The sequence below is a fragment of the Vulpes vulpes genome, chromosome 13 (assembly GCF_048418805.1).
Source record: "Vulpes vulpes isolate BD-2025 chromosome 13, VulVul3, whole genome shotgun sequence".
In the NCBI taxonomy this organism is placed as follows: domain Eukaryota; kingdom Metazoa; phylum Chordata; class Mammalia; order Carnivora; family Canidae; genus Vulpes; species Vulpes vulpes.
Window position 1 is genome coordinate 141,883,591 of NC_132792.1, and position 576,716 is coordinate 142,460,306.

The following is a 576,716-nucleotide window of genomic DNA, read 5'->3' on the forward strand; positions in this document are numbered from 1 at the left end:
TGGCTCTCTCTCTCTTTCAAATAAATAAATAAAATTGAAAGGAAGGAAGGAAGGAAGGAAGGAAGGAAGGAAGGAAGGAAGAAAAAGAAAGGAAGAAGAAAGAAAAAAAGAAAGAAGAAAGAAAGAAAGAAAGAAAGAAAGAAAGAAAGAAAGAAAGAAAGAAAATCATGCTGAAAGTTTTATAAGGGTATAAACATTATTTTGTTAGCTATAACTTGAAAATTCAGTATATGTATTTTAGTTTTCTTCATTTTTGTTTTAAGATGCAAATATTTTGTCTGAAATGTTAAACATATTCTTCAAAACTTAGGTAATTTTTTAATCCTTGAATTATTCCTTTTTATACACTAATTTCACATCTCATGAATCAATCTGTGTTCTTTAAAAAGAATTAGTAAATATCTGATACAGCTTCCATCTCATATTTTATATTTTTCACACAAGGAACTATAAACAATTAAGTTGGTAGCCAACTTAATTGTTAAAATCAGTTAACTCAACACTCCTAATGGACAGAATTATTTGCCTCTTATTTGCATGGCATTTTACACATCAGCCAAGCAGAAACCACTGGTTGCTAAGCAACAGCTTTCCTCTCAATGACCAGAAATAGAATACATAGAAGGGCAATTTCTAAAATACAATATACATATATATATATGAAGTTAAAGAGAAACTCAGCCCTAGTTTGGCTGTTCACCCAGAATGCTTGTCATGAATATTGAATTCATACTGACAGTGTGTGAATTCCAAATATATTTGATCATGAATTCTTCAGTAACTACATAATCTTGTATTTTTCCCCATATCTTTCTCACTACTGAGAAACCATGAAGTAATACAGAAACCAGGTTTTGAAGCAAATTTCCTTAGAAAAACTATTTGTAAACTGTACACTTAGGTTTTGTTGAACCAAGTCATTGCTAACATAGCATTAACATTTCTGTTGCAATACTTCTTTTTTTGGTTAAAACTACACATTCAGGAGAGCCTGGGTGGCTCATTCAGTTAACTGTCTAACTTTTGCTTTTGACTCCTGTCATGATCTTACCATTGTGAGACTGAGACCCACATATGGCTTGGTTCAGTGGGGAAACTGCTGGAGGTTCTCTCTTCCTCGCTCTCCTTCTGCCCCACCCCCATTCATTCTTTCTCTCTCAATAAATAAATAAATCTTTTTTTTAAAAAAACTACATATTTAATGCTCTGGGAGGATATACTCTAATCAATTAATAGTGATTACCAGAGGGAATGACCATTTGCTTTGTCCTCAATGTATTCTTTACAATGAAAATAATAATTGCTAGTAGTTGCTGGGTGTTTGTGAAATGCTGGGCCCTGTTTAAGTTTATTCTGTGTATTGTTACATTGGTATCCCCTTTTGGCAGATAAGGAAAGGAGGTCCAAAGAAGCTGTGTGACCTTCTCAAGGCCATGTATCTAGAAAGCAGTAGAATTCTAATTCTAAGGCAGAATTCTAATTCAGGCAGAGACACTCCAGGTCTTCACTTCACTATTCTTCCTTTTCTAAGGCAGTTCATAAAATACCTTTTATTCTTCATTATATTATCTCAGGACACACAGAATTATATCTGGGTCCAATTCATTAACAGCTTTTCACCTATGGTTTAAATCAGTTTCACATCATTAGGAGTTAAGAACATAACAAACCTAACAAGTGTATAAGGATCAACATGTGGGCTGATTTCAGTCAACAGAGAATTGAAATGGTGCCAATTCAACTGAACCTGGGGCTTCACACAGTGTTTACCCAAGTAGACCATGCAGTTACAGAACTTTCTAAAGAATTGCTTTAAATAAATAAGACTTCTGGGAATTGGTTTTCTTCTCAAATGTATACTTAGTAACTTTTAAAAAGATTGATTTAGTAGACAAAAAAAAAAGTAAAAATTAAAGACAAATTCTTCTCAGTTAGAGTACTTGATAATAACTATCTGTTCAAGATGTAGGAAAAGTATTTGACAAAGTACAACATCCATTCATGATAAAAAAAAAAACCCTCAACAGGGATCCCTGGGTGGCTCAGCGGTTTGGCGCCTGCCTTAGGCCCAGGGCCTGATCCTGGAGTCCCAGGATCGAGTCCCACATCAGGCTCCCTGCATGGAGCCTGCTTTTCCCTCTATCTGTGTCTCTGCCTCTCTCTCTCTCTCTCTCTCTCTCTCTCTCTGTCTCTCATGAATAAATAAATAAATAAATAATCTTTAAAAAAAAAACTACTGATTGGGAGAGGATATTTGCAAATAACACGTCCAGTAAAATGTTAGTATCCAAATACATAAAAACACCTTATGCCAAAAAAATAAATAACCCAATTAAAAGATGGGCAGAAAATGTAAACAGACATTTCTCCAAAGTCATACAGATGGCCAACAGATACATGAAAAATTCTCAACACCACTCATCATCGGGGAGGTGGAAATCAAAACTATGTTGAAATCACCTCATGCTTGTCAGAATGACTAAAATAAAAAATAAAAGAAACAAAAAGTGTTGGTGAGGATGTGGAGAAAAATGCTCTTTTACTTTTGGTGGGAATGCTAACTGGTGCAGCCACTGTGGAAAACAGTATAGAGTTGCCTCAAAAATTTAAACATAGAATTATCATATGATCCAGTAATTCCAGTACTGGGTATTTACCCAAAGAATACAAAACACTAATCTGAAAGGATATATGCACCCCCTATGTTTATTGCAGCATTATTTACAGTAACCAAATTATATTGTATCTATGCAAGCAGCCCAATGTCCATTGATACATGTATGGATAAAGAAAATAGGGTGTATTTATATATATATATATATATATATATATATATATATATATACACACACATATAATATATACATATATAATACATATATGTATTGTAACATACACACATATAATACATATATATGGTGTGTATATATACATATATCGTTAAATAAGTCAAAGAAAGACAAATACCGTATGATTTCACTAATGTGGAATTTAAGAAACAAAACAAATGAACAAATTTTAAAAAAGAGACAAGCCCCAAAATAGACTCTTAACTATAGAGAAGAAAGAGATGGTTATGGATGCGGGGGAGCAGAATGGGTGAAAAGGTGAAGGGGATTAAGAGTATACGTACCTTGATGAACACTGAATAATGTGTAGAATTGTCGAATTATGGTATTTTACACCTGAAACTAATACTGCTGTATATTGGCTGGAATTAAAAGTTTTAAAAATACAAAAATATAAATAAAATGCTAGTGGTTTGGAAAATAAATATCCTTTCAAAGTAATTTTACCTTCTCTTTGTTCTGTCATTTGAATTTCTAAAATACTATAAATTGATAGAAAGCCATGTTTTAGTGTATGTTTCTCTTTTTCTTCCTCACTTTTGAGCTCAGTGCTGCAAAGGTGAGTATTTACCAGCCATCAGCAGAAATCATTTTCTCCTTCAATTACTCCCATCCTAAGGAGGTAAATAAGGTATTCAAAGTAAAGAAAAACATAAAAAAGACCAGGAAGGAACCACTGAAAGTTTTGCTGTCTAAAATCTGATTTAGGAAAGAAAGAAAATCCCAAATGCAGTGTTTGGGATTAGAACTTTTTTAAGACTTATTCTCATCCATTTATTCATTCATTCATCTAATATGAGGACATGACACTGAATGAAATGTCCAATTTAATGCTTACCTACAAAGAGAGGACATGGATGCATAAACCTGAAATCATAGTTTAATAGGCAAATGTTATAATGGAGGTAGGAAGAAAACCAAAGAAGTCCATGGAGTTGACCACCCAAGAAACTGGGAGTCCAGAAGACTTCCATAAAAGGGTAACATGGGAGCTGGGTCTTGAAGCATGAGCAGGAATTTGCCATGGAGTTGAAAGGAGTTGATTTCCAGAGTTAGAGTTAATAAATGTGCAAGGTCCCGGCAAGATAAAGGAGTTATGGTGTAATAAAAACAGTGAGATTAGGCTAGGGAGATAGGATGGGCCAGGTGGTTAAGGATTTTATTTATGGTAGAGAATTTGGACTTTATTCTGTGGGCAACCAGGACCTGATAGAGTTGCTAGAAGACAAGGAAGCATGTTATAAATATGAATGTTATAAACTATGGCAATATAAAAATAAAAGTAGAACTAAGGAAAATTGGGAGGAATAGAGTAGAACAGAGGATACCTATGCAAATTTCCTCAACTTTCATAGCTAGGAGTCAACAGATACATCTTAAAATCAGTTAGAGAATAGGGGCGATTTATATTGTCCAGTCATTGAAGGCAACCTCTAGAACTGAATAAATTATTGAAGGTAACAAATATCAGAATATTACAAAAGATAGTAATTTAGATAGAACTTTCCATGAGAATCCTTCCCATTCTTTATGGCAAGTAATCAGTACATATAGCTCAGAATTGATACATCAAAAATAGAAATTAGCAGCAGAGCTTAAAATAGTTGCCTTTGCAGAAGGAGACTTGGGTGGAAAATACTTTCTGGGGACACCTGGGTGGCTCAGCGGTTGAGCATCTGCCTTTGGCTCAGGTCATGATCCCCAGGGTCCCAGGATTGAGTCCTGCATAGGGCTTCCTGCATGGAGCCTGCTTCTCCCTCTGCCTATGTCTCTGCCTCTCTCTCTCTCTCTCTCTCTCTCTCTCATGACTAAGTAAATAAAATCTTAAAAAAAAAAAAAAAAGAAAATACTCTCTGTTGGTTTTGATACCTAGAATTCCCTGTATTTGACACAAAAGACAAAAGGAGCATAGATGCTCTTTCTTCCTCTTTCATCACTTTCTCCAACGGGGTATTTATTACTGCATTACCTTTATGATACAACCTCTTACCTCCTCTCTTAGGAGAAAGTCTCCAAAGGGATGTTTATTGCTTTTCTAGGTACAGTCCTCACTCATATAATGAGAAAAACAGTCTTTAGCCCAAGCACTAATGATAAAATACAGACTCCTAAAGACTTCAATGAGCTTAAAATAGTCACTACCAATACCTCTTCTCTAGGTACAGAAAACATAAGGAACAAGAAATGCAAAATTTTCATCATAAGTTAATTGAGAAAAAACTGTTAATCATACCATAGGTGCTAAATTAACATTTTTTTTCTATTTCTTCACGGTTTTTCATGCATATTAGGGAAGCTTCAAACCTTATTAAAACCATCTTAATTACTTAAACGGAAAAATGTCACAAGGGTTTTAACACTCCTTTGGAAATAACATCTTTGTGACAAAATTCAAACTAATTTTTTAAAAACCAAATTTGAAAAACTCAACAACCTGCCAGAAGATTATGCTAAAAAGGAAAAAGCCAGTATCCCTTAAAAAGAAAATGTCTGTGTTACCGTTCTTCAGACAAAAAGAATGGCATCCACTAGATAATATGCAAATACAATTTTTAAAATATTTCTCATGGTAGGGTTATCTACACAAACGTTGAGGCATAATCAATAAGTCTCTCCTTTTCTTGTGCAAAAAAAGTATATATTTATGAGGTCATACTTTATAATACTCAGAAGTACAGGGACTGACTCTGCAAGACTTGGATTAGAAACTCAACCTGAAACTCAATTGTAACCATGGACAAGCCATTTGATCTAAGTCTTAGTTTTCTAATTCTACTTACTCCAAGAGTTGTGATGAGGGATTACCCAGAAGAATGTATGTAAAGTGCTTAGAGGCTAAAAAGGACCTTTTTAAAATAATAATAATAGTAGTAGTTTTTTTTTAAATTTTTATTTATTTATGATAGTCACACACAGAGAGAAAGAGAGAGGCAGAGACACAGGCAGAGGGAGAAGCAGGCTCCATGCACCGGGAGCCTGACGTGGGATTCGATCCCAGATCTCCAGGATCGCGCCCTGGGCCAAAGGCAGGCGCCAAACCGCTGCGCCACCCAGGGATCCCTAGTAGTAGTAGTAGTAATAATCATCATCATCATCATCATCATCATCATCCAGGCTGGAGTTAACATATAATAAGCAAAACATTAGAATTTTGTTTAGTTAGATGATATGGATCCAATAAGGGACACCCAAACAGTTCCTAGGAAAAAATACCTAAAACTCACAAGGCAGATTATGACATCAGCCAGTCCCTCAATGGCAGCACAATCTATTCAGGCCACCTCCTGCTGGAGGTGAATCTCTTCCAAGAAATGACTTTTCATTGAGAACTATTTTCTCATGAGCCAGAAAAGATTTGGTTACCATCTACTGGAGTGAGAAGCGTAGTTATGTGATCAAGGGTAACTCCTACAAAACACTTCATAAATCCAAATGCTGAATGCCAACAGGATTTTCTTCTGACAGTTTTATTCAAACATGTTGACGGTTCCAAGGTCAGGCAGTCTTCTCTGGGCAGGGAATGAGGTGGTGAAGCAGAGGAGGTATTGAAAATATGCACATGGACAGAGAAGATATGTAACCTGAAAAGTCAAAAATAGTACTATCTGTCCCTTTATGGAAAAAGTTTGCTGATCCCTGCTATGGAGTCTAAACACTGACCTTTGAGAACCTCTGCCTTAAGGATTTCAAACTCCAGAGGCAATAAGATCAAAACCTTGACTCTTGCATAACTAATGATATAACCGCATTCCTCTAGTCTTGGTTCTAGGATATTGAATAGAAAAGGACATTTTCCTTCCTCTGTCTTTTTGCTTGAATTTTTATATATGAAATCATCCACTATTAGACAATCAGTTTATTGGATGACATTGAATTGTCATTCAATCAGAAACTGTCATTTGTTCTATCACTGGCATTGAAACTGAGAATAAGAACAGGAACTTCCCTGAGGCCAATAACCCTCTGGTCATGCAGCATGCAGTGTTACCACCCAGCAACAACAAATAATACCCAAAGCTAGAAGAACAACTTGAGAATTCCGAAAACCATTTTTTTTTCCATGCATTTTTTTGGCATTACAAGGACTGTGCAGGTGCCACTACTTTGAAGCCAGCAAACTTCTCTTACTACCATGTTCCTACATAAAATGCTCCTCCAGTATTTCAGTGTTTGCAAACAGTATAAAGCTAACATTTGTTCCAGCAAAAAAAAAAGTGAATACATTGTACTAATAGTTTTCTCTTTTATGGATTGTGTATAAAGCAGTAATGTCTGGGTTACAAACATTATGAATACAAATGTAACTATTCTTAGAGTGGTACTCCCTATTCTCTCTCCACTGTTATCACGCCCACCTGGTTTGAATAGTGAATTTAATACAGGAAATTATTTTTTGAGACTCCACCATGTGCCAGACAATAAGTTGGGTACACTGTTGAACAGAACATAATCTTCTTCTATAAGAAAATAATAATTTGAAAGTGGATATACAAAGGGTGCCTGGGTGGCTCAGTCAATTGGGAATCTGCCTTCGGCTCAGGTCATGATCTCAGAGTCCTGGGATTGAGCCCCCTGTTGGGCTGCCTGCTCATTCCTGCAATGAGGAATCTGCTTCTCCCCCTCCCTCTGACTCTCTCCTTGTTCATTCTCTCTCTCACTCTTTCTCAAATAAATAAAATATTTTTTTAAAAAGTGGATATACAAAAGTTATCTATTGACTCATTCATTTATCCAACAAATAAATTTATTGAGCTAAATGCTATACAAGGGGCTGGGATTTTAGCAGTGAAAAAAATCCTTTTCATCTTAAAATTTACATTTTAGTGGAGGGAGATATATATTAAGCAACATAAGTAAGTAAAATAAATTAATATAAAACAGAGAATAAAGAATGACAGAATAGGAGATGAAATTTTAAACAAAGGGGACCATAGAAGGCCTCATTGACAATGTATCATTTGAGAAAACTGGTAGAAATGAGAGTGTCAAGTATACATTACAAGATGGGAAGTGTTCTAAGTAGAGGGAATGGTAAATGCAAAGGTCCTGAGGTAGGAGGGTACCTGGGCAACCTGAGGAATAACAATGAAGCCAGTATGTCTGGAGCAGAGTAAATAAGGAGAAAGGGTAATAGGAGACAAGGGAAGTGGGAAGAGAGATCATGTTGGATAGTGTCGGCCACTGTGAAGACTTTGGGTTTTAGTCTAAATGAAATAAAGAGCCTCTGAAGGATTTTTTTTTTTAAGATTTTATTTATTTATTCATGAGACACATGGAGAGAGAGGCAAAGACATGGGCAGAGGGAGAAGCAGGCTCCTTGTGGGGAGCCCGATGTGGGACTTGCTCCCAGGACCCCGGAATCATGACCTGAGCCAAAGGCAGATGCTCAACCACTGAGCCACCTAGGGCCCCAGCCTCTGAAGGATTTTGAGCAGTTGAGGAACTGACAGATATTTTAAAGGTTGGTTCTGCTATGAAAGTATTAAGTATGGAAGACTGTATAGTAAAAGGATTCACCTAGGCTAAAAGGTCAGTGAAGGCCTCCTGAACAATGGCATTTGAGCCTGAAGAATTTGTTTACTGTGGGGAGTTAGTGCTAGGGAAAAGGGAGGCGCTCTCTTCAGACAAGATGGCCAGGTGATGAGAGAAAAGAGCAAGTTGGAGGCTTTTAATGCCACAGTGAGCATCTTCTACTTTCTCTTAAGTCTAATGTGGGGAAGGGAGTGACACAATTTATTCAAAATTTTCTAACAACTATCAGATTGTTATTTGTAAAATGGAATCAGTAGTGGTTTTTCAAACCACAGGTCGTGAGTCATCAATTCAGGAGATCACCAGATGGCGATTTTTAAAAAATGAAATAGAATAGAAAATATCAGAATGCCCCTCAGGTTTTAAGGGTAAGGATAATTGCAGGAAACTTTTGATTCTGTATTTATATATACGTGTGTGTGTCTGTGTGTGTGTGTATGCGCTTGCATGTGCGTGTCATCGCCCAAAGTTTGAAAGTCACTTGATTAACAGGAAAGAGATTTAAAAAAATAAAAGGGAAAGCAGTGGAGAGAATATGCTGGAATCTTTTTAAAGGTATCTCTGATCACTGAGACAAGAGAGAAATAAAGCAGCCTATAAAGCTCTTGCGGACCCACCTAATGGATCCTAGGGGCAAATGAATGGTCCAGGGCAATTCAGCAATTGGATGGATGGTTGAAATTGAGATTATGGGTAGGTAAAATAAGTTTAGATTTCAACATAATACCTGCAAGTCATCACAATGGAGATACTCAGTTTAGAGCACATGATAAGACTGGACACTGAGATTTGGAACTGGTCAGCACTGATAGATCTAAAAAAAAATGTTAAAGATTTTATGACCAGTAATCCCATTTTACCTTACAGTGATTCCACGCAATATTTGGGGGCAAAATATACTAAATCTTTTGGGACACAACATTTACCCCCCAAAAAATTATTTTGCTTCTCTGGAATTCACATTTAACCAGGCCTTCTGTATTTTATCTGGTGATTCTAATCAATGTTCAAGTACTCTGAGAACAGAACTAATATACCAGTTAGGACACAATGATTACAACCCAGCAAGAGATAAGGAAGCCCTAAATTTAGTGTTTCATGAGGGATTCTTTGCTTGACTTATATAAATGCAAATTTGAAATGTAAAACTGAATTCTTAACCTTGGAATTAATTACAAGCACAGTGATGTCTTGCAGAGGTTCTCCTCCCTTGGGTTCAGGACTCCGTAGCTCAGATTCCTGTTGTGATCCACTGTCTGCTCTGGCTCAGCTGGGGCTACAGTATCTCATAGAGCACATACCCCTAAAGAGGAATCTAAGAGCTAATACCTAGTTGGTGGAGGAAAGTTCTGTCTGCATTTTCACTTGCATAGATCTTGTTTATAGTGTTGAAGTTGACATAAAAACAAAAACTGGAAAGCTCTATTATGGATATAGCTTTCCTTCAGGAAAAAAAATTTTTTTAACTACACACACTTTCAATATATTGAAATGACTTCAGTGATACAGCTTTTTAAAATAAAGCCAATGAAAAATGACATCAATACAAATCCAACATCTCAAAATTATTTCAAAATATATATTTTCTTCTTTCAGGGCAGCTGTGCCCCTACCATCCTGAAGTTTCACACACTATACACTATAAACTGAATTCCTTGGCCTTGATCTATCAGCAAACACTGAAGAATTCATTGTCCCCTGAGCTCAGACTCCAAAGGGCTCCATGGAAGGGAAGGAGCAAGCAATTATATACACACATACATGTTCTCAAAGTACATTGGCAGATCCCACCCTGATAGCTGCTTGGTTTTCTTCAGGCATGCATTCCACGATCATATATATCTATAAAGGAATTCTTTAAAACCTGTAAGGAGATGTGTAATAGAAATAGACTAGAGAAACATGAGTGACATCTGCCATGTAACCATATTACATTTTAGCATCAAGATTCTTTTTTTAAAAAATATTATTTATTTATTTGTTTGTTTGAGAGAGAGAAGAAAAGAGAGCAGGGGGAGGAGCTGAGGGAGAGGGAAAGAGAGAATCCAAAGTAGACTCCCCACTGAGCATAGAGCCTGACTCTGGGCTCAATCTCTCCACCCTGAGATCATGTCCTGAGCCAAAATCAAGAGTTAGATGCTTAACCAACTCAGCCACTCAGGTGCCACTCAACACTCAGACTCTAATGTAACTTCAGTAAGGGCAGGAATCCTACCCTGTGCTCTGTTTGCCAATGTGGTTTGCAAAAAAAAAGGGACAAGATCAAGACTCTACAGAGCCCATCATTATGCTCAGAGGGATGCAGAAACTATTCAAAGTTTTCATTTTTAAATTTCTCAAAGGCAACTTAGCAACCAAAGGTAGACACTTTGTTTCTTTCACTCAATACGTGTCCACTGAGAACCAATAAGTTGGGGATGCTGGGTGGCTCAGTGGTTGAGCACTGCCTTTGGCTCAGGTCATGATCTTGGGGTCCTGGGATCAAGTCCGATGTCAGGCTCCTTGAAGGGAGCCTGCTTCTCCCTCTGCCTATGTCTTTGCTTCTCTCTCTGTGTCTCTCATGAATAAATAAATAAAATCTTAAAAAAAAAAAAAGAACCAATAAGTTGCCAGGCATTCAAGAATATAAAATGGAAAAAGACAGTCTTTTCAACAAATGGTGTTGGGAAAACTGGACAGCAATGCAAAAGAATGAAACTGAATCACTTTCTTATACCATACACAAAAATAAACTCAAAATGAATTAAAGACCTAAATATGAGACCTGAACCATAAAAATCCTAGAAGAGAGCACAGGCAGTAATTTCTTTGACACTGGCTGTAGCAACGTTTTTCCAGATATGTCTCCTGAGGCAAGGGAAACAAAATCAAAAATAAACAATCAGGACAACATCAAAATAAAAAGCTTCTGAACAGGAAAGGAAACAATCAACAAAACAAAACAAAAAATCCAACCTACTGAATGGGAGAAGATATTTGCAAATGACACATCCAGTAAGGAATTAATATCCAAAATATGTAAAGAACTTATGCAACTCAACAACAAAATAATCCAATTAAAAATGAGCAGAAGATGTGAATAGACATTTCTCCAAAGAAGACGTGCAGATAGCCAACAGACACGTGAAAAGATTCTCAACATCACTCATCATCGGGGAAGTGCAAATCAAAACTATGTTGAAATATCACCTCACGCTTGTCAGAATGGTTAAAATCAAAAATACAAGAACCAACAAATGTTGGTGAGGATGTGGAGAAAAATAATTTGCTCTCTTGCTTTATATACAATGTCTGATCTGAATAAGGGGACTCAGCAAATCCAAGATTTTGAGGAAAAGACTGTAAAGCATGAAGATAGTATAAAATAGATTCTTGGTATGTGTTCAGATGTTAACTTGAAAATGTGCAGAGAGTTTCACAGAATTTTGAAGACCATGGTTTAAAGAATTTAACCCAATTCTAGCTCTTACACACAATACAGCAATAAGCACAGGCCTTCTATGGGGAAAAGGTGATTTTGGATGCATTTGGATGATTCTCAGCCCAATCCTCAGGAATTTCTGCCCATTCCCAGGGAAAAGACACCTACAATAGTGCTGGTAAATAATAACATGGGGCCACATTACCCAGATATATTTGGGAAACCGCTCAAGGCAGTACTGTTGGAATACAGGCTACAACATAAGTGAGGAGTGAGGTACTATCTTCATAATCATGTACGTCTCAAGAGCCACAGGGCCTGGGAAATATCTGAAACCACAAGGTAGCCAGAGAGACCACAGGCCAAACGACTTGTGTGACAAACCTTCAAGATTTCCTGTGGCAGGAGGGAGGGGTCAGGAGGGCTCCTTCTATTTCCTCCAATCTGTACAATCAGCATCTCGTTGCTTGTTCTCAGGAGTCCATGGGTGTGGTCTGGGGAAAGTAGGGAACTCTTTAAATAAAATGTCTAGGACTCATTAAATATGAAATCCCCTTCTTCACTGTCTCTATGTCTAGCTTCCTGCTCTTACCAATTAAAAATAAAAGAAAACTGAGACCCAGGGCGCTGAATTGTCAAAGATTCTGAGCTCTCCTAATTTCAAGTCTAGAATGTTAGCTACAGATCAGACACTACTGGAAACTGACTGTCTCGGAAGGACATAACTTTATATTTTCCTCAAGTTGTTTTTTATGTCATTTGGCTAAGAAACAAAATAGGCCCAGGTTTGGACAGGAAGCTGGGTATGAAGTTGTAACTGTCCTGACTCACCAGGTGCGTCAACCTCCGTGGGTGGCAGGCAGCTCTTCCACCAACAGGACAGGCCCCACTGAGAGATGCGGACTGGGACATGCCTGGATGCGGCGTGACCAATAAGGACACATCACTATTTTTCTTTCTCCGTTTTCAGTGAAGTATCCCTCAATTTGACAGCGCCACCCACCCATTGGAGGGACTTTGGGATCGCTGTGAATAGCAGAGGCCCCATTTGCTAAAGGAAAGAAACCTCTTCCCTCTTTTATGTTTAGAATCCCATTAAAGATTTACAGCACCAAGGGGCAAAATAGATAATGAACATGAATTTGATGTACTCACAGGAAAGATCAGCTATGTAGTCTCTCAACAGAAATTCTCACACTTTACTAAATTTGAAGACTTACACTTTGCATGTTAAAAGAGATTTGTAGACTTCTTTGTCAAGGACCTCTTTCTATGGGTCTAGTGCTATACCACGTTTCTGAAAAGTTCAGATTTCTTTTTTTTTTTTAAACCACTAATTCTTTTTTTTTAAAGATTTTATTTATTTATTCATGAAAACAGAGGGAGAGAGAGAGAGAGAGAGAGAGAGAGAGAGAGGCAGAGACACAGGCAGCAGGAGAAACAGGCTCCATGCAGGGAGCCTGATGTAGAACTTGATCCTGGGACTCCAGGATCACGCCCTGGGCCAAAGGCAGGCGCTAAACCCCTGAGCCACCCAGGAATCCCCAAAATTCACCTTTCTAATCCAAATTGGTGTAATATGGTTCCCTTTCAGACTTCTATGGCTATATACACTGGGTGACTTGACAAGATCTTCTGAATCATTTTTTAATGACCTATATTTCCCAAATAGTTGTTTCTGACCCAATCCAATTCAACAGCTCCCTTTGTGACCTAACATACCTCCAAGGATAACTTAAAAGAGGGATGGATGGGATCCCTGGGTGGCGCAGCAGTTTAGCGCCTGTCTTTGGCCCAGGGCGCAATCCTGGAGACCCGGGATCGAATCCCACGTCGGGCTCCCGGTGCATGGAGCCTGCTTCTCCCTCTGCCTGTGTCTCTGCCTCTCTCTCTCTCTCTCTCTCTCTCTCTGTGACTATCATAAAAAAAAAAAAAATTAAAAAAAAAAAGCTTTAAAAGAGGGATGGCAAGCACAAGTTTGGGGAGCTTCAGTCTCTCTCTCCCCACACAAGGCAGATATTGCTCATCAATTTCCATGCTTGTTGCACTGTAGAGACTTAGTCTTGATTCTTCACAGCCCAATACTGCAAACAACACTGTCAACAATTGGAATTGACATATAAATTGAAATTTATTAAATCACTAGAAAATCTATTCTTGAGAAGTTTCTTTGAACACCCTAAATCTTATGTTTGGCAACCTAATGTCACATTCCTAGTGGTAATGTTCTTAAGACGACTCAAAAGTTCCATCTCTTTGTTTGAAAACATTAGAATTCTAACTCCCATTCTGAGTTTCGAGTTGTATCAGAGAATAACTTCAGGTGGAGAGATAAGGAACAGATTATCTATACTCTATTTTAATTCTTTAAAATGAGTAGACCTCTTTGATTTCCCAGATTGTCCCTGGAAAAAGTCCATCTTGAGAACTATGCCAGGGACAGACATAGCAGCTCTGATGACAATGCACAGGCAAGGATTTAAGCTGATAAATGCTGTAACAGCCAGCACTGTTGGGCTGCAAGTGATGAAAAGCCAAATCACTTGGCTTATGGGGGGAAAAAAGGAAGTTAATTGACTCATATAAAAAAGTCTAGGCATTGACTTCAGGCATGGCTGGATCCAGTGCAATGTCATTGCACTTTGGTCTCTTTACATTTCTCACATCTATTTTCCTTTTTATTGCCTTCACTCTGAAGCAAGTTCTCTCCCTGTGATGGCCCCAGCAGCACTAGCATATATCTTCCAGGTTCATGGCTAGCCAATGTCCAAGTATTTGTTCTAATTGGACCAAATTTGGTCATACATCCATCCATGAACTTTCATGGCAGCCAAAGGGTGCTAGTCCAAGAAGAAAGAAGAGTGAATGCTACACTGCCAGAACCAGTAGCTTTCCACCATAGCAATGTGTTACCAATTCTATATTGCTTTTGAGCTTTGTAAATGTCTAGGTACTTGTTTTCTAAAATTTGGACATCTTGAATTCTTAGAACTATCTGCTCATATCATGATGATTACCTTAAATTCAAATGCTCTTTTTGTTATGTAACACACTAGTTTGTGAGAAGGTTCTTAACTACTCAGTATGTTGCCTCTGTATTTTCGCTGAAGTTCCAAAGCTTAAAAAAATAAGAGACAATTCCACCACCACTCCCTGCCTCTTTCTAAAGAGAGTGCCTGAAACATTGAGGCCAGACTTAATAAAAGAAAACAAATCCGGGGACATCTGGGTGGCTCAGTGAGTTGAGCAACTCTTGATTTTGACTCAGATCATGATCTCATGGTCTGGGATCAAGCCTTGAATGGGCTCCCTGCTCAGCGGGGAGTCTGTTTGGGATTCTCTCTCCCTCTTCTTCTGCCCCTCCCCCCACTTGCTCACTCTCTCTCTATAAAATAAATAAATCTTTTTTTAAAAAAAGGAGGAAAAGAAAACAAATCAGTCTAGTATCTATAAAACCCTCACTTACAACTTTTATAGGACGTGGTCTAATTGTGAAAGATCAAGGAGGGCAAGAACTCAAAGGAGTTGAGAGTGTTTGGCCCTTTTTCTTCCTCTCCTCACACAGATAGAAAGGTATGCCACCTCCCAACCTCTCCCATAAAGATGGAAGGAGTCTGCAGAAGGGGAAACAGGCACCTTGCTTCTCAGCAGAAGTATAACTTATCAGATGGTGAGATGAGAAAAATAAAGCAGAGTAAGTGATGGGTGTGGCTGTGTCTCACTTGAGATGGAGTGATCAGGGAAAACCTCACTGATAAGAACACACTGGGGCCAAGGCCTAAAAGTAAGGACATGAGCCATGCAGATAGCTGGGGGAAGAGTGTTTTAAGCAGAGAGCATAGAAAACCCAAATGCCCTTAGCAAGAATGTGTTTAGTATTTTCTGGGGTGGAAAGGAGCCAACAGGATCGGAGAGAAGTGAGCAAGAGGGAATGTCGTAGGAATAAAGGGTGGAGATTAGAATAGAGTTGCATTTACTACAACAGGTGGAGGGTAATGGAAGAGCGAGAGACAACACAGCACACCCTTCGTGCTGTGCATGCCTGAACTGTGGTTCAGACCTAGGCTGGGGGCTGGAGGAGGCCAGGGAAACTCTGAATTATATATGATATTAGATGTAATTGGATTAGAAAATTAGATATTAGGTTTGGATTTAGACTGAAGTGTACTTGTCTCTTAATACCTGAAAGTAAGCTTTACTTTTCAGATATTAAAGTGGCTAAAAAGCCATGAGATCTTTGGGAAGCATTATCTACAGGGCAGGAATGAGAAGGTAAGTGCATGCTTAAAGATTAGAGAAAAATAAAGCCATTCCTTATGTGTACCTCACAGAGTTTACCTTATTCAATAAACTGATTACTTTCTAAAAGAATCAAAACCCTTGTGATTTATCTGTGAATTCACTGTATACAACATAATGTTTTACACGTTATTGTGTAAACTCAGTAAACATTTGCTAACTATCAAGTAGTATAATATGCTATATGAGGGAAAAACGATGTGGCACTAGATAATAGTCAGATCAGGGAAAGCTGGGGTGGGACCTAACTTTTTAAATTGTATAATTCAAAACTTGAGATTTTTTTGTAGGGTTCACATGTGGCCTCCTGAACTTTAATTCCTTTGTCAGCTACAAAGGACTCACTGTGAACTTGTTAGAGAGGATCAATACCCAAATAGCCTATGACACAGAAAAGATATTTGCTGCTTGCTACTCTTAATGTTCAATGTAGGGTCCAGGAAGTAGAAACAGCTGCAGGATTGTAAGATGAAATCAATTGAACAGAAACAGAATTACACACAGAAGCAACACTTTTTTAAATGATGGAAATCACTAAATTGGCTATTTCCACTTCTATTTTGGGCTTAAACAAGATGATAGTTTCTTATTCTTTCACATAGAAGAAGTCCAGAATTTGCCAGTCCTGAGTAGAAATGGCAGCTCAAAGGTCAGCATGAGCTAGACTCTTCTTATGGCTCTGCTTTGGTCAGTACTGGACCTGTTACCTCATGATCCACAGTGGCTACTTGATTTCAACCCATCACATCTGCACCCCAGCCAGGCAGAAAAAAGAAGGCAGAAGAGTAATCCTCTTTTCTTTGAAGGATACTTCTATGAAGTCCTCACACAATTCAGTTTGCCAAAACTAACTGCAAGGGAGGTTAGGACCTGTGCCCTTCAGTATTGTGTTTCTAAGGAAGAAAAGGAGAATGGATGGAAAACATAGTCAACTAGCCATTTCTGCCTCATCTTGTTTCTCTTAAAAACCTGTGGATGAACTTAGATTGGATGCTTTTTATCAAGAAGAGTTACTCCCTTATGTCTGCATGTCAGGTTATTGTGTGCATAGCTCTATTTATGCTCTATTTATGGTTATATATCACCCCGATTAGCCTTAATAGTTAAGTCCACTAGTTCCAAAGACAATAGTTCAGTTATATAATCTATCAGCATCCTCCCTGTCCAACCCTCCACCAATGAATTAGCTGTGCCTGATGACTCACTTGTCATCTATGGAAAATTATTAATAAATTGATTCAGTAAGCATGTAACGAAAGGCAGAGTATGGTGGTGGAACAGGGGTGGGCTTCAGATCAGACGCTCCTGGACTGAACTCCTGTCTCCAACATTCAAGTAACATGACTTTGGGTAAGCTTCCAGCCTCTTTACATTCCCCATTTCCTTCTCCATAAGATAAAGATGATAATAAATACCTCTTGAAGCTACTATGAGGAATGACTTAAATAACATGAAAAGTGACCATATGCCTCTATATCACTCAAAATTATTATTCTGTAATTCATTCGCTGTTCCTGGAGCATCTGCAGTATGCTAAGTACCATGATGGCTACTGTTTTTGTTAAAGCATAGAGAAGCATGCAGGAAGCTTGTGGTGTAATGCAGGAGCTTAAGACATCCAGAAACAGGCTCTGCAGAGTAGGAGAGGTTTTACATACATGCCACATTAGAATGATACCTCTCTTGATTGATATCAAAATGGTAGATACATTATCTTCCAGAAAATGGGATGATTCAACCTGTTAAAAATCCATGTGCTTGATTTGCTGTTTGGTAACTAATGCTGACTTGTGGGTCACCCGATGTATGTAAGTAAGGTCACATGAAAGACTTGCAATGGCCCCATTGCTACATTTTTCTGAAAAGTGACAGAGAAGTTCCTACCATGGTACTCTCTTGACTACTTTGTGAACATCACATAGTATGTCAGGTTAGAATCTGAAAGCTAAAACAAATTGATCACACTACCAAAATTCAGGCAAAAGTCACTTTCTTTACATCTGTATGTCTTTAAAGCTCAAGGCAATAGTAACAATGCACTATCCAGTCCCCCCTTCCTTTGCAGAGATGTGTCAAAGATCTCTATGCGCCTGGCACTGGGGTTGCAAGGATAAATAGGATGGTGTCTGCCCTCCCAGGATGTAGCATACAGAAGGGGCACAAACAAGTGGAATTTTCATTAGTATATGATTAATGGCTGGAAGAGGAGTGCTCTCCTGGAGTGCTATGTAAGTTCCATTGGAGGGGACAGCCCACCCAGCCTTGGCCAGGCAGGAAATGGTGCCTGGAGGAAGTGAGCTCTACACTGAGGCCTAGAGGATGAGTAGAAATTAACCAATTGAAGGGTGCTTCAGTCAGTGCAAAGGCCAGATCAAAAGGGCATGGTATATTCAGGAAGGGAGGGATTCAATGTGGCTGAAGAGGTACATGAGAGATGAGATTTGCTAGGTCCAGATATTGCATCCTGGTATAGATACCTACTGTGAAAAACTTTGATCCCCACTGTGATGATTCAGTTCATAGGCTTCTCCTAATTTTCTAGGAAATGAAGAGAAAAAACAAACAGGATTCGTAATTTTTATTTTTTATTTTATTTATTTATTCATTAGGACAGAGAGAGAGAGGGAGAGAGAGAGAGAGAGACACAGAGACACAGGCAGAGGGAGAAGCAGGCTCCATGCAGGGAGCCCAATACGCACTTGATCCCGGGTCTCCAGGATCATGCCCCCCGGCCAAAGGCGGCGCTAAACCTCTGAGCCACTGGGGCTGCCTCGTAATTTTTACATAAAAATAGTTTCATGTAAAAATCTGAGAAACAGCTACATAATGTCACTTTTCCACTGAGAAGAAACACAGGAAGCAGTATATCATTTGTGTATATATATTCTAAACAGCTTTCCAATTCATTACAAGTGCTCAACCTTTTAGTACCTTGGGTTTCATTCTTTATACCACTTCAAAAACAACACAGTAGGGGGCTGCCTGGGTGGCTCAGTGGTTGAGTGTCTGCCTTCCACTTAGGTCATGATCCCCAGGTCCTGGGATCCAGTCCCACATCAGGCTCCCATGGGGGGTCTGCTTCTGCCTCTGCCTCTGCCTGTGCCTCTGCCTCTCTCTGTGTCTCTCATGAATAAATAAAATCTTAAAAAAGAAATAATACAATGAGGGGGTGCCTAGTTGGCTTAGTTGGTTAAATATCTGCCTTCGGCTAGGGTCATGATCTCAGGGATCTGGGATGGAGCCCCAAGTTGGGTTCCCTGCTCAGTGGGGAGTCTGCTTCCCCTTTGCCCTCTGCCCCTTCCCCCGCCCCCCCTCATGAGCTCCACACAAAGGCAAGTGCGCACACGCACACGCACACACACACACACACACACTTTCTCTCTAACACACAAATAAATAAAATCTTTAAAAAAAAATAACACAATATAGAAATGACCATGATTCTGCTGTGTTTTTTAAAAAATTTTTAATTCATATTTAACTTGTTTCCTTGACGTAGACCCTCAAAGAAGTTCAGGCTACTTATAAGGTGATAGTAATATAGACATATTACTATCCCTCTGGGTGAAAGAGCCCATCACATTTCATAAACTTAATGGGATGAATAAGAATTGATGCAACACTAAGAGATTACCCAGAAATTTCTACATAGTGACAAGCTGGCCAATTAATGAAGCTAATTTCTCAGTAGGCAATCTGGTACCTTTAAAAAATGCATATAACTAAAGGATTTTTCTCTTTCATTCATGGTTAATATGTAAATTGGATATCCATAAATTCATTCCTGATAGAGGAAGAGCAATAAAATTTTCATGATTTGGCAGACTTTAAATCATTTACAACACTAATAAGTTATTAAAGAAAGAATCTTAAAAACTGACAGAATTATTTTAATAGCAAAGAAAATGTTAGTACTTTGCAGCGAGAAGATTCTCAAATTTCCTATTCAACTGACAAAATAATTTCCAAAAGTTCAACTAATAGATATTTTCAGAAGACAAAAATCATTCACGAAAATACTAGGCGAGGTGTTACAATCAGACAAAAAAAGGAACCATGGTCCTTATCCCCACAGAGCGAAGCACAAAGTGGAATAGATTACCTTCTCCCCATAACAGTATGGATTTTCAGGCTTCCACCACTAATGGAATAGAACATTCCTTGAACGTGAACCACAAAAAGTGGAGGTGACAATCCTACCTCCCCTTCAGCGTATTTGAGACCTCTTTGAGAAAGAGAAGGAATGTTAGGTAAGGAGATCCAATGTCCTTGTTCTAAGTCATCTGAAGTATCTTTACTCCCTCTGTTATGTGCTATGCCTCAATAACCACTCCCTTTCTCATTTTCCTAGTCCTCTATCACACCCTTGTCCTCCACTGCCCACCTTCATTATTTAGAAACATCCATTTGACAGAAAGAGCCATGAAAAGTACATGTGACTTTGACGTTCATTCTTCCAACACTTCTAAGATGCCTGAGGGCAGAGGAACAACATACTTAAGAACCTGAGTGACTGTTATATATTCAAAAGTTCAGTTCACTCATCTCTTAAGTCTGCAAGTATAAAAGTGTCATGTGGTGGATTCAGTAAGTGTTACAAGTGATGTGCCTGGGCTCAGGAAGAGAGAAGAGAAATTATGTATGCCAGAGTAACTGGGGGAGGCATTTAAATAAATACATATATACATATTTACTTGTCACCCACCACGTGCCAAGTATATAACTCTGTGAAGCAAGTATTATCATTCCCACTTTAAGGATTAAAAAACACAATCATTAAGAAGACAAGAGATTTCCCTTAAATAGTCAAGGAACAGAGACAAGATACAGGCCTAGAACTTCCAGTCCGGTATTCCTTCCATAACACTTGCCCACTTCTTGGAAGTGGCAAGGTACAAAGTCTGTCTTGAAAGATAGTTAAGAGCAAGGTATTGAGAAGAGAGGAGTGTGGAAGGAAGAGAAGTCTCATGCCTGGTTACCCTTAAGGATAGTGGTAGAACACACTGCCACTGCAGATTTTCCTTCACATTTTTCTCTCTAGTACGACATTAGAGACAAGACGATTGGGAAAGAAAACCTTACTTGACAATTCTGTCCCTGAGGGTACCAATTTAGGAGGACCATAGCCACGAGGGATCATTTGCAGGGGTGGGAACCCTTAGATAACAAGTTCATGATGTTCCATCTTCAGTAGTTTTGAAAGCCCAATTCACGAGAATCTTGTAAAATTTCATCATGACCTCATTGCCCTTCATTCTGGTCTCTTCCAGACAACAGGACAATTACACAAAAAGGGGAACTGATGTTATAACCCCACTACTCTGTCTTTTCTGTTTCTTTCTCTAAAGAAGTCTCTTGGCTTCATTTGTTAAGTGATCAGTTTACACTAGCAACAGTTGGCTGCTAGTCCAATTGAACTACAGCGTATAACTTTCATCTATTCTGGTATCAAGTTTTGGATGTGAACACAACAAAAGATCTCTCCTGGACTGATTGTGCTTTATGTTACCACACTTTTGTTTATACATTTGATTGCAATGTTTACATTAAAAACTCAGCTTAGTATAGAGGCTGCTTATTCCATGCCTTGCTTAATTTCAACAATTAATTTTTTTAAGGTGTTTTGGTTGAAGAAAACCTTAGGTTACACATTAGAATTCAAGAGCTGAATATACAGTTGTTGGCCACATAGTCCAAAAAGGTAGTAGGCTTGAAGGTCATATAATGTCACTGAAGAACGTCTGAATGACATGAGAAGTTTGAATTCCTAAGCAATTGTTGAAAGAGAAAGAAACAATTAGGGGGTTTTGGTTACTGGAAGGGGAGGCTATAATTGTTCTCAAAATTTTACCAGTGATGACTTTAGAAAACAGCAAAAGGTCATTAGTAAAACAAGTTGGCTTGGATAATGTAATAATGTAATAGTCAATGAGACTAATGAAGGATCAAAATATTCCAATTATATAATCTGTTCTGATGCAAACTCTCTATGGAAGTCTTACTAGAAATACGGAAGATTCTCTCTAAAAGGGAATACTTTTTTTTTTTTTTTTTTTAAGACTTATTTATTTAGGGCAGCCTGGGTGGCTCAGTGGTTTAGCGCTGCCTTCAGCCCAGGGTGTGGTCCTAGAGATCCGGGATCAAGTCCCACATTGGGGTCCCTGCATGGAACCTGCTTCTCCCTCTGCCTGTATCTCTGCCTCTGTGTGTGTGTGTGTGTGTGTGTCTCATGAATAAAATTCTTTAAAAAGATTTATTTATTCATGAGAGACAGAGAGAGAGAGGCAGAGACATAAATCTCTTGAGGGGTTTCTCAATCTGGGCATTATTGATATTTAAGAAATGATTGAGACGGTTTTCTTGGTGTGGGGACTGCCCTATGCCATGCAGGTGGTTGAGCAGCATTCCAGGTCCACTAGATACCACAGCATCCTTCCCCTGGGCCTGTTTCCAGATATTGCTCAATGTCTCCTCAGGGCAAAAATCACTCTCCTTCTTGGGGAATCACTTGTTAGGGTGAAGCCTAGAGACTGCATTTCTAATAAGAACATCCAGGTAGTTTTGACAAATATGGTCAGTGGACCAAACGTGAGAAACACTGAACTAATGTGTTGAATTATGTTCCCCCTCTAAATTGATATGTTAAAGTCTTAACCCTCAATACCTCAAAATGTGATCCTATTTGGAAATTGTCATTGCAGGTTTCATCTGATGAGATCATACTGGGTTAGAATGGGCCGCTGATCCAATATGACTGGCATCCTTATATAAAGGGAAAATTTGGATCCAAGAGATAAGGACACAGGGAAAATGACATGCAAGCCAAAGAACTACCAGAAGCCACGAGAAAAGGCTGGAACAGACTCTTCCCTAACTCCTACAGGGAGAGAGCATGGCTCTGCAAACACCTTGATTTCATACTTCCAGCCTCCAAAACTGTGAGACAATAAATTTCTGTTGTATAAGCCACCCAGTTGGTGTTACTTTGTTACAGAAGCCCTAGCAAACTAATATATAAAGAAAAAAATAGGAGCCAGAGTTTTAGCACTAGGATGCTTGAAGCAGGATCAGAGAGAAAAATGGAAAGATTACGGACTGGTACCAATTCCTAATTTATCTTTCTCACTGCCTGACATAAAATAGAAGTCGATAGCTTTTATTTTTATTAAGCACTCTCCAAATATATCTTGTCTAAGTTAAATATTAAGAATAACATAATTTGTTACTTTTTAAGGTTGAAATTGCCAGCGTTCCACTTTCAAGTTTTCATCTAGATTATAGGGTACTTGGATAGATAGGCTTGAGTCTGGAGTTGCCTAGAAGATGAATGGAATTTATAAAGTATGCCATTATCTTTCTTTTTTTTTTTAAACCTTATTTGAGAGAGACAGAAACGGAGAGAAAGCACAAGCAGGTGGAGGGGCCGTGGGAGAAGCCGACTCCTTGATGAACAGGGAGCCCAATGTGGGTCTCCATCCCAGGATCCTGAGATCATGACTTGTCCCAGAGACAAGCGCTTAACCGACTGAGCCACCCAGGTGCCCCTAATTATGCCTCCATAGAAAAGATAGTATGTAAACGTGAAATTCCATCTAAGGCAAAAATGCAGTGACTGATCACACTGTAGCTTTAAGAAAAGTGTTGACGGTTTCAGGTCACAAAGGCACTATTTAGAGTACAGCAAGAGGGACCATGTGTCCAGCAGGCCAGGCAGTCATGTGCCTCCCCGAAGTAGGCAATTCGTCCTCTCTCACTGCAAGAATGAAGCCCATGATATTAAAAGACCTTAAGAGGCATGTGCTCTAACAGTTCCATTTGCAACAAAAGTGAACACTGCTGTCACTTAGTAATTATCAGAAGACAAAACAAGAGCCCCGTCTGTGGCAGATGCTAGTCTTTTTCTCCTCAAGATATAGGAAGCCTAATAGATATCTCAGTTCCCGTTCCCTCCCACAATTGAATGGGGGTGGTGGGAGACAAGGCCTCCTTGCCTTAAGATTTCAGAAAGAAAAGTCAGTGACGTTTCCATTGCAGGTGAAGGGCCCCGACATTTATTTTTCCTGCTCCCATAAGCATGAATGGTTCACGATAAAGCACGGCAGGTTCCTGGGGACGCCTGGGTGGCCCAGGGGCTGAGCGGCTGCCTTCGGCTCAGGTTGTGATCCCGGGGTCCTGGAATCGAGTCCTGTGTCACGTTCCCCTGCACGGAGCCTGCTTCTCCCTCTGCTTGTGTCTCTGCCTCTCTCTCTCTCTCTCTGTGGCTCTCATGAAGAAATAAAAATCTTAAAAAAAAAAAAAAAAAAAAAAGAGGGGTCAAACACAAACAAGGTCTGGCCTAGACCGCTCCAGCGTCCTCCCCAAATCAGGATAAACTAACAGGACATTAGCCTGGAAGCCTCTGCCAAACGCTAGGCTTTACCTCAGTAAATCCCCTCACCTTTAATCTAGGAAACTTTCCAGCATGCTCTTCAGAGTCACATGAAGGTGCTGTCAGAGCCCAGTATGACCTCCGGTGTCCCCTCTTGGGGGCCAAGCTGCCCCGTGGATACCTAAGTTTGCCGTGTGGTCTCAAAGGCCCCCACGAGGTTAGGATAGTTCTCCAGGCTTCCTTTTTTTTTTCCAAAAGAAGGCAAGGCCGGCAAAGGAGCGCCACGCTCGGGCACACAGAAATCCGGGGGACCAAAAGCAGAAGTAAACAGCTTTTTTAGAGCAACACTAATACCATCGAAGGCCTTCTCCGACCTCTCCAGTGGTGGGTCTTTTTTCCTTTTTTTCCGGATACCGAATCCTTTCACGCCTTCCCCCAGCCTGCCCCTCCCCCCGGCCCCCCAACAAGGGTTAAGGGCCCGCGGCCAGCTGCAGACTCTAAGGTCCACCGCGGCCCGCTCCGGCCGGGGCAGTGGCCTGGATGTACATTTGACGTCGGGAAACCTAATCTCCCACGTCTCATCTCCGGCTATTGTGCCTATAGGGGGAGGCAGAACAGGTGAAGGCGGCCGGAGGAACCCAGTTCCGGCACAGTCCGAGAGGGCGAGGAGAGGGTGCGAGGCGCGGGAAGGCGACGACAGCGCGACAAGTCGGGCGAGTCGCGCCCCAGCACCGCGCCTCTCTCCCCGGGATCACCTTGCCCTGACCTAGTTGAGCCGCGCAGGAAGGAAGCCAGGAGGGCGAAGGAGGGGGGCGGGGCCGGCAGCGGGGGGCGGGGCCGCGAGCGGGCGCTTTCTCGTGCTCGCGTGTGATTGGCCGACGGGTTCGGGCCGGAAGCTGCCGGGAGGCTTCGGCGGCGGCGGCGGCGGCGGCGACGGCGGCGGCGCACGTGGTGACGTGCGAGGGGGTGCGGCGGGAGCGGGCGGCGGCGGCGGCGGCAGTGTCTCCGGGACGCGCGTGGAGGTCGGTCGCCCAGAGCTGCTCGGCACAGTCTCTCCGCCTGCTGCCTCGGCGCGGCAGTGCCAGCGAGCGAGCGAGCGAGTCCCCGCGAGCCCTCGGCGGCGCGGCCCCCTCCTCGCAGCCTCCGCGGACTGACCGCTCGTCTTCCCGCGCGCCCGCTCCCCCCCTCCGCGGCCTCCAGGCGCTTTCCGAGGGGCCGATTCCCGCCCGCTTCCTCCTGCTCCCCATCGAAGCTCCAGACATGAGTTTTTCCATCTCTTCAGAGATGAACCAGGTAATGTGCGCAGGCCTTGGACGGTGGAGGGGGAGGAGGGCGCGACCGGAGTCCGCGCCGAGGGATGGTGCGGCCGGCCGGGGAGCCGGTGCGAGGCGCGGAGCGGCGTCCTGGTCCCGGGGGAGGACGCTCCCCGCCGCCGCCGCCGCCGCCTTCTGGGGGCGAGGAGCTGCTGCCGCGCGGGGCCCGCGCTCCCGGCGCTGCCATGGTTGCCGCGTCGCGTCGGCGGCCGAGGCCGGTGCGGGCCGCCCCGCGGAGAGCTGGGGCGGAGGAAGGGGGGCGGGAGTTTCTGCCCGGGGGGTCCTGGGGGGGGCTGGGTCGCGGCGCCGCGGGGCAGGGATGCCTGCCAGGAGGGGGACGCGGGAATCTCTTTTCCCGCTGTCAGGATCCAACCGAGAGTCTGGACTCCCCTCCCTGGGACCGTGGGGGCGGGGAGCCGGCCGCGGGCCGCATGGGCGCCTCGGGCCTGGGGCGGGGTGGCACCGCGTCCCGGATCGCCGTGGGCCGCGGGGTCCTTTGTTCCCGCTCCACGTTGCCCGCTTTTCTTGCCAAGCGCGGGGAGAAGGGGGCGGGAGGAGGGAGGGAGCGGCTGCCCTGACGTGTCGGCGCTGAATGACTGCGTGGCCGGCCAATCCCCGCCGGGGGTGTGCGGGCGCCGGGCGCGGAGCCTTCCAGCCTGGGGAGTGGGCGCCCTCCCGGCCGCGCGCGGAGGAAGGCCCGGGGCTACCACCCGGCGGGCGCTTCAGTCCGCTCGGAGGCCGTCGCTACTTTGTTTTTGTTTTTTTGTTTTTACAAAAGAACTCGGCGGAGAGGTTTGCTCGTTTTCCATTCTCACACGCATCTTGCAAACCGATGGTTCCTTATAACACATTCTCGAAGGTAGGAAAGTATCAGGGAGCATGTAGGAGATGGAGAGCTGAATGTAAGAACGCTCGGACCACAAGTATTTCAGAAACAGATTTGCTTTTTCCTCCGTACCTACCAGCCAGATCTATTGTCTGAAGCCGCTGACGTTTCAAGACCTATAGCAAGTAGAAATCCGATGCCTAAAGGGCGCGTATTTGTTTGCTGATGGCTGTTGCCCGCGATGGAGGATTAGAATACCCTGGTATCAGGCTGTTCTTTCAGGACTTTGTGATGATCTTCTGTCTAATAATAAGTACCCACTCTGGAAGCCTAGTCCTCTTAACAGTTCAACAAGTCCAGCGTGGACCAGACTACCAGAATCCGCATTTTCTTTTAATAATGCCCGCGCTGGAGGTTGATTTAAGGATAACAACATACTGATGAATAGTTTTAGCCATAATCGTGATGAAACTTAGTGTCTTAAAGATGCTGGGGGGGTGGGGGGGGGAGGGCAGTTGTGTATCTGGAGAGGCGGCAAACACTAAGAATTGGATTAACAATTGTATCATTAAATGCTAGCTGGCAGCATTTACCAACTGTCTGTAATTTGGTAGTTGGAGGTAAAACTGTACTAGAACAACAGACCCAGAATGATTTTCCTCTGAATTTTTCTAATACATGAAATCCCTATAGTTCATAGATATTAATTTCTTGATTTATCTTAATTTGCATTTTTGTTTTTCTAACACCCCCCCTCCCCCCAACACCGCCAAAAAAAGCCCGAGAGGATCTCAGGTTTTCATTTTAGTTTTAAATTGCTGTCTTTGGGGCTACTTAACTTGGGAGTGGGATTTTTTTTTGCTTAAGGCATATTTTAGATGGCAATTGAATAGTTTTGCAAATGTGGTTTTTTGATGTAAGATGTTTTCTTACTAGGGAAATGTCTTAACCACTGATACTAAGATGAAGTACTGCTGAAAATCATTCATTGACTTTTCAACAATATGATTTTATAGGGCAGTCCGGGTGGCTCAGCGGTTTAATGCCACCTTCAGCTGAGGGTGTGATCCTGGTAGCCCCAAGATCGAGTCCCATGCCAGGCTCCCTGCATGGAGCCTGCTTCTCCCTCTGCCTCTCTCTCTATGTCTCTTATGAATAAATAAATAAAATCTTGAAAAAAATATGATTTTATAATCAAATCTCCATGAAGGAGTTCTAAAAGGTTGGAGATCCTTTCACCTTATTATGCTAGAGAGTGTAAATGGAGGAATTAAGAACAAGGGGAGTGATCTCTGGGTTTTTGTTAACACATAAAATATATGCTTATCTGCACTTGTAAACTTGAATTACTACCTTGTAAATGATTTCTAAACTTATCAGTATTTTCCCACCTAGCTGGTCAGTATTCTTACACTTTTGGTATCAACCTGGATACCCAGCAGATACCTGAGCATTATCATGCCCCAAAGCAAATTCCTTTTTTTCCCTTTTTTCCTAACATTGAGCATGCAGCAAACTAAAAATAAAGGTTAAATCTTTTTGGAATTCTAATTTTGATACTGATTTTGATGGTGCCACGTAAACCAAGCTAGTAAGCAAGGGGATATATCTTAACGTCCATACTTCTCATATTTTATCTGTTCCTCTAGACACCCCCTCATCCCCCCAGTTCTAAAAGTGTTCTTGCTATAATCTCTCTCTGCTCCGGCATTGTTTAAACCTTAGCATTGATCCTTATTTCTTCTCCCACTATTTACCATATGCATCCTGCAGACCATAATCCATTGAAACAGAAACAGCTTCAGTTTCTGGAATATGTATGCTGTCATACCACTTTCCTCTTTTGTTTGAACTATTTTCACTGCTTGATTTGTCTGTCTTTCTGGTTGGTCTGTGAAGTATTCAGGGCTGGGGAATGGAGTTAACTCTATTGGTATTATGAGCATCCCATTCCAAATTGTGCCTGCCATATGTTTGGTGCCATAAATTTGAATGTAAGAATTTCAGAACAATGAGGATGGAGCAAGCAAGTTAGTGAGTTCGGTGAATTTTTTGATATAGATGGATAGTCGTGGTAGTTTGAGAGGGGACATGGGGATTGTTTATTTTTTTTAATTTGTATTTATTTATTTGGGAATGTTTAACTTCTAGTTTTCCAAAGATTAATTTACTTTGTATAAAGTTCATTGCTATTTTGTGAGTTGGCTGCCCTCAAAAGAGTGCCTTGAAACTTAATATTTGTAATTTGCCTTGAAGTTTTAAGGATGCTTTGAGAGTTTGAAGATAACGTTTTATCTTGCACTCACTGAAGGCCCAAGAAGAATTTGGAGGGGAGGCCATATTGTGCCTACCTTTTTTTGCAACTCTTGGATTAAGACCTGTTGAATTGTGTTTCGGTTAAGCTAATCTTTTTGGGGCCTGTGGTAACATAACGTGAACTTCTGAGTGTTACTAAAGCAGTTTAATTACTCATTTATGAGGCTTGTGTCTCCATTTTCTTGCACTGGCCATACTAAGGAACTTAAGTGTATTTACGAGACTATATTGTATTTGACCCCAGTTTTAATTTTTAAGGTGGATTAGCTGAGTGTGTATTTTAAATACCAAAGAAAATTTTGTAAGGCTTTAATTCCAGTGTAGTTAACATACTGTGTTATATTAGTTTCAAGTGTACAATATCATGATTTGACAGTTCCATATATGACTCAGTGCTTATTAAGACAAGTGTACTCTTAATCCCCTTTACCTAGTTCCCTCATTCCCTACCTACCTCTTCTCTAGTAACCATCTCTTTGTTCTCTATAGTTAAGTTTTATTTGTCTCCTTTTTTTTCCCATTTGTTTCTTAAATTCCACATGAGTGAAATCATGTGATATTTGTCTTTCTCTACTATATTTTGCTTAGCATTTTACCATGTTGTTGCAAATGGCAAGATTGCATTCTTTTTTTATGGCTGAGTAATATCTCATTGTGTGTATATATATGTTATATAATGCCACATCTTTATCCTTTTATCTATAGATAGATACTAGGGCTGCTTCCATAGTTTGACTCTTGTTAGTAATGGTGCTATAAACATAGGAGTGCATATATCCCTTTGGAGTAGTGTTTTCATATTCTTTAAATTCCAAAGAAAACTTTTTAAGTTTTATATACTTTTATGGAACGCTAGGGTGTTGGGGCTTTTGGCTTGGTTTGCCTTTTCAAAGAAAAAAATTCTGCCCATATTTTTATTCTACCAGTTATTGAGTTTGAGTTTCATAGAGCAAACTAAGACTCATGAATTTTTAGAATTGGTTGAAAGTCAATTTGCCCATTGCTTACTTGAGTGAAAGTGACTGTGAACTTTCAAAGACATGATTTTGCAGGGAGGAGTTAATATGACCTCCTCCAATTTGGGGGTGAGGGGGAGGTGAGAGTAGGGACCTACCTATAGCATATAAAGACAGTAAAGGAATAAACTAAATTTGCTGCATTAATTTAAATGTCAGGTGGATCCGGGCTTATTCTTAAAATCAAGTAGAGCTGAACTGATCATTAAAGAACATTGAAGAGATGAAATTCATACTAAGACCTTGATGTACTAGAAAGTCCTCAAGTTCTAAATGTAGAAGAACTCATTATATTGCAAAACTAATATTGTACACATTTGTATGCGTAGAGTTGCTCCAGAAATTCTCCAGTGTTTTCTTCCAGTGGACTGAAGTGGCCAAAAACAATTTAAGTTAGAAGTTCCAATTTATGGGCAGCCTGGGTGGCTCAGTGGTTTAGTGCCTGCCTTCATCCCGGGTGTGACCCTGGAGACCCTGGATCTAGTCCCACGTCGGGCCCCCTGCATGGAGCCTGCTTCTCCCTCCGCCTGTGCCTCTGCCACTCTCTGTCTCCTCTCTGTGTATTCTCATGAATAAATAATAAAATGTTAAAAAAAAAAAGTTCAATTTATCAAATATAAATAGATGTCATTTTTATTTTTGGTTAGATGAAGACTAGTTTACAGATCAACACTGAATAAATAAAACTGGTCAGTGTTTAAGATGTTCATAAATCTCCATATCATAAATTTATGATTTTTCAAAAAGCATATTTTAATTATAGCAATATAATTGGTGTGGAGGGACCCCCCCCCCCAACCCTTCTTTTAAGAACAGCTTATGAAACTGAAGTGAGGAGTTACCAACTATGTCTGTGGATTGGCGACCCAAGTAAATACCATATATACAAAGATTTTCTTAATTTGAGTTGGGTCTTGGCTAAAAATGTCTGAAGGCTTCCTTAGGATGGAATGTACTGTGTACATAGAGTTGTGTGGTACTTGGAAATCATTTGTTAGAACTGATTTCTTAAAAGCAGAACTAATCTAGATGTAGCTGTAGAGCAGAAGAAATCATTATTACATAATGATACGATACAGTTTCGTTGCAGGGGTAAGCATTGACTGCAGTTCCAACCTGAGTCAGAATTACTCAGGCAGGGTATCCTTGAAATAGAACTTAAGTTATGGAGAAACCAGTTAGGGTATGTGGTATCCAGCTACATTACAGATTGTGCATGTTGAATTTAACAGTTTGTTCAATTAGAGTTGGACCAGCCTTCAGTGGGTTCTTGATTAAGTGATTCTTCATTCACCTGAACCTAACTGTTAGAATTCTGGGTTTGATTGATGTATAAGGAAAATCCAGGAAATTTTAAGATGTCCATTTTAAAAACTATGCACATCTTTCAAATTATTTAGTTCTAGTTTCCTGAATTTGACACTTGTAGTTGATGACACATGAAAACGGGGGGAAATGGAGGTAGGGAGAAATGGAGGTAGGGAGACTGAATATGATTACTTTGAAGATGTGGTTTGAACCAGAATTGATTCTATTAGTAGTTTATTACTACAGATGAGAAAAAGGACCCTATAAAGAACACGTATCAGTACTTTCCCTTTTGTTTATTTGGTTCACTTCAACAAAGTACTCATCTTTATATTTAAGTTTCTAGGCTAGTTGTTTTGGTAGTAGGGAGATGGGGTGGATACAAAGATGAACATGACAGGCTCTGCCTTCCAAGGCCTTGAATCAAGGAAGATAAGTAGTTCCACAGAGGCCCAATCCAGAACAGGCCAGCTGGAAGATTACACATGCCTTGCAGAGAGGGTTCAGTATGTGGAAAATACGGAGAAACTTCTCACACCTGGAGGAATTTGGCAGGGGTTCTGTGGAGGGAAGAGTTCATCTGGCAGAGGTTGTGTTTAGGTTATTCCAAAAAGAAGAACAACTTGAACCAAAGGTACAGAGGCTGGGAAGAACAGACCACATTTTGCAGAACAGTGTATCTGGTTTGACTTTAACAGTGTATACATGTCTAAGAATGATGCCCAAAGGTTGCTGGCTGGTGAAAATGGAGAGATCCTGTTTGTGTGTTGTAATCTAATAATAAAGAATATTAGAGTTAACCAATATATATATTTGTTCTCTAATCTTGTGCTTGTATATCTCACTTAAATGACACACATTTTTAGCTCCTGTCTTCCAGAGAAGTTTTTTTTTTTTGTTCTGTTTTGTTTTTGGATCACCTGAATAATTGCAGATTAAATGAAAAATGTTTATGTATAATTGTATTTGTGTCATTTACATCAACATTTCTTTAAGGACTTTGTATGATCCTCTTAGATCAATGACAGTCTTTGACCATTGTCATTATTACAGATTATGATGCATGATTATCACAGAAGAAATTCGTGTCTATAGCTTTTAAGGACTTGATTACATCATTTCAAGCCTGATAGTTTTGGAATCACCATTAGAGCTTAAGACACCTCTGCCTTCACTTCAACCACCTGTCTTCATACCTTGAGGAAGTGCTGAGTTTTAACACTCCTTTGTCCTTGGAATATCTAAGAAGTCCCAGAAATCCGTTTCTTGCCAGTTCAGTAGGTAAGTGAATATTCAGTGCCCAGTGCAACATTAAGACACATTGTTTTTTTGAAGACTGTGCCCAGTACACTAACAGCCTTTCTTAACTTTCTTGAAGGGGAAGTCAATAATCATTTGTAGAAAAAAACATTTTTCTATTTTTTTCTTTCTGCAGATCGTTTTAAATTAAGTCAGCTCAAACTGAAATCTATTACTGCTTTTTAACGATAGATCTTGTATAGCCATTTGTCAGTTCACAAGTAAAGGTGAAATGGGCATTTTTAAAAAGAACATTGTTTCTAATATCTATTCTTTGGAGATAAGTGATTTCTAATATCTGAACCTTGCAAAGGGAACAGAAGTTAAGTTTGTCTTATATATCATTTTTGTTATTTGGGAGTAAAGCAGCCCAAATGTGATTACCACTTTACGTCCTTCCAGGCTTCTTAGGTTGCTTGTTCTATGGGTTTGGGCAGGGCTGGGTTGACCTTTCTTTTCCCTCTGCAGTGAATGTGTATGGAAACCTAGAAAAAGGTGTTGAGATACTCACCGCTGTATGAATCCTTTAAAAGACTTAGGACCAAAGTTTAGGGGGCACAAACACTTGGACATTCAGTGCCAGTGTTTATGCAGTGTTTTTGTGTAATAACATTTTTGTGTTGATAGGATGGAATTTGAAAATAAACCATATTATTCTTCAAGATATAATTATAAAAATCATCATTCACAAGTAACACAGCTTTCCTTCTGCTCTATAGCCAAATTTATAAGCAAAAATGATTCCCAATGGATATTTAATGTTTGAAGATGAAAATTTTATTGAGTCTTCTGTTGCCAAATTAAATGCTCTGAGGAAAAGTGGCCAGTTCTGTGATGTTCGACTTCAGGTATTTAAAACTTAATTGGAAATCTACAAAAATGATATTTTATTACCAAAAGCAGTAAGTTCTTAGATTTGCTTATTTTATTTTTCATGGTAGACATTTCATGAAATAACTTTAAAAAACAGTGATTTACCTATAAACATTAGGTAAAGAATCTAATGTGGTAATTAGCTAGAGAAATACATAGTCCACAATACTTCTAATTTTAATTCCTTATAATTTCAGGTCTGTGGCCATGAGATGTTAGCACACAGGGCAGTCCTGGCTTGCTGCAGCCCCTATTTATTTGAAATCTTTAATAGTGATAGTGATCCTCACGGAATTTCTCATGTTAAATTTGATGATCTCAATCCAGAAGCTGTTGAAGTTTTACTGAATTATGCCTACACTGCTCAGTAAGTGCTTTATAATTGTATAATTAGGAGATGCCATCAGGAAATTCCAAGTCTCTCTAAATTTATTTCAATTAACTATCTATTTTAAGGCTTTAGTATCCTAAGTGATAACTTTTTTTTTAATAGGTTGAAAGCTGATAAAGAATTGGTAAAAGATGTTTATTCTGCAGCAAAAAAGCTGAAAATGGACCGAGTAAAGCAGGTAGAGTACCACAAGTAACATATAAGAGGGACTGTTAGTAACAAGTCTGCTTTTTCATGGTTAGGATGCATAATTAATCATAAGCAATTTGTCAGGGATGCCTGGGTGTTTCAGCCGTTGAGTGTCTGCCTTCAGCTCAGGGTATAATCCTGGAGTCTCGGAATCGAGTCCCACATCAGGCTCCCTGCGTGGAGCCTGCCTCTCTCTCTCTGTCTGTCATGAATAAATAAATCTTCTTTTAAAAAAATAAGCAATTTGTCAGTTTCAAGAGCTTGAAAATGGCCCCTTTTTCCTATAGAGGAGTCAATGTTATTTTATTTTTTTGTAAATTTATTTTTTATTGGTGTTCAATTTGCCAACATATAGAATAACACCCAGTGCTCATCCCATCAAGTGCCCCCCTCAGTGCCCGTCACCCAGTCACCCCCACCCGTGAATGTTATTTTAACCATTTGTGAACCATTTAGCTACAATAATATAGCAAGGTCATACTTCTCTTCTCTCGGATAATTTAAGCTAAACCTTTGGTCTTCTAGTAGTCTTCTTGGCCAGGTAGCTATAGCAGTCATTGATAGCAGGGTGTAAAATACTCTTTTGTCTCAAGAGTTAATTAACTTATATTCCCAGATCATTTGTTCGTCGACCCTTTGGAGTGTCTCTTTAAAAGGACTCTTTCTAGAATTTAACGTCATTGAGAACTGCTTCATAATTCATAAGATAAAAAGCATTTAATTCTCTAATTTGGAGGTCAGTATACTGCAAGCATCAAGCCAGCTGCCTGTTATAAAGTTTTATTGGAACACAGATTTCATTTACATATGGTCCCTGGCTGCTTTCCACCTAGTGACAAGAGTTGAGCAGTTGCAACAAAGACAGTATGTCCCAAAAGCTTTAAAATACTGTTTAGCCCTTTAAGGGGAAGTTTCCTGATCTCTCCTGTAATGGCATTTCTCTGCTTAAAAATCCTATACTAGAGTAGCCCCTGGGTGGCTCAGTTGGTGAAGCACTTGCCTTCACCTCAGGTCGTGATCCCAGGGTCCTGGGATTGAGCCCCACATCAGACTCCTGCTCAGTGGGAAGCCTGCTTCTCCCTCTCCCTCACTTGTGCTCTCTCTTGCTATCTCTGTCACTATCTGTCTCTCTTAAATAAAAAAATCCTTGTATGATTTATAGCACATATTCCTCAAGTTAGCATCACCGGTATTCCCTAATATTGTTGTTGTCTTTCCAAAATTGTTTCCTATTTATCTTTTGCTTCAGCCAAACTAAATTGTTCACAGTATCTCTCTTCCCTACTTCCTCTATTCTGCATTCAACATCATCTTTCTTGTAGATCCCAGCTCAGATATTGCCTTCATGATAGGTCTTATCTAATTACTCTATTTGGAAATACTTATTTAAATATTTCATATGCATTATCACAGCATTTCAATGTGTTGCATCTTTCCTTAAATAGCTGAGACATTTGTATAGCATTCTTTAATGTTTATTGTTCGTATGCATATGTTCTTCCCAATGATAAAGTTGTTCAGTTAAGGCAGTGGTTTATGATTCATCTTTATATCTACACATAATGCTTATACATTGAATATTAAATATTTGTTAAATAAAACCTATGTAAGTATTGGTATTGTGTGTTTCTTTTCCAAGGTTTGTGGTGATTATTTACTATCTAGAATGGATGTTACCAGCTGCATCTCTTACCGAAATTTTGCAAGTTGTATGGGAGACTCCCGTTTGTTGAATAAGGTTGATGCTTATATTCAGGAGCATTTGTTACAAATTTCAGAAGAGGAAGAGTTTCTTAAACTTCCACGGCTAAAGGTAAGGAGTAAAAATCTATAAAGAGGTACTTAGTTCCAGGCACAGAATCTTTGTCCATGTTTCTAGCATGTAAGTAACAGTTGCAAAAAGAAAACAGTACATAGGAATAATACTATTACTTTTAGCAGTGTAACAGTTTTCTGCCCACCTGTTCGGCTACTGATTTTCTTGTAAATTAGACTAAATGTATGGAATGCAGTTGGGCATCTGTGACCGTTTTATTATGAAATTGAGTACTAAGCTGAGAATTAGAGACTCAACACTGATCTATGTGTCGCTGTTTTTTCCTAACTCTAGTTGGAGGTAATGCTTGAAGATAATGTTTGCTTACCCAGCAATGGCAAATTGTATACAAAGGTAATCAACTGGGTGCAGCGTAGCATCTGGGAGAATGGAGACAGTCTGGAAGAGCTGATGGAAGAGGTTAGTTTTAAAGTAAATGGGATTCAACAATTCTTAAAAATTATTTTGCTATAACATGAAGGATTCCCTTTCACTTTTATTTTATAACCATGACCCTAAAGAATTTAAATTTTGCTATAGGTACCCCTAAGCTGAGAAACAGGGGGGGTGTCCAGGTGAGCTGAATGAACTGTTCAGTTTGGTCTTCTGCTTTTCTTTTATTTCTTTGCTTATTATGTGCTGTTAACTTCCTTTAAGTAGCATGTAATTTGCTTTAGAAATGGGAGGTGGTACTGAAATTTTCTGTAGATTCTTAATTTTTCTTCACAGGTTTTTGCTTTAAATTTAAAAGTAGGTAAAAGCTTCTAATGGTTGTTCCTCCCCATTGATTTATCTCCCCATAGGTTTATTAACAAAACTAGGATACCCAAGACTGAAGAAACAAGAAGAAACCTCAAGTGTATTGACACGTAAAGAAGCAGCAGTCCTGCCCCAGTTCTCCTAAGAAAAATCCGCTGTGGGCAGAGAACGATGATGATTTAATGGTGTTTACTCCTTTACAGGATTCTATCTTTAAAGCTTTGTGTTTTTCAATGGTGTTGTTCATACATATAGTGACTCACTTAACTTGGGCTACTTTTTAAAAATACACAAGAAAAATTTGATGGCGAAATGGTGGGAATTAAACATATGCAGATGGAGCAGTGGAGTGACCTTGCATCTGTCATTTCACTTAAGCCTTTCAGATTCACTAAAGGCTTATCAAATCTGTTAGACCTTTAAACATACTGTTATTATGTTCTAAGAAGGCTAACAGGTGATCTTTAAGTTTTGTATCATTTCCCACTTGAAAATCAGGTGCATTAACCATGTGTTTGCATCTGCTAAGGGAAGTATCTACAGCTTGTTTGCGTTTTGCATTTGCTTTTTATCTGTTTTTCTTGACGTTGCCTACAGGACAGAAATATGTTAATGCAAATCAGACCAAAGGTGTAAACCATATTCCATATTTAATTGTAAATATGTATATTCTTTTAAGAGCCTATATATATTGTACTAGTGCTTTTTTCTTAATGCTATATAATAGAAGCTATGAGAAAATGAAGATTTCTTTCAAGCCAATCAAGCCAAGGACTCTTCAGCCAGTATTAGAAGATTCTGTATTTGATTTTTGTTTTTTAAATTTTTACAACCATGACCTGTATTTTCTTTACTTCGGGATCCTGCCAGAGCAAGATGTCAAGAAGTTCAAGAAGCACACTGGAGGTTACCTTGAGGCGTTTGTGTGATCTTCATACTAGTGGAGTAGCCATGGAGACGGTAGCCACATGGGTGTTCTGTTGCTGTTTTGCAGGTTCAAACCTTGTACTACTCAGCTGATCACAAGCTGCTTGATGGGAACCTACTAGATGGACAGGCTGAGGTGTTTGGCAGTGATGATGACCACATTCAGTTTGTGCAGGTACACATTGCACATCTGAGGTAACCTCAGGTTAAAATGTGATTAGAGCATTTTATAGTGTACTGAAATTTTCCTTTAATAAAGGAAAGTGGAAGAATTTCATTGGTATAACTGAACAGAAACATTTTCGGGACAAAACAAGCCTATCATTCTGACAGTTACTACTGTTTTTTTTTGCCACATAAAAAGAAGTGAATTCAACACATTTAGATTTTTTTTCCTCAATGAATAGGATTTATAGGTAGTAAGAGAAAAGGCCAGTAAGATGAAGCAATGTAGAAATTGATTTTTTGAGTTAGATTACAAAACATAGTTGTTTGCAACAAATGAGTGTTGTTAGACCCAGATTTTTTTCAAAAATCTCAGGTATAAACTTTTTTTAGTCTGTGGACAAATAATTAGCAGGAAAGTACACAAATCATAAGTGTCAAATAGTGAACCCACTAGTTTAAACACTGCTTGGTTCAAGAAGAGATTTCTACCATTCTAGAAGCCTTCCCTTGCCCATTCCCAGTCACCTCCCTATACAACCTAGAAGGAAACCATTATTCTAACTTCTGAAACAATAGATGGGTTTGCGTATGTTTGAAATGTACATAAATGGTCATATAGTATGCATTCTTTTGTTTGACCTTTAGTTCAATATTGTATTTATGAAGGATAAACTGGAGTAGGCTGAGTTAACCCAGTTTTAAGGAGTGGTTTTATTTAATAGTTACCAAGTACATGATAGAATTAACATTAGGTACTCAGGTATTCTGTGTCAGTAGTGGCCAAATATCTTTATTTTCACAAAAAGTGTCAGGGTTTGAGTTAGTTGAGAACTTTGTTCGTAGTTGTGCATTTTGAGCATTTAGGATATTTTTTCCTCGTAACTCTAAAGATGTTACCATTTTTTAAAAAAATTACTCTTTCAATAAGGAAAGTTGGAGTGCTGATAAGTTAGGCCATGATGTTAGGTACTGGAGACAGAAATGTATGTGAGAGACAGTTTCTGGTTGCGGGACCTGACAGCAATAGATTGAAATGGTATAGTCTTACAAGAGATATTACAAAAGGCATAGAGTGGCGAGGGAATAGTGGAGCAGAAGAGAAACTAGGGAGATTTTACCCAAGGGGCAGCATTTGAGCAGTCCTAGGATTTAGAATAGTTTGCATAGCAGATAGAAGTGTGTCAGATAGCAAATAATACTATGCAAGGATGATAGGCTTTAGAATGGCAGGTCACAAGATTGGAAAAGTAAGTAAATGCCACCTGATGGCTTACACTTCATTCTATAGTAGCGAGGAACTTTCAAAGATTTTTAGGCCAGGTACGAGGGTGATACGAAGAGAGATTTTTGTAACTTCAATAAGCGTGAAACGGCAATAATCCAACAATAGGGGGATTGATTAAATTACTATATTTCTATATAGCAAAAGTCTATGCATTGGTCGTATTTTAGACACATGGTTAACTATCAGGTAGGCAGTCTCTAGGTCATGGGACTCTAGGTGATCTGTGGTTTGTTTCCTTTTGTTTTTCTTACTTTACTAAATGATTGCATTAAACCCTTCAATTATTTACGACCAAGTACAGAGGTAGACTAAAGCTTGTGAGAACAGTTTACAGACTATTTAGCCAGTGGCTAAAATGATGAGTGCTTGATCCAAGGGCCTGAAGGAGGAAGAGTAGACTGTAGACATTTATAGTTTCAAAAGTTAGTGATCATTTAGAATAAGAAAATTAAGGAAAGGGAAGAATTTGAGAAGGTGGGATTCTGACATGTGACTCATTAGAAGAAGATGGTTCCTTGGGTAAAGATCATGAAGTAAAACAGGATGAGGGGACACATTAGGCTTGAGAAATAGGAAAAGGGTTTGAGAAGAAGCCAATAGGAAAGGAAATAAGAATCAAAATGTTAAAAAGCTAGCGAGCATAGGAGAATGATAGTTAACTGTGTCAAATCATTCTTTGAGAGGTCATGTAGAAGAGGGTTATAGATACCTTCTCTTCCGCATTAGTTTTGGGAGGCCACTTGGTAACCTTTGGGTATAGGTTCCAAAGAGGATCCCTTGGCTTAAGAAGTAATAGTGTCTGAAAAAGAAACAGTCACCAGAGATTACCCCCTGGGAGCTAGAGGCAAAGAAAGTGGGACCAGTGGGTGGCTGAGTGAGAGAAGTTGATGGAGGAAAGTTTGAAGATAAAGAAGAAAGGATGGTGTTTGAAAATGTTTCAGAAGGAATATAAAGGAATTAACCAGCATTTCTGTATGACTTGTTTAAAAAACAAACAAAAGAACCCTAGTGGTTTTCATTGTTACCATGCTTTTCTCTTTCACGTTTTTTTCTCAATTATAGTCCATATGTTAGAATAGTTTTCTTACTGTGATAAATGCTCTTAATATAAGCATCGTCAATATATAATACTGTGGATCCCTTCTTCCCACAGGTTAGGATGGGGTTTTATGTACCTTGTAATTTCTAGTAGCAGAGGACACAAGTCTGTCATAAAAAGGCTTTATACTCAGAATTTCTAATCTTTTAGTTGTGTTGCATTAGGCAATGCATGTCTTCTCTGAGTATTGTTACCTATAACAAGATTGACAGTACTACCCTTACTGGATTAAAAGAGATGATGTGAATAAAGCGCCTATATACCTAGGTATATAATGTCTAAGTAGAATTTTTTTTTTCTAAGTAGAATTTAATGCTAACATGGAACATTCTCTGCCTTTTCTCAAAATAGCCTGCATATTCTGTAAAAATGGCCCAGACCGAACTTTTCACAGTTTCAAGTAGCTGCCAAAATCTTTTCCTCTAAAGAGTGTTTACGTGGCTTTTTATTTCCCCCCAAATAGGAATTTCTGCTATAAATCTTACCTACCCATGTGGCTCTGGCCCTGGGGACCAAAATAAGTGGATAAACAGATTTGGTCAGGTACTGGAAGGTGGTACCTGTTCATTTGGTAGTTCTTCTTAGGATGTCTTTGACTCCTCTAGTTCTGTATGATCGTATCCTTTAAAGTGTCAAGGGCTAAAGTAATTGGGAAAAAACCATCAAAGGGAACTCATACACAAGAACAAAATATAATTCTCTTACAGTCATTTGAAAATTTATAGCTTTGCCCATTTCTCCTCCTCTTAGTGTTCCTGTGTTTTCTGCTTTTGTGAATGTTTGGTTCTTTTAGTATTGTTCCACTTCTGGTTACTATTTTTTATTTTTGTGTTTTGATGTAGTTTGATTTGTCAAAAGCACGCTATAATACCTGTAAGGTGGTCCTGAAGAAAAATACCATTCAGTGTTTTTTGTAACTGCCACTTTTGTCCTGAAAAATAACTTCTCAGAGGAACTGGATTGGATAAATGTCTGGTCACTTTTGCTGGCATTGAATGAAAGATCTCCATACATAGGATTTAATTAGGTTTGACAGTTGCTTAGAGACAATGGGCTAAATGTATTATTTCAGATAATTCATACCCTTTTAAATTAATAACTTCTTTTGGGAGATGATTCTGTACTTAATATAAAGAGTATGTGAGCTTATGTAGATAATGGGGGGGGGGGTCCTTTTTTTCCTCCTCCATTGAGGTATTGTGATACTTGATATGCAGCTTTTTTTTTTTTTTTTTTTTTGGCTTAAGTTGAGCTTTTCCTGACCAGGCTCCTTGTCTAGGTGTAGTTGTTTCATTACAAGTGGAGATGGAAGTATGCCAATAATTTGTGACAGTTGGAAAGTGTTGATTTGTCTTAAATTTAGGTATGCTATATAGGTCATACATAGGTGAAAGATACTCATGTGTTTTCAGTGTTGTGGAATAGCAAAGGAACAGAGGTACACCAGGTATAGTCTTTGGCTAGGTTTCTGTAGCTGCCTTTTGATTTTGCAGAAAAAGCCACCACGTGAGAATGGCCATAAGCCGCTAAGTAGCAGTTCCACTGGATGTCTCTCTTCTCCAAATGCTACAGTACAAAGCCCTAAGCATGAGTGGAAAATCGTTGCTTCGGAAAAGACTTCAAGTAAGTGTATTACACTTGTCAGATTATCTTTGAGTTATTTGTTTTTAAAGAAAAAGTATTGAGGAGAACCATTTAATAACTTTGAAAGTGACTATTTGTGGAGGAAAAACTCCGAAGCAACTAAACTTGGAAAACAGCAGATCGTTCAGTCTGGAATCTGGAGTCCCAATTCAGGGTCACACAGCAACCAAAAGTAATAATAATTACATCCTAAACATAAACTTTTGTGCTTACAGATAATACTTACTTGTGCCTGGCTGTGCTGGATGGTATATTCTGTGTCATTTTCCTTCACGGGCGAAACAGCCCACAGAGCTCACCAACGAGTACTCCCAAACTAATTAAAAGTTTAAGCTTTGAGATGCAGCCAGATGAGCTAATAGAAAAGCCCATGTCTCCCATGCAGTATGCACGATCTGGTCTGGGGACAGCAGAGATGAATGGCAAGCTAATAGCAGCAGGTAAGAACAGAAGGATGAGGGTTTTCTTAGAAACTTTCAACTGGCTAAGCCTCTCAAATGGACATTTGTGCTTGCTTGTGACGTGAACCTTGGAAGAGGGGGTTTAATATGCCTTCTTTCTTGGCATTCCACTTTAAAGACCAAGAAATTAAAAAAAAAATAAGTGTTACTGTATTGCCTAACCTTTAAGTAAATGTCTATTTCTAATTCTTAAACTCTAATGTAGTTGAATTGTTCTGTCCTTATTTTCAAGCCAAAACTAAGCAGTTTACTCATACTGTCATGTTGTTTGGCCATTATAAGCCCTTAGTTAAAACGTCAGCTAATGGGGCCTTAGTAAGTTCATGGATAAAAATTCTTTTTCTCATTGTGCAGATTACTTAAATCATTTTGGACCAGAAACTGGTCCAGTTTAGTATCTTAAACTTAAATCTTGATGGTTCTTTTTACCAGGTGGCTATAACAGAGAGGAGTGTCTTCGAACAGTTGAATGCTATGATCCACATACAGATCACTGGTCCTTTCTTGCTCCTATGAGAACACCAAGGGCTCGATTTCAAATGGCTGTACTCATGGTTAGTGTATTATGTTGAAGGAAGAAACATATTCAGCTGTTTCTTGTAACTGCAGAATGGCAGAAAGTCTAATCTCTCTCTCTTGATACAGGGCCAACTCTATGTGGTAGGTGGATCGAATGGCCACTCGGATGACCTGAGCTGTGGAGAGATGTATGATCCAAGCATCGATGACTGGACTCCTGTTCCAGAATTGAGAACTAACCGTTGTAATGCAGGTAAAATTACTTTTCTTCTGGGATAATCCACATTTAAATACAATTAAATTGTCAATCTATAACCTTATTTTATATTCATATAGGAGTATGTGCTCTGAATGGGAAATTATACATTGTTGGTGGCTCTGATCCATATGGTCAAAAAGGACTGAAAAACTGTGATGTGTTTGATCCTGTAACAAAGTCGTGGACAAGCTGTGCTCCTCTTAACATTCGTGAGTTGCCTTTTTTTCTTTTTTGGTCCTTAAAGTTTTTTGTTTTGTTTTTTTTTTTTAAGACTTCTGAATCAACAATATGTATCATATACAACTTCTGGTTTGGGGAGATAAAGTAATAATTTTGGTTAAACTTGATTTTATAGGTAGACACCAGGCTGCAGTCTGTGAGCTTGGTGGTTATTTGTACATAATTGGAGGTGCAGAGTCTTGGAATTGCCTGAATACAGTAGAACGTTATAATCCTGAAAACAACACCTGGACTTTAATCGCACCCATGAATGTGGCTAGGCGAGGAGCTGGCGTAGCTGTTCTTGATGGTGAGTGTTGGGATTTGGAAAGGTGAATATGGACTGGCAAGGATTTGTTCTAAAATTCCAAGAGAACATCAGTGATAACTATATAGTTGTATAATTAGAACTCAGAAGCAGCCATCTTTTCTGATGCAGTAGGGATTGACGGTTTGTCTTTAAGAAGTCTTTTCTAATCAGAGACTACTTGAAATAATAATAATATAAATATATCAAAACACTAGTCTTTTGATGGGTTCACTGAAGTTCTAAGTCCTTTCCTTCCATAAACTATATGCAAAATGTATCATCTGGAGTCTGTTCCTTTAGAGCAGGAATTCAAAGACTTTGATTGGCAAAGCAAATCTGGATCATCTAATTATCTACTCCATACCTAATTGGAAGCAGAACTTAAGACTAATTTAACAAGTCTTTCCAAAGCATTCAACTTATTTTTATATAGGTGCAGCTTTTCATGTTATTGATTTACATGTTTAATTATGTAATTATAATAATGAGTTTAGTTAGCATTGTCTTGGGAATAAAGCAGAATCTTAGTTAAACTTGTGGCTCAACCACTAAAGGCATAGATGTGTAGACATGCCAGCAAGTAGCCTACTGGCCTGTAACCTGCAGCCCACCCTGAAGCTTGTCAGTTCTTCTATAATATATGGATGCAGACAGATTGACAGTTAGATGAGAAAATAATGAATTTTTATTATTGCATATATATTTGAAAACAGTGGTAACTCTTATCTGTTTCCAGGAAGTTTCTGTGCCAAAATAACTTTATATAGTTGAAAGCTCAAAATGTTTAGTTAACTGAAATCTGCTTTACTATAACTTCTTTTGAATCTTAGTTCTTAGGCACTGGACTGATACAAAATTTCCAGTGCTCACAAGTACTTTGGCTTGCTGCTAGTTAGCTGCATTTTTAGGTGAATTGCCACCTCTCTTTGCCTCTTTTCATCTGTGAGATGGTAATCATAGTAGCCCACACAAAGAATTGTGGGAATTACACTTCAGTTAGATGCTACTCCTCTCCTTTTAAATTGCCTGAGTTTCATGTATGAATGAGTTTTTATCAATTTTATTCTGTTTGTATCCACAGCTCCTAGAGAGAGAGCACTTAAACATTAGTGAGGCATTTAATGAGTACTTTCTGATAGAATGAGCAGGTATTTTACTAACAACCACTGATTTTAGCAAAAAACAGATTTAGTTCTTACTCTAAATTTACCTTGGTTCATTTCTCTTTTAGGAAAATTGTTTGTAGGTGGTGGCTTTGATGGTTCTCATGCCATCAGTTGTGTGGAGATGTATGACCCAACTAGAAATGAATGGAAGATGATGAGAAACATGACTTCACCAAGGAGTAACGCTGGGATTGCGACTGTAGGGAACACCATTTATGCAGTGGGAGGATTTGATGGCAATGAATTTCTGAATACGGTGGAAGTCTATAACCTTGAGTCTAATGAGTGGAGCCCCTATACAAAGATTTTCCAGTTTTAACAAATTAAGACCCTTTCAAACTAACAGGCTTAGTGATGTAATTGTGTTTAGTAGAGGTACACTTGTGAATAAGGAGGGTGGGTGGGTATAGATGTTGCTAACAGCAACACAAAGCTTTTGCATATTGCATATTATTAAACATGCTGTACATACTTTTTGTGTTTATTGGGAAAGGAATGCAAAGATGAAGGTCTGTTTTGTGTATTTTTAGGACTACTTTGGTTATTTTACTTTTTGGAAGTTGATATTGTAAAAGAATAAACCAAGACTTGATCGGGCATGTCATTTCAAGAAGTCCCCTCCTCCACATTTGTTTTTGCCAATTTGCACATTAAATGACTTCCCTCAAACATGTATTATGGGGCAAGAGGGGGTAGGGTTTAAGATTTAGGCAGTTGGGTTTTTTAAGGGCCCTTTTTCAATAACTGGAACACTCTATACAAGAGACTTATTTAACTAGATGACAATGACTATTTTTGTTTTTATTAAAAGGAAGCTGACATGCCTACCAAGATTTAATCTTTTATGATTGCCTTTTTATAACTTTTTATATTCTTAGCACAGTGCTCTACCTGTTAAAGATGTGGCAGGTTCAAATTACTGAAGCAGAGTGGCAGTCTTAAAGGATGCAGAGTGAGGTGTTTCTTTTATACGCCCAGAATGCAAACTTCTAAGCTTTTGCCTCAGCTACATTTTTTTTTTTTTTTTGAGATGCAGTACCATGTTTATTTGAATGGAGTTGCTGAACAGTAACATAGCTATGATTTTTATTTGAAACACTGATTTCAAATATTTTGACTTCTTGAGGGTATATTTTATATAGCAAGACACTTAATATATAACAGTAAAGATTGGTGAAGTACTTTATTTTCTAAATAATTCCTGTCTTTATTTATCATTAACAAAGCAATCCTATATAGCGCCCTCGATTGTGAAAAAAATTAAACTGTATTGGGTTTATGAATGCAGCCTTTATCAGAACTATGTTTTTGTTCAGTTTTTCTATTCATATGGATAAATACTGGTTGGGGTGACTATCGAATGTGTCGTGCTACACATATTAACTTATGGTGCCAAAATTAGCACATCCTAATGCTTGCTGCCAATGCAAACATATTAAAGGTACTTTGCAGGAAATCCTTGCACCATGGAATTAATATCCAGATGTTGTTGTGTACTCATTCATGACTAAAAGTTTTGGGAACAATTTTTTTTTCCCCTAGTAATGATGAGCTTAAGGTATTGTGGGAAAATAGTCACCTGACATGTTTGAAATAAGAATTGATGATAAGATTTTTTTTCTCAGAGAAGACAACCACACAGGAATCTAATGAGCCAACTAGGACAAGATGACTACCAGTGGCTAGCTTGGGTTAGGAAGAAAATTGTTCCATTGGTACTTAGACACCTTATTTCTCTCATTTATTCCACAAAGAACCATCAAGAAAGCTCACCTGGTGACTATGTAATTACTGACTATCACTGGTTTGGTTCTGGACTAAAACTAGGTTAGCAGGTTGAATTTGCCTAACAGGATGACTATTTTTTTAAATGGATCTGTATATGTTCTATTTAGCTCAAGGAAATAAAATTTTAGTTGGGGATTCAGCAGTGAAATTTTTTTTTTAAGATTTTATTTATTCATGAGAGATACAGAGAGAGAGGCAGAGACACAGTTAGAGGGTGAAGCAGGCTCCCCATGGGGAGCCTAATGCAGGACTCACTCCAGGGACTCCAGGATCACGCCCTGAGCCAAAGGCAGATGCTTAACACTGAGCCACCCAGGTGTCTCCAGCGGTGAAATTCTTGAAATTACTTTTCAGTTCCTAAATAACCTGCTAATTCCTCAGTAGCATTAAGCAACTAATACGTGTGAATACTCTGGGTCAGTTCTCCTATATTCTATTATTGATCAGCCAAACAGGTAGTTTGGTAGTTAAAAGTATGTTTTTTAAGTATGTTTTGAATATAAGAAGCTCCATCAAGGAAAAAAAAAACAAACCAGTGCTCAGTGACCAGTTTATATTTATCTGCATCTAAAAGATATGTTTTCTTAAGGAAAGGAGAAAATGTGGCATGTCCTCAACAGTTTAAAAAACGTTTTTGCCACCAGGATGGCTTTTGAGTAGTTTAGAAATAACATTGGTAATAACCACCCTTGTGATAATTGTAATGATGCATAAAACATACTAGATGCCTAAAACAGCAAAACTATAAAATACCTGCTTGAATTAACAATAATTAAAAAAAAATTGGTTATATTCACCCATGAATTTTCTTTCATCATGATATTCAAGGTAGGGTTTTGATTTTTGGTTTCTAGTATCATATATGCTTTCCCATTCAACATGTTTTAGAATTCCTTATATTTAAGGGGAAAAAACTGGATCTGGGAGTGTGACCCAGTTCTAGAATCCTTGCTTTAATACTTTAGGTGTGTAACCTGTGATTTCTCCGGATCTTAGAATTTTTAAAATTGAAGCAGGTAACAAAGAGTTCCTGGAGGATATTTCTGCAACTCCAGAGTTGCTTTTGGAAGAATGAGATCATAGATTTGTCTCTATAATATTAGCCATTTATTTGTATCCTACTAGGTTCCAGAAAGGATTTGAAGAGTCTTTCACTGAATGAAAGAATTAACGGGGTGAAAAGAAAAAAACAAGGAAACACCAATATATGAATCTAAATACTAAGATCAAGCCACACATTTCATCCTGTAAACAGGAGACCTATTAAATAAGTTAAATTGTCCATGAGAAAGGAAGATACCTTTGCATCTGCAACAACATGGATGGATCTTGAGCCCATTAAGCTAAGCAACATAAAGACAAGTACTGTATGAACACTACTTATATTCAAGCTAAAGTTAAAGATGTAAAAAAAACAAACAGTAAAATGATCGTACCAAGGGGTTGGGGTGGGAGTGGGTGAGTAAGAGTGGTGGTGTTTAAGGGTACAGACTTGTAATGAGTAATAAACCTGAGATCTAATGTGCAGTATGATGAATATAGATAATGTTATGCTGGTTATGTAATGTACATGCCACTCCATGGTAGTCCTGTTGCAATACAGAATGCATCAAAGTAAGCTACACACCTTAAGATTACAGTGTTACATGTAACACTCATTTTTTTTTTTTTTTTAAAGATTATTTATCCATGAGAGATACAGAGAGAGGCAGAGACACAGGCAGAGGGAGAAGCAGGCTCCATGCAGGGAGCCCAATGTGGGACTCGATCCCAGGTCTCCAGGATCACACCCTGGGCTGAAGGTGGCACTAAACTGCTGAGCCACCTGGGCTGCCCCTCATTTTTTTTTAAAAGCTAGGAAATAGTGGAATCTGTAGGTTGAAAGGAATTATTTGAAGCACCATTTTCTTTTATAATAAAACCAGACGGTTCTCAGTTGTGAAATGATGCACTGAGCAACAAGTACTAGCCCAATGGCCAACAGAATACTTAAACTTCACTGTAAATAGGCCCATGCCTTCCTGAATGTTGAATGAGTGAGAAGTAAAAGCTCAGTTAAGAATGTATAGGGTTAATACCTTGTGGAATTTTAGGAATCTAAAAAAGGCATATGTCTGAATAAGATGGCGACACATTTGCTCAAAGTGAGCAAAGTGAGGGATTTTAGCCTGGGAAAAAGACACACACAGTACCAAACTTGGATGAAGAAAGAAAGACCTGAGGGAATGACAAGATGAACTGAAATAGCAAGAATGAAAAGTAGCTGTTTGAAAAGTTGAAAGGCACCTGCCAAATATAACTAGTCCAATAACAGTAGGGCCAGCTATCCATTAAGGCTCTTCCCAGTTCAACAGATCGAGACCTTAAAATTCTTAAAAATTGAAGGAGGAACCTCCTGCATTAAGCAAGTGTTTTCTCTATCCTAAAGGTGGTATCAGATCTTTAAGGTATAGGCTTGAAGAAAAATGCCCAATAAGTGATTGGTACCTGGAATGCAACTAAAAAAAAAAAATTAAATGGGCAAAAGATCTGAAAAGATCTATTTCTCTTACCAAAGAAAATAAATGGATTCCTAAAAGCATGTAAGAAGATGCTTACTATCATAAATCATTAGGAAAATATAAAGAGTAAGATAACCTATTAAAACTATAAAATTCTGGTTAGGGTGCAGATCAACAAACTCAGATTGCTGGAGAAGTCACAAAATTGTAAGGTCACTTTAGAAAACTGGTAATTTCTGACAAATCCCCTGTGACACAGTTATCACTCTCCTGGGTATTGATCCAGGTTAAATGAAAACCTGTTCACACTGAAACCTGTATGTGAAGAGAGCAGCTTTTATTCAGTCACCAAAAATAAGTCAACTCAGCCTTCAACTGGTAAATGGATACATCCATCATTGGTGCAGCCATACAATGGAGTACTACTTAGGAATAAAAAGGATGAAGTGCTGATTAAGAACAACATGTATGGATCTCAGAAGTAGTGTTAAGTGAAAAGCCAGCCTCAGGGCTCCATTTAAATTGCATTCTGGGGGGAAAAAAAAAAAACGGATAGCAGACACATCAGTGGCTTACTGAGATGGAGATGGGAGTTGACTACTAAGAGGCATGAGAATTGTGGAGCACTGGAATTCAGATCTTGGTCATGCAGGTGATTATGGAATTGTACTTTGACAAAACTCAAAACTGTACACTTAAAAAGTTTTAAGATTTTGAGAAGCTCGAGGAGGAGCAGAGGGAGGGGCAGACTCCTTGCTGAGCATGGAGCCCAACTCAGGGCTCAATCCCAGGACCCTGAGATCATGACCAGAGCCAAAACCAAGAGTCCAGCTATTAACTGAAAACCCACCCAGGTGCCCCAAAAGGTACCCAAACCTTTAAAGGAAAAGGCTCTAAAAGGGGGACTAGGACATACTTTATCGCTGCTGGAAATCCCAGCAAGGAACCATTGATTCCCACTGGCCTTGCAAGGATTATAGAGCTAATGTGTAGCCTATAACCATGAGTCTACGGTAGACTTGGCAAGGTTTAGCCATCCTAAAGAACAGGATGTCGACATCAGTTTGTAGTTGGGGGCACTGAGCCAAACTACTAGCGGAGATTCCAGTGTGCTCGTAACTGTTCAAGTTCACGAGGCTATTTTCACTGGAGTGGGTTTTATTGGTAAAATAGCCAAAGAGCATCAACCGAGAGGCCGATTGGCCTGTTCGTCCAGTCTAAATCAAAAGGGCTTTGGGTGGCATCATTTCCTGAGAGTGGAAGATGTGTTTGACTCCGTGAGAGATCCTCCCTCTTAAGAGGTAAGTTCATCCTGATTCATGGGATGAAAAAGGATGCTTGAAAAGGGCTGTTAGGACGCCTGGGTGGCTCAGCGGTTGAGTGTGTGCTTTTGGCTCAGGGCGAAATCGGCGTGATCCCAAGCCTCAGGATCGAGTCCCATATGAGGTCGTTGCGTGGAGTCTCCTCCCTCTGCCTATGTCTCTGCCTCTCTCCGTGTCTCATGAATAAATAATCTTTAAAAAAAAAAAAAAAAGGCTGCTACAGATGGGTGGGCTAGGGGGAGTTGTCAAAAAGTGTGAGCAAAGTGACCTAAGCTCTGAAGGTAGATCAAGACACCACCTAAATAAATAAAAAATTTAAAAAAAAAAAAAAAAAAAAAAGGGATCCCTGGGTGGCGCAGCGGTTTAGCGCCTGTCTTTGGCCCAGGGCGCGATCCTGGAGACCCGGGATCGAATCCCACATCGGGCTCCCGGTGCATGGAGCCTGCTTCTCCCTCTGCCTGTGTCTCTGCCCCTCTCTCTCTCTCTCTCTCTGTGACTATCATAAATAAATAAATAAAAAAATTTAAAAAAAAAAAAAAAAAAAAAAAAAAAAAAGACACCACCTAAGGAAATCTGGGTCAACCATGGAAAGGTGAATAGATTTCTGTTCTCCCTCAAAGTGATGGTCAAAAGATAAAGAACTCAAGCTTCAGGTTTCTCTCAGGTGACAACACAACAGGAAGGTGAAAGTGACCATCTGTGAAGTATGATCTGCAGTCCCACTGCCTGCTACAGGGCCTAACAAGATTCCAGTGGGCACAACACCCCAATTGTTAAGCCAGTGTTCCTTTGGCCCAGAATGCTGGAATTGCTGGGGTGGCTACACCCAAAGGATCCTACCTAATGCTCTCAGCAAGGAAGTAGATTATCTTTTTTAAAAGTAAATTGGAAAAGGCTAGTATAAAACGGCACCAGAGATTTTGCTGGAATAATCCTTATGGATGCCCCTCATGAAGTTATCACCGACTCCTCACCAAGGCAAGGCCAAGGGCATTATGTGTTGAGAGCCCTTGCCCTGTGTGACTGCTCATCTGTCCCTATTGGCACGCTTATGATGGCTTCTACCCAAAATGCAAAGCCATACATTCTGAAGAATGAAGATTTTAGAACTGTAAGTTCCTCTCCTAAGGATCTAATAATTCTATCAAAACAAATGTTTGTTTTGTAAGGTGTAGCGTATGATCCTTATGTCAGCTGAGTTCTCTCAATCCAGAGGGGGAATCCAGAAAAGAAGGGGGAGGGAATCCTCAACTCCTGAATTATACTATTAGAAAAGTATAAGATTCACTGGTAGTGTTATGCTATATGTTGGCAAATTGAACTCCAATTAAAAAAAAAATAAATAAATAAGATTAAATTAAAACTTAAAAAAAGCAACAAAAAGAAACCTGACACTTCAAAGAAACGAATACTAAACATGTTTAAAGGAATGTTTCTAAATCAAAACAAAAAATAAGACTAGGAAACCAAAAGAAAAACATCTTCACATTATCAGTAAAATGAAAAAAAAAGATTGAAATAACTGACAAGTTAATGTACAAAGTAAAAGATACACAAACTAAGGTAAAATCTGTGTAAGAGTAAAATACATGAAAGTGTGCCAGTGACTGAGTGAAATTTCCTAAAATCACAACCTACATTGAAAAGACATAAGTAGGGGGATCCCTGGGTGGCGCAGCGGTTTGGCGCCTGCCTTTGGCCCAGGGCGCGATCCTGGAGACCCGGGATCGAATCCCACATCAGGCTCCCGGTGCATGGAGCCTGCTTCTCCCTCCGCCTGTGTCTCTGCCTCTCTCTCTCTCTGTGACTATCATAAATAAATAAAAAATTAAAAAAAAAAAAAAAGAAAAAGAAAAGACAAGTAGGAAGAGGAGAGGGAGGTAACAGCAGAACCAAAACCTAGTAACAACAACCAGAAGCAGCTGAGGGATAAAGATCTGAAAAAACTATTGGGGTGGGGTGGGGTGGGGGTGGGGGGACAGACTTTTTGCAGAGAGCAGAGATCCTCTGGAAGCTTCTCCCTTGGGGCTCACACCCCTGATGTCACTTGAATCCCAGGTAGAGATGCGGCTTCCTATGCAAAACCTAAAGCTCAGCGGGCCCTGCACAGATTGACACTGAGAATCCTGAATAGATTTTCTTTTATTGCAGAGGGTTGCTTTTATCATCATACCTTGTACACAGTTCAGAAACACATTTGGAAGTAAAATGAAAAGCACAATCTTAGTAAAAATAAAATTTATTGTTTTGTAAAAAATAAATTAACATCATAGATTAGCAAATTAGATTTAATCTAATGTATTAACAAAAGCATAATATAGTAAACAAGGATTTCCAACTTACTGTATAACTACATAAGAAGTCAAACATTTGGTTTAGCTAGGGGCAAACATGAGTCACTGCCACCTAATCCCATAAATCCATGCTGTTTCACATTTCAGGGAAAAATCAGTATAGAGGTCTCCCCTACTCTTCCCTTTAGAAATGCATTGAAAAGTGACAAGCCCAGGGAAGAAGAGAAGAAACTATATAGCTAGTAGGAGCTGAGGTCAAAATTCTACTTACATTACCTTAGGAGAAGTGGAGGGGTTATGTGTTACATTCACCAGGTCTACATGGAAGACAGTTTGATCACGAAACAGCCTAGGGTAAGATTTCATTTGTGGGGCACAGTGAGCATGGCCACGTCTTAATCCTTTCTTGAGGTTTGGAAGTGTCCCTGATCTTGTACCCATGTTGAGAGTTCAGAGAATGCTGCTGCCCCCAGGCCTTCCACAGATGCCAAAGTGGCTCCTACCCTAAGATGATTAAAAAGATGGCTCTTCTTTCCTTGGACTGGCTCAGTGTCAGGAGTAGAGGTAGGGAGATATCATCAACTCCATGAGTTGATTCCACAGTTTATCCCACAATGGATGCATTAGGCTCTTTAGAACCTTAATGTGATTTTCAGCAATAGGCAATCACCTTCTTGCACCTATGAGGCATTTTTTTTTTCCCCAAGTGTCTTGGGTTTGACTTAAAAGGTTGAAAGCTACTCTGTTGTTCTTGAAGATAAATGCAATTCCTTTTAAGTTATAATTCAGCATTTAGGTCCTATAGTTGAGCATGTCTTCACACCATCCCCTGTTTTTGGCTTCCATATAAACAGATGCATTACACTGCTGCATAGAATATTCCATCTCAACCAGTTGGCGGCATCCAATGGTTAACTTTTCCCTAGGGGATAAAGAAATTTTAAATCACTGTAAGACAGCTAGTCAAATAAATGAAAAAAATCTCAACAGGATAATACTGGGACTGGGATTTGAAATACATTCTTTGATAGTTGACAGTTATAGTTTCTTAGACAAAACAATATGGGGAGATAAGCACTTAGGAGCACAGATTCTCAGTCAACGTGGAGATCTTGGTGCAATTCCAAGAATCCAGGAATGAGGGTTCCCATGGCAGACCTGCTGCAAAGAAGCAAAGCTGTATGCTTATAAAAGTTTGTATGGTTGGGACGCCTGGTTGGCTCAGTGGTTGAGCGCCTGCCTTTGATCCAGGGTGTGATCCTGGAGACCCGGGATTGAGTCCTGCATCGGGCTCCCTGCCTGGAGCCTGCTTCTCCCTCTGCCTGTGTCTCTGCCTCTCTCTCTTTCTGTGTGTCTCTCATAAATAAATAAAATCTTAAAAAAAAAAGTCTGTATGGTCTCCAAGGGCTTCTCCCAGCAGGAGATGGGCCGATGGTATAGTGCTCTAATCCAAAGGGCAAGCAATGCTGTAGCCTACATCACATATTTATGTTTTAACTGAAGAACAGGTAGCCTGGAGCATACTAAGAGAATGCACCTCTTGACAGAAGCAGATAAACGGAGAGGAGATGAGAAGTTGACAGCTCCAACTCTTAAAACTGCTAAATTAACAAATGAAAACTACTAGCTAAGTACTCTTGAGCCAGAAGTAGGGGCAGGGAGTGATGCTTATTACATGCTAGGCCTACTCAGAGTTTTACCTAAGACTAAGCCCAGCCTGTCTCTCGAAAGCTGACTTGGGTCTACAAACTGGGGGATCTGTGAGTCATCAAAGCACCAACCCATCATATCTGGTGTCTAGAGTCCATACTTCATGGAAACCTATTTAAATCTACTGGGAGATGGTTTATATAAACTCACGAAGAACAGCCAGCAACTAGGGAAGCATCTGGCACATTAGGTGTTTGAGAAATGGCAGGTTTTTAAATATAAATTACACTGTTATGACTTTCTTGGCTTCTAAGAAGCTCTGGGCCATCTCCACAGTTTTGGGGGTGGACTACTAGCCACATCTCTTCACTGCCTCCCCTGCCACCCTTTGGAACACAGGGATTAGGATGAGAGTAGTAGTGACAGCAAAAGGAAATACACCATATTTTCAGTGGCCTCACTTCCTCAAGTGTGTGGTTTCTCAAATCTGACTTTTGGTTTTGTGTTACTCTAGTCCAGTCTCCCATATTTACAGGGCTTAAAATTAGTGTTATGTTGCCATCAATTCTTCATAACTACTCAGAAAATTATCTGGAAGATCCTAAGAGATCCCAAAATAGGAGAGACACTGTAAAAATAATCATCCACTGTCGATTTTCTTCTTGTAACCTAGAAAAAATTTTAGAAAAACTGCATCAAATTTTCTCTTAACTTATCTGACACAACATAAATACATTTTCTCATAAGTTTACAAAGGAAACAAAAAGGGTTGATCCATTCCTGCTCTGCCTAATTTATTCCACATGTGAAAGGAAAAAAAAAAAAAAAAAAAAACTTCGGTAACTAGACTTTGAATCTATTTCTGGGTCTGGTCGTCTTCTTTCTCCCCCTCCTCTCAGGAGGTGAGCTCTATCTCAGCTTTTCATCCTACTGGCATCTGGTTTCTTCATCCGTGTGAGTCAGCATTCTCACAGTGGATTATCACCTACAGACGCTCTCTCCAGCAAGTTCTTATTGCTGACTGGGGAAAGTATCGCATGTCTCCATCGTGTATGTTTGGTCTCTACTCCATCATGACAGGAATTCTTAACTTCCTTTTCCCCAGGGCTTATCTGTAGTGTGACAGAAGGGTAGATGTGGGGGCACCTTAACGCCTTTGCATGCCATTCTGCAGCATCCCTGGTGAGCCATATCATGTTGGTTTTCACCAGGTTGTGAGAACACCCACAACTGTGAGACGTAGCCCATTTCCTATCAATTTCTAGAAAGTTCTTCCTTTACATTGGGCCTTTTAAAAAAACTCCATTTGCTGACATGAGCCTAAATCAAAAAAAGAAAAAAAAAAAGAAAAAGTCATCATCTAATAGTACAAATATTTTGTGTCTCTTACAGCAATCCTATTTCTCTTTTGCAAACTAAACAATCCCAACTTCTGATCTGTTCTGGAACAGAGCTCAAGACTGGAGGTTGCTTCTAGTTCTGTAATTCTATGTTGCTTGTGAGAAACTGCCAGTTTCTCTATATTGTCCTATCATGGGGCACCAGGGTGGCTCAGTAAGTTAAGTGTCTGACACTGGCTCAGGTCATGATCCTGGAGTCCTGGGAAGCCCTAAATTGGGCTTTCTGCTCAGCAGGGAGTCTGGTTCTCCCTCTCCCTCTGCCCCTCCCCCTGCTCGTGCACTCTCTCTCTCAAATAAACATCTTTTTATTTGTATTATTTTTTAAGATTTTATTTATTTATTCATGACAGACACAGAGAGGGAGAGGCAGAGACATAGGCAGAGAGAGAAGCAAGCTCCATACGGGAAGCCCGATGTGGGACTTGATCCCAGGACTCCAGGATCACACCCTGAGCCGAAAGCAGACCCTCAACCACTGAGCCACCCAGGCATCCCAAGGAAAATCTTTTAAAAATAAAAAATAAATAAATAAATTGTCCTATCATGGGTATCAAACTCACTTTGACCAAATCTCAGGTCAAAATAAACTGGAAATTTGATCAAATCAATTAAAAAATAATTTTGGTGGTTATGTGATTCATTTCCATGGCTAATTTTGTCAAAATGACACAGCAGTAGTGAAATTAAGTGATCTAATTGCAATATTTTTTTAAAGATTTATTTATTTATTTATTAATGATAGACAGAGAGAGAGAGAGAGAGGCAGAGACACAAGCAGAGGGAGAAGCAAGCCAAACTCCATGTCGGGAGCCTGACATGGGACTCGATCCCGGGACTCCAGGATCGCGCCCTAGGCCAAAGGCAGGCGCCAAACCACTGAGCCACCCAGGGATCCCCTAATTACAATATTTGATGCAGTTTTTCCAAAATTCTTTCTAGGTACAAGAAGAAAGTCTACAATAGATATTTGTTTTACAATTCTCTGAACTTTTCTATTTGCAGTATCTTAGATGAAAGAAAAATGGAATACAATGCTAATATAAAAACAGTATATAATAGCTAACATAATATTCAATGGCAAAAGACTAAAAGCTTTCCCCCTAAAATCAGGAACAAGACAAAGATGCCCATATTCAACCACCTCTAGTCAACACTGTACTGGAAATTCTAGTCAGAGCAACTAAGCATAAAAAACAAATAAGCATACAAATTATAAACAAAGAAGTAAAATTATCTCTATTTATAGATCCTAAAGAATCCACAAAATACCTGTTAGGATAAACTAATTCAATAAAGTTGCAAAATAAAAGATTAACACACAAAAAATCAATTGCCATTTTTTAAAAAGATTTATTTATTTATTTTATTGAGAGAGCAAGTGGGAGGTGGAGAGAGAGAATCTCAAGCAGATTGTGTTGAATTCAGAGCCCCATGCAGGGCTCAGTCTCATGACCCTGAGATCATGACCTGAGCCAAAACCAAGAGTCAGATGCCTAACCGACTGAGCTACCCTAGGCACCCCAATTCCATTTCTACATGCTAGAAATGAACAGTTAGAAAAGGAAATGAAGAAAACAATTCTCTTGTAAATGGAATTGAAATGAAAAAGATTAAAATACTTAAAAATAAGTCTAACTGAAGAGGCACAAGACTTGTACACTAAAAACCACAAAACATTGCGAAAAGAAATTAAAGACCTAAATTAGTGGCATACCATAATACTCCCCGAAGCAATCTACACAGTCAATGCAATCCCTATCAATGTTCCAACAATCTGTTTTTACAAAAACTGATCCTAATATTCACATCGAATTGCAAGGGACCCCAAATAGTCAAATCTTGAAAAATGTTTAGAAGACTCGCACTTCCCAATTTTGAAAACTCAAAATACAAAGCAACTTTAATCAAAACAGTGGTAATGGCATACAGACATACAGACCAATGGAACAAAGTTAAAGTCCAGAAATATATCTCACATACCTGGGTGACTGATTTTCAACAAGGGTGCCAAGACCATTTAAAGGGAAAAAAAATAGTCTCTTCAACATTTGATGCTAGGACAACTTGATACCCACATGCAAATGAATGAAGTCAGACCCCTACCTCACATCATATACAAAAATTAACTAAAAAATGCATCAATGGGGCAGCTCAGGTGGCTCAGCGGTTTAGTGCTGCCTTCAGTCCAGGGCACGATCCTGGGGACCCGGGATCGAGTCCCACGTTGGGCTCCCTGCATGGAGCCTGCTTCTCCCTCTCCCTGTGTCTCTGCCTTTCTCTCTGTGTGTCTCTCATGGATAAATAAAATCTTTTTTTAAAAAATGCTAACCATAAGAGCTAAAACTATGAAATTCTAAGAAAAAAAACAGTGGGTAAATCTTCATGACCTTAGTTTTGGCAATGCACACAGATATGATGCCAAAAGCCCAAGCAATACAAGAAAAACACATAAATTGGACTTCATCAAAATTAAAAACTTGTGGCAAAGGATGCTATCAAAAAAAGTGAAAAGACAAAGTACAGAGAGAAAATATTTGCTATATCTGATAGGGTCTAATACCCAGAACATGTAACATGTCAAGCTGCCAGGTGCCAAGGTGGTTAATAAGGATAACAAGCCAAACTGAAAGTAAAATCAACTGTTTCATTTGCTGCAACACTGAAAACAAGAGACAAAATTAAAGGTGTCAATTCCCCAGTGGTCCATTTTCCCTTATAGAATGGCACTGAGTTAGGGCCACATGATACATAGTGTAGACAGGGAACATCATCTCATTGCTGAGGATCCCTTTTCATGGACCCAGGGGAGGAAGGGGTGCGGGTCTTGGTGCATTCGGACTGCTGTAACAAAATACCACAGGCTGGGTGTCTTATAAACAACAGAAATTTATTTCTCACAGTTCTGGAGGCTGGAAGTCCAAGAGCAAGGCACTATCATAGTCACATTCTGGTGAGAGCCCTCTTTCATAAAAGCATTAATCCCATTCATGAGTGCTCTACCTTCATGACCTAATCACCTCCCAAAGGCCCCACCTTCTAAGACTGTTGAATTGGGCAACAGGATTTCAGTATATGAATTTGGGAGGGACACAAACATTCAGAACATAGCAAAGGGAAAGAGCTAGGAGTAGAAAAGCATTGGTTCAGAGTGGAGAAAAATACCTTGGCCAAGTCCTCCAAGGAATTCTCAGCAGAAGTGCCTGAGAGGTGCCCTCAGCCAAAGTCCCCAATAAGGAGGCCACCAAATGGAGTTGCCTAGGCTAGGAATGCAGATATGCACGTAAGCTCAGGGCCAAGGGACCTAAGCATTGTCTGCAACTCCCTCCAGAAGAGTGCAACACACTGGCTGTGTACCAAATCTGGCATGCGGAAGGCAGCTTTCCCCGGTGGAGTGCCAGATAAAGCCGTATAACTGCCTACGGTCAGGCCTGAAAGATCACACATAGGATTTTGGCCTCAAGCCACATTCCTCATAAAGACTTATTATAACTCAACAACAGTAAGAAACTAACCCACTAAAAGTGGGCAAAGGATTTGAGGACACATTTCTCCAAAGAAGACAAAGAGCCAATAACCACATGGAAAGACGCTCAACATCATTAGTACTTAGGGGAATACAAATCAAAATCACAATGAGATTACCCTTCACACTTTTGGACAGCTATCATCCAAAAAAAAGGTAACAAATTTTGTCAAGGATGCAGAAAAACTGGAACTCTCATCTCTTGTTGGTGGGAAGGTAAAATAGTGCAGCTGCTGTGGAAAAAGTCAGTAACTCCTGAAAAGTTAAACACAGAATTCCACTCTTAAGTATATACCCCACCCCCAAATTTGAAAGAATTGGAAGAATTCAAATACTTGCACACAAATAGCAACACTATTCACAATAGCCAAAAAGTGAAAACAATCCAAATGTCCATCAACAGATGAGTGGATAAACAGAATGTGGGCTATCCGCACAATGGAGTATCATTCGGCCATAAAAGGAGTGAAGTATCAGGGAAGCTGGGTGGCTCAGTGGTTGAGCATCTGCCTTCAGCTCAGGGGTGATCCTGGGGTCCTGGCATCGAGTCCCACATCAGGCTCCCTGCATGGAGCCTGCTTCTCCCTCTGCCTAGGTCTCTGCCTCTCTCTCTGTGTCTCTCACGAATAAATAAATAAAATCTTAGAAAAAAAAAAAAAAGTGAAGTACTCACACATGCTCCGAGGTAGGTGAACCTCAAAAATATCATGCTAAGTGAAAGAAACCAGATACAAAAGGTCATGTGTTGTAGGATTCTATTTATAAGACACATTCAAAATAGATAAATCCATAGAGAGAAAGCAGGTGAGCGGTTGCCAGGGTCTGGGGGAAGGGAAGAACCCAGACTGCTTACGGAGCCTCGAACTTCCCTCTGGGGTGATGGAAATGTCTTAGGCCTGGAGAGAGGTGTGATTGCACAGGGGAGTGAATGCACTAGATGCCCCTGAACTGAACACTTTAAAATGGTTAATTCTGTTATGTGAATTTTACCTCAATTAGAAAAAACAGTGTATATGTTTATTTCATACTATCTTCTGTTAGTAAATTCAGACCATGTAAGTAATCATCCTCCTCAGCCTTCCCCAAAGTGGTCAGCTGTATGCAAGTTAAATCCTTCTTCTCTTTTCACCTCCGTGCTCTGCCACCTTTCATTTGGTGCATCTGGCCCTGTGTCTAGGAGGAGCCACTGAAACCAAAAGAACCTCTCTCTTTTGGCAGCTTATCTGAAAACCATAAGCTGTGGAGCACACCTGCGGTGAATATGAGCACTACTGATCACTGTGGAGACAGCAAATAATTTCAAAACAAACCACAGAGTAACAAAAATAAAAGCTCCGACCAGATGCCTGCTAAGCAGCAATCACTATTTTTCTATGCATTCAAGGTATTAGATACATGTCATTCATCTTCAAAATCATCCTTTTGGGTATAAGAGAGAGCTTATTAATTAATATCATAGTTCAAACCTGCAAAATAAGTGGCAAGACAAAGAAAAAAAAAACAGGTATGACTGCCTTAACTCTGACTATTCAACTTTGACCCCAGTACCACCTCCACAAAAAAACTCCTCCCAACTAGTGCAATAGTAAAGTCAAAATAATTTTAGACATTTGATTGGAACCATCCTGCAAGAGACTCTGCCCGCCAAGTTATCCAGTGAGTTTCCAATACCTTCAAAGATATGGCCAAGTTTTGGGTGCCCGGGTGGCTCCATTGGTAAGGGTCCAACTCAAAATACTGGCCAAGGATGACAGACATTATATATTTTACTTTTAATTCCAGCTAGTTAATATACAATGTAATAATAGTTTCAAGGGCACAATACAGTGATTCAGCACCTCCATACAATACCTGGTACTCATCACAAGTGCACTCCTTCATCCCCATCACATATTTAACCCATCCTCCCAGCCACCTCCCCTCTGGTAATCATCAGTTTGTTCTCTAGAGTTAAAAGTCTGTTTCTTGATTTGTCTTTTTCCCTTTGCTCATTTGTTTTGTTTCTTAATTTCCACATATGAGTGAAAGCATATGGTATTTGTCTTGGACTTACTTCACTCGACATTATACTGTCTAGTTCCATCACTGCAAACGACAAGATTTCATTCTTTTTGATGGCTGAGTAATATTCCATTGCATATATATGCCACAATTTCTTTCTTTTTTTAAAGATTTTATTTATTTGTTCATGAGATACAGAGAGAGAGGCAGAGACATAGGCAGAAGGAAAAGCTTGCTCCCTGCAGGGAGCCTGATGCAGGACTCGATCCCTGGACCCAGGATGCACTGTGCCGAAGGCAGACTCTCAACCGCTGAGCCACCCAGGCGTCCCATAATTTCTTTATCCATTCATCCATCAATGGACACTGAGGCTGCTTCCCTATCTTGGCTATTGTAATAATGCTGCAATAAACATAGGGATGCATGTATCCCTCCTCTGAATTAGTGTTCTTGTATTCTTTGGATAAATACTCAATAGTGAGATTACTGGATCATAGGGTAGTTCTACTTTTAACATTTTGAGGAAACTTCATACCGTTTTCCATAGTGGCTGAACCAGTTTCCATTCCCACTAACAGTGCACAAGTGTTGCTTTTTCTCTACATCCTTGCCAACATCTGATTTGTTTCTTGTATTTTTGATTTTAGACATTCTGACAAGTGTGAAATGGTATCTCATAGTTTTGATTTGCACTTCCTTGAGTGATATTGAGCATCTTTTCATGTGTCTGATGGCCATCTGAATGTCTTCATTGGAGAAAGGTCTGTTCATGTCTCCTGCCCATTTTTTACTTGCATTATTTGGGGGATGCCTGGGTGGCTCAGCGGTTTAGCATGTGCCTTCAGCCCAGGGCATGGTCCTGAAGTCCTTCAAGTACCACATCGGGCTTCTTGCATGGAGCCTGCTTTTCTCCCTGTGACTGTGTTTCTGCCTGTGTGTGTGTGTGTGTGTGTGTGTGTGTGTGTGTGTGTGATGAATCAATAAATAAAAATCTTTTTAAAAATTTGGATTATTTGGTTTTGGGGTATTAAGTTTTATAAGTTCTTTATATATTTTGGATACTAATACTTTATCAATATGTCATTTGCAAATATCTTCTCCTATTCAGTACACTGTCCTTCAGCTTTGTTGATTGTTTCTTTTGCTGTCAGAATCTTTTTATTTTGAAGTAGTCCCAATACTTTATTTTTGCTTTTGTTTCCCTTGCCTCAGGACACATATCTAGAGAAAAACATTGCTAAGGTCAGTGTCAGAGAAATTGCTGCCTGTGCTCTCTTCTAGAATTTTTATGGCTCCCTGTCTCACATTTAGGTCTTTAATCCATTTTGAATTTATTTTTATTTATGATGTAAGAAAGTGGTCCAGTTTTTCCAACACCATTTATTGGTAAGACTTTTCCCTACTGGACATTCTTTCCTGCTTTGTCGAAGAATAATTGACCATACAGTTGTGGATTCATTTCTGGGTTTTCTATTCTGTTCCATTGATCTATGTGTCTGTTTCTGTGCAGTACCATACTGTTTTGATCACTAGAGCCTTGTAATAAAACTTGAAGTCTGAAATTGTGATTCCTTCAGCTATGCTTTTCTTTTTAAAGATTACTTTGGTTATTTGGGGTCTTTTGCAGTTCTATACAAATTTTGTTTGTTCCAATTCTGTGAAAAATGCTGCTGGTATTTTGATAGGGATTGTATTAAATGTGTAGATTGTTTTGGGTAATGTAGACATTTTAACAATATTTGTTCTTCTAATCCATGAGCATGGAATGTCTTTCCATTTCTTTGTGTCATCTTCAATTTCTTTCATGAATGTTTTACAGTTTTCAGCGTATAGGTCTTTCACCTCTTTGGTTAGGTTTATTCCTAGGTAACTTACAGTTTTTGGTGCAACTATAAATGGGATTTTTTTAAGGATTATTTTCTTAATTTCGCTTTCTGCTGCTTCATTAGTGTATAGAAATGCAACAGACTGCTGTATATTGATTTTGTATCCTGTATTGAAATAATCATACAGTTCTTATCCTTTCTTCTCTTATTGATGTGATGTATTAGGTTGACTTGCAAATACTGAACCACCCTCACAAGCCAGGAATAAATCTCACGTGATTGTGGTGAATGATTTTCTTAATGTATTACTGAATTTGACAGATGTTAATTAATTAATTAATTAATTAATGGAGGGGACGGAGGGAGGGGGAGGGGGAGAGAGAGAGAGAGAGAGTCAGCAAGCAGGGATGAGGGAGGAGCAGAGGGAGAGGGGGAGAGAGAATCTCAAGCAGGCTCTACATCCAGCACAGAGCCCAAGGTGGGCTTAATCTCAGGACCCTGAGATTGTGACTTGAGCAGAAATCAAGAGTTGGACACTTAACCAACTGAGCCACCCAGGCGCCCCAACCTCCAACAAATGTATTTTTGACACAAATCTCATGTACACAAACTTTTAAATGTGGCATATCAGTAAAGATCTATAATAAGAGTATAAGTGATGGACAGTCTGAAGATTCAGGTAAAAAAAATAATTTTTACCCCTAGCTACAACAGTCTATGTATGTCCAATGGTTTTAGATTTTTTGGAAAACTTATTTTAACCTAATGAGTAATAGTAACATTTGTGTACAATTATCAATCCTTGTGTCTTGATATCAAATAAATTTATCAATCTAGAGTTTAACAGTAGAAGTACCTTGACAGTTAACACTCACTGCATCTGTTCATAAAATTTTATAGCAATACAGAGATATGTGTAATTTAAAAATGGCAAATAAGCTGTGGTTTAGTGATAGAAGTGGCATATTACAAAGCAGTGAAACTACAGACATTTCTGCTATAGCACTTGTTTTGAACACATGAATCTGTTCCAACATCGCTGATATATTAAATAACTTGAGCATGATGCAAATTTCACATTTTCCTATATAAAATTTCAGCAGTAAGAACCACTAGATGAACAGAGAAAACTACCCAGCAGAACCAAGCTACTTAGGAATACACAAAACACACACATGCACACACTTTAAATATGTGTACCATTCACAATTGGTGTTGCAACTTTACATTCAATTTCAGATAACTGTCCTTCCACATCATCACACTAATCCACAACCTGCAACCCTTCCAAGTACCACCTCCACAAGTAAATTTCACCTTTTTCAATAAAAAGTGTCAGATTTATTGACACATTTACATATTTCTTAACCATTTAACATGTGTAAAACTGATGCCATTTTAATTTGGTTCCTACCTTCTTTTTAAATGTATGTCTTATTAAGTTTTTGAGTGATATGCCTCAGACCCATTTTTCCCAAGAGCCTTTTTCTTGCATGATTTTGCATAGCACAGGACTGACTGCAAACCAACTGCTGCTCTATGCCTCAAAATGGATGAATCTTGACGTGGAGTCAAAAAAGAATGGTGACAAGGGGGAGTATGAGACTGGAGGGCAACACTGACAACATTAAGTGGGTTTTGTTCCTCATGAATTTGTTTGCCTGGGCTCAGGATTGGCAGGCTTCACACACACCCTGTATATTAAAGAATCATATTTATACTGCTTCTTCTTTCTTGTTACATATGAATACTATAAACTATTTTTTAAAAGAAAATATATGATGCTATTAAGTACAGGTGAAACTAGTCAACATTTTTATGGATACATATATTCATAAAGATGAGAATTATAAACACAAAATCTCTAAGGAGAGGATGGAAGGGAGGATATACATAGAGATGAGTAAAGGTCTATTTTGTCAACTGAATGGTAGGCATGAGTATTCTTTATACTAGTTTGTCTTCAAATTATGGTGTGGGGAAAATAAGAGGCTTTCAAGGGGTCTGTGAGGTCAAAAAGGTCAAAACTATTTTCATAATAAGACTAAGACACGATCTGTCTTTTGCATTCTCATTCTTGCAAGAACATACGATAGTTTTCCAGTGATACATGACACGTGATTACTAAAACAAACTAAATTCAAAAGCAACTATCAGAACCCATTTGTCTACCATTATGCCAGGCTTTAAGAGATCTGCAAAAATGTAGGATCTCTTTTTGTTTGGGAAAAATTATTTTCATAATTATATGTTCCTTATCTTAACATGTAATTAGTTATTATTTTGAAATGAACATACATTTAATTCTAATTTCTAATGGCAACTGTAGATAGATACAACCTACATAAACAAAAGGTCTTTGGGGTCTTCAACAATTTTGTAAAATATAAAGGAGTCTTGAGGCCAAAAATTTAAGAATCACTTTAAACTTTATACCTGTCTTTATATGTGTGTGTACACACACACACAACCACAGAGCTCTTTTGGTATGTATGAACTATTCCATATTAATAAAGGTGAAAAAATCATAGTGTAGTGAAAACATAAAAAGAATCCTTCACCAGCACACCAACTGGTGCTGTATATGGTAAAAACTTACAACAGCATTATCTATAATACAGATGGGACTTACCGATACTCGGACTGTGAAACACAATCATAAAGTTCCTGGGGAGTGAACTGGATATTTTTATTTACCTGAAAAGAATCAAGATGTAGTTGTTAAGAATACATATGAAGTTAAATGCACACAAGTAGAATGACCCATACTCTGAAGGTGCAAAATGTCAAGTTTCTCATATTTGCATAAAAAGAACAATCACAAGTTCAGTGATCACAATGCTAGACTAACACTAAATTGCATGTATAATTACTAGTCCTATTGTTACAACTTAATCTGTTCATAGAACCAGAAGAACTGATTAGGGTCCTAGGGTGAGTGGGAATCTCAACAAAAAAGAATTACTTTGTAGATCAAGTGGAAAGAAAAAAAATGTGTACTCCAGGAAACACTAAATTTTACTCCACTGGCTCTTATCAATAGATTCAGGCTTCAATTAGCCTAGAGTCTTAGAAGATTTCTAACATACATATTCAGTATTTCTTTTCTTAAAAAAAAGAAAAAAGAAAGCAAATGTTAAAAAGTTAAAATGACTATATTTAAAGGACTGGAGTAGATTTGGGGTCATAGAGGTAGACTATTTTAAAAGCAGAAGCAGCCACATCTTGTTTTTATCCTGAACATTATAAATAATTCAAGCTGAAAACAACATCTGAATACTATGGCTGACCCTTCCAGAAATTATTACTGATGAACTTTCATTTTCATTTAAATACTAAGTTTATAAAGTCTTCAAGAAGGTCTATCTGTTTAGGAAAAAGTTTAGTTTACAGACATTTTCTGAAGAAATGTCTTTTTCAGACTATCAAGGTCTAAATATTTTAATATGTTTAAGGCCATAAATATCATAATTCAGAGATATAACTTACAATATTTAAAATAAATCCTCAATCACACAAAGACTAATCATGGCACACATTTGGAGGACATGGTGATGGAATCCTGTATTTCTTGAGGTTTACTATTGATTTAGCTATATTCTACTTATGTGCAGGGAAGAATCTGGATATTAATAAATTCTTTTTATCAGATAACTCAACAAATAGCAACAAATATGTCCAGAATTTCTGAGTTAGTGATGGAAAACTAAATAAAACTATCTTCTGTTCAATCTACTTTAAAAAATATTTAGATAGCTGGTATACATTTTTTGGTGAAGAAATTACCATATTGTGTAGAAAATGTTTCCATTCACTAAAGATTAAAAATACATAGTTTTAATTTTTTTAAAGATTTATTTATTTTTTGAGAGAGCAAGAGTGAGAGAGAAAGAGAGTGAGTGCATGCATGTGCCTGTGCAAGCAGGAAAAGAAGAGAATCTCAAGCAGACTCCATGCTAAGCACAGAACCCAACATGTGGCTTGAGCTCCTGACCCTGAGGATCATGACCTGAGCCAAAACCAAGAGTCAGAGAGACACTCAACCAACTGAACCACATAGGCACCCTTATAATTTTTGAATACAGTATTTTAAATATATAATCCTAAATTTTTGTTTAAAATTAGGATTATAGGACAGCCCGGGTGGCTCAGTGGTTTACTGCTGCCTTCAGCCCAGGGCCTGATCCTGGGGACCCAGAATCGAGTCCCACATCAGGCTCCCCGCATGGAGCCTGCTTCTCCCTCTGTCTGTGTCTCTGCCTCTCTCTCTGTCAATCATGAATAAATAAATAAATAAAATTTAAAAATTAAAATCAGGATTATATATTTATATATGTTTAATGTTATTTAACTATATAAAATATTTAATATTATATTTGATGACATACAAATTAGTATATAATTACAATTAATTTTTAGGTACTTTATAATTTTTATTAAAAGATCTAAAAATGTTTAAGATATATATTTAGACGGTCAACCAGTCCAATTCCTATTTCTTTATATGTTCTACTTTCATGTCAACAAGACTGATAATTTTCGCTATTGCCCCAATATGCCAGGACCTATGATATATCCAAACTTAAGGTCAGTAAATGCCAACAACCTTGCAAATGTTTGATCAAAGGATGAAGAAATAATTTGTTCTCTGTCAACCGTTAAGAAAAATTGGCTAAAGAAGTGGTCTTGAACCTGATGTGAATAAAAAATATGTAATATAAAATAGTTCCTTAAGCCTTTAGATTTTAAGAAGAAAAAAGTATCTAGATATAGCTTTACTTTTCCAAGCAATCATCCTCATACATTTGGACACTTAACCCAGATCACAGTCGAGGTATAAGGGAGCTGTGGCTGCAGATCACAGGAGATGACCAAAAAGTAGGCAGCTAATTTACTACTAATAAAGGAACTGCTAAACTGAGGCACAAATTCATGACACACATCACAGGGTCTAGCCTGAAATAGCTCTTTTCATCATACTCATCAGTTTTGATACATTTTTAATTACTCATATTGGGACATTTTAAACTACACTGTTAAATATCACTTCTGTGCTCAAGCATACAATTTTAACTCCCAGGGAACAAATACTACAAGATGCCTCTGTCAGTAAACAGCAGTGTGACTACAGAATTGATTGTGGAATTGGTGTTCTCAATTTTTGTTGTGTTCCTTATAATGGATGCCAGGTACTAGAAATGGCTATATTATTTTTAATTCTTAAAAATTCAAGAACGAAAGGCAAAGGTTAAGCGTTAAAATAGCTAAACATCTAAAAGATTTGGATGGTCTCAAATGTGATGTTTATGATGTAAGAAATACCTCCTCCAATGTACTAACTGGTCTGAGAGGGGAAAGTGCTGCTCAGAGAAAGGATTTTAAAAATCTGGGAATCAGATCCACAGAATCTTATACGTAATAAGTTAGACATTTTCTCCCAATACTCTCAGCAATAGAAAGCACTAAACTCAAAAAAGATCCGTGTCCCAGATTTTTCCAGGCTATGTGATTTTAAAGTTGTCCTACTGTTTCCACAAATATATTTTAATTGTTAGGATGATTCCATTTAAAATTCAAAAATATGATGAAATAATTATACAAATCATCCCCAAAGAAGAAATCCTTTTAATAAGCACATCATGTGGTTAGTACAGTGTTAAGGCTGATTTTCTAAAAAAGCACACATAAACACTATTCTTTACATAAAATAGGTTAACACTACTGAACACTTAACTGTGTCTGGTACTTCATATACATTAAGCTATTTTGTCTTTAAATAAAGGATTAGATCTATAATTTATCTACTAATGTTCTTCCCATTTTACAGACAAAGAAACTGAGACAAAGAGAATTAAATTAACTCTTCTACGAGCACACAGTTAATATGGGGTAGAACCAACATTTTTGAAAGGTAGTTTGACCCCAGTCTGTGTTCTTAATGTAAGGTGTTACATACAAAGAGTTAAAAGAAGAGCAAACCATAAATAAAAGTGAATATATTTTTAAAAGCTTCACTCCATAAGAAATGTGGGACCTGAATATATGCCACATTCCTTCATTTGGAGTATTTAGAAACTTACACACACACACACACACACACACACACACACACACACACTTGAAAAGAAAGAACATACAGGAACATGGGTGGAGAAACTGAAGATCAACAGAATACTCTCCCTGGATCAGCACTCATGAGGAAAGCTTGCAAGTTAAAGTCACAAAACACCAGACCCTCACCACAGCTCAGCTGTCACACCAGAGTCTGTGCTGTTGCTATGGAGGAAACGGAATTAGAACTTTCCTTTTCACTAATCGCTGGTTCTCAAACAGAGGTGGCTCTTTCTCCCTAGGAACCATATGGGTCTGTGAGCTGAGTGGGGCAGCAGAATATTTTTGGTTGTCACAGTGACTCAGATATTGGGATTTAGTATGTGAGCAGCAGCGATGCCGAACACTCTGCAGCCTTCCACACACTGGAGAAACAGCACGTCTGGAAGGCCAACCACACCCCTAATGAGAAACAATTCTGTGCTGGAGAAAGTGTCTTAGTTTAGGACTCTAAGTTTTCATTTTATGAATGAAAGAAAAAGTTTAATATGTCTTTGACAAACTACTGTGGGACTTACAGATTTAAAGCAAATGCCATTCTGATGGTTTTAGACCTCTATCATGTTTATTTATAGTAAAATTTGTTTATGGTGGAAATATGATAAACATTTAAAAATATTTCTCCTACCTCATACTTGATTAGGAAGTTATAGAGGGTCTCAACATCTTGATAATTACTGTTAGGGGCCAAAATCCTAAAAATAAAATAAAAACAAAAGAATGGGAATGAATGATTTAAAAAAATAATAATACCTTGAACATATTCATACTGTGAGATCACTTATTGTATGATCAGTATAGTTCAACAGAGATCAATTTATTAAAATACTTTTGCTTATTTATACTGATACTTACATCACCATTTAGCCAACCGTAAGCATTCTTACAGGAAATTTACCTTTTGAGTTATAATAAAACAGATTTCTCAAAAGGCAGATAGAAATGTGAGGTGTATTTACACTTCATACCTTTTAAAAGCAGCAGGTAATGCTTGAAGAGTTCCCACAGAATGTTCAACCAATCCCAGTGGACAAATGATTAAACTATCAGACACAAAAGAAATCCTAATAAAAGATTTCTAAATTCAAATAATATTGTTTGAACTATCAGCCTAGCATAGTATGAAAAAGCATGAGTAATCAGAGCATGTCAATCATTGAGAGTAACACAGAAAAAAGTAAAAAAAAGTAGCAATGGAAAGGAACACAAAGGACATAAAAATATAAATATATAAATAACAAACATAAAAATACAAGTGGAAACAAGGAAAATATAAAAATAAAGAAGGAAATGGAAAAACATATTTCTCCATCTAGCAGTATATTCATTTTTATTTTCTTATACCAAGAATTTTTGAGTCCTTTGAGGATGAAGTTTTTTTTGTTTTCTTTTTTTTTTGTTTTTTTTTTAAGCTTTTGAAAAAAAGAAAAGGAAAGGTATTTTTACTTTGGTGTAGTGATGATAGCCATGCCTACCTGTCTGGGTTTTCTAGCTGTGTGACCCAGGGTGAGTTCTGTGCCACTTATTTTCCTTTATCTGCTAAATGAGGATGGTAGTAGTCCTTACTTCACAAGATTCTTATCAGAATCAAAGGAATTCCTTAAGTCTTTAGAACAGAGTCTGACCTACAGCCAGCACTATATTCTCAATTATAAAAGTCACAATAACAACTATTATCATCTAATGGTTTCAAGTCACAGAATAACTGTACAATGATCTGAGAAATCAAGCCACCTCAATTCTTAAAATACAAGTGCTTTTTAATTCCAATGTCTCTAGGTCCTCACGTCCTTGCCAATGCTTGACAGCTTCGGACTTTAGTTAACTGATCTCAATAACCTTAATTAGATCTTAAGCTATTTGGCTTTTATTAGACTTGTGGGAAAGCTTTTATAAATAATTTTTCAGGACACTGTCACATTTTTTAAGGGGTTTTACTCCTTGCAAGGAGACCCTTACAGAATACAAAAATCTGCACAAGAATACTAGTTTTATGGAAACATTTTTTTCTCCCAACAAGTAATTTTAGAACACAAATAATTTCCTAACAACAACAAAAAAAAGGTGGGGGGAGAGGGGAAGATTATACATTAGAATCCATAAATAATTCACTTAAAATGAAAATGAAGCAATTTAGGTAAGTTAAACTAATCTTTCTGAAAGGCAATGGAAAAAAAATTGGGTGTCCTAATTGTGTAACCAAATGTAAACAGATTATCTGCAATGTGGAATAATATACATCTATTCATTTTTCTAGCTTTGGATTACTTCCATAAAAAAGGGTAAGGAAATTAGATGTAACAAGATGCTTTATATTAAAGAGCCTTAATAAATTCCAAGCTAGTATTACAAAAGAAAGTACTTTTCCAGAGAATAAAATTCACATTTCTGGCCTGAAATAATTCACAGAAAAATTGGCTTTAGGTAAGTTAGTCATTTATCTACAGCAAAAAGTCATATCTAAAGTAAGAAATAAAAGAATTACATCATTCTAGTTTTCCAATTTTTCCAAAAATTTTAAACTCCCAACCTGGTTTTATTTATTTTTTAAACAATTTTACTGAGGTACATTTTACATACCATAAATTCACTCATTGTAACAACTCAATGATTTTTAGCAAGTTTACAGAGCGGTACAATGATCAACACAATCCAAAAGCATTTCCCTCAACTGAAACAGATTCCTACTGCCCATTTGCAGTCACTTTCTGTTCTCACCTCCAATCCCAGCTCCAGGCAACCACTAATCTACTTTCTGTCTCTATAGAGGACTACATTGTCAGCCTGTAAGTTCTTTCCCTCTTATCATCACAAAGCACACTTGTCACTATAAATAATATCACACCATATAATACAGAATCCAGTGGATGACTCAAAATCTAGTGGATAATAAGGGTTAAACCTCAGAATGTATCTGGTAAGTAAAAAAGCAAGATGCTAAGAGCATCCAAAAATGCCCAAGAGCAGAAACAAGAGACCCTTTATTCTCTCATTCAACAAATATTTGGGACCTACTATGAGGCAAGCACTGTTCCAGGCCCTTGGATACAGCAGTGAACAAAAGACAAAGATGCATGGTAGACCAAAGCATCATAATTCTAAACAACTTGTGAAAGAAAAAAAAAAAAAAAACTGACCAAGCACAGGAAGATAAGGGAGGAAAAAAATATCTCATTGTTACCCATTTGACAATCCCTTCCCACTTGTTAACTGCTACTTGTAAACAAACAAGTTTACAAGTTACTCCAGTGATGAAATACATGAATTTTAGGTTTCTAAGAAGAAGTCATTTGCTCCACATGTAAATATCTGGTTATCTGACAAAATATCACCAAATTATATTCTAATGAAGAAAGACATATTGGTATACCAGCATCACTCACAGATATGTTACTGTTGCAATCAGACAAAAACTATACAAGCTATTTTTTAACCCTAGGATATACATTATAGGATTTGTGATAAAATTTACTATTCTTAAAGACTATTCTGAGGTAAACTGAGTCCCAAATAGACTAGACCATCTTTATTAAAATACACTCAATTTAGGGTTGAATTTAGATTTCATTATGAGTCCCAAGTAGACTAGACCATCTTTATTAAAATATACTCAATTTAGGGTCGAATTTAGATTTCATTTTGTCCTACGAACTCTGAGTTGATGAGAATGGAATTTGGCCTGGTACCAAATAAAAAAAACATTGCCAACTTTCACTAACTAGAAGTACAGCTTGTTGCAAATATACAAAAAAATAAATGGAGAAATGGTTTATGGACTTCCATGCCTTCGTAATTCCCCACACAGAAATTCTTGAGAGGTCAGCCTTCTCTATAGCTTTCTCATTTTTTTTCTTACACCAATGTGAAAACAAAAGACTTTTATAATGAAAGTCCTAAAATTACCCTCCAATGGCAATTTTTAAAATAATAAAGAATTAGCCCTTAAAGGAAATGAAGTACTTTTCAGAAAACGGCTGTTTTTAATTTATAAATACATCCACATTTGACCTTTCAAGAGAAATTCATAATCATTAATAAGTACTTATTAAATGCATACTATCTTTTCAAATGTATATTATATAAAAGCTATGGGATATAAGTGAAAATTAAAAGACATGGGTGCCTCTCTTCAAGTTGTTTATAATTTAGAAAGTTCACTTTAGAGTTCTGGAATCAGAACTGGGAACAGACATCTGAAATAGTGTTTGATCCTCAGCTTATAGATTATTTATAAACTAAGTCTGATCTGAATTCACTTTGGTTTCTTTTAGAAGAGCATCAACAATAACATATAATGTCTTGCTGAAGACTTACTCAGAGTCTGACACTGCTTGACATACATATTACATACCTCATCTCTAATTCTTTTAACACCACAAATTTAGTTATGTGACCTTGATCAAATTACCTGCTTTTCTGCACCTCCGCTCCTCACCTGTGAAATGAGGAGAGAGTAGTATTTACCGTATAAGGTTATTATATGAACTACATAAAATAATATATCTAAGATGTTTAGCACAATGCCCAGCACATGTCAATAAACCTTAGCTGTTATGAAACCAGTTTTCAGATGCAGAAACCAAGGGCCAGAGTTATAAAACACTTGCCTAAGATTACACAGAGTGGTGGTAGGTATCTAAATCTCTATTGGTTTAACTCTGGAGCCCATGCTTTTTCCACTAATAAAACGGATAACCACTATCATTTGTGCCTCTAAATGATTTTACAAAATCAAATGGAGTAAAGTTCTTTTAAAATAATTGAAGATTTTCAGGAGCGCCTGAGTGGCTCAGTTGGTTAAGCATCTGCCTTCAGCTCAGGTCATGATCTCAGCATCCTGGGATGGAGCCCAGTATCAGGCTCTCTGTTCAGTAGGGAATCTGCTTCTCCCTCTGCCCACCCCCATGAGTGCGTACTCTCTCTGTCTCTCAAATAAATGGATAAAACTTTTAAAAAAGTAAATAAAATAGCTAAAGAATGTTAAAGGTAACCAAAGAAACTCTTTAATTTGCTTTTACCAAATGCTTCTGGTAAACTGTTTTTTGTCTGTTCAAACACTCAATCTTTGTAGTTGTTATAGCTTTCTCAAAGCCACAGAGGAAGTCAGTAGCAGAGCCAACACTCACTAGACCTCCTGATACTTAACCACAGAAGTACTTTTGAGTTTTCTTTTTTATCTGAGCAATTAGCATTAAGTAAAAAACATGTTAATCTGAATTACACAATTTCCATCTTGCCCAATATCTATAGTTCTCTTTAAGAAAAAAGAAAGAGTATCCACTCAATTTTTTTGAAGGGGATAGGGAGGGGCAGAGGGAGAGAGAGAGAGAGAGAGTCAATCCTAAGCAGGCTCCATGCCCAGCAAGGAGCCTGACTCGGGGCTCAATCTCACAACCCTGATATCATGACCTGATCTGAAATCAAAAGTGGGATGCTTAACCAACTAAGCTACCCAGGTACCCCAACCACTCAAATTTTTTAAAAAGATAAAAGTTAATAGAATAATCTGACTAAAATTAAAAATCTAACAATGCACTAAAAATGAACTAATTTTTAAATTAGAATTTTAAAAATTCAAAGATTTTCTATTTAGGAAAAATAAAGCAATAGACTAAGGATCAGGAAAAGATGTCTAGAATACTCAAGTTTAATATTTAATTCTAGAAATTCAAAAGAAGAGAGTATATTCTTGGATATTTATAAATCATAACTTATATCCCACAGAACTGAATATATTATGTTTCCTGCTGGCAAGACAGTTTTAAATTAATATAATATTTAAAATAGTTTTTGAGAGTGTGAAAAAAAATCAATAAATTTAAAAAGTAATTACATGGCTCATTTTACTTAGTATAATGTCCTCAAGGTTCATCCATGCTGTAGCATATGTCAGAATTTCCTTCCTTTGTAAGGCTGAATAATATTCCACTGTATGTATTACACTATAATGCCTATCTCTTCAACTGTTGATGAACACTTGGGTTGTTTTCATGTTTTACATATTATGAATAGTGCTGCTATAAACATGGGTATAGAAATATGTCTTTGAGATCCTGTTTTCAACTCTTTTGTGTATAAACTTAGAGTAGTCAAAATCATAGACATTAAAATGGTGGCTGTCAGAGACTGGGGGGATTGGGAAATGAGTTAATGGGAATACCCTTTCAATTATAGAGATGGATGAAAGTTATAGAGTTGAAAGTTATGGAGATGATGGTGTAATGGCTGTATATTTAATACCACATTAATTCACTTTTTAAGTACACTTAGAAGTGGTAAAGATGGTAAATTTTATGGTGTGCTTTACCACAATAAAATATTAGATTAAAAACAGTAATTACATGAATGAAAATGTTTACAGAATTATTTGAGAAACTCATTTTATATTCTCTAAAACTAAGAACTGACTCAAAGGTTAATTATTATTATGAGCTGCTTGTTACATCATTATTGGAGAGAATATAATTTATTCAGCATCTGACCAGTGCCATGGACTGAACAAATGCTATCTCTAATCTCTGCAATCTAATAAAGCAACTGTTACAAACTCCATTTTCTAGATCAAGAAACAGATATAAAAAGGTTAGCCTATCTTGGTGACAGAGTTAGTAAATGGATGAAACTAGTATTCACCTTTCTGTCATTCTGATTCCTGAAGCTCTGCTCTTATTTTAATACAGTGATGCACCTGGACAGTACTACCAAACTGGATTTTGCTGATGATAATTTAAATTATATCATTGATAAACTGGGTGCAAATGTATCAAATCAACAATGAGGAAACACTCTCCAGGAAAAAAGTCTTAGATCTTAGAGTATCCTCTTAAATTTTTTTGGTCACTTACTACAAGTAAAATTAAAATCAGGGCAGCCTGGGTGGCTCAGCGGTTTAGTGCTGCCTTCACCCCGGGGCGTGATCCTAGAGACCCAGGATCGAGTCCCACATCGGGCTCCTGGCATGGAGCCTGCTTTTCCCTCTGCCTGTGTCTCTGCCTCTCTCTCTGTGTCTCTCATGAGTAAATAAATAAAATCTTTAAAAAAAAAATGTTTTCTATAGGTAATTTGGTGAAATCAGCTATGCAAATGGAAGATATTCATCAGCTCTAAATTTTGAAAGAACACCATATATAATTAAAACTGGATGGGCAGCCCGGGTGGCTCAGCAGTTTAGCACTGCCTTCAGCGCAGGGTATGATCCTGGAGACCCGGGATCAAGTCCCACATCTGGTTCCCTGCATGGAGCCTGCTTCTCCCTCTGCCTTTCTCTCTCTTTCTGTGTCTCTCATGAATAAATAAATAAAATATTAAAAAAATAAATAAAACTGGTATTTAAACAATTTAAATAAATTAGACAAATTTTATGTTCCCGTTTTCCTTTCAGGGACAAAAAACTTTGCAAGCTGACTATACAAATTAGATAGAAGTATTAAATACAGGAACTTTTGAGTTGTTTGGCCAAAATAAATACTTAAAATTGATCTACTCAGAATACTGGAAATCTTTTTTTTCTAGAGCTGGTGATAGGACAAGGAGAGTTTATAGGTAGTTTTAATGACTACATTTGTAATTATAAAAATAATTCTATAGAAGGAAAATATAATTCCAATAGTTAAAGGAACAGATTATATGATTTACAGATGTGTTAGAGATATACATACATACAATGAAAATATTCTGGCAAATATTACAGCTTTCTGTTAATTTTGTAAGAAAGTTACAATACTATATACTCTACTTTTCACTCAGCCTTTTATCTGGGTCATTAGCCTTCAGTGTATTTTCTACATTGGCATGTAAGCATCATAATATAATGGTTATAATCTCAGTCTCTTTGGAGTCAGCCTGGGAAGTAAAAGAGCAATGATTTAAACTCAGAAAAGATGGTTCCAGTGTCCATGTTTCTACCCAAGATGCCTCTAGGAGGTATATGCAACACATAAGATGAATACTCATCCTAAGATACGGTTTGCAAATATACAGCAGATAAAACCTTAGTGAGCATCCAGTGCTAATCAAAGTCATCAAGATATCTCCTTAGGAAAACAGAAATGTAATGAAAGCAATGTAAACAACACTGATGTCTGTCCAGTTGTGTTTCAAAATTTTGAGATAACTATCAGAATTGACATAGTCAACAAAAAGTAGAGTAGTCTGTATAGAACTTTGGAAAAGGGATTAAAGGAAAAGAATTTTACTACACAGGGGCACAGCTGACCGTGGCAGATGAAACTGTAGAAAAGAAAAGAGATTACTTTAGCTTGAAGCCTGCACCCCCCCTACCCCGAGTCAGCAAGAAAACTTGGTGATAATTTAGTTTTCAATGTAAACTTTCCACTAAGAGTCATCCAGTTTATAAATATTTCAGTTCAGTTACTGATTTCAATGTAAATAAATAAATGGGTATTCTGATATATCAGCTCACTTTGTTCTCAATTTGATTACTTTGAGTCAGAGAACGTTTCAGTAAACTGATAAAATTCCTAACCTTGCACATTTGGGGCTCAAACTCTGTACCCCTGTAACTATGTAATCATGCATTAGGATCCAGGTAGCCAGGTTCTTTCCAATCGTTTATTTCTGCACTTATTATCACATGTTAACTCTTGTGTGGGGTGGGGATATATTAAAAATTGAAAGGGCTGCTACCCTTAAATAGCTTACTATCTAGTCTCTTTAAATTGAGCAGTACAAAGTATAAACTAGAGAGAATCTACAGTGGTTAATGTTGGTTATCCTTGAAGAGGAGAATAAAACAGCTGAGGTAAAACAGATGAGAAAAAGAATTTTCACTCACTGTATATCCTTTTTTTGCCTTTTGAGTTATTTTTAAGCAATGTGAAGGTATTCTGTATTTTTAAATGATTAATTACAATTGGGGAAAGAATGAATTGGTGAAAATAAAATCTGAGGGAATTATTCAGAATATGGCACAGAGGGATGAAAGAGATGAAAAAAAAAAAAAACACAAAAAAGGAGCTAAGAGATATGGCTGAGAGAATGAGGACAGGCAGGAATAGAAATTCCAAAGAGAAGAAGGAGAATGAGGAACAGGCAATCATGGAAGAGAATGAATGAGAATTTGTAGAATGGAAGACTTGAGTCTTCAGACTGAAGAAAGTATACCGTATCTCAAGAAAGACCAAAACAAAATCCTAGACGTATTGTGATAAAAATTACCAAACATAAGTTATAGAGGAATATCCTGAAAGCATTCAGAGAAAAAAGAAAACAGATGACCTACGAAGAAAAAGCAATATGCTGACAGCTGACTTCCATCTCCAAGAGGATAGAAGATAATAAAATTACACCTTTCAAAGTGCTCAGGGAAAATAGCTGTCAGCCTAGAATCTGCACTTAGCTTACTTAGCTAAGTATCAATTAAGAATTAAAGCCAAACAACACTGTGAGTCAGAAGGTGAGCATTTACCACTATTAGATCTTTGTGAAAGAATGACTCAAAAATTTGCTTCATTAAATAGGAAACTGAATCCTAAAAGAAAGAGTAGGATCTAGGAAGAAATGAAAGTTCCAAACACCTAATAAATAATGATGGGGATGAAAACATGGGCTATTTCGTGTAATAATAAATAGTCTGGGGAATGGTTTAAAACAATGTGAAGCTAATATGCTAAAGAATAAGGACAAGGAAGACGAGAGGAGGGAGATCAGAATTTAAGTGTTCTTAAGATCCTTTTACTCAGGATCTGAATAATCCTGATTGTTTTAGAGGGCGGGGAGGGACAGAGGGAGTGGGAGAGAGAGAATCCCAAGGGGGATCCATGCTCAGCATGAGCCCAATGCAGGGCTCAATCTTATTACCCTGAGATCATGACCTGAGCCAAAAATCAGGAGTCAGATGCTTAATGACTGAGTGAGCCACCCAGGTGCCCCAATCCTGATATTTTAGACTTTATAAATCAAATAGGCATTTATTAAAGGTAATATAAAATAGAAATAAAACGTGCAACTTCCCAACGAGTAGTGGGATAAAAGGAGGATTAGAAAAAACTAATATTACACCTTGTTCAATCCAATAAAAGGCAAGCAAGGACAAACAAAGGTATGACAAATACAAAAGGTAAGTGACAGTGTGCAGCCCCACATAGGTGCACTTCAGGAGGCCCTTACTATGGAACCGCCAAAAGATCTTTAAAGGAATTTTAGTAGCTGAATTTGTAAATATTTGGGGAACATAGTTTTTGTTTAATAAGATGAACATAAGCCAAGATTTTAGTTCAATGATGAGCAAGAAGTTTCCCTTCATCCAAAATATCCATTTGTGTAGTACTTTCAGAAAGGCTTTTTGTTGTCGTCTTCTTCCTGGTAGTCATTGTTTTAGGTCCTTCTGCGGGTTTCTGTCTGCAACCTCAATGAGTAAGCACATCTGTGCCTTCTTACAGTTTCTGTAAGAATTTTTTATCCTTAAGGACCTCAAGATTTGCAAATGTAGGGTGGTATTTTTGGATTAATAAAACTATCTTAAACTTAAAAAATAAATAAGTCTAGGGTGCCTGGGTGGCTCAGTTGTTAATCATCTGGCTCAGGCACAGGTTAGGATCTCAAGGTCCTGGGATCTAGCCCCCCACCCCATCAGACTCCTTGTGGGGGGGCCTTCTCCCTCTCCCTCTGCCTGCTGCTCCCCCTGTTTGTGCTGTCAAATATATATATATTTTAAAAAGAAGTCCAAATATACCAGTAATACTTATGGAAAGAGATTTTATTTATCAATCCAAACAAGTCTAGCTTTAAATCATGTAAAAAAATTAAAGAGGGTGTGGGGCGGGGTAACTGGGTGATGGCACTTGAAGTAATGAGCATTGGGTGTTATATGCAACTAATGAATCACTGAACTCTTCCCCTAAAACTAATAAAATACAATATATGTTAACTAACTCGAATATAAATAAATAATTTAAAAATTAAAGAAATAATGACCTAGAATGGTTGGAGATAGAAGGAAAATACTAGCAAAAAAAAAAAAAAAAAAAAAAAAGCTGGTCTGGCAGTATTAACAAATGACAAAAATAAACTTGAAAGGAAAAATAATTAGCAGTAAAGAACACCAATACGCCAGGAAGATACACCATAATCTCACAATATAGAAAGCAAAAGCTGACAGCATTACAGTAAGAAATTGAAAAGCTCACAGTTACAGTTGGAAATTTTAACAAAAATCACAGAACTGCTCAAAAACCAGTAACCATATACCAATATGAACATACAATGAACAAATTTGAGCTAATGGACACAGAGAATCCTGGTACCTTAAGAAACTGAGGATGAAAACAGGAGTCAGGGGCACTAGTTTAAATAATGAGCTCAGTTTTAGACATTTAGAGTAGGAGTGGAAAGCTCATGATTGAACCAAGGACAGAGTAAGACTAAAGAATGTTCATAAAGGGGTTGGGAGTAGATGTGATCACCAAAGCAGAGCATATACAGAGGGGAGAGGAGGTGGTGACAGAATCAATGGTGAGTCCAGGAAATGTTACAAAAACAGAGGGTGTATCTAAAGTTCCTAAAGCAATAACCAAATTTATCAGGAGGTTAGAACTGTAAGTATTATTCAATATTTACCTTTAATAGGTCTAGCAGGAAAATGTGGTTTAAAGATGAAAACAATAATTACTGTAAAACCTTTTGCTCAGAAAGACCCAAGGTGACTTGGAGAATTTTTCAGACAGACAAAAGGCCTTTTAAGCGTCCTAAGTGTGTGCCTCACAAATTGTTAAACAGCAGGACTTCCAAAAATATTAAGGGCATTGCCCTCAAGTAGCTTCACGGAGAACCCAAGGTAGAGTTTGGGTTAAATGCAAGGGTTTATTTAAAAAAAAAAAAAATTGGGGATCCCTGGGTGGCGCAGCGGTTTGGCGCCTGCCTTTGGCCCAGGGTGCGATCCTGGAGACCCGGGATCGAATCCCACGTCGGGCTCCCGGTGCATGGAGCCTGCTTCTCCCTCTGCCTATGTCTCTGCCTCTCTCTCTCTCTGTGTGACTATCATAAAAAAAAAAAAAAAAAAAAAAAAATTAAAAAAAAATTGTGGTTGTCATTTTTGCCTAATGAAGTGAATCCCAGTAAAATTCTCAGAAAACGGTTTTTCAGAGGATTGTTCTAGTAGAAGTATCACTACGACTAAATGGGCTAGAGATATTACAAAATGAAAAGACGTTTTGGACTCCCCTACCTTTTATGAACAGGAGACAGGTTGAAAAGGCTCATTTGCAGCTTACTTATGTTAAAAGTTCAGAGGCCAAAACCAAGAGTCCAGAGAACAAAGTCAAGAGCAGCTGTAAATAATTTGCAGGCAGCAGGACTGAGCCCTAATGAAGAAAGTGGCAACATGTGCATAGCTGGATTTTAAAATTGCTAGGAATTCTGCGTGCCTCTTGTTCTCCCCCCATTTTGAATGTGAAGGTTTATAGCACTTATCCTATGCCTGTCTTGATAGTGTATGTTGGGAGATAAGGGCAACTAACTTGTCTCTTTAATTCAGTCAAGATAGAGAGGAATGGTACTTAAGGTGTCACATGAAAGAAGCCTTGCCTCAACCACCCCAGACCTGATTTAAATGATGAGATCCTAGATTTTAAGCTAATGTCATAATGGGAGAAGATGGATGAGTATATTTTGCTACTAGGAGGGATGTAAACTGTTGTGGCCAGAGGGCCGACTGTGTCCCAAGATGGCCACACAACAGGATCTCTCATCCATGTATTCTTCTAACAATGTAATATTGACATTTCTCCTTCTATCAACAGATAAGGTCTATGTTCCCTTCCCCTGGGCCTAGGTAGGTCTGTGACTACATGGAAAATGATACTATAGGATTTCTGCAGCAGTGTCATTAAAGGCAATATAGCTTTTACCTGACATTTTTAGACACTCTTGGAAACCAGCCTTCAGCCTGTGAAGAAGCCAAGCTACATGGAGATGCTACACGTTGATGTTCTAGTCAACACCCTGTATCAGCCGTCCTTTGAGATGGCCACAGACACCATCTGACTGCAACTGCACAGATCCCAAGTGAGAACTGCCCAGCTGAATCCAGTCAACCCCCGAACCATTGGAGAAAGTAACTGATTGTCAATGTTTTAAGCCAATAAGTTTTGAGATGATTTGTCATGTAGTAGAACATGAGGGGTGAGATAGGGGAAATTAACCATGAACTAAATAAACTGTATACAAGTTCTTTTGCAGCTAATCTTTTGATTGGTTCAGCCAAAGAATTGTTGAACTGCTCATCTTTTTTTTTCTGTTTAGTCATATATCAATTAGCTTTTTAGTGAAGTTTCTCTTGATAAAGTCCTATTTATCTTAGTTGAACTAGGAATATTCTTCGTATCTCAGCATGTAGAGAAGAGAGATCAGTGGTTCTGTTGGTGATCGACAGGATAGATGGCAGCAGGAACCAATTACCCTAAAGCCCAGGTAAGACACAGACCTGAGACAGAGTGTAGAAATCCATAAGGAAAGGTGTATACACAATGGTGCCTTTCCATGAGTCATTACATAACAGAAGTATCTAAGTTGAAGAATTGGCTTACCTGACTGGGTGGCTCAGTCAGTTGAGCCTCCAACTCTTGATTTTGATCTCAGGGTGGTGAGATTGAGACTTGTGTCAGGCTCTGTGCTCAGCGTGGAGTCTGCTTAAGATTCCCTCTCTTCCTTTCCCCCGCCCCTGCTCACAACCCCCCCCCCTAAAATAAAATACATAAAATCTATTTAAAAAATGACTTTCAATAGAAAGTTGAAAATGCATGGATATGAAAAGTATGTTGGCTCAAGTTACAATGCAATTATATCTCTGCAACTTCTCTAGAAATCTATACATTTATGAAAACAACTAATTCCTGGTTAATTGTACTGAAAAGAAGTTGTATTTTCTTTGCTTTGAGGACAGATGGCTGCCCTAAGGTTAAATATGTAAAGCAAAAATAACAATCAAAGCTTTACTGAGGGGGCGCCTGGGTGGCTCAGTGGGTTAAGTGCCTGCATTTGGCTCAGGTCATGATCCTGGGATCCTGGTTGGGATTGAGCCCCACATCAGGCTCCCTGCTCAGCTTTTCCCTCTCTCTCTGCCCCTCCTCTGCTGTGCTCTCTGTCAAATAAATAAAATCTTAGAAAAAAAAAGTTTCATTGAATGGAACACACTGAACTGAATGAAGAATGCCTCTTTTACTGCACAGGAAACTACATAGGATCATATCCACTTCTCTAATTGTCTAAAACTATTTCCAAGCAATCTGAAGGACTGTTGACTTTTAAGAAAACAATCAGGGATGCCTAGGTGGCTCAGCGGTTGAGCATCTGCCTTCAGCTCAGGGTCTGATCCCGGGATCCAGGATCGAGTCCCACATGGGGCTCCTTGCAGGGAGCCTGGTTCTCCCTCTGCCTGTGTTTCTGCCTCTCTCTCATGAATAAATAAATAAAATCTTAAACAAAACAATCATAGTAATCATCAATTGTGTTCCTACAATACAGAGGCAGCGGGATACAAGATATTTCCAAAGTGCATTAAAAACCCTCTTCTTTTTCGCACCTCCAGAAATGCCTACACTCTTCCTTTTACTCTTCCAGTCCTTCCAACAGAATTAGGTATGTATATTAAAATTTCTGTTTGAAATACCTAGAGTCATTTCTGTTTTCCTGACTAAGCAATGAGGGAAACAGTACTTGTTACCAGAGGAGTTATTTAGTATCATAATAGAAAAACCATTACCAGAACTTGCTCCCCTTGATTTCTGAATCTTTCATATTCCGACTCTGGGGAAAACAGTATCCGAACCTCACCACTGCTATGATAAATAACATTTTTATAGTCACTCCAGTGTTTTGCAAAGTCACTTCAGTAATGCATGATACAATGAATTCCATGTGGCCATGGCATCACTTTTGCTATTAAATTAGTTTTGTAGTTGTATGGCATATCAAGACAGTGGCCAAGATATCCCTTAAATAAATAGATGAAGTTGCTGGCAGAATCACGACAGTGGACCCAAAAGAAGTATTTATTCCAGGTGAAGACAAATCACTGCCCCTATGTGGCTTATTCGTCTCCCAAGTGAATGGTGCCTTACTGAGTGCTTATTAGCATTTGCCCCTGCTATCAACAGTTTGGGCTCTCAGCACTGGCAGTAGCCAAAGCAGCCTTCAGGAGGGGAAGTCCCACTTTGGAGTTCATCTTACCAAACTGCCACTGTCCCTTTGTCTACCGGCTCACTAAGCAAACACTGTGGTGGCTAGGGAGAGACTGACCTCTACAGGACTGCTGATCTCATCCATCTCATTACTAAGTCTCCTCTGCTTTGGGTAACCCTTCACAAATACCTCATACTGTGTCCCTGTTACAAGATGCCCATCCACCCACTCTTCTCCAGATGTCCCTGTCATCAAACTCCCAATCTTGTTTTTCCCACGTTTTCAAACAAACAAGGAGTTACTGTTTATCAATCAAGGTGGATTGGTCTAACCATTTCTCCACTACAGTGGAATTTTAGGTCGCTGGAATTAGTATTAAACACAGAGCCAGTATCTAGCAATCCCCTATTTCTCCTATTATTTCACTTTTTCTACAACAGTCACCCTAGTAAATGAATACAAATCCCTTTGAAGAAGGCTGATGGGTACATTCTTTATATTATTTTACCCTCCAGTAGTGTACCAAAGTACTCACACTTGTTAATCTATTATCAAAAGGGTTTAAAATAAAGTCTGCACAAATTACCATCTCTAAATAGAGAAAATATAATTTTGATGATTTTCATAATTTGTCTTAGCTCAACAATTAAGTTGGGGAAAATACATAGCTACATGCTGTCAAAAAGTAAATTAACTTAATGTTGGCAAAAAGAAAGATTAATTGGAAAATTTACAACTTACAGTTAAATTACATTATAATTAAGGGTAAGTATATGTTGATTCTAGAAGGTCTACTATGCCTTATTAATAGGAACTGGCACATCAAAATGTTAGATAATTCCAGGGGTTTCTGATATGCGATAAATATTTATTGTCTTCTATGTAGAAAACACTGTCCTGAGTTGGACTCAACCTTTTATATTATTGAGAAGTAGTCCTGAGGGTATTGATTGCATCACTTCTTAAAACAGGCAGATGGTTGGCCTACTATTGTATTAAAAGATCTTTAGAGGCACAAGAGGGTATTTCTCAAAATCCTTAGAGATGGGAGTCTCTAAACCTTCTGTACAACTACTGTGTAAGAAAGACTCAGAACTGATCTATCTGGCTTTATCCCATATTTTTACTCTTTAAGCTAAAAGTACTATAATAGCCCTTATCAGCACTGTTAATTTCCACTCTTTCATTTATTTTACTAATGTTCAAACCCCATTGACTTAGTTAATTTACCCCATTTGCTTCATTGAAAAATGTAGTTTTAAGTGGTTTTAGCATTTCTTACCTTAAGACTTAAAAAGCAGGGAAATGTAATCAAATATCAGATCAATAAATCATCAGATGGAGGGAAATACAAATCAAAACCACAATGAGATACCACCTCACACAAGTGAGAATGGCGAAAATTAACAAGACAGGAAACAACAAATGTTGGAGAGGATGTGGAGAAAGGGGAACCCTCTTGCACTGTTGGTGGGAATGCAAACTGGTACAGCCACTCTGGAAAACAGTGTGGAAGTTCCTCAAGAACTTAAAAATAGAGCTACCCTATGACCCAGAATTGTACTACTGGGTATTTACCCCAAAGATACTGATGTAGTGAAACGCTGGGACACCTGCACCCTAATGTTTATAGGAGCAATGTCCATAATAGCCAAACTGTGGAAGGAGCCTCAATGTCTTTCAACAGATGAATGGATAAAGAAGATGTGGCATATATATATATATATATATATATATATATATAATAGAATATTACTCAGCCATCAGAAAGGACGAATACCCACCAATTGCTTGATGTGGATGGAACTGGAGGGTACGATGCTGAGTGAAGTAAGTCAATTGGAGGACAATCATCATATGGTTTCACTCATACGGGGAATATAAGAAATACTGAAAGGGATTATAAGGGAAAGGAGGGAAAATGAGTGGGAAAAATTAGAGGGAGACAAACCATGAGAGCTCCTAACTCTGGGAAAAGAACAAAGGGTTGTGGAAGGGGAGGTGGGCGGGGGGATGGGCTAACTGGGTGATGGGCACTGAGGAGGGCACTTGATGGGATGCGCACTGGGTGTTATACTATATGCTAGCAAATCGAACTTCAGTAAAAAAAATAAAAATTAAAAACAAAAAATAAATTATCAGATGGAAATAACCAGCTACAAACAAAAGGCAAATTTAAAAGACCGTTGATTTTAAAGATTCTATTTATTTATTCATGAGAGACACACAGAGAGAGAGAGAGAGGCAGAGACACAGGCAGAGGAAGAAGCAGGCTCTATGCAGGGAGCCCGATGTGGGACTTGATCCCAGGATTCCAGAATCATGCCCTGAGTCAAAGGCAAACACTTAAGCTGAGCCATCCAGGCATCCCAAGAATGTTGATTTTAAATAAAATATTTGTTATCTTCAAGAAGTAATCTTTATATTTCATTGCTTAATTCTGCTGTGATCAAGGAGTTTATGATGGAAAATATTTAACTCTCTTACCCAAACCTGGATTTTATTTACTAAAACAAGGTTACACTGACACCTAGAAATGATTTAGGGATGGAAGAAGTAATTGTAGCATCAACCTACTGATAGTTAGAATAAATATAAAGGTTCCTATGTCCTATTCTTAAATTACAAATCATGGGAAGCATAGATAAGAGCTTCAGATATGTAAAATAAAATCTAGTTATTCTAAAATTTAAGTCCTGAGCAATCTGTTATCTTCAGTAGCATTAAAATGCCAGATTTAAAAAATTCAGCTAGTGTTGGATAATTCAGTCAGATTAATATGTGGATGCAACGTATTTTCTCAGCAAATGTAGATTATATATTATGTATAACATTTGATATAAATGTTGAGATCAGTGTTTATCAAACTATAATACAGATACCATAAAAAGCTTTTACTTATAACTATCTGTGTTTTAATGTTAAGACATTACAAATGCCTTATATAACAAATGTCTGCTTCTATTCCCTGAATCTCACTCAATCCCTCCCATTAGATCCCATCTTTCCTTCTACTAACCCTAATTTATAAAGTGATATAAAGAGACCAGGATAAAGCAATCAAGGATAATATGTGACCCCCCCCAAGCCATTTGGGCAAATTACTAGGCACTCTATCATCAGTTCTAGACATAAATCTCTTCCTTCCAGTCATTCTCCTTCCTCCTGATTTTCTTATTCTTTACCCTTTCCTAGCTCGCACTCCTCTCTTCTGTATCACTTTTAAAATTTTTACATTACCTATTCATCTAATGTCATAATGTTGTACTAGTAGTAGTATTCAGCCCTAAAGAAGTTACCCTCCAGGGGCACCTGGGTGCTGGTTAAGCGATGAAGCATCTGCCTTCAACTCAGGTCATGATCCCAGGACCCTGGGTCAAGCCCCACATCAGGTTCCCTAAGCCTGTCTCCCTCTCCCTCTGCCTGTCACTCACCCTGCTTGTGTGCACATGTACTCTCTCTCAAACAAACAAAATCTTAAAAAAAAAAAAAAAAAAAAAAAAAAAAAAAAGCTACCCTCCATCAGAAAAGACTATAAGAAACTCATTCAGTACTTTCCCCATCTACTATGTATAGTTGTGATGTGAGTATAGATCTAGATATACAAAAGTACAACAAAGAAAAGTAGGTAAAGTTTCTGCCCCAAAGGTGTTCAAAATCCCAGAGAGCTGATTACCAAATAAAGAAAGTTACGTACAAAATGATGACATGGAGGGTAAAGCAAATAAATTCTTTCATTTTTTAATTAATAGGTTGTATTATTTTCTCTTATTCAACATAGCAACTATACACTCGGCGATGGACAGGACAAGGGGCATGCAAAGAGTCTGATAAAGAGGTGCAGTGATATCTGGAGTTGTGCAAACTCCAGTGGGGAAGAGGAGGTAAAATCCTATCTAAGGGTAGAAAGGACTCAAAGAAAGTAGGTCAGACCTAAGCATGAACAAACCTCTTCACTCTCGATAAGGACAATTTTATCAATGGCTGAACTACTTGCATACTGCAATGAGTTAAGATGTTGAAATGTCACTATTTAATTTTTTTTTTTTTTTTTGTAATCTACACATCTCTAACAGGAACTTTTCTTTCAGCAGTTAGCTTGATCTATAAAACAGCCTAAACAGTGTTGTCTTTGTATCAACTGAAGGATGACCTTTTCTAAACAACCTTTCTAAACAACCTCAAGAGGTTGGCTACCAAAACATACACTATAAAGTTAAATATTTTTGCAAATGCAAGCTCCACCTTCTGTGAAGTGGCTAATCATTAGAAGATCTGAAAAACTGCTGTGACAGGATTCCTTTTCACAGGAATCATGTATGGTTATACCAGTACATGTTTTGCTCTTATGTTAAAATGCCATAAAAAAGTAATAGGAAAATTCATTTTTAGAGGCTTAATAAGATAAAAAATACAGGAAAGTGACACATCAAAAAAAAATCCCAAACTTCATGACTATTACCGTGCTTTAGAAAAACAGCTCTACAAAGTATTTCAAACCAAAGACACAGGATTGTAACAGAGGTTACTAAAGTTTTGAAGATTATTAAAGCATTTGAAGACAATAAAAATCAATCATCTTCCTTTCCTAAATCCAAGCACGAGTCATTTTCATTTTCCAAAATCATATTCTATGATGATGCATGGAGTCCATCCAGAATATGGCCAAGTCCAATGCATCTGTTAGCCCTCAACTAACCTCCATTTAAAGACAACCAAACCAAATGAGACAGAAAGAAAATGTTATCTAACAAGACATACTCTTTCATATAAAAACATCCCCCCCTCTAAAATGTGACAAGTTACTTATAAAGAATAGTAACTCCCTCTCCCATCCCTGCATATGGTTCAAAATATGAAACTAAGAAAACATTCTACATTTCAAACACTTCATCTAAAGCTACCTGAGGTAGAAATCTACAGTTCATTATATTAACACAGAAATATAGTTTTACATGTTAAATCAAGTGTTAAAATGAATATGCACATTTAGGCATGATCTACTTATATTTTTGAATTCAAAACACTACTATTTTTTTGTTTTTTAAAAAATAATCTCAACTTTATTTTATAAAGCTGAAACACATAACCATGATTATAAAATCTAGGCAGAGTGCAATTTCCTACATTGCCTCTCCACTTTCCTCCCTGCTTCCAAGCCAGGCAGACACAAAAACATACTTAAAACATTTTCATTGTTTTGAGTATTAGCTTCGAAGTCAATGCTGCACACATTTACAGTATGCTTCAGCGCTCAATTAAATGACCTGTTTATTTAACTTTGCAGAGATGCCAGGTGAAGCCCACAGATATTTAACAATGTTTTTTGATTACTATACAAATAGAACTTCTCTTTAAAATTTGCTATAGGACTCCTCAATTTTTCACTTCAAGTGAAACTTTTATAATCTCTATGTACTAAGCAAAAGGTTTTCATGATCTTGAGAGTAACTTGATCATGTTTACTAAAGTATAAAATGAGACTAAATAGTATAAACTTTAAAAAAACCTTAATGGGTTTTTGTCTACATGGAAAGAGTACTGACTCTGGTTCTCTGGTGTTTAGCTAAAGAGGCCATTAACAAAAGTGCTCAGATTACTCCTATATACACAAAAAAAAGAAGAGATGGCAAAGAGAAAAGCAATTTATAAACCAACAGCAAATAAATTAAGGTCACTCTCCCACCCAGAAAGTGTGTAGAAAGTATAAGAATCAGCAATATTTCCATCTCTTTTTCAACTTTTGCAAACTTAGGTATTCTGCTCCCAATTGTGTAACTGTGTGGACAACTGCTCCACCAACATTTTCTACCTTAATTTATCACAATCATGTTTAGAGCATTATTAAAATTGATATACACATTTTTTAACATTTTAAATTTACTATATCAGCTTTAAGGGGAACACAGAGACTAATACTTGCAAATTTGTTGCAGATTAAAAAGTATTTTCACTTACATCATCTCTTTTATTCTGCTTGAAAAAGGCATCAGGATTCTCATTTCATAAGGAAAGAGACTGGCTTAGAGAGGGTAGGTAACAAGCCTAAAGTCAACCACAAAGGGATAAAATCTGGAACTAGAAGCCCAAACTCTTAGTTTAATAAATACATTTTCAGTCACTTCTTTAATAGAAAGGACTAGGTTAATAGGTCATCTTGTTACTGATTCCCCCATGTAATATCATACATGCATGATCTGCTATGATAAAATAGATGAGCAATATTCACTGAATATGTATCTCAAAATCAAATGAAACTACTCCACTTTAACAAGCCTTAGACAGGACACCTGGGTGGCTCAGCGGTTAAGTGGCTGCCTTCAGCCCAGGGGGTGATCCTGGAGACCCAGAATCGAGTCCCACATTAGGCTCCGTGCATGGAGCCTGCTTCTCTCTCTGCCTCTCTCTCTCTCTCATTAATAAATAAAATCTTTTAAGAAAAAATTTTAAAACAAGGCTTAGAAAATATTAATGATATGCAGTCACTACAAAGTTTAGTGTATTTTTCAACATTTTAAAAATGTAAAAATCTACCCACAGTTAGCCAACACAAAAAATTAACTGAATTTAATATGACTGTTTCTTAAAACATTTTAAGACTACATATATATTTGAAAACATAATTATTAACTTCTATTACATTTCGACTTAAATGCCTATTGTCTGAAGGGCTAAAATAAAAAAAGGAAAACTTTGCAATTTTAGTAATTTCCTGTAGATTAATGAATGTTGAAATGACCCAACTTTTTTTTATTCACAATGCCCCCTACTGGTAGCAAAAGTGGTTCTAATATATTTATTGCAGGAAATTGGATTCATTTCTTTACTGTGGTCTCCCACCACCTGCATATAAATTCTCTGGAATGCTTGTTAAAAATATAACTTCCCTCCCTCTATGAAATATCTACAGATATTGTGATTTCACTATGGCTAGAACCCTGCATTTTTAACAAGACCCCCAAAAAGTAAGTGGAGAATCACTGGCTTGGCTAGTTATATCAACACTTGAATTTCATAGCACTGCAACTTTGTGAAAAGCTCCGGAAAGTATTATGCTGGTTTTACAGATGAATACTGAGGCTCAAGACAATTTATTACCAGGTAACATGCAAAAAAGTAGCAGAGCCACCAATATTTTTATTCCCAGTACTGTGCCCTTAAAGGAAAGAATAGCAATTTATTTCTTTAAATACAACTTATGTAAGCAGTACATAACTATAACTTCTCAACTTTGGCTTGACCTGATAATCACCTGTGGAGTTTTTAAAAATGCTTACACCCAGGGCCCACACTCAGAAATACAGATTTAATAGGTTTAGCATGGGCCTGGGCATTGTTCGTTCCTTAAACCTTCCAGGTGATTATAATCAGCCGCCAGGGCTGAGCATTGCTCAAACCAGTATTGCAGAGAATCACCTGGAAGACACAGACTACTGGGCCACACCGCCAGAGATTCTGATTCAGTATGGTCTGGAAGGGTTTGAATTTGCATTTGTAACAAGTTCCAGGTTGAGACGAGGATGCTGAATCTGTGACTACACTTTTGAGAACCACTGATTAAGAATGTTAGCTAGTGGTTTTCAAACTTGGCTACATATTAGAATCACCTGGAGAAAGTTTTAAAATACTGAAATACTAGCCTATGGGATAAAGTTAGAAACTGCTTTGAGTGGCCTACCCGACATCCCCCTCCAACCTCATCTATTGCCAAACCCTTTCTCCCTCCTGCATAAGTTCCTATTAAAAATATTAACAACTCTATTGCAATTTTCTGTTGTAATGTGACTGTTTACACTCTTTCTCCAAGTTCTTTGGAGTCAGATATTGCACCTAATTTATCTTTGATTCCCCAGGGTCTACTATGATGCCAAGCATAACTGGTGCTCAATGAACATTTGTTGAGTAACTGAATCCAGATTGCTACCCCTACACTTCCTGTAGAAAAGGTAGTGTCAAGAATGGCTTTTATGCAAACTAGAATGTAAAAATAGATTTTGCATAACTAAAATAAAAATTTGAATATTTCTCCCTCATAAAGCTACTCTTATTTAGTATTGCTTTAAGTAGAAAAGGAATTATTTGCACTTAGAGATGATAATTTCATCTCCCTTGGGATCGGCCACATCTTCATTTCATTAGTAACTTAAGATTACCAAAAAGCTATTGGAAGAATCATTTAGTCAACTGTGATCCAAAAGGGGTACAAAGGCTTCATGTGTTAACAATGAGATGAAGTTTCCAAAAACCCTTAAGAGACACTGAGAAAGAAGCTCAAAAACTACTGTTGTGAAAATCCAAGTTTTTAAAATTTGGACATATTAAAATCAAATCAATTTTGATTCTCTGGTTTTGTTTCTTAATTTCTAGAGAACAATAGTCTTCTGTTAGCAAGCCGCATATTTAACTCAGGTCAAGAGATTTCGGTATGTATCCCCAAACTTGCAAGATTGTTTAGTATTCTCCTTTATTGCCACAAAAGAAAACATATCTGACTTTATCCTATAAAGGTGCTTGCTGTTATGTCCATTCTACAGTTTTCTGGTTCTATGTTTTCTATATGCTCTACAAATATTTAAGATAATCACATATGCAGAAGTCTCAAAGCATCATAAGACTATGCTGGTTCTTACACTTTTTCAGTTTGTGGTACTATGAGGCTATATTTGAGGAAATCAATCATGTTAAGAAATATTAACATATATTTGTTTTTAAAGAGCAGTGATAACTACCTAAACATATGTTTAGGCAACAAGTAGTTACTGAAGTGCCCATTATATGCTAGGCACTGTTTTGGGAGCTTAGTTGCATAATAATGAAAATAAAGTTCCTTATGAAGCTTACAACCTGGCATATTTTTTTTTTTAGAAAGGAAAAAAAAATAGAAATGTGCTAGTGGTCCAAACTACAAATAGTGACTCTTTGCAAGGGAGAGGGAAAAGTTAAGTCTAAAAGTTATTAGTTTATAAAACTTGTTGGAAGACTCCCAGCACCTCCCTGAAAAGGCTAATAAAACCTAGAAGAAAGAGAAAATAAATGAAACTTTAAAATTAGAATTTACCTCTGAATTCCTTCAAGAATATCCTTCACCACCACCATTAACTTTTGAAGAGATACAAATGCTTCTTCAAAAGATGCTATTTTTGAAGAAGTCAAAGCTGCATTTGAACCCAATCTTTGAAATACATCCATGCTAAAACAGAGAAAAAGAAAAGATATTCATAAGTATACATGCATGTTTACTGTAATTCAAGCATTTCTAATACATAAAATGAGGTAATATGTATAACTCCTCTCTCATAATCCTGATTTATTTAAATCAGAAATAAGACACAGTGACTTGTGAATGTCCAGGCTACCGTTCATGCAAAGGATCTAGAGCAACAACTACGTGTGTCTAAGCTAAAGTAATACGGTACAAGCTGTGGGAATGATGTTTCTTATCAAGAGACTGGAAGGCACAGAAGTAAGACTATTAATCTAAATTCAAGTCAGTACATAAGTATTAACAGTACTCCAGTACATAAAGATGAAGAAGAAAAAAAAAGACATCAGATTTATGTTATTTGCTGAAACTAGAAGTTTTAAATGTTCATACACCTTACTCTGGTAATTTTAGAAATCTAGCACATATTAACAATAATTCGCAATTGGTCAACAATTAGTAATCACCTACATGTTCAACAATATAAAAAGTGTTAAGTAAATGGTGAATTAGCCACCTGGTGAAATACCAAAGACTATTAAAATAATGCTTATGCCATCTATAAGCTAGAAAAATAAAGGTATATAAAAGTTATTTATATAACATAACAATCACCATATAAATAAATCAAAACATGTGCTGTACTGGGTAGAATAATATGCCCCTGAAATTTATGTTCACCCAGAACCTCAGAATGTGACTTTATCTGAAATAAGATCTTTGCAGAACTTCCCAAAAGAACCAACTCTGCAGACACCAGGATTTCAGACTTTAGAGCCTCCAGAACTGTGAGTGAATAAATTTGTTATTTTAAACTATCTAGTTTTTTTTTTTTTTAAAGATTTTATTTATTTATTCATGAAAGAGAGAGAGAGAGAGAGGGGCAGAGACACAGAGGCAGAGGGAGAAGCAGGCTCCATGCAGGGATCCTGACATGGGACTCGATCCCAGGTCTTCAGGATCACACCCTGGGCTGAGGGCAGCGCTAAACCGCTGAGCCACCTGGGCTGCCCTTAAACCATCTAGGTTTTGTCAATTTGTTATGGCAATCTTAGGAAACTATGCCTTAAAACACAGCTGAGTGTACATAATAATAACCATGTCTACTGGTTACCTTTGGTAGCAGTCTTCAAGGGAAGTTTCTCACTTCATAGTACTTTCCAAGGCATTTTAAAAATGATTGTGGTACAATAAACATAAAATTACCACTGTAACATTTTAAAGTGTACAATTCAGTGGCATTTGGCACATTCACAATGGCTACAACTATCACCACTATCTAGTCATAGAACATTTTCATCACTGCAAAAAGGAAACCCTATATTCATTAAGGAATCACTCACCATTCCTCCCTCCCCAAAGTTCCTGGTAACTACTAATCTGTTTTCTATCTGTATAGATTGACCTACCGGGGATGTTTCATCTAAAGGGAATCATATACCATGTGACCTTTGTGTCTGGCTTCCTTCACTTAGCATGTTTTCAATATTTGTTCATGCCATAGTGTATATCGATACTTCATTATGACTAACATTCCATTTTATGGATATATACATTTTATGATATACCACATTTCGTTTATCCACTCATCTGTTAATGGACATTGGATTATTTCCACTTTGGCTACTGTAAATTGTTGTGAGCATTCATGTACATGTTTTTGTTTGAACACCTGTGGTCAGTTCTTTTAGGTATATATCTAAGAGTGGAACTACTGGGTCATATGGTAATTACATGTTTAATGTATTGTTTTCCACATTCCTACAAGTGATGTATAAAAGAGGTAAAGAATTTTCACAAGACCACGAAAGGGGAAACTGAGGAAATCTGAAGAAATACAATGGTTAATAAGTATAGTTTCACCTTTCTAAAAGAAAAAGTATTTTGCAACACAGGGCCTACCTTTCCTTCAATTGAGCATCTCTACATAAGGGCTCAAGCAAGAGTATATTGAAAAGTTATATAGTGACTCTGGTACACAATGCTTCTGAGGCATGAGAAGCAATGCATTAGCAATATCAGCATTTTTCATGTACTGAAATGCTACAAAGGAAAGTCTATTTGTCATACAGAAATTAGCTGGAACTTTAACATCCAATGCAAATGTATGTATATTATAGATCAATTCTAAGATTAAAGTATTCAAATATTTTCTAAATGAAAAGAAGATTAAAATATTTTAGAAATGGCTTTTTAAAAAAGATTTTATATATTCATGATCAAATATTTTCTAAATGAAAAGAAGATTAAAATAGCTTAGAAATGGCTTTTTTTTTAAAAAGATTTTATTTATTCATGAGAGACAGAGAGAGACAGGCAGAGACACACGCAGAGGGAGAAGCAGGCTCCATGCAGGGAGCCCGATGTGGAACTCGATCCCAGGACTCCAGGATCAGGCCCTGGGCTGAAGATGGCACTAAACCACTGAGCCACCTGGGCTGCCCAGAAATGGCTTTAATCTATTTTATTTTGAAAATGATAATCTCAAAAAAAAAAAAAAAAAAAAAAAAAAAAAAGAAAATGATAATCTCTGCCTAGTATATATAGTAACTTTCTGATAACAAGACTATCTGATTAGCCAAAACATTGCCAATACATTAAGAATAGACTAAAAAAACAATAAAACCTTTGCTTTACATGAAAATACAAATTTTTAAGTATTGTTTTCCTTAGCTTACATGTTAGGTATCGGTATTTCCTTAGTATGACAAACTACGCATTTGTGGGAAAGAAATTATAAATGTAGCCAAGGACTAAAAATGGGCCCTAAATCTACAGTGTTGAAATATAAAATAAAATTAAAAAAAAAAAAGAAAATAGATGTCTAAGAAGTGTTCATACTCTTTTGCTGCTAGGACAGATGATCTTAATCCAAAATAACAGTGATGCTGGGCTCTTGAACCTAAATCATATATATTATAGATTTGCAGATCATAAAAAGCATACAGTATAATCTGCAAGTCTATAATATATATGATTTTTTTTTTTTTTAACAGCACATCTGGGCCCTCCCGCAGCACCAGCGTCATCCGCCATTTGGTGTTCTCTCGGAGAAGAATATATATAAAATTATATAAAGATTATGAGCCTGGGAAAAAGTATGGAAGGGAGTGTTGGCTTACTTTAAAATCCCTTAAATTATTTTTTAAGTTGCTCCAGCAGCATTTAAGTAACTACTCACAAATGGTCTGTATCTTTTCATTTTACCAGGAACACAGTACTTTCATGTATATCAAAGGAATAAAAGTATTTCTTCCTTTTAAACAAAAGTATTTATCTTCCTTTTTACAAAGTCTTACATGAATTTTCCCTAATCCAAAATGACCTTTTCTTAGATTATTTTAGATCTTATTAAGGCTTTGTATCCTGCTAATTTGTTTACCAATCGAGGTGGCTTTCATTGGTTTTGACATACATAGGAAATACTTCTCATGAAGGTTTCACATTTAAATCACCTGGAGATATATATATATATATTTTTTTTAATGCACTATCTTCTCAGTGTCACCACAGTCCTACTGAGTCAGAATTTCTGGGATAGAGCCTAGGCATATGTATTTTTAAAACTTTCCAGGTAAGTCTGATAGTATGCCTATTTAAGCATCACTGTTTCTAAAGCACCAATTTGATAAAAGACAATAAGATAATCTAATACATTAAAATCACAACCCAAATACTAACTGTTCATTGAATAACAGTAATGATGGAAAAGCCTAGAATTTAAAAAAAATCTTGGGAATTTAGTACCTGTTTTGATATAATGTAATCCAAACATTCTCTAGGGTAGACCAGATTTCTTGGTGCCTGTTGGGTTGGGGAAGATGAGAACCTGAGAAAATGGTGATTTCTTGGTTATTAGACTTCATCAAAGAAGTATCTTCTTGCTTTTTACCCACTGTTGTTTCTGAAAGATTTTGTTTAAGTTTTGCCTTGACCTGGGGAAATAAGAATCACACAAATTTCAGCTAGTCCTTCAATAGTAAGTGAGAGAAACTGAATGCCAATTGTGCTTATGATGTTTTATCTTTCCAAGAAGTGCTATTGTCTTTAATTATGTACAAAATATTCCCAGAAAAGCATCAGAACTAAAAAAAAAAAAAAAATTTCTTTCCATTTATATCAAACAATATTTCCAATGCATTTATTATAGTCACCTAATATCAATTTAAGAACACTATTTGAACCCTTCTACACATATGGTATTGAATAAGAGAACACTAGGATACAATGATAAATATGTGTAAGTCAAGCCTCTAAGTACCTTACAATCCATTAACAAGCATGAGATTGAAAAGGGTCATTAAACAACAACAGGATAGAATGTAATCCTTTAACAATGAAGAAACCACTGAAGGTTTTTAACTTCGGAAGTGATAGATTTAGAACTGTACTCTAAGACAAACTGGAACATAAGAGAGTAGAGACAAGAAAACTATTTAGAAGGCTACTGAAATAATCCAGGAGAGGAATCCGGAGAACTTGAATCAGGTAGGAAAAGACAGCAGAATAAAAAGAATAATGTACGCAGTAAATTTTTTTTAAGATTTTATTTATTTATTCATAGAGACAGAGAGAGAGAGGAAGAGACACAGGCAGAGGGAGAAGCAGGCTCCATGCAGGGAGCCCGATGCAGGACTTGATCCCAGGTCTCCAGGATCAGACCCCAGGCTGCAGGCGGCGCTAAACCGCTGCATCACCGGGGCTGCCCTGCAATAAATATTTTTAAGCCAAAGTCTAGATTCAGGGAATGAGACAGACCCTACAATTTTTTTAATCTGGATGCCTAGAAAAAATAATGGCACAAAGAATAGAAATATAAAGTGTTGATAAAGTAGAAATAGATCAAACTCCCTTAATTACTTCTACAAAGGAAAGTAAAAGCATAGTTTATTTGGTAAAAGTCAAATACATAAATATTTAAAAGCATCCCATCTCAGATACACGTGCAGAAAGTGATGAAGATGCTATTTTATTTTTAAAGATTATATTTATTTACTCATGAGACACACACACGCAGAGAGGCAGAGACATAGACAGAGGGAGAAGCAGGCTCCCTGCGGGAAGCCTGATACAGGACTTGATCCCAGGACCCCAGGATCATGTTCTGAGCCAAAGGCAAATGCTCAACCACTGAGCTACCCAGCCATCCCAAAGATGCTATTTTAAAATGTGTCACATTCATTGCAATTTTAAACAGCACATTATCCTATGCCTTGCTGATGAAGGCAAAGCAGTGAACGTATCATCTACTATACAGTCATAACAGTAAGGTATTTGATGTATATTGATCTACATTTCTGTAATTTACGGTCACTTCTAGAAAAGCCAAGAAGAAAGACTGGTTACCGAAAAGAGGAGAAACAGACTACAAGTTTGTGTTTAGAATGTCAACTGCGAAGAATCTAAAGATATCTAGGTAAAGATACCAAGCAGGTAGTGGGATATGCAGATCTGCCACTCAAAGGATATAGCTGGGAATCCCTCTCACACAGACAAACCTCAGAAGTAGAAGGGACCGTTAGGGGAGAAAATAGCAAAAAAGAAGGTAGACAAACTGAAGGAGGGAGGGAGGGAGGAAGGGAGGGACCAGCAAAAAGAAAAAGACCTGCAAGATAGGGGATGAGTCAGAAGTATTTGAAAGCAAAAGAAGCCAAAAGAGGTAAGTTTCAGGAAACAAAGAGTGGACAATATCAAGTGCTGAGAAAGGCTGAGAAACTTGAGAAAGGGAGAAAGAGAGAGAAAATGGGGGATTTGATCAATGATAACCTAATTCACTTAACAGAGCATGGAGACAGAATTCCACTTGTAAAGGATAAAGGAAGAGTGAGTGAAGAAATGGAAACAACAGTTATAGATTGCCCTTTAAGAAGTCTAGTAGTTGATGGAAGGCGCTAGTGCATAAAGAGCACAGCCAAGGACAAGTATTTAAGAACACAGACCTGAGCATATTTTAAATATTGATAAAGACACTGAACAGAGTATGAGCCATACTACTGATACAAATAATTTTTTAAGAAATCTCCTTGGGGGAAAGTATTAGGAGGGAAAAAATCTGATAGAATGAAACAAAACTATGACTTTAAAAACAGACGGGGTGGTTGTCTTGGCTCTGCTGTAACTTCTTTGTGAACTTATATAAAATAACTTCATTTCTCTAGGCTTTCTTATTGATAATAGTATGATTTTTTTTTAAGATTTTATTTATTTATTCATGAGAGACACTCCCTGCATGGAGCCTGATGTGGGACTCGATCCTGGGACTTCAGGATCACACCCTGGGCCGAAGCCAGGTGCTAAACCACTGAGCCACCCAGGGATCCCCTAATAGTATGATTTCAAAGGTTAGCTCATAGGTTGCTAGTTTCGTGTTTATCAAATAAAAAATTTCCAATACTACTAGTACTAACAGCTAATATTTATTGAGCATTTCTTATGTATAGAAACCTTCCAAGAAATTTATATCTATTAGCTTATTTAAGCCTCACAATGACCTCATGAAACACAGATTATCATTCTCCATATTTTATAACTGAGACATAGAAAGGGTAAGTAATTCATGCAAGGTCAAACAACTGGTAAGACTCATAAACAGGACTTGACCTTCAGCAATCTGACCTTGGAGTTATGATCTCTCTCCAACAATAAAAGTAAATGTTACCCTTTTCTATCTTTGTGGGCAGGAAGAAAAAAAGAAAGTTATTCCTCATGTTTTTGCCTATTTCATTAATTATGCACTTAATAAATATACATGAATGGAAAGACATATGTTGTTCTGAGACATGTTTTTAAATCATCACATACTGTCTCTTTGCTTGAGCTCTCAAATAGTAGTGTATGCAACTGTGCAGATGGATTTCTTTAAACACCTACATAGCACTTACTAGTGCCAGGCACTAAGTGCTTTCCAAATATTAATCTATTTGATTCTCATGATAGTTTTGAGACACAGATTATTATACTCATTTTTCAAAAGAAGAAAGTAAGGCTCAGAGAAGTGAAATAACCAGAGGTGAAAAACACAACTAGTCAGGAGCACCTGGGTAGCTCAGTCAGTTGAGTGTCTGACTCTTGATTTCGGCTCTGGTCATGATCGCAGGGTTATGAGATGAAGCCCTGTGTTGGGCTCCTCACTGAGCATGGAGTCTGCTTAAGATTCTCCCTCTACCCCCCACGCCCCTGCTCTCTTTCTCTCTCTCTCTAAAAACAAAACACAACTAGTCAGGATGGGGATTCTCAGATCCTCAGACATACAGGTCTAAAGTCTATTTAAACAAGACTGACTTTATTCTATCATCTTGGCAGAGCAACTCTTTTTTGGTGGTTGGAAGCCTTACAAAAGAAAAATGTATATATCCTTTTTCTGTTCCCACCTCATTTATATAAAAATCTGGAATATGACCATTTCAGTTAATTTCCCTTTTTTTTTTCCTCACAAGCCTTTTCAGAAGAAAATGAATGAATATTCCTCTTTTCCTGATTTTCTACACTTGATGAATTAAGTTTGAGGGCTTTTTTTTGTTTTTGTTTTTAACAGTTACTATATTTAGATATTCTATCCCTGAAGATCATCCATTTATTGTTCAAGTTACTAAGACAGGACTAAGTATTTAGGACATATGCCAAATCTAATGCATTCTACAAAACAACTCCTTTAAAGGCGTATTTTAAAAGTCCAAGCTAAATCACAAAGTTCCTTAAACAATCAATTGTTTCTAATATGAAAATAAAGGAGCAATATTCCAGAGCTCCAATCATGGAAACAACATAGGTTGTTTCCAGCAACAGCACTAATGTCAGGTGTTGAGGGATAAGCACTAATGAGGACATAGGTTCTTTACCAATGGCCTTTATGAATCTCTTGCTAATGTAAAACTGGAAAATCACGATCCAAGTATAAATAACAATTCAATATTTTTAAATACTCAGTGGACAACATGTAGTAGGCATAGCATTACCTAATAACCCTAAACTCTCACGCCACATTTTCACGGCAACTCCCATCTCTTGGTTTCCAATTGATGAAAGGACCTTAGAACTGGATATTCGTTATTATCATAATCCTAATTTTTAAAATTTTCAATAATCTTAATTCAAAGACTGATATGCCTTGAATGACCTGAATTTTTTTTTAATTTTTTTATTTGTTTATGATAGTTCATCTTGTTTACTATGTTTGTTTCACTAAAGGTGGAGTTTACGGTTCAGTTCTGTGATGTGAAAGGATAATATATTGCTCCCTACGCAATTCAAGTGCAGACTCAAGTTGCAATGCCCTAAACTTCCAGCCCCATTAATTCCTATGAATAGTTCTCAAAGTCACATTTGCTGTGGAAAAATAAAACTGCCAGGGTTTTTAGCAGGAATTATTACATATTTCTTATTAGGTTTTATATATATATATATAAATAAAAGATGCTTCTTGTACTTCATGAGATACTCTCTTAAGGAAGTTCTTTCCTTACCAGCTATGGTTAAATTTAGTATCATATAATCCTCTCATTATTTTCTAGGTAGTGAGACCTATCTGACCATAAAACAACACAGAGGAAAAACCTGGTCAACTCAATAACTCAAAAAGAAAAAAAAGAATATTATATATATATATATTAGATGAAAGTACATTAATGTCTTACCTACCAATTGTGATACTGAGTTTTTTTGAGCTGTTTCTGACACATAAAACTCACAGTATTTTCTGAATTTGAAATTAGAAGACTGCAGGAATATTTTTAAAACTTATTTTATTTTTAGAAATAGACTATTACCAGAGACATAACTTACATAATTAATTTAAAAGAAGTAAAAAGGCATCAGTCCTAGGCAGACTGCATAAAGAAGACTTGTTAAAAAATTGGTAGGTCAATTGCCAAAGTCTAAATAAGGTCTATAAATGAGATAATTGTATTATGCCAATACTAATTTCCTGATTAATTAGTTACATAAGATATCCTTGTTCTTTAGGAAATATATATGGAAGTACTTAGGGGTGAAGGGGCATTGTATCTGCAACATACTCCTAAAGTTGGAAAAAAATGTGGACAGATAGGTAGGTAGGTAGGTAGGTAGGTATATAGGTAAGGAAAACAATGAAGCAAATGTAAAAAAACAGTAACACTGGGGAATCTCCATAAAGGATATATATCAGAATTCTTTGAACTCTTCTTGCAACTTTTCTGTAAGATTGAAATTATTTCAAAATAAAAAGTAAAAAAAAAAAAAAAAGACCAATTTACTGGGCACCACTGCCAGAAGTTTGATTCAGTAAGTTGGAGAGAGGCTTGGCAACTATGTCTTAAAAAAAAAAAAAAAAAAGATTTATTCATGAGACACACACAAAGAGAGGCAGAGACATAGGCAGAGGGACAAGCAGGTTCCCTGTGGAGAGCCTCATGTGGGACTCTATCCCAGGACTCCAGGATCACGACCTGAGCCAATGACAGATGCTCAACCACTTAGCCACCTAGGTGTCCCAGCATCTATGACATTAAAAAACCTTCCCAAGTATGTTGATGTATGTTGAGATCCACTGGTCTGGGGCAATGGAAAATGAATAGTCAAATAAGGCATAGCTTGCTTCCCTCCATAAATGAAATAATATAAAATTCCAACAGTGGCTGTGACACTGCTTTCATAAGAGGATGTGTTTTATAATTTGCAATAAGAATTGCTTACTTTTCCTTCAATTCACTTAATATTTACTTAATGCCTGTAATGTGTTAAAATAAATCAGAATTAAAATATACTTTGCCTCTGTTGTCTACATTTTTAGAACATATGTGATTAGCTATTCTAAATGGCATTCCAAAGGTATCTTACCTCTGCAAATGTTTGGAGTAGTTTGTTGACTTGAGCAAAGGCCTGGGGAAGAATACCATCATAATTTGACCTTGTACTGAAAGCATGTAACAAACTTTTAGAATCCTGAAGCAGAAATTTCACTGTTGCAAAATCCACTGCACTGTTAGCTGGTAACAGAAATTAAGAAGGAAAAATTATGTAAGAATGAGTATTCAACACAAAAATGTCTTTGGTAAACCAATCGAAGGTTAATTATGAAACTTAGGAAAAATACATATTTACATCTACATACCACTCTTAATTTCTCTCTCTGGTGTAAAAAGCACTACAATTAAACTTAGCTAAAGACAATGTTCTTGGATTTGATTCAGGTATTCTGTATTCTTCAGAAAAGAGAGATAATAATTACAAAACAAGTTACAGATTTTCAAAACTGATTTTGTTTCATATAAAGATTACTCTGGAGGCATCAGAAGAGTCACATTTGATGATAAGCATGTAAGTTACATGCAGTACCTCTCATAACCAACTCAGTAAGTACGTAGTGATTTGCCTTCAAATTCCACTTTATTAAATGTAATACTAGATTGGTTGAAAATAATGTTTCCTCTCTCTACACAACACAACTTTAGCAAAAATATAAATAATCTGGGTAACAGTGAGCTGTGGGCAAGAGAAGCTAACAGAATTTTTTTTCTTTATAAATTAGCAAAGTGAGTTAATTTACAAAAAATATAGGTATAACAATTTTCTCTCAACTAAAATTCCTTATGTGAAATTCTCAAACCAATTAGGAGAGGTAGTGACCATGATTTCAAAGATTTTAAAAGTCATGAACGATGAAATTAAGCAAATTTCTAATGTCACCAAAGCTCAGAACAGAAAAAATCTTTCCATTATTAGGGTAAAGTGCTATATAACACTTTTCAAAGGCGTATAAAATAGCCATGTTATGCGGCACCTGGGTGGCTCAGTCAGTTTAGCAGCTGCCTTCCACTCAGATCATCATCTTGGAGTCCTGGGACCAAGCCCCACATTGGGCTTCCTGCTCAGGAGGCATCTTCTTCTCCCTCTGCCCCTCCCCCTGCTCATGTGCTCTCTCTCTCTCAATTAAAAAATTTTAAAAAATATAACCATGCTATAATGTGTTTGTTTTATCTTCTTTTAATGTTCACAGTTTCAGAGACTCTGTTATATTCTGAAACACCAGCATGGTTCTTTGCTGGTATGTGAGTTAAAAAAAACTCCGTATCACTTATACAAGTATTTGCTTAGAAATACCAAAAGGCCAAATGAAAATAAAAAGTATATTTTAATAACTAATTATACAATATTCGGTAATCTAATGTGATGGCTATAGCCAGGCTTCTGGCTTCCCCTTTATCAAACAGAGAAAACTGTATGTCCTTATGAAGCATGTGTTTTTAAATTCAATGACTAGTTTAAATTCCTGCGGAAAAAGATTAAGAGAAGCTACACATAGGATAGAATACAAATTTGATGAACGCAGTAAATCTCCTAAAGAAGGAGAAATTGCACACAACTTTTAAGGTGCTTCTCCAATGCAGTAAATGTTCAGCAGGGCTTATATCCTTGAATTAATCATTTGATTTCTGTCTTACAAGAAATCTTTACTAAAATTATGTGTGAAAGGGAAATAGCAATGATAAATTCAGTTCTTAGACACAACATGAAAAGAAATCTACATGGTTGGAATACTTCAATGCTTATATAAGGTCAATAATGATTTAAAGTTAATATGAATAACAACATACAAAAAAAGCTTTTCCACATAATTTTCTATGAATTGACCTGAAGGATTCATTATTTGGGATACTAAATTTAAACACATATGTGTAATTCAACATCTGAAGATACCGTTGAAAGAGTAAACAAAATCATAAACCGTGATTTTTCTAATTCAAGATTATTTTAGAAACAAAAAAATTATTTTAGGGCAGAAGGCACCTTCATAATTCTAATATGGATTCTTTACAAGTTAAACATTATAGGCATCAGATTCTTCTAGACCAAAGATCAATAAATTATGCACAGTATGATTCCAAACATGATTTTTTTAGCAAAATGAAGAGTCATCTCTTCACTTTCCTCCTATTCCCAGTTAGACCTGCTGCTGCCCACAACCTCTGAGCTATGTGCAAAAGACAAACACTGCCCACCCCTGGAAAAAGAGAAAAATCAAAGATGGCAACTGGATGCCATTTTTAAAAGTAAATCTTGTTCAAAATCATACATGATTTGTGGATTTTCTCTTTCGATAGAACCAACTAAATTATGCTTCCATTTGAGATATGGAAAATGTTTCCATACACCTTGCAAAAATGCTCTGAAGATGTGTCCAATAGATTGTCCCATGTCTCATATAATAATACTGCTTATAAATAACTTCTATAGTGAAAGATAATGCCTGAAAAATGTCTTTATTTTAAAAATTGGTAACTTTTTAAAATTGGTAATTTTTAAAAGTCATAAGGCACTGAAGCAGATGCTTTAAATCCCCCGAGGTAATTTTCAAAGATACAAAACATTTTCCAAAAGTTAACATTTCAAGGGAAAGAGAGCAAGCTGTGGTATACCTCCCACAGAATATGTTTCTGTTTTTGTTTTGTTTTAGCTTCCAGGATGCTTAATGTTAAAAATCTGTGTTCAGGTTTTACAATAATTGTTTGCACATGTTTCTTATTCTTCTTATTCTTCATTACCTGGTTCTTGTGACTTTAAACTTGGCTTAAACCATCTTGTGCTCAGGTTGTTACTTAATGGCCCTCTTATACTCACAGTTATTTTTCAAAAGTAGACAGGATACACTAATACATAAAATAATAAACAGAATAGATCATTGCATATTAAGAGTTCAAAAAAGTCAAGGACTAACTGAACATCATAATAATTGTTACATATACTTTGCTTTTTAAAGCTATAGTAAGAAAAATCTAGTTGTCTGACTTTAGACAAATCACCCTCTCAGGGCTGGTTAGTCTACTTATAAAACATGAGCTTTCATAACATTTGATCAGTGCTTTTCCCATCTTTTTCTTTTTAGCAGAAACTTTTTTTTTTTTCAAAGCCTACATGGAACCTCCATATATAAATTGATAAAAGAAAACTTCACAGCTCAAGTCCCACCAACTTCCCAGGTTTCCCATCAATCTTTCCACTTCCATTCTGTGGCAGCTACAGAAGCACTTCAGGAAGGTTCTGTGCAACATGGCTTTATTAAAAACTACCAAGTAAGTGGCTGACTATAGTTTCTTCTGGTTTGAGAATTCACTATGCACCAAAGACAAACATTTCCTATTCCTTAACCAAATATTTTAGATAGATACTTTAATATACTCTTTCTAAAATTATTACATGGAATGTGGTCAAACTTGTGTGTTAAACACAGTAAGAAATGAAAAAAAGTCTAAATTTCACTTACATACCTGATAAACTGTGAAGTATGGTTTTAAAAGTCTCAAACACTATAAAAAATGATAAATTCACTATACCAAGGAATATCAACAGTGATACCATTAATAGTCATAAGCTCTGTGAACTGCATCCATTCATGCAGCTGCCACAAGTTCCTTTTAGAAATTAGAAGTATAAATGATTAAAAAATAATTGACCAATTTCTTATTAATTCATCTTCACATTTCATGGAATGTATCAGCTAGCCTGACTTTAACACACATTGCTAAAGATAAAATAAAAAATCCATACCTTTACAGAGATTTTCATATAGGCTCTCAATGGTTAAGAGCAAATTCTTCTCCATAACTAATCCAAATACAGCCAACCAGTGTTTTCTAAAGCACTGTAATAAATGAATTAAAGTCCATGGTGGTTTCAAATACAGCATCTAAAAAGTATTTAGAAAAAATTATCACCTAATTTATTATTCCTATTATTAAAGAGTACCTATTTAGGAGTTTTCCACATATATTTCTGAGCAAAATATATTAGTTGAATTCTTTTTTTTTTAAGATTTTATTTATTTATTCATGAGAAACACGGAGAGAGGCAGAGAGAGAAGCAGGCTCCCTGTGGGGAGCCTAATGCAGGACTCGATCCCAAGACCCCAGGATCATGACCTGAACCAAAGGCAGACGCTCAACCACTAAGCCACCCAGGTGTCCCTAGTTGAATTCTTTTAAAATTAAAAGATGTTTTATTAAGAGCCAATCATAATCTCAAAGTGCTAATTCCATTGCAATTTATATTTTTGTAATATTTATTAGTATTGATTCTTATAGTTTCAGAAACTATATGTGCAAAATGAAAGCACTGTTTTAATCAGAAATATAGTTTTGTTTTGTTTTTAGAAGCACAGTTTCAATCAAAAGAGATGGTCAATTTACTTCCCAACATAGTCAATTCTAGGAAGAAATCAATCTATTTCATATAGCTACAGGAAAATCTATATAGAAAAAAGATGTCAATTATCACTAACACTGGCTACACTCTTGCAAAGACCTGTTTATAAAGGAGATTATGTTCATTTAGTACTACAAGATGTCAGCACATCTTGTTTTGAATCATTCACATGCAATGTCTTTCCCAGGCTCTATTATAAAACATCCAAGTCAACCCTCTTAGAATCTTCTGATCATTCTTCATCATCTTGGTTCAATACTTGATAATATAATCAAGCAGCAAACTTGTCAATCATATTGACAAGTATTAGAATCTCACTGAATATCTAGGATAGATACAACCTACAATTGAGAAGACAGGATGTTTCTACTGTCTATAGATGTGAACAGCAAACTAAAAAGACCACTATTGCCAAATGTAGTATTTTACTGATTATAGGAAAAATATGGATGTAGAAGATATAAAATATCTTGCTAATGATAATTTATATACTTTCTCATATTTATATGACATAAGCCAAAATACACACTTCTGTTTCTGAATACATACTCCTATGGAAACTCCCTATAGCAGATATTCTAATTTAAATAAACTACAAAGAGAAGTTTTCCTGAATTCAAATTAAGATCCATGGGGGCAATGTGTCTAACACACAGTAAATACCTAATAAATACTCATTCACTGAAAAAATATAAATGATAAAACATGATTTCTAATTTTTAGGAAATGTCCACCATTTAATTTTTAAGAAGTTATTTCAAAAACTATTAAAAAATGGGATATAGATGATCACAATGAAGCTTACACAATTTATACAATTCATATTTCCTAAGATAAGGTCATAAATCTTTAGCAATGAAAAAGTAATTTTCAACTAATAGAGTTGAAATAACCACCTCCATCCAAAGGTTTCCAAAAGCAATTTTCATTTCTGTTTCTAATATTGAAGATAAAGCTGTTCCAAGAGATTTTTCAAGATCAGATACAATGCTTTCAAGTAGAATGGGTAGTCCAGAATGTGCAGATTCTTCCTCATAGCTCTCTTCTAACCGTGTTGTTTCTTTAAAACAAATAGTTATAAAGCTTTATATTTAATAGTAAATATTTTACATATATAATTGGTATTTGGCTACAAATACTTCATGTATGTAATTAGTATTTAAATTACACAGAAACCAAACCAATACTTTACTTCTTAAACAGTATTTAGAAACATGTATCTATTGAATAATTGTTTTAGATGCAACATAAATATATCACATAAAAAATGCTTTCTTTTGACAAAAGCCAACAAAATATTTTTACTAAAACAGAAATTTAGGAAATGTGTAATATTTTAACCATAATTTTAGTTTTATTATTTTTTAAAAGAAAAAATTAAAAGAATGCTTTGCGTCTATTTATAATAGAAACTGAAAAATTATGGATCAAAGTGTGTTTTCTTCCAAAAATAATATATTCTTCCAATTGCAACTTATATCAGTAAACTGTTTTTGAAAGGACCAAAATCTCTGGTTTAACTACTTTTATGCCCTTCCCTTTTAAAGTGAGTTTTTATTATATCAATTGACACCATTTCATTAACATTACTATTTTGATACCTGAAGGCAACTGCAATGTCTTTATGGCAAAATGCAAAATATTAAGTGGCTTACATCTACAAATACTAAGAATTTAAAGTGATAGTAACAGAATGAACAAACTGAAAGCATGTTACCCTGAAAAACCATAAACATCTTCCTCTGTCTACTAAATATCATTTTGAATATTATGACAAAAGAAATTTTATTACCAAAAAGGCCAAATAAGTAGCATGTATATATATGACTTTTTATACAATTACACATAAAAAGGACATACAATATTAAAGATTTCAGCATTTATTTTTCCAACACAGGAAAAAGGTGGAGTGTATTTTAAAATTATGTCAGGTTTAATATAACATTCTATCAAATATCAAGCTATAGAACAGATCATTCTGATAAAAAAAAAGATAATTGTACTGCCTTTAATTTTCTTAAGTACTAGTTTAAAATTAAAAATAAAACTATTACTAGAATCTTTCAAACTCTTATTACTGAGTTTTTATTGCATTAATAGAGGATTATGAATAGGAAGCTAATATTAAAAAGAAACTGAAAAATCCTATTCGTTAACCATATATTTTAGATAGATACTTTGATTTCTCTCCACTTTGAATATTTCCTACATTTCCTGTAGCTACTATTAATTTAAAGGTATAAAATAGCATGTATATGGTGATTATAAACTAAAAATGTATGCAAGTATATGAACAAAAATTCACATTAATTTGTAAAAGCATATGTAGAAGGCAGTACCATTAACTGTGTTTTCTCTTGGATTACCATTATAATTTTCATTTCTTTCTTTTTAAAAAAATTTTCAATTATTTCTACCAGTTGAATACCAGCAAATATTTCAATGTTATTTTAAATGTACAAGATGAAAATTTACTATTAATTCCAATTGTTATCAATGTCAGTGCATAAAAGACGACATATTTCTAATTATTTGTAGTAAGAATACTACCTGCTTTCAATTGTTGTTTAGATACACAAGGCTGATGACATACATCTGTGTTCAGAGATAAGTTTAGTAACTCTGCACTCAATTCTTCTTTACTGAGTGACTTCACACCACTTATTAGGCCTTTGTTTCTTAAATTTCTATCATCCCTAAGGTTGGGGTTAGGAGGAAAAAAATATTTTATTTTTTATAAGATAAATCACATGGCAACTCAAAACATGGGATCTAATCAGAGGTGGGTGATTCTCAGCACATATATTCACAAGGGTAACAATTTTTTTAAACAGAAGATAAAGGAATTAACACACAGTAGAGTCACAGCATATGAGCTTTTGAAAATAATAATTATATATTGAGTGTTCTCCTGGTACCAGGCACTATTCTAAGTATTCTATACTGTGTGTGTGTGTGTGTGAGTGTATATATATATATATATATATATATATATATATATATATATATATAAAACAAACCATTTAGTTCTCACAGCAAATCTTGTATGTGTGGTATTTTTATTCCCCTTTCACAAATAAAAAGTTGGGGTATAAAGAAGTAATTTGCCCAAAATTATACCTGGTAAGTGGGAGCTCAATTTGAACATAGGAATATGATCATCTGAAGAGAAATAAACAGCCATAGTAGGAAAAGTAATGTCCACATTGTAGGCACCTACAAATTTACTCACAGTGAGCCTGAGACAAAAATGGTGAGAATTTGCTATTTGCTGAAAGAAGAAAGTATGATGAGAGCACGGTGCACAAGACCAGCGTATGTGGCTTTAGAAGAAGCCAAGGTCATTAATAAATGGAAAGACATCTAAGGGCTTTAGTGGGAAAGTGACATGATCAGATCCGTGTTTATTAAATTGCTGTTCTGGAATCCAACAGGCTTCCAGCTTTTGTTAATGGCAGAGTAGCCTGATCAGACTAAACTCCCCAGAGATGAGGACTAGAAAATAAAAAGCTATCTGAAGGCACTAGGGAATAATGAACAGAAGGCAGGAGCTGGAGGGGAGTCTATCCTCAACACAAAGGTACTGTGCTCGTAATATGGTCCATCTTTTTTATTTTTTAAGATTTTATTTATTTATTCATGAGAGTCAGAGAGAGAGAGAGAGAGAGAGAGAAAGAGAGAGAGAGAGAGAGGAGAGACACAGGCAGAAAGAGAAGCAGGCTCGGTGCAGGGAGCCCAAATGTGGGACTTGATCCTGGGACTCCAGGATCACACCCTGGGGCCAAAGGCAGGCGCTAAACCTCTGAGCCACCTAGGGATCCCCAAGGGTCCATCTTTTTGCCTGAGGGCATTCTCTACTTCATCAATAGCTTACAGCAGAAATCATAGTCACAATAACTTTGAAATCAGAAGAGTTAGGGCTGGACGGAGCAGACAAAAAGTTAAAGGAGGAACTGAAGAAGGGAGGAAACCACACAGTAGAAGAACTCCCAAATCTGCATATAAATTCTGCCCAGAAAAAAACCAACATGCTGCCAAGAGACAAAGCAATCAACAGAAGTAGACTTGGATATGATGCAGATGTTGAAGCTAATAGGAAATTTTAAATAATTTTGACTAATCTGTTAAAGGGTCTAGTGGAAAAGGTGACTAGCATGCAACATCACATGGGCAATTGCAGCACAGATGAAAATCATGAAGATTAAACCTAAGTACGAGCAATTTAAAAAAAAAGCCACAGTAACAGAAATGAAGAATGTCTTCAACTGGTCCCTCAGCCAACTTGACAAAGGAAAGGAAAGAAATTACAAACTTGGAGACAGGCCAAATGAAATTACCCAAAATGAAATAAAAAGAGAATGAAAGTTTTGTTTTGTTTTGTTTTTTAAATCCAATAGCTGTGGAACAGTATCAAACAGTCCAACATATGTACCTGTATTAGTTATCTATTGCTGAGATAACAAGTTATCCCAAAACTAAGCAACTTAAAACAACACTTATTATCTCACATGGTTCCTAAAGGCCAGAAATCTCAGAGCAGCTTGACTGGTTGGTTCTAGTGCAGGCTCTCCAACAAAGTTGGAACATGCTATTTGTTGCCAAGGGTTGCAGCCATCTCAAGGTTTAATTAGCCCTCATTCATGTGGCTGTTGGAAGGCCCTCCTCCATCAATGGCTCTTGACTGGAGGCTTCAGCTTCTCACCATGTGAGTCTATTCCTTAGGGCTGTTCATGACATGGCAGCTTGCTTCCACAAAACAAGTGATTTGAGAGAGGAGAAAGCAAAAGAGTGCCCAAGAAGGAAGTCTCAGTCTTTAGTATCTTAAGTTTTATAACCTAATCTGATAGTGATAGTATATCATTTCTGATGCATGCTGTCATACAGACAACCAACCCTGGTACAATGCAGGAGGGGACTACACAAGAGCATTAATACTAAGAGACAGGGATCATTGGGGTCATCTTGGAAACTGGCTACTACAGTATAATTCTGTAATATCAGAAGAAAAGAGGGAATGGGCAGAACTATTTGAATAAACAGTGGCTCAGAATTATCTAAAACTGAAGACAGGGCAGCCTGGGTGGCTCAGCGGTTTAGCGCCATCTTCAGCCCAGGGCGTGATCCTGGAGACCCAGGATCAAGTCCCACGTCGGGCTCCCTGCGTGGAGCCTGCTTCTCCCTCTGCCTGTGTCTCTGCCTCTCTGTTTCTCATGAATAAATAAATAAAATCTTTAAAAAAAATAAAAATAAAAAAATAAAACTGAAAACAGATCGGAAACCGAGATCCAAGAAGCTCAGACAACACCAAGCAGGATAAATTCTTCTTCTCTACACCTCTCCCAAGGTGTGCCCCCACCCCCCAAAACACCTAGGCATATCCGCTAAAAACTGCTAAAGTAAACTCCTAAAAAAGCAAAAGACAAAGAAAAACCCTTGAAAGCATAAAGTAGGAAAACACTCATTACATATAGAGGAACAAAGATAACATTTACATCAGAGTTCTTATAAAAACCATACAAACTAGAAGAAAATGGAATGACTTCTTTAAAATACTAAAAGGAGAGATGCCTGAGTGACTCAGCGGGTGAGCATCTGCCGGGGTCCAGGATCGAGTCCCACATCAGGCTCCTTGCGGGGAGCCTACTTCTCCCTCTGCCTCTCTGTGTCTCTCATGAAGAAATAAACAAAAAAAAATGCTAAAAGGAAAAAAAAGTTAACCCGGAACTGTATATCCAGCAAAAACATCTTTCAAAAATAAATTAAGAAATAAAGACATTATCAGACAAACAAAACCAAAAATTTCACTTCCAATAGACTTGCACCTGTCAAAGAAATTTGTTTAGACAGAAGGAATATGACACCAGACAGAAACTGATTCGAGTTTCATTAAAAATAAAGAAGAGTACAAAAAATTGGAACATGGGATTAAAATATTCACCTTTCCCATATTTTTAATTGCTTTAAGTGGTAAATGATGGAAACAAAATACGACAAAATATGTGCTTATCATTTTGTTAAGGTAAAATATATGACAATGATAGCACAAAGGATGGGAGAAAGAAACTGTTATAAGATCCTTACACTGTACAGGAAGTGATACATTATTTTAAGGTCGACTGATCAAGTAAGATATATAGCATAAATGCTAGGGCAACCATTAAAATGTTTTTTCAAAAACGTATAAATATTCAATAATGGAGATAAAATGGCACCATAAAAATCCACACTTATGAAGGAAAAAAGAACAGATGAAACAAAATAATTAGCAAAAAAAGGTAGATTTGATCCAAGCAACTAAATGTATGTGATATAAACTCATCAGTTAAAAGACAGAAGTTACTGGGTGCCTCAGTTGGTTAAGCACCCATCTCTTGATTTCGGCTCAGGCCATGATCTCAGAGTGGTGAGATTGAGCCCTGTGTCGGGCTCAGCACTGAGTGTGGAACCTGATTGAGATTCTCTCTCTCTATCTCTCTCTACCCCTCTCCTGTTGCCCTTTCCCTCTTGTGCTCTCGTTAAAAAAAAAAAAAAAAGACAAGTTGTCAGACTGGACAAAAAATAAAGTACCAATTACATGCTACCCACAAAATACTTACCTTAGTATACAGGTTAAAAGTACATGGATGGGAAAAGATGTACCATATAAATACTAACAAAACAAAATTGGAATGGTAGTATTAATACTTAAAAAAAGCAGACTTTCAGAAACAGAGACATTATATAATGAGAACGTCAATTCTCCAAGAAGACAATCCTAAACCATCCTAAATATGTGTGCATCCTACTACAGAGTTGCATGATACATGAAGTAAAACAAACAGAACTGAAAAGAGAATTAAACAAACCCATAATTATAGCTAAAGATTTAAATACTCCTCTCTCAATAATCTCAGAATAAGCAATCAGTAAGGTAACAGAAAACCTAAACAATACTATCAACCAACTTGAGCTAACTGAAATTTACAGAATACTCCACCCACAGGAGAATAAAAATTCTTTTAAGTGCACACAAAACACTCACCACAGTAGACCATACTCTTGGCAATAAAACTAATAAATTTAAAAGAAATCATATAAATTAAACCAAAGTGTAACTAAAGTACAAATCGATAACAAGAAGAAAACTGGGAAATGTGCAAATATTTGGAATTAAACAACAAACATCTAAATGTCAAAGGGAAGTTATATTGAATTGAATGAAAATAAAAACAGAACACCAAAATTTGGGGATCCCTGGGGGCCTCAGTAGTTTGGTGCCTGCCTTCAGCCCAGGGCATGATCCTGGAGTCCTGGGCCAAAGGCAGGCGCTAAACCACTGAGCCATGTCGGGCTGCCTGCATGGAGCCTGCTTCTCCCTCTGCCTGTGTCTCTGCCTCTCTCTGTGTGTGTCTCTCATTAATAAATAAATAAAATCTTTAAAAAAAAAAAAGAACACCAAAATTTGTGAGATGCAACTGAAGCAGTGCTACGGGTAAATTTATAGCAGTCTCAAACAAACGATCTTAGCTTTTACCTCAAGAAACTAGAAAAAGGGCCCAAAAGGGCATAGGAGTATTTTCTGGGGTCCATGGAAGTGGTCTATACACCAAGAGGGATGTGGGCTACATCAGCATATCTGCTGTCAACATCAGATAGTTAAGATTTGTGCTTTTCAATATTGTACATTGTCCCTCCAAACACAAAAAATCTTATAAAAATAATCATGTAGGGGAAACATGGAGTGTATGGATATAAACAGAAAAATGGGAGAATTTTGGTAATTATAGCTGAATACTTAAGATTTTATTAACTCTTCCTCACTTTGAATATTGTTGAAATTCTCCATAATGAAACTTTAATTAAAAATGAAAAATTATCGGGATCCCTGGGTGTCGCAGCGGTTTGGCGCATGCCTTTGGCCCAGGGCGCGATCCTGGAGACCCGGGATCGAATCCCACATCAGGCTCCCGGTGCATGGAGCCTGCTTCTCCCTCCGCCTGTGTCTCTCCCTCTCTCTCTCTGTGACTATCATAAATAAATAAAAAATTAAAAAAAAATTTTAAAAAAAAATGAAAAATTATCATTATTATATTTTGAAGAATAAATGGAGGAGAGCAAGTGTGGAGGTAGAGAGCATAAATTAGTCTTAGAGTAAAAAGGAAGTGGAAAACAGCATGGTGGACAAAGGATGATAGCAGGAGAAGTGAAGAAAAGATCTCACAGGACCCATTAAATTGACCAGATACAGATTATAAGGGAGGAGCAGTTATCAAAAATGACTCCTAGGTTTCTGGCTCTAGCAAATGGGTGCAAAGTGGCACTTTTTATTCAGATGGAGAAAAGTTTGGAAAGAAAAATCAAGAGTTCATTTTTAGAGACCGGTATGTCTCAGATTCTATGACGCATCTAAGTAGAGAAAGCAAACAAGTAGATGAATATACTAGTCTAGAATTCAGAAGAGAGATAGAGATATGAATTCAAGGTTGCTGGCCCACATTGAGCATAGCAAATTTAAAGTAATGCACTTAGAATTAGGCATGATACATAGGACTGGAAAAGGGTTCTCCTAGCACTATCATTATCAATATTATCATCTTCATTAGCATTCACTGAAGTAAAGTAAACGTATCCTCACAATAAGTAGGTGGGACTTACCCATTAGGCATGATTCTGGCCTTTTAAAAGGAAAAAATAAAAAACAGGCTCCCCTTGAACATGATGATGCTAGAATTAATATCTGACTACAAATTTTCATTTCACTAAAAATGTTACATGTATTAATCCCTAAACAGTGACTGCAGAAATAATGGAGAATTGATAAAGTCCCACCAATTTAATTTTCATTCTAAGTTGAGCTAAAAAGCAGTAATTACATAACAATTCTCTCAAATTTAGCTTATCTCAAATTCAAAATTATTAACAGATTAATTATTCTATTTCAGCCTTCCACAAAGTCCAAGATGATATATTTTTGTAAATTTTAAATAACTGAGACAGAAATCTTTACTCCTTTAATCCCGAATACCATCTTTGAAGACAGTTAAAATGAGAATTTCGTTTTCATTTTTTAAAGTTTCATTTTAATTCCACACTAGTTAACATATAGCATTATTATAGTAGTTTTCAGGTATATAATATGATGATTCAACACTTTATTTATTTATTTATTTATTTATTTATTTATTTATTTATTAGCACTTCATATATTTAAAATGATAACTCAGCCCCCTTATAAGAAAAACCTTAGGGCTATTCATTTCATTTTTCTTTCCTTTCTTTCTCTCCTTTCTTTCTTTATGTTTTTTTTCTTTCCTCCCTCCCTCCCTCCCTCCCTAGATGTTATTTACTTATTTGAGAGAGAGAGAGCAGGAGCAGAGGGAGAGACAGAGAGAAGCAGACTCTCTGCTGAGGAGGGAACCCCACTCTGGGCTCAATCCTGGGACTCCAGGATCATAACCTGAGCAAAGGCTGGCAGACACTTAACTAACTAAGCCACCCAGGCACCCTGGGCTTTTCACTTCTATAATTACTAAACTTCATCCAGAATTTAGGCATGATTGTGAAACTGTAAAACAAAAATAAAAACAAAACCAAAAACCTCCACTTTTCAATGAATACAACTCAGACTCAACCAACAGTTTAAAATTGCTCTTCTTGGGATCCCTGGGTGGCGCAGCAGTTTGGCGCCTGCCTTTGGCCCAGGGCGGGATCCTGGAGATCCGGGATCGAATCCCACGTCAGGCTCCCGGTGCATGGAGCCTGCTTCTCCCTCTGCCTGTGTCTCTGCCTCTCTCTCTCACTGTGTTCCTATCATAAATAAATAAAAATTAAAAAAAAAAAAGAAGTAAAATATCAAAATAAACCAAATGCATAAAAATAAAATAAAATAAAATTGCTCTTCTCATACATGATGGGTACAATGTTGCTTAACATTAGGTGAGTTTTCTGCCTGTGTCTCTGCCTCTCTCTCTCTCTCTGTGTGTGTGTGTCTCTATGAATAAATAAATAAAATATTTTTTAAAAATAAAGTCTTTAAAAAAAATTAGGTGAATTTTACTTCAGAACTATGTTATGAAAATACTAGTTGGGAATGGAGGGGAAGGAGGAGAAAGGTGTGTTGGGTGCTACCTTAAGTCCTTCACGTATATATTATCTGAGAACGCACAATAACTCTAAGTACTTGCAGTAACTCTTACCCTCCCTATATTTTACACGTGAGGAAACAAAGTTAAGCAACTTCCACAGGTCATGAGGCTGGTTAGCAGGAAATCCTGGATTGCAGCCCTCACTCAGTGACCCAGCACCAGAGGTGTACCTCCAACACAAACTGCCTCTTCCCCACAAACTAATTAGTTAATTAATCAACCCTCTTGCCTCCTGACCAAAAATTTGTCAAGACTTTCATTTCTGAATGATTTTATTGGCAGATTAAATTGAATGTCCCCAGCTTTTACCAAAGGTTTCTGAATGTCACATAAATAAAACTGACATAAGACTTCATAAGTTTCAAATCTCATTCTTCTATAGCTTACGGGTTATAAGAATGTTATACAGAACTGGATATGCCTACTGGCAGATTTTGAAAATCATGTATGCGTTTTATCCTTAGTCTGGTAGGTACACTGTAACTTTTTTTTTTTAAGATTTTATTTATTTATTCATGAGAGACACACAGAGAGAGGTAGAGACATAGAGACATTGGCAAAGGGAGAAGTAGGCATCCCACGGGGAGCCCAATGTGGGATTTGATCCCAGGACTCTGGGATCACGACCTCAGCCAAAGGCAGATACTCAACCACTAAGCCACCCAGGCGCCCCACAATATGATTTAAAAATTCTTTGGTATAGTTGCTATTACAAAAAAAAAAAAAAAAGAGTAAAAGGACTATGAGACTCACGTGCACAGAATAACAACAGAACAAGGGAATAATTCCTGGTACTGAAGACAGCATTTTAATACTCGATCATCATTGTTCTCGTCACTCAGTCCATCTGCAAATTTAGCACAAACAATGATCAATAAAACCATACTAAAAATATGGACAGTCTAGGCTGTATCTACAAGTCAGATGTATTTACAAGCCAGAAACATCCAAAAGAAAGGACACTTCTTAAATATAAGACACAGCAAAAAATGCCTTAAAAATTCTGGATCTAGAATTCAGGTAGCATTTTAACAAAGTAGCTAGTTTACTACTAAAATGGAAGAGGATATGACTACTAATAAACACAAAAGAAAGAAAGTGATCAGTAAATGCCGTATTAGAAACCTAAAGCTATGAAGTCTCATTTCAGTCACTTAGAGACTATATAAGTTATAGGATTATACAATGCTTAAAATTATCTCTACTTAAAAGAGGTCTGTAAAATAAAGAGCTATGGTTCTACCAGCAACAGAACCATGTTTTCATGTCTGCTTTTCCTTAATCTCTAGGCAATTAACATTTAGAGATGTATAGGAAAAGGCAATATGGGACCTAAGCAGAAAACACAAAAAAATTCCTACCAAGTGTTAATCAGTGGTTGACAGAGTGTCCTCTGGCATTCTACAAGCCCTGAAGCATGATGTAAAAGTTTGATTTTTGTGAAAATAGTGTAATGTGTAGAAACAAGCCAAAGACAATGTTTTTCCTAAGTCCTTATACCCCCTGCCTCAAAACTCCCTATGTACTTATGATTTCAAGGCCACACCCTATACCCACTTCTGGATAAGAATCTTCGGAACCTGGACCCAAAGAGGCCCTTGGTGAGTCTCTTATACACTAAAATTCAAGACATACTAGACAAGAAGTCTGAACTTTGTTCCCAGACTGTAATTTTTTTCCTTTTAACTTTTAACCTATATTACTTAGTCCCCCTAAATATTCGAATTAGAAAACTTATTCATTCAAGTAATAAATTTGTATATAGGGCTGAATTTGTACCCAAGCCCCTGTACTAAGTAACTGGATATACGAAGATAAACTCTTGAGCTCACACTTTCTAGTGAAATCAAGACAGAACTGATCTCAGAGCATAAGCCCGAGGGAGATGTGATTCATTTATCAGATGACCAGTAAGCCAGCAGACATATATTACAGCAACTGATTTTCCTTCTTTTAGCCCAAAGAGTAAATACCTCAATAAGGCAAAATGGCAGCAAAAAATCATTAGTTAGCTTTAAACAATTCAGTGGACAAAAGATTAAAGGTTATAGTATACCGCTCTAAAGTTATCAAAGTTCAAGATTATCTGTTTTCTCACATTCTCTAGAATATATGAGGCTTGAAAACCTAAAACTGCAAGAATATTCACAAAATATTTATTCAACAAGTGTTTTTGAGCACCTGCTCTAGTACTGTTGAAAGTGAACAAAACAAAAACTCTGGAAACAGATTGATCTAGGTTTGAATCCCTGCTTTCCCACTTACTAGATATGTAATTTTGGGTGACTGCTTAACCAGGAAAATGAAATAGGAAAATTTATAGGAAACAGTTGGCCCAATAAAAGGTACTTGCTGTTGCCTTTTAAGTAACAACATATTACTTAAAACTCAGTTTAAATGGCACACTTCTACTCACAACACCAAAAACTCCCACAAAATTCTGTATATAGTTAATATGATGTTTAATATTTAATAGAATTTAAGCTTCTCAACAGCAGGCTTTGTTTATATCACCCAATGATGCAGCCTCAGAACAGTATCTGGCATAGATATTTGGCAAATACAGGAATTAACAAAAATATAATAAAAGAAAATATAAAAATGATGGAAAAAATGTCAGGTACAGGAGTAGAAGATATCTTTATTTTGCCCTTATTATAAAAACAAAATAATTTAGAAAATCTAGAAAATGTAAAGAAAATTAAAATAACTCATAATTCCATCAGCTAAATATACCAAACATTCACCATCTGTAAGTATATAATGCATAATCTAACAAATTTGGTATGATACTTTTTATTCTTTTAAATCCTATTTTATCATTAACATTTTTTGAAATGTAGTAGTATTCCCTCAAATAGCTATAGTATTGTATGTAAGTTCAACTGTTAGGTTGTTTCAAATTTTTTGCTGTATTAATAACGCTGTTATGAACATTATTTATAAAAACCACTGTAAGCATCTCTAATTATGTCTTCAGAATACAGTTCTAGAAAGAGAATTGTATCCTTAGGCTTCTTGAAACACAATGATAAATTGCTTCCTGAAAAGTTATGTTTATATTCCCAAAGCACCAAAGCACTAGTATGATGCAAAAGAATAACTTTAAACTTAGAGGCAGGGGCAGCCCCGGTGGCTCAGCGGTTTACCGCCGCCGCTTTCAGCTCAGGGCATGATCCTGGAGACCCAGGATCGAGTCCCACGTCAGGCTCCCTGCATGGCGCCTGCTTCTCCCTCTGCTTCTGTCTCTGCCTCTCTCTCTCTCTGTCTCTCATGAATAAATAAATAAAATCTTTTTTAAAAATAAAATAAAATAAAAAATAAATAAACTTAGAGGCAATAAAAAGAAGAAAGAAAAAAGGAAAAGATATAAACTAAAAATATACATAAGACATTAACAACATTAAAAATGGCAAACAGGAGAATACCTGCAGTGAACAAGGGGCTGACTAGTTGTACTTGTTTTGTAAATTACCTATTAATAATCTTCGTCCATCTGGGAAAGTGATTTTTTGTTTTTCTGGTCAACCTGTATAAGCTTTTCATATAACGAAGAACCAAGAGAATTATTACCTATACTAGGCCATAAACCATCAAGTATTTTAATATATTAACTCAAGCATCTTCACGATCATTCTTCCAGCTGGAGGTTATTCTCCCGCATTTCATTTACTTAGTTTTCTCATCTTTAACTTGCCCCAGGTCAGGTTACAAACCCAAGTCAATCAGATTTCAAATCCTATTCTCCTCTCACCATACTAAACACTACATCAAAAAAATACAATTTTTAAAAGAGTTAAGGCTAAAGTTAAAATTATAGTCAATGAAGGCAATTTAACATGTATTATCTACATTTATTCCTTTAATGGAAAAATGCTTAAGTAATATAATAATACTCGATTCTGTAAAAGGAAAATAATACATACAAAATTAGCAATTAAGAGCTGGTTGAAAATGTGCTTGACATTTGTAATGTGTAATAAAAGGTCATTTTGGTATTGCTTTTTCCAAACAAGAACCTTAATTTTACTCATTAATCCTGAATTGAGTTTTCTCATAAGAATATTAGTTTTTCATTAGAATACAAAGTATAATTTTATTATGATAAAAAGACTAAATATATTTCTGATATCATAAAATCATTATCAACAGAAAAACTTATTACATACATTGTACTTTATATAAAGAATGTTTTTAAGACAGTGAAGAAAACAGTGGTAAACACACACAAAGGACTTACTGACATAGACAATAATCTATTATTATACCTAATAATGTAAATAATATAATATATATATATATAATAATATAATGTAAATTATAACTAAAAGCAATTTCCACAATTTAATAAAACTAAGATCAAATAATACCCTTCAAACATTAAAGTGAAACATGGATTCAAGGAAGACACTCAGAAATTCAAACAGCACAGAAGTTCAAAACCACTACTACGAGAGGGAGACAAACCATAAGAGACTCTTAATCACAGGAAACAAACAGGGTACCTGGAGTGGATGAGGGTAAAGAGATAGGGTAATTGGGTGATGGGCATGTAATGTAATGAGTACTGGGTATAGGTCTGATAAACACTGACGTCTACCTCTGAAACCAATAATACATTATATGTTAATTAATTGAATTTAAATAAAAATTTTAAAAAGCATACATAATGGAAAAGTCATAAGAAACATACCAACACATCTCTAAATAACAAATGTGGCCAAAATATCTATTCTCCAATGAGCTCTAAAATAATTTTCAGGGGTGCCTGAATGGCCCAGTAGATTGAGCATCAGTTCTGGTAGGTGCTCAGTAAGAGGGACCTATTTCATTCTGCTCAGGTTAAGCGTCTGCCTTCGGCTCAGGTCATGATCCCAAAGTCCTGGGACAGACCCCCATGTCAGGCTCCCTGCTCAGTGGGGAGCCTGCTTCCTCCTCTCCCTCTGTTACTCTCACTGCTTGTGCTCTGTCAAATAAATAGATGAATAATCTTTAAAAAAACAAAAGCAAAAAAATAATTTTTTCTATTGAAGAAACAGATATGCTTTTTAGGAAAAGTTCTGAACCTCTCTCTGTCTGAATTTCCTCATTTATAAAATAGGGCTAATAAGAGTATCTTCCACAAGTACTAAATGATTTGAATGAGATATCAGCTGGAAAAGAGTCTGGAGAATAATGACCATGTAAATGTTATACATTATTTATTATCCATACTATTGCATGTTTATCCATACTATTATATATAATAATTATCTTTATCCATACTATTATCTTTATCCATACTATTATCATCTTTATCCATACAATTATATAATATCATCTTTATTCATACTATTATATAACAAAATATAGTTTACATCAACAAACAAAAAAAAATAAAAGGTTAAGAGTAAAAGAAGGTTTTACTGATATGATGGTTTAGAGCAGGGGTTTTGTTAATTGTGTGGTTGTTCAAAAAAAAAAAAAAAAGAAAAAAAAAGGCTTGTCTGTTTGCAATGCATACCAAAGTACTTATGAGTAAAAATGGTATGATACAATATCTGGGACTTACTTCAAACTACTGCAGGAGTTCCAAGAGTAGGAAGAGGAGAAAAGGAAATGAGAAAATAAACAAGAATGGCAAAATGTTGATAATTACTGAAAAAGAGTGAGAGGTACACAAGGAGTCGTACATTTTCTACCTCTGCATTTGAAATTTTTCATGATTTAAAGTAAAAAAAAAAAAAAAACACCTAAGATGCTCAATTTAATATAAATGTTCAAAAGTTTTAGTTTCCTTTAAAAGCTTTTAAACATAACACATGAAGCTCCTGCTCAAAATGCATAAGGATTATATGTGGAAAACATTAAGAGCTAGTAGATATTTGTAAAGGAAATGAATGAATGAATGATGGAGGCCCTTTTTCTTCAAAGATTTAAGACTAAAGGATTGTGCCAAAAGCCTTCTCAGGGTTAATATCATGATTAGATTCATCATAAGATGAATTCTTTCATATCTTATGGTGTACATGCATATAGTAAACAACATAAATCCATGATATTTAAAGTAGCATAAATGTGCATAAATAATGACTGTGAATTGAGAAGAAACAAGGTTTTAAAGAATGAAATAAATCCTGGAAATTATGTATAAACTCTGCAGAGGCAACAGTGTTGCTTTACACATAGATTTTTCTTTTCCCCACAAAATACTACATATAAATAACAAAGAGCATACTTAGATCCTAAGACTAAAAGTGATTTAAAATGACTGAAAGAAATAAATCAAGAGAAACTCTACAGACCTTTATTATACAAACAGCTCCTTATTTACAGATTCTGACAAATCAAAGGAAAACAATGCCTCCCTATGCATTATACAAACTGCACAGTGACAGATTCTAATCAGTGACAGATAAACCTCAATCACGTACTGGCCTCATCAGTCAACAATGGTATTCAAAAACAAACAAAAAAGAATCCCAGTTACTATAACATAGACAACCATACATATAGAACTATACAGTCACTATTTGTGAAATAGAGACAAAACCTAAGAAGGTCTAGGAGAAGCAAAAAAATAAAAATCCAAGAACCCCTAAACCAAGCCTAGTAGAATACCCCCAATGATCACTAAGTCTGGCCATTTCACATTCCAATGATTATAAATTTTTTTTAAGTTTTGCACCATTTTCCCCCAAAAATGAGTCAGCACCCAAACAAACCTTAATCAGGAAACACCCTGAGAGAACAATACTTACAAAGTTTTTGAGATGCAAGTTGTATTGACTGACCCCATAGCTTTCTATCTTGATTTCTGAGACTGTCATTGATGAAATGAACTGCAGGTATAGCTTTGTGCTGGGCATGTTTTAGCAATTTTCCTGCCTTCATACGATCTAACTCTTGTATAACAACCCAGGGAATTATTAATACAAGTCTGTCAAAGCCTGAAAAATAAAAAAATATTTCTTAGAAGTCAACAAATATTTATTGCGCTGCTAAACTGAACTGCTATGGAGCATTAGAAGTTTTAAAGTAAGGAATTCACAGTCTAAATGAAGGGATAATACATAAAAAATGGGAATTAAAAACAGATGTAACTATGGGGCACCTGGGTGGCACAGTCAGTTAAGTGTCTGACTCTTGGTTCCAGTTCAGGTGATGAAATCTCAGGGTCAGGAATTGAAAGCCCCATGTCCCACTATGAGTGCAGAGCCTGCTTAGGACTCTATCCCTCCATGACTGACTGCTGTGCTCTCTCTCGCACTTTCTCTCAAACAAATAAATAAATCCTTAAAACAAAACCAAAGAACGGATAGAAGTATCAAATGAATGTTACAAAAATAAATACTATTGGAGATCAAAGAAAAGTAACTGTGGACTGTTAGGTTGACCTGTGAAGGCTCTTTTTAATTTATGTTGATTATTTATGTTTTAATACATATACTTCATAACATATCTTTTTTTTCCATAACCTATCTAAATGGAAATATATTTGTGGGAAAAAAAAACACCCCACATCATTGTTAATATGATGGGGTATACCTGGGAGGCTCAGTTGGTTAAGCATCTGCCTTCAGCTCAGGTCATGATCCTGGTATCCTGGGATCAAGTCTCACAATAGGCTCCCTGCTCAGCGGGGAGTCTGCTTTTCCCCTCCCCCAACCCCATGCTCATGCTCTAACAAGTAAATAAAATCTTAAATAAAATATCAACTCAAATAAGGTAATCAGAATCATGCTTTATAAATACCTGGGATTTCTGTTGTCTTCAAAACTCTAACAAATTTGAGGTGATTCATCAGAATATTCGTGTCAATAACAATGAGAAGCTTTTTATCTGAAGCAGTATTTGCTAGAGAAAAAGAGCAAAGTTAGGATTTCATGACACTTGATAACAGACTTGTATAATAACTAAAATTTTGATATCATATAACTTTGATGGTATTCGTGAAGGAAGGCAGTCCTTTGACAATAAAAAACTGTGTTTAATCCTTAAAAGAACAGTAATCAATGTTTAATTATCTAGCAGTAAAACATCATGAATTGTTTGAGTGGATTTTAAATCATTAACTAATTTGCTCCAGTAGTAACTATGTTTGCCAAACTTGTTCTGCATCACTAGTAGTTATACACTTAGGATTTACAAGCTAATTTGAATACACTGTGAGTGAAATATAATTGAAAAGATAAATACGTGTAAAGGAAAGAAAACAGATAACATTAGTGCTATTATCTCACAGGGACACTGTGAGGATCAGATAAGTTAATGCACAGGAAAGCACTTAGTAAATTGAAAAGTGCAACGTGACTGTAATGTAGCATTACATTTTTATAAATACAATTCAAAATAGTATGCTAATAGACTTTGGATAACATCTATCATTATCTTCTAGCAGGAAGAATGATCAAAACTTTACCACATAAATAAGAAATCCATGAATATAATAATACTTTTGAGCAATCAATCTGCATTATTTCTTTTTTTTAAGCTTTTAAATTCCAGTTAGTTAACATACAGGGTAATATGAGTTTCAAGTGTAGAATTTAGTGAGTCACCACTTACATACAACACCCAGTGCCATCATTACAGGGGCCCTTCTTAACCCATTACCCATTTAACCCATCCCCCTGCCTACCTCCGCCCCAGTAAGCCTCAATTTGTTCGCTATTTGTTTTCAGTGCTTTACATAGTTGAAATTGTCAAAAGTTATGATTAAAAGCAAGAATAAAAAACAACTCTGATAGTTGATAGCAGAATAAAAGATAATCCTGATTACTGAACATTGGCAAAAAGACAAAGAGAAAATATTTCTAACTGCCTAATAATGCGAGATGTGTAAGACAAATATTAGACCTGACTCCTATAGCTAGAAGACATATACCATATTTTATTTTTCCAAACGAGCACATCTTAACATTTTTCATCTAAATATTGTAAAAATTGTATGTTGGCTCATTAATTCCTAAGAAAGCATAGGAGATCATAAACATCATCATCTACACATAGGGTATACCAGCAGAGGAATGTACAGCATCTTCCACCAAGTCAATCTCCATGCTTGTTAGCTCTCCAGAAGAGAAAGTCACAGGTAAATCCATACTTTTTCCCACACGTGCAGCATGGAGCTCTTCTACTATCTGCATCTAAATTGTAAAACACCCACAGTAAAATATTTTGAATTATCTACTTGCAGATTAGTAAGATTAGAAAGCAATTAATTCTAATAAATAAACTTAAGATGAAGTTTGTGGGAAAAAAATCACAGTAACATGAAAGCCGCATGGTGAAAGAATACAGATTTATAAACATACACAGGGTTTTAAAACTAGCCTTTCTCTTGCTGTTTCTGTCATTTAACTATCTTGGGTCTCTGTTCATTGACAAAATAAAAATGTTAAATATCTATTTCCCATTAGTATTCTTGTGAGGATTAAATGAAATAATGTGAAGTTTTCACTTCAATGTACTTTGGGAGCCAACTATCTTTTCCTCTGCACGATGAGCCTCTTGAGATTTCTAAGACTGTTGATAAACCATCAAAAACTGAAATATAGATTTTAAGACCCTTCTCACTTCAGGGAAGTAGTTTTCTGATGTGTTTTGCAAAGAATTATATATATAATCTACCTTTGGCACAGGGATGAGAAATCTTTCTTCTATCAGGAACACTGACCCACAGGACAGAAAAATACAACCAACTATCACAAATAAAAAATAATCAATATGGGGGATCCCTGGGTGGCTCAGTGGTTTAGCGCCTGCCTTTGGCCCAGAGCGTGATCCTGGAGTCCCGGGATCAAGTCCCACATCAGGCTCCCTACACGGAGCCTGCTTCTCCCTCTGCCTATGTCTCTGCTTCTCTCTCTCTCTGTATCTCTCATGAATAAATAAACAAAATCTTTAAAAAAAATAATCAATATGGTTTTTAAGTCTTCTTTAAATAGAAAACTACAAAGTGTTTCATGAATCTAATTTTAATTTAGCACCAAGAAACATAAAAGTCTATGCAATAATTCCATGAGGGTCAATCAGGAGATTCTAGTTGGGAAATGAAGCAACAGGTAAAAAAAATAAAAAAATAAAAAAACCCACAACATACACACACACACACACACACACATGCATGCACTCTCATTTTCACTGAATAACATTTTCATCTTACTGCTGACTAGATAAATGGAGCAAACATTAATATCATATTGAATTTTGGTAAGCTTAGGCATAAGCATGCAAAAGTATGATAACATTAAATCAGAATTCATGTAACTTGTAGGCTATAGGCTCCACGCTATTTAAAAGTTTAGAACTTATTAGAAACAAAGACAAAAGATGGTCAATTAAATGTAAATATTTTTCCAAGTATTTTTCACAACTTTGTAAAACTTTACATATTGATTTAAGTAAAGATATCAATATTATTTTTGTATTACCAAGGTTCTCCTAGTCATTATTTTTTATTAATATAGAAACTGACTTAATTTCATTAACATATTCAAAGTAAATAAGTGTATCAGTAACCTCTTGATCTGTATCTTGAATACTTTCAAGTGATGCTGAAGAACATGGAGCTTCAAAACTCTGAAATGAAAAGTAAGTTTTTTAGTTAAGAATGAAGCATTTACCTAGGGTAGGGTTTTCAACCTTGGCACTACTGGCATTTGGCATTAGATAATTCTGTTTTAGGGGCTATGGTGTGCTTTATGCTGTTTAGCACTATTCCTTTCTTCTACCCATCAGATACCAGGAGTACAATCATGACAATCAAAAATGTCTCCATCAAGTCAAGAGCCAAATGCCCCCTACGGGGCAAATTGCCCCTAGATGGGAACCGCCCCTAGAATAGAAAACCCTCATGCTATTAAGTCAATGAAATACGGTGGAAATTCTTTAAAGTTTACTCATTCATATATACATTCCTAAAAATACCTATATTCTAAGAATAGAACTATGTGCCACCCTGAGAAACAAAGAATCACAGTCCAGTAAACAAGCTGGCCTTTAGTGGTGGGAAATTTTCACCCAGAAGGAGCTGACCCATTTCAAAAAAGTGATATGACAGGGGATCTCTGGGTGGCTCAGCAGTTTGCACCTGCCTTGGGCCCAGAGCATGATCCTGGAGTCCCAGGATCAAGACCCGCATCAGGCTCCCTGCATGGAGCCTGCTTCTCCCTCTGCCTGTGTCTCTGCCTCTCTCTGTGTGTCTCATGAATAAATAAAATCTTAAAAAAAAACAAAAAACAAAAAAGTGATATGACAAAACAGCGCGAACCTGAAGATTAAGACATGGCTGAAGGGGAAAAGCTGAAAACTGCATAGTTGTATATTCATGGGTAGAGCACCACAGGTTTGTGCTTTAATTTTGTGTTAGCAGAAGTTGAAAATCTCTCTATTAATTCCAATTTTTCACTGGCACTTTTGCTAAGCAGATGAGACCTACCTGACCCCATGTACAGATAACAGGGAACTCAGCAAAAGCCACTACTAACTAAACCAAATCATCTTCTAACAATTCTCCAATATAACACCAAACTCACATATATTTTACAGGCAGGTACATATTGTATAAATTACATACTCTCTTTAAACAAGTGTATCATATGTTGTTTTACTGGGAATTCAGCTTCCATCCTAACTTCCCAACAACAGTATTCACATGATATAATACCATATACATCATACACATAGGTTCATTATAGCTTTACCATTCCCATGATTCAGGATTTTACCATCTCTTCTCCATCTGACTTCAAATCTCACTAGATCCCTAAAGTTCTCTCCGGCTAAGAAATGTCAAACAAGCTAGAGGTTATTATCAGAATTTCCTGCAACTGCTGATGTTTGAAGTCTTGCTGTTCATTTACTTAAGTCATTACCACCCTTCACTCTCTTGACCACAGGCCACTTCCAGTAATTTCAATAAATTTTCTATCACTCTTCCAAACCAGGAAAAGTTCATGTCAATTGTTCCTGAAAGACCTCTCCCTATTGAAAAAGAAAGTCTCAGTGGGCACTTAACTGTTTGCCTCCTCCTACCCTGATTTATTAAATAAATGAATTAGGATACAGCCTTCCCTGGGGATGGCAAAAGGGAGTACCAATAATGGGAGTAACAAAGGTTTTATCTACTGGAGTGATTCTAAGCAGATTACATTGCTTCCCTGATAATGTTTCAGTGGCTTTCCAAACCTATATTCTATAGGATTCTATAAGATTCTAATCTTAAATCCTATTTAAAGCTTAAAAGAAACTGTAAGGTACACTGCTGGGGATTTCTCACATTGTTCTTTAGATGCACAGTACAGGGGGATATCAAGCAAGAACACAAAGATGTTCACTTTCCCATGGGATACAAAACAATCCATTGCCTGAACCCTGGCTTCCTCTCCTATACATAGAATTTCCACATATCTCAGCCTTAGTCATACTGAACAACTTAAGTGCCCATGTATGCTCTTGTCAAGCAACCTCATGAGTATATCATTACCACATTGGCCCTCTGTCCCAGTAGGACTCTTATTCTTTGCTTTACATACCTTTCACTACCAAGCTCAAGAATCTCCACCTTGGTGAGCCTTTACTTAACTTGCCCCCAAATTTATTCTAACACCAGCCCAATTCTTAGAGCTCTAATATTTATTTCACTGAATTGCAACCACAGTTGTCTACGAATAAGGAACATCTTATTCATCTCTAAATCCCTACAACCTAGAAATGTACCTAATACAAAACAGGTAGCTTTAATTAATGTTTGATAAACCACTAAATTGCTACCTCATAGACTTAAAGGATTAAGTGGGATGCTGCTGATAAAAGTGTCCTATAAACCATAAATCTTTAGAACATTAGTTTGCAATGAGGGGGAGGGTGCAAACAAAGGGGTCTCTATCAAAAGACTATAAAACTATAGACTATAAAGACTATAGTCAAAACAAAAGACTATAAAACTTAAGAAACAAAAGAAGCCATTTTCTCTTAGGAAAACATAACAGGATTGCTAAATAACAGGATTACCCAATTCAGAAAAATAACAATTTTTTCTTTGTAAAGTGCACTCATCATTTTAGGAAGATAATTATCTATTGAAGACTTTGTGAGGAAAACACCAAACATAATATAAAGAAGATTAGCTCTCAATAATATGCTAAAGAGAATATATTCGGGGCACCTGGGTGGCTCAATGGTTGAGCATCTGCCTTTGGCTCAGGTCATGATCCTGGGGTCTTGGGATGGAGTCCCGCATCTGGCTCCCTGTGAGGAGCCTGCTTCTCCCTCTGCCTATGTCTCTGCCTCTCTCTCTGTGTCTCTCATGAATAAATAAAATTTTTTAAAAAATGAGAGAGAGAATATATTCAAGATAAGAACAATATTTACTTTTTGCTCCTGTGTCTAGATGACTTTAAGTCAAATAAGACTGCTATCAAAGGAATAGCTGATAAAGTTTTAATTCCAATAACTGGAAAGTAATCATGCAAAAATCGCTTCCCCTACAACTTAATATTCAAGCCATGTACCTCTTTTGACTTATGTGGTAATCCTATTTAAAGATTAAAAGAAACTGTAAGGTACACTGCTGGGGATTTCTCACATTGTTCTTTAGATGCACAGTACAGGGGGGTATCAAGCAGTAACACAAAGATGTTCACTAAACATACTCCCAACTTCAAATTCCGTTCTCACATTTTACACTAGAACTGGTTATAACACAAGAAAACTGGAGCTTTCCTTTAAGAAAGCAATAAAAAGGACAAACTCAATTGTTTCCTTCTTTGGACTCCTTCAAGTTCACTGAACAAAAAGTACTCTCTCCAGCCCGTCCACCTCCCTAGTTATAATCCCTCTGTTTTTCCTAAGTATCTTACATTGCAATCTACAGGCTTCATTCCTAAAAGCAGGTAGGCTCAACCAGCCCTGTTTTGTTTTGTTTTTTTTAAAGGATGTTATTTATTTGTCTTAGGGATAGAGAGAGCACAAGCAAGGGGGAGAAGCGGAGGGGGAGAGACAAGCAGACTCCACATAAGCGCAGAGTAAAACACAGGTCCCAATCCCACGACCCTGAGATCATAACTGAGCCAAAATCAAGAATCGGGCTGCTTCATCTACTGAGCTGCTCAGGCGCCCCTCAACCAGCCCTGTTTAAAAGCAGTCTCTAAATTTCAGTCCAGGGCAGCCCCGATGGCCCAGTGGTTTAGCACCATCTTCAGCCCAGGGTGTGATCCTAGAGACCCGAGATCGAGTCCCACGTCGGGCCCCCTGCATGGAGCCTGTTTCTCCCTCTGCCTGTGTCTCTGCCTCTCTCTCTCTCTCTCTCTCTCATGAATGAATGAATAATAAATAAACAAACAAACAAACTTCAGTCCACTGGAAGTTCTGAAGTTCCAAAGGTTCTAAAGTTCTCTTAAAGGTAAATCATTTAATCTGCCACAGAAACAAGGCCATAGAGATAGAGTTCTCAAATTAGTTGCCACACACTGATTTATTACATAACTTAAAAGAAAAATAGATGTGCCAACCTTTCCAACCTGGATCGCTGTATATGTAGTTCCCTTTGGTTGGAACATCCTGCCCCACCTGGCCTAGGTTACCCCCCTCCAGGCAACCTTTCTCAAGTAATCCTTCTACAGTGTACCGAAGACATTACTCATGGCTTTGTATTTCCAGGTTAAGTGGTAAGTACTTATCAGACTTAAGGTGGTTGATTGTGTGTTCTCACACGAAGAAGTCTCTGAAAGAAGAGACCTCAATGAATGCAGTGCCTGGCATACAGTGGCACTCCAAAAATGATTGTTCAAGCAATAGTTATTCAGAATATTAACCCCTGGATATTCTATAGTACCCAGGGTTACAGAAGAGCTTAACAGACTGTCACAGTGCTTTTCGGAATCGGAAAGAACTATCTGTAACCTCCACTTCCTACCTTTTTGTACATTACCTTTTATTATGGATCCTTACACTTGTCAGGATATCTTCCTAAGGAGGTTGGAATTAAAGGAGTAAGATAAAGGAATCAACACATATCTTTCTGACTAAATTAAATCAGCTCTTTGTGATCATTAGTTGTAAAAGAAAAACTCCAACCTGACTCAAAATTCTTTGCTAAAACCTATATTCTCATTTTGCACCACCTTACCTGGATTGGGTTTTCCCTGGATCTTGAGTCACTTTCTCGATCCTCACGATGGCTTTTTCCTTTCCACTCATGTGCAGCCTGCTTAGACATGGAATCTGAAAATAAATGTTCACTTTCGTGTCTAGTCAAATTCAATGAAACTTGGGAGCTTTCCAGGGCTTCTTTTTTCTCCTGTTTAGTCTTTGACTTGTTAGACTCTAAACTGAAGACATTTTCTTCTACAAGTTTCTGGAGGGTATCATGGGATTTTACTGGGATTTTAAAACTGATCTTCCTTCTTCTAGATTCCTTAATCAACTTGTTGGAATTATAATCCTGAGGAAAATGGATTCTCTTGCATTTCTCCAAAACACATTTTTCAGAACTGTCCCTAAATTTCTTGTGCCTTTCTTTCTTGAGTTCTTTCACCTTCTCTCCCTGAGGAAATACAGGAGGCCATTGTTTTTCACTTGCCTGGACTTCAGTTTTAGGTTGTACATCTTTGGCCATCTTAGGACTACTAAAGTTCTTAATTCCATGGTCAGGTTTACTCCTAACACTTGTCAACTTAATATCTTTAAAATCTACATATTTATTTGGCTCTTTTTTAGTTCCATGCGACGAAGGATTCTGTGAAATAATCTGATTAACACTTGAATATGATGCTTCTTGGAGTTTAACAGGTCCTTGGGATGAATAACTGATTTTTGGTCTCCTCCTTGGGGGGTCAGTTTCTACACTCAATCTGTAAAGCAGCACAGAAACCCAAGTTATGTTACAATTATACATGATTATACATAATGTTAAACTGTATTATTTCAGTTAGGAAATGACAGAATTGGTCTGACACAAACTTCATAAAAAATAAGAAATGGCTACACAAAGAAGTGAAAGAATTACAAATGGTGCTGGCATAACTTGTCTGCTATTTGAACAAAAACCAAATTTACAGCTTTATATAAAACCAGGTAACATAAATTTCATATAAATTAAACATAAGTGCAAAATAATTACCATAATTGTTACACTTCATATTGATCCTTTAAAAATTATAGGGGAAAAAGATGGAATATCTATCTAATTTCTTAATAGAGAGCTTCCTAAACTTAATAGTGGTGGGAAAAATCACAAAGGAAAATAATAAATGTAAATGACTATTTATAGGGAGCATTGCTGGCTTAGTTGGAAGAGCATGTGACTCCTGATCTTTGGGTCATGAATTTGAGCCCTATGCTAGGTGCAGAGATTACTTAAATAGATAAAATTTTAAAAATAAATAAAGAAATTACTATTTAACTTTAGAACTTTAGCATATTAAAAATAGTAATTTTTTTAACTGGGAAATGGTATTTGTTATATATGTGACAGGTTATTAGCCTTAGTAAATGAAAACCTAATCAAAATGTCCTGACTCTAAAATAGGACACAAACAGAAAATTACTAATGAGAAAAAGGGATTGGCTAAGAGATATTTGGGGAATAAAATTTGACTTCCCAAGTAATCGCAGACATTCTAATTATAATAACATACCAATTTCTTCTTTCAGATTAGCAAAGATTTTTAAATAACATTAAATATTGGCAAGAGGTTGAAAAATGGACCCTCTCATGGTAGAAATACAAAATGATATAAGAGTTACACAGAGTGAGGGCCCCTGGGTGGCTCAGTTGGTGAAGTGTCTGACTCTTGATTTCAGCTCAGGTCATGATCTCAGGGTGGTGAGATCCATCCCCACAACAGGTTCAGCATGGAGCCTGCTTAAGATTCTCTCTCTCCCCTCTCCCTTGGCCCTTGCCCTCATCTGAATCTCTGTCTTGCACTCTCTCTCTCAAAAAAAAAAAAAAAAAAAAAGGAAAAAGAAAAAAGGCTCAGTGGGTGGCTTAGTGGCTGAGCATCTGCCTTTGGCTCAGGGCATGATCCCAGGATCCTGGGATCAAGTCCCATATCAGGCCCCTGCAGGGAGTCTGCTTCTCCCTCTGCCTATGTCTCTGCCTCTCTCTGTGTCTCTTGTGAATAAGTAAATTTAAAAATCTTTTTAAAAAAATTTCCACAAAGGAATTTGATAATATATTAAGAATTCTAAAAATGTTCATATTCCTTGACTTCCTAGTAATTCCCATTTTAGAAATCTATTCCAAGGTGAAAAAGATTTAAAAATGGACTGAAATCTTTTCTTAAAATTCAGAATTAGTCATAATAGCAAAAAGTAAGGTAACAGGGTAAATACTAAAATTTTGGAAATCACTTAAAAAATAGGTCATTGTACCAAATATGATAGAATATCATGGTCATTATAAATAATGTTTATGAAAGTTTTCAATGATCTAACAAAACATATTGAAATAATATGAAGCAAAAAATCAAGCACGGCACAAATCTATATACAATGTGGTCTCAACAATTTAAATAAGCACAATAAAAAAGTCTGTAGAAAAAAATATGCTAAAATGTTACAACTATCAATACCACGAGGTGATATTTTTCTGCTTTATAAAGGTAGGTATTACTTTGTAGTCAGAAATAAAGGTGAAAAAATTTCAATGAAACACAAAATATTCATTTATATCAATAAATCTTTGAGTGCCTTCTAAGTACCTGTCACTCTGATAGACCCTGGAGAGAGCGTGGAGGATACATCCAATAGCGCTCTGACCCCAATTAACTTATAGGCTGGTGGGGGAGAAATTACCTTATCAGGTAATTATATACTAGCAAACTATAAATACCTCAGAGTTTTTATAAGCGTTTTTTTATTTGAGAGAGAGAGAGTACGAGCAGGAAAGAGGCAAAGGGAGAGAAAGAGAAGCAGACTCCCCACTGAGCAGGCAGCCTGTTGCTGGACTTAATTCCAGGAACCTGGGATCATGACCTGAGCCGAAGGCAGATAGCTTAACTGACTTAGCCGCCCAGGTGCCCTTTGATAGGAGTTGTACCTGAGTCTTAATCGGGTTTTATTTTCTATCTCTTCCTACAAAAAGACTGCCAATTATTATTTGTTAGTAAATAATGATAAAATAAAACTTAAAATTCTAATAGGACTTTGGCTTCTAATAGTATACCATGTTTAAGATGTCAACTATATTAAAGAAATATCAGGGGAACAACACATAAAACATAACTCAAAAATTTCAATGGGACCCTGTAGTTCTCTGGGCATTTTCACATTCCTTTTCATTTGTTCTTCACAGCAACCCTATGCTGCATATTTTACATCTATGCACCATGGCTGTATGGTCATAATTAATGAAAACTCAACAATACTGTTTAAAAGACCAACAAAATTAAATCTTAAAATTACTTATCAACTAGTCTTGCAAAATGCTAGATTGTGATTATGCAGTTTTATATCTGTAACCCAAAACACTAAAAATTCTAAGATCTTTTTAAAATATTTTATTTCTTTGAGAGAGAAAGAGAGAGACAGAGACAGTAAGAGAGAGCATGAGCGGGAGGCGGGGGAGAAGGAGACGGAGACAGAGCCAAATATGGGGTGGGGCTTCCCCAAACTCCTGTTTTCAAAGAAACTGATTTCACTAACTTTTATCATATGTTATACTTTTATACTTATTTATCACATTAGTGGCAAGAAATGCCTTTACCACAAAACTCTCTGAAATTTTTATCCAAAGAGCATAGAAATTAAAGAAAAATAATCACTATTCCTACCATTATTCCCCAAGTTCTCTAGCTGTAGCCATATCCTATTTAATTAACAGTTCTAAAACCATACCAATTCAGTAAGTGACATATATAAAGGTAATTTACCTTTAACATTTCTAAACCAGCCACACAACTTCTTCATTATTACATGTAACAAAGTTATGTATCTTATAAGCATGTGTCAAAAATAAATCACCTGAAATAAAAACCTGCATTTTACTTGAAAGTCTCATTTATATAGAACAGAACTATGATAGATTTATTTCGCTCAACTTTTTATCAAACCTACACTAATATTTTAAAAATTCAATAATCAGGGCACCTGGGTGGCTCAGTTGGTTAAGCATCCGCCTTCAGCTCAGGTCATGATCCCAGGGTCCTGGGATTGAGCCCCACATCTTCTCCTCCTCCCTTTCCCCCTTCTGCCACTCCCCCTGCTTGTGCTCTCTTGCTCTCAAATAAAAAAAAATCTTTTTAAAGAATAATCATAACCTATGCTATAGCTAGAAATATTGGCATGCAAATTAGCATTAATCAAAATAAATAAAAAACTTTGCAAATCAAAATATTTGGTCTCATAATTCTAAGCCCCCAAAAGTCAAAGATATCAAAAAAAGGGGGGAATTTACCTTTTCAGTTCTTGTCTTCTTTTTATATCATGGTATAGAATGTCTGTATGATCTGATTTCTGAAAGAAAAAAGGTATTATTTAGAAAATATAAATAGTGACTGACACTATGTTACAGGAGAAAGAGATTGAGAGACGATGTACTTTTCCACATCTAAGTGTTAGTAAACAGGCTGACATAATTTATTTAATCCTTCCAATAATCCTATGAGACAGGTATTATCATCCCCATTTTACAGATAAAGTACTCAAGGCTCAAACAGAGCAAAGTATCTTCGTCAACATTATAGAGCAAGTCAGCAGCAGAGCCAGGATTGAAACAAGCTCTCTCTACTATCTCTACTCTCCACTCTTTCTATGCGCTCTGGGGATAAGAGAAGGCATAAGAGAAATTAAGAGAGAAATAGGATATAGTCCCTGTCCTAAAGACTTTAAAGAATAGAGAGAAGTAGAGGGATATGTATGAATAATCTATGGAAGGACATACCTAAGTGTCAAAGCAGAAGAATATACAATAAATTTAAAAGAGGGGAGGTGGGCAGGGGGATGGGGTGACTGGATGATGGGCACGGAGGAGAGCACTTGACAGGATGAGCACTGGGTGTTATACTCTATGTTGGCAAATCGAACTCCAATTTAAAAAATCCAAAAAAAAAATAAATTGTAAGAGTTGAAAACATCAATCACCAAAGTTTAAGTGGAAAAAATATATGCTAAAGATTGAAAACAGATTGAATAAAGATTAATGAGTAAAAGAAAAAGATTTTCTCAGCTGAGAAAGCTTAGGCATTCTAAGAAGCTGGAGATGATTGGTGTAAATTCAGCAGAGAGAAAATAAAACAGCCTAGTAAGAAGCAGAGAGGCTATTTTTGGGAAGACAAAAGCAAACTGGCTAGCTAAGGTGTGACCAAATTTAAGATGGTCCTGAATGACAGACTAAAAAGTGAGGAAAGATTTTTAACAAGGAGAAATATATTGAAATCTTTTGTTTTAAGGTTAATATAGAAACAATAAATTGAAACAGTAGTGTCATGATACCAAAATAAACAAATCCTTAAAAACAATTCTGGGGACGGCTGAGTGGCTCAGCAGTTGAGCGTCTGCCTTTGGCTCAGGGCATGATCCTGGAGTCCCGGGATCGAGTCCCACATCGGGCTTCCTGCATGGAGCCTGCTTCTCCCTCTGCCTGTGTCTGTCTCTGTGTGTGTGTGTGTGTGTGTGTGTGTGTGTGTGTCTCTCATGAATAAATAAATAAAAATCTTTAAAAAAAAAATTCTGCATTCACACAACTTTCACAACTACTTTCTCTTATTACCCATAACAACCCTGCAGGTATCCTAACATACACCTAACTTCAACTTGGATGTCTTGAGTCCTCACTAACCACCCAAGCACTAGCTTAATGTGTTTTTAATTAGTTGCATGACTGTGGACTTGGCTCTGTTACTATAAATTATTTTGTGTCCTTGGACAAGTCACAACCTCCTGGATCTCAATTTTTAAATGTGAAAACACAAACACTACATATCTGCCTTGACTACCTCCAAAGGATATTGTAAAACCAAATATAACCATATATGGGAAAAGACTTAAAAACTCTCTTAATATTTGCAAATGAAATATCAGATAAAGGGCTAGTATCCAAGCTCTATAAAGAACTTATCAAACTCAACACCCAAAAAACAATCCAGTCAAGAAATGGGCAGAAGACATGAACAGACATTTCTCCAAAAAAGACCTACAAATGGCCAACAGACACATGAAAAAATGCTCAACATCACTTGGCATCAGGGAAATAACAAATCAAAACCACAATGAGATACCACTTCATACCAGTCAGAATGGCTAAAATTAACAGGTCAGGAAACAACAAACATTGGTGAGGATGCAAAGAAAGGGGAACCCTCTTGTACTATTGGTGGGAATGCAAGCTGGTACCTGGAAAACAGTATGGAGGTTTCTCAAGTATGGAGGTTCCTCAAGAAGTTAAAAACAGAACTACCCTACAGCCCAACAATTGTACTCCTAGGTATCTACCCCAAAGATACAAATGTAGTGATCCGAAGGGACACTTGCACCCCAATGTTTATAGCAGCAATGTCCACAATAGCCAAACAGTGGAGGGGGCCCAGATGTCCAATGACAGATGAAGGGATAAAGGAGATGTGGTGTATACTTACACATAGGCGCACGCGCGTGCGCGCGCGCACACACACACACACACACACACACACTGGAATATTACTCAGCTGTCAGAAAATTTTACCCTTTATATCAACATAGATGGAAATGGAGGGTGTTAGGCTGGGAAAAATAAGTCAAACAGAGAAAAACAATTATCATATGGTTCAATCATCTGTGGGTTATAAGAAACAGCAGAGAGGATCATAAAGGAAGGGAGGGAAAACTAAATGGAAAGAAATCAGAGATAAACCATGAGAAACTCTTAACTACAGGAAACAAACCGAGGCTTGCTGGAGGGGAGGCAGGTGAGGTGATAGGCATTAAGAAAGGCAAGTGATGTGATGAGCACTGGGTGTTGGTGATGCAACTAATGAATTGCTGAAGTCTACATCTGAAACTAATGTACTATATGTTGGCTAATTGAATTTTTTTAAAAAACCTCTCAATTTATATCCATGTTGTCTAACCTCACATGATAGAGTCTATCAGCATAAAAGAAGTAATTTGATAAATGCTTTTTTGGTAAGAAGGAAGGAAAAAAACAAACACTGGTTTTCTTTCTATTGGCTATCATGAAGTATAAAAGAAAAAATGAATAGAAAAGTAGTCGGAAATTTATATCATAAATATTCTAATTAAACGTTAAAACTTTAATATAATGTCTAGTGTTAGTTACAGTATATAAACACTCACCAGTTTTCTCTTCTCTGAAGAAACAGACCTTACACAGCAAACTGAACTAGAACTTGAAGTTTTTTTCTCTTTCTTATCCTAAGAATGCCATTTGGAAAAAAGGAAAGCACAAAATAAAGCACAGTATAAGACAGTATTATTTAATCATTGTGATTATAAACTAACACTCTTTCTACATCAATAATAAACTTTGGGGGGGAAAATGTTTAAAGACACACAAACTTTGGTAAGAGGGAAAGAAACTTAACTAGAAGGAAAACTCAGGTAGAAATCAAAAGATCTGGGTGCTCTTATATTAGAGATGAGATGGGAAACAGGTGCTACAGCAGAAGGCTAGCTGACAGCTCAGCTCACCCTGAGGGGTGGTGGCATTGCCATGGTGGAATTTAGTCTTCTACAAAGTAAAGCCATATCTAGTTATTTATATGAATTTCAAAATTCAGTAGACCCAGGACAAACGTATTTTGAATACCTACCATGTACCAAAGACGTTCTAGTCAGTGGGGACAGATTAATGAAAAAACAAAAGTCCCTGGCTCCCATGGGAGGTTAAAATTTCAGGCATGAAACTGTTTATTTACAAATAAACAAGTAAAATATTTAGTGTGTCAGACAATGTGATGGAGACAAATAAAGCAGAGGAAGAGGGCAGGAAGAGCTGGGAGGTGGGGGTGGAGGCAGCTGCAATTTTAGAGTAGTCAGAAAAGGTCCCACTGATAAACTGACACTTGACTGGAGATCCGAACAAGTGAAGAAGAAGCCATGTTGGGGATCCCTGGATGGCTCAGCGGTTTAGCACCTGCCTTCGGCCCAGGGCATGATCCTGGAGACCCGGGACCGAGTCCCACGTCGGGCTCCCTGCATGGGGCCTGCTTCTCCCCCTGCCTACATCTCTGCCTCTCTGTGTCTCTCATGAATAAATAAATAAAATCTTAAAAATAAATAAAAATTAAAAAAGAAGCCATGTGAATACCTAGGGAAAGAGTTTCCCATCCAAGGGCTTATTGGAATAGTAGCAAGGAACCACAGAATGGAGAAAGCAATTGGAGAAAGAGAGGGAGACCAGATGGGGAGGGTAGGTTGTTTTGTTAGCCATAGCTAGGACTTCAGCTGTTATTCTGGCTGAAGTAGGAAACCACCAGAAAGCACAGAGCAGAGGAGTGACATGATCTGACTTACATTTTAATAGGATCATTCTGGGCGCTTGTTGAGAAGAGAAAAATGGGAGGCAAAGGTGGAAGCTGAGAGAGAAATTTGGAAACCATTGGAATAATCTGGGGAAGAAAGCTGATTGTCTGGATCATGGTGATAGAGAACATAGACTTGGTATTAAGAGAAACCTGATAAATTTGCTGATAGATGGATGCAGGTAGGGGCCGACAACCAGGATTTTGGCTCAAGCAAATGAAAGAATAGAATTGCAACTTACTAGTTGGGAAAATGAAGCTGGGCACTTGAAAGGTTATAGTTTAAGAACATGAGGAGGAGTCAGCAAAGGACACTTCGAAGCAGTCACCAGTGTAGAGGAAAATTAGGAGAACATGTTGTCTCAAAAGCTAAGTGAAGAAAATGTTTCAAGGAGAAGGTGTAATTGGCTATCAGATTAAGTCTGAAAATTGACCAATGGATTTAGCAACATGGAAACTATTGCTGACCTTGATGAAAGCCCATTTGGAGGAACACCTGAAAAAGTCTGATTCAAGTAGGTTAAGAGAGAATAGAAGGAGAATTACCAATGGTGTGCCAATTATTAGTGCCAAATGGGGGATTATATAAATCTAAGACACCATGGTACTGCATGGCCATACTCCAGATCCCCTTTCCAATTACCCCTATACCTGGGAGGCCAAATTAGTAATTAGAAAGTAAGCAAAGAGGTATTTTTTTCACTACACAAAAATAAACTGCAAAAAAAGGTATCTTTGGGTTAGTAAATCAAAATTCTTACTTCTATGTCAAAGTTGGGTGATGCAGTGGTGCCTTTCCTCTGAGATTTCTCTTTTTTTCCACAAGATTCTTTGTTGGACATTTTGAAAAGCTAAAATAAAAAACACATTAGGTGTTTCTGGTTTGTTTTTTTGTTTTTTTACCACCACCACAACAAAATACATTAGAAATCAGTCTTCCTTCAGTTTTATAGACTGGAATTTTACAAAATGATCTCCATTTTCTAACCATTCCCAAGATAGCAGGATTCTCTCATTGTTCCACTTTATTTCACTTATAGTCTCCCTCATAATGATCTTTTCCTGTCTTTCAGTTTCATCTACTACCTTTTTAGGAATGACTCTCAGAACAGTGCCTTTAGCGCTGACCTTCTCTCTCAAGCTTCAGATCACCATTTTCAACTGCCTACAGGACTGCTGTATTTTGCCCAACCTACGCTTCAGAACCAATTAGTTCTAAGTCTTTATTTTCCTGACACACCCTCCACTCTCAACTTAGTGTTTATCAGAAGCATCCTGGGCTGGAATCAAAAGGCCAGAGACTGGGAACATCATCAGGTCTGTTGGGATGGGAAGATACAAAAGAAGTCTAGCAGAAAAGCCCAAAGAACAGTTTATTGCTGACAGTAACACATACAGAAACTACGAATATAAGAAAGGCTAGAAAACAGGCAATTGCAATTACTCATAGTCAATCATAAGCACAGTAAGTGAAGTTCTATAAAATAATAACACTAAATCAAACTTTTGGAATGCTTCGATGAATATAAAGAGAAATCAGAAAAATGAGGACAACTAAGAGAAAGCCTAATAATAAAAATTAATAAAAGAATTTAGTATCAACTTCTAGAACAGATTCTAAATTATCCAGAAATTTTGCTTTGTAAGGTAACGTACAGCAGCAACTGAATTCACAGCTGAGCTTCCAGATTAGAGTAATAATCCTCTTTTCCCCTTCTTGTTCCAAGGATTCTATTCCATGTCGGGGAAAGGTACAATAAAAAATTATAAATTCCATGAAATGAATTGTTTAGAGGCAATGGATTACTTATAATGTTAACTTTTACAATTTAAACTGATCCATCTCATGTTGTTGTTTTGACTACAAAATAAGACTAAATTTAAGCCTTTCATCCAAAAGCCAATTGAAAAAAAATCACTGCAGATAGTGGTCTATAAAAGGAAAAACACATACATGCTTCCTATGACAAATGTTTTATATTAATAAAGGTGTGAAATTCATGTTGTATAAACTCAAAGGGGAGATTTCCCGTGCTGGCCAGCCTCCAGAGTGGCTCCTGATGATTTCTGCTGCCCTGTACTCACATTCTCATAGTCTTCTCACAATAAATAGAGCTGGCCTGTGACAGCAATAGGAACTGCCATATGGCAGTATGTGGCTAGGTCACTGTGGCTTCTATTTTTCTCTTATTCTAGGGAAAGCCAGCCACCATAAGGACATTGGAGAAGCTCACCAGCGAGGAACTGAATGAAGCCCCTTGCCATGCATGTGAGTGGGCCTGCTTTGAAGCTAATCCTGCAGCTCTAATCAAGCCTTTGAGTGGTAGCATCCCGGGCTGAATATCTGCACTGCAACCTCATAAGACTCAGAACCAGGTACACCCAGAAAACCACTTCTGAATTCCTGACGCACAGAAACTGTGAGGTAATGTTTACTATTGTTTTAAACCACTAAGTTTTAAGATAACTTAGACAGCAATAGATGAAGAGTACACTCACTTAATTCTCCAAACTTTAAAGACTCCTTTCTTTAGGATGTCTCAAGAGCAGAGACCACACTTAGAAATTTTTATTAAAATTCTCACACTCTAAGATCTAATCCTTTTCATCTTCTGGTTTCCAGCTAGTGTCAAAATAATGAGACTGATGGAGTGAATCAAGCTTTCCATGAACCATCTAGCCTTTTGGAAATAAGAGAGAAAAAAAAAATCAATGATGCTTGGGTGAAGCACAAACAGAATTAGCCACTATTCATTCCTATAAGTTATAACATGTTATTTTCCCATTTTTTTTGATTAACTGTTAAGAGCAGTGAGGTAGGTAGTCACGCATTCAGGAAAACTAGTTAAAAGTTGGGGTGTGAGCTCGGTGGGTTGAGCATGACACTCTTGGGTTCCGCTGGGGTCCTAATCTGGACGTGGGATCAGCCCCACCTCCAGCTCAGCACTAGTCTAGGAGTTTGCTTGGGATTCTCTCCTCCTCCTTCGGCCCCTCCCTCCCCCTACTGGCTGCTCCCGCGCTCGCTCTCTCTCAAAATAAATAATTTTTTTTTCTTTTTAGTAGAGGTTGGAGGCGCTATGAGGACTTTAGAACTATGACTCACTTGGGGAGAGGGGAAAGGAAAACAGCCTCCAGATACATTTCCTAATTACTGAGGGATTGATTGAGGGAGTTTGGGAGGTAGCAACTAAATTCTGTTACACTTTCAAAGTGCCAAATAATGGGGACGCCTGGGTGGCTCGGCGGTTGAGCACCTGCCTCCAGCCCAGGGCGTGATCCCGGAGTCCCGGGATCGAGTCCCACGTCGGGCTCCCTGCGTGGAGCCTGCTTCTCCCTCTGCCTGTGTCTCTGCCTCTCTCTCTCTCCTGAATAAGTAAATAAAATCTTAAAAAAACAAACCTGGGAAACAAGTAGGAAACAGTTAGGAAACAGACCGATGAGAGAGGCAGGCGTTAAGTACCAGCTTTACTAGCCAGGAAAGCCCAACCGGAGGTGTGAGCCTCCTCGGACCTGCAGGGGCTTCCCTCTCCTTTCCTGATGCCTGGAACATTCGGACCAGTCCCAGAAAACTCAGTTGTCCTCTGCCGGCGCCGGCGGGCTTGGCTGCGCGAGGCTCAACCTCAAGCAGGTGGAGAGCAGAGGGAAGAGACCCCCGAGGGGAGTGGGAAGGGGATGCCGTGGGGCACCTGAATCGCATCAGACAGGTGCCGCAAGGCTCAACGCGCCCGGGTGACCCAGTCCAAGGCCAAGCGTGAGGTGCGCGCGCACACGCGCTTCCCCACCTACAGGACAGGACCCCTGCAACCACAGGACGGCGCTGACGAAAACAGGAACACGGAGGCTAAAGCAAAATAGAGACAGGAGGAGAAGCGTTGGGGTCACGGTGCGAAAGGAAGCGCAGACCCCAATTCCGAATCAGCCGGCCTCGCTAGGAAGCTCGTCAGCTGCTCGCACGCCGCCGCGGCCCACGGGCTCCGCACACACCAAGCGGGCGCAGCCCAGAGGCAGAGCGGCCAGAACCACACCCTTCACGGAGCCGGCTCAACCCCGGATCCGCCTACAGAGCCGCCCCGCCCCGGCTCCAGGGGCCTCCGGAGTCCTCCGACCGGCTGGCCGCCCCCCGCTCCGCTCCCGGAGGCAGACAGGTGGGAACCCGCTCGGCAAAACGTCAACTAGCGCCCCAGTTACCTTACCTGCGCCCGCAGCGGCGGCGGCTCCCGAGGCCCAGGCCAAGGAAAAGGGTCCCCCGCCCCGCCCCGCCCGGACCCGATGCCCGCTGGGAAATGTAGTCCGGCTCTCGGACCCTGGCTACTATTGGAACGCTCCGAGCGTTTGTTTAGCTTTGCGTTTACTTCCTCCTGAGGGCTTGGAACGCCGGCTCCGCCCCACCCCACCCCCAGGTGGCGCGCTGCACCCTGGGTATTGTAGTCTCGATTCGCTTCCTTGGTTGACGGCTGGAACGGGGACGCACCGTGGAAGCGGAACTCTCTTACCTCATTGGACGCGGTCCCCGATACGTTTCTGCGCAGGCTGTGGTGGCGTCGTAACGCCTCGGGGAGAGGGAAGCGGACCGGACCGCGAATCGCTGCCTCTGGCTTTTTATTTTTCTGCTGACAGGATTTGGTCACTGGTCCTTCATCTTTTGTCTGTTGCACGCATCCAGCCCTTCCCACTTGCTTTCCCACTCCTGGGATCCAGCCCTGTGGGCGCTCACGCCAGTTCTCTCACCCCGCCGTGTGCCCCTGCAGGTCCCCGGGCGGGCCTGGCACGGAGGCGGTAACTATGGAGAACATGGCGGAGGAGGAGCTGCTGCCCCCGGAGAAGGAGGAGGTGGAGGTGGCCCAGGTCCAGGTCCCGACCCCGACCCCGGCCCCGGACTCGGCTCGGGTCCCAGCTCCGGCCCCGGATTCGGCCCCGGCCTCGGCTCCGACTCCGGCCTCGGCTGCAGCCCCAGCCCCCGCCCTGGCCCAGGCTCCGGCCCTGTCCCCGTCCCTAGCCTCTGCCCCTGACGAGGCGGAAAGCAGTAAGTGCAGGAGGCCTAGATCTTTCTGCCGCCACAGAAGCGAGAAAGTGCGCCTTGCCGGGGAGTAGGGGAGGCCCTTCTTCCCTGGGATGGCTTTTATGGGGGGCGGGGGAGGCAGGTTTAGGGATGGGGGGCGGGGGAGGAAGGGGGGACCCGTGTCGTGGGTCAAGCGGGTGCAGAGTGGGTGAGGGCATCTCCACGCCCCTCGGGGACCTCATGGTGACGGATCTGGGGAGGGCCAGGAGCGCTGCAGATAAATGGAAATGATGAGGTCGAGGGCTTCTTCGTTAAACGGGGGGGGGGGGGGGGGGGGGGGGGGTGTCTTTTTCTACGAAAACAGTCAACACCTAATTTGGTGTGTGCATGACTGTAAATTTAAGTAGAGGTTCTCATTATGTGTATGTTACATTTCAAAGTCCGTAAGACAAGGTTCACTGCTCACGAACTTAGCATATAATTTCACTGCTAATGGTTTGTGGGACGAATAAACGATAATTTAATATACAAGTAAATGTTATATCTTTATAACTGCGGGGCGGGGGGGAATAATAATTTGGTAGTTTCCCTCCCAGGCCCGTCTGCCACCGTTCGCTAAGTCCTTCGGAATGTGACACGGTGACCGAGGCACCCCGCTTACTGTAGTAGAGCCCAGCTGCCAAGATTGAGGAGCCATTGCTATCCATCAACTGGCTTCTGGGCCCCGTAGGCACCAGTACATGGGTTTCGAAGCATTTGATTTTCTTTAGCAGCTTGGTTTCTCAAAAAGAATTTGAGGCTGATAAGGTAGTTTAAGAAAGGGTCGATTACGTTGTGGATGCCTTCCCTCAGTCAGAAATACCAACTGGGTTTTGTAGTCCGTTCCATCAGAAGTGAACTGTCGAAAATTAATAGCCCGTGTTATTGTGCTAACCTGTGCATGTTTTCTAAGTGGTGATTTATTAGGACCATAAAGAGTAACACGTAAGAATCTTCTGAACACTTTTAAATGTAAAGTCTAAGCAAGTTTTTTTTTTTTTTTAATTGTTTTGTGGTCCGTGAGTTGTCCCTTAGGCTCTTTCTGAATTCTAACAAAATACATTAATTCATTTTCTTTCCTACTTCCAGGACAGTTGCGAGGTTAATATCTATACAACACTGGGTGGTTGTAATCGACTAGAGTTATTTTGCGATTTTTAAAGCCACCTAAAAATTGTTATAGTAGGTTAAAAAGTAGAGGTGATCACAGAAAAGGCAAAGACAGCGTGCCTAAGGTGGGACCCTCAGATCGGAGCTTGTACCTGCAAAACTACAGTGAGGAGGAGTGGCACACGCCTCCCTTCCTCACCTCTAGATCGGGTTTGTTTATATGAATCAGAATTGGTCCACCAGCTTTAGGGAATGCATGCTTTCTCCACCTCCCCCACCAGAAAGAATGTTAAACATAATTTGAGAAGATTTAGAAGTATGTGATTCGAAGGATGTATGATGTTTGAGAAACCAGAAAAATGCATTCCTGGGACAAATGTGTAATGATTGAGAAATCTGAAATGCATTAGAAATATATGTTAATCACATTTTAAAAGTTATATATGGTCTAGTTAGTTCTTTGAAATCAGTCTTTACTAGGCAAGGTGAAGATGTCATATCTGAAACAGAACAGAAAAATGAGGAAAAAGCAGAAGTTGTAAAAGAGCCTCCTAGTATCTTGGATTCATCTGATTTAACAAGAGGTTTGCTATTGACTTCAGAATTATTAGTGTATTACAAAAAGTTTAAGTACAGATTGTCTGATATCTATTATCTGAACCAGAAACTGATTTGAGAGGTATACACACATGGGCATATCATGAATCTTTAGACAGATCTTTGAGAGTTTTAATAGTGGGCCACAGGATTTTCATTGTTCTCTTGTGACTTAGCAGGCCCCTGTCTCTTATTTTGTACGACTTAGAATGATTTCCATAAGCACAGGTTTATATAGTACTATATAATTTCACATACACAGACCTTTGAACTTTGGAAGCCAAAAGCCTTATGATTGCAAATTGAAAGGACTGATTTGTACGTGTGGATTTATTGCCTGAATCTTATGGTCTCACCTAGCAATTAAGTTTTTGGTCATATGGGAAAAATTTTGCCTATTCATACAACTTTCATCTCATTATAAAGTCATTTGAACAATATACCTCGTAAAACAAGTTAACCAGTAGGATTTGTTGCTCTTTGTATTTCTCATTTAAAAATGAGGTAAAGGGCAACCCTGATGGCGCAGCGGTTTAGCGCCGCCTGCAGCCTAGGGCGTGATCCTGGAGACCCAGGATCGAGTCCCACGTCAGGCTCCCTGCATGGAGCCTGCTTCTCCAGCTGTGTCTCTGCCTCTCTCTCTGTCTCTCTATGAATAAATAAATAAATAATCTTTAAAAAAATAAAAATAATAAAAATGAGGTAAAGATTTGTCTTTTAATAAATTTGAGTAGGAATGTCTGATAGTGCTGAATTGAATTCCAAAAATATTGACTCAGGGTGCTACTGCACCAAAAAGAGTAATGATTTTTAAAAATATTTAACAAAACATAGTGCCTGCTGTGTGCAAGATACTGCACTAGGCGCTTAGCCATTGCAAAAATGAGGGAGGCATACCCCCTGCTGTCCTGTTTATTTGTGGGGGGAGACAAGGACACAAATTATACAAAAGGGTGAAAAAAAAGGAACTGGGAGTGAAGCTTGGAGAGGAATAGGCAGGAAGGTAACAATGCCAAGGAAGGAACTTAAAGGGCTTAAGGTTCTAAACTGTATAACCTAATTGTATAATGAGTAGTAGAGAGCCCTGTGGTTTACCATCTCCTCTCCCGTTGGGGATCTTTTCCTGCCAGTTTTCAGCTCCTAAGTCTTGTATTTGTATATTCAAGCTCCTATTTTGTAAACCATTATTCTCCTTTGGGATACACATATTCAAGTCTCTCTGTCCTTAAAAAGAAAGAAAAAGCAAGCTACAATCCCATCTATCTCCTTTTTTGTACTACCACACTTTTTGAAATAAATCTATGTACTTTTCTATACTTTATTTCTTCTTCCAATCCCGTTTGTATTCTAGAACACCTCACTGAACCTTTTTTCTTAAAGGTCACTAGAGACCAGCTAAATACTAAATCCAGTAGTTTTTTGTTGTTGTTGTTGATTTCTACTACTGTTTGTGATAGTGTTGAACAGTTGTCTTTTACATTCTCTTTTCCTTTGGCCTCTGCCTTATCTTGATTCTCCTTACTGTTTACTATTTTTGAATCTACCCTCCTGATTATATTTCCCTAGTGTCTCTTCATTACCTACAGCCCTCTATACATCACTTCCGAATTATAACCATTTATATTAGCCAGTAGTGGGTTCAGTGGCATTGGGGAATGCATGCCCCTTGTACATACTCGAGAATGTACTAAATATACTTTGGGAAGATTTATTCATATATTCCAAAGTTTACACATATGTCATTTGAAGAATGTGTAATGTTGGAGAAACCTAAAAATATGTTACTGGGACTGGATTTTGGCTGTTTTCTTTTTTCACAATATTTTTACCTTAGGCCTTCTTCAGCTTATAGTTTCACCTAACGTGTATTTACAATTTATATCCCTCCTGAACTCCAGAAACAACTCAACTGCTTACTGAACTTGAGTGTGAATACCGTTTGTACATCAAACACACTTTATGTCAAAAACTAAACTCCCTTTTCTCCTTTCCTCTTCTTTTCTGCCAAAAACGTTTTCCTCTTCCTTTATTGATTAATAGTTCCTTTATTCTTTTTTTTTTTTTTTTTTTTAAGATTTTATTTATTCTTGAGAGAGTCAGAGACACAGGCAAAGGGAGAAGCAGGCTCCATGCAGGGAGCACGTGGGACTCAATCCCGGGACTCCAGGATAACAACCCGGGCCAAAGGCAGGCGCTAAACTGCTGAGCCACCCAGGATGCCCCAGTACCTTTATTCTTAACCACATAAACTTAAAATTTTAGAATCATTCTTGAACGTACTCTTCATTCATGGTTATTTCTCACACCCAAAGTTCTTTGCTTTTTTATTTATTTTAAGCCATCTGTTCCGTACCTTTCCATTACTAACTTCTCACCTCAGTTACTGATCTTTGTTGGGTTCTACGCCCAGAGATAACCTCCTGAAATGCATTTAGATCGTATCATTCACTCCCTGAAAAACCTGCAAAGACTTCACATTGCCTGAAGAGGACAGTCCAGACTAACTTGCATAGAACTTAAGCCTTCCATGATCTGTACATTTTTGGCTGCTTGTTCTTCTACTAACTCCATTCTCCAAACATTCTACATTCCAGCCAGGTGTGGGACAGAGATGGCTGTATTTTTTTTTTTACACCGTTGCCTTTGTTCATGAGGTTACTTCAGCTTGTCAGGCCAGCCACCAAATCTCTGCTTATTGAAATTCTGTTCATACCTTACATCTCAGTCAAATGCCACTCCTTCAGTGAAGACATTCCCAAAGGCATTTGTTGGAATTAATTCTTCCTCCTGTATGCCCACATCATATTACTTTACCCGTTATTCATTTCATCCTGCCTTGTGTTACACTAAGTAGGTAACATATCAGCATCTCTCCCACCTAGTTGAAAATTCTTTAAAGATAGGAAGTGTGGCTCTTGTTTCTTGCTTTACCATTTTAAAAAGAGTAAAAACATTTTTGGAGCATTCTATTGAATAAAAGGTTTAAAGGTGTGAAGTTACACAGTGGAGCTTTGCCTCCAACTTTTTGCATTCTGAGAAACGCTTGTCATTTTATAAGCAGAATTGCAGCAGTATTCCCCATCTAGACACCAGGGCACCATACTATAGGAAATAAAAGTGGAGGAGTCTCTGTGACGTGACCAAATAAAAATGGAACTGGAATTCAGATTGTTAAAACATAATTTTCTAACTCTTAAAATTTCCTTTCAGAGAGACACATCTCAATCCAGAGGCAGCTTGCTGATCTCGAGAAGTTAGCCTTCGTAACTGAAGGAGATTTTGACTCTGCCAGTTCATTGAAATCAGAGAGTCTTGATGCAGGTATTTACATATTTTGAGGGTTTTTTTTTTCCTTTAATTTCTAATGGTTTTTCATCTTTCAACTCATGAAAATTTGCTGAGAATAGACTTGTTTATTGCCACTGAACTAGAGCAATAATACGTTTTTCATTCAGGAAACCGGTAGCCTTCTACCTGCATGGGTGCTGTGGTGATAAGTTGTTTCACAGTTCCTCAAGGAAGTTACAATTTCATGGATATATGAGTACTGTGTATTCTATAAGTTAGGAATTGCGTTTGGCTATGAGTAACAGAAATCCGAAAAAACAGTGCCTTTTATAATACAAAGGCTTATATCCTTTCACGTAAAAGAAGTCCCAAGGTGGGCAGTTTTGGGCTGGTACAAGATTTCCTCATTGCTATCAGGGCCTCAAGCTCCTCTCTTTCTGCTTTGCCATCCTTAGTGCTTGAATTCCCTCCTCAATATCGCTTTATGGTGTTTTGAAGTAGGCAGAGTATATTGGAAAATTATTTTGATGATACTTGCAGTGTGCTGTATGTGAAAGATATTTGTTAGATTAAAAATTGAGTTGCTGATTATTTCTGTTTATTTTTATTGCTCTAAACCTGAGTTTGAAAAATAAATAAATAAAAATAAACCTGAGTTTGAGACTTTAATTTTTTGTTACTATCAGAGTTTTTATTTGAGATATATTACATTGCTAATTAAATAAGACTTCTATTTTTATAATCCATAATCTTTTCATTAATAAGGAAGAACTTAGAAATTCACTGAGAGGATACAGTGGTTCTAACCATGCTCCCTGTCCCAGAATAGCAGTTATTTTGGATCCTGTTTACTCCTTTCACTCCTTACATTTTTCTTACTCCACATGTTGTTTTTGTTGTTGCCAGAGTAGAATGCCACAGCAGAAATTTACACTGTCTGCCCAGCTCCTGCCTCTATGGGCATATGACAAGTGTTGCCCTCTCTCCTGTCCAAAGTACATAGTGATGCTCTCTCTGGCAGGCATTTTGCCTGGAGGGACATCATGTAGTTTATCACTTTCCCATTTTCTCTGTTCCTAGTGGTAACAAGGATATCAGCCAGCCCCAGAGAGGAGAATTTTAGGGTAAAAAATCAATCACTGACCATGTGCTGATTATTAACTACCTGTTGAGGTAGAGATGACTCTCCCTAATGTTAACGTAGACATTATCTGAGAAGTGTATGTGTTGGGTGGAGGGAGTCCCCTGTTATTATTTTGTAGCTAAATCAAGGCATTAATAGCTAGTCTATTTTGTGCTTTATTTGTTCTTTTTTTCTTTTCTTTTTTTTTTTTTTTTGTCAGGAAACAAACAGTCTTGTCCATTGTGTCCTAAGGAAAAATTCAGAGCTTGTAATAGCCATAAGCTTCGTCGTCACCTTCAAAATTTACACTGGAAAGTCTCAGTTGAATTTGAAGGTTAGTATTTTTGTGCTTACTAAAAAGTAAATGAGTCAAGATTTGATAGAAGTTTTGGAATCTTATTGTGAGCATAATCAGGTATTTTCCATTTAAAATTATTAGGGATTTAATGCCCTTCTTTTAATGTGTTTTTAAATAAAAGACCATGTAACTCTAGGCAATAGATATATATTGCAAGTGTAGTTTAGTTTAGCAAATATTTAATAAGCGTCTCTTCTATACTGGGTACTTTGCTTGGTCCTGGGGTGGGGGGAGTCCCCATAACTTTTTGAACTGTGTTTTAAAAAGTTAGACTTTTCCTTTTATGTTAGAACAACTACCATTTGACACATAATTTTGAAAGTGTAATAAATGCAAAACAAAATAAAATATGTGGTATGAATATTGGAGAAGACCCATCTTTTTTCTGCTGATGGCTTAAAAAGACTAGAGTTAAAAATAGTGGGCTATAAGATAGATATTTGAAATCATAGCCTTTCTTTAGATAAATGGAAATTAGTAAAAAGATACCAATTATAATAGTGACAAAAATGACACAACTTGGGCGACTAAATTTACCAAGAGGCCTCATCAAGAATAAAATTAAAGGATAAAAAATGAGATCTTACCAAGTTAAAAAAGACTTCCTAGATATAATGAATTATTATTAGATTCTAAGAGTGAGTTATGTGAATTATGATAGCATTTTTGGAAAGAAATCTGGTAACATTTTTAAAATTTAAAATATACATATCTATCCACCAGGCACTCCTTCTTTTGGGAGTAAAAGAATCGATAGATAGGGAGAGATGTACAAGAATATTCACTGCAGCATGTACTTAGTGACAAAAACTTAAAACTAAAATAAAAAAGGGATGGTTGAATATATTATGGTATATATTATGGTACATACATACCGATAAATATTACACCATCATTGTAAAGAGTATGTATTAGATCCATACTAGCTTACTCGGAAGGCTTTCCATGATAAACTGATAAACTGATATTTCCATGATAAACATGATAAACTGCTATTTCCATGATAAACTGCTATTGATAAACTGCTATTAAACAGCGTGTAAGATTTTATGTTACATTTAGGTAAAAATAAAAAATATCTCCCAAAAAAAGCCCTAAAAAAAAAAAGTTTATTACTAGTTACTTAGGGAAAAGGGAGGGAATTAGTGACTAAATCAGAGGCCATCTTGTCTTTTATGTTTAATTATTTACAAGAATATATAGTAAATCATGTTGACTTTTTATCAAAAAAGAAAAGTCTCAGTTAAAAAGTTATTTTCTGTATTTTTTATTTAAGCTATTATTTAACCTTTAGGTTTAGTCTTTGTCTTCCAAGTTTTTCTCAGCTCTTAAATGGCTCATGGCATTTCTTTACTTTCTTAAGTATATTAAGTTGTTGGGTTTTTTCACATGGTTGTGATCTGATCTGGTAGATAAGTGAGTGTCATAGCTTTTGTCTTAGTAAGCAGGTCTCAAAGAAGTTGGCAAATATGTTTAAGACAGAAGCAGCAAGACCTGCTGAAGGAATAGAAGAAGTGAGATGTGAGGAGAAAAAAGTGAACAATGCTTGGGCTTGAGATTTGAGCAACTATAAAAATAGTGGTATCCTTTACTGAATGGAGACCAGGGCTGGGGGAGAAGGCCAAACCTGCAGATTTAGACATGCAAAGGTTTAGATGCATCTCCTGGAGATGTCAAGTAGCCTGTCTAGATACGAATCTTGAGTTTGGGGAAAAGGTTTGGGCTAGATATGTATGTTTGGGAATTGTCAGAATATAAATGGTATTTAAAGCCAAACGACTGCGTGGGATAACCATAGGAGTACATATCAGTGGAAAAAAAGTTGCTGAGTCCTGAGATACTTCCATAAGAACAAGTAAGAGAAACAGATGCAGGATATGAGAAGAAAAGAGTTAGAGATCATTTAGAGTTAAGACAACTAGAAGGCATTATCATTGATTTAAAAAGTGAAAAAGAGACCTGGTTCAAGAGGAAATGATATATTTAGTCCTTGGCAGTAGATTTTGAAATGCTGACCTGATAATCAGTCATATATCCTCAATAGGCAATTAGAGATAGAGATCTAGCCCTCAGGAAGGAGTTAGTATCTAGAGTTAGAATTTGGAATTCCTTCTCCCAGAGGAGATAGTTGCAACCATAAAAGGCATTAAGGTTTCCAAGGAAAAAAGGGGGTGTGGTGGGGAGTCATGTAGCAGATCAAGCTTACAGAAACTCTTACCTTTTAGGGTGGAAGAGAGGGAAGAGACCTATGAAGAAGATTAAGGAGGATGGGAGGAGAGAACTAAGTACCATATCATAAAGAGGCTGTGTAATGGTAAATGTAGTATGAAGCTAAGAAAAAGTCAAAATGTCAGAGAATAGCTGATAAAATTGAATCCCAAAGAAGCTAAATGACCAATCCAAGATAATACAGAACCAAAATTTAAATCTGGATCTCATATATTTGTTTTTGTACTATATGTTACATAACAAATATGTAAAACTAAGGCAGTCTCATTCAAATAGGTTATGATCTTTTAAGAAGAATCCCAGTTATTCTTATAAAATAAAATTTACTAATAATTTTAATGATAATTGAATATTTAATGAACAGTGATATGACAACCAGCCATTCTTCACTTTAGGTTACAGGATGTGCATCTGTCACTTACCTTGTCGACCAGTGAAACCAAACATTATTGGAGAACAGGTAATCAGATGTTAGATTTATTTTTAAATTTAGCTCTCTTTAAAGAAAGCACAATCTTTTTTTTTTTTTTTCTTAAGATTTTATCTGAGAGAGAGAGAGAGAGCAAGAAACATGGCAGGAGGGAAGGGGGAAAGGGAGAGGGAGAAGCAGGCTCCCCACTGAGCAGGGAAACTGATATGGGGCTAACCCTAACCTAGGACTCTGAGATCATGACCTGAGCCAAAATCAAGAATTGGATGCTTGACTGACTCAGCCACTCAGGCGCCACTTGTGATTAATACGCCCTTTCTTTTAATTTGTCAAAGAACGGACTCAAGAAACATCCTGAAATCTTAATAATTCTTTAAAAGTACTATGTTCATTTTTAGGATGCATTTAACTTTGGGGGAATACAAATTACAAAATATTTTTTAGTGATACTATTCTGAATGCATAGTAGCTGAATAAGTCCTCATTATTAATTTTTTTCAGGTCACTAAAAAGAGCAAAGTGGTGGGAGAAAGAAATCCAAACATTTCTTAAGCAATAATCAGGACAATGCTTGGTCCATCAACCCTATCCAGGGTTGGCAATGTTGTCAACTTTTCTCTGCTTGCTATTTGACCCCAAGTAAATAGGAAGTAGAAATTCTAAGGCTAAAAGGCATCAAAAATAGGAAAAAGCCATTGGAGTAGTCTTTTTATTCTCAGCTAAATGAGAAACTATAAAGTGAAAATTTTTCATATGGACTGTTAGACTTTTTATTACATTTCTAACTTTCAATGGTATGCTGAAACTAGCTCAAATTTCTAGAAGGCTTGAAAGCTAGCTGTTAAATATGGCCATCATTAAAAATTATATAAACTTTAAAGTGAATAAGTTATGTTACCAACCAAGATAATGAATACTCAAATCTCATTACTTCTTATTATCTATTTTACTATTGTCTACATTCTTTGTGTATATTAGATCTGGATGGTAGCCATGCTATCTAGGATATTATACATCTCTTCCCAAATTCACATTTAGCAATGTGACATCAATCAGTAGCTTGAAATCTGTCATGATTATAGTTTGAGGTTGGCCATGGTAGAATATACATAACACAGAAAACTGCAAATACTACAAATCAGAGCTTTATTTTCCTGGAGAACAATTATTAAACATCTACTAACACAGCACTGCTAATTTTATGCCATTCATAAGTGCTACTTATAGAAAATAAGGTACAAAAAAAATAAAAGAAAATAAGGTACCGTTATTTGCTGACTAGAATGGGAAAAATTAAAGTTGTAGTTATTATAAAGTAAATAAAAAGCACATATAAGTATATAGGTAAGGAAGTAAAGATCGCTTCAAAGTCCCATGGCGATATTAATTCTATTTTCTATTCCATTATACAACCAAGACACACTAACGGAATTAAACTTGCAGTCTTAAATAAGCTTCTATTTTATTGTCTTAGTAACATATCTGTACATTTAAATTAAATACTCTGTTTGATAGATATCCAGTAAAATGGGCGCCCATTATCATTGTATCATTTGTTCAGCAACAATCACCAGAAGGACGGATATGCTGGGACACGTTAGGCGACATGTGAATAAAGGAGAGACGAAATCCAGGTATATTGCTGGTGAGTTGAGCAATCTCATTAACATATGTTGATAAGTAAATCTTTAAACAATGATCCAGTTATTTTCAGATATCAGGTAGATAAAATATAGCAACTTAACCAAGTCACTTAGTTTTAACTGTGTTAATCCATTATTTCAGGTTTCGTTTTTCTTCTGTGAGACTCCCAACATTTAACTTTCCTCAGTTTAACAAATACATTTAATGCGAGTATAAAAAATGGATTGATGCTAAAGTAAATATGGATATCTTAATAAGAGATTATAGATAACTGTGTTATACTTACTGTTGAAAAACATTGGAAAAAGGAGGTAGAATTATATAAAGACCATTTACTATCCTGAAGTGATACCAGGTTATTAATAGCTTGTTATTACCGAGGAAGCCCTTCTTAAGAATTAAGACCTCATGCCCTAAGGCATCCATTGTATGTAATGAATTAACTTCTCTTACATACATCTAGAATGGTACTATGTTCCTTTTTCAAGAATTGAAAAAAATAGTCACAAATAATTTTCTATAGAGCTTCATTTTCTCCTGGAATCTGGTTTGAGAAAAGGCTGATATTGTGAGGGATGTCACATGCCACTTTGGTAGATGTAGGAGAATATAAAATACAACACCAGGGAATATTACTATGATTTGGCATTGTAAAAAGGGAAATATGGTTGCCGTGTAGTTTAACATTCTGATTATAAAGTTATGAAGAAATCCAAACATAAAGAATCTCGATTATTTTTTCCCACATATGAAGTATATGTCTCGTTCCTTAAATATTTAAAATATACACACAAATATAGTAGTATTTCATTTGAGTTGATAGCTACATGATTCTAATGTGTACTAAATGTAGAATCTTTTTTTTCCCATTACTTTATACCCATCTGAATATAATTTGTGATTTTAAATCATAGTTATAAGGAAGTGTTCTGAAATCCAGCATATTCAGGAAGTATAGTGATTCTTAGTCTTCCATGATGGCTAATGGAATGAAACAGAGATACTATATTTTATAACCATTATATCACAGTAAGATATATTAGTAGGGTTTGATGAATACTAAAGGTATTAGGATTTTATTTTTGGTTTATTGTTCTTAACTATGTTTCATGATACAGATATATTGATGTTCTGGGCAGATAAGATTTTAAGTTAATAAACTTTAGTTCCCCAAATAATTGAGTGCTGCTGTTTCCTAGAGACACTACTGAATAAATCAGTTTTGGGTTTTTTTTGTTATTTACCAATTGTTACAATTGTTTTGGGGTTTTTTTGTTATTTACCCAATTGGTTACATTAACAAAATATTATAAAGTTATTTCCTTTAATGTGTATTGATTTAGATGTTTAGAAATATTTTGTATTTCACTGGAAATCTTTTTTTTTCTTTTTAGCTTCTGCTGCAAAACCACCTAATGAAATTTTGAAAGAGACAGACACAGATGTACAAGTTTGTCCTAACTACTCTATACCTCAAAAAACAGATTCCTATTTTAATCCCAAAATGAAACTAAATCGGTAAGATGAATTGGAAAAAAGGTTATGGGATGTTTCAAACAAGTACAAATAAACTTTCTCAATCTTTATGTTCTAATATAGGGAAGTTTAATACTACGTACAGAATGAAAATGTTTTTGTATTTTCTCAGAATGATTGTTTTCTCTCTTCTTTTCTACCAAATTAATTTCGTTCTCAGAGTCAAATAGGCCTAACTTTATATAATTGATGAACAGGCTGGTGCTTTTCTGGGCAAGTTTTATGAAATCATTCATGGTGAATGCTTATTTAGAGAACCCAATTAGATTGATAGTTTAATTTCACAAATATTTAGTTCTTGTACTACTAGGTGAGGAATATGTTACTAGGTCTTCTTTTAAAACAGGTTGTACAAAAATAAAAATAAAACAGGTTGTACAGTAAATAGGAACCCCGATTCTCACTATTCTTTTTTTTCTTTTTTTTTGAGAGGGAGTGTGAGCACAAGGTGGGGGTAGGGGTAGAGGGAGAGGGAGAAGGAATGGGAATTTTAATCAGGCTTCGCATGTAGCTCTGAGCCTGGAGCCAGATGCTGGACTTGATTTTAAAACTCTGAGATCATGACCTGAGCAGAAATAAAGAGTCAGACACTTAACCAACTGAGCCATCCAGACACCCCATCTCACTACTCTTAAATAAAATCTACAGTGATGAAGCCATGGTACAGTAAAATTATTTCAGATTATTGTACTTTCTTCTAGGCAGCTAATATTCTGTACATTGGCTGCTTTGGCTGAGGAACGAAAACCTTTGGAATGTCTAGATGCCTTTGGAGCCACTGGTAAATAATGCTTTTTTTTTTTTTAGAATCCCACTTTAATTGTCAAATTTATGCAGTATCTTTTCTTAGAAAATTTATATGGATATTCTATATAGCAGGATATTTTGATATAAAAAATTAGAGATCCAAGGTAAGTATTTTTATTGTTAAAAATTTCAAATACATGCAAAAGCCCAATGTGGAACTCAATCCCTGGATCATGCCCTGAGCCGAAGGCAAACGTTTAACCGCTGAGCCACCCAGGCGTCCCACATTTCCTTCTCTTTTATGGCTGAGTAGTATTTTGTTGGACATGTGTGTGTGTGTGTGTGTGTGTGTGTGTGTGTGTGTGTGTACGTATGTCACATTTTCTTTATCCATCAGTGGACACTTAGGTTGTTTCCATATCTTGGCTATTGTAAATAATGCTGCAATGAACTACTCTTTTTTCACCTGAAATCATTAAACCTAATGTCTGAGCTTTTCAGTCCTTTCTTTAATGTTCCTTTGTTTTTTGTTTTTTTTTTTTTTAAAGATTTTATTTATTCACGATAGACCTAGAGAGAGAGAGGTAGAGACACAGGCAGAGGGAGAAGCGGACTCCATGCAGGGAGCCCGATGCGGGACTCGATCCCAGGACTCCAGGATCAGGCCCTGGGCCAAAGGCAGGCGCTAAACCTCTGAGCCACCCAGGGATCCCCTCTTTAATGTTCCTTTGTAAACTTATATCAGTTCATGGCAGTAAGTTTGCATGCTTCCCCATCTCTAAGATGGGAGTATTAGAACTTATTTCACAGGCTTGTTATGGGAACCTAAAAAAATTCATAAAGACCATGGCATGTAGTAGATGTTAAATACTACATTTATGAGACACATGGGTAGAGAAGACAGTCAATACTCTTGGTACATAGAGGGCTTCCTAATCCACAGTAGCTGGGCCTGTAGCGCCATCACCTATATTGTAATGAATGTCCCTTATGGCACTAATCCAATAAGTATAGAGAGCCTGTGAGAAGAGGCCATCTTGGTCTGGATTCTTGATCATTTGCTTACATACAAAGTTCTGTTAATTCACAATGGTGCTGTTGTGCAATGTTTGAGAAATGTTGGTCCACTAAAGTTGTTTTCATATTTTGATGCATTAGGTAAACTTCAGTGGAAGGAGTTCCAACTTCCCATCCCCCAAGCAGAGTAACTCCACTCTTACTCACATTGTATAGTGGGTTTCTCTGTAAGATTTTGCGTGAAAAGTGTTCCATTGTAAGAGATGTAAAAAAAAAGAAAATCCATTCCCTGAAATAACAAACATGGTTACTTTATTTGAATAGAGGTTATGGGAAAGTTTTATTTATTTTTTTAAGATTTTATTATTTATTCATGAGAGACACAGAGAGAGAGAGCGGGGGGGGGGGGGGGGGGCGGATGGGGGCGGCTCAGAGACACAGGCAGAGAGAGAAGCAGGCTCCATGCAGGGAGCCCGACATGGGACTCGATCCCAGGTCTCCAGGATCAGGCTGGGCTGAAGGTGGCGCTAAACCGCTGAGCCACCCGGGCTGCCCTATGGGAAAGTTTTAGAAGAAATATTAATGAAAATCTGTTAGACACTTTGTGTGTATATGTGTGTGTGGTAACTTTTCTTTGTAGGTTTTGAAGTGAGAAAGTAGAAAAAGAATTATTTATGAAAATACTAAGATTTGGAAACAATTTGGTGTTTTTATAAAGTAATATTATTATTATACTATTTTTATTCTTTAATTACTGTAATTTAAAATTCATTTTCCTTCACATTTCTCCTAAGGAATAATGGGATTACAGTGGGCAAAACATCTTGGAAGTGCAGTTAAGGTTACAATTAATGACTTGAATGAGAACTCTGTGACACTGATTCAGGAAAACTGCCATTTAAACAAATTGAAAGTGGTAGTGGACAGTAAGGAAGAAGAAGAAAGTGATGATATTCTTAAAGAAGGAGAAGAAAACCTTGGTAATATTAAGGTGACCAAAATGGATGCCAATGTACTGATGCATTTGAGATCTTTTGATTTCATGTAAGTGAAAGAAACTTGCTATGTCACTGTCTAAATGGTCCTGGATTATTTTTGTGGGGGAAGGGTTAAAAATAAAGACTGTTGTTTATTTATTTAAATTAATATAGTTTTTTCCATTGGCCTAAGGAATGCAGTAAGAACATTTCCTAGCATTTAAAATGAAATTCCTGGGCATGACAATTTTCCTCTAAGCCTGATTTCATCTTTATATGTCTAACGTATCACATGATCATTTTGTTACTTAATTTAAAATAGATTTATATACTTAAAATATATTCGTAAAGTACTTTTGAATCCATGGAATTTTATCATTACATATAATGACAATGGTATGGTATCATTTTGATTACTAATATGATTTTAAAATATATCTGTATTCTTTCTGATTTTAGACACCTAGACCCTTTTGGAACATCAGTGAACTACCTAGATTCTGCATTCAGAAATATAAGAAACCTTGGCATAGTATCAGTGACTTCTACAGATATCAGTTCTTTATATGCCAAGGCACAACATGTTGCCCGACGTCACTATGGCTGTAACATCGTCCGAACTGAATATTACAAGGAACTAGCAGCCAGAATTGTTGTAGCTGCAGTGGCAAGGTACCAGATTGACAGCAACGTACCTAGTATGTTTTGGTATATGATAGAGATAATATTATAAAAAGTACCAATCTCATTTTTCAAAATATGCACAAAGAACAAATTTCTGTATTCATGTCCATAATCTTGATTTGTTTGATAATCTTGGGGTTTTTCCTGTTATAATTTGATTTAAAAGTTTTGTGCCTAAAATAGTTTACTCTCTTGGGACGCCTGGGTGCCTCAGAGTCCTGGGATTGAATTCCACGTCAGCCTCCGCACAGGAAGCCTGCTTCTTTCCCTGCCTGTGTCTCTGCCTCTCTCGTGTCTCTCATGAATAAATAAGTAAATAATTTTTAAAAACATATTTTACTCTCTAATTAAGAATTTCATTAAATTAATAAGAGGAGATTAAAAATGAAAGTTAACTTTAAATCAGTTATTTTAATGACATAGGGCAAATGGGGAATAGCACCCCCATGAAAAGCAAATGCAAAAGTTGTTTTTATTTTTTTAATTTTTTTTGAAGATTTTACTTACTTATTCATGAAAGACACCGAGAGAGAGAGGCAGAGACATTGGCAGAGGGAGAAGCAGGCTCCATGCAGGGAACCTGATGTGGGACTCAGTCCTAGGACTCCGGGATCACGCCCTGAGACAAAGGCAGACACTCAACTGCTGAGCCACCCAGGCATCCCTAAAAGTTGTTTTTAGATTTAGAAAAAAATCAGGTTTTGGGCGGGTTTTTTGTTATTCATTTATTTTTAAGTATGGCTCCATGCTGGGCATCATTTGCAGAAACAAGTTTATAAGCCATAATTTTAAAAATTTATTTATGTTTATTTTGTTTTACTAATCTCTACCCAATACGGGGTTTGAACTCATGAATCTGAGATTAAGACCTGAGCTGAGGTGATCCCTGGGTGGCTCAGAGGTTTAGTGCCTGCCTTCAGCCCATGGCATGATCCTGGAATCCTGGGATCAAGTCCCACGTCAGGCTTCTTGCATGGAGCCTGCTTTTCCTCTGCCTGTGTCTCTGCCTCTCTCTCTCTCTCTCTCTCTCTCTCCCTCTGTCTCTGTCTCTCATGAAAAAATAAATAAAATCTTAAAAAATAAATAAATAAATAAAATTTAAAAAAAAAGACCTGAGCTAAAATCAAGACTTGGACACTTAACCAGTAGAACCACCTAGGTGCCCCAAAAAAGCCATTTTGTTTTTTTCTGTGTTTTTTTAGATTTATTTACTTATTTATTTATTTTAGAGAGAGAGGAGGCAAGAGCTCAAGCAGGGGGAGCGGCAGAGGGAAAGAAGAATCTCAAACTCTGCACCAAGCATGGATTCCAATGCAAGGCTCTTTCCACAACCCTGAGATCATGACCTGAGCTGAAATCAAGTCAGAGTTCAACCCACTGAGCCACCCCAGCACTCCAAAAATTATTTGTTTTATGTCTATAATATCTCCTTTATTTACATACTTTGAATAAAATGATGGCTTATAGTGGCATCTGGCTGGCTCAGTCAATAGAGCATGTAACTCTTAATCCCAGGGTCATGAATTCAAGCCCCAATTGGGTATAGAGATTACTAAAACAAAAATAAAAAACATACATAAATACAATTTTTTAATGATGGCTTATAAACCTGATTCTGCAAAATGATCTTACCTACAAAACAAAAAGTTATGTTTTTTTCATCAGGATTTTGAAAACAGTTAAAGGCCTTTTTTTGAGCACCCACTTTATTCAGAATGTTATGGTAGGAGAAAAATACGTTAATATTATATAAGTTGACAGTGAGAGTATAACTAATGCATGATTAGCCAGTTCATTCACTAGCCTCAACACTGGGTTCACAGCATTTAGATTGAAATTCCTACCTCAACATAATATAGATTATTAGACTTCATATACTTTTAGGGTTATTCCTAATTATCTGAAAACTCTGATACCCAGTGTGTATACATACCAAGGACTTATCGTATATGCTTAAAAACATTTATAATGTAGCATCAACAAACTGAAATTCATACATATAAAATAAGTTTAGTATAGATAACTCCAGAGGGAAAACCAGGTACAGTAATGGTATATCAATTAGAATTTAATCCAAAAGTCTATAAAATTAATAGTGAGCAAAAACATTGCCTATTCATTTTTCACTGAACATTCATCATATACTAGCCTGCATGTAGTTAGTCCTCAATAATCATTGTTTAGAAGAGGTATTTATAGATAAAAGGAGATAAGAAAGAAGGGTAGTGGTGATGACAAGAAACAAAGTGACACTGAAAATCAAAGAATGTAGTGTAGGATACCAACGATACCATACTGGAAAATGTCCAGATACTGAAGACCCTGCCAAGCATCCTTTGTTACCTGTGGTTGTTTGTATAAAAGTTGTAGTAATGATCTTTTAAAAACACTGCTACTAAAAAGTGAACTTTATTTTCCCATACCTATCCATAATTTACTATCCAGGTTAGTATTGTCAAAAAAAAAAAAAAAAGCCAAACATTTAAGAAAAATGATAAGCCCCCAAAGTAACTTAAAAATTTTTTTTTCCAGAGCTGCAGCCCGATGTAACAAAGGCATAGAAGTACTGTTTGCAGTGGCTCTGGAACATTTTGTGTTGGTCGTCGTGAGAGTTTTGAGGGGGCCTACTTCTGCAGATGAAACAGCCAAGAAGATTCAGTACCTGATCCATTGTCAGTGGTGTGAAGAGAGAATTTTTCAGAAGGATGGTAATATGGTAGAAGGTAAATTCAAGCCTTTCTTTACTCTATATTATGTTTATGTATAAGCCTCCAATGAATAAGTCTTTATCATATCCCTAATTACACATATTGTTGTCCTTTGATTTTTAAAGATTACAGTGCTAACTTTATTTCCTATACTGGATTTCCTTTCATCAACAGACAAGACATTCGTGTGAGTTTATTAAAGTTATTTACTCATGCTCTACAATTTACGTTCTCTAGCTCTGCCCTCTATTGAAGCATCTAGAAATAACTTAGTTTCCACTATCACTAATTTTAGGAACAGAAGTCAGATTACCTCTTTGTTTAGGGTGTTTCAAATCACTAATTTTATAAAAATAATTATCATGTTTCTGGCTGAATATAAAAACCATCAGTTATAAAACTCATTCAGTAAACATTTATTGAGCTTCTACTATATGCCAGGCATGGGGATCAAAGAAAAAGATGAGACTTATGCCCTCATAAAGATGTTTCTGTTTAGCTTTTCTGGGGCATAGAAACAGATGCCCATTGTTTTCTGTTAGATTCTTGGCATGTTTTAGTATGGATTTTTAAGAATTCTTTAGATATTCTTTAGATAGAATTTAACCCTTGTGATATGAGTTACAAATATTTTTTCTCATTTTGTGGTTTCTCTTGACATCTATTTTTTTAATCTTTCATATGCCAAAGTTTTTTGTTGTTACTGTTGTAAAGTTAATTTTCTTTTATGTATTCTTTATTTAATCTATAGTTGAAAGAATGTTCATATTTCTATATTCAGGATAGGTTGTGTTTTATTGAATAATTCACCTTTCTCCACCAATGTGAGAATACCTTCTTTTTCTTATACTAAAGAATATATTTGAGTTTGTTTCTGGATTTTCTGTTCTGTTCCAGTGGTTTAGTGATTTTCTGTTCCATTCTGTTCCAGCACCTCTACCACACTATTTTGATTACAGAGGATTTTTATTTTTAGTGTTTAATATCTGTTATGGCAATTCCTCTTCAAAGCTGTATTTTTGGAGTATTGCTGATATAGGATCTTCCTTTTTCCTTAATAAAAGAGTAAATAAATAGACCAGCTAGTATTTTTTTTTATTAAATTAAGGAAGATAGATATTATTGTGGTTTTCAGACTTCTTAATAGCCTAGTATGCTTTTCATTTGTGCAAGTACTTTTGCTACAGTGTTAATTGATAGAACAGAAGGCGTCTGGTCATGTTCCTTTAGTTCTCGCTAGTGCTTTTTGATTCAGGGATGGATCTGAGATACCTATCATTTATAATGTTAAGAAAGTATCCTTCATTTCCAGTTTTGTTTTTTTTTTAAACATTTTATTTATTCATGAGAAACACAGAGAGGAGAGAAAGAGAGGCAGAGACACAGGCAGAGGGAGAAGCAGGCTCCACGCAGGGAGCCAGATGCGGGACTCGATCCTGGGTTTCCAGGATCATGCCCTGGGCTGAAGGTGGTGCTAAACTGCTAAGCCACCCTGGCTGCCCTTCATTTCCAGTTTTATTGTATTTTAGCAAGATGTTGAATTTTGTCTCTTGTATTTCAGCATCTGTGGAGATGATTATGTAGTATTTCTTCTTAGGTGTATTGATTTGATTAAATGTAATAAAATTTCCCAGTAATTAACCATTCTGCCTTTCTCAATAAACTACTGTATCAAGAAGTATTTTCTTAAAATGGATTCTATTTGCTAATTTTTTAAATTTTATTTTACTATTCATAAAAGAAATGGTGTATAATGTTCCTTTTTAGCATCATTTTGATTAGGCTTTGGAATATGTTTAAACTTAAAAAGAATTTGGAACTTTGCCCTTTTTTTTCAGTGGTTGGGAACAGGTTAGCTTTAGTTTTTCTGAATTATATACATAGAATTGAGCCAAGTGGTATCTATTGGTTCTTTTTAATTTTCTTGCTTTCTGTGGTTATATTCTCTTTTTAAAATTTATAATACATGTCCTTTCTGCCTTTTCTCTTGACTGCATTAGATACTGGTAGATACCCTACTGTTGTTCATTTATTATCTTTCTTAATGTTTTACTTTTGTGGTAGTAAATATGTGTTACAAAATTTGATTTTTTTTTGGTTTCAAGTAATATAGTTTGGCTCTTGGTGTCATAAATGAGGTAATCAGCCTCCCATTTTCCCTTCCTAATTTGTGTTCATTATACATTTATTAGAATGTAACATATTCTATTTCACCAACGAAATCTACACATTAAACGTGTTTAGTACTCCTCACTCTTTTTGCCATAATTTCTCTAATCACTTAAAGAGTTGAGAGTTTGTGTGCCTTTTAAAAGTTTTTATACTGTTATCTGTTACTGAATATCATTGTAACTTTTCCTTCTTTTATGTGACATGATTATTTTGCCTGGCTGCCCAAAGGAATATTTATTTTTGAAGTCCCTAGTTTACTAGGGTATATCTTTTTAGGATCAGTTTTCCTAAATCATGGTGTACTCCTTCAGAGTTTCAAATCTTTCTTTATTTTGAGAGAGTTTTCTTAAATATATATTTAATTCTGATGTTTGTCTTAGCTTTTGTATTATGCCTCTGCTAGATCTCCTCAGCCCGTCTTTAACTAGCATTTTATCTCCTAGAAATGTTCACACAGATTTGTAATTGTTTTATCTTCTTCATGTATGGCCGTTTTACCATTATGAAATGTCCGTCTTTATCTCTGTGATATTTCTCTGAAAGCTTAGATTATCTGATATTAATATAAATACCACTCTTTTAGTTATTCTTGGCATAATATATTTTTCTCATCCTTTTACTTTTAATCCATAAGTATCTTATTTGATCTTGTCCTTTTAATTCAGTCTGATCATTTCTGCCTTTTGATTGAGAGTTTTAGACCTTCCTACTAAATGTCATTCTTGGAATTGATTGGCTTTACGTTAGTTCTTTTGCTATTTGTTTTTATGTGTTTCATGTCTTTTTGTTCTGTTTCGCCTTTGTTGCCTTTTTTAGTGTTAAACATATTTTTAGTGTGTCATTTTAATCCCTCTACTGATTTTTTTCATTATACATTTTTCAGTCATTTTCTTAACGGTTTCTCCAGGGATTACAATATACAACTTTAACTTCTCTTGAGCTGCCTCAAGTTATATTGACTACAGACTGGCAAAAACTAGCCACTTTGCTCTAATGTAATTCTATTTTCCTCTCCCCTTGTATGCTATTTTTGTCTTCTGTTAATTACATCTGTGGAGACCCAAACAATATAGTAGTTACTTTTTAAATATTCTTATGATTTTCAAAGAAATTAAGACAAGAGAAATAACACACACACATATCTTTTATAGTTACCCACATAATTACCTTTCTAGTGTTCTTTAGTCCTAACTTTGGATTCAAGTTAATCTATTTCATTTCCTTTCAACCTGAAGAACCTCCTTTACTCTTTCTACAACAAACTCTCCCAGTTTTTGTTTATCTGGTGATGTCTTTATTTCACCTTCCTTTTTAAAGGATAGTTTTGTTGAATATAGAATTATTGGTTGACAGGAGTTTTTTTTCTTTCAGCACTTTGAATACAGCATTCCAGTGCCTTGTGGCCTCTGTTATTTCTGATGAGAAATACATAGAATTGAGCCAAGTGTATCTATTGGTTCTTTTTAATTTCTGTTATTTCTGATGAGAAGTCAGTCGGTTCTTGTTTTTTTTGTTCTCTTGTATTTGATAAATTATTTTTCTTTTACTACTTTCAAGACTTTCTCTTTGTGGCAGTTTAGTTACAGTATGTCTGAGTGGATCTCTTAATGTTTATCCTAATTGGACTTCATTGAGCTTTTTGAGTCTATAGGTAAGTATTTTTCATCAGTGTTGGGGTATTGTCTTGCTTGTCCAACCTAAATCTATCTTCATCACCTCAAACTGGAGGTGGATATCGTCTGTAATCTACTAATCATGAATTAGAATAATATAATCAGCTGTTTCAAGTAGAATTTTCTGAACAACCCCTGTAACTGTTGCCTTAGAGCTATTCCAGTTGCATTCATCTTTGCCGTATTTGAACCTATAAGGCATGAACTCTCCTATGGCTCTTCCTGTCTCTAATAGCTATTCTCTCCAGTGTGGTTTTCTTCCAGTAGTTTGATCTCTCAGCTTTTAGGCTTTCAGAAAGTACTAAACAATTTGGGATGTCTGTTGGCTCATCTTCTTATTTTCCAGCACCATCTAGAAATTATTCATAAAAATATCTATCATATCTAGAGATTTGGAATAAGAAGAGAAGTTGGATTTCAGTGCTCAGCCCACCATCCTAATCTTGTTTTTAATACAACAGAGTCAGAAGAGTTCAAGAATCTACTCTGGCTTTTTTAAAATACAGGTTTTTGGGGCTGCTGGCTTGCTCAGTCAGTGGAGTGTGCGACTCTTGATCTCAAGGTTATAAGTTTGAGCCCCATGTTGGGTATAGAGATTACTTAAAAATAAAAGGAGTGCCTGGATGCCTCAGTCAATTAAGCATCCAACTCTTGATCTCAGCTCAGGTCATAATCTCAAGAGTTGGAAGGGGACTACACAAGCTCCAAACACCAGGAGATAGGTCATTTGCTGCTATCTTAGAAGGCTGCTTCACCACAGATGAACCAGTTAATATACTGTAATAATGATCCTTGTGTGTAATTTTTAATAACTAATTAATAATTACTGTTTTTGTTTCCTTTTTTGTGTACACTTTTCATAATCCATTCCTAAACTCTTTACTACAGTTTCAGAGCTCCTTTCTATTTGGGTAAATACCTAGGAAATCTTGGGTTCCTGCTTTACTCCCCAGAGACAGTGCTCCTGCTCTCCTTTGGGTGGTTTATTTTTTTAAGTCCGCTGAAGGCTTTTAGCCAGCATCCTGGAAATGTCTTTCTCCTCTTGATGAATCTCCTATATCTTGGATCTTATGTATTTTTCCATTCCTTATCTATTTTCCCATTTTGAATGAGCACTTTTTCCTGTAGCTTCCTGAGGAGATTGTGTGACCAAATATAAAATTGTAGGTTTTAAATCGTTTTTCTTCAGAATGCTTAAGATACTATTATTTCATTGTCTTCTAGACTCTAATACTAATATTGAGAAGTCTGCTATTTTTTTAAGATTTGATTTATTTGAGAGAGAGAGAGAATGCACACACAAGCAGGAGGAGGAGCAGAAATAGGTAAAGAATCTCAAGCAGACTCAGTCCTGAGCACAGAGCCTGATGCAGGGCTCCATCTCATGACCCCTAGAACATGACCTGAGCTGAAACCAAGAGTCTGGACACTGAACTGACTGGGCCACCCGGGCACCCCTTTGCTATTGTTCTTAGGTCTAATCCTTTGTGGGGGTTTTTTCTCTATGAATGGTCTTAAAATACCCTGTTTACCCAATATTCTAAAACTCAGATAATATGTGTATTAATTCATCTTTTTTAGATCATTGTCCTTGGGTAATCTGTGAGAACTTTAAGGAACTTGGGTTCTTCAGTTCTGAGACTTTCATTTTAATTCCAGCATAATTAACGTACAGTGCTATATTTCAGATGTACAATATAGTGATCCAACAGTTCCATACGTTACTCTGTGCTAAGACAAGTGCATTTCCTAATCCCCTTCACCTAGTCCATACATCTTCCTCCACCCCTCTTCCCCCTGGTAACCATCTGTTTATTCTCTATAGTTAAGAATCTGTTTTTTGGTTTGTCTCTCTTTTTTTCTTCCTTTGTTCATATGTTTCTTAAATTCCACATATACGTGAAATCATGATATTTGTTTTTCTCTGATTGGCTTATTTTGTTTAAAATTATACTCCCTAAATCCATATAGGTTGAAAATAGCAAGATTTTATTCCTTTTTATGACTGAATAATATTCTTGCAGGTGTGTGTGTGTACACCACATCTCCTTTATGCATTTATCTGTCAGTGGACACTTGGGGCATTTCCATAGTTTGGCTATTATAAGTAATGCTGTAGTAAACATAGTGTTGCATATATCCCTTCAAATTAATGTTTTCATATTCTTTGGGTAAATGCCCAGTAATGCGATTACTGGATTATAGGATGCTAATAGGGTAGTTTTATTTTTAATTTTCTGAGGAACCTCCATACTGTTTTTCACAGTGGCTATACTAGTTTGCATTCCCACCAAAAGTACACAAGGGTTCCTTTTTCCCCCGTATCCTTGTCTACACTTGTTGTTTCTTGAGTTTTTGATCTTAGCCATTCTGACAAGTGTGAGGTGCTATCTTACTGTGGTTTTGATTTGCATTTCCCTGATGATAGATAATGCTGAGCACCTTTTCATGTGTCCTTTGTATCTGTATATCTTTTTTGGAAAAATGTCTATTTAGGACTTCTCCCCATTTTTAACTGGATTGTTTTTTGGTGTTGAGTTGTATAAGTTCTTTCTCTGTTTTGGATATTAATGCCTTATTAGAGATATCATTTATAAATATCTTCTCCCATTTAGTAGGCTTTTTGTTTTGATGGTTGTTTCCTTTGCTGTGCTAAAGGCTTTTATTTTGATGTAGGCCCCATAGTTTTTTTTTGTTTTCCTTTCCTCTGGAGGCCTATCTAGAAAAATGATGCCACAGCCAGTGTCAGAGAAATTACTACCTGTGCTCTCTTCTAGGTCTCATATTTAGGTCTTTATTCTGTTTTAGGTTTATTTTTGTGTATGGTGTAAGAAGGTGGTCCAGTTTCATTTTTTTACATGTAGATGTCCAGTTTTTCCAGCATCATTTTTTGAAGACTGTCTTTTCCCAATTGTATATTCTTTGCATCTTTTGTCATAGATTGATCATATAATTGCGGGTTTGTTTCTGGGCTCTGTTTTGTTCCATTGATCAATATGTCTTTTTCTGTGCTATTATTTCTTGATAACTTTCTTCTCAAATTTTCTTTTCTCTCTTCTAGGAACTCATTTTAGCTACATATTGGATCTTCTAGATTGATCCTCTAATTTTTTTTAAAGCTCTACTATTCATTTCTCGGGCATTTGGCTCTATTTTATAGATTTCCCTGATTGTTATTTTCCAACTATCTTTTAAATTTGTCATATTTTGTCCGTTTTTAAGTTACTTCAGATTTTATCATTGTTTGAGTTTTTATAAGATTTTATTTATTTATTCATGAGAAACATAGGCAGAGACAGGCAAAGGGAGAAGCAAGCTCCCCTGGGGGAGCCTGATGTGGTACTTAATCCTGGGACTCCAGTATCACACACTGAGCTGAAAGCAGAAGCTCAACCACTGAGCTACCCAGGCATCCTTTCTCATTGTTTTTTTAATAGTGTCCTATTCTATTATAAATTCTATTATATTAAAAAAATATAATCTTAGCTCACTAAGGATATTGGTTATAGTTGGATATATTTTTATTTAAGGGAAGATAAATTTTTAGTTCAGTTTTTTATTTTTTTGTTTTAGTTCTTCTGTTTCCTATTTCTCTTTATCTATTATAATTTTGTTCTCTGTCATGGTAGATCTCAAATGTCTAATGGTCTCTGGTTGTCCACATTGAAAGATTCTTGGAAGTGCTGGGGTCAGTGTTTTATAAAACTGATGGATTTTACTGTAATGAGAAGGAACCAGTCTGCCTTTTCACTAGGGAATCCCATAAATGAAAATCAATGTATTAAGTCTTTTCTCTTGGATTGGTAGGTTTTTCTAGAGAAATCTTTGAATCTTCTATCAGCTTTTTAGGAGCCATGTTGGAGAAGGAGACTTGGAAGGTCTTCCTTACCATTTATGATGTCTTTTATTTAATCTTAATCTCTTTTCATAAATCTCCTTATTCTCCACTGTGACTGATGCCTCTGGTTCCATGTCCTCAATGGTTCAGTCTTACCCAAGATTAACTTCATTTTTTGGAGTGAGGAAGCACAGAAGTCTGATTGTGGGTATTAAAGAAGGAAATCTAGGGGTCTTAATCAAACTCCTTAAAAATTTTTAGCCAGAGTTCTTTTTTGCACTACTGCCCTATACCCATCTTTTAAGATGATCAGTACCTTCCACTCTCAGGTCTTTCTGGGGTCCCACAACACTAATGGGCTTGCTGTTTTATTAGTAGCATGCCTGCCCATTTCAGAGTTAGCTTTGGCGTTCTCTGGTCTGCTAATAAATCAGTTATCCCCTTGTGTACCTGATTTCCACTTCTCAAATTGTATGGACATTTCTCATCTTGTTTCCACTAGTTCCATTGTATTTATCCTTGGTTTTGATTTTTATTCCTTTGTTCTCATTATAATAATGCTTTAAGAGATAGCAGAGATAATGTACATGTCCAATCCATTGCACTTAAAAAGAAGGCTCTGATTATTTTTTAATTCCTTATCTGGAATTGTCTTCATAGCCTATATACCAATGACATGGACATACTAGTTTTCTTTCTTTATACTGTCAGTTTTTGCTACTGATAACTTGATATTGCTGACCCGCCAAAGAGGGAATTTGCTGTTGTTGGCCTAGCACTGAGAAATCCTGGGCAAGGGGCTTGGGAAAAGACATACGTTGGCATGATGGGAGCATTTTGTAAATGCATCAAGAAACAATCTAATAAAAAATTCATGTGTGTGCTGCCTACCTGTGGTAAGTGGGTGTAACTGACAGAACTGTGATACAAATCGCTTTAGTTTGGGTAATAGTGCCTATGGTGTTATGTAATTTACTTAATGATTCCAGGGACAACTTCCTGAATATATTCACATGTTGCAGAAACATAGTTCTCAACAAATCCAATGTTGACGATAACCATACACCCCTTAAGGCTTGGGGTTAAAGAATACTGTGCAAAGTAGATCTAGTAAGAAGTGTGAGGGAAGAAGTCTTCCAGTATATCTAAAATAAGATCTCAGGTCAGTACATTATACCATTTACTTTGAATAACAGAGATGTCAGATAGTAATAGGCTGGAGACCTTTGTCTCTATCACCGTAATCCTGAATTCTGGATATATCTGGAACTGACTGATCAGATTAGGCTCTTCCAAGAAAGTGAATGATAACCCAAGAATGGCCTGAGGGAAGTTAGTTGGAGTGCGTGATTTAAAACGACTATTCTGGGGCTTCAGTGAACTGAACAGTCCAGAGTAGAATGTTGTCCCGTTTTGGAAATTAAGAATAATGCTAGTACTTCCCCAATATCTTTGTGATTATATCAGGCCTCTCATTGTTCTTTAAACTGAATTAAAATTCTTCTAGCCTATATTTTTGGGGCTAAATAGGAATCAAGCCTAGAGAGTACTTTGTTTTCTTCCCCATTGCAGAAATAGTAACTAATGAGAAATGTCTTTATTTTGATGAGAGTTTGGTTATATGGCTATATACATCTGTTAAAACTCATCAGCCTTTTCACATAACATGTATACATTTTATTGCATGTAAATTATACCCCCATCAGTTTATTTTAAACAAGTATCTTGTGGACTTCTAAAGACTTTCTCCTACTTAAATTATTTCATGTAGCATAGTGACTAAAAGCTAGTAAGTTATGCCTCTAATAAGCCATGACATGGACTTCTGTGACCTATCTTAAGCTTTAATTCTCTGATTTGAAGAATTGAGATTTTTAGCAGTACCTACTTCAGAGAATTATAAGGATTAAATTTATTAAAATGCATGTAAAATACTTAGCATAATACCTGGCACATAGTAGATCCTCATTATATAGTGGCTGCAAATTATTATTAATATAACAATTATTATTTATATTTTACTTCTCTTTTGATTTCTTTTTGTAATATTTTCACAGAAAACCCGTATAGACAGCTGCCCTGTAACTGTCATGGAAGCATGCCTGGAAAGACAGCAATAGAACTTGGACCTCTATGGTATGTGCTTAAGCCTAATAATATAAAGGTGGTTCCCAACTTAGGACTTTTTGACTTCATAGTGGTGTAGAGCCAGTACACATTCAATAAAGTAGATTTCAAGTTTTGGATTTTGATCTTTTCTTAAGCTAGCAAAATACAATAGTCTTTTCTCATGATACTGGGCAGTAGCAGCAAGCCAGTCACGCAATCATGACAGTCAACAACTAGTACACTTACAACCATTCAGTTTTTCACTTTCAGTATAATATTCAATAAATTACATGAAATAGTCAACACTTGATTATGAAATAGGCTTTGTGCTGATCATTTTGCCCAACTGTTGGCTAATGAAAGTGTTCTGAGCATGTTTAAGATAGGTTAAGCCAAGCTGTGATGTTCAGGGGGTTAGTCTATTAAATGCATTTTCAGTATATTTTCAACTTACAATGGGTTTACATAATTACATTATAGGTCAAGGAAGATCTGTATTCAAAATTGATTTATGTATTGATTTGATTGATTTTTTTATTACGGGTAGTAATAAGACAAGCAAATTTCAATTTAATTCTTCAAGTCTAGTCAAATAATTATGACTCTCCTACCCCTATGAACCTGAGGTGTTTTTTATTTTCAGATTTTTCTATAACATTATTCTCACAAGTTTGCAACAGTGCTGAGAGACAGTGAGATCAAAGAGAAGCCTGGCTGATCTACAAACTAGATAATTCATTTCCAAATAGTAAGAATGAGGCTTTTTTTTAATTGACATTTTGTAGTACTGGGGTGTGATTATGTGATCACTATAATTTCTTCAAGAAATTAGTGTCAAGTGAGAAGGGCATGTCTGCTTTGGTTTTAGGTTTAGATGGGACTCAGCTACAAATATTTAATGTATGTATGCTTTTGCATCGTTAGTAAACTAGCTATTGTGTTTTTAATGCCTTAAAGTTGAATTGTGTATGTGTGGGTTTTTTTTAAAGATTTTATTTATTTATTCACGAGAGACACAGAGAGAGAGGCAGAGACATAGGCAGAGGAAGAAGCAGGCTCCGTGCAGGGGGCCCCATGTGGGACTCAATCCTGGGACTCCAGGATCACGCCCTGGGCCGAAGGCAGGTGCTCAACCACTGAGCCACCCAGGGATCCCAAAGTTGAATTGTTTTTAATCAGAATCCTTACTCTTATTGTTACTAGAGATTCTGATAGAAATTTGAGATTCCTAACAATACTGTGACAAGAATCATCGCAGATTTCTACCTTGTTTATAAGGTCAAGGTTTAGTCATCTTACTAAACCTAAAGATTAATTCATATAATAAATGTTTATGCTGATGCCTATTATTTTATCTTCATCTTACATACATATTCTTAAACTAAAAATTTTATGACTTTGGCATCCTTTCCTACGTATTATTGCCTATAGCACCTGCTACATGTTGATCTTACTCTCACTGATCTCAGAACTGGGGATATTAGAGTAACAAATTGCTGGATCCAGAGGGAAGATCTAGGCGAACCCCCTCATTCTACAGATGAGAACAGAGTATGGCAGTGTTTTTAAGTGTAGCTGAAACTGACCTCTCCAAAATTATTAGCACTGGCAGGGCCAGAACTCAGGTTTTTTTATTGCAACACTGAGTCGTAAACCATGTCGTAGGACTTCTTCACTTAAAACCATTGGTTCATGTCTTGACTCTGATGCGGAGTCTCTTCCCCTTTCTCCAGCTCCAATTCAGATTATGTCTGTTTTGAAGTCTCTCTTTAGTGCTTTAACCCCAAATTATCTCTATATCCTTTTCAGTAAATTTCATATTGGTCATTTCATTTGACACTTTAAAATCATATATTCTTTCATATATATTTGCTAACCTAATAGCTGTCATTCATTGAGGATATACTTTGACTAAGGATTTTGTGTGCTAGCTCATTAATTCCTAACAAGTCTGTGAGAAGTTTTATTATCTACTTTATGATGAGGAATATGAGACTCAAAATTACTCAAGATTATATAGGTAGTAAATGGTGGATCCAGGGTGAGAATATAGGTTTATCTGACTTAGAATTTCATTTCCTGTACATTATACCTGCAGTTCTCAAATAGGAAGCATATCAGACTTACCCTTGTGACATTTTTTAAGGAAATCACCATTACAGCATCTGATTCTCCTAGATCTACTCCTGTGCCACCTAACCCTACATAAACATATTGGATTAAGATTTCACTGACAGGAATATACATTATGAAAATTTCTGTATAATACTGTGTGCCTGTCTAGATTTATAGGCTTTTATAGAGCAAACACTGTATTTTATACTTTGGTATATCCTCCATACCCCCATGTATGATTTACTTTGAATGAAATTTCCATGACTAATCCCACTTAGAGAACCAACGTGATAAAAAGAGTTGAAAAATAGAAAATAATTTTAAATTAAATCATAAATTCTTTAATTTCAGCATTTACTCCGTTGTATAATTATATATCTTAGTTGTAGTTAAATTACAGACTTCTTTAGTTCTCAAACTCAGTTCTCTATATTTTCTTTTTTCAGGTCAAGTTCCCTTTTCAATACTGGATTCCTCAAAAGAATGCTATTTGAATCTCTTCACCATGGTTTAGATGACATTCAGACCCTAATAAAGACATTAATCTTTGAATCAGAATGTACTCCTCAAAGTCAATTTTCAGTTCATGCACCTTCAAATCTCAACAAGCAAGGTGACTAATTCATATTCAGCGCCTGAAATGAGCAATAGTTTTATTAAGATACATTTATTTTTTCCCTTAATTTTAGTAGATTAAAAGAACTAAAAATCTGTTGTGATTTTATTACCCTATATCTATTTTCTAGGAAGAGAAACCTTAGATAACTGAGAGTAGTGTGACCAAAAATTTTCATAATGTGTATTGAGACACAGGCTATTTATTACTAAGGCTGTTTTTTGTCCTTTAGTATAAATATGTTTTTGTAGTTTTATCAGGCTGTTGATAGAAGGGTGGGCCTATTATATATTCCAGTATTCTCACAGTCATTAGAAGCAGTAGCTATTGTTAGAGGGTTAAAAAAATATAATTCTTGCAGTCTGTTTTTACCACAAAATCTCATCTATTTCATAAAAGCAGTGTGGACAGAATTAAATAAGCTTTTATTTAAACTATGAATTGTTGCTTAATGTCATTCTATAAAATATTTTGTTATTCTCATTTGTTTTTATTTTTAGAAGAATATGGTGTGTTTATTAAAACTACAGATGATACCACAACAGATAATTACATTGCACAAGGTATGTATGTGTGTAGATATAAATATGTATTTATCAGGGCAAAAACGCAGATGGTAGAAGGGCAAGAAGAAGAAGAGATTGCTTTGGTGGCCTATTTTAAAATGCTTTTTCATTATATGGACAATATATTATAGTAAAACTTGTTTATCTGGCATTTGCATCATTCAGAATTTCTATTAACATGTACTTGTTCACATTTCTAATAGTGATCCCTTTGAAGGAACTATTAAGACCCTGAAGAACCATATGAACTATAAACTAAAACCAAATCATATTTGATAGTTATAAAGATTATTTATTGTAATTCTTTTACATTTTCTCATCAATATATTTTTATAACAATTCCATTAATTAACTAGAAGACCTTGTTCTCTAGCCATAAGAATTTACCATATGGCCTTAATTACAATTTGAGATGTGTGCATGTACATTTTAAAATATGGTTGTATTAGGCATTGCAGATTCCTATCAGGATTTAAAGATTTATAATGTCATGCTTTGGGGATCCCTAGGTGGCTCAGCGGTTTGGCACCTGCCTTTGGCCCGGGGCGCAATCCTGGAGTCCTGGGATCGAGTCCCACGTCGGGCTCCCAGCATGGAGCCTGCTTCTCCCTCCTCCTGTGTCTCTGCCTCTCTCTCTAGGTCTATCATAAATGAATAAATAAATCTTTAAAAAAAAAAAAAAAAAATATATATATATATATATATATATATATATATATATATATATATATATATATATATAATGTCATGCCTTAATGTCTAAAGTTTTGTTTTGCTTTTTAAAAGACAACTTAGGGCTGCCTAGGGGGCTCAGTCAGTTAAGCATCTGACTCTTAGTTTCAGCTCCAGTCGTGATCTCAGGGTCGTGAGGTCAGGCCCCACATCAGGTTCTATGCTCAGCTTAAAGTCCACTTGAGATTCTCTCTCCCTCTGCCCCTCCCAGTTGTGTGCTATCTCTAAAACAAGCAAGCAGATCGTTTTTTAAAAATTATTAAAAGACAAACTCTAAATGTGTTTTAAATACTGGTAAAAAGAACTAGATAGTATTAAGGTTGAAAGAGCAGAGGAATAGAATTACAAGCTGTAAATTTTGTATTCGTTACTCAGCAGTTTACTGTTGATATTCAAAAACAGGAAAACTTCAACTCCTTTTAATAGTGTGTGGTTTAGAGGCACCTGAGTGGCTCAGTTGATTGAGCATCTGGCTCTTGGTTTCAGCTCAGGTCATGATCTCAGGTCATGAGATGGAGCCCCCACACCAGGTTCTGTGCTCAGCATGAAGTCTATTTGAGATTCTCTCTTCCTCTTTCTCTCTAGAATAAGTAAATCTTAAAAAAAAAAAGTATATGCTTTAATAACCTCTATATACTCTTTCCAATAGTCATGTTCAGTTGGCATCTTCAACTAATTTTCTAACATGCAAATCACCTAAAATGATTTTCTTTTTTTTTTTTAATTTCTTTTTTTTTTTTAAGATTTTATTTATTTATTCATGATAGTCACACAGAGAGAGAGAGAGAGGCAGAGACACAGGCAGAGGGAGAAGCAGGCTCCATGCCCGGGAGCCCGACGTGGGATTCGATCCCGGGTCTCCAGGATCGCGCCCTGGGCCAAAGGCAGGCGCCAAACCGCTGCGCCACCCAGGGATCCCCTAAAATGATTTTCTTCTACTTAATTTCTGTCATAGGGAAAGGCATATGGTACATTGTAAAAAGCATTAGATTTAAGAGCATCATTTTACTTTATTGTATAACTAACTTCAGCCAGGTCCCTCGCCTTCAACAGAGTTGTCTTAAATCTTTAGAGTAAGGTAAAATTTAAGTTTTAAAATATTTAAAGTTTAAAAATACTTAAAGTCTCTGAGCCTTTTTTTAATATGTAGAGTAAAGGAATTAGACTAATCTCTATGGGTTGTTCTGTAGCTCTAAAATTATTCTCAGACTGATCAACATTTAAATCTTTCATGATGGGAAGTATCAGGCCAAAAATGGTCATTATGGAGGTTTTATATCTGATATTATGTATATGTGTGTGTTTCAGGAAAGAGAAAAGGTAATGAAACAATCACAACTTTAGCCAAAAGGCAAAAGACTGATGTCAGTACTGAACACCCTCCCTTCTACTACAACATCCATAGACACAGCATTAAAGGAATGAATATGCCAAAGTAAGATAGCCAATGAATGGCAAAATGTATATTTCTTTTTTTTTTTTTTTTTCAAAATGTATATTTCATACTTTAATGACATGGTGATTTAAATAAGACAAAAATCTCATTTTATTTCCTTTCCTTGCTGCAGGTTAAAAAAGTTTTTGTGCTATCTTTCTCAAGCAGGCTTTCGAGTAAGCCGAACTCATTTTGACCCAATGGGTGTTCGTACAGACGCACCCCTGATGCAGTTTAAATCGATCCTCTTAAAGTACAGCACCCCCACCTATACAGGAGGACAGTCGGAAGGCCATGTCCAGTCAGCATCTGAAGATACAGTAGCTGACAAGGTTGAAATGTCCGTGAACGACAAAGCAGAACCAAGCAGTTGCAGAAGATGGTAAACTGAAAGAGTTACTCAGATGTCTGTATAGATGGCCTAATAATTCTCTATACCAACTGTAGTTTTTTCTATTCTTTTAATTCAGTGGTGTAAAAATAAAAAACAGTGCTGTTTTCATTCAGGAAATTAGCAGTTTCTAACTAGCTAGTTTGGGAGCTATGCTTTCCAGGTTTTTCTTACTGTAAAAAAAAACTTAAAATTTTAATGAAAACATTTCATATGAAGCCAAGTTTATGACTGAGATCACCCTACCATTTAGTAACTCAAAAAACATTCACTTGCAAAGTGTTTGGAATTTTATGTACGTTATGGAAGCCGTCCCTTTCTGTTCTTAATCACATGTCTACTTAGCTGATTCAGGTTTGTTTTTCTGTTTGTAGCACACAAAACGAAGCCAGAAGCCTTTCACGTATGAAATTACCTTGAATGCGAACAATGTCCTTTCAGATAACTAATGCTGTGTTCACAATTACGAAGCTAAAATGTTCCCAATTTTAAGAAATCCTACTTCTTTCCACATTGATCTTTTAACTTCTTGCTAGCTTTTGAGAATTTCAATACTTGCCTGAGATAGAAATACATTTTTCTTATAAGTTAAGGTCTAGATGACTAAAGGCAGAGTAAGATTTTGTCAAAATAAAATGAGACCATTGTTCTACTATAACTGTTCACAAGCACTGAAATTCTGAAGAGAGTTTTTGCTGTAAATTAAACTGGGTGATCTCAAGTGCCTCAGTTAATGCACGTACAATATTCATTTGCTTGGTTGTGCTACCTCTCAGAAGTAAAACTTGTCACCTTATGAACTTATGAAGTGAGGATTTTTTTTAGGGGGGGTATAATTTGTTTTGTTTTCAGTGTGTGTATATGCTTTTTTTTTTTTTTTTTTTTTTTTGTATACGTAGCCCAGGCTAACATGACTATGAAAATTAGTAGAAACTCCATTAATAAACATTGTTCTTGCTTCATTTGAATGTAAGAGTTTGGATAAAAGGATTGGTATAAAGTTTAGATTTTTGTGTCAAGGACTTAATCCATTATTTACCCTGACATATTTCTTAGAGGAAGTAACTTTTTACAAGTATTACTGGCTTTGGGGATAGAAGACGGAGTTAGAACTGAAAGGTCTTAATATACTATGTAAGGGGAAAAAAAAGCACACCCATGACATACAAAAATCCAGGGAGTGAGGTCAACAGTATATTAGAAATCTTTCAAATCTCTTTGTGTTATTACAGCATAGTCCTAAGAGGATGTTTTTTCTTTTCTCCCATTAATAGAATCATGTTTTAGTAAAATGAATAGGTGAAGGGCAAGTTAGTTTCTATAATCACCATAAAGAAACTATAATTCTTGCCAGTTCAAGTTATTACTCACAAATGAGCACAAAAAGAAAAAAAAGTTGTTAGTGATCTTTTTTTACATACACTTATAAATTACTATAAATCTAGAAAGCAAACTACCACTTGGACCATCTGATTTAATACATATTGTTAAACTGAGTATCAGTCTCAAAGTTTCCTAAATGCTTATCAGCATAACATATTTTGATCAGTAATAAAGTTGAGTTTTATGCTAGGAGCCTAATTTGATATAAAAATGTATTAATTACTGTTAAATATGTTATATTAATTTCATGTACACAGGCAGACTTTTCCAAAGAAGGTATGGTAGGAAGTAGTTAAGAACTCTGTTAAGGTATCAACCTAAAGAGGAAATATTTTTTAAATTCCAAACAATGCTACATTAGCACCTTGTTCCCATAACGACTATAGTAGTCTGGGACACACAAATGTTGACTGCATTGTAAAAATAACATCAATTATATGCCTCCATTAAAATTTGACTAACACAAGAAACCAGTTTTTACTCTACCATCAGGAAACTAGTATGTTGTCATACACTTGAGATAATGTAGAAGGAAATTAAGAAATGGGTTCAGGAGCCAGTGTGGTGGATTTGGGTTAAAACTTCATTTATCACTTGAGTTCAGTTAGACTCCACTCTGAATATATCATGTTGACTTACAGAAATCAGAACTGGAGACCAGTTTAGTAGTCCTGAAAGGCCTAGGAATTCCTTTACTCAGTGCATTTTTGATCTGGTAAATGGCTCCAGGTTACTTTGGAGAAGGCTAGAAGGAAGATACATATTACATCCTTGTGATATTATGGCAGGGTCCTTTATCAAAGTGCTCTGGGAATATGAATTAAATCAGGCCTGGGAATTGCTAAGGGATCATGACTAATGTAGTGGGTCCAGATGTCCGTCAATACATGAATGGATAAAGATGTGGTATATATATATACACATAAAGATGTGTGTGTGTGTGTATAAATATGTATATATATATATATACACATACACAATGGAATGTTACTCAGACATCAAAAAAGTGAGATCTTACTGAACTATAGGATATTATGCTAAGTGAAGGAAGTCAATCAGAAAAAGAATTACCATACAATCTCGATCATATGTGGAAACAGAACAGGGTCATAGGGGAAGAAAGGAAAAAATAAAGACAAAATCAGGGAGTCAAACCATAAGAGACTCTTAATCATAGGAAACAAACTGAGGGTGGCTGGAGGGGAGGGAGGGAGGGATTGGGATGGGGCAACTAGGTGATGGGCATGTGATATGATGAGCATTGCGTAGAAGACTGAAGAATCACTGACCTCCACCTCTGAAACTAATAATACATTATGTTAATTGAATTTAAATTTTTTAAAATAATAAAAATAATATAGTGGCTCAAATCAGACCTACAGTTTTCAGTTATATAAATCAAAGACCGCTCTGGCCCTTTAGATCACATGACCAATTAGCCAAGGCCAAAAAAATCCCTGACTACTGATCAATCATCCTGTCACAGTCTATTACAGTATCGCCTATTACAGTAACTAAAATTATGTCCACCCTTCTGGTCTAGCAGTTAAGGGAATTAGGTTTCTGTCATACTGCTGCCTGGGCAATGCCCATCAAATAAGGAAGTCCATTTCAACATAAGCATCTTCCACAGGCATCCCTGGCCAATCGACATTCCATAAAGTTTTTCAAGGATTCTCTGTTCACTATATTTCCCAATGCCTAAGTAAAAAGTTGACCAGGCTCTCAAGGGGTATATAGTGAGATCACATATAACACAACCTCTCTGACCTTCCCCGTTCTAAGTCTTTGATTTCCTTTCTATCAAAGAATTTCTAGCATCTTACTTCCAATTTAGATGAGCCAGTGCTGTGTTTTTCCCTTCAACCAAGTAAACAGCCACATCCCACTGTTCAAGCTGACAAACGGAGCCAAAACTTCTGGTACAAGTGTATTCATATCAATAATTTAACCCAATGTAATTTAAAATTACATTCCTACAAGAGCCAACATAACCTATTTACACAGGTATTCTCCACATTAGTATATATGATCAAAAAAGCATTTTTTTCAGGTCACACTTTGTACTTGTTCCCAATCCCATGCTGGGATTGGACTCTGAATATATCCTGCAGGCACTAAAGGATTGTAAGGATACAGCAAATGGGCTGCTTTTACCAAGGAACTCCCTAAAGTGAAGTTAAGGGGTCATCTGCCAAAGCATCAGACATCCAAGGGGTTTCTTCCATTTTAAGTGAGGCTCAGTGGAGTTAAGGATTTAAGATACCCCTTCAACCAAACCTCTCTAAAATTCTTATTCCAATTCTCAGAATACTTGTTTCCTGCCCAGTGTCTCTACTCACTTGAAAGATCCAGCAACATAGCAAATTCAGCCAATTCATAGGGATAAACAGTTTCTTATGCAGTATCTCAGCCTTAAAGCTACAGGACAGGTTGAACAGTGAATGCCTCACAATTTTAGTCTCCATACAGATTGACTTTTCCCTTATTAGGGAATTCACAAAGCCCAGAAAAGGTTACAAAACCTGAACGTCTTTAAAGGGGGGGGGGGGGGGGGTGCGTTTGTCCGTAACACCATGTCCTCCATAGCCATACGATCCCTTTCTTTGCTGCCACTCTTACCCCACCCAGAAAGGACAACTCTTCTAGCCCAAAGACCCTTTTCTAGCTCTGAAGAGTAAGACTGTTAACTTTAAAATGTAAGTAAACTGTATTTGAAATTCCCAAACTGCAACTTCTTCAACCTATTTTTTTCAACCTACATTTGAAATGGAATGAGAATTTTAGATCATGTAGGCCAGAGAATAAAATTTGCCAAATAAAACATTTCCTAGAAAGTGGCATGTTAATTGCAATAGCTTATATTCACATGTGATTTAGCACTACAGTTTTTACATAGAGCCCTTGCTTTTAGCCACTTGGTGACCTATCTTTAGTAAATACATACATAAAGCAGAAGTTTAATTTGTAAACGTGACCAAAGGCAGCCCATAGAAAATTTTGGTACAGATTACAAAATTACAGTTATCCACTGGCCTACTATACATTTTCTATCTGAAACCCTTTAAACCAGTATACTTTATACTCAATAATTATCTATGCAGATGCAGAAAGCACTTCCAGCTTTATTTCCATTTTCTACCACCAAGACTTTCCCAGAACATTTTCTGATTTGATAGCAAAATCATTGCAAACTACAAAGCCAGGATTCTGGGGACTTTATGTTGGAATAATCATCTCACGCTAAGTATGGGATCTGTCCACTATGCTCAGCATCCCCGGTCTCACACAGCTCTTTCTGTAGAGAACTTCTTGCCACTCTCCTGTTGGACCAGTGCATAATGATCTGGTGGTAAAGAAAAGTTTCTGTGGGTCCAAATAGTCCTTACACAAACCATTAATCTCTCATTTTCACATTAGATTTATTCACTAAAAAAACAAATTTATTCCTTTGGCATCCTCTTAGTGGGGTTAGATTTAAACTGGGCAGTCTACATTTTAATTCACAGACTAAAAAGAAAAAGTACATTTTTAGCAAATATGTTTTGCCAACTGAACAGTAACTTCAGTATATTTTTATTACTGGTCACCAAATAAAATTTAGCCATCTTATTTTTTGCTAAGAGATTTAGCATAATAGAGTAGTATGCTTTCATCTTAGCAATTGCCTGCTAAATTGTGTCTAGCCCCATAGTAGGTATTTGTCTCCTCCAAATTCATGTCTCCTACCCTGAGTACCTCAGAATGGGACTGTATTTGGAAACAGGGTATTTAAAGAGGTTAATTTGGATAATTAGGTCATTGAGGATGGGCCCTAATCCAATAGGACTAGTGTCCTTAGATTATGCACGGGGGGGGGGGGGGGGGGGGGGGGGGGGCGGCAACATGCGAAGACAAAGAGAGAAAATGCCATCAATAAGCCAAGGAGAGAGGCCTCTAAAGAAACCCCACCATCTCTGATCTTGGATTCCAGCTTCCAGAACTGTGAGAAAATAAATTTCTGCTAAGTCACCCAGTCTGTGATACTTGTTACAGCAGCTCTAGCAAACTAATAAAGCCATCTAATGTTGGAAATTGGTATTGAATGTTGTAATATACAATGGAAGAAAAATCATTTAAGATTTTAAGGGGTTCATTTGAAATTTAGTATAAACAACACTAAAGAGAACTGTGCAGCTACAATCCGCTAAAAAAAAAAAAAACACAGTTGAGCTATACAATTATGAAGTCAACTCCTAATTAAAATTACAAAAGGAAATTTGTGATTTCCAGCTTTAAATTTCCAAAAGCACAGCAACTAGGGGAGGATTTAACAGGAAGGAAATGCATAGCTATACTCAAAAAGGTCATAGTTTTACATCAAGTAAATCATCTGTGGTATAAAAGACATTCTTTTTATAAGCATGAGAATGCATCATTAAAGCTAGAAGCAATTTTATTTAAGATTGTATTTATTTATTCATGAGACACACAGAGAGAGGCAGAGACACAGGCAGAGGGAGAAGGCAGGCTCCATCTAGGAAACCCGACGTGGAACTTGATCCCGGGACCCCAGGATCACGGGCAAAGGCAGGCGCCAAACCTCTGAGCCACCCAGGGATCCCCTAGAAGCAATTTTAATACTAATACTTACTTGGGCCCAAAAGGCTAGGATGGTTAGACCAGAGTATGCAAAATGGCACAGAAAGTTCTATTATTCATTTCACTTGTTCCTGCCTTTTTGTTAGTCCTTGTTTGCTTTGCAGTTTGCTCTTTACATTGTCTTAAGGTAGGTTGTTACTGAGCTTCTCTGTTCACATACACATCCACAGCTATAAATTTCCCTCTAGGCACTGCTTTAGCTCCATTCCGTAAATTTGATAGTGTCATGTCTTCATGTTCATTCACTTCAGAGTAGTTTCTAGTTTACTTTTCTGACTTTTGACTTTTCAGGAATTCCATTTAATTTCCATGTATTTGTGTCAAATTTCCCTCTGCTATTGATTCCTAAGCCCACTCCATTGTAGCCAGTCTGTATGCTGCTGACTGTAATGTCAACCTGTCCACCCTAGAGAACATTCCATGTGTCCTATTATTGTGTGACATTTGCTATAGGTACATCAGGTCTAGTTGGTTTCACTGTGTTGTTCAAGTATTCTACTTCCTTGCTGAGTTCTGCCCAGCTGAACTGTCCCCTATGAGAATAGGTTAACATCTTCAACTATCCTTGCTGAATTATTTTTGCCTCATCGGTCAATGTTATTGTAAGGTCCTGTTGTTTGAATGTTTGTAATTATCACATTTTCCTGATGAACTTTTATCATTATAAAATGTCATTTGTCTCTAACAATTTTTGTCTGAAAGTCATTTTGTGTATTAGTATAGCTACTTTGGTTCTTTTGGTTACTGTTTTATGTTCAATCCTGTTACTTTCAACCATTTTTTTTCTCTGAAACTAAAGTATGGTAGACTGTATATAGCTGCATCAGGTTTTTAATCTGCCATATCTGTCTGCCTTTTAATAGAGTATTCAGTCCATTAACATCTAACATACTTAATGGTAACAAGATCTACATCTGACAGTTGGCTATTTGCTTTGTCTTATTTATTCCTCCACTACAGCCTTCTTTTGTGTAAAATGTTATTTTCTTACGTGCCATTTGATTTTACTCTATTTTGGGGATTGATTTTCTTAGTGGTTGTGCTAGGGATGACAATTATCTTAGTTTTCAAAAGTCTAGTTCAGATTAATACCAACTTAATTTTAGCAGTCTAGAAAACCTTTGCTTCAATATTGCTCCCTTCCTTCCTTGACGTTGTATGCCATACAAATTACATGTTTATACATTCTAAGGCATTCATCAGTTTTACATTTATTACTTTATACAGTTTTCAATCAGAGGTGTAAACAAAGCACTGTTAAAATTGAAGGTCTGAATCCCCCCCCAAATCTATTATAAGGATCCATAACCCCTAATGTGATGGTATTTGAAGGCTGGACCTACAGAAGGTAATTTGTTTTAGATGGAATCCTAAAAGTGGGGCTCCATGACAGGTTTAGTGTCCTTTAAGAACAGAAAGAAACCAGATCTCTCTCCTTTCCTCTACCATCCATGTGAGGAAATGGTGAGACAGCAGCTATCTGCAAGATAGGTAGAGGGCCCTCACCTCCAGGAACCAATTTATCCACACCTTGTTCTTGGGACTTCCTGGCCTCCAGAACCGAAAGAAATAAAGTCTGATGTTTAAGCCAACCAATCTATGGTATTTTGTTAGCAGCAACCCAAGCTAACACATTTATACCTTCTTCTTTATTTAATTATGTAGTTAACTTTATCAGTTCTACTTATCTGTGTGGATTCATGTTACTATCTCATGTCCTTTCACTTTTGCCTAAATGACTCCCTTTATTACTTCTTAAAGAGCTGGTATGCTCGTGACAAATTTTTTATGTGGGAATATCTCAATTTCTTTCATTTCCAAGGAATAATTGTGCTGCATATAGGTATTCTTGACTTTTTTTTTTTTTTTTTTGAGAGGGAAGGAGCAGAGGGACAGGCAGAGCGAGAGGGATAAGCAGGTTCCCCACTGAGCAGGGAGCCCAATACAGGACACAATCACAGGACCCTGGGATCATGACCTGAACCAAAGGCAGACGCTTAACCAACAGAGCCACCCAGGTGCTCCCTTGGTTGACTTCTTTCATGACTCTGAATATCTACCTGCTGGCCTCTGTGACTTCTCAATGAGAAAGAAGCTTTGACTCTGTATGTAATGAATTACTTTCCTCTTGCTGCTTTCAAGAGTGTGTCTTATTTACTCAGCATTTGTTGAGGTTTTTAGATGTGCAAACTCATGTTTTTCATCAAATTTTGAAATTTTTTAGCAATTATTTTTTAAAATACGCTGAGCCCCTTTTCTTCCTCTCCTACCAGGACTCCCATTATGCAAGTTAAATACACTGAATGGTGTCCCACAGGTCTCCGCAGCCATTTTTCCTTCATTTCTTTTTCTTTGGTAGGATAATCTCAACTGGACTGTATTCACAGTTGTTGAATTTTCTACCAGTTCAAATCTGTTGAGCCCCTTTAATTTTTAAAGGAAGCTCTATACACAATGTGGGCCTTGAACCCCACAAACCCAAGATCCAGAATCACATGCTCTACTGATTAAGCCAGCCAGGCACTCCAAGATTTTTTACATGAATTTATCCTACTGTACTTTTTCAATCCAGAATTTCTGTATGGTTCTTTTATCATAATTTCTATCTCTTTAATGCTATTCTCTATTTGGTGAAAAACTGTTCTCATTAGTTTTTAAGATATGGTTTCTTTCACTTTGGACACATTTTTAGAAACTAACTTAGTTTTTCTTTTAGCTAAGTGCGACATCTGAGTATCCTCACACTTTCCTGTTTCTTCCCTAGTATTATAAATTTTTGTTGAAAACCAGACATTTAAAATAATATAGGCAACTCTGGACAACAGAATCCTTTTACCTCCTCAAAGTCTACGGTGTTTGCAATTTGCTGAGTGACCTTTCTGGACTAATTCTGTGAAGTCTGCATTCTTTGCTGTGTGTAACCACTATATTCTGCTTCATTAACTTAAATGTCAGTTAATGACTAAACAGAAATTTCCTTAAATGCCTTGAAATCATGACATAACTCTCTCCCCCTGTTGAAGTGCTCTGTAAATATGTTGGGGTAGGCCTTCAATGCCGCAACATGCAGTTTTTTTTTTTCAACTCCACATTAGCCTTCACTTCCTGCTTGCAGAGGTGCTACAGGTACTATTAGTGACTTCCTTTATTCCCCCTTGGGAATGCATACAACCTTGCCACATGCATGTGGCCTTCTATATTCACAGGAATGTGCTGAAGCTTTTCAAAGTCCTCTAAGGGCATGTCATTCCTCAGTTTTCATTTCTTGGCCTTTTATTTCTTCTTTTTGGTACCAATTAGTATCATTGTCTAAAAGAAACTGCTTTGTTAAATAACTGAAGCTGTTTTTGACAGACTGTAGATGAGGTTCTATACACACAGTGGGCAGAGTCAGATCATGTAAAGGTAAGTTCTGGGAACAGAGTTATTCAGTGAAGGACCAGAGAGGTCAAACAGTGACAATACTCTGGGATGAGCTTTTTAGGGAGCTTTAAGCCCCTTCCAGTGTTGCAAGGCTGCTGTTTTCCACTACTACCACAGTAGCAAGGCTATTCTTTTTTCAAGGCTACCCAGGAACTAGGGGGTGGGGGGAGGGCAATCTATAATGCTATGGAATTTAAATTCGTTTTTTATTAATGATAAATGTTTAGATTATTGAAAGATGTTAGTTCAGTTTCAGAGTTCTGAAAAACCGGATTTTGATAACTTTTTCAGTGCTCTCAACTCTTCTTTGGAAGAAAAGATTTTCAGAGTCCTTACTCCAGGAAGGACCTCTCAAGGAGGTAATTTGTATAGTGACAACAACTGCACACAAATATTTCTTCCTTATAACTATGCTTCTATTTTATTTTTGGAAAAGCAAGTATTCCTAAGTAGAAATGTGAGGGTATTTTAAAACGACACCTTTTCTCATCTAGCATTTCAATTATTTCAAGTTATCCAAATCAGAATTCTGAACCTCAATTTCCTAAACTTATGAGGGAAACGTGGTCTTCTTCACAGGGTTCAAAGGATTTAAGATTATAATGTAAAACTTACAACAAAGTTACAGTAATTAAAACAGTACTGGCATTAAGAAAAAAAACAGTACTGGCAAAGGGACAGTCATATATATATGTGTGGTGTATGTATATGTGTGTGTATGTATGTATCTATACATACACACACACACACACACACACACACCAATGGACTACAGAACCCAGAAATAAACCCTCACATACATGGTCTCAATTAATTTCAAGTAAGACCACCAACACAATGCAATGGAGAAAGAGCAGTCTTTTCAACAAATGGTGCTGAGAAAACTAGATATCCAAAAACAAACAACAAAGTTCAATTCTTTCCTTTCACCAGGCACAAAACTCAAAAAGGATTAAAGGCCTAAATGTAAGAGCTAAAACTATAAACTCTTAGAAGAAAGCATATAGGAAGATTTTCCTAACACTGGATTTGTAATATTTTCTTGGATATGACACCAAAATCATAGGCCACAATGACAACAACAGAGGCAAACTAGATTTCATCAAATTAAAAATTTTGTGCATCAAAGGATACTGTCAAGAGAGTAAACAGGCAACCCACAGAATGGGACAAAATATTTGTAAATTATGTATCTGATAACAGATTAAAAATTCCTACAACTCAACAACAAACCATTGAATTAAAAGACTTGAATAGACATTTTTCCACAGAAGATATACAAATAGCCAACAAGCATATGAAAAGATGTTTTAGTTAGTATCACAAGCTATCAGGGAAATGTAAATCAAAACTACAATGAATTAACACTTTACACTCATTAGGATAACTATTAAAAACAAAACTACAATAACAAGTGTTGGTGAAAATGTGGAGAAATTAGAATCCTAGTACATTGCTGGTGGGAATATAAAATGGTACAGCCCCTGTGGAAAATTATTTGGGGTTCCTCAAAAAATTAAACATAGAATTACCCTATATTCCAGCAACTTTGCTTCTAGGTATATATTCTAAAGATTTAAAACAGGGACTCAAACAGTTACTTGTACAAAAATGTTCATAGTAACATTATTCACAATAGCAAAGTGTCCATCCAAAGGTAAGTGGATAAACAAAATGTGATATAAACATACAACATGAATGAACCTTAAAAGCATTATGCTTAATGAAATAAGACAAACACAAAGGAAAAATAATACATGACTCCACCTACAAAAGGTGCCTAAATCAACTTCAAAGAGAGAAAGAAGAATAAAGGTTACAAATGGGTTGGCAGATAAAAGGCAGGTAGAGGAATGGGGAGTTACTGTTTAATGAATCCAGAGTTTGTGTTTGGGATGATAAATTTAAAGTTTTGGAACTAGATAGTGGTGATGTACATAACACTGTGAATGTACTTAATGCCACTGATTTGTACATGTAAAAATGGTTCAAATGGTAAATTTGGTTATGTATATTTTACCATAATGCATTTTAAAATGATAGTGTATCCAAAAGGCCCTTACCTCATTTGGTGAGCCTTTTGTTCTTCAATTGAAAGGGTGGGTACAGAAGTTATTTAGAGAATACTTTACAAAACCTTGGTTGGAAGTAATGGTAAACAGTACCCTCCCACCAAACACATATTTGTGGGCACACACACACACACACACACACACAAACCCCCACACACACTCCACACACTCAATGCTCTACCAAATACCTATTCTACTTTGCAAAGAATTACATATCTAATGAATTTGCTAATGATGCAGAAAGTTTACATCCTCCCATACTGACAGAAACACATACATTCTCTAAGCACAAAGCTTATATTCACAAATAATTTTCTGCTTCAAGACAAAATTTCAATTAATCACAATGGGAATTTAGTTATTTAATGCAACCACTAATCTAATATCACCAATAAAATCTAAGCAGTTATATCACGAAACCAGGGTTATATTTAGTGGACATGCATTAATAATCTATACAACTTAACATTACACCAGAAAAGGAATTGAATACAAAATTTCCCTTGATTTTTGGTGGTCTTCAAATTTCATGACACAGATGACTGATAAAACTGTAAAAACAGATTTTAAATATTTTCAATAAAATGGTAAAAAATTTAATGAGCCTTTAAGTTTTCATATTGGGCTGAAGATTTAAAACACCAAGCTGGCCCCAATCTGTCAAAAATGACAGAAATATTTACAATGACTATTACACAGGTTATTTAGTTAAAATGGTACTGGAGGACTACTCACCCCTAGCAAAAAAACCCTTTGGAGTTAATTTCTCAATGCAATCAAGTCTTTGTAAATACTCTAATAATTATAAACTTGGAACATACTTGGAATCAGGACAATGATGAAAAGTAACACACAAGTCAATCTTATTTCTAATCTGTTTTCAAAAAACCTTGGTTCCAAAAGCCCAACACTGTTCCCTCATTATAAAATTAAATTAAGAAGAGTAGAATGACTTTACCCTACTTGCTAACATTCTTCTACAGAATAATCTTTCACTAGGGCAGGGCTGAAGCTCCATTAACTTGCTTCTCTAGAGTGTGATTAGCAGAGCACCAAATTTATAAACTTACAGGGCCACCCAAAATGCTGAACACACTTATCCTAACAGAAACAAACTTTTTTTTTTTCCAATTTTATGTGCCAGTGTATGTGCCATGCTATTCTTGAAACTTACTTGGCTATCAATAAGAAAAGAATTAGGGAAGCTTTGAACATATCTTGTACTTTCATCCAGGCTAAAGTGCAAAATATCTCCATATCTCTGGTACTTTAATAGAAAAAAAACATCAAATACACATAAAAAAGGAACTGAAGTGGCAGTAAAGCTAATACAAAAAAGACCTCTTTAAATACACACTTGAAGACTACATAAGACCAATTTAATTTTTCTTTCTTCAGTGAAATCTGTAAATGAACCAAGTTCTCAAAGAACTTGACATTTTGTTTCTCTTTCCCAGGATCAGAAATTCCAAAATTAGAGGGAAAAAATGGAAAAAAAATAACATTGCATGACAATGGACACTAAGTTCATAAAGAACCTTTTTTTAAAAAATGAGATATTATGGAAGAAAATACCATGAAAATAATAATCCTATGAGAATTGTTTTTTAAGCACAGTAAATTTGAGCCTTGGTCTTCATGAAGATACTACAGCTTATATAGAAAACTATAAATATACAAGACTCCAGGAAAAAAAGTCAAAATACATATTAACATTCTGTAGGCCTAAAAAACTTTTGAGGGGAGGGAAAAGATAGCCAACTGAATCTTCACTTAAGAATACAGAACTATGAAAAATTCCTGGGTCAAAAGGGCGCTCCAAATGGAACCATACTTTGTGAAAACATACAACTTAGATATACTTTTAAAAGGAAAGAAAAATCCTGAATAATTGCAGTCCCTTTCGAAAAGGAAATCTTAAATTAAGGGGAAAAGATTCTAATAGTGTAAACGAGTCTGGCTCAGAAAGAAAACTGAACAACATATCCAAGATTCTGTCCATAAAAGTAAAGACATTACATCTTTAATATTAAAGAAATAGGCTATAAAAAAAGTTCATTCTCAGACTTGGTTTTAGTAAAAGCTCATTTGTGCTCCTTTGTGGGTGCATAATAAAGTTCCATGGGTTTGTTCACTTTCCAGTATTTCTCACTGACCAATTCCAAAGAAAAAGAGCCATTTAATACCTAAAACAAAAAAAGAAAGAATTAAAAAAATGCTCAAAGCACAATAGAGAGATGAAACAAACATCAAAGTCCATTTTTTTTTAAACCTTAGGATAAAATTTCTTGTCACTTATACTTTCATAAAAGGACAACCAAAAGATTGTTTTTTTTTATATCAAAAAAGGTAACTACCCCTTTGCAATTTCGCATTCTGTCAGGGTCTCAAGGTCCTGAACCATTTTAATTAGGCCCCCCAAAAAACACCTGCTAGTCTGAGATAGTGAATATGCTCCCAGTTTCAACAGCCTATTCTTTTGAATACTCACAGTGAACTGCCCACTAGCTGTTGCTATGTAAATGGTATACTGCTTCTCACTGGCTGTATCAAGGTTCATCTGGTTTGATTCTCCTTTGCTTCGAAGTTCTTCCAAAGCTAACCTCACAGCCAGATACTTGGATAAGTGATCAACAGTGGCATTACCTGAAGTCTTTATGTATCTGGAAAAATAAATCATTAATAATTTAATTTCTATATTACTGATAAAAACATACTCAAATTATAGAACTATTACATTTTTAACAAGCTAAATAAAATGTAAATGTCTCAATTACTGACAAAATAGTATCAAAAATTTATTCCTCTATTACCTAAACATTTTTTATTGAAAGGTACAGAAGAGGGGAAAGTACACACCATCTGTCTAAGGACATGTCTACCTTACCACCCATAAATATGATATAAAATGACAAAAGTCCACCATACACAAGGAGTACTGAGAGGGCGAGGGGGAGACGGGGCATTCTCAACTCCAACGAGCAGAATTCTGCCATCTACAGCAGCAAAGGGAATAGTAAAAATACGAGCAAATTTCTAAGAATTGATCAATTTTCTGATTTTTAAAGACAGAGCTGAGAAACACTAACCTTGAAATTTTTTCAAAGCATGGTATACCATTCAGTCAGCCACTGAACAAGTTAAATTTATATGACTCTTCATCCTCCTCTATCTAGGAGAGTCATTTCTTTAATACACACTAATGTGGGTAGGGAGCACATGACAAAGAAGGTAAATCTATAGTCTAGGCAGCTGGAACATCCAACAGAACCCTGGCAATTACTGGCATGACAAATATTGCCCTTATTTCTTACATAAAATTGCCTTTTAACTCCAAATTAAGTATTGTGAATTCAGATCATCTGAAACTAACCTACACACTTACCTTGTTTGTGCACTATCATCTTTTTCCATTAGTGTAGGATGAGGCCTGAATACTAATTCAATTTCACTAGCACCATCCATTACTGGATCAATTGCCACTGTTGCATTGTTATTATCAAGCTCAAGCCCGGAATCATCAGATGTTTTGGTCCGTTTGTTACTAGGTCCTGCTTCCTGATTACTGTGCGTGGAAGCATTACTACAGTGAGAACTGTCACCATTATCTTCTGCTCCACTACCATTTTCGATTTGTTGTTTCTTGCCTCGCTGTAATCTAGTGAAGGAAAAATAAGAGGTTGCATGAAATTTACATTTGGCTCTTTTCAATGCATTGATTTTGAACCAGAATTTGAACTTCAGAATTCTAAAAAAGTCTTCATAATTGAATTTGCTCCAAGTTGGATAATGACATTTATTTCCCTCAGGTCCCAGAAATTTCCAAAGAACCACCCACACTCATACACATATGTTTGAATGACTTAAAAAAATGTTTATATTCATTTAATAATTTTCTTTGTTGATTACAGGAATTACTGGCAAACCTTTATTTACATGTTGATAAACTTTTTTTGTTATGAGATTTTAAATCTAAAGAAAGGCATGATTCAGAAATGAAAATTTAAAAGTTCTGAGGGAAGATATCTGGGCCTCTTTGATTAGAAGTTCTTGAGGAAACAAGATTTAAGAGGAATAGTAAGCAATCCCTCCCTGCCAACCTCACTCAAAGTCTGCTAATGCAATATAAAATCATTCTAGTGAGAAAAAGGAGACTGATATCTAAATCATAAGAGCGTGGATACAGAAGCTAACAAGCTCAAAAACAAAACAAAAAAAAGCAGTAACTGGGCAAGGTGCTTTGTGTCCAGATCTGACTTACTCATCAAAACAATCAAGGGAGTTAACATTATCATCATTTTATAGTTGAGAAAACCAAAGAAACTGAAGTTCAAAGCCCCATGGTTATAAGCTAGTAAGTGCCAGAACTAGAGCTAGGATGTGATATACATTCTGCCACACTGGCCCCCTCTCTATCTGTATATGAAAGAAATATGCAGAAATGACCTATACTTCTAACACAGTATCACTATTACATGTTTACTACCAGTACAAGGAAATCATAGCCCATAAAAAACAAAAAATACACAAAATATTGCTTAAGAAATCTACAGATTGTTTTAAAATTAAGAAGGTATCATTAAAAAAAAAGGTGTCATTAATATATCAAATGACAAAACTATGATCAAAAAAGATATGAACAGGGGACACTGGGGTGGCTCAGCAGTTGAGCATCTGCCTTCGGCCCAGGGTGTGATCCTGGTGTCCGAGGATCAAGTCCCACATAAGGCTTCCTGCATGGAGACTGCTTCTCTCTCTGCCTATGCCCCTGCCTCTCTCTCTCTGTGTCTCTGATGAATAAATAAAATATTAAAAAAAAAGATATGAACAGATACAATGAAATATTATTTAGTCTACTTAGTCTTAGAAAGTGAAATAAGCCAGTCACGATTCCACTTATATGAGGTATTTAAAGTAGCCAAATTCATAAAAACAGAAAGTAGGATGGTGGTTGCCAGGAGATGAGGGGAGGAAGAGGAAATGAGCTGTTTAATGGGTACAGAATTTCTGTTTTATAAGATGAAAAAAGTTCTGGAAATTGGTTGTACAATAATGTGAACGTACTTACAATACTGAATTGTATACTTAAAAATGGTTAAGATAGTCAATTTTACATTGAATCTTTTTAAATCACAATTTAAAATACATATATATAACAGGCCAAAATAATGAAACAGAAGAAATCAACAGTGAAAATACAAAGACCTTATTTAAATATTTCCTAAAATCTACAAGTAAGGCAAAAGCAATGTTGTTTCATTTAACTAATAAAGTAATTAACACAGTTACTCATCTTAATGTATTTATTTTTACCCAAACTTCTTTCCAAAAAAGTCTGAGGTGACAGAGCTAGGTTTCTTTATTTCAGCTATTACTCTTAAAATAATGTTTATAACAGAGATTAATAGCTTTCTTGCAATCAAATCAAATTTCTTATCAAATCATATGTGTAATACTACATACTATTCTAGAGGCAGCATCTTAAGACATATACCACCAAACTTGAATGTCATATGAGGCACAGTAACAGTAATTAGGAATGCCAATATTTAGCCTCTACTATTTAAAGAACTAATAGAAGTAAAATCTGAAATAAGTACAGAATCCAATATAAGTATTTTGACAGGGACGCCTGGGTGGTTCAGCAGTTGAGCATCTTGATGTGGGGGTCTCGGGATCGAGTCCCACATCAGGCTCCCTGTGTGGAGCCTGCTCCTCCCTCTCCCTGTGTCTCTGCCTCTCTCTTTCTCTGTGTGTCTCTCATGAAAATAAAATCTTTAAAAAAAAAAAAAAAAGTTTTGACAAAGACAGATCAAGACTGCTACATGTAAGAAATTAATTCAATATACAGGAAGAACTTCAAAAGAATTCACATTCAAAAATATTTACTTGTAGTATTACACAAATGATTTGATAGTATTATACTCATAAGAAATTAATTTTAATTCAATATAAAGGAAGAATTTCAAAAAATTCATACACTCAAAAATATTTACTTATAGTATTTATACAAACGATTTGATACATCTAGTATTAATACAAGATATAATATTACTCTATTACTCGAAGCCAAGCATGGTTCTAAGCACTGGAGTTATAAGACTCAATAATACTGACAGTCTCTACCCTCTAAGGGCTTATATTATTGTTCTACATGTTAGAGAAGAAGTACTGTGGAGAAAAACGAATAAGGGAGGTAAGATAGTTATGGAGTTCTGAGGTGGAAGATGGGAACTTAGACATCTGAAGAAAGTGAGAGTGTTATATGTGGATTATCTAGAAGAGGGTTCCGTAGAGAATATTAAGTACCACACTGGGAAGTCTGAAGAACAGCAAGGAAGCTGTAATAAAAGGAGCTTCTATCAGATACTCCCACCACTAGAAATGTTCAAGCAAAATCAAAAGGACTATAAAATATTTTGCAAAGGGGATTCTCTGTCCTCAAAAACTAAAAATGAACACCACTGAAGTCCCTCAAACTCTTAGAAATGTAGGATTTTTAAAAAATAAATATATTCAACACTTAATGCTTTATTTTACTTTGCTAAACAGAGTTTAGTTTGTAGGTCAGTTTAATATAGTTAGAATGTAGCACATCTTCAGAACCACTTCTGGAACCTTAAAAATAGCAATGCTTGGACCTCAATCAAAGATTCTGATTTGCTTGGTTTGGGAGGATACTGGAGGACCTAAAATTTTAAAACTTTTGTGATTCTGATGTTCAGCCAAGGTGAGAAACACTTGCCTAGGATGCAGCTTTACTGGCATTCCCTACTTTGGAAAATGATGCCTCTCATTGAGACCTGAATATATTAGGAAAGGAAACAAGAATGAAGGTAAGAAAGTGCCCAATTTATGCAGGGTGTTGGAAGCCATCATTAAGGTCTTTTAACCTGAAAATGAAGTGAAGATAGATAAAAGAGACTCCAAAGCAAAGGAGAACCATGACCTGACTTTCAATTTAACAGAATCACTCTGGCTGCTGTACTGAGAATAGACTTTGTAAAGATAAGCATGGAAAGTAGAAAGACCAATTAGGAGGCTATTTCAATACTTGAAATGAAAGAAAGATGCTGGTGGCCTAAACCAATCTGGATATATTATGGAAAAAGTTAAAAGTATATTTATTCTCAGATTGGAATATACAATGTGAAAAAAAAAAAGAGAAATGTTTCAAAGTTTTCAAAATTTCCAAAGTTTTTGGCTAAAGCAAAGGCAAAGTTGCCATCAACTGAAATGAGAAAGAATAAAAAGAAGTAGGGGGTAAGAATAAAAAGTTCAGTATTGGACATGTTAAGGAATAGCTAATTCATACGAAAGGAACCAGAAGAATATCAGCTCCTGAAAGCCAAGTGAAGAAAACCATTCAAAGAGAAATAACTGTGTCAAATGTTGCTGAGTAAGATAGGAAAATGAGGTCTGAGAATCAGCAATTAGATTTTGCAATTTGGAGGTCACTGGAAAATCTGACAAAGTGGTATGGAGGTAGGAGAGAGGATAAACACATGACTTATATGGGTTCAAAACAGAATTGGAGAAGAACTGAGGGACAACGAGCACAAACTTTTTCAAGCAGTTCTGCTATAGAAATAAGAGGAGAAAAGAAATGGTAAGTGGAGCGGGAAGTGGGTACAACAGAGAATAATATTTTTAAATAGAATACCCTATTAGTGCCTGGAGGTATATATCATGCCTCCATGGAAAGGTAACCATGCAGAACTACTATTTGTTACTGCATTTTATTTCTTTCCAAGTGAAGGCTGTTAAATAAATAGAGTATTTTTAAAAAAGTATACAGAAAAATGGCCACCATCCCTGGCCTTCTTTCCCACATACCTGTTCATGGCCTGTATCTTCAGTCCTTCCTCAATGCTGTGACTGAGCGCTTGCTGATTATTGTGCTTGTTGATCCTAGCCAATACTCTCTCCTGATGAGCTTCATACTCATCACGACTTGGATAAATTTTGCTGATGAGTGCATCAAAGTTTGGGTCTGGCCTTAGTGATCTTTTAGAAACTAGCTTTTTTCGACAGGTAGGACATTCTTTATTGCTAAATAAAGAGGGGAAAGAAACTGTAAACAATGTATCTTTGGGCTAACAACAAAAATATCCAACTTCTGGATAGTTATCATTATTCCAATACCTTTACTAAGTCACAGAAATTTAAACTGATTAACCTGAATTTCCTTGAAAACCTGATTTGAGGGTAAGCAAGATTTTGAGAACTTCAGACACTATACAGTATTTGCCAACAAACAAAAATTTGAATACTTCCCAATAATTTATATATAATCATTTTAGAAATAAAAATCTATTTCTTGCCAATATAAATTTCCCTGATATCCATGCCCTACAAGGAAAATTTACCCATTAATATATATTAACTTGTTATCAATTCTTTTATTAAAATAGCATACACAGAGGTATTATACAATTTAGAAGTGGAAGAACCATGGAGGACTTCATGCTTTGTAATTTTCTCAAAACAAGCATTCTTGCTATAAACCTTTGAAACTGTATAAAATCAACTATTTCAAAACAAAGATTCTCCAATAATTAAAAGACTTTATAAAATTTTCAGGCTCTCAAATGACACTTACAGAGAATATATTTCTCAAACCTCATACAGTACCATCCTGGTATAATTAAGTACCTAGTATAACTCATTTCAACATACCCACTTCTGAGGGCTGTGATAATGCAGTCTGCACAAAAACGATGCAAACACTCCTTTGTAGTCATGGTGTTTTTCAACATATCCAAACAAATTGGGCACATTAATTCACTGTGTAGACTTCGAGGTGAAACCACAATTTCCAAGCCATCCGTTATTGCCTCCTATAGAAGAGTCACTTTAAAATTAAATGCTACCTATTTTTTTTTTATTATGGACAAGTCCAAACATACAAAAGTACTGAAAATGACAAAAATGAACATCTATGTACCCATCACCCAGCACCACCACTGTCAACTCACACCCGACCTTGTTTTTCTATAATCTTCCCCAACCCCCCTTAAGCCCCATCACTGTATTATATCAATGCTCTTATTTTAATGCTAAAAATAACATATTAATGTTTTTAAAAGCCAAGTAATGGTAAATTAGCTTGGCATTAAAAAAAAAAAAAAACACTGAATTTGGAATCAGATGCCTTAGGTCCTAGTTCTAGCCATGTTAATGTGACTCTAGTAATTTAACATTGTTTCTTACCTTTAAATTGAGGAAGTTAAGGCTAAATAACTTTATTTCTTCAATCTTCACAAATTCTACCATTTTGATAACTATATATTTCATGCCATCCATTTAAATATTTTAAGATTCCCATACAAGTATTTCTAATTTACATACAATTTAACAGGATTTCATTTTAACATCACTACTTTTAATAGTGATGATCCGCTATTGGATCCACAGAAGCAGTTTTATACAAAGTGGCCAGGTTCTCAAGTTAACCTACAAACTAATTTAAACCATAGTACTAGTACTGGTATTATTGTAATTGTAAAAATGTTTCAGTGCAAAAATGCATTTAGAGTTCCAACTTAGAATGCCAGCACATCTGTCAGCTAAAGAGAGATTAGTGACTCCTACTTCCTTCACCACTACCCACCCTTCCCACAAGGTGGCACATACTAGCTCTAAACATCAATGCTGGCTCTTACGGGTTGAGGAAAGAGATCTAGTAGGTAGCTACTGAAGAGAAAGGTGAGACAAAAATAAAAGGCTTCCCATATATTACTGACACTTCCTATTTCCACTGGATCTCCATAGTTGTGTTTCCTCTACAGGGTCAAAGAATAAGGACCCTACAAGGAAAGACACAGAAAGATAGATAAAAATGTCCTTGAAGAACTCAAGTAAAATATATTTAAATTGACAATAACTACCACTATTTTTGAGTGTCTTATGGTATTTCAACCTCTCTAGAGAAAGCACCTTCAGTATTTTCTTTTACTTAATTCAATACACACACAAACTTTTGATTTAGGAATTACAGCCTCCATTTTACAGATGAGGAATCTATCACTCAGAGTATGATGATGACTCAGCTAGTAACCAAGTCTGTCCTCTTCCTCTTTAGAACATGCCTAGAAATATCCCAGCCCAGGATAAAGGCAACTGTCTTAAGTTCTCCATGTATGTACCTGTGCAAGTGCATAGCTCTGTGGAAGAAAAAAGGGGGGAATATACAACCCAACTGGTATCACTAAAAATTTCACTAATTTCAAATGAGCGTTCAACACTGCTCAGGAATTAGTTTCTCTTTTAACAAGCTTGTTTTTTCTATACTATTTTACACCTTTTCTTCTATCTGCATAACTTCTGCGTAACTTCCTTCATCTGAACATTCCAAAGATTACCTCAATTTCATTGAGAGAGCTCTCTGATTTTCTATGACATCTTTATAAATCATCTTTCTTGCTACAAGGAGAAAATATGCCTCTTCTTTTCAAAAGTACATTCCTTCCTACCTTTTCAAGTATATCCTTCTGATTATTATTTGCTCTCAGGTTTCACCAATCTCTGGCACTCCACTAAATCAGCCTAGAGTAAGATCTGCATGGGGTTGCTGAATAATGAAAGGTGAACGGCACATCTCAGAGCCATGTGAGGCACGGGGGTGTCCTTGGTGGCCCTCTATCTCCCATCATAAAAACAAAATTTAAAACTTCCCAATTCCATGTTCCCCTCCAGTTTTTACTCCATTTCTCTGCTTCTCTGCAGAACCAAACTTCTCTGAAAAACTGCCTACACATTTTCACTTTTTCTTCCTTCAACATAACACAATCTATTCAAGTGAATTTTCTCCTGTCAAGGTAAGGAAGTATAAGCACACACTGCCATATACAACATACACTTTTGTAATCCTCATCTTACTTATCCTCTCAGTAGTCCTGAATACAGTAACTATTCCCTCTTAACACACCTCCTCATAGATTTTGATCCTCTCTCTCCATCGCCTATTTTTCTTTGGCTGTTCCTTCTCAGTCTTCTCTGCAGCTTCTTTTCCATTACTTTCTTTCTAAACTTTGAAGCTCCTCTGGATAAAGTTCTGGGCCCCTCTGCTCATCTCTGTCCAGGTGATCTTATTCTACTCTCATTGCTTAAAATGTGCTGACAACCCCCCAAATTTTACATTTAGTCCAGACCTCTAGGTTAGCATCTCTGCCTGCCTGACTTACAGGTATCTCAAATTGAGTTCAGTTTTAAGCATGTTTATCTCCTTCAAACCTGCTCCTCCCACAGTCTTTCTCATCTTCACCTTCTTAATGTACTCTACTGGCCCCTCCCATTATTATTTATTACAGCACTGAGGACTTACTCCCTTTACACAACTTCTCAAATGTGTAATTCTTTGGATATTAACTCATTTAATATTTATAAACTCCATAAATTTATACCACATCTATTTACTTCACGTAGTGCCTAGCGTGTAGGACTTGGTATACAGTATGCAAATTATTTGTTGAATCAACGAATGAAGAAACCAAACATACACAAGACTGCCTGTATACAAATTATTACTATTATGTTCTTTCAAGTTTTCATTTCCTAAAAATGTATCCCAGTTTCCGCATGTGTCATATTCCTCTGAGTTTATCTTAGTCTACATTACCTGAGGTGTTCGTTGTAATTCATATAAACTGAGTTCCCATGTTTTGCTTAATGGTTGAGTTCCGTTTGTCTGCACAGCCTGAGACATTGCTAAGAATAAAAAAGGAAAGAAAAACAATTTTAGAATCTGGAAGAAAAGTAAATCTCAAAACTGATTTTTTGGAATCATGAATCCTGAGAATCATCAAAATAGAAATGATATACTGGCTCCTCAAAAACTAAAAGAAAAGCACAAGAATCTTTTCATTTATAAGTACAAGCTATTTGAGTGCAAGAGACTATCGCTGATCTTTGAATGCCCAACAGGTGGCACAGAGAAAGAGCTAAAATTATTACTGAATGTACAGAAAACTGTCTTAATCCTAAACAATAAATATGTTTCTAAAATTCATGGTCATGAAATCAGAACTAAATCAGGAAAATTTAAGACTTTCCAATATGGTCAATTCTTGCCAGAGATAACAAAATCTACCTTATAGTACTTTAAACTCCTGGTCATTTTGCCTCTACTTTTTCACAGCTCCACTCATGAAAACTCCCCTGCTTGATATACTAAGTCACCTTATAATGTTCAGAAAGTTCTTCCTAATGCTGAACCCAAAACTGCTACCTATTCATCCTACAGCCCCTCAAGGCACACTCAATTAAAACTCGTCATTTTTCTGCATGACAGCCTTTCAAATATTTGGGTACTGTTATCATATCCCACCTGATTTTTCTTTTCTTTTGGGTAAATATTCTAGTTCCTCCTACTGTTCACTGTCTGATGTGATTTCAAGGTCTCCTCATCACCCTGATATTAGTTCTGTCTCTCCCCTCTAGTTAGGAATAAATTTAACAACGTTAAGGCCAACTTCTGTGCTTGTCTCTGAGTAGGTGAATGGGATCTACGATACATGTAAGATGGTCTTAGAAAACTAACTCCTCTCTGGCAAAGGAAAAAAAAGGGGCTCCAGACATTAAAATATTTAGTAGGTATCTATTATTAGCCAAGCAGAACTGCTCTAGGTCCTTGCTTCAGAATGCATAGTCTAAAAAGAAGGAAATGCACGTAAATAAGTAAACCACAGGGCAGCCCCGGTAGCCCAATGGTTTAGCGCCACCTTCGGCCCAGGATGTGATCCTGGGGACCGGGGATGGAGTCCCATATCAGGCTCCCCGCATGGAGCCTGCTTCTCCCTCTGCCTGTGTCTCTGCCTCTCTCTGTCTCTCATGAATAAATAAATAAAATCTTTAGAAAACAAAATAAGTAAACTAAAATTTGACAAGATAAATTCTAAGCAGCAGTATGGAAAAAACAATATGGAATTACAGAAGAGGATAAGGGAATTTGAGAAGTCAGGAAAGGCTTCAGTAGAGATGGAAGCTTTAAAAAAAACCAGAGATTTCTACACCAGGATGGGAATATAAAAGAGGGTTCCAGAAAAAGTAGAACAGCATGTATGAAGATAGGCATGAAAACCGTAATTGGGAGTTACTGGAAGTTTTAAACAAGAAAGTGACGTGATCAAAGAGTTTCACAGAAACTCAAGCAGCAGTGAAGGTAGAAGAACAAAAAAGCAGTAGACAAGTGAGGGGGCTGTTAACAAAAACCCAAATGAGTTACCTATCTGAACCAAGGCAGTTGAATATGCAGAGAGTATTACACAGATAGACCTAATGATACATTTGACACTGATATGAGAGAGGAGGGTCCAATATGACTTCAGGAAAGCCAACTATCCCTTTACGGAGATGGAGAACATAGAAGGAAGGTATGGGTTGGAATTGCTACAAATACTGAGGTCCAGTTATTTATGGGCCACTGAGGAAGAGTGGTTCAGTAGACAGAAAAATTCCACACTTGCTGGAAGACACAACCAGCATATTTAAGTAAGTCATATATTCCACACTGGCAATGAAGAACGTGACCTATATATATCCAAGAAGGTAAATTTCCCATTTCCAGCAAGTATCATTTAAATAAATCTGCTATCAAGAACTCACCCAATCATCAATTAGCTCAACTTTGCTTTGAGTAGTAAAAAAAAGCACTTCACTGAAATTTTACCTCTATTCTAGCCCCCTCTAAACATCTACTTACCCTATTTCTTCCTTTGACAAAAGCCACGTTCCACATGAAGTTGTTCCCTTGCCCAAGCAAAAATTTGAAATAAATATGATCAAATTTTTCAAATGAGCCAGTTGTGGGACTTAAAAAAAAAAAAACAAAACAATTTCAAGGCTGACCACTGAGTCTATCTTTTGCTTATCAGAACAAGTGGACTCCAAAACAAGCAAAAATTCCTTGAGGCTTTTGTGCTTCCTGGTAAATACATGTGCCATTACTTCTACCATAAATCCTACTACAACATAATGAATCTCTTAGAGAACTAAAATTACTCAAGGAATTTCTAAGAATTCCAAATCCTAATCCCATGTCTCAAAATCTGTAGTGGTTAACCTGAGGCCCACTACAAATCCTTTCTTCTCTCTCCAGCAAGCTTCCCCAGAAAATTCATGGGAACCGTCAAATAAAAAAAGCCTTCTGCTGAGGGCTCATTTCTAGAGATACCAGTTCTCCTGCACATAACCAAATTATATCTTTTTTTTAACCAAATTATATCTGATTTAGAGATCTGTATTCCCGTGGCAATAAAATTCAGAAAGTAATTCACAAGTTAGTTGCAGTTTTTCCTAGTATTTGGGAAAGCTAGGGTCTCCATGGCCTTGAAAAGTTTTCCAATCTCTCTGTTTATATCTGTATTACAATCATATATTCTCTGGTGTCTGGATTCTTAATTGCTACCATATGGATGCTATCTTACCAAATAATGCAGCAGGTAATCCTGAGACCAAAAAAAAGATATGATCTTGATGATCATCAAACCACTATCTCAATTTTTAAGAACGTATCACCAAGGTAGATCTCTCCTGTGACCTGGCCAAACAGAGTCAATGGGGATCTAAGAATTAAAAATTCCTTTTTTCTTTCTTTTTTTTTGCTTCAAGACATAATTCACACAGAGAAGGCATATACATAATACATGACCTACAGGCCATAATCAATCTGTCTGAACGGAAGCTCAAATTTCTACTCTTGGCTGTTACTGAACAGATAAGCTTTCGAGAATTAGTTCCTCTTGCTTTAGGTCAATATACTGTGTCATTTAATCTAAATTCTACTTTCACCAAAATCATATACAATCTTTCTTGTACTCTCATTTGGTGAAAAGCTGCATTTCCATCTGTAGCTCCTCCCTAACCAAGCCAAGAATGTAAAATAAAATACATTTAGCTTCTGTTTTTCAGATGAGAATGAACTGTGATTTTAATAATAGTATTTATACGTGAATTATCTATGTATAAATACTACTAATATATGGCCAGAGGAAACAAGAATGGGTTCACCTGGAATAATTATAACCTGAAAGGACAGAAAGTGATGTAGCCAGTGAAGATGAGAAATGAGGTCAGACAAAGTAATCTTAAAGATGCTTTCCAGCAACAGGAATGTGCTTCCTAGAGGACTACTGCCTGATGATCCTTGCAGTACAACAGTAAAAGATCAACCTAGGTCTACCTGGCCCAATCCACAATTGTAACACCTCAATTATACTTCTGAATAAGAGACACCAAACAAAACAGAAATGTTTCCTGCACAAACCAGGCTCTCACTTTTGTGGCAAGAATGTACAAACGAGAAGTTAGCATTAGTTTGGACAAGATAACTTGAGAGAAAACAGAAAATAAATCTGATAAAAGACTTAGTTACAGGCAGATTTTGAAAGCTCACAGCTTCAGTATCCAAAGAAGAAATAGCAATACAATATGCAGAATGTGCTTTTAGAGACTGCAAATATCTGACACTTTCATGCTGACTTTCTACATCTTCACATGCTATGGCACATCACTTTTTGCAGGGGTTCAATGTAGTCTCAAAAGCTTTTTAAAACACAGCGCCCCCCCCCCCCAGAAGTGACTACCCACAAAGGGAATATGCAAAAAAGATGAAATATTCCAAAGCATTCTACATTGAAAGATTTAATAAGTTTATCTTTTTTTTTTCCCCTGAAGATTTACTTGAGAGAGAACGAGCGAGCGAGCATGTGTGGGATGGGGGTAGAGAGGATCAGAGGGGGAGGGAAAGACAAAGAGATCCTGCGAGGAGCACAGAGGCCCCGGGCAGTCTGAGGACGGAAGATCAAGACCTGAATAGGAACCAAGAACCAGATGCCTAACCAACTGGGCCACCCAGGAGCCCCAGGTTTATTTTTTTTTTTAAACAAGAAAAAGGTTAGACTTCTAGTTTCTAGTTCCACATGTTAGTGACCACTTTGGCCTAACAAGTTTAAAAACTGTAGAGGCTAAAAAAAAATCAACAACTCTTCTTGGGTCTATAAGCAAGGGGAGAACACAAGACAAACCACTGCCCTTAAGACTGGAAAGACAGAACACAGGGAATCTCAGCTTACCAGAGCACCTCAGGAGTGGAAACTCCAACAGGAACTAGTGTCAAGTGACATAAATCTGAACTACAGTCAAAAAATTGCTGGGCGCCTGGGTGGCTCAGTTGGTTGAATGCCCAGCTCTTGATTTCAGTTCAGGTCATGATCTCAGGGTTGTTGAGATCAACTCCCGTGTTGGGCTCCATTCACTGGGTATGCAGCCTGCTTGGGTTTCTATCTCTCTGCCCCTCCCCATAAATAAATAAATCTTTAAAAATTTGCTGGAGGCTAAGTTTGATAGTTTTGGGTTTTTTTTTTTTTAAGATTTTATTTATTTATTCATGACAGAGAGAGAGAGAGAGAGAGAGAGAGAGAGAGGCAGAGACACAGGCAGAGGGAGAAGCAGGCTCCATGCAGGGAGCCTGATGTGGGACTTGATCCTGGGACTCCAGGATCACACCCTGGGCAGAAGGCAGGCGCTAAACCGCTGAGCCACCGGGGCTTCCCCTAAGTTTGATAGTTAAAAACTCCAAGAGAATTCAGTCATAGAAGTACTCCTAAAATATTATGAAATTGACTTCCTTAAGCCTGACCAGATTCCCAGAGGAAAGAACAGGAAAAACCCCCCCTTATGCTTGCCAGAGCCCTGCTCTTAGGAAAAACTAGTTAATCAAAACCTAACATACTGGGATATTATCAGAACCTAACTGACTTAGGAAGGTCAATCAATACCCAACTCCAGTCCATTCTAGCAATCCAGTCCACCTGAGGAGGAGGAAAAAAACTTAAGTACCACTAGTGAAGTTCACAGTATAGAGTATTAGTCTCACTAAAAGACTGAGATCTAGTTACAAAACTATAGAGCCTTCTTCTCCCCCTACACCTCACCACCACACAATTAAAGGCCTATTTACAGCAATTCCTTGTACCTAGTACATCATGCATGTCTGGCCATCTAGGTTTTTTTTTTTTACATTTAATTACTCCATTAAATGTCTAAGTTAGAAAAAACTTAAGTACCACTAGTGAAAACTTAGTACCACTAGTGAAGTTCACAGTATAGAGTATTAGTCTCACTAAAAGACTGAGATCTAGTTACAAAACTATAGAGCCTTCTTCTCCCCCTACACCTCACCACCACACAATTAAAGGCCTATTTACAGCAATTCCTTGTACCTAGTACATCATGCATGTCTGGCCATCTAGGTTTTTTTTTTTTTTTACATTTAATTACTCCATTAAATGTCTAAGTTAGAAATGGATGGAAATATTCTTAACTTGATGAATATATTTCAGAAAAAATAGGTATACTAAAGGCAAAAAAAAAAAAAAAAAGCCAACACAATTTGAAGAGACAAATCAGGCATCAGAACTAGACATGACAAAAAAAAAGAACTAGACATGACAAAATAGTCCTAGAATTTTCAGACCAAGAATTTAAAACAACTATGAATAATATGCAAAGGGCTCTAATGAGTACAGAAGACAGCATATAAAAACACATGGGCAATATAAGCAGAGAGATGGAAATCCTAAGGAAAAAAAAGTAGTAAGAAATGCTAGAGATCAAAAACATTGTACAAACGTGAAAAATGCCTTTGATGGGCTTATTAGTAGCCTGGATATCGCTCAGGCGAGAACTCTTGAGCTAAAGGATGACAGATCAATAGAAACCTCAAAAAATGAAAAGGAAAAAGAACAAAGACTGAAAAAAAAAATACATTAGAATATCCATGGACTGTGGGTTAACCTCAAAAGATGTAGCATACATGTAATAGGAATATCAAGAGGAGAAAAAACAAAAGGAACAGAATAATTGAAAAAAATAATGACTGAGAATTTCCCAAAATTAATGTCAGATATCACAGCATAGATGCAGGAAGCTTAGAGAACACCAAGTGGAATAAATGCCAAAAACACTACACCATGGCATGTCATTTTCATACTAGAAATATTCAAAGATGACACAAAAGCCTGAAAAAAGCCAGAAAAAAGGATTACACTTGCTCCCTCCTCAAAAAAAAGATAAGTATAAAGTATGCCCTGCATTTTAAATTTAACTTACATGGCATTACAGTTGCTCGTATGTCTAATCCTCTGACTTAATATATCTTAGTATTTTCTCCTACACCTAGAAAAGAGCCTGCTTTTCAATAAGTTAAATGAATGAGTGAAGAAAGACATTTAGAAAGTAAAAATTGAACCTTCGATGATACCTAACAGTACAGAATTACTGCCTACTGAAGTTGATCTTAAATAATTTAACCAGGCATCTTTAAATTGGGGTATGCATGTGTACTCCTGACCTACACAAAAGCTTTCCAGGGAGCTATCCAGAGCTACGTAGTTTTCAAATAATTTAATTTACAGGTTATCAATTTTCCTGAAGTATTTCTACACAAATCAACTTGCCTATATACCTGGGTGGGTCCCTCTCCTTTCCCTAATCCTTTCGTAAGATTAGGAATCATTCATTCACTCATTCAAATACTGATTTATCTACAGCACCTCATGTACTGTACAGGTCTACAAACACCAACAGTAAACAAGTATGTATACAAGTTAATAATTCTTAAGTATTATATAAAAGATACAAAAAAAACGGCACTGAGTTACATCATCAATAGGAGAAAAGGAGCTATTTAAGATAAGCAAATCAAGGGGTGCCTGGGTTAGGGTTAGGGTTATGGTTCAGTCAGTTAAGCGTCTGCTTTCAGGTCAGGTCAGAATCCCAGGATCACTGGGGCGAAGCCCAGGCATCTCATCGCACTCCCTGCTCAGGCTCAGAGGGAGCCTGCTTCTCCCTCCGCCTGTGCACACACTCTCTCCCTGCCAAATAAATTTTTAAAATAATTTAAAAACTAAAAAGAAAGGAGAATCAAAAACAGAGTTTCAAAAAAATAGACGTATTGGGAAAAAAGAAAGGTCAATGTGGCTGGTAAAGAGAAATATATACGGAGGTTTACAAAGCTAAAGAGAGGTGATCTCAGGAATCAAATGAGATTAAGAACATATACGATGTATAATGAGTGAAATCTCCCTCAGAAATATTAATAATCTTCAATTTTTAAGTATTAAAACCGTAAGAATTGAAAAAATAAAGCATTAGAAATCAGAATATAAACCTAAAGAAAAAGGGGAAAAATGATCATAAAACCATAAATCAAATAGAAACAGCTAAAAAAAACAAAAAATAGATTTGTTCAAGAAAACAAAATTTGTTATTTGACAAAGCTAATACTGTAACTTTCCCATAAAGCCAAAAAATTACATAGATATAAAATATATTTTTAAGTTTGCTCATCAGAGACTGCTATAGTCTACTTTATATCAATAAATAAATTTAATTACTCCATTAAATGTCTAAGTTAGAAATGGATGGAAATATTCTTAACTTGATGAATATATTCCAGAATCCCCAAAGTTAAAACTCTTGAAGACTCCTATTTAAACAGTCAGAAAAAAAAGCAAGACTGCCCTTCTGCTATAAGTCCTCAATAATGTTACCCAAAAAGGGGGGGCGGGGGGAGTGGGCACTGGCCAAGGAAGTGACAAACGTATCAGTTAGATAATACAAATACCTCACAAATCCACGTGGAATCAAATAAAAAGTTATAACTTCAAAAAAGGCAGCAACATGGTAGCATGAACAGAGAAAAACATGCCAAAAAAGCCACAGATTTCTATAAGCCAGGAATAAACATTTATAAATGCATTTTTTAATGATCCCATTTAGAACTATTCACAATAGCAACAAACGCTATAAAATATGTAAGAGTAAATTTCACAAAGTATTGACAACACAAAACTCTACAACTTAACTGAAAGACATTAAAGAGATCATGGATTGGATAAACGTATATATAACAATCCAGTGTAATGCAATCCCAATCAAAATATCGATATACAAAGTGATTCTAAGGTTTACCTGAATTATTATGCAAAAGAACGCCCAGGATATTTTGAAAAAGAAGAATAATCAGGGAGACATACCTTACATCAAATATTAAAGCTTCATGAAAAGTAACACTATGGTCTAAAGAAAAGATGAGAACATTAATGCAACAAAATGAAGGGTTCAAAAACAGACATGAGGAATGCCCAGGTGGCTCAGTGGTTGAGCGTCTGCCTTTCGTTCAGGATGTGGTCCTGGGCTCTGGAGTCCAGGACTGAGTCCCACATAGGGCTCCTGCAGAGAGCCTGCCTTCTTCTCCCTCTGCCTGTGTCTGTGTCTCTCTCATGAATAAATCTTAAAAAAATAAAACATGTGAATTTATATAACTTAAGATATTTTAAATCAGAAGGATTTTTTTTTTCATTTATTTATTCATGAGAGACACAGAGATAGAGGCAGAGACATAGGAGGAGGGAGAAGCAGGCTCCTTCAGTGGAGCCTGAATGAGACTCCATCCCAGGATCCCAGGATCAGGACCTGAGCTGAAGGCAGATGCTCAACCACTAAGTCAGCCAGGCATCCCTAAATCAGAAGGATTTAAACAAATACTTAAATTCAAAATAATTAAATCAGATGTACCTAAGCAAATAAATTAAAAATTCCAGAAGGATTGAGGCACCTGGGCAGCTCAATCAGTTAAGTGATTCTTTGATTTCAGCTCAAGTCAGGAACTCAGGATCAAGAGATGGGGAGCCCTGTCTGGGGCTCCCTGTTCAGTGGAGAGTCTACTTGAGATTCTCTCATTCTCCTCCCTCCCCACTGTTCTCTAAAATAAATAAAATCTTTTAAAAAATAACAATGATTAAGCATTAAAAAAAAACTATATGAGATATATTTTAAAAGAAGGTACAGTGCTGCATACTACTATGATTAGGAAGGCAGACTAATAAACAAGATGCAATACTGGAATACTTTAAAAGCAGTTCACATTTCAACTATTAAGTTTTTTTAAACTTCTATACAAAAATAAGGAAAGATAGCATAAGCAAACAAAAGATAAGCTATAGACAAGGAGAAAATATATGCAACATGTATAATCAACAAAGGCATATGTCCATAATGTACCCTGAATCTTCCCTCAAGATAATTTAAAAGACAGTTCAATATAGGCAAAATGACTACTTCACTAATAATCACTAAATTGCAAATCAAAACACTATCTACATAAGCTGTATTTTTTGTTTGTGATACTGACTGAAATTAAGATGACTAATAATGGGGCAGCCCCGGTGGCTCAGCGGTTTAAGCGCTGCCTTCAGCTGAGGGCCTGATCCTGGAGATCCAGGATCGTCCCATGTCGGGCTCACTGCATGGAGCCTGCTTCTCCCTCTGCCTGTGTCTCTGCCCCTCTCTCTCTCTCTCTCTCTCTCTTTCTCTCTCTCTCTCTCTCTCTGTCTCGACACAGTCTCTTGTGAGTAAATAAATAAAATCTTAAAAAAAAATGACTAATAATATCTGGTGTCCGAATATGCAGAAACAGGAATTCTCAAATCACTCAAGTGTATAGTGGCATGGTTTTGGGGACAGATCAATTTAGCATTTAGAGCATAATTACAGCATTTGGCCTTAGGAATGTAACCCTTGAAATGAAAACTGGATAAATTAAGCTATATATGACTATTACAGAAATCTCTATGGAAACACACATCTCATTTTTAAAATTATCTTTGATCAACATACAGTCAAGAACTTACTGGTTGATGTCATGATTTTATCCACATTCTTTAGAAGTATTAATAGACATATTAGCTCAGAACTTCAATACATTATTTTAACATACCTAGGTACCTTAAATCCTAACATAATCTCATTTATTTTTAAAAATTCAATAAAATAACAGTTGTGAATAAAAAAAATAGCACTGACAAACAGATGCCAGTGAAAGCATACCAAAACAACTGTCTCTGCTCTTTGGCCAAATCAAAAAATAACACTGTACTGTACCTCCCAAAACTGTCAGAAGTTTTAACATTGTAATGGCTCTCTTAGGAAACCTATCCAATTAAAATTCTCCTACAGGTATGCAATAAACATATATATATACAAGAATAGTGATCACAGCATTGTTTGTGATGACAAAAAATCATAAAGTCTATATACGTCTGTCTGTCAACAGGAATATGGCTAATTAGGATATAGCCAGAGCACACAAACTATGTAGCTATACATGCTGACATGGAATTCAACATAGGTACACAACATACATCATACATTAATTTTTAAAGTTGCAAAAAAATAAAATTAAAAATAAATTTTAAATAATTTGTAGAGCAAAATATATAGAACACTATCCTGTTTTAGCAAGATGAAAAAAAAAATTCCAAACACTTAAATGTATGTTTGTGATCTTGAGTTCTGTTCACTATGTTTCAGCCACATTTGCCATCTTTCTCTTTATCTATCTTGCCAAGCTCTTTCTCATTTTAGAATCTTTTTACTAGCGCATCCCTTCCATCTGGAACAGAACACTTTCATCCCCCTCCTTTATCAAGATTTTGTCATAGCTAGCTCACTCATGCATTCTAACAAAACTCTAACTTTGCTATTTTCTCACGTCTCCTCTTTTCCTTTTTCACCACAGCACTTTTATAGTCTCTAAGCTCCTTGAATGCAGAGTTATTTGTCTTATTCACAATATCCCCAGTACCCTGCACTGTGCCTGGCATATAGTAATTAATCAATAAATATTTGCTGTAGAAATCAGCAATGGGGATGACTCGATAAAGGAGCTCAAATTAGGCAACCTTAATATTTCATATTTTCGGGGCAGTCCCGGTGGCTCAGCGGTTTAGCGCCGCCTGCAGCCCAGGGCCTGATACTGGAGACCCTGGATCGAGTCCCACGTCAGGCTCTCTGCATGGAGCCTGCTTCTCCCTCTGCCTGTGTCTCTGCCTCTCTCTCTCTCTGTGTGTGTGTCTCTGTGAATAAATAAATCTTTAAATATATATATATATATTCCATATTTTCATGATCAAACACACATACTTCAAGTTAACATGGGGAAAAAGACGAAAGGAAAATTTATCAGTTGGTCTATTTTCTATGTGTAGAGAAAATATTTTTATGTATCTGCATAGTTAGGGCTATTTGAGCATACAAATCTGTTTTACAAAATAGATGTCCTGAAAAATTAAAGACAATTGAATAGATAAAAAAGAGATTTACCTCTTTAGAAGTATGTGTTTATATTTCAGGGGGTGTGAGACCCTGGAGACATTCATGGGTTGCAAATTCTGCCACCTGTCTGATCTCCCCACCCTCTCCACACTCATTTACTTTCCAAAGATTAAAAACCTAGGATCCTTCCCTTCTGTAACCAAGGAGAATTTGTTCATAATAAGGAGCAAAGGTCCCCCTCACTCTTTCAGGAGGTGGGCAACAGCTATACAAGCTCCCAGATTCATGTTTTTTAAGGTTCCTTACCTACCAAATGAACATCCAGGTCTCACTGCATCACTCTGAGAGGGAAGAAGTGGGACAATAGGATCACTGCTGTAATAATTAATCCATCCCTGCCCCAGAAATTTTGTGTCTACTTTCAGGAAAATATGAATACAGATATTAAAAATTTATCATTCTATTATAATCTGGCTAACATTTGCATGTTAATTCAAGTGTTAAGAAGAATAACGGGGATGCCCGAGTGGCTCAAGCGGTTAAGCGTCTGACTTTGGCTCAGGTCGTGATCCTGGAGTCTGAGGATCGAGTCCCACACGTCAGGCTTCCTGCATGGAGCCTGCTTCTCCCTTTGTCTATGTCTCTGCCTCTCTCTCTCTCTCTCTCTGTGTCTCTCATGAATAAATAAAGTCTTCAAAAAAATTTTTTTTAAACAAATGTAAAAATTATTTTTTCAGGACAAAAATACATTAAGTCCCCCAACTTAGAAACTAAAATTTCCATTCTAAGTTTTTCCATTAAAAACATACTATACAGGAACCCGGGTGACTCACTCACTTAAGCATTGGACTCTTGATTTTTGGCTCAAGTCATGATCATTGTGATCCGAGATCAGTGCGAAGTCTACTCCTCTCCCTCTGCCCCTCTCCCCACTTGCGTGTTCTAAAATAAATAATATCTTAAAAAAAAAAAAAAACTATACTTAAGGGTTCCTGGGTGGCACAGTCAAGTGTTGTACTTTTGATTTCAGCTCAGGTCATGTCAGGTGGCTGGGTGTGGAGCCTGTTTAGGATTCTCTTTCCTTTGGCCTCTCCCTCCAACACCAACTCAAGCACATTCTCTCCGTCTCTAATAATCTTTTTTTTTAAAAAAACATACTATGAAAAAAAAAAAAAAACCCATACTATGCTTAAGTAATAAATTTAATGAAGTATATGAGCTACTATAAAATTTATATTTGCATGTTAGGTTGAATTACATTATGGATTAGTCTAAAAACCTACCACTAATCATAACATCATTTCTACATATTCTTTTAATAGTACCTGGCAAACAGAGGTTCCCTAAAATACCATTTTTTTAAATTCCATCTCTAATCTACAATTCTTAAATTGGTTAAAGGCATTATTTAAAACTCATGCTCATGGGGCGCGTGCGTGGCTCAGTCAGTTAAGCATCTACCTTCAGCTCAGGTCACAATTCCAGGGTCTTGGGATCGAGCTCCGCATCAGGCTCCCAGCTCAGGGGGGAGTTGGTCTACTTCCCTCTCTGCTGCTCCCTGACTGTGCTTGTGCTCTCTCATTCTATCTTAAAAAGGGGGTGGGGGTGGGGTGGTGTCCCTGGGTGGCTCAGTGGTTTGGCGCCTGCCTTTGGCCCAGGGCACGAAACTGGAGTCCCGGGATAGAGTCCCAGGTCGGGCTTCAGGCATGGAGCCTGCTTCTCCCTCCTTCTGTGTCTCTGCCTCTCTCTCTCTCTATCATAAATAATAAATAAATAAATAAATAAATCTTAAAAAAAAAAATCATGGTCAAGTCTATTAGAGGTTAAATGTGGCAAGGAAGGTTTTGTGTGAAAAATTGAAAACAATACTAATACATGTTCCCATTCGACTCTGTGAGACCCTCAAGACCCTCAACTCCCCCTGAATGGGCCATACGTTTGCTCCCAAGACCATTCTCTAGCTGCCTGAGTAGGAAAAACAGATAGGCTAAACCATAAATTCCTCGAGAACAAGGATACAGAACTTTGTATTTTAGGTATATCTTTATTTCATGTTACAACAAATGAGACACCTAGAAAGTATGGCAAATGATTTTTGGAACTGAATCAGTCAGTTTGCATACACATCCTAGTACTGGCAGCTACTGGTTATGGACCTATATCCAAGTTTCTCAAGGTCTTTTTTTTTTTTTTTTTTTAATATACAAAGTGACAGAAATGTTCAGTGTCATTGGCAAAGTTAAGTGATATGTTCATATAAAGTGCCTGGCATATTTCACAAATGATGATCACTGGAGAGGGCCTAATTTCCCTGATATATTTCAATAAATAAGCATTCTTATTTCTCAGCATCTCTCTACCCAACATGTAAAAGATTAGGGAGAAAAATTACTTACCCACTCCCTAACTTACTAAAAATTTTACATTAACCCACATTTGAAAAAATTATTTTAGAAAGAAACAAAAATGTTTGGTTATGTGCCTCATGTGATTAAAAAAAAAAAAAAAGAAATCAATCAGGAGGCCAAGTAATCCAAGACTACTCTGTAAGGCCTTTTCAGTAACAAAAAACTGCAAGAAATTTGTCAGCTATCTACCGCTAGTAAATTGCATGTGGCTGAATGCTAAGTGTAGTTCCTAGAAGCTTAAAAGAGTAAGAGAAATACTGAAAAGAGACATTTCTGGCCCAGACTTCATTAGAAACTTGTGCAATCCTCATAAAAGGGACACAAAATAACATAAAGAAGTGCATCTTGATCCACAGCTTTGTAGAACAAGCAGACATTCAAATGGATGTCTCCTGGATTATCCCCTCCCCCTCCTCGAACGCAATCTTTGAAGGGATTAAGATAATATACACCAGGTATACTGGTATCTGATCATTAAGGATATAGGATGAAAGTGTTAAGAACCTACATGGCCAGAGTACCCATACACCATCATCTCAAGTGAGTCCCTAGCACATGCTGGGTCACAGTGAACTCATAACTTAATTCTCAGTAAGAGCCTCATGTGTACATTTCCTATAGTATGGCTGAAACAAGAATTCATATTAAGTAGCAGATGTGCAGACAAAAAGGCTGACACTGTGTTGTAAAATTTTAGAAGTCTAAACTGTACTCTTACCAAAGTATAGCTATAACAAAACAACCACAAGGGAGCTTCCAGACTGGATAAAACATTTTTTCCAAGAAAGGGGGCTTTAAATATAAATTATTTTAAGATAAAACCTCAGAGTTCTATGCCAAAAAATGTTTACCAGTTGCTCTAATTATAAAAATTGCCTGGTCTATTCAGAGTATTTTAAATAGAACTAAAGACTAATTATGAGTAAGCTATAAATATGCCTCCTCCCCCGAAGAAGAAAGAGTTTAGGTAAATAGGGTTGTTTAGAAATCTCCATTTACACTTTGAAAAATGACTACTGTATTAGTTTCCTACAACTCTGTAACAAATTACCACACTCTCTTAGTTTTGAAGGTCAGAAATTGGAAATCAGTATCACTGAGCCAAAATTAAGGTGCAGGCAGGGCTGTGCTTCTTCCAGAGGTTTTATTGGAAATTGCTGTTTCTTGCAGCTGGCATTCTTTAGCTTGTGGCCACATTGCCACCTCTTCTGTGTATGTAATCTCCCTCTGCTTAGCTCTTATAAAGACACATGATGACATTTAGAACTCAACCAGATAATCCAGGATAATCTCTTCATATCAAGACCTTTAATTTAATGACATTTGCAAAGACTTCCTCACACAGACACATACCTTAGCCCTGAACAAAGTAACATTACAGATTCCAAGGATCAGAATATGGACATTTTGGAGGGGGCCTATTTTTCAGCCTACCATACCAAAAGTGTGCTTAACTTTATAACCAACTCCTAGAAGCCAACACCTATGTTTTTATCCTGTACATTTGTTTCCTTAATTTGTTTTCCAAACTGTGAAATATATATCAGAAAATACAATCACTAGATTATCCCATCTTCCCATGAAGAGTTTTCTTCATTGTTTGAGATTTGCTTCCCTAAGCACTATGAAACAAAACCAAGAAACTTTATTTTTAAGGACGAAATTTATCTTTTTCTTCCATGGTTATAGTCCCTTCTGAACATAAAGTAAATACAGGTCACATCAAATTAATTCTCTCAATCTTCAGCATTTTCCTTTTCCTCTTACATTATACAATATGTGAATGAGCAAACTATTTGTTCCTTAACTGAAACACTGTTTGCTTACAGGATACAGGTGTTCCATTTTAGAAATTTATTCAAGACTAGGCAAACCAGGGAGCAATAATAAATCTGACTAAGCAATCCAACTGCCATCATAGCATTGCCTGAAGTAAGTATCACCTCATAAAAACCACTTGCAGTCGTTTAATCTAAAACTACAGCTATAAGACAGACATTAATTTTTTGTAAGCTTCTATATACACAAAGAAAGTACTCTTTATTGAAAAAGATGCCATTGTAGTAAACATCTGGAATGCTCATCTAAATTACTTTGGTAATCTAATAACATCTTTATTTAAAAAGGTAATATAGGGACGCCTGGGTGGCTTAGCGGTTGAGCATCTATCTGCCTTTGGCTCAGGGTGTAATCCTGGAGTCCCAGGATTGAGTCCCACATCAGGCTCCCTGCATGGAGCCTGCTTCTCCTTCTGCCTGTGTCTCTCTCATGAATGAATAAATAAAATCCTTTTTAAATAAATAAATAAGGTAATATAATCAATTCCTAACTGTATTATATTTGTCACATACTGTGGAACACAGAGTAGGAACCTTTCAAGGGTGAACCAAATAATCTTCATTATCCAGTCTTAAATTTGAGTATTAGTAACAATGTTTTCTAGTCTTATGTAAGGGAGTTGTTACAGGGAAGATAATTGCTTTAAGATTTTTTAAAGTACCAATTAAAATGCAAATATAGATAATTTAGTGTGATCTGTGCCCTCCCACCATACTTAGTACCCATCACTATCTCACTTCTAACGCTACTCCTTCATTTTCCCCAACCCTCCAACAGTTTAATAACCCAATTCAGTCTTTCCCCAAGGTTTCAGAATAAACCTACCAAGGTCTAATATTAGTCAACACCAGTTGTATCAGCAGCAGCTTTGTTTTCTTCCTTTCCTTTTGTCCCTCTGCCTATCCATATTAGAAGCTAACACCCATAAAGAACAACAGCTGAGTTCAAAGTTTAGGAAACATTTACTGAGAACTACCATATGATAGGAAATGAGACCCTCAAGGGCTTACTGGCTAGTGAGTACTCAACATATTTTCAATACGATTTGGTAAACGCTACAAGTGTACAAAACAAAACAAAACCAGGGCAGCCTTTAGCCCAGGGCCTTCAGTTTAGCGCTACCTTCAGCCCAGGACCTGCCTGATTCTGAAGGCCGGGGATAGAGGCCCACGTCGGGCTTCCCTTCATGGAGCTTGCTTCTCCCTCTACCTGTGTCTCTGCCTCTCTCTCTATCTCATGAATAAATAAAATCTTAAAAACAAAAACAAACAAACAAACAAACAAACAAACAAAAAAACAGTCAAATGGAAAAGCAAAAGACGTTTCCAGAGAAAGTGACTCCTTGAAAAAGAAAAGACTCTAAGGTTAAGTGGAAGTTAACCAACTGAGGAAAGGAAAGCAGTCCAGAAGGATCATTGTAATTAGCAAAGAAACAATTCAGCAGGTATGTTGGGGAACTCTAACTAGTTCAATATCAAATGAGTTAGAGAGAGAGGTATGGAGTAGAACAGAGTAAGGCTGAAGAATTAAACTATGGACCAGATCAGGGAGGCCTAAAACCCATGCAAAGGTCTCAGGAAAAATCTACCATTGAATGACAAGGTGAGATTTGTTTCTGAAACAAACAGATCAACTCTAATACAGTGGAGAATGGACTTGCAGGAGGCAAGAATACTAATTAAAGGGCTTATGCAATGGGCACCTGGGTGGCTCAATCAGTTAAGTGTCTGCCTTTGGCTCAGGTCATGAGCGAGGGTGCTGGGATGGAGTACACGTTGGGCTCCCTGCTCAGTAGGAAGCCTACTTCTCATTCTTCTCCCCCTCCCCACTGTTTGTGCACATGCTCGCACTCTCTCTCATTCTCTGTCAAATAAATAAGTAAAATCTTAGAAAAGGGGGTGAGGCTTGTGCAATAATCCAAATAAGAAATGAATACAATGAATCTGTTAGTAGTAAGGATGAATTAGGGGCAGCAAAGCTGCAAAATACTTAGGAAGCAAAATACATGCGGTGTATGAAATGAGAAAGAAGAAAGCCATGAACTCCCAAGCTTGTGGCTGTTAAGATGTTGATGCTAAAAAAAAAAAGTGAGATATCTAAACAGGAAATGGTATTTCTGTCACTTCCATTCAACATATTATATTGGAAGTCTAGCCAAATCAATTAAGCATGAAAAAGAAATAAAAGGCATCCCACTAGAAAAAGTATCTGTATGTATATACATATATATATGATATGATATGATTTTATATATAGTGAACCCTAAAGACCACAAAAAAAGTTAAAAGCAAAACTGACTAAATGAATTCAGCAAAATTGCTGGGGGGAAAACTCAACATACAAAAATCAGTTGCATTTCTGTACACTAACAATGAACAGTGTAAAAAGGAAATCAAAACAATTCCATTTGCAAACGCATCAAAAAGTATAATATTAGGAATAAATTTAACCAAGGCAAAAATCTGTACACTGAAAATTATAGAACACTTCTGAAAGAAATTGAAGACACAAGTAAATGGAAAGATATCGCATCCTATGTTCATGGATCAGAAGACTTAACATTGTTAAGATGACAATACTACCCAAAGCAGAAACCATGCAATTCCTATCAAAATCCTGATTTTTTTTCAGAAATTGAAAAACACATCCTCACATTCATACAGAATCTCAAACAGGGGCATCTGGGTGGCTCAAACAATTAAGCATGATCTCTGGGTCACGGGATCTAGCCAGAGTTGGGCTCCCTGCCCAGTAGGAAGTCGGATTCTCTCTCTCCTTCTTCCCCTCCCCCCTGCTCATTCATTCATTCTCTCTCTCTTCCCCTCTCAAAGTCTTAAAAAAAAAAAATAAAAGATTTTTAAAAAATTTTTAAAAAGAATCTCAAGGAACCCCAAACCACCAAAATAACCCTGAAAGAGGACAAGCTGGATGACTCAATACTTCCTGATTTCAAAACTTACTACAAAGCTATCGTAATCAAACTCACTGGCTACTGGCACAAAGACAGAATATGGATGGATCAAAGGAGTAGAATACAAAGCCCAGAAGTAACCCCTCACATATGTGTTATTTTGACACAAATGCCAAGACCATTCAATAGAGGAAGGTCAATTTCAACAAAAAGTACTGGGATAACTGGATATCCTCAAATGCAAAAGAACAAGGTTAGACCATAACCTTCTATCATTTAAAAAATTAACTCAGGATCCCTGAGTGGTTCAGGGGTTTAGCACCTGCCTTTGGCCCAGGGCGTGATCCTGGAGTCCGGGGATATAGGTCTCCATCGGGCCCCCTGCATGGAGCCTGCTTCTCCCCTGCCTCTGCCTCTGCCACCCCCCTCATGAATAAATAAACTCTTTAAAAAAATTAACTCAAGGGCAGCCCCGGTGGTGCAGCGGTTTAGCGCCGCCTGCAGCCCCGCCTGCAGCCCGGGGTGTGATCCTGGAAACCCGGAATCGAGTCCCACATCGGGCTCCCCGCATGGAGCCTGCTTCTCTCTGCCTGTGTCTCTGCCTCTCTTTTGCTCTCTCTGAATAAATAAATAAATCTTAAAAAAAAATTAACTCAAAACAGATCAAAGATCTAAATGTTAAGAACTAAATCTATAAAACTTTTAAAAGAAAACTCTTCAGGACACTGAATTTAACAATTTTTTGGATAGGACACAGAGAGCACAGGCAATAAAAGAAAAAGACTGATGAATTGGATTTTATTAAAATTAAAATGTTTAGGGGCACCTGGCTGGCTCAGTCAGTACAGCATGCAACTCTTGATCTCAGGTCATGAGCTCAAGCCTCATGTTGGGTATAGAGCTCATTAAAAAAAAAAAAAAAAAAATCAAAACCTTTAATACATCAAAGGACACTACCAAGAGAGTGAATGAAAAAGGCAACCCACAAAATGGGACAAAATATTTGCAAATCATGTATAATAACAGAGTAATATCTGGAATAGATGAAGAATTACTAGAACAAAAAAAAAAAAAACAACTCAATTTAAAAAAGAGGAAAAGACTTGAATAGACACATTTCTCCAGAGAAGATATACAGTTGGTCAACAAGCTTATGAAAAAATGTTCATTACTAATCATTAGAAAGATGCAAATAAAAACCACAAGGTATCACACTTCATACCCATTATGATGGCTTATATGACTATTATCAAAAAAATAAAAACCACAAGTACTGGTGAAGATGTGGCAAACTCAAACCCTTGTGCAAATGATAGTTTTGGGGTTTTGTTTTGTTTTGTTTTGATACAGCTGTTTTTGAAAAAGCGTAGCAAGTCCCTCAAAAAATGATACATAAAATTACCATATGATCCAGCAATTCCGATTCAGGAATGAATTGAAAGCAGGGCCTGAAACAGATCTGTATACCCATGTTCTTAACAATTATTCACAATAGCCAAAAGGTGTAAACAATCCAAATGCCCATCAATTGGTAAACAGATAAACAAAATGTATACATATAATGAAATACTATTCTGCCTCAAAACAGAATGGAATTCCGATGCACCCTACACATACATGAACCTTTAAAACACTATACTCAATTTAAAAAAAAAAAAAAGCCAAACACAAAGGGACAAAGATTGCATGATTCCACTTAGATGAAATACCAGAATAGTCCAATTCATAAAAGGTAGAATAATGGTTACCAGAAGGGGAGAAAGTAATGAAGAGCTCCTATTACTGAATACAGATGAAAATTCTGGGTGAACTTTCTGGAATGAAAGTTCTAGAGATGGACAGTGATGATGGTTACACAACAATTGTGAATGTACTTATTGCCACGGAATTCTATAATCAAAAATGACAAATTTTATATGATACATATTATATCACATTCATATTTCAAAAAAGTTTGAAAAAAAAAAACTTTTTAAAGATTTTATTTATTTATTCATGAGAGACACAGAGGGAGAAGCAGGCTCCTTGCAGGGAGCCTGATGTAGGGACTCAATCCTGGGACTCCAGGATCACAGCCTAGGCCAAAGGCAGACGCTTAATTGCTGAGCCACCCAGGCGTCTCTGAAAAAAATTTTAAAGCAGGAAATGGTATGCATTTCCTAGGAAGAGATGAAAAGTTGAATTCAGTTTTAGATTTATTGCATATAAGATATATGCAGGTCATCCAGAAGAATAAACACATCTGAAGCATGAAGAGTTCTGGTGGAAAATCTCAGCCTATAGTACTCAAAACTATAAGAGAAAAGAACATGTGGTTTAAAAAGAAAAAGTGCAATGAGGATCAAAGGAAACTTTGAGCTTGTTAACTGAACTTATAGATATAGAAGACCACTATTCAAAATTATCCCACCATGTATCAGTGTTATGAATTATCTGCATCTAATTCAAAACACCTTATCGGCACTACCTCAATCCTGCTATATAAACTACTCTTTGAACACAAGACAAAAATCAAAGTATGAAATCTTGCCAGAGCTGAAATAACGTACCTAATTCACAGAATCCTGTGACGAATATATGATAGCTATTATTGTCGTAATAAAAATGAGACAACAGCCTATCCTATTCAACCTACACTTCTAACAACTAAGAAAAATCCTGCATATTATTACAAAGGGGTAATAAACATTAATTGTAACTTACTATATAGAAGCTAATTTACACTTTGGACTACAATGTGTTATCAATTTAAGATACACTAAAATTCTCCATTTATAAATTTTAGCCGCCTTCTGAACTAAGTCTCCACCTATGGTACACCAAATAATAGGCCCCCAAAGTGTCCACATCTTAATGCCCAGAATTTGTGACTATGTTACCTTACCTGACAAAAAGGACTTTGCCAGTGTGATTACATTAAGAATTCTGAGATGGGGAAATTATCCAAGATTATCTGAGTTTGGTCCAATACAATCAGAAATAGGGCAGCCCCAGTGGCTCAGCAGTTTAGGGCCGCCTTCAGCCCAGGGCCTGATCCTGGAGACCCGGGATCGAGTCCCATGTCAGGCTCCCTGCATGGAGCCTGCTTCTCCCTCTGCCTGTGTCTCTGCCTCTCTCTCTCTCTCTCTGTCTCACGAATAAATAAAATCTTAAAAAAAAAAAAAACCAATCAGAAATATCCTTATAAGAGAGAAGGTGATGTGATGAAGGAGACAGGAATAGTAGTCAAACAGCAAAATCTAAGATGCTTTGCTGCTGACTAGAAGACAGAGGAAGGACCCATGAGCCCAGAGTGTCAGCAGCCTCTGCTAGAAAAGGAAAGGATATGAATTCTCCTCTAGAGCTTCCAGAAGAAATGCAGGCCTGCCAATATACTGATTTTAATCCCTTTATGATCCATTTTGGACTTCTGTCAGAACTGTTAGCAACAGGAAACTAGTACACCAGCTGAAACCCAAATTATCCTGAGAAAGCCAATGGCAGAGTGAGAGAAACTGAAAAAAATATGTTGATCAGTTTACTTGCCCAATGGAGTATTGGCTTTTGCCAAAAGAAAATTCAACACATCCACAGGGAAAACAGTCTTCCCCTAGAGAAGTAGTTCTCAAATTTGGCTGCATACACATATTACCTGGAGAGCTTTTAAACAACTCAGGTAACAAGGTCCCATTTTAGACCAACTGAGTCATTATCTCTGCAGCTCCTGATATCGTTAGAAAGTCAGCCAGGTTGTTTTTATATACAACCAGGGTTGAAAATTCGTTCTAGCTAAAGATTAGTTTTTACTGACCTAAGGAAACCCATGGCATGTTCAAATACTACTAGAAGTTCCTGAAACTGTCCCCAGTAAAGATGTGGTTCACCATCCATTCATTCATTGGTTTCATGTATGTTTTGCTATCTTTTTTTTTTTTTTTTTTTTTTTTGCTAACTTTATATTTGACAGTAAGTTACCCTAGGTAAGAAGTTGCCTAAGCAAATTCCTAAAGGAGAAATTACTGGATTAAAAGGCAGGCGAACTTTTTTTTTTTATTCTGACAAATACTGCTTTATTGCTATGTCAATTTACCCTTCTACTAATTTAAGATTAGTAACATTTTTTTAAAGCCTGCCCAATCTGGTAGGTAGAAAAAGATTTCATTGCTGTTTTATTCTGCAAGGCTTCAATCATGAGTGATCAAGGGATGCCTGGGTGGCTCGGCGGTTGGGTGCCTGCCTTCGGCCACGGGCATGATCCCATAGTCCCGGGATCAAGTCCCGCATCAGGCTTCCCGTATGGAGCCTGCTTCTCTCTCTGCTTGTGTCTCTGCCTCTCTGTGTCTTTCATGAATAAATAAAATCTTTAAAAAAAAAAAAATAATGAGTGATCAAGTATCTTTTCACTGCTTTATTGGCCATTTTTTGCCTGTCAATTCCTACATATCAGTTTCTATTAGTTTTTTTAAAGCTGATTTACAAGGCACAGTCAGTGGCTCAGTCAGTTAAGCATCTGCTTTTGACTCAGGTCATGATCCCGGGATCTGGATCGGGGATCGAGCCCCACCTGCCTCAGTGGGGAGCCTGATTCTCCCTCTCCGTCTGCCACCCCCTTCACAAGCACGCGCACACACTCTTTCTCAAATTAATAAATTCTAAAAAATATAAAAAGCAAAAATCTGATCTGCAAAATTTTTTCTGTTAAAGAAATTAGCCTTTTGTCTGTCCATAAGTGTTTAATATTTTTCCCAGTTTGTTTTTCTGCTCTTTGGCTTTGACTTCTTAAGGCCATAGATTGTATTTTTTATTTATTTAACATACTCATCTTTTCTTCTATGGCTTCTTTGGAAAGCTAATCCACACTCTAAATCTACACTCTAAAATTATAAAAACATTTACCATCCACCTAAAGTTTCTTCTAATATTTTCAGTTTCATTTTTTACATTTAAGAACTTAGGACCTAAAAAAAAAAAAAAAAAAAAAAAAAAAAGAACTTAGGACCTGTGTCCCTTTCCCTGCCACCGTGTGACTAACTGGCAACACCATTTATTAGTTTACCTCTTTAGTTTATCTGTTCTCCACCGATAAAGGATAAGAAATTTACCCATGTGAAAATGTATATATATACATATATATATACATACACACACACACTTCTATGTGTGTATACAAAAATTCTAAAATGCAAGCTTAACATACTAACTTCTTACACTGTCACCAATAAATGTGCTGCCAAACTCAGGTATACAGAATCTACTAATTCCTTAATAAGGTTATGGAATATGTAAGTAAGCATCAGGCACACTGTCTCCTCCTTTTCCTTTTTTTTTTTTCCTTTTCCTTTGCAAAAGTAATACAACTGTCAACAACCAAGTTGACTCTTCCTTGAAAGCTGTGAGTTTCCCCTAGCAGTTTTTCCCATGTTTGTATGCAGCTTTGCAAAATAGTTGTTGCCACTAGGTGGAGACAATCTAATAATAGAAATACTGGTTAGTGAAATAATGAGTAGCTGTAAATTTTCTACAAATATTCTCAAATGGTAAAGAAGTTCTGCCTCTAAATTGAGTAAACCAGGGCTATTTACTTTAGTTGAGGATCTAGTTTCCTTATTTGTAAATTTAGGAATTAAATAAAGTAGCATCAAGAGCCGTCTTAATATTAGTAGATCAAAAAACTTGCTTAAAAATGTACCTAGCAGCTACCTTTAGCAACTTCTTTCAACTTGAATACTTCAAACAATCATAACCATAATCCAATCTTTTTTCTTTTTTTTTTTTTAAGATTTTACCTATTTATTCGTGAGAGACAGAGAGAGAGGCCAAGATATAGGCAGATGCAGAGGCAGGCTCCCAATGGGGAGCCTGATGTGGGACTGGATCCCAGGACCCCAGGATCATGACCTGAGCCAAAGGCAAAGGCTCAACCACTGAGTCACCCAAGTGTCCCTCCTCCAATCATTTTTCAAAGCAGGTCAAAAGGAACATACTGTTCACACATCTAGGATTCTAAGTTAAACCCAAGGTTATCTGCACTTTTTTTCCTTGTCTCAAAGAAAATAGCCGATATCATACTTCCCCACATTCATCTGGCTTATTTGCATACATCTTTTAAACAACTAGCTATTTATTTTCCTTTCAACAAGTGTCCTGGGTACTAGAATCTGGGAAATTTTCTTTGATATTTTATCTCGTGTTATTTTTTATTTGTTTGCTTCATTTGGTCAGAACCTTCCATTTTTGTTGATTTCCTGAATTCTTAACTATCCCTCGGTCAAGACATTCCTCACATTGGTACTTCACCTCCTGATTCTCATCTGCCAGTCTACATTTTGCAACTCTTCTAAGATGTCTCAACCTCTGCTTTCCTAAGAGGTTTCCAGTCTACTGCTTCATCCAATTACTTGAAATATAATGACCTACTGCCAAACCACTGACTCACTAGTAATTTAGATCTCAGACTTTGGCATAATCTAGGTTCTCAGCCCTGAACACACACAAACTCTATACCACAAACTAGTCACATTCTTAGAACTACTTTTACTTCTCCCAGTACCCTAAGACCAAGAGACAAAAAGGACATTGATAATTTCCTGAGCAGAGAAAAAAAAAAAAAATCCTGAGTTCCTAAAGAACAAGGAAGGCTACCAAATTCATTTCACATCTCTCCCCCAGATTACAGGAAACTAGCCAGGGAGCATACTAATGTGGCAGCAATAACCAGCTTACTACTGGGCTGTAGACTGTTGCTGTGTCATTAGCACACATGACTGGTCCCCCAAAAAACACCTGCATATTTGATGGCACAGACAGATCAGTACCTCTATTTTGGAGAGGGAGATGTCAAACACAACTAAGGCATAGAGCAAAGCTTAAAAATTTACATAAGCATATCACAAATGACAAAGCTAAAAAGTCTAATAACTACTCAGTTTTAGTTCAAAACCCCGTATGACAGAATAGAAGTTAACTTCTGAAAAGTGGTATATAGCAAGGTTGTTATCTTTTCCTGGGAAGAGAAATGTCCATCAAATACAAACTCCTGCCAGAACGAGTGCTGATGAATATACACATTAGCTTTAACAAGTAACCGTGTAGGGAATCACAGCAACACTCCTTTGTGTCACTGAAAATATGGCTACAGGTCTATACTTCTGGCAAGGGCATATCTGTTGAAAAATTAAATTTGTGGTAAGGAAATAACAAAAGAATATAATTAGATTAAGGAAGATTAAAGAGAAAGCTGAAGGCTGATGCCACTGCATTCTAACAGCAACTGGAATAATGGAATAACTCCTTCAGAAAGCCGTGAGGCAATTCATTTCCAAAGATACAAAATACAGTAATCTCAGTCCTAGGAAATAATGTTATTAATAGATAACTTTTAGAGAGTTTACCATTTTCTATGAAATCTTACTTAATCCTAACAACCCTATAAAGTAGGTACTATTATTTTCCTCATTTAGGAAATAAGGAAATTGACCCGAAGTGTAAATAAATAAACAACTTGCTTAAAGGTCCCACAATAAAAAGCATCAAAGGTATGGCTCAGGGGCCCTGAGGTGCCTCAGGTGCCCCTGAGTGGCTCAGTGGTTGAGCATCTGCCTTCCACTCAGGTCGTGATTCCCACATCAGGCTCCCCACAAGGAGCCTGCTCCTCCCTCTGCGTCTCTCATAAACAAATAAAATCTTAAAAAAAGACAAAAAAGCATGACTCAAATGTAGGCCTAAGAAGACCATGCCCTTAACGACCGTACCAGACTACTGGCACCACTTACAACATTAACATCAGGAAATTTCCTCAATCATTAAAAAATAACAATTATTAATACGATATTCAATGACTAGTAACATTTGCAAGCTAAAACGACAGAGGCCACTGATTTGTATCTGTGCTAATAATTACAGCTTTGTAAAAGTTATGTTCTAAAAGATAACAGAGGGCAGCCCCGGTGGCTCAGCGGTTTAGCGCCGCCTTCAGCCCAGGGCATGATCCTGGAGATCCAGGATCGAGTCCCACGTTGGGCTCCCTGCATGGAGCCTGCTTCTCCCTCTGCCTGTGTCTCTCTGCTTCTTTCTCTCTGTGTGCCTCTCATGAATAAATAAAATCTTAAAAAATAAAATAAAAGATAACAGAGTTGTTAAGAATTTGTGGAGAGTTTCCATTTTTCAACTCCAAAAATACTAATAAGCACAGATTTTTAACAGTTTTAAGACTAGAACAAGTAAGAATAAAGGAGTTAAGAATGTGGCTCTGGTATCCTTTTGTCATACAAGGTAGACTTTCTCTTGCAGGAAAATAAAAACTATTCTGTCCCTATACATATTCCATAGTAGCAGCCAGGCTGGGATTACTGGGATTGAGGAGACCTCAATTCATATTGGGTTCTCCAAACAATTCCAAAAGATAAACAGATTTAATCTTTCTTCTGTTCTGGCCTTTATCTCTTGGTTTCTGTAACTTGCATCAAAAAAATTTTATTTTTTTCAAAAAAATTTTATACTTAATAGTTCCTGGCGTTTCAAAGGCCAGGATCTCAGAAACATGAAAAAGAAATCAGAAACTCTTAGAATAGAAAGAGTTTTACAGCTCTGATAAATCTGAAGAGTAGTATAATCTTTATGTTCTTGAAAGCAACAAAAATTTTGCACAGCTCATCTATACTGGATATCAACATGGTTTTGAGTTAGTCAATATATAGATCTAAACCTCTTTGTAAGATAAGCATGTTTTAGGTGATATATAGATGTATGTATTTTATGTCCATTAAAGCAGAGTTCCTTATTACCAATGAAAAAAAAATATATTTAAATATGTAAATATCAAAATAATTTTTTAAAGCTACTTACTAGCAATTAGACTTTGATAATCTTAATGTGAGTTTAAAATATTGTTAAAAAGAGAAAACCATAAAATACTATAATAAAACCTTGGGGTGCCCGGCTGGCTCAGTCATTGGAACATGGAATGAATGAATGAATGAATGAATGAGAAAACTTAAGTAGCTAATGTAGTGAAATCATCCTCTCCTAAGCAAAACTGATTCTATATTATCAAACAATTAACAAAAAAAGAAAATTGATATTAATTCAATACAAGACACTGTGTATAGGCACCTTTTTTCTTTTAGGATTTTATTATTTATTCATGAAAGACACACAGAGAGAGGCAGAGACACAGGCAGAGAGAGACGCAAGCTCCATGCAGGGAACCCAATGTGGAACTCCAGGATGACACCCTGGGCCTAAGGCAGGCCCTAAACCACTGAGCCACCCAAGAATCCCCTGTAGGCACCTTTTATACCGATTTCCCTCTACCTCTACTTTTTAAGGAAATCCTCTAAAAAAAGTCCATGGTTGTTAACTTTTGCGTCCACACCCCCACTGAGAAACTGAAGTAAGGAACTCTCGAACCTGGGGTGGGGGCGCGGGGGGGGGGGGGGGGGGGGGGGGAATACCATACAAAAGAACACATGCCCTAAATCTCAGAATAATGGTCCCTTAAGAGATCTCAGAACTGAAGGCCAAGAACACTTGCTCTAAAAAAGAATTCCAAAACCTAGTAACAGAAAAACCAGAGACTATCTTCTCTAAGTCCTTCTCAGTTTTCCTCAGCTATACCGCAACAAGCTATAGCCATCAATTACAGATTCATTCTTGTAAACTTATGGAGACAAAAGGTATTGAGGTATTGCTTATTAATTATGTCCATCTGGCTGTCACAATGAATTTTGGACCTCAACCTAAATACAAAGCTAAAAGGAACCTCAGGATCCAATCATTGTTACACCCATTTGAAATATTATGCCATTGTCAAAAATGTTACCAAACTGGTTATGGCATAGAAAATATTTGTGATATCAAAAGAATTAAAATATGCACATAAATTCAGGTCTATAATATAAAACAGTTAAAACTCTATTTTAAACAAAATAAAAACCAAAAGATAAAATTTCCAAAAGGAAATACTTCAAAATTTAAAAGCAATTAAAATGAAGTATTGAAAACATGATTTTTTCTTGCTACTTCTTAAATTTTCCAAAACAAATACACTTAAAAAGGTAACATAGTGCATAGTGACAACTAAAATTATATTTCATAAAAAGACAATTTAATAACATTGATTTTTTCCATTAGCTCTTAAGCTGTTTTTTGAAAAGACTATAAGCAACATACTGAACATATGGATTAAAACTAAATCCATTTAAGAAATGTCAGTCAGGGGGCAGCCCAGGAGGCTCAGCAGTTTAGTGCGCGCCTTCAGCGCAGGGCCTGACTCTAGATTTTGGCTCACATCGTGGTCTCAGAGTTGTGTAATCAAGCCCCACGTAGGGGCTTCAGCACAAAATGGGCTTGAGATTCTCTCTCCCTCTCCTTCCTCCACCCTCATGTACACACACTCTCTCACACTCAAATAAATAAAAAAAATTTTTTTTAAAAGAAAAGAAATGAGAAACAGCTAGGTTGCTGTATGAAATTTTTTTTCCCTCACCGGCTCAACAATATTGTCTTAATTTTCCTAAATCATTATTACAACAGATTATCCAAAAGGTTTCAAGATAATTTAAACTAGCATTGATAATCACATTATATTACACATAGTTGTAACGTTACCTTTTCAAAAGTTACGGAGACTTCTGGGAAAAAAAACAATTTCAGGAGGCTACACTGGTAAGTTATCACTGGTTAACCCAAACTGGAAATGAGACCTACATTTAAATACAAACATAATCAATTATAAAAACATTAAGGACAGAGAAATTGAGTCTTAATATTTTAGACAATACTCAACTATCAGTATTCAAGAGCCTTCAACATTATTTCTACTTTATAGCCACATGAGAAAATATTCCTGGAGGACAGTAACTCATAAAAATATAAAAGCTAGAAAAAAGCATATTTCCCTAAATCAATGAGGCAGATTTTTCTTTATAAATATGCCAATTAAAATTTTAAGATGAACGATAAAAGGACAAGTTCATTAAAAGTGAACACATATAATTTTAATTTTGCTAAGTGTACTGTGAAAAGCAGCTATTTTCTGTAATTGATATCATAAAATAACATGTAAGTAAAACAAAACCGCAATAGGTAGTTTTCAGTCAAAACTGTAATACCATCTGTTTCCCCTACTCCCCTGGGCCCTTGTCATTTAAACAATCTACAAAGTGGTAGTTTTGTTCCTAAAGTGTAAGTAAAGTTTGGGATATTATTGTCTAATGATATCAGCAAGATATTTGACCCTGGTGTAAAGAAATTAATGAGGCATGACAATCTTAAAATACAATTATTTAAAGGGGAGAGAATACTATATTATAACCCAGCCTTGGGAAAAGTAGGGTTATAGGACATCCACAACTCCTCCCACATTCCATTTGCACCCTAACAACTTTGAAATATGAAAACTCCCTTGAAAGTAGGCACAGACTATAATCCAGATTCATGCCAGAGATCAATCCATCTCTGTCTCTCTTTCTTTACCTACACCCTATATATTTACAACATGCTGTTTACAAAACCTTTTACCTACCCTACCTCTTATGTCTTTACAAATAACCTGTGAGGTCAGTGAGGTTGATTTTTTTTTTTAATACAAAACAGGCCAATAATTTTGCTTGTAGTGAAACCAGACCTAGAAACCAAGACTCCTGCCTTTAATTCTGAAGCTTTTTCCACTATACACAACACTATCCTTTCTGTAATATAGTAAAGCCTTCTATAAAACATTTGGCTGAATTCCAAGATAGCAGTCCCAGACTGAATTGGACTCTATATTGCAAATAGTGTAAATAATGAGGGTTTAATGCAATTACTGGCATGGAGGCATACATCTTTTTAAAAGTAAAGAATCAGTTGGTTTTAAGTTGGTTTAATAGTGTGTGTATGGTGGTAGAAAGAGAACACTATTTTACAAAGAAGTCAAAATGAAACACTACAGATTTGCACATTATAGCTAATGCAGGTAGTAGTGAGCAATATATGAAATAGGGAAAAAAAGGAGACAAAAAAGAGTAATTAAAAAGAAACTGCATGTTATTTTTATTTTTAGGAAATAAAATAAGGAGCTTCTGTCTTTTCTTTCTGCCAGAAGTAGCTGTAAGACTTCAGAACATTAGATTATAAAATAGTAAGAGAAGTAGAAGAGGATTTTATTTAGCCATTGAATGAATCCCTGCCAAAACTGCTGGCTCTGGAATAAAAAATCCAAAGTCCTATTTCTAGATCAGCTGCTGGTACTATATAGTTTAAGGTAACCAATTATTTTAATTTTTCAATTCTCACATCTATAAAATCAAACACTCTACTCAAACTATTTTCTAATGACCTTGGAAGGAAGAAACAATGTCTGCAAAAGCAATAATGAACATTTTAATTCCCATCTGCAAAAGAAATAATGAACATTTTAATTCCCATTACCTACTGCAAAAATAAATATTTCTGGAACATCTTATATGTTCACAGTACTAGGCTCGGCTAGAAGTGCAGAGAAAGTGATGGTCTTTACAATCTAAGTCAATAAGGCACAGGAAATGCTTAACTAATAATGATTATGATTACATAACAAAATTGAGGCATCTCAGATGAAGAGATTTCATAGGAGTTGAGCTGAGCACAGTAGAGAGAATGAAGTTGGATTTGATCAAGATACAAAATAAAAATAGTAGTCATTAAGTTTAGCAAGGCAGAGAAGAGGCAAGTAGGTTGCAATGTCCTTTGGGTTCCCAAAGCACATCACTCATCTGTTATTGCATTTAACACACTGTAAGATGGTTTACTTGTCATCTCCATTTAGACTGTAAATTCCTCAAGGAAGAGATCTTGTTCAATTCATTTTTCTATCCCTAATCCCTTACATAGTGACTGGCAAACAGAAGATAATCAGCACGTGTTTTTTGAACAAGCAATGTAAGGATAAGATTCCCAATTTAAATTATTGTACTTTAACCCACACAATTTTGTGTGGATCATTTACTCATTGTCTCTCAACTCCAAAACTACCTAAATTCTGCTATTCGGTGCTGGGGGAGACTGTACAATTGTATTTCACTGACTTCTGACAGCTCTCCCTATTAGGCTTTGACAGTGGAGGTAATAAAAGGACTGGAAAGCAAGGAGAGTCCAAGAACTTCCTTCCAGTTCCTGGCAGCAGCAATTGCAACCCCTCAACCCGGCAGCAGCAATGGGTTTCAGTCTCCAGTTTCTTTGGGTACTTCCAGGACCTGATAAGCAGATGAATGATGACCTCCTCAAAGGTTCAGAAGGAGGCCAATGGAGTCTCTTTTCTGAAGTCTTAGGACAATTACACTGTAATGTTCTCTTTTTGCTCCTACAACCACTTAACCAACTCCCTAAACTAAATGTCCTGTTTAAAATTCTTACTGAAGTTACTGTTTTCTCTACTAGGACTATTCCACTGTCAAACAGTGATTCCAACTCCTCTCCTTTGAGAGATCTTGCTCCTTCACTGAAGAGAAAAGTAAAGAAAATTTGGAATTATTCCTATAGATAAAATCCATTTTATAAAAGATAACTTAAAACCCTTTAAATTTGTATGTTGAGGGGTGTCTGGCTGGCTCAGTAGATGGAGCACGTGACTCTTGATCTCTGGGTTTTGAGTTCAAGCCCCACGTTGGGTACAGATGTTACTTAAAATCTTTAAAAAAAAAATTTGTTGAGTTGTATCATAAAAATCATTTAACTTTTGTGTTTTAAACTATCAAACTTGGGAAGAAAAAAAGAAAGGAAATGAGAAATATTTAAACAGCACAGGATATTCCAAGCACAACCACCTCCTTTCACTAGAACACATATCCTAGAGAAAATATGAGCCGGTAAGCTGATCTGTTCTTCAAAGATCTCAGCTCCCACAAGCTTTTCCTCATGTAACATGATGGCATGCTGACTGTGCTTCTTATATTTAAATACATTTTGGGGGATACCTGGCTGGCTAATTCAGTGGAGCATGCAACTCTTGATCTGGAGCCATGAGTTCAAGCCCCACACTGGGCATAGTTTACTTTAAAAAGTAAATAAATATTTTTTAAAAATATACTTTAAAAATATATTTTAAAAAGCATTTTGGGGATCCCTGGGTGGCGCAGCCGTTTGACGCCTGCCTTTGGCCCAGGGCGCGATCCTGGAGACCCGGGATCGAGTCCCACGTCGGGCTCCCGGTGCATGGAGCCTACTTCTCCCTCTGCCTATGTCTCTGCCTCTCTCTCTCTCTCTCTGTGACTATCATAAATAAATTTAAAAAATTAAAAAAAAATAAAAAAGTATTTTGTTGTTGTTCAACACAGCCCCTAAATGCAGTAGATTGCTGGGGGTTTTTTGAACATGAATCTGTTCCAATACTAAAGCTGAGCTGAACTTATTTATTGTTCTCCCTTCCTTTTTTTTTTATTTATTTTTTTTAATTTTTATTTATTTATGATAGTCACAGAGAGAGAGAGAGAGAGAGGCAGAGACATAGGCAGAGGAAGAAGCAGGCTCCATGCACCGGGAGCCTGATGTGGGATTCGATCCCGGGTCTCCAGGATCGCGCCCTGGGCCAAAGGCAAGCGCCAAACCACTGCGCCACCCAGGGATCCCTTGTTCTCCCTTCCTAAAGGATTTTTCAAGCATCATTTTTTTTACCACGTGACTTTCTTTTTATGCAATGACGTTAGAATCTAATCTCTTCATAAAATACAACTCCACTCTATAGCATAGAAACAAAGAGAAATCCCCCTTGCAGGAGAGCCCATAATCATCAACACACCTGTTGAAAATAAATGACCAAAATGCTTCGATAGTTTTCACATGGTCTGCTACTTAATATTCTCATTAGATAATTTAATTCAAAATTAACTACTAAAACGATTTTTCGTGACTGTATTTAAACTGATTTTTTTTAAATTATGACAAAATGGGCAGATATTTAGTAGCACAAAACATATTGTTAATCCATTTTTTTTTAAGATTTTATTTATTTATTTATTCATGAGAGGCACAGAGAGAGAAGCAGGCTCTTCACAGGGAGCCCAATTCGGGACACAATCCCTGGACCCAGGATCACGCCCTGAGCCGAAGGCAGAGGCTCAACCACTGAGCCACCCCGTCCCCGTTAATCCATTTCTAAACGAAATGAGAGAAAGCACATTCAAGCAATAGGAATCTTTCTTATAATTTTTAGTAACATCATAGGTGCTGAGCTTCCAACATGAGTATCACTAGGCCTAGACACATTAGTCTACTTCAGCTGCCTGTAACATCTACTGGGCAAAAAGAGAAGTGAAAAGAATTTTAAACTTGAAAATCCATGGCCAGTTTCACTGGAGTTCCTCCAATTAGCATAAAACTGGATCATGGGCTACCTACTCCCCCTTAGCATCTACGTGCTATATAGACATACTAACATAACCTCTATTTATGTGCCAAGAGTCCTATTACCACAGTCAGTATGTCCATGTAAAATCGAACTGTATTCCTTACAAGAGACACCAAAGGACCCATCTGACACATTAGGTGGAAAACTAAAGGTAAGAGAGGTTTAACAGGATATTGACCTACAGAGAAGGAATGGACAAGGCAAATCTTATTGTACCTTTGTATCCCCAATTATATGAGATCTACTTAATTAAATGCAAACAAATATTCAATAAGTTACCATAACTAACATTTCAGAGAAATGGAAAAAAATGAGGAAATAAATAAATAAATGATGTCGCATGACAAGGTCTTTACACTATGTGTAATAAACAACACTGGGCAGCCCGGGGGTGCTCAGTGGTTGAGCGTGGCCTTCAGCCCAGGGCCTGATCCTGGAGACAGGGGATCAAGTCCCGCGTCAGGCTCCCTGCATGGAGCCTGCTTCTCCCTCTGCCTGTGTCTCTGCCTCTCTTTCTCTGTGTCTCTCATGAATAAATACATAAAATCTTAAAAAAAAAAAAAAAAAAAGATAACACTAATTAACCAAGTGTAGATCTGTATGTGGGCAGAATGTGCATAATCACAGTATTTTTCCTTTTTTAAAAATGGTAGACTGTGATGCGTTGTTTAGTTTATCCAGATTTAATAAGTTGCTACAAAATTATGAGGTGCTTTAAGTCATACTAAAAATGTGTCCATAGCTTTAATAAAGTGCATTTTAATGTTAACTCACTTCTCTTGCCGGAAGGAATTATGCTTTGCTAACGTATAGAAATGAAACTGTCACTAAAACATCTGGCTACATATTATTCATTAGACATAAATCACCTTTACTCCAAAGACCACGTAATAGAAACACAAACCATGAATAAATCAGATTAGAAAAAGACCTGGCACTAAACACTGAAGGTCAATAATAGAAAAACGAAATTCCTATTTGCCGACCTGCTCTATACATTATTTCTATCCACACAAACCTAGTAACTAGCTATTTGAGTGCTCAATACAGGCAAAGAAAAACTCAAAATGCCTTATTTTGAATGTCTGCATTGTCTATACAATGTAAGTAGCTCTAATTTGAAATTTTTCTCTGTAGCAAGTTTGAGGACCCCCAGCATGTTTTTAAAATACTCAGACTAGCCTACCTAGGCAGTTTTCCATCATAAATTCTCCGTTTCTCTCTCACACCTACTATAATTAAACCTACAGGTGGATCCCACAAGAGTACCTGAAGGAAATAACTCAGAATCCTCAGAAAAAGCAAGGGGCCATATTTGCTGTGCAATCTCTGGAAAATGGAGTCTTATATAACTACCCATTATTTTACTTTAAACATGTTAAATGTACAATCAAGATTTTAAGAGATACCTGTTGATTGTGACAAGCTGAAATTCCAGAGGGGAAAAGGAATAACCAAAGTCTTATCGCTGCCATTTAAATTCTTCGTAAATCAAAGGGTCAAATATTCACTGTAAGAAGCCTGATCTGACACCACGCTAAATTCTTAAAAAATCCAACTATACCCCAATGCAAGTGGGGAAAGTAGATTATCTACCAATTACGCTAAGTATTCCAGCTTATCGTCTTGGAACTCATCAAAAGTAGATTATGTAATGCAAAGCACTCAAACATTAGTCCTAAACATAATTCTCAGCCTAAAACATCAAAGCCATGTCTCAGTGGTTTTTTATTTTTTAATTTTTAAAAGTAAAAGCGTCTTCCCGAAACGCTGATTGCAAACCTGTCCTTTCCAGTTAACAAATTTCTTCACACGCCTCAAGGAAACCCAACATTTTCGAACCACTTTACCCCTTAAAGGCACACATTCTCTCCAACTTTCTGACAGCCATGCAGTATATACCCCCCACCACCACCAAAAAAAAAAAAAAAGGCTTAAAGGGGGATAATAAGACCATAAAGCCATTATGCTCTTAGCGGGCAAATAATCGGAACGAACCAACGAAGTTTCAAAGACCAATTTTTTTTTTTTTTTTCAAACCAACAGTATCTCTGGGAGCAAGGAGGCTTCTGCTCTCGTGGAGAGAGAAAAGTATCTTTGACAAGCAAGAGCTAGGGCTCCCCCGGCGACACCCGGTACCGAAGGTCTCGGCGTCAACGACCATGTTCAAAACGCGAAGCTTCCATAAGAAGCCAACCAAGGCACCCCCTCCCCCCACGACTCCGCCGGGGCAACCTCGCGGTTTCAGAAAGCAGCAACAGATACTCGCGGGCAGTCGGGCGGCGCTCCAGGAATGCCTCGGCCAGGAGGGGGTCCCCCCGCAGCCCACACGGAGCCCCGCGCGCCGAGGGGCGCCTCCAAACGCGAACCCCGACTCCAGCACCGCGGGGGGAGGGGGAGGGGGCCTTCTGCACAAAGCGCCCCTACCCCACCCCCACGGTGCAGACACACACCCCCGAGGCAGCGACGGGGAAGCCCTGAGGAAAAACCCCGCATTCCACGCCGCCGGCCTCTGAGGGGCGCCGCGGGGAGGGAGCCCTCGCCGCGCAGGCGACGACGGGGGGGCGGCTCCGCAGCCTCGGCCTCCGCGCTGAGGAGCCGACGGCGAGGGGTCCCCAACCAGGGAAGGGATTCAACCCCGGGCTTCCCGCACTGGGTCCTCCGCAGGTCGGACCCGCCGCTTCCGCCGAGACCCTCGGAGAAACAAACGGGAACAATGAGACGCTGCCTCCCCCGCCATCGCCGCCCCGAGAGCGGCCGGGGGCGGCGGCGGCGGCGCCATCTCCCCTCACACCCCCCCCGCCGCGGGCAACACACCCCCGGTGCCCGCGCCGCCGTCAGCCGCCCGCAGCCCCGCCGAGCCGACGCGCGTCCCGGCCCGCAGCTCCCGCGCCCTTCGCCTCCCGGCCCAGCCCCACTCACCGGCTCCCGCCCCAGCCCGGGACTCCGCCGGCCGCGGCCAGACCGAGACTCAGGTAGAAGCCGCCGCGGCCGCCGGCGCCGCCGCACAATATGGCGAGCCTCGGCTTCCGCAATGGAGCTCGGGAAATACAACAGGGGCCGCTCAATATTCATGAGAGACTGAGGGGAAGCCGGCTCGGCCGGCGCTGCGGGGAGGGCGGGAAGGAGCGAGCGAGCGAGGGGGCGGAGGCGCGGGACGGGGACGTGCACGGCGCGGGGAGGCCTGCGGCGCGAGGGGAGGGCGCGCCGCCTCGTGCTGGCCTGGAGGGCGCGAGTGGCCCCGCCCCCCGCCGGCCGGCCCCGCCCCCCGGCGCCCTCCGCGGGGTCGGCGGCCCCCGGGCGACGCCCGGATGTCGACGGCGCCGCCGCGGTTGCCGTCGCTGGGGCTCCTCGGGCTCCTCTGCCCCTGCCCGGGTGCCCCCGGGACGCCTCCCTGGCGGGCCGCGGGGGCCTGGGCCCCGAGTTCTGCTCCCCGTGACCGCCTCCCGGCCTTACGCCCACCCCAGCCGGTGCACAGCCTCGTCAGGCAGGCCGCTCTAGAACTTCACCTGAACTTCGGCACCCGCTTAACCATCCCGGCCGAGTGAACCCGCAAGATCCAGTTATTCCAGGGAAAATGACCTTCTGTTCTAGAAGTATATTGTTGGACGTCTGTAAGTATCCTGATGGTTTTCATCAGCCCTTACTGGCCAGCATACCTTGCTATTTTATTCCTGTCTCCTCGGCCCCTTCCAGTATCATCCTCAACTTGAGAATATAAGAAGTGACAGGTTAGGGACCCCTGAGGACCCCTGGGTGGCTCAGCGGTTTGGCATCTGCCTTCCGCCCAGAGCGTGGTTCTGGAGTCCCAGGATCGAATCCCACGTCGGGCTCCCTGCATGGAGCCTGCTTCTCCCTCTGCCTGTGTCTCTGCCTCTCTCTCTCTCTCTCTCATAAATAGATGAATAAAATCTTTTTTTTTTTAAAAAGTGATGGATTAAATAGATGTAATCACGACCCAAAACGCAACCAGTTAGTCTACAAAAAAAAAATATGTAAAAATGCGTGTAAGTTAAGCGGCAAACTGAAGAAGTAGTAACAGAGGAAGAGTTCCCTGACCTCAAGGTATATACTGTTGGTGGGATGTCCTGTTCTCTTGAGAAGATGACCAACAAAATCAGACAGTACATAGGATGGCATTTGTGGCATAAAGAAATTGGACCACCCTGGGAATTGGGCAAACTAGGTTTATAGCCTCCGATGAATCTCTAACTATGTGACTTAAATAAATTGCCTAACTTCTTTGGACTTAATTTTCCTCATTTGCAAAATGAGAGGATTGTGTTGGATGATTCTTAGGTCTTCTCCAGCTTTTGAACTTTCTAAAACTCTCCAAGCGATGCCAGATAAATGGTATGAATCTACATAGGATTTTGGAAAAGGAAAAGATCAACTCCAGCTGGTGTGTTGAAGGAAGATTTCCTGAGGAGCTAGGATTTGAGTAGTACTGCAGTGGATAGTTTTTGGATGGGTAGAAAGGAAGAGGACAGGTGTTAAAATATCAAAGACAACACATTACATATCCTACCTAACGGTCCATTAAAGTAAACAAGCAGAGCATTATTATTTTTTTTTAAGATTTTATTTATTTATTCATGATAGTCACACACAGAGAGAGGCAGAGACATAGGCAGAGGGAGAAGCAGGCTCCATGCAGGGAGCCGGAGGTGGGACTCGATCCGGGTCTCCAGGATCGCCCTGGGCCAAAGGCAGGTGCCAAACCGCTGCGCCACCCAGGGATCCCGCATTATTCTTTTTCAGTGACTTGAAAACTTTTATCTACTATCTATAGCCTTACATAAGAAATGACAATTCTTGGGAACGCTGGCTCAGTGGATTGAACATGTGACTCTTGATCGCACAGTGGTGAGTTCCAGCCCCACATCGGGCTTGGAGCTCCTACTGAAAAAGAGAGAGAGAGAGAGAGAGAGAGAGAAGAAAAGAAAGAAAGAAAAGCAATTCTCAGATTCTACAAACAAACCCTTCAAGGTTAAGCTATTTCTCCAGTATGAAAAAAAAAAGTCAAAATACAGATAGTCCCCAAATTACACGTATGACTTTTCAACTTAACAGTGGTTGAAAGTGATACTATTCAGTAGAAACTGTACTTCAAATTTTGAATTTTGATCTTTTCCTGCACTACCTATCTGTGGTAGGACACTCTTGTGATGCTGGGCAGCAGCAGTGAGCCACAACTTCCAGTCAGCTGTTTGATCAGGAGGGTAAACAACTGATACACTTACAACCACTTTGTACCCTTATACAACCATTCTGATTTTCACTTTCAGTAGAATATTCAATTATATGAGCTATTCCCTTTATTACAAAATAGGCTTTGTGTTAGAGGATTTTGCCCAACTGTAGCTATTGTGTTCTGAGCACATATAAGGTAGGCTGTTATGTTCAGTAAGTTAGGTGTATTATTTTTTAAAATATTTTATTTATTTATTTATGAAAGACAGAGAGAGAGACAGGGAGAAGCAGGCTCCATGCAGGGAGCCGGAGTGGGACTCGATACCCGGTCTCCAGGATCACGCCCTGGGCTGAAGGTGGCGCCAAACCTCTGAGCCCCCCACCCCCGGCCGCCCAAGTTAGATGTATTAAATGGATTTCGACTTAGGATATTTTCAACTTCTGCCAGGTTATCAGGACATAGCCTTGTTGTAAGTCAAGGAAGAACTATAATGAGGGCGTGCTGCTGCTTCTCCCTTCCTATAAAGGTCCACCTTCTAGAGATAGCGCAGTTATAGAACCATCCCTCCTGTATTCATGACGACTGCATGTGCAGTTCAATTAAGGGTGTTCATAATTCAGAACCTTTTGCTCCAGTTATGCCTGTGAAGATAATGATGTGTGGTTAGATTAAGAAATTCCATTGATGTTGCAAAAAGTGATCATTTGTAGAAAGCACAGGAACTTTATGGATAAAAGTTAAATATAGTACTTAAAAAAGATTCACAGGAGAATTAGTGGGAAAATGGAAAACTTATGGGATATCTGGATTAAATGTGATTAAAAAGCTAGACCTCAGGCTAGCATCCTTAATATGAAAGACACTACTGACAAATTAATGGAACTCATATTATCTATTTTATCTCTTACTCAGAAACTTGGCATTGAAAGTACTATGGGCCTCCCCTGACTATTAATCGGGAAAGATTTTCCTATAGTATAGTAATAAAATTTCCGAAATCTCCATGCCTTAACACAACAGAAGTTTATTGCTTGTTTATGCTTCCTCATAAGGATCAGAGTCCCTCTTTTCCAGTCTAGGAACCAGATTGACAGAGGGTCCACCATTTTGTAGCTATCTCACCTTGATTATATAAATAATATGGACTTTCCATTTTCTTTTGCTTTGTTTTAGTTGTACATTAAATCAATATCAGTCTGTCTATAGTGACTTGACATATCCAACCTACATTCCTTTTGCTAATTTTTTGACCTGACCTAAGGGATATTACCCTTAAAAATACATTCTTCTAATACTCTGCTCCCATGTTAAATGTACTAATTGGAAGTAAAAATCATATTTTGAGTAGGAAATGTTAAATTAACATTATATAATACAAGTATCATACTATAGGTAGATGACTACATGAACTCTAGTTAAAAAGATTATTTTTGTGGCAGCTGGCTGGCTCAGTTGGAGGATCATGCATGCAACTCTTTATCTTGAGGTTGTCAGTTTGAGCCCTATGTTGGGGATAGAGTTTACCTATAAAAAAAAAGATTACATTCTCTCAAAACTTGAGAAGTAGTACCCTATTAATCACATGGTTAATTAAGTACAAAAATCATTTTTAATCACAAATTTCACAGCTTTACCAACTTTCTGCTATGGTTATGCTACAAAATTAGATTAGTTTGGCTCAAGCAACTTTTATTGAACATCTACTGTGTGCCAACACTTGGCCAAGTTCTTGGAATTAAGATATTAATGTGAGTAGGACATAAATTCCTTGGGAGCAAAAATCTTGTCCACAAGTGTATACGTAGAGATTAGTGTGACGCTTGGCATATTTAATAGATGCTCAATAAATAGATGTTAAGAAAATGAGAGACTGGGAATCTGATCCCAATGTGTATATGAAATAGAGCAGTACCTATGAGCTTGGTTTGCTTCATTTTTATCACTCACAAGCAGAAATTTCTATTAAGGTTGTAGTTAGTCCTTATAAAATCTTTCCCTATTTAGGCAGTGTGTTTGTTTGTTGTTTTTAAAGATTTTATTTATTCAGGAGAGACAGAGACACAGGCAGAGGGAGAAGCAGGCTCCATGCAGAAAGCCTGATGCGGGACTCGATCCCAAGACTCCAGGATGACGCCCTGGACCAAAGGCAGGCACTAAACTGCTGAGCCACCTAGGGATCCCCGGCAGTATGTTTGAAATGGGAACCTTTTACCTGCCTGTACATACCATATGAGTTTCTTTTCAACAATACTCAAAATATCTAATTGTTGTCTGCTCTTCTGAAATGAAGATTGCAGGCCACCAGCAGCCTGTTAATGATAAGCTATATATGTGTCACAATTTATATAGGGCATTTATATTAATTATTAGTCCACTAAATCTTCAGATCAGTCCTCCAACGTATTATTCCTACTTTATAGACAAGGAAAATATGACTTCTGTGTTAACTAGCTTTTGCAAACATAGAGCTCATAAGTGGCAGAGCTGAGGCTCACACCTAAGTCATCTGAATTCAAATCCAGGGATACTTTCCTTTGTGCCACATGTACCTTCCCACTCTATGCTGCATATAGAACTCCAGCATTTTTCTTCTTTCTAATGGGTAAGCAGCATATAAGACAAACATCTCCAGAGCTTCCTCCCAACACTAGTATTATTCCAATCCTCAGTGTGATCTATTTTTAAGAAGCTAGAGATGATGTTCAGTGCAACAGTGTATAAACCTGATCCATTGACAGAAAACCAGCAGGTCTTGTTTTTGTTTTCTTAGAAAACTTGCTTTAAGAAAACAAAATAAAATTAAAAGTTAGGTTAGAAGACAGAAATAGCTTGGGACTTAATCGCTGTCTATATATATATATACTGTTGTCAAAATATATCTTCTACCAAAATCTTTATTTGTCATCTTGTAGATGTGTTGTGCTTTCTTTGAAAGGGTCAACTAAAGTAGGGACGTTGTAGAAAGGCCTAAAGAGACCTATAATTCAAGGTGGATTCAGGAAGCCAGCAACTTAAGATTTACAACCTCTTCAGCTGAAAAAATATAGCTCTAGCCACAGGCTTTAGTGAAGTTTTATTTGTATTTCAGCATAGTACATTTCGTTTTGTGGTATTTCCCTTGGTGTTTTAGTTTAGCTTTCCTTTTTCTATTCTCAAGGCAACCAAAATAATTGGTGCTACTCTTAACTATTCAACTTGAAGGAGTTAAGCAGATTAAATGAGATGGGCTAGTTAGGCTTTTGGGGAGAACTAAACAATATTGCTACTTCCCTCCTATGGAGACTTGGAATAGTATTTTATGTCTCCCAGATGTGGCCACATTCTGCCTAACATCTGTTAGTACATTTTATTAAAATAATGAACCGGCATATGTTTTGAAAAGTCAAAAGAATGAATAAAAATTTTCATTCTGATGCAACACAAATAGCCAACTGTTTCTTTGTAGTTAGTAATGGAACATATATCTGGGAAATATTGTGATATCCACTTCAGATGTAAGTTAAGGTATGGTTTAATAATTACCGGCTTAAGCTTTCTAATATGAAAAATGTTTATTCCATTCTAATAAACTTTGGAAGTTTTTTTCCTTTCCAAAATGTTTACTGCAAGGGAAGAGATTTGTGCTTTGGCATTGATATAGGAACACTAAGAATCATCCTGGAAGCGAACAAGGAATAGATAATTAAGATTAAAATTCAGAACTAAAATGGAAATTTCTCTGAAAAAAAAAAAGGCTGGAAGATCCATGTGGGGAAGTACGGTTGAAGAGTGCAAAATACGTAAGTCAAATTACAGCTTACTCATACTGCCTTGGTGGACATTTTAATTTTTCCCACTGAAAGCAAGCATGGTGCTAGAATGGTTTTTGTAGGATGAGAGAGTTGAGGGTAAAAACATTCCTTATCTAACATATTTCTTGGAAATGTTTTTAGTAAAGAATTTAAAAGAACTGCCAACTCCCACCCATACAAAGAAAATTTTGTTTTATTTTAGACTATATCAAGATCTGGAAACCCCTGCAGTATCCATCCATCTGCTGAGTCATTAGCATTTTATACTCTACAGAAGAAAGCCATTAAAATATACATTGAATAAGACATTCAAGTAAGTTATAATTTAGGTAAATCTGAAAACCATTCTGGTCAGCCTAGAATAATGAGGGTTTTTTTCATTTTTTAAAAGATTTTATCTATTTATTTGGTAAAGAGAGAGCACAAGCAGGGGGAGCAAAGGCAGAGGGAGGGAGAGGGAGAAGCAGGCTCCCCACTGAGCAGAATGTAGGATTTGATCCCTGGAGCCTAGGATCATAACCTGAACCCAAGGCAGACACTTAACTGACTGAGCCACCTAGGTGCCCATTAAGAATAGTAAGGTTTTATGTGTTACATACAGAAAGAGATATTTTCTAAGGATTTTAGTCTATACAAAAGTTTTTTGATTTTTAAAATAAATTTCACAGACCATGCTTATAAGATCAGAATTGACTGTTGTCCCTTAAGAATTATGAAGTCTGTCACATATGGAGTGTGGGATTGAGGTGACTACAAAGGAACCTTCTTGTCATAGTATCCTATTAAAGGTATATGGATGACTTAACTTACCCTGTTGTGTCCCTCTCCAACACTCACTCTTCTAATTAGTTGTTTTAAGACAATACTGATGTTCTTAGTGTAGTTTCAATTCCTTAACTTCTTGACATTTACACATCTTTAGCTTCTAGTCTTCACTCTTGGACTTTATTCATTAGCTGTCCTGGTTTGACCCTTTCCTAAAATTTAAAAAAGACGACTGTGGGCCTGACCTCAACACAGCTGTCCCTTTTTCCACATGATCCAGTTCTTAGCTATTTGCCAACCTATTCATTTCCTGACTTGCTCTTTAATTAGGCTTGGCCATATTCTTATCCCCTTTAGCTTGGGGCCTGACACATGGTGAATACAAACTGCATCAATGAGAAGATATCAAGCATAACCTGTAGACACTATGCCATTCGTGGTAAAGGAAAAGAGCCATTTTTAACAACAAATGCAGAAAATACAGAGCTCGTTGGTGGAAAAGAACAGAAAACCAATTAGGGGTGTTGCATGTGTCAGGGCAGAAACTGAGCCCACGCTTTGAGGTGTGGTGGAGTCATTTGGACCTTGATCAATGTTAAAGAAACCATAGCTTCCCCGAGAGCCCAGGGAGCAGGGCCCACACACGTGAAAAGTTGATAATTTCCTTTACTGTAGTAGTTATTTTACTGACTATTTATTTAAAGTGCTATTCAATGGTAAATGTCAATCTAGGATTGGGATACAGTGAGAACGTTCTAGGATTCGGAGGTAACTAAAGCTCCCCGTCAAGGACTCAATGTTCCAGTTCGATGCAGAGATAGGCAAGGAAGCAAAGAGTTATGAAACATGGCACTGGGGTGCCTGGCTGGCCTGGTTGGGGGATCTTAATCTCAGGATTGTGAGTTTGAACTCCATGTTGAGTATAGAGAGGACATAAAACTAAAATATTTAACAAATAATAAATGGATAAACAAATAAAGCATGACATCAAAGGTAAAAAAAAAAAATTGCTATCTGTGGTATTGAATACTCCAGAAACAATCTTAGATCAGGGATCCCTGGATGGTGCAGTGGTTTGGCGCCTGCCTTTGGCCCAGGGCGCAATCTTGGAGACCTGGGATCGAGTCCCATGTCAGGCTCCCTGCATGGAGCCTGCTTCTCCTTCTGCCTCTCTCTCTCTCTCTGTGACTATCATAAATAAATAAAATCTTTAAAAATAAATAAATAAAATCTTTAAAAAAAAAAAAAACAATCTTAGATCAGGAGAGCCCATGTTAGGAATGTCATATGATATTGTTCCAGCTACCCCCACCCAAAGAATATCAGCCAACAGGAAAATTTGTTATTGGTGGACTTTCAAGTAGAACCCTATTCGGATGTTTATTTTGAAGTGTCCTGTCAAAACGTACTAATATTTCATACCAAGAGTAAAAACTCAACATGCTATCCATTAATCTATTATTCCAAGTGGAACTTGAAAGTTTACTAGTTCTCAAACTAGATTTAACATCTTTCTCCATCATGCACTTGCCTACATTAGTTGTATGCAAATATGTCCCCCAACCCACCCATGAGAGTGAAAGTAGCATGAGGGCACAATGTCACTCATCTGTAAATGGGTGTATTTGATGTGTCAAGTGAGGGGGGGGGGCGGGAAAAAAATGATGTGTCAAGTACTTTAAGGCCTGTATATATATATATATATATATATATACACACATATATGTGTATATGTATAGATATTTATATATATATACATATGCTTTGCTCCTAAGATACATCTGTTATGCCTTTAAGCAATGAAAATAACTATAGTTTTTAAAAAGCAGTCACTAAAAATACTTGCTTTGTATATTTTACCAAGTGTGTTTAACTATTACAATAATACTTAGAAAATGAAAATTTGAATAGGTATAATTTTCTATCTACCATGTTCCAACAATCATAATACCAATTGTTGGTTTATGTTTATGAACACAGATATTACATACATTAACGATGTGCATGAAAAATGACACAACTTTTTTAAGAGGGCAATTTGGTAGTTCTATCTCAAAATTTGAAATGTGTGTGTCTTTCAGCCTAAAAAATCCAGTTCTAGGAATGTATCTTACAGAAGTACTCATACAAGTGTGCAAAGAAATATATGTATATATATATATATGTATGTATGTTTTTACATTGCTTGTAAATATATGAATATAAGTCATATTTTTATTAAATAAATTTTAGTATTCTATACAGTACTATATCATATAACTTTAAAAAATGAGATAAAGCTACTGTTCAATATCACTCATCATCAGAGAAATAAAAATCAAAACCATGATGAGATACTACCACACACTTGTCAGAATGGCTAAAATTAACAACACAGGAAACAACAGATGTTGGCAAGGTTGTGGAGAAAGGGGAACCCTCTTACACACTGTTGGTGGGAATGCAAACTGGTGCAACCACTCTGGAAACAGTCGGAGGTTCCCCAAAAGGTTAAAAATAGAATTGCCATACAAGTCAGCAGTTGCACTACTAGGTATTTACCCAAAGGATACAAAAATACAGATTCAGGGACGCCTGGGTGGCTCAGTGGTTGAGCATCTGCCTTTGGCTCAGGCCCTGATCCCAGGGTCCTGGAATTGAGTCCCGTATCAGGCTCCCCACTTTGCTTCTCTCTCTGCCTATATCTCTGCCTCTCTCTCTCTCTCTGTCTCCCATGAATAAAGAAATAAAATCTTTAAAAAAAATACAGATTCAAAGGGGAATATGCACCTCAATGTTTATAGCAGCATGATCAACAATAGCCAAACTATGGAAAGAGCCCAAATGTCCATTAACTGACAAATGAATAAAGAAAATGTGGTAAAAAAAAAAAAAAGATATGGTATATATATATATGTGTGTGTGTGTATATGTGTATTTGTGGTGTATATGTGTATATATACATATACACACATATACACATGATGAAATATTAGTCATCAAAAAGAATAAAATATTGCCATTTGCAATGACATGGATAGAGCCTGAGTGTATTATGCTAAGCAATATAAGGAGTCAAAGAAAGACAAATACCATATGATTTAACTCATATGTAGAATTTAAGGGAAAAAAAAACAGATGAACATAAGGGAAGGGAAAAAGAGAAAGAGAGGGAAGCAAACCATAAGAGATTCTTGACAATACAGAACAAACTGAGGGTTGATGGAGGGAGATGGGCAGAGGATGGTCTAAATGGGTGATGGGGATTAAGGGGGGCACTGGAATAAAACATTGCATTTTATCATAAAAGCAGTAAAGATGCATGTAAAAAGTAAACATCTAATAAACGTTAGTGAAATTTCTATACATATCCACCTATTATTAACTGAAGGACAGGGATCAAGAAAAAAGCTGTTCAAGGTCAGGCATCATCAGCCAAAGCAAATAGAAAAACTAGAACTTGGAAATTCTTTGTTTCTGGAGATCTAGTTGTGTAGTGGCCTTGAAAATCAGGGAGTTGATGTCTTATTACTAGATCTCCCCTAAATATTCCTGACCCAACTTAGTAAGAATTTAGGTTAAACAGGGACCAACCAATGATTACAGAACCCTCAAATAGCAACAACCCTTTAAAAGAGTTCTAGGACCTATATAATTATCTTGGAATTCTATTCTTCTCCTCCTAATTTATATCCCACAGTCTCTAGGGGAAATATCAAGTATTGTTTGCTAATTAGACTTCTAGTACTCCCTCCAGAAATTGCTGCTGATTTAGCTTGTGATTACTGGAAACAAATACAAGTTGTAGGTTGGTAATCAAATATTTGAATTTTCCATCATATATATATATATATATGTATATATATATTATATATGTATACTCTCTCTTTCTCTCTCTCTCTCTCTCTCTCTCTCTCTCTCCAGGGAATTTTTATTTTCTAGACTATTTGAGATCACCATATGGTAAAAAGCTTAGGCAATATATTAGACTGGGTTTAAGAGACTTGACCTTCTTCTAGATCGGATCAGATGACCCAGAGGGTCACAGCAAGAGCACCTGTCATTGTAGTCGGAGTAGGGGGGCGGGGGGTGCAGAGAGAGTCAGAGACTGACTAAAAAAGACAGGTTGTTTCTCTAAAGTGGCCAAATGCCTGGAGCTGGAGCAAAAATACAATATACAGGCAAGAAGGAAGTCCAAGAAAGGGAGGCACAGGATAAGTTTGAGGAGGTGTATTACACCCACCTGAAAGCTGAATCAGGAGGTCTGAAGCCAAATCATCAAGAGGAGCTATCTTTCCGTCTCTTTCAGGAGAGGATGTCAAGTGAGGTGAGGAATAAGGGCAAGGTGCAACAGGGCTGGTGTTAGCTGAGGCTGGCCAAAGGGCAGCCCTGACCTTGACTCTAGATCCTAAAGATTTCAGTGGGCCCAATCTGAAGATACATACAGAACAGAATATCGAATAAGGGTTGTGAGAAGCAGAGAGTTAATTAGGAAAACTAGAGATAGATCCAAATAGTATACTGAATTTGTAAAAAGCTCCCAACATAGATGTGAGCAAGAGCCGGAGTCAATGAGAACTGAACATGGGATAATTGACTTTCTCTTGGTTCAAATTTGTTTGACCTCTGATCCTCTCCAGATCAGTCTCTTACTTTGGCTTCATGTCATGACCCCACACTCTACGTTTTGGAATGTCTCAGAGTTTAATCTTAGGACTCTTTCCCTTCTTAATTTACATCCTCTCTCTTGGTGATCCTATTCAGTAATGTAGCTGTAAGTACTAACCATATGTTAACTACCCTCAATTTTCCCAGACTTATAGATTTCTAAAAGTTTCTGGAATGTTAAAGACCTCTCCAAACTTAATCCAACTCCCTGTTCAGCCCCTCTACTTGGATGTCTACTAGGGATCTCAAATATAAAATGTCTAAACTAGATCTCCTCCTTGAAATGTAAACAAATAACAATGTATGATTTTTAACTATCCTTTTATTTGTAGCTATAATGTCTATATTGCTTTCTAGAGACTAGAAACTAGTCTAGACTCAAGGGAGCTAAAAGAAGTCACTCCTTATGATTACTTAAAACCACATAAATTGGGATCCTTGGGTGGCTCAGCAGTTTGGTGCCTGCCTTCAGCCCTGGGCATGATCCAGGAGACCGGGGGTTGAGTCCTACATAGGCTCCCTGCATGGAGCCTGCTTCTCCCTCTGCCTGTGTCTCTGCCCCTCCCTCCCCCCCCCCCCCTCTCTCTCTGTGTGTGTATCTCTCATGAATGAATGAATAAAATCTTTAAAAATAAATAAAACCACATAAATAACTCAAAATGTAAAATTAATTTTAAGTGTATTTGCATACATGTTCATTTTCACACTCCCTTAGCAAGATTCTACAATTAACCACACTCAGTAATTCAAAGAGACATAGACCCTATCCTCAAAGAACCTAGCATCAAGTAGGAGACAGAGACACATACCAAATGTGATGAGGCCAATAAGAGAAATGCAATAGGAGTAATTCTTCCTTGAGGCCCATTTTTAATTACACACTATGGAACAACACCTCTCATAGATTTCCAGTCTTGGCAATATTAGCTTTATCCTGAATCAAACAAGAAGAGTTCTAGGTAAATTCACAACCATGGTAATAGCCAAAAATCTCATAAATTGTATATGTGTCAGGTACTGTGCTAAGTATTTTAGAAGCATCATCTCATTTAATCTTTATGCCAACTTTATGAAGAAGTTACCATAATTACTACCATTTTATGGATTAGAAAATAGAGGTTTAATGCATTTCAGTACTTATCCTAAGTCACCTCAAGTAATAGGGTGAGCATATCCATATCCTTTTTTGTTTTTTACCACACACTTTTTTTTTATTATATTAAAATCAGACAATGGTCTGACAATAAAAAGGCTGCTTATGGAATACTGTTATGTTCAACTTTACCTACAGGATATTAAATCCTTAGAACTAAGGTATCCCCCAGAAAAAGATTAATGGAAACATCGATTGCTTTTCAGACTTGATAGTTGCTGCTTCAATAGGTGGTTTTGCAGAAACACTAAATTAAAAAAAGAAAAAAAACCTTTAGAACACAATGAATTGCATTTATTTCAGTATGCATCCACATCTCAGCATTTAGTGGTCCTGAACAGAAAAGTGGAAAAACGCAGCAATTTGCCAGGAAGTCAAGCCTGCCAATTTCGGGGATCTGCTGTGCACACCGAGTTTTTTTTCTCCATCCCTGCTGAGGACCATGAGACACAGCAGCACCAAAAACAAAGCATGCATCAAATCCAAGGTTCTTTTTGTTCCAATTGTCAGATTCCAAACTAGACCCAAATGGATTGTAAGATGACCACATAAGAACCCTGTTTAAAATTTCTTCAATTGTTAAAAGCAAAAGCAATTACAGAAAACAGTTCATTCAGAGGGATCGTGTGTGCTTACAAGTATCTTCTATGGCATTTCTCCAAGTTTTATCACCAAGCACTTTGAGAGCTGGCAGGTCTGAGTACCCCTGGTGACTGTTCTTTTCACTTTATCAAAACCTGAGCTAAAAAACAGCATCAGCTGACGATGACAGCAGAGGGTGTCAGGGCTGAGGACCCAATATTCATTCCCAGGCTGGTGGAGAGTGAGTAAATGTTCCAAACTAAATGAGGGAAGTTAGAGACTCTTTCCAACCTTACCTGATGGCTTTGGCCAAAACAAGGAAGTGTTGGGTGGTGATGCAAAAAGGGACTTGAGGAGAAAGGAAAATGCAGCACCCCTCCATTAAGGTGGGGGAGAAGATATGGGGAAAGCCCTGAATTCCTCACCAAAGGCCAATTTCAGAGGGGAGCAGAGGGGGTTACAATCTATGCTTCGGCTGAGGATGGTCATGGGAAGTGGAGAAAGGATGATGGCTTGGAGGGGGGAGGGCATCATTTAAGACTTAAAAAAAGAAACCAGGGGTGCAGTTGAAGCACCCCTGCACACCCAGCAGTAGTCCCACAGGCTACGACCTGAAACCTTGATGCCTATTCTAGCAAGCCACTCCAAGCTGGAGAGCTATTGCAGGGACAGAGGGGTCGATGGAGGGAGGGAGGGAGCCAGCAGGAGGAAAAGGGGAGAAAGCAGAGACCCCAGGCCCTGTAATCAGCAACAGGGTGATTGTGTGATGTGTCTTTTCACAGTTGAGTTAGCTGTGCCCCACCAGTTATGATGGGAATCAATTTAAATATACTTTCTTGATCCCAGAAATTTAACTATGTGGGCAGTGGTTACACTTCACAGGATGATTTGTTATAGCATAGCATATATCTCAAATGGACAAAAAATTAGTATCATTTACAGTATCTTAAGATAAATTGCCTTTGAATAGGAGCTTCCTTTCCAGTACTTTTTTTTTTCTTTTTTTTTTTAAGATTTTATTTATTTATTCATGAGAATACACAGAAAGGAGAGAGAGGCAGAGACACAGGCAGAGGGAAAAGCAGGCTCCATGCAGGGAGCCTGACATGGGACTCAATCCCCCATCTCCAGGATCATGCCCCAGGCTGAAGGGGGCGCTAAACCCCTGAGCCACCAGAGCTGCCCCCTCCCCTTCCAGTACTTTTGAGGTCTACAAGATGTATCTAGAAAATGCACTACTGTGGACATTTTTAAGCAAGTGACTGCTTAAATCGAATGGGGTGGGGAGAGGGCCTGTGGTTTCTCTTTTTGATTAATTGCTGTAACACTGTCCTTGGAGCAGCTGAGGGAGTTTCATGTTTTCTTTAGACATCATTAGGCGCCAGAGCTCTTGCAGGACAACTTTGATGCTATATGAATTTTGCCATTTTACTAGCACTGATATGGCTCTTGGGTCCACCACTCCATTAGAACTATTAACTCCATTCATATTAATTTTTGTTACAAATCTTACAAAGGGGGGTGCTTCTGGTATTTAGGCCCACATTCTATTTTAAGACTATATATTCGGTTTTCATAAATTGTTCTTGGAGACCCAATTATCAATCATCCCTGTCCATCTTAGAAGTGTCTTGTCTTCGTCATCTTCTAGACCTCAGCTAACTGTGCCACCTCCTACTCCTTTCTGGCCTTCTTCCAGTTCTTCCAACAGTCGAAACTTGCAAGACTTTTACTCCCAAGCCCGTGGTGGCTGTCATCTTGCGTCCCAAATCCATATCCTTAACCACTATTCTAAACTACCTTCTCACAATTGGTGACCCTGCTTTAACTAATAATAATGGTGCTAGGTTTCTAAATATTTATACTAAAATAAAAGAATAAATCTACAAATCATCTAAATAGTGAATATTCATTATATTTTAGTGATAATCCCCAATCACTAAAGATAATTGATAAAAAGGACTATAGCATAAAAAGTCATGAAATGTTGGGTTCAGTTTTTCAAAGTTCATAAAGATACAGGATTAATCATTTCAAGTTTCCTGCTGATTGCCTTTGGAAATAAGTTCTTGGTCTTAAATACATTCTGTGTTTTGGGCCTTCTCTTATTACTACAACACAGATAATCTAAGATGGAAAAATCATCAGACTTGGAAATGCTAAGAGAATAGAAGCCAAAGCCTATAAGAAAATAGTCTTCTAAATTTATTATCTCTTATGCATTGATTTATCACATATGGTGGGAATTTAAACCAGATGTATGCTTACTAGAAGAGGCTATCCCAAGACGGACAGAGGAGAGGAATGTGACCTCAGCTTGAAAGTAGAGAATCAGAACTTGTTGGTGGTTCAGAAGTTTCCTTTTATGATGGTTATATAATAGAATAAAAGTTTTTCATCTTTTCATATTAACTGAGACTTCATTTCTTAATCTGGAAATTGTTGAAACTTCTGGCTTTTGCAATGCAATATTTTCATATTGGGAAAGACCATAGACTTTCTGAGTAACTCTTGCTTAATCTAAAGCAAAACATTTTTGGAAAATACAGCTCTTATATGTAAATATTAACATTTACACATTCGCACTCGTTTCATTCTCATCTGGAATTTAGATATCAAATTTTAATAGCTAGAATTCAGTAACATATCTTTGCCATCTGCTTTTTTTTTTAACTGAAGCTTTAAAAAAATCTATTCTTTCAAGTCACATCTAAGGAAAAAAAGAGACTTAGCCTAACATGAGTAATCTACCTATCGTTATGTAGTCTTTATTTTTTAAAACTTGAAAATTACTATTAAAGAAAATATTTCCGGGATCCCTGGGTGGCGTAGCGGTTTGGCGCCTGCCTTTGGCCCAGGGCACGATCCTGGAGACCCGGGATCGAATCCCACGTCAGGCTCCCGGTGCGTGGAGCCTGCTTCTCCCTCTGCCTGTGTCTCTGCCTCTCTCTCTCTCTCTCTGTATGACTATCATAAATAAATAAAAATTAAAAAAAAAATAAAGAAGGAAAATATTTCCCATAATAAATGCTTTAGTTTGGGAACAGTCTGAACAAAAAAAACACAGTATGGAACAACTTTACAGTCATTTCTCCACTTTTTGAGGGGAAATTATCTTGAAAATCATTAATTGAGCAAAGAGATATTTCTCAGAAGCACTTGTGATTTAGTTTTCAGTTTATTTTTACAGTACACTTAGGGGTGCCTGGGTGGCTCAGTCAGTTAAGCGTCTGCCTTCAGCTCAAGTCATGATCCCAGGTTCCCGGGATCAAGCCCCACTCAGGCTCCCTACTCAGCAGGGAGTCTTCTCTCTTTCTCAAATAAATAAAATCTTTTAAAAAATACGCTTATGTGATAAGATATTTTTTAAAAAATTAAAAGATAATTAGCCAATTGTAGACAGTTTCTATCCCAGGAGAAGAACTTAAGACAACTGGAGACATGCACGTGTACACATATACTTGTATATTGACTGCCAGAGAGAGTTAATTTGTTCAAAGCTAGAGTTGTCATTGACAATCTGAAACACAGAAAAAAGGTCTTTTCTTTATAAGGAGTTATTGGTAGGAAACTAAACACATGTTTAAAAGAAACTACCTAAATATCTCATTGTATGTCTATGAACTGCCAAAACAATTGATTCATTTAACTTCCCTCAAACAAGTATTGAGCATTGTGTGCTGAACAATTCTAGGCACCAGGGTGGGAAACAAAAAACATGTAAATGATATGTCTTGCTTACCCAAGCTTAAGGTAATTATACGATAACATTTCTTTCCTATATGGATCTAAAATTTGCATGCAGGGAAATGCATAGATATTAAATGTACAATTGGATGAATTTTAACAAAAGTATGTATTCATGTAACTACCACCCCATTGGAGACATAAGACCCTTCCATCTCCCCTAGAAAGTTCCTTCATGTCTCGCTTCCCAGATAGGCAGGTGTGTTCTGATTTCTATCACCACGGGTTATTATGCTTTTGAAGTCACATAAATGGAATTATATGGTATGTTATCTTTTACTCTGTGCAGTGTTTTAGGGATTTATTCAAATTGTTGTATTAGTACTTTATTACAAATTTCTTCTATATACATACATAACATTTTTTAAAAATCCATAATCCTATTTGCTTCCAGTTACAAACACTGTTAGTCAACTTGTTGTGAATGTAGATTTTCATTCTCTTGGATAAAGACCTAGGAGTAGAATTGCTGGGTCATTAGGTGTATAATATTATAAGAAGCTCCCAAACAGGGCAGCCCAGGTGGCTCAGTGGTTTAGCCCCGCCTTTGGCCCGGAGTGTGATCCTGGAGACCCCTGCATCACTCCCTGAATGGAGCCCGCTTCTCCCTATGTCTCTGCCTCTCTCTCTGAGTCTCTCATGAATAAATAAATAAAATATTTTTTAAAAAAAGAAGCTCCCAAACAGTTGTCCAAAGATATTTTTTTTTAAATATTCATTCATTAGAGAGAGAGAGAGAGCATGAGAATGGGAGAAGGGCAGAGGGAATAGGAGAAGCAGACTCCCCACTGAGCAGGGAGCCAGATGCAGGGCTCCATCCCAGGACTCCCAGATCATGACCTGAGCCGAAGGCAGATGCTTAACTGACTGAGCCACCCAAGTGCCCGTGTCCAAAGAGATTATATCATTTCATACTCTATCAGCAGTATATGAGAGTTCTACTTGTACAACATGCTCGCCAACAATTGATGATATCAGTCTTTTCGTTTTAGCCATTTTAGTGGATGTGAGGTGAAATTTTAATGTGGTTTTAATTAATATTTCCCTGATGACTAATGATGTTGAGTATCTTTTCCTGTGCTTACTGGCCACTTTCAAAGCTTTCACTGCTTTTGTGAAATATCTGGTTTTTGCATATTTAAAACTTTTTTATCCTTTTATTTTAATTTGTGTGAGTCTTTTATGTATTATTATATATAAGTTCTTTACCAAATATACATATTAAGAATATTTTCTCTAGGGATGCCTGGGTGGCTCAGCCGTTGGGCATCTGCCTTCAGCTCAGGGTGTGATTCTGGAATACCTGGATCAAGTCCCACATCAGGCTCCCTGCATGGAGCCTGCTTCTCCCTCTACCTATGTCTCTGCCTCTCTTTCTCTGTCTCTGTCTCTCATGAATAAATAAATAAATAAAATCTCTAAAAATAATAATATTTTCTCTCAGTGTATGGCTTACATTTTTTATAGATTTTAATTTTTTAGAGATTTCTTTTAGATTAACAGCAAAATCGAGCAGATGGTATAGAGAATTCCCATCTACCTCCTGCCTCTACATATGCATAGCCTCTCCCACTGCAACTTCCACTCAACACCCTGGACCAGAGTGTTACATTTGCTACAGTCAATTGACACATCTTTATCACCTGAAATCCATAGTTCACATTAGGGTTCATGCTTGGTGTTGTACAGTGGGTTTAGACAAATGTGTAATGTGATATGCATCCACCATTGTAGTATCATATCACACAGAGTTCTTTCAATACCCTAAATTCCTCTGTATTCTGTGTGTTCATCCTTTCATACACCCATCCTCTGACAATCACTGATCTTTCTACTGTCTCTGTAGTTTTGCATTTTCCAGGATGTCATATAGCTGGAATCACATGTAGCTTTTTCAGATTAGCTTCTTTCACTTAGTAACATGCACTTAATGTTCCTGCATGTCTTTTCATGGCGTGATAGTTCATTTCTTCTTAATGCTGAATAATATTCCATTGTCTGGACACACTGTGGTTTATTTATCCATTAACTTACTGAAGGACTTCGTGATTGTTTCCAAATTTTGGCAATTGTGAATAAAATTGCTTTAAACAGCTGTGTGCGGGTTTTTGTGTGGACATAACTTTTCAGCTCATTTGGGTAAATACCCAAAAGCACAATTCCCAGACCATGTGGTCAGAAATGTTAAGTTTTGTAAGAAACTGCCAGATTGTCTTCCAAAGTGGCTGTGCCATTTTGCATACCCATTAGCAATGAATGAGAGTTCCTCTTGTTTCATATTCTTGCCAGCATTTGGTGGTGTTAGTATTTTGGATTTTTGCCATTCTGATAGGTGTATAATGGTATCTTATTGTTATTTTAATTTGCAATTGTATAATGACAAGCGACAGTAATCAACTTTTCATTTTCATATGCTTACTTGCCATTCATGTATCTTCTTGGATGAGGTGTCTATTCATTTTTTAATCATTATTTAATTAGATTGTTCTAATGTAAGAATTTATTATACATATATATTGTAAATAGATTAACACAATCAAGCTAATTAACATATCCAATATCTCACATAGTTAAGATTTTTGTGTGTGGTAAAAATACCTAAGGTCGACTCTTAAATATGGGCTGTTTCACGAATTTGCATGTTATCCTTGCATAAACACCATGCTAATCTTCTCTGTATCATTCCAACTTTGGTATATGTATGTGCTGCAGAAGTGAATACTTAAGGTTTACTTTTTTCCATACATTTTTACAGTTGTTTCAACACCATTTGTTTAAAAAAAATTCCCTCACTGAACTGACTTGGTATGTTGGTAATCTCCAGGATACTATATGTATATGATCTATTTTTGATTTCTCTATTCTCTATACACATACACACGTATTTTATATGGTGTTGTTTAATTCAAGATGGATTCATTATTATATTTTTATAATAATGGATATACATTGTATTATATAAAATTTAAACTTTTTTTTAAAAAAATCTATTTTAAGAAATTAAAATTAAAACATTTTCATGGGGATCCCTGGGTGGCGCAGCGGTTTGGCGCCTGCCTTTGGCCCAGGGCGCGATCCTGGAGACTCGGGATCGAATCCCACATCAGGCTCCTGGTGCATGGAGCCTGCTTCTCCCTCTGCCTATGTCTCTGCCTCTCTCTCTCTCTCACTGTGTGCCTATCATAAATAAATAAAAATAAAAAATTTAAAAAAATAAAAAAAATAAAACATTTTCATGGTTCCCTAAAAATATTGGGAGCCATAGGCACTATACCTAAAGCTAATTGGACCTGACCAGGATAAAGCTAGGTTCTGCACATGTAGCCCTGTCAGAAACTGCTTGTAGAGGCCTGTGAAAGTTTCCTTAGGAGCACATGGTAGGCTTGTAGGCTCTAAAAGTAGCAAATACCTAGGGGCCTGTGATAGTTTACTTTCAATGTTATATTTTCATTGTATTATCCCTATGACTAAAGTCTCATTTAATACTATTATACTGACTTAATTGGTCTATGGGGAATTAAGGAAAATATCTTTTCAGTCAGGGTTCTTAGTCATAAGCAACAGAAGCTGCCTTAGGTCAACCAAGCAAGACAAAAGCTTGAGGTATTTATTAAACAGCATGAGGTAGTTCACAAAATGTTTGGAATGTTTGGAACATTAGGCTCAAGGCTAAGCCTCAGGAAGAATGCCCAAACCCACGTGCCATGAATAAATCTAAGGAGGAAAATGTTGCCACCACCAGCCACTAGAAGTTACAGTTTGCCCCACTGCAGTTCTGTACCAGGAAAGTAGTTTCAATGTTATCATTACAGTCATTGATGTCAATTATCATTTTTGCCAAGAATTCAGTATTGCAGCTCCTGTGCTGCTAGTGCAGTGTGAGAGACTGAATGTTTCATTAATAATTATATAAAAACACTTTGCCACATATAAGACCCAAAATATCTGAAAAACAGAGTCAAGAAAATAAGGAATTCTCCATTTCTCAAGAAAACAAAAATATGACATAGTATACATCCTCAAGAAGCTCACGGTTTTCTGAAAGAGGTAAGCAAATGCATAGCTATTGGTGAAACCATTTTCCTATGTAATATAAGCGAAATGATAAGGGAACAGAGAGGAGGAAACAATTTCGAATAAGGAGCATTTGAGCCCTGAAGAAAAAGCAGAATTTTGATGGAACATTCTATGATAGAGGAAACCAAGTGGGCAGATAAGCAGAGTTAAATTGCAGAGTGTATTTGAGGTTTTAAAATTTACAACTTTAACAAACCAAATACTTTTTTTTTTTTTTTTAAAGACTTCGGGAGGTTCTAGAAATTGTTGAGTTAATTGAGAATACCTTTTTTTTTTTTAAAGATTTTATTTATTTATTTATTTATTTATTTATTTATTTATTTATTCATTCATTCATTCATGAGAGATATATATAGAGAGAGAGAGGCAGAGACACAAGCAGAGGGAGAAGCAGGCTCCATGCAGGGAGCCTGACATGGGACTCCATCCCGGGTCTTCAGGATCACGCCCTGGGCCAAAGGCGACACTAAACTGCTGAGCCACCTGGGCTGCCCCAAATACTATTTTTATACAAGTAATTGTATTCCTTTATAAACTAGTTTTCCCTGGACCATGATAATTATCAACTGACAGTTGGGGGTACCTGGGTGGCTCAGTCAGTTGGGCATCTGACTCTTGATTTCAGCTCAGGTCATGATCTCAGGGTTGTGGGATCAGGCCCAGCTCAGGGTTCACACTCAGTGGGGAGTCTGCTTGAGATTCTTTCTCTCCCTGCCCCTCCCCCTCTCCCGGCCCCTCCCCCTCCCCTGCTCGTGCTCTCTCTCTCTCTCTCTTTTTCTTGCTTGTGCATGCCCTAAAATAAATAAATAAATCTTTTTTAAAAAATTATCAACTGATAGGTCTGTGAACCAGGGTTAAGGTACTGCTTAATTTTAGGAATCAAGAGATCCATTTAAGTTTGAAGGGGGCAGAAGGCAGAAATCAAGGCTAAAGAGAATATATGTGTTGAAGAAATTGAAGATACTTTAACTGGGAGAAACAACCTATAATTAGAAGAAATATTTAAGTGACAATGGTGTTCTTAATTTAGAAAAGACTTCTGTATATTTGAAGAGACAGAATGAAAAGGGATTATAGATGATGAAAAGAAGAGTGAATGAGATGAGGAGGATAGGGTAGGATTCTCCTGGGGGAAGATATGGGAAATCAGAGACATTGAAAAGAGGAACACTTATTTATATAAGCTGTGAAGGAATAAAGAAAATGTAAAGGTATTCTAGAAGTGGAAAGGAAGAAAGGCCAAAGAGATCATTTACCAGTAACTTTGATCTCTGCGGAGCAGGCAGTTGAAGGTTAAATCATTTCTTAATAGGAGTTTCTAGAAAGTAAGCTTTTTTTTTTTTTTTTTTTTTAAGATTTATTTATTTAGGGCTCCTGGGTGGCCCAGTGGTTGAGCTTCTGCCTTTGGCTCAGGTTGTGGTCCTGGGGTCCTGGGATCAAGTCCTGCATTGGGCTCCCCACGAGGAGCCTGCTTCTCCCTCTGTGTCTCTGCCTCTCCCTCTATGTCTCTCATGAATAAATATTTTTAACTAATTAATTTATCTATCTATCTATTTATTTATTTATTTTCACACACAGAGTAGGGAGGGGCAGAGGGAGAGAGAGAATCTCGAGCAGACTCTATACTGATCATGGAACCTGACATGGGGCTCTATCCCACAACCTCAAGATCACAAGTTGAGTAGAAATCAAATGTCAGATGCCCAATCGACTGAACCATCCAGGTACCCCTAGAAAGTAAACTTTTGCGTGGCCTGTTCCCTCTGTCCTGAATGCTTTTTCTCATCACGTAGCTTATCTCTCATCTTCCTCAATGAGTCCAACCCTCACACGGTATCTAAAACCTCCATCTGCTTCCTGCAGTCCTGAACTCCCCTACCCTCTCCTTTTTCTTTTTTTTTTTCCATAGCTCTTATCACCTTCAAACATACTATATGATTTATTTGGTTTTTTTGTTTTCTGTTATTTGTCCCCTCCCACTAGAATGTAAGGTTACAGGACAGAGATTTTTTGTCTCTTTTGTTTACTGAGAATGATGGCTGATCCTCAATAAATATTTGTTGAATGAATAGAAAAGTTGATGTTGAATTGAGGGCAAAAAAAAATAGAAGAGAGCTTTTTGGAAGAGTTATAGTTGAAAACAGGACTGCTAGTTGGTTTAAACCACATTATTGTACTACTTTTTCAAAATATTGACATACTTTTGTAACAATTGGTAAACATCTGCCCAGGCAACCTTGGCTTCTCTCCCAGGCCCTCTGTTAGCAATTAAAGGGTAAATACAGGGTGCAGCTAGGTGCCTCTCTCAGACCCTGCTATGTCAGTTCAAGGTCCATACCCTTCCTGTACTAGTTTAAAATTTTGAATATATAGACAGTGTTAAGAAATCAGTAAGAGGGGCACCTGGGTGGCTCAGTCATTTAAGCCTCTACCTTCAGCTCAGGTCATGATCCCAGGGTCCTGGAATGGAGCTCCATATCATATCAGACTCCCTGCTCAGCGGGGAGCCTGCTTCTCCCTCTCCTTCTGCCATTCTCCTTGCTTGTGTTCTCTGATTCTATCTGTAAAATAAATAAAATCTTTTAAATGATTTTTTTAAAAAAATTCAATAAAAGATAACCTAATGGATTCCTGGGCAGGCCAGGTTGAGATAAAAAGTGTGAATTTAGAGAGAGCCATGTCAACAAAATTCCATGACTTCCTCCAGCAATTATGAGGCTGGAGACCACACAGTAACAATAGAGATGATCCAGAAAGACCAGATGTGATCAATGAGAGAACACAGGCCAGAGATTTAAGGTACTAGGAGGACGTTTCTTTTGGATGGTTGACAGTGGAATCCAGGTTAAGGGTAAAATGTCATTAGGAAAAAAAATAAATAAAATAAAAATAAAAAATAAAATGTCATTAGGAGACTAATGGGTTTGAGGATATGGGAGGACTCCCATCATGAGAGAACCCAGAATGGTGGATCACCCTACTACCCAACTCGCTTCAACTTTAGGGCTAAAAGAGCATAGAGACAGTGTCAACATCAATAATGTTTTCCAAGTGTAATATAGATCTGAGGACCTTGCCATTTCAATTTTAAATTGAAGCAATACCTCTTTATATGTTTGTCTTTACCATTACACAGAACATAGTATGTGGTCATCTACGACATGGTACCTGCTCTCGAGATGCTTGTCATCTAGTGGGAGAGGCAAGACTGACATTCTTCAAACAGCACATGCCACTTATAAGATTATGTATTATAGATCATAAATACAATTTGAGGGATGCCTGGGTGGCTCTGCAGTTGAGCACCTGCCTTTGGCCCAGGGCGTGATCCTGGAGTCCCAAGATCGAGTCCCACATCGGGCTCCCTGCACAGAGCCTGCTTCTCTCTCTGCCCATATCTCTGCCTGTCTCTCTCCCTGTCTCTCATGAATAAATAAATAAAATCTTTAAATCAATTAGATAAATAAATACAATTTTACTTTAAATCCTACAAAACCAATATAAAAACAGTGGGTAATAGGCAGCATCTGGCAATCATCCACTGAAGTTCTCTTAGACTCCATCACTAGGATATATTATGGTTTTAGCCTCCCTAGAGAATTCTGTATGCCAGTGAAAGTGTTACCTTGAGATTGTGTTTTAAAGTATTCAAATCCCTTTGAAATGTAATGCTTGTTATCATTGCTGTGATTAACACCTGTACAAGCTCCAGACCACATCATTCCCATTCCAGATTTCCTAGTTAGAAAGAGAAGCTCTAATAATACCTATCCCCTTGCCAAGTAACTATTTCTGCACCCTTTCTTTCACTTTGCAAGAGGTTTTGATTTGCTGTTTGTTTGAATGTTATTAGCAATCTGCAAAATGCAGATCCTGCTCGGGTTTCTACTCTTAAATCACACAGTAATCTGTCTTGATTTTAAGTTAATTTGGATCTACTTTCAGTCTAGACGTACGTTTGCCTTGCAGTAACAGGTGATATCATCCCTACATAGAAATATGCTCTTTTTAAAGCCAGCTGTGAATGAATGCACAATATTTTTATGAGAAACTATGTAGTGATGGCACTGCTTGTCTTTGAGAGGTGGGGGTACGACAAGAATGATATATTTCTTCCTTAGCTTATTATAATTAGAGATATTTATAAGAAAATTGAATCACTGTTGCTTGAGTGTTGCTCAGCTCCTGCTGATCAGTTCTCACTCATTGGCACCATCCTTTGTGGTATAATAGTTAGTTGCTGTGGAGATGATTATCATGTCATGGAGAAAAGAGACAGGAATTTAAATGAAGAATGAGCAGCAGGAGCAAAAGAACATGCCAAAACCCAAAGATTTCATTCAGTTTAATTTTCTCTTACTTTTTAATGTGTGTGGTATATCATAAAGTTGGATAAATCAACCTAAGTAACATAGCTTCAGGGTTAATGATGACTAAGAACAAGAGGAAAATTTAAAAGAAAAGGAAAGATAAAAAAAAAAAGGCAAGATATAAGACTGATATTCTTTTTATAGAGGCAGGACTAGGTTCAAGTTAATAAAAATGTAATAATAAACATATACTGTTGGGCCATACCACCATACTCTAGGTAAACAATGAAGCTGTTTAGACAATTCTGTTACAGCCCAACTTTTGGTGAGTTGTTGAGGTAAGGCATCATTCAACAAGCAGAAAGCAGAATGCTGAGATAGAGAGTGGGCTTTGTAACAAGCAGAGCTGGACTGAGTATCACAAGGCAATACTTTTAGGCAGGTCACTTAATCTTCTTTGAACTTCAATTTCATCAACTATAAAATTGAAACAAATTTGTAGGATTGTTTTCTGGGCTATTAACTGGTATGGTCTCATATAGTCATACCAGCTGTTTACAACCAATGTCTGTTCTGTTTGGTCATTTATTCTGTGAGGTCAGTGCCCATTCTGCGTTAATTATTAAATATTCTGAATGTCATCTACGTTAGGACAGAATAGCCTATGCTGCAATAACATATTGTGAAATCTCAGCAGTTTAACACAATGGCATATTTTTTTGCTCTCATACATTCCAGTGTGGATCTGGCAGCTGTCCTCCTTCTTGTGACTAATGGCTCCTAATCCAAGAGATCATTGTAACAGAAGAGAGATGGAGGAAGCATACCTGTTTTTAACTTCCTTGACCCCCAAGGAGACATGTTATTTCTGTTTAGTCCATTGGCCAGAACTAGTTACATGGCTCCATTCTATCTGCAAGGGAGGCTAGGAAATGTGGAGAAGGCTATAGAGTCATTGGTGAGCACTAAGCGTCTTGCCAGATCACCCCTCGTTTGGAGAGGATTAGATGAGATAATATAAAAGATTTCCTAATGAGCTAGGTCAAACCACAAAGGCTGATCCCAGTTTAAGGTTTGATGTGAATAATGACTTGATTGGGATCATTTTCACTTTCACCTGAAACCAGAAAAGAAACATGCAAGGATGCACACGAAATTGACCAAGGGTATAGGATAGTGCATGTTGAATATAGCATCCCAGGGCCTCCACCTACTTTGCTCCCTATGGAAGCATATCTCTGGTTCAGCAGCCTCAGCAGCCCATGTAGGGGAGGAATTTGACAGGTCAGAGGAGCCCAGACCAGGGGTTTGCTGCCTTTTCACTATTTTAGACTGGGATGGATAGTGGTAGTATAGAGCAAGAAGGGCAGGAATCAACACACAAGGGACCACCCTATTAGCATAAAAGAATTTCTTACTGAGTCACAGTTATCCATTACATGATTTATTCCTTACTGCATTCTTGAGACTACATTAATAAGAACCTCCTGAGTTCATATTTCACATCTGTGGTAGAATTATACTGAATGCCATAAGAGGATGCTAAAGAAAAAGAAAACCCTATAATCTAATTAAAGAGATTAAGCCACTATCAGTAAACAAGTCAATAAATGGCAAAATTATACTATGAAAGAACAGTTTAAAAATAGGGCATCATATAATAAGATGTTGATTTTGAGGTACAAATGACAAAAAAATGAATGAAAGGAGAAAATAATTACTAGGAAAGTTAATAAAATTCAGGCACCATTAATTCTCCGTAAATAGTTAAAGAATATTTCAGTCCTGCTACCTTTGGTTCAGGTACCAAAGCCAAAAAGTGCAAAGAATTTCAGATTATATTTAGCAATAGGACTGGTTTGAGAGGCTGAAAAAATTTCAACCCAGTTGTTCTGGACAAATTGATACCAGGAGTAGCCTGGTTCTGTGGGAATGGAATGCACTTGAGATTTACCCTGGGGCTTCCCAGAAATGCCTGAGGAAGACTGGGGAGACAGAGCAGAGGTCTTGCAGTTACCCAGCAAGGGGCTAATTAGGAAGAAAAGCCTGGCATTAATATATTCATAGTTTGTAGAACTATTTAAATTCTACTATAATTACAACCATCTGTTTATAATTTCAGTCTTAATACTATATTGTAAGCATTTTCCCATATTCTGAAATAATATTTAAAACATAATTTGTAATGGATAGAAAAGAATAATTCTCAAGTGTTAGATAACGTGTGTTTAAAACATACATTCTTTCATTGTACTTTCATAATATTTATGTGAAGTAGGTACTATTAGTATTGTCACTACTCTACAGATGAAAAATCTGAGTCAAGGAGATCTTAAAGTCACACAGCAAATATCTGATTGAGTTGGGATTAAACCTTAGCTTGCCTGATTTGAAAACCTATCTTTTGGTATATTACATTGCCTTTCTTATTTTGTGCCATCGTGTCAATACACCACCAATTAATAAACTGATGTGTTGTTAAATATTTAAGTTGTTTCAAAGAGATTTTTTTAGTATCCATAATCTGTGGTAAACCTCTTTACACACACATTTTGTGAAAGTAAGCTTTATATATATACTTACACCTGAATCTCTTTAATAATGTATATTTCTGTAGGATGAGTTCCTTTAAGAGGAAAATATTGGTAAAGAATGCAAACATTTTAAAGTTTTTGATAGGGGCAGCCCGGGTGGCTCAATGGTTTAGCGCAGCCTTCGGCCCAGGGCCTGATCCTGGAGACCCAAGATCGAGTCCCGCATCGGGCTCCCTGCATGGAGCCTGCTTCTCCCTCTGCCTGTGTCTCTGCCTCTCTCTCTGTCTCTCTCTCTCTCTCTCTCTCTCTGTCTGTCTCTCATGAATAAATAAATAAATCTTTAAAAAAACAAAGTTTTTGATAACATTATTAAATTTTCCAAATGAAAAATTATATTAACTATATGTTCACCTGTAGTATATATAAGTGACTGCTTCCCTAAGGCCTCCCCACAATGGATACTGTAACTTTAAAATTTTTGTCAGTCTAACAGCAAACCTCAAAAGCTCAGACCCCTCTAAATGTGTGGTCTTTCTGCAGCCACTGGTGTTCTTCATTTGGTAATTATCCCTCATACAATAACAAATATTGCATTAATTAGTTAATAATTCATTGAATATTTAGCACTAGCCTGTCTTAAATCACAAAAACAAATTTATATTAAAGATTTCATGTTAAGTCCCTGAATTTTATTTAATTTAGGTCAGCAGCGTTGCTCAGCTAAAGACACTCTGTAGGTCAGAAGACTTGACTAATCCATATCCGAAATTCCCTCTATAAAGGAAAGGAAGAAAAATATACTATCCTTTAACTTCTTTGTACGCATGAAGTTATTGGGGACTCTTGTGTTTGTGGTCCTGCGTCTGTGTTTATGTGTGTATGGGCAGGAGCAGAAGACAGGAGTGCTATTGTATAGTGTGAATGAGATTTAGGAAAATGAAAGGGTGATAAAAAGTAAAATTTTTTCTATTAATTGTTAAGAAAAAAAATTTTAAAGATATTTTGCATATTTCTTTCTGTTTTGGGAGAAATAAAAACCTGCCAGGATTCAGTAAATAAGTTCTAGAAAATATGTATAACTCATCAACTTAAACATAAATAAGCTTATTATTGAAAAATAACTTAAATATTTCCTGGAATATTAAAATTACTTAAAACTTGTAGCACATTTTTTGTCAGTAGTATAATACTACCTTAATTGTATCTGTTTAGCTGACCAAGCCACAGTACCAATAAAGAAACTGCCTTAATTCCTAATTACAGATAAAAATGTCTAGACTGCAAATGTATTAAAGTGAAACACAGTAGTGCGTGACAAAATCTCATTGTATTAAGAGCATAGGCCTTTGTATCTGAGAAATCACTGAGTTTGTATCAAATTCTGTCAGTTTCTGGTTGTTTAATTTGGGGGCAAGGGACATTTGTTTAACCTCCTTCAGCCTCACTTCCTAAACCTTAAAATGCAAATGCTTATCCTCACCTGCAGCCAGGTTGCAAGGCTTACAGGAGAATATGTATCTAAAATAAGCAGACATACTAGATGGCTAATAAATGTTAACCTGTTTCATTATTCAGCATGTTTTTGGTAAATAGACTAGTGACCCTGATCTGTAATTATCTAGCTATCCTGGACTCATCATAATTTGAGATTCTAGTAATATAATTTGCTTAGTTGTAACAATGTGTCATTCTCACTGAAGGTACTATTATTTTAGAGGGGGAGGGGCGAAGGGTGAGAGAGAGAATCTTAAGCAGGCACCATGCCCAGCATGGTGCCTCAACATGGGGCTCAACTCCAGGACCCTGAGATCATGACCTGAGCCAAAATCAAGAGTTGAGTGCTTGACCAACTGAGCCATTCGGGCACCCCTCTCACTGAGGGTACTATTAGGCGTGAAGTAAACCGTGTAGGTTTTTATTTTCTATAAACAGGAATCCACGCCAGGTTCCAGAAGATGGAAAAAAAAAGAGGGCAGCCCAGATGCTTCAGCAGTTTAGCACCTGCCTTTGGCCCAGGGCGTGATCCTGGAGACCTGGGATCAAGTCCTGCATCGAGTCCCACATCAGGTTACCTGCAAGGAGCCTGCTTCTCCCTCTGCCTATGTCTCTGCCTCTCTCTCTGTGTGTCTCTCATGAATAAATGAATAAATTCTTCAAAAAAAAAAAAAAGAGAGAGAGAGAAAATGGAGGCAAAAGGTCCAAGAAAGACAGTAGAATAAAAAATAACTCTTGGAGAATTTTGAGAAAAATGGATTGTTTGAAAGCTGACATTTATTTTGAAAATGAGAAATAGCATTAGATTTATATAGTGAATTTTGTGAATTTTGCAGATACGGTTCAATGACAAAGCCTTTAATATATTTCATTTAACAGTCTCATAATCTGTTAACTAGCTAAGTGATTTTTATTTTTATGTATTTATGCAGCAAAGTAAATGGCTATTTAAGTGCTTTTTGATGTGTGAAGTAATGTACTTTTTAATTGCCACTTATAAGTGTCCTTAATTTAGTGAAATCTCTCCCCTGTCTGTTGATGGTTTTGCTTCTCTGATAAGGCAGAGGACATTTATTTGCTTGTTGGTATCCATGGGTATTATAATGATCCTTTATAAGCATAGTGATAAGGGATTCAATAATGATATGCAAATAGATAAATATGAAGATATATATGAACTGTAGCAAGTTGAAAAAAATTCTCTTTGTAAGTGGCACTGGAATTTATCTTAGGGAAGGAATTGTCTTACTTTAAGAGATACTTTAATTAACTGTTTGGGGTGGAAGGTGAGAATCCCAGCAGGGGCACCATGAGACAAGAGAACAAAAGAAGTGGCATGTTGCTCAGTACAAGAAAGGGGCAGACTCCAGGAGAGGAAGAAGAGAGAATAACTAAACAACACAGCAGAGGGGTAAAGCATTTTTTTAAAAGGATCTCTAATACTCTGCTTTAAACCATTTGCTTTTCTTTTCTTTTTTTAATTTAATTTAATTTTTTTTATTGGAGTTCAATTTGCCAACAGATAGCATAACACCCAGTGCTCATCCCATCAAGTCCCCCCCTCAATGCCCATCACCTAGTCACCCCCACCCCCCGCCCACCTCCCTTTCCACCACCCCTTGTTCGCTTCCCAGAGTTGCTTTTCTGTGATGTAAAACCCTCTGTCTCCCAGTACAAGTGACTGACTGTTCACACTAAATACCTATGGAAATTTTGTGTTGTTTTTTTTTTTTTAAGGAAATTAGAGAAAAGCAGTGGGTTTTGCAACAGGACCAATATGGTATGGCATAGAAATGGCACATGTGGTACAGTGAAGCCTTCCATTGCCTGAATTAATTCAGCAGAAACAAAAATTTGAAGCAGACTAAAAGAACAATTTTGCACTGGACACCTGTTAAAATCAGCAGGACAGATTTTATTCAATACTAGTGCAGTAGGGAAGACACCGCAGCGTATCCTGAAGTTGAACTCTGCCAAAACAAAAGGTGGAAGGCTTGTTTTAAACGCTGGGGTGTGCAAAAGGAAAAGTACCAATGGATGTCAGTGGGGGAGGTTTAGTCCATATGATTATGTTGTTTGACAATTGATGCTAAAGCTCCTTTTCTCCCAGTCTAGGAGACCGGGGTCCTATCTCTTTGGCGACTGCACTTGAAAGGAAAAGTTCCGAGGTCCTTCAGAAAGGGATTCCTAAGTTACAGAAGATACTTCTCAAAAAGACAAGAAGGGGGAGCACCTGGGTGGCTCAGTGGTTGAGCATCTGCCTTGGGCTCAGGTCGTGATGCTGGAGTCCCGGGATTGAGTCCTGCAGTACTTCTCCCTCTGCCTGTGTCTCTGACTCTCTCTAGGTCTCTCATGAATAAATAAATAAATATTAAAAAAAAAAAAAAGAAAAGAAAAGGAAGGTCAGGGGCCTGAAACTGGTTTTGGCTGGAATAAACAGTTCTTTCAGCAGCATTGTCTTTCTCAGGCAGGCTCTCAAGCGGCTGGGGTCATCATCCTAGGGACACAGGCTTGAGCTGTTAGAAACTATGGTAGCGTTTCTTCAAGTCTTTTAAAGTGGAGGATAGATGAAATTGTTTAAGCTGGAAGTTGCAGTTCTTATAGGCAAAGATTGAGCCCCAGTTGAAAAGGAGCCTGACTCAAAGTATGGGTAAATTTTATTAAAGCCGGGTGACCACATGTGTATGATCTTCCCAGAATCTTGAGGAAAATACTGGACTTTCTACTAAGGCAATGAATATTTGAGCTGATCCATTCTGTATTTTGATGGGTAGGATGATTCCAGCTGACATCTCCTATACAGGTAACGTATTCCTTGTTTTGCTGAAGCTTCATAAGAAATATATTTCTCATTTAAAGAGAGTTATTTAAAGAGTTATTAAGAGAGGGGCACCTGTTGGTTAAGAATCCAACTCTTGATTTCAGCTCAGGTCATGATCTCAGGGTTGTGAGACTGAGCCCTTTCATTGGGCTCTGTGCTGGGCATGGAGCCTGCTTAAGATTGTCTTTCTCCTTCTCCCTCCATCCCTACCCCCTCTTAAAAAAAAAGACTTATTAGGAGAAATAATCCACTTAAATCAGTTTGATTATATAATTAAATTGTATTTGTCTTTATCTTCTGTAATACTTTAGGGAATTATCTATTTCACCTAAATTTTCAAACTTTTGACATAAAGTTCATAGTATCATCTTATTAATTTAATTTTGTATATTGACAAATATACAGGTAGCCTATAAAAGTCACAAAGTTTATATCCATTAAAATTCTTTTTATATAAAAAAATCTTTTTATATAACTTTTATTGTATATTTAAATGAAAAACAGTTGACAAATTCTATATTCTTTAAGTTATTTCTTTTACTTTGAGGAAATGTAAATGTAGGAAAGTATCAGTTCCCAAATCTGGGTCAGTGAATCTATATTGTCTGAATTTGGATTTTCACATTAAGTTTGGTATATATTACACCAAAGGGAGCTTTTGAATCATCAGTTGCCTTGCTCTGGTGTACCAGAAGCTTAGTTTTTGCATGTTCTTATATGCGCTTCTTCTCAGTGCTTTACTAAATCAATAAGCCAGTTCCTAAAAGCCTTGGCTTATATTGATGAAGTCTATTATCATTAGGAAGGATGTGAAAATAAAGAACTCGAGCAAGAATTTTAGGAAATACGATTTTTAAAAAAGAAGGAGAGTTCTACATGAAACCTATATAGTTTTAATAGTTTGGGGAGCCAAATACATAATTTTCTTTTAGGGGAGAACTAAGTCTATTTGACAAAATACTTTTTTTTCAACATCTTTTTTTTAAAAGATTTTATTTATTTATTTATTCATAGAGACACAGAGGGAGAGAGAGGGGCATAGGCACAGGCAGAGGGAGAAGCAGACTCCATGTAGGGAGCCTGACCCTGATATGGGACTTGATCCAGGGTCCCCAGGATCACACCCCAGGCTGTAGGCGGCTAAACCGCTGTGCCACCGGGGCTGCCTTTTTTTTCAACATCTTGATTGAGATATTATTAGTTTGCTGGGCTGCCAAAACAAAACCAATATATATCTCAGTCAAATCTCCTCTCCTTTTAAGGACACCAGTTAGATTAGATTAGGGTGTATCCTAATCACCTCAGTTTAACCTAAAGACTTATTTAAAAGCCTCTCACCATGGCCACCTGGGTGGCTCAGTCAGTTAAGACCAACTCTTGGTTTTGTCTCACGTCATGATCTCAAAGTTGTGGGATCAAGCCCCAGGTAGGGCTCCATGCTCAACATGGAGTCTGCTTAGATTCTCTCTCTCTCCCTTGACTCCTCCCCCCACTCATGTGTGTGGTATTCCTCTCTGTCTCTCCCTCTCAAATAAATAAATAAATAAATAAATAAATAAATAAATAAATAAAATCTTTAACAACAACAAAAACAACAACAAAAAGGCCCAATCACCCAATACAGTCACATTCTGTGGTACTGGAGTTTAGGGCTTTAACGTGTGAAATTTGGGGAAGCAGTTCAGCTCATAACAAGATGTAATATGCCATAAAATTCATCCATTTAAAGCATAAAATTTAGTGTTTTTTGTACAGAGTTATGCTACCACATGAGAATCTAAGTTTAGAACATTTTTGTCATCCCCCCCAAAGTAACCCTATGCCATGACCAGTCACTCCTCATTATCCACCACAACCAGCCTTTCACCTCAGCCCTAGGCAACCACAAATTTACTTGTTTCTTCTGGATTTTGCTTATTCTGGATTTTTCATATAAAAGAAATTATATAAGTATGTGGTCTTTTATGATTGGCTTCTTTCAGCATAACATTTTGGTGTTTCATCCATGGTTAGCAATGCTTTTCAATCCTTCATTTCTCTTTATTGCAAAATAATATTCCATTGTATGGATATACCACACTTTATTTTCTATTCATCAGTTGATAGACATGTAGTTTATTTCTACTTTTTTGCCTATTATGAACAATATTGCTATGAACAATCATGTACAAGTTTTCATGTAGACATGCATTTTCATTTCTCTTGGATATCTGTGATTAGAACTGCTGGACCATATGGTAACTCTTTGTCTAACATTTTGAGGAATAGGGCAGCCCAGGTGGCTCAGCGGTTTAGCACCGCCTTCAGCCCAGGGTGTGATCCTGGAGACCCTGGATTGAGTCCCACGTCAGGCTCCCTGCATGGAGCCTGCTTCTCCCTGTGTCTCTGTGTCTCTGCCTCTCTCTCTCTCTCTCTCTCTCTCTCTCATAAATAAATGAAATCTTTAAAAAAATTTTTTTTGAGGAATAACCAGTGCCAGTATTTTCCAAAGTGACTACACTGCTTTACATTACCACTAGCAATAATAAGGGTCCTAATTTCTCTAAATCTTCACCAATACTTGTTATTGTCTATTTTTTTTTATTATAGCCATCCTGCTGCATGTGAAGTAGTATGTCATTGTTTTGATATCCATTTTCCTACTGACTAATGATGTTGAGCATCTTTTCTCTTTTTTTCACGATTCTATTTATTTATTTGAGTGAGAGAGAGGGAGAGCATGAGCTGGGTGAGCAAAGGGATCCCCATTGAGCAGGGAGCCCAATGTGGGGCTCAATCCTGGGACTCTAGGATCATGACCTTAGCTGAAGGCAGGTGCTTAACCAACTGAGCCACCCAGGGGCCCGGAGCATCTTTTCATTTATTCATTGGTCATTTGCATATCTTTTTTGGAATAATGTCTATTCAAATCTTAATTAACTTTTAAATGTCTGTAGCAACTGTAATTTTGTCCCCTTTTTTATCCTATTATTTTTTCCTTCTTTTTAAAATCCATATCACAGAGATTTATTTATCAGTTTTTAATCTTTTCAAAGAAATATCTGGTTTTGTTGACACTCTCTATTACATGTGGGTTTTTTCCAGTTCACTATTTTTTTCTTACTTTATTATTTTCTCCCTTATCTTTGTTTAGGTTTATTTTGCTATAATTCTTTCCAACTTTTTTTTGAAGATTTATTTATCTATTTTAGAGAGAGACAGAGCAAACAGAAAAGGAGAGAGAGAGAGTCTCAAGCAGACTCCCTGCTGAGCATGGAACCCAACCTGGAACTCAGTCTCACAACCCCAAGATCATGACCTGAGCTGATATCAAGAGTCAGATGCTTAACCTACCAAGCCACCCAGGTGCCCCTCTTTCCAAAATTTTGAAAAGACTTGATAGCTCATATATTTCTAGCATATTGTATTTTATAATTTATGCATTTAAAGCTGCACATTTTCTTTTGACTACTTAGCATCATTCTTTAAATTTTGATTCATGATTCATACAATTTAAAAGTTTTGATAATTTTTTTGATCCATGAATTATTTAGAAGTATATTTCTTAATTTCTTTCTTTTTTATTGTTGCTTTCTAACACAACTATATCTGATTTCAGTGCTTTGATTTTTGTGAATATTTCTTGTGTGCTGGAAGATAAGTAATTTATAGTTGTTGGGTGTAGTGCTCTGTATATGTCCATTAGATTACATTTGTTAGTGTTATTCAGATCTTCTACAGACTTCTATATTTTCTTTGGCTTCTTTAATTCAGCAAATTAATAAATTTACAGATTCAGAAGCTTAGTGAGTACATTTGCTACAAGGCAAAATAACATTTTGAGATAGACTATGTATAATGAGAAGTTTAACTTTTCAATCAATAACAATCCCTTGAGTAAGAGGATATTCATAATGCTCATCTGTAAGAATTAAAAGCATTCAGAATACGTTTTTATTCAGAAGTTGGCCTGATAACTTTTAAGCTTTGGGGGCAAAAGTATTAAACTGAAGACAATCGGGAACAATAGGCAGGTGCTCCAAATATCTGGCATAAATATTTGGGGACTGTGGTCCTATATATCTTCACTCCTTTTGCTCTCCTTACTTATATCTCTTGGATTCCCTATTACCTCTCCAGTCTCAGAGCCTCCAAAGAAGCTACCCTGCTCATACAAAGCTTGTGTTAATAGAATATAGCTTCTGAGCATTTCATTCATTCCATCCACATGTTCCTCTTCTATCATCTGAGTTGAGCTGCCCTTCAGCTCTTCTGTCTCCCCTTGTTTGGTGACCTGTTTTTGATGTGCTTCTCTAGCTCGTGCTCTTTATTCTTCTTCAGATAGTAACTGTGTATAGAGGTATCCCTGCGACCCTCCTGGGCCTGAGGAACTATTCAGACAGACCTGTTTTCTACCAGGCCTCCCCATCAGAAGAGGGGAATATTGTGTTGGGTTCATCCATAAACCTGAATACATGCTGCTGTTTCCCAGATGGAGATTTGCCTAGCACCCCCCAGCTCTGAGATGCCTGTCTGCTCTATGCAGTGCCTGCCTAATGGTTCGTGGTTCCTGCATTCAGTTTTCAGTTCTGGTCTACCAGTTGATTTGTGTCCTGGCAAGCTCCAGCATGCGAGCCTTAATAACAGTCCTAGTAATCCCATAAGTGCTGTTCCCCTGCTCCTATTTCCTGATGATTAAAAGGCACAGTATATAAAAAAAGAATGAAGTCTAACCTTGAATACATGTTAAAAAGGCCAGATGCAGAAGGACAAATATCGTATGATTCCACTTATATGAAGCACCCAGAATAGGCAAATTCGTAGAGACAAAGTAGACTAGAAGTTACCTGGGGCTTGGTTTTGGGGCTGTGGGGGGCTATTGTTTAACGGTTACAGGGTTTCCACTTGGAGTAATGAAAAAGTTTTGGAAATATATTGTGGTGATAGTTGCACACATGGTGACTATAATTAATGCCACCAAATTGTACACTTAACAGTGGTTAAAATGGTAGATTTCCTGTCATGCATAATATATCACAATAAAATAGAACAGCCTAATAATATTTCCTTGACCCCGTGCAGCATCCTGCAGGGCTGCTGTCTTTTCGTCTGCCCCTTAAATATTAAGGCGGAGCAGCCTCTGGTCCTTGGTTTTCTTCTCTTATTGTCCTGCCTCCTTCCTCTGGGGAATGTCATCCACTTTGCTAATGACAACTAACCCTGTAGTTGAGCCTCAATTCTCTCCCAAGCAGCAGACCCCAGTTATTAAGTGATTACTTGAAATCTCCACCTGGATGTTCCTGTAGCTCTTCTATCTCATCATCCCCCAGCTGAGCTTATCCTCTTCCTCCCACAGGCAGTTTTTCCTTTTGTTTTCTACCAGCCAGTCTCCCAAAACGCACACTCCTTTTCCCACACTTGGACCTTTACAGAGCCCTATCTATCTCACTTTACCCCGTCCAGTCCTCCGCCACATGCTCCGTAGCCAAGCCAAACTAAATTTGACTCTGTGCCTTTGGAAACCTCCTTCTGCTTGGAATATTTTAGGATAATTTGCCTTGCTTTTGCTCTCCCTTCTCTTTACCCTCAAATTCTCTGTTCCCTCAAATTCAGAGACCAGGGTGGAAATTCAGCTTCTTGGTCCAGCTGTTTGTACCTCTTCCCTTTATAATCAATCCCTTCTCTATAGCAGAATAATCTCCTGTCCTTCCTGCATGGGGAAGGTGTTCTTGGAAATCATTGTAAATGGGATCATTGTATAAAACATGTTGCAATTCATTGCAGTTATTTGTTTGCTTGTCTGATAGTCTACCCCAGTGGGCTCTAATCTGAGATGTGGGGGCTGTGTCCCGATCCTGCATGCCACCAGGTCTGTGGTGGGTTCTCCTTGAAGAGCTACAATATCTACATATATAAACTTTCAAAGAACTAGATATATTTTCAACACTTGGGGTTCACATGCTTTCAGCAGGGTCAATTCATTTTATGTTTTATTCTCTCGTTGCTTTTGATATTGCTCAGTGGCTGTCACCCAGTCACTGAGAGTATTGTTGTAATTGCACCTCCCTCTAGCGTTTTGTAGCTGCTCCAGATGCCATCTTGTTTGCTCAAATTTCATAGGTTTTTGTATTTTTTTCTTAAGATCTTATTTTTAAGTAATCTCTATACCCAACAAGGGCTCAAATTCACAATCCCAAGGTCAAGAGTTGCATGCTCTACTAACTGAGCCAGCCAGACACCCCAAATTCATAGGTGTTAAACTTACCAGGACTTGTCTGAAAAATATTGCATCATAATTTGCATATAAGCTAAAAGCTGAAAAAAATCCTGGGGGATCCCTGAAATTAGTGCTTCAGAGTGTTTAAAGTTGCCTCACTTTCTCATTGTCTCATTTAATGATGACAGCGCATTTTCAAAACAATAAATTACATGTGTCTTTAAAATTAAAATGTCCCACAATTAATTTTATTTTTTAAAATGGTAGATCTTTTGTACCATAATAGAAATTATAGTGTTCCAAAGTAGATTTGGAATTTGTGTTTCTGAATAAATGTTATCAAAGGGAGAGACATAAGCTTCAAATTCAATCTTTGGTTTAAGTGAAGAACTGTTTTTAAAATTTATTTAAAAAAAGGGATCCCTGGGTGGCGCAGCGGTTTGGCGCCTGCCTTTGGCCCAGGGCGCGATCCTGGAGACCCGGGATCGAATCCCACATCGGGCTCCCAGTGCATGGAGCCTGCTTCTCCCTCTGCCTGTGTCTCTGCCTCTCTCTCTCTCTGTGACTATCATAAATAAATAAAAATTTTTAAAAAAAATTTATTTAAAAAAATAAAAATAAAAAATAAATAAAATTTATTTTAAATTTTCTAAGTGATCTCTATGCCCAATGTGGGGCTTGCACTCATGACCATGAGATCAAGAGTCACATGCTCCACCAACTGAGCCAGCCTGATGCCCCTACTTCAGTCTTTTTAATACTAGTTTCTTATCTGTTGCAAATGGCATAGCTGCTTTATCAGTCATGATTCTCCTGAGAAACAGAAGTAATTATATATATGACTATATATAAAATACATGTAATATAGGATCTTAAAGTATAAAAATTTATTTATTTATTTGGCTTAAATAGAAAACATTTATTTTCTTACAGATCTGGAGGTTGGAAGTTCTCCCTCCTTGACCACCTTCTTGCTGCCTATTTACGTGTCTTTTCTCTGTGCATGCACATCCCTGGTGTCCAGAAATGTATATGTATATTTATATTTATATAAGGTTTGTGTGATCAATGCAGCTTCATTTAAAGGTACTAAGACTGGAGAGACAATAGGAGTGAATAAACAAGAAATAAGTAGAGTGAAGTAGTCAGGGTGTATAAGACCAAGGTGCCCAAATAGTTGGGACACCTGCCTATTGTTTCCGATTGCCCCTGAAGAGTATTCTGGGACCCAGTTTCAATATGGGGAGGGGCTTCCTCATATAACCTGGACAGCAGCAGGGTATGCTACAATTCAACTGAATTCTGACACTGTATACCTGGTGATAGCATCAGATTCCACAGGCTAAGAACTCTGTCTCAAGACTGCCCCACCCCAGTCTCCACTGCTGAAGCTGGTCACAAATTCAGATTGGTACCTGTATTCCTGATCTGTTGGACATGAATCAAAGGTTCCCACAACCCTTTCCTTGGGTTTGATCAATTTGTTAGAGATGAATAGGGCAAAGCATGGGGAAAGCAGGAGGAGTTCCCAGGCCCTCCCTGAGCCCACCACTCTCCCAGCACCTCCACCTAGCACCTCCACAAGTTCACTAACTGGTAAGCTCTTTGAACCCTCTCCATTGGGGTGGTTTTTTTTTTTAAGATTTTATTTATTCATGAGTGACACAGAAAGAGAAAGAGAGAGAGGCAGAGACACAGGCAGAGAGAGAAGCAGGCTCCATGCAGGGAGCCCGATGTGGGACTGGATCCTGGGACTCCAGGACTATGTGCCAGGTCAAAGGCAGGAGCTAAACTGCTGAACCATCCAGGGATCCCCTCCATTGGAGTTTTAAGGGAGGCTTGGTTACATAGGCATGTTCGGTTAAATCACTGACCTCTCCCTTCCTGGAGGTTGGGGGTCAAGGATGAGGGTGGAACTGAAAATTCTAACCTTCTAAACACAAAGTTGGCGCCCCTGGCAACCGTTCCCCAAGCCACTCATTAATGCAACAAGGCACCTTTATTCTCACCACTTAGGACGTTCTAAGGGTTTTAGGAGCTCTCTGCCAGAAACAAAGTCCAAATATATATTTCCTTCTATAAATCCTGTTGCCACAGCCCCCATGTTAATATTTTTACCCACACAGCTTAAAATATATAGTGCAACTTCTGATCAAAAAAGCATTCAGATTTTACGGATGAGCATTATGAATATCCTTCATCCAAATGATTAAAGATTTATATATATTATATAAATATCCTCTCTATATAAACAAATATGAAAAGATTTATTTTAAGGAATTGGTTCATGCTATTGTGGGGGCAGTAGGTCTGAAATTCATGGGGCAGGCCAGCAGGCTGGAAACTTAGGAAGGGTTTCTGTGTTATAATCTTGAAGCAGAAGTCTTTCCAAAAGTCTTTAATTTCTTCTGTTAAGACTTTCAACTGACTGAATGAAGCTCACCCACATTAATTTCTTTAGGATTTTATTTATTTATTCTTGAGAAGACAGACAGAGGACTAAAAAAAAAAAAAAAAAAAAAAAAAAAAAAAAAAAAAAAAAAAAAAAAGAGAAGACAGACAGAGAGGCAGAGGGAAAGGCAGGCCTACCCGCGGAGCAGGGAGCCGGATGAGGGACTCAATCCCGGACCCCAGGATCACTACCTGAGCAGAAGGCAGAAGCTTAACCAACTCAGCCACCCAGGTGCCCCAAAGCCCACCCACATTATGAAGAGTAATTTCCTTTACTTAAAGGCAGCTGATTAGGGGCACCTGGGTGACTCAGTGGTTGAGCATCTGCCTTTGGCTCAGGTCATGATCCCAGGGTCCTGGGATCAAGTGCTGCATCAGGCTCCCCACAGGGAGGCTGCTGCTCCCTCTGCCTATGTCTCTGCCTCTCTCTCTCTTGTGTGTGTCTCTCATGAATAAATAAAGTCTTTAAAAAAATAAAATAAAATAAAACCACTTGATTGTGGGTGTTAATCACATAACAAAATCTTCACAGCAACATCTAGACTAGCATTTGACCAAAAAGCAGGACACCATAGTCTAACCAAATTGACACATAAAATTTAACCATTACAGCTACTCTGTTGGATATATTTATTAGCATAGGATGACAAAAAGCAATAGTGTATTCCTTCATTGTGTCTCTAACTTTTCCCACAAAAGCTCTGGATTGTAAATCAAAAAGAAGTCTACCAAGGTAAATCCTAGTGGGATTCCTGACTATTATGTTGTAGGACCTTTTTGAAGCAGCTACAGTGGGAAATGTGTGGTGTTTTTATTTAAAAATAGATTAGAAATATGTATAGAGGCATTGCTGTATTAATTATTTTTACCTTATCCTACAATTTGGCTTCCTTGTGAGAACACTTGGTTGAGGGAGATAGTTAATTTTGAATTTAGGCAGAGTTCAGGCTATTGAGCTGTAGATACAATGTTTTAGGATTTGCTAATTCCCATAGTTGAACAATGTGTGCACCTCTTTTAGAAGATACCATCTTCTCATGTAATTGTTGAGAGGATTAAATAATGTTCAAAATGTCCAGGATAATGCTTGATATAAGTAGACATACAGTAAATTTTTTCTTCACCCATCCTACAATAGTTCTCAGAACCACAATCAGCCAGAACCCATGAGCAACAACTCCTATAGCCCATGAACTGGATAAGAGAACCCTCTTTCTTTGTCTCTGAACTTTCTTTAAAAAAAAAAAAAAAAGATTTTATTTATTTATTCATGAGAGACAGAGAGAAAGAAAGGTAGAGACCCAGGCAGAGTGAGAAGCAGACTCCATGCAGGGAGCCCGACATGGGACTCCCCAATCCTGGGACTTCAGGATCACGCCTCGAGCGGAAGGCAACTGCTCAACCTCTGAGCCACCCAGGTGTCCCATGTCTCTGAACTTTCCATGAACCCCTAGCATCTTGTTCTCTCTCTTTTGGCTCTGCAAGGCTGCAGAAGCAGAAAGAGAATTACTTTCCTGCCATTTTCTCTCATGCATGTTCATGTGTATCCATCCATCCATCCATCCATCCATCCAACAATCCTTTACTGAATGCCTTCATGCTCCAGGCATCCTGACAATTAATGGGAATACAATACTGATCACTTATTGTGACCTTGTTCTTCAGGGGTTCACAGAAGATAGAGTGACCAGGATTGCTCATACAGAAACAGAACACAAAGAGGTAGATTTAGGGTTCTACTGATAACTTCATATTTAATTGTAGAAAGGATAATGATGTCTGCAAATATCCAATAAATAATATTTTATAGCTTAAGAAAAATCAACATACTAGGGTCACCTGAGTGGCTCAGTCACTTAAGCCTCTGCCTTCATCTCAGGTCATGATCCCAGGGTCGTGGGGTCCCCCCCTACTCTCCCTCTCCCCTGCACTCTCATTCTCTTGCTCTCTCTCCTCTCTCTCTCTCAAATAAATAAATAAATAAAAGCCTTTAAATCTTTATTTTTATTTTTAAAGATTTTATTTATTTATTCATGAGAGACACAGAAAGAGAGAGAGGCAGAGATACAGGCAGAGGGAGGAGCAGGCTTCATGCAGGGAGCCCAATGTGGGACTTGATCCCAGGACTCCAGGATCATGCCCTGAACTGAAAGCAGACCCTCAACCGCTGAGCCACCGAGTCATCCCAAATCCTTTAAATCTTTAAATAAAATCTCTACTACTTTGATAACCACAGCAGAATAGGTACAGTGCTAGCCAACCTTTAGTACGGACTTATTTTGATTTCCAGCACTGTGCTAAGTAGTGCCAGCATTCTGTCCTCCAGTCCTTACAATGACTCTGTGATCCCCATCTTGGGACATAAGGAAATTGAGGCACAGAGAAGTAGCTTGCCTAAGGTCACTGGTAGGATAAGAGTTTCAATGTTGGGCTGAATTTCATTTTTTTCCCATTTATTTTTACAAAAATGTGTTTGTATTTTTCAAATTGTGAGTATTTAATAACAAAGATTTAGTCTAATCTGCAGCGTTTAAAAATTAATTTTTAAAAATATGTAATACATGTATATGCTTTACAATCCCATATGGGTGAAAGTATAAATTGTAAAATGTCTGTTTTCTTTTCCTATCTGTCCCCAACATTACTGCCATTGGCAATCTGTGTTATTAGTTTCTTGTATGTTCTTCAGATATTTTTGTGTGTATACAAAGTATGTAGATGTATTCATTCATACCTTTTTATATAAATGGTGGCATACTGGGATCCCTGAGTGGCGCAGCGGTTTGGCGCCTGCCTTTGGCCCAGGGTGTGATCCTGGAGACCCGGGATCGAATCCCACATCGGGCTCCCGGTGCATGGAGCCTGCTTCTCCCTCTACCTGTGTCTCTGCCTCTCTCTCTCTGTGACTATCATAAATAAATAAAAAATAAATAAAAACTTTAAAAAAAAGTATTTAAATGGTGGCATACTAAACATACTATATCTTGTGTGTGTTTTTTTTAACTTAATGCTGAATCATGAAGATTTTTCCATATCAGAATTTAAAGGAATTCTCCTTTTAGATTGATTAATTGATTGATTTTAAGTAAGCTCTATGCTCAATGTTGGGCTCAAACTCACCACCTGCAGATCAAGAGTTGCATGCTCTTCTGATTGCGCCAACTAGCCACCCAGATTGTAAAGGAAATTTTCATTCTTTTTGCTGTTGTTACAACTACAATAGTGTTCGATTTTATTATTGCTCCAAAATATTTAACTGCACCTTTGATCGACCTTTATCTGGTTTTCAAATCTTTTTTTTAAAATATTTTATTTATTTGAGAGACGGGGAGAGAGAGAGAGAGAGAGAGCACATGAGCAGGGACAGAGGGGAGGGAGAGGTACAAGCAGGCATGCCTGCTGTTCAAGGAGCCCACATGAGGCTCCATCCCAGGACCGCAAGATCATGACCTCAGCTCAAGGCAGAGCTTAATTAGCTGAGCCACCCCGTGCCCCCTGATCTTTGGACCTTTTGTTTTTACAAATAATGCTACTAAGAGTAACCTTGTACAACTGTTTCTTTACACGTATACAAATAATTCAATAGGATGCATTCCTAAAGTGGAATTGCTACCTCAAGGAGTTTATAATGTTAATAGATATTGTCAAATTACTCTTCAGTTCAGTTTGCACTCTGGCCAGCAATCATGAAGAGGCTCTGTTCCCACGTTTTCCGCAATAGAAGACACGATCCAAGAAACAGTAACTCAGTGTAGTTGTAACATGAAGTTCTCTTTTTATGGGTAAATTGAGCATCTTTTCATATATTTAAGAGCCATTTATTTGTCAACACACACTATTCATAGCCTGTATCATTTCCTATTTTGGTGGTGGTGTTTTTAATAGGCTTAAAGGAATTCTGGGTGTTAAGAAAATGAACCTTCTATCCTAGGTTCAAACTGCAAATTTACCCAACTTTTCATTTTTCTTTTGACTTGTGATATTTCTTTCTTTTTTAAAAAGATTTTATTTATTTATTCATGAGAGACACAGAGAGAGAGAGAGAGAGGCAGAGACACAGGCAGAGGGAGAAGCAGGCTCCACGCAGGGAGCCTGACGCGGGACTTGATCCCCGGTCTCCCGGATCACACTCCGGGATGAAGGCGGCGCTAAACCACTGGGCCACTGGGGCTGACCGACTTGTGATATTTCTTAATGAAGAATTTTTAATATTTATGGATCTATCGGGATGCCTGGGTGGCTCAGCGGTGCCTTTGGCTCAGGGCGTGATCCCATGGTCCTGGGATTGAGTCCCACATCAGGCTGCCTGCATGGAGCCTGCTTCTTCCTCTGCCTATGTCTCTGCCTCTCTCTGTGTCTCTCATGAACAAATAAATAAAATCTTTTAAAAATGTATATTTATGGATCTATCAATCTTCTCTTGTATGACCTTGGGTTTTTTCTTAATGTTGCATTGTTGATAATTAAATCAACATCTTTAAAATGAATCAGAAATCTAAGAAACTTGGGGGATCCCTGGGTGGCGCAGCAGTTTGGTGCCTGCCTTTGGCCCAGGGCGCGATCCTGGAGACCTGGGATCGAATCCCACGTCGGGCTCCCGGTGCATGGAGCCTGCTTCTCCATCTGCCTGTGTCTCTGCCTCTCTCTCTCTCTCTCTCTCTCTGTGTGTGTGTGTGACTATCATAAATAAATAAAAATTTTTAAAAAAAGAAAGAAAAGAGCATTTAAAAAAAAAGAAATCTAAGAAACTTTATGGTGAAATTAAAAACAAAACCAAATGAACATAGAGCTATAATCTTATACAAAGTATATGGGCATGGGGTGCCTGGGTAGCTTATTGGGTTAAGCATCTGCATTCAGCTCAGGTCATGATCTCCGGGTCCTGGCATCAAGCCCTGCATTGGGCTCCCTGCTCAGTGGGGAGTTTGCTTCTCCCTTGGTCCCTCTTTTCCTCTTCCTCCGCCTCTCCTCTTCCCCCTCCTCCCCCTGCTCTCACACACACAACTCTCTCTTTACTCAAATAAATAAAAATTCTTAAAAATAAAACAAAAAACCTCCCAAAGGATATATGGAGCATGTACATGTTGTGAATCCTTTTTTCCCCCCATATAAACATTGCAACATGTCTTAAAGTGTTATGGTTTATTCAACAATTATCCCATCTACGTGGGGCCTCTAGATTTGGTGTCATGCTTGGGAAGGAATTGCACAGTGTTGTCAGTACTTTCTAAATTATATTTTGATTTATCTGTTTTTGTATAAAGTTTGAGCTTTATTTTTCCAGATGGCTACCAAGTATCTCAATGAAATACTATGCTAGTTAAAATGCTTTCAGCTCTGACAACAACCAACAAAATAGCTCAAGCAATTGATACATTTATTAACTGACATGAAAGAAATCTGGGGTAGGGCCATTCCCGAATTGGAAAATTCAGGTGTTCAACAGTGATTTCAAGGACCTAGGTTCCTTCCACTTTTTCAATTTGTTAACTCTATTCTTTTATTCAAACTGAAAACTGAGGACTGGGTCTCTTTTACATTGTGCTCAAAACAAACTCAGTACTACAAGAATTCCACTTAGACAATGACATTTTTGTACCACTACACCTAGATGAGCAAATTTGCAGAATATCTTCATGCCGCATATTCATTCAAGTAGGAATTACATCTTTCAGAAGTCTAATGGAGGCTGTGCAGTTATACCCTGGAGTAGGATTTGGGAGAATGGGACACATACTGATGGAAATGGCCAAGAATCACCTCAGCTCCTCACCCAATCCTGCAGCCCACCTGCATCTGAACCTGGGCACCCATCTTTCCCTTGAGTTACAGCGAGAAAGGATCTCTGCTCTATCCAAAGCCTCAGGCCAGTCCTTCCACATGGCTATTCCCCTGCCCTCCTCTACCACCACAGTCTTTCCCTTCACTGGATCGTTCCCGTTTGCAGTCTCTTGGCCTTCCATTCTCCTCCAGCCACAATTCCATCTCTCTTCCTCACTCCATGGAAAAATGTCTGAAAGCTCTGCTACTTTTTTGTCCTTACCTCCCTTTCTAACTTCAGTACTCCAGCCAGGCTTTCATCCCTCCCATTCTCCCACCCCCATATCAATAAGATACAATTCTTACTAAGGTGGTCTGCAGAAATGCCCATGAAGCCACCTCTTCTGATTTTTCCCGACTTGCCTGGTAGCTTTTTCTCAGCCCCTTTCCCCGCTGCTCCACCTTCTGCAAACCTTCTGCAGTGCTCCAGGCTCTGGCCCCACTTCTGTCTTAGAGAAGACTTCCACCTTCCCCTAGCACCATGGCTTTAATTTTCACCTATTCGTCACTTTAGTGTTTAATGAAAATGTCAAACTGGGGCACTTTGGCTGGCTCAGTTGGTAGAGCTTATGACTCTTGGTCTTGGGGTCATGAGTTCAAGCCCCACACGAGGTATAGAGCCTATGTAAAAAGAGAAAGTCAAACTTAAAATGTCCAAAGCAGAACTACTCCTTTCCCCAAACTTTAAATTCATTCTTCCTAAAATCTTCTCCATCACTGTAAATGGCATGTTCATTTCCTAACTACCCACATTCCCCTTTAGTAGCAAGTCGTGGGGTACCTGGGTGGCTCAGTGGTGGAGCATCTGCCTTCAGCTCAGGTCATGATCCCGGGGTCCTGGGATCAAGTCCCATATCAGCCCCCACCAGAGAGCACATGCTTCTCCCTCTGCTTATGTCTCTGCCTCTCTCTGTGTATCTCTCATGACTAAATAAGTAAAATCTTTAAAAAAAAATTAACAAGTCTTGCAGGTACATATAAAACATGCTCCCCTGTCCACTGCTATACCCTAGTCCAAGTGACTGCCATCAAGCCTGGATTACCAGGACAGCCTTCCAAGGAGCTCACAGCCTCCTCTCATTCCCACCCTGGTCCTTTCTCCACATAACAGCTTGACTTGATTTGTTTACAGTGAAAATTAGTTTTTTTTTACTCCTCTCCTTAAAACCTTTTATATGGTGTCTCATCACCCTCTGCAATAAAACCCAACTCCTTTTCCTGTACCCATAACCTCCTCTCTGTCCATTTTCTCCCCTTTCCTTCCAGTTGAAACACTGTGGCTGATTTTTTCCCCCATCAAGCACACCAAGCTTGTCCCTGTCACGGGACCTTGGGCCTGGCACTTGAAATATTCTTCCTTCATACATTTGCATGGATGTGTCCTCATGACTCAAGGCTCAGCTCACATGAGAGTTCTTAGAGAGCCTGCTTCTCCCTCTGCCTATGTTTCTGCCTCTCTCTTTAAAAATCAGTCAGTCATTGTGTAGTTTTTCCATACAATCTACTAAATCAGTTGTGCCTCTTCCCACTCTCTATTGTTCTCCACCACAATATTCTATATTAGTGTTCATAGCATCATTTATCAGGATCTGAAGTTATTTATTCACATTTATTCATTGACATGTTAATCATCTCTCCCCACTGGAATATAAGTTCTTTTTTTTTTTTTTCTTTGAGAGAGAGAGAGCAGGGTTGGGGGGGAAGGGCAAGTGGGAAGGACAGAAGGAGAGGGAGAGAGAATCCTAAGCAGACTCCAGGCTCAGCACAGAGCCCAACTTGGGGCTCAATCTCACAACCCTGAGATCATAACCTGAGCTGAAACCAAGAGTTGGATCTTAACCTCCTGAGCCATCCAGGTGCCCCAAAATAGTGAGTGACTCTTTTGAAGTCAGAGACTTCGGTTGCCTTGCTCTGCTATAAGTCCATTATCTGAAACAATGCCAAACATTTACCTAGTAGTAAGTGCTCCATAATGTTTGTTGACTGATTTACTACCCCCATCTCTGTTTTGGGCAGTTATTTGACCTCTTCTGATTTTAGTTCCTTCAATATTATGATGAGGACACTTAAAAAAAGATAGGACACTGAAATTCCTTCTGGCTCAGTCCACAATGACTTTGTCTGATAACTTACAGCAATTATAGGAAAAACATTACTGCATCAAAGATTTGTATCTATTGTAGGTATTCATTCACTCAACAAGCCTTTATTGAATGCTGACCACAGCCTGGCACCATTGTAGCCATTGAAGGCCAAGTCATAGTCATCAAAATTATACTGCATCAGTCTCAACAAACCAATAAAACATAGAAAACCCAAAAAGGTTTTGCTGCCCTTGTCCTCTGGCTGGTTTTCTACTGGTACTTCACTTTCTCAGTATTGCTTGGTTTATCCTGGGCTTGCTCAAAGTTCTTATCATTCTTCCAGTAGTTGATTTCCAGGAATTCTAGGATTAAGTGTTAATTTATGTGGCTATAACTTTAATAGCACAATGTAAAACAAAGCTATTAAGGCTGCAGAATTTCTGCCAATCTGATTTAGTTCTAATCCAAACTCTGTCATGCTTCCTAATTTAATTACAGCATGCCTTGAACTAAAATCTTGAATTTTATGAATTATTTTTTTTAAAAAAATGAATAAAATGAGAGTAATAAGGGACTATTCATAAATATATTCAGGTCATGATGTGCAGAAGGACTGTTAATCTCATGTCAAAATTTGAGACAGCTAATTTTAAATCTGAATTGGAATTAGTGTATATGTAGGGCCAATCATTAATCAAATGTCTAGAATGAAAATAAATCACTTTCAAAACTGACTACTGAGAATAAAAAATGACTAAGAAAAGTAAATTGTTATATATTGTGCTGCCATTTGTTGGCATACAGTACAAATCACTTATAGAAAGTAATGTCTACTTATAGTTACTTTAATCAATTATATAAATGGATATAGATCGTATAGTTATAGAACATTTTAATCTTGCATATAAGCACTCTATTTAAGGTCTTATGTTGGTCAAAATGGTTTTGGTTGGGAAGGAAGACAGAAATCCAATTCAAACTTGTTTAACAAACAAAAATGGGGAGGATTTATTATTTCATGGAACTGGGCAAGCCAGGACTCAATGAATGCAGTGTCATCTGAGAATTATTTTCTTTTAATCAGGGGTTTTCATTCTGGTGGACTAATGTCTGCTAGCAGCTCAGGATTAATAGCCTACCAGTTTATCAAGGGTAGTAGGGGAAATAAACAGTCTTTTTCAGTCATTACAATAGAGCAATCCTGGGCAAGGAGCCTGATTGGCCCAGTTTGGAAACAGACTAACCAATGTATTTTAAAGGCCCTCATGCTTCTAGAGTACTCTTTCTCTTTAAAAACTGCTATTCCTGCAGTGAGCTGATGTTAGCCAAATTTTAAAAGAATGTAATCTGATTAAATGGATTCACCTTAAAGTATTTAACACGGTAGTTTTATCATCTGTAACCTAAATGAACTAATAATTGGGTCAGTGTCAAAATAAGAAGGAATTTAAGGTAGTATGGATGAAGACAGTTTTAATCAGATATAATAAACCATTAAGTATTTTTTCCATACACAAGGCGTATAAATCTGGACATCTCTGCCCTACTACCCATACTATTTGTGAGTGCAAATATTTGGGGGTATATCAGGGAGTGCTGTGGGAGTGGTCTGCCCTTGGTTCAGGTAATAAGGGGTACATTGTCTGTAGAGAACAGAAAAGCAATAAAACTATGTACAGAAATTCCAAACAATGTCCATGATGTAATATCCCTCCTTACTTTCATTGACCGGTCCTTGTTCCTGCATTCCCTTGGGGTTCCTTGGCAATTCTTCCTTCCATCTCTCCTTTCTAGCACACCAGACTAGAAGTCAGAACCCTGAAATATTACTTTTTGCAACTATGTTCCTAACTCTAAGACTTTGTGTGTTGGTGACTTGCTGTATAGAGAAAAGAGTGAATTGTGACTGAGAGAAAATAACCAAGAGACTGTGCTTTACAAAATGGATTATAATTAATATCAAAATGTGTGTTATAAGCAGTAAGTCTAAGCTTGTATAGTAAAATAATAGAGTTAGCCCCCAAAATAAATTCAACAGGAGAATTCTGTTCTGGAAAAGCAATTCATTTGTCAGCTGAGCATAAGATCCTTGGAAGAAACAGATGGATAATACCAAATGACTGTTAAACTAATTTAAGTGCAAGCATAAGAATTTGATTTGGACCGGTGTGTCATTTTCCTCATTGCAAAGTAGCCTCAACCCTGCACGGAGTATCACAGCTGGTCCAGTAGGTGGCACTCTTCCCTTTGTGCGTGGGTACTAAACTAACCATGCCCAAGTACGAAATAGTTTAGAGCCTTGCCTTCAGAACCAGTAGAATCTGCTTATCTATGGCAATAATGGGTTATTGCTTATACAAGGGCAACTGTGCTGGTCTGGTCTTTGTCACATTTGAAGATTGATGCCTACACATCCAAATGCCCTTTTGGTTCTAGACTTTGTCATCCTTAGTTCTAGGCCTTTGTTAGTTTCTGTTAAAATACTTGTACTTCCACTCTGTGCCTAAAATTCTATGCAATGCTAGAGATCCATATAAAAATTGTGATGATTCATATTTGAAAAGCACATTGATCCACACTTATATGGTCAATTAATCTACAACACAGGAATAAAAGATATACAATGGAGGAAATTATAGTCTTTTCAATAAGTGGTTATTGGGAAAACTGGACAGATAGATGCAAAAGAAGGAAACTGGACCACTTTCTTGCACCTACACAAAAATAAACTCAAAATGGTTTACAGACCTAAATGTGAGACCTGAAACCATATACTCCTAAAGAAAACATAGGCAATAATGTCTTGGACATGGGCCTTAGTAACATATTTATGGCTGTGTCTCTTCAGGCAAGGGAAACAAAAGCAAAAATAAACTATTGGGACTCCACCAAAATAACCAAAATAAAAAGCTTTTGCATAGCAAAGGAAGCCAATAAGAAAGGAATCAACAACAACAACAAAAGCAACCTATGAATGAGAAGATATTTGCAAATGATTTATTTGATAAGGGTTAATGTCTAAAATATGTTTAAAAATTTATTCAACTCAACACACACACAAAAAAAACAACAAAAAAAACAGATTAAAAAATCACAGGATCTGAATAGACATTTTCCAAGGAAGATATACAGATGGCCAATGGACACATGAAAAGGTGTTCAGCATTACCCAGCATGAGGGAAATGCAAATCAAAAGCACAAGAAATAAGAGTGCCTGGGTGGCTTAGTCAGTTACGCATCTGACTTTAGCTCAGGTCATGATCTCAGGGTCTTGGGTTGGAGCCCCACTTCGGGTTCCCTGCTTAGCAGTAAGTCTGGTTGTCCCTCTGCCCCTCCCCCAGCTCATACTCACTCTCTCTCTCTCAAATAAATAAAATCTTTTTCAAAAAAAGACAAGAAATAGTGAGTGTTGGTGAGGATGTAGACAGACAAAAGGGAACTCTCACGCACAGTTCGTGGAAATGTAATTTGGTGCAGCCACTGTAGGAAACAGTATAGAGGTTCCTCAAAAAATTAAAAATTGAAATACCATATAATCCAAAATTCTATTGAATATTTGTCCAAAGAAAACGAAAACACTAACTCCAAAGGAGATATGCATGCCTCTGTTTATTGTAGCATTATTTATAATACCAAATTTTGGAAGCAACCCTAGTATCCATTGATAGATGAATGGATAGATGATAGATAAATAGATAAAAAAGATATGGTATGTATATATGATAGAATATTACTGAGCCATAAAAAGAACAAGATCTTGCCATTTGTGATAACATAGGTAGACCTAGAGGTGTTATACTAAATGAAGTAAATCAGACAGAGAGGGCAGCCTGGGTGGCTCAGTGGTTTAGCACCACCTGCAGCCCAGGGCCTGATCTTGGAGACCCGGAATCGAGTCTCACATCAGGCTCCCTGCATGGAGCCTGCTTCTCCCTCTGCCTGTGTCTGTGCCTCGCTCTCTCTCTCTCTCTCTCTCTCTCTCTCTGTGTCTTTCATTAATAAATAAATAAAATCTTTAAAAAAATCAGAGAAAGACAAATACCACATGATTTCACTTATATGTGGAATTTAAAAAACAAAAGCAAGCAAACAAGCAAAAACAAATTCTTAAATAGAACAAATTGGTGGTTGCCAGAGAGGAGGTGGGTGGGGGGTAAAGAAATAGATAAAGGAAATTAAGAGGTACAAACTTCCAGTTCTAAAATAAATAAATGACAGATAATAAGTATAGCATAGGGAATATAGTCGATAATATAATAATAATGTTGTGTGGTGATGGATGGTGATTACAGTTACAGAGAACATTGAGTAATGAATAAATAGAATTGCCAAATCAATGTTATAGACCTGAAATTAATGTAACATTGTATGTTAATTGTATTTCAGTTAAAAAAAGGAAGAGCATATATTTTTATAAGACTTATTTATTTATTCATGAGAGACACAGAGAGAGAAAGGCAGAGACATAGGCAGAGGGAGAAAAGGCTCCATGCAGGCAGCCCAGTGTGGGACTCAATCTCAGGAATCCAGGATCAGGCCCTAAACTGAAGGCAGATGCTCAACCACTGAGCCACCCAGGCATCCAGGAAGAGCATATTGAAGAAAGGCAATGTTTCTCCATTAAAAAAAAAAAAAAATCTGTCTTTTCCAATAAAAATTTCACACAGAAGCTCCTGAAACTTTCCCTCACGAGTCATTTATGAGCAAAAGTTGGATTCCATCTTGTACATATTCTCTCTAGAAAAGATTTTATCCAGCTTAGTTTTCTATAGTTTGTATTATGAAACAGCTTTTTATGTCTTTGAAAAGTACAGTTAAAATATAATAGGTACACTTTTTCCTTTTCAAAATTGGTCTTAGTACCCTGTCTCCTGGAAAGTGATTTGCCGATCATAAAATAAAGGTACTATAATAAGAATGAGAATAAAATGAATTAATACTGATATGTTAAAAAAAGTTAATAAAACATTTTTATTACTTATTATTTATTCTTGTCATTGCTAGCTTCATTTAGAGAATGCTAAATATGTGCTAGGAATATTAATATGTATTAAGTGCATTACATATATGATCACATTAAATTTTCACAGACACTCGTTTTAAAGATAAGGAATATAAGTTTTAGAAAATTTGAGTTATTTTCCCAAATTATGAGACAAGTCAGTATAAGAATGACAACTGGAACTTCTAAAACTTCTAAAACTTATACCCCTGAGATAAACAGAACATACCAGGTTATTGCAACAATCTTGGTAGTGAGTGAAGGAACTTATTTTTTTTTAATTCATAAATTTGGGATCCCTGGGTAGCTCAGTGGTTTGGCGCCTGCCTTTAGCTCAGGGTGTGATCCTGGAGTCCCGGGATCGAGTCCCGCATCAGGCTCCCTATGTGGAGCCTGCTTCTCCCTCTGCCTATGTCTCCACCTCTCTCTCTGTGTCTCTCATGAATAAATAAAATCTTTTAAAAAAAAGTTCATAAAATGATTTTCAATAGTTAAGCTACAACAGTTTATAAGAGAAATTGTTGATAAAGTTAGACATTCTTCAGGAACTATACAAAGAGAAGGGAGTATTAAGGGAAGATGGGAGGGTGCCAGAGACAAATACAAATGATTTTACAATTTATATATAGTTAGCCAATCTTCAAAGAAGATTACTGAGTAAAGAACATAAGGAAATAACATTTTAATAAGCAAAATGTGTTTAATTTGCAATGTGTGTTAGAGTAACTGGGTCAATGTCTTTATTTTTTAATTTTTTAATGTCTTTAATATATATAAAGCTCTTTAAAACCAATAGAAAAACAGAAAAATATAAGAACAACCTATTCACAAAGAAACAGGTATAGCCCACAAGCCCATGGAAAAATAATGAATCTTTCTCTTTAAGGATTTCAAAATTAAACCACAGAATATGTTACTTATTTTAACTCCTAAATTGCCAACTATTAAAATGAAGAATGAAAATAATGACAATAATTTTTTTAAAAGATATGAAAATGTCCAGTGTGACTAAGGAATAGGGAAACAAGCATGCATACATTGCTGGTAGGTGATTTAGATTACATTTATACAATGAACTATCATTGACCTAAATCTAGATATTTATTTAAATGGAAATATTCCAAATGAAAAATTACAATAGAGATTAAAGAATATATAAAGCACATCATTTTATTTTGGTAACTAAATAACTATAAGTTTTTATATAATTATGATCACACATATAATTGTATATAAATTTGTAAGAATTGATACTAAACTGGAGATTGGGGTTATCTAAAGATATTGAAGTTGGGGTGCCTGGGTGGCTCAGTTGGTTAAGTGCTAGACCTTTTTTTTTTTTTTAAAGATTTTATTTATTCAACAGAGAGAGAGAGAGCCAGAGAGCACAAGTTGGGGAATAGCAGAGAAGAGAGAGAAGCAGGCTCCCTCCTGATTAGGGAGCCCAATGAGGGACTCAGTCCCAGGACCCTGAGATCATGACCTGAGCCAAAGGCAGACACTTAAGCTGAGCCACTCAAACACCCCTAACTAAGCATTGGACTCCTGACTTCTGCTCATGTCATGATCTCAGAGCCATAAGATAGAACCCCTCATGGGGCTTGGCACTGAGCACTGAGCCTGCTTAAGATTCTCTTTCTCCCTTTGTCTCTCCCCCTCCTCTCTCTCACGTGCACTTTCTCTCTCTCAAAAAAAAATCAATCAAAATACAAATATTGACATTGGGATCTGGATGATCCCCCCTTTTTCTTTTTGTTTGTCAATAGTTTCTAAATTTTTATAGGAAAACCTCAATTATTTATGTAAATAAAGGCAAGATTTAATATAAAAGTAGTAACATCTGTGGTTAAGAGGATGTACTCTGGGATAAACCAAGGGACAGGTGAATGACCTTAGTTAAATTGCTTAAATTTGGGACCCCTGGGTGGCTCAGCAGTTGAGTGTCTGCCTTTGGCTCAGGGCATGATCCCAGGTCTGGGGATAGAGTCCCACATCAGGGTCCCTGCGAGGAGCCTGCTTCTCTCTCTGCCTATGTCTCTGCCTCTCTCTCTCTGTGTATCTCATGAATAAATAAATAAATCTTTTTTTTAATTGCTTAAATTTCTTTTTTTTAAAGATTTTATTTATTTATTCATGAGATACACAGAGAGAGAGAGGCAAAGACATAGGCAGAAGGAGAAGCAGGCTCCATGCAGGGGAGCTGGATGTGGGACTCAGTCCTGAGACTCCAGGATCACGCCCGTAGCCAAAGGCAGATGCTCAACTGCGGAGCCACCCAGGCATCCCAAATTGCTTAAATTTCTTCACCTTGATTTTCTCATCTTGAAAATGTTGATAATAACAGTGCCTACGGGGTGCCTGGGTGGCTCCGTGGTTGAGCATCTGCCTTTGGCTCAGGTTGTGATTCCGGGGCCCTGGGATCAAGTCCCACATCAGGCTCCCCATGGGGAGCCTGCTTCCCTCTCTGCCTGGGTCTCTGCCTTTCTCTCTGTGTCTCTCATGAATAAATAAATAAAATCTTTTAAAAATTTTTTAAAAATAACAGTGCCTACTTCAGTCTGTTTTTGTGAAGATTAAATTGGATGACTGGTATACCCTACCGTGTGTACTTATTATACAATCAAGTAATTACGGAGCTCCTACTCCTATATTACACAGCAGTACAAGCTACTTGGGGAAGTGCAAAGAAGTTTGAGATTGTCCCTGCTCTGCAGGCAGTTAAGTAGCCAAATAGACAGATGTCACTAACTCAAATGAGAATACAACAAACAAGGATTTCATAGTTCTATGACAGTAAGAGAATCCCAAGACACATACACATTTTAAAGGTACTGGCACTGAACGTCTATTAATCTAATTTGCTCCTTTAAAAAGGCTAATTTAAATAGGTGAATTTATAGTATGTGAATTATATCTCATTTAATATATTTTAAAAGGTAATCATTTTAGTATGTGCTATTTACCTGAAATAAGCAGTGTTTTCTTTTTTTAGAGAGACAGAGAGAGAGAGTCAAGGTGCATGGGGGTGCAGTGCAGAGGGAGAGGGAGGAGAATCTTAAGCAGACTCTACGCTCAGCACTGAGCTCCATGCAGAGCTCGATCTCACAACCCTAAAATCATCACCTGAAGTGAAATCAAGAGTTGGACACTGAATCCATCTGAACCACTCCCTGAAAGGAGTGGTCTTAGGAATATTTTAATACAAAATACATTGGTAACGTACAAAAACTAACATTGCATAGGAAATTTTCTAAACTCACTGATTTGAATTATATGAAGTTGAATCTGCTTCATAAAGTTATTGAATTGCTTGGAGACTCATTTCTAGTGTGTGATTAATAAAATGTTGCCCACATAGGATTTGCAAATATTAAATACTATGACTAAAGTAATGGAATTTCGTATTTTTTCCTGTAAAACCAGTTGGGGAAACGGAGCTTTATTTGTTTGGAGAAAAAATGCAAGAAGTTCTTTCTTAATGTAGTATCAGTGATTTTCAAGGTCTAATTAAAATTCCACTTTTGCTAGAAAATTGCTTCCTTGACCACTCTTGTCACCCATAACAATCTGCACTTCCGTTTACTGAATACTTACTGTGTTCCTGGGAATATGTTGTGTTTCACAGACCTGATAAAATGTAATTTTGACAACAGCATATGAGGTGAGTGTTACCAACTCCATTTAACAGACCACGAGACTTGCAAACAAGCGAGTTAAGCAATCTGACCAGGTCACATGGCTACTAATTTATCAGGTTAAGATTTGAAGCTAAAATTGTGGTTACAAAGCTTGTTGATACTGCACACATACAGATCCTTTCTTGTACCTTGCTCCATCTGTGAGTGCTACAAATGAGCAAAGAATGAGAGATAAGAATAATCAGTCTTTTCTCAGATTGTTCACAAATGAGGTGACAAGCCAAAACTATCCTCTGGCAGAAGATCCCAATTAGTTTTCTTCGGTAAAAATACCAGCATTCTGAGGGACAATCTTTGCAATTTATATAATGAATGGTATTAACTACTATGAGAAGATATACTTCTTTTTTAAAAAAGATTTTTATTTTTTTTATTTTTTAATATTATTTATTTATTTATGATAGTCACAGAGAGAGAGAGAGAGAGAGAGAGAGGCAGAGACATAGGCAGAGGGAGAAGCAGGCTCCATGCACCGGGAGCCCGACGTGGGATTCGATCCCAGGTCTCCAGGATCGTGCCCTGGGCCAAAGGCAGGCGCTAAACCGCTGTGCCCTCCTCTTTATTTTTTTTTATTTGAGAGAGAGCACAAGGGCGTAGGGAGCAAAGGGAGAGGGAGAAACAGATTCACGCTGAGCACTGAACCTGATCCCAGGCTCCATTCCAGGACCCCAAGATCATGACCCGAGCCAAAATCAAGAGTGAAACACTTAACTGACTGAGCCACCCATGCACCCCAAGGTATACTTAATTCTGAGGGCTAACTAGAATATTGAGAAAAGAGTCAAACATTCAAGACTTAAATCATTGAGTTGTCACCTGGAAATGCTCTTTATTCATCGAGAATCACAGCTTTCATTGAGTCCAGATCCTATAATTTATATTTCATCCATTCACTTCTTCAGTAGTTATTTATTGAGCACCTATGTGCCAGATGCTCTTCTAGGCATTTGAGATATATCAGAGAACATAATGAACAAAATCCCTGCCCTTAAAGAAAAAAAGTAAGAAAATGAAAAAATCAACAAAGAAAACCCCCAGCCTTAAGGAGTTTCTATTTCAGTGGGGACAGATAAAGAAACATCAGATGATGCTGAGTGATATGAATAGAAATAATGAAGGGTGAGGCACCTGGGTGGCTCAGCGGTTGAGCATGTCTTCGGCTCAGGTCATGATCCCAGGGTCCTGGGGTCAAGTCGCGCCTTGGGTTCCCTGCATGGAGCCTGCTTCTCTCTCTGCCTATGTCTCTGCCTCTCTCTGTATGTCTCTCATGAATAAATAAACAAAATCTTTAAAAAGAAAGAATGAAGGGTAAGGAGTGGGACAGAGATGAGGGCTGGTATTTAAACAGAGGATCCAAAAAAGCCTCTTTTAAGGTGTTAGTATTTAAGAGGTTTGAATGAAATGAGAGACTTGGAGAGTGCATCACGTGGTTATCTGAGGGAAGAGCATCTAGGTGAACTGGGAGCATATGCAAAGGTACGTCCTAGAAAAGCAAAAAAGGCCAGTGGGGCTGGAAGGAGGAGGGAGAGTGGTGACCCAGTGTCAGTGAGGGACTGGGGCTTTTTCTCTGAAGGAAGAGGACCAGTTAGGAGGTTGTTGTAATCCTTCAGGTGAGAAATGTTGAGGGTGATAGCAGAGGAAGGGGTGAAAAATGGGTAGGTATTGGATATATTTTGAAAGCAGAATGGAGAGGACTTATTGACAGATTAAAGTGTAGGGTGAGAGAGATTGGGTGTGAGGCGTGAGAAATCTTGGTGTTAGAATGCCAGTTAATTAACTTTTGAGGGCAAAGCCTTCCAAGTCCTCTTCAGGCCTGGTTCTTGTGTGTACAGACCATGTGACCTTGGAGGTTAAGTCAATAGGAATCACTAAAAATCTGATTACTAAGAATAGGAAGAAATGCATGGTGACCCTCCTGCCCCAGTTGAGTGTTACTTGGGAGAGGTTGCCAAGCTAAATAGTAGTTGTGGGAAAAAGAATAGATGCCCTTTCTTTCTTTCTTTCTTTCTTTCTTTCTTTCTTTCTTTCTTTCTTTCTTCTTTCTTTCTTTCTTCTTTCTTTCTTCTTTTTTTTTTTTTAAAGATTTTATTTATTTATTCATGAGAGACACACAGAGAGAGAGAGAGAGGGGCAGAGACACAGGCAGAGGGAGAAGCAGGCTCCATGCAGGGAGCCCAATGTGGGAGTCGATCCGGGGACTCCAGGATCTCACCCTGAGCCAAAGGCAGGCGCTCAGGCGTCCCATAGATGCCCTTTCTAATGAACTATTTTCAGTTTGTCAAGGGGGAGGACTGGATCTAAAGGTGCAAGAACAGAGTTTGATGGGGTCTTCAGAAGTTTCAGGGCTGAGAACATATTGCAGGACCCAGGCTTAGGTTTTTCCTGTCCCCCCCCCACCTTCATTACCCCCCCCCCCCTTGGCCCATCTTTCTAGCTGCAGGAAGGTACAGTTTACTGTCGGTTCTCAAACTTCAGCAGGCATCAGCGTTACCTGTCGTGCCTGTGAAAACTCAGATTGCTGGGCCCCACTCCTGGAGTTTCTAATTGGGGTGCAGGGTGTGTGCGCACAGGTGCGTGTGTAGACGGGCCACAGAGGGGGTGCGGGGGCTGCAATTTTTTTTTTTTTTTTTTGCATTTCTAACAACTTAGGCGGTTCTTGAGAACGGCTGTTTCTTATACCCGAGGGCGTGCCAAGCAACGGGGCCCTGAATTCCACCTCGTGGCTCGTCAGTGGGAAGGTTCCAGCTCCCAAAGGTTGGCCGTCCCAGGGGAGTTGTCCGCCTAGCCCAAGGTGTTCCTCGGCTGCCCGCGGCCGGCGGGGAGGAGCCGCACAGGCCGGCAAGGAGACGGCAGGAGCGGGTCTTTCCAGGCTGGACCCCCCCCCCCCCGCCCCGAGCTCCCCCGGGGAGCGAGGGCGGGAACACAGCCCCCGGGCCGGCCCACAGATCCTCAGAGGGCGCGGGCCTGGAGGAGGCGCCCCAGAAGGCGGCGCCTCGCGGAGGAAGTTTCTCCTCTAACTGCAGAGCGGGGTGCGCCGTGGCCGCGACCTCGGGAGCTGTCGGCGCCGCCGGGGGGCACCGCCCGCACCGCCGCCATGGGCGGCTCGGCCTCCAGCCTGCTGGACGAGGGCAAGTGCACCTACATCCGAGGTACGCGCGGGGGCTTCCCGCCCGGGCCCGCACCGCCGCGCCCACCCGGCCCCGGGGGCGCGTCGCGCGGGCGCTTCCACCTGCGGCGGCCACCTGCGGGCGCGGGGACCGCGGGGCCCCCTTCCTCCGCCGCCGCCGGGGCCCGGGCCGGGGATGCTCCGGGAGGTGCGGCCGCGCGCCCGCGGGAGGCAGGTGCAGGCGGCGGGGAGGGGGCGCGGGCCGCTCGGCTGCGCTGCGCTGCGCCCGTCGGGGTCGCGGCAGGTGCGGCCGGGGTCGCCTCGCGCGCTCCCCTCCGTTCCGAGCTCTCTCTGGACTTGCCTCGAGGGGAGCCGCGGGGATATCCCTCGTTGCTGGAGACTTCCCGGGGGATTCCCGGCCTCTCCAGCAGAACCGCCCTGCCGGTAAGGTCGGCCTGGTTTTGCAAAACGACGCGTCGGCCAGAGCTTCACGGGAACGTTCAGATGCTGTGGGGTGATTTCATCAGAAGCAGAAAGGACCGTGTCGCGACGCTCCCAGGTTGTACGGTTCCTTTTCCCTCCCCGGAGATGGGGCCCAGGCAAAAGAGGAACATTGGCGTATTCCGTTAACAGTTGCTAAAGTTATAGATGGAGACAAACCCATTTGGGGAGACTTCCAGAGATACGGTGACTCACTACAGGCAGGAAGAGAAAAAAAAAAAAAAACCCCAACAAACTGAATTGAAACTGCAGAAAATCATGACTCTATCTCCTGGGTGTACTTGGCCCTGGTCCCTTCCTCCCTGGCAACCTTGTCCGCAACCACTACCTAACATTGGGTTATCTTACGAATTTGGTAATTTTCTATCTTTAGAAATACCTTCTAAACTACGTATTGAGCTCTAAGTTTTACCCCAATTCTGTAAAGAAATGGTTAAGTTCATCCTGTTTAAGTTCTTCTCTTTCTGGCCCCTGAACCTTTCCTACAAGGAAAGCATTTATTTAGTGTCCTTATTGCATATTTGTTTTCAGTTTAAAACCATTTTAAAAGGATATCAAATCAGGGCACTTGAGAGCAACGTAATTGACTTTCCAGATTCTTCCTCTTGCTCTGGTGCTTCTGGAGGTAGAGGATCATCAACAACCCATTGTCAGGGGATAAAACTTGGACAGGTATTCTTTTGCTGTCGTTTATTTAAAATGGGAGAAAGATGGATGACTTATTTATATTAGCAACACAGCTAAACTAAGGCCGCCTTGAGTCTTACAAATTTGGCTATGTGCTCGTTGTAAGGAACGGAAAAAACTGTAGTAGAACATAGTCAGAAGGGGTTTGCATTTAGTTATTTGCAAAGTATGGTTATGCCATTTATTTTAGAAGACTTTATTTCACCACGAAGCTTAAAAACACCTGACGTTGAATCGTGGCCATCTACAGTAATAATTGAAAGTCCAGCAATGTAAGGGATTCATGTTTTTGAAGACTTCATGGTCATGACAGTTGTTGCTGCTGCTGCAAGCACTGTATTCATGTGAAAAGAAAACATGTTAGCTTTTATTTTATTGCGAAATTAAATGATTATACATACGAAAGTATGAGATGGCTAGTGCACAGGAAAGACTTGTAGCGGATATGCTCTGAATGAATAAAACTATTGCAGATTGGATAACAGTCATTACATCCACAAGTCTTGTTCAATTTTTATCTTCTTATTCTTTGGGAGAGCACTTTCAAGGTATGTAGAGGCAGAGGGAAGAGAAGAGTTAAAGTTAGAATACCTCCAGAGAAACTGAGACGTTGCCTCATTTGAGAATACTAGTCTTGCCAAAAGAGAAAAGAGCATTGGAAAAATGCATGGCGTTCTGAATTGTTACTGCATGAGCACATGAAGGTCATGGGGCTGTGATTTCCTGATGGTTTTGAAGCCCCAGATCCCTGAAAAAAAAAATCATCCTGTCTTCTCCACTTTGCCCATCATTTAGCCCATGCATCTTCTCAAGTTCTGATCTAATTGTAAACAGAACAATTGAAAATATGACAGTAAAGTTTAGATACAGTTTTATGACCTGTTTCTCATAAAGTGGCTGCCAGTAAACTGTTAGAGATTTGAAAGCTCCTAGAGCTGATTCAAGAACTTTCCTTCAAGCTTGATAAACTTTGCTAACATATGGAGAATAACTAGTCAGTATATTTGGAGTGAGTTTTGTTGGCTTAATCTTGTATGTGTTAAAGCAGCTGTACTTCTGGCATGCTAATGAGGCTGAATCAGCTTTTACTTTTAGACAAATCATTTAACAGCTGCTGTTTAGTTTGTGTGCATCAAAACTTGTATTAATAGTGATGTTCGTCACATGACTGTTTCAAAAATACATTATTTTTTAGGATTTAGTAAATTTCCAGGTAAAAGGATATCAGAAGTATTTCCGGGTAAAAGGATATCAGAAGTATTAAGGAGTTACTTCGTTTCTAAAGATGCTTTGAAAATTACTCCCACACTCATGTTTCTTACCACAGAATAAATTTTTAGTATTGCTTCTAGAAAATTTCAGTGACTTCACTTGATCAAGATGTTTCAACTCATAAATAATAGTAAGACCTCCTTCTAATCAAATGAACAGTGTCATCTGTTAACCTTCAGTGATGTTTTTAGCACTGACTTAAAAGGGTCTTTTTTTTAATGAGAAGGAAAGCTCATATAATCCAGTCATTGGTGACCAATTTAGGGTACTTTTCTCTTTATGCCATGTTTTCTTTTTTTTTTTTTTTTAATGCCATGTTTTCTTTTACTTTCTAAACTTCGCTATGCAAACAGGTCAACTCTAGCTTTAAAACATACCATGTCTTCCTGTTTGAGCAAGAATTGTCTTTCCTTTTTAAAATTGCCATTGCGGGGGATCCCTGGGTGGCTCAGTGGTTTTGCGCCTGCCGTTGGCCCAGGGCGTGATCCTGGAGTCCCGGGATCGAGTCCCGCGTCAGGCTCCCGGTGCATGGAGCCTGCTTCTCCCTCTGCCTGTGTCTCTGCCTCTCTCTCTCTCTCTCTCTCTCTCTCTCTCTATCATAAATAAATAAAAATAAATCTTTAAAATTGCCATTGGGTTGTTCATAATGAATCAAAAGAAAAATGAACCTGAAAACTGCCCTACAGAAGTCCTGTGGAATGTCAGAGAAGTACTGGGAAATCAGAGCTACAACAGAGAATGGTGGCATTCACAGGTCTGGTGGGGGCTGGTGGACTCCTCTAGGCCCAGGAACAGCAAGTAGCAGGAAAACGGTCTTTTTCTAGATTTATTATTGCATACTTTTGTCAGACTTTTCCTGTGAGGGCCTGGTGGCTTCCAATGAAATGCTCATCAGTGATCTGATGATTATAAAGTAGGAAAGGAGTTTCAGCTTAAAAACAACATGTATTGGGACGCCTGGGTGGCTCAGTGGTTGAGTGCCTGTCTTCACGCCCAGGGCATGATCCTGGAGTCCAGGGATCGAGTTCCGCATCGAGCTCCCTGCATGAAACCTGCTTCTCTCTCTGCCTAGGTCTCTTGTGAATAAATAAATAAAATCTTTAAAAAAAAAAAAAAAGTGTTGGGACGCCTGGGTGGCTCAGTGGTTGAGCATCTGCCTTTGGCTCAAAGTGTGATCCCCAGTCTGGGGATCGAGTCTCACATCGGGGTCCCTGCTTGCTTGCTCGTCCCTCTATGTCTCTGACTCTCTCTTGTCTCTCATGAATAAATAAATATAGTCTTTAAAAAAAACCCAACGTGTATTTCTCTTAGGGAGATTTTCTCATATTTATACTGTAAGGGTTAACTTAGGTGGCTGTCTATGAAATTTATGCTGATAACAGTATCTGGAGTGACACATCTCCATGGACAAGGTGAATGAAAGATAGGTATTGACTGCAAACTGTACATGTTTGCAGTCCACTTAATCTAGATGTGTATTATTACACATGCTGGTTTATTCTTTAGTCAGAATTTGTAGGTAGGGGATGGGCATAAGAATTGATCTGATTTATAAGGATAATTATGACGAAGTGATCTGAGAGTACAATTTCTCTGGCTAGAAATGACAGTTTATTATAATGGGAAGTTAGGATATGAAGTGTGGTAGGCACAGTTGGATGTCAACTCAACTTCCTTTCCCCATTCCTCTTTGAAACAGAACCCCAATTTTATTTCAGTATTGAAAATACTCTGTGTAAGTCCTATGATTCAGAGAAGCTCACCCCACGTATGGCCTTTGAGGCGTGTCTGCTGATTGGTCTATGCTTATCATGGTGGTGTGTTCCCCCTGCTGACGATTATACAAGGCATGGGGTTGTGATTTAGTCTGGCCAGTGAGGCTTGAAGAGAAGTTTGCTAACTGCTCCTAAGAAAGTTTTCTTCCCTTTTTAAAGAAAAGAGACAAAGGGTAGAGACATATTCTTCTTCCCCTTCTTCTTTTGGATTTTGTGGCATCTGAATGTGATGCCTGGAACTACTGAGTAAGGAGGCAGCTAGCTCAAAGACATAGCCAACTTTGGAGCACTGCTTGGCCAACGTCAGAGAAGAGAAGCTGGAGCCCTGGCACACCTTGCTGATCACCTGCCTATCCTACCTGGGGTACTCATGTTTTGTAATAAACTAAGTCCTCTTTCAGTTGGGGTGGTAGAGAGTGCTAGTTACCCGTTACCCCTCAATATCATTCTTCCCTGCTTTTTAAAAAGCTTTTTCTTTGTTTTTTTGTTTTGTTTTGTTTTTGTTTTTGTTTTTTTTTTTAAAAACAAGTTTTCTTTATTTTTTTTTTAATTTTTTATTTATTTATGATAGTCACAGAGAGAGAGAGAGGCAGAGACACAGGCAGAGGGAGAAGCAGGCTCCATGCACCGGGAGCCTGACGTGGGATTCGATCCCGGGTCTCCAGGATCGCGCCCTGGGCCAAAGGCACGCGCTAAACCGCTGCGCCACCCAGGGATCCCTTGTTTTTGTTTTTGTTTTTGTTTTTGTTTTTGTTTTTTAGAGAGAGTATATGTGTGAGTTGGGGGAGGACAGACAGAGGGGCAGAGAGAGAATATTAGGCAGGTTCCATGCCCAGTATGGAGCCTGATGTAAGGCTTGATCGCAAGACCCTGAGATCTCATTACCTGAGCTAAAATCAAGAGTTGGATGCTTCACTGACTGAGCCACCCAGGCATTCCTGACATGTGCTTTTAAGATGGAGTTCATGCAGGGCAGCCCTGGTGGCACAGAGGTTTAGCGCCACCTGTAGCCTGGGGTGTGATCCCTGCGAACTGGGATCGGGTCCCACATCGGGCTCCCTGCATGGAGCCTGCTTCTCCCTCTGCCTGTGTCTCTGTGTCTCTCATGAATAAATAAATAAAATCTTAAAAAAAAAAAAAAAGGATGGAGTTCATGCAGAGTGGAGTAAGTGGACAGAAGGAGCTTAGGTTCCTGAAGACCTCACGTAGTAGAACCTCCATATCAGCACTGAGTTTACTTAATAAGAGAAGAATAAAGTTCTCTTATTTAAGCCAGTGTTATCTGTGTTACTATTATCCACACACAAATCCTATTCTAATACAATTACCTTCTGTACTTGTGCCCCAGAGTGTCATAACCAGCACACTAAGAGCTGCCATACTGAGCCCCCTTTAAGAAAAATTGATCGGGGACACCTGGGTGGGTCAGTAGTTGAGTGTCTGCCTTTGGCTCAGGGCATGATACCGGGGTCCTGGGATCAAGTCCCGCATCAGGCTCCCCGTATGGAGCCTGCTTCTCCCTCTGCCTGTGTCTCTGCCTCTCTCTCTCTCTCTCTCTCTCTGTGTGTGTGTCTCTCATGAATAAATAGATAAAATATTTTTAAAAACTGATTAAAAGAAAATAGGAAGTGGGTAAAGATGAGGCCATTAGTGTCTGTTTTAGTTCTTAATTAATAGAAATGAATGCATTCTCCTGGGAAGTGAGGAACTGGAGCCCCTGGGTAGGAATAAGAGGGATGAGAGAAAGAAGGAGAGGACCCAGTGTAAATAATGCACAAACGTATATTGATCACAAATAATGCCAGGAAGCAGGCCAAACCGCTGATGAAGGTAGCAGGAGTTTCTGATGAGGAAACCTATTGCCCATTGGTAATTTCTAGTGGCAATAGTCTTTGTAAATGGAAACCAAGACTTTGGGAATTTAGGGTGAATTGAGAGTTTCTTAGGATTATCAAAAATAAAGACATACTAGACTGAGACAAATAACATTTTCCCCTATGCTTATGGAAGAAACAGTGACCTTCCCTCCTGGGTTCCAGTTCATGTCTTATTGAACCTCTCATAGAGTCAGACATTGAACCAAGATCTGGTCTCAATGAACCACTTCTTTTTTCTGTGGATTTTGGCTGTGAGGGGGCCACATCATCAGTGGTGCTTTTGTAATAATAATTACTAAAATGACAATAGTAATTCTTTTTATTATTCTATTTATTTTTGCTGGACTACTGAACTGATTGTAGTTTTACTCTATTGTAATCTTTGGGAAGGTCTGAACTGGGTTCCCAGGTGGAAAATGCAACAGCAGAAGCTCAATTTGTATTAGTTTCTAATCCAATTAAAATAAATGTACTGTGAAAATTTTACAAAATATTCAGTGTGAATTTTAATCTCCTAATCAGAAATTTTAATTTATTTGGTCAGTAAGGTGAGGTAACATCACTCTAAGAAAAAAGGTACATGCAGCAGTTTGCACTGGGAAATGGTAAATGAAGTCCAAAGTAAAGACAAAAGAATAAAAGAATGCAATTCAGATGCTACAGTCTTTTTAAAGCATTTTAGAAAAACAGGACATGAGAGCTAAAATTCTAACAGTTCCAAACTAAAGCACGCACGCGCGCGCGCACGCGCGCACACACACACACACACACACACACACACACACATGCACAAAACCCCAAATGCAATACAGATTTTCTCCTTTGACACTGGAAAATTCATTTAAAAAAAGAGACTAGTAAGTTGCTGCCAGTAAGAAAATGCAGGCCAGCTTATAAAAGTGCTGCTGCTGCTTCTCTTCTTTTTTTCTTTGGAATACATATTTTTTCTCACTTTAAGGAGGAAAGATTTAGAGATATGAAAGCAATTAATTCAGTTTTGCAAATTGCAAGCTCTGGGACCCAAAGAAATTTATATTTCCGTGCTTGATGTGTGGATATTGATGTCTGTAGAATTAGAATATATTAGTAGTTTTAACTAGGAGCTCCTAAACGATTTTTGAAAAGTCCGTAGTCTGGAGGAAAAGTAAATGTCTCCATACCAAGCTATGTGGATTTTCTTTCTTCTTTTATTATATTTTTTAAGATTTTATTTGTTTATTCATGAGAGACATAGAGAGAGAGAGAGGCAGAGGCATAGGCAGAGGGAGAAGCAGGGTCCATACAGGAAGCCCAATGGGGGACTCGATCGATCCTGGGACTCTGGGATCATGCCTTGAGCCAAAGGCAGATGCCCAACTGCTGAGCCACCCAGGCATCCCTCTTTCTTCTTCTTCTTCTTTTTCTTTTAAGATTTTATTTATTTATTCATGAGAGACAGAGAGAGAAAGATAGAGACAGAGACACAGGCAGAGGGAGAAGCAGAGGGAGAAACAGGCTCCATGCTGTGAGCATGACATGGAACTAGATCCCGAGTCTCCAGGGTCAGGCCCTGGGCTGAAGGCAGCGCTAAACCGCTGAGCCACCCGGGCTGCCCCACTCTTTCTTCTTTTAAAACTATTTTTATTTGGGCAGCCCCGGTGGCTCAGGGGTTTGGCGTCGCCTGCAGCCCAGAGGGTGTGATCCTGAAGACCCAAGATCGAGACCCATGTTGGGCTCCCTGCATGGAGCCTGCTTGTGTCTCTGCCCCCCCCCCTCTCTCTGTCGCTCATAAATAAATAAATAAAATCTTTTAAAAAAAACTTATTTTTATTTAACATAAAACACAGGTTCAGAAAAACACACAAAACAAAGGTATAGCTTAGTGAATCACTATAACACAAATATCCTCGTGGCCATCACCCAGGTCAAGAAGTGGAAAGAACTTCACCAACCATTTCAGAAACCTCCATGTACTCCATCCCAATCCTAAACTACTTTGTTTCTCCTACAATAGCCACTATTTTTAGATATCTATCCTGCCTAACAAATTACCCCCAGAAGATACTGGCTCTTAATGGTTTATTTACTCACAAATCTGCTATCTGTCCTGGGTTCAGCTGGTTCTACATCTTCTATTTCACAGGTGGTCATTCCTGTGCCTACATTCAGCTGGTGGATTGGCTGGTAGCCAGTCTCAAATGGGAAGGATTTCTATCTCTCCAGGTGGCCTTTCTACATGGTCTCTCCTAATGGGTATTGGGCTTTTAATTTTATTTCAATTTTTTTAAAGATTTTATTTATTTATTCATGAGAAACACAGAAAGAGAGGCAGAGACATAGGCACAGGGATCCTAATGCGGAACTCAATCCCAACCCTGGATCAGGACCTGAGCCAAAGGCAGACATTCAACCACTGAGCTACCCAGGTGCCCCTGGGCTTTTTAAATGATAAGTCAGGGTTTCTAAGGTGCCAAGCTTCTAGAAGGCTCGTAAGGCTTAGGCCTGGAATGCCATGGGATTACCCTGCTATATTTTATTGGTTAAAGCAAGTCTTAAGTCCAGCCCAGATTCAAGAGGAGGGAACTGCACAAAGTGATGAGTATCATGAGTTGTGCTTCCATAGGGATTACCACAACAAGCAACCATACCACTCATCCTAGACTTTGGAGTCATGACTTCCTTATGTTACCTTGTGGTTTTATCACCCATAAAGCATTTTTAAACCTTTTTAACTATCATTTCCCACTAAAGAAATCAAGGCTTCTTATAGATATTGTTTCTGGACATATTTAATGGATAGAACTAGGAAAGAATATGTATTTTCTACATTTTATCCTGCCTTTGCTATATGAACTATAATACGAGGTAACAAAACTAGAGATTTAAAAAATACCATTCTATGAAATTGTTAAAGCTAATAGATGAAAACAAAATGACATAATTAGAATATCACCATTTTTCAACCCCTGGTGAATTCATGGGTCCCAGCAATGAGCATCAATGGCTACCAACATCATAAAAAGAGAATGAGATTTTACGTGCCTCCAAATGAAGATCACGGCACAACCTATAGTCTTGACAAAAGTATTAATCTTGAATCTGATCAAGTTTTACTATCACTCTGTCACACAGTAACACAATTTTTGTAGTTGCTATCTGAATTCTCTAATTTTATTTCATGATTTTACAATGTTGAAGTATGTGACGATTATATTCTTTTCTTATTTACTCTTGTTCTACAAGTAAGTATTGCTTAATATATCTATCCTTACTTATATTGATATTTCTCTGATGGTTGAGGCTCATTATCTAGTAGATGCCTTAAGAAGAGCTCATGGGAACATAAAGAAGATTATAGACAGACTAATTTAGTGCAGTGGTATCACTAAAGGTTTATCTTTCTACTCTCCATGAACTAGCTCTTCTTATGGTTAAAAGATGACTAGAGCAGCAAAAAAATATCCCATTAGGTAATTCAGTACCCCATGGGCTAAAAAGAGGACTATCTATGCCTTGAATCTCTTTATAAGAACAAACTTTTCCCAGATGCCTTACCAGGAGACTCTGCCTTATATTCCACTGATCAGAAATTGGGTCACACATTCCTTCCTAAGCCATCACTGGCAAGTATATGGAATTACCATGATTTGGTTAAACTAATCCAGATTCATCCCTGGACTAGAGCCAAGGCCAAATTTCTTTGAAGCACATGGCTGTAGAAAGGATCTTGGATACCTGAACAAAATCAAGTTCAGTTATCAAGGAAGAAGCCTGAATGACTATTAGATAAATAACCAACATTACAATTCATGAAAGGAATTAAAAGGATAAACAACATTACAAGTTTTGATACCTATCATGAAGGGAATTAAGAGGGTACTGATGACAGGGGGGAATCCCTGGGGTGGCTCAGCGGTTTAGTGCCTGCCTTTGGCCCAGAGTGTCATCCTGGAGTCCCGGGATTGAGTCCCACATTGGGCTCCCTGCATGGAGCCTGCTTCTCCCTCTCCTGTATCTCTGCCCCTTTCTCCATGCCTCTCATGAATAAATAAACAAAATCTTTAAAAAAAAAAAAAAGAGGGTACTGATGGCAGTGATAAGGCAAGGAAATGAGATATACTTAAGATGTGGTGCTCAGGAAGATAATAAGTTGCTATCCATATGAAGAACCAGGAGAAGAATATTTTGAGTGGAGAGATCAGCATATAGAAAGAGAAGGAAAAAAAAAAAAGGAGAAGGAGAAGATGGCACTTGAAGGTACTGAAGAACAGGTAGTGTAGCTGGAGTGTAGTGAGCAAGAGGGAGAAGAGTTTGATGGGAGGGAATTCCTCAAAACATTTATTACCAACAGACGTATGATATGTTCATTCATTAATTTTGTATTACTTGCCCACCATTACCACAATGTTAACACCATTAAAGCAGAGCCGTTGTTTTGATTCACTGCTGTATTCTCAGCAAATAGATCAGCATCTGGTACATGGTTGACTGTCAATAAGTATTTGCTTAATAAATGAATGAAAGGAAAAAAAAATTAAAAACTGCAATGAACAGCCTTAAAAATAAGAGAAGCATTGGGTTTGTAAAACAAGTTTAGGGTTCAATAAAGAAATGACAGTGGTAGATAAAAAATACCTCTCGGAAATTAAAAATATGAAGATCAGAATTTTTAAAAAATCCAATTGTTGCTTTGGAAAATAAAGTTGAGGGAATCTTGCAGAAAATAGAAAAGAAAGACCAAATGAGGGAAGATAGAAGAGACAATTAAAAAAAAGTTAAAGGGTGAATCCAAAAACTTCAATATGTGACTCACAGAAGTCCCACAAAATAGAGAACAAAGAAAATGGAGAAATTTACCAAGGAAATAATACAAGACCATTTTCTAGAACAGAAGATTGTGTTTCTTTGGATTTAGAGAGCCAAACGATTCCTGGAGCTCATCCAGAGCTGGGAATAGTTCATGTTTCCATCATCCAAAATAGGAAGAGGTTATAATACATAGGGCATTGTATAGAGTCTTCAGTAATAGTGAGCAGAAATTAGCCCTGTAAGACTGTTTTGGACCTGCTCTAATAATAAATGTAAAAGCAAACCTCAGAAGAATCAAACTGATCTTAAGTAATTTAATTGCATGCCTGAACAAAGTTCAACATTCTTTATAAAAGTCTAAAAAAAAAATACACACTCATAAGACAAGTGAGCAAAGAGGGAAAAAGAGAGAGACAGAAATCAAGAAACAGACTCTCTATAGAGGCCAAACTGATAGTTTCCAGAGGGGAAGGTGGTGGGGATTAAAGAGTGCACTTGTGATGAGCGTTGGGTGAGGTATGGGAGTGTTGAATCACTATGTTGTACAACTGAAAGTAATATAACACTGTATGTTAACTAACTGGAAATAAAAACTTAAGAGGTGCTTGGGTGGCTCAGTTGGTTAAGTAGCTGCCTTTGGCTAAGGTCATGATCCCAGGACTCTGGGATCAAGCCCTGAGTCAGGCTTCCTGCTTAGTGGGGAGTCTGCTTCGTCTTCTCCTCCCCTCCCCCTGCTCCTTCTCTCTCTCTCTCTCACTCACATACTCTCTCTCAAATAAATAAATAAAATCTTTAAAAATAAAAACAAAACAAGAACAGAAATGGCTATTTCTTTGAGTTGGAGTTTTATTTTCTTTTTTTTTAGAAGATTTTATTTATTTATTCATGAGAGACACAGAGAAAGAGAAAGAGAGAGGCAGAGACATAGGCAGAGGGAGAAGCAGGCTCCATGCAGGGAGCCCAATGTGGGACTCAAGGATCACTCCCTGAGCCAAAGGCAGACACTTAACTGTTGAACCACCCAGGCGTCCCCCAGTTGAGTTTTCTAATGAGAACTCCAATTGAATTGTTTTTCTATGTTTACTTCAAATTGGTACCATCTCTGTGTGGAAACTTTTAAGTTGACTAAGGAATAGGTGATTACTAAGGATTCCTTTATTCATCTCAGTGACTTTGTTTTTTGTCTTTTATTTTTTAAAAGATTTTATTTATCTATTTGAGAGAGAGAGAGCATGAGTGGGGTGAGGAGCAGAGGGAGAGGGAGAAGCATATTCCCCACTGAGCAGGGAGCTCACATGGGGCTCCATCCCAAGACCCTAGGATCATGAGCTGAGCCGAAGGCAATCACTTAATTAAGCCACCCAGACATCCCTCAGTGACTGTTATATGCAGTGTGAGTTCTCATGTTTTCTAAAATGATTGGTCTATAATTCTAACAAAGAATTCATCATAGTTGAAAAATATACATATTCAGCAATGTAACTGCACAATATCCTGCATCCAATAAAAAATTACCAGGCAAATGAAAGCAGGAAAATATCCATAACTCTAAGGGAGAAAAAAAAAAACTATCAATATAAACAGAGTTAGGAATTACAGACATGATGAAATTAGCAGATAAGGATGTTAGGAGTTTTTATAAATAGTTCCATATGCTAAAGCAGAGGAAAACATGAACATGATGAGAAGGGAAATAGAAGATATAAAAAATGATTCTTGTCCCCAGTCTTTAGGAAGGAGCAATATGACTACTATGTTTTTGAAGTCTGTTGGAACATCTGTTGGAAAATGTAGCTGTACTATCTGCTACCAACAATCCCAATTGACTTGGGAAAGGAGCAGAGCAGATCTGTATGAGGAGCTGCTGACATGGGGCTGGGCTGGGTCCAGCACAGATGAGCAGGATCAACTCAGAAATTAAGGGAAATTGTGGATGTTTCTTCAAAAAGGACACTGTTCTTAGCGGAATGTGCCATTACTTCTGGGGCTCACACAGAGCAAGTAATAATTTCTATAATTAGCTCAGAAAACTTCAGAGGGATCCCCCCACCCCCATTTGGATTTAAAGTGTTTGTTTAAAAAATTATTTCCTATGTAAGTCATGCTTGAATGAGTTAGATATGCCTGAAGAATTGCCTGAGCCAAACAGATTCAGGCTTGGAGTTGGAATAAAGATAAATTTTATTAGCAATGATAGCAAATGTATAATATCTGAAGTATAAATATTTAAAATGATTTCATTAGAAAGAAGGATTTAATCAGTAATATTAATTGAAATATATTGTTTAAACTTAAAATAAATAAGAATTTTAGAACATGACTAAGACCTGTGCCCATCAACTGGGATGTCAGTTCTTAAATAAAGATGACAACTCCTGGTCTGAGGAATGATAATAGTAAAAATAACAGTAAGCACTAATATTTATTGAGTGTCTACTATGTGCCAGGCAAGTGACTGTCTCAGAATAAAAAGGTAATGGGATGCCAAATGTTCTTCCAGAAATTCCAGGTCTTGTTCATGAAGCTTTTTCTTTAATGGAAAGGGGTACCAACATGATGGGCTTCGAACAGCGGCTTGTCCACTTTAAATGAGCTAAGCCAATAGTTTATTTCTTGATAGAAACAAACATTTACTAAGCTCTTTATTCTATACCTTAATTCTAAACGAGTTGACCATTTTTCAGAGGGAATATTTCCAGGGGATAAGATTATAATTAGCAGAGTCCAGGAATTTAAATTCATCTAAATGTTAGCAAAACATAATATGAAACAAATAGGGACACCTGGGTGGCTCAGCAGTTGGGCATCTGCCTTTGGCTCAGGTCGTGATCCTGGGGATCAAGTCCCATGTCCTGCTCCCTGCAGGGAGTCTGCTTCTCCCTCTGCCTTTGTCTCTGCCTCTGTTTTCTCATGAATAAATAAATAAATCTTTTCTTTCTTTTTGGGAAACAACCCTCAACAGACTCATAAATGGAGCTTTCACATTTTTAAAAAATATTTTTTCCATTTATTTGATACAGAGAGAGATTGTACAAGCAGGGGAGAGGGAAAGAGAGAAACAGACTCTCTGCTGAGCAGGGAGCCCCCCATGGGGCTGGATCCCAGGACCCCCACAACATGACCTGAGCTGAAGGCAGATGCTTAACTGACCGAGCCACCCAGAGGCCCCTGGAGCTTTTACATTTTAAGAACAGACAGGAGGGGCACCTGGATGGCTCAGTGGTTGGGCATCTGCCTCTGGCTCAGGGCGTGATATGGATCCCAGGATCAAGTCCCCCATTGGGCTCCCTGCGAGGAGCCTGCTTCTCCCTCTGCCTATGTCTCTGCTTCTCTCTCTGTCTCTTATGAATAAATAAATAAAATCTTAAAAAAAAAAAAAAGACCATACATGAGACTCTCCTGAGGACTTGCCAAATCTGAAGCTGGATTCTCTGTAGATTATGGATCTGTCAGCTGGCTGCCTTCAGGTTCTCATGTGTAAAATGGGGACAGCAGGAATACCCAGTGAGGTAAAAGGAGGTCAGCAATGAAGGTGATACAATTCTTGGATTTCTGGACCCTACTATTATGCTAATCACTTTGCTTTTACTATCAGTTAGGGTATCAGGCCTTCCCAGAGTAAATAATTGGCTTTCAGACACTGCCAAATAATACCTATCTCACCCATTTGTTCTGAGAACTAATTAATGTTTAAAGTGTATAAACACAAATGCCTCTACAGAAGCAACGGCATTATAATTTGTTGGGACACTCTAGTATTGTAATTGGTACTAATTAGATTCTTTTCAACAGCTTGTTGAATGTACAAATTACTGCATCCAAGGTATTCTTTATTCATTATGAAAGAGTCAGACACAATAGTTTAAATAGGAGCCTTTATTTATTTTTTTAAAGGCTTTTATTTATTTATTCATGAGACAGAGAGAGAGAGAGAGAGAGAGAGAGAGAGAGAGGCAGAGACACAGGCAGAGGGAGAAGCAGGCTCCATGCAGGGAGCCCAACGCGGGACTGGATCCTTGGTCTCCAGGATCACGCCCTGGACCCAAGGCGGCGCTAAACCGCTGAGCCACCCGGGCTGCCCTAAATAGGAGCCTTTAAACAATAATTCTCAAAATTCCATGCACACACCTCCCCTCAAATCTGGAAAGGACAATAACAAGACATTTCAAGGAACTGTCATGGAAAAGCAGTCCCAGTGGTGTGCTGGAGCCAGCTCACACTGACTGGCAAGAGCTGAATATGGGCATCCCTTTGGTAGCTTGAAATTAGCCATGGCAAGTGGGTCTTTTTTTTAGACTCACTTTATCAGCACATCACTGCCAGTGCCCTCTTACCAGTATCTGGAATCTGGTTGTAGTCATAGCCAATTGTCAGGGCCTGAAGCCAGATTTCAGTTATACACATTAGTCAGGACAGGCTCAACTGCTGAAGCTAATACTCCCTGAATCTCAATGGCTTGATGGGATAACAATTTATATTTTAGTCATTACACAATCCACATGTGATTCTATGTGGGCTAGAGAAGGGGGGTGGGTCATCCAGGGACCCATACTCTTTCCATCTAGTTCATTGTGCCACAGATCCCTTTAGCAATATGGTGAAATCTATGGATCCCCCTCTCAGAATAACATTTTTTAAGTGAGAAAAAAATACACAGGATTACAAAAGAAACCAATTTTACTGAAATGCAGATACCAAAGTATATTAAAAATCTGTGATATAATGACATATGTGTTTCTTTATTAATGCATTCAATGACAAGGTTTCACGGTGGGTCTAATAACTTGCTGTCACTTTGATGAAGTGCTATCCTAAGATGTATAGCCAATGAGATGTGCTGTGAAAACATCTGTGATCTCTATGATGATAAAGTCACAAGTTACTGGAGGGGATGGGGTGGGGGATGAGTTAAATAGGTGATGGGGATTAAGGAAGGCACTTGTGATGAGCACAGAGTGATATATGGAAGTACTGAATTACTGTATCATATACCTGAAACTAATATCACACTGTATGTTAACTAACTGGAATTAAAAAAAAATTTTAAAAGAAAAAAAATCAATAACAGAAGTGAAACCGGAAAAAAAATGTCATAAGTACTGGTAAATTCTCCTGGTCTGTGGCCCCCATTCATAATTGAAGGAAATCCTGAATTTGAGTGGGAAGTTAATAAAAATGTTATTTTCCCCACTTCAATTTTTAGACCCCCTGAATTCCATCTGCAGATCCCATAAGGGACCATAGACCCCAGATTAGGAAACCTTGATCTAGTGGTTCCATTATTCCTGGGCTATGATGACCTTAACTAGACAGCCTGCTTATGTCTGCAGGTAGGAGAAAAGGGACAGTCAAGGATTAGGTATAAACATTTTAACAACCGCTCAAGGTGGTGTACATCATCTCTGTCCAACTTTCGACCTTCCATATGACACAGCTTCCTTCAGTAGTAGCTTACTTCCTTCAGTAATCTCTTCGTTTGGCGATTTCTATCAGAAATTTTTGATCACCTTTTTTGATCACCTTTTTTGATCACTTCTTCCCTGACATTCCCTCAATATGTTGACCTTTCCATTTTAACTAATAGCTTTTGTACCTTAAATAAATGTATTTTCAATTTTGGAGTGCCTGAGTGGCTCAGTCGGTTAAGCATCTGCCTTCAGGTTGGAGCATGATCCCAGGGTTCTGGGACTGAGTCCCACATCAGGCTCCCTGCTCCCAGGAAGCCTGCTTCTCCCTCTCCCCCTGCCTGCAGCTCCACCTGCTTGTGCTCTCTCTGTCAAATAAATAAATAAATAAATAAATAAATAAATAAATAAATAAATAAATAACTCTTTAAAAATATATATTTAAAAAATAAATGTTCAGCTTTATTTTTTTTTAAATCGTATTTATTTATTCATGAGAGATACAGAGAGAGAGGCAGAGACACAGGGAGAGGAAGAAGCAGGCTCCATGAAGGGAGCCCAATATGGGACTCAATCCCGGTCTCCAGGATTTCGCCCTGGGCCAAAGGCAGGTGCTAAACCCCTGCTGAGCCACCCAGGCTGCCCTATTTTTCAGCTTTAAAAGTAAACTGCATTACTAGGTAAGAAAAGTCCAAACCCTCTAAACTTGGCTGTTGAGCACTTGAAATGTGGCTAGTCCAAACTAAGATATGATGCAAGCATAAAACAAACGTTTGGTTTTGAAGACTTAGTACAAAGGAAAAATGTAAAATATCTCAGTAATATTATTTATTAGTAATTACATAGTGAAGTCATAATACTTGAGTTTTACTGGGTTAAATAAATACATAAATAAAGTACATTAAATGTAAATAAAATAAATTAAAATCAGTTAAATCTGGGGCACTTGGGTGGCTAAGTGGTTGAGCATCTGCCTTCAGCTTAGGGCGTGATCCTGGGGTCCTGGGATTGAGTTCCACATCGGGCTCTCTGCAGGGAGCCTGCTTCTCCCTCTGCCTATGTCTCTGCCTCTCTCTCTCTCTGTGACTATCATAAAAAAAAGAAAAAATAATAATAAAAATAAATAAAATCAGTTAAATCTTTTAAAAATTTTAATGTGCTACTAGAAAAGTTAAAATTGCATTAGGCTCGTGTCAGTGGCTCACATTTCTTTTAGATTCCTGCTCTTGAATAAACATTTATGGAAAATTCACGAGCTACAGGGGACCTTTGGATGGTTATCTAATCCAATTCTTTTGTTGCAATCTGAGATACTGAGTAAGTTGCTCTTATTTCCAATGGCTAGTCATAGGACTGGAACTCAGATCTCCATATTCCCAGTACAGAACTCTCTTCATAATCTATGGTATTTAACCAAATCAAACCAAGAATCTCTAAATTTTAAGTTTTCAGTCTAAACCAGAATATACTTTAATTCAGAGTTATACACAGAAATCCTAAAAATGGCAAGTCTTCCTCCATCTGATATATTACTTAGCCTTAGGTTGAAGACTTAAGTATAGCTTCCTGTCACTACTGACGAATTGCAGGCACAGGTGGGGACACAGACTGGCTGGTGATGATCCCAGAAGAAAGAAGCCCTGTGGCCATTCTCTTCTTGTCCTCGGTCTCTGCATTTCTCTCTGTTGAATGTTTAAGTTCACACAAAAAAATATTAATTCCTATCTTTGTATTTTGTCTTAAAAGGTTGGAAACATATGGAACCCTAGTGTACTTACCATGACCACCACTTTGTTCCAGCCAGGAGATGGCAGGATGGATAGCAATGAAAATAAATAAATGTTGGGCCTCATTTTTTCTTCCATTTTTCTCTCATTGGTTGCTGCTCCGGATTCTGTAGCCAACATTAAGAGGACGTCTGGAGGGATCCCTGGGTAGCGCAGCGGTTTGGCGCCTGCCTTTGGCCCAGGGCGCGATCCTGGAGACCGGTGATCCGATCCCACGTCGGGCTCCCGGTGCCTGGAGCCTGCTTCTCCCTCTGCCTGTGTCTCTGCCTCTCTCTCTCTCTCTCTGTGACTATCATAAAAAAAAAAAAAAAAAAAAAAAAGGATGTCTGGAATATTTACTGACCTTTTTGTTCTAGAATATTCATTTCCACAGAGTATATTTCTCCCTCCCATTCACTGTCCCTCTGTAATGCACCAATTTTCATAGGATCATATTTGAGCCATTGTGTATTTAAATAATACTTAAGAGTTTAGAATTTTAAAAACCCTTGCTTTAAATAATATACTGCCAATATGTCATTTTACCCCGTCTCTTAGGAATTTTATTTTTTTTAAAGATTTTATTTATTTATTCATGAGAGACAGAGAGAGAGGCAGAGACACAGGCAGAGGGAGAAGCAAGCTCCATGCAGGGAGCTCGATGCGGGACTTGATCCTGGGACCCCGGCATCATGACCCAAGCCAAATGCAGATCCTCAACCGCTGAGCCACCCAGGTGTCCCCCTCTATTAGGAATTTTAAATAATATAACTGCTTCTTGAATCATATAATTTGTTGAAAATAAAATAATGTAGTTACCTTATTCAGCACTCTCTGAAAAAGGTTATATGTCACCTGCACTCTAGGATGTCCCATTTTTCTCTGAACCAGCATTTCCCTATGTTTTCAATGGTCTACAGTCTAAGTTCCAAGAAGGGCCATAAGGACTGCCTATGGACCCATGGTAACTTTAGTGATCTTCTTACCCACAGGTTTCATGCTTTAACATTTCTTCTCTCCAGTGTTGGTATTTGGCACTTTCATGAGAAATTCTTGAGGCATACTGTAACTAACTACTTTGCTTGTTTTGGATCCTCACAGCTGTTGACATCAATGGATGTCAGAGAGGGAGAGCAAACTCTTACTTGTCTCCATATGATTTTTATCCTTAAGATGAGTTGATAACCAAACTCAGCAGTTCTCCAGAGATTTTTTTAACTTTGCATTATTAATTAAGAGAATAAATATATACATATGGTGTATTTTGCAAATGAGTATAAGACTGATTAAGATTTGTAATAAAAACTTTCAAAATGATATTTATATATGATATGCATCTGTCCCATTTTCAGAAAAGCAGACAAAATAAAATGAACTTACAGAGCAGATAAATCTTTCTGAAACATTCATCATGAAATGCTAACTGTGCAGGTTTCTTAACTCAATAGTACAGTGGCTCCACAAGCAGACTACTCAAGTTCAGATACTGGCTCCATCACTTGCTAACTGGGAAACCTTTTGCCAGTTATCCAAAATTTGGTGTCTTTCATTATAAAATGGAGATAATGCTACTACCCGAGGGTGTAAGGGTTCATTGTACTAATTCTTGTGAAGTACTTAATACCGTGATGGGGACATGGCTTCTCAACAACTGTTAGGTGTTTTATCATTTACACTCATGTGCCTTATTCATTTTAAAACCAAAGTAAAATATTTTAAGTAAACTGTACATCAAATAGAATCTCTTCCCACAAAATTATTAGTCAAGCAGTTGGGTCCAGAACTGAACTTCTATACGGCTTTTAACATTTATGAAATTGAGCCTAGAGTCTGCTCCAAACTCAATAGAAAGCATGGACTTTAGGTACAAGGATTTGAAACGGTACAGAGGAAGTTTGAGTCCTGGTTCTAACACTTACCATGGGAATTAGGGCTTGTTTTTAGGCCTCAGTTTTCTTATAAGTGAAACAAGTCACTTAAGTAATTAAATCTCTCCATAGAATCTTAGGATGAACTTCTAAAACTTCATAGAATACATCTGCTTCTCATAGTGAGTTGTTCATTTTGTGTCTTTCTTGTCATCAAATAGGATGTGCCCTGTTCTATGAACTGAAATAAGACAGACTGCTCTCGAGGGACTTGATCATGGAAGAGGTGGTGGGAGGAATACAGTAAAAAGTAAGATGGGATGTGGTAATAAGTATTATGAAGAAACATAAAGGCATGGAAAAGAAAAGAGGGTTATGAAGGCTTCAGCTTCAAACAAGAGGTCACAGAAGCCCTCTCTAATTTTTGAATGAAGCACCAGAGTGGGACATAGGAGTACCCAGGGGAGTACACTCCAGACAGAGAAATAGCAAATTCAAAGCCTCTGAATTTTAAAAGGAGCTTGTCTTGTCTCAGGAACAGCAGAAAGCCAATGTAGTTAGAGAATAGTGAGCAGTGGATATTATGGGAAGAGAGAGGGCAGGGAGGTAAGTGGGGTCCATGTCATGGAGGAATTTGTAGGCCACCTGAAGGACCTGGGCTTTTACTCTGAATGAGAAGAGACATCATGGGGAATTATGAGCAGAGGAGTGACATAATGTGATTTCTCTGACTGCTGTGTAGAGAATAGACCACAAGAAGAGCATGGGAGGAAGCAGGAGGTGTTAGGAAGCTAGAGTTACATGATTTAGGTCAGGGATGGCTTGGGCTAGGGGGTAACTAGAGGTAGTGAGAAGTGGTTGGCTTATAAGTACATTGTGAAGGTAGAGCTGACAGGAGTTGCTGTGGGATGGGAGGAAAGAAGTAGCTTGAAGACAACTCCAAGATTTCTGACCTGAGCAACAGAAAGAATGGAATTGCCACTATTGAGAGAGGGAAAACTGGGGGAACATGTGTGAGGGTGACAATGAAGCATTCATTTTCGGACATGCTGAGTTTGAGATATCAAAAAGGCAGATGGATTCATATTCATAATCATAACTGTTATTTGTTAAATGAAGTCTTTACCTACCTGCCAGGCACTTAAGAACTTTATATATGTTACCTCATTTAAATCCACACAGTAATTCCTGGGATAGGTACTATTATTGTGCTCATTTTGCAGATGCCAAGAATGAGGCTCAGGGAGATTAAGTCTGTGCTTAGGCCAAAAGTCCAATATTTAGCGGATGAAGTTCTCCCGGAAGCCAGAGCCCTGCTGTTACAGTGTTGCTGTAGAGCCACAGGAGGAATTTGCTTTGGGCTTTTACATCAGTTGCCTCCACCTCTTTTTATCTTTTTATCTTAATTCCCATGGACACCTTGAAGGTTATTAATTCAGGTCAGAAGCACTATTTATTATTTAAAAGCAGAAAGATGCTGGTGACATATATTTACAACACATTTTACTTCTGAGGATTACAAATAATTTTTAGTGCCAAAAACTATAATTTCAGGAGAGCAGTCAGAAGTGTCGTCTGATGAAGTTATTGTTTTCGATGGAAATAAACTTGGATGCTGATCCTATGGCCATGATTGTCCTCTTTTACAGCTGAATTAGGCATTTGGCCATGAATTTTCATATCTAGCATATCCTAATCTGAAACCAGCTTCTTATTTATGATGCTACCCCAGCAGGGAAGTTTTTCCATCTATATATCATGATAGCCTTTAGATGAACAAGCAGAAGTATAATCATGATGTTCTCATTTGCATAAGCATCTCCCTGACAGGTCATCAGATATCTTTATTGTTCTCGGGTACATTTCATGGGCTGCTGAAGGCATGCATAATCACCTCTAGCAATTCATCTTCTTACCTAGTTTAATGGCCCCTATTACATAGCAGGAGAATGATGGAGTGAAAAGGCAGTGTGTCCAGGGCCTGCCTGCTTAAAAATGTGGAGTAAATTACAGTGGAGAATAAATTACATTAGCTCTTTATCATTATTCAGCTACCTTCTGCAAATTTCATCTCACTAGGCTAAACAATCCTGGATAGCCTGCAAAAAAAAAAAAAAAAAAAAATTGTGCACCTTGTCACCAACATGCTCAGATTCCTTGTTCAGCATCAAGTTAATAGGTGATCAACATAAAAGCATCAATTCTCCATTGACAAAGACTCCTCTCTGCACTAGTGAAGTGGGTTAATACAGTCACTTGAGTTGGGGTGAGTGGGGTCCGTATCTTTATAACTTGATTTTTTATTTTATTTTTTATTTTATTTTTTTTATTTATTTTTTATTTTTTTATTTTATTTTTATTTTATTTATGATAGTCACAGAGAGAGAGAGAGAGGCAGAGACACAGGCGGAGGGAGAAGCAGGCTCCATGCACCGGGAGCCGATGTGGGATTCGATCCCAGGTCTCCAGGATCGTGCCCTGGGCCAAAGGCAGGCGCCAAACCGCTGCGCCACCCAGGGATCCCTATAACTTGATTTTTTAAACTATATATATAGCTATAGGTATATATAATTATGTATATAATAGTATGTAACTATTTGGAAGATACATTAGATAAAAAATCATTATCTTGATTGAGTTGTTTTAGATAAACAGTCCATTGAATTATCTCTTTATTGCTTCTTCTGTGGCCTCCTTTCAACAATGATGAGGACATTAGTGATGGTGATGATTGCTCTCTGCTTGGTGGTATAAAAGCCTTATTTATGGTTGGTCTGCAGCAGAAAGGGACCCAAAACTAGTTCTACATAATTTTCTATAAATATCATCATCCTCAATTTCCAGATTAGGAACTGAGACTTAAATTCTAGCTTGTGATTTTTACACTTGAATATGTGCAATTCATGCTCCTTAGCTTCGTCCTAGTTCAGTTTTTTTTTTTAAGATTTTATTTATTTATTCATGAAAGACACAGAGAGAAAAGTAGATGTAGACAGAGGGAGAAGCAGGCTCCCTGTGGGGAGCCTGATGCAGGACTCAATCTCGGAACCCCAGGATCATGACCTGAGTTCAAGGCAGACACTCAACCACCGAGCCACCTAGGTATCCCTATCTTAGTTCAGTTTTGATAGTTACTCGGAAGGAAAGCATTATCACAAAATCAATAACTGCTTTACCTTGAGAGGGAAGTGCAGTGTGCTAGTGCCTTGGATTATATTCTGTGTTATCAGTCTACACTGCTACAACACATTATATCACAAACAATTCCTTTATCACCAAACATTCTTCTAAAGCATAAGTTTATTGGTTTCGGAGGACATTAGTTTCCATATGTCCTATTATTTACTGGACCATTCTTTTATTGGACATGCAGGTCATTTTCAAATTTTCATTTTTTAAAATATTTTTATTTATTTATTTTGAGAGAGAGAGCACACGAGCAAGGGAGATGGAGAGAGGCTGAGGGAGAGGGAGAAGCGGGCTCCCCAATGAGCAGGGAGCCCGATGCGATGCGAGACTTCATCTCCAGACCCTGGGATCATGATCTGAGCCTGAGGCAGATGTTTAACTGACTGAGCCATTCAGATGCCCCTCAAATTTTCATTATCATAACTAATATTTTAATGAGCATTCTAATGCATAAATATTTATGTGCAGCTCTGATTATTTTCTTAGAAGTTCTTCTTAGGTGTCAAAGAGTGTGAACAACTTAAACAATTATAACTTTAATATGAAAGGCATACTGTGTGCAGTGTATTGGCCACACTGAATTTCTGAACCTCCTGGAAGACAGTAACTAATCTGAGCTCTTAGTAGCTGAAATTGTATTTTACATGTTTTCCTACCACCTTTATATTCCATGATATCTGTCCTCAATACTTATTTGTTGAATGAATGAATAAATGACTAAATATTTGCTTTGGATTGGAGTTCATCGAATCTAGACCTCTTTCAGACAGAAATATATCTGAATTAGCCCCTTCTAAGTACTGTATAGCCTGGAAGACCTCTTGAAAAAAAATCCATAAGAAATTTTAATAATGATTATTGTATTTGACAATTTTTATTCCTAAAGATCTTTTTTTTCTTGCTGCATATTCTTGAATATCTTGATTGTGCTTATCCAAGAGTAAGTTGAATAACTAAATAATCTGAGAGTACTTTTTCCATCCCCGTTATTTTTTTTTTTTTTTACTTCACCACTATTTTGGGGGCACTACTGTGTATGTCTCATAGTTTCAGGAGATTATGATAAAGAAATAATTATCATCTGCTTACCCTTTAGAAGGGAATTTAAAGGTCATTAAAGGTCATAGTATGCTTGAATGTTCTTAAAAGCTGGTGAGCACCTTTCAATACCTCTAGTAACAGGAAACTCATTATCTCCTCAAGCCAGTCTATCCATATTTGGACTGTTATTTTGTGGGTGAACTGTGCCAGAACTGACTTCTTCCTAGTTTCGATGCCTGCCTCTTGGCTCACACTTAGCTGTTGGACCGGGTCCTCTGCTATCTCTTCTTGCCCAACCCTAGTCAACCCTCCCAGGTCTCTGGCCCTTGGTCAAACACCCAGGCTCCTGTGTGTATAAGAAGGGAGCTCAATTTATAAAAATATGGGTTCAAACCCAGATCTCTCTGGTCAAAGCCTCTTTTATTATTTTTTTTATATTATGGTAAAATACACATAACATAAATTTATCTTTTTTAGCCATTTATGAATGTACAATTCAATGCCATTAAATGTATCCACAATGTTGTGTAACTATCACCACTATCTATACCCAAAACTCTTCATCATCCCTAACAAAAACTCTACCCATTAAATAATAACCTCCATTTTACTTTCTGTCTATGAAGTGGCCCTATTCTAGGTTCCTTTTATAAGTATAGAATCACATAATTTTGTCCTTCTATATCTAAGGCCAGACATCTTTTTACTATAGCATCTTACCTTCATAGTATCATGTTCCATCATAAATGCATTTTGTCTATTTAAATAAACTTCTTAAGCTCATTCAATTCCAAGAGCTGCCACACTTTTACAAATATCTCAAAGGCTTTGACTGCATGTCTGTTGCTTTAATAGAAATCAAGTTAGGAGAAACAATGCATTTCTTTGTCTTCAGCTCCAAATTCCTCTGCAGGTAATGACTCCTTCCTGTTGTGCCAGATTTCCTTTTACGAAAATATGAAGTGTGGAGAACATGAGTCCTCCCCCCTATCCCCAATGACAGTCATTCTGATTTTGATTCACTTTTTTAAAGAAATGCCTCTAGGGATGCCTGGCTGGTTCAGTCGTTGGAGTGTGTGACTCTTAAGCTCAGTCTTGTGAGTTTCAGTCCCATGTTGGATGTAGAGCTTACTTAAGAATAAAATCTTTAAAAAAGTTAAAAATGAAAAAATAATAAATGCCTCTTTTGTTTCTCTAATAAATTTGATAGTTGCTTTTAGTTGATAGATACTATTTATGATTTTTTATTTTGAAATTTTAAATCTCCCATTAATATTGATTCTATAATTGTTGCTGACATAACAATAAAGTTCAAAGGCCTGTAGACTTCAAAATCTGTATCCAATCCTCCTCTTTTCTTTTTTGAGAGTCAGATCTACATGTGTTAATTCAACTCTTCCAGTACCTGTATTGGTCAGCAACAGGTTAGTACTCCTATTTGTGAGTTTTCTCAGTGGGCACTGGATTGTAGTTATTTTATAGTGTCCTGCTGCTCACTTTATTTTTTTATTTTTTTATTTTTTTTCTGCTGCTCACTTTAAATCTCTTCACTGATCTTGGGCTTTCTTTTTCTCTTACCATATTAGTTCTTCTAATTTAAGTCCAAAATCATTCTTCTTGGAAGAGAAGACAAGGACAAAAATAATAGCGGAGTTGTTCTTCTTTCTCTTTGTTATTTCAACAACAACATGTCAATGGTGCCAAACATCTGATTTATCTCTTTCTGGTATTCTTTTTGTTCCTAACAAATTATAGGTCTCAATCTATCTGTCACTATTTTTGGAACCCTTTTCTTACCTTTGCTCTTGGAGAGCTCTTCTTTCTATTTTTTATTGGAGCCCTATTAAAATTAGAGGCTACGAAAGAACTGTGTAGGAACCACCATCATTTCTCCCTTGGTGGAATCCCAATCTAGGGTTATGTAGATAGAATTACAGACTATATGGACAGATGGTTGCCACTCACCCTCTTCAGAGTCTTTTGCCGCCTAGTCATGGGTCTGCTTTTGCTGACCCTGGTTTGTTTGGATTTCTTAAAAGTAAGCTCTGTGCCCAATGTGGAGCTTAAACTTATGACCCTGAGATCAAGAGTGACATGCTCTACTCTACCAACTGAGCCAGCCAGGTGCCTCTGTGCTGCCTCTTTTGAAGTCTGCCTTCCCAAAGTCAAGTTTTGTCATAATTTTCAACTACCCCCTATTTGGCCTATCAGAAATGCCAGCATAGCAACCTTTTATTTCTTGCTATTGGAGTGGAGTTGGACAATTAATAAAAAGATAGCTAAAGTAGCAAATCATAAAAACATACACGAACCTTGAATGTTTTAATTTAAAATATATTAACTATATATATTTTTAATGGAGATTTTTTAAAAACATTTTACTTATTTATTCATGAGAGACATTGAAAGAGAGAGGCAGGACATAGGCAGAGGGAGAAACAGGCTCCCTCTTGGGAGCCCAATGTGGGATTCGATCCTGGGACTCCAGGATCGCACTCTGAGCTGAAGGCAGATGCTCAACTCCTGAGCCACCCAGATGTCCCTTAACTGTATATTTATATATATTATGAAATGTATTTATATATTGATTTACTAATCTTTTTATATAGGGCAAAGGTCTTTTTTTAGTTGATTAGACTTCCACCTTTTCATTTTTGTATTATCTATAATTTTCAGTTTTGATTTCCTTTAAGTTGGGAAAGAGCTTATAAAGAAAGCTGATCACAGAATTCATCTAGATCTATGTTTTCTGTGGTTTCAAAGTTTTCAAACAGTGTTTACTATTGAATTGTCTGCACCTAATTTGAAGATTCTTAGTAGAACTCTTTATCAAAACTTTCAAAAACTTTTAACATAGTTAACAATTCTTTTTGCATTAATGTATAGTCAGTTTGTATAGTATTTAACTTAATACTTATCCACAATATCCAGTACAACTGGCAGGGATAGATTTGGAACATTTTATAAGCACACAACATGGCAGACAGAGTAGAAGTCCTAGAAAGTATGATATTAAACTTGAGCCCTGGGTCCCTGTGCATTGGCAAGTGCATTTTACAAAACTTGTGACAACCTTGGGTGAGTGGAGGAAGGTTAAGAGGGCTCTGTTCATATGCTTTAATGATATCATTGCTTCCATCCAGGTTTCATTACAGCAGACCTCAGGAATAATGTGGATTCTGTGCTAGGTCACTGCAGTACAGAGAATACTGCCAAAAAGCAAGTCAAATGAATTTTTTTGTTTCCCAGCACATATAAAAAGTATGTTTACACTGTACTGAAGTTTAGTAAGTGTGCAATAACATTATGTCGAAAAAAAACCCAAAGTACATACCTTATTTTAAAAATACTTTATTGCTAGAAAATGCTAACTATCATCTGAGGTTTCAGTGAGTGGTAATCTTTTTGCTGGTGGAGAGTCTACCTCAATGTTGGTGGCTGCTAACTGAACAGGATGGCGGTTGCTGAAGGCTGGGTTGGCTCTGGCAATTTTTAAAAATAAGACAATGGTGAAGTTTGCTGAATTGATTGGCTCCTCTTTCATGAATAATATCTCTGTAATATGTGAGGCTGATAGCACTTTACCCACATTGGAATTTCTTTCAAAATTGTAGTCAGTCCTCTTAAAACTTGCCTCTGCTTTATCAACTAAGTTTATGGAATATTCTAAGTCCTTTGTAGTCATTTCAACGTAGTTCACAGAATCTTTACTAGGAGTAGTTTCTGTCTTAAGAAATCACTTTCTATGCTAATCCATAAAATTAGATTATAGAAGCAATTCCTCATTTGTTAAAATTTTATCATGAGATTGCAATGGTTCAGTCACATGTTCAGGTTCACTTCCAATTCTAGTTGTCTTGCTATTTCCACCACATCTACTACTGTTACTTCCTTCACTGAAGTCTTGAGTTCCTCAGTCATGCATGAGGGTTAGAATCAACTTCTTCCAAACTCCTATTCATGTTGATATTTTTACCCCTTTCCACGAATCATGAGTGTTCTTAAGAGCATCTAAAGGTGAGTCCTTTCCAGAAGGTTTTCAACTTACTTTGCCGATCCATCAGAGGAATTACAATCTATGGCAGCTATAGCCTTACAAGATGTATTTATTGAATAATAAGACTTGAAAGTTGAAATTACTCTTTGATCCATGGGCTGCAGAACAGATGTTGTATCAGCAGATATGAAAACAACATTCATCTTGTCCATCTCCATCAGAGCTCTTGGGTGACCAGATGCATTGTCAATGAGCAGTGATACTTTGAAAGGAATCTTTTTTTCTGAGCAGTAAGTCTCAACAGTGGGCTTAAAATATTCAGTAAACCACGTTGGAAACAGATGTGCTGTCATCCAGGGCTTTGTTGTTCCATTTAAAGAGCATGGGCAGAGTAGATTTAGCACGATTCTTAAGAGCCCTAGGATGTTTTGGAATGGTAAATAAACATTGGCTTTAATTTAAAGTCACCAGCTGCATTGGCCCCTGATAAGAGTCAGCCAGTCCTTTGAAGCTTCAAAACCAGGCATTGACTTCTCTGTAGCTCTGAAAGTCCTAGATAGCATCTTCTTCCAACATAAGGCTGTTCTACCTATATTAAAAATCTGTTGTTTAGTATAGCCATCTTCATGAATTATCTTAGGTAGATCTTCTGGATAACTTGCTGTAGCTTCTAATTCGGCATCTGCTGCTTCACCTTGCACTTTTGTGTTATAGAGATAGCTTCTTTCCTTAAGCCTTGTGAACCAAACTCTGCTAGCTTCAACTTTTCTTCTGCAGTTTCCCCACTGCTCTGTCTTCATAGAACTGAGCAGAATTAAAGTGTGGCTCTGGATTAGGCTTTGGCTTAAGGGGATGTTATGGCTGTTTAATCATCTGTCTAGACCATTAAAACTTTCTCCATATCAGTAATGAACTAGGCTGTTTTGCTTTCTTCTAATTTGTGTGTTCACTGAAGTAGCATTTTTAATTTTCTTCAAAAACTTTCCCTTTGCATTCACAACTTGACTGGTGCAAAAAGTCTAGCTTTCAGCCTATCTTGGTTTTTTGACTAAGCTTATTTCTAGTTTTTGATTTAAATCAAGAGACATATGACATTTCCTCTCACTTGAACACTTACAGGCCCTTTTTGGGTTATTAATTGGCCTATTTCAATATTGTGTCTCAGGGAATAAGGAGGCCTGAGAAGAAGAAAAACGTACGAATGGCCATCAGTGGGGCAGTCAAAACACATAAATTTATCAATCAAGTTTCCATTTTTTATGGGCATGGTTCATGGTGCTGCAAAACAATTACAATGATAGTATCAAAGATGACTAATCACAGATAACCCTGACAAAATCATAATAATGAAAAAGTTTGAAATGTTGGGAGAATAACCAAAATGTGACACAGAGACATGGAGTGAGCAAATGCTGTTGGAAAAATGGTATCAATAGACTTGCTTGATGCAGGGTTGCCACAGACCTTCTACTTGTAAAAAACACAGCGTATCTGTGAAGCACAACCAAGCGAGGTGCAGTCAAAGGAGGCATGCCTATATTTTACTTCACTGGCTGATATCTTTGTTATTTAGAATTAGCTCTAAGTTCCAATTCCCTGGTTACTTCCTCTGTCTATAAAGAAATGGTCACTATCCAGTCCTGGTAGTAACTTGTCAGACATTCTGCTTTTAGTTTAGAGGCTCCAATCAAATGTATGGGTGGTTGTAGTTTCCCATCACAACTGTTTTGTGCCTGTTGCCAGCATTGTAAACTAAATTGGAACACATCATGGACATGAAGGAGGGCACATGACGTGATGAACATGGGGAGTTATATGCAACTGAGGAATTATTGAACACTACATCTGAAACTGATGATGTGCTCAATGTTGGCCAATTGAATTTAAACAAACAAAAAATAAGAACATGTCATCTATTTCTTCCATTTGGCCTGATAGTCTTTTGATACCAATTTCATCAACAAAGCACTATCTTTTCCTCTCATCTAATCCTTATTCGAATGTTTCTTCATCATCCTTTACCACCTGGATTTTTACACGGATGATAAGTGATATTTCTTTACCTCCCTTCCATACAGATATCCCTTTGGAATACTGCCAACTCCCAGTAATTATTATGAGATTGTATGTACCATTTTATTCTCAAATTCACATGCTATGCATTGGTCCCATACTATGCTATGAGACCCTTGAGAGTATCATTTTGGGAAGTTTTCCCAACTGTTTACTTATAGGAGTCTCATGGCTCCTCCTGAACTATTCTTTTTCCCACGACATGACTGAAGACCTTTCTGGTAACTGGTGTTATGTTTTTACACAACCATTGCTGTTTTCCCCCCTTTCATATTCAATTCAAATTTAAAGACTGTCTAGTGGTCTCAAAGACTTTCTTCCCTGTCCTCATGAGATGTACTCCAGCCCTACCCAAAGGCCATCACTGTGACACATAAAGGCATCAAAGAGAACATGATGTCCCATTTACCAGTCATCTTTTAATAGTAGGCTGTTCACTTCACCAGGATTCTCACTTTTTCAAAATCCTAACCATTGAGGGGAAGAAGTATAAGAACCACACTTCTGGGACATTTGTTGTGGCTCAGTGGTTGAGCATCTGCCTTTGGCTCGGCCTGATCCTGGAGTCCAGGATTGAGTCCCACATCAGGCTCCCTTCATGGAGCCTGCTTCTCCCTCTGCCTATGTCTCTGCCTCTTTCTCTCTCTCTCTGTCTTTCATGAATAAATAAATAAACTCTTAAAAAAAGAAAAGAAAAGAAAAGAAAAGAAAGAACCACACTTGTGCTCCTGGGTTTTTTAGTCTTCAGCCTGTGACTTCTTAGGTGCAAATTATGCTCCTTTTGTCTTCCAGCATTGTGATTCATTCCTACGTAGATCCAAGGACCAAATCATGGGCTAGTGGAGATTAGAATGTTTCAGTAGACTATTCCAGAACTCATCACCAGAAAAATAGACAGCAAGCATGACTGACCATCTACGCAGACTCCTAAATACGCACAACAAGGAGTGGCAACTATCACCCACACTTTTCCTCCCAAGGGCAGTGGCAGCTTTCTTTATTCTAGTGCTTGGGTATCTTCTGGATATTACTCCTTGATACTCCACATATGTAAAGACAGTAATTGACAGTGTGCATAGAAGTAACTGTGTAGTGGTTGCTGTACAATGTGGCAGAAATAAATGTATATGATTTTTCCATTCTTTTTTGGAAGATCACCCTACCCATCCTACCCCAATTTTTCTGATAAGCTTCAAATCCTGAGCTTTCTTTTTTCCCTTTGGATCATATTTTTCCAAAGTGAGCTATATTCTTTTGTATCACCCAGAGTGTGTATAGTATAGGGCTCCAAAAAAGGTGGCACTTGATAAAGGTTTTTTTTAAGTTAATTCATATAAGATTCCAATAACTATATGAGCAAAGATTATGGAAGTTATTTTTGAATAGTTATTTGCAGTTGCTAAATTATGGGTTCTGACTTGCTAACACTACATTTCCTTAGCAAATTGCGAATATTCATGCAGTAAGATACATGGTCAAGTTCTAAACAGTATAGTTGGTTTTTTTCAGTGTCCTTCAGCCTTAACCTTTGCTAGCTTCATTAATAAACTCCAAATCCAACTTCTGTGTTTCTATTAAGAAAATAAAAATTTCTTCCTAAGAAATGGCAACATATTGGTATATTAAAGTTGCAGCGATCAGGAGCCTATGATAATTTCAAAGAGCCACCATTCTGAAAATTGAATTTAAGTCTGAACCAAAACATTAGTAAACTTAGATGTAATGTCTTCTATTCCTTTACTCTTTCAGGACAAACCTGTTGTTTTTCCATGTGTTGGCCAATGCAGGCTTCCCACAGAATGCATTCTGATCTAACTTTGTAACTGAGAGTATTAGTCTTGCTAGCTGCAGAAAGATTCCTCACAGAAACCTAAATCAAAATGACCTGGGGTCAGGGAATTGGAATTGGCAGAATTTTGTGTCTATATACATTTTTCTGGAATCTCAAACTTTCAGCATATTATTTAAGGGGCTTACGACCCAAAAAGTTGAGCCATTTTTTTTCTAGAAAGATTACAAGAAAAAGTCTTGCTTTCTGTCCAAAATAAGCAAAACACATAGCTTACATTCTCATTGATGTTCTTGTCATGGCATGCATGTTTCTTTTTCCTGTTCTGGGTTGAGGATTTTTCTGAAGCATCATTGATTTTGAAGTCACACGGAGGTGCCTTTCTCATGTTTGATGTGACAAATCACAGGAGCCTGGCTGTATCGTTGATGTACACCATTCAGAGTTTGAGTGTGAGAGACTGCTTCCACCAGTCATTACCATGGTTCTAAATGTGGGCAGTCAGGCATATCAATAACAGCGCCTAGGAGAAATGGGATTCTTTTAAAAATGGCTTCTGTTAGCATATTTTTACTACTCATACGTCTAATACTGAAGTTTACCCATTAAATATATTTATAAAGATTTTCCCAAACAGGTGATAAAATTCAAGGCTTCAGTCTATTTCATTTGTCTTCTTCCTGCTGTGCTACAGATTTGCTCCAACGATAAGTGTTTTTGTATTTTATAACCTGCAAAATGCATCTCGTCTTTTAAACTGAAAACAGCTAAGTGGACTAAAGAAAGCACAACTTAAATGCACACAGGAAGTGGAAAGATACAGTAATTACTATATTCTCTTTCTGATAGTTTATTATTGCATTTTGTGGCCTACACAGCTTTCATTATGAACTCTATTGGCTCCCTAAGAAATTGTTCTACAGGTCACTAATTTTGTGTATTTGAGTCAGTGATAACTCAGGGATTTCAGGAAACTAAGTTGTACTACTTAATTTGTTGTTGTTGTTGTTGTTGTTGTTGTTGTTTTCAAACTGCAGGCTCTGAGGCACCTGGGTGGCTCAGTGGTTGAGCATCTGCCTTTGGCTCAGAGCATGGTCCCAGGGTCCTTGGATCAAGTCCTTTATCAGGCTCCCTACGGGGTGCCTGCTTCTCCCTCTATGTCTCTCCCTCTCTCTGTGTGTCTCTTGTGAATAAACAAAATCTTAAAAAAAAAATGGAGGCTCTATTATGTGCTAGGCATTGTCTTAATACAGTTTCTGTCTTTGGGCTATGAGCTGTGGGAAGATGAATTAAGGTCAGTTCTCTGCCTTAACATCGCCTATCTTTGAGCTGTCTTCATATCCTCTCTTATGGTTGAAAACTTCCCTCTTCTCCTGAGAACTGTGAACATCTTTCTTGTGGGAGATTCACCTGCCCTCTGCACTTCCTGTGAGAGAAACTGACCCCATCAACCCAGCTGTAACCTCAAACACTTCAATTACTTTGCCCATCGTCATTTAGACTTTTGCATATCTTTCCAGGTCCTACAGACATAATTCATGATGGAACTGATACCTTCATGCAACCCATTTCTCAAAGAGAATTGGGGAGACTAGACCCAAATTCAGTATGAGGAGGTCAGAGAGCTGCAGATGGCTGAAGAATTTGCTACAAATGGGAGCAAATATGATTTCTTCCACCTCTGAGTGGCTGGCCTGTTGCTCAAGCCCGAATATAGCTGCATCTCTGAGAATGTTGCAGGAACATGACAATAGACTCCAGTCTGTGTTGTCCTCCAGCATGAGACATAGGGAAGCACTTTTAATTGTTTTTTAGTAACCAGAATAAAGTACCTGGTAGTGTAAGATATATCTGTTTATACTCCCCTTCCCCATCTGAATTCAGGAGGCCCATGGACTCTCTCTTAGATTCTTTAAATAAAAGTGTTGACATCTTAGGTGTTTACCTTTCCTAATTTAGAACAAGACTTATTGAAGTTGAGAGGGAAAAGACTGCCAAAGGGTTTGGGCTGGCTTTAGTTCACTTGCCTCAATTTCTTGTCTCCTTTTTTTTTTTCTTCTATTTGTCAACCCCAGTCATTTGGGTAATGTTCTAAGTGCTGTCCAGAGGCAATATAATGTCTATGAAGTTTTCCCATAATGTGAACCAGAAAGTAATTGGAATTTAAGAAAGAGTAGATGGAAATGGGTCCTTTTCTGGTATATCTATGTGTGCAGCACACTGTCCCTTTTACCTGGCTAGATGTAGAAAGACAACTCATGCAACCCATCTCAAACAGAATGAGTGACATGTTCATGGTTTTTCTGTATCTTTTCTATCCAGAAATTGCCTTCTCACATTTTTACAAATATTATCCATTTTGTCTATTAATTGAATATAGGATGTACCTAACTAAGCAGTTTGCTCACAGAACTAATGAGAACAGTTTTTTTTTAATTATACAAATGTTTAGTTTAAATTTCTTGCCAAATACTTCCTTTAATAAGTAAATTAGTATGAATCATATTACTGTTGGAAGCTTTTAAGGCAATGATAGTCCTCTCCCTAGCCCCCAAATAAAATAAATTGGGTATCTGAATTTTACACTAATTAAAATCCTGTATACTTACCAAGTGCTTTCATTGGAAAACCATTAAAATGAAATAAATGATAAATTGTTTTCTTTCCTGTATTTTTAAGCCACTTGTTGCTGAGTGGTGTTGGGGGGAGTCTGTGATATTACATGATTTGAAGAAATTTAAAAGTTCCAAGCCACTGCCAGGCCTGCAAAAGTAATTTGGGGGAAATCTATTCACTATAATGCTTTCTTGTTTTCATTCATAGCTGTCTCTGCAATCTACCTCTTGATACTACTATTGTGTACATAAGTTTTAGAACTTCACATTAATGTAAATAATTTTCTTCCGAGCACTAATTAAAAAAAAAATTTATTTATTTATTTATTTATTTATTTGAGAGAGAGAGCGAGCGAGCGAGCGAGCGATAGCAACAGAGAGTAGAAGTGGGAAGGAGAGGGAGAAGCAGGCTCTCCACTGAGCAGGAAGCTCGATGAGGGGCTCAATCCCAGGACCCTGAGATCATGACCCAACCCAAGCCAAAGTCAGACACTTAAAGGACTGGACTGAGCCACTCAGGGGCCCCCCAAACTCTAATTTTGAATCACTATCTGCTTATTAGATATTTTCCCCTGAAGATCTTCTTAGAGGCACTCCCTGAACCAGACGTTGGTCCCTGAAATTTTTAATTTATTCAGCATTTTCCTAGTGCTATACTAGAGTCTGTAGATACAAAGTTGAATAGGATATATCCCTACCCATCAAAAGTTTACAGTCTGGTGTGGGAGACAGAGTTCTAAGTATGCCACAATAAGTGGCCAGCGCTTATTGAGCATTGACCTTGGTAGACTTGGTGTTAAGCTCTTGATGTAATTTATCCCCTAACCAATCCTGTAGGTATCAGTATCTCTATCTCATAGATGTGGAAATCAAAACACAAAAAAGTTAAATAGCTTGCCCAAACTGCTTTGGATGTCAAGCAGCAAAAGTAAGGGACTTAAATCCAGGAAATCATTCTTAAATAAGGTGTGATATATGCATTTAAAAATGCCCCTGGATGGCTCAGTCAGTTGAGCTCTTGATTTCCACTGGGGTTATGATTTCAGGTCATGGGATCGAACCCTGCCTCTGGTTCTCGCTGAGCATGGAGCCTGCTTGGGAATCTCCCTCTCCCTTTGCCCCCCACCTGCCATGTGTGTGAGTATTTTCTCTCTCTCTCTCAAAAAAAAAAAAAATCCATAATCTTTGCCAGATGGGATGGTAGGTAATTTTTTTTTTTTTTTTAGATTTTATTTATTTATTTGAGAGAGGGACAGAGAGAGAGAACAGGGGCAGGAGGGAGGGCAGAGGGAGAAGGAGAAGCGGACACTCCACTGAGCAGGGAGCTCGATGCAGTGCTTGATCCTGGGACCCTGAGACCATGATCTGAGCCAAAGTCAGCTGGCTTCACCGACTCAGCCACCCAGGTGCCCCAGGGTTGGTAGTCAATTTACTTCCAGAGTAAATAAGCCCATAGATGTCTGATAATGTAAACTACTCTAAGTAACTTGATTTGGTTGCTGCAGCTAACTTTTAAAGATACAGTTTATCCTGGCCATGGGATGGTGGTCATGATTACTGCAGTAATCACTGAGATGTGAACCCTAATAGTCTCCCTTTACAATTTCTTTTATATTTGGCATCTGGGGCCTCTCAGCGCTCTATCATTTCTTATTAGTGAAAAGAATGCTTTGACTTAAGAACTCCACTAGAACCATTACATTTTTTTAAAGAGAAAGCTTAACAGGATTTAAAAATACATTTATAGTGGCTTTGTGCTGTCAAAACAACCACTTGAAAGCTGAAAAATATGTTCAACATACTTTCGTATTTCTATCACAGTTTGAATTTCTGTTTTGGTTCAAAAAGAAAGACTTCATTTGATCTTATTAGAAATAAAGAAAACAGAGCTAGAGATGGAGGGAAAGAGAGAAGGAAGAAGAGAAGGCAGAAAGGAAGAAATGGATTCTCTTAGTTGTTTTGAGATCATACAGATGTACTGAGGAATTTTTGGAGCAACCCTGATCCTTTTTTTCTCCATTACCTATTGGAGACGACCCCCACCCCCACCACAAAATGGTACATCCTGACTCCAATATGTGTCCAATATTCCTCTTCTCTTGTCCTCTTACATGTCACTGACCAGCTTCAAGCCTTTGTGAACTTTTGCCACGATCGTGACAAGTTTTAACTAATTTCCCTAACTTCTGTTTTTGTGTGTACCCCAAGCCACCCTTCACATGTTCATCTAAGTTGGAGCATGTCCCTTCCCTATGACAAGGTTACCCTGCTGACCTGATGACTGACCCCTTGTCCACCTATCTAGCCTCACCTCACGATCTTCTTTCCAGTTACCTTGAGCTTTTAGCTTTTGCCTGGACTGACCTGACAAATCTTTCTGTGCCTGAGGGGTTTTACTTCACGCCTTAACTCGGTCAAGCTTCCCTAATTCCCAGAGGCTGGCTTAGATGCTCTGGGTACCTGCTGTGTGCCACGTGCCTCACATGGATTATACTATTTAGTTCTCACAATAGCTGTTTAAAGAGAGTAGTCTTTGTTCCCTTTTTACAGGCAAGAAAGTGAGGCCCAGAGAGCTTACGTAATTTGCCTAAGGTCACACAGTTAAGACACTAAGTGGTAATCTGGGATTTGAACCCAGTTCTTTCCGTTTCAAGAACCTGAGCTCTTTCTGCTACACCTCCATCTATTGCTGCTGTAGCTTCTCATTGCCCTGGTGTTGTCTTTCATTATGGCATTTGTCACACATACTTATGCTGCACTTACTGGGAACATCAGCCCACCTTTCTTCTATCTCCAGGGATTAGTGCAGTGTCTGGCTCACGATACTCAGCTTTTTATCGAGATAATGAATGCGCCAAACAACATGCAAACAATATACAAACTCTAACCTGTTTGGGAGGGAATGACATCCCTTGATCTTTTCTGGGTGGTGATATAGAGAAGCTGAAGAAAAGGAGACCTAAGGATGGTGACTTTCTGAGGAAGAAGGGTTGTTTGTTTTAGGACAATGGGCAGGCTCTGCAGAACCTCCAGAACCATTTTAGGAAGGAGCTTTAAATCTCCTGTTGCTCAAAGAGTCAGGAATGAAGGCCTAGATAATTTTATTAGTTTTTTGAATGTTTGTCCTGCCTAACATTTATTGCTTTCTTAGATAAACTTAAAATTAATCCTTCTAAAAATGTGCCCATGCAAGTAACAAAGGGGTGTGGGAGGAACAGCAATAGGATGGAAAAGAGTCTTGCAGTGTGGCTTCCTACAAGACCCTGAGTTTCTTTATTTGAAAATATTTTTCTATTACCAGTTTGCATTGACAGAAACTATTTTTATATTCAGAGTAAGCTTTTGTTAGCATGGCTTGGTGGACTGAAAAGTGTCCCTAATCCCCAAAATCTATAAATATTCCCTTGTTTAGAATAAAGGTCTTTGCAGATGTGATTAAGTTAAGGTTCTTTCTTTCTTTCTTTTTAAGAGTTTTTATTTATTCATTTGAGAGAGAGAGTGCGAGAGTGTGAGAGAACACAAGCCAGGGGGAGGAGTAGAAGGAGAGGGAGAAGCAAACTCCCTGCTGAGCAGAGAGCCTGATACAGGACAGGATCCCAGGACTCTGGGATCATGGCCTGAGCAGAAGGCAGATGCTTAACTGACTGAGCCACCCAGGCATCTAAGGTAAGGTTCTTGAGAGGACGTGATTAAATGCATTATATGTGTCCTTATAAGAGAGAGGCAGAGGGAGATCACATATGCGCGTGCGCACACACACACGTACACAAGATATGTGGCTCTTCCAGAGGGAGGGTGGGTCTGCTGATACCTTGGTTTCATCCCAGTGACACCATTTTAGACTTCTGGCCCCCATGACTGTGAGAGAATAAGCCTCTGTTATTTTAAGCAAAGAGTAAGTTTCTGTTATTTTAAGCTGGTGGTAATTTGTTACAGCAGCCACAGGAAACTAGTACATACTGGGAGGCAGCAGTCTGGGAATATGATAAATAGGAGACCTCACAAACAGAGAGCTCCTTGGGGTGCCTCTTCATCCCACTTTCCCTGGAAAGCATTCTACTTTCACATTCCAGGGGATCAAAAATAGTGTCAGCCTCTAGAACTATACTCCCAAATCTAGGAGCATTCCAATAATTTCTCTCTTCCATGATCCCCTGATCCCAATTCCCATCACTGTTCAGGCAGGGCATATATGCAGTGCTTTTGACGGTGTATGGCTGTTGCTGCCTGGTGATGGAATTTGGGAGTACAGCTATATTTGGATGAGGCCAGTTATAAGTGGGCAAGCTCATGTTATTTAATTAGCTTAAGGGTAAACCTTTAAATAGACATAACTTTCCCCTGTTCTTGTTCCTATCATAAGAGTAGGTTTGATTAGATAATAGCTATCATTCCTTCCAACCCTGAAATCCCATATCACTAGTCAGCTTTCAACCAATGAGCCTGTAGGCCTTTCCTACTGTGTAGCTTCTTCTACCTCTAGACACAAGTTTAGCTCTCTCTGGGTGAAGTAAATTCCTAGAGAAGGAGGAATGCTTTTCTTTCTGGATCCCAGGTCCTGGTCAAAGCTTAAACAACAACAACAACAACAACAACAACAACAACAAAAACCCTTAGCTTTCAACTAATTTGGTGTCCCGGGATTTAGACTTTGGAATTTACCTGCCTAGGCTTTCTTTGGTCCCAGGTACCTGCATTTCACCCAGCATCTGTGAACAGAGCTTGATCAAACCAGTCTGAATTCTTGCAAACTTCTATTCTCGTTTTCACATTTTCCCCCCTCTTAATATGTTACCAGCATATTGCTTCCTTTAGGCCTCAGTCTCAACCAAGTCAACATAGGTTGCTCATCCTTTCATGAGCCAGTGAGTTCCTCATGCATATCTTGAGCTCCTTCAGAGCTCTCATCTTTCCTCTCTTCCTGACTTACCATAAGGGTTCAGTATATCCACACTTCCCACAACGTCAGACCCTCATCTCTACATCATTACGAACCAGCATTGGCTGGCATTCATCAGAATACTTGGAACACAGTTGTTTTGGGGAACACATTTTGAGCACCTGCTATAAGCAAGATAGTCTCAGATTCAATTCTTTTTTTTTAATTTTTTATTATTATTTATGATAGTCACACATAGAGAGAGAGAGAGGCAGAGACACAGGCAGAGGGAGAAGCAGGCTCCATGCACCGGGAGCCCGACGTGGGACTCAATCCCGGGTCTCCAGGATCGCGCCCTGGGCCAAAGGCAGGGGCTAAACCGCTGCGCCACTCAGGGATCCCTCTTATTCAATTCTTAATAAGACAAAAATAAATAAAAATGAGAAATAAAAAAATAAAGAAAAATAAAGAATAAATAAAAAGGTATTACTGTAATCAAGAAGGTTCAGATTTATTTTTTTAAGAAGGTTCAGATTTAGAATAAGATTTAGAATAAGATTCAATTCTTATTAAGACAAAGATAAATAAAAATGAGAAATAAAAAATAAAGAAAAATAAAGAATAAATAAAAAAGGTATTATTGTAATCAAGAAGGTAAGATTATCACAGAAATAATAAGATCAGTGAATGCTGCTGAAAAATTATGGAAAGAGCCCTGGATACAAGAGCCAATATGTCTTGGTTCTGATGCTTAACAGGACACTCGCCATGAGTGAATTTATAAGCATCAGTTTTCTCATATGCCTGGTGGGTCTGTGGAAACTCTGCTTAGTAAAGTTCTTGTATGAATTACATAATGTAAATGTATGCAAAAGTGCCAAGTATTATCTCTGGTACAGAGTAGGAGGTCAGTAAGAGATTCTTAAGGTGAAATAACACAGGAGAAGAGGATTTATAGGAAGGAGAGGTCATAGGTGGTTGAGTGGATCTACAGGACTTTGTGGAAGATGGAACATTAAAGATAGGTCAGACTGGTGGCTCCTTGGGGCAGGAACCTTTCAAATTATTTTTTTTATCCTTAATATTCTACACATTGACTGTGCTTAATATACATTGAATGAATGGTCTGTGAAGGATGCTTAGGATTCTGAAGGGTTTGACATGGACTTGGAGAAAGAGCATGTCAGGTAGAGGGACATGGGAAAGTGCCAGTCATTGCTGCTCGAACAGCAGTCTAGTTTGACAGGAGTGTAAGGAAGTAGTAGAAGTAGGCGTAAAATGTAAGCTGAGAGTATTATGTGGGTATTGAAAGGGTTTTCTATAGAGTGGGCAGTTCGTATCTAATTCAGTCTGGTTATTTTCTTTTTTTAAGTAGGCTCCACCCCCAATGTGGGGCTTGTGACCCTGAGATCAAGAGTCACATGCTCTACAGATTGAGCCAGCCAGGTGCTCCTAGTCTACTTACTTTTTAAAATTCCCCTGTCTCCAGCCAAATTTTGGAGGAGAAATTTTTTGTCATGCTTTCTGGGTTATTGAGAGTTTACCATTATAATTGCCATCTGATGTGTTTTCACTTTTTTTTTTTTTAAGGTTTTGGGCAGTCCTATAGATAAAGAGATACTTTTTCTTTTAAGGTTTTATTTATTTATTTGATAGAGAGAGCATGCACACAAGCAGGGGGAGGGGTAGAGGGAGAAGCAAATTCCCTGAGGAGCAGAGAGCATGAGGTGAGCCTCTATTCCAGGACCCTGAGATCATGACCTGTGCTGCAGGCAGACACTTAATCAACTGAGCCACCCAGGTGCCCCAAGAGATGATTTTTCTAAATGCTAAAGAAAACAGACATAAAACTCTTGGTATTAAGAAGTAATAGGGAGGTGAATTTTTCTTCGTTCCCAAACTTTGTCTTTCTTAAATCCTATGCTAAACATTAATAACTTTCAACATTTTTGAAAAAAACCCATAAAATTCAAGTCAAAGAAGCCAAATACTCAAGAGGAGAGAATTTATGACTTTTGGGTGAAATTGGTGCTCTGTAGCCACCAATAAAGTAGGCATATGTATTTGAACCTATGATTTTCCATATGCTGGACTATTTGAAGGAATAAAGCAAAACAGTTTTAGGACCTGAACTAGCCTTGTCCATAGTTCATTGTATAATTAGGTATTAGATGTCAAATATTAGTATCCCTGGGAGAGGTAATACTAAGAGGCAAAAACAACTGGGGAATGTATTGAGCTACCTGGAGAGGAGGATGCTGAAGACAAACTGGATTGTGGTATTTCACTGACTTCCAGATGACCTCAATTATAAGTGCACTGCTATTTTATGTACCATTAAGAAAAAAAATGTGCTGGGCCCCTGGGTGGCTCAGTGGTTGAGCATCTGCCTTTGGCTCAGGTCATGATCCCAGCGTCCTAGAATCAAGTGCCATGTCAGGCTCCCTGCTCAGTGGGGAGTCTGCTTCTCTCTCTATCCCTGCTTGTGCCCTCTTTCTCAAATAAATAAAATCTTAAAAAAAAAAAAAAAGGGAAGAAAAAGAAAAAAAAAGTGCTGCTAATGATGTTTAACAATCATCCCACACTACACCTGAATTGACCATGCTGGCTTATCATTGCTTTGACATTTCTTGCATCTCTTCTGAGGTATTTGGTCCTATTGCCTCTTTCAGCTATATTGCTTGGCAGGAGGTAGACAGTCCTTTTCATGGATCTTTGTAACAAAAGGCAACTCAACTCTATCTCTTGTTTGGAACCCATAAGGCAATTAACTGTTGCTTTGCAATCAAAGAATTGTGGTCATTTTTCCAGAGATAAATATTTATTCCACTAGTATTAAACTTGTCCTGCAATTCGATTTCCCTGCCTTTCTATTACACAATAATTTCTTGTTTTGAAGTCCTATCAGTATAATCTTTTAAAGCCATATAAAAATGGCAGTCAAATCCATCACTAGCTATGAATAGAGCTCAGTTAAAGTGAGTGCAGTAAAAATAGCTATGACCAAATTTGTGTGCATGCAACCAGGTCTTAATAGCAACTTCATGGCAGATAGTTATAAAATTCCATTGACTATAAGACACTCCCAATGTAGAGTTGTTAAAATGTGAAGAACGTGTGTATTTTAGGAGCAGTGAAGCACATTTACTTTAAAACATGGCCAGAGACCCTCCTACCTCTTGCTGAGGTATCGCTTCTATCATTAAAGACTAAATTAGTAGAGCCACATCCCTTTGTGGTTCTGGTTTGTTGATGTGCAGTAACATGTGTCCTAAAACCACAGTGTGCATTTGGTGACGACGCTCATCTTACCCCTCAGCTCTGCCAGAAGGGAGGCTGAAGCATTGAGCATCCATACTCTTAAACTTTGTTACCCAAGTTGGTGCTTATGTGTATATGTGCAGAGGTGTTGTGTCATACACCTATTTCCCTTCCTCTCTTCCACCCATAATATGCACCAGTTAGGACTTTACTCGATGGATGCTTTTCTGGTCTGATTGACTTCTTGCTGGTCCACATTTAGTAAGGCATATCTTTTTTAGACACACAGGAAAACCTATGTTGAAATCACACAACTTATCCTCCATGAGTCAGGGTCACTCTTATCATTTTGAGCATGCTCATGTCAGGCATCCTGGTACTGCAGAGTGTGCCCCACAAATAGAGATGTGGGAAACCTGCCAAGAGAAATCAAACTGTCAGTCTTTATCTTCCAGGCGGAAGGTCGATAGATACTTCTATATTTTGGCAGCCTTCACTTTGAATTGAATGAAACTCAAATGTTCCTCTCAGTAGTCTACCTACAGCTTCATCTCTGAAGACTCTTATTTGATCGCTGGTTTCATTTGAAACATGGATAGATTTGAGTTTTACCCTAACTCTTTTTCTCCAGTCACTTTCTGTTAAAATAAAATTTAAAAACCTCAAACACACTGAGCAGGACATTGTGAAAGAGGATAAAGAATAGCCCAGCAAACTGGCTGGGGAGTCCTGAAAAGTGTGCAGAGATGATGTATAAGGAAGATAGAGCAGTGGCTTTGGTCCTTGGGGAATGAAGAGGACAACATCACTGTGGAGCTGGTCATACCCATCCTGTGAACATCCTTTGGACTTATCTTGAGGTAGAAAGGTTCTTGATTCCTGTTTTTGATCTTACTCCTGTTGCTATCTCTGGAGGTTTGCTTCTGCTGTAATCTGTTGGGTGCAGTCTCACAACTGGCTAGATGATAAAATGTGATGATGTTTAAAGCACCAAACACCATGTTCAATGCAAGTTAGACAAATCTTCCTATTAGGGTTTCCTGATACTCTACTCTAGCAAGTATACTTTTTAATCCCCTTTTTTAAGGTTTTATTTATTTATTCATGAGAGACACAGAGAGATAGAAGCAGAGACATAGGCAGAGGGAGAAACAGGATCTTCTTCCCCCTGCAGGGATTCTGATGCAGGACTCCATCCTAAGACCCCAGGATCATGACCTAAGACAACGGCAGATGCTCAACCACTGTGCCACCCAGGTGCCCCTCTTTAACACCTTGACTAGCATTAATGGAGCTGACACAATTAGCCAGCATTTGCTTTATCATTTATTAAGCAAACAAAACAAAATCCAATTTTAAATTTAAGTGTACAGTCTATTTGGTGGGGAAAAAAATTCAGCTTTATTTCTTTAATTTTATTTATTTATTCATGAGACACAGAGAGAGAGAGAGAGGCAGAGACAGAGGCAGAGGGAGAAGCAGGCTCCATGCAGGGAGCCTGACGTGGGACTCAATCCCAGGTCCCCAGGATCACTCCCTGGGCTGAAGGCGGTGCTAAACTGCTGAGCCACCCGGGCTGCCCGTGAGCTTTATTTCTTAAAAGCTAAATGAATGCCTTAAAACTTATACTTCTTGTTTTCTTGAGGTTAAAAAAAATTATTCTAGGAAGTTACTATTTACAGACAATAAATGTCTAAAAAGTCTAAAGACATTTTTTTAAGCTTTTAGAAACCAGACTTACTAAATCTCATTTAAGTAGTCAAAGGGCAACACTATTTGGAAACATTTTACTTTTTTTTTTTTTTAAGATTTTATTCACTTATTTGAGACAGAAAGAGGCTCAATCTCAGGACCCTGAGATCATGATATGAGCCGAAGGCAGACGCTTAACCAACTGGGTGACCCGGGCGCCCCAATTTAGAAACATTTTAAATATTATGATTTTAGGGCACTTGAATATTTAAAGGAGAACAAAAGTAATTATTTGTTAGATAACATGAATTGTTGTTTGTTAATTGTGTTTTTGGGGTGATAAAATATTTTATGTTACGATCAATATTATAATTGTACAATTATAAACATTCGTCAAAACTCATTGAAGTTAGTGAATTTTATTATATGTAAATAATGCTTCAATCATGCCGACCAAAAAAGGAAAGTATTTTGGGGTTTAGAAAAGGACTCACTAGAATTCCACGGAAGGGTGTTTCTATGGACAACCCATGACACCAAGGTCATAGACGGGAACAGAAATTATTATTTAACCAGAAGCCAAATGTAATTAATGAACTGTTAAGGAAAATGATTTTGTTTCATTGTACTTTACATGCTTTTTATACTTTCCAGTATGTTTGAGATCTTTCCACAGTGACAGTCACTTGTTTGTGTGGAGGTGGAGTGGGTCAGCAATGACTGGGCTGAGGATAGTCATGCCCTAAATGAAAATGTAGGGAGTGAAGAAGATAATCAGTGAGAATGGAGAGTGGGGGGAATTATTCCTTCTTGTTTGACCTGCATCATTTCATTTACTATAATTGTGTGCACATAATAAACATTTAACATATTTTGACAGAATCATGTATTAAAATTGTAAAATAGAAGCAAAAAATGAGAAAAGAAACCATTAAGCCAAAATTGGTGTTTTTATGTAATTACTGGTTCTTTAAAATTGGGACTACACGCTTAAAATAACCCAAGCACAGAATCATAGTTGAGCTAAATCAATTGCTTGTTTCAAGTGACTGAATGTTCTTGAAAATGATGGCAAGAAGTGATGCTTTTGCAGGGATTACTATTGATTATTACTACTCTTAAAATGATTGGATTGATTATGCCATACTCTGGCAGTTAATAGGGCCCCTATTTGCCTTGATTTTTAAACATTAGTTTAGTAATACAGAATTGCTTTATCTGTGCAATTGCGTGCCTTCTACCTGGGGGTTTCAGATCTTTACTAAGCAGATTATTATTTTGTCTGTACTGTTTCTCTGGAGAAACTTTCTCTCTTATCCATTCAAAAATAAAATATGTCGGGCAGCCCCCGTGGCTCAGCTGTTTGGCGCCGCCTGCAGCCTGGGGTGTGATCCTGGAGACCCGGGATCGAGTCCCACGTCGGGCTCCCTGCATGGAGCCTGCCTCTCCCTCTGCCTGTGTCTCTGCCTCTCTCTCTCTCTCTCTCATAAATAAATAAATAAAATCTTTAAAAAAATAATAAAATAAAATATGTCTACAAAGCATAGCTCTTTATAAAAATAGGAGAAAAATTCGTCCATTCGTTACTCAATGATTAAAACTGTTATAGTTTTCATACAGTTCCCTCCAGTCTTTTTTTCCCTGCCCAGCTAGTTTTGTCTCTTTTACTTCTTCGTGATCTCTCTCTTTATGAAAGCCTGTGTTCACTTTTTTCTTGGTGTGGCTTACTTTTATGATGTGCATTTTTACATGTTAGTTTCCTTTCACAAATACATTTTAACGTTTGCTGTCAATTTAAAATATGCCATACTTTACTACCTTGATCTTAGATCAGAAATACATTACTTTTTTATGGAAGAAAAATTTTATTTGCTTCACCTTTTATATAACTTTAAAGCAGCAGATCAACTACCAAATTTTATAATGATTCAGGTATCTAAGGCCCAACTACTGAATTTTAAATAATCCCAGATGGTTATGTAATCAAAAGGGAGATGTTCTTATTTCACATTTAAAATGTTTCTTTTATATTTTTAATGATTCAATTATTTATGATATATTTTGATAGGAAATCTAAAAGGTTTTATATGGAATACAACTTCTTTCCTTTTTTTAAAAAAAGATTTTATTTATTTATTCATGAGAGACAGACAGACAGACAGACAGAGAGAGGTAGGGACACAGGCAGGGAGAAGCAGGCTCCATGCAGGGAACCCGATGTAGGACTTGATCCTGGGACTCAAGAATCACACCCTGGACCAAAGGCAGGCGCTAAACCATTGAGCCACCCAGGGATCCCCAATGCAATTTATTTCTTTTTGGTCTCTCTTGAATATCTTCTCACAGTCTCTTTAAATAGCCATAAAAGACTAATTGGTTGAGTTATGCATCTTTGTGATAATCTAGTCATGGACTCTGAGCTACTTTTTTAAGATAAGGCCCTTGATTTTCCATTTTACACATCTTGTGGGTTTCCTACTCCTTGATCCTGTCTTGTTGCCGGCTCAAACCACTTCCTCTTTCAAGCTTGCCTCATTTCCTGTCCATTCATTTCCCTGGCTTTGGTTGGCAGGTCTTATTTATTTAAAACCATAACAACCAAGCTATACACACACACACACACACACACGCACGCGTGCGCGCACACACACACACACACAATATAAATGATAAGATCTATATATGGTATATCTAAGATATATATAAGATATATGTGTATATTTTTTTCTTTCTTTCTAGTCCTGTGTAACTGAATGAGACAAAACCTTTCATCTTTCCCTCCGCAGGGAATTTCCTTCAATCTGGAGATTATTTTTGAGTATGTGTGGTTTAAAAATTGCTTTGGTTATTGTTTAGTGTTTGCTTTATTTATTTGTTTATCTAGAGATTATTAAAGAGCTTGTGACTCATAGAAGGTATTGTGTATTCAAATTATTTTTTTACACTTATTACTTAGGATGTTTACAGAATTTCCCCCTCCCCCAGGAAGTTAATATGCAGCTGCTTTGTGTACCTCACCTGCTGCCATTACCCAAATATAGACAAGTCCAGAGCACCACAGACACCCTTCACAGAAAACAGGAAAACACTTCTTTTCTTCTTAATAGGATTTTCTTTTAAGTTATTTCTAGCATAAATTTGGAACTGTTTTGTTTTTCTAATAAGTAAGCAAATTCTTAATATTCAGACTGTTCAAACTTGATTCTTTTCCCCTTCATGCAGTTGGATTAAATCAACCAAGTTTTTTTGTGACATGTAAGCATGGTCTTTTTTTTTTTTTTTTTTTGGCATGGTCTTAATCTAAATGTTTACCTTACAACTTTCTTTGTAAATGTGCAGTTTCAATGATTTGCTCCCAGTGGAACAGTAAAGTTCAGATCAGATTTGGAGAAAAGCAATACAGTGATGTATTGTAAGCCCCAGGCTGCTGAGAGCAGGTCAGCTTGATTCATCAACAGATCACGACAGTCCAGTTTGTACCAGATACCTAGACACTTAAGATAACGTAACTTATTTTATTTTTGCAGTTTGTCTCATACTTTTGTACTTTTTTAAAAAGATTTTATTTATTTATTCATGACAGACACAGAATGAGAGAGAGAGAGGGAGAGATACAGGGAGAGGGAGAAGCAGGCTCCATGCAGGGAGCCCGACATGGGACTCGATCCTGGGTCTCCAGGATCACACCCTGAGCTGAAGGCGGCATTAAAACGCTGAGCCACCCGGGCTGCCCAGTTTGTCTCATACATAATCAGTACATAACTAAACATATTCTTTAGGATGAGTCATTCTGACAAGTTATTATTTATTTAAAGCCTTCCTGGTTCCCTAATGAAGGGGAAATAAACTCACAGTATGAAAGAAATAGTTTTGGAATAGTTTTTTAAAGAATTATAAAGGTACTAACTGGTTTAAATGTTGGTATAAATGTAGCGTTTATTTGGCAAACTAATTTTCCATTTGCTTTCCCCTTAGTTCTGTGGTGGTAGAGGTTGAGAAGATGGGTAGGGAAAATGCATTCAGTATAGAACTAATATTGCTAATATTACAATATCAATCCAACAGATATTTATCAAGGCATACCATGTGCCTGTTACTGACCTTTCTAGGCTCTCAGGAGGCAAGGGTGAGAAATGCACTTTCAATGAGCTGTGGAGTCTTTAGCAGGAGACTAGGAAATATATGACAGAGTGTAGGAGAGGTTGGGATGACAAACACCTATGTAGGAGTTATCGGGGTGTATAACCTATGAGATTGGATTGTGTTTCAAGGGGAAGAGTGGCTGATTAAGAAGCAAATAGGGGGTGATGAGGCTGGGAACAGTGGGTTTGGGATACTGTTCAAGAGGTTTGATGGTGAAGGGGAAGAGAGGATAGTTGCCTGAGAGGTAGATGAGGTTTTTTTTGTTTTTTGTTTTTTCCTTCAGAACTTGAGTACTTGTCTGGGCCGGGAGGTGAAAAGGAAGTGAAAAGAAAGATAATGACAATCCAAGAAAAGGGACATAATTGACGGGGTAAGCATTTGGAGAAAGAAGACTGGGGTATGTTTTGTTTTGTTTTGTTTTGTTTTGTTTTGTTTTGTTTTGTGAGAGAGACAGGAAAAAGGAAAGTGTAGTGGATGAGGAGATAAACTTGAAAATGGATAGGACATAGTTGAGACTTCTCTTTGTTTTCTGGAAATGGGAAGTCTTCTGGGAGTAAAGGGGGAGTTAAGGAAGGGAGCCTGAGGGCACTGATGAAGATAGAACAGCTGCTGGGGAGAGTGGAGAGGCAGTCAGTCACCCAGGATGAGAGAAGGCTTGCCGAATAATGTTGGGTCCAGCCCAGGCTGGAGCTCATCTGTTTGTAGTGGAGCCAAACACAGCTTCGTTATGTCTTCTGAACAGCTGGGATGCCTGCAGGAATGCTATTAAACACCAAACTGTCCCAATCTTAAGAATCAACTGGAAGAACATATAGAGAACACAGAATTTCCAGCCTGTCTTGGGTGCATTCCGTTTCAGTGGGTATGAGGTAGGGAATGTATTTTCTACTTTTGTAGATCTGTTAACTTTAAAGAAGAATACTTTATAATGTGGCTACAAAATTTGTTTTTAAAGGAAGACTTCTTAAAAAGATTTTATGTATTTATTTGACAGATAGAGCAAGAGAGCACAAGCGGGGGAGCGGGAGCGGCAGAGGGAGAGGGAGAAGCAGGGTCCCCATTGAGCAGGGAGCCTGATGAGGGGCTAGATCTCATGACCCTGGGATCATGATCTGAGCTGAAGGCAGATGCTTAACCAACAGAGCCAACCAAGCACCCCTAAGAGGAAGACTTTTGATAAAATGCACAGGAACTTAAGTTGAACCATACTAATTTCATGAATCCTTAATGAAACACAAATCCTGATGTTTTTATTTAATAATGGACTAATTATAGTTGGAGGCAAAAATGGCAAACAAAATCAATTTACTCTATCCACATACTTTCCAGATCTGTTGACTAGGAACCTTGAACCTTTTTCTAAACTGAAATAACCCATTTAATTTAATTCGTACATAGTTTTAAAATATGCCTTCATGTAGGGACTTAAAAAAAAACTCTAGAAGGTCAATTGTGTGTGAAGGGTGAATGAGGAGTTTTAAACTTTGTTACAGAAGATATGATTGAGTACATAGGAAATCCAAGATAATTTAGCAACACATTAATTTGAAGAGTTTTTTTAAGTTTCTAGGCATAAGGCAAACATTTAAAGTTAAGAGCTAGTAATAACCAATTAGAAAATGGATAAGAAAAAAGATTCCATTCATAAAAGCAGACAAATCCATATGAAATTGGGATTTAGGCATTAATCTAATGAATATGTGCAAAAATTTTCATGAACAAAAATGACAAAATGTTGTCAAACAGCATTAAAGAAGACTTGAATGAATGAAGAGATAGGCCATGCTAATGAATGGGAACAGCACTGCTGTCTACAATTGTTGAAGATATTCATAGCATAAGGCTCATAACTAAGGAGGGGTGAGCAGAGGCTAAAATCCAGTCTGCGTTGTATTCTCCACTCATGTGAGGCAGGGTGCATCAGGGCTGAGGAAGGGTAGTTTTCCCTAGTTTGTACATAAGTGCCATATGGGCTAGCAGCAGTCTTAGATGGGAAGATCATATCATAAAGCTATCAGCCTCATACTAATCACAAATTCATTGTTTTTCCAATCAAAATCCTGACATAGTTTTCCTATAGGACTTGACATAGTTTACCTTAGGTTCATATGGGAGTATTGGGTAAGACAATTTGAAGAAGAACCAGGTGGGAAGAGTTTACACTCCTGATATCAGAAATTCTTGTAACACTGTAATAAATAAGACAATATGATACTAAGAGCCCAGGAATAAACAACAGACCGGTGGAATAGACTGGAGAGCTCAAAAGCAACTCATTCAAATATGGAAACTTGGAATATATCAGAAACAGGCACATGTTGGGGGAAATGTGGACTCTGCAATAAATAGTGTTAGAATAATTAGTTATCTGGATGGTAAAGTATGGATTTCTTTATCATAGTCTACACAGAAATTAATTCCAGCTTGTAAAAAGCCTTTATTTTTTATTTTTTTAGAGAGAGGGAGATGGAGAGCAGGTGGGGAGGGGCAGAGAAAGAAAGAGAGAGAGAATATTAAGCAGGCTCTACACTCAGTACAGAGCCCAACACAGGGCTCCATCTCACAACCCTGAGATCATGACTTGGGCTGAAATCAAGAGTCCAAAATTTAAATAATTTTTTAAAAAAATTTATTTATGATAGTCACACCCAGAGAGAGAGAGAGAGGCAGAGACATAGGCAAAGGGAGAAGCAGGCTCCATGCACCAGGAGCCCGACGTGGGATTCGATCCTGGGTCTCCAGGATCGCGCCCTGGGCCAAAGGCAGGCACTAAACCGCTGCGCCACCCAGGGATCCCAAGTCCAAAATTTAACCAACTGAGTCACCCAGGTGCCCTTTAAAGCCCTTTTAGTAGAAAATGTGAGAGGTGCCCAGGTGGCTCAGTTGGTTAACCATCTGCCCTCACTCAGGTCATGATCCTGGAGTCCTGGGATCAAGCCCCACATTGCGCTCTCTGCCCAGTGGGGAGTCTGCTTCTTCCTCTACCCCTTATCCTGCTCATGTTCTCTCTTTCTCTATCACTTTCTCTCTCTCAAATAAATAAATAGATAAATAAAATATTTTTAAAAAGAAGAAGAAAATGTGGGAGAACATCTTTATAAAGAAAATAGTAAGGAAGGATTTCCTTAAACAGACATTAAAAAAAAAAAAAACAACAGAGAGAATAGGATAGTTAGATCTAATTCCACTAAACTTTAAAACTTGTTCAACACTATGATCCAAGGGAAAAGACAAGGCACAGATTGGGAAAAGACAAGAGAAAGATTCATACCTAAAATTGACAAATAATGCCTACATGTCAGCAAGACATGGGGAGATATGGGGAGAGGATATGAATTCACAGAATAAGAAAACTGAATGGCCAATAAATATATGGAAACATGCTCAACTCACTGGTAGTCTGATAAATGTAAATTAAGGCACCATTTTTCACCCATCAACATAGACAAAAATGTGTAAGTGGGACAATTCCTAGAGTTTCTGAGGATGTGGGAGGAAGTGCTCATATTCTGCTGATGGGTTGTGAATGACACAGCTCTTTTGGAGAGAAGTTTGGCAATATCAAGTGCAGATGAAGATGTTCACACTTTGCTCTAGTGTTCTAGACACACATTTGCACCTCTCTACCATATATATTCACATCAGCAATGATTATAAGAGTAAATAGAGAGGAAACAAGTGAGAGGCCCATCAACGAAGAGATAAATTGAAGTATGTGTTAGAAGTATAGATACCAGTTCAAATGAATAAACTAGAAATAAATGTCATATATATACATGATATATCAGATCTATCTATCAATCTGCCATAATCAAGCTGCAGAATGACAGGCAGAATTAAGTTAGAAAATGTGCATAACAATGCTATTAGCTGGGGATCCCTGGGTGGCTCAGCGGTTTACTGCTTGCGTTTGGGCCTGGGCGTGGTCCTGGATTCCCCGGGGGATTGAGTCCGGCGTTGGGCTCCTGGCATGGAGCCTGCTTCTCCCTCTGTCTGCGTCTCTGCCTTTCACTCCCTCTCTCTCTCTCTCTCTCTCTCTCTCTTTCTCTCTGTCCATCATGAATATATAAATTAAAAAAATCTTTTAAAAAATGCTATTAGTTATACATGGATACATACATTTGTTGTAAGAATCCAAAATGACTTAAAGGAATAAATATCACTTTGAGTATAATGGTCCCTAGTAGTGTTGTGGGACAGGGTACAGGGGGCTACAAAAGTAGCTGTAGTGTTTTAAAATTTTTTTGAGCAGGGGCACCTGGGTGGCTCAGTGGTTGAGCATCTGCCTTTGGCTCAGATTGTGATCCCAGGGTCCTGGGATTGAGTCCCTAATCGGGCTCCCCACAGGGAGCCTGCCTCTCTCTCTGCCTCTCTATGTCTCTTATGAATAAATAAATAAAATCTTTTTTAAAAAATAAAAAATTTTTGAATATGGCATAATGTTAAGTGTTTGTTTAGCTGGGGATAGTGAGAATATATGCTATATACCGCTCTGTATGTTTGAAATAGTTCATAATTAAAGAAAACACAGAGGGCACCCCGGGTGGCTCAGTGGTTTAGCACCACCTTTGGCCCAGGGTGTGATCCTGGAGACCCGGGATCGAGTCCCACGTCGGTCTTCCTGCATGGAGCCTGCTTCTCCCTCTGCCTGTGTCTCTGCCCACCCCCCCCCCCTCTCTCTCTGTGTGTCTCTCATGAATAAATAAAATTTTAAAAATTTTAAAAAATAAATAAAGAAAACATAGATATAGACAAAACCCTTATTAGTGATGTATAATTCAACACATTTCATCTCTTGACTCATATAAAGTAGGATACAGAGAAGAGAGCAGAAAAATTTTGTTGGGGGTGCCTGGGTGGCCCAGTTGGTTAAGCATCTGCCTTCGGCTCAGGTCATGATCCCAGGGTCCTGGGAGCAAGCCCTACATCTGGCTCCCTGCTCAGTGATGAACCTGCTTCTCCTTCTGCCACTACTCCCCCTGCTTGTCCTCTCTCTTTCTCTCTCTCCCTCCCTCTCTCTCTCTCTCTCCTCTCTCAAAATCTTTTTAAAAAACAAAGAAAGAAAAACTTTGTTGAAGACATTTCAGATACCATGTGGATGATGGGCCTGGTCCATAGCAGTACCTTTTAACCTTGATTTGGTACAAAATGCAATCTTAAATCAGTAAATAAGAAAATCTACTTAATTAATGAATTTCCCAGGGAGCCTTATGATATTAGCCAGTAAAGACTGTAGCTTTAATTGAGACAGTGATGTTACTTAATTGGAACACCTGAATAAGATTAAGGGTTACTCAGATAAGGTCAGCTTGTTTCCTCCGTGACTAGAGCTTTGCTGGGTATTTGCCTTCTTGCTGGCAACTTCTGCCAATTGGGGTGAAGCTGAGCCAAATGTTTTTACTGTCCTTCATACATCACTTAATGGAATGTTTTAAATACAGATTGCGTGTATTTCAGAATGTATTCTGAAAGAGATCCACATGCTGATTCTATTGATAAATTTAGAACTCATTACATTGAAGCACTAAGATATTTGCATTACTTTTAATTTGTTCCCGACTCAACTGCTTAATATGTATAGATTAAATGAAACAAATTGATAATTATGTTGGGACTCAATAATATATTTTGATTCGTTATATCTGTATTGTCAGGGTTCTCCAAGAGAAAAGCACCAACAGGAGAGAGAGAGATTTTTAAAATAAGGAGTTAGAGGGATACCTGGGTGGCTTAGCCATTGAGCATCTGCTTTCGGCTGAGGGTGTATTCGCAGGGTCCAGGATAGAGTCCCACTTTGGGCTCCTTGTGGAGAGCCTGCTTCTCCTTCTTCCTGTGTCTCTACCTCTTTCTGTGTGTCACTCATGAATAAATAAATAAAATCTTAAAAAAAAGGAATTAGAAAAATAAATAAATAAAATAAAAACAAAATAAGGAATTGGCTCATGCAATTATGGAGGCTGACGAGTCCCAAGATCTGAGGTCAGCAAGCTGGAGACCCAGAAGAGCTGATGGTATAATTCCACTCTGAAAGTCACCAGGTTAGAGACCCACAAGAGCCAATGTTTCAATTGAAGTTGAAAGACCAGAAAAGACCAATGTCCCAGCTCAAGGAAGCCAGGAACAAGGAAATTCCCTCTTACTCAGCCTTTTTTGTTTCATTCAGGCCTTCAACTGATTAGATGTGGCCCACCCACATGGGGAGGGCAATCTTCATTGTTCAATTTACCTATTCAAGTATTAACCTCATCCAGAAACACCTTCACGGACACATCCAGAATATCTGATTACTCCCCATGGCCCAATCATGTTAACACATAAACTTTACCATAACAACATCTTTCTACCCAAATTTAAGATCATTTCATAGGTTTCTTGACAATATGGTTTTTATTACCAAAGAGTACTTACATTCCTCCATTAATAAAGAAGTCCTTGAATTCTTCTGTAAAAAATAATGTAGTATTCATAGAGAAAAACTCTGCTAAAAACATGACACTGATTTAAAATTTTTTTTCATATTCTGTTACTAACTAGTTTGATTTATTTATTTATTTTTTATTTTTTATTTTTTAAAAGATTTTACTTATTTATGAGAGACACAGAGTGAGAGGCAGAGACATAAGCAGAAAGAGAAGCAGGCTCCCTGTGAGGAGACTGATGCGGGACTCCATCCTGCAACCCCGGGATCATACCCTGAGCCAAAGGCAGATGCTCAACTGCCAAGCCACCCAGATGTCCCACTAACTAGTTTTATGACCATGGGCCAGTTAATTTCTTGATCTGAAAATAAGAGGACATTGGAACTTATTATTATGATCCCATCCAATTCTAGAGGTCTGTGATGTTGATCTTTTCATCAGTCTATGGATGTTGCAAGGTGACTAGCATTGGCATGTCTGTACTATACCATCCAGAGGAACTCAAGCTGCTTTCTGAGTGTTATTGTGGAAGGGAATCCCAGTTATTTACAGCTCTCCTTCATATTTAATTTCCTTGGTGCATATGATGACTAGTCTAGGGTAAACAAATCTCACCTTGAGACTCGGACTCCAAGCAAAGCCAAACTTATGTGTGAACTTACTTTATCCATGAGCACTTTCCATAGAAAAAATATGGGGGTTCCATAGAACTTGATACTATCTAAATAGTTTATTAGAAGATTTAGTGGGTCTTTCTCTGTCTCCTTTTTTAAAGCATCACGTATAATAGCTTTGGATAATTTTTTATTAATGTACATTACTCAAGAGTATTTTAATTTAGTGATTAACTATTCTGACTGGCAATGATTAGATGATCAAAAAAAGTAAAATTGGACTATGTGATGAGATGTATTTTAGACTGTGCTAGATCCGACTTTTTTATTGGATATATTTGGGTTGTTATCAAGAAAACTGTGTTCAGAGAACACAGTGCCTGACCGACTCAAGTGGACAGGAATTAGAACCATTTTGGCAGTTCTTAAATTCTTGTAAGGATAAGTTAGAGCATGCTAAAATAATTTTCACTAATGAGTACTTTATCTGCCTTGTAAATAATTTCAAAAAGTTAGCTGGCCTACAGAAATGTTGACTAGTTTATGAAGTTCTCCCTGGACCCTCCCCAGCCTGGCATTATCGTCTTTCATTTTCCTGGCCAAGTCACTCCTACTTACAGTTACCCATATCCTCAGACTAACAAAACAAAGCATATCTGAGCCCCAAACAAAGTTCTCTAAAGATGCACTAATGGCATAGATTCTTGAGAGAGAAGTAGAAACTGTAACAGAAAGCATTTCAAACAAATATACTTCTGCGTGGGGTAAAGAAAAGTGGAATGAAGAAATAAGAAGGAGTATCATTAGGAAAATAAAAGAGAAACCTGAAAGAGACACCAGAACCTTTTGTGTTGGAAGGGAAATCATTTAGCAAAATTCCTAGACTTGTTGCCTGGTTTATTGTAAGTCTAGCCTGATTTCTTTTAATGTACATGTTGGGTTCATTTACATGGCTGCAATCTGAAGGCCAAGAAGATTTTCAAGATTCTGGAATAATCTGAGAAGCCTCTGATAAAAATGTATGCAGAAAATTTTAATAACTATAATTAGACTCAGAAACAGCTAAGGAAATCTCATTATTTGTTCCTGAATTTTAGTTATTTTCTTCAAAACCAAAAAAAGTTGTCTAATGGGCAACCATGATTCCTTCTGATGATGGATGCTTTCTGTAAAAGTAGCTGTGTCAGATTGGTTTAATTTTCTTTTTCACACACTTCCCTCTCGTTTTTATGAAGAAAAAGACAGCCAATCTGCAGCTTCCTTTGAGGACATTAGACGGCTTAGAGAAATGGCAAAATAAACAAGATTTATTCTCATCAGATGTGTCATGGGAAAATTGGAGGCATGCTGTGAGGTAATGGCAAAATCATCTTGAAAATTTCCAAGCACTTTTTCTAAATGAAATGGAAGAAATTTAAACTTAGCTTCCATCTAATTATGGCTAAAGAAAAACTGTGTGCATAAAAATATGGGCATATATATATCTTCCAACAATACTATTATAGTTTCTTCCTCTAAAAAAAGAAGAGGGCAGACTTAAGGTCTTACAGTTCTAGAACGTTGATCTCTGGAATAGCTGACCACAGGGGTGTTTAATTTTTCCATAGAATAGGCAATGAAGGGACCCCTGGGTGGCTCAGCAATTGAGCACCTGCCTTCAGCTCAGGGCATGATCCTGGAGTTCCAGGATCGAGTCTCACGTCGGGCTCCCTACATGGAGCCTGCTTCTTCCTCTGCCTATGTGTGTGCCTCTCTCTCTCTGTCTCTCATGAATAAATAAATAAATAAAATCTTTAAAAAAAAAAAAAGAAGGCAATGGGAACTTTAATATATAATATGGAAGTGTTTTCGCCCTTTCTTAGTAGCCTCCTCTGTTTCTCTTATATTAACCTATGAAGGTATTTTCTGCTAAATACCCAGAACAGATGGGCACCCTAATTTATTTCAGTGCTGTGGTCATTTGTAGAAAACATTGCTTTTGTTTCTGCTGTTAACCTTAAAAATAAAACTGCCAGTTATTCTACCAGCAAAAGATGGGTTTATTCAGGAATAGCAGAGAATTACAATCTGGGACAAGGAAGTTACAGCAAAGCCATAAGCAAGTCCACCGAACAAAGGAGAGGATGCTCTTTTATAGAGCAAAAGGGGAAGTTGGGAAGGTTGTTATAAACAAGAAGCTTGTTGGAATAAACTGGGAGTTCAAGATATAGTAGTTTTTCATCGGTTGAATTATGACTTTCTCCTGCTGGGATAGTAAAGTAGTCCACCAGCAAGGTCCACTTCCTATTGGATTTACAATTGATGAAAAGCAGTAGGGCATTAGTACTCCCCATGGAACCTCCTGACTCCATGTTAGTTAGGTTTTCCTTTATGAATTTTCACACTGTTCACCCACTGCAGTATTAAAGACACCGGACCTGCTTTTAGAACAGGATTGCAAAAAATTGGAGATCTTTAATGGTCCAAGGACAAGTATATTGCAAGCTTAACTCAGGGTTTTGGATCTCTATGAGTGTGACTTTTGGAAACGAGGAAACCATTCTTTGTTTATCCCTAAGCCTGTCTGTTTTCTATCCAGATGCTTTCTGAATCTGGAGAGGGTCCTGGCATGACTTTGAAATATTTAACATAAGCTCTTGGGAGTGTTTGTATGTTTCCCTTATTTGGATTAATATCTGAAGTAAATCACAGAGAACGTAAGTGGTTTATATGTTTCTTGTTTTTAGTACAAAGTAGAGTTTCTGCCAGGTAGGCCTCAGGGAGTCGATAAGATTAAGAATTTTTTACTTTTCCTATCGAATCTGCTCAAAAATTTATCACTCAAGCACCAATAATAAATGTGCTTAAACACACACACACACACACACACACACACCATTTAGTTCAATTATGGAGAATCCAATTTATCCCCATTCTCTAAGGCATTTACTAGAAGAGAGAGTCCTTGGGCATTATTCTGTGTAATTAGATTTTTGCACCTTTGTATTGTGAATTGGGATTTCTGATTTCTCCACCCTAAGGTGTAAAGTGATAATGCAACTAAAGCTGACGTTATAATTCATCAGGACTTTTAAACATTTATAATTTGAGACACTCTGGGGAAAATAAACAATAGTGGATATTATACCCTATTTTATAAATAATAAAACATTTTACTTTTTAGAGCTGCTTTTCTCATCCCCCCAAATTAATCTTCACCAGAAACCTCAATAGTTTTTAAGAAAATGTGTCAAAGACTTAGTTAATCCTCTTCTCATGTGTGGATTTGGCCAAGTTTTCAGGAAATAGCCAGTTTGTTAAAATAAATCTGTTTAAAAAATGTTTTGTATTTGAGTCTCCTGGGTGGCTCAGTTGGTTAGGCTTCTGCCTTCAGGTCAGTTCATAATTCTGAGGCCCTGAGATTGAGCCCCGTGTTGGGCTCTCTACTCAGCAAGGAACCTGCTTCTCCCTCTTCTTCTATGCCTCCCCCATCCTGGTCCCCACTCCTGCTCTCTCATTCACAAATAAGTAAATAAAATATTTTTTAAAAATTTGGGGGGGGGGCACCTGGGTGGCTCAATTGGTTAAGCATCTGCCTTCAGCTCAGGTCATGATCCTGGAGTTCTGGAATCGAGTTCTGCATCAGGCTCCCTGCTCATCAAGGAGTCTGCTTCTCCCTCTCCCTCTGCTGCTCCCCTCTGCTCCTGCTCTCTTTCTTTCAAATGAGTAAATAAAATATTTTTTGAAAAGAAAAAAAAGGGCAGCCCGAGTAGCTCGGTGGTTTAGCGCCGCCTTCAACCCAGGGCCTGATCCTGGAGACCCGGGATTGAGTCCTGCGTCAGGCTCCCTGCATGGGGCCTGCTTCTCCCTCTGCCTGTGTCTCTGCCTCTCTCTCTGTGTCTCTCATGAATAAATAAATAAAATCTTTTAAAATTTTTTTGTATTTTTCTTCTTCATGGTAACAATAAAAATGTAATATCTGAAAAGATGATTTTGAGGGGTAATATCATAGGAAAAAAACAAAGATGAAATGTTAAATAAATAAAACTAGATACAAAATATAATATTCTCGGGGTACCTGGGTGGCTCTGTCTGTTAAGTGTCTGCCTTTGGCTGAGGTCATGATCTCAGGGTCCTGGGATGGAGCCCCCACATGAGGCTCCTTGCTCAGAGGGGAGCCTGCTTCTCCCTATCTCTCTGCCTGCTGCTCCCCCTTGCTCATGCTCTCTCTCTGTCAAATAAATAAATAAAATCTTTTAAAAAACACAAAAAAACCCCACAAAATACAATATTCTAAACTATTAAAAAATTATTTAAAAGATTAGAAGGAAATATAGCAAAAATCATGTTTGTATTTTTCTTTTATCTTTCTGTACTTATGAGTTGTTTTTCTGTTCTCCCTAACAGTGTTTGAGCAGGGCACAATCTGTATTTCAGAGAAGATTTTAGGATATATTATAGTTATATTGCACTGCAAGTGGTGGGAAAACTAGGAATAATCCACTATAAATAGTATCTTTCAAGAAAGGAAATGAACGGTAAGGATTAGATTTGAGTTGAATTACTACAGAACTGGAAGGTTAATAAAGAAACACCTAGAATAAAAAAATATACAAATCTTTCAGGTTGTTCAGATTTTATGTAAGTTTTACCTCATGTAAGACTTCATATACTTCCCATGATTACACATTGGTCAAGAAAAACAAACAAACTAAGGAAAGCTTTTGTTTGTAAATATTTTCCCACATATAATTTTATGGACAAAATTCATCTAAAATCTTAAAAGGAATTAATAAGTTTGATTAAAAAAAAACAAATGAGTCAAGCTTTGAGAGTGTACATTTTCAATAATAAATAATCAGGGGGCACCTGGATGGTTTAGTCGGTTAAGTGTCTGACTCTTGATTTTGACACAAGCGGTCATCTCATGGGTCATGAGGTCATGAGATAGAGCCTCATTCATTCACGGGCTCTGTGCTCAGCAGGGAGTCTGCTTGAAGATTCTCTCCATCTCCCTCTCCCCCCACTTGCTCACACTTTCTTTCTAAAAAAATTTTAAAAATTAATAAACCTTAAAAATATATATATTTGAGCTGAGAACTATGCCTTTCTCCTTTCTGGGGACATTGGCATGGGTTTCAAGATTATGATGCATTGTGCTTTGCTTTACTCTTAAATATTTACTCAGCTATTCTTTCATTCATTCAACAAATATTTGCTGAGTACATAAATACAGTATACCCTTGGAGGAGAGATAAGTTATATTTAAACAGCTGTCACAAAGTGGAGCACAGTTTTGGGAGAACACAATAGAAGGTGAGATTGTTTCCACCTAGGGAGAGCCAACTTCTTTATGGGTTGGAATCGCCATCTGGGCTTAAAGGGTCTGAAAGTGGCTGGCAGGACATTTAGGGGGAGAAAGGAGGGATGAAGACATGAGCATGTACAGGGACAAGGAGATTTCATTTAAGTAGGAGAGGTAGAGGGATCCCTGGGTGGCGCAGCGGTTTGGCGCCTGCCTTTGGCCCAGGGCGCGATCCTGGAGACCCGGGATCGAATCCCACATCAGGCTCCCGGTGCATGGAGCCTGCTTCTCCCTCTGCCTGTGTCTCTGCCTCTCTCTCTCTCTCTGTGACTATCATAAATAAATAAAAAAAAAAAAAAAAAAAAAAAAAGTAGGAGAGGTAGAAAGTCAGGACAGTTGGGGCCAGGTCACAGAGCCTTTGGTGCTGGCCTAAGTGGTTACTACTTAGGCCAATGGGGAACTGTTGAGGTTTTTATGAAGGTGCTGACATGATCTTGTAGTCACGTGTCAAGTGAAACTTGTCAGGCTAGGACCCAGAGGACCATACTGTCATAACCATGAGGTAGACCTCTGATGGTTTTCAAAAGAGCTTCTTGGGATCATTAAAGGCAAGACTTGGTTCTGAAGGATGATTCCCCCCTCTAACATCTGGACCTTGCTAATTTGGGCCAGCTTTCTCGTGAGTGGGGCCATGGTAGCCAGCTTGGGCTCAGCCTCTCATGTTCTGCTCCATCAGCCCTGAACTCACTCTGGCTGATCCCCAGAACCTGCCTCTGCCGCATCAACCAAGCTTTGGCTTATTTCCCATCATCTTCCAGGGTCTGTGGATCAAGACTGGCATTCCCCACTTCCCTCTCTGACTGACGTTTTTGTGCCTCTTTTAGAGCTGAGAGCTAGTACTTTTGCTGTTGTTTGTTTGTTTGTTTGTGATACTGAGGGCAGATTAAGAGACTTTTATTGTGTTGAAGGTGTGCTGGTTGGGATGGGGCCAAGTGGATGGATCAAGAAATATTGTGGGAATAGAAGTGCCAAGATCTGATTATTGAATATGTGGGCCTGAAAGAGAAGGAATCAAGGGACAGTGCTGAGTTTTTGAGGCTGTACAACTTTGAACGGCTTTAAAGGGGCCAGAAAATAACTTTTCTGACTTTTCAAAATTGAACTGAACCTATGTGTTGGAGATAGAGCCATTGAAGAGTCTTCTTTCAGCTTTGGTACTGATTAGCCCGAAGGGTATTATGAACAGTTTGGTCAAGCTAGTTGTGCCAACATAATGCCCTGCACAGACTGTAATAATTGAGTAGGATTGGAAGAAATATGCGTGTGCCAACTATGCTGGTGTATGAAAATGTGGAAGAAGCCCTCCATTGATTCTAGTTACTGATTATCCTCTTTTTAAGTGAGAAACTTAGTACTGTGTTTTACAATTTAGGAAAAAGAATGTGATAACAAACCACAGCAAGGGTTGAGGAGGTAGATAAAGGCAGTTCAATACTTATGAATCTTGGAAACTGTGAAAAATAAGCTGCTTTTGGCTGAGCATATTTTGTGTGGTGCCCATGGGCTGATCCACTTATTTGAATGTTTTCATAGTGAAATATTAAATAATAGTAATAATAGTCAAAACTTATTGAGCAAATAGTGTCAGGCACTGCTCTAGGCACTTTTTAATTTATAGAATATCTCATTTAATCCTCACAAAACCTGTGGAAATGGGCATTTTATCCATTTTGCACATGAGAAAATTGAGGCTCAGGGAGAGAGATTGGCTCAATGTAATACAGTTTTCATGCTTTTCAATTTGGTTCATGAATACCAATGATTTATTTAGTTGGTTTCCATTCAGGGATGCACTGAGCGTCCCTTACATTTCTGGAACATCTGTGAAAATGTGGGTTTTGTTTTGTTTTGAACCTGCAGTGGTGGGATGGCTGTTCTGTATGCATGCAGCTGGGGGGGATGGCCCCAGTTAGAGTTATACAAGGCAACCTGCTTTTGTCTTCTCCCTGATTCCTTAGTTCAGCTTGAGAACCTTCCCCTGGTAGTTCGCTTGCATACCCATCACCATTATCATCATTGATCTAATTACTATTGATTATTGAGCACCTTCTATGTGCCAGCTACTATGCTGAGCATTTTACTGTATTATTTCATGAATAACTACAGTAATGCTATGAGATTACTCCTCTTGTCTTCATTTTATATGAGAATTAACTTGCATAAGGTCCCATTGCTGGTAAGAAGCAGAGATGGCACTCAAACCCATGTCTGTCTGACTTCAGAGTCCATCATCCTAACTACAGTGTATTTTCCTCAACACTAGGCTTTTCTCTAAACGTCAAGATCTGTACTTAGCCATTCCTATAATTAGCTTTAGAGGTTTAAATAGGCTTAATCTAAAATCTAGATACATTTGAGAATCATTTTATATTCTTTTCCGCCTAGAACTTATGATATTGTTAGCTGTTTGATTCACATTTTGAACCAGTCATTAGGTTAATTACCAAAGGATGCTATAATCCCTTTTTTATAAATGCTGCCTGGTGGAAGATGTGTTGAAAGTCAAATCACAAGCATTTTTCTCATACATTGGGAGGGAGTGGTGGCATCATAACACCTCAGTACAAACAGGGCACCCTTCAGTGAGACTTTGTGATGTGGCAGGAAGTCAAGTTTCAAAGCTTTGTAGAGCTCGTCATAAAATGGCATCCACCTTCTTTCATTTAAATCCAAGTGCTTGCAAGAGTGCAAAAATTAATATCATAAATTAGCAGGATGCTCTTCTGCTAGACAAAATGGTGGTCACTTAGTCCCAAAGGGCAAATGTTGTTAATTGTTTATATGTTTCAGCGAGGTGAGACTCATTCTTATGGTGGGAATTTCTAAAGGTATCTCACTCCTGTGTAAGAAAATTATAGGAAAGGAAATAGAATTGTATTTCTTATGCACTAATAAAAGCTAATAAAAATATTAACCAATTAGATAATTATAAAGCCTAAGTATATTAAAGTGTTATGCAAATACTGATTAATAGTCATACCATAGACTCAGAGAGCAAGCAAAAGCATGCCTGATTCAAATTATAGGAGCTTTTATTTGCATTTCTACAGAACCTATTATTAATGGGTCTCAAAGCACCTTTCAAGTGATAGTTATTAAAGCCCATAAATATGGCCCAAAAGTGTCATTTTATTGAGGGAATAAGCAAGAATTCCCCTTTACCTCTTACATAGTAAGAGATCTAAATGCCTGAGCTAAAGTAGGATTCTCCATATAAAGAGATTACTCATTCACTATGGGTGTTTGGAGCTATGATTACATAGGTATAGAAATTGGCAGCTATGAATTCATGGTTTTCATATTGAATATCTCAGTCTATGTGGTTAGAACTTTTCACTTATTTTTGAAATTTTACATGCATGGTAGCTGTAAACAAATCTTGCCAGTATATTCTAATATTTCTCTGTGACTGTTATCAAATTTGAAAACAAAAATTATGCCAAGTTCACATGAAAGTATTTAAAAATATTTTGAAATGTTATATCAGGTTTATTTTTTCTCAAGATAATATCTTACTCCAAGGACTAACAGCTTATAAGCACAGTCAGTGGAACCTGTGTTTATTTCTCTACTTTGTAGCAAGTCCTTGGAAGATTGTAAGGATTTCTAATCCATCTCAGAATATTCTTTTTCCCCTTCTCAATTTCTTTATCTCATTTCCCTCCTTTGCAACTTCCCTACTCTCTAAAGCTAAGCACAGGTTGGAAGAGCTCAAGAATATTCCTAGTCCCTGACTGTCCCTCTTCTTCCATCTTGAGTCTTCAAACTCTCCCCTTCCCTGCCATGATTGATCAAGCTTTATTTTCTGCTGGTGCTGTGAGATCATAATGCATTTGCTGGTCACTATTGTAAGGCAGCCATACTCATGGTTTTGCTTCTATGTCATGTAGTTTACAAGAAAAGCATGGACTAGTGAGCACCTTCCTTTAGAGTTAGAGACGCTGGAGCCCAAAGAGAATGAGGGACTTGACTCAGGTCATCCAGCTGATTTCTGTCTCCCTGGAATTGGGACCACAGCTCAGGTCGCTAGACTCTTTAAACTCAAGCTTTTTCCTCTGCCTCATAATGATTATAAAAGACTTTGAGTCACAGAAAAAATTTAAGCCAGAAACATAAGGGGCAGACCTAGAAAAAACAGTTTGTTGGTTTTATCCAGGGCCATGGGTCAGCAAGATGAGATAGAGCCTCAGGGATCTGAAGAAAAATGGAATGATGTGTGTGCAGAGTTGAAATGGTGGACCCTGGGATTATTGGGTAAGAGCTGGATGACTGGAGGTAGAGGGGAATGAAGAGCAAGCTAAAGTAGAGAACTGCCTAAGGTAGAATGGTAGTTGTAGAAGGATTTAGAAGGATGGCTGAGTTTATGGCCATGGCAATGGGTTGTTGGTATAAGATGAAAAAAACTTCTATCAATTACTGGATGGATGGTCCTTAGGGACAGCAGAGTTTCTCAGGGTGATGTCAGAGGGGAGCGAGAGATAAAGGCACGTATGGCATGTTAGAAAGTTCTCAGAGAATGTGAACTAATAACAAATCCCTGGGAAACAGCGGTATTAGAGGAGTAGATATGTGTCTATTCTGTAAGAGATGTTCCATTTCTAATTTCTGATTTTTATTTTTCTAGGGAAAACTGAGGCTACTATCAAAAACTTCAGTCCCTTTTATAGTCGCCAGTATGCTGTTGCTTTCTGCAATCATGTACGCAGTGAAGTAGAACAGCAAAGAGATTTAACATCACAATTTTTGAAGACCAAGGTAACCCATGAACATTTGGTTGATGATTTTTCCCACTGAAGAATGCTTTATAACTCATCATATTTCTGGAATTAACAGTAATCTGAATGGCAGTTAAAAATAATCTGTTCTCAAATCATTTCTATGTTCAAAAAACTCTATTTGCTTAGAAGTTAGAATGCATGGTTTCTTGTTGATGGTGTAATCCATATAAAAAGAAAACTAGTATGGTTGAATTTTTTTTTGTTTTTCCTGCACTGATGCTTTAATATCAGAAAATTTGACTTGCTAGTCAAATAGTGATGTTCAACTTTAAAAAAGTCATAATTTTAGTGCCTCATATTATGGGCATTTTTGTTTTGATCATTGATAAATATGATTTTTTCTTCTAATCCCCCAAACTTATTCTTTCTTCTTTGCTCCATGATAATAATTACCTACCACCTCAACAAATATTTATTGACACCTACTAGGTGTCATGCCCTGTTCCAAGATTTGGGGATCAAGACAAATTCCCTGCTTTCCTGTATATATTCAAAAGTAAAAGACAGACAGTAAACAAATAAACGAACATCAGGCAATATCAGGTCATAATAAGTGTTCAAAATAAAATAAAGCAAGAGACTTACTTTAGAGCAAATGATCAGGGAAGCCCTCTGTGAAGATGAAATTCAAGCAGAAACTGGAACTGAAATAAGAGTAAGCTGTGTGAATATCTGTGGGATGTGGAGTAATCAGTGCAAAGGCCCTGAAGCAGTCATAAGCACATCAGGAAGGCTATGTGCTGAGAGCAGTGTGAGCAAGAGAGAAGGGATGATAAATGACTACAGAGTGAAAGGACCAGACCATGGAGGAGCTATAAACCGTGATAAGGGCCTTTATTATAAATGGGAAGAGAAGCTATTGGAGGATATCGAATACAGAGTAACACAATTTTCAGCAATCTCTCTGGCTTTTCTATAGTGAATGGACCATGATGATGGATAAGAGGGGAACTTGGAGACTGGTGAGGAGAACACTGTAGCAGTGCAAAAGAAGGGTGAAGTCAAGCTGGATTAGGTGGTGATGATAGCAGTTGTAAGGAAAGGTCCAAGTCAAGATGTACTTGAGATAGAGCTGATGGAACTTGCTGATGGATTAGATAGGACATAATAGAAGCACAGAGAAAATCAGTAATGACTTCTTGGTTTTTAGCCTGAGCAAATAAGTACATGGCGTTGCCTTTTACTCAGAAGAAAGAGTTAGAAGTGGGTGGGAATCATAAGTTCCCTTTTTTTGCCATGTAAGTTTGAGATGCTTATTTGACAAACACCTGTGGAAATATTGGAGACGTAGTTAGTTGACATTTGGAGACCAGGAAAAGAAGAAGCATTCAGTGAAATGGATCGACTCAAGAAATAGCTTTGCAGGAGGAGAAAATCAGGAAACAGGAATGTGCCAGAAGGCAATAAAGAAGGGCTTACTAGAAGGAGGGAGTGATAAATGGGTCAGATATTGCTCAGAGGTTAAGTTGACCAATAGATTTAGCAGCCTGGGTGTGTAGGGATAACTGAGTGTCATTCCCATAAAACTGATTCTCAGAATATAGGGAGCTTGTTAAAAACGCAAAGTTTGGCCCCCACCCTCAGAGATTCTGGGACAGTAAGTCTAGGGTAAGGCCACATTTTGAACAAGTGTATCAGTTGATTTGAGTGACCCAGTTTAAAAAAAAAATTGCCACACATAAAACTATAAAGTTCAGCCTATATATAGTTTCAATCTCATTTAAAGAGAAGAGTGAGATCCTCTCTTACCTGTTAATGAGGCAAGATAGGAAACTGCCCCTTTAATTTTCGGGACAGAATAAATTCAGAAGGCAATTTAGTTCATCCCTTAGCCAATTCTTAAAAAGATTAGCATATCTGCCTTCTCCGTATGGTTCATGTAAATTTTGCTTGAAAGTGGAGGAATACATTTCCAAAAGAACTTTGATTATTTTAATAAAGGAAAAATAGATGTAAATTCACTGACCTGTGAAAGACAGGAGGCCCATTCCTGTGTTTTAAGATAATATGGAGATTTTACCATGAGGCAGAAGGGGAATTATTCCTTGCACGGTTAGCTCAAAGGGAAACCTGAGAATCTAACAGAGACTTCCCTATAGCACATATGTCATCAGGGTGAACGAGGAGTCCTCAGAATTTTATTTAAGTAGAAAGGTAGAAGTGAAGTTCATTGACTTGCCTGCTTGTTCTTCAACCAGAAAGCGAACATGGTCTCCTTAAGGAACACAGGGATGGAGTAAGTGTTTACAGTCTGGGTCCCCAGGGACTAGGATCTGGGGAGACCATTGAACACTGATGCTTGAGGCTATACCTGAAAGTATGGTGGATAAGGGAGCAGCCTGTTGATTTTTCAAGCATATCTGTTTTCGGGCATATTCAAGGTGTTGGGGTCTATAGCCACAATTCACCTCTTCCAGTGTTTATCAAGGATCATAAGTGACATGTATGCATAGGAGGCACAGCCTTATTACTATAATCCCTTCTACTGCTTCTCTTCTTGTAGCATAATGGGTGGAAAGGGAAGTCACGAACATGTCAATAAGACAAGTGTTTGCATTTGTTGAGAGGGAAGAGGAAGGGGAAGTGTGGAGGAAGACAGGGGAAACAACATTTTTCCCAGGATCTCAGCACAAGATAGTTTCCTAAAACATTCCTTGAACTCCCATGGATAGATTTAGTGGTAGTGTGCTATGTCATCTTTTGTTGTAATAATTAATTCTGTTCACCTTCTTTACAGCCGCCACTGGAGCCTGGAACTGTTTTGTATGAAGCAGAGCTATCACAGTTTGCTGAAGACATAAAGAAATGGAAGGAGCGGTACATTGTGGTTAAGAATGATTTTGCTGTGGAGAGCTATGAGAACAAAGAGGTAAGATACTTCCTTGTTTGGACTGGTTCTTGCGATCTTCTTCACCATTGGCTTGGTTGATGAAAATGCCCTCTCCTTTAAGAAGGATTCCTTCAGTAAGCACTCACTCATGCAGCTACTCATGTCAGTTAACATGTTTACTGAATGCCTATCATACGCCAAGTGTTATGGAAGGTTCTGAGCCTTTAACTGCTAGTGAAACAGATGCTTTCAGTCTAGTGGGCAAGACAGACTTTGCACGAGTAATTGGAAGTGAGTGTGAAAATACATTACACTGAGTGACCAGTGCTGGAGACTTTCCTAGGATCATTCAGCCTCAAGGTCTTTGCCAGTCACTGCCCTGATATCTCTCCTTCTCTGCTCAACGTCTCCACGTCTTCCTACTGGTAAGCCTATGCGACACAGAGCTGAGTTACTTCATAAGACTATGACTGCATTTGCACAGGTTCCTAGGAATCCAGACATTTCAGTACTTTACTCCACTTGTACTTCTGGACTTTTTTCATTTAACTTCTTTTTTTCTGGTTATCATATTAGTTTTCTGTAAAATAACTAGGTGACTGGGATGCCTGGGTGGCTCAGCGGTTGAGTGTCTGCCTTTGGCTCAGGGCTTGATCCTGAGATCTGGAATCAGGTATCACATCGGGCTCCCTGTGGGGAGCCTGCTTTTCCCTTGCCTATGTCTCTGCCTCTCTCTCTCTCTCTCTCTCTCTCTCTCTCTTTCTGTCTCTTGTGAATAATAAATAAAATCTTAAAAAATATATATATTTAAAAAAGAAAACTGAAAGCGTTAAAAAAATAACTAGATGACTGTCTAATAGAGTATGTCTGTAAACCGTGGAGAAAATGAGGTCATGTGAAAAGTGCCTAGCACCTGGGAGGACTTCAGTTTTTGCTGGTTCCTGTTTCTTTCCACACGTGGGGAGATCATTTGGTCTAGAAGAAAAAACACTTGGCAGTGAAATGGGAAAACGTAAGTTTAGGTTGAGCCTCACTCAGTTCTACTGGAGAGTCAGGCTGAATGATCCCACTGGTTCCTTCCAGATCTCACACTGTCCACATGGTTAGCCTACATAGATCCTCAAGCTCCTTTTGGAGTGAATGGTTACTCTTTATCAATGAAAGGTAGTGATAGATTTAAAACTCTGCCTTCCTGGCAGCAAGTTTAAGAGTAGTCAGGACAACCTCCGTGGATACTTTGGGTAATACCTCTGATGCTAAACCTTTAAGAAGAGACCTCAGACTGACAGGTCCATGTGTTTCCTTTCCATTTCTAATGGGAAATAGAAATAAAATAGAGTTTGAACTTACTCCACAGGCTACAGGCAATGGTCAAGCGCTCTTTTAGGTAGTCTCATTCTTTTCAACATTCATGACGCTAATATCTTCTCTGCTTATCTATATTAGGACTTTTTTTTTTTATATTAGGACTTTATTGAATACTTGATTTGCTCTCAAAAGCAAAGTATCATTGCACTACATACCATAATGTCAATAATAATAAATCACCTCATGGGCGCCTGGGTGGCTCAGTGGGTTATAGTCAGGTCATGATCCCGAGGTCCTGGATTTGAGCCCCAGGTCAGGCTCCCTGCTCAGCAGGGAGTCAGAGTTGGCTTCTCCCTCTCCCTCTGCTCCTCCTCCCACTCATGCTCTCTCTCTCAAATAAATAAATCTTTAAAAATAAAATAAATCACTTCATATTTTGTATGGCACATTACAAAGTTCTTTTAGGGAAGCTTGGGAAGAGGCAGTAGAGCATGATGGTTTATATAATGTGCTTTGAATCACATCTTTGCCAGCAGTTAGATATGTGTCCTTGCATAGGTTATAAATATCCCTGAGCCTCAATTTTCTCATCTGTAAAATGGTGAGCATGATCCATCCCTTCAAGACAAGGTTGTTGTAAGGATTAAACAAATGACTATATGAATATGAATATTGAAGCACTTAGCATATCGCCAACACTAGCAAGAGCTTAATGTAGAGCCATGGCAGTATGATTATTACTAACTACTAACTAATTGGAAGGAAACACTCATAGAGCTTGCTTTTGGATTTATTAAGGTTTTCACCATATTTGGTGATTTTGGTGTTTTTTCCTTCTAATTTTCAGTTTTTCAAGCTTGCTCTTTCAACTTCCAGTTTATGGACTGTATTGCTTTCTTGGCTTTGCTCATTGTTTTTGAATAAACTTGTTCAGTTTGTTAAGTTATGGGTAGTGAATTTGGTAATAGCATATATTTTTTTTTAACTTGGAAATTTTACAGGGATGCCTGGTGGGGCACCTCAGAGACTCCTCAGTCAGTTAAAAACTTGGAAATTTTTAAAAATGCCCATGCAGTTTGCCATAATTCCTCAAAGTTATAATAATATCCTGTTTTTTTAATGTATGGAAGGGCATTTTTTTGAGTTATAAAAGAGTTATATATTAAGTACTATAAATTGCCCGTTACTTCATTGAGAGTCCAGTTTTGGCAGGTACTTAAGCAGGAAAAAATGAAGCTTCCTTCTTTAATAATCACGCCTTACTTCCTGTCCATTTTCTGGACAGACCTGGGTATGAATCCGGGAATTTGTCACCAACTCACCACTGGGCCATTGGCAAATTCTTTGAGAGCTTCACTTTTCTCATTTATAAAATAGAGATAATAACTAATTCATAGTGCTGTTTTGAGGATTAAATAACATAATGTTTATAAAACCCAGATTGGGGCCTGTTAGAACAAATAACACAATTCAGTCTTAAACCAGTCTGAGCTGATCTGCTCCTAGACTTTCTCAAAGTCACAACTTTAGATTCTTCTCTAAGGAAGTGCCTAAGTCCCTGATGTACTTCTTACAAATGGAAAACAACCTTCTTAGATATGCAAGAATTTGTTTTGTTTGGGATTCTTCACATGCCATTTTATTGATGGAGAATGTGTTACTGTTATTCTGATTCTGTGCCTTGATCAACATTATTTTAGTTTTCCCCAAGAGCACACTCTAGATTTTGGGTTATACAGTTTTCTGGTTTCAATTCTCAACTTGCATTTAGGCTGCTATTCTCAAGATTTTGCCTTGACTTAAACCCTCCTATCAGATGCACATACTTAAATTTTACCTTATCTGGTTGTCCTCCTGAGTTGAACTGCTTGTGAGCATTTAGCAGTTCTCTGCACCTCTTTAACATTTCCCAAACAGCAGAGCTTTTTGTCTGCTGGCCAGAATTTGTTCTGATGCCATGATGTTGCATTTCCATCCCTGATCATGGTACTGCAAAACCATCTTAACGTGGTGGCATGTCTTATCATGGCAACATTTTTATGCTTTTGGTGAAAATCCATGGCAACCATAATTGCACTTACAGGTCCTACATGTGATTAGTCATCTGTCCCCAAGCATTTTGTTCAGTTAAGTGTCTGTATGTATCATCACCCTTGTGGTCATAAGAATGATTCAGGTGCTAGCATCTGAAATGGTAAGTGTGGTACAGGATTTCGAGAAGTTTCAGAGATTATGTTTCCCCCACTTGAGAAACACATCTGGAGTGAATATCCTGAGATTAAGGACTCTGATTTACCATGTTGTGACCGTCACTAAAGCAATACCTTATGAGTTACAGGTATGCAAAACATATTTTTAACTATGTGGCTCTTACCTAGAGACATAGTGTAGGAATTGCTATCTCTGAGTGTATGTGCTCGTATCTATTTCTGATATTCCTGGTATTTCCCAAAAACCCAAATGGGGAAAAGAAATCACTTATTCATGCTTTTTTTTCTCCCCAGGCCTATCAGAGAGGAGTGGCTCCTAAAAGTCGAATTCTCCCAGCTGGTGGCAAGGTGTTAACTTCAGAAAATGAATATAATTTGTTATCTGATCGGTTTTTTCCAGACCCTCTTGGTGAGTCGCTGTGCATTCTTTCTCAAGGCAAAATTACATCATGGAAAGAGCACTGAACTTTAAATTTAGAGGCTGGATTTCTATCTAGTTCTGTGACACTTTTCCCCAGCCATTGCTGAACCTCTCTGGTTTCTGATTTTCCGACTCTAGGCTCTTGAACTTAAAAATCTAGAAGGATGTTTCCAGCTGAAACACACTTGGATTCTCACATATTTCACTTTTTCCATGTAGAGAAAGTGATGGATAATATAGAGACCAAATAGCGCATTTCATAAAGATTCATGAACTGTGGATAATAACTCCATCTGGCTTTTTGTAAATCATACTGCACAGTAATTACTTGGTTTCTTGAAGAGAGCCCTGGTTCTTATTAATGGGCATAATCATATCATTAGAATTTATGGAGAAAAATATAATCATTTTACCAATTGTTATTTTTGTGTAGAATGCTTAGCATAGTGTTTTTAATAGGATTAGTATGTGGACCATAAACCTAGATTAACACACTATTACTAAGTAATTCAAGCTAAAACAACACTTTATGTGCACTATACATATTATTATATTTTCTTTCAACATCTACTTGTATGTCATCTTGGCTCTGGAGCTGCTGCTAGAAATGGGAATGCCAACTTGATGACTCTTCAGAATCTGTCCAGTTAGAACCTTTCAATGAAATCAGTCAGAATAGACAATACATTTATTGGTTTATTGGTGAAATCATATCAGAAGGAATGAGTAGGAATAAAAAACACAAGGCCTGTGTGACTAATGCCATCTGACCCAAGGCTTCTAATTGGGATATTTCAATGACTTTTTTTTATTCTATGGTGTGGCTCTCTGAGTTTTAAAAATAGGATATTCAAAAATAAAAAATAAAAATAGAATATTCTACAGTAGATCACTTGTGATATCTTTGTAACTCAACTCAGAAAAAATGCAGATTAATGGCATCTGGAAAATTGTTGTAAAATACTAAATGAGAGATAACTAGAGGCTAAGAAGAGCCAATTTTATGGGGCTTGCTGAAGCTTTTAAATGCAAAGGGTCAGTGTTGCTTTTGAGTTGTTTGTACAAAACCATGACATATAGGAAAGGACAAGGAATTGTTTCATAAAACCGTGTTGATCTGGAACACTTGCTGTATGATACTAATTCAAGGGGAAAGAATAAAGGCAAATGAAGATGGGAGGCATTAACCTCACTTGAAAAAAAACACTAGAGGTTATAAATAAATATGTCTTCTTCACACAGTATTCTAAGATGGTGTAGCAATAATGCCTTCGCATTTTGCGAAAGTGATTCACTTACTTGACATTTTGTTAGAATCTAGTTTGCTGCAAACAACAAAAGAGTCAAATACACAAGGCTTTATTATTTTGCTGAAAATATTTTGGATTTTACAAGTCCAGGGCTGGTATGACAGTTCCATAAATATCAGGGACTCTTTTAGCTTTCTCTCCCTTTATCTCTAGGTTGTGGTCCTTATTGATAGTCTACGTACGGGGGCTGTTGGAGGTCAGTCATGGTTTTCTTATTCCAGATAGCAGGAAGGAGAAAAGGGAACGAGGTGGAGACATTCCACCCCCTCTTTTTTTTTTTTTAAGATTTTATTTATTTATTCATGAGAGACGCAGAGATATAGGCAGAGGGAGAAGCAGGCTCCCCTCAGGGAGCCCTGAGCCAAAGGCAGACATTCAACTGCAGAGCCACCCAGGAATCCTGAGGCATTCCTTCTCTTTAAGAACACTTCAGGAAGTTTCACTGTCACTCTGGTTTCTAGTGGCTGCGACACACCAAGCTACAAGGGAAGCTGCAAATGTAATCTTTATCTGACATGGTCACTTGCTCAACTGAAAATTAAGGATTTTTATAACTAAGAAAGAAGGGGAAAAATAGATAATGACACGTATTGGTGTGGTCTGGAACCGACGGCCAAGAGAGAATTCTTGAGGCATCTGTGGTCAAAAAAGTGATTTCAGTAAAGAACAGGACAGGATCTGTGGGCAGAAAGAGCTGCCCCAGGGTTGTGAGGAGTGGCTGATTATATGCAATGGGGTTAGGGGAGGTAAGGGGGGGATGTCCAAAAGGACTTTCATATGCTAAAGAAGACTTCCGGATACTGGAGGCCTGGCTATTGTCAAGCTAAAGTGGTTTTTTCTTCTAGTAAGGCATTAACATTAAGACTTACGGAGCTTCCTTCTACTCTGCCTATCTCAGGTCCTTGTCAATGGGCTGCAGGTCATAAAGAAATTTATTTTTTTTTTACTTTCCCTTCTGTCTCAGTTTCCCACATCACTTGTGGAAGAGAGGGTGATATTAGAGCTCCAGGAAATTGAGTTATGGGTCTCTGGAAGTTAGGCTATTGATTAAGAATGCTTTTTCCTGGGAAATCACTCAGACATCAGTAAACTGATGGAGACTCCTGTCATGCAGGACTGTCACCTCCGTCAGTTTACCATGTTTTTCCCTTCCCTTAGTTTTAGGGCAGCCAAGAGTGCCTGAGGAATGTCACACACAGCCCACCTGGATGTGGGGGGAGCGAGGGCAATTTGCAAGGTGTCAGCTTGTGCTTTGTCCTCAACTTGCCTTGAGCTCTCTCATCAGATAATGTGTCACGACTAGAAGTCTGTGCTACCAAATTTGGTCATTCATTTGTTTGTTCATGTATACATTGACTCATTCTCATATTATGTACCAGGTAGTTTATGAGGTCCTGGTGCACCAAAGTTTGTGCTTCTAGTACATTCTACTTTGTTATCTTCAGATTTCAGGACATTGAAACACGGTCCCCATATATGCCCAAGAAATCTATTTATTTATCCTTTTTTTTTAAAGATTGATTGATTGATTGATTGATTGACTGATTCATGAGAGACACAGAGAAAGAGAGGCAGAGACACAGTCAGAGGGAGAAGCAGGCTCCATGCAGGGAGCGCGATGTAAGACTATCCCGGGACCCCAGGGAATCACGCCCTAAGCCAAAGGCAGAGGCTCAACCACTAAGTCACCCAGGCATCCCATCTATCCAGTCTTGATTGATTAATTTGCCAGTAGCAAGACTGATCTGGAGTCTCCCGGGTGGCTCTGAGCCATTGTTGGGTACGCCTAGTGTTCTCAGTGGCCTTAGAGAGTACTTTTGTTCTTCCCTTCCCTGAGACTGGTGCCTATTTTATGTAGACAGAGAGCACAGACCTAATAATAAACTGGGGGTCATTTAACCGAGAGTAATGCATGGAAGGGAATACACTTTAGGTAGGAATCTGAATAGTTTAGCATGGTTTAACAGGAGTTTCTTAGAATTAATTTTGAGGTCAGTGGTAAAAGTCCATTGTTTAAAGCTTTTAAAATTTCCTAGGGCAATATAGCACATTTATTCAAACAAATTGTAGTTGAATATCCACTCTCTGTGCTAAAGGCTGAGCAAACAAAGACATATAATGTGCAGTTTCCATCCTCCTAGAGCTCCAGGGCAGTGGTACTGCTTCCTGGGAAGGAGAACTGGGAGAAGCAGTAAGGGAGCTCATCTCACTCTGTGCCTACCCTGAGCTTAAGTGCCAGACATGAAAACAGATCTTTACAATATTTAGGGAGAACAAAGTAAGGAGCACCCAACTCTGTCTCTCGTGGCATGAGGAGGTGCCAACAAAAGGCATCCTAGAGGAGCAGCTTTTTTTTTTTAAGGATTTTATTTATTTATTCATGAGAGACACAGAGAGAGGCAGAGACACAGGCAGAGGGAGAAGCAGGCTCCCCATGGGGAGCCTGATAATGGGACTCGATCCCAGGACCCTGGGATAACGCCCTGAGCAAAGGCTGAGGCTCAACCACTGAGCCACCCAGGTGCCCCATAGGAGCAGCTTTTGAATTGACTTTTGAAGGATGAATGAGCATCTTCCAGGCAGAAGCATGATGGAAACAATAGAGGAAAAAGTAACAAGACCTGCAAAAACAACATTCCATACCAGAATGGATGACCACACCAAAGAAGAGGAGAGACTAGTAAAAATGGAGTGAAACCAGGACAGAACAGGGCAAACACCAATACTTCACAGGGTGATGGAGAGAAGGGGCAGAGGAACCAATAAAGCTGACCAAGAAGAAACAATTTTTTTTTTTTTAGAAACAATTTTTAAAAAAACACAAAGGAGGGACGCCTGGGTGGCTCAGTGGTTGGGTGCCTGCCTGCCTTCAGGTTAGGGTATGATCATATAGTCCCGGGATCGAGTCCCACATCGGGCTCCTTGCATGGAGCCTGCTTTCTCTCTGCTTGTGTCTCTGCCTCTCTCTGTCTCTGTGTCTCTCATGAATAAATAAATAAAATATTAAAAAATAAAATAAAAAGCACAAAGGACATCAGAAGAGAGGTCATCCGCAAGTCAAGGGGAGAGAATATTTTCAAAAGAAGGGGTAGTTAGCAGCAACAGATGTTTCAGATCAGGTTAAAAGTCTTAGATAATGAGAAAAAAAAAGGCTGAGGTAATGAAGAAGAAGCCACAGGTTGGCAGTTAGGACAACATCAGTGACCTCAGCCATGGGGTTTTGCGACTGGTGGGGCAGGAACCAAACTGAGGTGAAAATGAGGGTTGCAGCAGAAAGAAGCAAGTGTTAGTTTGGCAGCAACAGGGAGGAGTTGGAGAGGGCAGGGCAGAGAGCAGCCTGGTGGAATGGGGTCCTGTGAGGATCGGAGGGTGATTGCTTGCATAGGGACAGGTGAGCCTGAAGAGGACCAGTGGGGGACACCCAGACTCTGTTTGCAGACCATTGATCTGAGGAAAGCTGAGAAAGATGGTGTCTGTGGCCTTGGCAATCCCTGTCAGGTAGGGGGTGAGGCCACCTGCTAGAGTGAGACAGGTAAAGCTGCCGGAGGAAGTGAGAGGAGCCCCAATGACCATTTCCTGCCATCCTGTGAAGACATCCCAGGTCACGTTTCTGCCCCATGGCCTGCCCCAAAGAGTTTCCTTCCCAGCCTGGAATAAGTATTTTAAATAAAAGATACACGTTTTAAAATGTCTTTGTGTTTTCAATATTTCTTTAGCACCCAGTGAAAAGGAGAATGCTCAGCCTTTTGTGGTCTTGCCCAAGGAGTTCCCAGTGTACCTGTGGCAGCCGTTCCTCAGACATGGCTACTTCTGCTTCCATGAGGCCACTGACCAGAAGAAGTTCAGCGCTCTTCTGAGCGACTGCATCAGACATCTCAATCATGGTAGGACCTGGCTGCCCTCACATCCCCAGTGGGGCTGCTTTGCCTCAGGGGGTGTTGGTTGGTTGCCTGTTAGAATGACTCCTAGAGACTGCTGCCCCTGAAAGGAGGGGAAGTCAGGTGAAGCAGGAGTTTGTACACAGGAGCGCCGTCACCTTGGGGCTGTGTAGTAAGGTCTGGAGAGCCTCCGTGAAACAGAATGTGGGGCTTTGTCTGATGGCACCTGTGAGCCGCATTCACACATATAATTTTGCATGAGATTCTCGTCCTCTTCCTTTTTCTTGATGTTTCTTATTAAAATGACAGCAAGAATGGGCCAGCTGTCCCTGGCAAATTGAGTCCTTATGACACTTCATGTTTTCTCTCACCTTTATTTCTGAATAACTTGCACAGAGCTTTATGGTACCTAAAATCCCTGGGAGAACTTCTTAAACACAGATTTGTTTTTTGAGGCTCCACCCTCAGAAATTCTAATTCACTGGATCTCCGGTGGAGCTCCCATTTTACTTGTCTAACAAGTTGCCAAGTAATGCAGATGTTGCTGGTCTCGGGCCACACCTGGAGGGGTGTTGCTTCACTTTGCCTCTAGGTATGGACCTAATTACTATCACATCTATAACGGAAAAGACTTTTCATTGCAATATGGGATGTTTTGATGAGTTCATGTGAATGCTGGTTTTTCTGGAATCCATGAAGTCTTCAGTTACAGATAATTAAGCTCTTTGTTCTCTGGCAACTGGAAAGGCAGTAGTTAGTCAGATATCATTGAGGGCTGACTCTGTGCCAGCCTCGTTAGGTATTAGGAACAGAGTAATGAACCATGCAAAGTTCCTTGCTCGGGGGTCTATATTCAAACAGAGACAAGGGACAACACAAACACAAAATCACAAGGTAGCTTGATAGTTCTCAAAGTTAATGTGTCGCAGAGTAACTAGAAGTGACTCCATGAGGAAGAATGGAGTTTAGTACTTTGAGGAGACTGGTGAGAGGAGGCCTCTTTGACCAGGCAACGTTTGAGGTGAGTCACCTTCCCTATCCGAGCCTTTTTTCCTCTTTCCTAATAAGGCTAATGTCATTGTATCTTTTCTTTAGAGTTCTGAGGTTTCCCTGAGAATGTCAGTCCCAAAGAGCAGAAGTCACGAAGTGATGTGCGTCAGTCTGTTCTTGATTTTAGCTTGTATATTGATAGGAGGCTGATGGGAAAATATCATGTCACTCTATTTTGCTATAGCAACTCTGACTAACGTTGATCATAACTTTGGCTCCTAACTAGTTAGGGACTTTATAAAAACGATACCCTTATTAATATCTTGCCTTGTGGTTTTGCTGTTCTAGAGACAGAGTATCGCCCAGCGTTGCCTGTTCCATCTAGCTCATTTTTCAATTCACTTACAGCTCTGTGTGTAGAGCCTTGGGTCTAGTGGGAACATGCAGTTGGCACTCAACACAAGAACCATGAAGTTTCATTGAGCAGAGAATGTTCTCCGCCTAGCCAGATGGGGCTTGCTTCATTCCCCCTTCCATGTACATAATAGGAAATTCCCTGGGGAGTTTTTGGATGTTATGTAGCCTGCATTCAGATTCCATTTATGGAAGATTTCAGTCAATTCAAAACCCAACTCTGCTCTCCAGTGTTATCAAAGGCTCTAAGATAATGAGGTCTAGTCATGTGGCTCTTTCATTTTATGTCACGTTCCTCTGTCCAGAAACCACTTTTCCTCACCGCGGCTTTATGCAGACTTGATGTGATATAGCGTAACTTCCAGTAGCTCCAGGCACAACTAGAGACCACCAAAACATTGTAAGGAACAGTCCTTGACTGCCATGGGCCAGTGAGCTCCCGGGTCCTTCTCTTCTCACCTGTTTTTGACAGCACAATATACCTACCACCCATCCTTACTGACTCACTTTTGTTATTTCTACCTCTACCTCTTACTCATTGTATGATCTTGAGTAAACCTGTAAAATGTTCACAAACAGAGAGCCATTTTTTTTTCCCGTAATTGCCAGAAGAGTCTGGAAATAGGTGTGAAATTAAGGCTATGATGAGGACCAGAGCTGTGGGAGGACGGTGGGGAGGCCGCTGACTTTCACCCCCAGGAAAATAGAGTTGGGCTGGCAGCCTGCTGTGGCTGCTCCACTGGCCCTCAGGCCACAACACACTCTGTTGTGAACTAGGTCTAAAACATTCTGGAGCTGATACCTGGCAACTATTGATCCTGTCCACTCGTAAGTCCTCAGGGATCTTTTTTGCTTTTCAGTTTTGATGAGATATAATTGATGTATAACATTGTATTAGTTGAAGGTGTGTCATAATGATTTGATGTATGTATATATCGTACAATGATCACCACAATAAGTTTGGTTATCCATCGCCTTGTAGAATCACAATTTTTTTCTCGTGATGAGAACTTTCAAGATTCACTCTCTTAGTGATTTTCAAATATGCAGTATAGTATTGTTAACCGTAGTCACCATGCTGTACATTACATCCCAGAATTTGTTTATTTTATAACTGGAAGCTTATACTTTTGACCACCTTCACCCATATCCCCCGATTCCCCACCTCCTGCTTCTGGCAGCCACCAATTTTATCCCTGTTTCTATGACTTACAGATTTTTAGCCTTTTTCAGATTCCAAATGTAAGTGAGATCCTACAGTATTTGTCTTTCTCTGACATATTTTACTTAACATGATGCCTCAAAGGGTCTTTGAGAGAAGATCCTTTCATTGCCTTTGTGATGAGTTCCTCCAAGGATATCTGTCACTGGAGGTTTTGAGGACACCTCAGCTCAAATTCCACCCCAGCCTACCTCACTTGCCCCGGGAGTCCTGAGTTCAAGTTGATCGAGGTATACTTGTCCATTCATTCTCAATTTAGAACCATTTCTTCTATTCCTCCTTATGGGGTGTGTGTGTTTTCTATTTAACCCCCAAAAAACGGCCTGATTACACCTTGTTCTTGGACAATAAGGCTGTGTCCTAGGATAAGTTAAGGCAAGTAAAGGACTCTCTTCTTCTTCCTTCAAAAGAGGGAGCTGCTTCTGGGCACCTCAAAGATTATTTACACTCCTAAGGTATGTGAAGTATGTGTGTGTATTTTGTTTTGGTTTAATTTTGGCATCTCTTCACTGAGCAGGCATTAAAAAAATTCCACAAAATTATTCTTTAGCAGAACATCCCACTCCAATATACTGGACTAAATATCAAGCCCATTGCATGATGTGTGCCTACAGCAACTGCTGTCCTCTGTCCTTTGGGAATCACACTGCAATCCCTTGTCCCTAGTGAGGGAAGGCCAGGGATCTAAATGTCAGCTGCCATAAAATGGGAGTTATATAATGCTAAGGTATTCCAAGATAGTTCTGTTTTCCAAAATTCAGTCTTACCCTTTAGAATTTTAGTTTGAAAAATCTGGTCATTGTAGTTACAGGGATATAGTTATTACTTTGAACAAATATAGAGAGTTGTATATATGCAATATGGAATAATGATCATTATCATCATGAGTCTGTCTTTTCAGCTCAGGGTGATCATTCCTTGGCAAAGGAATCTGCAGGATGGGGAGAAAGTGTTCCTGGCAAGAGGAATAGGATATGTGGGGGCCAGGAAGAGAGTCAGAGCATGGATCATTAGGGAAACTGAAAGAATTTTGTGTGACTGCTGCTTTGAAAGAGAGAGGAGCCAAGTGAGGATGGGGAGATGGGTAGGATCCAGGCTATAAAGGGCTTTGCAATGGATATTAAGGGATTTGCACTTTATTCTAACAGTAACAGGAAACTATTAAAGGATTTTAAGCAGACAAGCGACTCAGTCATATATTCATTTTAGAAAGGTCACACTGGCTGCTGTGTGGGCAGAGGATGAGAGAGTAGTATGCTGGGATGCCAGGAGGCTACTTAGGAAGCTTTGGCAGGCACCAGATGGTGGGAGCCTGCACCAGAGAGCTGATAATGGAGACAGTGAGAGGTGGCTGGAGAAGAGAGATCTCCAGGAAGTAGAATGAACAAAAGTTGACGTTAGATAGTGTGGAGAGTGAGGCAGTGGTGGGAGTCCCACCTACTGCCACTCTCTGAGACAGGAACCTTGTGTGAGGAGGAGTAGATGCTAAGGAAAGGAGATGATGTGGTCAGTGTTGTAGATGTTGAGTTGGGGAAGTCCATAAACATCCAGGTGAGGAAGTTTCATAGACAGGTGTGCGAACAGGGCTGGAGACAGGAGGGCCATCTGGAGGGGAGACAGAAAGGGGAAGTCAGCAGCCTGCAGGCCACCATTAAGTTATGGCTGGCTTTGTAGGAAAGTTGTAGTTTGCAAGCCCCTTAAAGGCAAATTGTCTTTTTTTTCTATGTATCCCCATTCCCAGCAGTTGTCCAAGGGCCTGGTGCCAGATAAAGGCTCTGTAAATCTCTGTCCCCCATCCTTTGGTAGTTAAAAATATGCTCATGTGTGAAAAAGCATGAAGTATGTATGCTGGTGCAGCTTAAAAATGTTTGTATATAAAATCTGCAAACATTTTAAAGTAAAACGGATCAATGCTTTTATGTTAAGTAAGTGCTAACTTATTCACTTACTACATGGATCTGTGATTTATTATTGAACCTCTAGGCAGTGTGCTTATCAGGAATATCAAGCCTTTGTGAAATTCATTGACTCTGTTAAGCTCTCTGACTCACCCTCTTCATACAGATACCTCTTTAATTGCCAGCGTCTCCTCTCTATTTTATTTCAAGTTCACTGCTACCAACTTGCTTTGGGACTCCTATAAAAAAACATTCCCAGAGGTTTTTAGTTGATCTTATTTTTTCCAATTACTGCCACCTCTTTCTACACGTAACAGTCAGATAAATCATCTGTAAGCACAATTTTTTATTAAAATCCTTCATGGGGGTTATACTATATGTTGATAAATTGAATTTAAATAAAATATAAAAATAAAATCAAATCCTTCAGCGGCACTGCTGTTGTCAGGAAGATGAAACATTTCATCCCAGGGAAACGGGCTGTGCCTGATTTACTGTATTCTGAAGCACAAACCTCCTTTCTCTCAATCTTGCTGTCCTACCTCTCCTGCCTTCTTTGAATAGGAGTGTTATTTGGACACCTTTAGCTTTGCCTACACCTCCAGTACCCACTCCTGCTTTCTACCTGTTCAAATCCTCTCTTGCTCCTTTAAGAACCAGCTTCAGTCTGAGTCCTGCTGTGAAGACCCCAGGGTTAACTTCTCTACCACCTGTTATCCATCCCACTATTGGAAACTCCACAGTCTGCCTTAAATTATTCATATTCATGTCTACTTGTCCTGTTTCTCTTCCTCTATTTCACATCCCTCAAGGGAAATCATTTATCACCCTTTGGATCCCCCTACAGTGCTCAGACAAGTATCTTGTAATGACTTGAGCACGGTAATGAATTAATAACTGACTGCTAATATAAAGCTGATTTCAAAATCAAAGTGCAGTTTTAGAGATGATGATTATAAATGTGGCTTGGCTTATTTCATAAACACATTGGCAATAGTGAGCAAAGAGACTTGTCAATACAAAGCCTAAAGGGTTTGAGGAACAAAGTAGTCAGATGTTAAAAGGCAGCCACCGCTGGATGCACGGTGATTCTAGTAAGAAGGTGGGTGATTCTGGTAAGAAGATGGAATGCTGGCAAAGTTTTCTTCAACGGTGCTGTGCTAGCTTGAAGGACAGCCAAGACTGCCACTGAACAAATGCCCTATGGCACAGGGGACAGTAAAATATCTGGGAAGCGTGAGGGCACATGGTTTGAAAAGATAGCATAAAAGAAGATCCCAGAGGATTTTGGAGAGAAGAACAAAATTATGTAAAGACACTCTGCAAACCTCTGTTTCAAGTTGGACTGTTCAATCACTTACGACATGTATGACATCCAAGGGTGCCTGTGATGGAGTGAGTCAGCCTGAATGTGAAGCTGTCACAGTGATTAAACTTTAGAATTGGTTGCTGTCAGGGTTGTATGCGTTGAGCTCATTTCCCAGAAATCCCATGTCAAATCAAACACCTTTATTAGATTTGGTTTTGACACTTGCACATTTTAGGTGTTCAATAAATGTTGCTGAATTAAACTGAATTTTAAAACAGAAAAGAATCTTATGATTCAAGTAGATAGAGCAAACCCTTTTTCGTGTGTTTATTTGAATATGATGTTTCAAGCTCTTCAGTACTCACCAGCAGAGCTCAGATCTGGTTTTTTAAAATATTTTATTTATTTATTTATTTATTTGAGAGAGAGAGAATGAGCATGAGTGTGGGGGTGGGGAGAGGCAGAGGAAGAAGCAGACTCCCCGCTGAGTGGGACTAGATCCCAGTACCCTGAGATTCTGATCCACACCAAAGACAGACACTTAACCAGCTGAGCCACCCAGGCACCCCTCAGATCTGTTTTCACTAACTTCTTCTACTTGGAGCAATATCTCTTCAACCCATCATTACCTGAAACATGTTCATTACTTGAGGGACTAAGTGTCTGATGTGAGCATCAATCGATTTTAACCGAAAATTTACAATGAGTTTTATGTTATTATATCTGAAACATGCTGATGAATTTGTGGCGCATGCTTTTTTCTGTGGCACATGCTTATATTTAAAACACGTATCTATGAATCAGAAAATTCTAATTATGCTTGGGCTCTTCTGAACCCTTTACTACAAATGAATGTTCAATTAGACATACACAAATAAAAGTATAATTTTTATTTTTTTTAAATTTTTATTTATTTATGACAGTCACACAAACAGAGAGAGAGAGAGAGAGAGAGAGGCAGAGACACAGGCAGAGGGAGAAGCAGGCTCCATGCAGGGAGCCCAACGTGGGATTCGATCCCGGGTCTCCAGGATCGCGCTCTGGGCCAAAGGCAGGCGCCAAACCGCTGCGCCACCCAGGGTTCCCAAAAGTATAATTTTTATAAACATCTCTTTGCATGCTTTTACTTCTAAAACGTATTCTGCAGTGTACTTCTGTTGCACCAAAACCTCTATGCACTACAAAGAACAATTCTTGCCAAATGACTATTTAATCAGTAACTAGATATCAGTTTCCAGTTTTCATAGGACTATCCCAAAGAAAATTCTTTACAAGGATTCTCTCTGCTTGGAGACTGCATGCTCCCTGATTTTAGTTTGGGCTCTTTGCCTCAACAAGTTATAAACATATCTCTGAATTTTCTGTCCTTTTGTGACTATGCCATTTTATCTTAAGGAATTATCAGCTCCCCGTTTCTGACCCTTGCATACTGTTCATAAAATGTTAACTTTGGAAGGGACCTTAGTGGTCACCTATTTCAACCTCTCAGGGCTCATTTATGATAAGGCACAAGTAGTTTGACTCACATGCCCAAGGTCACAGCTGGTTAGTGGTAGAGGACTAGTAGTCCTTGACACCGATGGTCTTTCAGCATTACTTTTTAGAAGACTCTTTCATCTCTTGGTCACTTAAAAACACAATACTATTGAATCAGACTACTTTTGAGATACATTTGCATGACCCAAAGTGAAGCAAACTCAGAGCTGGTCGCTTAAGGTCATCCGAGACCTGAGTTATGTCTGCTTTCTTGATAAGTTTTTTTTTTTTTGCTTTTTTTTTTTGCTTTCTTAATAAGTAATATCTGACTATCTGAATTTAACTCGGTATTTTGCCCACCTGCTAAACATGACTGTCTCTTTTAGTCTAGATGTGCTCTGAAGATAATGTAGTTTGTTTACTGGTTGAATTTTGTGTACGGTAAAATGCAAACTGCATATGGTTTTATACAGCTTAAATAAAAACTGATTTGTAAAAAGAAATTACGGTGCCTGTGAGGACTTGCGTTGGAATAGTCTAAAAATAATAGATCTAAAATAAGCCAGACAGAGAAAGACAAATCCCGCATGGCATCACTTATAGTGGAATCTAAAAAAAAAAAGTCAAACTCAGAGAAACAGAGTAGAAGAGTGATTGCCAGGGCTGGGCGGTCAGGGAAATAGAAAGAGGTTGGTAAAAGAATATAAACTTTCAGTTATAAGATGAATGAGGTCTGAGGATCTAATGCAAAACATGATGACTGTAGTTGATAGTACGGTATCGTATAATTGAAATTTGCTAAGAAAAAAAAAGTAGAATTTAAGTGTTCTAATCCCCTCCCCCACCAAAAGATAAATACATCAAATGATATATGTGTTAATGAACTAGATGGGGGAATCTTTTCATTATATATGTAATCATTATTTATATATATATATGATTTCATTATATATATATAATATATATAGTCATTACATATAATCACCAAGATGAACATTTTAGACATTTTATAATTTTATATGCCAGTTGTACCTGAATAAAGCTGAAGTGCCAAAATAAGAGACCTAAGCAGGTTTTATTCATATTCTTTATACTTATGGTTATATTTAAATGACTCAAAACAGTCTAAGAGTTGATACTGAAAGAACCAGGTCTACATCAGAGACTAGAATCAATAGAAGTGTTTCCTCTCAGTCATTCACCATTTATCACCACAAGGACCTACAAATATAGTCTTTGGTTCATTTGTTGCCTAAAGCCATGTTGCCATGGAATTTCCGTTGAATTCTTCTTTAGGGCCTTCCAGCACGTGTGATCACTTCAGTGATCACTTAACTGATTCTTGCCACCCTTCCCCCTTCCTATTTCCAATGAGCCAAGTAGTTATTTTGGTATGAAGGTCAAAAAGTTGTATTGTGGTAGTTAAGGGTGACAAATTGGAACAATAATTTAAAAAAAATTAAACAAGCAGAGAATTGAAATCAATTCAAGCAAAATTATTTGGGTTATTTTGGTTGGGTAAATCACAAAATTATTGGACAGTTTTTCATGTTCTTATGACTGACTTTGGCAAAGCTTGACTACCTTTCATGTTTTTTGTTTGTTTACTGGTGGGTGGAGTATGGTAAGATTGAAATGACACAGCCAATGAGATGGCTGTTTTAGTATGTGGTTGTTTAGTCAGCGTTATGAAAGATTGGCATATGTTCCTTGATTTCTTTAAACAAATCAACATTTGGGAGGGCTTGGGGAAGAGTCTCATCTCTTGTCATAGAATAATTAGCCGCTGTCCTTCCCACGCAGTTAACAAATTTAGAGCATGTAAGATTAAAGAGAACCATGCTGGGCACTGTCTGTTGCTCATTCTATTAGTTGTTTTGAGTTTTTAAAAATTAAATATTGAATAGCTATAAAAGAATACTTTGGAAGTATGTGGAAGGTTTAAAGAGCATTACTCTTACTTCTTCTGTACTCCTCTTGCCTTCTTTACCCTTTGAGAGAGCACCATCCTGGATTTTGTATTTTGCTTTTCTTCATAGCTTGATCATGAATCTTTATTTATTTTTTAAATTTTATTTATTTATTCATGAGAGACATACAGAGAGGCAGAGACATAGGCAGCGGCAGAAGCAGGCTTCACCAAGTGGGACTCGATCTCGGGACTCCGGGATCAGGCGCTGAGCTGAAGGCAGATGCTCAACCGCTGAGCCACCCAGGCGTCCTGATCATGAATCTTTAATCATTGTGCAAGTTTTTAGACTTTATCCTGTGGAGTTTTATTACAAGCCTTCTTTCATGACTTCCTTTTTCAATCTTTGACTCTGGTGATTCATCAGTGTTATTGCTGGTAGCTGTATTTCATTGAATTTCATTGCAGCATATATTCCATGGTATTAATAGACCATAATTTCTAGTATCCATTTTACTGTTGATAGGCATTTGGGTTGTTTCCATTATTTATTCCTAACAGTGCTGCTGCGAACACTTTCTGTTTGTTGCTGGTTTTTAGAAATGTAATTCTGATGTGGTTTGCTAATATCTCAGGGAATGTTCACAATCTGTGTTGAGTTCATTTTGGCCTGTAATTTTGCAATGATATCTTTAGGTTTTGCCATCAAGGTTGTTCTTATTTCATAAAAGGAATTATGACTGAGTGTCTCCCTCTCCTTTTTTTTTTCCTTTTCTATAATCTGGAATAGTTTGTGTAGGACTGGAATTATTTGTATTTTTGATATTTGATGGAGGTTGCCTGTAACATCATCTTTGCTTGGTGCTGTTTTTGAGGGAAGATTTTAAATTACTGACTTAGATTTTTAAAATGTTATAGGATTATTCAGTTTTTATCCATTTTATTAATGTTTTAAAATTTAATGGCATACGGTTATGCATAATATCCTCTTATTAATATATTCATGGTATGACTAGGTGGCTCAGTGGTTAAGCGTCTGCCTTCAGCTCAGCTCATGATCCTGCAGTCCTGAGATGGAGTCCTGCATCAGGCTCCCCTCTGGGAGCCTACTTCTCCCTCTGCCTATGTCTCTGCCTCTCTCTCTGTCTCTCATGAATAAATAAATAAGTAAAATCTTTAAAAAAAACAAGGCAAAAAAAATGTATTCATGATTCCCCCCTATAAACTCTGCGGCATCTATAGCGGTTCCTTTTTTTATTTCTAATATTATCTATATGTCTTTTCTTTTCTTTCTTGGTCAGTCTTACTGGAAGTTTATCAGTTTTGCCAAGTTTTTCAAAAAACCAAATTTGGATTTTTTCAGATTATTGCATATTTGCTTTCTATTATGTGAATGTCTGATGTTATCTTTCTAATTACCTTTCTTCTGTTTCCTCAGGCTTTATTTTGCTGGTTCCCTCGCCCCCCTCATATCTTAGGTAGACACTTAGCTCATTGTGATAGTTTTAAAATGCTTGCAAATTCTTTGACACCTTTTCCTTCAGAAAAATGAAACCTAATTTTCCTTCTTTTAAATATGGGCCAGACTTGGTGACTCACTTCTTACAAATAGAATGTGGCAGTTGAATAGCTTCTGCCTGGCTTTTTCTCTTTTGGATCATCACTTAAGAGGAGGTAGCCACCATCTAGTGAGCACACACTAGAGCCCTCTATGGAGAGCCTTGTAGAAAGAAACTGAGGCCTCCTGCCAAACAGCTAGCACCAACATGCCAGCAATATGAGTAAAGTTACCTTGGACGTGGATGCTTTTGTTGTAGTCAAGCCTTCAGATGATTGGAGTTTTGGCCAATGATGTGACTGCAACCTCATGAAACACCTCAAGCCAGAACCACCCAGCCATAGGGCTTTCAAGTTCCAGACCCACAAAAACTATGAGAAAGGATAAATATATATCATTGTTTTAAGTCATTAGCTTTTGGAGTAAGTTGTTTTTATAGCAATAGAAAAACGAATATACTCACTAATCATCATCCTTTCTTTTGCTCTAATATAAGCATAAGTGCTTTAAATTTCCCTCTGTGTAGGGGGGCGTGAGTCAGTCAGTTAAGCCTCTGCCTTCAGCTCAGGTTGTGATCCCAGGGTCCTGGAACCCCACATGGGGGCTCTCCCTGCTTCTCCCTCTCCCTCTGCCACTCCCCCTGTTTATGCTCTCTCTCTGTTGAATAAATAAATAAAATCTCTAAAAACCAAATAAATAAATTTCCCTCCACATATTGTTTTAGCTGCATCCCACAAGTTTGGATGTACAGTATTTTTCATTATCATTTTTGCAGTAATTTTCTTTATTAGATTTAAGTATTTTCTAATTTCCAGTACTTTTTTTTCTTTAGCTTATGAGTTACTTAGAACTGTGTTTCTTAATTTCCAAATATATATTGTGTATTTATTATTGGTTTCTAGCTTAACTGTGCTGTCGACAAAAATATGGTCCGCATGATATCCTTTGAAATTTGTTGCACCTTGCTTTATGGCCCTGTATGTGGTCTTCTGGGAGAAGGGGCCCGCAGTCTAGAAAGCTCCATGGGTACTTGTATATGTATGCGTCTATTAACATAAGTGTGCCTTATGTTATATTCCAATCTGTTATATATTTACTGATTGTTTCTTACTATGACAAATTTATCCCTTACTAAAGGGGGGGGGGTCTGTTTAAATCTGCCACTATGGTGGTAGATTTTTTTCATTTCTATTAATTGTTGAGTTATATTTTGTTACATATTTTAACATATACATGTTACTAGATGGATACTTGTTTAAAATTATTGTTTCTTCCTATGAATTGAATCATTTATCATTATGAAATGACCCATTTTATCTCTATTAATGCTATTTGCTTCAAGTCTATTTTGTTTGACATTAATGTAGCAACACTAATTTTCTTTTTTTCAGGGCTTGCTCAGAATATCCATTTAATAAAAACATCTGACAATCTTTTAAATGGAGCATTTAGTTTGTTTACATCTACTATAATTACTCATGCTTTTGGTTTTAAATCTCTCTTATTTTGTGTTTCCTAAATATCCCACCTTTTTTGTTTCCTTTTCTCTACATTCTTGCCTTCTTCTAGATTGGTTATTACAACTGTGTGATAGAAACGTGCATATCCTATTTCTACTTTATTAGTCTACATAACTTAACTTCTCAAAAATTAATCAACATCCTTAACTTTCTCTCAAAAAGGTACAGATAACTTAGAACACTAACTGCTGTAACATTCCACACCACCACCACCACCACCACCACTTATTGGCTATCACTGACTTGAATTTTAATTTTATCTTTTTATCTTAAACCCCCCAAGATGTTATTATTGCTGTTTCATACAGTTTTAACGTTTACCACATCTTTATGATCTCTTTGCTCGCAACTTCTTCTTGTATTTCAGACCTTCCATCTGGGAGCATTTTCTTTCTTCCTGAACTATATTCTGCAGAATTTCTTTAGTTTGGGCTCATTCTTTCTCAGTTTTTGTTTATCAGAAGATGTCTTTATCTCATCCTTGTTCACAAAAGATATTTCACCACATATGAAATTTTGGGGTGACAGTTATTTTCTGTCACCACATTGAATATTTTATTCCCCTATCTTTTGGCTTTCATTATTGAAGTTGAGAGATTTGTTGTTCTTTTGAAAGTAATTTGATGTATTTCTCACTTTAAAAAAAAACAACCTATTTTCTTTGTCTCTGGCATTCTGCAATTTCACAATAATGTGTCATGGCTGTGGATTTCCTATTTATTTGGAATGCTTGAGATTTGCTTTCCTAAATCTGTAGGTTATTATTTAATCAATTTTGGAAAATTCTTAGCCATTATCTCTTTTTCTTCCTTGTTCTGTCTCTTTTCCTTTGAGAAATCTGATTAGATACATATTATATATTCTTATTCTATCTTCTCCGTCCCTTGACTTTTTACATTTTTCACCTTTTTTTTCCTGTTTCACCCTGAACAGTTTCTAGAGATCTCTCTTCTCAGCTATATTTGCTATATCTGCTGCCAAATTCATTGAGTTTTATTTTTGTCATATTTTTTCATTTCTAGTAATTGTTTCTGTTCTTTTTCTAATCCAAATAGTCATTTGAAATCATCTCTTACTCTTTACTCACATTGTCAATTCCTTCTTTTACTTTAAAAACATGTGAAACTGAATATATTTTATATTTTGTGCTGCTCATTCCAACATCTGATATCTTTGTGGGTTGTGTTCTGCTATTTCTTATTTCTGCTTGTTCTTGCTCATGGTACCTTATTAACTGGTGTACTTTGTGATTTTTCATATAAGCTCATATTTTATTGAGGCCAGTTGAAGGTGAATTCCTCCAGGGAGGATTTGTGTTTCTTCTTACCAGATGCTAGAGGGCACTGCCAGATATTTGGACCACTCAGTTAATGTGAATTTAGGCCATAAAGGTTGTGGGAACATGCTTGTGAATATGATTTCTCAGGAGAAGTATTTATCTCCTGTATCCAATGCCAAGGTTTGAGACAGGCAATTTTCCTTGTAAAATTGATCTCCTTGATCTAAAACCATTTATATATGGGTGGTTTCTGCAATTTAATTTAGTACCTTATATGGATTAGGACTTTGATTTTGGTACTCACATCCTGGGAGACATGTAAAGGGTAGCATAAGGTCCTTAACTTAAGGTGGTAAAGGCACTGGATCTGTTATGCCTTCACTCTTCTAAAGTGAAAGTTAACTTCAGGGCTTGGCTTACATCTTGGGACTTTGTATCAGTTTGCTAGGACTGCTACAATAAATTACTACTGACCAGTTGGCTTAAACACCATAAATTTCTTGTCTCCTATTTCTAGAAGCAAGAAGGTGTTGCTTGGGGTTGGCTCCTACTGTGGGCTGTGAGGGAAGTATCTGTTCCAGGCTTCTCTCCTTGCCATACAGAAACATCACTCTGGTCTCTGCCTTCATCCTCACGTGGCATTGTCCCTCTGGGCATGTCTGTGTCCAAACTTCCCCCTTTTATAGGGACACCAGTCATATTGGGTTAGGAGTTCAACCTATTCCAGAACAACCTCATCTTAACTAGTTACATCTACAATGACTTTATTTCCGGTGAAGGGCACTTTCTGAGATACTGAGGATCAGAATTTCAACATAGGAGTTTGGCAGGGGTGGGGGGCGGAGAGCAGAGGGAGGACACAATTCAGCCCATAAAAGATTTCTACTTTACTGCCAGCTCATCAAGGTATTTAAAAATATTATTCACAGTGTAATTTATGCAATTTTTTTTTTCACCGAGAGGACTGGTTAAAATAACAGAGCCTACCATATTGCTGGACACCCACAGATAAGATTTAAATGGTGTTGAAAAGTCACTTGTCCCTAATAGCAATTTTACAAGGGCTGCTTCTCTTTTAAGCACAAGTTCGTTTTGCAACCATGTTGCATTGCACTTGAGGTTTGGCAGCTGCACATTTGCCACCTTGCCCTTGGGGAGAAAAGACTCAAAAGCTAAAGCTGATCTTCAGAAAATGTTCAAGTTCCAGGGCCACTTTAGGAACCAATGTTTCGGCCAACTCTGTTTAATGCTCTTTGCAACTATTGCGCATACCAGCCATGGCAATAATACTAAAGAAATCTCAATCATCAAGGTTAAATTATACCCTCTATGCTATGAGTAAGATGATAGAGAAATACAGAAGACACTATAGAAAGCTTTTCATTAAATATAATTCAGACCTTTCTTGTATATAAAGGACTTGGCCTTGGCCCTCTGAAAACTTTGTCTAATCAGAAACTCTTATTCATTTAAGGTTATCCATAGACACGGATTTTTAACAATATACTTAAGGAATTTATGCATTTATCTTAGAGAGAGAGTGTGTGGGAGCAGAGAGAGGTTCAGAGGCATAGGGAGAAGGAGGAGGAGAAAGAATCTCAAGCAGACTTGGTGCTGAGCCCAAGGCCAGATGCAGGGTTCAATGAGAAGCTGGGCTCCACGTGGGGCTCGATCTCACGACCCTGAGGTCATGACCTGAGCCAATACCAATGTGGGACATTCAACTGACTGAGCCACCCAGGCGCCCCAACAATGTTTTTCAAAGTGTGATCTGTCAACCACTTACTATAAATGAGTATGGGGTCAGGTGGAGGTAAGGAAGCTATTCCAGATTGCCTGGTTTTACCACAGACCCACTAAATTAGAATTTCTGAGGAAGGAAGCCCAGAAATCTGTATTTTAGAGCAGCATCCCTTCAAAGTTAGAGAATGGTGACTGCCTAGAGTCTTTCTCTCAAATGTAAGGCATTTTTATTTAAGCAACTTAATTTTATTTTTTCCTAAGTCACATTCCTCATGGGGAGTTAGGATTTTTATAATACGAAATTATTGCTTGAAGTGGTATTCAATAAAACTGTTTAAAAGTATTAAGTGGATCCAAAAAATAAAAAAATAAAAGTATTAAGTGGCCACAATGTACTTAGCAATTATATGATAAAATCAAACCATTTATAATATTATAGTTAGGGTACTACAACTTCCTTTTTGAAAATAATCTTAAATCTACTAGTAAGTACAACTGAGAAATATTCTATTTATTTATTGAATTTTGCATTTCTGGTGTGAGCCTTTTTCTTTCCTACTGCATAATCTAATTGTACATAAAAGCCCACTCTGGCAAGGTATGCCTTGAGTATGTTTGTGTGGATGATCTCCTCTAATAAGATGGACTCTCTCTCTCCCCTCCTGCCTGTGTCCTCAGCCCTCTTAGGGTCCCTGGCCTGGTCTGAAAATTAGACTGACAAGGACAGATTAACAGGAGAAAAGCATACAAATTTGTCTAATACATGTGGGAGTCTTTATAATGAAGTGAAGACCTAAAGGAACAATTTCACTTGAGCACTTTTATGCTAGATTTGATGAAGAATGGCAAGTTGTGGAAAGACCTGATAGGCCAAGGAGTATGAGCTGAATGTGTTAAATTGAGAGAAGCTGAGCAAGGCCTGTTTTCAGCTTCTTGGTGTCCTTCTCTCTTGGAGGTAAGGATGCTCCTTTCCTCTAGGTATAGGGAGAGTACCTCTCACATGAGGAGAGAAGGGTAGGAGAGGTCAGGAAGACCTTCCAGTTTCTGCCATTTTCTCAAACTACTTCAGCTTGAAAGTTCAATATGCCAAGGCACCATATTTGGGGGTAGAGTGTTCTGAAACCCATTACTATCTTCTACCTCTGAGAGATGGCTCTAAAATCCCAGAGATAAACAATTCCTCTAAAAGTTATTTAGTCTGTTGCCCTGGCCAGTCAGCTATCTTGGAGGCTGTGCTTGATGAGGGGAGGAACCCTGTGTTGTAAAAACTTGAGTTACCTACCTGCTGCCTTTAAGCATTGTATAGATCAGTAACAAGAGTCCACAGTCACTGAGGGCTCCCTGGATGTTCCCAAGAGCATGAAAGCAAAAGGAACTGTCCCATTCACTTTAAAGGGATTAACTCAGTGATTCTTCAACTTCCCTGGGTGTCAGAACCCCCTGGAGAGCCTGTTAAAACACAAATTGCTGGGCCCCATCCCCAGGGTGTCTGAATCATCAGATCTGGGTTGGGTCCTAAGAATTTGCATTTCTAACATGGTCTCAGGTGATGCTGCTGCTGTTATTCTTGGTCTGTTGGCCACACTTGGAAAACCACAGTATTAACTCATTTAGTCCTCACAGCAATCCTGTGAGGTAGACACTATTATTTTTCTCATCCCCATTTTATAGATGAGGATTCTGAATGGGAAGACAGCCGGTGGGCAGCTCTGGTGGTGCAGCAGTTTAGCGCAGCCTGCAGCCCTGGGTGTGGTCCTGGAGACTCGGGATCGAGTCCCACATCAGGCTTGTTGCATGGAGCCTGCTTCTCCCTCTGCCTGTGTCTCTGCCTCTCTCTCTCTCTCTCTATGCCTCTATGAATAAATAAATAAAATATTTTTTTTTAAAAAAAGGAAGACAGCTGGTAATGAATACAAGATTTTGAACCCAGGCAGCGTGACTCCAAAACCCGTGCTCCATCTAACCTACTTTACTGTGTGGCTTCTTAGTCGGCGAGTGCTTATTAAGCATCTATTGTGCATCATTATTTGACTAGCTGCTATAAGAAAAATCGAATCCAATTCCTTATTCAGGCCTACATGAGTTCAGATTAGTCACTTCTTACTGAACTTGACACCAGCATATTTAATTTTGTAATATCTGAGAGGGAAGTGAGCTGCTGGACATTTGTTGAAATTAAGGTAGCACTTGAGATACAGAAGTTAAATCTTTTCTCTGCTTTTCATCATGAAGTTGTGCCTTAACCCAGATGGGTTTTCCTGTGGTAAATTGTGTACTGTAAAAATGCTCGCCAAAGTCAATTTTCTTGGCTTGTACAAATATACAGCTGAGAATAATTTTGTGGGGTATGTTGCAGGGGTGGGATTGAAAATTCATGGTACTTATGTATTACCATCTCCTTATGTTTTAAGTACTTAGCCTTTTTTTCTCCCCTTTCAGCATTTTCTTATGTTGGTTGGATTCCTATATTGGCTATTGCTGGAGGGGAAGTCCTGACTTGACCTGATTTTTTTTTTTTTAGTGTTTTCTTGTGGAGACCATAAATTATGCTTCAAGCAGCCACCATCCGGCTGTTAGGAGGATGTTCCTATTTTAAGGGGTGCAGAAAGGGAGGTGAAAGAGAAGGAAGTTGAGGAGGAGCATAGACCTCATAACACGCACTTGCAGACCAGGTTAGTCCCCCTGAGTTCTCTTTCCTGTGGGGGATCAGAGCATGAGCTATGCAAGTACCAGCAAAGAAAACGACTGAGACTGCTCTTCATTTGAACTCGCCTAGTCCTTTCCTAGATTTCCATAGAAATTAAAGGACTGCCCAGACTGCCCAAATGTCTATATTAATGGCAGTCATTTTTCTTCTGGTTTTGTGCATGTCTGTCAAGGATAAATGACATCTTAAGTGATGAGATAGGCAAAACTTGGAACAAAACAACCTTTAGTAGGTATCTCCCATATCCAGAACACTGTCTTAGACATTGGTCAGGAGGGTGGGCAAGGAGCAAACCAAAACCCAACAGCCACTGCCTATAAACAAGACTTCAGCTGTAAGGCTAGCCCATTCCATCAACAGTGGAGAGTTTTGGGAATTGTATCCTCCCACCTTTCAAAGACAGATGGAATAACAATTGGAAAATGGACCAGGAACATCCTTTTACTTCATTCTATCTCACTTTAAGTCAATTCCTGCCCAACCTGAGGTGTCTCTGTTCCAGAGAACATGGCTCTTCAGACTAGATGTGATTGTCTTACACATCTTCACCATTGTTCTTTCTTTGGTCCCTTTGAAGAGGATAATAGTCAAAGGGCCCCCATCTTCTTTTCTGCATCACTCTTTAAAACATCAGGTTAGATGTTTTTAAGTTTTGAGAACCAGAAGCCTCCCAGCAAAGCTGTAGACTCCTTTAGGCAATACTAATGAGTCATTCTTGCCAACAACATAGGTAGTTTGCGTCGGTCTAGCATTTCTTGTCAGAGGAAGCTTAGCATACATGGCATGAGCTGTACTTCCTGGCACTGTGTGCCCTAGTCACAAACCACAGAGTTTTGCAAGAAGACCATTCATTAAGGGCATTCAGTATTGCAGCTGGGCCACTTTTCATATGTGTATTCTGCGTGTGTGTATCTGTTGTGCTGTGTGTGATGGATGCTACATTGCAGCTTCCTGGCTGGTCTCACTGATATCACTGCATCAGTACAGGCACTGTGCTTCATATCTTTTGTGCAGAAGCAGCTCATCATTGTTTGTGTTTGTCTTTTTTTTTTTTTTAAGATTTTATCCATTTATTCATGAGAGACACAGAGAGAGAGAGAGAGAGAGAGAGAGAGAGAGGCAGAGACACAGGCAGAGGGAGAAGCAGGCTTCATGCAGGAAGCCTGACGTGGGACTCGATCCCAGGTCTCCAGGATCAGGCCCTGGGCTGAAGACGGCGCTAAACCACTGAGCCACCCAGGCTGCCCCGTGTCTGTCTTTAAAATGAACCAGTTTACCACTTGTGTGCTGATGGAAGAACGGCAATAGAATGAAAAAGAAATATTGAATTCTGGTTGGCTAAAACAAATGCACAACTTACATTATTTCTTCTATAGATACCTTGAAAGCAAAATGTTCTTAGGATTGCCAGAAGTTTATAAATATCATTAATATTATTAATTTTAAGGTAGGTTGATTGGTAGTTATGGTTCAGTTTGGTTGTGATGAAGTATAGGGAAATTCCCAGCATAGATGAGTGAGTTACCATTGGATTGGGAAGGTGGTCTAAACTTTTTCTGTCTCTGGTTTCTCTTCTGACTTCTAGTTCCATATTTGGTGGTATTTTTTTTTAATTAAAAATTTTTTTTTAAGTTTTTTTTATATTAAGTGATCTCTACACCTGACATGGGATTCAAACTCACAACCCCTGAAATCAAGAGTCACATACTCCACTGACTGAACCATCCAGGCAACCTCATATTTGGTGGTTTTCAATGAATAGAGTACTACTTTGCTCAATCTATTTATTCTTTTACTAGGTCAAGAACCTAAGTCTCCTATGGTCTCATTAAGCTGTTCCTGGAATTGTGAATTCATAACTGAAGAGAAGGGAACCAAAATTGAAATATTATAACAAAGAGCTGACACTTGGAGCTAAATGGACTGTTACACATTATAGTCTTGAAATTATATTTCTTGTCTCTTTATAATCACAACACGAATTTTACTGCCCTTTGCTTCTTTCTGCCTTGGAAACAAATCCTGTGCCAGTAGCTCACCTGGGGCTCCTTAGTTCAATTTTCTGAAGCCCTTAACTTCTATGTCATTTTCCCTGGAAAGCCTTTCTTAATTTGTCAGGACTAGATGAAACATTCTCAGATTTCCTTCTTTTTATCTGTGCATTCATCTGTCCTTCCCTCTTTCCTCTCTGTTCCTATTTCCAACAGAGTACTAACCACATTATATCATCATTGACTGTTTACTTGTCTGGCTCCTAAAACTAGAAACTCCTAGAAGCCAGGCCAGCACCCATCTCCTATTGCTTCCAGCAACAGGCCTAGGGTATAGTAAGCCTGCACACATTTTCATATTTTTTAAGAGTGAAAGAGCATATAGAGCAGGAGTCATTATTTGAAGATATGTATAGAAAAGATAAGAATAGTAACAAAGTTATTCAGAGTGTTTTGGAAGAGGGTCCAGTTTACTTATATTAAGAGCAAAGCCAATTTCCTGGGAAGGCTTAGCTTTCCTTCTTGAATACCCATGCAGTTTTTTACTTATTTTCCATTTCTCCAAAGGCTCGTCAACTTTGAAACTTTTTCTCTTGCTCCTCATCACTTGCTGTCATTCCCATTTAGTCTTTCTTCTGGAAAGAAATCAGTACTTTTGGCTTACTATTCAGATAATTTGTGAGGATCAATTTTACTAGTGGATTTCTGACCAAAATTGGCCAGGCAAAATGATTATCATGCCATTATTTAAATTGTTTTGCTGGCTATGCCTCATTAAACATCCCTTCTTTTGTTCTTTCTTTCTTTCTTTCTTTCTTTCTTCTTTCTTTTCTTTTTCTTTTTTTTAAGATTTTATTTATTTATTCATGAGAGACACAGAGAAAGAGAGAGGCAGAGACACGACACAGGCAGAGGGAGAAACAGGCTCCATGCAGGGAGCCTGACATGAGACCCCATCAGGGGTCTTCAGGATCAGGCCCTGGGCCCAAGGCAGCGCTAAACTGCTGAGCCACCGGGGCTGCCCCTTTCTTTTGTTTTTTTAAAAAAATCTTTATTGTCTTTTATATGTCCATTTTCATTTTACACATAATTTTTTGGAGTTACATTGGTAACTGTAACTTTTCCTTTTAAAAGATTTTATTTATTCATGAGAGACACAGAGAAAGAGGCAGAGACATAGAAGGAGAAGGAGGCTCTTTGCAGGGAGCCTGAAGTGAAACTCGATCCCCAGACTCGGGATCATGTCCTGAGCTGAAGGCAGATGCTCAAACGCTGAGCTACCGAGGCATCCCAGTAACTGTAACTATAATTGCTTTTGAATAAGTAACTTGGGACACGTGGGTGGCTCAGTGGTTGAGCGTTTGCCTTTGGTTCAGGGCGTGATTCCAGAATCCCGGGATCAAGTCCCACATCAGGCTCCCTGCATGGAGCCTGCTTCTCCTTCTGCCTCTCTCTCTCTCTCTCTCTCTTTCTCTCTCTGTGTCTCTCATGAACAAATAAATAAATAAAATCTTTTAAAAAAATGAATAAGTAACTTAACAAAAGAAGAACACAAACATTTCTTCACCTCTGTGAGTGAAAGACTTCTCTCACATTAAAGTGGCTTCTGAAACCCAACCCCCTCCATGAAGCTTTACTAGAATAATGCCAGGACAGATATCTTCTTCCAATTGTACCCTATTCAAATGTGAAAGGGACACTTACTTATTCATGGACTAAAATTACGCACATGTAAAATATTTGTTTATTATTAGATAGCTTCTAGAGGAAGAAAATGGAAATGAAATGTTTAATATGTTATAGCTTGTCAGATATGATTGCAAATTGTAATGGTAAAATATTGGCTAACATTGCTAACATTTATTGAGCACTTACCATGTGCTATGTGCTAGGGCTTATAACAGTCATATGGATTAGTGTTATTCTGAAGAAATTGAGGCTTAGAGAGGTAAAGGAACCTGCCTAGGAAGTGGACAGTTAATCCAAGTGTAGACTCGGAATTCAGTCCTGAATATTTGACCCCAAAGCCCATGCTCCTAACTGATGTGTGTTTAAGAGCTCATGGAAATTAAGAAATTTGTTTAAGGTCATAAAGCTATTAGATGGCTAGCTTGATTCATACATAGATCTGTGTTCTTGCCGCTGCAATACTACAGTGTGTTCAAAGAAGTGTTGAATAGTATGAGGTCAGGAAACCAGGTTGTATTCTGAGAAAATTGGGTATGTGCAGCCTCACAATGATTGAGGAGAGGAAAAATCTTCAAATATCTTCTGTCACAAAGAATGGGGATCAGGCATATTTTATTTTGCTCCAAAGGGCAAAAGTGTCTCTTATAAATGTAGGCGATCCCGATTCTGAAATCCCAATTGTAGTTGCTTGCTTCTAGGAATTTTATTTAATTAAAAGTAGAAATTGAATCTATAATTCAAAATTACTAACAACCAAATTTGAGCTCAGTTAAAACCCCTGAGTGACATCTATCACATGCATCACATAGCATATATTTTTTAAAGATTTTTATTTATTTATTAGAGAGAGAGAGAAAGAGAGAGAGAGAGCATGAGCCCGGGGGGAGTGGCAAAGGGAGAGGAAGAAGCAGTGCTTCCCACTGAGCAGAGAACCCGATGTGGGGCTCGATTCCAGGACCCCGGGACCATGACTTGAGCCAAAGGCAGATGCATAACCGACTGAGCCCAGGTGCCCATGAAATATTTTTGTTGTATTAGAAGGAACAACACTTCCAGAGGACAGAGGTAAAACCACAAGTCTGCTCCATATCTGCCAGAAGGAAAAAAAAATCTTTTGTTTTTTACTTCCCTCTAAGAAGGTGTCAGTAGTCCCAATGGATAAGGTCAGCTGATGGGATAGGAGAGGGGAATTGCCTCATTGTTCAAGGCTTCATAAGGCAGAAGACATTGGACAAGTCAACTAATAACACCTACCACAATTTTGTGGTGATGAGGAGAGTCAACTACTGAACATGAATTTCTTAGAACTCTTTAGAGGAGGCATATAATGTTAAGTTCATAAATCCTGGTTGAGCACCAAGTACGAAAGGATGTGAGCAGGATCAGGAGTCCCAGTGTTGGCCAGCCTGAGGGTTGGCCTCACTTCCCATCACAATACAGTGGTTGTTGTTAGCCAGGAAGAGGAGCATTTAAAGATAAACAGGCAGCATCAAGGGAAGGTCTGCAGGTGATTTTCCAATATGTACTTTGGCATGGTCTGATGTTGACTTGGTACAAGGAAAGACCATGTGAGCCTTGTCATTATTTCCTCTCCTTGAATGGTTAGAATAACTGTGAGTGTCCTTGCACCTGTAGGGGAAAGAGTAGAAGATTTTCTTTTCTTTTTTTTTTTTTTTGAAGATTTTATTTATTTATTCATGAGAGACACACAGAGAGAGGCAGAGACATAGGCAGAGGGAGAAGCAGGTTCCCTGCAAGGAGCCCGATGTGGGACTCGATCCCGGATCCCAGAATCATGCCCTGAGCCGAAGGCAGACACTCAATCACTGAGCCACCCAGGCATCCCACAGTCCTTGTATTGACCTGACCATTGCCCCCATCCATGTCACCCACCCTCACCCTAGCTCAATCTGCCCTGAAGTTCTGCCCTCTTGTTCCAGTTTCCTATGGCTCTGCTGTGCAGGAGTATGTAAGTCCTGATTGATCATCACCTGAAAAGCCATGAGGTGAGGAGGTAGCAAAGGTGAAAGGTAACTACCTTGCACACATTCACTCAGCTGTCCCCATCCCACTGTTCCAGACCTCAGTTCCCTGCTGAATAGTGGAGTTCTCACCATGCTGTTCATGAAACTGGCACCCAGACCTTCCTGTAAAATGCCTGTTTGGTGGCCAGCAGTTATCCAACAGAAATTCGGTGATGAACATTGCAAAGCACACCAGCAATTCACAGCAAATGAGCAGGCTTTCACACTGTGGTCATGGCTTCGCAGCACCATGAAAATGAGCATTGGGTTGATTGCTTAATCAAGAAAAAAGATCAGAATGGGTAAAACAGAAACCAGTAGTAAGATGTACTCTGCTTCTGCTTTCTGATCTATTTTGGTTTGTTTGTATGGGCTACATGGTTACTGGGGAAATACAAATGTAGGCTTGTGTTCTCTGAATCAAGTGGCATGGGAAGCAGAGGCATCATATCAAAGAATCTTATAGACCATGTGCTTCACTGCCATCATTGATAGATAAGGACATGGGGTGGTTGAAAATTTACCCAGGATCACATGGAGGAAGGTGGCATTGATAAATGTGAGTGGGCTGAGGGCAAATTTGCAGGCAGCAGAGGGTTTTAAATGAGCCAAATTGCTTTTTGAGACAAATTTTATTTCGCTATTTTTTATTTAAAAATCTTCACATCTATCATCTATATATCATATTTTATACAAATACATAAATTCCATCATATCATAAATGCTAGGCGTCTTTTTTTTTTGCTTGCTCTCTCCTCTCATTCTTTTATAAGCAACATTAAAAACCCCGAATGTATCTTTCTGTCACTGATTTTTTTTAAAAGTAGGACTATGTGAAAATAAAATAAAATAAAATAAAATAAAATAAAAGTAGGACTATGTGATACATTTCTGTATGTTGTTTAGATATTAACTCTTTTCTATTTCTCCACTTAAAAACATTCTTCTCAAAATCATCAGTTGTTATGATAACTTATCAGATTGACATTAACCTTTAATTGTGATGTATTTTGCCATGCGAGATGTCTCATTTTCATATAATCAGATATGTCCACCTTTAGCTTTTGAATTTTCTATTTTGTTAAGATTTCCCATCTCTAGATTATATATGTAATTTCCTTGAAGTTTTTATGTTGCTTTATTTTTAGCATGTCTGTCTGCACCCTGTCTAAAAGTCATGCGTATATATGTATGTCAGTGGTCTAAAATTTTCTCTTTGAATGGATAATCAGTTGTGCAGGCATTATTTATTAAATCTAACTTTGCCCACTGAATTAAGCTGCTATCCTTGCCATATAGAATGTATACATATTTTGAGGTTATCTAGGTATTCCCTTTTCCATTCACCTGTTTATTCCTATGTTACTGCAATTTTGATTCTATTATAACAGATTTTTGTTGTATGTTCTTATATCTGATAAGAGAAACTTCTACTTACATATTCATTCATATTATACTTTTCTTGACTACTTTTAGGCACATATTCATATTTGTACATTCACACTCATTGTAGCTAATTACCCTCTAATGCCTGTTGGGATTCTAACTGCAATCACATGGATTTATAAATTACTTCAAAAAGTAGTATTAACCTATTGCCTATCTATTCAACGAAATATTTTTAAAAATTCATTTTAAAGACCAGATTCAGGGCAGCCCCGGTGGCTCAGCGGTTTAGCGCCACCTTCAGCCCAGTGATCCTGGAGACCCGGGATCAAGTCCCAGGTCAGGCTCCCTGCATGGAGCCTGCTTCTCCCTCTGCCTGTGTCTCTGCCTCTCTCTCTCTCTCTCTCTCTCTCTCGCTCTCGCTCTCTCCCTCTGTGTCTCTAATAAATAAATAAAATCTTAAAAAAAAAAAAGACAAGATTCACACTAATGGGGATAGACTAAAAGCTGTAATGTGTGCACTTCCTTTCAGTACCAAGGTCAAGGGTGCAGTTAGGACACTGAGTGAAGGAGAGCAGTCAGCAGCCTTAGAGAACCCATGTAGTGTCAGGCTCTGTCCTCAGTCCTTTGCTCACAGAATACAACAGCATCTTGGTCACAGTTAGAAAGCCCCTAGGCCTCTTGGACTCCAGAGCCCACCACCTTGCACTCTGTCTTTGGGAAGCCTTTGTAACCATGTAATGTTACCTCTGCACCTTTAATATAAATTAAAAACTCTTTCTGCATATTGGCATAAAGGTTTCATGGTTTGCGTGTTTAAAAGCAGGAAATGCTCTTTGATGAGGACAGGTCATATATGCCCTGTATGGTTTGCCTCTGCTATGGATCATGTTCTTCCCTTTGCAATTCAATCTATCCAGTCTACTTAACTCCCTGCTCCAGGGAAACATTGCTGTCCCCAGCCAGAGAGACTCCTTCCTCTTCTGAATTCGCATGATCCTTTACTTTTTCTGATAGCATTTGTTACACTCCCTTTTTTTTTCATTTGTTACACTCTTTATTGTATTGTGGATAATTTTGTGTTCTTGTTACCAAAATTTACCAAATTGAGCATCTGCCATGTGGTTGTTTGGGGGTGCAAGGGATACAGTGCTGAGCAGGTGGTGTATTTATCATTATTTCCCACATAAAGCTTGATGACCATAAACCAAATCTTATTCCCTTGTATTCAGAGAATTCCTCACAGTGACACACACATAGAATATGTTCAACCAATGTTTGGTGAGTGAGTGAATATATGATAGGGAATAGACCATGGGAGCAATAATTTTGGTTAAAATATAATTTTATCTATTTTATATCAATCATCACTTTTTTCCTAGCTTTAAATTTTTTAAAAAATATTTTATTAATTTATTCATGAGAGACAGAAAGAGAGAGACAGAGACACACACAGAGGGAGACACGATGTGGGACTCGATCCCAGGACCCCGGGATCACAACTTGAACTGAAGGCAGACGTTCAACCTCTGAGCCACCCAGATGCACCCTACTTTAAGTTTTTTTAAAAATATGCTGTATTTGTTGCTTTTTCAAAACCAAATGTCCTTGGTCAAATTTTTCTAAGTTTACCAGAATTGGTCTTCAGTCAATCAAAAAACACAAATCTTTTTAGAGCACTTACTATATTCTAATTCCCATTATAAGCATTGGAGATAAAAAAAATGGGGATCAAAAATAAGCCACATTGGCAGTTGTCATTTGAAAAACTGAAAGTTGGGTCAGTTTTCTCCAGATAGCATGTAGGCACATTTTTTCAATCTAAAATTATGAGATCTAACAGAAAACAGGTAAAGAAGTCAGTCAGGAGCCCAAAAATAGATTTAATATTTGATGCATATATACATATATAGATTTGTTTGTTTGTTTGTTTGTTTGTTTGTTTGTTTGTTTGAGAGAGAGACTTGGACTTGATCCCAGGACCTGGGATCATGACCTGAGCCAAAGGCAGACACCTAACCAACTGAGCCACCTCAGTGCTCCAATACCTATATTTAAATTGAGAAGTAAGTGAGCATAACTTTGAATATTCTAAATTTGTAGAATCTATGATTAGAAAAAATGTGGGAATAAATCAGAAACATTTAGTATTCCTTTTTTGAGAGAGAGAGAGAGACTATGTATCATATGTACACAAGAGGAGGTGGGGAGAGGGAGGGGAGCAGAGAGAGAAACTTAAGCAGGCTCCATGCCTAGTGTGGAGCCAGACATGGAGCTTGATCTCATAACTAGGAGATCATGACCTGAGCTGAAATCAAGAGTTGGTGGCTTAACTAACTAAGCTTCCTAGGTGCCCCAATAATTATTATTCCTAATCCTTGATACTGAAGAATAACAAACTTTTTCAAGATTGAATATTGCCAGTAAAACTCAGTTTTCTCCTGTATTGTAATAAAACAAACATTCATTTTAAATTTAGACATTTGCTTCTGTCTTGCCTGACATCCTTACTAAGCAATTAGAAACATGGGTCTAAATGAACATTTATACATTAATTTAATTAGAGACATGTGGGTTTACACTGATTAGATCTACATTCATTTATTAAACAAATATTTATTGAGTATATACTATGTGCCAACCACTGTTGTGGGCACTTAGGATACAGTAGTGAGCAAAACAAAGACTCTCATTCCTGTGACACTTATATTCTAGTTAAGGACCAATGGTAGAGACAGAAAATAAATCCTAAACATAAAAAATGAGCAAATTATATAATATGACAAAAGGAAATAAGTAATATGGAAAAATAATGGAGTAGGTTGAGGGGCACAAGTGTGCTAGAGACAGAGGGGTGATGGCAGCCTGTGGTAGAAAATGAGGTTATATTAAATATGCTGAGAATTAAGGAGAGAGAACCATGTCTAGCCTAAAACTTAAGAAATGTTGAGTTGTAGAATACTATGAGAAGAGATCTCAAAATGTAAATATGGGGTTGAAAAATAAAAGCTGTAAGAAATGTTAAAGACACTTGTATTATTCAGCTTGAAGTGGAAGGTCTGGGAAGCCACAATAATGGCTTTCAAATAGTATCTCTAACTTCACTGAAGATGCTCCTTGCAGGAATATACTCAGTTACAACATGAGAAATATAGGTTACCCATGAGGGAGAACTGCCTGATAATGAGAACTCTTGTGTTTAAAATGTGATATACGGAAATGGTTAGGGAATGTCTTTTTTTTTTAAGGTTTATTTATTTATTTATGATAGACCTAGAGAGAGAGAGAGGCAGAGACACAGGAGGAGAGAGAAGCAGGCTCCATGCCAGGAGCCCAACATGGGACTCGATCCCGGGACTCCAGGATCGCGCCCTGGGCCAAAGGCAGGCGCTAAACCACTGAGCCACCCAGGGATCCCCAGGGAATGTCTTTTGAATGACTTACACCTGATTACTTTTTTTAAAGATTTATTTATTTATTTTAGAGAGAGAGTGAGAGAGAGCACAGGTGAAAAGGGCAGAGGGAGAGAGAGAGGGAATCCTAAGCAGGCTCCATGCTGAGTGCGGAGCCCGAGGGCGTCTCAATTCCAGAACCATGAGATCCAGACTTGAGCCAAAACCAAGAGTCTCTCACTTAACCAACTGCACCACCCAAGCACCCCAGATTAATTTTAATTCGTAAACCCGAGTGGAATGCACTGCTTAATAAATATTGGCTTTTACTATTATTCACAATAATCATAGATCTGGAATAATTTATATGCTCTTTCAGTTATTTAAGAAATAAATGCTAGTAGAGAAAAGAACTAGACATTAAAAGCTTGTTCTAGTTTTATGATTCCATTATGTCTTTTTTAATAGTAAAAATACCATTAAGAATGTGAATACTCAAGAGGCATTTACTTATAACTAACACATCATCATAGGAGATGTACCCACACGCTCTCTCCCCCTCCCTCCCTCTCTCCCTGTTTCCCTCCTCTTTCTCTCATATGTTTAGAAACTTTGACATTTCCAGCCCAGGAATTGAAATTTTGTTTTTATTTTCCTTCTCTGCTTTCCCATTAGGGAATTAGATCATTGGGCTCCTTCTTCCAAATAGTTTCATGGAATGAGTTAATTACATCACGTAATTCAAGTCTGTAGCCACTACTGAGATTGTCTACAATTGAAACAGGGGACACCTAAAACCAGCAAGCATTTTAGCTGCTTTTTCTTTTTGGCAAAGGGTAAGAGAGGGGTGAACAATTTGTTGCTATAAATGCAGCAGATTGTTGTAAGCCTGTATCCTGTTTGGAAATGATCTCATCTAACATGTCTGTTGGTGGTTAGCAGTTTTCCACCATGAGGAACAGGACTTTTAAGACAATGCATTGCTGTTAGAGAACCCTCAAAGTTAAAGCCGCAAGGATTCCTCAGGGCCCATAACAACGCAGGGTTGATGATCGAGATTTAATTGTCAAGGGTCTTAAACTCTAACCCTAATCTGTCTAGGGACTTGTTATAAGTCATCTTATTTCTCTTTTTTTTGTGCATTACTCTAATCCTGGGTTTGTTCTATTGGATGAACTATGTGTACGATGATGAATTAGAGATAAAGTCAGGATTTTTTTTTCTTTTTTATTGATTCAGAATAGGTACAGATCTGAATTAGATCACCTTTGTAATGATGCTGCTTAAATAAAGTTCAGATGTGCAGTGGCCTGCTCTCTTTTATTCCCTCCCTCCTCTTCCTCACTCAGATAAACAATATAACTCTGAAACCATGTGCATGTTTTAGGGCTCTGTGGCCACCAGCCAAACCTGGCTACTGAGCACTTAAAATGTGGCTAGTCCAAAATAAAATGTGCTGTTGAGTGTAAAAGACACACATTTCAAAAACTTAGTACAAAAAAAAAAAAAAAAAAGGTGCGGGATGCCTGGACAGCTCAGTGGTTGAGTATCTGCTTTCAGCTCAGGGAATGATCCTAGGATCCTGGGATTGGGTCCTGCATCAGGCTCCTCCCAGCGAGCCTGCTTCTCCCCCTGCCTGTGTCTCTCATGAATAAATAAATAAAACCTTAAAAAAAAGTATAAGATAGTCAATAATTTTTATATTGCTTACATATTTTGGATACGTTGGTTTACATAAAATATATTATTAAAATTAATCCTAACGGTTTCTTTTGACTTCTATCATGTGGCTACTATAAAATTTATGATTGTATATGTGGCTTTCATTGTATTTCTACTGGGCATTGCAGGTCTAGAATCTCTTGTGCTTTCATTTCCCTTTCTTTTACTCTGGAGGACCCTTCAAAACCAGTATTGAGGGACGCTTGGGTGGCTCAGCGGTTGAGCTATCTGCCTTTGGCTCCCGGCATGATCCGATCGACACCCACATTGGGCTCTCTGCATGAAGCCTGCTTCTCCCTCTGCCTGTGTCTCTGCCTCTCTCTCTGTGTCTCTCATGAATAAATAAATAAATTCTTAAAAAAAAAACCCACAAACCAGTATTGATTACTGTCTGTAGCCTACGGACAGATTTGTTCCTGGGTGTGTGTGTGTGTGCACAAATGCATGTGCGCATGCATATGCATTTGTGCACCCGAGTGAGTGCATGTGTGCAGGCGGGAAAACGTTCAGTGGAAGGATAAGGAACAAAGGACAGGAAGAGAAGTGAGCAGTTTCAATTGGTCTGAGATGCCATCTACTCTCACTTAGATTAAGGAAGGAAGAAAGGCTGAGAGTAAGTTAGCTCCCCACAAGGCAACTTTGCTCTTTGTTTAAAAACTAGGGTGGAATCATTGGAACAGCAGACACATCTGAATTCAAATGTAAATGCACAAGAAGCTTCTGTAACATCATTCAGAAGCAAACATGAAATTTTAAGAATTAGCATTGTCATTGCTTTCCCTAGTTAACAAAGATAATCAAGAACTGAGCTATATTCCAACGGATAGCTCTGTTTTGGGTGAGGGATATAATGTGTTTTGTTCTTCAGCATTTCATAAAAGAGAAGTTTCTGGTTGAGATGGAATGTTTTAAGGGCCTTACAGTTTAGACTCAAATGCCCAAACTAGTATAGTGATTTTTCTGGAGAACAAGATTGTGTAAACCATGATGCCTTTGTTAAATGTTAAATTAAGAGATATCAGACAAACTTTTTCTTTTTAAAGAAAAAAAACGGGGATAGGGGTGTGGATTTGTGACAGACCATGGCCATATGACCATCAAATTTAAAGATTCAGTGTTTTATGAATCTTTTATATAAGACAAATCAGTTTTGCTGTCTTGTCATAGACAATAAAATGGAAAATTTGAATAACTATTATTTCTTGGCTTAATTACATAGCCCATGTGCTAAGCCCAATGGAAATAACCATGAACTGAACTGTTATTCAGGTTAATGGAAGGGGAAGAGGGGAGGGCAAAGAGACTCAGATCAGCACAGTCCACTGGAAATATTATGAAAGGGACATACATAATTTTTTAGCTGAAGTATGGTGGACACACAGTGTTGCATTCGTTTCAGGTGCACAACATAGTAATTAGATAAATCTATACATTATGCTGTGCTCCCCACAAGTGTAGTTACCATCTGTCACCATGTGACACGATGGGTGCATCATTGACTATACTCCACATGCTGTATCATTCATCTCTATGACTCATTCACTCCATAACTGGAAGCTTGTATCTCTCACTCTCCTTTCCCCATTTTGCCCATCCCCCACCACCCTCTCCCCTCAGGCAACCATCAGTTTGTTCTCTGTATTTATGGATCTGTTTCTGCATTTTGTTTGTGTGCTTATTCACTTGTTTTGTTTTTTAGATCCCACCTATGAATGAAATTATAAAGTATTTGTCTTTCTGTGTCTGATTTAATTCACTTAGCCATAATACTCTCTTGGTCCATCCATGTTGTTGCAAATGACAAGATTTCATCCTTTGTATGGCATTGTATATGTACCACATCTTCTTTATCCATTTATCTATCAATGAATACTTATGTTGCTTTCGTATCTTGGCCATTATAAATAATACCCCAATAAACATAGGGATGGGGGGCACCTGGGTGGCACCAGTTAGTTAAGTGTCTGACTTTTGGTTTTGGCTCAGGTGGTGGTGAGACACCTCGGCCCCTGCATCCAGCATGGAGTCCATTTGAAATTCTCTCTCCCTCTCCCTCTGCCCCTCCCTGCCAAAATAAATAAATCCTTAAAAAAAAAAAATAAATGGGTGCATATATCTTTTTGCATTAGTGTTTTTGTTTCCTTTGGGTGAATACCCAGTATACCACATATGTAATTTAATATTTTCTGGTAGTCACATTGATTTTTTTTTTCTGCAGCCCAGAGAAAGTTGCATATTTGAGAGAGAGAAGTTTAGTGGGAAGAAAAGGAAAAGGTGGTCCTGCAGCTGGAACTTTACATCCAGTAGAACTCTGTCACAGAAAGCACTACCCAAATGTTGGCAAATTAACTGTATTTGCAGTTTATTACAAAATCACACTCCTTCACAGCTGAAAAAAGGAGAACTGACAGCTTCTCATTTCAAATGTGATAAATGAGGCCCAGAGAAGCAAAGTAACTCATCTTAAGTCCTACAGCCAAAGTGACACCCAGTTTTGATTCCCACCAGATAGTTGTCTCTCCTATTCCATGTTGTCTCTGTCATTGAGTCATTTATTTCTTTGTTCATTAGTCTGTTCAAAAGAGCAGTTGGTGCCAGGCACCATGCTGTGGCCGTAGGATACAGTGACGAACATGACAGTCCTTATAATGTCAAAAACATTATAGTATAAGGGGACACGGGTTCATCCAGTGTGTCACGGATGACCCTCCAGTTTCTGACACATGTCACACTGTGTCATCCCAAGACCTTGCTCAGTTTCCATGGCAAGCAGGGAATAGTAATAATACTTTAAAGGATGTTTGTGACAAACCAGAAAGTGCTCTAAGATGTAAAGGTTTTCCCTCCACTCGTGAAAACACTTGAAGGAGGCAGTAGAGATGTATTCTGAGTAAACCACACTAATACCTTTAAGGAGAGGAAAAGAAGAATGAGCTCTTCAATTATTTTACTTTACAAACCCCTCAGTATGGACCCTGACTGGAGCATAGAATGTGCTCATGAGAGTTCGCTGAGGTTCTAAGAGGCAAGCTGCCACAGAAACATTTGGACTTGGGAAATGCAAATATTGCTTATAGTCATTAGAGGACTGGTATTTAAAAAAAAAAAAGAGAGAGATAGATCTTCCTAAGGATAATAGTATAACACTTCATAAAGTTTGAGCCACAAATACTATAATCCCCCATAGCTCACTTTTTATTTCTTATGCATTTATTTTCAATCATATGAGTGAATATTTACAGTAATTAATCAGGATGTATGTGTAGTTTTATAATTTTGTTTTTCCAATTAAAATTATCTTCAAACTACTTTTCCATGATGCATATGAGTCATCATAATTGTTATTTTAGTGACTGCATAATATTCCATTCAGTAATCCTACCATGTTTTGCTTAAATGTATTAGTAGTCAAGTTATTAAACAAGATGCTCTTTGGACTATACTGAAAATAATTGTGGAGATGCCTGGGTGGTTCAGTGGTTGAGTGTTTGCCTTTGGTTCAGGGCGTGATCCCAGAGTACCGGGATGGAGCCCCACACCAGGCTCCCTGCATGGAGCCTGCTTCTCCCTCTGCCTGTGACTCTGCCTCTCTCTGTGTGTCTCTCATGAATAAATAAATAAAATCTTTTTTTAAAAAATTGTGAATGCTTAGAGTTTTCACAACAAAATCTCAATTTTTACCTCTTAAGCCACTTTCAAGGGATCCCTTAGTGAGACAATGGAAGCTAATACAGTTATAGGTTTTCAACCACCCCAATAGCAAGATGCTTTCCAAGTATCTTTGGTTTAAAGCAAAATTAGTGCACACTATGGGCTCAGTTAACACAGAAATTAAAAAGAACTCTGTTGGCAGCACTACCCCATTCCTGTAAAGATCAGGAGTGTAGACACTATTTTTTATTGGTACCTGACTGCTAAAGTTCCCAGTTAAAAAAAAAGACCTGGTCTCTAAGAACCTGAGGACTAAGTTGTATACTGCCCCTCCAAACTGTGGTCGCCATCCCTACTTCTTAAGGAGGCAATGGATCATGGGTCAACTTAATTTCTTAGGTCTTTGGGGAAAAGTTACAAATAAGAAAACAGCCATTTTATCCTATACAAAAGCACTTACCACTTCTGCTGTACTTAGATGTTTTAAATAAAATGAGGTCCTTTTTGAAGTTGAGTCTGTGTGAAATTTATTTCCTGCTTGTTATTTTTGCTCTCATTTGATGACCCAATAAAATGAGTTGTGTATTTATATGACCTTGGGTAATGACTTCAACTTCTTTGATCTTGAGTTTTTCCATTTTCTACCCAGAAATGATTACATCTGGCTTACCTGTCTCATGAGATTGCTGTGAGACCCAAACGAGATGTAAACTGTAAAAACTTCTGACAAGTGCAAGGTGGATGCTATTATTAATCGTTGGTGATGCCGATGAGTGGAAAATCCCCAGATAGCATCAGCAGACAGTGCTACACTCAGTGGGTGTGTCAGGCTAGGCTAAGATAAAGTGATGCCAGTTAACCCCAGTGATTTGTTCTCGAATGTGAACTGGGCCAAGTCCTTCCACTGTCTGCCTTACTTGTAGAAAGCATGCTCCCATGGATGTGGGAGCAGGCAAGGTGTTATGAGCTCCCAAGACAAAGGTCATCCATGGACTCAGTCAGGAAGACTCTCCCTAGTATTTCTGTGTGGTACAGTGACAAATTATAACAAGGCCTGTGTGTAAACAATCATATCCAGGAATAAGAGAAAGTGTTATCAAAAGTGAAGGAAAAGTCTGGCTAGAGGAGCATCTTCCCTACTTATATGAAAACTCAGGCTTCCTTTAAAATGTGTCCAGGTTGTGTGGTAGAGTTTTGCCTGCAGGGAGTGAGCCACACAACTCCCCACAATGACAGAGGGAGGCACGTGATCCAGTTTCTGTGGTTGGAGTGAAAGATTATCCAAGAGTGTGTGCATGCTGCCACGACCGTTTGTAAGCACTACATAGTGAACTCTTCTTAAAATTCACATTTTAAAGAGGAAACTAGATCGTTTTCATTTGTTTTGCTGAGGTTTGGAGATGGATTTTTTTTTTCCTGCTGAGGTCATTTCAGCACCATCTCCACAAATGGTTATTAGGATATTGGGAGACAGTTCTGCACTCGCTGTCTTCAAATATGAATCTCCCCCATATAAAGACATGTAGAGTTGTCCTGGGCAGAGAGTAAATCATTGGTTGTGTTACTGTTCTCCTGGCCTGACTCTGCCCAGGTATCTAGGGCACACAGGGTGACAGATGAACTCTCTCAGGCTCATGGAAAACGTGTTCAATGAGCACAGCTTCAGGACACAGAGTATCTTCACGGTATTCAGAAAGAAGCAAACATCCTCTCCTCCCTTACCAGGATTTTGACACCACCATCCTTACTTTCTGGGAAGAGACAGGAAGGAGTGTGAGTCATTTTTTTTTTTTTTATTTTTATTTATTTATTTATTTATTTATTTATTTTTATTTTACTTTATTTTTTAAAAGTATTTTTACTTATTTATTCATGAGAGACACACACACATAGAGAGAGAGGCAGAGACACAGGCAGAGGGAGAAGCAGGCTCAGCAGGCTCCATTCAGGGAGCCCGACGGGGGACTCCATCCAGGGTCTCCAGGATCATGCCCTGGGCTGAAGGTGGTGCTAAACCACTAAGCCACCTGGGCTGCCCCCTCTAGTGTTTAAATCCCTTCCTTCCCTCTCTCTCTCCTCTTCCACCCAACCTCTCTTTATTCTCTCTCTCTTTCTCATGTGCCAGGCACTGGGCTAGGCATTGAGGATGCTGTAGAGAATGAAATCTAGAGTTCCCCATCCTCTTGGAACTTAGAATCTAGAGGAAAAGCATATTTCAAAAGAAATATTTCTGGAATTATAATAATTGTAAGTGCCTTGGTGAGGAGGCACATGATATGCAAGTGCACAATAGAGGGATTTGAGCAAATCTGTACACCTTCTACAAGACAACTGAACCCAGATGGAGCACTACTTCTTGAGGGGAAATTTTGACATCCTACTGGAGCCCACTTCTCTTTGAGATACATCTAAGTGCTTGGGTATTTGTTTCCTGTTTGAGTCAAAATCCACCACACTGTACTTTGACCCTGAGGTCCTGGCTGGAGTATCTGAGTTTAAAGAGGACAAGTCCAGTGCTCTTTTCCATTGCAGCTCTTCACATCAATGAAGATTTCTTTCCTCCAGGTGTTTTGTTTTCAAAGCTGGAAGATTTCTCATTTCTTTGATTTTCAGAAGTACGCCACTTTTGGGACCTCTGGGTGGCTCAGTGGTTGAGCAGATGCCTGCCTTTGACTCAGGTCATGATCCCGGGATCCTGGGATCGAGTCCCACATTAGGCTCCTGACAGGGAGCCTGCTTCTCTCTCTGCCTATGTTTCTGCCTCTCTCAGTATTTCTCTTATGAATAAATAAATAAAATCTTTTTTTTAGAAAAAGAAGTACACCACTTTCTAAAAAATTTTTGCAAAATATTCTGCTTCTCAGTATGAACTAACAGTGTGTAATTGTAATTTCACAAGAGCATATCTCAGAATCCATCTGTGACTGTCCTTATCCTGCTCACATTCCCATGGCCCGACCTCACCCGCTCTGTGTACAACTGTATCACATCACTGACTTGCACTTAGCTCACAGTTAGGTGAAACCCTGCGGTTATCTATCTTACCTTTTTTTAAGTAATTGAAAATGTGTTAAGGGCAGTACCCAAGAGATTTTCCTCTAAGATGTCAGCCCTTTCACCAACATCCTTCACTGAGATTGCTTATTCGGTTATGTTTATTTGCATTATTAACCAATCCAAATTTCTTCTGTGTGTCAGTCAAAAGCATAGAAAACCTTGATAATTGCCTCGCTAAAATCTAGATACAGGATGTCTCCAACAGCCTTCTAATCTGCCAATCTAGTATGTCTATGTGAAGGAAATGGGTTAGTCTGTCTTCACTTATTCTAGTAATCACCACTTCCTTTTGTCTGTTGACAAACAGTCTTTTAATATCTATTGACAAGCAAGAATTTATGAGATGCACTACTTTTAGTCAGATGAGGTACGCAGCCTTTTTCTATGTGGTTAAAAATTTCTATCAAAACAATATCTTCACTAGAACACCTTTCTTACATCCATTTGAGAAGTCCTTCATCTCCTCAGAGTGAATCTCACATCTTCGTATTTTCACCTAGAGCAACACCATTATTACTCATCCTTGGGTCCCTGGATCTCCATGGAGGGCACATTTTTTCTTGGCTTATTCCTCTTCTCTTCTTGATAGGTTTGTACCCACTAACACAAATAAGATTTGGTCAGTAGATGAATATTTTAGTCTAGAAGTTTACGAAACACAATTCAGGGACTTCTGAATAATCCTGGGGCTAGTGCTCATAAGACTTATCATTTGTAATATGGCAATAAATATTTGCTTAGTTTGGTAATAAATAATTTTTTAAAATCAAAAATTTTATTACCATTTCATGAGAATGGACTCCATTCTTTTTTTAAAAGATTTTATTTATTTATTCATGAGAGACACAGAGAGATAGTAGCAGAGACATAGACAGAGGGAGAAGCAGGCTCCATGCAGGGAGCCCAGTGGGGACTCGATCCCAGGGTCTCGGGATCACAACCTGAGCTGAAGGCAGATACTCAACCACTGAGCCACCCAGGGGCCCCTGGACTCCATTCATTTTTAATTCTAGTGAGTTTTGTTTTGTTTTGTTTTTAATAATGTCACATTCTGCCTGGCCCTCAGTCTACCCACTTTTAAACACATGGTTTAGATTAGATGATCCTATGATATATTCAAACTCTAGAATTATATAATTGCAAACACTTGTTTATTTATTTATTTATCTATTTATTTATTTATTTGAGAGAGCAGTAAGGAGGAAGGGGCAGAGGGAGAGAGAGAAGCAGACTACCACCCCCCACCCAAGCAGGGAACCTGATGTGGGGCTCAATCCCAGGATCATGAGATCATGACCTGAGTTGTAGGAATTTTATTTGACTATAAGAAAGGTATGAGTCTCTGGTGCAATGTGTTTGTATTAAAAGGGCAGATGCTTAACCAACTGAACCACCCTGGTGCCTCTCTATGATTCTAAACTTTGAGAAGGAAAGGAAGTTTAAAATAAAAATTAAACCACAATACATACACATATGTATGCAAGCATACATACATGTACGTGTGCATACGTGTTCACATATGCCAGACTGGTTGGACTGGTTGGACAATTAACCCACTAGGCCACCCATCACCTCACCGCCATATTATTTCCATAAGAACATGTGAACCTACAATTATCTGAAAATAAAAAGTTTTTAAAAATTAAACAGGACTTTGGAAGTAAGTAGGCCTTACTTAACCACATATTAGCTTAAACAAATTATTTAGCCTTCCTGAAGTCAGTTTCTTTGTCAGCCTTAAAGTGGGAATACTAATTCTTACCTAATGGGATTGCTAGAAGGATTATATAAGATAGTGTGTGTAAACAGCTTACATGGTTCATACTTACACTGACAGTATTCAGTAAATGTTGGTTACTTTCCACTGTGCTTCTCCTGTGTGGTAGAGAAGAAACTAGGGCAAACAGCCTTATTGCAGCTCTTCCAGAAAAGACGACATTTGACCTGAAGCTGAAGACAATTTAGAAGTATACATTAGTGAGATGAACCCCATAGCAGTGTAGTGAGTAATGCTGTTACATAACTTTTACAAATCACCAGGCAGATCAGCTAACATGGCCTGGCGTAGTGAACCGATCAAATAAAATAACAACACAGCTTCCAAACCCAGCCTGAGTCAGGGAGTCCCAGCACAGCAGCCAGAGTCAAAATCCAGAATGACTACATAGGCCTTGGAGCTTTGGCATTTCAGTTGACTCAGACATGCTGTAAATCTGTGTAAGTGGAAAAAAACAAAAGCTGCCCCTTGAATAACTGTTCCCCAAGGGGCCTAGAGACGCTTTCTTTTTCTTGCAGAATCCTTCATCATGTCTCCCAAATATGAGTTTTCCATGCAACTGGGCACAGGAGAAATAGGGAGAGACTAAAGAAAATAGACATGTCTTGGTCCTGTGGATGTGATTGTTGAATGAATGGCCAAGATGTGTGTCCCACATGGCTTCTAAAATGTTTAGAATTTCCCAGGGATCTGTCCTTGCCCCTGATCCAATGGATGTTTTTATCAGTGACCTGGAGAAAAACACAGAAGAAGGCAAGTCCACCAAACTTTTTAATGATATAGAGGTAAAAGGGAGTTTGGAAGCGGAATTATAATTTTAAATGATTTGGGAAGGATCTGGGGCACTAAGTTGACCACAGTAACTTATAATTTATTAGGGGTAGCATTAAAACATGTACTTCAAAATCAAAAGCAGAAGTACAGGTTATGAAAAGATTAAATTGACAGGGTTTTTTATGAAAAAGTTGTAGGAATTTTATTTGACTATAAGAAAGGTAGGAGTCTCTGGTACGATGTGTTTGTATTAAAAAAAAGAAGAAGAAGAAGAAGTTGGGGACCAGAAAAAGAAAGTAATCTTTTTACTTTACATAATTTGCACAAGTTGGAAAATACTCATTGGGTTATATTCAGTGTAGGGGCCACATTTAAGAAAGATGTTGATTAAATGCAATTGATTACTAAGGGAAGGAAGGAAAAGAGTGGGCTAAATTTAAAAAATCCCAAAGCTATATTGTTTAAAGAATGGTTGAAGGAAAGTAAAGATATTCAGCTACTTTTTTAGAGTTACCATTTAGAAAAGGAGTAAACTTGTCTATTTTGCTCTGAAAAGCAGAAATGAGATTAATGAGAGTTCATGGAAACAGATTTTGGCTCAATAAAGGGAAAAATTTTCAAATAATTAGAGCAGTTCCGTGACTATTTCATAAATTGTGAGCTTTCTGTCACTGGAAATATTCAAGCTAAGACCAGATGAGTGTCTGGGATTCTGAAGGCTTCCAGCATGGAATGAGAGCTCTGGGTAGGTGACCTTTAAGACCACTTTCAGCGACCATAGTCTGTGATTTAAGTAAGCATGAATGCCAGGGCCGCTTCTGACATGCCAGAGCTCCTTTTTCAACTCTTGGCTCTGATTCTGACCAGCTGTGTGACCTTCAGCTAAGAAATTAACCTTTTTTTTTTTTCAGTTTCCTTATCCACAAAATGAGGGATCTGGATTTAATGATGTCTAAGTTCTCTCCAGCACATCTGTCTCCTTGAGCATCCTCATAGTCATGGCATGTTGGAAATGCACAGGGGGAGCTGATACCTGCCATTTTTCTAAGTCGGCAGAAGGCTTAACAACCAAGAGCCATGGTTGATTCGGAGGACCACTGGACTAAACTCTCAGCTGCTTGTTGGCAGGAGAGTGGGGGATTGTGATCCTGGAATTTGTTCTCCTGAGATCTATGGCAGGAAGTTGATCAAATAACTGATAATCCGGTTTCTCTCAAACACCTGTACATTCTGGCTGAGTTCAGCAATGCCTCTGCAAACAACTCAGAAGAAACGAAGGTCGTATTACCATTGCAAGAGTTCTATCTTTTACAAAGCAGACCTTTGTTCTTTATTTCCTTAATGATCTGGCAATTGCTGTTGAGCTTGGCTTACAATCATGAAAACTAATATCCATAAAATGGATACTATTCTACGAGGCAGACACTGTTCTAAAAGTTGTGGATAAGTTAATTTACTTAATCAGTTTATAACCTGAAAGTCTGATGATGAATCAGTAGATGAGATCCTTTTTTCCCCTATGGAAAAGGAATAGTTAAAATCCAGTTTAAATCCATGATAATGGTAGAGAGCCCAGAATTTAGATCCCTGCCCTCATTCTTTTAGGCTTTATTGCTGATGTTCAATCACTATAATTTCCTGTGTGGTTCATCTGAGTACTAACCCTTTTCTTCTGCCTACATTAAGGTGCCTCAATCACCACTACTACATTCCAGCACTTCTTTCTCCTCTTGGACTTCTCCCTGACTCCTACATCATTGTCTCCAAATCCCATTTCTTCTTCTTCTTTTTTTTTTTTTTTCAAAGACTTTTGGAACACAACCCTACAGGGATTGCCACCGTTGGCTTTGAGACAGTTATAGAACGTATGGGTAGGATTTCAAATTCTTCCTCCAGTTGCTGAGGTTAGTGGGGGAAGCAGTAAGTAAATTTCTGCTTTTTGTAAGGACATGAAGAATTTAAAACCTTATTCCCAGGCTCGCGGGTCTGGCAGTACTCACTCCATCCAAGTACCACATTTTCTTCCATCTTTTTGTTTCCTTAGCTTGGAAATGAAAACAGCTGTTAAAAATAAGAGCACATGAGTCAATCTTGAATCTCAATGTATAATTACAGTTTCCATCTCTGTTGGTAAAGTCCCTCCCAGTGTCCTGAGCCCCCTATCACAGCCCCCCTCTTGTCAATTTCATACCAGGACTCTAATTTGTGTTTTCCAAACCTCTAAGATTAAACACTAACTCACTGGGCAAACCAGAATAAAATAACAAGGAAGCAAATATTTCCATTTAAAAACTTGATTCTCAGACATGATCTTTCTGATTTAGATCTTGAGCAGATCTCTCTATCGATATCAGAAATGTCAGTTACTGTTCCACATTTTTGAAGGTGGAGATTCAGGTTTTATGGTATCCTTACCATGAAGAATGTTGCATGAACCCTTATAGAGGCTATGCCTTGAACTATATTTTCCCTTTTCCCAGTTCCTGAGGCTTTTGACCTCATAAACCAATCTTAAAAGAGTCATCTACAGCCTATTAATTGATTGTCACCTTCTGGAGCAGATGGATCCTTTTTCAGTTCTGCCCAGTACCCTATTTCAACCATTCATTCCTTGACAGTCATCCCATTGTCTGCAGCACTGAAGGCTCCCAGTGAATCAGCTGGCCAATTTAATTTGCCCTGTAAGTGCAGATCATATGCTATTAGCAAGAGAACTTTGTGTCCTACAGGAAGAGAAGCAGGAGGCAGGAGATTTGGTGCTTTCGGTGACTTCATTTAGCCTTATTTCCCCTAAGATTTGATTTCTTTATTGTTAGATTAGATTATTTCTAAGCTTCATTTCCCTGAAAAGATTTTTATAATTCTGTTATCATTTTATCCTCCAAGAGCTAGTTTTGTGCACTAAAAATCGCCTTGGTTATGGGATGCCTGGGTGACTCAGTGGTTGAGCTTCTGCCTTTGGCTCAGGGCATGATCCTGGGGTTCCAGGATGAGTCCTGCATCAGGATCCCCACAGGAGCGTGCTTCTCCCTCTGCCTATGCCTCTCTCTGTATCTCTCATGAATAAATAAAATCCAAAAACAAAACAAAACAAAACAAAACAAAAAAAGAAAGAAAGAAAGATAAAGAAAATTGCCTCAGTTTGGGCTGCCATAACAAAAATGACATAGTTTTGGAAGTTTAAGACCCAAGCACTGGTAGATGCAGTATCTGGGGAGAGAGATGGAAGAGGAGGAGAAACTAGCTTCTTATTAGGGCACTAATCCTCATCATGATAAGGGCAGTTAATCCCATCATTCCTTCCTGACCTGATAGACCAAAGCTCTATCTCCCAATATTGTCATACTGGGGATTAGGGTTTCAACATGAATTCTGGGGAACACAAATATTCAGTCCATATAAAAATGAAGACATTTGTATGCACGGTGTGATTTGTGGAATTCTGGGAAGGCTATTGAGACCTTCTTCCTTCAACCATACTTAAAATCCTGCCATTAAATATTTTCTCTCAGTTGTAACACCTTTTAAAATCTAATATGTTTGGCTATGGAAAGAGCCCAGATGTCCATCAACAGATGAATGGATAAAGAAGATATAGGATGTGTGTGTGTGTGTGTGTGTGTGTGTGTGTATAATGGAATATTACTCAGCCATAAGAAAAGGAAATGTTACCATTTGCAAGGACATGGATGGAACTAGAGGATATTATGCTAAGTGAAATAAGTCAATCAGAGAAAGACAATTAGTATATGATTTCACTCATATGTGGAAAAATAAGAAACAAAAGAGAGGATCATAGGAGAAGGGAAGGAAAAATAATATAAGATGAAATCAGAGAAGGAGACAAACCATAAGAGACTCTTAACTCTAGGAAACAAATTGAGGGTGTCTGGAGGGGAGGCAGTGGGGGAATGGGCTAATTGGATATTGGGCATTAAGGAGGGCATGTGATGTCGTGAGCACTGAGTGTTATATACAACTGATGAACCCTGACCTCTACCTCTGAAACTAATAATACACTATATGTTAATTAATTCAATTTAAGTAAGATCAAATCAAATCAAATAATAAAAAAAAAAATCTAATGTTGGGTTTGGGAAGGGCAAACCCATAAAACTAGTATGTGAAAAAAAAAACTAGTATGTGAGGTAGTGTAGTGCTGGTATAGTGTAGTGTAGTCTGACTAGAATCTACACATACCAGCTGTATAACCTTAGGCAATTAATTAATCTTTCTGGGCTTTTGGAGCATCTATATAATCAAGATGATAATAACACTCAGCCTGAGGGGTTTTGTTAAGTTTCAGTGAAATATGTAACATGCTTAGAAGAACAATATCTTGCTGTATAGTTGTTAGGAATTGTCATCCCTCATTTGCATAAATCAGCATATTATATTGACATCCTTTTGACAGAAAGTTGACATCAAGTGACAGAGAAATCAGAGTTTTGTTCAGGAAACTGGAAGGGTATTCTGTGAATACACGAAGCCCTGCTAAGGAATGGCCTGCAGTAGTGAGGCGCTACGGTTGGAGGCATAAAGCCACTAGGAGCCTAAGTGTCCAGGGGAAGCATTTACAAGGGAGATAAAGGGGGACTGATCTGCTTCTTGTCCCAGGTGGTGTGCCCAGTAAATGATAGAATTAATCAGCTGCTATGGGGAGCAAGTAGTGTGATACACATCCGCACATGAACTGTGAATTCAGCACCTGCTTAATTTTTCTGTGTCTCATAATTCTCTCCCTTGTAATATTCAGATAATGTTATGTCTCCGAATCATTACTCTCGAAAAACCATGGTAAAAGGTAAAAAGTATTCTCTGCTAAATGCCCTTGTCTCTTTCTCTCAGATTACACGAAGCAGACGACGTTCGAAGCCCAAGCTTTTTTAGAAGCTGTGCAGTTCTTCCGGCAGGAGAAGGGACACTATGGCTCCTGGGAAATGATCATTGGGGATGAAGTCCAGGTAACATGGGCTCAGAGTTTTGGGCCCTCTTCTCTAAGTGTAGGAGGTCAGAGTCATAATAAAAAAAAATCAAAGAAAAAAGTTGCAAGAATGGAAGATGTGGTTCCAAAGGCTGTTTCGCTCATCGTCTAGAAGCGTTTGGTCCACAAGCTATTAGGTACTCTCTCCAAACACCTCCAGATTGGGCACTAAACAAGGCAGCTTGAAACACTTTCAACTACAATGGAAAAAACTTGCTTCTACTGCTTTTCTTTTCTTTTTTTTTTTAAGATTTTATTTATTTATTCATGAGAGAGGCAGAGACATAGATAGAGGGAGAAGCAGGCTCCACGCAGGGAGCCCAATGTGGGACTCGATCTCAGGACTCCAGGATCATGCCCTAAGCCAAAGGCAGATGCCCAACCGCTGAGCCCCCCATGCGTCCCACTTCTACTGCCTTCTATACAAAGCATTATTCCTTCAAATGCTTCCAGACCATAAGCAAACATGAGCAGAGTGACATAGTGCAAAGTGTGCAGTGGGAGCTTAGGTTCATGACTTGGGTTAAATCTTGCCAAGTTATTTACCTCTTTTAGTCTCAGGTAGTCCTCTGAGAAAGAGACTGATGATAATGTTTACCTTGCAGGGTTCTGAGCATTAAATGAGATGTTGTTGGATAACTATTTGGCATCTACTTATCTTTATTTATTGACTGATTTGTAAGCGTAGTCAAGGAAACACATCTTAAAAGCATTAGACAGTTTTATTTATTTATTTTTAAGATTCTATTTATTTATCATGAGAGACACTGAGAGAGAGGCAGAGACACAGGCAGAGGGAGAAGCAAGCTCCCTGTGGGGATCCTGATGCGGGACTAGATCCCAGGACCCCGGGATCATGCCCTGAGCCAAAGGCAGACGCTCAACCACTAAGCCACCCAGGTGCCCCCATTAGACAGTTTTCTATGTGTTTTATTTACCTCTTCTAGTTTTCTATCCTCTGTGGCCTGATATAATTTCCTATGACCTTGATTAAATGCTAATCATGATGGGCTGAGCACCTCCATTGGCTTGGTACCAGGGACATTGTTACAAATCTCCAAGGAAACCGTGTCCATGAGAACACCAATCATATGGCTGATGCAGCCCAAGAAGAAGAGGCTGGGTATGGCATTATTTAATTAGAGGCACACAGGATCCAACAATGCTATTCTTTAATTTCCCCTCATCTCCCCGAGTGCCTCTTTTGGGGACCAGTGGAATTTGTTATTAGGAGACAATATTTGGAAGAGACCAGATGGGGCATTGCCTTTGTATGGTCATTAAACATCTAAAGCTGAAAACACTTGCTCATGATAATGGGGCTGTTCTTTATTGTTAAACCATATGACTCAGAAGCTTCTCCACCCCCCGCCCCACTCTTTGGAGGATTCTAAACTCATTTATTTCTTAGCCTGAGACTTATTCCAGCACTTTAGCCAATTCTTGGTTTCTGATATTTAGGGGAAGCACATCCATTTATCAATCTGAGAGGATTAAGGACTAACTGTACTTATGCCAAAAAGAAAAATGAAAGCAAAAGGGTAGGCTGAAGCATTTGATGCTGATTAGCCTGCCATATAAACCAACATATTTAATAGATATATCAGTATTAAAATGCCCTTGTGTAATACTTTTTGTGTGTGTGTGTGTGTAATACTTTTAATGTTCAAATCCTAATTCTGTGTGTTTGTGTTACTGATCTCATGAGGTTACTGGTGTATCCATTTTGTAAATGAGAAAACCAAGGGAGGCATATACCACTTAAGTCACTTGTCTGGTTTTATTCACCCAACACCTACTGAGCCATTATATGCCAGGCATCAGGCTGGGTGCTGGTGATCCAGAGATGGGCAGGACAGGATGGCTCCTGCCCTGTGCCGCTGTCAGTTTCATGGTCACACGTTAAGGGGCCTAATGGCAAAGGAAATGATGTCTTCCAATTCCTGGTCCAGTGAAAGAGCAACACCAACAATGGGACTATACCAAGTTCAACATTTATTTAACTCCTCCAGTTTACCTATGCTACTTGCTTGATCTCTTCTTTCATTTGAAATCTCATGTCCACTCACATTCCTTCACGATGCCATTGAAAGCAGGTACTTAGTGAATCCTTTCTTTGGGTTGAGTATTATGTTTCTTTTGTTGACCTTCTGGTTTTTGCTTTGGGTTGATATGTGTGAAGTGCTAGAAGGTGCAAGAGAACTAAATGACTCATCTCTTGCCATCACAGTGAGGCAAGACATACCTAGAAACATCCAGAGAAAAAGGCAGCGTTAGAAGTGTGTATGGATAAAGGTATGTGGGTCTGTACGTATATGGTCATCAAAGAGCATTAACACGAAGCAGTGATAGGCAGGTGCTAATTTTGCAGTATAAAAAAATACCACAAGTGAGAGAGCAGAGCAAAACAAAACAAAACAAAAACAGAGAAGAGATCAGTAAAGCTAGAGTTATCAAGTGACCCAATAAGAAGTTTTGCTCCCCCTGGAATCTGAGTATCTCTGTGAAATCAGACTCATAAGAGAGAGCCCTGGAAGGGCATTTCAAGGATTGTCTGTCCAAACCTTCCAGGTAAGAAAACATTCAGAGAGGTTGGCTGAGGTCACAAAGCCAATCTGGGATGGAAACACATCTTGAGCCATGTCCGGCTCTGCTTGGAGAAGCCGGTGAAAGGAAATGGAAGGAAATGAGTTCCAAACCTCTCCTGTCTGGGGCCCAGTGAGGGTACGCTTCACTCTAAGCTCATGCATGGAGCTGAAGCAGCATCTGTTGTAATGCTCACAGGAAAAAGAAATCAGGGGCCCAACAAAAGAACCAAGTAGTTAAAGAAAATGGCACGACATAACTGAGTTTGAGGATATGTCATCTTTTGCTTAAAGCACTGGGTGTATTTGCACTTTTTTCATATCTGCTAAGAATTTGATCATCATTTTCCTAACCCTTTCTGTCTCAGGGCTTGGTATTCAGAAGATGCTCAGCATTGTTACATTATTATCTTCATGCTAATGATTCCCATAGCAAGTCTTGGTAGGTCCTCATGGTGGTGGTTATTTTTCAGGCAAGCGTCCAAGCAGAGCAAATACCTTAGGATAACTTGCCTACAGACTATTAAGATGAAAATACTTGTATACTAGTAAAGACATCAATATATTTCCTACTTGTCTAGAAAAATGTATCAAATGAGGTCATGAAGGAAAGCAGTTTGCAAAATGTAAAGTATTTACAGTTATCTGGTATATTTATTATTTATTTGAGTAACATATTTATGTAATATATATTTATTATTTTATAATTATTATTACAAAATTTAAATTTGCCTTTAAATTAATCAGATGAGCTGAGAAAGTAGTTCATAATTCCCACAGAACATGGGTGGCTTCAAGACAGGAAAACTATCCACATTTTAGGCCTTCTCCGTACATTTCAGAGTTGTCTTTGGTCTAATGACCTTGAATGTGATCCCTTTAAATGTTTTTTTCACCCATGGCCACTCAGTAACAGAGAGACCATAGGCCAGCCTCAGGAAGAAGGAAAGTCTCTCTGGATCTCACACCTTCCCCACAGCGTCAGCATCTGGAAGGTGACACATAGTGTGGCCTTCAAGGAGTGAGCCTGGATTTGTTGATTTTGACCAACCTAATGGCATGTTTGGTTTCTTATATATGTGATGGAATTGTAAAATCTACACATCCTAGCAGTTAAACACACACATGCTTACGCGTGCACACACACATGTGCATGTGCCATTTTTTAAAAGAAAACGTGGTATTTTTAGGGCCCTTATGGTGAAACTCAGTAGATCTTGTTCTGAGGATAGAAGGTGGAGGAAACCCTTTATTACTATGGTTCATTTATTTGACTAGCTACTTTCCCTAGAATATTCCAGGCCTTTAGACCCTACTCTTAAGAAGCTGACCCTGATGGGAAATCTCAGAGCAGACCCTGGTGGGGAGAGGGGGAGCTGTGCAAAATGGGGGATGGGCTGAAGGTTGGAGGATGAGGATTACTTGGTGTTGGGCTGGACGCAGTTGGGCTTCAGTACATCAAAGCTCTGCCTGCCCTGTGGAGATGCCAAGCCTCACACCCTGGCAACCCACTCCTATTCCCCTCCCACCCCCCAACATTTCCTTTTCAATTCCCTAAATTGTAAAATGGAACTCAATTTCTTGGAACATTCTATGGGAAAGACTAAAAGAAAACCATAAGCCTACCCAAATGGAATATTTTTTTTTCCTTTGCCTTTGTAACATTTTCATCTTTTCAAGTCCCTTTTACGCTTATGTTCAGACTCAAACTAATACTTGCAAAAGGATGAAACAGGCAATTATTATGACCCTGAATTTACCACTTTCAACTAAGAGAATATTTCCCATTGATTTTCAGTTCTGCCTCAGTCTCCTTTTTTTCCTAGCTCATTCTCCCCGTGCTATGCTTCCACCAGTCTCAGGCAGGTATGTCTTGCTCAACTAAGGACTTCCTCCATTGAGCAGAATCAGAAGGAGCGTCCATGATTATAAAGTGTCCACCTGAATCTAATTGTTGGACCTGCTGATCTCCATGGAGGTTGCACATACCATGTTTTTTTTCTTAAGTTCCTCAAAGATTCTGGTTCACCTCTTGACTGCTCCCAGAGAATGGTTAAGAAAGAAAAACATCCCACCAGTGAATTACCAGGACTAGTGGAAATCCTATCCCCATTATGATCTTCATCATACCATGAAGTTCTACACTGCAGATGACAGGAGCCCCCCTCCCTGCCCTGGCCTGAGCAGCCTTCTCTCCCAGGAACCCACAGGCACAGGGGGCTGCATAGCTCATCCAACTCCCCCCTGGGAGCACTCCTGTACAGTTCAACTAGTGTTCCACCCTGCTGTAACAGAACCCTTGGTGAAAGGCAAAATCTAGTGTGAGCTCATGAGTATTTCCACTAGCATGAAGCTGGCCGATGACCTCAGAAAAAAATCTTCCATAATTCCCAAAGCCTAATTTGAATTTTATGAGGAGGTCAATTATTTTGTGCAAATATTATTTTAAATTCCTGGAACGGATGTCAAATGATTCTCTACTTTTCTGCCTGCCTCCATTCCCAAAATTACTCTTTTTTTTTTTTTTTTTTGTAAATCTCGTTTTGCAGCCTGATATTGAAAACTAAGCTGTGAGCGAGCCCCCAAAGATTCATAGTAAAACTGAGTCTTGAACGACAGGATCTGCTCCAATTTAGGGGGAGGTGGGTAGTTAAAGAAGAAGTTGGTGTTACGTGGAACGTTGTAATACATTGGCATAGAGAACACTGCTCAGAGTAAACACACACACACACACACACACACACACACACACACACACACATACTTTAATTGAGCCAAGCAAAATTTTAGGAGTGACTTGGGAGCAAATTTTTTTAGACATTCTGAAGACTCTGGATCTCCTCCCCCGTGTTCTGCTTCTCCCACAAATATCCAGTTGTTCCAAGTATTAGTTACTACCTTATTTCTCTAAACTTTAAAGAGGATGGAGGTGGGATTCAGGGAGCAGTAGAGACAAAGAGTGTGAAGACATATAGATCCCAAGGGAGCTTGAAGAGTCACGATGGTCTCAGAGGACACAGACCAGGCCTCAAGCCACCAGAACCAAGCCTGACCCCCTTCACAATGTTGCCAAGGATGCCCTCATCCATAATTAAAATTTTGCCTTGTATCTTAAATGCATTAGATTCTTCTAGTTTGAATATGAGTAGTCTGAATTTGAGGAATGTGGCCTTTCCCATGGCAAACCGTCAGCAGACATTACTGTTCCTTGTAGATATTTAAGAATGTTTATCCTCCATGATTGTCTTAGTTGAGATTTCTGTAGCCTCAGAGCCAGAGTTCAGTTATCAGCCTAACAGATTTTATGGAGCCCAGGACAATCCTATGTTGGGGGTGGGGATGGGGACTGCCAGTCATGACAATTTCAGTTGGCCTGATGCTCAGATTCAGCAAGCACTGGCCAACTGACTGGACCCGTCTTCCTCTCCACAGATCCTGAGTAACCTGGTGATGGAGGAGCTCCTACCAACCCTCCAGACGGACCTTCTGCCTAAAATGAAGGGGAAGAAAAATGACAGAAAGAGAGCCTGGTTCGGTGTAAGTGATGGTTTTGTTATACAACTATGGTACTCGAAATGAATATCCCTTTCTCTTCCTTTTTTAGGGCAGTTTTTTTTTTCTTTTCTTTTCTTTTCTTTTCTTTTCTTTTCTTTTCTTTTCTCTTCTCTTCTCTTCTTTTCTCTTCTTTTTTCTTTCTTTCTTTCTTCTTTCTTCTTTCTTTCCTTCTTTCTTTCTTTCTCTTTCCTTTCTTCTTTCTTCTTTCTTTTCTTTCTTCCTTCCTTCCCTGGGTGGAGAACTGCCTACTTTGAGTCTGCTCAGTCTCACTTGCATGAGGACTAATCCAAACAGACTCTAACTTTGAAAGAAAAATGAGAGTGTGCCTGCAGTTGTGTTTATGTTCAGATAATCTGTGATTAACCCTCCCCACTCTGCTTGACTCCAGCAGGCGCTTGCACATGACAGAGCCCCTATTTATGTGCTGTTCTCTACTGCAGCTCCTGGAGGACGCCTACAACCTGGTTCAGCATCAAGTTTCAGAAGGATTAAGTGCCTTGAAGGAGGAATGCCGAACTCTGACGAAGGGCCTGGAGGGCACCATCCGTTCAGACATGGATCAGATTGTGAACTCAAAGAACTTTTTAATTGGAAAGATCAAAGGTCAGTGGAGATGATCCATGCTTGTAGAGCTAAATAAGCTGTGCATGTAGGGCTCCACCAGGTAGTCACAATTCACGGCTTCAGAGGAAAACTAAACTGAGGAATTGGCGAGAGGTGGTAACAGGTGTAACGGAAATATGCTAGAGACACTAGCAAGGTTCCCTGGACCTTCCCGAAGAAACTTCAGTGACCCAAGCAAGATCCAAGTTTACTTCTTGCCTGTGATGGTGGCCTGTGTATGCTGATACTACTTACATCTCCCCTATTGTAGCATTTCTTTTTTTTTTTCTTAGAGATTTTATTTATTTATTTGAAAGAGCAGGAGCATGAGAAAGAGAGAGATCATGAGCCGGGGGGAGGGGCAGAGGGAAAAGCAGGCTCCCCACTGAACAGGGACCCTGATGTGGGGCTCAATCCCAGGATCCCGGGATCATGACCTGAGCAGATGCTGAACCCACTGAGCTACCCAGGCACCCCTGTTTTGGCACTTTTCACACTTGTTATAATGGCTTCTACGCCCACCCCTTCTCTATAGTAAGCTATCTAAGAATAGGACCGTGTGGCCCCTGTTTCACTCAGGCATACCCAGAGCCTAGTACCATGCCTGGTATATGCAGACTCTCAGCAAGTACTTGAATGGATGAATAAATGGATTTTCCTTTAACAAGAAGAAAAGTGGTCTAGAGTTGATAAATCTAGATTCTAGTCACAAGTGCAACATTGGCTGGTCATGTGTACTTGGGACGGTCACTTGACTACTACGTGCCTTAGCGTCCTCCTCTGTAATCAGAAGGGCCCATGAGAAGGAGGTCTGCAAACTGTGGCCCCTGACCCGAATCGAGCCCACCACTTATTTTTGTAAATAGCATTTCATTGGAGTACACCCCCGCGCATTCACTCATGTGTTGTCTGTGGCTGCTTACATGCGACAAGGACAGAGTTGAGTAATTGGAACTGAGACTTCCTGGACAGAAAAGTCGCGAATGTTCACTATCTGGCCATTGACAGAAGAATGTTTACTGTGCCCTCACAAGAGGCCTGAGATAGGCTCTAAGGAATTCTACAGGATAAAATGTTAAATAGTAAAATGTCAATGTTAATTCCTGTGTCCCAACAAGCACAGCACACCGAATGTCATTTCAGAAAAGCATGCTGGCTCATTTGTGATTATTGATCAGCAATCTTCTTAGATAGTGAGTTTTCAGGTTATTCGCTCACTTACTCATTTGCTCTCTCATTCATTAAAAAAAAATATGTACTAAGTGCTTTCTGAGCCGGGTGCTGGAGCTTTAGCAGTGAATGGGAGACCCAGCTCCCATACTCAAGAGGTTTAGCCCCTAACAAGGAGTGTCTGCTTGGTGGATTATTCTCTGCACTTCAGGTCCTGTTCACACTGCAGCCTAGCTCACCTCAGAGCACTTGCAACCAGTTGAGAGTAGACACCAGAGAGAGTAGAGAGAAGGCCTAACTACAGTAAAGGTGTGTGTGTCTGTCCATGCAATGCTTTCCAGGGCAGATATAAATTAACTTCAGCATTTTGTGTTTACTATCATCCATGTCTTTCATTCCTCCATTAGCACGACTGATCTAGAATTGACTATATTGAAGTACTGTATACAGCCTAAAACTGCCAGCACCTAACTCTGGAGACCACATTCCAGGGAGCTGGGCTGAGCTGGGCCTAACTGTGGCCATTCTCAAGGCCCGAATTAAGCCAATTTCTCTCTCTCTCTCTCTCTCTCTCCTAGTCTCTGTGGCTCCAATCTATCCCACAAAAGATGGAAAAACATTCTGCCCTAGACAAGTCTTTGTTTCCTAAAAGAAATTGTGAAAGGAAGTCACAATCAAGTCTTTTTGAAAGGGAATAGCAGAAACACATATTTACAGGGCCTCTGGTTCTCCACCTTTAAAACAAGAAAGTACAGTTAATGCAGCACCTGGGTGGCTCAGTGGATGAGCATCTGCCTTTGGCTCAGATCGTGATCCTGGGATTGAGTCCTGCATCAGGCTCCCTGCAGGGAGCCTGCTTCTCCCTCTGCCTATGTCTCTGCCTCTCTCATGAATAAATTAATAAAATCTTAAAAAAAAAACAAACAGAAAAAGAAAGCACAATTGAGCCTTGAACAACACAAGTTTGAGCTGAACAGGTTCACTTATAGGTGGGTTGTTTGTTTTTTTATAAATACAAAATAGTACTGTAAATATATTTTCTCTTCCTTATGATTTTCTTAGGACTTCTCTTCCTTACGATTATCCTTTTATTTTCCTTAGCTTATTTTATTGTAAGAATACAGTATATAATACATATAATATATAAAATCTGTGTTCATCTACTGTTTATGTTATGGGTAAGGCTTCTGGTCAATAGTAGGTTATTTATTAGGAGTTTAGTTTTGGGGAAGTCAAAAGTCATGCACAGATTTTCAATGACACGGGGGGTAGGGCAGTTAGCACCCCTAACCTCTACGTTGTTCAAGGGTCAACTGCATACTTCAGACTGCGTCAGTAAAGGGCTTTGGATTTTTAAAAACTCTTGGGAGTATTAAGCAGTGATCTTTCCATTTCCTCCCATATGACTCTTGAGAGTAAAGCAACCAATCTTTAGTTCTGCCCCACAATCATTTATTCATTCAATAAATATTTATTCTGTGCCTGCTGAATACAAGGGCTACAAGGATTCAAAGAAGATAACATGATTCTACAACATGAGGCATGTTACAGATTCTGAAACAGCAGGAAAAAATATGAAAGGTGCCCCAAGAGAAGCAGGAACCAAGGACACCATGGTTCCTAGCCAGGAAGTGTTTCAGCTTCAAAAAACCATGTGGGCCCCTTATAACAATAGTGCTGTCGTAATGTCCGTTGGTGGGGAATAAAGGATGATGCCCACAGGTACGATGAGGGCTCCCAGCTAGTGAGTGCTTCCAAAGTGCCACCTACAGTTGCAAGCATTTGACTACCATAAGCCCACTTCATCTTGGCCACAACCACCAAAGTGATAACTCTCATGATCTCCACCTCACAGATCAGAACACCGAGGCAGAGCTTAAGTAACTTCGCCCCGATTCCAAAACTGAGACAGGCTCCAAGCCCCTCTAATTCCAACGCTTTCCTTCCTATTCCCTCTGCTTGGGTGGCTCCTCCACAGCTCCCCTAATTCCTGGATGGTTTATGAATCAGTGTGTTACCGAACAGTATTCATTACAATGGCATCTCTGCATCCCTGAAAGTCAGCAGAGCATATCCGTGTGGGGCGTAGAATGTATTCAATCCAGAAGGAAGCACAGCCAGGCAGACCGCAGTTCAGGGAGCTGTGTGGTGGTTCCAGGGCATTCAGCTGTCCAAGTGGGTGAAATCTATACTGGCTCTTGAAGAGGTGAGTGGGATGTTCACAAGCAGAGGGGGAGGGAGGAGGGAAAACCCAGGTGAAAGGAACACTGAACAAAGGTGCAGAGAAGAGGTTGGAGCCCACGGGCAGCACCCTGGAATTAGCGGGGAGAGAGAGGGGGGAGCAGTTCTCCACAGCCGGCCCCTGCCTATGCCCATTTCTTCCCCACTCAGTAGCTGAAACCTGCCAGCTGCCACTAAATCTTTACTGCAGATTACCTGTGTTCATGATTATTCTGAAATTTCAATTAGATGCTTTTCCTCTCTCCAAGTTAATTGATAAATAATTCATTTATTCTCCTGACACACAATTTTGCATTTTGGTATCAAGCAAGTCATTTTTAGAAGGCATAGATTGTTTCATATTTAAATCACACAATCAAAAGGCTTTTTTTTTATCCCTAGCAGTTCTATGACCTCTTTAATATTTTATATACCAAATATTTGTGAATTATTCATAGTATTAGTAGGTATCTCAGGTTCTCAGAGTAAGAGGCAGTCTGATTTTCCTTACCTGTGAAATATTTCTGCAAACTGAAATAGGAATGTGCCCATTCATCTTGTTGTAACCAAGTTATTTGTCAATAAAAGATAAAGAAATGTAGTGTAGCCCTAGATCTGGAAATTAGGGTTTGACCTTAGTCAAGCCATCTGACATCTCCATGCCCCTGATTTTCCATGTACAAAATGGAAGGATTGGACACCCAGATGCTTGCACTTCCTTTCTCAGTTCTGTGATACCGTAACAAGGCCATCTGACTTACAAACACCACAAAGCTAACTTTCCAGTTTACGGAACAAGCTCAGGCCTTTTCCAGCTCAGGCTTCATTCACTAGATCACTGCTTTGAAACCTGGTTAATCATGAGAATTTGAACACTTTAAAAAAAAAAAAAAAAAGCAGATTTCCATGTACTATCCAGACTTCCCTGGATGAACACCTTTACTATGCTCTTCCTCTCTTATTGTATTATTTTTTAAGATTTTATTTATTTATTCATGAGGCACAGAGAGAGGCAGAGACATAGGCAGAGGGAGAAGCAGGATCCTTGTGGGGAGCCCAATGCTGGACTTGATCCCAGGACCCCCAGGATCACGCCCTGAGCCAAAGGCATACACTTCCTTTTTTAAATTAAAGGACAGTATTTGCCTTTGGAAGTATGGTTACATTTTTTCACCCTTCTTTATGATTTTTTGTTCTCTCTCTCTCTCTCTCTCTCTCTATATATATATATATATATAGTCTTTAAAGTTTTACTTATCTATCTGAGAGAGACAGAACAAACTGGGGCAGGGTTGGGGGTGAGGGAGAGGGACAAGCAGACTCTATGTCAAGCATAGAGCCCAGTGCAGGCTTGATCCCAGGACCCTGGAATCATGACCTGAGCCTAAGGCAGATACTTAACTAACTGAGCCACCTAGGTGCCCATACTCTATATTTTTGTCACTGTGTATGTTTTCCTTGATTATCAGGGGGAAAAATGGCTTTTAAAAAAAAAATTGGGGGTGAGAATGGTAGTTGGGATGGCATTTGTTTTGAATGGAATTTGTTTCTGTTTGCCCAAGAAAAGACTGTGTTTGAGTTTTTCACCGGTCTCTTAAGGAGGGGAGAGGGGAAATGAATTATATGAGCTGATTAACTCTTAGAGAACTTAATTAAAGCTTGATAAATTGTTATATACAAATAATGAATCATTCTCTTGTACAGCTGAAACTAATATGTCAGTTATACCTCAATTAAAAAACTTAGTAAATTGTGTTTTTTAGAAGATGAAGTATGCACATCTAACAATGATAATTGATAGTAAATAGGGGTGGATCACCAGCATTTTTCTTTTTTTCTATTAAGCATTGCATTCTATTCCGCATTCATAGGGACCATGCAGAAAAATGCATTTCATCCCAGGGCAGGGGAAAGCTTAGGAAGGGGAGGGATTGTTTGTTCCAATTCTGGAAACACCTAATGGTTTTCCATTCTGGTGAATGCTGACACAGGACTTGCTATGCTGGTCTGTCTTGCCTATTTGAGTTTGCCTGGACTGCCAGTTGGCTCTCTGGGGCACTGCCTACCCCTGGCCTGGCTCCAGGGATTTTAAACCCAATTTTGCCCATAATAAGTGATGGTTTTCTGCCTATTTCCTATCTCAGCCATGGTGGCCCAGCCCGCAGAGAGAAGCTGTGCAGAGAGTGTGCAACCATTCTTGGCATCCATTCTAGAGGAGCTCATGGGGCCAGTGAGCTCAGGATTCAGTGAAGTACGCTCACTCTTTGAAAAAGAAGTGGATGAACTTAGCCAGAAATTTCAGACCACCAAAGACAGCGCTCAGCTTAAGGAGGTAAGATACTGAGTCGTCGAGTGTGAATGGTTTGTCTGGGGCTGCCTTCCCTTGGGCCTTTATCTGCACTCGTGCATTCTTTCCTTTCCTTTCTTCCTCCCTTCTCCCCCTTCCTTTTATCCAGTCATCTGTTTCTTCCATTCAGCCAGCCACCCCATTCATCTATCCATTCACCTGATTTCCTTTATTAATAGTTTTCAAGTTGCAAAATTAATAATATGCTTGTGCAAGTGAAACAATATATAGGGAGACTATATGGGCAAAATTGATCACCCATGATGTAGGAAAGACATCAGAGTTCAAAGCCAACAGGCAAGAAAGAATTCTTTTTTTTTTTTTTTAAAGATTTTATTTATTCTTGAAAGACTCACAGAGAGAGGGAGAGACATAGAGGGAGAAGCAGGCTCCTGGCAGGGAGTCCAATGAGGGACTCGATCCGGGAACCCTGGTATCATGCCCTGAGCCAAAAGCAGATCTCAACCACTGAGCCACCCAGGCATCCCCGCAAAAAGAATTCTTGAGACGTCTTTGATGCAAAAATGTGGTTTTATTGAAGCACGGGGACAGGACCCGTGGGCAGATAGAGCTGCACTGGTGTCATGAGGAATGGCCATTATAGACTTTCAAGTTGGGATGGGGGGTGTAAGTCCTTGAAGAATTTTGGAAGCAAGGTTTCCAGGACCTTGAGAGGACTAGTTATTGTTGGGAAAGGATCATTTATTACTGTCTAATAAAGCCTGAGTCATAAGATCCTTCAGATGTGTATTGGTGGGTCATATGCTTGGGGGATGATTGCTAACATGTATCTTGCGGGATAGAGATCAAGGAAGTTTCCAAAGGAATTTTTATATATTAAAGTAGACTTACAGGATCCTGGAGGGTCAGGCTAAGTTTGCCTTTTGCCCTTAGCAAAGTAGCAACATCAAGGCAATTGAGTCCCTAAAGGAATGTCACTCTGTTTCAAGGACTCATCAGTGGGCTGTAGGTAGGAAAGAAATTTAATAATTTTTCTGCTGCTTTTGTTTCCCACATCAACTCCTACCCACACCAACTCCTAGGCTACCTCCACTCCCAACTCCCTGAATTAAATAATATAAATAACTTAGAATGTGTTTTCACATACTTGTTTCTTGTTCATGCAAATATAGAAGCATGTATCCTCATTGATATAAATTGTGTTCATTGGTTTGTTTCCAAAAATAGAGACTCATGATAAAAGCACTGTTTCTCAAAGTGTGGTCTCTAGACCAGCAGTGTCATCATCTGGCTGTTAAAAACCCAAATTCTCAGGCCCCCACCAACAGTCTACTGAATTGGAAACTCGGGGGGTAGAGCCCAGCATTCTGTTTCACAAGGCTTCCCATGGATGTGATGTACCCCAAAGTTCAGGAATCAGTCACGTAACATGGCAGCTTGGTTTTACATTTGACACATCACTACCAGTCAGTGGATAAAACCAGATACCTCTCTTTTTTTTTCCCTTTCTTATTATTTTATGCATACATACACATGTAATTATACATAAACAAGGTAAATTTTATAAATATTTTAAAGTTTCTTTTTGAACCCTTTTTAAAAACTTGCCTTTACCCTCCCTCCTTCCCCTCCCTCAACACCCCCCCTTCAAGTAACTAGTGTTAACATCTTAGCATATGCCATTCTGTACTTATCCCTCACCCCACTTATGTAGTTATAAAACATACACATTTATGAGCTGTTTTTTCTGATTGTCTGCTCTTAAAAAAATAGAATTGTATTACAATCAGTGTTCTCATTCAAAAAATACTGTCTTCAAATTAGCTGCTCTAGCTTTAAATCATTCTTTGTAATGGCTACATAATATTTCATGTACAAATGCACCATGATTTATTCAACAATCCAAATGTTGCAGGCATCATGGACAAAGCTATGATAAATAATCTTGTTACATATATTGTACTCTGATGCTTTCATTCCTGTGGGATAAATTCCTAAGGCAGACTTGCCAGGATGAAAGGTGGGTTTATTTCTCCTGTTAACAGATGTTACCATTTGCATTTCATACAAAAAAGAGGGAATTTAAATTTTGTCTGTCAGTTGTATATGGCAGAGGACTTTCTTCCCCAGATGCCCATGAGCTATAGGCATTCCCACTTATTTAAACTTTGGCCACGCTGATAGGAGCAGAGCATTAACCTGGTTTTCTTCTCTTGTCTGCTTGTTATTTCTTCAAAACAGATAGGTTACATATTGTGTGAGGAGGGACAAGTTTGACTGTGTGTGTTTGACCATTAATCCTACTCCAGTGCAGCTCCCCACAACTCCCTTCTCAATGAGGTTGATGTTTTCTCTTTACAAACACAATGAGAGGGGGGCCTGGGTGGCTCAGTGGGTTAAGGGGCTTGGGTCTTGATCTGGGGCTGGGAGGGGCGGGTCCTGCAATCCAGCCCTGAGTGGGGCTTCTTGCTCAACAGAGCGTCTGCTTCTCCCCCTCCCCGCTGCTGCTCCAGCTCTATCTCTCTCTCAAATAAATAAATAAATAAACTCTTTAAATAAAACACACGCAATGGAAATGAGCCCTGTAAGAATTCCTATTTAGAGAAACCTAGAACTCTAGCTTTGTCTCTTTTCTGTGATTTGAAAATCAGACAGCACATCCTCTCATACTCACCCTGTGTTCCTCCCCAGTTCTCCCTGGGCATCCATTTACTGCACATTTCTATCCCCTCTCTCCCTCTGCCCACCCACCTGTTTATTCTAGGTATTCAGTACTCAATTTTATTTTATTTTATTTTATTTTATTTTATTTTATTTTATTTTATTTTATTTTATTCTATTTTATTCTATTCTATTTTTTAAAGTTTTTATTTATTTATTCATGAGAAACACAGAGAGAGAGGTAGGGACACAGGCAGAGGGAGAAGCAGGCTCCATGCCGGGAGCCCTATGTGGGACTCAATCCCAGGACTCCAGGATCACGCCCTGGGCTGAAGGCAGGTGCCAAACCACTGAGCCACCCCGGATCCCCTCAATTTTAAAAATTATTTGAAAATTCGCTTGGAAAATAGAATGCATTCAGTTGGCAACAACACTCATGGTATAAGAGTATGTTGGTAAAACCTGATGTCTTTAATGGAGGGGATCTGTTGCAGCCCTCTTGCCAGGAGCCCTGTGGCTTCATTCCTTGTGCAAAGCAGAGGAGGCAGGACCCCGGCTTTTAAACTGGATGCCTCTCCCAGGCCGGGCCTCCTCCTACTACCTATCTCCCCCACCCACTAGCACCATAGACAACCTACGGCAGAGGAAGCCCCGTGAGCCCTGGAGCCTCAGAGAATGGTGGAGATTCGGGCTCATTCCCAGAGTCCCGGGGTCCCGGACACCCTGACTTCCCAGAGGTTTTTTAAGTGAATGGCACTCATTAAAGAAGGCTTTGGAGGCCCCAGGTGCCCAGCAACAATTCCTGGTGCCAAGAAGCCTGCCTACCTAGTTCTTGAGCTCTGAAAGTGGGAGCTCAGCATCCATCAAAAGCTAAGATTGGGGCCTCCCAGATGCTCTCCTTCCATCATCCAGTTGATTCTTCTACCAGTCTCTGCCCTAGCAATGGAGCTGCCCCAGGGACCCTTGAAGGAGGAAAGTAAGACATTTGAAATTTCACAGATATAGTAATCTGAGAAGTGAATCACTCTAATAACATACATTTGATTATTTCGAATTTATGTAATATATAATATGCATGTAATATTGCTCCTGTGTCTGAAGGTATTTAATTTTTCCTTTCACCAAAATGCAGCATCTAGGCCAGCTCATGAATCTTCCCCTGGATTCCATGAAGATGGAACCGTGTTATAGTAAAGTCAACCTGCTTCAGGAGCGCTTGCAGGATCTCAAGAGCCGCTTCAGATTCCCCCACGTGGATCTGGTGGTCCAGAGGACACAGAACTACATGCAGGAGGTGGGAGCAGCAGGGGCTTCCATGGGTGGGGGTGAGGATGGAGACAGCAGAGAAACGGGCTGGCTAGTGAGACCGGTGTGCCTGTGCAGCCCTGGGCAAAGGGGCCTGTTTCTGTTGTCATCATGTTGAGTAAGGACATACTTGGTCCTTCCAACTGGCTTCATCTTTCTTCCATGTTGATAACATCAGAAAGAAAAAGAAAAAACATTTCAGGGAAATCAAGTAGCATTAATTGATAATTACTTGATTTGTCAAACCAGCACTTTTAACCTTGGCTACACAAGATTTAGAATTGTTTGGGGGAACTTTAGAGAAATCCTGATGTCTAGGCCCCACTCCCACTAATTTTCCCTCACTCCCATTCCCACTGCTTCTAATAGGTAGCCAGAATGGAGAACTAGTAGCTTACACTAATTCCCGAACCTGGTTAAGAGGAAATCAACCAATCCATCATGGCTTCATATTTGGATTTCTTGGGTCTACTTGATAGATTCCCCCACACACACACAAGGAATTTTTCTCTAGGAACAAGCATAAATTCTTTCCATAGTACGGTGCTTTCTAAGTGAAGAAAGGTGTGATCGCTGGAGCCCTCAGAACACAATTCTATTTCAGGGGTGTTCTGGGGAAGCATACTAAAGGGCTGGGCACAGTGCCAGAACCCACTTCCAGGAGAGATGCTTAGATCAGGTTACTACAGTGTTGAGAGTGCCGTGACAAAGCTGTGTGTTCATGCTTTGGGATCACAGGCTTGGGGAAGAAAGGAACATTTGTTCCTTACAAGCTACAGGATGGATTAAGTGATACACCTTATTATCTAACCTTTGAATTGTGAAGGATTAAAGATGGACCGGGAACAAAATTGGGCAACAGTTTAACAGAAGTCCCTTTGGTAATACCGAACCTTGGTGAAACCGATACAGGTACAAGTGCAGAGAATAAGAAATCTGAATCATTTCCGTTTCCTACCCTTTGAGCGTATCAGCCCACCAACCCCTGACCCTGCCTCCCTTCCAGACTGGCAGAGAAAGGAAGAGAAGTGAGATGATGATAGGCTGGAAAGTGCAGAGACGTGTGCTGGAGTGCTTTGCAACCACAGAAAAGTGGAAGTACAGCATTAGAGCAGCAGAAAATAACTAGGGAAGCCTCCCACCTCAGTAAGTCAAGCCCAGGCTGCAGGTACCGGAGACTGGAGGAAGGGGTTGGCCATGGGAGAGGATGGTATTCTCAATCCCATGGCTGCCATGGGCCTCCCAGCTCAGAGCATGAAGGCGAGAGGAGGAAGAAAATACATGTATGCACACTGACACACGTGTGTGAGCATGTGTTTTATTTCCCAGACTCTTACTGATCCCACTGTGGCCAAGTGCCTATCTATTTCCCAAGCCAGGTAGGGGGATGAAGATCTGTTGCCCTGAGTGGCCCCAGAGTAGTGCCTAAAGGGACCATGATGGTCATCCCCTCCCTGCTCCTGCTCTGGGGTAGAGACCCCGGCCTCTGACCTGGTGCCCTTCCGTGTTGTTTTTGGTTTCTAGCTAATGGAGAATGCAGTATTCACTTTCGAGCAGTTGCTTTCCCCACACCTCCAAGGAGAGACCTCTAAAACTGCAGTCGCCATTGAGAAGGTTAAGCTCCGAGTCTTAAAGGTAAAACCATCTTCTCATTTGTGGGAAGTGTAAAACAACAGTGTGACACCCCCCCCCCCCCTTGCTTCTTTTGTTAAGTGGAAAATACCAAGCTCTGTTTTTCACACCCCGTTTGTAATCCTGCCCTCGTTCCCTCCAGGACTTTCGTGCCTGTCCTGCCATCTAGTGGCAATTTTAGGGACCTCAGGTCCTCAGGATCCTGGTCCATCCGCAAGAAGTGCCCTGTCCTGGCTTATATTCAGAGCAACTGCACTTGATATTTATTGACTGTCCACTATAAGCAAAGCGCCGTGATAGATATTACACAAAAACGTAAAATCAGGCGCAGCATAGCTTCCTTCTTCAAAGAGTTTGCAATGTAGTAAAACCCATTTAAATTAGCCAACATTTTTTAGAAAAATCCAAATCTCCTGGCAAAGGAAATACTCCAAAAAACCAAAAAAGGCACCTGCCATATGAACGTGTTTTTAATGTGCTTACTGCTTAAGTATACAGCAAAATGGTTTTAATAATAGCAGCTTGCACATATATGGTCTATGTTTAAAGCTTTTTTGTTTGTAACCTATCCTGTTTCGTTTGATCCTCACAAGGACTTGCGAGACAATTAGAATGTGTCTCCGTTATAGAGATGAGGAAACTGACTCACTACGAGCTAACGTGACTTACTGAAGCTCAGCAGGCTCGTCAATGGTGAGCCTACAGCTGAAACAATTCTTAAACTTAGTCCACCAATTTCTTACCACCTATTCCCCTAAATAGTGCCTTGGAGCAGAAGATACAAAGTCCCACAGAGCCTAGGGGGCGGTCCCTGAATTTTAGACCCAGTCTTAATACCTCATGGGCAGTAGGAAACAATGGCAACCAAGTCACTGAGATTAAAAGCAATATTTATTATGGAACACAAGTAATAATGAACTTGCAGTTGGAAAGAAAAGAGTGTCAATGACAGTATCACCTCCAGTGTCAAGACGCTTTATACCCCCCCTGGACAGTCTATTTCTTCTCTGGACACTTTTAACTGCAAAAAAGTTGTCATTGTTGGTAATTCTAGTTCTGTTCTCCCTGTTTATGTCCTTCTTCCACAGAGTGGCCTTTGGTTGTTTGAATGGAGCTATAATTTCGCCCATGGTTGTTATCTCCAGTATAAATGCCTTCGTGCCATTAACCATTCTTTATTTGGTCTGACCATTCCACTCACATACCCATGACTGTGTTCTAGTTTGTCTGTGATCTTCTTCTTTTTTTTTTTTTGTCTGTGATCTTCTTAACGTGTCATCTAAAACCAAACTCTGGCCTCTAGGTGTGAATATTCCATGCAGAACAGTGAATCATCATCTTTCTTGGTCTGGATTCTAAACTTCCTTGGTTAGCATGTCATGGTGTTAAGGTAGCTATATGCCAGACGCTCTCTTCCTTTGTGGAAATCATTATAACCCACCGATCCTGCTTTTTTGGATGTAGAGTGAAAGGAGTAGATGATCTTGGTTCCTGTGGACCCACCCAGGATGGGGGTGATGACATACAAACTCACCCCCAACTTCTTTTTGATGCAAAATTTATTGTTTTGATCTTGCCTCAGTTTCTCTATCTGTAAGAGGGGAGAGTAAGATGGTTCATTCATAGTCATACCCTCCTCCCAAAGTATAAGAGAATTGCATAGTAAGATCTTTGAGACCTTGGAAACACCATAAGCGTCCTCAGAAATAGGGGGAAAAGGGAGACAAGTGAGTGACTGCATTTTTGTTTAAGCAAAAGATAACAGATTGTAATGTTGCTATTTAGCATATGTTTCTATCTCTGTATTGACAGCAATATGATTATGACAGCAGCACCATCCGGAAGAGGATATTTCAAGAGGCACTGGTTCAAATCACACTTCCCACCGTGCAGAAGGCACTGGCATCCACGTGCAAACCAGTAAGGGGCTTGGTTACTCCTGAGAGCCTGCTTTTATTGCTGTGAAGTTCAAGCAAATTCTTTGGCTATGATGTGCTTCCAAACAGCTGACTAGACCAGGGAGGGGTCAGCAAACTTTTTCTGCAAATGGTCAGAGAATAAATGTTTTGGGTCCTACTGTTTTTGTTCCAACTACTCTGCTAAGTGCAAGAGCAAACATAGGCAACATATAACAATGAGTGCTTCTGTGTTCCAATAAAACTTTATTTACAAAAGCAAGGAGCAGTCAGATTTACCGACCCCCAGACTAGACAAAATCTCAAAGGTAGAGATCTGACTTTGAGCCAAATGAAGGGTTGTCATAGAGCGCCCGAGGACACCAGGTGCTCCGCATCATAGTATGGCTTATGGGTACCACGTGTCCTCTGAAACTTGACCACTACATCCAGGAAAAGACCTTAAGTAACATGATTACAGAAGAATATTTTTTCTTTCAATGTTTATTTGGTGAAATCAATAAAACTGAAACCATTTAAAGCTGCTACCAGTGACAGCCATGTTTATGAAGGTGTGCATTGGACTGCAGAGCAGAGCCATGGGTGAGCCACCTCCGGAGGTTGGTTCAAGACCTGGGTTCAGTGCTTGCTTCGGCAGCACATATAATATACAAGACCTGAGTTCAAGTCCTAGTTCTTCTGTGTATTGGCTCTGGGCAGTCACTTTTCCTCTATCTTGGCCTAGATTCCATCTTCTGGGAAATGGAGACAATATATTTTGCAGCACCTTTCTTAAGATGACATTAGAATTATTATTTGACAAGTGCTTACCATGTGTTAGGCACTATGTTAAACACTTTGTATGGATTATTTCAATAATTCACAAGACAACTTTAGGAGGAATGAGAAAACCTGAAGATTGAGTCACAGGCCCAAAGTCACAGAGCTGGTGAAGACCAGAGTTTGAACTCAGCTCATAGTCATTGATAACATGGTGTGTATTCAGTGAGTGGTATATACCACTACTATTTCTACGTTTCAGGAATAATCTATGAGCCTGGACATTTTCAGTGCCTTCTCCCTCTTGGAGCAAATCATAAAGAGCTTTTGAGGATTGAAAAAGGGCTTTTGGGCAGCTGAGAGGGTCTCCAAGAATTAGAATGTTAAAATCCTTAGCATGAGTTATTTTACTGCAGAAATGTCTTTGGTTATTTTTATATTCTATAAATGCTTTTTTCTTTAGAGTCTTGGCATATTTAGTACTGGGCATTTACTTCTGGGAATTTAACCAAGCCACAGGAATGAAGAATCTGTCTATATGGATGTCCTTTGGCCACGTGTGGATGGAAATGTTTAGACACCTAAAGGGTGACTTAGTCCACCTCTGGATGTGTCTGCACACAGACATTCTACTTTAGACTGTTTTTCTTTTTCAATCCAAAAGGCGATCTGAGGGCACCAGAGCTACCTCCTCCCAGAAGAGAAGGACAAAGAAAGTCCCCCCTTTCTTTTCTGTTCCCTTTTTCCAAACATCAGCAGAGTTGTACCCAATCTATAAAATACTTTTGTGATTTTTAATCAATTGAGATTGGTTTCCAAAGAAACTGAGACCCCCAAGCTTTTAGTAATGAAGGATATTATTTCAGTGCCAAGAGATTTCTTAAAATCTGGATTTACAGAATGGATAAATTGGCGGATTATCTGCTTCGCTGAAGGATTCTTTATTTGACTAAAGTATGTTTCCTTTGGTTCTTTAAATCATAGCTTCCTAGATCTGTGGTGCTCCATCCAAGCTGCACATTAAAATTGCCTGGGGAAGTATAAAAAAATTTCTGGTTCCCCCAAACCTACCCTTAGTGTGGTTCCAATTAAATTGCTCCAAGAATTAAACATATGTCACACACAGTTCAATCAGTTCAATATAGAAGACCTATGTTACCAAGCTGGACATATCACAATAATATAAACATCCATAGATACTGTTCCTTTCCACACACTTATTTTGGGAGAGAGAGAGTTGCAAGCAGGGAGGAGAGGCAGAAAGAGAGAGAGAGAGAGAGAGAATTTTTTTTTTTTTTGAGAGAGAGAGAATCTTAAGCAGACTCCATGCTGAGTGCAGAGCCTGACGTAGGTCTCAGTCTCACAACCCTGAGATCATGACCTGAGCTGAAACCAAGAGTCAGATGTTTAACCTACTATGCCACTCAGGCATCCCTAGCTCTTTGAAATTTTAAAGGTCTCCTGTTTATTCAGCAAACATGTATTGACTATATATCACATGTGACCCAGGCACTGTGCCAGGCCAACGTCCCTGCTGTGCCAGAGTTTATAGCCTAAAGGCAGGGGACAGGCAAGGACAGGCATATAGTGTGCCATGTGATGAACACAGCGGTAGCCTATGGGAAAGAGGGACGACCAGAGTGCTGAGCCAGGTGCCCAGCTCTGCTTATGGGGTCAGGGAGGACTTCCAGAGTCATGTTTTTGCCTAGTCCTGAAGCATGAATCAGGGGAATAGAGAGTGGGAGACCACCTAGGGAGATGAACGGGTGTTGCAGACATGAGTCTGTGCCCCTTGCTTTGCAGAGGAAGAGAGAGGCAGGGATCAGTGCCATGGCTTGCCTGGGTCCCACAGCAGATCCAGGGTAGTGTCCAGCCTCCTGGGCAGTGCTCTTTCCACACAGTTCTGTTTTGTGTGTCAGTCCTGCCTCACAGACGTTCTCAGGGTCATGGAAGCTCATGTCTTTTCAATCCTTTGACTTTGCTCTAGGGTGGATATAAAAGGACCCCATTATTGCCTGCTGTGATCTGGTCCAGGACTATAGACCCCCAACTTCTAACACTGAGTTGTCTGCATGTGGTGGTGGCTTCTGATCACATGCTGAAGATCCTGTCCCTTTAGGCAAAAGGCATCAAATCCCACTACTAAGGCCCTGGCTCTTGGGCCCCTTTGAATACCAATCACTGGCATGTGACTTGGTACATTTTGATCCCTACCCTGACCTCAAGCCATCTGGAAACTCTTGGAGAGCAGAAAGTTTTCAAAGATTTCACATCCTGCCTGGGTTGTCTTAGAGGGAATCAATGAGTGTCAGGGCCAGTTGGAGGGAAAGAGGAGAATGTTCCTGAAGAGTCCTTGACTAGAGATTCTCCGTATCTGTGAAAAGGGTCCCTCTAATAAAGTTAAACAAACATTTAGTCCAGGACCCAGCAATTTCACTTCTAGGCATATACTTAAGATAAAAAAAAATCATGCACAAGAATGTTTGTAGCAATTGTATTCGTAACAGTTAAAAAATGAGAAAATCTAAAAAAAAAAAATTAAAAATAGAGAAAATCTCAACACCCTCAATAAGGAGGATAGCTAAAATATTTTAGTTTATCCATATAATGAATGCCTTTTATCAACAAAAGGGAACAAGCTACTGATGATACATGTAGCAACACAGATGAATCTCAAAACCAAACACACAAGAATATATGATTTGATTTATGTAAAGTTGAAAAATCAGAAAAACTAGGGACACCTGGGTGGCTCAGTCTGTAAAGCATCCAACTCTTGATTTCGGCTCAGGTCATGACCTCAGAGTTGTTAGATTGAGCCCTGTGTCAGGCTCATTGCTGGGTGTGGAACCTGCTTAAGATTCTCTTCCTCTCCTTAACCCCCTTATGTTCTCTCTCTGTCTCAAAAAAAAAAAAAAGAAAGAAAAACGAATCTGTTGTGACAGATATCAGAGTAGTGCTTACCTCTTGTTTGGGGGTGTAGTCAAGAAAAAGTCACAGGGTGCTGGAAATAGTCTCTATCTTGATCTGGGTTACAGTTAACATGGGTATAGTTATATATTTAAAACCACTGAGATATACTTGTAAAATGTGTATGTTTACCAAGGTAACTTATACTTTGGTAAAATACTATTGGAGTTTAAAAGAAAAAAAAAAGGAAGAAGGAAACATTTTGGTTGTGACAGAAAAAAAAGGAGGGCCTTGAGACCCACTGACCCACAGACAGGGCCTTGAGATGCTTAAAATCTGTGTTGTCTACACCCCTGAAGTACACAGAGTGTGTGCCGAGTACGGGAAACAGTGCCTCGTGCCTGGGGAAGGGAAGGGAATGACCAGTGGCTGAGTGCCCCACACTGCAAGGAGGGCATCATCAGTGGGAGGCTCCCTGTACCTCATCTGCAAACTGGCATCTCATGTCTTGTCCTCTGTCTTCCTCTCTCCTCGGTCTAGGAGCTCCAGAAATATGAACAGTTCATTTTTGCAGATCACACCAATATGATTCATGTTGAAAATGTCTATGAGGAGATTTTACATCAGAGCCTCCTTGATGAAACTCTGAAAGGTAAGGAAGATTTACTTGGGGCTGAGGGAATGTCAGGTACAGGGGACCCAGTGAGGCCAGCTAGGTTCCTCAATAGGATGGAAGGGGAAGAGGAAATGGCTACTGGTTTGTTGGGGAGACAAAGAAGAAAGGAGAGGGAAGAGAGAGGACTACCAGCTTTGATGGAGAGTCCTAATCTGGCACACACTGTGCCGGCCCAGTAGATACTCCTTCTTTGAATACCAATAAGAACTCTGCGAGAAAGAGATTTCAGGCTTCATTTTTCACAGAAAACTGAGGTTTAGGGAGATTAAGGCTAGAGGGTCTCATGAACAGCTGTCTTTCTCCAGCTGCTCCAGACAGAACAAAGAACAGGTGCTTTTAGCTGCAGACTCACAGCCCCTCCCTGAGGCAGGAGGAGGCGATTCCGGGAGCAAGGGTTGTCAGCTGCTCCCTCAGCACATGCCTCACATCCTGTCGGCGGGGCGGAAGCAGACACAGGGCGCCCACACAGTACCCCGTGAGTCTTGTTGGGACTCTAGCACCCCCTGTCCTGTGGAATCAGGCTTGTGATGAGACTGTGGACAGGACAACTCTGATAGAAATATGCTGGTTAGGGCCATTCCCTCAAACCGTAGGCCTGAAACGTAGCTGGTCTCCATGGGGAAGGTGTTAGTATCACAAAAAAAAAAAAAAAAAAAAAACCCTCCACAAGGAAAACTGGCCAAACACAAGCCCCAGTAGCTAATCCAAAGAGATAGGAAATGTAAAGATGTCAGCGCAGTGTCTGATGGGAAGGGCTCACTCCAGCCTGTTGCCAGTCCACCATGGCACCTTTGAGCCAATTAGGAAAAGGCTCCCCTTCTCCAAACACTGGCTGCTCTCTGTCAAAAATTGCCGTGACATACCGATTTTATCAGTGCAAGATGCTCTACTGCTAGTTGCTAGAAAATTATGCTGAATACACAAATCTGTGCCATCTCTGATATGAATGATACATGCTCTTGGATATGACACTGTTGGGCACTGTACAACCTGCAGAGCTCTAGTAGGGGCCTATCATCAAAAATGTCAGCTGCTATAATCATTATTGTTGGTTTTAGTCCCCTCAAGGCCTCTAAGACTGAGCTGGATGCATATAGGTCTTCATTCCAGACACGACAGGTCAATAGAGCTCTCTCTGTGTGTTCAATACTGAGTACCCATTACACGTTCAGGACTGTCCTGCGAGAAACTGAGAAACGCCAGACCTGCCTCTGCAGTGGGGCCTCTATGAATGATACAGATGATACTAGTATAGGTTGCGAGCTCCTTGAAGGCAAAAACCATATTTGATTCATCTTTGGATTCTCAGAGTCTGTCCCTCAGTTGATGTTCAGTTTGAATAAATGAATGAGCAAAGGGATGAATGAATGAACACTACAGAGGTCCAGAGTTCAGAATGGGTCGGTGGGCTTTGGTCATCAGGGACCTGATGGTCTGGAAGAGGGTGGATATAAGCTGGAATTTGAAATTGAGAAATTTGGATGGCTGAAAAGCTGGGAGAAGGGAGTTTGGCTTCTGGATAAAGTCAGAAAATCCAGGATGGCCAGGGCAGAGTGTTAATGTCATGTTTTGCTTTCTGGTCTCTCTCAGTGATAAAGGAAGCTGCTATCCTGAAGAAACACAACTTATTTGAAGACAATATGGCCTTGCCCAGCGAAAGTGTGTCCAGCTTAACTGATATCAAAACCTCTGCAGGGTCGAATCAGGCCAGCCCTGCCAGGAGAGCCTCGGCCCTTCTGCCAGGAGTTTCAGATAGTGAAACGCTAAGTAACGAAGTATTCCAGGAGTCAGGGGAAAAGAAGCAGCCTGGGGTCTCTAGTCCATTGGCCAAAGAAGAAAGCCTTTCTTTCCCTGTCCCCACCCCTCCCCCAGGTGGGACCGGACAGATGATTATTTCAGGCATGGATGGCCCTCTTGTAGATCTCGTGACTGCAGAGGACACAGCAGGAGCCCTGGGCACACACTCATCAGAGCTGGAGTTTGGAGGGGCTCCTAAGGACGGAGAACCCACCCACGAAAAGCCAGAATCCAGCTCTGCCTCGAGCTCCTTAAAGGAGCTCAGAAATTTGTTAACAGTGACCATTGAAGTGCCAGTGGAATCTTCCACCCTCGAGATTGAAGAAGATACAAATGAAGAGACCCTTGCTCCCCAAGAAATGGAAAAATTAGAGGAAACAACCCCAACCTACGCAGAGGCCAATCAAGCAGCTGCCTCCAGTCAGGACAGCTGTGAAGAGAGTGAGATCAGTGGGAGGGAGGCCCATCCTCCCCCTCCGGAGGCGGAGGCCAGCAGGGAGGAGTTGGGGGGATTTCTGGGGGCCGAACTGGCCTGTGAAGGGCTCACCCCTGGTGCCAGCAGCCCAGACCCCACAGAGCAGCAAGCAGAGGCTGGGGAGCCCACTGAGGGGGAGATCCGGGGGAGGTCTTCCAGCCTGGATGCCCAGGATGGAAGAGGGGCTGCGTCCATTGTGGAGGATGAGGCCAGGCCACAGGAAGATTGCACTTCCAGTGCTCACCACACCTGCCCCAGTGAGAGCCCAGTTTCTGTGGAAGAAACCCTGGGAGGGACCAGCAGCATGACCCAGGCTACTACCAGTGTGAAGACAGAGGAGATTAAGGCTGCCGGTGTTCATGAGTGCCAGTGGGTGGTAGAGAATGCTCCAAACATAGATCTGCTAGGTTCACCAGATATGGGGGAGAGTACCCCAGAGCAGCCCTCCGAAGAGTGAAAGGGACAATTTGGCTTAAGTATTTCTTTGTACAAACTCAGCCAAAGGTTAATAGTTATGGGTATGCTTAGGGATTGCACACAAGTTGTTACCAAAAAAGAAATAAATAAATAAGTACTTCCTTAACGTGTGTCATGAAACCAGAGGAAATGCACACAGAGCATGCATAGTGAGGCAGACCTCTGTGGGATTGAAGTGTTCTACCCTGAATTACCGCTTTAGCATTTTAGTGGGAAGTGTTTAGGGTGAGAGGCAGCTGTGGATGTCTAAGGGAGGCAGTGGTGTTCCAGCAAAGATGAAGAAAACAGTAGAAGCCCAGTTTCCAATACACTGCACATCTTCCTCTAATGTCCTTCAAGGCTTTTTAATTTTTGGTAAGAATGCAAATGTTTATTGTAAATCAAGCTTCACCATCCACTCAAGCAACTTCACTGTCTCTGAAAGACTCAGCATTCATCCACAGTCAGGCCACCGGAAAGGGTGGGTGGTGAACACCGATCACCCTGCTGTGGGCAGCCCCATAGACCCTGAGAGATAACGCCTGAGAGCACCCAGGGGGACGCTGAACACAATCAGAGGAAAGTTGTGGTCTGTGGGACTGTCTGAGCTTGTTACTGATTCTACTATCAATTTCTTGTTAATTAATTGTGTTGATTCTTATTAATTAATCACCTTTTGGGGAAATTCAGAGGAGGCAAGAAAATTTCCTTGGCATGTTTAAGCCTGAAAGCATTCCAAATTAGCTTTAGACTGTGCAGGGGGCCCTTAGCTAATTCTTAAGCATAAAAGACTACCAATTAAGCAAGCATTATTTGAGTAGTACTGTATGCCGTGTGCTGTGCTAGGCATAGTGACAACAGCAACAACAACAAAAAAAGAAGAAAGAAGAAGAAGAAGAAGAAGAAGAAGAATAGATAAGGTGCTTTGGCACAAATTAAAAGACCTATGGGAATTAAAAGAAAAACATATGTCAATTTTCAACCCATCATAACTTTCTATCCATCGAAGCAGTCCTGGTTCATTCCCAGAAGAGGAAGAACGTGAATAAATGGGAAAGGAAGGAAGCAAGGAAGGAATGAAGGAAGGACAAGAAAGAGAAAAGCCAAGATGTACAGCATCAAGTCCCAAAGACATCACCCAAAGTGGAAATCATTTGTCTGGTCATTCAGCAAGTTAACTGAGTCCCTATTATGTCCCAGGTGCTAGAGATACTGTAGTGAAAACGACTCTGTTCCTCCCTCCTGGAACTTACACTCCAATGGAAAGAGACACAGATACTTCTCAATGGATCCTGACCAATAAATGTTTATGTTAAAGGACTTACTTGCAGGAGATTAAAAACATAGGTTCTATTATCCTTCATTTCCTAAAAGCTCCAGTCTCAGATACTACCTCTTGACATTTCCTTCCACAAATATTAATGTTAGATCCCAACATACTGTCCTAAAAGCTTACTGTGATCAGCAGCAGCAAGTTTATGTCAGTTGTTTAGAGACTTTGTCCCATGGTTTAACTTTTTCACCAGGAATTAAAATATTTCTCTGTCCACCTCCCCATGAAGAATTTCCAGGTGATAAAGAATGAAGAATAATCAGTATCATCATAGTCTCATATTGAATTGTTTTCACTTCTCCTAGAGTGTTTAGATCTTCACATCTATGCAGGGTCTCCTTATAGAGAGAGAGAGGGTGGAGGCTACTCCTCTCAGGTCCCCGCAGTACCCAATGCTCACTCATATCCTTGCATTTAGCACAGGGTACTGAAATTATGTTTACCGGCCGTCTCTCCTGGGACCCCTCTCTTCGAGGACAGAAATTGGGGTTTATTAATGGTGTGTGCTTCCTGCTAGAGGTACACCGCCTTGCATAATGGCTCCCTGCCTTCTCCAGTCCCTGTCCTATCCCTAGTGCCTCGCCTAAGAACTGGCAAGCGTTGAGCTGCTCCAGAAATGTGAGCCCTGAACATCCACCACGCTCTGTGCTGGGCTGATTTGGGGCTCGCTGTCAGGCAGGGAGACGTTTTTAACTGGGCTTTCTGCCCTTGGGGAGTCTTTCCTCCGGTCAAGTCCAGAGTCCACGAGGCAGACAGCCAGATGGTCAGATGCGCTGCCCAGTAAGGCCGGGAGCCAAGGGCGTAATGCCCGGCCCCACCAAGCACGGCCCTTCTCTCCAGGAGAATTGTCAGTGAGTAAGGAGGTCCCAGCCCAGGCCCAGCCCATGCTGGAGCTTCCTAGCTTCCTTCCTTTGCTCACCTCACGGCTTCTTGGACCCCTTGGAAAACCAAGAGATTTTTCCAACCCTAAAAGAAAGTACATCTGCTTTGGATGGATGAAAATCAGTGCCCATCTTGTAGGCTAGAGGGTACTGAGAACTAAGTGGTAGGGTAGACTTGAGAACACGAAGAATGTTTCTGTACTTATTTCACAAAAGACAAGTTCAGTAGACTAAGCAGGATGATTGTTCCCTTTGGTGATGGAACAGGAAACTAAAGTTCATTAAAAATATCCCTTATTCATTTTAACATGTTGAATGGAGTAACTTCAGATTACTATGAGCTTGTCTTGTTTTTAATAGACTTGTATGTGTTGCTTCAGTGGTTTCCAGGTTAGAGCAAGGTTATTGTAATTTAAATGAGCAGCCTGAAAAGCTTCCAGCATGGTGCTCTGGGGATCTCTCCTCCGGGCAAATCTATTAGAAATGCATAAAACCTTAGGACATGGGTTTTGGGAAAAATTCCATGACTTTAAATGAGTTCTGTTACTATTGACCTTTTACAAGGAGAATATTTTCCTTGAAAAAAAAAATCAGCTTGTCATCTTTTTCCCTTTGCCGCTTAGAGTGGAGACAGCGGTGCCTTGAATTATGCAGAGAAAACTCTCTCTCTAAAAAAAAAAAAAAAAAAAAAAAAAGGCATTTTGGAAACCACAAGGATAAGATTCCCATCTGTCCAAAAGCTTTTAGAAAGAGCTTTTAGAAAGAGGACCTGTGAAAAACCACAGGTCTCTAGGCCTTATCTTCTACATTTTATTGCAAAGATTCTCAAGTCTGGTTTTGTAACCCTCCAGATTGGAGTCCCTGGTTTCCAAGGGGTTCACAGTTCTCCCAGATGAGTGATTTTCATTCTTTTAAAAAGTGCTAAACTCTATATGCTGCATAGCAATTTAAATTAAAAACAATAAAAATAAAAACCTGTATTAAAAAAAATACAGGTTCACTAGGTAAAAAAAAGTTGGGTACATATGTCTTCATACTCTACTAATAAATAAGCGGGTTTGGGGACTTGCCTTCTGAAGTCTGCAACTTCAAGAAAAAATCTACACTGTGGATGGGTTTTTCTGGTCACTATATAAAGCAAATAAACTTAAAGCACTTTGTAACCACATATTTACTCTGCCAAATGCCTATATTCCAATAAAATGTTCATCCTTGAAGAGTTGTCCAAATGTCATATTTACTTAGAATGGGGGTGGTTTCATCTTTTAAGCAAACATCATACTTGAACTGGGAGGAACGGCCCTCAGATGGAAAGGTGAGTCACTGTTGCTGCATCATGGGACTTCGAATTTTCTGTTTTCAAGAAAGAGTCCACAGAGAAGTCACTTAATGTCAGATATAATTATGTTTTGAAAATTATGCTCATTTCTCTAGGAATTGGAGTAAGTCTATAATAACGGGCAATTGCTCTTGACGTAATTGAACTACTTTTCAAACAAATTTATTCTCGATGGATAACATTAAGCAAAATATTCGTTCTTTCTATGATCATAAATAAAATAGTTTTTACTCACCAAAATCTATAGTTGCTCATTCCCCCAGGAATTCATTCATTAAAAAAAAAAAAAAAAAAAAGATCGTGTATCTATTATGTGCAAGGCACTCTAGTGGGTACTGGAGAAGCAGAGATGAACAGCGTGTATATGGTCCCAGACATCAGCGAACTCAAATTCTCATGGTAAACATGGCCAGGGAGGGCCCAGAATGGGTATTTGCTTCCTTGTTTGGCATAAAACTTGTCTCTAAGAGTTTTAACTCTATCTATGCCAACAGCTCTAGCCAGGAAAGAAGAAATATTGGAGAAATCAAGTCTAACTGGGTGCGACAAAGACTTTTGCTACTCCTCCTTACATTCCAAATTCCCAATATGCAAGAATCATTCCCAGAGTGGCTTCTCCAGGACCTCTATTTAGGGCCAAGGATCAGATTGGAATTGGCAGTTCCAATTCCAATTGGAGATTTCATTGATTTGAAATGTCTTCTGCATAGTTTTATCTTAGATTATATGTTTATTTGGTGTGATTTGGGTGGAACTAATGGACATCTTGGGTGGAGTCAAGTAAATAAAGCTCTTCTGTAAGCCATGCTTGGAGCTGCTCCTACTTGAACACCTCTCAGTCTTGGCCACAGTCTTCCCCTTTCTGAGAACTTCTGATCCTCCTTTCTCAATCTGGCCAATTCTCACAAGAGTCAGGATAAGTCTGGACAAATCCTTCCCCTCTCTCCCATAACACTTTGCTAAACTGTCACCTGAATTTACTGCCCACTTCTGGTGGTTTTCTCTCACTTTACTGCAGCCATCTACCTTCTCTGTGCCACCATCTTCAATCTTTGTGTCCCAACAGAGTGTACATAATTGTATACAGAAAGTGCTCGATAAATGTTGAATGAATGAATATCACCAATCCCAGAAGTAGGAGACAAGTGGAGAGATAGCTGATAATTGCCTAGCACAGCATAATGGTCTGGGAAGCTGGTAACTACTTACTCTCAGCCCACTGAGATAGTTCTATTTTAGTAATGGGATTTCATTAAGTGTTTGGGCACACCTGTCCCTCTGGGAGACAGCATCAGAACCAAGCTGCCCCCAAATCAAGCTAGCTGGTATAAACCATTCCTAGTTTTCAGAACAGGTGCTTCCACTGGTTTTTCCTGATAGCCCTATGAGGTCAACACGGTAAAAAGTTAAGAAGTTTACCCTTGAATTTCACCCAAATCTGTGAAATATGAGCAAATGTCCAAGAAATTCGTGGACAGCACCTGCCTTCTGGCAATCCTTCCTCTTGAGGCTGGGCAAGGAACAGGAAAAAAGCTGTGGTCCCTGCTTTTAGGGAACTTAGTCCAGTTAGGAAGACTGAGAAGCAAGTGGTGGTTCTGCAAGTAGAGGAGGGAGCATTCTGGCAGCACAAATGAAGGGCAACTAAAGAGTCTACTCAAGAAATTTCAGATTTGGTTTTGAACCTATTGAGCCTGCCCTTTATATACTGCATCATTTTTTTTAAAGATTGTATTTATTTATTCATGAGAGACATACAGAAAGAGAGAGAGAGGCAGAGACACACACAGGCAGAGGGAGAAGCAGGCTCCATGCCAGGAGCCTGACATGGGACTCGATCCCGGGTCTCCAGGACCATGCTCTGGGCCAAAGGTGGCACTAAACCGCTGAGCCACCCGGGCTGCCCTATTCTGCCTCATTTACTTCTTCTCTGTCATGGACTAAAACCCAAACTCTAGTTGTCTACAGATACTCTGAAGAAAACTTTTTTCAAGACCTCTTTATACCAACCCCTACACACTCTTCAGGAATCTTGAGTCCTCTGGATGCTGATCCAGACCTTCTGCAGATCCATTGGGGTTTAATTTAGGGAATCCAAATTCATGGATCAATTTTCTCCCTCTGGTCTCTATACAAAAGGATACACACATGTAGTGGTGAGACCTCTCTGTCTATAGCAATTCTAGGTGGAACTGTTGGGGTAGGAAAGTGAATTTATGTGTTGGGGAATTTCTACAAGATACTCAAGTGATTTGGAAGCTGAGGGGTGGTTTTTGGTGTAATACTTAACCCCCCCGCCTCCCTGCCCCTGAATTCTGTGCAGCTTCCTGAATCATGTGGGGGACAGTTTTTTTGTACATTGGTTTGAGGAGATCATGTGGGGAAAAAGGAAGGTACTTTCATTTCTATCTGTCAGAGGCTTCAAGCATTGAACCCTTAAATTTTTTATTCAGGTCTTAGAATAAATGATATTTTCCAGGCACCATCAGGATTCCTTCATGGGGTAATTTTTTCCAAAAATATTTGTTGATATCTACTAATGTGCTGTGGACTCCACCAGGCCCTGAGAACAGAGTAGCAAACTCCCATTCTCGCTGCATTCAGACTGTGGGTTATCTTTTCTGAACTGAACATTTCTGTTACTCAGCTTAAGGGAAATATGTTTTTTTATAAATTTATTTTTATTGGTATTCAATTTGCCAACATATAGAATAACACCCAGTGCTCATCCCATCAAGTGCCCCTCTCAGTGCCCGTCACCCAGTCACCCCCACCCCCCGCCCACCTCCCCTTCCATCACCCCTAGTTCGTCTCCCAGAGTTAGGAGTTTCTCATGTTCTGTCTCCCTTTCTGATATTTCCCACTCATTTTTTTCTCCTTTCCCCTTTATTCCCTTTCACTATTTTTTATATTCCCCAAATGAATGAGACCATATAATGTTTGTCCTTCTCCGATTGACTTACTTCACCCAGCATAATACCCTCCAGTTCCATCCACGTTGAAGCAAATGGTGGGTATTTGTCATTTCTAATGGCTGAGGAATATTCCATTGTATACATAAACCACATCTTCTTTATCCATTCATCTTTCGATGGACACCGAGGCTCCTTCCACAGTTTGGCTATTGTGGACATGGCTGCTATAAACATCGGGGTGCAGGTGTCCCGGCGTTTCATTGCATCTGAATCTTTGGGGTAAATCCCCAACAGTGCAATTGCTGGGTCATAGGGCAGGTCTATTTTTAACTCTTTGAGGAACCTCCACACAGTTTTCCAGAGTGGCTGCACCAGTTCACATTCTAAGGGAAATATTCTTATATATAAATGAACCCCTCCATCTTTCAGATCACATTTTAGAATTCTTTATTAAGTTTGCTTATAAACTTGATTTCTTGGAGGTCCTTTATGAGAAAACTGTATGGCTATCAACTTATTGTGTGAACTTGGGCTAATTACTTAGCCTTTACAAGAACCAGTTTGTGAAATGGGAGTAACAGTACCCACATCACAAGGCCACGGTGAGGATTAAAAGAGATAATGTGTAATAGACATTGACACATAGATGAATAAAATGAGATTCAGAGAAGTTTAGCAACTTCCTGAAGATTACACAGCTAGTAACTAGTTGAGCCAGGTGCATCCTTTAGCAATTGCTACAAATAAAACCATTAAAAAACTCAGTGGCTTTAAAACAGTAACCATTTGTTATTGCTAAGAAGACTACAAGCCAGGCATCAGGGAGATAGTTCTTCCGATCTTGGCCGGCTCTCTCAACATGTTTGGGGCTGGCTGTATGTCAGTCTAGCCTAGTGGTGTTTGGGACAACAAGGCTCTACTCCATGTGGTCTGTTTTCCTTCAGCAGGCTGATTTGGGCTTATATGTGTGATGTAAGCAAGGTTAAGAGAGAGAAGGAAGGAGGGAGAGGGAGAGAGAGAGAGAAAAAGGAGGGCGAGAAGGAGAAACAAAAGCTTCTTAAGACCTGGGCTCAGAACTGGTGCAACATCCCTTCTGCCTTACTTTACTGGCCAAAGCAAGTCACAAGACTGGCCAAGATTCAAGGGATGGAAAGAGCTGCAAAGTCACATTGCATTGGTCATGAGTCCAGGGAAGCCATTTAATTGGCTGATTGTCAATGCAATCAGCCTACCTCACCAGGATTCAAATGACTCCTGTACTATGAACAAAACCCACACTCTTGCCTCTACTATGTTAACCATAAACACACTGGCAACACTGGTTCCCATCACATACTTGCCCCAACGTCTATGTGCTGTTCTAGTCCCACTCACCATAGGGTGAATGAAACATGATCACTTCCAACTCAAATCCTTTGATCTTTCAAAGAATCTTGATTTTTGCATTGGTTTTGAAAATGAATCTTCTATTGAAAAATATTTTGTAAATCTTAAACCTTGCCAATTGAACACCAATAAAAAATAAATTTATTATTAAAAAAAAAAACTTTAAACCTTGTAAAGAAGAAAGGTCCAAAAGGGATTTTTCTCCCTATCTTAGCAACAGAATTCACATTGTTTATATACTGCTTTGATCAACTATAACAAGATCAGTGGTGATAAGCAACATGTTAATTATATCAGGGTGAATGAGAAAATTTTACCTGACATAGTATATAACCTCAGGAATACAAGCACAATTCTCTACAACAAATGTGCCAATAAGGGACACAGTTTTCTACAGTGAACACTCATAGTCTTCAGAAAAGGTTACAGTCCTTGGGGGATAATTATAAACACACATCCACCCACTCAACAACACTTTGAGGGAAAGTTTTTTTGCCTTCTCAGAAGTAAAACGAAATGAAACAAAAAAAAATGTTAAACTAACTAGAAAATCTATTCCCTGCTACCACACAAATAAGGATAAATCTTAACACATTTCTCCCATATTTATTCCATATAACTCTAAGGTAACTGATCTGTAAATACTCCTAACCCCTCTCCTTCTCCTATTAAAATATGATCTTCAGGATATAACAGTTTTCAAAGTACTTGTAATCAGATTTTGCCCTTCTAGTTTTCTTGCTAGAATATTGCTGTTGTGACCGATGGTTGTCTTTTAAAATTTTAAATAAAAGGTTTTGGGGCTTACAATAATTTACTCTATACTCTATATCTTGTAGTATAACATTTGATCAAGAATGTTCTTTCTTGGGATGCCTGGGTGGTTAAGCGTTTGCCTTCGGCTTGGGACGTGATCCTGGGACCCAGGATTGAGTCTCACATCAGGCTCCATGCGAGGAACCTGCTTCTCCCTCTGCCTATGTCTCTGCCTTTCTCTGTGTGTCTCTCATGAAAAAAATAAATAATTCTTAAAAAAAAAAAAAAAGAATGTTCTTTCTTTTCCTGTCTACCCAACACATTGGACCACATCATTCTGCTCCTAGCATCAATTTCTCTGAATGAATTCCTTTGGATATTATGTTAACAACATTGATTTTGGCACTTAATTACATATCACCAAGAAACTTTTAATGATTTCCTATGTGTTTTGACTCATAACTTTCCGGAGAAGAAAGAGTTTTCCCTGCATGTCTAGATACTCAGTATATTCATGGAATCACAGACCGTTAGGGTTGAAGATAGCCTGGTGTTTTCCCAGGGCAAATGCACTTCCGCCTTTAAAACCTTCTTGCTAAGTGACCATCCACTGGGGATCAAGAATTCACTGTCTCCTGAAATCATTTCATTTTCAGGTAGCTCTGGTAGTTAGAGACCAAATATCTTACTCTTTCCTTCCCCACTTTTCCTCCACCAATGTCATCAACTGTAATTTCTGTCCCGTGGGGCCCATTCTATCAGGACTGTATACTGAGTGTATATCTGTTCTAAGCTCTTTTCATCAGGACAGATGTCAAATCTCCAAACAACTGATATCCTTTTCTGGAATGAATATTCCCCAATTTTTCTCTCTCTCTTTTTTTTATGTGACATGACTTTTAAATTTTACTTATTTTTTTGGTGAGGTATAATTAACATACATTATATTAGTTGCAGGTATACAAGATACTAATTCAACAATTCTATACATTACTCAGTGCTCACACAATAAATATAGTCACCATCTGTCACTAAGCAATGTTACAACAATATTATTAACCATATTTAAATTTGTAATTAATTAGCTAGAGTGTCGTTTGTAACCAAGAAACTGGACTGATAGAACAGTCACGTTTAGGATCAGATACTTACTTACCAACAGGATCTAACACTCCATCGTGAATATGATAGCTTAGAGGAACTGTGATTTGTGCCTGGCAGTGACTTCATACCATGAGGACATGTAGAAGGTGAATGCCAGCATTCAGGGCAAGAAGCTCTACAACAAGGTACAGTCTACATTGCTCAGCTAACAAAGTGGATTTAGTCTCCACTTAAATTGCAGGAAAGAAAAAGTGGAGAAAGAACTGTCTTCTCCATCAGCAGATTTCCAAACTCATAGCTGCATTGAACTTCAAAACACCAAGAAGAGGGATCCCTGGCTCAGCGGTTTGGTGCCTGCCTTTGGCCCAGGGCACGATCCTGGAGTCCCGGGATCAAGTCCCCGCGTCGGGCTCCCTGCATGGAGCCTGCTTCTCCCCCTGCCTGTGTCTCTGCCTCTCTCTCTCTCTCTCTCTATCATGAATAGATAAATAAATCTTAAAAAAAAAAAAAAAAAAAAAAAAAAACAAGAAGAACCATCTAAATCTTTCTGCTGAGTGAGTGTATTTTCAGCATATGTAGGTGTACCCACCTTGGAAAGAATTGTTTACAAATAGTTTGCGATAAGGGCGCCTGGGTGGCTTATTCAGTTGAGTGGCCGCCTTCAGCTTGGGTCATGATCCCAGGGTCCTGGGATGGAGCTCCATGTCCTCCTCTCTGCTCAGCGGGGAGCCTGCCTCTCCTCCCTGCCTCCCACTTTCATCTCTCTCTCATATAAATAAAATCTTAAAAACAAAACAAAAAACTCCAAAGAGTTTGCAATAAGGTGGAGAAGGCTTAGCCATGGTTTTGAATTTTAAAAAATCTCAAGAAGATTAAATATATATCCATAGGCAAAAAAGCCTGGAAGAAATTTTGCTGAAATGGAAACAGTAGCTTGGGCTGATAAGATTTTAAATGTTTATTATTGTCTTGTATTCTCCACCCTGCCCCCCATGTTCCATAATGAAGATGTATTATTGTCAAAATCAGGAAAACATGAATGTTTTAAAATATTTTAAATTTTAATTTAAATCAGTCAAAAGGATTCTCTTTTTCTGGAATCTCATAAGTTAAAGGATGCTTTGGGTGCATTTACTCCTATCCTTAGGCCCATTAACAACAGTGTATAATTGGAAATGATAGATAAACAAGGGGGAAAAAGTCACTAGAAACCTTTGCCAAGTTAAAAATCAGCCCCTAAAATAACCATTTGATGAGTACTGTTCTGAAGGGCTCTGAGGCTTCTTTGAAGTTCTGATCTTGACTCAAATCTTTTTCACCATAATTCCTATGGTGATGCCCTGGCATCTGTTGGACCACCTTGCCAGCCCTTTCTTCTCACTGTGGAGGGCCAGACACCTGAACACAGCAAGATTTAATGGACTGCCTAGTGGGGAATTAGGAACATCTAGGTTCTATTTTGTGATGTAGTACTGAGGAATCCCCCAAGAGGTCTAACATGAAAGACAACTGAATTTATTTAAGCCCATTACTGCTTGCAATGATATGCCTTAAGAAATTCCAAATACGAAAGAGATCACACTCGTTAAAGCACAACATGACACACCGTGAAAAACACAGCATATGGTTGTTATTTGAAGTCTAAAAAGCCTGAATATCCTTTGATGTGTAAACGTGTCCTTTTTTGATTCTCTGAAAAATAGTGGTTTCTAGATCAAAACCACAGATGGAAACTCTCTCAATGGGTAAAAATCACCTGGAGATAAAGTTGATAGACTCCATTAAGGGGATGACATTAAATACGTGAACACAAAACATTTAAATGCATCTACACGAACAAGACAACCTCATAATTACTCTTTAAAATTTAGTAAGCCCATTAAAATGGGAGAGACACTCCTTTAAATATTTTTCCACTCCTAGTTATGTAATAGTTACCATGGAAGTTGTAATTTCGTCCCACTTATTAAAACCCTTTGTAAACTATATACAGCTGCCATAAAAAATCTATTTGGGAAAAATGTTAGTTCAGAATAACAGGGTTATAGTAAAATCCTTAAGAATAGGGATTATGCACTAAATGTTATACTTACTTCTTACTAATTAAACTACTGCTAAGACATAAGTGATGAAGTTAATTGTGAAATTGTAAAATTTATTTTCTTCTCCTCTGTTATTTCCCTTGACCCCATCCTTAGACCTTTAGCTTAGATTTGTTTCACAGTACTTTTGTCTCTGTATATAAATATGTGTATATATATATATATATGAAGAAATTTATTATATTTTTTTTAGTAATCCCTAAACCCAACATGAGGCTTGAACTCATGACCCAGAGATCAAGAGTCACATGCACTTCTGACTGAGCCAGTCAGGCGCCCCAATATGTTACAAAAGTCTAATCTTCCTCTCTCAATGCTTTTTGGAGGCAAGTAACAAAGTCCTACTCAAACTAGCTTAGGCAAAAAGAGGAGAGTATAATGTCATACAAGTATCCCCTGGAAATCAATGAACCCAAAATTCATTGGGAGATCATTGCTCCATCTTTCTCTATCTCTGAGGCCACTTGGTCTCCCATTTTTGCTTCTCTTGGTACATCTACTTGCATTTTCATCAATTTGATATATAGCCTTCTTTACTTTTCTGTACACAACAGGGACGGTCACTATCTTATAGCCCTGAGTTTACTTATCCCTCATTTCTAGGAACCAGCAAAGACCTGGTCCAAATCAGCAGAGCAAGGTGGTGAGGTCACAGAGCACACATCTGGCCAGAGCTTGCATTTATTTATTTATTTATTTATTTATTTATTTATTTATTTATTTATGATAGTCACACAGAGAGAGAGAGAGAGAGAAAGAGAGAGAGAGAGAGGCAGAGACACAGGCAGAGGGAGAAGCAGGCTCCATGCACCGGGAGCCCGATGTGGGATTCGATCCCAGGTCTCCAGGATCGTGCCCTGGGCCAAAGGCAGGTGCTAAACCGCTGTGCCACCCAGGGATCCCTGGCCAGAGCTTTCTAAATTTATTTGAATATAGAGCATTAGCCACCCACACTGTCTGGCTTTGGAGGAGGAAATTGTTGGGTACACCTGTTCACATCCTTTAAAACAGAATTCCTCAAGATGTGAGTTTGGGGTATTCTGTTTTGATTTACAGTTTTTATTTTAGAGGTAGGCAAACAGACCCAAGGAGACAAAAGAACTTGCTTAAATTACCAAAAATTAAATTAAATTACCAAAATATGATTCAGTCCAACCTGGATACCAAGGAAAAGTATAATGGATACCTGAGCCAGAAATAAAGAATGAGAGTTGACTAGTTCCTTCTGCTTTCCTCAGCAATTTCTAAATTAAGGCGCTGTTTTCTGAAGATTTTATGTATTTATTCATGAGAGACACAGAGAGAGAGAGGTAGAGACATAGGCAGGGGGAGAAGCAGCCTCCCTGTGGAGATCCTGATGTGGGGCTCGATCTCAGGACCGCGGGATCACGACCTAAGCCAAAGGCAGAGCCACTCAACCACTGAGCCACCCAGGTGCCCCTAAATTAAGACTTTTTATCACAAGCAAGGCTGTAGTGATTTCCCAAGCCTGTCATAACAGGTTGAGACACACTTGGAGGCTTAAAGCAACAGAAATGTATTTGCTTACAGTTCTGGATGGTATCCACAAGGCCATGCTCCCTTGGAAATCTCTGGGGACAAATCCTTCCTTGCCTCTTCCAGCTTCTGGTGGCTCCAGGTGTTTTGGGGCTTGTGTCTGCCTAATTCCAGTCTGCTTTAGTCTTCCTATGGCTTTCTCCTCTTATATCTTCTCTTCTGTTTCTTATAAGAACACTTGTCATTGACTTTAGGCCCACCCAGATAATTTCACTTGAGACCCATAATTCTATCTGAAAAGCTCTTTATCCAAATATGATCACACTCAAAGGTTGCAGGAGTGAAAACATAGACATATCTTTTAGGGGCCACCATTCAAATCACTACAAAGGCCTCATAAGGTATCATAATGCACTTAAAAAGATCAAGAGGACACAAGAGGGAAAGGAGAAAAGGTAATGATTTGGGATTTTTCTTTTTGAAATTGTAGAATACAGAATTGAGAAAGAAAATGTATCAGAATTTCAAGAGTATGCAGTATCCTATTTTCCAGGTTACAAAATTTATATCCTAGATATTCATCTAACCTTTGGGCCATGTGATAGGCCATACCTATCATATGAGTGTGGTGGTATTTTTTTGTTTGTAAAAAAAAATTCCCTGGCAAAAAATTGTTTGATAGCACACGATAATTCACATCATATACATTTTGATCCGTTATCATAGAAATCATCCTTTGAAAGGCTTCATCAAATTTCTCCTGGTGCTTCTCAATTCTTTGGCATTTAAATGACTCTTTTTGGAAGAACCTATTGTGTTCTGGAAACACCAGTGTTAAACTAAAAAGGATGCTTGAGTGCACACCAACTTTTTTTTTTTTTAAGATTTTATTTATTTATTCATGAGAGACACAGAGAGAGAGAGAGGCAGAGACACAGGCAGAGGGAGGAACAGTCTCTATGCAGGGAGGTGGATGCGGGACTCCATCCTGGAACTCCCGGATCACACTCTAAGCCAAAGGAAGATGCTCAACCCCTGAGCCGCCCAGGTATCTCACAGACCAACTTTTTTAGAGGTCAGTTTATTAGTGAATATTTTCATCTTATAGTGACTCTTGCTTTTATCCATATAGTTGGATTTGCAGAGTTTTGGAGAATGAATATTCTGAAGTTTCTATTGGGGCACCTGGGTTTGGCTCAAGTCGTGATCCTGGGGTCCTAGGATGGAGTCCTGCTTCCGGGTCCCTGCAGGGAGTCTGCTTCTCCCTCTGCCTATGTCTCTGCCTCTTTCTGTGTGTCTCTCAAAAATAAATTAAAAAAAAAAAAAGCTTCTATTGACAAACGAAAAATGTGTCAAACAAGGAAGAGGAAGAGGAATTGTTCTGTTTGCTCTGGGGAGGAACAGACTTGAGCTGGGGTAGATAAGACAGCATGATAGCTGCACAGTTCCTTACACAGTAACCTGGCAATTTTTAAGTTAAGTTAAATGGTAAGACTCATATGGCAAGAAGCATGAGATCTATTTTAATGATGCTAAAGGAAAATGTCTTAGAAGTTGAAAGTACAGAGAACCAAGTCTCTTACCACTGTAAAGGGTTTCTGACAGTTAAAATTGTCCATGAATGAAAAAAGTAATCATGCAGAGTAGTAAGATATCCATCATTAGAAATTTTTCATCCTGGGGCACCTGGGTGGTTCAGTGGTTGAGCATCTGCCTTAGGCTCATGTTGTGATCCCAGGGTTCTGTGATCGAGCCCTGCATTGGGCTCCCCACAGGAAGCCTGCTTCTCCCTCTGCCTATGTCTCTCTCTGTGTGTGTCTTTCATCAATCAATAAATAAAATATTCAAAAAAAAAAAAAGAAAGAAAATCTTTCAACGTGACATCAATGACTCTGGGTACACCATCAGTATCCTTGCATTGATTTGGGGTATAAGAGAGTATAGGGTGGAAAAGCTGTTGGTTTAATGGTTTAACATTTTGTAAATTTTAGATCCGGACAATGTGCCATAAAGTAGGTCAATTCAAGCCTGGAAAAAGGGATCCTTTCTCTTATGCAGCTTCTAAATCAGCACCATCCAACAGAAGAATGATACAAGTCAGAATGTAATTAAAATTTCTAGTAGTCACGATAAAAAAGTGAAGCCAGGTGAAATTAGTGTTAGTAATATATTTTAACACACTATATCTAAAAATATTGTCACTTAAACATTGACAAATGTTAAAAATAATCAGCTATTCTACATGATTTTTTTCATAATAAGTCTTCGAAATCCAGTATATATTTACACTTATAACTAACCACATTTAGGTGCTCAATAGCCATATGTGGCTAGTGGCTATCTTATTGAACAGCACAGTTCTAGAATATGTCATATATAAAAGTACAAATCAGATTTCTTGGAGTTAAAAAAAAAGAACCTACTTCATTAATGCATAAAAATGGTCTCGAAAATCCGGGTTCCCTGGCCTACTGGAGGAATGGAAGTGACAGGAAAACACTTTTGTTTAACTGGTATATATTCTCACTTCCCTTGGTGACCTCTCTTATAATTTTCCTGCTTTGTCACCAAAACCTAACATTAAGTAAATTAAATAACTTTGCAAAGCATTAAATTTTCTTACGAACTTCTAACAGTCTCCACCTCTCAAAAAAAAAAAAAAAAAGTAAATAACAATCCTCTAATACTTTTATGTTAATCTTATTATATTTCATTCTTTTATTCCAGGAACAACTGCAATTACTTATAGGATAGTCCCCCTTATCAGAGGTTTCACCTTTTACAGTTTCTTTTCTTTTCTTTTCTTTTCTTTTCTTTTTTTGTATATTTATTTTATTTTTTATTTATTTATTTATTTTTTTAAATTTTCATTTATTTATGATAGTCACAGAGAGAGAGAGAGAGGCAGAGACATAGGCAGAGGGAGAAGCAGGCTCCATGCACCGGGAGCCCGATGTGGGATTCGATCCCGGGTCTCCAGGATCGCGCCCTGGGCCAAAGGCAAGCGCCAAACCACTGCGCCACCCAGGGATCGCTATATTTTTTTTATTGAAGTTCAATTTGCCAACATATAGTATAACACCCAGTGCTCATCCCGTCAAGTGCCCCCCTCAGTGCCCATCATCCAGTCACCCCATCCCCCCACCCACCTCCCCTTACACTACCCCCTCCTTTTACAGTTTCAATCACCTGTGGTCAACCACTATCCAAAGCAGTTGATCCTCCTTCTGTCGTGTGGTCAGAAGGTCACCAATAGCCTAACACTATGTCACAATGCCTGAGTTGTTCACCTCACTTTATCTCATCATCTAGACATTCTATCCTTTCATATCACAAAAAGAACAGTGAATACGCTACAATAAGATATTTTAAGAAAGAGAGGGAGACTACGTACATGTAACTTTTATTATAGTATATTGTTATAATTGTTCTATTATTACTATTGTTATAAATCTCTTACCGTGCCTAATCTATAAATTAAACTTTATCACAGGTGTGTGTGCATAGAAAAAACAGTGTATACAGGGTTTGGTCCTATCCAGGTTTTCAGGCATCTACTGGGGATGTTGGAACATATCCCCCATGGATAATAGGGGACTACTGTAGTAAAGCTTTTACTGTTTACTAGTTGTGTCTTATCACTCTGGGATTTACATACTCTCAAGGGAAGCCGTCTTGCAATATTTCCAGTAACACAGTATCTCTGTGCGTCTTACACAGAGGAGAAAAGAAAAGGAAAATCATAAAGACAATCTGGGCTACCTCCATAACTATAAAATTTCCCCAAAGCTTGGTCAAAATAATGATGTTTTTAAACACTTCTCCATGGAGATTTTGTTATATATTTATAGCATTTAGGAACTTGATAAGCTATATGCAAAGCAAAATTAAAAGTAAAATGGAACAGAATGTTCAGTTAACCCATTTTAGGAATCAATAGACATTTCAAAAACTCATATTTGTATCTTCAGTGTAAGTATGATCATGACTGTAAAAACACCAAAACAAGAGTTTGGCAAAGACTGCCAAGTACCTCCCAATATTTATTATTCTCTTCTCCTCTCTAGTTGTACAATCTCCTGAGTTTAAGCTGGGCAAATGGTTGCCCAGTTAGAGGAAAAACAAAAAAACAAAAAAAAACCTCAGCCTTTCTTGTAGCTAGGTGTGACCAATTGATTAATTCTGTTCCAATGAGATGTGAGCATAAGTGATATAGGCACCTTCCTGGTCACATTCTTTATAAAGGAAACTGCTCCTCCTCCTCTTCTCTCCCCTTCAGGCCAGCTGGAAGGTTTATGTGATGCTGGTGAACCAGCTTCTACCATAAAGAAGCCTACTGGGGAATGGAATAGCAACCTGTTCCTGGATGACATCATGGCGTAGAATTGCCCATCCACGATGAATCCCCCATCTGCTTCTGTTATCTGGAAAAGAAACAACTTTCTATCTTGTATAAATCATTGTTGGTGGGATCTCTTTCTTGCAGGACCTTGGCTTATACCCTAACTCATAAAAGGGTTCAACATCATCATCATTATCATTTGTACTATGTTCAAAACTTTTATTACTTTTAACCATCTTTATATATGAGAATATCTCCTTTTTAAAAAAATATTTTATTTATTCATGAAAGACAGAGAGAGAGGCAGAGACACAGGCAGAAGGAGCAGAAGCAGGCTCCATGCAGGAAGCCCGATGTGGGACTCGATCCCAGGTCTCCGAGATCACACCCTGAGCCAAAGGCAGACACTCAACCGCTGAGCTACCCAGGTGTCCCTGAGAATATCTCCTTACAAGACACAGGGGCTTATTTGTTTGTTTGTTTGTTTGTTTGTTTGTTTGTTTTAACCTAGAAAAAAGGCTCTATGACTACTTCCTTGGGAAGATTGTTAGTATTAACGGATACAATATGGTATTTATGAAATCTTCATAAACTTAAGAGGTTTGCAAGTCAAAAGTCATTATGTTAATTTTAAATTAGTAATCCATAATTGTGGAGGGTTAATGATATTTCTGCAAACATTTTAGCCAGCTAATGTGGCTCACCTCCCAGGGTGACATAATCCAGTCAACATATACATGCTTCCAGAGTAATTGTTTTTCTGGGCACTGTAAGATAGCAGTAGGAGAGATACTGAAGTATATAGAGACATAGATCTATTCAATTACTCCTTGGAAGTGGCTGCTTACCTTACTCATGTATAAAGCTGGCTCTAGTTATATGGGAGACTGATTCAGTTCATCACTTAAAAGAAACGTTATAAAATGACCTAATAAAGTGCCACTGTCTAATTGCAATAAGGGTTTCATTTGTTGATGTAAAAGCAAACCTAATTAATCTGTCATTTGGCATAGCATTTGACTAATTTTACTCCACTCTCAAATTATTTAATGGATATAATTTTTTCTGTAAACATTGCTGAATATCCACTGCAACAGAATCCACCTTAAGGAAATTTGCAAGTAAGATAAGGACCTTTCAGTCCTTATGTCATTTAACCTTTCTGCAAACTCCTTCCTTCAAACTCTCTTATCCTGACTTTAGTGACTCATCCCTGGTTTGCTTTTAAACTTTTTGGCTTTCTTTCTTTGCTGCTCTTCTTCCACTTCTTATTTTGGAGATCCTCAGTATTCCTTCCTGAACCATCTCTTTTCACCTACCATTCTTAACCTTTCTGGAGTCATGAACCTCTTGGAGATTGTGCTGAAATACATTCTAGGGAGAGAATGTTGCATATAATTTTAGGATTACATAGACATACTGAAACAACTGGTAGACCCTCAAAGGGTCCTTACCTCTGAGATTAAGAACAACTTTTCCATGGCTTTAACTTCCACCCATGGTGCTTGATGATTCTTTTATATTTAGCCTGAATGTCTCTCTCTCTCTCTCTCTCTCTCTCTCTCTCCCCTCTCTTTCTCTCTCTCTCTCTCTCTCAAACTCCAGACCTACATCAAGCTGCTTATTATATTCCTTACTTGAATGTCAAATAGGTACCTTCAACTCAAACTCATAATATCCCAACTGAACTCATCATTATTCCCCTTCTCCTCAACTGTCCTTCATCTTATGGTTTCCATTTTGGTGAATGGCACCACATCCATGAAATTGCTCAAATTTTAAAGAAATAAGATCACTGGGTAGCCCAGGTGGCTCAGCGGTTTAGCGCCGCCTTCAGCCCAGGGTGTGACACTGGGGAGCCGGAATCGAGTCCCACATAGGGCTCCCTTCGAGGAGTCTGCTTCTCTCTCTGCCTGTGTCTCTGCCTCTCTTTCTCTCTGTGTCTCTCATGAATAAATAAATAAAATCTTTAAAAGAAAAAAAGAAATAAAAGCATCAATCCAGATTACTACTTCTGAAAAAGTTTGTTGAATGGCTAATTTAATGAATGAATAGAAGGATAGATCAAATATGATGAAGACAACAGAAAATACTATTGGGAATGATATAGAGCTATGGTCAAATGTGCACCTAAGTGCTAAGGCCGGTTTAATTAAGTAGTCTTCAAACAAATTAATATGTATTTATTAAGTACTTATTAGTACAAAACACTGTTGTAGGCACTGATTTGATTAAGAGTTAGACTTTAACAATATTTTCAGGGAAATGAGGAACATGATTTGTCAGAAAAAAGCAGTCATAGTATTTTAAGTGGGATAAATTTTTACTGAAGTTCAATTAATCTTACTTCATAACCAAGAAATGCTAAATTATTAATAGCTTGTCTAATTCTTTCTAATAATAGCTCTCTAACTCTTCTGTAATTAATAATAGCTGCTCTTTGTTATGCCTTCAAAGATTTCAATATAGTTTATACACAGGGGCTATTATAATGAATACTCAAGAAGATGGGACATTCTTTGAAGTTTCAGGGCATTAAATTTGGCAGCTTTCCCTCTCCAAATTCCCATAGTTCTTTATTTGCCTTTCTCTGATGGCACTTAACTTCTCCTTCATTTTATGATTTGTGTGTGTATCTTACCTTTTATCAGAGAGATTTTTTTCCTCCCACAGACTCTGTGTGTACTTAATTTTGTGTCTTACATCTGGAAGAACAGTAAATATTGAGTCAATGAATGTTTTTTAATATTAAAAAAACCCTAATTTAAAGTTAACATCAGGGGCCTCTGGGTGACTCAGTCAGTTAAGCATACAACTCTTTTTTTTTCTAAGATTTTATTTATTTATTCATGAGAGACACAGAGAGAGAGACAGAAAGGCAGAGACACAGGCAGAGGGAGAAGCAGGCTCCATGCAGGGAGCCCAATGTGGGACTTGATCTTGGGTCCCCAGCGCTAAACCGCTGAGCCACCCAGGCTGCCCAGCATCCAACTCTTGATTTCAGCTCAGGTCCTGATCTCAGGGTTGTGAGATTGAACCCTGTGTTGGGCTCCACACTGGGCATGGAACCTGCTTGGGATTCTCTCTCTTCCTTTCCCTCTGCTGGTAGCCCTGCTCATGCTCTCTGTCTCTCAAAAAATAAAAAATAAATAAAATAAATAAAGGTAAATTAAATTAAATAAATAAAGGTAACATCAAATAAGTCCTATGAATCAAGTAAATTTTGTTGCAAGTGATGTTAAGAAGTTTGTGATATTTTCCAATATGAGAGCAGCATACTGAACATTTAAGTAAGTTACAGATTTTTTTTTTAGTACTTTAAGGCAGCCAGAAACATGCTAATCCATCTTTTTTTTTAAAGATTTTATTTATTTTTTTGAGAGAGAGTACAAGCAGGGGGTGGGGGAGGGCAGAGGGAGAGGGAGAAGTAGACACCCCATTGAGTAGGGAATCTTACACGGGGTACAACCCCAGGACCCTGGGAACATGATTTGAGCAGAAGGCAGATGATTGAGCCACTCAGGCACCCCCATGCTAACCCGTCTTAGAAAATAATTTATGGGGCAAGGTATTATTAACTTGTTGAACTCAGCCTCCAGGGCTAGACTATGTGGGTTCAGACCTGGCCTTGCCATTCAATGGCTAAGAGGCTGAGGACCCCTTGGTGCTCACTTTCCATCTCTGGAAAACGAGGATTTTAATGGGATTTATTTCCCAGATTTTTTTTTTTTAGATTTTATTTATTTACTCATGAGAGACACAGAGAGAGGCAGAGACATAGGCAGGGGGAGAAGCAGGCTCCTCGTGAGGACCCTGATGTGGGACTCAATCCCAGGACCCCAGGATAATTCCTTGAGCCAAAGTCAGACGCTCAACCATTGAGCCACCTAGGTGCCTCTATTTCCCAGAATTTTTAAAAGGTTAAAAAATAATGTATACATAAAGCATGCAGAATGGTGTTAGAACTCATTAGAACTGGCTATTTTCTTACAATCCTAACAAGAAGAAAGGGGGGCCATGATCATCTATTGAATTAGGAAAGAATGGGATTTTCTTCTTTGAAAAATGCGATATAGACATCTCCTATTTCCCCAGATCAAAACATTCTCATGAAAAAAAAAAAACATTCTCATGACTCCTACCTTGTACATGACACCACAAATGTCTAGGAGGTACTTTCAAATTGTAGATAAGAATTGAAACCCATTTTACTATAAACCAAATAAGTGTAAGTTTCACACAAATTATATTTTATCCTTTTTAGTGTTCGCTACTCAAAGATTTATTTGCCTTCCTAGGCTAAGGCAACAGGTTTTACCATGTGATTGTCTCCTTCTCCCATCCTCCCCACCCTGGCCCCAGCAAAAAAACTTTCTAAAATTTAAATAAAGAGACTGGATCTAACCAAACCTAAAGCAAAATGCAAAGAATTAATCAGAAAATTCCAGGTTGTCTGGGGGGACTTTTGGTCTCCTCAAATGTTCTCACTCTGCCATTGTTGCCAGTTCTTGCTGAGAACTTTTTGGGGCAAGGTATTATTAACCTGTTGAACTCAGCCTCCAGGGCCAGACCGTGTGGGTTCAGACCTGGCTTTGCCATTCAATGGCTAAGAGGCTGAGGACCCCTTGGTGCTCACTTTCCCTCTCTGGAAAATGAGGATCTTAATGGGATTTATTTCCCAGAATTTTAAAATATTTATTAATTTATTAATTTTTATTTTAATAATAATAATAATTTAATGATAATTTTATTATTTTGAATATTTATTAATTTATTAATATTTATTAATCTAAAAAATAGGCCTCGGGCAATGTCAGAGGTGAGAAGAGAGTGCGGCTGTAGCTCAAGCTTGGTGCAGAAGCTCCAAAGAAGAGTAAATTTCAGAGAGGGTGCCATGCAAAACATCGGAATAACAGCCTCTGAAAGCCAAGCCAGTCAGAGTTAGAGGGCTTCCTCTGCCTCACACAAGAGCACTTCTTCATACCAGAGGCCTGCTCACTCGTGGCTGGCTATGTGTTTCCGCCATGGTGAACCTTCATACAAGAGAAGGCCAGCATTCCTCAACCCATCCGCATGCACAGGCAGCTGTCCTTATCATTTTAGGGAAAGGTCATGGCAGTGATAAGGAATTTGGGTTTTGCCTGAAAAAGGAATGCCCTTTGAGTAAATTCTCAGTTCATCTTACAGAAGTGCTTTTCAGTTCCCACAACTGACTGGTAAATTTAACTCTACACCTAAGGTGTGATTTTTATATTATACTCAAAGTGGTAAGATTTGGGGGTAAAAATTGTTTATCCCCTTGGTGTTCCAGAGTAAGTGTGGGAACAAGACACAACCAACAGACACCAAAGTTAGGCAATATGAATGTTCTTTGGCAAACAGGGTTGGAAATGTAGCTTAAGTTCAATATTGGTCTTATTCTTCTTCCTATGATTTTCATTGCATTCTATAATTGATGACTTCAGTCTGTCCAATTTCTTGGTGTCTCACTATTACATTTTTCTTAGCAAAGGAGGAGACTTGTATTTCCTGTTAGCAGGACTTTCTTTTCTTGAATTTCTGCCATATAATTATTCTGGTTTTTCTTCCTTTTATTCAAAATAGTGTGGTGGGGCAAGAAGAAGCCAGGCCAGAACTTGCTCTTGTGTGTTCATAAATCTGTTAGAATCTGACAGAGGTCAGGAATGAGGTCTTTGGACTTTGGAGGTGATGTAATGTAGTTTGGGTGAACATATACTGTTTAAATTGGGACATTTTTGGAAATGAAAGGAGGCACTACTCAGATAAGACAATAAGACAGTGTAAATCAAGACTATCACAGGCAAAAACAGAATTTATGGTCATCCTAGTATGGTAGAAATGATCTGGACTTCTATCCAAATCTTGACTGTACCATTTTCTTGCTATAACTTGTGCAAAGTGATACAAACTCTCTGAACTTCATTTTCTACATCTGTAAAAGAAGGATAAAAATTCTCATATGTTGAGAGTGGGGGAGATGCCTGACATATTGTATATCCTTTGTAAATATTATCATGATGATGTCTGCTATGTATACCCTAAAATCCTTCAATGTAGACAGTATAATATTATAAATGAATTAGTTTAAGTTACCCTACTGGTGCAGTCAGTTGCCCCAGTCAGAAATTCCCACTCCAGGCTGGCAGTTTAGTGGTCTCATCAGAATGTAGGTACTACAGGCACATCGTTGGATCTTATCTGAATTCAGGCCAAAGATCATTTTATTTAATATAGCAAATGTCAAAAATGAATTTTCTTTGTTGGAATTAGTGGTTTGTTAGTCATAATAATGGACATTAGCAATAGGCTCTCATTGATAGAATTTCTAATGATTTCTAAGATGTATGGACTGGCTAACATATTTTAGAAGTACTCCCATGCTTGCAGAACAAGTTGTTGAGGGGATGCCTGAGTGGCTCAGTGGTTTAGCACCGGCCTTCAGCCAGGAGTGTGATCCTGGAGTCCCAGGATCGAGTCCCACATCGGGCTCTCTGCATGGAGCCTGCTTCTCCCTGTGCCTATTCTCTGCCTCTCTCTCTCTCTCTCTCTCTGTGTGTGTGTGTATGTGTGTGTGTGTGTGTGTGTGTGTGTGTCTCATGAATAAATAATAAATAAAATCTTAAAAAAAAAAAACAAGTTATTGAGAAGCTGGACCAGGGGCATCTGGGTGGCTCAGTGGTTGAGCGTCTGCCTTTGGATCAGGTCATGACCCTGGGGTCCTGGGATCAAGTTCTACATCAGGCTTCTGGCAGGGAGCCTGCTCCTTGTTCTGAGTATGTCTCTGCCTCTCCCTATGTATCTCATGAATAAATAAATAAAGTCTTAAAAAAAAAAAGAAAAAAAAAAGAAGCTGGACCATTAGGGATGGTGTGTAGGATGGAGGATTTCCAGTTGTCTGATGCTGTAAGGGTGACAGAGTCCTGGCTCTGGAATACTGTTCCTTTGCCGCTAGTGAACCTTTCATGCAAGGTCACGATTACAGTTGCTAAATGGAAAGAGACCAGGCACTTCATCAAACTCACAGAACAGGTGCTATGTGTTACCTGTTTCTGCCTGCTAACAAATGTTTGTTTAATAAATGTCTGTATGTGTGACAGAAATTGGCCTGAAATTTAGTTTAATAATAAAAAACTGGTTATGAGGTTGTTGAAGAATAGTTCATTTTCATCCCAATTCCTATGTTGGCTGTTATTACTATCTACCAAAAGAATAAGGCAGTCATTTTGCATGATTCAAACATTTTCAAGTTATTTCTCTGGTTTTAACCACTACTGTGATTCTACATCTGGAGCTTCTGCCCACCTCCGTTGGCCATCTGGAATGAAAAAAAAAACAAAGAAACCAGATTTTAGAGAAATTGACTTGCACGGAATAGAAAATGGCAGATCCAGGTGTAGAGCTCAAATCATGTGATTTGAAGTTCAGTGCTCAGGAGTGGGTACAAAGCAAGTGTGTGTGTGTGTGTGTGCGTGTGTGTATGCACATACATGCCAGTGCCAGATGAAGAGGAAGAGCAGAAAGGAAAGTGAGGTGATATGAGGTGACATAGAGGAAAAGCAGAAAAAAACATTAAACAATACTGTGGGTGCTTTGACAACCGAAAGAAGGTGCTAAAATTAAGTGTAAAACCCCAGAGAAGGGTTGGGAAGACTCTGAAGTTAGTATTTAAGAGCTAGTTCTTTAAAAAAATTTTTTTTAATTTATTAGGGAGAGAGAGAGAGCACATACATGCCAGCACAAGTGGGGGGAAGGGTGGGAAGGGGTGGAGAGGAGGGACAAAAGGAGAAGTAGGCTCCCCACTGAGCATGGAGCCCACTTTGGGAATGGGTCCTAGGACCTGAGATCATGACCTGAGCAGAAGCCAGATGCTTAACCAACTGAGTCACCCGGGCGCCCCAAGAGCTAATTCTATAAATAAAAATAATAAGGTCTATTAAGTATTAGCAGTGGACTAACAATAGTACATTTCCATGCACAGTGTAGATGTGCTTGCCTCATTGCCTGGTTGCCATGAAAAATGTCAAGAGGGTGTGCTATCTAAAACCACATCTCTCAAAATTTTAAGTACAATCATGTGTACTGGAGATTGTATGGTGATTTTAAAATACCAAAAGGAAATTGATCTACAAAGAAACTAAGAACTATTTATTCTATTTTTCATCCATGATACATTTTCCCTCCTCTTGGCTTATCACCTAAAATACTAAACACTCTACTTGTAAAAAAAGAAAAACAAAAACAACCCAAAAAAGCACAAGAATCTTTCAAAACATTGAAACAGTTTGTTTCAAAAACAAACTTTTTGAAATAAAGTACTATTTTCATACAACTTTAAGCTGGAGAGGAAAGCCAGGAAGTAGCTAATTTTCAATATTTAAGAACTGTTAACATTTATTTCAATAGAAAGCACATCTCTGAGGTTAGCGAATGATGAGGTTTGACAAATATGTATCACTCTGTCTGAGGATTATGGGATAGGAGGAAGAAAGCCTGAAAAGACAGTAGTAGGTGTGTATAAATTTTCTACATGTATATCTATATATGCAAATGGGGTTTCTAGAAAGTAAGAATGCCAGATTTGCAAACGAGTAAAATCAGCATAGCTACAGCAAATAGCTAATTTTTAATTCTTGAGTATCAGAATACTGAGATGCTTTTTGACCTATTCAACTGGGCATCTTTCACTTTGATCCTCAATTTCATATTAATCAAATCAGTGTGTGCAATTGAGTATCTTTTAAACCCCATGGAGATTGGAAGTAAAAAAGCACATTTCTGAAAACAAAGTAAAAAACAGAGCAAAGTCACACAAAACACTGAAAAGATTTCTGACAAGTTGATTCCACCTCTATAAATTCAAATGGCTTACAAATGAGGTCACTTTTAATTTTAAGAGGGGAGAAAAGTGCCTTGCGTTTGTATGTATGTTTACTCTAAAGCATGAACAAAGCTCTATAGCTTATGCGAGGTTTCCATGGCAGAAACTAGGCATGAATTCAAAAGTCTCTTGAGTCCCAGGTCTAGGGGAGCTATGTTTTTGGACGGGGAGCAGTAGCAGGATGTAGTCCACAAGCCAGGGAAGTGGACAAGATTCAGGGCTAAGTAGAATCATGGTACTGTGGTCTGTGGAGCAGCTGCCACCTACCCCTGAATCCAATGCTCTCAACAATGGCGACTTTTGCTTTCTACTCCACAATGACCAGAATACCAAAAGCTACTATTTATTGAGCTCTTACAAACTGTGCCAAATATCTTACACACATTATCTAACCACCTTCGCAATGCCCCTAGGAGGAAAGTTTTACAACAATTAAACCATTTAATCCTTTTTTTAAAAAAAAAAGATTTTATTTATTTATATGAGAGAGAGAGCATGCAAGAGAGAATGGCAGAGAGAGAGAAGCAGAAGCAGGATCTGCACTGAGCATGGAGCCTAAGGCAGGGCTGGATCCTAGAATTGTGACCTGAGCCAAAGGCAGATGCTTAACCACTTAACCAACTGAGCCACCCAGGTGTCCCAACCATTTCATCTTCTTTTTTTTTTAAAGATAGATTTATTTATTTATTTATTTATTTATTTATTATAGACGTAGAGAGAGAGAGAGAGGCAGAGACACAGGCAGAGGGAGAAGCAGGCTCCATGCAGGGAGCCCGACGTGGGACTCGATCCAGGGTCTCCAGGATTGCACCCTGGGCCAAACGCAGGCGCTAAACCACTGAGCCACCCAGGGATCCCCCAGCATTTCATCTTCTAAAAAATTCTGGGAGGCAGTTACTTTTCTTATTCTCATTTTACAAATGAGGAAAGTAAGGCACAACAAAATCCAGCAATTTGCTAAGGTAACATGGCAAGAAAGTAGCAGAGATGGCTCAGAGCCACTGTTCTTGGCCACCATGTTAGGTCAGCAGCGTTCAAATGTGGAATGGTACAGCCTTAAATCTCTGTGACCTGACTAAAATACAAAGTAGAGACTGTGTTGGTGATGCAAGAGTGGGGATTTAGGAGAGAGGCCAAGGACAAGATGCGCTTGCTTGGAAAAAGTCGTGTAACTTGGCTTTGTTTCTGGTACATGGAAGCAAATGGAAAATGGCGACAGAATGAGACACCCACCACAGAGTGAGCTGAACATTAAATGTGATGTAGGAGCAAAATCTCTTGTCTTAGAGAGCTGGTGCAGGTGTCATGGACAGAAGTGAGAGAATAATCTGAAGCTGAAGTGATTTTTAAGATCTTGAGTCACGACTGAGAGGTGGAAAAAGCCCCGGGGACATCTTTAGCAGAAGCGAATTGTCTGTATTTCCCATTCTCTTTCTTGGAATCTGGGTACGTCAGACAGCCAAGCCCGAAGCCAGCTCACAACATTCACTATGTTCTTCATGAAATTGCCTTTCAATGGCCTTAAAGTCCCTACGTGTGAATGTAGAATACGTACTGTCTGCATTTAATATTTGTAAGATCGGTTTCTCAAGAAGTGTTCTGTGAATTCCACCCACTATCAAATAGTAGGAAAAGCAATTTGATGAATGATGGAATCACTACTGTCAAATTCCACACTTGAGTTTTAAGAGGAATTAGATCTGTTGTATTAAAGAATTCAAGTCATTTAGAGGCAACTGCTCCTGTATGGTCAGTGTCACACAGGAGTGTCACACAGCTGCCTGCAGCCTCCTGAGACTATTTCCCAGCTGTAATATTGAAGTGGAGACCCTCCCTTGTGTTTGTGAATCCATATGATTCTAACCAGGGCTCCTACCACTCCCTAAGTCCTGGTCCATCCAGGGAAGAAAGTAAAGAGAACACCAGGTGAGCATACATATTTACATAAGCTACAAGGTTGTACAAACAAACTCTTAACTGGCGAAAGGGCATTTTACACATGGCTCTTCTTTCTAACCATTTCTTTTGACAACTCTTTCTTTATTTTGTTGATTCAAGTGCAATGAACACAGTGTCACATTAGTTTCAGGTACACATTTTAATGATTCAACAATTCCATACATTACTCCATGCTCATTGAGATTAAGTGTGCTCCTCTTAGTCCCTTTTACCTATTTTATCAATCCCCCCACCCACTCTCCCTGTGGTAACCACCAGTTTGTTCTCTATATTTCAGAATCTGTTTTTTGGGGGATCCCTGGGTGGCTCAGCAGTTTGGCGCCTGCCTTAGGCCCGGGGTGTGATCCTGCAGTTCCGGGATCAAGTCCCACATTGGGCTCCCTGCACGGAGCCTGCTTCTCCCTCTGCCTGTGTCTCTGCCTCCCTCTCTCTGTGTCTCTCATGAATAAATAAATAAAATCTTTTTTTTTTTTTTTAAGATTTATTTATTTTATTCAGTGAGAGAGAGAGAGACTGAGAGGGAGAGACACAGGCAGAGGGAGAAGCAGGCTCCGTGCAGGGAGCCTGACATGGGACTCGATCCCAGGTCCCAGGATCACACCCCGGGCTGCAGGCGGCGCCAAACCGCTGCGCCACTGGGGCTGCCCAATAAATAAAATCTTAAAAAAAAAAAAGAATCTGTTTTTTGGTCTCCTTTTTTCCTTGTTTTGTCTCTTAAATTTCACAAATCATATGGTATTTGTCTTTCTCTGACTGGTTTCATTTAGCATTATACCCTCTGGTTCCATCCATGTTGTTGCAAATGGCAAGATTTCATTCTTTTTATGACTGAGTAATATTCCATTATATACATATTTGTTATTTCTTATCCTTTTAGGGTCTAGCCATTCTGACAGGTATAAGGTGATATCTTATTGTGGCTTTGGTTTGCATTTCCTGATGATTAGTGATGTGGAGCACCTCTTCCTTTACCTGTTGGCCATCTGTATGTCATTTTTGGGAAAATGTCTATTCATGTCCTCTGCTCATTTTTAAATGGATTATTTGGTGTTGAATTGTAGAAGTTCTTTACATAGTTTGGGTGTTAACCCCTTATCAGATACATCAGTTACAAATGTTTATCCCACTCACTGGATTGTCTTTTGTTTTGCTGCTGGCCTCCTTTGCTGTGCAAAAGCTTTTTATTTTGGTGTAGTGATTTCTTACCATCTTTAATGGGCTTTTTACACATCTGAAATCTTTTCCATATTGTTTAAAAGTCCTCTCCTTCTCTTTATTGCTTTCCACCAGTGTTTTTCCCCTTGTATAACACACCAAGGTTTTTCTTAATTCCTATAAACTTTTTTTATCACTAAGTGAATAGGTTCTAAAATAACATATATAGGTTTTAAAATAATGAATGTAAATTTTTCCTACTGTTCATAACTGGCCAATTAGCTAAGAATTTGATTATTTCCATCATGGAGTTAAAATGGAATCTCTTTTGAAATGCACTTTATGAATATATTTTTCTTTCACTTCCGTGGGTTCCATCTTACATAATGATAAGTTGCAATGCTTTTTAGGTCACACATGCTTCTCTCCTTACAGTTTTGCAGAGATTAGTGACAAATGAACTCAACTATTGGCTAGAAATTGAATTTCAGTAAAGGAGGAAAAAAATGCTTATTATTTAGCCAGTCAACAAAAATATGTTTTGTGTTCTCATCAGATGTTTTTCAAATGTCGTGTTAACTTGAAAACAAATAAATAATCTAAAGTAGGGGACAGAAAATGCTAAACATTAAAAGCCAGACCTCCTTCTTGAGAACATTGTTTAATGATAGTTACTAGTCTATTTTTGACTTCTTATAAAGACTTGGAACACCAGGAAGATAAAGGAAACTGAGTTACTGCCAAAAATCCACTACAAATAATTGACTTGACTACATTTCAATAAAACTGAAGGTCATTGGCTATTTTTCTTTTTTTAGATTTATTTATTTGAGAGATAAAACAGAGAGTGCCTGAGTAGGGGAAGGGGTTAAGGGAGAGGGACAAGCTGACCCTGCTGAATGAGAAGCCCCATGTGGGGCCACTGGAGGGAGGGTGGTCACCCAAGGTAGGCCTACCTATGCCGCCTGACCAGAGCCAACATGGGCTCCCCATGTGACTTGATCCCAGGACCCTAAGATCATGACCTGAGCTAAAGTCAGGCACTTAACCAACTGAGCCACCCAGTTGCCCCTGTTTTTCTATTTTATTTGTTCCTAGTTTTCAAATACTGAATAGTTGGTATTGACTTTTAGCTTGTCATTTTCTCTATGCTAGAGCCAAGAACAATTCACAGGTATTATTTATTTAGCTAACTTCATCCGTAAAGCTGCCAAAGAGGATCCAGGATGGAACAGATATAGGGTTGCAAGTCCATAAAAAGAATAAAATTAAATGTTGTACAGAAATGACCTTATGTGTTTTCACAGCCTCTATATAAGTAGATAAAAGGACCAAATTAGTCCTCATTTTGTAGATAAGGAAAATGAAGGAATAAGGAAACAAGTATATTCAACATTATTTAAGCATCTAAAACAGGAGAGGCACAGTGCTGAATTTTGGAATATACATGTAATTAAGCTGAAGTGTATACCCTCCAAGCAGTCATAATCTAATGGACATGGCTGGCTGAAAAACACAATCATAAACAGAATACAATGAAAGAACAGAGGAGGGAATGACTTCTAGTGGCTGGAAGGTTTTGAAAGGATTCTGTGGAGCTGGAATCTGAGCAATGATTTAATGGGTAGAGTGTTCTACAGACAAAGATGGTGGGATAGCAGACATAAGAGCAAAGGCATAGAAAGGTACAACTCGTCGATTTGTTAGTTATTGCATGAATCTGAGGGCAGGGCAGGTGTAGACAGGAGATGACATGTTTAGAGGGTCTGTAGATGTCCTTAATGCCAACTCTGGTAGCAATGTGGTGTAAAGTAGGGTGGCAGGGAGATAATTAGGAGACAATTGCAATGGTTCAGGAAAGAGGTAATAAGGCTTCAACTGAGAAGTAGGAGTGACAGCAGGTAGTGATGGCAGAAGTAAAATCTATATAATTTGGCAACTGAGTAGGCGTGGACCATGAAGGAGGAGGAGTTGAAGATGATTCCTACGCATTAATTTGAACCAGAAAACAGGGACGCCTTGGTGGCTCAGCAGTTGGGCATCTGCCTTCAGGTCAGGGTGTGATCCCGGAGAGCGGAGATCGAGTCCCACATCCGGCTCCCTGCATGGAGTCTGCTTCTGCCTCTGCCTGTGTCTCTGCCTCTCTCTGTCTCTGTGTCTCTCATGAATAAATAAAATCTTAAAAAAAAAAAAAAGAACCAGTGAACATATTACATTTGAGCTACCTTTGGCCAGATAAGGGAATTTCTATTGGGAAGGGAGAAAGTGGGACTAGAGATCAGGACAGATATGGATTTAGACATCAACCACAGGCACGTAGTGGCTAAATCCGTATGAGTGGAAGAAATCACCAAAGAATAGTGTACAAAGAGAAGAAAAAAGTCAACAAGAAAAACCTTAAAATGCAGAGAACACCAGCGTTTTAAGAAAGTGTAGACAGGGGGAGTGAAGGAAGAGTCATTGGTGTCACATGAACGGTCTTGTCTGAGACAAAGCAGATGATGCAAGGTGATAAAAATCAAGGAAGAAGAGTTTCCAGAAATAGAGCTGAATGATGCTGAAGGGATCAGTAGGCGATTTCCTGTGGTCACAGAGATCACATCCGCACCCAGAGATCACCAACCTACTGAATTATCACACACACACACACACAATGTGTTTTTTTTTTTTTTCAAGAGGAAACCTTACTCTTCATTTTACCAATAATTAATGTGGGACTCAGTAATCAAAATCAATTGCAAGTTCCAATTTCCTTTATTAAGTTTTCTTTGCAACTCCTTCTACTCTCCTTACGTTGGACTTTTAAGAGAAGTCTTACGTGTCCTTTTTTTCTTTTTTTTTTAACTTACTTATTCATGAGATACACAGAAAGAGAGAGAGGCAGAGACACAGGCATAGGGAGAAGCAGGCTCCATGCAGGGAGCCCGATGTGGGACTCGATCCCGGGTCGCCAGGGTCACGCCCTGGGCCAAAGGCAGGCGCTAAACCGGTGAGCCACCCAGGGATCCCCGTACGTGTCCTCTTTAATCCTTGTGGATGCGGCTACATGCAGGGATTCCTGAGTCAGAGAGAGGGGCTGGACATCTAACCCAGCAGGGTGCCGAGGACTTGCTACCTAACCTCTTCGGCCTCGGTTTCCTCATTTGCAAAACGGGAACGGCGGTCCTTAACTTCTTAAGAGTCGAGAAGCGTGCCTGAGATGAACGCAAGTAAAACTCTCAGCACATTGCGTCAAAGGTCAAAGGCATTTTTGCCGTTACCGTTTTTTGCAATCTCCCCGAGGGTAGAAAAGTATCCCAACGCCAGTCCCTAAGGCGTGTGGCACGGAGCTAGGGACGTGTGAGCCCTCGGAGAAGCGTCAGGGCGGGAAGAGGGACGCACAGCTGTTGACAGGCTCCCCGGGACGCTGCAGCTGACAGCCCCGGAGGAAGCACCGGCTCCAAGGCGCCGCGGGAAGCGGGATCCCAGGCACCGCCCCGGCCCCTCGGAGGACCACACGTCCCAGGGTGCAGCGCGTCCCCCCCGGGTGGAAATTCAGCCCGGCGGGGTCGGGTGGCCCGCCCGCCGGGGGGGGGGGGGTAGCAGTGCACGCTGGGACTTGTAGTCTTCGCGTCGCAAGCTCGCGGGTCGGAGGAGGGCCGAAGCCGGAGGCCCCGCCCCAGTCCCGCCTTTTGTCCACGTCTCCCTTCTCCCCGCCAATGCCCTCTCCTTCCCCCGGAGCCCGCCCCTCTCCCGTCACGTCCCCATTGGTCTGGAGCCTCCGGGCCTCGGGCCCTACCCGGAAGTAGCGTTGGGGGAGGCGGTTTCCTAGACTACGACACCGGAAAGCTGGGGGAGGTGCTCCGGGCCGCCGAGGGCGGAGGGCGGTGGCAGCGCTGGCGCTGGGGACCGAGGGCTCGGTGGTTTCGGGAAGCAGATCGGCGACGGCTGCCGCTCGCGTAGCTCCGCATCCCGCCCTCGGCACGGCTCGCAGCCCCCTTGCCACCGGCGTCCGGCGATGTGTCCCCCCGGCCGGGCGTAGCCGCTGCGCGTGCGCGCAACCGCGGGGCCATGAGCGAAGCCGGCGGCGGCCGGGGCTGTGGGTCCTCGGTCCCCCAGCGAGCGCCATGGAGCCTGGTGGCGGCGGCGGCCGCGCTCTGCCTGGTGGCGGCCACGTCCGTGCGGACGGCGGGGGCCGCGCCCATGAGTAGGGAGGAGAGACAGAAGCTTGGGTAAGGGTGCCGGGCGGCCGGGGGTGGGTTTCCTCAGGAGGCGGACGGCGGGCGAGGCGCCTGTCAGCGCCACCCGGGCGCGCGGCGGCTGGACCCTGGCGGGGGGCGGGGGGCCGGGGGCCGGGGGGGGCGGCGCCGCAGGGCCACCTCGAGGGGCCGCCGGCATGTCCCTGGGCCGCCGGCGACGTGTGCCGGCTGCCGGGGGCCGTCCGCCGCGGGTCGGCGCAGCTGCCGCGTCAGTGGCCCGCGAGGGGGGCTCCGGCCCGTGCGGCTCCGTGCCGGGGTCCCGCGCCCGCCTTCAGCCGGAGACACGGCCCGAGTTGGCGCACAGGCGAGCTCCCCGCTGGGCAGGCGTCGCCGAGATCTCGCAGCAGTTAAGGAAATGCGCTTTACACCTGTTACGGGCAGAGGGGGCGTTCGTTGGAATTGGAACTTTACACGTTTACCGGGTCTCGGCGGCGCAGAGCGGTATTTAAAGGTATTATTCAGACGCCTCAGCGGGGCGCACCTGCTTACTCAAAGTAGGTTTCTCGCTTTCGAAAGTGGTCATGAAATTACCAGTTTATATATATTTACAGCGCTGAAGCGGGAGTTGCGTATCCCTAATACCCGCTGGGGTCCCACAAATCAGAAAATAAGCCCGAGAAGTAGTAAGAAAATAAAGAGCGTGAAGAGTTAATTCGCACAAGAGGAAATGCAAATGGTCAATAAACATGAAAAGTTACTCAACCTCTTAAGTGTAAGAGATGTAGATTAAAACAATGAGATCGCTGGGTTTTTTGGATTTTTTTTTTTTTTTTTTTTTTTTTTTTTTTTTGCCATCAGATTAGTAAATACAGGGGTCCCTGGCTAGTTCAGTAGACCTGTGGCTCTTGGTCTCCAGGTTGTAAGTTTGAGCCGCACGTTGGGTGTAGAAATAACTTAGAAAAATTAAATCTTAAAAAAAAAAAAGATTAATAAGTACAAAACAGAGTACTGACTAGTTGAACTGTGAGAAGAGACTTGGTGGGAGTGTGAATTGCTGCGAGTTACAGTATCCCCTAAAATTTAAATTGTATGTACTCTCGGGGAACCAATCCTACAGAAATAAAAGCGCTATTGATGTAGAGATAGATGTACAAAGATGTACGTTTTGAAAGAATGGAACTGTTCTTTGGAGCATCTGTATTATGGAATAACATTCAAACATTAGGGAGGATGTAGATAACTGGAAGGACATCCAGGATATATTTCTAAGACAAAAAAAAAAAATTCGAGTTGTAGAATAGTATGTATAGTGCCATCCCATGTTCTTTTAAAAGCAGAAAAGAAATTGTCTAAGCTTAGAAAAACGTGGAAAGATGATTACCCCCTGGGGTTAAGATGGAGGTGAGATGGGACCATCAGGTTTTGTTTTATGTACTTACTTTTTGTTTAAATCACTGCAAGAGTATTGTGTTTTTCAAATAAGGTAACAATAAAAGATGCCTGATGGAAAGAAATCAGCTACCAAAGCAAAATCATCAGTAAACTCTTAAGTATCTTACGGTTTTCTTTCTTTATGAATTTAATGTGTCCTTGATAACTGTTTTAATGAATGCCCTGATCTGTGCCAGATACTTTACATATGTTACCTCTGTAATCCTCCCTGTTAATGAGGTGGAAGTGATCCCCATTGTGCAGGTGAGGAAATTGAGACTCAAGGTCAACTTGTTCAAACTCAGAGCTAGTAAATGGTGGTACCAGTATTCAAAACCTAGGTCTGTATGGACTTCCCGAGCAGAAGTTCTCTCCACTGTGTTGCACTTCTTAAAACTCGAAAGAGAAGCTTCAAATCTGTAAAGGAAAGAAAGTATGGTGACTACCACTCCCCTTTCTTTTTTTTAATTAGACATTTTTATTTGAAGAAAAGTCATTAGTCATTTTTGACCAAAATTAATTTTTAACTGGAAAAGTTCAACCAAAGTGTCTTGAAATTTCAGCTCAAATTTTGAGAGGAAGAGTCTGAAACTATAAACCACAAACACAATTGTTTTACTGCTTTCCCCTTTGGAAATTTTCAGGAAACTGAACTTTGATTCATTAGGTTTACCTGTACATTTTTTTTAAAAGCCCAAATAATGATTTATGATAAAAAGCCTAAAATACCTCATCCCCTTTTCCTATTCCCCATACCAAACAGATGATAAAGACTGGAATTATCACAAGTTGTAAGCAGTTACTCAATTGCTTGCAGTTTGTAGTTTATGGAATTTTTTTACTTGTTCATATGTAGACTTACCCTTCCTGGGATACATTGTGTTTTGCTTTTGTGGTTTAAATGTTACAGCAGTTGTTAATGTTATCTTTTCATTAAAAAAAAGAAGTATAAAGCAATCCAATTTCTGTAGCACATTGACAGGCAATGTGGTTTTAGAAAAAGCTGACTTAAAAAATTAGTTTTAATCAAAAAGGCAATTTTTGAACTATGGATCTGAGTTCCAATACATTTTTTTATAAGATTTTATTTATTTATTTATGACAGACACACACAGAGAGACAGAGAGAGAGAGAGAGAGGCAGAGACACAGGCAGAGGGAGAAGCAGGCTCCATGCAGGGAGCCCGATGTGGGACTCAGTTCCAGGTCTCCAGGATCATAACCCGGGCTGGAGGCGGCACCAAACCTCTGGGGCATCGGGGCTGCCCCCAATACATTTTTATTCACTTGTTGAATAGCTATAAAACCTTCATAAAGACATTTTTTTTCTGTTTAATAGAGTAAGGTGCCATTCTGTATTTAAATACTTTGTGAGGACTTACATGTTTAAGTAGGAGAGAGAGTACTCAACTGGATATTAACTATCTTCACTTTGAAGTATGTGTTGTGAAATTTGATGATCATGTGCTGCAAAAATGTAAGGATTGGAAAGTCATATGTCCTCATATGCAATTGTGATTTATTCTTAATCCTGAAAATTGAATGCTTACAAAATTTGGGTTAACAAGTTAAAGCTTTTGTTGTCTGTAACGCACATATCTAGGCACTGCCATTACCAGCTAAAGGAATTTCTATTTCTTGGCAATAATCTTGTATTGATTACATATCCGTGGAAGGAAAAGAATAATTTCCCTATTTCATTTGTTGATAATGGTTTAAAAGAAAATTTAAACATTGTTTTTGATTGTTCATTAGCTAATTTGAGAGATCTTTATCATCTGCAATGTAATAAATATGTAGAAGAATTCTTTAAGATACTCCATAGTTTTCTGAGATAACCTGTCCATTTTCTATCATATATGCACACACATAAGAATTAAGGTTTTTAGCATAACGATAAATCTCTTTTTTTAAAGATTGAGTTTTAAAATGATTCATAAAAATAAAATAAAATGATTATTCATAAAAAGTTTTTCAAGATTTCATTTCTTTAGTTTATAAGTTTGAATGTACTTATTTTGCTGGTCTTTATAGCCAGGGTCTGGAAATTAGTTCTTTTTCTGTTTGGTAGCTTTATTATTACCGGTATTTCATCGTCTATGATTACAGTTTTTAAAATGACAATTGCAGTATGACAGGAAGTAAAATAAAATTATACCAACCATTTTCTCTAACACTTTCTTCAATTCTTGCTATTAGTGACCGGAACTTTGGGAACAATAGTAAGTGTTAATAGAAGACTATTGAACTATTTTTCCCTTGCTAATTATTCAGATATTTGGTTTTGTCTAACCATAACATTAACTTTGTAGTTTTTTGTGTAGTCCTCAAACCCCCAAACTTGAGAGTGTTTAACTGAAAGACCAATTCGTTGGTCCAGAAAGTACAGATTTTGACTTGGTAAGTCTGGTGTGGGGATCAGAAATCTCCATTTTAAACAGTCATCTTGGGTATTTTAAGAAACAGAGATAGGCAAAACACACAAATCTCTTTTTGAGGTTATTTTTCTCACTTTAGAGTTGAGTATTATTTATTTGGCTTTTGATGGTTTTTTAAAGGAGAAAAGAGTACATCATAAAATCATAAAATTTTATCTTTTGAAAGTGTGAGCAAATATATATCAATAGATATGTATTAAACTAGGCATTAGTGATTTTATTTAAAATGAAAGGTAGAAGCTTTCCTTACATAACCACCCTTCTATAGAATATATAGATATATACATATATATAGTGTAAGCAATAAACAATAACAGTAATTATTACTTCTCTTGGGAGTCTCCAGGTATAGTCTTCCTTTTAAGACAGATATGTTAAATAATTTTGTTAAGAGGTAATTATTTTTCAGCATCAGATTTCCTTCTCTCTGCATGGTGTGCATCATTTGTCAGTTTTCTTGGGCAGCATAAGGTGAATTTTACATAAATTGCTAGGAAGAGTAAAAATTTGGCCCAGCTCTATATGATTCATGAAAGCTTGTCTACTAACACTTGTGTATTTCTTGACTCTGTTTATGTCTTTTTCTAACTAATTTTTTCTTTTTTTTTTTTAAATTGGTGTAAGTTTATGAAGGAGCATTAACTTTTTTAGAAAAACAATAAATAGAATGTACTTAACTTTTTTCCATTTCTGCTCTTTTAAAATTAGGAATCAAGTACTGGAAATGTTTGATCATGCTTATGGTAACTATATGGTAAGTAGAAGACTTATCTTCACATACCCTTTATGTGAGTGGATTATTACATAAGCACAGTCAGCTGCAGATTCTGAAACCTCAATTAATAGCACTTTTTTTTTTTAAAGGAAGTTTTTGAGAAAATAGTACAAGTGTAAACAGAGTGTAAACCTCAATTAATAGCACTTTTTTTTTTAAAGGAAGTTTTTGAGAAAATAGTACAAGTGTAAACAGAGTGTTCCTTGTAATTGATTCTTAGAGGAGTTTATTGGATAGCTGAGAAATTGAATTAGATTATGAAACTTTGTATTTAAGTAGTTTCCTTTGATGCTATCAGCAATGTGAGTGGCTTTTATGGCTAGATATTATGGATGTACACGAATAAGATGTTGTCTCCAGCCTTCGGGGAAATTATTCTCTTAATTAAAAAAACTGCTTACAATATTGTTTTATATATTCTATGAAGAAAACCGTTCCTTCAAAGAGACAAAATATGACCTAGTTTCTGTCCAAGTTATGTCCTCATAGTGGGCTTTGATTTGAATATATTCTGCTTTCTAGATACACAATCTGTATTGTTTTAAAATGTCTTGGTGTTCACTTGGAATGAAATAGCAGCTTCGGTTTTGCAAGATGAAAAAGTTATGGGGGGAAAAAACGTTAGGGAGATCTCTTGCTCATCAGCAAACATACTTAATGCTGCTGGACTTAAAAATGGTAAATTTCTATTACATGTTTTTTTTACCAGTTAGAAATTTTGTCCCCCCGTAGTACAGGGAGCCACTTGGGGGATGCTAAGGCTGGGAAGTTGTAGCTGCCTCCGATTTCTCTCTGCCTCATGCCCCTTAATAAAATGATCTTAGACTCCAGGAAAGAAATGTTTAGTTTCTGAAAAGATGAACTAGCAGGCAAATTTTAGAGTTCAAAGAAAATTGTCTGTGTAAATTTGTGTACTTTTGAAAAGAGTAATCAAATTGTTCTGAGAATTCTTATGAATTTTAAAATGTTTTTACATTTTTTACATTTTAAAATATGTCAGATTTTCTTTTATGATGAAAGCCTATAAAATATAGTTGGAAAATTGTGTCAGAGAACTAACTTTGATTCTGCTTTAAGTATATTTCAACTGGTTCTGTGAATCCATTTTTCGTTATATATTACACAAATATCTTCATTTATTAACATCATTATAAACATATAAGTACATACACACTTTGTATTTTGTATTTTTTTAAAGATTTTTAGTATATGTGCTGCTGAAGGGAGCACTGTTTTTTTTAAGATTTTTAAAAAATGTATTTATTTGACACAGAACAGAGCAAATGAGAGAGAACACCAGTCAGGAGGGAGGGGTAAAGGGAGAGGGAGAAGTAGACTCCCCTCTGAGCAGGGAGCCTAACTATGTGGGACTCCATCCCAGGATCCAGAGATTGTGACCTGAGCTGTAGGCAGACACTTAACCTACTGAGCCACCCAGGTGTCCCACATTTTTGTATTGTTTAAACATGTTTTATATTTAATAATTCTTGTTTTTTATATTTTGTATTTCTATGAATCTCTATTGAGTTCTTTTTTTTTTTTTTTAATTATTTATTTATTTATGATAGTCACACACAGAGAGAGAGAGAGAGAGAGGCAGAGACACAGGCGGAGGGAGAAGCAGGCTCCATGCACCGGGAGCCCGATGTGGGATTCGATCCTGGGTCTCCAGGATCGCGCCCTGGGCCAAAGGCAGGCGCCAAACCGCTGCGCCACCCAGGGATCCCATGAATCTCTATTGAGTTCTTAAATGTTTTTAGAAAATAATGGTAATAAAGTTTGGGGTGTTTTGAAAACAGTTTTAAATTCATTTTTTTATTGAAAACAGTTTTAATTCATATTGAAGACAGTTTTAAATTCATTTCTAAGGACCTTGACCATTCCCTTACTAGTTCTTTGAAAATTATTTATCTCTATTTAGTTAATTCCATTTGGGCCAAGCATAATTGAGCAAATCTAGGCTAATAGTTTCGAGGTGGCCAAGTAGATCTATGCTACACCCTCAAGCCTTAGTCATCTTGTAAATACACACTTTTGTTTCCAAAGTTGAATAAAAGGGTATATAACTGGATCAGTTCAGTATATTTCACTGTGAATAGGATCCTCTCTTGTAAAGCACAGTATCTTTAATACTTTTTGGTCTTATCTTGTCTCTTTTTTGGTAAACAGTGGAGAGTTCTATCAATACGCTTTTTCCTATTATGCACTTAGTAAATGGATTTATGACAGAGCAGGTGCTGAGAAAAATTCTCAGAGGACTTCCTAGTCCGGTTCCTATTTATTGGACCCTAAGTGGGAAACTTTTTTCATACTTAACCTACCTATAAGACCGAAAGGAGGAGGATTTCAGCCTCAAAGACTGGGAACTCCTGGAATTAAAGCTCCCCTATATTTTCCCAGTGGATTTACACCCATTTGCAATCCACTGGTAGACGTTCACCTGTTTTACAGTGCAGGTGACGCTTGCACTGTACTTGTGCTATGCTCAGTTTATGTGAAGATTATAACCCAAAATTTAGTCTAGAATTCTCACTTCCCTTTTTTAAGTTCTGAACTAACCTGAAACAGTTCTAAAATATTAAGAAGAGACCAGGCGCTCTGTATTTGTTACTTGAAGTTAGTTCAAAATTTTTTCCAGTTACTATACTCAGAAACTATATTAGATTGCCATACAGCAAAAGTGTTGTATAGGTTTTGGAATTAGATGGGTTTGGGTTTAAATTCTGTTTGAATTTGTTTATTTTAATAGCTTGGACCCTAAATAGATCATTTAACCCCTCTGAGCATTATTTTCTTAATTTGTTTATTTAATAGCTTACCTAAATAGGTCATTTAACCCTTCGAAGCATTATCTTCTTATGTAAAATGGGCATAATTGCAAAGGATTATTGTAGTCTATAAGATTGTTGAGAACAGGGATCGTCTTATTTAATTTTTAATAAATTTGTCCTTTATATGTCTTGTGCCTGAAATCATGCTGTGCACAAATGCTTATTAAATTTTTTTAAAGAGGGGCACCTGGGTGGCTTAGTTGGTTAAGCGTCTCTTGATTTCAGCTCAGGTCATGATCTCAGGGCTGTGAGATAAAGCCTTGCATGAAGCTCTGTGTTGAGCTTGGGGCCTGCTTAAGATTCTCTCTCTCCTCTTCCTCTCCCCCTCCCCCTGCTTGTGTACTCTTTGTTTCTGTTTCTCAAAATAAATAAAATTAAAAAAATATATATATATTTTTAAGACTTTATTTATTTATTCATAGAGACACACAGAGAGAGAGAGAGGTGGAGACACAGGCAGAGGGAGAAGCAGGCTCCCTGCAGGGAGCCTGACATGGGACTGGATCCTGGGTCTCCAGGATCACGCTCTGGACTGAAGGTGGCGCTAAACCGCTGAGCCATCCGTGCTGCCCTAAAATATATTTTTTATAAGAACTGAGTTGAATTCTTGTGAAGATGTAATCAAATAGTGGGGCTTTTTTTGCATTTATTATATCTTTGCCTCTTAAATTCAAAGAAACTATTTAACAAACTTCATTAAGGATACAAGTTTATGGTGAATTTTGAGATCTGTAAATCAGCTGCTTTTGTTGTAGTTGGTTGCCTTTGGCTGCCTACTATGCTGAAATGTAAAATACCTGGCATATGGTGGGCTTTTAATAAATGTTGAAAGCTTTTCATTTCTCACTAGTCCTTCTTAATATTACTCTCCATTCTAGTGTAGATTTAGAGCAATTCCTTTTTTTGTTTTAAGATTTTATTTATTTATTCATGAGAGATACAAAGAGAGAGGCAAGAGACATAGGCAGAGGGAGAAGCAGGCTCCCGATGTGGGACTCCATACGGGGACTCGATCTCTGAACTCCAGGATCACACCCTGAGCCAAAAGCACAGCTCAACCGCTCAGCCATCCAGGCATCCCAATTTAGAGCGATTCCTTTTGACTTCCTTGGAAAACAATGGTATTTTCCAAAGATGACAATATAATATTAAAAGCAAGCAAGAAGTCTGGAAATCGAACAAAACACCCTGAGGCGGCTGTGCCACCTATCAGGCTGAGTTGTAAAGAGAAAGTCACCTAATCTCCCTGAGCCTGTTTCCTCATCTCTCTAAATTGATTTGCCAGCCTCACACTGGTGTTATAAGGATTAAACAAGTTAATATAATTCAAGTGTGTGGAACTAGTGTCCAGCAAATAGGAAGTACTGTATAAGAGTTTACTGTTACTATCACTACTACCATCATTATTCTTTCTCTGCCTGAGATTGAAATTGCCCTCCTAAACTTCATCTAGGCTTTAGCTCAGAATTTGTTCCCCGGATTTATGTAGAACTTCTTCAAAACACATTCTTTTCTGTTCTAGGCATGTACCCTTTGAGTTTTGTTTGTTTGTTTGTTTTTTGTTTTTTTTGATTCTCCAAGTTCTGTAAACGGTGGGCGCTACAACACTGCCATTCTTTGTTCTATCCAGGAATTTTCTGATTTTATCAGTTATTGGCTTAAATATTAACATTATAACAACTATGTTTGACAAATCTCTAGCCTTGATCAGACTGCAATTTATCCACAGTAAATTGTACAGATGGCTTTCTTTTTCCCTCAAATAACACGAAATTTGATGTTTGTTTTGGCAGTTCTTGTGTGGCCTTACTTAACCTCAGACCCGTAGCCACTTTAGCACTTCTGTTTGTATGTTTTTAGTGTTTGTGCTGAGGTTAGTTTGCAAATTAATTTAGATAACAAAATGACATGTATTTAGGCCACCAAATGCAGAACCATTTTGGATCTGCGCTCTCTAACCTGATATTTGTCTCCCAGTGTTTTTCCTGTTACTGTAAGCAACTCAAACTATTATAAGCAAAAGCTGTTCTTTGGTAGAGCCCTAAACATCACAAATAAACTTTAAATAAGTTGGTAAGCACAGTTTCTTTACCTAGTAGAGGTATACCTAATAATCACTTTTAAGCTTGATTTTGTGAGAGCACAGTTCAGGGAGATAGCAGACTAGTCTCTACCACTCAAACCAAGGGAACTTTTAAAATCTAAATTCTTTATAGATTTCTAGATTTATGTAAGTTTTCTTAGAATTAATTTTTTTCCCCCATAACATTACTTTCTTTGAACATTTATTGTGGTAAAAAATATATATATAATAAATTTTACCATTTTTAAGTGAACATTCTGTGGCATTAAGTATATTCACCATGTTGTGTAATCATCACCATCCATCTCCGGAACCTTTTTGTATTCCCCATTTGAAACTCTGTACCTAATGTTTTCTTTTTGATTGTTCATCAGAAAGAGTAATTCTGTAAAATAAAGTACTTAACAAGTGGTATTAATGACTGGGAAGAGGGGAGTTGTAATGTATATGTATCTTTTCTTGTGTGGATGAGTGTGGGACTACCTTTCATTAACCAGTGTTCCTTGGCCTGTACTTTCAGAGCATCCTAAAACTCTGCCAAAATGACATAAATTCTGTTTAGTGTCCTCTTGTAATATTTTATCATACTCTGATACATTATATAGGATATTAACTCAGAATGAAATTTTTCTGTTTAATCAGGTATAGCTTATAGGCAAAAATTTTTAAAAAAATATTTTATTTATTTATTCATAAAAGATACAGAGAGAGACAGGCTCCATACAGGGAGCCTGATATGGGACTTGATCCTGGGACTCCAGGATCATGCTCTGGGGCTGAAGGCAGCCGCTCAACTGTTGAGCCACCCAGGTGTCCCTAGGCAAAAATGTTTTTAATTCTAAGTGCATGATTCTGAGTTTTGACAGTTGTTTAATTTGTTTAACTACTGCCATAGTCCTGACATACATTTCCATCAGAATGCTTCCTCATGCTCCTTAGCAATCAGCTCTTTTTCTGAAACTACCTCTGACCCCTGGCAACCAATTAAGTAGTGATCTGCTTTTAGCACTATAGTTTTCTTACTAGGATTTCATATTAAATGGCATTATACAATATGTAGTCTTCTGATTCAGATTCTTTTGTTTAACATGATGGTTTTGAGATGTTAGCCATATTGTTGGATACATCGTAGTTCCTATTTATTTCTTAGTAGTATTCAGTTTATTTGGTAGAACACAATTTGTTTATCCATTTAGCAGTTGATAAGTATTTGGCTTGTTTTTGGTCTTTGGCTGGCTATTTAATAAAAAAAGACTGCTGTGAAAATTTGCTGTGAATGCAAATTTTTATGTGGACGTACATTTTCATGTATTTCCCAAGTAGGAATGGGATTGTTGTTACATATGGGAAGGATAAATTTAACTTCATAAGAAACTGCAAAACTTCCCTAAAGTGTATGTAACGTTTTATATTCCCCACCAGCAATGTTTAAGAGTTACAATTACTCCATGTCTTCTCCGGTACTTGGTATTTTTGTTCTTTTTTATTTTAGCCATTATAATGAATATGTAGTGGTATTTTGTTGTGACTTTAATTTGACTTTTCCCAGTAACCAATGATGTTGAAAATCTTTCTTTGTGCTTAGTGTATCTTTTTTTAGTGAAGCCTGCTCATATCTCTTGTCTATTTAAAAATCAGGTCATTTTTCTGTTATTGCTGAGTCATAAGAATTTTATATTTTGGATATTAGTCCTTTATCACATAAATCACATATCACAGATATTTTTTCCCCATCTGTGCTTTGCCTTATTTATTTATTTATTTATTTATTTATTTATTTATTTATGTGAGAGAGAGAAAGAGAGAGAGGCAGAGTCACAGGCAGAGGGAGAAGCAGGCTCCATGCAGGGAGCCCGATGTGGGACTCGATCCTGAGTCTCCAGGATCATGCCCTGGGCTGAAGGCAGGCACCAAACCGCTGAGCCACCCAGGGATCCCCTGTGCTTTGCCTTTTAATTATCTTTATGTCTTTTGAAGGAAAATGTTTTAAATTGTGACAGATCCAATTTATCCTTTCTTTTTTTTTTCAATGATTCCTATCTTTTATGTATGAAAAATATTTCCCTAGCCCAGGTCACAAAGATTTTCTTCTAAGTGTTATATAATTTTAGCCTATTCGTTTAGATCTAGCACTCATTTTGAGTTAGTGTTTGTATACAGAATGAGGTAAAGGTTATTTGTTTATTCTATGTGGATATCCAGTTATTGCAGTCTTATTTGTTGAAAAGAATATCCTTTTACCACTGAATTACTTTGGTATTTGTGTAAAATTAACCATCTATACATGGGTCTGTTTCTAGACTATATTTTTCCCCCACTGCTCTGAATATATCTATACGTATAGTAATACATTGTCTTAAGTGTGGTCTTAAGTTGTGAAATCAGGCAATGTAAGTCTTCCAGCTTTGTTCTTTTTCAAAATTTTTTTGGATATTCTAGGTTCCTTTGCATTTCTTTTTTAAAGATTTTATTTATTAGAGAGAGAGTGCATAGAGCAGGGGATAGGTGCAGAGGGAGAGGGAGAAGCGGACTCCCCACTGAGCAGGGAGCCTGATATGGGGCTCCATCCCAGGAGCCTGAGATCATGACCTGAGCCAGAGCCACCCAGGTGCCCCAGTTCTTTGCATTTCTGTGTAAATCTTAGAATCATGTTTTCAGTTTTTATAAAAATGCTTGTTGAGCTACTGATTTGGATCATGTTGAATCTAGGACTGAATTTGGGGATATTGATTTAATAGTATTGAATCTTCCAGTCCATGAATGTGGAATCTCTGTCCATTTATTTTGGTCTTATTTAATGTCAACAATTTTTTGTAGTTTTCAGTATACAGGTGTACATCTTTTGTTAAATTTATTTGTATATATTTCATATTTTAACGTTTTTGTAAGTTGTAGTTTTTCAGGTTTCAATTTGTCCAGTTGTCCATTGATGTTATACAGAAATACAATAACTTTTTATCTCTTGATCTGTATATCCTACAACCTTTCTAAACTCAATTGTTATTGTTAGTAGCTTTTTTATGGATTCTTTAGGATTTTTCACACTGTTAATCATGTCATCAAGAAAGTGACTGTTCATTCTTTCTTTGTAATCTATATGCCTTTTATTTCTTACTATCATTACAGTGGCTACAGCTTCTAGTATTATGTTGAAAAGAAGTTGTGAGGTCCTACCCTTGTTACCTAATCTTAGGTAGAAAGTTGTTAGCCTTCACTGTTATGTATAATTTTATTTTTTAAAAGATTTTATTTATTTATTCTGAGAGAGACAGAGAGACAGAGAGAGAGAGAGAGAGAGAGAGAGAGAGAGGCAGAGACACAGGCAGAAGGAGAAGCAGGCTCCACGCAGGGAGTCCGATGTGGGACTCGATCCTGGGTCTCCAGGATCACGCCCTGGGCCGAAGGCAGGTGCCCAACCACTGAGTCACCGGGGCGTCCCTGTTGTGTATAATTTTAGCTGTTGGTTTTTCATAGATGCCTTATACTGGGTTGAGTACATTTCTTCTTATTTCTGGATTACTGAGAGTCTTCATCATTACAGAGTATCAAATTTTGTCAAATGCTTTTTCAAAACTTTTTGTTTATTTATTCAAAGATTTTATTTATTTATTCATGAGAGACACAGAGAGAGGCAGAGACAGAGGCAGAGGGAGAAGCAGACTCCATGCAGGGAGCCCGACCTGGTACTTGATCCCAGGTCTCCAGGATCACGCCCTGGGCCAAAGGCAGCGCTAAACCACTGAGCCCCCACCCCCAGGCTGCCCTCAAAATCTTTTAATATATTCTTCCTAAAAAATCCATTAGTAGCAGGACTTTATTTCATGATAACATTATTTATCATGTATTTAGTTCATATAACATTATAAGTTTATTATTATTATTATTTAAGATTATATTTATTTATTCATGAGAGACACAGAGAGACAGAGGCAGAGCATAGGCAGAGGGAGAAGCAGGCTCCATGCAGAGAGCCCGATGTGGGACTTGATGCTGGGACTCCAGGATCACGCCCGGAGCCAAAGGCAGACCCTCAACCGCTGAGCCACCCAGGTGTCTCTCATAAGTTTATTACTGATCAAAACCAAATTGAATAATTTATTGGAAACTTTTTTCTTATTTAATTTTGAGTATAAACTTTATGCTAGCATAGTGATTAAACCTTACAAGACAACTGCAATTTTATTACTTGTTTCTCCTCAATGCTGAGAAACATTTCATAAGGTATGCTATGTAAAAGGACAATAAATATTCAGTGTAGCAAGTGGGTCTAATAGTTTAATAGTTTGGATAAATGAAATCCTAAACACCTGAAAAATGGTTTAATAAGTGAATATAGTGAACAAAAGGGAATAGGAAAATTTAGGGTGGAAGAAAATTGATAAATTATATAGTTCAATCAGTAATTAGCACACATGATCAGTATGTGGTAGATGACTTATTAAATATCATTTAGTGGAGTTTTTTTTTTTGGAAAGAGTATCTTCTCTGCCTCTAGAAGGGAAGTATTTAATAAGAAGGATATGGAATACAAATGTATATAACTTGGGGCACCTGGGTGGCTCAGTGGTTGAGTGTCTGCCTTCAGCTCAGGTCATGATCCTGGGGTCCTGGGATCATGTCCTGCATTGGGCTTCCCGTGTAGAAGCTTGCTTCTCCCTCTGCCTGTGTCTCTGCCCCTCTGTGTCTCTCATGTATAAATAAATAAAATCTAAAAAAAATAATAATAAAAATTAAAATGTATATGACTTTGGAAATTAAATAGATTTGGTATTTTCAGGAACTCACCTTTATAAATGATACCTTCGTTGTTTTTAGGAAAATAATGTCTCTTCCCTTCGCCTCATTTTTGGAATTGATTTTACTAAAAAAATAATTTTTTTTAAAGATTTTCTTTATTTATTCATGAGAGGCACAGAGAGAGACATAGACAGAGGGGAGAAGCAGGCTTCCCAGGGGAGCCTGATGCAGGACTCCCTCCCAGGACCCCGGGATCACGCCCTGAGCTGAAGGCAGACATTCAACCACCGAGCCACCTAGGCGTCCCAAAAAGTAAATTTTTGATGCTGTTTTGACTTGAGTATTTTAGAGCAGAGTTATATCACCTCGGTGCTCTCATAAATTTAAAATCTGTTGTGGAGTCTGTTCTGTTTTGTTTTATGCATTTGCTTGTACTTTTAGCTAGGCACATGTTCTACTTAATTAGTATAGGATTCTTTTTATCAGCTGAGTTTTACTTCTGAGTGATAATTATTAAATGTGTTTTGTGGTTCTGAGTCATAGCAATATGAATTACTTATCCCTTTTCTGGCAGTACATTGTGAAGGGAAACTATTACTGTACCTCCAGCAGATAGGATATTTGAAGTGTAATGTGGCTGTTTATTTGCCAGGTAGGCATTGCTCCGGATTTATGCAAACCAACTGTAGTTCACTTTGTGGTTAACCGAAAGAAAAGGCTGTGGTTTTGTTTTTATCCTTAATCTTGAAATAGGGCATGAAGTGTTTTTACATCTGGTTCAAAGCTCCCTTATTTAATTATTCTGTTTGTAATTGTTACTAGTGTTTTTCTTATCTAAATCAGCCTAGGATTTGAGTTTCATGTTTAGTTTCAGACATAGGTGATTGTGCATTAATGTATGTTTTTGCAAAGTAGAAATTTAGTATAAAGCATTTAAGCCGTGGGGGTAGAGATAGTAAGGAACTCTTTATAATCAAATTAACATTTAAACGATCTCTTACAAAGTTTCAAAATACATCAGCAAATTGAAAAAATATCACTTTTTTTTTAGTTACTTCTGCATGTTGTTTAGATGTGTTAACTTTGAAACTTAAGCAATAAAAAATAGTATCCATTTTGGGAAATCACAGTTCTATTGGAATTAACATGGAAAAAGAAGTTAGGAACTTAACATGTTAAAAGACATGTAAAAATTATTAGGACTTTATGCTAAAAATTGTATGTAATATTAAAATTACAATATGTTCAATTCAGAATTTAGTAGCTGCATGTGGATTCTAATTATAGTGCAAACAGTTGTCTGGAATCCTTTCCTCAGGAAATGAATCATTATGGAGCACTGAACTTTTTTAAATATCCAAAGGGTTGCAGTCTTCAGTGCTTTTTGTATTTTTAAGCCTACTTTATTATTATTATTATTTTTGTCTTTCCTTTTCTGTTTGACCATGTGTTTAGTGTTCCTGTTCTCTATTCTATTTTTGTGCTGTTAATGTACTGTGGGTTTGAAGTATAGATAGTTGAGTTTAGTGAGAGGCAGTAGGATAGAGCTGGGCATGGAATTGGGAGAATTTCTCCTGATCTTCCAGAATTAATAGTCATAGAAGCATACAGATATAGGAGGTGCAAGTTATTCAAAGTACGAAGGATCAGACTAGTCTTAGAAACTTTGTCATAGTCATACTCAATGAATGCAAGAAAGTTGTAGAACAGTATCCTCAAATTTCTGAAGAAAAGAAAATACATCTCAAACATTTTATAAACATTCGTTTTATTTTTCAAGTGTAAGACAAGAGACATCCTGACCCAGGGATACCAGAGAATTAACAATATTGATGACACTCTTTTAAAACCAACCAACCGGGCAGCCCGGGTGGCTCAGCGGTTTAGCGCCGCCCTTGGCCTAGGGCATGATCCTGGAGACCCAGGATCGAGTCCCACTTTGGGCTCCCTGCATGGAGCCTGCTCGTCCCTCTGCCTGTGTCTCTGCCTCTCTCTGTGTCTCTCATGAATAAATGAATGAAATCTTTAAAAATAAATAAATAAATGAATAAATAAATAAAACCAACAAACAAAAACATACCTGTGGACAAGTCTAGGCAACCAACAGCTGAATCAAAATAAAAAATCAGAAATGGAGAAGCCCTAGAAAAATGGTGTGTATCGACTCTACTTAAATAAAATTCTAATGCTAGCAACTGTGGGAATTAGGGTTCCAGACCAGAATACAAATGTTACAGACCTTTGAAAATCTTGTCAGAACATTAAAAATTTCCTTTCTGATGCTTATAAATGTACAGAGATTTTAAGATAGCAAAACTAATATTTAAATTTTAGGGACTTTGAAAATTAAAGTGTTACTTCTTTGCAAATATCACTGAGAAGATTGAATAGTCTTGCCTCGCTTGCCTTCGTCTCAGCTGTATAACCTAACAGCACACATCTTTTCTATGCATCTGTGAGTTTGCCCTACTCCTTTCAAAATTTAGATTATCTGAAAAAAATTCACCCTTTTCCCTCTGTATCCTGAAATACCTCTGGGAATTCCTTTAATGGGAACTGTTTTGCAGGTATTGTTTCCTTTGTGACATCTTCACCCTTTATGTCGCAACCACTTTCTTCATCTGTGTAGATAATTAGGCCTTCCCTCAGTTCCTATAGCTGCATCTCTGCAGTCTCGAGTGTCAGTGTTCTCAACATTTCACGGCCAGCTGTTCTATACGCTATGTTCAGTTTGAATTGCACTTGCAGTGTCCTCATTTTTCATTTCTTCACTGAACTTTCATCCTTGTTGGCTAATTTCCTTTTTTGATTATCCATTATTGTAAATTGTCACACTGTCATGTGTGATTATCACTGGCTGACAAGGAGATAACTACATGCTTGCTGTGTATGAACTAACAACTAGACACATGGTGATCAAATCACAGACTTTGAAAGAAGTGATGTGATTGATTACTGATCACGATGAGCATTTGTTATTTACATAGTGAGTTGTGGATTAAAGAACTGGCACTGAAGTTTTGTATTTTATGCCCTTACTTGCAGTCAATATACAGTGGTAACTGAAATTTGAATCATGTTGTTGAGGGTTTATTTAACTAGATTGTAGAAACCTGTATACAGCGAAGCCATGTGGAGTGAAGACTGCCTATAATAACATCATTGCCAAAAATCCTAAGTTGAATGGAGAACAGTGTGAGTGTATTAATCTTATTATTCTTGACAAGAAGTTAGTAAATACTGGCTGAAGTTGCAATATATAAGCACAGTGTTTCTAACCTCTAGATGTTTCTCATCATCCTATCATTAATTTTAGAGAAGTCTTTTAGGGACTCTCTCCCGTAGTGAAGAAAGTATCAAGTTCAGCAGATCTTTTTTGTTTCTGTCCTTTTCTGTTAAAACCCATAGCCAGAAGGTTCCAGTCTAGTTTCACTGAAGCAACTATCCAACTTAACCTATTTCTCTGTCTTATGGCCATGTGTGCAAGGCCAGTAGCATCAACTCTCATACCCTTTGGGCATTAACATAATTCCCCTGAAGCCTGTCTTTATTTCTAATGTCCATGTCGTGGTCACCGCAGCTTCATCTTTTGTACTCCATTAATTTACTTTTGGTACTTGAGAATTTTTTCTTGTTGTTAAGCTCAGATATGTATTTAAAATAATTTAACACTGATACAGCATTTCTGTGTGTTTGTAATGAACAGGAGGGAAGATTTTTGCATGTGCTTCATCATCATCTAGATTAGAAATAACTCTGTCATGGTCATTCTTTAAAAAAAAAATTCCAGGGGCACCTGGGTTGCTCAGTTAGGCGTCTGACTCTTGGTTTCACTCAGGTCATGATCTCAGAGCCCTGAGATCAAGCCCTGCATCGAGCCTGGCATATGGCTTCATAATCAGCAGGAAGTCAGCTTCTCCTTTGTCTCTCCCCCTCCCTCCACTCACTAACACACATATGTATATTCACGTGTGCATGATTGCAGTCTCTCTAAAATAAATCTTTAAAAAATTCCACCCAAAATAGTATCCCAAACTATAAAATTCCTATTAATAACTATTAAGAGGAGCACCTGGATGGCTCATTGGTTGAGTGTCTACCTTTGGCTCAGGTTGTAATCCTGGGGTGCCGGGATTGAGTCCCCACATCAGGCTCCCTGCAGGGAGCCTGCTTCTCCCTCCTCCTATGTCTCTGCCTCTCTCTGTGTGTCTCTCATGAATAAAACCTTTAAAAAAAATAACTATTAAGAATGTGTGAGACCTGGCGATCCCTGGGTGGCTCAGCGATTTAGCACCTGCCTTCAGCCCAGGGCGTGATTCTGGGGTCCCGGGATCCGGTCCCGCGTTGGGCTCCTTGCATGGGGCCTGCTTCTCCCTCTGCCTGTGTCTCTGCCTCTCGCTCTCGCTCTCTCTCAGGGATAAATAAATAAAATCTTAAAAAAAAAACAAAAAGAAATGTGTGAGATCTATAGAAGGAAACCAAATTATAAAAGAAGATATGAATGTAGTGATACATACAATACATTCCTGAATGGGAAGACTCAATTGGTAATAAAGTCAATTCTCCCCAAATTAGGCTCTTCCAATTAAAATTTAAATGGAATTTTAAAGAAAATCTAAAGTTATCCAGAGGGGTAAATTTGAAAAAATAGTTAAGAGAATTTTGAAGAAAAATAATGGGGGAGTGAGTTGCTATACTAAGTAGCAAGGTATGGTGCAAAGATGGAATAATTAAGATAATGGTTTGGAGCAGGAAATAGGTCTGTAGGGCAGTAGGAGTAGGAAAGAGGCCTGTCAGGCAAATTGGTCTGTAAAACAAAATTGAGACTATAGAAATGTGTAGACAATTTTGAACTAATGAAGCTGTATTTCAGGCAATTAGGAAGAGGATGGGTTGTTTTAAAAGTGGCATTTAGAAAATTGGCTATTTTGGGGGCAAACACAGTTATGTCCGTATTTTACGTCATAAAGAAAATTAAATTCCAGATGGAGTAAATCTCTAGACATAAAAAAAATGAGCATTGTTTTCAGAGGCTCAAAATAGCCTTTTAACCATGCTCGAAATCTAGAAACCTTAAAGAAAGAGAGTGATAGAGTTAACTACATATTTAGAGCTTACAGTAAGAAGCACCAAAACAAAGTTAAAAGCTAAACAAAAGACAGGAGAAATAGGGCAGCCCTGGTGGCTCAGCAGTTTAGCGCCACCTTCAGCCCAGGGCGTGATCCTGGAGATCTGGGATCGAGTCCCATGTTGGGCTCCCTGCATGGAGCCTGCTTCTCCCTCTGCCTGTGTCTCTGCCTCTCTCTCTCTCTCTCTCTCTCTCTCTCTCTGTGTGTCTCTCATGAATAAATAAATAAAATATTTAAAAAACGAAAAAGACAGGAGAAACATGTTTATTATATATAACAAACAATGTATAGAGAGTGTGTTGGCCAATAAGACAACCAGTAGAAGATGGACAAAACATAAACAGACATTTCAAAAAAAAAAAAAAGCAATGACTAATACGAAAATGTTTATCCTCATTAGTAATAAAACTGGAGATATCATTTTTTGTTTCGAAGATTGGCAAAATATAGATCATTGGTCGTCTCCTATGTTAGAGTATTGTTAAGGATGTAAATTAGTGTCTTCATGGGCAGCCCCGGTGGCACAGCGGTTTGGCGCCACCTGCAGCCCAGGGCGTGATCTTGGGGACCCTGGATCGAGTCCCATGTTGGGCTCCTTGCATGGAGCCTGCTTCTCCCCCTGCCTGTATCTCTGCCCCTCCCTCTCTCTCTCTCTCTCTCTCTCTCTCTCTGTATCTCTATGAATAATAATAAAAAAAATTAGTGTCTTCAGTCTGATAGTTATCAGAAATTAAATATCCATATCTTTGACCCCTTGGGTCTATCTCTAGGGAGTCAATCTATAGAAATACAAGCATATGTGCAAAAGATGTATGTATATAGATGTTTATTATAGCATTGTTTATATAGTGAAAAATTCAGTTCAATCTATATGTTCCTCAGTAGAGGAATGAATGAATAAATTTTAGTGTATCCATACTTTGGAATACTGTGAGGCGGTACCATGAAGGATAATAGGCTCTAGAGTCAGATTGCCAGGCTTAAATTCTGGATTCATTATCTGCTGGTTGCATAGTAACTAGACTGACTGAACTTCTTTGGGCCTCAATTTTCTCATCTGTAAAATAGGGATAATTGAATCTGTTTCAGAGATGTGATAATTAAATGAACTAAACTGTACAGAACAGTGCTTAAACTGTACTCAGTAATATTAGCTGCTATTAAATGATCACTTTGTAGTTAAATAACATTTCTAAAATTCTAGCATGGAAAAACCCCACTGTGGTTTAAGTAAACAGATTTTAGAGCAGTGTGTGCATATGGCATGAGCACTTGTTTGTAAATAAAATGTAAATTATATATGTGCATGTATTTTAATGTATGTGGATAAATTTGGAAGCATAAATGCCAGTCATAACAGTAGTTACCTTTAGGGAGTGAGATTTGGTAGAGTGGAAGCAGATTATCAGAATTTTTTTTTATAATAATATGTGAGATAGTATAACATTGTGCAATTTATTTTTTTAAGATTTTATTTATTCATGAGAGAGAGAGTGGCAGAGACATAGGCAGAGGGAGAAGCAGGCTCCTCACAGGGAGCCCGATGTGGGACTCAATCCCTGGATCCAGGATCATGCCCTGAGCCGAAGGCAGATGCTCAACCACTGAGCCACCCAGGAGTCCCAGATTATCAGATTTTTAAAGAAATATATTTTAGTATTGATTTTTTCTTAAGCATGTATTACATTTATAACTAATTTTTTTTTTAAAAAAAGATCCTTTATACTGTAAAAACTTCTAACTTTCATTTAACTGCAAGAAGGTTGTATCTTCTAAGTGATGTTTGCTTTCTCTTATTTTCCTCAGTGACTCACTGAAAATTTCCTTGCAGGAACATGCTTACCCAGCTGATGAACTCATGCCTTTAACCTGTAGAGGTCGTGTTAGAGGCCAGGAGCCAAGTCGGGGTGATGTTGATGATGCCTTGGGAAAGTGAGTATTATCAACACAGTGGATGGCGTGGCATCTCAGGGCTCCCAGGTTTTAGACTTTCTAGATGCAGCTTACAGTTGTATTTCTGGGAATTGGTTAAATTTCAAGACTGCTTTAAGTATTAACATTAAACTCTTTTATTTCCTTTTGTTATCTTTTATAAAAAAATCATTTACCGGTTAGATCAGTGAAATAAAAGATGAATATAACTTTTTAAATGTATATAAAGTCATTGACACGTTATATAAAGTGTGGGTGGTTTAATATTTTTATTTGATTTTAGAAGTTAATATTTCTATTCATTTTGAAGATATGTAGATGCACAGAATATTAAACGTAATATTAAGCTTTTTCAGGGGCCTTCGGTGCTTTATAGGTTACATTGTACTATAGATGCATGGAAGTACTAGCTAATAGAAACTACCAGTCAATAAGGCATAGATATATCTGCTTATGGATATAAATCATGGATAAAATATTCAGAATTCTAATGGTTTGTATCTCATTATACTTCTTTCTTAGATTTTCCCTGACACTGATTGATTCTTTGGATACTCTTGTGGTAGGTTTGGTTCTTCTTGAATTTACTTATTTTATAAACTTCATAATTTGCATAATCAAATATGAATATAGTCATTACACAGTAAGTCTGAAGCAGAGGTTTTCAGAATATAATATCTTCTGAGCTTTGCTTCTAAATAGATCTTTCACACTGTTGATTATGTCACCTATCAGGTGAAAGTATTTAGAAATCATGGAGATACTGAAATAATTTGTGTGTTAGCTAATGTGATGGCACATCAGGAAGTTTGTTTCCCTGTTATACAAAGAAATTGAAGCCATTGGAAGAAATTAATTCTAGAAAATACCACTGATGTTCTTGTTCCAGAATGGCATGCCATAATGATACTTAAATTGTTAAATTAGGATTCTTCTGTTACGGTCATTAAAAAATTAATTTTTTCCCAGCAGTGATTTTTAGTTCCAAGTGCTCCCTTCTTAGCAATTCTTTTTCACCTCATTGGAATACAAAATCATTTCAATTCTGGCTGGGGATGTTTATGATGGCAGAGGGGAAGGATTGACCTACAGATGTCTTGATTTCTAGATATAGCATCTTTCTAACTTTCTACTTTGAGACCACTTACAATATAGAGTAGGCTTGCAGGCAGCCTGGGTGGCTCAGCGGTTTAGCGCTGCATTCAGCCCAGGGTGTGATCCTGGGGACTTGGGATCGAGTCTCACATCAGGCTCCCTCCATGGAGCCTGCTTCTCCCTCTGCTTGTGTCTCCCTCTCTCTGTTTCTCATGAATAAATAAATAAAATCTTTTTTTTTTAAGATTTTATTTATTAATGAGAGACACACACAGAGAGAGGCAGAGACACAGGCAGAGGGAGAAGCAGGCTCCATGCAGGGAGCTGGACATGGGACTCCATCCTGGGTCTCCAGGATCACCCCCTGGGTTGCCCTTTTTTTTTTTTTTTTTAAAGATTTTATTTAATAAATAAGATCTTTAAAAAGAAAAAAAAGTAGGCTTGCTTCAGGATTTTCCTGAAGACCTAATTCTCAACTTTGAGTATATATATTAAGGACTGATTAATGTTTAAAAAAACAGGTGAACTTAAGTTTGTTCTTCATTTTGTCAGCTTTGCTTTATCCTTCCATATAGAAAATTCCCTGTCATCTCTCTGTAAGCCCTTAGTTGATTTTGTTGAAATGGATCTCAGATATCATATGCTTTAAAAAATCTTATCAGAAATGAAGGGATAAAGGTGGTTTCAGGCTACATAATTTTCCTAAATTTAGAAATCTGTTGGCTTCTAATTGAGTAGCCATTAATTATTACAAAAATTCTATCTTTCATGTTATACCAGTTGTATACTTTGACACTGATCTGCAAAATACGATCCCAGGGCAACAGCAGCAGCAGCAACACCTGACATCTTGTTAGAAATGCAAAATTCTAGCACTTCATCCCAGACATACTAAATCAAAAGTCTGGGAGTAAGGCCCAGCAGTCTGTTTTTAAACAAGCTTCCAGATGATTATGATGTATACTAAGTTTGAGAAATACTGTATAATGATGCAGTGCTTTTAAAACTTCAATGTACTATAAGTACCCAGGGATCTTGCTTTAATATACGGATTCTGATCCAATAGACTGAAGAAGGTAGGGTTCAAGAATCTGTGTTTCTAATAAGCTGCCACTTGGTGGTGCTGCTATTCCTGGTTAGCAGACCATACTCTTCGTAATGTGTGGGAGAAACTTGAGTTCTGGCTCCTTGTGGCAGGTAGTAATAAGTGATCTGATAAACTGATATGTGTGATTTTGGCCAAATTAAATAACTTTTAAATAAATTAATTAAATAAATAATTTAATTTTAAATAACTTTTCTGGGCTCCTATTTTCACCTCAGAAGGGCTAGACTAGGTATCTAAGTTTCCTGTTAACTATGAGGTACTACTTCTTATTAATCTTTGGTTCAGATTCAGATAAGTAATTCCTATTTGTTGAATTTATCCTCAAGAGTTAAGAAAGGCTGATAAAGCCTTACATCTAAAAAAATGATACTTTATAAACTCCTTCAATTTTAAATTTAAATTTAATTTAAATTTAATTCCTCTTTTCAAGTAGGAATAACCTAAGTAACTTCTTACGTGTCATCATAGCTTTGAAACATAAACATTCATTTTGAATTTTTATTACTATTTTAAAATTTTCTTTTTAATCAAAACAGAAGAATTAGTTTAGAAAGTTTTTTTTCCCACATTTATTATTTATTTATTTAAAAAGGATTTTATTATTTGAGAGAGCAAAGAGCACAAGCAGGAAGTACAGGGAGAGAAGGGCAGAGGGAGAAGCAGACTCCCCATTGAGCAGGGAGCCCCATGCAGGGCTTGATCCCAGGACCCTAGGATCATGACCTGAGCCAAAGGCAGACACTTAACCAACTAAGCCACCCAAGTGCCCCTATTTCCTACATTTAAAAGGAATTATTTGGTACATTTTATTAATACACATTAATATTTCTAACTTACTTTGCCTTTACTTTGTGAGCTTTTTTATTTTGTGATTTATTTGAAAATATTGATAGACCTATCATGTATGATACTACATGTATCAAACAATGTTTTTATTTTGGTCATACCAAGTAGAACTTCTGTTGTCATAGTTTGATTTTTAAATTTAATCTGTTCCTTGTGCTCACTTCGGCAGCACATATACTAAATTTAATCTGTTCCTAAGTCTGTCCATCTAGTTTTTATTGATGTAATGATGCCAAGAACTAAATTTAAATTTCTCTTTAAATTCTACACTGCCAAGGCACCTGGGTGGCTCAGCAAGTTGAGCATCTGCCTTTGGCTCAGTTGTGATCCCAGGTTCCTGGGATTGAGCCCCACATTAGGCTCCCTGCAGGGAGCCTGCTTTTCCTTCTGCCTGTGTCTCTGCCTCTCTCTCTGTGTCTCTCATGAATAAATAAATAAAATCTTTTTAAAAAAAATTCTACATTACCATGAAATTCGTAGAAAGAGATATTGAAACAAATTAAAAATAATAAGGGAAAGGAAGCCCTGAATTCATCATTGTTATCAGCTAGGAGCTGATAACTAATAGAGCTGATAACTAATAGAGCAATTGGAATGAGTTTTCTAACTAGTTATAGACAAAGAGAACTCTTTCTACTTTTATTCTCCTTTGAAACAAATAGCATTGGTGTAATTCTTGGGAATAGTTCTCTGGAGATAGACCTAGGAAGAATAATAAGATTAACAAAATGATACTAAAAAGTGTATGTGTAGGTGAGTGGGGGGTAGAACAGTTGTGTTTCATTCTAAAAGTATGATATAGGGCTGCAGAATTTACTTGGATTTAGAGATTGTCAAGGAAAAGGAGTCAGTTTAAAGCAAGGCTTCATAGTATATTTTACTCAGGACTTACCCTACTTGAAATTTGGTCAGATACCCTTTTTTTTTTTTTTTTTTTTTTAAATTTTACTCTTCTATCTATTCATGAGAGAGAGAGAGAGAGGCAGAGATACAGGCAAAGGGAGAAGCAGGCCCCTCTGCCCCAGCAAACCTGATGTGGACTTGATCCCAGGACCATGACCTGAGCCAAAGGCAGACAGTCAACAGCTGAGCCACCCAGGTGCCCCTTAGATATTCTTATGGAATATTTTATAACTAAATTAGAATTTTTAGAGAAAGAAATCAAGTGAAAAAACACTACAAAATTTTATCAAAAAGATTAAACAAGTAAAGGAAAAATACCTTTAGTGGATCCGAGGTCTAAAAGCATGTAATTATGCAGCTGTTACTGATCAATCTATGACAACTGCTAACTCAGGAAACAAACAGGTAAGGCCTGCCACACTGCCTCGGCCAACTGCTTCCTCCCTGGGAATCCTGAGGGGGACAAATTGGAAGCATAGCACCTGGCTTGGTTTGCCAACACTGAATAGATAAACCTGTGGCATTACTCAAGAGAGAGGAAAGTTTGGAAAAGAGTAGGGGAGAGATTTATTTCAGGTGCTGGTGGCTGGGAAAGATGGCAGGCACAAACCTTAACAATAGACCTCTCCATGGGCAAGATGGAGATGTCAGGTGGGCATACATGCAAAAAAACATGCCGAGAGTGTGTGATCATGGGCGGGGCAGGGGGTTGGCGGTGGGAAGGAAAGGTACAGGTGTTCAATCCATGATCATGGGCAGGTAAGGGGACATGTAGGCTGTGTCTATCATTCCATTGATATCAGGGCTTTTCTAGTCTGGCAGTTGGAATATTCTGGTGACTGCAAAATATCTTGTCAGTGACTCAAGAAAGTGTGATAAGCAATAAGCACGGTGGGTTATAGTTAGAGCATGAGTTAAGTCATCTTGTCTATTTCTGATTGTAACTGTTGGGATCAATAGTTGAGCAAGAGGGCTCACTGATACAGCCTTGATTTAGACTGAAAAATCAACGCAACTATGTAATGCATTGGCCCCTTCCTGGAACAGAATTCTTAACCTAGTCAGGATTCTAGACCCCCATGGTAATAATAATAATAATGATAATGATAATAATAACAATAACAGTATTGATATTAAGCACTTATTAAGTCAGGCACTCTACTGAAAATAACTTCAGATATATTACCTCATTTAAGAGAACAATCCTATGAGAGTAGATATTTCCTTTTTTTATGGATGAGGGAATAGGCTCAGAGATGGAAGTCATTTGACTGAGATACAAGTAGTGAGTGAAGGAACCAGAGTTCAAATCAGAGGTTGCGCTTGACCACAACATTGTACTCCTCCTTAGTTAGGGGTCAGGGCATCCATGGGTGAAGATGGCAGGTGGTATGTGGTTTACAGTCATTCATTCTCTGGAGGTTGTACTTTCTTTTGAGAGCATCCTTTTTTTTTTTTTTTTTTTTTTTTTGAGAGCATCCTTAAAATGATGTTTGGTGAATAGGATGGTTTTTGTGTTGTTTTGATTTGGAAACCAAATCCTGAAAGAGCTCATCTCACGTAGCTCTAGGTCATGGGTTATATATTAAGAAACCACTTATGAGTTCTGATGATTATTATTTTAAATTCTTAATGATTTCCATGTGTCTAAAATAGTATATAAAGATTCCTTATAATGTAGGCATTTAATTTTGGAGGATTTTAGATACCACATTTTTATAGTAAATATAAAGGAAACATTTTATATTTGTCACTTTTTAGTGTCTTAATGTATTAACTTGCTTTTAGTCGCTCATTCTAACTATTTCTTCTTAACATGGTAGAAAAGAGCTTTATTTTCATAATTTTCTTCTAGGTATTAAATAAAACTAAAGAATTTGAAGATGCAGTGAGAAAAGTTTTAAGAGATGTTAATTTAGATAATGATGTAGTTGTATCAGTCTTTGAAACAAACATCAGAGTTCTTGGGTAAGTATGTAAGACACTAAAGCTATGTTTTTGTTTTTGTTTTGTTTTTTTACTAAAGCTGTAATTTTAATAACAGAAGCCTAAGCTATACTGTTTATTTCTTGATGGTAATAAAACAAGAAATTGCTTATGTTTAAAAGATGAAAGTTGGGGTATTATGAAACAGAGGCTGGGGGATGACCTTGCATTGTATCGGAGACCGACAGCAGCAGAGTTTGGAAGTAGTTGCAGACTCAAATCAAAGGTAATCCCCGTGTTTGTTTAAAAAAAAAAAAAAAGGGGGTTAGAGGTTGAACATTTGCATATTAGTTGTATCTCAGGTTTTTCGCTAGTTTACATAGTTTGCTAATCTTAACCAGCATCTCTTCAAGCCAAATGAAATTAAATGTATAATATTACCTCTCAACTAAACAGCTTGAAATGCTCTCAGAACATTTAAAAGTATCAAATTACAGGATTTATTAATTCAGGTTTCAACATTATTAAATTTTTATACTTTATGGTTACTTTTATATTATTATACATTTCCTTTTGTCAAACAGGTAAAGTGAGTCTTTTTCAATTTAGGAAATATTTATGTAGCTTTTCACAGAGTTTATTAATCTATTTAATACAGAGTTGGGGAGGCTTTTAAAATATTCTGTGAGAGTTAAAGATTGCATGATATAATTAAGTTAAATTTAAAAGCTGTTAGAATCAAATGTCAGGTTTGTTAAAATAAGTGATTTCTAGGATACTTTTTTTTTTTTTTAAGTATCTTCTTTATTTTAAGGAATTTTAAGGTGTTTGAGAATGCCAAACACTTTACAGCAGATAGAACATCTGAAACTTTTTTGTACTGGCTGTGGTTTGCCGTAAAATGAGTAGCCAGAGTTAGGTTAAAAAAAAAAAAAGGTCCTTTTTGAAGTCTTCCCTTATGTGTGCTAAATTGTTGGTAACAAGATATCCATATCTTTTTAGGTGGTAACTTTCAAGTGTCTGTAAGAAATGGATAATGTTTCCTCTCTGTAATTGTAGGGGTCTTTTGGGTGGACACTCCCTGGCGATCATGCTGAAAGAAAAAGGCGAGTACATGCAGTGGTACAATGATGAACTTCTCCAAATGGCGAAGCAATTGGGTTACAAACTTTTACCAGCTTTCAATACTACCAGTGGCCTTCCTTATCCAAGAGTAAGTAATCTGAAAACCATAGCAGTCTTTATATACTTTCTTTACCATCTTAAAAAAAAGAATTTTTGTAGTTGGAACCATTTGTTCATTACCTGCTTGAGGCTGAGGAAAAATACTTCATAGCTATATAATAATTTATATTGACATTTCAGTTCTGCATTTGAGTGGTATGAGAGTTTAGATTAGTTTAAGCCTTTTATGTGTCACTGTGTAACAGTTTAGATTATGCTGCAGAAGAAAGAAACAGATGCCAAACTAGAATTTGGGCACAGAATTATTTGTGCAGAAACTACATTTGAAACAGAGTGAATGTTGACTCTCCAGAAGAGAGGGTATGGAGAGAACACAGGACAGAGGGGCATGAGGAGGAAGTAGAGTGGTGGAAAAGACTCAGGAGGAGAACCACACAGTAGAGGCTATAGTATTATGAAATCTTAGAGCTTCAAAAGGAGGTCTTCTAGAAAACAATAGGAGGGGAGCCTGAGTGTTTCAGTTGGTTAAGCATTTGCCTTTAGCTCAGGGTCCTGATCCCAGGTTCTGGGAAGAAGTCCTCCCCCCCCACCCCCCCAGGCTCTCAGCTCAGTGGGGAGTCAGCTTCTCCCTTTCTCTGCCGCTCCCCTAGTCATGCTTTCTTTTTCTCTCAAATAAAATAAAGAAAATCTTTTTTAAAAAGGAAAAAAAAAACAATAGGAGAATTAGATGCAAATAGAACCTTAAAGGATGTACTGTGGAAGAGTAAAGAGGAGAGAAGGGTTCAAAGTAGGTGAAAACACAGGTCTGTTTATTTTGAGATTAGTTAGAGGTGGCAGCAGAGTCAGTTGAGAGAGTTTGTTTTTTCCTCCCCCAAAAATGTTATATTTAAAGCAAAGGGAAAGAAACCATTGAATATGGGAAGAATTTTCTTGGCTGATTTCTTTATTAACACTATTGCTCTTTCCATCTTGTCCAAGTTAGATACCTCAGCCATTACTAAGTCCTGATAATTTTTCTATTTTCTTACTGCTGGTATGCTAGTTGAAGCAACTAATTATAATATATAATTTTATTCTTAAACTATTGTAAATACCTATCTTACTCTTTTCTCTCTGGTTTATTCTTTAGAGACTTAAAAAAACTTACTAAAACAACTTTTATCAAACTACCCTCAGAAGTTTTACTGACTCCCTATTGTACAGAGTATCTTTTAACTTTCAGAATTCATTATGGTTTGGCAGTAGACTTTCCGACTTGCTCTCAGAACCTCACACCCCAATGAAATGAGTGTTCCATTTCAATCAAAAGAATCTATTAGTGTTTCCCCAAACACCTAAGGTATGTTTTTCTTTGTTTTTTGTTTTTTCCATTTCCATGCTGTCAGGCCTGCCATCTCTATTATCTGGAATAACTTTTCACCCAATATAAATCAAGTAAGATTCACTTTCCCCATCAAGAAACCTTTGGAGAAACAGCATGATACAGAGCAGTGCTTTTCAAACTGTAGGTCACAGCATATTACTTTACCCACCAATGTAGTGGATTGTGACCAACACTTTTTTTTTTTTTTTAAGTGAAAGAGACTAGTTATTAAATCTTTTATTTAAATTTCTCATTCTTGATATTTTGAATAGCTCTTCTGTGAACATCTTTGTATAGATCTCTTCTTCCATAGGATAAATTACTAGAAGAGGAAATAGTCACAGAAATACGGAATGCTTTTTAAGCTTTGGGTACTTATTGTTGCCCAGTTCTCCAGAAAGGTTCTATTTTTGCAGTTACCTGTGTTTTATAAAAGTATATGTGTCCTTGTACCATTGCCAACAATGTGTATTGTTATTCTTTAGTCAATTTAATGAGAAAAAAATGGAGTCTTGTTTTAATGTGAATTTCTTTGCTTTTCGGTGTGGTTAAGCTTGTTTGTCAATCTTTTTATTTTCTTAGCATATTAAAAGCAAAGTTATTTCAAATAACCTAGATGTTTATTTAAGTAACTTTTAGTGAATATTTTTAGTTTTTGTTATAAATGGAGGTGCTAAATTTTGGGGAATCTAGCATTTCTTTACTTTTGCTGTAACATGAGAAACAGGTGAGGAATTTAAAAAGCTACTAAGAGTCTTACTGTAAAATAAAGAAAATGTATTATTTTCTTATACTCTGAAGTATCAGGAAAATTTTAAAAGTTGCTTTTTAGAAGAGGACTAAAGATACAAAACAAGTGTCTTTCTACCCTGCCTTCTTCGTGCTTATGAGCTTTTGCTCTCGAAAGTGTGTACAATTGCTCTTGGTTATCCATAATTGGTAGTATTAATGTTTTTAACTCAAGAATTTGCTGGGCAGAAATGCTATTTTAATAGTTAATGGTCATTTGTTACATCTGCATATAAACCCTAGAAGTAGTCCACACTTTATGATGCCATTTCCTCAAAGTTAATTAAAAACACTTTGCCACTTTTTCATTTAAAACCTCATTTATAAGATTAGGTAGATGGTTATATCCATAAAACAGGGTTAATGGGAATTCCATTTTGATATAGTACATATTTTGGGGGTCTTATGGGTGTAGCAAATATGTAATGTAGGTAAATTTAGTGTAGGTAATTTAAACTTCTACCTTTTAATAAAAAATATTCTTTTTTAAGAACTACTTTGTGACTCCCTAGAACATAGGACCAGGAGGGAGAAACCAGGTTCCAAATTCCTTCTAAGTACAAAAACCTTTATTATACTTTTAACCTTTTTGTATGAAGCCTTTCCAGTAAAGGGCAATAAGCTCCTTGTTTCTAGCTTCTACATGACTTAACAGATGCTCCTACCAATGCCCTCTCTACCCCCATCCTCTGAGATCTAGTCAGAAGGACTGGAGCTTATTTAACCAGCCTCTAGATCAAAAGTCAACAAGAGGATTTCCATAAGCAAAAAAGGCGCTCAACCCTTTTTCCTCGTCTTATAGAAACAGTAGTGCCCCCTGAAAATTTTGCATTTGGAAGTTGTTTAAGGCAGATCTTCAGCATAGAAGAGTGAAATGATGTAATATAGATGTATTAAGAAATAGTTCTTTTACATCATTTAGTAGTGACCATTTTGGGACAGTAAAGACTGTAATGCAATATGCAACTATCTTAAGTATTTTTAATGTACAGAACTTCAGTGACAAAGTATTTCCCTTTTTTTGTTAAAAGATACCATTTTAGTTTTCTGTTTTACCTTTGCTTACTCTTGACTATTCCCTGGACTTTGCCATTGTTAGCTCTTGGCTACTCCCAATTCAGTAATATTTTATCAAATATCAGGACATTTCTTCTGATTTTTTAAAAAGGTTTTATTTATTTGTTCATAAAAGACAGAGAAAGGCAGAGACATAAGCAGAGGGAGAGGCAGGCTCCCTGGAGGGAGCCCAATGTGTGACTGGAAACTCCAGTATCACTCCCTGAGCCAAAGGCAGATGCTCAATCACTGAGCCACCCAGGCTTCCCTCTTCTGATTTTTAGATCTTAGCATTTTGTTGTCACTTCCATTCGTTTGGCACTTATGACTTACCATTATTAGTTACTATCTCCATTTATATATATATATCTGTCTTATTTGCTGTGTCTGAATTTTAAGCTCCCTGAGGACAAGAATCTTTTCAGTTACTTTGTATTTTAACCTGATACCCACCACATAGTAGATAACTATTAATCAGTTGATTGTAATAATTAATAGAACTAACCAGAAAATATTTTTTACTGTTGGCTCTTATTGCAAATATTTATAAAAATTATTATACTTTACCTTAGTGCAGTTAATGTAAATATTTTATTATTGAGGATTTCTCAATAAATGATGAGTGATCTGGAAACATTTATATTTGATGTTTTTGTTTGTTATGCTAGATCCTTGGCATTTGCTTGCTCTTTTGTTTTTTATGTGGACTTCAGAAGACCATCAAGTTTTTGTTTTTGTTTTTTAAATATTTTATTTATTTATTCATGAGAGACACAGAGAGAGAGAGAGAGAGAGGCAGAGACACAGGCAGAGAGAGAAGCAGGCTCCATCCCGGAAGCCTGATGTGGGACTCAATCCTGGGACTCCAGGATCACGCTCTGGGCTGAAGGGAGGCTCTCAACTGCTGAGCCACCCAGGCGTCTTGACCATCCAAGTTTTAATCAGTTTGTGGTCAGTTTGGTTCTGGTTAATCTAGGTTTATAATGTAGTGTGATTTTGCTGTCTGAATTATAAAAAAAAATTCCTTTCAAAAAATTTGCTTTGTGTTATTTGATAGCCTGTCAGCAAGGCAATATACTCTATATTTCAAAACTTTTTAAACCTGTAAATAAAATTTTACTTTCTTCTTAAATACATACCATAACTTTATCAGTTTTTTTGCTGTGAAGGATTAATATGGTACTGGTTTTATGCAAATTCTCAAATCTAATTTCTTTTAGAGCTAGTCTAGTTCCCTATTCTTATACTAACTGGTTCAAACTGTTTAGAGAATAAAATTGTAATAAATGATGATATTTTCTCTATGTAATTCTTGTATGGGTAGTGATTTTGGTCTCATTGAGGAAGGAAGTAAATGAAAAATTATTTACCCCATGAATATTATGTGTGTAGTAGAATATACTTCCCTGGATGTTAAATTGAAAAAAGTCATAAAGACCATCAAATTTCAGTGTTTAAATATTTTATGAATTATTTGCGTGATTTGGGATGTCTGGATGGCTCAGCAGTTGAGCATCTGCCTTCAGCTGAGGGCGTGATCCTGGAGTTCTGGGATCGAGTCCCACATCCGACTCCTGTGTGGAGCCTGCTTCTCTTCCCTCTGCCTATGTCTCTGCCTCTCTCTCTGTCTCTCATGAATAAATAAATAAAATCTCTTTTAAAAAATTATTTGCTTGATTTGATGAAAAATCTTGATTGAAAAATAATCTCTTATAGAAACCATTATCTTTCCACAGTTGTTAATGATAATCTTCTGATTTTATTTAGATTAATTTAAAATTTGGTATCAGAAAACCGGAAGCTCGAACAGGAACTGAAACAGATACTTGTACAGCTTGTGCAGGTACCTTGATCCTTGAGTTCGCTGCTTTAAGTCGATTCACAGGAGCAACAATATTTGAGGTTTGCTTTTCAAAGTCTTTGATCTCTTGTGTATTGGGCATAACTAACTTTGTCTTTTTTTCATTGCTCACGTATGAGGAGTATCAATTGAAGGATTATTGTCATTTTAGTGAACTCTTGTCTAGATTCCATCATACATTTTTTGTCAAAAACCTAGAAATCATTGTGAGGTAGATGTATATTAATACAACTTTGCATTTTTTCACAAACTATAAATTTTTAGGTTTAGTTTTTGGAGATTTTTTTAGCCATGTTATATTGATATCAGAAATGTCTTATATGAAAACCTGTCTTTTTGTTTTATTTGTTAAACTTCTAGATGGCCTATTGCATTTCTGAAAACTTCACTGAAACAGTGAAATTTTTGCACTTGATAGTCATATCTGTAAGTTTGTTTACCCCGAGGTTAATGTTATTTCTTATCCAAAAGACTTAATATTCCTCAAGAACTTTGTTGTAGACTATGTCTCGCACTTTTAGTTATATATATATATATATATATATATATATATATATATATATATATATATTTAAGCATGCCATTTTGTGCAATAGTATCACAAAACACCCTCTTTTTGAGTTATAAGACTTAGGAAAATTTTTTTAAATTCAGCAAATGGGACACATAAAGCAAGCAGAAATAGGGAATATATACTACTGTTAGAGACATTGGATCGGACTGTGAAGAAAACAAATCAAATGGTCTTTGTGTGTATGTATATTCACAGTGTCAAGGACAGATTTATCATGTTTGGTTTAATTTTTATTCTATACTTGCTGACATATTTCCCCTTCTTTGAAAAGTATAGTCACTTTGCACTAATATAATTTCAACTACTTAACTCTGAGATACTGATGCATTTGTAGGTTAGGAAAGTGAGACTCAAAGAGGATTGGATGCACAGCTATGGGTAAATAAGTGGAATTGGAATTAGAATCCATGGTTTTCTAAATTCACACCCCGTACTCTTTCCACTGGTCTATTTTGTACTTATGGGCAAATCTATTTGAAAATTATGATCTTTTAACTTTATGAATATATAGTAATTTATTGTAAAAGAAGCAACCTGATGCAATTGACAGAGCATCGATCCAATACATGGTTGGCAAACAACAGCCTCGGGGCCAAATCTAGCCACTGCCTATTTTGTGAATAAAGTTTTATTGAAACACAGTCTGGGGCAGCCTGGGTGGTTCAGCGGTTTAGCACAGCCTTCAGCCCAAGGTGTGATCCTGGAGTCCCGGGATCGAATCCCACCTCAGGCTCCCTGCATGGAGCCTGCTTCTCCCTCTGCCTGTGTCTCTCTGTGTCTCTCACCAATAATAAATAAAATCTTAAAAAAAAAAAAAAAAAAAAACCACAGCCTGCTTATTTATTTATTTTTGTTTGTGACTGCATCTGTGCTAAAGTGACAGAGTTGAGTAATTGTGGCAGTGACTGTATGACCCATAATGCCTAAAATACTGTCTGGCCCTTGTCAGAAAAGGTTTGCCGACTTTTGGTCTAACATATAAAGAGATATGAATTCTCATATTAGCTGTTCTATAATTCAGTTTTAAACTTTGGCTAAGTCTTGGATTTCACTGGGCCTGTTTTCTTAGCTGTAAGATAGAAACGGGAAATATAATCTTTATGAAACTTTCTCACTCTGAAATTATAACTTAATTAAAGCTGTAGTCTACTTTGTTTTAAAAAAATCAGCATAAATTGAATCAAGAGCTAAGTCTTTTATACTCTGTTCTTAAATCTGCAAAATGGTAAATTGGTTTAATGATTTTTTTTTCTTTTGTAGAAATACTTCTCCAATGCTCAATATAGATTCATGCTCTGAAATTAATTTTAACTTAGAAACTCTCCTGTACATGTCTTATGCTTTTATATTTTTTTTTGTTTTTTTTGCTTTTATATTTTATAACATCTTTTCATCCAAGCTAGGAATTTGATCAGAAATTATTTTAATTTGATGTCCAATGGATAAAAAGTGAAAAAAATGGTATCATAAGGTTATGTTTGGTATTGTCAAATGAATAGGAGTTAATTTAGTCTTCGCTAACAAAGTTTGTTCTGTAAATAGTGGGCTCTTGAAATGCCTGTTTGTGTTTCAAAGATGACATAGCAACTTTGAAATTCTCTCTTAATTCTTCAAATAAGAGTATGTAAGGAGATTTTCACATTGTATTTAATGGTAGAAATTATTTTAATAAGTGCATTTAATTATGGCATCAATTAATATAATTTAATCATATATGTGAATATGAACTTGCATGCAAGAGTAGACAAACATGATGGTCTCAAAGTGAAATCACTTCCACTAAATAGCAGTTTTAGACTCATTCTTTCTACCTAGATTTGATTGGCTGAAAAAGAGCCAAGATTTGACTTGTAAGGATGTTTGATGTATATTGTTAATGATTATCGTAGGAATTTTATTTAATCCTTAAAGAAGTCTGTGAACCTTTGATTTTTGTTTCTTTGTTTCCTGTTTGCCAGAGATGTGCAGTTCTTCAAGTGTGCTTTCTTTTTTTTTTAATTATAGGAATATGCAAGAAAAGCTCTTGATTTTCTCTGGGAAAAAAGACAGCGAAGTAGTAATTTAGTGGGTGTGACTATAAATATTCATACTGGAGACTGGGTAAGAAAAGGTATGTAAGTTGGGCTTTTTAAATCAAGGCTTCACATCCTCAGAATGGTTGGGTAATAAAGGATTTTCATTTGTTAAAATAATCTTTGGGACAGTATAAAATATAGTTTTCACTAGAATGCTAGAATTTTAATTTGAACTAATTTAACCTGATTTTCTTCTTTGGTGCCAAATAATAGTATTTATTCTGGATGGACTTACTGTTTTATTTCATACCTTAATAGGTGTGGCATTATAGATATAGGATATAGATGATATAGATGAAGCACTAGAACTAATCAGAATACCTCAGCCATCTCACATTAAATAGAAATCTGTGTTAATGTTATCACTAGATTTTATTGAAACAAATTGGAATTATGAGACAAATGTTACATAAATAAACAGGATATAGAATTATGTAAAGGATATAATTTTATCTTTATACAACACCTCTGTAAAGCATAGATGAATAGAAATATACTAGAATATTCTTAGAATATTCTTAGTAAAATTATGTTATTTATTGTCTATTTAGTATTGTGTAAGATTTTTTTCCAAATTTTATCTAAATGGTTCCTGACAGTAATCTGAATTCTAGCTTCAGAATTCTGTCATTTTCTTTTCTTTTTTTTTTTTAATGTTATGGATTTATTTCAGAGAGAGAGAGAGAGAGAGAGAGAGCACGCACAAGAGTGGGGTAGGGGCAGAGGGAGAAGTCAGCTCTTCCCTGAGCAGGAAACCAGAGTCAGGGCCCTATCCCAGGACTGTGGGATCATGACCTGAGCTGAAGGCAGACACTCAACCAACTAAACCACCATGGTGCCCCCATTTCTTTTCTTTTTTTAACCTGCCTGGAACTCAGGTGCAAATTAATTAGACTTAATTTTAAACTAATCATAATCTTTGGTTTTTGACACACTCATCATTGGTCCAGGAATGACCCATTTTACTTAGTCATTTTTAATAACATAATAAGGATCCACAAATGGACCATTACTTGACAACATACACTTGTGCATATGATCCTTGGCTCTTTCTACCTGCAGTTGTACACCTCTGCCTCCCCTAACTGCAGTAGCCAGCATTCTTGTCTTGTATTGTCATTTGCTTTTAATTAAGTTTTATTGCATCTGTATGTATTCTTAAAAAGTGTATTTTTTGTTTTGTTTTAAATTTTATAAAATCATATTATGCAGACTTTTGAGACTTATTTGCTCAATATGATATGGCTAAGATTCATGCGTATTGTTGCATGAAGGTATAGTTCATTTTTTTTGACTGCTATACATAACATTTTATTAGATGAATGAGCCACAGTCTGGGCATTTAGATCATTTCCTGGATTTTACTATTGTGAATAGTAGTGTCGTGAATATTTTTGTATGTTTCTCCTGTTGTACATGTATAAGAGTTTTTCTTGGCTACATATGGAGGAGTGGAATTTTTAGATCATAGGATAAGTTAATGTTCAGCTTCCGGAGATAATGTCAGAATTGTTTTCAAAAGTTGTTTGACCACTTTATACTTCTACTAGGAAAATATAAGAGATCCTGTGGATCAACACCGTCTCCATTGAGTATCATCAGACTCAAAAGATTTTGCCAATTGAATGATTTCCCATTATAGTAGTTTGATTTGTATTTCTTTGATCACTGATGATACTGAACATTTCATATTTATTGGTCATATAGGTTTCCCTTTTTTTGATATTGATGTTCTTGTAGTTTGTCCATTTTCTATTCAGTTAGTTGTATTTTTAAAAATATTGATATCTGTATGATACTTATCTATGTGATAACTATCCTTTGAAATGTATTGACATTTTCTTTTTGGCCTAAAACATGGCCAGTTCCCCCCCCCCCCCCCGCCCGGCCCCGCCCAAGAGAGAGAGAGAGAGAGAGAGAGAGTGCGCGAGCACGCAAGCACGCAAGCAAGCACATGTGGTTGGCAGAGGGGCAGAGGGAGAGGAAGGAGGAGAGAGAGAATCTTAAGCAGGGTCCACACCCAGGTTGGAGAACCTCATGACCCTGAGATCATGACCTGAGCCAAAGTCAAGAGTTGAATGCCCAACAGACTGAGTCACCCACGTGCCCAAACATGGCCAGTTTTTGTGAACATTTTCCATGTGCTTTAAAAAGTATATATTTTCTCATTGCTAGATATAGATAACTGAGCAAATGTCAGTTTGCTCAGTTAATATTGTTCAGATCTTTGCTGATTTTCTGTTTGCTTGATCTATCAAAAATTAAGAAAGGTAGATAAAATTTCTGGTAGTGAAAATAAGCCAAGACTTATTAATATCTCCCTGTAATTCTGTAATTACAGGGAGAATTAATCTCCCTGTAAATGTATATTTTTGGATGCATTAGTCTATTTTATTGGGTGCATTCATTTAAAATTGTTCTCTCTTCTTAGTTGAATCTTTCATCATTATACAGTGATCATCTCTGATAATATTCTTTGTCTTACAGCTATTTAATCTGATAGTAATACAGTTACATCAGCTTTATTTTAATTGCCCGATAAAGGGTTTTATTTTTGTCCTTTTACTTTCAGTCTTTGCAGGTGCTGATGCTGTAATTGTAACTCTTATTTATTGACTTTTTTAAGAAGCCAATTTGTCAGTTTTGTCTTAATTGGTGGTTTCAGTCCATTTACATTTATTTCAATTTTTAATATATTTGGACTTATACTGTCTTAATTGTAATTTCATTGTGTTCCACCTTTCCTGTTTTCTCTTTAATCCTTTTGTTATTAATGAAACCTTTATTTACATGCTTCTGAGAAATGAGCTTTAGCCTCTTCTCCTATCTCTGTCCCCCCCCAACCCCAACCCCTATCCCCTGTTTTGTTGATATTACGTAGTTATTTTGTTGATATTATGTAGTTCTTGTTCACTATGAATATATTCTTTCTTCTTTGGATCTTAGTGCACTCCTCCTTTCTCTTTAAAGGTAACAAACTGTCAAGGTATTTGGTCACTTGTACCTTGTATATGATTTGTAACATCTGTTAGATTTGTCTCCCTTCTTAACTTTCCCTGTTTTCAGTAGCTTTAATAGTCTAACAGTAATTTTATTATGCTTTCATATTTTTTTATGCTTTCATATTTGAGTGACGGTTTGGCTGTATATAATTTTCTCTTTAAGTTCTTTTCCATCAAGTCTTTGAAAATACAATTCTATTGTCTTCTTACATCATATTTAAAAATGTGATATTATTTTGATTTTTATGTCCTTACATGTGTGATCTACTCCTCCTCTTTGGAAGACTAAGAATCTCAAAAGCAAAGAGAAATTTTTAAAATGTCACTATAATTTTAAGTGTAGAATTTTCTTTGGCTCTCCTTTTGATATTCTGTGGGCCCTTTCTATTTAAAATCTTTGTTTCTAACTGCTGAAAACTGATTTTATTTTTTAGATATTCTTTTCATTTTTATCTCTCTTTTTTGCAATTCCTGTTATCTAAATCACTTGTTTGTGTCCTCCATATATCTTAATCTTTATATTTTCTTTTTTTCTGCCTTTTATTCTTCTCAGTGATTGCCAAATGGTAGTCTTCCAATTTGCTGATCTGTTCCTTAGCTATATCCTTTCTGCTATATATCCCATCTGTTAGGTTATTTTAACTGTTATATTTTTTATTCCATATTTCTACCTGGTTAAAAAATTTTTCTTCCCAGGGTACCTGGCTGGCTTAGTTGGTAGAATTGTGAGTTCAATCCCCATGATGGGCATAGAGCTTACTTAAAAAAATTTTTTTTTCTTATTTTATATTGCTAATACCTTCCATATCTCTTTAGTATATCTATTAGGCTAATTTTAAAATTAAATAATTTAAAATAAGTGTGCCTGTTCTATTATTTCTTCTTCTCATAAATTCTTATTCCAACACATTCTTTTTATTTTCAGAAAGTCATGCTTCTGGGGCACCTGGGTGGTTCAGTTGGTTAAGCATCTGCCTTCAGCTCAGGTCATGATTACAGGGTCCTAGGATTGAGCCCCAGGTCGCCTCCCTGCTCAGCGGGGAGTCTGCTTATCCCCCTCCCTCTACCTGCTGCTCCACTTCCCTTGCTTATGCGTGCGTGTACGTGCTCTCTCTCTCTCTCTCTGTCAAATAAATTAAAAAAAAAAAAATCAGACCTTTCTCAGTTCCTGGCAAAGCAGATGATTCTTAACTGTGTCTGGCTGCCTACTTCTCTAGGCCAAAGCCACCCTCTCCCTGACCCTCCCTGCTCATGCTGCCAGGTTTCTTCCAGTTTTCCTATTTTCTTTCTTTGGCCCTCATGATGATATTGGAGGAAGAAGCCAACAACCATGTTAGTTGCAGTAATTAAAATTGATACCTCCAAATAGGAGCAGTCTTGATTTTGTATCTACTCTAACTTTAAAAATTGATGTCTTACTGATTAAGGGTCTAAATGTTTTTAAAAATGCACAATGGTCCTCTCCAATGTTTCCTCTTTGGGAGTTCCTCACCGAGAAAATGAGCTTAGAAAAACTTCCTAAAACTAATATCTTCTGGGACGCCTGGATGGCTCAGCGGTTGAGTGTGTGCCTTCAGCTCAAGATGTGATCCCCTACCGGGAATTGAGTCCCACATTGGACTTCCTGCAGGGAGCCTGCTTCTCCCTCTGCCTATGTCTCTGCCTCTCTCTCTCTCTCTCTCTCTCTCTCTCTCTCATGAATAAATAAATAAAAATTAAAAAAAAAACTAATATATCTTGCTTTTAAAAAAGTAAGACTTATATTTTGCAAAGTAAGATTCTTTTTTTTGGAAATACAAACATTATCAGCAAGGAACTGTTGTTATTTGCATAGTAGGATTAACATTTCTATAAATGTTGAATTTTTAAAGTTTCATGTTTAAACTAATGTTTCATTCTCAGTGTACTAATACCCTCACTTGTACTCTGTCAAGAATTTTTAAGACTTGTTTAATAAAGAATCACATTTATATGTATTTTTTCCGTAGATAGTGGAGTTGGAGCAGGGATTGATTCATATTATGAATATCTATTGAAAGCTTATGTCTTGCTTGGAGATGACAGTTTCCTGGAAAGATTTAATACAGTAAGTTGACCCAATTTTATATTAATTTTAAAGCCAATTTTATTTGAGTGCCAGATTTTGATAGAAACTTAATTACCTGAGTGGTAATCTAAGAAATAATCTTTTAAAATTGTGAATTAATTTTTTGTCTGTATTCCTGATGATGTTGGACAGAGACAGGACAAAGTTACATACATTCCAAAAATTAGTTTACAGAGTGGTTTTATTTTCATCTCTTTTTTTTTTTTCATCTCTTAACAGAAGTTTTTAAGTTCTGCCAATAAGTCATAAAATAGGTAGATCAGAGTTTACTTAATCTTCTTTTATACAAGGAAGAGGATTTATTGGAATAAATTACTAGTTATCTTTCTCCTTTGGATTCCAATTCTTTTTGAAATCTTGAAAGTTTGGCCTAGTCCTTGATCACACCTGCACACACATGCAGGGCCGGAGATTGAGCGAAACTAGTGAGTATTCATTTCAAAAGCAGGTCTATGAGTCCTAAGTCTGGGTCAGAACCACAGGCATAGGAGAAGGGGAAGGATTATTGAACCTGATTGGATTGCCTTCGTAACTGAAGCAAATTGAAATCAGTACAGCAAATTCATCAGCTTTATCCCTGTATTCTTTTTGAAATCATTTACAATTTCTTTGTGTACCCATCAGTTCACCCACATTACTGTGACATAGTATAGTATAGTGGCTAATGTCCTGCCTGGGTTTAAATCTTGGTTCCACTGCTTTTGTCACTTTGGGCAGGTAATTTTTTTTTCAAGATTTTATTTATTATTTTTATTTTTATTTTTTTAGTTTTTTATTTTATTTTATTTTATTTTACATTTTTTAAAAAATTGGAGTTCAATTTGCCAACACGTAGCATAACACCCAGTGCTCATCCCATCAAGTTGGGCAGGTAACTTTACACTATTTGGCTCTGTTCTTTATCCAGAAAATAGGAATACTAGTATTATTCATAGAGTTATGGGAAGGATTAAATAAACTAGTGCATATGAAGTGTTAGAACAGTGCCTTAGCATCTAGCAGGTACTCAAGAATAGTTATTAAATAATAGATGAGTTAGGAAAAAACAATAAGAGACCTAATAAGTTACTAATTGGATACATTAAAAAACATGATCACATATTGGTGATTAGATTATAACAAGAATTTTTTTTTGCTTGAGGTGAACAAGGACAGATTATTTTTGTTGGCTCATTATCGTAGGTTGACTAACAACTCGACCTGTTGTTGTCAAACCTGAGAAATATCTAGAAGAGGAGAAAAGAAGAGAAAAAAGAGTTTGAAGAACATAGAAGACAGATGTAGCAGACTATAAGAGTGGTAATAATGAGTAGATGCATTAATTTAAGTAGGGGTGAGCACCAGAGTATTACATTAGCTGAGAAGGGACTAAACTTCTACACACAGGAGAAAACACAACTAATTCTGTAATATAGAAGCCTGTAACTATTTCAAGAGGACATAAGAGCATCCTTTGGCCACAGGGTCTTACTAACCATGGACCAGTCCCACAAGACAGTGATGTTCAGGTCTGGTCCCCTCAGAAGATTCTATATTAACTATAATCTTTAATATTCCATGTCAGAATTAATGCAGGGAAGTACATATAATATATTTTAGAAAAATTTCCATAAAGAATAATTTAAATATTTACACAATAATTAGTCAATTTATTTACATATAAATTCAGTTTTGCTTTCTTCACAATGCAATTTAAGTAGTGTTTTTAGAATAATACATCTTTTTCATCTACTTTAATGAACACATATTGTGATCTTCTAGCACTATGATGCCATAATGAGGTACATTAGCCAGCCACCTCTTCTACTTGATGTGCATATCCACAAGCCAATGCTGAATGCTCGGACTTGGATGGATGCATTGCTCGCCTTTTTTCCAGGTTTGCAGGTAAAAAACCAAAAGAACCCCCCCCCCCCAAAACCTATGCTTTCTTAATATTAACATAGAACAATTAAGTGCATATGTGGTCTCTACAATTGAATTACCAAAATGGAGTCAGGTTTTAAAATTTATTAATGTATATTTTTCTGTTTATATGATGACTAGATAAAATCAACTCCTATTTTTATTAGATAATTTTGTTCTTATTGTTGACTTCTAGGTCTTAAAGGGGGATATTAGACCTGCTATTGAAACTCATGAAATGTTATATCAGGTGATTAAAAAACATAACTTCCTACCAGAGGTAAGCAAATCATCATTGGAATTCTAATTTATGTATAGTATAAATTGCTAATTTAAAGATAGCAAATGTTATCTAATTAATTTATTTTTGGTTTATATAGTACTATATACATTTTCCTTTTTTTCATATATTAAGAGAAATCTAAAGTAATGCTGACCTTTTATGTAAAAAAACCCCAACAACCCAAATTAGTATTTCTCAGCCTTTTCTAATCTATGCCATTACCTACATATTGTCTCATTCTAACTTTTACATATATCCACCAGCTAGAGAGATTTTTTACTCTTTATTTTCTAAAGCTTATTTTATGAAAATGATACACACTGAATGTATACTCTTCCTGGTCACATAGACTGCCTAGTTTTTATATATTAGTAATAAATATTCTTGCTAGCTTGATATGGTAAGATCTTAACAGGACACACTTTGGCTTTCCAGAAATGTACCATTAAAAATTTCCAAATTCATGTATAGCCTTATTCTGTCCCTGTTTATTTATTACACTCTGTGAGATATCTAAGCATTCCACCAACTTACATTGCTTCCCAAAGTATCTATTTTAGAAAGTATAGTTTTATTAGACTTTAGGCAAGTAGGACTGTGCATTGCAGAAAATTCGTATTCACTCAATAAACCAAAGTTCAACTAAATACATCTTACCACAGATGAATTTTTATTTGGTTCCCATAAAGGTTTTGGTTTTATTTTTAATCTTTTTTTTTTTTAAACCGGTTGGCACTGTTAGTGAATAATTTCAAATGAGACTAGTTTTCTTTTCTTTTTTTTTTAAGATAATTTATTTATTCATAGACACACAGAGAGAGAGAGAGAGAGAGGCAGAGACACAGGCAGAGGGAGAAGCAGGCTCCATGCAGGGAGCCTGACGTGGGACTCGATCCAGGGTCTACCAGGATCATGCCCTAGGCTGCAGGCGGCGCTAAACCGCTGCGCCACCGGGGCTGCCCGAGACTAGTTTTATTTTTAAATAATGCCTTGTCTCACTCGCAGAGGATTTGAGGTTGTTATAAAAGAAAACATATGCTAAAATGCTAAAATAGAAATATAGAGAATGACTTAATAATTAAGAGAAAAAATAGAGATAAGGAAAAAGAAGAAAACCCAAAGATCCATGTGGTGGCATTACGGAGTTTCATAGTTTAAGCTTCCTAATAGCTAAAATGATCACTTACAGAAATAATTACACTTAGTTGGTAAAAATAGCACCTTAGCAAAAATGAATTATGATCTTAAGAAATGAAAACTTTCGTTTTATAGGTGAAAGTTATCAATATTTTAATTTATAACTTGTTTATGGTCTAACTTATGTACTACTATATATTCTAGAACCACTTGTTTATTTTTAAAATCACATTTCTATACCTGTTTATATGTTGTTTTGTCCAGGCATTTACTACAGATTTCAGGGTACATTGGGCTCAACATCCTTTAAGACCAGAATTTGCAGAAAGTACCTACTTCTTATATAAAGTAAGCTATTTTACCTCTCTTTTTTTTCTGTTTAGTCCCCATTTTCTGTTGGATATCTCACTACCTTATAATAGTAATTGGGTTTTCAGAGTCCTTGTTTAATGTTATAATGGTTGGATATGTTATGGTTTTCATTCATCTAGTCCATAACTATTGAAAGAAGAATTGACATCTAAGTTTTGTGTCTTTTCAAAATATTTACATGAACATTTCTAAAAAGAGAAATGTTATATTCTAGAGCTGCTTTTTAAAGCATGTCTCTTACCTTTCTGGGCATTGAAAATGTTATTTAAGAGCCAAGATATATAGTTGGACAGCTTTCCAGTTGTGTGTTTAAGAAATTCCATAAAGCAGGTCCATGGCTTATTTTCAGAGCTAAGTTCTGTGTAACATGTGCTCCAGTGCCTGATACAATGCCAAAGCACCTAGTAGGTACTCAATAAATATCTGATAAATGAGTGGGTATATGGTAATATATAAGCTATATATATGTATACATATATTCTCCTTTTTAATAGGCTACAGGAGATCCTTACTACCTTGAAGTAGGGAAAACACTTATTGAAAATTTAAATAAATATGCTAGAGTGCCTTGCGGATTTGCTGCCATGAAGGATGTTCGTACTGGAAGTCATGAGGACAGGTAAAACAATTCCTAACATCCCCTTTCCTCAGGGTAACTCTGAAACAACACAGAATACAACTCTTAGTTAGAATTCAGATAAGCTTAATGCTTTTACAAAGGGTTTTTGAAGGTGCAAAGCTTAGTTCCTTGTGTTTATTAAACTCTCTTCAATAGGCTCATTTAAAATGTTTGTATTTTTATCATAGTACCTGGCATATAGTAGCTGCTCCAATGATTTTAAGTAGATGAGTAAGTGTTCATTATCAGAACCTTGGTAATTAAGAGTATTAGGAATGGGGGGCAGGATTCTGTGTTTATTTCTAGCGTTGTACATAATATAAAAACTGTTATCAAGATGATGATGGATGATCTGGATTGTGATTTGTATTGAGTCAAGAATTCCTCAAACATATCTTGGTTAATGTGTGTATTCTTAACTCTGTTGCTGATTTGGAGCGCTGGTGAAGACCATTGGCAATTTCTGTTTCATTGAATACTGGATAGATGTGGATGGTATGAAATATTCAAGCTGTAAAAAGCTTACTCTGGTTACTATGATATTCACTAACATTACAGTTATCCCAGGATTACTTTTCTGGTTATTTTAACCATCCAGAACATAGCGACACATCTCTAACGAGCACTAACGTTTGCTTATTTGGTTACCAAATGTTCATTCCACAGGTATTTATGAAGGTGTCTTCTGTGCCAGAGTTATACTAGTTTCTGAGAATTAAAGATATGAAGACATGTCTTTTCCATCTTTGAATCATTGAGAATAGGCAGATAAACAGACCATATTAAAGGGACATGAAATACATTGGGATATGACAGTCCCTGGGAGGTTTATGGAGGCTTCTGTATCTTGAAGGATGGGAAAGGAAGAGAAAAACAGTGGTAGAAATTTCAGGCAGAGGGACTAAAGGCAGGTGAGACACATCTTTCATCATTACTCAAAGTTGTCCCATAGTCCTTCAATCAGAGTATTTCGATAATAATTAATGAGGCTTGAGACCTACTTCTCTGATCATAGCTGATAAGAAATGGATGGGTTTTTGGAAGTAGGAATGCAGATACCAGCAAGAAACGAAAGCAGATAGGCTGTGTATTTATTTTTAACATTTATTGACTGCTTCCTATGTTCTGGGCACTCTTCTGATTAAGTACTTGCTTTGTTTAATTCACTTGATCCTGACAATAACCCTCTGAAGTGCAACTTCTACAATCTTTGTTGCATAGATGAAGAGGCCGAGGCACAGAGAGGTTGGGGAACCTACCTAACGTCACACAATTAATAAGATTAAGTCAGAATTCTCATCAAGGCAGATTAGCTTGTGAATACAGTGCTATTCTGACAACTCATGCAAGGAACAATATTTAGGCTCCTACTGTATGCTAGGCACTGCCCTTAGGTGTGGGGATAGAGAAATTAGAACCAGTTCTTACCCTCCCATGACTTGTAGATAGTGAAGAAGATAGGTGTGTAAAGAAATAATTGTTGTAATCTTGTGATTTGTGTTATAGTAGAAAAAAGAGTAACAGGTTGAGGAATTATAGAGGACGGTATGATTTACTGTTTAGAGAATTCCAGTTTTTAAATTTAGCATTCTTTTTCCCTATCAAATAGTCCTTATATGACATTGTTTCTAGATCGTTTACCACTGCATTTGCCCCAATCTGATTATATTCCAATATATAGAGTATCTCTTAAACTATCATATCCAGGATTAACCATACTCAAGATGTGCCTGGCAGAACATCACTGTTCAAGAACAGCTGTGAGGTTGCTAATTTTCTAAGCAGATGATGGGTTTACACCCTCTATTCAGTTGAGGATCATTGCTTCATCAACTCACTGTTCTCGTGGCAGCATTGTATTTGGCCCAACAAAAGGTTGAGAACTACTAATCTTCATCATTCTGCGTTACTAGATGTGCTTTAGATTTTTAGGCAGCTTAATTATATTTGACTCATAGTGAAGCTATGGCCAGTTGACTTCAGTTAACTTAATTGTGGCCTGCTGACACATGGGTATTCTCCACCCTGCTTTTGAGCAAGTGATTTAGTATAAGCTTAGAGCTTTATAGCTTTATACTTACCTCAGCAAAATTTGATTTTGTTGGGTTTGTGTGTGTGCATGTGTGTTTCTAGACCGAAAAGAGTTTCTCATCTCAGTCACCTAAATTACCTATTTTCAGTGATCTACAGTTTGGATAGGCATGGTTAAAAAAATTCATCTAAATTGTTGGGAAGAATTCTGGTTAGGACCATGACTGTGTACTTTATGGTGTGACACTTGAGAGCTTTTACAAGCCCTTTGCATCTGGTGGCTTATTCCCCAACAGATCTACTAGTGCTGTCACCTGTCCCACTAGCATACATACACGCATGCACACACAATTTTCAAAATGGAAATATTTATATGTTCCTTAATAACTGAAATAATTTAAATGGCCAAAAGAATATGAAAATCTTCCCTAAGACATTTCCCCTACTTGCCCACCCTAAGATGACCACTGTTGGCAGTTGATAAATAGTCTTCCAGATTGTTTTATTGCATATGTGTTTGCATTTGTGTATGTTTATGGTTTTTTAATACAAATTAGATTATATGAAATGATACCCAGTTTGCTAGCTTTACCCAATTCATATTGTGGTGTATCATTTCTCTGTTCAAAGTGTTTACAAATCATCTGTTTCATAATCAGTTCTAGAATTCAGCAAAAATCAACACCCTGCTCATCAGTCTACAGTTTTCTTTTCTTTTTTTTTTTTTTTTTTAAGATTTTAGTTATTTATTCATGAGAGACAGAGAGAGGCAGAAACATAGGCTGTTTCTATGTTATTCATTCAGTCATGCAGGACTTGATCCCAGGACCCCAGGATCAGGACCTGAGCCAAATGCAGATGCTTAAACGCTGAGTCACCCAGGTGCCCCATTTTTCAGTTTTCAAGCTAGCATTTGCTCATGACAATAACTATTCCTCAGAAAAAGTTAAACTATAATAAGTATATTGCAAGTTGACTGGAGGTGTTTTATCTGTTCTGAAAAAATTAACATATAAAATGTTCAAAAAAGTTTTGAAACATTACAGATGAGTCTTTGTTCCAAAACAAAATATCATTGATGTGTAGGAAAAAGAATGATAACTCTGTTTTTGAGCTTATACATATGCCAGGTGCTATGCTAAATAGTGGACTTTACAGTATCTCATTTAGTCTTTAACCCGGTGTTAGGCTTGTATTATGTCCTTTCCAGAAAAATAAACTGAAGCTCATAGTCCTTGTATAATAACCTCATGATTACACAGCTAGTCATTGGAAAGTCTTCTATTTCCAAAGCCTGTGTTCTTTACCTCTATGTGCCATTGCCTCTCTAGTTCATTCTTTAGTAATACTGTTAAAACTTGCTTTTGATTTAGTAAATGTTTATTGAGTGCCTACTGTGTGCCAGGACTTGTGCTTGGCTGGAGGTGTGAAACTATGCAATCTGTCCAGTAAATTACAAGTTATGGCCAAAACCTAGGATATTTTGGGAGGTAGTAAATATAATTTCATGTTACTGTAACTCCATTTAACAGCTCTGCTCTTTCTGCCACTTTTAATTTTATTAAAGCTTTTCTTTAAAATGTTTATTAAAACATTATAACATTAAATAATTTGTAAAATTGTGTATATTTCTATCCTTCTGTTACTTCTGTATTCCCTTCTTGACAGGTGTTTAAATATTTACAAAGTTATCATAGTCCCTGTGATTTTTGTGTTGTACTTATTTCATGTAATTTTTTATGATTTCCTTTACCTTTGAAGCCTTCTTATTTGTCACTTAAATGGCTACATAATGAACTCCATCAAAATTGTATTACTTATCCAGTTTTAATTAATACTAATTGAATTCTTGTATGGCTCTCAGTAGTAAAGTTGATCTGTATTACTGCCCTACTGTTAGTTCTCTATTAGAAGAATAGAGGAAAACTCTCCTTCATTGGAAGGCCAACTGGAAAATCTTGTCTGTACTATTAACAAGATTTAGTGTACCTGTGTGGTAGGCAGTGCCTCTGGTCTTTTTCATTTCCTTGGAATATTCTTGGAGTCAAGACTATTACCACTGGGGTATGGATAAATTCTATAGCACTTTGGACATCTAAAATGGTATAAATGTGTTTATTGACCTTGACTCTCTGTCTTTCAGAGTGTTGGCATTTGAATATTTTTATGTTCTTAGATTTATGGTGACTTTTTATTTTAGAATGGATTCTTTCTTCTTGGCTGAGATGTTTAAATATCTTTACCTATTATTTGCGGATAAAGAAGACATTATTTTTGACATAGAAGATTACATCTTTACAACAGAAGCTCATCTGTTACCTCTTTGGCTCTCTACTACAAATCAAAGCATCTCTAAGAAGAATACAGTAGGTTATGTTTTTTAATTAAATGTCTGATTCTCTTGTATGTGTTTCTTTTTCAAGTGAAAGTAATCCATGAATAGAATTCAATAAATAGGGATGCCTGGGTGGTTCAGTGGTTGAGCACCTGCCCTTGGCCCAGGGGTTGATCCTGGAGTCCCAGGATCAAGTCCCACATCGGACTTCCTGCATGGAGCCTGCTTCTGTCTCTGCCTGTGTCTCTGCCTCTCTCTCGTCGTGTCTCTCATGAATAAATAAATAAAATCTTTAAAAATTAAAAAAAAAAAGGATTTTAAAAAAGAATTCAATAAATATATGTATGGTAAGAGGAAAAGTATACTTGATATTTTCTTACTTTGTTTTCTTTTATTGTTTTATCCTGTACACTCTTACTACTAACTGTATTCTTGTTTTGTTTTCTTATATTGTTTATTTCGTATATGCTTAGATTTCATTTAGTGTTTCATTTGAACAAGCTATAATGTTAAGTAAAATCATTATTTTTATTTATGTAACATTCTTTTATATTGTAGACTTCAGAATATACAGAACTGGATGACAGTAATTTTGATTGGACTTGTCCAAACACTCAGATTCTCTTCCCTAATGACCCATTATATGCTCAGAGCATTCGTGAACCCTTGAAAAATGTGGTGGATAAGAGCTGTCCTAGAGGCATCATCAGAGTGTAAGATGTTATTTTATATTTGTTCATATCAAAGTTAATTGTCAGTAAATGATAGAATGTAAGGAACATATAACAACTAAAAAGATACTGACTTAGGCCAAAAATATGTTGAAGTATGCAGTTATCACTAATTAAAAATTATTCATTGGTAAAGTTAGATAGCAAAGTTTATTCTACAGTAATGTCTGTTTTATTATGGAAATTTATTGTGATTATTTTGTTTATTGAACTAACTATTAGTCAAAGGGTGGCATATAATAGTCTTTAACTTCTGTAGTTGATTTTTGCAGAATAGTTTTGTCAGATGCTTCCACATGTCTTATATACGTAGAAAGTATTTTTCCTTTAATCTATAGTTTCTAATAAAAATACAGTCTTTTTTGTTTTATTTAATATTTTTTGATGACGTGCTTATTCTTGGTTTTTAAATAAAATTTTTGGCTTAATGAGTTCATTCCCAAATAGTTACATTAGAAAGGCCATCAGTAAAAAATTAAAAGAAAATTTTTAAGTGAGTTTTATTACTCATGGATAGAAGTATTGGTTTGCTTTTAAAATATTGGGAGAAAACCCTGTGTGTCAAGGAAGAAATCAATAATAACAAATCCCCAAGTCAACCTATTCTCTACCTTTAGATAGTTACAAGGCCATTGGCTAGTATACTCTGTAGGTAGCATACATGCGTTGATAACTGTAAAATATATTTGAGAGCTATACTACTTAATAACCTAAGTTATATATGGGAAAATAACTGTTTCTAGCTTTTCCAGTTTCACTAGTTCTAAAAATAGCATTTTGCAAATATCTAAAATTATTTTTATTTGCCTTAGGTTTTTCCCCCAGTTCTGATTTGTAGTTTTTTAAGCCTTGCCTATAATTACTTTTAGCAGAGAGGAGAGTTTCAGGAGTGGAGCTAAACCCCCTCTGAGAGCCAGAGATTTCATGGCCACTAACCCTGAACATTTAGAAATCTTGAAGAAGATGGGGGTGAGTTTGATTCACCTCAAAGATGGGAGAGTCCAGTTGGTTCAACATGCAATCCAAGTAAGCCATTGCTGTACTAATTAGATACCATCTTGCCCTTTTTGGTCTTACCAACTTTAATGAGATAATGACATTTGCCTTTCTAAAAACTTTTAATCTGTGATTTAAATTCGAATTTTAGGACTTGGGACTATCTTGGAAAGCCCTGTAATTCAACCCCTTCATAGTATAAATCAAATCACAAACAGGTTGGGTAATTTGCTTAAATCTATAGAATCAAATGTAGGGCTCAAATCCAGATTTTTCTGTTTCTCAACCCCTTGTCTTTCCACTATTTTACTTAGAGCATAATCTTAAAAGCTAATAATTAGTTTTAATATCTCTGAAGTTTATAGTATTCTAGCTTCCAAAAAGCTACTGAATCTACATATTTTATTCATTATGGAAATCAAAATTTGCATGTATTTGTCTATGCCTAGGAAAGATAACGTGCCTTTTTGGGAAAATTCTATTGTTTTTTGCTTTAAAAGCTTTCATAACATGAGGCCTTTAGTTTTTCACCTTATTCACCTTATTAGTACATTGATTCTGAGAAAACACAGTTTGCTAAATAATTTCAACATGCAACGGTCCCCTATATCTGTTAATCTCAAATTCAGCCTTCTTGCAACCTTAGTTTCCCCTCAGATTTCTTTCTCATCTCTGTTGTCACTTCCATCCTTCCTTAAAGAGTATCCTGCCTACCTCCTTATGTTGTTTCACTTACTGTCACTTCTCAGCAGTGGGAGTGGCATCTCTAGTTACATTACTTTCACTTATGCCACCAGTGACATAACTACCACCTACCACCAGTGGCCTCCTACTCTTTATTTGGTTCAATATTTTGTAACTGTTGACTGACCCTTTTTTTAGAACATACCCCTTTCTTGACTTCCAGGGCGTACCAGCAACATACATCTTTCCTACTTACTGTTCATTGCTTTGTGAATTCCTTTGGAGCTTTCCTTTTTTGGCACAACCACTCAACATAGGCACTACCAAAGAATCTGGATCATACCCTTTTTTCTCTGTATTCTTCTTCAGCAGTCACATCTATTTTTACAAGTTCAGCTGCTATCTTTGTACACATGATTTCTTAGCTATACATAGGTAACCCTGATTTCTAACTTTACACTTAAATTCAGCTTTAATCGGCCAGTCATACATGTCTGCATCTCTGTCTCAGTCTGCCCAAATCTGAATGAGTTATTCCTTCCTGCCCCCACCTCAGTCCAACTCTCTTCCTTTTTGTGTGCCATTTCAATAGACCTAACGTTATTCTCTTAAGTCACCAAAACTAGACATATCCAGATAGGCTTGAACTTTTCTCTGTCTCCTGACTCCTTTCTGTTCTCTGTTATCATTTCACCCCCGTCAAGTCCAAAGGACTTTTCCTGTTAGGTGTCAGGATTCCACCTTCTTCCCACTATAGTCAGGCCTTCAGCTTTTCCTCTCTCAAGACTCAATTCAAATATCCTTCTAAATATTTCCCAGATCCACACTGGCAGACTCAATCATTCCCTTGTCTGTGCTGCTAATCTGCTTTCCCATTTGAGAATTTTATCAGAAGTAAATTTATATGGTTGTATACTCTAGATATAAACTTCTTAAAGTGAAAGACTCCCCAGTTCCTAGTCAAGTGCTGGGATCTTAATAGATGCATGATACATATATTTTGAATTTAGTGTGGTTATTGGTTCATAATTCCAAAGTCAGTATGAGGTTTTTTTCTTAAAAAGGGAAGCAGTGGAAAAATCAAGCAAAGTAAGCATTTCAGCATTTGGTGGAAGTCCAATTCTCAATTCATATCAGAAGTAGTTTGTAGAACAGTGAAAGAGATGTTAAAAAATTACAAATGTTACTTTTGGAAAATATTTCCAGAAGTAATATTTTTAGGACAAATCAGGACATAAATATTTGATAGGGACCGAAACTAAAAGGGGAAATATTAGAGTAGATTATAGCACATTAGTATTTAAGACATCAAAAAGTTGAAAGTTTTCATTTCAAAAGGATAAAATTAATCTGTTTTCTTCCTAGGCTGCTAGTTCAATTGATGCTGAGGATGGTTTGAGGTTCATGCAGGAGATGATCGAATTGTCAAGTCAGCAACAAAAAGAACAGCAGCTGCCTCCACGAGCTGTTCAAATTGTATCCCACCCATTTTTTGGCAGGGTAGTATTGACTGCTGGACCAGCTCAGTTTGGGCTGGATCTGTCTAAACATAAAGAGGTGTGTACACTTATAATATGCTTGTTGAAAATGAATGTAAAGTATGTAAGTATTGTCTAATTGCTTAGTCTAATTTACTAGTTTTAATTAATATTTAATCCAAAGCTCAAATATTTACTCTCCCAATTAAAGTTAAAAGTATATCTTGAAAATTTTGAGTCATGTTTTACGTATATAACATGCTTATAGAATTTCACTTAAAATATTGTTCAGATACTGCCCAAATCTTGACCTATTCTCTTTGGTATCTTTAATTTATCTAAAAATGTTTTTTTTTTTTTTTTAACTTTTTAACAACTACTAGAACCTTTCATTGAACAGACATCTAACTTGGAGCTTTAACGTAGTACGAACAGGTAAAAGCGAAGGTGTTCTAGCTCAAGTGGCTTTGGAGAGCATGACCCTATAGTCCCACTGAGCCAACTTGGAAGACCCACTAAGCTGGCCAGCTCCTTAGTTTTAAAGTAGGAAACAAAGACCTACATTGCTAAACAGTTCATAAGTTCATTTGATTGGTTGCAGAGTTGGGACTAGACCCAAGTAGCCTGATAATCTAAAGCCAATGCTCTTTGAACTCCATTATCCCTAAATGACACCTTTTTTGTGTGTGTATTTTAAAGCTATAAAGGTTTATAGATTGATTCATCCATTCAGCAACTCTTTTTTGAGTCCCAGCTATATTCCAGGCACTATTTTAGATGTTTGCTGTCTTTCATGTTTACAGAGTACAGGTCCATACCTTCATGGAGTTTGCATCTAGGAGAGAGGGGGATATTAGTATCTTTACATTAGTATCTTTAAAATCAGTTTTCTGGTGGAGTTAATTTTTCTGGGAAGAAGAACAACTTGTGGATTTGTATAGACTAAATCCATTTTTTCCCTCTTTCAAAAATCTTTCTGGCTACAAGTGATGGTTTAAAAGTGGTTCCCAGCTATTTTAAGTGTAGGTATGGTTATGTAGTGAATCTGCCTACGGATTCCAACTTTACCACTTACTAACATTGTGTCTTTGAGCAAACCCTAGTCTCAGTTTCCCCATTTGTTAAATGGTGATATTATATGTATTATTTTTCTTAGAGTCATCTTAAAGATCAGATTTAGTAATTTATGTAAAAATGCATAAACTGCAGAGCACAGTAAAATGTTGGTTTGGTGCTATGATATGCAAAATGTTGAAAACAAAATCTTATTCTAAATAAATATTGAATATGTTATCATTAGAAAAGAAATAAGGTCTATTTAAAGCTCTATATAGTGAATTTTATTGACTAGTGATTTGAGAAGATAAAAGGATATTTAAGTTACTTTTATTTCTGACAGACAAGAGGATTTGTTGCAAGCAGTAAACCATACAATGGTTGTTCAGAGCTTACTAACCCCGAGGCAGTGATGGGAAAAATCGCTTTGATACAAAGAGGACAGTGCATGTTTGCAGAAAAGGCACGCAACATTCAGAATGCTGGTGCCATTGGTGGCATTGTTATTGGTGAGTAATCCTCTGTGCCATTGTGTTGACTAGGAGGAGATCATTTTTAGGATTTTTCCTTGTATTTTTCAAAATTTTATCAGAGTTCATATTATTTTTACTTCACTAGACAGCGTAATGGATGGGTAATCCAGTGATGCTCTTAATTTCTGTGTATTGTATATGTTTTTTTAAAGTCTAGATTTGGCTTTTTGTTTTTTTTTTTTTTTGTTTTTTTTTTTTTTTTTTTTTTTTTTTTATTTTTTTTTTTTTTAGATTTGGCTTTTTGTATATTAATGCTAGTACAAGTACTTAGGGACAGTGTGAAGGTGGGCACCCCAAAGCACCCAACATCATGGAAAGAAAATGTGCTTTGAGATCCAAAGCCCCTTAAGGGCAAGAAGAAGCAGGCAGAGGGGGGAGCAAGCTCCATGCAGGGAGCCCGACGCAGGACTCCATCCTGGGTCTCCAGGATCATGCCCTGGACTGAAGGCAACGCTAAACCGCTGAGCCACCGGGGCTGCCCTAGATAAAATCTTTAGAAAAATAAAAATAAAACTACCCATTCCTCCACAAAGATGCAGGCTTTGGAGTCAAATACATTGGAGTGCAGTTCCTGGCTCTGCCACAAAATCATGGTGTAATCTTGGCTCAGCTTTAGTTTATCAGTTTATTCAGTAGAATATTTTTTGAACAGTTAAAATGGTAATATCTTTTAGTTGTTTGTAAGGTTTGAAGGTATATATAAAATTTCTTAGCATAATAGCTTACATATCATAGGTATAAACCCTAGTTGAAAGCAAATTCTTATTTCCTCAGGTCTTTTTCCAGTGAAATTACAAACTCAAATCATTTTACCTCTGTATTTCAACTAGCTTATTCTGCTTTTTTATTTTTCATAGAAAATCACTTATAACAAGAAGGCCATGACAGGGAAAATATAAATTTTTCTTTCCCTTTTTAAGATTTATTTTGAGAGAGAAAGAGCAGAGGTGAGAGAGGGCAAAGAAAGAGAGATCTCAAGCAGATTCCCCACTGAGTGGGGAACCCCATGCAGGACTCGATCTTACAACCCTGAGATCATGACCTGAGCTTGAAATCAAGAGTCAGGTGTTTAACTGACTGAGCCACCCAGGTGCCCCAAATTTTTCTATGCTTTATGTATATAGTTTATATTCAGAAAGAACTAGAAGACCTGAGGTCACATCCTAATAATGAACTTAAGTTTTTATAGCTTCTCTCACAGGGGAAATCTCTTTTGAATTTTTTTTTCTTATTAGGATAGATTTCCTTTATGAATTCAAGGTAAATAAAAATTAAGGTGTTTAAAATAGGATTGTCTTCATTGAAAATAATTAAGATATTTAAAATAAAATATTAGGATTTATTTTAGTGAAAGTAATTATTTTACTATTCCTTTTGATTATCCCATTTAGGTACTAGTGTTGATTTATTAAGTGCATAGATCATTAGCTAAGTATATAGGAGAAATTCTGCTTAATAACTTAAATCAACAATTGGCAAACTATAAGCCTGTCGGCCAAGTCCGTATCACTGCCTGTTTAATAAAAGTTTTATTGGGACACAGTCATGCCAATTTGTATAATATTTTCTTTTTTTTTTTAAGATTTTATTTATTTATTCATGAGAGACACAGAGAGAGGGGAAGAGACATAGGCAGAGGGAAAAGCAGGCTCTCTATGGTGAGCCCAATGTGGAACTTGAACTCAGGACCCAGGGATCACACCCTGAGCCAGAGGCAGACACTCAACCACCGAGCCACTCAGGCATCTTCCAATTTGTGTAATATTTTCTGTGCCTACTTTTGAGCAACAATAATGGAGTAGAGAACTGCATAGCCTAAAATATTCAATCTTTGCCCAATTACAGAAAAAGGCTGCTGATGTCCAACTTAAATCATCTCTCCATCCTTGGTTATTTTCCACACTGAGATTTCTTTTGAAGAATTTAATAGCTTGTCAACACAACCATTTTGAATACCTCTTTATGAAGACTTTAAAAATATAAAATATTTTTTAAAAAAGGCTGGAATATGTGTGAAATAGTTTAGATTTTCCCTCTAATTCTAATTCTCATGATTTTTTATACTCTGCAAGGTTTGTCAAGTCAAGTTTGTTTTCTTTAGTAGCTGTTAGGATCCTCTACTGACTTCTGTGGATAAACAAATAACAGGCAATGATCCTGACTTTCAGGAAATTTCATTTTTAAAGGGAAATTTTCTTGTATTATAACTTCTTTTCCCTATGTTTTTTGTTTCTGACAAAGTATTTTGTTTGGTTTTGCTGGTTTTCATTGTATATAAACGAGCAAATTAGGGCTTAGTTGTTTTATCCCAAGGACTAAAAGTAAAAATTATCTTAGAATAATCATTTGTCTGCAAGAGACTGTAATTGATTTAAGATGGTTTAAGAAGGGAGGTTTGTTTACTACATGGAACCAGATTATTTTAATTGAATGCAAGAATAAGAAGTTCAGCTGAGCAAAAATCATCAGTAACCATGATAGCGTTTTTCATATCTTTCTCTCTCATCTCTGGGTTTTTCTACACTGTCTTCTCGACATCTCTTTGCAGTTCTGCTTCATTCTCCAGCTTGTCACCAACTTGCTCCCTCTCTGCTCATTAGTTCCAAAAAGGTCACCCTAAACTTGCAGCCTCAGCCAATGAGTCTGTCACCTTACTAGGTCACCACCCACTGCTAACTGAAACAACCCTGTGTGCCACTTCCAGGTCCTCCAGAGAGACTGAGAGTCAGGTGGCCATGCTTTGTCCAATCAGTTATCACTAAGGAGGCAGGTCCTATGTGGTATTCTCCACTTAACAGGACCCATCAGAATAAGCTCTCTGAGAAGGGACAGGCGGGCTTCATCTGGCATGTGCAATTAGAGGTGGGCATGACTGGCCCACCCAGGAAAACAGTATTTAGCTGCCCTACTGCAGTTACCTCAGCGGTGTAAAGTAAAAGTAGTAGTCACCTCAACTTGCAGAGGAAAAACCACAGTCATCATCCTTCTTTGTGAACCGTAAATAAACAGTAACTATCAATTAGTAGTTTGGTAAATGCCATTAAAGGAATTCTTAAAACAACAATAAATTTCATTCATAGTCCTGTTACTGTAATCCAAGTCTTTGAATGTTTCTACTTCTAGGCTTTTTCATAAGCATATGGAAGTTCATAGTCATAATCATAGAATTTTCTGTTCTACTTTTTTAATGTAATAATATTCTGTTTTTCTGTGTGTTCCATCAAGCAGTTAGTTATAATTTGTAATAGTTCACAGTTGTTCACAATTATAAATGTCTGGTAAACCACTTTAGACATAAATCATTTGCTTCTTTTGAGTTCTTTCCTCAGGATAAATGAGAATTCTAGGAGTGGAATTAGTGAGCTCCAAAAGTATGTTCATTTTTATGACTCTTGATGCATAAAATAAATGCTGCCAACAGGGAAAAATAGTAAATATTGGTCTATAAATCTTTTTAATGGACAGATTTTTTTATGTTTGCTGTATTCATTTTCTGGCTAGATGACAATGAGGGGAGCAGCAGTGATACTGCCCCTCTGTTCCAGATGGCAGGTGATGGAAAAGACACAGACGACATCAAGATCCCCATGCTATTCTTATTCAGTAAAGAAGGAAGTATCATATTGGATGCCATCCGGGAATATGAGGAGGTGGAAGTACTCCTTTCTGACAAAGCAAAAGATAGAGGTAGGATTAAAAAAAAAAATTGTGTGTGTGTTTTTTTATACAGCATTCATTTTACTCCTTTGATAACAAAAATGGATTACAAAAAGTTACTTTTGGTTCACTGGTAAAACAGAAGATGGTTTCAAAATACAGTTTTTTTTTGGAAATAAAGGTTATAAAACATTTATTTTGCTTTGCTGACTTAGGATGCTTTTAGAATTATATTTTTTATATGTAATTTATCATTTTTGCTATGGTTCTGACCAGTGATAAAAATATAGCTAATATATCAAGAGAGTTCATTTAAACATCCACAAATATTCACCATTCAATTCTACTGATACTACATCTTACATTTATTTTACAAAGAATAAAGAGATTATATCAAATGGTATTGTATACAATATAATAGTAGCAGGACACCAATAATCAAATGACCACTGTCTTGATGAAGGCACTAAAAATCTAGCAGCTTTATCCACTGAGGTGTAAGTTTATCACATAGGGATTTATAAGTTACAAGAGTTACAACTGGGTGTTGCCTGAAGACCAGGGTAGCATGCCTTAATTCATGACAATATATAATCTTCTCTAGGCCAAAATATTTGTTAGTAATTTGAAAGCTGTTGGAAATACAAATTTTCATACAAATGCAAGGTCTTATTAGTACTCTTACTAGTAAGAGTAGTACTCTCTCTTGGTTTTACAAAGCCCAGGGATAGTGGAGAAGTGAGGGAAAGTGAACCATCAGACATAGACTGCCATCCTACATTTGGGAGCAGTCCTTCTTATCCACTGGAGCCCCTGGAGAGAGACCTGTACTTCTCTCATTACAGGTGTACATGGCTGAAATCTTGGGATTTGTGCAGGGCTGTTGAATCCCTTGGGATATTTATTTGACAGCTAGGTAGGAAATAGATTCAATTCAGTGTAACTTCCAAGTAAAATAGTAAAAAAAGTTTAGCGATAATCTAGTGCCAGCCAAATCAGTGTTTTGTTGTCTTCTTGTAGCATTTTATTCTTCTTTGAGATTCTTTCACATGTCTACTATTTAAGAGCAATGAAGTGAGTAGGATGAATGTATGTAAGGGTGTATGGATGGAAACAGAATTGAAAGGATTTCTGATCTTAAATCCTCCTGTGTTCCTGACTTTTTTTTTTTTCCTGAGTCTTTTTTCTCACTTAGATCTTCTTTCCTACTTATATGCATTTAGGCACTCAAAAACAGGCAAATTATTATTCCATATAACTCTTTAATGCCTTTGCTTTTTTCCCCCCTGTTTTGTGCTACCATTGGAATTTCAGCAGCAATATTAAAAGGTAAAATGATTCCAAGCTACATTATTAATAGTAGTAAGTATCTTGCATTAATAAGCTTTAAATTATATATATATATGTCTGTGTATGTGTGTATACACACACATGCATGTACAAATATATAAATATATATAATTTTGTTTCAGTGGATACCATGATAATATCTGGTTTAATGTAATTAGATTATTTTCATGGCAGCTGTCCCACAATAATAATTCTTTATTGACCCTATCATAACAAACCCTATGAATTAAATATCCATAGAATAGATGAATTCACTAGTCCATGTAAGAGTCAGTCTAACAAAGACGTTGTTTTGGCATGTATCACTTTTGATCATTTTTATATGAATATAAAGTATTTAAAATATCAGCTTGTTTTAAAAACTCATATGTGTGTAGGGGTACATGAGATTAGGACTACGAGGTCATAGTAAAGTATGTGCTTCTCATATCAGAGAAAGAATAAAAGAAAGGATAAATTCTGCTACAGGTAGTCTTCCCCTCCCACCTCATCCATTGAGGATATATCCAAGACCCCTCAGTAGGTGCCTGAAACTGGATAGCATATTGTTCTGTATATATACCATGTTTTCCTATGCATACATACCTCTGATAAAGTTTAATTTATAAGTTAAGTACAATAAAAGGTTAATAACAATAACTTAATAAAATAGAACAGTTACAACAATATGCTATAATGAGATTTATGTGGCTCTGGTCTTTCTTAAAATATCTGCTTAGACTATACCCATCCTTCTTCTTGTGGTGATGTGAGATGATAAAATGCTACGTGGTGAGATGAAGTGAGGGCAACGATATAGGCATTGTGACCCAGCGTTAGGCTGCTATTGACCTTCTGATGCTGTGTCAGGAGGAGTATCATTTGTTTTCCGACCCCAGTTAACTGTGGGTAACTGAAACATCAGAAAGGGAAACTGGCAAAGGGGGGAGGAATTACTGTATGAAAAATATAATCTGAACAGTATTCTTTTAAGGACTGTGCAGTAAAAGGGCTTTATTTTAAATGATATATTTTTTAAAGTTTTGCTAGTCTAAATTTAGTAAACTGTGATTCTGTTACAAGTGATCTTTTGACAAATCTAAAAACTCCTCTTTTTGTATAGCTCTTTCAAGAACTGTACAACTATATTAACAAAATCAACGTAACAAAATTACCAGTGTAACGAAAACTCAATAATAGCTTTATTAAATCAACTACTTGATTCACTTAGGAAAATATCCTAAGAAGTTGATGTCTGTAGTGGTTATCATTAATTTATCCTGTGCCATTACTGCATGCCGCATTGTTTTATTTCTGCATCAGCATCAGCTAGTGCATTCTTTACAAGCATAGATTCCAGAGTCTTACTCCAGAATATTAAATCAGACACTCTGAAGGCAGGGGTCCAGAATCTGACATTGTAAACAAGCATCCCAGGTGAATGCATCAGCTACACTTTGAGAAGCACTGAACAACATGAAGAAGGCATCTCTCTCTGTCTCTTTTTTTTAATTTCCCACATATGTATGAACCATATCGTACCATCAAGGGTACTAGGTAGGATTATGTAATACAATTAGCATTCTTAAAATCAGAACAGTAATATGCCCTCCAGATTGCCTTTTAAAAATCTCAGTCCACAAATACATACTTCCTTTATAAAATTACACAGTTTTCATTGAGCAGTTCTTCCCACATAATTGATACAGAAAATAGAAGCCCCAGAACAAGCCCCCACTTCCACTCTCACCTTCTTATTCAGACGATAAGTCTCAGCCATTAATACAGAAATATCTGCAGTAGTCTTATCTGCTAGCAAAAATGTTCAGATATCTTACTACACATTCTTCTTCAGAAGTCAAGCATTAGTAATTTATCATGTGGAAATGTTGCTTCCTCAGGTCAAACCAGTCATACTTCTAAAAGTTGAGCTCTTCACAGAAGTTTTATTATCCTGTCTCTCATGTGTCCTGTCTTTTCAAATTTCAAGAATTATTCTAACCCTGTGCTCACCAACAAAGACACAGTGCTGTTACGTTTAGATCCAAATTTAGTTAATTTAAGTTTATAATTAAGGGTCAATTTCCTTTTCTCAATAGTATTTTCAAGGGGAAAAGAATCAGCATTTTAAAGTTTTCATACATTGTCATGCTTGTGGTTTACAATATAGGCCTATGGTGCCTTGAGAGCTGTAGACAGATGTTTTCAGGGCTACTCCTGTATTTATATCTACCTAATAAAGAGGTAGACAGAGAAAATGAGGGAAATAAAAGTCCCATGGCTTGAACAGCTATTTAAGTCTAGCAGTGTTATTTTTCCTAAGATTTGCCCTCACTGAACTTCACTGGGGTGAATCTGCCTCTAAAGTTGAACTGCAAAATTTAGCATGTATGCAGAAGACCTCTTTGCCTGGAAAGGAGCATCTGAAAAATTCTTCTTAAGCCAAATTGATACCTGTACCCCTTCTGCAACCTGGCATGTTTTCTTGTGCATTTTTGTGTTTGCATATCTCTTCCCTTTACTGAAATGCTTATCAATCCCTATCCCCACTCCCATGGCCCATTTCCTCTTTGAGGACATGTAGCCATCTTACATATCCAGTTTAAACACCATATTTTGTGGAATTTTCTCTTACTCTCCTAAGTAAAATTTAAGGGTGTCTTTAAAAAAAAGATTTACTAATTTTAGAGAGTGAGGGGGGTGCAGAGGGAGAAGGAAGGAGAGTCTTAAGCAGACTCTGCGCTGAGCACAGAGCCCAACATGGGGCTTGATCTCAGGACCTTGAGATCACGACCCAGCCGAAACCAAGAGTCAGGTGCTCAACCAACTGCGGCACCCAGGTGCCCCAAGGGTCTTTTTTATATAGTTCTACTTTGACATTCATTACATCCTGCTTCTTTACCTGCTCTCATCTCTATAATCCTTGCTTTCAACAAATGCTGGCTGTACAGATGAATGAATGAATGTAGAACGTCCAGTCTCTTAAGTCTTTGCCAAGGCTCCCCTGTCCTATTATTATTGCTATTATTATTATTATTATTATTATTAGATTTTTAAAAATTTATTCATGAGAGACAGAGAGAGAGAGAGAGAGAGAGAGAGAGGCAGAGAGAGGCAGAGAGGCAGAGAGGCAGAGACAGGCAGAGGGAGAAGCAGGCTCCATGCCCAATACGGGACTCCATCCCGGGGCTCTGGGATCACGCCCTGAGCTGAAGGCAGGTGTTTAACTGTTGAGCCACCCAGGCATCCTTGTCCTTTTATTATTAAAACTTAATAATTTTCTTGTCTTTTTATCTTGAGACTTTTTTCCATTCTTGTTTTGCTTCCTGTGTTTCTAATACACCATTCCTGAATTTAATGATGTAGTTGTTAATGCTCTAAGGACTATGATACTCCATACTGGGTGCTAACCCACACCTTAGAATAAAGATGTGAAGCAGCGTGGCACACTCTGACTCCTTCCTTGCTTTTGTTTCTCTATCATCTTTACTTTCCTGATTGCTGCCTCTTTGCTATATATCATATAGTCTTAGTATCTCCTCTGTCTCCAGATTTGCTCTTCTTTTCCACTAATCTGTTTACTCCTATGCCGATAATAAAAGTTTGCTGTTTTGAGTGCATTTTGTTACCTGATAAGGCAACTCTCTTCTCACTCTTTTCAAACCTTTTTGACTTTTCTTTGATATATAGTCTTCCATAGGAACTTCTGAATAGTTCTGTCTCACCCCAAAAGAAAACAAGTAGAAATGGGGTTCATTTTGGAATTGTGTGGTTATATGCTTTACATATAAATAGGAAACTTTTGTTAAATATTAAGGCTTGCCATGCAGAAACATACACTTATCTGTAAATGTCATCAGATCTTGTTTTGTTTTCTTTTTTTTATACAAATTATTATTTTTAAGATTTTATTTACTTATTCATGAGAGATAGAGAGACAGGCAGAGACACAGGCAGAGGAAAAAGCAGGCTCCCTGCAAGGAGCCCGATGTGGGACTCAATCTGGGCACTCTGGGATCACACCCTGAGCAGACACTCAACTGTTGAGCCACCCAGGTGTCCCTTGTTTTATGTTTTCACTGAAATTTTATAGTATTAAGTAATGTAGGTCTTGTACCTTCCATAATGTAATTGTTTTAGTTTTTATGTTTATTATGAAAAAGGTACTTAATTTTATTTCTAACCAGTTGTTACTATTAGAGAGGTTATTTGCTTGTCTTACTTTTATACTCTTTATCAAGTTCCTTTATCATATTAATGGTATTTTTAAAAATTAACAGTTGCTTTGAGTTTAAGTATATACGACACAGTCTGAAAATAAAATTTGATCTATTCTTTTCCTATATTTACATGGACTCTTCTTTTTTCTTATCCTATTATATAGTAGCTAGATTTCCAAAATAATATTACATAATATATGTCTCTAGGGTAATTTTTTTGCCAAAAGCACGATTTTTATTACTAGATGAGACAGTACTACATACACCTTTTCCTATACTTCCTAACTAGATTAATACAATCTAGAAGAAAACTTGAAGGTTTTTCTTTTTGTTCTCCCTTGAACTTAGAATAGCCTAGTGTAAATGAATGTGAAGCAGCCAGCTCCTGCTCTCTCTTCTTTGGTCCCCACGATGGCTTTCCTAATTGTTGAATTAAAGTACACCTTTTCCACAGCCTAGAAGAGAAAGAGAATGTGGGGACTCCCCCAGCCCCCAAGAATTTGTACTTCCCTAGTCAGGTAATCCTACTTAACCAGGGTGTACATAAATGCCCCTGTTTGTACCTTCCTGCATGCCTGTTTCCTTTAGCTTTTCTGGTTTTAGGATATGTCTGTCTCCCCTTCCTTCTTTGGCTAATTATGTTTTAAATCTCAGCTCAAGTGTCACTTTCTGAAGTAAAACCTCAACTGTCCTTATTCTTTCCTATTCCCTGTAAGCTTTCCTAGCAATGTAAAACATGTTGCAGTTAGAGCTGTCTATTTATTTTGTGTGATTATTTGTAAATGGTTTCCCCAACTGGACTAAAAGATCTGTAAAGGTAGGACTGGTGTTTGGTTTTGCCTCATTTATCCCTAGCACTTTGTACAGTGCCTGCCACACAGAGAGAGGACACTCAGGACCTATTTGCTGACTACTGCTTACAGAGACAGAGGAGGATGTGGTGCGTCATTGCGATGCATCATTGCGATGCGTGTGCTTTCTTGCAGGAACCCTAAGTAGAATGCCTTTAGTGGTTTCACTGTATATTCATTACAAGAGGTTTAGCTTACTATTCAGCCTTCCAGTGGATTTTAAAATGATATCTTATAATTTATAGACCTACAATAACAAATACAAGTTTTGTAAATAATCTCAGTTCTTACTTGTCTTTATGAAAATATTTTATCTAACCATATTAATACCCTCAGATCATCCAAAATTTTGTATTATTGGCATTTTCATGGCTTACTGAGTGGGAATTGCCCCTTTTAAAAGAATATTGTCTTAAAATATAGTGATGATAGTGTTGTTTAAAATTTATTCTATTTCATATGTTCTCATGTACCAGCTTTTTTGAATTTAGATATTTAATAATAAATTTTAGACATATAGTGTAAATTTATATGCACTTTAGTAATATTATTTAGTATATTTCTTGGCGTTTACTAATCCCGTTGAAGGCATTGAAACAGTTATTAGAGTCATTCCTTTCAGTTTGGAAGAACATTTATTTTGTACTGTCACATTTTACAAAATGCATATACAGGAAAAATGTGATTACATTTTGTAAGGCTTTTACTCTTCAGCATTAGTGTTCACTGTTCTGTGTTAACATGCTTTTCTTTCTCTTTTATTTTTTCATTTTATTGCAAAAACCAGTATGCTCTTAGCTACGATAGTAAATATTTTGAGTGGAAAAGTAGCATGAAGCTTATTTCTTTCATATACAGATCCTGAAATGGAAAATGAAGAACAACCATCCTCTGAAAATGATTCTCAGAATCAGAGTGCTGAACAGATTACATCAAGTTCTCAGGAGGTTGATTTGGTGGATCAAGAGTCTCCTGAGGAAAGTTCTCTAAACTCGCAACCAGAATCATCATCTCCAACAGATACAGACAATGCTGCAAGTGTTTCTCCTTCTGAACAGAATTCTAACCCCGTAGAAAACCATGAGACTACAAGTCTTGATGGTGAATGTACAGATTTAGATAACCAACTTCAAGAACAATCAGAAACTGAAGAAGATTCCAATCCTAATGTTAGCTGGGGTAAAAAGGTCCAGCCTATAGACTCCATATTAGCAGACTGGAATGAAGATATAGAAGCATTTGAAATGATGGAGAAAGACGAACTATGACTCACTAAAAAATCTGATGGTAGGTATTTAAAAAGAAGAGGCAAACTGTGGTTCACAGACACCCTGAAACTAAGCAGGCTCTTTAATGGGAGTCTTTAAGTATGGTGATGAGCAACCACGTTCTGACTGAGATAGTTATAGGAATCTGGAGCATGCTGTGTTAGAACTGACCTTGCTTAAAACTGTCCCATCCAAAATGGAAACTCACAGTCCCTCCCCCACCCCGATCCCCACCCCATGACAGCATCGCACCACCCTGCAAACACCTCAGGCCAGGAAAAAGATTGCTGGGCATTCCTAGGAACCAGATTTCTGCAGTCTCTGGGTAGACAAGAAACAAATTCAGTTAATAGTAGAGTGGAAAATAGAAATTTGTATAGCTTTCTAATTAAAGAAAGCTCGGCTTTCTTGGTTTGGAGGTTAGAGGCTCTTTTGGGAAAAGACAAGTGAGTATTGTAGACATTCTGGTTATGCTGCCTTCACAGAAACACTCAAAGTGACCTAAGTGGTTATGAAGCAAATGCATTTATGGTGAAGACAGCCTTTGCTCATCACTTTCACTTGCTTCATTGTGTAACAAATGATCAAGATGACTTGATTTTTTTCTCTCTTAACAATGTCCTTTTCATTTAAACCAAAGGTGAAGCCAGTATACTTTCTCAGTGAGTTCTCTGCATAAAGGTTAATCATTGGGACCAGGTAAAAAGGTCATATAATATATTATGGAAATTGGTTACTTAATACTTACGAAAAATGGAACAAGGGAGAAACTATAATGTAATATGAACTTGCCATTGGGCCTTCCGTAGGGAAAGCCGTGACTACTCTGAAATGGAACTTAAAGTTCTATCCTTGTCGGGTAAATTATAAATCTTTTCCAGTTCATTTCTCTTCGAGGTAATTACCTCTAGCCATCAGCCTTACTCCATCCCATGTTTAGTATGCAATTTGAGCCACAAGGGCCATATCGCCAAGAGCTGAATACATTTTGTTCCATTTTTCTATCTTAGGGAGCCATAATAAAACTGTGGTAGTGATCTAAAAATCCTAGGGAAACTACTATTTTTCTTCTTTGAAACTATGGTTTCTAAAGTTGCACCTGAGTCTGTCACATTTTCTGTTGAATCATGGTTTTTAAGGTTTGTTTAAAAGAATTTTTTTTAACAGATATTCCTTCTGATATGGACTTGAAAATTAATCTATGGTAACCTGTGTAAGAAACTTACACAGTAGCAACTAACATAGCCATACAGCGGAATGAGAATTTAGTTTCCTTTTTTTTTGGGGGGGGGGGGGGGGTTGGCAGTCTGGTGCTGGCCTCATTTAAGTTTTAAAAACTGTTGTTGATATCCTGTAGACAGCCCTGTAGTTGAAATCATGGTTTTACTCATTTTTATTTATTTTTTAAACTTACCTAAATCAGTTCTAAAGGAGTATTTGTGAGACTTAATTTTCCTTCTCTTTACCATGACATTACATAATAATCTTTTCTTAATTTTCCTTCTCTTTACCATGACATTACATAATAATCTTTTCTTAAAACACAGTTTTGAGGTACTGATGAACTTAAACTGTATATGGAGCTGTTGAAAGAACAGTGCTGTATTGTAGTTATGTATATTCATGTACAGTATGTCTTAGATCCCAGGTAAACATATTCTTTTATAAGAAGATAAATAGCTGCTTTCAAAAATTCCAGCTAAATGTAATTGGGTCAGTGAGTAATAAAACTAATAGAGAATTCACTTTTTGGGGGGGGGGGGGGGGAGGGATGGGGAAGAGTAGTATTATAAGACCTTTATTGGCCCTTAATTAAACCTGACACTAAAATGGATATTTTAGCCTTTCTGCATGTGAAATTTGGTGTAAGAAGATAGAACTATAATACATACAGTATATGGAAGGATAGACATAGTGCTTTGTTCGTACTAATTGCAAAGCTGCCAAAATAGCTGAAGCTTAATTACTTGACTTGCCTTGATTTATAGGACTGGGGCTTGGAGAAAAGGAGCAGATGTTCCTCTAAGACTTTTATTACAGAAGCCTTATATACATTGATTTGATTTTGTATTTGTAGCTCAGAGCCATTGTTGTCTAAACCCAACTTTTCTAAGTTATCAACAACACAATTTTTTCCCCCAGCAAAGACCTCATGGTATACAGAGCCAGCTCACTCTCCCTGCCTTTGGCCATTAGGGGGAGTTGTTGCCATTCATTAAAGTCTAGAAGCAAATTGTTAACTTTTTTAGAGAACTGAATCCTTTAAAAAAAAAAAAAAGGAAAAAAAATTAAACAAATTATACTTAACACCCAGAAGGAATCATACTTAGTTTTTTCCCTAGTTAAGAAGGTATAATGTTCAGCTTCAAAACTCCCAGCATTATCATTAACTCCACATTCTTACTCGACATACTGCCATGAAGTTGTTTTTGAGTTCATTAAAAAATTCCAACAGCATTAGGTGTTTTTTTTTTTAATGTTTTGTTTTTTAAATACCTTTGATAGACATTTTATTTACTTCCTAAATATTCAGGGGACTCTGTGAGACCTTGAATTTTAGAAACATCTGGTCTACCTCAGTTAAATGTTGACTGCATAGAAACAGAGCTGAAGTGATCACCACAGCCATAAAAATTGTTTGACTAAGAAGGATTTATACAATGTTTACAAACCTGGAATCAAGTAAGGATTTTATCTGAAAGTGAAAAGTTAGATATTAGAGTAAGTATTTAATTCAGGTATTTTCAAGTTTTAAAACTTAACTTGTTTACCTACTAAAAACATAGCTGTAGTTTTTTCTGCTTATGAAAGTCCATTGAAATGATACATCCTAATTTGCAATAATTTTCCCATAAAGTTGTAGGTATAACAGAATTGTAATTTACTGGATATGTTTAGGATGGGATATTTTGTTGGGTAGATTTTTTTTTTCTTCTTTTTAACCTTTAATAGGCTTCCAACAAGAGTACAATTGTTTCAGAACAAATTGTTTTTTGACATTATTCTTTTCCCTTTTCCTTCACAGTATTAGAGAGTAAAATGAAAAATTGTGCACTTTCTGATTTTAATTTCTAATATAATTATTCTTTTGAGAATTTTTTAAAAATTTAAATTACCATCAATGCCCTTTTTACAATAAAACCAGCATTTGTTCTCTTACCAAACCCCATGCCAGATTCATCATAAAGGAAGCTCAGCATAAGTAAGTCAGATAGTGCTTATAATTTGGGAGGTAGGGGGTGGGGGGGAGCTGATTTAGTAAATATTCCAACCGGTCGTTTTATGCACAAGGCTTCAGTCAGAACATAGAAAAAAAAAAACATTCTGTGAATGAAATATTGTATGTTCAGATTTTATAAAAGACATTTTTAAAAGCCCAATTTACAGCCGTATATTTTCTTATGATGTAATTTATGAAAAAGATGTCTGTACTAACAGGTGCTGTAACACTACTGTTGTTGGATTTTATTGTTTGGTGATAAATGTATACAATATTTCTAAGGGAAACTATGTACTGTGATGTAAAAGTCTGGGCAAAATGTATATAATCCTTGTATATAATTGTGTATTTGATTATAATTACTGATTGTAAAGATTTAATAAAATATGTAAATATTCTGGTCTAGTTTTAATTTGGGTTTTTAGCATCAGTGTGCCTATCTTCATACTTTGGTATCTTTAAAAAAATTTTTTTTCACCGGTCTGTCTTCCCTTTAATTTTTATTTTACCCCATAGGAGTAAATCTGGGGACAATTTAGGGTACAGAAATAAACATTGAAGAGTTCCACAACTCAAATAGTGCCAGGGACCCTCAGAGCAGAGCCAGAGTTAATAATTCACAGTGTCAATATTGATAACATGTTTATGTTTTGAGTTTACTGAATAAAATAAATTCTTTTGATGTCATCATCCAAAGTAATCCGAAGCTTTCCTATTAATTCCAGTGAGGTTATTTCCTTTTATTTTTTTTTATCTTTAAAATATTTTATTTATTTATTTGACAGAGTTCTCTGTCAAGCAGGGGGAACGGCAGAGGGAGAAGAAGCAGCAGGCTGCTGAGCAGGGAACTCTGATGGATGCAGGGATCATGACCTGATCCAAAAAAGCAGATGCTTAACTGACTGAGCCACCCAGGCACCCCAGCAAGGCTACTTCCTTTTAGCAGCCACTTTCAGATACTGTGATACTGTACTTTTATCCGTACTGTTCCAGAGTTTGTGAGCACAGACATCTTGAAAAGCCTAATTGTAATCACTATTACCTATTGATAATTGCTTTCTTTAAAGATGAGCAGATTGAGACCTGAAGTTCTAAGCGTCTCACTCAAAGTCCCACATTTGGTGACTGGGCAATGGGATAAGAGCCCTGGTCTATTTCCTGAGCCGATGCTCCTTTCAGGGTACCTTCTCCCTTTCTCTGTCTTTACCCCTTCTCCCACCCCCATTACAGTTTCGGCTCACCTTTTGCTCAGCCATTACCTTCCCACTTGACCACTTTCTCCCCATTTGGGGTTGAACTTTAGAAATGGTAGCAGCCATTCTCAGGTTCTCAGTACATTAATTCTTGTGTCAGCATGCCTCCATTCACTGAGGACAATGCACTACTATTTCAGGAAAAGTTTAAAGGATCTAACAGCATCTCTTGGAAGATCTTGGAAGGGGAGGTTGCCATTCTTTCCTGGGTAAAGCAAACTTAAGAGGTCTCTCTACTAAGAGAAGCTAAGTATTTTAAGGGTTGAGAATCGTGTCAGCATTTACCTGCTAGGAACATTCATAGTTCCCAAAGCTTGGCTTTTGATTTACTCTAAGCCTGAAGGTCTGTAGTGTTCATCTAGAGTGAAGAAGTAAATGGGGGTGGCCACTGATAGACCCTTGAGGATTCTTTTAATTCATAAAAGAAAGTACTCATCGTCTCAGATGACAGAGATGCTTAAGTTAGTGGCAAGACGGAGTATAATGCTAAAGGAAGAAAAAAATCTAGGACTGTGTATATATAGGACTGTATACAGATCTCTGTTGTATACGTAAAGAGAGATTCATTTATTCAACAAAGACTTAGCACCTCCTGTGTGCTAGGCATTGTCTGGGGCGTGGGCAACACATCGTGAAGAAGAGAGGAAATAAATACGATGATGAGTTTATGAAGAAAACGAACTTACAGTGAGAGGATGGTGATGGAAATCAGCATGGCGTAGAATTCCTTTGTCAATAACCAAAATATTATCAGTGGTTATCTCTGGATTATAAGGCGAATTCTATGTCTTTCCTTGTAACTTTCTGAGCTTTCATAAGTTTCCAAAACAAGCATTATAATTTGAAGAATAAAAACCATCCAGGTCACTTAAAGGATAAAAGGGAGAAAGAGAAATAAACCAGAACCCACCTGTACTTTGCTTCTGCACAACTCAACAAATCCCTGTGTTCCAGAAAGCTCTCGTGGACATAAGCAGTGGAGGGGACAGCAGAATACACCACCCCAAAACATGCCACATTGGCAAATTGATTTATTTTGAATTAAAGTTACTTAAGAAATAGCCAGTGCAAAAAGGATACTCTGACCTTCCTTTGTGCCCATGAAAAGAAGAAATAAATCTCCCATGTGAAAGGAACCCTCCCTGTACCAGGAGGCTAGATGGCATCCTTATTACCAGAAAGGGAATTTAGGGTCGAGAGGGTTGTCAAACAAACCTTGTTACTTGTTCACTAATTTCCTACACCGAGTCCAAACTCTTTTTGTCTTGCTAATTCTTCACAAACATATTACTTCCTTGTCTAAAAGGTATAAAAAAGCTGCCTGCTTTGATAACTTATTTGAGTCTCATATTTTTATGGGTTCCTGTTCATACCAAATTTAATTTGCTTTTCTCTTGCCAATCTGTCTTATGTCAAGTTAATTATTAGACCAGCCAAAGAACCCAGAAGGGAAGAAAGGCTTCTCCTCTAAAGCAGCAGATAGCTGGGACTCAAAAGGTTTATTGGGAGGGGTGTGTGGACCAGAGAGGAGAAGAGGATCTAAAACAGGGCCCTGAGGTTGTTGGCATTTAAAGCACTGGAGAAAAGGCTTGTATAAAACAAGAATGAAGGGGGGCAGGTGGAGAGGAAGGAGGAAAATGAGGACAGGGTAGTGTTACAAAAACCAGAAGAGATTTTTTCAAGGAGAAAACTGGGAAATATCTGAAACCCCCAAAGAACTGGTGCCAGCAAACTTGCTACGGAAGAATATAGGTTCAGTGTAACCCTATTGTCTAGTCTTTGAGAAAATCCAGAAAACTAGGTGAAATGTCATCTTAAACACCGTTCAGGTTGAAACATGTCACAACAAAGGCCTCCAGTTTGCAACCTCTGAGCTGACAGGTCCTTAACCTCCAAATGTCAATGTGGGAAGAAGACTCCTTCATGTTCAGGATACCATTCAGCAAGCTCTAGTTCTAGATTTATTATGTACTCCTCCTCCAACTGTTGAGATTTTCTGGCTTTCCGTCCCAAATGGTGATTATGGGGCTTTCCAAACAGAGATTACTGGTTTAATTAGGCAGTTCAATGTGGGGGGGGGGGGAACCCTCATCCATTCGACTTCCTACAATTCTAATGTCAACCATTGACACCTTTGACCTGAGGCAGTGGAAGTTCCGCTTCTCTCTTTTTTTTCTTTTTTTTTAATATCTTGTCATGTACTTGCACTTCTTTTTTTTTTTTTTTTTAAAGATTTTATTTGTTTATTCATGAGAGAGACAGAGGCAGAGACAGAGGGAGAAGCAGGCTCCCCACAAGGAGCCTGATGTGGGACTCGATCCCAGATTCCCGGATCAGGATGTGAGCTGAAGGCAGACGCTCAATTGCTGAGCCATCCAGGCGTCCCGGAAGTTCCTCTTCTGAATCCAGTTTAGATTTCCACTCCATCAACTGGTCTGGCCGGAATACTGACTCAGCTTCACCCCAGCTGCTTCCCTCTGTGGTTCCTGGGGGTTCCCTGACTCCCAGCCAGGATACATCTCTAAGCCTCCACTCAGCCCTACAGTATTTCCTTCAAGTTCCTGCAGTGATCCACGAGGACTGGTCCCGTCAGCTCTCCATTCACAGGCAATGTGACAACTAATGCTCTCTCCACTGACCTGATAATAAAAAGAGCTGCCACTTTTTGAATCCTCACCAGACACAAATATATATACTAGACACTCTATATCGATGAGTCCTTATCTATATGACCACCTCATGAGATGGCTATAATTTCATTCTACAGATCAGTAAAAATAAGATTCAGCAAAGTTGACTGGCTTGCCAAAAGGCACAAAGCCAGTTAGATGGGCATGGGATTTGAGTCTAGATTAATCTAAATCAGATTACTACACAGGCTGCCTTTCCTAACTATGCACAGAGATCCATTTGAACCGAGTGTAATATGGCTGCTAAACAAGCCTGCACCAGAGATGCTTATCAACAGTGTCCTACTGTCAGCCAGCCCGCCACCAAAGGAATCTGGGAATTGAAGGTATTTTGCACTTACCAAAGAGGTGGGAATAGGAGAATGGACTGCTCTCAGGTTCAAGCCTTATGGTCTCTGAGCTAGAAGATATTTATTGAAAATCCTTCAAAAACACCAGGGGAGATAGGTCTCCCTCTTTCCAAGGCAACTACAGTTTCTCCGATCTTTGGTTCAAACACATTACCATCTCTGGTCAGAATGACCAGATCTAGGAGATATCCATAAACCATACCAAAGAAAAACAACCACACGAGGGGGGTTATCAGCTTATCACTGGACTGGGAGCCCTGGGAGAAAACAGAAAAGTTTGGTCTATTCATCTTTTCCTCACTTATACCGGTACCTGGCTCTTCAAAGGCCCTCACTACATTTCTGGAGAGAACTGAATGAAATACCTGGTTTTGAACGAATGGACAAATGAAAGAGCTAGGACTTGCAATCACTGAGAAATGTCAAAAAAAAAAAAATGACATAACGGCTTTGAAGACAGTGGTACAAAGATAATCCTCAACTATTTTTTTGTTGGAAGTAGACATTGTAGGGAATACAACTCAAGTGGTTATCTTAGAGTTTTAGAGCTGAAAGAATTCTGTGTCCTTTCCATCACTGATTCTCCTCTTGTTGGACAGAAAAGAAAACAAAAACCAGAGGTAAAAAGTGACCTGACCAAGGTGACACATATTTAGGATTGAGTACCAGTTCAGGTTCTGGGGCAACTGTTTCAAAGTCTTTCCTTCTGCTTCAGAACCTCAGTACATCCATTTCTCTGCAAGTTAACATTCCGCCAGTGAGATGATTACTAATTTCAGAGCTGCCTCTGAGGTGCCTTTGCAAAATTCCAGGGCTCCATTGAACACACATTAAAAACTACTGGCTTAGATAATTTATTATTTGTTATTTAAACTTTTAGCACGTTCAAGGAAAAGTGTCTTTTAATTCCCTGAAAACTGGCTATTCTTATTGGCAGCATTTATTCTTCTCTTCCTTTCCCGATGAATAAACCCATTAATGAAAGAATACGCTGTGTACTTTCTTTTGTTCTGTTACTCATCTGAATTAATGTGTGTGGGCAAAGCTCAAATGGCGAGACCAAGATACAGATCTTTTGCCTGGTGGGCCCATTTGTGGGTCTCAATCCCAAGGGTTCCCAGGTTTTCTTTGTGGTGAAATGGTTCTCTTTAAACCCAATCACTGAACTGAAACTTCTAAATTTGAAATTCTGAGTAAGATACAGAACTACGATGATAAACAACCTGTTTGTATTTGTATTGGCAAAGCAATAATGGAGAATTCTAGACCAGTGAAGCCAGAGACAACTCATCTTTAGCCAGTATTTTCTAAAGCTCTGTAAAATTCTCTAATAGCTTGCAGTAAAAATGATCACTTATTGGATGCTTACCATATACTTAGAATTTATAAAACCATATGAAACAGGTACTGTTATTATTCATCAAAACATTTTACCAATGAGGAAACTAAATGTTAGCAGTTGGGGTTTTTAACTCAGAGAAACACGCGCTGGATAAGTAGAGCAGGGTGGTGGGGAGATCCTGAAGAGACAGCACTCTCTGGGAGCCTTCTAGTCATGGCAACAAAGGTTGCTGGGGGAGGGAAGATGTTCTCAGTGTAGAAGTTTCAAATACGGGCTCTGAAGCCAGGCTGCTGAGATTAGAATCCTCGCTCTACCCCTTACTCTATGTGACCTTGACCTAGGTCTCTGTTTCCTCATCTGTAAAGTGGGATTGATAGTAGAACCTATTGTTAGCTATTGTGTAAAGTGCTATGTAAATGTCCTTTTACGTCTTCCCCTTGTCCACCACTGCCCCCTACCCCAGATTGCTGTCCTTGAGCTTCAACTATAAATTTAACTATATGAGCCAGTTCATCACTAGGAGCTTTGACCCTGTGATATGTCCTTGGACTTCTGATGGGTTCAGGTGGAGATGTGGGGAAAGTGTCCTAGCAGAAGAAAACAGACCTAATTATCTTGTTCTCTCAAAAGACAGCAGAAAAGTTCCCTTGAAACAATAGGAGCTTTCAAAAGCCATATTTCAGGGAGAAACAAAGGAGTGGCCTGGATTATTTATATAGCTCTTGTGCAACAGGAGACCAGAATAATAAATTAAATCTCAGAATGAAACAAAAGGACACACGAGGGAGCAGGACATGTCCTAAGGACATTGGCTTTTGTCACTACCCCAAGAACTACTAGGGGCATGCCTGCCAAGCCGGGGTGCTCACTAGCTGTCCAACACAATCCCTAAAGCAGCCTCTGAATGACACTGGTAGAAATGAGCCAGACAACAACCCAAGAGGGGAGGGAGGACCTTGGCCACCTAGAATGTGTACTATGGAGAAGGTTGGCAGTGCACTGCCAGAGGAGCTGCACTACAGAGGGCCAGTCTCTTTGCACAGACTCCAAAACTAGAGAAAGAGCCCCAAATGGTCAAGGAATCGTATAGGAACAGGGGTGGAAAGGATAAAAGGAGGGAAGGAAGGAAGGAAGGAAGGAAGGAAGGAAGGAAGGAAGGAAGGAAGGAAGGAAGGAAAGAAGTGAAAAAGAAAGGCAAAAGAAAGAAGAAAAGAATGAAAGAAAGAAAAAGAAAGGTGAAAGAAAGAAGGAAAGAAAGAGAAAGAAGAAAAAGAAAGAAAGAAGAAAGAAACAAGAAAGAAAGAAAGAAAGAAAGAAAAAGAGAAGAAGGAGAAAGGCAATTGTTTCAATAAAGCCTCCAACTTTTCAAGGGAAAAAAATGCAAAGTCACTTTCCTGGGAATCTCATATCACTGTGAAAAAAAAGCACATTTCACAACATATCTCCCCAGAAAAAGTAGGGGAAAGTATCTCCTTCGTGTAGCTTTGGGCCACACAGAGCCTTATGGATTCAGGCTGGGACATCACTTTTCTTTGGTTCTTGAGGGTTGCATCTTTTTGTTATTGTTGTTTCTTTTTTATTTCCCCACAATTTTTTCTGTCACATAAAGAACCCAAATTCCTTCCCAAAGCCTCTCATTCCCAGAGCTTGCTTGCGAAGTATCTGATCCTGTAATGCAAAACCACTTGCTTGCCCTGTGACCTTGGCAAGTTACCTAACTTCGCTGGGACTTGGTTTTCTCCTCCATAGAGTACTGGTTGTGTCTACCCAACAAGCTCTCTCCTCCACTTTCTCTGTGAAGTGGGTTCCACCACGGGAGTGATACTGTAGAAATAAAAGCTCTCAGATACAGTCTTGCTTTGGCAGCCTCTCTGGCAGCCACGAGGTGAGGTCGTAGCTTAAATTCTGTGAGTTGGAACTTTGAATTTGAGGCAGGATCCCCTGGAATCTGTTCACGTGAGAGTGGTGGCACCTAGTACATCCAGTCTCTGGAGATACAGTGACAGCATTCGGGTCCAGGGACACTGCGAGGTCTGTGTCCTCAGTGTGTGTGTGGGTGGGTGTGTGGGTGTGTGGATGTGTGTGTGGGTGTGGGTGTGGGTGTTGGGAAGGGACATACTTGTTTCCTATCTCTCATGTTTCTGCGGGAAGGTCCTCTCCAACCCTGGTTTGCCCGTCCACCCGGTAGTTACTGGATTGGTGAACTGGAGGCCAACCTGTCTGTGGAAAACATGCTTCCTGGGCTCCTTCCTACTTACAGTAAAAGGAGTCAGCCTATGAGTGAAGGGAAGCCTGGGTTTTCCTGCTCGGCCCGTTATTGGGCAGGCCAGTCTGCCTAATTCTGTAACGAGGTGTTAGCAATTCTGAGTTAGTCCATAAATCTATTGTTTTTTTAAAAACTGAAGTTTGTTTCAGAAAGAAATTATTTTAAAGATTTTATTTATTCATGAAAGACACAGCGAGAGAGGCAGAGACACAGGCAGAGGGAGAAGCAGGCTCCCTGCGGGGAGCCCAATGCGGGACTTGATCCCAGGCCCCAGGATTATAACCTGAGGCAGAGGCAGATGCTCAGCCACTGAGCCACTTAGGCAAGAAAAAATTTTTAAAAAGAAAAAATTTTTAAAAAGATTGTATCTATTTATTTGAGGGAGAGACAGAGAGAGAGAATGAGAGAGAGAGAGAGAGAGAGAGAGAGAGAAAAAATCAGGCATCAGGCTCCCCACTGAGCAGGGAGCCCAGACCCAGGGCTCCATCCCAGGACCCTGAGATCATGACCTGAGCTAAAGGTAAATGTTTAACCTACTGAGCCATCCAGGCTCCCCCAGCATCTTTAATGCAAAGAAGTTCTTTGTAACTTTAACATGGGATGATCTTTAAATACATGAATATTTTTTAAAAAATCATATTTGTGTACTACTTAAAATCATCTTCAGACCAGGGTATAACTTTTACCTTGGAAAACACTGTATTATGTTTTACTGCCTCTATTTGTTTGCTTTATTGCCATAGCTACTTTTGTCCCAAAGTAAGAAATGATCAGCTGCATTGAAATGGGCCCTAAACAATATTTATGCAGCTACATCATGCAGTAGGTTTGCATGGTGATTATGCAAATTTCACTTTCTCTTTATTACTCTAGCTTTCTCGTATGTGTTGAACTCAGGTAGTGTGACTCCTCCAGTTTTGTTGTTGTCGAGATTATCTTTGCTATTGTAGGTCTTTTGCATTTCCGCATAAATTTTAAGATAACTTGTCAATTATTTTTAAAAAGTCTGATGAGATTTTGATTGGGATTGCATTAATCCTAGAAATCAAATTTGGAAAAAAATAAACATTTTAGGGATGCCTGGGTGGCTCAAATGGTTAAGCTTCTGCCTTCAGCTCAGGTCATGATCTCAGGGTCTTGGGATTGAGTCCCCCATCAGGCTTCCTGTTCTGTGATAAACCTGCTTTTCCTTCTCTCTCTGCCTCCTGCTCCCCCTGCTTGTGCTCTCTCTCTTTCTCTCTGCCAAATACATAAATAAAACCTTTAAAAAAAAAATAAAAGAAGAGAAGGAATAAACATTTTCAACAATATTGAGTCATCCATTCTGTGAACATGTCATGTCTTTCCATTTAATTGGATCTTCTTTAATTTCTCTTAGCAATACTTTATAGTTTTTAATGTAGAGTTTTTTGAATCTCTTTTATTAAATTTATTCTTAAGTGTTCTGTGTTTATGATAATGTGGAGTTTTTAAACTTTAAAAAATTTTTATTTAAAAATTTTATTTATTGGTGCTAATATATAGACATAAGGACATATAATTGATTTTTGTGTACAATTTTGTCAGATTCACTTATTAGTTCTGGTAACATTTTTGTAGATTATGTAGTATTTTATTTTATTTTTTAAGATTTTACCTATTTATTCATGAGAGACACAGAGAGAGAGAGGCAGAGACACAGGCAGAGGAGAAGCAGGCTCCACGCAGGGAGTCCGACGTAGGACTTGATCCCGGGTCTCCAGGATCACGCCCTGGGCCAAAGGCAGCACTAAACCGCTGAGCCACCCGGGCTGCCCAGATTATATAGTATTTTATATGTAAATAATCATGCTGTCTGTAAAGAAATGACAGTTTTACTTTTTCTTTTTCATTCTTGATGCATTTATGTCACTTTTTGGCCATCTAAAATTGGCTAGGACTTTTGGTACAATGTTGAGTAGAAGAGGTGACTAACATTCTTGATTTATTCATAAAAGGAAAGAGAAAGTATTCAATATTTCATTATTATATGTAATATTAGTTGTATGTTTTTCAGAGATACTCTTTTTCAGATTGAGTAATTTCCATTCCTGATGTGCTGGGAATTTGATCATGAATAGCTATTGGATTTATCAAACCAAAATATTTGACCAAAAATGTTTTACAAACTTGTATACATCTGTTGAAATGATCATGTGGTTTTTGTCCTATATACTACTAATCGTAAATCATATTAATTGGTTTTCTAATATTTAACCAACATTGCATTCCTAGAATAAACTGCACATGGTAATGATGTATTATACTTTTTATATATTGCTGAATTTGACTTACTAATATTTTGTTAAGAATTTTTGTGTCAGGGGATCCCTGTGTGGCGCAGCGGTTTAGCGCCTGCCTTTGGCCCAGGGCACGATCCTGGAGACTCGGGATCGAATCCCACATCGGGCTCCCGGTGCATGGAGCCTGCTTCTCCCTCTGCCTGTGTCTCTGCCTCTCTCTCTCTCTCTGTGACTAAAATAAAAAAAAAAAAAAAAAAAAGAATTTTTGTGTCAATATTCATAAGAGGTATTCTCATGAATACCTCTTTTATTCTTCTTTCTTTCTTTTCTTTCTTTGTTTCTTTCCTTGTTTTCTTTCTTTTCCTTTCTTTCTTTGTTTATTTCTTTGTTTATTTGTTTCTTTCCTTGTTTTCTTTCTCTTTCTTTCTTTCTTTCTTTCTTTCTTTCTTTCTTTCTTTCTTTCTTTCTTTCTTTCTTTCTTCTTTCTTTCCTTTCTTTTTTTTAAAGCAGGCTCCATGCCCAGCATTGAGCCTTGAGATGGGGCTTGAACTCATGACTTTGAGATTGAGATCTGAACTGAGATCAGGTGTCAGACACCTAACTGACTGGGCCACCCAGGCACCCTTTATTGTTTTCTTTCTTTCTTTCTTTCTTTCTTTCTTTCTTTCTTTCTTTCTTTCTTTCTTCTTTCTTTCTTTCTTTCTTTCTTTCTTTCTTTCTTTCTTTCTTTTTTTTATTTTATTTTTAAATAATCTCTACACCCAACATAGGGCTCAAACTTATAATTCAAAGATCAAGAGTCACATTCTCTACTAACTGAGTCAGCCGGGCAACCTTTTCCTCTTTTCTTATAATGTTTTTATCAGGCTTTTATTAGGGCCTCAAAGTAAGCTATGAAGCTCTCCTCCTCTGTTTTGGGAGATAATTTAATATTGGTATTATTTCTTCCTTAAATATTTGATCAAATTTACTAGTGAAACCCTTTGGACCCGAAGTTCTTTTTGTGGGAAGGTTTTGATAAATTCAATTTAAGAATAGATACACAAGTATTCAGATTTTCCATTTCATCTTTTGTCAGTTTTGGTAAGATATTCTTCGAGAAATTTGAAGAATTTCATTTAAGTTGTTGAATTTATTGACACAAAGTGTTTCACAATAATCCCTTATTATTTTTATCACCTATACGATTTGCATTATTTCCTCCCTTCTACATTTTTTGAGTTTAATTTGCTTGTATTTTTTCTAGTTTCTTAAGATTAAACTTAAATTATTGGTTTGAAACATTTGCCTTCCAGTTTCTGCCTGCTTTTGATGTTTTCTCCTACCTTTTGGACAGCTAGGTAAAATATTTTGTTCATCCTTTACAAGCACTAACTGCAGGATACTTTTTCTCATATAAATTATTCCACCCTTACTGGAACTGGAATTCAGGGGTTTCTTTTAGATTTATTATTTAGTTTTAGTGGAAGAGTGATAGAGGGAGAAAGAGAGAATCTCACTCAGACTACCTGCTGAATATGGAGCCTGACTTAGTGCTCAATCCCGACCCTGAGATCATGACCTAAGTGGAAATCAAGAGTCAATTGCTTAACCAACTGAGCCATGCAGGTGCCGCTAGAATTTAGATTTAAGCTTTATCATCTTGGGTAAGTTTTGTTTTTTTGTTTTAAGAGAGTGCCTGTGCATGAGGGGCAGAGGGAGAGAGAAAGAGAGAAGCTTAAGCAGTCTCCATGTCTATGTAGAGCCCAATGTGGGGCTTGATCTCATGACCCTGAGATCATGACCTGAGCCAAAATCAAGAGCCCATCACTTAACCAATGCCATTGGGTAAGTAATTCTAACCCAAGTGCCAACTTCCTCATCTGTAAATTGGGGACAATATGATAACATATACTTTAGAAGACTGTCATGGAGAGCACATGAGATAATGCATAGAGAAACACTTTTGAAAGAATAACGTGATATATAAATTGTATTTATTATCATTAACGCAATGAAAAGAATCACTCCAATGGCATCCACTTGTATCTCCACTAAAAACTAAGAAAAAAATACTAACTCATTTAATTTTCATAGCTTGGCAAATGCAAAAGATAGTTCTTTATTCTCTTCCAAGATGTCCTAACTAAACTTGCAATTATATGCAGTTTCATTTTCAACTGATATTGATTAAATGCCTATTATGTACATACTAGGCATGTCTATGGGCACTATCTTATTCAGTTTATTAGTCATAAAAATAGTGTCCTACAATTTATCAACATGTGAAAATAACTCAAAAACTTTTGTACCTTGATTCCACTCTTAACATTTTATCCTAAGGGAATCATCAGACATGGCACCCAGATTTATATATAAAATGCTTTTTGTAGCCTTATTCACAAAAAACAAAATATTGGAAACAATCAAAATAAACACATTAAAAGGATTTTTCAAAAAATGATTATTTAATACTATTTAGTTGTTAAAAACATTTTCAGAGAGGGATGCTTGGGTGGCTCAGTGGTTGAGTGTCTCCCTTAGGCCCCGGGTGTGATCCTGGGGTCCTGGGATTGAGTCCCACATCGGCCTCCCTACAAGGAGCTTGCTTCTCCCTCAGCCTGTGTCTCTGACTCTTTCTCTCTCTCTCTCTCTCTGGGTCTCTCATGAATAAATAAATAAATCTTAAAAAAAAAACATTTTCAGAGATTATTTTATTTTATTTTCCAGAGATTATTTTATCACATGAGAAAATATATATAATGTAATGTATCCGGAATAAGATTACTATCAAAAAACCCATAAAACAAAACAAAACAAAAGAATAAGATTACTATCTAAACATTATAATTGTAATTTTCTTTAAAAATCTGAATTAGAAAAAAAAAATAGCTAGAAGGAAATATACCAAAATGTTAATAATGATTATTTCTGGAGGGATACTTTTAGGGATGACTCTTCACATACTTTACTGGGTTCTAAATTGTTCACAATGAATGTGCAATTCTGCTTTCAGTTTTCCTTTTGGATGCCAGAACACATTCTGAATTGAATTAATCATAATCTTTGACTTAGCAAATACTCTTCTCATTGGTCCATGCATACTCATCTCTATTAATTTATTTAATAACAGTGCTCATAAACCCAATAACCAATATAAAAGCTAGTATTCAAACAAAAGTTAACATCGAGGTATGGATCCTCTACCATTTACCATTTTCCCTACCCAAAATAACCACCTTCCCAAATCTCATAATCCTATTGTTTTCTTTTGAAAGTTGTATCTAATTGGTTTATAGCCCTAAAAAGCATGTATTTTTTATTATTGTGGCTTTAAGTCTTTTAAGAGGGTAGCATGCTATATATTATGTTTAGGACTTTTTTTTTAAGATTTTATTTATTTATTCATGAGAGTCACACACACACACACAGAGAGAGAGAGAGAGAGAGAGAGAGAGGCAGAGACATAGGCAGAGGGAAAAGCAGGCTTCATGCAGGAAGCCTGATGTGGGACTCGATCCCAGGACCCCAGGATCACGCCCTGAGCCAAAGGCAGATGCTCAACCTCTGAGCCACCCAGGCGCCCCTGTTCTATGACTTTTTTCACTTAATATTGTGTTGCTAAAGTTCATTCATATCAATGCATGTCCCTGGAGCTCATCTCTCTTTTGATGACTATATAATATTCCATTGTGTGATGACTATATAATATTCCATTCCATAAACATTATTGTTTATTCTGTAGGCTATTTCCAGACTCTTCCTGATACGAAGAGCCTGACTATGACTACTTTTTTGGTTTGTTTTTGTTTTTTTTTTTTTTGAGATTTATTTATTTATTTATTTATTTATTTATTCATGATAGACAGAGAGAGAGGCAGAGACATAGGCAGAGGGAGAAGCAGGCTCCATGCAGGGAGCCCGATGTGGGACTCAATCCTGGGACTCTAGGATCTCGCCCTGGTCCAAAGGCAGGTGCCAAACTGCTGAGCCACCCAGAGATCCTGTCAAGTAAGGTTTTTAGGGGAGCTGACCTTTAAGCTAAGTGGTAAGGAATGAGTATGAATGAGCTGGCTTGGTTAAGAGGCCAGGAAGGATATTCAAGGCAGATGGAAGGGTAGAGGAGGCAGGATGAACAAAGCCTGAGAGTGCAGAAACCACAGATGCGCGCTGTTGAAGCCTAGCAAGGGAGATCAGGAGCAGCAGAAGATGCTGCATGGGCGGGTCCTGGACCGCCACGTATATGCCATGTTGCACATGTCTTCCCAGTGCCCCTGTGTAATAATTTCTCTTGGATGTATATGTGGGAGTAGTACTGCTTACCATAGGGTATGTGAAAGTTTACCTTTAAAGGATACTGTCTGAGTGTTTTTACAAAGCAGTTGCATCAGTCAATCTATATTCCCACCGGCAGTGCATAAGAGATCGTAGAGATCTGTGTCCTTACCAGCATTTGGTACCGCTCATATATTATTGCTTTTATATTCAGGAGAAGAAGAATGTTTCTAAAATCAAGAACAAAAACAAAACTGCCTTGCCCTCCTTTCCCCCAAATTCGGGGAAAGATTTGGGGCACAGGAGGTGGTGAATAAAACCATTCCTCCACCGACAGCTTTTCAAAACCTTCCAGTTCTGGAAACCCTCCCTTAGCAATGAAGTGGAAACAGTGCGGGGGTTGTGAGAAGGTAGAGAAACTGCAGCATTTTGTGTCATGGGGACTCTTTCCAACAGATGATGAAATTATTCTGCAGGTCTGAATTAGAAACCTCTCTCACGTTCTCCCCCTCTCTCTTTGCTCCCTCTCGCCCTCTCCTGAGATACATACACGGGACCAGACATACCATTTTCATTCCCTGTACTATGTTCCCAAAACATTCTCTTTGCAACCCTCTTTGCAAATATCAGAGACCTGACCTGCTTTCTAATGATTTCTTTTTCCTGACTGCAGAGAAACAACCCACCAGGTATGCTAAGTGGGGCAAGGGGTTCCCTGCACAAGCTGTGCAAAGGAAAAGAAATTCAGCTCTGTGAGCCTTGGAAAGCCTATTTCAACAGTGGCACACTGCTTGCCTCTCCTTTCAGACCTCAGCCCTAGTTTCTATCACTTTGCAGTTGCCTGGAACGTGTGTGATACAGAGCAGCAGATGCACATGAGGATGTGTGAGGTGCCCATCAATTCTGAGAAAGGTAGGCAGCCCATTCTCAAATATACACAAAAGAACCAGGATGAGCTTAAGGGCCAAACTGGTTCCCAGCCTGGAGTTATCATTCAGCCTAGAGGGTGGCCCCTGGAGGCGGAGCTCCAGGGCAATTTCACAAGGTACATCAGCCAGCCACAGGACGGTGGTTTTCCCAATTAGTTTTAGCAAGGTCCTCTCAGGGCTCTGGAGAAAGTAGGAGAGTCAGGGAGGCAGTTAACAGCCCAGCTTATTTTTAGATAGAAATAGAGTAGCTTCAAAATATGCTGTTTAGTGTATTTGGTTTCAAAATTAATTTGCTTATGAAAAAGTTTCCTCTATTGTAAAGAGAGTTTGGAAACCACTGTAAGTGTTTAGACCTTGAGATCTAAGAGAAATAGAGGTGTAGACTTGAGCTACCCTTTGGAGCAGCAGAGCTGCCATGGAATGAGATTGGATGTGGATTCTGTGTTGCAGGAGGCAGATCCACGTGATTTCAAAACCAACCAAGCACGAAACAAGGTTTGAATCTTCTGATAAACATCAAGGAGGCAGACCCAAGCCTCTTACTCCAATATGAGGAAGATTAGGGGATCCCTGGGTGGCTCAGCGGTTTAGCGCCTGCCTTCAGCCCAGGGTGTGATTCTGGGTCCTGGGATCGAGTCCCACGTTGGGTTCCCTGCATGGAGCCTGCTTCTCCCTCTGCCTGTGTCTCTGCCTCTCTCTTTCTCTCTCTCTGTCTCTCATGAATAAATAAATAAATAAAATCTTTTTAAAAAATGAGGAAGATTAAGGAGGAGAAGAAAACAGTGCCGATTTTGTTCACCATTGTTATTTTTGTGCCTAGGACAGTACCTGATACTTATGGGTGTTAAGTATTTGTTTTTGTTTTGTTTTTAATTTTTTATTTATTTATGATAGTCACACAGAGAGAGAGAGAGGCAGAGACACAGGCAGAGGGAGAAGCAGGCTCCATGCACCAGGAACCTGACGTGGGATTCGATCCCGGGTCTCCAGGATCGCGCCCTGGGCCAAAGGCAGGCGCCAAACCGCTGCGCCACCCAGGGATCCCGGGTGTTAAGTATTTGATGAAGGAAAACAAGGAAGATGAAGGCAAGAATATCATGTGGGCAGGGCCAAGAGTCTCTTGACAAAATAGTTATAAGACTTTTCCAAAACTAAACATGCACAAACGCACATGAACACATGGTGCATGTGCACACACTCACGGGGACATGCCCGCCCCCCCACATGAACCTCTTGTTTTCACCAGAGAGTGCGATGAAGAAAGATTCAGAAATGACAGTTAACAAACATGAACTTCCACTAGAGAAAAAAGCCCAACAACACATCTGCGACACATCCCATTTCAATCAGCATTGGTTCCTTGAACCCTCCAGGAAAAATTGGTTGTGAAATGAGCCTGTAAGAATTGAATGAGCTCACCTGCTATCTCGAGTTGTAAATTGATAAATTACATTTTTAAAGAGCATATGGCAAAAATTATTTGGGCTTTACCGTAATGGATTCTAAACCATTCAATCTGAAGATAGAGAAGTAAAAGCTCCACACTTGGTCCCTGACCATCCTTTGAAATCACCAGTGCATAAGAAGGCACTCTCTGTGCTTAACAGCAGGAAGGGTTGAGTAGGTGGGAAAGCAGGCATTTTTTGCAGGGATCAAAAAGAGGCTGTAAATCAGCACATATTTTAAATAAAGGGCATAAAACACTGCTCCATTTGGTACCCTCTTTGACTAAAAAAGAAAGCCGTATATTTTCAAGAAACCATACTTAACCGACTCCAACTCTGAGGCAGTACAGAATGCTGGTTCATTATAAGGATCAGTTACTGAGCTTCTATTTTGAGTATAAGCAGTGAAATCCAGAAATTGGTTTCAATCCATGGAATGAAAGGTTGAGAAAGCCTCAACATAGGGACCAGAGACTGTCTTATCTTTTGTTCATAAGAGAATCCTGCCCGACTGACAGAGAGACTGTGAATGTTCCATGGGCCTGGAACCAGACAGAGTAGCCCTGGAGATTTCAGGCTGACCCTCACCAGGAAGGAAATAAGCTCAGCATTTACAAAATGTGTTTAGTAAATCCACAGGGCAGCAGCTTGAGTCAGGGAGTCAAGTCCATTCATTGTGCTTTCCAGTGGGTTTGAACTGGTAACTTGCCCTGGACCCTCCCAGCCAGAGGAGGCCACAAACAATCCCTCGGGAAAGAAATCTTTATTAGATTATTACAGTTTTTTAAGGTTTTAAAGTAAACTAAAGTCTATGAGAAGACATGACCAAAATTCAATTGGAGAGAAGCCTGTGATCCATGAATTTTAAGACATTTGTGCTGAAGGAGAAGAGTTGGGAAAAGAGAGGTGTCAGTCTGGCTTTGAGCTTCCGTGTTCACACTCAGCCAGTTCGTGCCTGGCTGATTACGTCCCCACGATCTTACCTCATTCGAGGCTCTAACTGCCAAACCCTGGGCCTCCCACAAAGATTTGGGTCTTTTGGATGCAGTAATAAGTTTATTTAAGATTTGAAGCCAATAAATTCTCAAGTTGACCCCTTCCAAATTCTACTAATCCATGGTCTCGGCAGCTTAGCCAAAGTTTGTGTCACTGCTATTTCCCCTGCCTCAACAAACCAGGAACACGTGGGTGTGACTTGCACCCACCCAAACATGAAATGCATAGAACTCCTCATTCACGGTTTACGAGTTCCTAGGCTGTGCCAGTCACTTTCCTGGGTCCTGGGGAAACAGCAGTGAACAAAGTAAAGTTCCAATCCCCATGAAGCTTCCTTCCTAGCTTTACTCAACAATCCACTGATGGAATTAGGGGGGAGCAGAATACTTCTTGAGGGACCAGGCATGGTTTTATTATTTTATTTTATTTTTAAAAAATGATTCTTTTTTTTATTTTTTTAAAAAGATTCTATTTATTTATTCATGAGAGAGAGAGAGAGGCAGAGACACAGGCAGAGGGAGAAGCAGGCTCCATGCAGGGAGCCTTATAGTGGGACTCGAACTGAGGATCCCAGGATCACAACCAGAGCCAAAGGCAGATGCTCAACCACTGAACCCCCAGGTGCCCCACCCCAGGCATGGTTTTTAAAACACCCAGAGATCACGTTTGTAAAAAGTCACCCAGATGATTAGATACTCTCTGGCTGAGCCTTGTTCTGCTTAACTCCTCAATCCACTAGATCAATCGTGGGCACAAACAAGCCCCAGCACAGCTTCAACGGGGCCATAGAGGAGGGGGACATTATCTACCTGACCCCAGACCTTCATCGTTAGCTAAGTGGAGAAGAATCCGTTATGATACAATGTTGACACCAACTGTAGGGATAAATTTCCCCTAGAGTCTCCATTTTTAGAGTCTCCTTATCCGCAGATTTTCTATGGAAGAAGGATTTTAGCTGCAGAAGTTGCAAATAAGCAGAACATTTCCCAGAGAGAGCTTCAGATTAGACCGGGGCTCAAGATGTGCAGTAAGAACGCCAGGACCTCTTGATGGACGGGTCATGGAAAGTCTGGATCAGAGCAGCAGCCGCCAGAGAAGGAGCAGATAAAAACAGCAAGACTGTTTCAGAGAAGTTTCTAACTACAGTTAATGTCTCACCATGAAAAAAAAAAAAAAGTCTCACCATGCAGGTGGAATGGAGAGGTCCGATAGGCTAAAACGTAGAGTTTTTTGTGCTTTGGCCGATAGACGTTCATTCATTCATGACAGGGTAGAATCATTTCAGCCAATAGGTGGAGGAAAGGCTTGGATGCCATGGATGGAGGAGGAAACTGGTGATAAGGCAGCAAGAGCCCCTGGGAGTAGACCCCACGGAGAATGAGTGTACTCACTTCCTACCTGGCTTCTCTGCCTCGTACTCCCTCCTACACCCCACTCGCTTGTACAATTAACACTCCCAGGCTTAAAATCCTTTCACAGCACCATTATCACCTGCACAGTAAATGTCACACTTCTTAGCACCGACATCCCATCCTACCCAAACCCGAGTTCCAGCTGTTTGCATAACTGCCACTCTTCGCCACTGGATTAGTCCCCAGCAGACGTCATCCCTTAAAGGAATGTACCATGTCTTATTTGACATTTTATGTCACCCCAACTTCTATCAATTCCAATATGGCACTCAACTCATGTAGTAGCACGAACGGAAAAATAAGTTAAGTGAGAGATGGATGAATGAACCAAGGGATGACACCAATCCTGTCTTTGTAACAATGGATTTCTGGGTCCCAAAATGGCCCTTGAAGATAATCTATAAATTTTCCTTTGTGAAGTGTCTCATCAAGTGGAAAGAATCTCTGTCTAAATCCAACCTCCTGTTGTTGCTTAGTCACCACTCAAGTGTTTTATTTTTGAACTTTGAGTTACCTTGATGTTTCCTCATCATAACTAGACAAGGTCAGGTGGTATGAAGATCTCTGGAATATGTCTCGGGGATGTGACGACCATGGTGTCTGGAAGCACAATTGGTCAGGACGGTACCAAGACATAACACGTGTCTGGTTCTGTCAAATCTGAGTCATGCTTGTGGAAGCAACGGAGTCACTGGGATGATAATCGACTTTGCTCAGCGATTCCCCGTTGGCACATTTATTTTAGCTCTCCTGGCAGAGCTGGAGACTTGCTCTACTAATTCACTATGACGTTGTTTTCTAATTAGGTGTCTTGACACAGCAGGCATCGGTCTTGAGCGTCTCCTTCGTGGCTTTAATGTGCAGCAGGCTGACTTCGAGCTGCCTGGTCTTTCCATGTGGTACCATTACCTGCCGTGTGAAAGGGAACACAGGTAAGTGCCCCACCCGGGTGTGGCACCTGGAGGGGGGGGGTCTTCCAGAAATGTTTGTGACACTCCCCTCTTCCTTCGTCTGTGCCCACTGCCCTTTTGGTGCTTCAGTTAACCTCAGGGATCACATTCCACCTTTGGAAGCCTTCGCTTTTTCTTCATCCCAGAAGACAGTCCAGTGATTCTACAAACAGGTACTGGGTGGATTCTGAAAATAATAATAATGGCCCGATGGAATGAGTGCTTTCTAGGTGCCAGGTGTTTCAGCCCCCTTTCCTTTTCTCCTCACGGTCACCCCACGGGATGGACATTTCTACTCTGTTTTTTGGAGGAAGAAACCCCAAGGGAGAAGTCAAGTACTGAGGTGAGGAAGAAACCCCAAGGGAGAAGTCAAGTACTGGGGTGAGGAGGAGCGATGGACAAGAACCCACATCTGCCTTTCCCCAAAACTCTTGGTCTTCACCCCCACCCCTACCACCCTCCCCACCACCAAGCAGGCTCTGAGCCCTCAGCACTGCCCTGGGGACTGTGAGGGTCACAAAGATGCAGAAGCCACAGTCCTAAAAAGCATTCTTCCTGGCTGCAAGAAATGTGACCCCAGATGTGAAGTGGCAACACACCCTGAGAGCCTGGAGATTTCCAGCCCCAGCACCTCGCCTTTCCTCACCCCTTCCTCTGGGAGGGCCCCTGGCAGCCCCACCTGGACGCGGGGGAGGAAGAACTTGTGGCCACAAGAGCCGGCCTGAGCCCTCCCCTCCGGGCACACCCCTACCCCCTCTCTGACCGCCCTCCCCCACCTTGGTCCCCCCCCCCCCCCCCCCCCCCCCGCTGAGAAGGAGGAGGAGGCCTCCTGGGGCCTGGCTTTTTTATATTTTTCCAAATACAAATCGTGTGTATCACATTGTCTCGTTATAGTCGGAATACATGCTGATACATTAATTATGGAAAATACAGAAACTGTAAGAAAAATCTTTACTTCCCATTGTTCGGAGGTGACTGCTATTAAAACATTTTTTCTTCCTTTCCCCCAGTGTTTTATTATTTGCCTTTCTTTTCTTTCTTTCTTTCTTTCTTTCTTTCTTTCTTTCTTTCTTTCTTCCTTCCTTCCTTCCTTCCTTCCTTCTTTCCTTCCTTCCTTCTCTTTCTTTCTTTTTACAGAATTGGCATGGGTATTGCACATTTCGATTTTTAATGTGTACTATATCATGAACATTTTACTGTGACATCAAATAATTCCTAATGCATTGGAGAATTAATGGTCGCTTTTAAATTTTCTTTGCAAGGTGGTTCATAACTTTTGTAGTAGAAAAAAATATACTTAAAAGAACTTCACTGTGTTAAAAATGTCTTTGTGCACTGCTTTGGGGGGATGCACTGCTTTGCCCAGCAGGGGTAGTGTCCTATGTTTTATGTGTAGCTCAGGCCAAGTGGAGGGTGATAATCCCCAGGAACAATCATGACATAGAAATTGAAATAGGGGGATCCCTGGGTGGCGCAGCAGTTTGGCGCCTGCCTTTGGCCCAGGGCGCGATCCTGGAGACCCGGGATCGAATCCCACGTCGGGCTCCTGGTGCATGGAGCCTGCTTCTCCCTCTGCCTGTGTCTCTGCCTCTCTCTCTCTCTCTCTCTGACTATCATAAATAAATAAAAAAAAAAAAAATTAAAAGAAATTGAAATAGGGATAGTTGGAAAAAAAAAAAAAAAAGAAATAGGGATAGTTGGTTTTCTTAGGACTAGATGAGATCAGGTATGTGATGGTCCCCGTGACAGCATGGGCCATACCGAGTGCCCAGTAATGACCAAATTCTGTCGTCAGTGATGATGGAAAGAAAAGAGGATGGGGTGCCTTAAAGAATTGGAGGCTAGCCCTGCCTGTGTGGTGCTGGATCTGGCTCCTACAGGCTCTCACAAGCCAATTGTTAAATATTCAGAGACTTTCAAGCAGGTTGTTAAATGTTCTGAAGCGATGAGTAGGTTGAAATCTGTCGTAGTGGGAGTATTTATACCACAGAAATGGCAAATCAGTAAATGCTACAAATCAGAGCTATTTATTTGCTGATTTATTTATTTATTTATTTATAAAAGATTTTTATTTATTCGTGAGAGACATAGAGACACAGAGAGGCAGAGATACAGGCAGAGAGGAGAAGCAGGGAGCCTGATGTGGGACTCGATCCCAGATCTCCAGGATCACACCCTGGACCAATGGAAGGCACAAAACCGCTGAGCCACCCAGGGATCCTCCTATTTGCTGATCTATTTATGTATTTTTCCAGCGCACCATTGGTAGAGACAATCCAAAGACTGGCTGTGTTGCTGCTGCTTTTTCCTTTTTTTTTTTTTTTTTTTAAAGATTTATTTCTTTGTTTTGAGAGAGTGCACAAGCTGGGGTAGGGGCAGAGGGAGAGGGAGAACCTCCAGCAGACTCCCCATTAAGGGTGGAGCCACAACGTGGGGCTCGATCCCAGGACCCTGAGGTCATGACTTACACCGAAATCAAGAGCTGGATGCACAACTAACTAACCACAACCCCCCACCCCCCAACCCGGGTGCCACAGGCAGTGCTGCTTCTGAGGGTGGTTGAGGCCTGTGGAAAATGCCCCGAAGGACTTGTGTAGCATTAGTGGATGTTGTAAAGGTGGTATGTGAACAACAGGAGCTGGAATTCCTGGTCTGATTGCTGCTGCT

General features: G+C 38.2%; 7 protein-coding genes, 1 long non-coding RNA gene, 1 other non-coding gene and 1 pseudogene across 32 annotated transcripts; 5 read left to right on the top strand and 5 right to left on the bottom strand.

Annotated features, from left to right (window-relative positions):
- Window positions 1-19,550: 19,550 nt before the first annotated feature.
- On the bottom strand, window positions 19,551-26,633 carry LOC140595118 (uncharacterized). The gene is made up of 3 exons (XM_072733739.1): window positions 26,598-26,633; window positions 24,539-26,526; window positions 19,551-24,383 (listed from the first exon to the last, which is right to left on the bottom strand). The coding sequence occupies exons 1-2, from the start codon at window positions 26,631-26,633 to the stop codon at window positions 25,048-25,050; spliced, it is 1,515 nt and encodes a 504-aa protein (XP_072589840.1). The 3' UTR covers window positions 19,551-24,383; window positions 24,539-25,047.
- Window positions 25,390-46,559, top strand: IVNS1ABP (influenza virus NS1A binding protein). The gene is made up of 15 exons (XM_072733173.1): window positions 25,390-25,762; window positions 32,302-32,529; window positions 33,267-33,395; window positions 33,618-33,787; window positions 33,914-33,989; window positions 35,640-35,813; window positions 36,111-36,236; window positions 37,570-37,677; window positions 41,548-41,677; window positions 41,914-42,138; window positions 42,592-42,713; window positions 42,805-42,931; window positions 43,015-43,146; window positions 43,293-43,466; window positions 44,698-46,559. Exons 3-15 carry the CDS (start codon window positions 33,285-33,287, stop codon window positions 44,949-44,951), a joined length of 1,929 nt encoding a protein of 642 aa, XP_072589274.1. The 5' UTR covers window positions 25,390-25,762; window positions 32,302-32,529; window positions 33,267-33,284; the 3' UTR covers window positions 44,952-46,559.
- Window positions 46,560-52,466: 5,907 nt separating this feature from the next.
- SWT1 (SWT1 RNA endoribonuclease homolog) lies at window positions 52,467-145,532 on the bottom strand. Of its 17 annotated transcripts, XM_072733164.1 has the most exons (20): window positions 145,328-145,532; window positions 143,634-143,815; window positions 141,896-141,985; window positions 139,948-140,025; window positions 137,072-137,130; window positions 132,803-133,526; window positions 128,194-128,253; window positions 126,689-126,818; window positions 125,425-125,526; window positions 124,431-124,619; window positions 118,444-118,537; window positions 110,117-110,262; window positions 108,463-108,626; window positions 106,913-107,051; window positions 103,205-103,353; window positions 97,136-97,323; window positions 93,245-93,376; window positions 69,677-69,743; window positions 65,570-65,634; window positions 52,467-53,459 (listed from the first exon to the last, which is right to left on the bottom strand). In XM_072733164.1, exons 3-20 carry the CDS (start codon window positions 141,974-141,976, stop codon window positions 53,330-53,332), a joined length of 2,697 nt encoding a protein of 898 aa, XP_072589265.1. In that variant the 5' UTR covers window positions 141,977-141,985; window positions 143,634-143,815; window positions 145,328-145,532; the 3' UTR covers window positions 52,467-53,329. The 17 variants fall into 17 exon arrangements, 10 of the variants coding, with proteins under 10 accessions (XP_072589265.1, XP_072589266.1, XP_025856975.2 ...); XR_011996358.1 differs by lacking the exon at window positions 69,677-69,743 and having other exon boundaries at window positions 145,328-145,387; XM_072733165.1 differs by lacking the exon at window positions 143,634-143,815 and having other exon boundaries at window positions 106,913-107,006; window positions 145,328-145,530.
- On the top strand, window positions 144,899-181,229 carry TRMT1L (tRNA methyltransferase 1L). Its single transcript, XM_026001199.2, has 15 exons — window positions 144,899-146,157; window positions 151,090-151,200; window positions 152,511-152,624; window positions 155,273-155,337; window positions 156,823-156,952; window positions 158,346-158,469; window positions 159,189-159,268; window positions 161,046-161,295; window positions 161,688-161,900; window positions 164,445-164,635; window positions 174,361-174,439; window positions 176,974-177,140; window positions 177,644-177,706; window positions 179,750-179,876; window positions 180,010-181,229. Exons 1-15 carry the CDS (start codon window positions 145,917-145,919, stop codon window positions 180,260-180,262), a joined length of 2,208 nt encoding a protein of 735 aa, XP_025856984.2. The 5' UTR covers window positions 144,899-145,916; the 3' UTR covers window positions 180,263-181,229.
- A 9,578-nt stretch (window positions 181,230-190,807) lies between these two features.
- On the bottom strand, window positions 190,808-240,662 carry RNF2 (ring finger protein 2). Of its 3 annotated transcripts, none has more exons than XM_072733176.1 (8): window positions 240,328-240,662; window positions 232,650-232,744; window positions 203,407-203,495; window positions 200,466-200,626; window positions 199,623-199,838; window positions 195,172-195,444; window positions 194,278-194,449; window positions 190,808-193,972 (listed from the first exon to the last, which is right to left on the bottom strand). In XM_072733176.1, the coding sequence occupies exons 3-8, from the start codon at window positions 203,491-203,493 to the stop codon at window positions 193,871-193,873; spliced, it is 1,011 nt and encodes a 336-aa protein (XP_072589277.1). In that variant the 5' UTR covers window positions 203,494-203,495; window positions 232,650-232,744; window positions 240,328-240,662; the 3' UTR covers window positions 190,808-193,870. The 3 variants fall into 3 exon arrangements, with proteins under 3 accessions (XP_072589277.1, XP_072589278.1, XP_072589275.1); XM_072733177.1 differs by lacking the exon at window positions 240,328-240,662 and adding an exon at window positions 239,859-240,193; XM_072733174.1 differs by lacking the exon at window positions 232,650-232,744 and having other exon boundaries at window positions 240,328-240,658.
- A 16-nt stretch (window positions 240,663-240,678) lies between these two features.
- On the top strand, window positions 240,679-450,993 carry NIBAN1 (niban apoptosis regulator 1). 3 transcript variants are annotated; one of them, XM_026001184.2, is made up of 14 exons: window positions 240,679-241,019; window positions 366,498-366,628; window positions 369,389-369,520; window positions 373,294-373,408; window positions 378,447-378,614; window positions 422,945-423,060; window positions 429,098-429,202; window positions 429,661-429,823; window positions 435,358-435,545; window positions 439,315-439,476; window positions 441,012-441,122; window positions 442,932-443,039; window positions 447,245-447,356; window positions 448,971-450,993. In XM_026001184.2, exons 1-14 carry the CDS (start codon window positions 240,983-240,985, stop codon window positions 450,107-450,109), a joined length of 2,787 nt encoding a protein of 928 aa, XP_025856969.1. In that variant the 5' UTR covers window positions 240,679-240,982; the 3' UTR covers window positions 450,110-450,993. The 3 variants fall into 3 exon arrangements, with proteins under 3 accessions (XP_025856969.1, XP_025856968.1, XP_072589264.1); XM_026001183.2 differs by lacking the exon at window positions 240,679-241,019 and adding an exon at window positions 300,559-300,921; XM_072733163.1 differs by lacking the exon at window positions 240,679-241,019 and adding an exon at window positions 301,059-301,437.
- Window positions 254,839-255,294, bottom strand: LOC112921820 (ubiquitin-conjugating enzyme E2 variant 1 pseudogene; annotated as a pseudogene).
- Window positions 259,896-260,006, bottom strand: LOC112921884 (U6 spliceosomal RNA). Its single transcript, XR_003235328.1, has one exon. It is a non-coding gene; the product is annotated as a U6 spliceosomal RNA (small nuclear RNA).
- A 32,589-nt stretch (window positions 450,994-483,582) lies between the features above and the next one.
- EDEM3 (ER degradation enhancing alpha-mannosidase like protein 3) lies at window positions 483,583-554,298 on the top strand. Of its 4 annotated transcripts, none has more exons than XM_026001179.2 (21): window positions 483,583-483,984; window positions 488,528-488,573; window positions 505,206-505,306; window positions 505,829-505,868; window positions 511,114-511,226; window positions 512,244-512,397; window positions 517,345-517,479; window positions 520,017-520,122; window positions 525,078-525,175; window positions 526,958-527,083; window positions 527,298-527,381; window positions 528,786-528,869; window positions 529,388-529,512; window positions 533,744-533,909; window positions 534,437-534,591; window positions 535,482-535,635; window positions 537,655-537,846; window positions 539,167-539,332; window positions 542,858-543,043; window positions 544,328-544,375; window positions 550,272-552,751. In XM_026001179.2, exons 1-21 carry the CDS (start codon window positions 483,824-483,826, stop codon window positions 550,679-550,681), a joined length of 2,850 nt encoding a protein of 949 aa, XP_025856964.1. In that variant the 5' UTR covers window positions 483,583-483,823; the 3' UTR covers window positions 550,682-552,751. The 4 variants fall into 4 exon arrangements, with proteins under 4 accessions (XP_025856964.1, XP_025856967.1, XP_025856963.1 ...); XM_026001178.2 differs by having other exon boundaries at window positions 483,584-483,984; window positions 535,479-535,635; XM_026001182.2 differs by lacking the exon at window positions 544,328-544,375 and having other exon boundaries at window positions 550,272-554,298.
- Window positions 554,299-573,775: 19,477 nt separating this feature from the next.
- Window positions 573,776-574,826, top strand: LOC112921750 (uncharacterized). Its single transcript, XR_003235305.2, has 3 exons — window positions 573,776-574,031; window positions 574,140-574,222; window positions 574,364-574,826. It is a non-coding gene; the product is annotated as an uncharacterized lncRNA (long non-coding RNA).
- The last annotated feature ends 1,890 nt before the right edge of the window (window positions 574,827-576,716 follow it).

Coding starts and splice junctions, on each gene's coding strand:
- LOC140595118 (XM_072733739.1), bottom strand. CDS start 26,633: ATGTGTTATAAGGAACCATCGGTTTGCAAGATGCGT. Junction 26,527..26,597: donor CATCGGTTTGCAAGATGCGT/GTGAGAATGGAA, acceptor AAAACAAAGTAG/CGACGGCCTCCGAGCGGACT.
- IVNS1ABP (XM_072733173.1), top strand. CDS start 33,285: ATGATTCCCAATGGATATTTAATGTTTGAAGATGAAAATTTTATTGAG. Junction 33,396..33,617: donor TCTGTGATGTTCGACTTCAG/GTATTTAAAACT, acceptor TTATAATTTCAG/GTCTGTGGCCATGAGATGTT. Junction 42,714..42,804: donor TTCAAATGGCTGTACTCATG/GTTAGTGTATTA, acceptor CTCTTGATACAG/GGCCAACTCTATGTGGTAGG.
- SWT1 (XM_072733164.1), bottom strand. CDS start 141,976: ATGTCCAACAAAGAATCTTGTGGAAAAAAAGAGAAATCTCAGAGGAAA. Junction 125,527..126,688: donor TGCTGTACATTCCTCTGCTG/GTATACCCTATG, acceptor CTTTTTCTCTAG/CAAATACTGCTTCAGATAAA. Junction 93,377..97,135: donor ATTACATTATATCAAAACAG/GTACTAAATTCC, acceptor TCTCTGTTTTAG/CATGGATGTATTTCAAAGAT.
- TRMT1L (XM_026001199.2), top strand. CDS start 145,917: ATGGAGAACATGGCGGAGGAGGAGCTGCTGCCCCCGGAGAAGGAGGAG. Junction 174,440..176,973: donor ATAGAACTTGGACCTCTATG/GTATGTGCTTAA, acceptor TTCTTTTTTCAG/GTCAAGTTCCCTTTTCAATA. Junction 179,877..180,009: donor AAAGGAATGAATATGCCAAA/GTAAGATAGCCA, acceptor TCCTTGCTGCAG/GTTAAAAAAGTTTTTGTGCT.
- RNF2 (XM_072733176.1), bottom strand. CDS start 203,493: ATGTCTCAGGCTGTGCAGACAAACGGAACTCAACCATTAAGCAAAACA. Junction 199,839..200,465: donor ATCACAGCCCTCAGAAGTGG/GTATGTTGAAAT, acceptor CTCTTTATTTAG/CAATAAAGAATGTCCTACCT. Junction 193,973..194,277: donor CAGCTAGTGGGCAGTTCACT/GTGAGTATTCAA, acceptor TTTTTGTTTTAG/GTATTAAATGGCTCTTTTTC.
- NIBAN1 (XM_026001183.2), top strand. CDS start 300,867: ATGGGCGGCTCGGCCTCCAGCCTGCTGGACGAGGGCAAGTGCACCTAC. Junction 423,061..429,097: donor TCATTGGGGATGAAGTCCAG/GTAACATGGGCT, acceptor TCCTCTCCACAG/ATCCTGAGTAACCTGGTGAT. Junction 429,824..435,357: donor TTTAATTGGAAAGATCAAAG/GTCAGTGGAGAT, acceptor TTCCTATCTCAG/CCATGGTGGCCCAGCCCGCA.
- EDEM3 (XM_026001178.2), top strand. CDS start 483,824: ATGAGCGAAGCCGGCGGCGGCCGGGGCTGTGGGTCCTCGGTCCCCCAG. Junction 512,398..517,344: donor GTGGCCTTCCTTATCCAAGA/GTAAGTAATCTG, acceptor GATTTTATTTAG/ATTAATTTAAAATTTGGTAT. Junction 539,333..542,857: donor CATTGGTGGCATTGTTATTG/GTGAGTAATCCT, acceptor TTTTCTGGCTAG/ATGACAATGAGGGGAGCAGC.